Source organism: Macaca nemestrina, chromosome 5 (genome assembly GCF_043159975.1).
Source record: "Macaca nemestrina isolate mMacNem1 chromosome 5, mMacNem.hap1, whole genome shotgun sequence".
NCBI lineage: Eukaryota > Metazoa > Chordata > Mammalia > Primates > Cercopithecidae > Macaca > Macaca nemestrina.
Genome location: NC_092129.1, coordinates 76,577,785 through 77,114,452, shown reverse-complemented (window position 1 = coordinate 77,114,452; position 536,668 = coordinate 76,577,785). Strand labels below are relative to the sequence as shown.

General features: G+C 44.7%; 3 protein-coding genes, 1 long non-coding RNA gene and 4 pseudogenes across 8 annotated transcripts; 6 read left to right on the top strand and 2 right to left on the bottom strand.

Moving 5' to 3' along the window:
* The first annotated feature begins 110,856 nt into the window (after positions 1-110,856).
* On the top strand, positions 110,857-110,953 carry LOC112426105 (U2 spliceosomal RNA; annotated as a pseudogene).
* Positions 110,954-149,489: 38,536 nt separating this feature from the next.
* On the bottom strand, positions 149,490-446,776 carry LOC105478737 (zinc finger DHHC-type palmitoyltransferase 14). Of its 4 annotated transcripts, none has more exons than XM_011736331.3 (9): positions 446,312-446,776; positions 280,094-280,254; positions 232,258-232,416; positions 195,207-195,344; positions 190,982-191,030; positions 177,906-178,008; positions 176,378-176,487; positions 171,028-171,130; positions 149,490-150,725 (listed from the first exon to the last, which is right to left on the bottom strand). In XM_011736331.3, exons 1-9 carry the CDS (start codon positions 446,554-446,556, stop codon positions 150,327-150,329), a joined length of 1,467 nt encoding a protein of 488 aa, XP_011734633.1. In that variant the 5' UTR covers positions 446,557-446,776; the 3' UTR covers positions 149,490-150,326. The 4 variants fall into 4 exon arrangements, with proteins under 4 accessions (XP_011734633.1, XP_011734634.1, XP_011734637.1 ...); XM_011736332.3 differs by having other exon boundaries at positions 149,490-150,680; XM_011736335.3 differs by lacking the exon at positions 195,207-195,344.
* Positions 446,777-447,586: 810 nt separating this feature from the next.
* LOC105478799 (uncharacterized) lies at positions 447,587-452,873 on the top strand. Its single transcript, XM_071096116.1, is given in 6 exon segments — positions 447,587-447,616; positions 447,676-447,812; positions 447,854-447,966; positions 447,969-448,030; positions 448,032-448,317; positions 448,320-452,873. Coding segments are annotated over 6 exon segments (1,047 nt in total). The 3' UTR covers positions 448,739-452,873.
* An 8,588-nt stretch (positions 452,874-461,461) lies between these two features.
* LOC105478735 (very-long-chain 3-oxoacyl-CoA reductase pseudogene) lies at positions 461,462-463,728 on the top strand (annotated as a pseudogene).
* Positions 463,729-500,674: 36,946 nt separating this feature from the next.
* LOC105478734 (transmembrane protein 242) lies at positions 500,675-536,300 on the top strand. Of its 2 annotated transcripts, XM_011736330.3 has the most exons (5): positions 500,675-500,824; positions 501,429-501,529; positions 507,662-507,799; positions 522,278-522,376; positions 533,476-536,300. In XM_011736330.3, exons 1-4 carry the CDS (start codon positions 500,737-500,739, stop codon positions 522,362-522,364), a joined length of 414 nt encoding a protein of 137 aa, XP_011734632.2. In that variant the 5' UTR covers positions 500,675-500,736; the 3' UTR covers positions 522,365-522,376; positions 533,476-536,300. The 2 variants fall into 2 exon arrangements, with proteins under 2 accessions (XP_011734632.2, XP_011734631.2); XM_011736329.3 differs by lacking the exon at positions 522,278-522,376 and having other exon boundaries at positions 500,676-500,824.
* On the bottom strand, positions 510,873-518,111 carry LOC139363336 (uncharacterized). The gene is made up of 3 exons (XR_011623485.1): positions 517,423-518,111; positions 515,081-515,335; positions 510,873-514,221 (listed from the first exon to the last, which is right to left on the bottom strand). It is a non-coding gene; the product is annotated as an uncharacterized lncRNA (long non-coding RNA).
* On the top strand, positions 522,383-525,496 carry LOC105478733 (L-lactate dehydrogenase A-like 6B; annotated as a pseudogene).
* On the top strand, positions 535,381-535,472 carry LOC112426103 (small nucleolar RNA U13; annotated as a pseudogene).
* Positions 536,301-536,668: the final 368 nt, after the last annotated feature.

Here is a 536,668-nt window from a genome sequence, read left to right as displayed (position 1 = left end):
GAGACAACTATCAAATCTTCAATACTCTGGTATTTAGAGTTAATGTCAAGTTTGTGTCTCCTTAAATACATTCTATTTGACCTGAGGTTTCACTAGTTACATTCAATAATGTGGTTTAAAATAGATACGGTATTGCAGAATTTTCTGTGAATTTTTGTGTTTGTTGAGCTCATGGTTAAGCTATAGTCGTCATAATATGCATAAATAGTTGTCTTTCTCCATAAAAAAAGATGGAGGCCAATATTCATTGACAGCCTGCTTGCTATATACTGGGCTTTTACATCCCCATCTCATTTAATCCTTATAAGAAACGTTTGAGAAGCTCATTATTGTCCACTGTTTACAAAGAAGAGCGAATCAGGGCTCACTTAAATAACTTGCGCTTTTGGTAATACTTACTCAAATCGAAAATGACCACAGCCTTGGACCCAGCAGCCCTCCTAGGAGTTTATCCTGTCAAACTTGTACAAGTGATCAAAGATGTTCATCAAAGATTGTTCGGTCCTAACTCCAACCAGAAAACAACCTATGTGTTTGTTAACAGGACTCTTTCAGTAAATAAGATACATCCATTCAAACAAAATACTAGAAAGCCCGTAAGAAAATAATATTTTAAGAGGTGTTAAGAAAGATAAAAGAACATGATGTATGGTACATTTATGTAAAAAAAAAAAAAAAAAAAAAAAAAAAAGGAAATGTGTTATACATGCCTAGAAAACTTCTGAGAAAGTTTCGCCAAATCCTGTTGTCAGAGTTTTGGACCATGTGTATGTATGACTTCCTTTAAAAACAGAAGTTATGTTTTAATAAACAATGGAAGAAATAACTTGGCTAAGAGTACACACTAGTATGTGGAAAAACCAGGATTTGAACTCAGTCAATGTCATAAGTAATGAGTTTTCCATATTCTTTTAAATGTGAAGCCTGGGTACAGCTCTCTCTGCAGCCCTTCAACCATGCCTCCCTTGATAGGAAGGCACAAAGTTAGGGGCACACCTGTGAAGACACGCCTTTCCACACGTTCATCTGGCAAATTCTGTGCAAATAGTCATCCTGGGCACCCGGCACCATGAAAGCAAGAAGACCAGAGACTTCAAGCTTTTCCCACCTGAACAATTCCATAACACTGGTTTTATTTTTTAGAAGTAATGGTGGAGGGCTGAGATGGAAAGATTGCTTGAGCCTAGGTGTTCAACACCAGCCTGAGCAACATAGTGAGACATCATTTCTGGAAGGTTTGTTGTTGTTTAAAAAAGAGCAAGACTGTCAAAAACAAACAAAAAAGTACATAAAAAGAGATAAACGTGGCTGGGCGCTATGGCTCACGCCTGTAATCCCAGCATTTTGGAAGGCTGAGTTGGGTGGGTCACGAGGTCAAGAGATCAAGACCATTCTGGCCAACATGGTGAAACCCCTTCTCTACTAAAAATACAGAATTAGCTGGGCATGGTGGCGCGCCTGTAGTCCCAGCTACTCAGGAGGCTGAGGCAGGAGAATCACTTGAACCTGGGAGGCAGAGGTTGCAATGAGCCGAGATTGAGCCACTGCACTCCAGCGTGGGCAAGACTTTGTCTCAAAAAAAAAAAAAAAAAAAAGAGAGATAAACGTGCCTTTCCACAATAAGCCACACTGCAGGGATCTCGTACATAACTAAACTCTTTATCACATTTTTAGTAATGAATCGGGTAGTATATCTCCAGTAAATACTGCCAAACTTAGGAGTTTTATTTTTATATACGTCAGTCAAAATCAACATTACTTCATGAATGTTGTTATAGAGGAGACCTACTTTCATAGAATATATTTATATATAGAGAGAGAGAGTGGGTCTTGCTCTGTCACCCAGGCTGGAGTGCAGTGGCCCGATCTTGGCTCACTGCAGCCTCCGCCTCCCGAGTTCAAATGATTCTCCTGCCTCACCCTCCCCAGTAGCTGGGATTATGGGCACCTGCCAGCATGCCTGGCTATTTTTTTTTTTTTTTTTTGTATTTTTAGCAGAGATGGAGTTTCGCTCTATACTGGCCAGGCTGATCTCAAACTCCTTATCCCAAGTGATCCACCTGCCTCAGCCTCCCAAAGTGCTGGGATTACAGGCGTGAGCCACTGCACCCAGCCATGGCGTTTGTCTTCTGTTCCCACTTGATCACCCATGCACATCTCTCTTCTGTCCACCTCCTTCCTTTGAGCGAGCTTCCTCAGAGCTGATTCTCTATGCAGGCCTGCCTTGAGAACTCAGAACCCTGGGTCATGCTAAGTTCAGATTTTCCTCTATAGCATGAGCTTCCATTACTCCAGGGGTGAGAACACAATTAGTTAAGCAATTGGATTTGCATTTGCAGACTGCTTTTGGTTATTACTAGATTGCACTTTCAAAAGAAAAAGACATGTAGCCAGAGCAACAGAGCCACTCTTTTTAGGCTTTGTACTCCAGCTTTTTTTATTTAATCATATCACAGGAGGTAAAGTGATTAGGATTTGCAGGAAGCCTCGTCCAGCCACACAGCTGGGGGGACAGGAAAAGAATGACCACCACTTCTTCCCTGGGTTTGTTCAGTATGGCCCGGTGTTTTTATTCAAAATTAGATTCTCCTTATGTTTTTAAGAGCTCAGAGCCCAACTAAATGCTTGGCCAACTAATGGGAAACTAATGTGGGAAAGTGCAGCTCCGGAAACTAATGTGGAATGGAGTGAAAATGTGTGATGGTCACCTCCTCTAAGGCTCGGAGGATGAGAAGAATGTGTAATAATATAGTCAGCCTGGGTCTGGCACAAGGGGATACCTCTTCCTCTGACTTTAGGGTGTGAGTTCAATGAGGTTAAAGAAAACCGGCCGGGCGCGGTGGCTCAAGCCTGTAATCCCAGCACTTTGGGAGGCCGAGACGGGTGGATCATGAGGTCAGGAGATCGAGACCATCCTGGCTAACACGGTGAAACCCCGTCTCTACTAAAAAATACAAAAAACTAGCCGGGCGAGGTGGCTGGCGCCTGTAGTCCCAGCTACTCGGGAGGCTGAGGCAGGAGAATGGCGGGAACCCGGGAGGCGGAGCTTGCAGTGAGCCGAGATCTGGTCACTGCGCTCCAGCCTGGGCGACAGAGCAAGACTCCGTCTCAAAAAAAAAAAAAAAAAAAAAAAAAAAAAAAAAAAGAAAACCTCAGGGGGTGACCTTGAAAATAAAGAGTGGAAAGGAGCGCAGCTGGCACCATTCCAATCCTAATAAATGTATGACGTCCTCACATCGGACCGGACGCTGTTAAAGGTGAGGGAGATAAAAGTCCCTGCTCTTTTAGAACTTAACAATCTGTAGAGGGTGGGGGAAGACAATAAACTACAAACAAATGTCTAATGCGCCAGGTGCTTTTATAAGTGCTCTGAAGAAACTTTATGGGGATAAAGAGAAGCAGGAGAGGTTTTTTTTCATATGCTTCCCCGTGGTATTAGACTAGCTGAGTGTATGTATGAAAGTGTATGGTTTTAAAATTGTGTTTGTTTTAGTTGGTTAGCTGATTGGTTGGTTTTAATTTTTGTTCCATTTTGACTAAGTCACATTTCTCTTTCCATTGTCTGGGAGACACAGAGCCATACACAGTAACGGGACATAGTGTCCAGAGCTAGAAATTGAGCAGAAATCTGACTGCTAGGACCTGAGCAGTCCAGAAAGGGACAGTTGGCATGGGCAGAGAGAGACTGGAGGCTGGGGAGGCTGCATGGATGGCAGAGGTGGCAACAGCAGGCAGCGTTAGACTGGAACGGGAACCGTTTGCTCAAGGTTCTGTACTAGACGGTTTACTGAGTTTGGGTAGTTCTGACTCCCGTAAGGACTGAGCTGTGAGGTGAGGGCAGCAATAGAGGATTGGCTCACCACTTGGCTTCCCAAATGAAGTCCCAGCTTGTAGGATCCCTGGTGTCTCCTGAAACTTTGCCATAGGATATTGTTTTAATTCTTTGACCGGTGATGGACAGGCTGGCATGAGTCCTCGAAGACATACTTGCATTCAGTGATTGGGCACAAAGAAGTAACAGTGGATATAGGACATTTTGCTAGTTCACGTGTCATTGCTCAAGTTACAAACTGTGATGGTTAAAACTGAGTGTCAACTTGACTGGATTGAAAGATGCAAAGTATTGATCCTGGGTGTGCCTGTGAGGGTGTTGCCAAAGGAGATTAACATTTGAGTCAGTGGGCTGGGGAAGGCAGACCCACCCTTAGTCTGGGTGGGCACCATCTAATCAGCTGCCAGCACAGCTAAAATATAAAGCAGGCAGAAAAACGTGAAAAGACTGGAGTGGCCTAGCCTCCCAGCCTATGTCTTTCTCCTGTGCTGGATGCTTCCTGCCCTTGAACATCAGACTCCAAGTTCTTCAGTTTTGGGACTCAGACTGGCTCTCCTTGCCCCTCAGCTTGCAGACGGCCTATTGTGGGACCTTGTGATCATGTGAGTTAATAAACTCATATATATATATGTGTGTGTGTATGTGTGTATATACACATGTATATATATATATATATATATATCCTATTAGTTCTGTCTCCTCTAGAGAACCCTGACTAATACGCAAACTATAGAGAGTTCTTTTTTTTTATTTTTGAGACAGGGTCTCACTTTGTTGCCCAGGCTCTAAAGCAATGATACAATCACGGCTCACTGCAACCTTGACCTCCAGGGCTCAAGTGCTACTTTATTTATTTATTTATTTATTTATTCATTTATTTATTTATTTTGAGTCGGTCTCCCTCTATCACCCAGGCTGGAGTGCAGTAGTGCGATCTTGACTCACTGCAACCTCCACTTCCTGGGTTCAAGCAATTCTCCTGCCTCAGCCACCCGAGTAACTGGGATTACAGCACCCGCCACCACGCCTGGCTAATTTTTGTATTTTTAGTAGAGATGGGGTTTCACCATATTGGCCAGGCTGGTCTCTTTGGCCAGGCTGGTCTCAGACTCCTGACTTTGTGATCCACTGGCCTCGACCTCCAAACATGCTGGGATTACGGGCGTGAGCCACTGCGCCCGGCTCAAGTGCTACTTTTAAAGCTAAAAGCCACACATAACATGCTAGCACACACTGACACACTCTCATATCCTTGCTTTATGGAAGGCAACTCTAATGATAGTGCTTGCTAAATAGAAGTACAGGACATTTGCTGTGACTGCCATGATTTAGAGCCAGACACTGCAAATTACATCCTCCCTCTCTCATGAGTCCTGTTCTTCCTTCCCAGGACTTTGATCAGAAAGCGCACCCACTGCTGAGTGCTGAGTGCTGAAGAGATGGCCTTGGCCCTGGCATTAGGCATCCTTGGCTTGAAACTCACTTCTGCTGCTTGTCACCTGTGTGAACTTGAGCAGGTACTTTCATCTTGATCCTCAGTACCAATGTCTGTCTTTGTCTATTCAGGCTGTTATAACAGAATACCATAGGCTGGATGGCTTAGTAACGAATGTTTGTTTTTCACAGTTCTGGAGGCTGAAAAGTCCAACATCAAGGCACCAGCAGATTCAGCGTCTGGTGAGTGCCCCCTGGTTCATGGACAGCTGTCTTCTCGCTGTGTCCTCACATGGTGGAAGGGTGAACGAGCGCTGTGGGATCTCTTTTATGAGGCATAATTCCAATCATGAGAGCTCTGTCCTCATGACCTGATCACCTCCCAAAGTCCTCACTTCCAAATACCATTACATTAGGGGTTAGGATTTCAACATCTGAATTTAAGGAGGACACAAACATTCAGTCAATAGCATAGCAATATTGCCCTGGCTTTGTTTTGAAGATTCTGTGAAACTCACTTTAACTGGAGTAGCAGAAAGTTCTAACAGATCTTAATAGTTACTATAATGATGTGCTGGGCTTCCTGCTGGTGGTGGCCAATATCTTCTTGCAGCTCTCAGTTCTGTAACAAATCTCCCAAGATGCTGTTTTCCAATGACTACAGAGTATTGATCACACCCAGTATCTGTATTTGTTCACTCCTGTGGCATTCCTTTCTTCTTTTTGTCTTCAGTCATTCATTTCATTCCTCAATATTCTCTTTCTTTTACCCCACTGTATTTCATTTCAGTCCGTTGGTGTATTTCATCTCTTCTTTTACATGTCTAGAGAATGTTCCTAACTCTAGTTTCTCAGGATTTTTCCAGGCACATCAGTAACTTTTCTGCTTTTTAAAATCATTAAAGCTTTGATGAAGTAAGAAAATATCAAAATGCAAAATATCCTTTTAAGTAAACAAGTGCATAAAGCTCACAATTTCAGGAAATACAAACTCTGCATTAGTTTCAAAACAGGTAACAAGTTTAATGTTATACTCTTTAGAAATTCTAGCTTAATTTAAAAAATATTAAGTAAATGACTGTTTAGAAACACAGATGGTTCTTATAAATAGTTATGAGCTACCTGTTACCTCCCGTGTCAATATTGCACAGTAAGGGGGTGGCTTTCAGGGGGCAATTGTGTGTTCATTGACTGGAGGGATGCACACAAGAGCCCTGGCCTGGTGCTTGGCACTCGAGGAGTTTAGGAAACAGGGGTTCCTCTCATGGCTAGTGTGGTCTATTAGCTGCTGCTTATTATTATTATTATACTTTAAGTTCTGGGATACATGTGCAGAATGTGCAGGTTTGTTACATAGGTATACATGTGCCGTGGTGGTTTGCTGCATCCATCAACCCGTCATCTACATTAGATATTTCTCCTAATGCTAGCCCTCCCCTAGCTCCCCGCCCCTGACAGGCCCTGGTATGTGATGTTCCCCTCCCTGTGTCCATGTGTTTTCATTGTTCAACTCTCACTTATGTGTGAAAACATGCGGTGTTTGGTTTTCTCTTCCTGTGCTAGTTTGCTGAAAATGATGTTTTCCACCTTTATCCATGTCCCTGCAAAGGACATGATCTCATCCGTTTTTATGGTTGTGAAGTATTCCATGGTGTATATGTGTATTAGCTGCTTCTTATTTCATGCCTAAGCTATCTATTGAGAGCCTACAATGTGCAAAGTGCTATAGTAGATAAGCTCAAAGTCTTGAAAAACGCATTTTGTGCTCCTAGAACTTAAAATCTCATGAGAAAAAGAAAACCTTCCTCTTAACACCCTAAGAGAGCCCTGGGCCAGGTGTGGTAGCTCATGCCCATTATCCTGACACTTTGGTAGGTGGGAGTATTGCTTGAGTCCAGGAGTTCAACACCAGCCCAAACAACATAGTAAGACCCTGTCTCTACAAAAAATAAAATTTAGCTAGGCGTGGTGGTGTGTGCCTCTAGTCCCAGCCACTTGGGAGGCTGAGGTGGGAGGTAGGAGGATTTCTTGAGCCCACAAAACTGAGGCTGCAGTGAGCCAAGATCAGGCCAGTGCACTCCAGTCTGGGCAACAGAGTGAAATACTGTCTCAAAAAAAAAAAAAAAAAAAAAAACACAAACACCAGACAGCCCTGGCTGGCTATTCACTCTTACTTAGTGTCCTCTGCTCCTTCCTGAAAACAAAACTCTCCTATTGTGGCTATGAGAACCACTGGGAGAAAAGAGAAACACCTGTGTTTTAGAGAACCTGTGGTTACAGAAATAAAGAAGGAGAAAAAGCAGTGAAGAGCAGAACAATTTAGGGAAATCAGTCAAACCACACTGCTCTTGCCTCAAACTCCAGCACACCAACCCCAGCGCCAGCCTTGCAATCAGCCACAGCCTCCAAGCCTTCACTGAAACTTGGCAATTACAGACTAAGTTAGCATGTTCTTTTGAAAATATAATTGTATTGGGGAGAAAGGGGGGATTAAGGACCTATTGATCTCTTGCATAAAACTGGCCTGATGGTCAATAGATTGACTAGACAGAAATGGAGGGGAAGTGAGTATGTTTGTACTGTGGTTACTAACTCTGTAAGGCATTGGATATCTGTGATCTAGCAGCCCACATTGCTTAAGATAGGGATACAAGTTATTTCCTCAGTGGACATGGTTATCAGAACTGGCTGCATAATTTGTGGGCCACAGCATAATGAAAATGCAGGGCCCCTTGTCGAAAAAGTATTGAGAATTTCAAAACAGCAGAAGAGGATTAAACCAAGCATGAGGACTTTTATTCTTGAGGCCCTGTGAATGGTACAGGCCCGTGACCCTGGCCCTGACAATTGTTTTCTTCACAGATAGTTGTCGCTTACCATTGGAATAACCAGGAAACTTCAAAAGAAGGTGTGATCTGAGCTTTCCTGAAAGACAGGTAAATTTTCCATTTTTCAAGGAGGAAGGATGGCATGAATCAAGACACAATAAGGAAGCAGTTCAGGCTGCATTTCCCTGACATCGGCTAGACCATGTTTACTGGCTCAGAAGTTGTCATGTGGGAATAAGTCTAGAAGGATGGGTAGAAGACAGATTATGACATTGGAAGGCCATGGGAAAGCATTAAAAATTATCTTAGTAATGTTTTGGAAGATTTGGCAGTGGCATGTAGGATGCTTTGGGGCAGGCCCACTCTAGAGGAAGACCAGTTAAAAGGCTCTTCTGTAGTTGAAGGCATTCATTTGTCCAGTGGTTATAGTCACACTATTCTGAAATATTTCCTCCCTTCCCTTCTCCAAGAACTTGGAACTGTTAAATAACATTTACTGGAAGCCATTGGTTTGGACTAAGCTCCTGCACTAGGCCTGAGATACCAAACCAAAATGGAATGACTCATGCTGAAGTTTGAGTGCCACCAAGCCAAAACTACGTTGTTTATCTGACCTTCCAAAAAATCAGGAGAGAGAGAGATAATAGCAAATTCCCAAACAAGGCAGCTTTAGCTGGCACGGTAAGGAAGTTCCTTCTGCTTTAATCTTTACAAGGACAGTAATTTTGAAAGGACCAGTGTGCGTTTTGTTCTCTGATACTGCTTTCCTCACCCCTTTTCTGTCTAGAAAGCCAAAGTCCTCTGCTCTAAAGCATATTCTATAGCGTACCATGAAGTGTTGCCTGAATCTAGAATTGCAAATAAAAGCCAGTTAGGATCTTGAAACTGAATTTGTTGTAATTGCGTCTTTTGACAGTATCTGGCAACCACAAAGGACCCAAAGCACACTGCTGACAACTCTTGAGACCCTCTGAGGAATGAGGAGAGGTGCTGCTGACCCCTTTTGAGGTCTCCTGTCTTCCTCATAGAGCCCTGAGGGTTGTAAATTCCTCTCCTCTTGGGGATAACTCTGCACTGAGCTGCCGTCCCCACACCCTCTACCTCCTGATCTTTTTGGCTTTCAAACCCAGGGCTAGTGTGTGCTGTGAGAACACATGACCCTGGGCTTGCTACCAACGGTTAGTTTATGCTGTGAGTACTGGGGAAGAGAATATGACCTTTTGGAGTTTGCAGTGGCTGACAAGTCACTGGCAAGAGTGGATGTCATGACAGAAACAGGACAGGGTCCTGTAGGGAGGCCTCAGGTGTCTGACTGGGTCTGACAGAAATTGGCAGTACATGGCAATTCTGCCATTTACTGTATGAATTTTGACTTTCAGAAATTCTTTGTAGGAATTTTGTACTCTATCCTTTTCCTTTTTTTTTTTTTTCTTGCACACAGATCACTGTGATCACTAACAGTAGCTATGTTGACAGTTAAGTCATTGTGGGATTGTTTTTGTGCACGGTGATAGAGATTTATCTTCAATTTCTTAAACATGGCTAATCAGTCAATTAATCAGCATTAACTGACAAAACCACTATATCCTCTCTGATCTGCAATGCCAACTGCATCACACTACATGTTTCTGGCTTCCAGATTCCATTCTATTGCTGTATTTCCTGTTTCTGTGTCAATGCCACTTTGTCTTAATTACTCTATTTTTATAATATCTTATAGTATCTTGTCTATTACAACAAATAGCCCCTAAATTTCAGTGGCTTAACTCAAAATTTCCCCCACTCCCAAAGATATTGGTTGGTTGGGAGGCTGGGGAGAGTCCTGCTCTGCACAGTCATTCAGGGACCCAGGCTTTTCCATTTAGTGGCTGAACCATCCCCAAAGTCTTCAGAGGCCTTCACTGGATCATCACATCAGCATCTGGCTGGAGGAGGGAAACCATTTACATCCACTTTACACTGACCAGGTCCAAGCACTTCGCGTCATCTAAGTTTCAAGCAAGGCTGGAAGTGCAGTCTAGTTGTATGTCCAGAGGAAGAAGGAAATGGGTTTGGTAAATACACTGTCTGCCATAATCTCACACAAGGACACAAAATTAAACATGTAACTAAATTAATCTCACAAAATTTTCTCCCAGTCTTACTACTGTTTCTCTATTTCCTAGCTCTTTCATTAATTGGACATATATTTGTTGAGAGCCCACTAGATTTTGTGGTAGGCAGCCTCTAAGACAGCCCCCAATGATACCCTTTTGCCCCGTTCATTCCCTGTAAAATCCCTTCCCCTGGAATGTGAGCTGAACTTATTGAAATATTTTTAATGAATGGAATAGGGTTGAAGGGATGGGTGTCACCTCCAAGATTAGATTATAAAAAGACTGTGGTTTCCATCTTGGTTACTCTATGATTCCTTGTCTTTCTCTTTCTGATCACCAGCTACCGTGTCATGAGGATATCTGGGCAGCCATTGGAGAGAGTTCCATGGCCAAGGAACTGAGGTCAGCCTGCAAAAACCTGACTAAGTTTGGATCTTACTGTGATTTCCAATTTACTGTGACTGCCAACAGTCACATGATGGAGCTTGCATATAAATTCTCCAACCTTAGTTGAGCCTTGAGATAAGCCCTGGGTGACACCTAACTGCAATCTCAAGAGTGACTTTCAGCCAGAGGTACCCAGCTAAGTCATGCCCCAAATAAATGTCTGTTGTTTTAAGCTGCTGAATAGTGAGGTAATTTGTTTTGTGGCCCTAGATCATCAATATAACTTTGTATTAATTACTGGGGACAAAAGACTTAACAAGGCACATTTTGCTTAAGGAATCACCATGTTCTCCCCACAAGCATGAAATCTTAGGATCACCTTTGACTCTGACTTTTTAAAAAATGAGTTCCCTGTGGAGTCCCAAAGTTTGTAGTCCAATGACCTCCATTATCTCTAACTTCCACATTTGAAGGTAGCCCACACTTATTCCCTATCTTATCTTTGTACATTTTCTTTTACCTTCCTAATCATCTTACACTGCATTTATAGCAACTAGCCTCTACTCCAATAATGCTTTTTCATTTTTTAAGCAACTATAGTATATTGAATAATTTGTACAGCAATACACCATCATATCTTCTGGATGGCAGAGTGGGGTGATCCCTAATTGTGGCTCTAGCATAGACTGCACTAATGACCTTAAGTCTGAAGACCTCTTAAGGAGCCCAGGAGAACCATCTCTGGAGGTGACACAAATGCAAACTGATTTTCATCAAGCCACTCTTTAGGCTCAAGCATTTTGTCTCCTCATGACTCCAAGAAAACTGTACTTTTCCTTTTTTTGTGAATTGGTGTTAGTTGCATCTTTACTCGCTTTAAGGAAGGTAAGTCTTTTGTTTCATAAATAAGGAGTGAGGAAACACAGGCATCAATAAAAGGTGATTCAAGGAAAAAAAATAGTATCAAACTATAGTTTTTGTTTTTTTGTTTGTTTGTTTGTTTTTCCGTTGACAGGGTCCTGCTGGAGTGCAGTGATGCTATCATAGTTAACTGTAGCCTGCAATTCCTGGGCTCGAGTGATTCTCCCACCTTAGCTTCCTGAGTAGTTGGGACTACAGGTGTGTACCACCACACCTGGATAATTTTTTCTATTTTTTATTTAGAAATGGAAGCTCACTATGTTGCCTAGGCTGGTCTTTAACTCCTGGACTCAAGTGATGCTCCAGTCTTGAACTCCCAAAGTGCTGGGATTCCAGGCATGAGCCACTGCGCCCAGCCAAACTATAGTTTTAAATGAGCTTTGCCGGAGAGAAATCGCATCAATTGCTATTCAGCAGGAATTTGCAAAATTCCTTCTGTATGTTAGACAGAAAAAAAACCCAAAAACCAACATCAAGGGTTCCGTTCCTGAAGATTTCATAAGTCAGTGGAGAAAGGAACAATAAGCAAATAGTTACAATGCAATAACCGAAGAGTTAAGGGAACGGTTATCAGTTAGATTGATTAGAATGACTTCGCTTGCAAGTAGCCTGGGCAGATTTTATAGTTAATTGATTCCACAGCTCAACAGTATCACGAAAGACCTTGGAATTTTTCCCCAACAGCTTTATTAGGGAGTAATTTATATACAATACAATTCAGTGATTTTAAGTGTTTAATTCATCGAGTTTTGAAATATATACAGACAAGTTACCACCCCCACAGGGAAATCTAAAACCTCCAAGCAAGTTTCCTCATATCCACTTGTAATCAATTTTCTATCTCCAACTCTTGTCCCACACAGCCCACTTTCCGTCATTATATTTTTGTATTTCATAATATAATGCTATACAAATTAAACCATACTGTATGTAGTATTTTGTGGCAGGCTTCTTTTACTTAGCATGATATTTTTAAAAATTCATTCACGCAGTTGTGTATATCAGCTGTCATTCTTATTTATTGCCAAGTAGTATTTTGTTCAATGAATATGCCACAATTTATTCATTTATTTACTCCTCGATAGACATTTGGGCTGTTTCCAGTTAAGGGCTGTAGTGAATAATGCTACTATAAACATTGCATTCCAGTGTTTTGTAGACATGTGTTTTTATTTCTCATGAGTATGGACCTAGAAATGAAATTGAGTGATCATATAGTAAGAGGATATTCAACTATATAGTAAGATGACATAGTGTTCCAAAATGACTATACCATTTTCCTTTCCAATTCCCAACAGAAATGTGTGAGAGTTCTAGTTGCTCCACATCTTCACCAACACATGGTACTGTCAGTCTTTTTAGTTTTTGTCATTCTACTGTGCATGCAGTTACATCTCATTGTTTTCATTTGCATTTCCCTGGTAACTAATGATGTTGAGCATCATATAATATAGCATCTTTTGTGAAGTATCTGTTCAAATCTTTTGCCCATTTTAAAATTGGGTTCTCCTGTTATTTAGAAGCAAAATTCTTAATCTGTTTTATATATGTTCTTTATCAGATACTTATTTTATAAATATTTTCCCCAAATTCCTTTTCATATATTTCTCGCCTTTTTATTTTTAATGGTATCTTTCAAAAACCAAAATAAGTCCAACTTATCATTTTTTTCTTTTACAGTTTATGCTCTAAGAAATCTTTGCCTACCATGAGATCATGAAGATTTTCTCATTTGTTTTATGGCTTTAGCTCTTACATTTAGGTCCATGAACCATTTTGAGCTAATTTCTGTGTATGATGTGAGCTAAAGATTGGGGTTCATTTTTTTAAATATGCAAACATCCAGTTGTTAAGACACCATTTGTTGAAAGGACTGTCTTTTCCCCCATTGAAATGACTGGAAAACTTTGTTAAGCATCAATATGAGGTCTGTTTCAGGGCTCTCTATCCTGTTCCATTAGTCTGTAAGTCTAATCTTCTGCCAACACAGTATTATTATCTTGAACATTTTTGGTTAATGTTAAGTGACCTGATAGAGTCAAAGGTCTAAGCTTTTCTTTTTAATGGGAAGATTTTTTATTACCAATTCAATTTCTTTGGTTGGTAGAGATTTATTTGCATCCTTTTTTTTTTTTTTTTACTTTGATTCAGTTTTGGTAATATGTGTCTTTCAAGGAATTTTTCATTTCATCTAAATTACCAAATTAATTAACATTATGCTGTTAATAATATTCTCCTATTATCCTTTTAATGTCTATAAAATCATTAGCAATGTCCTTTCTTTTATTCCAATTACTGTTGACATATGTATTCTCTGATGTTTTCTGGGCATTAGGTGCTGCTGGTGGCTGCGCCCTGCAGGAGCTGTGCTCTGGAGAAGATGAGAGACCTGTAGAAGCCTGGTGCTGGGCACACTGCTCACACATCAGGAACTCACTTCTAAGGAAGCCATGCACATCATGAGCATACCAGAAGAGAAGGAAAAACTCCTCGCTCTTCCAGGTGCCCTCTACTGACGTAGCTTAATATCAAGCTATATGGCAAAGAAAACATGTTTAAAGGGCTCAGATCCATTTTCACAGAGTTGGCAAAAAGGGTGAATTTGGAGTTGAGAGGCAAAACATCATAGACAGACATACAGTGGTTTGTTAGGCAACAAAAGCTAACTGATGGAGATGTATATTAGACCTTTGAGTTTATCTTCTAAGTCTTTTAACCTGTTTACATTTTTCCCATCTCTTTATCTTTCTATGCTGTACTCCGGGATATTTCTTAAACATCCAAGTCTTTCCTTAGTAAGTCCAATCTGTTGTTAACCTAGCAATTGAATTTTAAATTTCAAAAAATATATATTTTTATTTCTAGAGGAGCTATATGGATCTGGTTACATAGTCCTATTTTTAAATGATATCTTTTAAAAATATAATTTTAAAGACTTACTTTACCAGCCATTTCCAGTTCTACTGTAATATCAAGTTCTTGCTAATCTTTTTGTTTATTGTGTCTGTGGTGAATTGTTTCTTCCTGCGGTTTATAGTTTTTGTTTCTGAGCTCATTTCTTTAGGATTTTTTTTTTTTTTTTTTTTTTCCTGAGAAAGTCACTTGTATTTTCAACTAAGAAAATATCTTTGGGAAGTATTTTATATTTTATTCTGCCAGGTAACCAGAGATTTCACCAGTGTGAGACTAATTTTCATATTAAAATTTAGCTTGTAAATTTTCACACAATGAAGGCACTATAAATTTTGACTCCACACCTCTGCATAATGCAGGTTTGGAACTTCAGTATTTCACTGGGAATCTTTTTCCTTTCAGGACCCTGGCTAGAGTACACTTTATTGTTGTTTTCTTGGGAAAATATAGAGGTTTTTTTAAATCCCTCTTTCATTGAAAGGATAGCTTCTCCAGAGTCTTAGTTTATTTGGGGGTCTTAGTTCCAGCTCTTTACCTCGTGTGGGCCCAGGATGATACCTCCTGCCTTTACTTGAGTATTAAAATCCCTCCCCTAGCCTTTGGGGCCTAAATGCAACAATTCCTGACCTCATCCCAATATCTGAGACCTCAAGTTATAAATTTACTTCTCATTCTGACATTAAGTTCCTTCTTTATTTCTGGTACTTGAGCTTTTGAGCTCAGCTATGCATTTTAAATAATTTTGCTATATTTTATGTAGTGTTTCTATGTGTTTGTGGGGAGATGTGATAAAGAGAGAGTAGGGTCTGCATTAGCTAAATATGCCATGTTTCTGGGACCTGAGTTTTAGATCTTTCATCATTTTAGGATTTACAACCGAATATTTTAAGTGACAGAGAAACATGATCAAATTTATTTTATAATAATTCTGGGCCGGGCGCGGTGGCTCAAGCCTGTAATCCCAGCACTTTGGGAGGCCGAGACGGGCGGATCACGAGGTCAGGAGATCGAGACCATCCTGGCGAACACGGTGAAACCCCGTCTCTACTAAAAAAAATACAAAAAACTAGCCGGGCGAGGTGGCGGGCGCCTGTAGTCCCAGCTACACAGGAGGCTGAGGCAGGAGAATGGCGTAAACCCGGGAGGCGGAGCTTGCAGTGAGCTGAGATCCGGCCACTGCGCTCCAGCCCCGGCAACAGAGCGAGACTCCGTCTCAAAAAAAAAAAAAAAAAAAAAAAAAAAAATTCTGGTAGATCTAATAATGTATTGTAGAAGAAAGTGACTCATGACTTGGGGATCAGTTAGAATGCAATTGCAACAGCCACATTTTTTAAATGTTGAGGAAGTGAAGGGTCTCCCTTCTCCCTACCCCTCTCAAATAGTCCTTGTCCTATCACTGTGCAGTAAAGAGTGTGAACTGTCATGGTCAAGGGAGGCTTAAGGAGGAGATGACAGCTGCTCCTATCTTTGAAGGATGGAAGGAAATTACTTAGATGGTGTGAAGAGGAAAGAGCCTTCCTTTAGGCTGGAAAGGCACAGGGTGAAGCCAAGAAAGGGCAATGGTAGGAATGCAGGTAACTCATTAAAGGACTGGGTAGGAAGGCAGCTGGGCCAGAGTGGAGGGGCCGAGCAGGGCCAGTGGAAGGCAGTTGGAATAATCAGTTGGAACCATCTTGGGAAGGGTGTTTAATCTTCCTACAGGTATTCTCACTGTTAGTGATTAGTAATCACATTTTTGCAAGAACTGTACTGGGCTTTTCCAGGGCTGAAGTCAAAATATATATTTATATATTGTTTAGATTGACATGGAAAGGAGGCTGGGTCCAAAAATGTAGTTGTCCCAGTTTTCAGAGCATCCAAATGTTGTGTTGCCATGACAACTGCATTTAAATTTCAGAAACAAAGTAAATGTTTGGCAGGTGATTTAAATCGTCTGCTTCTGACTACATCAAAACAAACAAACGGTTGGTTTGCATGCTACCAGCTGCCAGTTTTTACTTGATTTTAAGATTATTTGGTAGAGGGTAGGATACAGATGGATGTTTGATTTGCTTTATATTTTTTAAAATGAGATTCATTTTAGAGTTGTAGACCATGTATTTAGAGGAAAACGTTAGCATGCTTCCTTTATTTTTTCCACTAAATGTTGCAAAGCCAAAATTATATCCATGCAATAATGTTTCACAAATGTGCTTCTCCCCACAATGATCAAATATTTTGGAGGGTTTGAGTAACTGTCACATCTGTTGAAGATAGGCAACTCAGTAACCTACGGCACATGCAGAAATGGAGGAACAGAAATAAGGAGATGATGGCTTTACCAACCAGAGCAGAACAAGAAGCCAAGGAAAAGAAATGCCTTCTATTTTTTCTTTTTAAAATGATGAGAATTTATAGAGTAGCTCAATTTTAGGCTAACACTGTTTCAGCTGTTTATCCTTTCTTGTTAAGAGTCTGATGAAAGAGATAGCCATAATTTTTATTAATTTTTCTGTATGGAATTCCAATAAAATATTCAAATAATAACTTTCAACTCACAGATTACAGTGGGTTGAGTGCCTATTACTGCGACAGGCACTTGCTTCATACCCAGCCTGTAGCCAGGAAAAATTGATGTATGTGTGAACCCACAATAGATAGCCCCGATCTTACACATCTGGGTATACTCAGCACCTGACCTAGTGCCTGACAGAGGATAGGCACTCAACAAAACTTTGTTGAATGGTTGAATATACATGTAAATGAATACGAAAGAAGGTAGGAGAGACTAACATAAACTTATGTTTAGATAATAGAGTATACAACAGGGGCTGTAGACAGGCAAATTGAGTGAAAATATTATCCGGAAAAACATTTTGAGCAAAATGGAGTGAATCTATTTTATTTCACCTCCTGAGGTGGGAAAGGTCTATTTATTTAAATATCTATAGTTTCCAACTTTTTATTTGTGTCCTGTGTTCTGTCCTCATTTGTGGTAGAACGTGATGGACCTGGCAGCTCCACTGATCACAGCACATTCGACAGTTGGGTCCAGTGTCCCCTATGTCTGGAAGTTGGAGCAGACCCTCTCACACTCTGGGAGCCCACATGGAGGCAGGTAATTGGCAAGGCAAGAGGCGGCAATATGTGGGTGGTTTATTAGAAAGTGAAGCCTGGAGGCATGTGAAGGATGGTCAGCGATGGTAAAGAAGGAGCTGGGAAGAAAGAGCAACCAGGAGGTTCAGGTAAGAGTGCAGGTGAGAGACGATGAGAACCTGGGTCAGGATGGCGGCCCCAGGGATGGAGGGAGAGACACGGGAGATGGTGGGATTGGTGACTGCTGGGACACCAGTGAGCCAGAGGGAGGGTCAGGAGGAAGGCCAGCTCCTGGCTTGGGTGATGAGTGGCTTGGGATGCAGTCACCCAACCTAGCCAAGGCTAGAAGTAGAAAGTACTGGGTGTGTGTCGGTGGGGAGCTACCACTTCATCCAGTCACAAAACCATGCTTACACGACTCAAGCCTCCAAATCTCACCGAGGCCTTCCTGCTGAACTTACAAGTGCTTTGTAAAGAAAAAAAAAATGTTTTTTTTGGTTATCTGTAACTGTAATTGTGCCAAATGTTTATCTTTTTAAAAAGCTGTGCAGCACCTGTCTCCCTCCCTGCTTCTGGGGCACGCCCCGCATGAGTGTTATTGGTGGAACCCCGAGCACTGCTCTTCCCTACAGGAGTAAAGGTGGGTTCCTCCCTTCCTCCATGCTCCAGCTCACATCCTGGATTCAACCATCTGGATGCTGGGATGGTTATGTTATATGTCAACTCGGCTAGGCCATGGTACTTAGATATTTGGTTAAGCGCTAGTCTAGAAATTACTGTGAAGGTATTTTTTTAGATGAGATTAACATTTAAATTGGTTAACTTTAGGCAGAGCAGATTACCCTCCATGGTGTGGGTGGGCCTCATCCTATCAGCTGAAAACCTCAAGGGAAAGACTGATGTTCCCCTAAGCAGAGGGAATTCTGCCAATAGACAACTTTTAGACTCCAACAGCATCTCCTCTTCCCTGGGTCTCCATCCTGTTGGCCTACGTCCTCTCTCTCTTTCTACTGCTGATTGCCTGTGTTTATAGGGAGAACCCTAATACAGATATACTCACCAAGTCCTTAAAACCAGCTAGAGGAGTGCATAGGAGGAGAGAGGACGCATTCCCAGTAGTTTCAGCAGAGTGAAGGGCCAGCACTGAATACTTTCGTGAGAACACTTTGGGTGGGAGTACTAAGAATCAGTTTGCCCCCTTCATAAGTAAAACCAGGACATAAAAACCATAAACAAGCTGCTGTCATTACTGTCATCCCAGGCAAGTTCCTTAGGCCTCTCCTTGATTTAGTAAACTCTCAACAGCCTTCTAATGAATTCTTTCATTTTTAAAAAAACTTAAAATAGTCAGAGTTTGGCTGGGCATGGTGGTTCACGCCTGTAATACCAGCACTTTGGGAGGCCAAGGGGTAGATCACTTGATGTCGGGAGTTTAAGACCAGCCTGGCCAACGTGGTGAAACCCAATCTCTACTAAAAATACAAAAATTAGCTGGGCATTTTTTTGGTTATCTGTAAATGTAATTGTGCCAAATGTTTATCTTTTTAAAAAAGCTGTGCAGCACCTGGCTCCCTCCCTGCTTCTGGGGCACCCCCCACATGGGTGGTATTGATGGAACCCTGAGCACTGCTCCTTTCTATGGCAGTAAAGGTGGGCTCCTCCCTCCCTCCACACTCCAGCTCACAGCCTGAATTCAACCAGGTGGTGTGCACCTGTAGTCACAGCTACTCTGAGTAGCTGAGGCAGGAGAATCGCTTGAACCTGGGAAGCAGAGGTTGCAGTGAGCCGAGATCATGCCACTGCACTCCAGCCTGGGTGACAGAGCGAGGCTCTGTCTCAAAAAAAAAAAAAAAAAAAAGGTCAGAGTTAGTTTCTATTGCTTGCAGTAATGAGCCCTGTACAGCAATACATGTTCATTGTTGACAAATTGCAAACCCCAGAAAAGGACAAAGAAACGGAAGAAATTCACATGCAAGCAGATGCAACCAATTTAAACGCTTTTCCTTACAGACTCTTCAATACATGTTTTAAATAATTGCATCCATATGTGTATGGTGTTTTCTCCTACTTGTCATTAACCCCTGATAATCCTGTTGATACTCTTGACTCTTGGTCCTGCTTCAGTCGCCTTGATTACACTTTCTACTCATTACCCGTCTTTGTTATTTTCTTGGTTTGCATCTCATGTCGTGTGGGATATATGGTATGTTTTATTTGCTTTCATCTCCTATAGTAATTTTGATGTAGACATTCTGTTTTAAGACTATGTGAGGTTACCTTTTTTTTTTTTTTGAGACAGAGTCTCGCTCTGTCGCCCAGGCTGGAGTGCAGTGGCCGGATCTCAGCTCACTGCAAGCTCCGCCTCCCGGGTTTACACCATTCTCCTGCCTCAGCCTCCCGAGTAGCTGGGACTATAGGCGCCCACCACCTCGCCCAGCTAGTTTTTTGTATTTCTTAGTAGAGACGGGGTTTCACCGTGTTAGCCAGGATGGTCTCAATCTCCTGACCTTGTGATCCGCCCATCTCGGCCTCCCAAAGTGCTGGGATTACAGGCATGAGCCACTGTGAGCTACATGTTTAAATCAATTTCTCTCATTATTAAAGTTAAGAACAAATTTTGCCCTTGGGTACAGAACCCCCTTCCTTTCACATGCTCTCTTTTTTAGTTTGTTATTTCTAAAATATGTGAAGTATTTGCTCATACAGATCTTTTCCAAGAGTTTTATTTCTGTATCAGTTTTGAAACCATATTGGAAAGAATTATGTGTATGTTCAATTGGCTTCAATACTTAACAGCATGACATTCCTATTTGAGTGATGTTTTCAGGAAGGTATAGGATGGCATATTTTTTCAGCCCTTGCCTATTTAAGACTATCCTTGCTACATTCACACACAAAAGACAAGTTGGTTGGCTCAGAGAAGGGTTGTCAAGCTATTAATGGGGACTTCTAATTGAGGCATGTCAGAAACTACCTTCTCTCTAGCCGTCCATTAATATGCTGGTCCAGGGACAAGGGAGGTATGGTTCACAAGGGTAATTTTCAACCCAACCTCATCCACCCCAAAGCAGTGGAAATTCCCCCATATTCTGGAACATGGCTTTCTCCCCTCTCTAATGTCCAGGGGTGTGGCAAGTTCATCAAGTTTTGTGTACACTCAAAGGTATTCTAGTGGAAAGTTCTGGTAGAGGGGCCCACCAAGCAAGATCTGGAGTCTGCTGCCATATTGACCCCTAAATGCTGGCACTATTTTGTCAGCTTTTCTTACTTTCTTAGCCCTATTTTCAGTAGGTATTTTAGATCCTCTTCATCTGTATTAGTCAAACTACTTTGGTTGCAGGTAACTGAAAGTACCTTGAATTAGCACAAACACAAAAAGGAACTATCCTATTAATACAGGAAAGTTTCTTGGAACCCAAGGTTAAAAATGTTATTACTGGGTCTTCATGGGGAAGTGAAAAGTTCTTAGGACTCTATTTCTTATTTCTGTTTCTCCCTGCAGTGCTTTGTAAAGATTAACAGAAACAGCTGACATCTACTGAGTACTTAGTCTATGCCATAAGAGCCCTCAGAGAAGGGGATTTTAAAGCATCACCTCCATTCTACACACGAGGAAAGTCAGACACAGAGAAATCAAGTTGCCCCATTGTCACCTCATTAGGAAGCTGCTGGCATAAAATTTGTACCCCAGCAGCCTGGTTCCAGAGGTGACACCCTGAAGCTCTTCCATACACAGATGGGTCCAGATTGGACACCTCTCAGAGTCGCCCCTCTACAGCGTCCAGCATCTGTTTGAACACTTTCAATAGCAACTGCGGAGGGCAGAGGGGAAGATGAGGATCCCACTGCTGGCAGCCTTAACTAAGCAAATCATTCCCTATCTTAGTCTAGGAACCCTCAGAGATCTGAATGAACATCTTGAATGAACATCCGCCTCTCTGAGAATATTCCCATTGGCCAAGTTTCTGTCCCCTGGGGCCACCCTGAGCCCATCCAAACCTCAGTGTGCTCAATTGCCTTTGAGGTATTTGAGGACCGAATGTTATGGATGCTTTGGGCTTGGCCACCTCAATTCCCTCAACTCTTCCGCAAGGGATTTTTTTAAAAAGTGCCCCCGGCCGGGCGCGGTGGCTCAAGCCTGTAATCCCAGCACTTTGGGAGGCCGAGACGGGCGGATCACGAGGTCAGCAGATCGAGACCATCCTGGCTAACACGGTGAAACCCCGTCTCTACTAAAAAATACAAAAAACTAGCCGGGCGAGGTGGCGGGCGCCTGTAGTCCCGGCTACTGGGGAGGCTGAGGCAGGAGAATGGCGGGAACCCGGGAGGTGGAGCTTGCAGTGAGCTGAGATCCGGCCACTGCACTCCAGCCTGGGCGACAGAGTGAGACTCCGTCTCAAAAAAAAAAAAAAAAAAAAAAAAGTGCCCCCATCATGTTGCTTCCCGTCTTCACAACATGCCTCAGATAGTGCAAGCCACCTTTGATATGACAAGCAGTTGTTTCTGTCAGAGCACACGTTCTCATCTTACCAGACACAACAGCCATCTTCTTTTCACAATGGATATTTTGTGGGTTTGTTTGTTTGTTTAAGTTTTTTGAGACAGGATCTCACTCTGTTTTCCAGGCTGGAGTACAGTGGAGAGATCATGGCTCACTGCAGCCTTTACCTCCCTGGCCAGGGGATCCTCCCACCTCAGCCCCCTAAGTAGCTGGGACTACAGGCACACGCCACCATGCCTAGCTAATTTTTGTATTTTTTGTAGAGACAGGGTTTCACCGTGTTGCCCAGGCTGGTCTCAAACTCCTGCGCTCAAGAGAGCCTCCTGCCTCAGCCTCCCAAAGTGCTGGGATTACAGGCACAAACTACCATGCCTGGCCCACAGTGGATATTTTGTAATGTCCTCTCTGTGTATAGAAATAAAAGCTACCCACACACATAATTTTAAAACACACATAATGTCCCAATTACAACATTAAGGAGGGATAAAAGAGAAGTAATTATGAAAAAATATGTAATATATAAATGCTCAGGCACAGCTACTTTGGAAAACATATGAAACAATGTTTGCACCTGCTTATAATGTTTGGTTTCACAAGAAGTGAAGAAGATCGGAAGCCCATCTGTAGAAACAGTATAGAAAATGAAAGAGTAAAGGGAGGAGTATGCAGTAGGGTAAATAACAGGCCAAAATTATGTCTGTATGATGCAAGAAAGAGAAGGTAACCTTACGCGAAGTCATCATATACGCCCAAAGAAAGGTAGACTGTCGGAAATGGGCAAGTGTGAGATCCTCACAGGTGAACTCAGAGCTCACCTCCAAGTGTAGTGTCAAAATAATTCCCTACCTTTTGACATGGGACAGTGTTGTGACTGAGAATGGCCAAGATCATAGCTCCTGGATGGAGCTCCTTAATTTACACTACAGAAAGCTTGGGAGACGTCGGCTTCCATGGTCAATGGGGCAGACAGAAGGGACTGGAAAGAGACAGAATGAAATAAGGGCTGGCAGGCTGTGGTAGACCTCTGGAGACAATATCTGAGTAAGACTGAGAAGCTATAGGCAACTAAGGAATGAGTCATCACAGTACGCAATTTCGCAATGTATTTCTTACCATTAGGTAACAAAAGTAGCATACATTTGATAGCTATCATTAAATATTTTATTTATTTTGAGACAGGGTCTCATTCTGCCATCCAGGCTGGAGTGCAGTGGTGCAGTCACAGCTCCCTGCAGTCTTGACCTCCTGGGCTCAGTCAATCCTCTCTCCCCAGCCTCCCAAGTAGCTGGGACTACAGGCACATGCCACCGTGCTCACCTGATTATTTTATTTTATCTTAGTTGTTTTTTTGCAGAGACAGTTTTGCCGTGTTGCCCAGATTGGCCTCAAACTCCTGGGCTCAAGCAATCCACCTGCCTCAGCCTCCCAGTGTTGGGATTACAGGTGTGAGCCACTACACCCAGCCTATAAAACATTTTAAAATAATTCTTTTGAAGTATGTCATGTGTCTCTGCTAATTTCATAATTTTTTGGTTGTCAGTTAAGATGAGACTCAAAGCAGCTCTGTTACATGGTTGCTTATGAAAGTTGCAAAGGCAGAGTGATAGAGGTATGTGTTTGGCTACTCAAATACCATGGACAACATTGTTATAGGTGATCTTATTTTTCCCAAATAGTGAGCAGCTTCTTAGTAGAGTTTTAAACAAGATGAAGTACAAACTGCTGTCAATTTACATGATAGTTGCATTCCTGGAAAATTCAGCAAATGTGAAAACTGTGAAAAAGTATTTTGTATTTCTATGTAAAATGGGGTTCTTAGCTGGAGATATTTAAGAAAAGTTTTCCCCCTCATGAATGCCTGTGGGATGCTTGAAAACCATGGAGACTTGGGACAATTCTTTCTCATGGGGTGTCTACATTATAGCAGTGATATGGTTCGACTATGTCCCCACCCAAATCTCAACTTGAATTGTATCTCCCAGAATTCCCCAGTGTTACGGGAGGGACCCAGGGGGAGGTAATTGAATCATAGGGGCTGGGTCTTTCCTGTGCTATTCTTGTGATAGTGAATACATCTCATAAGATCTGCTGGGTTTATCAGGGGTTTCTGCTTTTGCTTCTTCCTCATTTTCTCTTGCCACCACCATGTAAGAAGTATCTTTCACCTCCTGCCATGATTCTGAGGCCTCCCCAGACATGTGGAACTGTAAGTCCAAATAAACCTCTTTTTCTTCCCAGTCTCGGATATGTCTTTATCAGTAGTGTGAAAATGGACTAATACAAGTAGTCTAGCATCTCTTCTAGAATCTCTAGCCCCCACCTACTAAATTCCAGTAGTGCCCTCCTTCTCCAGCAATAGTGACTGACAATAGAAAAGTGTCCCCATAAAGTTGCAAATAACCCTCAAGGCTGATCTTGCCCCAAGGAGACACACTGGGTGAGAGTAATTGATTTAATCCTCTTCACTAGGATTCAGGTAACATATCTCTCCACACACACATGCAATTCGAGTTTAGAGAATTACATGGTTTGGCTCTGTGTCCCCACCCAAATTTCATCTCAAATTGTAATCCCCGTGTGTCAGGGGAGGGGCCCGGTGGGAGGTGATTGGATCATTGGGGGTCATTTCCCCCATACTGTTCTCATGATAGTAGTGAGTTTTCAAGAGAGCTGATGGTTTTAAAGTGTGCCACTTCTTCGTTCTTGCACACACTCCCTCCTGCTGTCTTGTGAAGAAGGTGCCTGCTTCCCCTTCACCTTCCACCGTGACTGTAAGTTTCCTGAGGCCTCCTAGCCATGGTTCCTCTTAAGCCTGTGGAACTGTGAGTCAATTAAATGTCTTTTGTTCATAATTACCCAGTCTCAGGTATTATCCTTTATAGCAGTGTGAGAACTGACTAATATAGAGTATAAACTAGTTCTGAATGTATTTCCCAAGCAACCATTTTATTGTCTATTTTTCATGTACAATTTTCCTAGCTTTAAAAACATTATTGTAAAATACATATGACATACATTTATCATTTTAAGTGTACAATTTAGTGGCATTAAGTGCACTCACGTTGTTGTGCAACCATCACTACCATCCATCCCTGGCTTTTTAATATTTGAAATGCATTCAAGCTTAGAGAAAGGTTGTAGAAATAAGCCACTTAAGAGTAAATTGCTGCTATGATATCCTATCACCCCTAAATACTTTAGTGTGAAATTACCTAAGAGCAAAGACATTCTCCTAAATAACCACAGGACAACCATGGCAATCAGGAAATTGACATTGGTGAAGTACAATCAGCTAGTCATCAGACTGTGTTCAAATGTCACTAATTATCCCAATAATGTCCTTTATTAAAAAGGATCCAGCCTAGGATTTAGCATTACATTTCTTCTCATTTCTCTTTGGTCTTCGTCAATCTAGACTAGTTCCTCAGTTTATCCTTGACTTTCAGGATCTTGACACTTTCAAAGATTACAAACCAGTTATTTTCTAGAATGTTCCTCAGTTTGGATTCGACTGGTGTGTCCTCATGATTAGATTCAGGTTATGCTTTTTTGCAGGAATATCACAGAAATCATGGTGAGTTCGTCTCATTGTGCCCTCACAGGTCGTATAAAATTTCTATTTATTTCATTACAGATGACATTAACTTTGATTACTTGATTAGAGTGTTGTCTTCTGGGTTTTCTCCCCTTTTTTCTTTCTTTTTTTTTTTTTCAATTTTTATTTATTTATTTATTTTTATTTTTTTGAGATGTAGTCTCGCTCTGTGGCCCAGGCTGGAGTGTAGTGGCATGATCTGGGCTCACTGCAAGCTCCACCTCCCAGGTTCATGCCATTCTCCTGCCTCAGTCTCCCAGTAGCTGGGACTACAGGAACCCGCCACCGCGCCCGGCTAATTTCTTTTGTGTTTTTAGTAGAGACGAGGTTTCCCCGTGTTAGCCGGGATGGTCTCAGTCACCTGACCTTGTGATCCACCCGCCTCGGCCTCCCAAAGTGCTGGGATTACAGGCCTGAGCCACTGCGCCCGGCCTCCTTTTTTCCTTTGATGCTAGTAAGACTGGTAAGGAGGTACTTTGAAACCATGAAAATATTCCATCCCTCATTAAATGTTCACCCACTAGTTTTATTACCCACTGGTGTTTGCTGGTTGCGTTAATAATTACTAGGTTGCCAAATAACAATTTTCTAATTCCATCATCCCTTGTACATTTATTAGTTAGCATTTCACTGTAAGGAAAAGCTTTCTTTTCCCCACACTTATTTATTGTGGCATCTCATTGCATCAGTATAAACTTCTGGATTCCTATTTTATTTAGTCAGCTAGCATCCCTTACTATAGTTACTTACTTTGATGCCAAATTGTCCTGGATTTGTCCTGTGTGAGGCCCATCAGACTGGTTTCTATGAGCTTTTAACATGTTTCTGTCCTTCATTGAGCCATTCTCTATTTTCTGGCACAAAAAGATATTCTAGGCCCATCTTGTATTTTCCCTGTCCCAACCCTGGAATCAGTCATTTCCCCAAGAATCTTGGAATGCTTTTAGTAAAGAATGATATTTAGAAACCAAGGTCTAGACTCTAGGTGTGCACATTGTTAATGGGTATCACTGCTCTCAGAAAGAGTTAGAGATATCTATCTATTATTTAAATAAAAATAGAGCTATAGATGTATCTATCTACACACACAGATACACAAAACCACATATGTATCAGACATTTACATTTATTTTCATTTTTTAATCTCTATATGTCAAGGCATATACTTTATATTATTACTATTGTATATATTAAAAACTGAATTCATACCAATACTTCCAATTCCAAATCTAAAACCACACGGTTAATTCTAGTTTTTTTCTTTCCAGTGCTCTACACTATGCTCCCAGACATGGATGGCAGGGGGGCAGGAAGGAAGGATGCTTCCTAACAATTTAAATTCAATGTTTGTGTTATTTTAAATTATTTAACTTCAATTAGAAATGACTTGTGTGTTTTACATTTACAGAGCACTTGCTGTGTGCCAGGTACTGTGGGCCTTTACATGCATCATCTCTTTTAATTCTTGCAACCATTCTCTAAGCTACATATTATTATCCCTTTATCCATTTTGTAAAGGAGGCAACTGAGGCTTACAGAGATTACACAGTAGGAGCACAGCTAGGACACTCCAATAATCATCTTTGATAGTAATTTAAAAATTTTTAAAGTATTTATAATATATAATACCTTCTAGATATGTATTATGTGTGTATCAGCAAACAGATTTTTATCTCTGTCCTTTGAGTTTATATTTTATTCTGGTGAGCAACAAAAGAGCTCAGCTTACTATGTACTTACTCACCTTTATGGAGTGCAGCCATTTAATTAAATCCCTGAATTATTAGTACCCAGAATAGTGCCTGTGTGTAATAGGTACTCAACAAATAGTTTTTGCATAGATGGATGATCAATACATCTACGCAGCATATAATGACAATGAAGTAAACAGGGTGCCCACCAAAACATGGTTCTCTTTTCCTTCATTGACATATAGGAGGCCACACTTCTTTGCCCCCTTGCAGTTAGGTGGGATCCTGTGACCAGTTCTGGCCAAAGGAAAGTGAGCAAAATGACTATCTAGAAGCCCGAGTCTCTCTTGTCCTGCTGTGGCAAGTTCCAGATGGCACAGCCACTAGATGGGTTCTCTGATAGCCTGGCTCCCCACCCAATCTATCTCCCTATCTCCCCCCACTGCCTTGCTGACCAACAGTAGAGTTTTTGTGAGAGATGACTTTAAAGCTACTGAGATTCTCAAGGTTAACTTGTACTTCGTAACCTGGCCTATCCTGACTCACACCTCTCTTCTCTGGTTTTACAGATCCAATTTAAATTTTAAAAAGCTATACTCCTTACTAATAGTCCAAACACCATTCCACTGGCAGTTTAAGCAAATGCCATGTGTGAGATTTATCGAAGAAACAGCATTGCAAGCATATTTATATTGAAGGAAGCACTGAAGAAGACAGGAACAATAATTAAGAAGAAAAAAAAAAGAGTACTGGGTTCAAGGCATCCTGACAGAGCTCCTTGCCCTGTAATTTCATGTGGATCCTTCCTGGGAGTGACTTCAGATTCTGACTTCCTTTATTCCTAAAATGCCAATTTGTCAAGTCACACTTCCTCTTTAAATAAAATACTGATTTCGTTCATAGTTTTAAATTTTAAATTTTTTACCCACAGGAAGATGAGAAGTATAACTTTTGTCCAGTAACTGACTAGCTTTGCACTTCTACGTCAAAGGTATTTTTAGTGTTATACCACCCCAGACACTGTTCCAACATTAAAATGGTACTTAGGTTAAATTGGGAAGACTGTTCCCTTTGACCAAATGTGCTTTTGGCATTATTCCTATGAAAATTTATAACAATTTTATGTGTAAAAGCAGAGGAAATAATATAATGAATTACTATAAAATTATCACTTTAATTTTAGAATAGTTAATATTTCATCATGTTTCATCTATGTTCCCCTTTGCTGAAGTATTTTAAAACTAGTCCCAGACATCATGACACTTAACGTTTAAATACATCACTGTACATCTCAAAAACATAAGGATATTTTCTTATATAATTATAATACTATCATCATACCTAACAAAATTAACAACATAATTCTTTTACAATATCTGATACCCTATCCACATTCAAGTTTTCTAAAATATCCCTAAGATGTGTTTTAATTTTTTATTTATACCCTATCCACATTCAAGTTTTCTAAAATATCCCTAAGATGTGTTTTAATTTTTTATTTTTTGAGATGCAGTCTCTCTTTGTCACCCAGGCTGGAGTACAGTGGTGCAATCTTGGCTCACTGCAACCTCTGCCTCCCGGGTTCAAGCCATTCTCCTGCCTAAGCTTCTCCAGTAGCTGGGACTACAGGCACACTACACCATGCCTAGCTAATTTTTGTAATTTTAGTGGAGATGGGGTTTCACCATGTTGAGCAGGTTGGTCTCGAACTCCTGACCTCAGGTGATCCACCTGCCTTGGTCTCCCAAAGTGCTGGGATTACAGGCGTGAGCTACTGTGTCCGGCCTCAAGATGTGTTTTTATATTTCATTTTTATATTTGGTTTGATGGGATCTAAACTAGGTCCACATACTGCATATGATTGTTCAGTTTCTAGTCTCTGTTGATCAATTTACTTTATTTTAAAATTCATCTGGATCTATTTCCTTTCACTTTTCTACTTTTTTTGGTGGTTGTTTTTCAATTCTGCTCTTCCAAATCTTTTCCTTTTTTGGTGGAGGAAGTTTGAGCAGGACAATATTCTCACCTCGCATCTAGGGAAATCTAGTCTCTTTTTTTTAAGCATCTCATATTCCTGGTTTTTTAAAAAAAGACAATGTAAATATAAGCTAAATGCTAATTTTTAAAAGTAAGTCATTTAAAACATCTAGCTAATAGGATACTCGAGAATGAGTAGAGTTTTATGTTTTATGTATTTCATATTTGCTAAGCTTATCTGGGTCAGAAAACAAAGCCCTCTTTTATTATAAGTCTTTAGATGTAACGGCCTATCAGAGATAAGACTTCTCTAATTCTTCAAGAAAATTTCCTAGTCAAAATAAATAAATAAAAGATAAAGATGTTGGGTGTTTGTTTTTAGCAGTCTCTATAGACAATACAATGTAGTAGTTTTAAAAAATACTATTAATATCAAGTGATTTAGGGAGTAAGAAGACTTGGTTCTAGTCTTGCCTTTACTGTGAACTAATGACTTGAATGAGTTCTGTAAGTTGTCTGAGCCTTAGCTTCTGTATTAGTTCGTTTTCATGCTGCCAATAAAGACATACCTGAGACTGGATAATTTACAAAGAAAAAGAGGTTTAATGGACTCACAGTTCCACGTGGCTGAGGAGGCCTCACAATCATGGCAGAAGGCAAAGAAGGAGCAAAGTCATGTCTTACATGGTGGCAGGCAAGAGAGCGTGTGCAGGGGAACTGCCCTTTATAAAACCATCAGATCTTGTGAGACTTATTCACTATCATGAGAACAGCATGGGAGAAATCCACCCCCATGACTCAATTACCTCCCACCGGTTCCCTCCCATGACACATGGGGATTATGGGAGCTACAATTCAAGATGAAGTTTGGGTGGGGACACAGCCAAACCATATCAGCTTCTTCATGTGAAAGCTTGGCCTAGTTGACCAACAATATATACTTTTAATATTCTATAATTTCATAAAGCCAAATGTCTGCAAAACAAGAAAACCATTTTTGTCCCCCAACAAATATACCAGGTCTTAGGTTTTCACATGAGGCTGTTTTCAAAGCAGACCCCTTGGAGCCATGTGGTCATTTCCCTGATGGGGCCACCCCTCAAAGTATTTTTGTAAATACTTTCAAATCAGGTTATAAGCCACACAAGAAAATAAGTACTACTGCCAGATGGTCCATCTTCTCTTTTATCTAATAGGTATTTGTTGCAGACTTGCTAGGTGCATGAAGAATTGTGCAAGGTGCTGGGGTTGCTGAGGCAGGATGGGTGCAAACATGAGTAAGACCAAGCCCTACCTGCTAAGGAACTTACCTTTTTGTAAAAGACCAGCATTCTCTAGCATCCTATTAGCTAGATATTTTGAATGACTTACTTTAGAAAATTAGTATTTAGCTTATATATATATTGTCTTTTTTTAAAAGACCAGGAATATCAGTTGCTTAAAAGAAGATACTAGTTGGAGGGAACAAAAAAGATCTGGTTGGAGGGAAGAGGTTGGTACATACACAAAACAATGAAAGGGAATGAATAAAAATTTGGGGGGGATGGGGAATATCTTTGGCATAGCGTGAATGTCTCCAAAGCAAAGGTCCTTGGGTTTCAGAAATGGAGCTCCTCAGCTATGAAGACATTAACTTCTATTTTGAATGCCTCCTACTTGGTATTTATCAAATGTAATTCTAAGGCTGGGTGCGTTGGCTCACACCTGTAATCCAAGCACTTTGGGAGGCCAAGGTGGGTGGATCACGGGAGGTCAGGAGTTTGAGACCAGCCTGGCCAACATGGTGAAACCCTGTCTCTACTCAAAAAACAAAAATTAGCCGGGCATGCTGGCACATGCCTGTAATCCCAGCTACTAGAGACGCTGAAGCAGGAGAATTGCTTGAACCCGGGAGGTGGAAGTTACAGTGAGCTGTGAGATTGCGCCACTGCATTCCAGTCTGAGCAACAGCACGAGACTGTCTCAAAACAAAAACAAAAACAAAAAACAACAACAAAAAACCCAGCGATTCTGGTATCATCAGGCTGGCACGAGGTGGATATATGAACAATAGCTGGAAGTTACAAAGTTCTGAGCATCACTGGGGCAAGGTTGAAGCCAAAACAAACACACTACACACTAAATACTTTAAATAATTAACACATAGTCTTTTAAAACATTGAACATTGAAGGGTTCACAATAATATGAAGGACCAGGGGTTGGGAGAGAGTTGGGAGGTCAGTTGGGGAGAATGTTGGTCAAAGGATACAAAATTCCAGCTAGGCAGGAGGATTACATTTAAGAGATGTATTGTACAAAATGGTGACTTTAGTTAATGAGAATGTATTGTATTCTGAAAAATGCTGAGAGAGTGGATTTTGTGTTTTCGCCCAAAAATGGGAAGTATGTGAAGTAATGCACATGTTAGTTTCATTTAGCCAGTCTACATTGTATATATGTATTAAAACAACATCGTGTACCTGATAAATATATATATTTTTGTCAAAAAATAAAAAAAAAGGCCGGGCATAGTGGCTCACGCCTGTCATCCCAGCACTTTGGGAGGCCAAGGTGGGTGGATCTCGAGGATCAAGAGATCGAGATCATCCTGGCCAACATGGTGAAACCCATCTCTACTAAAAATACAAAAATTAGCTGGGCGTGGGGGCGTGCGCCGTAGTGCCAGCTACTAGGAGGCGGAGGCAGGAGAATCGCTTGAACCCGGGAGGCAGAGATTGCAGTGAGCTGAGATCGTGCCATTGCACTCCAGCATGGCGATGGAGCGAGACTCTGTCTCAAAAAGAAGGAAGGAAGAAAGGAAGGAAGGAAGGAAGGGAGGGAGGGAATAAGAAAAAGAAATTAACAAATAAAATAACTGAATTAGAAAGCACTGGATCCCACAGAACTCCAAAACAAAGAGACAAGCAATAATATGAATGAGTTTTGCTGTTCTTGTGTTTCCAGATCACCTCAATTAAATGTTCCAGGGTTCAAGTGTTTTCAATAGGGTTAGCTTTCTGCTGGATTATTTTTTTCTAAACCTCTTGTTAAATGATTCCTTCACAATCATACCAATAGGTATCCCTCATGTTGACTGGAAATTTTAATATAATTAGTAACTTGTTGATGAGGTAATAAATCCCAGCTGAGAAAGGGGTAAGAGGAAAAACAATCATTACCCCCGTGCAATGCAAGAACTTGTCCTGCTGGAAATATCAAGTGTTGCCCTGATGTGGGCTAATTACCAATTGTTCTGGACTGACTTAACAGCCTGCCACATTTTTGTTGTAACACCTGCAGTTTGTGCCAAGGAGAAGAAAGGTGTCACATTGCCAAGTCCTAGAGAAGTATTTGTTGAGGAGGATGGGCACAGCTTTTCAAAAATACTCATAAGAAAAATCATGATTCTCATTTATTTATTCAAGATATATTTATTGAAAACCTACCAAGGACTAGGCATTGTCCTAGGTGCTATGGTTTATGGTGATTTCGGGCATTTTCAGCCAATTCAAATAGGAGGCTGATTGCATAGTTGCAGAGGGGCCTAGTTGGCTTAAAGAAAGAGACAGTTTATTCTTTGCTATTAGGAAAAATAACTTCCATTGTATGTACTAAGACTACAAAACTTTCTTCTGAATGGAACAGACAATAGCAATAGAAGACTATCATCAGTAATTTAGAGTCACTGAATTAATTTAACCTGCACATGCAGTTTGGGAGGCGAAAAATTACACATGATGTCAAAGTATTCAATGGCATAAGCTAGAACTGCAAGAATCTGACAGATGCTCACTCAAAAACTTTCCGATACAATCTGTTTATAAACAAAACTGAAACAGCAAAAACAATCTTAATAAAAAACCCACAATCACAAGCCCTAAAATGCATCAGAGTGACTCCAACAAAATTTGTTCTCATCCTGTGGGTTCCCAAACCGTTCCAACAATGATGATCGAAACAGGAACCAGACCACAGGATTTTAATGGATTCAGCTGTTCCAGCCTTTGAAGCACTTAGTTCTGAAAGCTGCTGCTGCTACTTCTGTTTCCTGCTACTTAGGGAGAGAACAGAGAACCAGAAAGACAAATGAGTTTCCTCCCAAAACCCTACACCCAACTTCTGGAGGACAAACACAAGAGCAGAATGAGAGGGAGGGCAAGGCTGTCTGGGATGCAAGGACAACTGGCTGGGGTGGGCTGTGGTTGCAGAGATAAGGCCTGGTCATAGAGTCAAAGCTGAGCCTCACCAGCAGTGCCAGGTCTCCTCTGTTATCCCAGAGCTTCCCAGGTGAATGCTCCCAAGGGCCGAGTCCACCTCTCCTATCTTATCTATTACTGCCCTGGTTTAGGTTGAGAATACAGAAAACAGGGCTGGCGGTGGTGGGGAGCACATTCATTCATGGATTGTCTATGGCTGCTTTCACCCTATAATGGCAGAGTTGGGGTGTTTTAACAGAGACCCTATGGCTCCTGAATCTATAATATTGACTAGCCATCCCTTTACAGAAGAAGTTTGCTGAGCCCTGTTCCACAATGTACTGCTTCTAAAACTGTTGTGGCAATATATAAATTTATATAAAAGGTGAACTAGGGGTGATTACTTTGGAAAATAGCTGACAAATCTTAAGTAAAAACAAATTTTTTGAGAGCCTCTTTTGTACCAGGTATATCATTAGGCCCTTTTCATAATTATTTTGTTTATTCTTTACAGTTGCCCTATAAAGTAAATGTTCTTATCCCCATTTTGAGGATGAGGAAATTGAGACTCAGAGAATTAAGTAAATTGCCCACAGTGATACAGCTATTAAGTGCCCAAGTGAGAATTTGAACCCACGATTTCTGATTCCAATCCTATAGCCTCCATCCACTATACCATGCCACCTTATTTAAAGCACTGAACATACAACTTAATTTACAGAAAAATGGTTTTTTCTAGGAAAACAAAGCACATTTATATGTTGTGAACCTTTCAACAAAACTTTATGTAGCAATATTTAGTGAAGGATTATTTAAATCTGTATTATAAGGGATGACTCCATCACCCTATAATGTTTAGTGGGTTTTGGTCTAACATTCCCCTACCTAGAAGGGCTGGGAAAACCAGTTCTAGAAGAGCTTTTTAGAATTTTGATTTTTCTGAGTTGTAAAAGAAATTAACCGTCCTCAGAATGGTGCTTCAAGTATAAGAGCTTTTGAATGAGAATAATGAAATATGGGAATCTTTCTAGACAAGCCAATGCAGACATAGTTCATGGTTGATGCCTTAGCTCAATGATTTATGATCCTGTAGCTGGACAATGACTTTCATCTTCTAAGGTTTATAAACCTCTAAAAGAACCTCCAGACTTTTTCCCTTGAAAAAAATTAGTATCTATATTTAAATAGTTTTTCAGACCCTCGAAAGCTTATTGACAACATCTTGGTGTCCCTAGACCCCCAAATTAAGAGCTTCTGATTTATCTCTAGTATCTTCTCTCTATTGTTACTAACAGTATAACTTGGGACAAGTTACTTAACCTTGCTAATCATCAATTTCTTCATCTGTATAGTAGGAATAATAATATTCATAGATTGTTGTAAAGACTGAGATAGCCACACAAGGTGCTGAGTATATACTTGTTGGATAATAAGCATTCAATAATATCACTTCTGATTATTAGAGTTGGTTTATGTTTCCTAACTTTGTAATGTTACAACGAAAGGCTCAATTCCAGTTGATGAAGATTCATTGAACACTGCTTATATCCAGCACTGTGCTGGGATTTGCAGGAGATATTAAAGTCTCATGAAAACGTGGGTCATTCAATTATGCTACAGAATTTATAGCTTAAGAATATGTAAGGAGTTGGTAAGTTATAAAAATGATAATTAGCTTTCTATTCGTGAAATCTAATTTATTTTTGAATTCAAATATTTATACGAATTTAATTTATATCATATATTTATAATATTATAGAATATTTCCCATATTCTCAGAATTCATAATGATGATATTAATGACTAATGCTGATGTAACCTATACCATCTTGGGTAGGAAATTATGACATAATGATGCCCTGAGCTTTTCTGAGCTGCTGCTGCTTGGGACTGTGTATTGGTCAGAGTTCTCCAGGAGACAGAAAAAATATATATGTACTATATATATGTATGTATGTACACACAAATACACACACACACACAAACCCACATACACAGGGGTGGGGAGAAAGAAAGAGAGAGAGATTGAATTATTATAAGGAATTGGCTTGTGTGATTACAGAGGCTAAGTCTCAAGATCCTCAGGGTGAGCTGACAAGCTGGAGTCCCAGGAGAGCTGATGGTGTGACTCCAGTTTGAGTCCAAAGGCCAGAGAACCAGGAGTCAATGGTGTAGTTGCAGTTCGAAGGCTGGTAGACTTGAGACCCAGGAAAAGCCTATGGTTTCAGTTTGAATCTGAAGGCAGGAAAAAAATTGATGTTCCATTTCCAAGGCAGTCAGGCCAAAGGAATTCTCTCACTCAGGGGAGGATCAGCTTTTTTTTTCTAGTAAGACCTTCAACTGAATGAGGCTCAAACGCATCAGGGTGGGCAATCTGCTTTCCTAGTGTACTGGTTCAGATGTTATTCTCACCCAAAACACCATCACAGACACACCCAGAATAATATTTGACCAAACATCTGGGCACCCTATAGCCCAAATTGATACACAGGGTGGGGATAGGTCATGATGTTTCATGGGAAGCATCGGATTGTTCATGGTTTTATGGAATGGGGATCATTTATTAGACTAAAGCAAGTGGAGATAGTTCTAACACCTCTCTGTTATAGGATGCAGAGCTCAGGTTAGAGACACAGAGAGCTGTAAACTCAGCAGGCAGTCTCGTATCAATGTTTTGTAGTTTTCAGGGTCAAAGTCTTTGCATATATTTTGTTAAATTTATCCCAAAGTGTTTTATGTTTTTTTATTGTGATTTAAATGAAATTTAAAAATTTATTGTCCTATAGTTTGCTGCTAGTATATAAAAATGCAATTGATTGTTACATATTGACCTTGTATCCTGAGACTTTGCTAAAATCTTTAATGAGTTCTAATAATTTTTGTTGTGTTGATTGTTTAGGATTTTCTATATAAACAAACTGTTATCTACAAATAGGAATCATTCTACTTTCCTTTTCCCAATCTGTTTGTCTTTTGTTTCCTTTTCTTGCCTATTACACTTGACTTACCATTTTACTGCACCTTGGGTTAGTCAGATGCTCCAAGAAGTAGATGCAAAGACAGAATTAAACATGCAAGGATTGGCCAGGCGTGGTGGCTCATGCCTATAATCCTAGCATTTTGAAAGGCTGAGGTGGGAGGATTATTTGAGGCCAAGAGTTCAAGACCAGACGGGGAAACATAGCAAAGCCTGGTCTCTATCAAACAATTTTTTAAAAAATTTAGCCAGGTGTAGTGGCATGTGCCTGTAATCCCAGCTACTAGGGAGGCTGAGGGCGGAGGATCACCTGAGCCCGGGAGATCAAGGCTGCAGTGAGCTATGATTGTGCCACTGCACTCTAGCCTGGCTGACAGACTGAGACCCTGTCTGTCTCCTAAAAAAACAAGGATTTTATTGGGGAAAATGCCTATCGGATACAAAATGCAGAGGGAGCCCCACAAGCTGGAAGAGCCATCAGACATTGATGTGAGAAAGTAGAGGAGAAAGGGAAGGACAAGTAACTGGAATCACTCTAGACTGCTATGTTGCATGAGGAATATCTGCAAGGAATGTCACTGAGCCAGAGTCCTGTGACTCCAATCAACTTCAGAGTTCAATGGCTGGGGCCCTTGGTCAATTACATTCTCTTTAGTAGCAGGTGTACAAAGTGTATTCTCGTGGCCACCACAGATCTCCAGTACAATGTTTAACAGAAACGGTGAGAATGGCCGTCTCTACATTTTTCCCGATCTTATGGGGCAAGTGTTCAGTATATCACCATTGAGTATGACGTAGGCTATAGGTTTTCAATAGATCTTTTTATCAGACCACAGGATTTTAATGGATCAGCTGTTCCAGCCTTTGAAGCACTTAGTGGCATGAGCCACCACGTCTGGCCTATGCTTTTCTTTTCTATTTCCTACGAGTTGGGTAAGATGGGTATCATTTCTTCCTTAAATGTTTAATATGTTCCTTAAATGTTCACTATGGTATATTTCTTTCTTAAGTGTTTAATTTGCCAGAGAAACCGCGTAGGAAAAGTTTTTGAGTGTGAATTTGATTTCTTTGGTAGATATAGAGATATTCAGACTTTTAAAATTTCATCTGTGTTAGTTTTCGTAAGTTGTATTTTTCAAGGAATCTATTAATTTCATTTAAATTGTTAAATTTATTGACATAAAGCTGTTGATAATGTTTCCAGCTGGGCATGGTGGCTCATGCATGTAATCCCAGCACTTTGGGAGGCCGCAGGAGGATCACCTGAGGTCAGGAGTTTGAGACCAGCCTGGCCAACATGGTAAAACCCTATCTCTGCTAAAAATACAAAAATTAGCTGGGTGTGGTGGTACATACCTGTAATCCCAGCTACTCGGGAGGCTGAGGCAGGAGAATCGCTTGAACTTGGGAGGCAGAGGTTGCAGTGAGCCAAGATTGCGTCACTGCACACCAGCCTGGGTGACCAAGTGAGACTCCATCTAAAAAAAAAAAAAAAAAATTCCTTTTGATAACTATAAGGTCTGAAGTGATATCCTATACTCTCATTTATGATATTGAAAAATTATTTTTTCCCTTTTATTTTATTTGACCAGTCTTGTTAGGGTTTATTAATTTGATTAACCTTTTCAAAGAATCAAATTTGTCTTTAAATATTTCTCTGTTTTTATTTTCTGTTTCATTGAATTCCGACTTATTTCTTTTCTTCTGCTTGCTTTGGGTTTATATTACTCATTTTTTTTAAAAAAGATGAATACTTGGATAGTTGACATTAAGCCTTTCTAATGTAAACATTTAAAGTTATAATTTTTTTCTCTACTCATTTATGGTCTATAAATTTTGATATGTTGTATTTTTATTATTGTTCCGTTTGAAGTATTTTCTAATTTATCTTGTGATTTCTTCTTTAAAAAGGAGTTATTGGCTGGGCATGGTGGCTCACACCTGTAATCCCAGCACTCTGGGAGGCTGAGGTGGGTGGATCCCGAGGTCAGGAGTTCAACACCCGCCTGGCCAAGATGGTAAAACCCCTTCTCTACTAAAAATATAAAAATTAGCCAGGCGTGGTGGCAGGCACCTGTAATCCCAGCTGCTCGGGAGGCTGAGGCAGGAGAATTGCTTGAACCCAGGAGGCAGAGGTTGCAGTGAGCCAAGATTGAGCCACTGTACTCCAGCCTGGGCGACAGAGCGAGACTCTGTCTCAAAAAAAGAAAAAAAAAAGGAGGTATTTAGAAAAATGTTTAATTTTAAATACTTGATGCTTTTTTAGATATCTTATTGGTTTCTAATTTAATTCACTTGTGCACAGAGAACATACTTTAAAATTTTAGTCTTTCAAAATTTACTGAGATGTGTATGACATGCTCTACTGTGGTTAATGTTTTATGCGCACTTGCTAAGAATGATTATTCTGCATTTGTTAGATGTGGTGTTTTATAAATACCTATTAAGTCAAGATGGTTGATAGTGTCATTCATAGCTTCCATTTTCTTGATAATAATGTTTCTTGTTCTAGTTGTTCTATCAGTTCCTAAGAGGAGGGTGTTAAAATCTCCAGTCATGATTGGGGAGCTTCTTCTTCTTCCTTTATCTCTCTCATTTTTTGCTGCAGGTAGTTTGAAGTACTGTATATTATTATTTCTTCCTGATGTGTTGGACCTTTTGGAATTATAAAATCTTTCTCTTTCTCTTTAGTAATACTTCTTACCTTGCTATCTATTTTCTCCAAAAGTAATATAGCCACACCAGTTTTCTTATGCTTATCATTTTCATAATAACATTTTTCATCTTTTTGCTTTTATCCTTTTTGTGTGTCTATGTTTAAAATGCTTTTCTTGAAGACAGCATATAATTAGATCTTGCTTGTCTGATATGGTTTAAGTCTACTGGCTTCATACTTATTTCTTATTTTCTCATCTATTTTTATTTTCCCTATTTTCCCTTCCCTACCTTTTTTTGTTTGTTTATTTGAGATGGAGTCTCGCTCTGTCGCCAGGCTCGAGTGCAGTGGCGCGATCTCGGCTCACTGCAACCTCCGCCTCTGGGGTTTAAGCAGTTCTCTGCCTCAGCCTCCCAAGTAGCTGGGATGACAGACACATGCCACCATGCCCAGTTAATTTTTGTCTTTTTAGTAGAGACAGGGTTTCACCATCTTGGCCAGGTTGATCTTGAACTCCTGACCTCGTGATCCACCCGCCTTGGCCTCCCAAAGTGCTGGGATTACAGGCGTAAGCCACCGCACCCAGCCCCTACTTTCTTCTACATAAAATCTTCTTAACATTTATAAAGATAACAACGTTTAGTATTTTTGCCTCTTTGCATTTTTTAGTAGTTACTGTAGTGATTACAATATACAACTTTATCACAATCCTTTTAGAGGTAATATTGTACAGCTTGATATACTTCATAAGAACCTTATAGCAGTAGAGTTCCATATGCTTCTGTGGGAGAGGATAAAACCTTTATCTTCTCCCTCCCTTCCTAGGTTCCCTATCTGGGGCTCTGGAAATTAAACTGACAAGAGACATTAACAAGAGAAAAACAGTTTATTAACAGGTCAGTGTGCACACACACAGGAGAACTCAGTCATGAGTAACTCAAAAGAGCGGTTAGAACTTGGCCATATTTCTCACCTTAACAAAGAACAATAAAATTTTAGAGAAGTGACAAGACAAAGGAGTTTCAGCTTTTCTAGGTGTCAAACTGTGAGAAGGTAGAAATATGGGGGAAACTAACAGTAGATAGGGTTTTTTAGTAAGGTCTACATGTGGACCCATCTTGGTGCTGACTCTGCCTTCATGGCCACAAAACTCCCCTGGGAGAAGGGATTTATTGCAGTCCTATTTTTCAGAATATTCTGTTCGTAGTCAGATAAGGGAAGCTCCAAGGAGGCTTCTTTCTGCATCTGTTGATTCTCATTTGCCTTTAGCTCAAAATATCTTTACACCAAAGTGGCATAGTTTGGGGTGGCATACTCTGATGCCCTACACTGCACATGTGCACATATGCACACACACACAACACACTTTGTGATATTGTTGTTGTACATATTACATCTACCTCAAGCCAGTAAGGCTGATGTTTTCTGCCTGTAGGGGGATGGTGGTAAGGGTAGTTCTCTCAAGAAAAATAAAAAATAAAAGAAGCTGTAAACTCCCAAATCCCATCTTTCAAGAGTAAACTCCACTCCAGTTTCTACCTGCTTCTGCTCACTCTCTAGGTTTTTAAAATATTTTTGAAAAAATTGCCCTTATTATGTCAGGCTTTAGTCTTACTAAGCTACTTAGTTATTACCAGAACTTAATCTCCACAATCATCCTTTTCCAGAGAATTTTGTAAGAACCAATGCCTTCCATTGAAGTCAATTCGTAAACATTCACTACCTTGGGAAAATACATAAGCGTAGACTGAGACCTCATCTTAAGTGCATAATGCTGGAAGCAAGTACTCTAGCAGAGTACGTGCCCCAACAGAGCAAATGTCCTAACAGAGCAGGTGGTCACGTCACCCAGAAGCAGATCCAGCTGGGTGACGGAGGAGGTGCAGGCACCAGACAGCAGAGCCTGCTCTGTGTCTGCAATGGTTTCTTGAATGGGAGCTTGCAGGAATAGGTTGAACATGTAAAATTGCTGCTGTTGACTGTTTTTTTTTTTTTGACCTTGAAAAACATGAATGGTATAAGTTCAACCAAATATTCTGCTACTGAGTGTGAGGTTCAATCCTTCTCAAACATTTTCTCATCTTCACAAAGTCCTAGAGTTAAAGAAACACTCTCTATATTGTTACATAAAGGCACATGGGATGGACACTACCTGACTATTAGAGTCACAACTGTAGAAGGCAGGACTAGGGGAGCAGTCCTATTCAAAGACTTCTGCCTTAATGAGGAGTGTTACATAATTTGGGTTCAGAATTGCATGTCATGCATTAACACCAAGAACAAGTTTGTGCTTCCTTGAAGGTACATATTATGTTTCTTTTAAATGTCATGGTCCTGAAGGTTGCTACACAACATCGTGGACCCCTAGGTTTGCCAGATTTTGCAAAACATTGAAAGAAAGAGGAAGGAAGGAAGGAAAGAAAGAGAGCAAGAGAGAGAGAAAAAGAAAAGAAAGAAAGAAAGAAAGAAAAAGAAAAGAAGGAAGGAAGGAAGGAAAGAGGGAGGGAGGAAGGAAGGAAAGAAAGAGAAAGAAAGAAAAGGTACAGTTAAATTTAAATTTCAGATAAATGATGAATAATTGTTTGAATAATTATGATTCATGCAATAGTCCTAAGAGAAGCGAGACATCCTTATACTAAAATATTATTTATTGTTTGTCTTAAATTCAAATTTAACAGGGAGTCCTGGAAAATTTAACTGACAACTCTGTTATATTTATTCAGTGCTGCTGAAAAGGAGAGAATTCTGGTCCTGGAAGGTTACATTCTAGGGAAATGGGCCTCCAGTTGGGATGTTCAGAATTCTGTCCCTGGGAGGATGGAGGCACACCCAACAGAGGTAAAATCACAGTCCATTCCAAGAGTCACCAGCTGGATGCTCAGAAGGAAAATCTTCCTTTTGTGAGCTCCTAAAAATAAATGTAGCTTTATCAGGAGCATTACATGTGAGTGTGCTCTATAATTATTTATCCACTAATTGCCACAATATCCTGTTGAGGTTAGTAAATGTTTTTACCACCCTCATTTTGCAATGAAGTAAGCAGGGACGGAGCAGGAGGTTTACTCACCAGGAGGCCCAGCAAGCCAGAAGAGGGTGGAGGAGAGAGCCAGGCGGGACCTTGTGGTCCTGTCACCAGAGGTCTGCAGGCTGGCTGGCCTCAGAGCCGGCCCTTGGAACGTCATAGCCCAAATAAAACTCAGAGAAGAGGAATAAAGAAGATTCTCTGAAACTCATGAAAACCACACATTCCAAACAGCCCCATTGTTAGTAAACAAAATAGTCTAGAACAAATATTTGCACAAAGGAAACTATTGAAGACAGACTTTATTCTGCCCAAAGGAGAGAATAGCTTACTCACCCTTTGTTTTTCCCCCAAGCAAAGCAGATGTTTCTTGTTAGTGCCTGGAAAAAGAGGATGATAAGACAAGGAAACTCATTCCATTCTATAATAATAACAACAGTAGATATTAATCAAATATCTGTTACATCAGGTACTACACATATTGGATTGAATTTAGTCTTCATGGAAAGTCCCTGTGTACTGACTGCACCCATTTTACCCACAGGAAAGATTAAACTCAGAACACAAGAGACTGACAGAAACCTTCACACTGCTATCAAGTGGTGGAGGTAAGATTCCAACCCAGGCCCTGTGACTCGAACACATACCATTGTCTGCGTAGACCCTTCCCCACCACCCAGGAAAAAACCAGAACACCCAAATCTAATTACATTATTTGTCTTTTAAAATGACATTTACATTAACTTTTTGTCTTTTTCATTAATTCTAAAGCAATTGCAGGGAAGGGCCGTGCTTCAAGATGGCCACCAACAGTGTCTTGCCAAGGCTCTTAGGTCCGTAGTAATACTTCCAAACACATTATCCTGGTGGCCCTCCCAGTGATACCTCGAGGAGGCTCAGGCAGGCATCATTATCATCCTTTGGGAGAAGAGAAAACTGAGTCACAGAAAGACTAAGGGATTTGCCTAAGACCATGCAGTACCGGAAATGGGACCAGAATACATCTGCTGGCTCTTTCCATTGTCCTTGTTGAAAGCTTGAGGAATTACAGCAATCGTCTCCAATGTGCAATCTGAGTAACACACATTTTTTTTCTCACACATATTTTCCACCCCCTGTCTCATGACTGGCAGCTGGAACAGGACTGTCCTGCTAATTCACTTCCGGGGCTCCCTTATTCTAGCAACTCCTAGATAGGGATTGTGACAGGGAAGCCTTCACCACGTGGTTCTGACCTACCTGTCCAGCTCATCAGCTGCCCTCCCAGCAGGAGGCTGTCAGGCCAGACAGGTGATGTCGATCCTCTACAACATACTCATAGCACTCACATCACATTTTCACTCCCTGTTGCCACCTAGGAGCCTGTGCAGTGCAGTGGACTGGGTTTTAAGCCAGAATGCTTTTGCATCAGTTGGACCTGGGTAAAAATTCTCTCCTTACCACCATCCAACTGTGTGACTTCGAAAAAGTCATGTTACATCTTCAGAATCCATTTTCTAATAGATTGTAGAGAATGGGGGATTAGAGATCATGTATTCAAAGCATCTAAGCATCCAGCACAATGTCTAATACAGAGTAGATCATTAAGAAGTGGTTCTTATGATGATAACACGTCCTTATCCTCCTATCTACCTAACTCCTAACCATTATTCAAGATTTACTACTCCCTCGTCTCACTCAAGGTAACTCTCTCTTCCCTGGATTTAACATGAATTTCACCTGTGTGGCATCTAGTTCTTGCTTACAGTCTTTTCATGAATATAAGAAATATTCATTAGGAAGTGCTATGGGTTGAATTTTGTCTTCCCAAAAGATATTTGGAAATAGGGTATTTGCAGATGTAATCAAATTAGGATGAAGTCATACTGAATTGGAGTAGGTCCTAACCCAGTAACTGGTGTCCTTATACCGAAAGGCAGCAATTTGGACACAAATAGATTCACAGCGATGAGGGAGGCAGAGATTGAAGTAATGCAGCTTGAGGACCAGGACGGCTAAGGATTGCTGGCAACCACCTGAAGCTGGGATGAGGCAAGAAGGGACCCTCCCCTAGCACCTTCTGAGAGAGCATGGCCATGCTGACACCTTGGTTTTGAGGTTTTGAGTTTCTAGCTCTAAAACTGGGAAACGATACATTTATATTGTTTTAAGGCTCTGGTTTGCTGTTATTTGTTATGGCAGTAACAGGAAACTAATACAGGAAAATATCTGATCTAACTCCCAATTGGATAACAGGCTCATTGACAATGGTGAGGACTGGCCTCTTTACCTGTGGTCAGTGCTCAGCATAGCTCTGAACCTTGGGGAAGCCTGTGAATAAACCTGACTGCTGAGAGCAGCTGCATACGGAGCACCACTCAGCTGTTCCTACCACCCTGGAGGCTGCCCTGACAGCTAATCCCACTGCAGGTGCAGCAGCAGTGCCTCTAAAGTCCTTTGGGCTCAACCTGCTGGCAACAGCACCAGCAGGAGAAATTCACTGGATAGTTAGCCATTCCCCATTTGAATAGCAAAGTATTTCCTAAAATGGGGAGAGAAAGCATGATGATAGGTATTGCAACTTGACCCTTCAGAAACTGATCATTTCTTCAGACAAGGACGCCACTGTATAGTTATTCCAGTGTTAAAGACTAGCATCACCAAAACAACAGAAAACACAGTTAAAAGAGCAATATGTCTTCTGTTAATGATGGGATGACTGTTTAAAAGAGGCTTCATTTTATATGCATTCATTCATTCATCATTCACTTCAATATTTGTTGGGAATTTACTAGGTGCGCAGCACTGCTTTTGCCTCCTTTAGCAGGTCATTATGTAACAGAATTTGAAGGAAATTCATGGGCGTGGCAATTTGAATTTTCAAGTGGGGAGGGACATTAATATTTGTTGGTTGCTTGCACTGAGACACTTTATAGGAATTTTAATATCCGATTTTGGTTAATGCCCTTGATCATCCCACAACGTAATTGTTTTAATTTCCCTTCTGCAGATAAAGAATGGATGCCTCAGAGAAGTGAAGGATTTGTCTCAGGCACATAGCCTGTAAATATCATACCTGAGATTCTAATCTGGCTCCACTGGATCCCAATGTCTTTGCTTTTGCAGCAACTCTACCATCCTTCATCCACCAGAGACCAGACCTCCTGTAGCAACCCAAACCCATGGGAGCCAAGCCACATCCTAAGAGGCCCGTGGGACTTTTGGCCACCCCACCCCACCGGGAACCATTACCAGGCTCTTTGCTTTCTACTTTCTTTCCATCTCTCAGCTTCCTTCTGTCCTCATTTGCTTCTCTTGAAGTGGGTGGATGTTGTTTCTTTCTGGTGCCTGCTTCTAGTAGCAACATTCTCTTTCTTCAAGATGTGATGGGAGAGCTTCTTCCCCACTGGAAACTGAAGGACCTGTGGGCTGCACCCCTGAGTGCCCACCTTCCGAGCCTGGAGTAATCACGTGAGCCAGGCCAGGCCAATCAGAGTCTTCCCCCCGGATTTTTTTCATCCACAATGGGAGACAGAACACATCATTTTCTGTGGCTTTGTCCTGGGGTGATACAAGTGGGAGTTCTTGTGACCATGGCCTTCCCTCATTCTGCCCATGGAGAAACACCAGGCTGGATGGTGGAACGAGAATTGAGAGACCCGATGATGCCATCTGAGCCCTCAGCTCCTGTCACCCCTGTGCTTCCCAGTTACTAGCAGTTAAATTCCCTTTTTGTTTGTACTAGTATGGGTTGGCTTCTATTATTCAAAATCAAGGGTCCCAGTTCACACATCCAGCTACATTCCATGGGCCGGCTTTTCAACTTCCCTCTTGCCAAAACTTAAATTCCAGTTTCCCATTTTCCTTTTGTTCATCCACTTAGAAGAACCTTAACTCTGGCTAAATTTACCTTCCCAGTCTGTACACCTGGGTGCTGAGTTCATCTGGGGCAGACAATGTCACTACCAAACCGTGGTCCCCAGCCTTCCTCATTTCATCCTCTCTTCCATTCCCAGTAGCAGTTACTTAGGACTGTCTCCACACTCCTCAAACATGACTCTCCATCTTTCTCCTACTTTTCAGCGAGTGATCTTGTCTCCTACTCAGTAGAGAAAATAGAAGGCATGGGAGGATAAGTCTTCCCCATCTCTCCCCACCCTGCCCTTTTATAATTGTGCTGGTGGCAAATTTGTGAATACAGAAGGTGGCTACTGTTGGAAGCAATTGTTCTAAGAAGGAGTGCAGAATTTCTCTTAGAAAGAGACTGCTCTTTACTTTCAGAAAACATCTTGACTTTTCAAGTGTAAAAGGCAATTGGGGAAGAAATGGAGGTAACTGCTGCAGGACTGTAAAGTCAGCCAATGGTAGGAAAATGAGGGGGTGTTGGCCACCGGAGTGGAGGTACCAAGGGGAAATGGGCCAAGCCTCCTGGCATACGACTGACCTGGAGGAGAAAGATCTGGTTTCTTTCTCTGAAAGAAAACTGGATTGGGTCCTGATTTTTTAAAGACTTTCCAGTCTCCCAGCAAGAGCCAGCCTGCTGCTGAAGTTTTTTTGTTTTGTTTGTTTGTTTGTTTTGTGAGACAGAGTCTCGCGCTGTCACCCAGGCTGGAGTGTGGTGGTGCGATCTCGGCTTACTGTAACCTCCGCCTCCCAGGTTCAAGCAATTCTCCTGTTTCAGCTTCCCAAGTGGCTGGGACTATAGGTGTGTGCCACCACGCCCAGCTAATTTTGTATTTTTAGTGGAGATGGGGTTTCACTATATGTTGGCCAGGCTGGTCTTGAACTCTTGACCTCAAGTGATCCACCCATCTCGGCCTCCCAAAGTGCTGGGATTACAGGCGTGAGCCACTGCACCTGGCCCTCACTGAAGTCTTTGAAGGGCATTTGTGTCGATCAGCAACACAGTCGGCCCTGGGAAACTGAACTGTCTTCCCCATTGTCTTTCCACAGCCATAGGAAAGAGCCAGTGAGGACTTCCCTGAAACTGGGATAGTGCGAGACAGGGGTGCTGCGCCTCATCACTGCACTGTGACCAGTGGCCTTGGGTTCACGGGACTAGGGGGAAATAAAAGACAGGCCTCACACCTGCTTTGGGCGGGACAGTAGGAAGAAGCGTGTTCCCTCCCTCCCTCCCTCTCCCCAGGCCGTCAGGGAGGGAAGAGCGCATTTCAGAAGATGAGATTTATCCTGCGTCTCAAGGGAGATGAGCAGCGAAGAGAGCAGAGAGCACAGCAGATGTGAAGGCCTCAGAGGTGGGGGGTTGCAGCGTGGACCAACGCAAGAGGAAATGCGATCCGGCACTCCTCCCAGCTTTCCCCAAGTATGCCAGAGGAAGGAGACTCCGGCAGGCGTGCAGAGACTGCTCTGTTGCAGACGGGGCCATTCGTAAGGCAGACAAATGGGTCGATGATGGCAGGGCCTTCCTCCCCCATCTGAGGCAGATCGCCCCATCTGTGCTCTGCGCCTCATCCTCCGCTTCGCCTTGGAAGCCCCGCTCCTTATCGTCAACCTCCTCCTCTCTACGGCTCCCTCCCGCCAGCATGGAGCCCACTCATGCTCACATCTGTCCCACTTACAAAGATGCTTTCTCTCCTGGGTATCCCCTCCAGCTGTAGCCTCTCACTTCTAGCCCAACTTCCACCTTCCCTCCTGCATCCCTCCTAACACGCCTCCACCTCCTCCACTCCCCTGGAAAGGCTCTTTCCCAATCTCTTCCTCGCTGCCAAGCCCAGTGCAGCTTGGCTGGCCTCTCCCTCGGGTCCTCTCGCTTTGGGCTGCGTCTGCCTCTTTCTCTCTGACACTGTCCTTTCGCAGTCCCCTGGGCAGGCTCCTCTGCCCTTGTGCACGTTCATCTCAAGTCGGCTCTCCTCTGTTCTCAGTCCAGACGCTTTCCTTAGGGGACCTCAGGAACCTTGCAGACTGCCAGTTCTCCAAACTCCAGAAAGGGCGTCCACTATCAAATTGTTCGCTCGGCAGCTTCTCCCATTAATCGTGCCACAAGCACTTCACCTGTAACACATGCACGGGTGACCTCATCGCCTCCCTTGGAGCCTGCTCTCGGCTCCTGCTCAAAAACAACACCTGGGGTCCCCAGACTTTGACATCCTTCACCTCTTAATGTCCTCCCTCCTCCAATCCAACTCAGCACCTTATCTTGCCATCAAGTGCACGTCCTGGAAATCTAGACGCTGCCCAGACTGTCCCATCCCAGTTGCCTCGTCCGTAATCTCGGGGATTGATCATCTCTTCCCTGGATGGCAGCCAAAGCTCCCTAAAGGATGTCCTTGCAATGCATTTTGCCCCTTTCAGTTTTGCTTTTCACATGTTAAGTCTTCTGACATGCAAATATCTCCTTGTACTGCTCCTGCCCTTTAAACCATTCCATGGTTTCTCATTGCCCTTAGGAAAACTTACTCTGAACCTCTGACTTGTGCACAAGGCCCTACTTGTTCTGGCTCCTGCCAAGGTCGCCTGACTCACCTGCTACCTATCTCCACTCCCACTGCAGGCTTCTTCCACCTGCCTCTGGACATGCGACCTCTGCCCCTCGGCTGCCCAGTGCAGCACCTGTCCACTTGTCCACAGTGTAGCTGGGGCCTATCACCCTGGCTGCAGTCAAGGAGGGACTCAATCAGTATTTGAGGCGAATGAATATTCTTTCCTGATCAGTTTGTGTTGTTTTCCTCTTGCCTTTTACCTAATATATAAAAAAAGAAATACTATTAAGGAAAGCATGACATGAGAAAGGATTGTAGGTGTTTCCTCTTAGGAGAGAAACGTGAAACAATGGAGGCTGAATGTGTTTAGAGAATAAATATACTCACCAGTATCTCAGCTGGAATTGCCTTATTGACGACATCATCACTTTCCCTCAGATGTGGATGTCAAGTTTGTAACACCAAGAACTGTTCGGAGAAGTTCCTGTCATCTGTCTTCTCGTCTCTCCCCCTGTTCTCCCTGGATGGCCTTACCCAAGTCCAGCTCCAACTCACCCCTTATTCCTCCATGATCTCCATTTCCAGCCACGATTATTTCCTAAGCTCCAGGCTCGAGTGGCCTCCACGCATTTCCACCCAAAGATTTCCCATATGGAGGCTCCTTACTTGGGCTCAACGTGCTTTAACCTAGTTTTCTTTCTTAACCTCACACTTCTGTGTTTTCCTATCTCAGTGAAGGTCCCTGGACTAGTTCCATGGGCTGTCATAACAAACGACCACAAAGTAGGTGACTTTGAAACAGCAGAAATGTATTCTCCCCCAGTTGTGAAGGCTGGAAGTCCAAAACCAAGGTGGTGTTATGGCCACGCTCTCCCTGAAGGCTCTGGGGAAGGATCCGTCCTCACCTGATCTGTTTCAGGCGCTGCTGGTGGGCTATGCTGGTCCTTAGCCTGTGGATGCATCACTCCAGTCTCTGCCTCCCTTGTCACGTGGCCTTTATCCCTGTGTTTGGGCCCACATTTTCTTTTCTTCTAAGAATGCCAATCATTGGACCTAGGGCCCACTTAGGGCCTATTCCAGCAAGACTTCATCTTAATTTGATGATATCTGCAAAGGCCGGCCCTATTTTCAAATAAGGTCACAGGTACTGGGCATTAGGACTTGAACATAGTTTTGGGGGACACAGTCCTACCTGCTGGGAGTCCCACTGCCTCCTTCACCCCAGAAATCCTTGACCCTTCCCTCTTCTCTCCTTCACACTCCACATCTAGGCTGTTTATCCTATTTTTAAAATAGCTCTCGTGTTTTCTCTGTCCTCCACTCCACTGTCTTACTTCCAGCCCTAACCAAGCTAAATGACCATGACAGCACCCCCACTCTTCCTTTTTGCCCTTTTGAGTCCCCCCAGCCCATCCTTCAGCCAGCATTCTGGTTCTTAAAATTTGCCTGCTGGGCCAGGCGCAGTGCCTCACGCTGGTAATCCCATAACTTTGGGAGGCTAAAGCAGGCAGATCACTTGAGGTCAGGAGTTCAAGATCAGCCTGGCCAACATGGTGAAACCCCTCTCTACTAAAAATAAAAAAATTAGCTGGGCATGGTGGTGGGTGCCTGTAGTACCAGCTACTCTGGTGGCTGAGGCAGGAGAATGGCTTGAGCCTGGGAGGTGGAGTTTGCAGTGAGCCAAGATGATGCCACTGCACTCCAGCCTAGGTGACAGAGTGAGACTCTGTCTTAAAAAAAAAAAAATTGCCTACCAGTCATCCCACTCTGGATATGTCCCTGGCAGCCCCTCCTGTGTGCACTGTGGGTGACACTGTCTCACTGACTCATTCTCCCCTATCCTTTCCACCTCAATTCCTCTTCTCTTCTGAGAGTCAAAACCAGTTCCTACCATCTCTGAACATTTAATTGCCTGTTAGCAGCTATACTATTTTTAAAAATACAAGTTATTGAATGACTACAACATATATATTATAAATGTAAAGTAGATATTACATCCATTTGTGTATGGGGAAACTGAGGTTCCCCCGGCTTAAGCAACATGCTGAAGAGGGAGCTGAGGTTTGAACCTAAAACTCTATGGCTTCAAAGCTCTTCCTATGAACTGTATGACTAGGCTTCAGAAGATGTAGCCTTGTAAATATCTGGAAGGGCTTGCCACGTTTCCTGTTCTTCTTATAAATTTTGGTATTTTACAGAAACTGTCTGCTGTAAATGAATATAAAACACCTAAAGAAATTTATGATGATGATCCATACCTCAGTTATTCTTAGTCATTTATTTTCTCATTTCATAGTAAACTAATAGCTATTTGGTTCAGAGCCTACAGGCCTATCATTTTTTGCATAGCAATCCTGGTGAATTTATAGACAGTTCCCTGAATAATGAGCTTATTGTGTTATATCTTAAGTTTTGGTAAAACCTTCTCTCTTTTTTTCTCCTTGAAATAAATGTAAGTATATGTATATTCACAAATTTTCTTTTAAACCTTTACAATAATATTTTTATTTTCAGTGCAAATTTTGTTTAGCATGAGACTCAGGCATCCTATGAAATTCTTAGCCAAATAAAATAATAAATCTTTTTTTTTTTTTTTTTTTTTTTTTTTTTTTTGAGATGGAGTCTCGCTCTGTCACCCAGGCTGGAGTGCAGTGGTGCAATCTTGGCTCACTGCAAGCTCTGCCTCCCGGGTTCACGCCATTCTCCTGCCTCAGCCTCCCAAGTAGCTGGGACCCGCCACCACGCCCAGCTAAATTTTTGTAATTTTTTTTTAGTACAGACGGGGTTTCACTGTGTTAGCCAGGGTGGTCTCGATCTCCTGACCTCGTGATCTACCCACCTCGGCCTCCCAAAGTGCTGGGATTACAGGCGTGAGCCACCATGTCCAGCCAATAAATCATTTTTAAAAAGTATTTTCTGGCAAATAGCCTACCTATTTGGTGTTGGCTTGAACTTTTGGAATTTCTTTAGTTTGACTTATTAAAGTAAATGAAACTTGGGTGAAGAAAATTCCTGTTTTACTCAGGCAGCCGACTCAAAGCTCATGTTATTGACATGCCCTCAGTCTCCTGTCTCCGTGGCTGGTGAGCTGGAAGTCTTCCATGCGTGCACTGCTCTGATGGACTTTATCAACAAGCCATGCCTGACGCACTCACGGACACCAGCGGCCCTGAGCTGGGCGCTGCGAGCCTCCCTCACACTCCTGTCCTGCCTGACGGGATCTATGAACAATCTGGAGGCCTTGGATGGAGTCCACGTACCATTAGCTGTGTGAAATTCTGCATAGATCTGTGGAAAACGTTCAGCCCTGGGCAGGATCAGCTATATAATTTGCAGACCTGGTGCAAAATGAGACTGCACGGCCTCTTGTTCAAATATTACGAAGCATTTCAAGATGGTGACAACATTTACTTAAGCACTGAGCCCAACCACAGGCTGGCTCAGCTCACCTGCCCATGAAGCCAGCCATGCCCTGGGGGCTGCTGCTCTGCTTTTAGACCCCTGGTACTCTCCTTCTTCAACCTGTTATCTGGGCCCTCATTTTCACCTGCATGTGTCATCCATCTCCAAGCGCTGCCGGGCCTGTGGCCTAGATCCCTCCCCGCAACACACCCAGTGCTTCCCCTTCTGCTACCTCTCACCCCCACCACCAAAAATCCTCCACACAGGCCTCCAGATCTGGCCCTTTCTGTCCCTTCCTTCCTTCCCTGACATCCTCAGCTCCAGTCAGGCCTTCTCCGGCCTCGGTGTGTCTACTGTGGCTTTCTCCCACGCTGCCCTCGGGAGGGATGCTCCCGGTCCCTGAGCCTCCTCACTGGCGGCCCCCTCTGCCTGAATCGCCCTTCCTCTCTGTCTTCCCCTGGCTAACACTTACTCAGCCTTCGGGTCTTGGCTTCAGCACAATGTCCCCTGTCCTCCAGGAGCTTTCCCTTCCTCCACAGACCAGGAGTCATCCCCTGGCTGCCCACGCCCCAGCGCGCTCTTCCTGCTGGTACAGCTACGTGTATTTCCTGTCCACGAAGACAGGGTGCCTACGCCTGCATCAGAGTAGAACTCTGCAAACATTTGTTGATAGTGGGATCGATGCCAGGCTCTCCAGTGAATTCGGTGTCACACACAGAGAGAACTGCTGTCACTTGGCAATGAGGGAAATGCAGTACCTGATGTTGCTGCTGCTGTTGCTACATTGGAGGCCCGAGGAGCGTCCTTGGAGCTGGTGACTGCTGAAAGACAGTGTGGCTCATCTGAGCAAGTAATGCTCACTAAAGTGTCCACTACTTGTGTTGCTATTAAGTGTGTTTTTATTTATTCATTTATTTTGAAATGGAGTCTTGCTTTGTCGCCCAGGCTGGAGTGCAGGGGCACAGTCTCAGCTCACTGCAACCTCTGCCTCCCGGGTTCAAGTGATTCTCCTGCTCCAGCCTCCCGAGTAGCTGGGATTACAGGCTCCTGACACCACACCAGGCTAATTTTTGTATTTTTAATAGAGACGGAGTTTCACCACGTTGGCCAGGCTGGTCTCAAACTCTTGACCTCAGGTGATCCACCCGCTTCAGCCTCCCAAAGTGCTGGGATTACAGGTGTGAGCCACCGTGCCCGGCCAAGTGTGTTTTTAAAATGTGGCTTCTGAGATGATATGTGCATTTCAAAATGTTCTTCTCTGTTTTTCTGGTTTGTGACAATATGCGTATGGTACTTTGATAGTCATGAGGAACAACCCGTCCCCAGGAAATTTTACGTTAAAAAAAAAGCACCAGGCAAAAGCAATTTGCTGTTAGGGTGCATTTTAATTGCAAATGTATTTCCTCTGGCTGGAAAGGGGAAACATCTTACCTGACCTGCTCTACACCCCACAGAAGAAAGGGTATGAAGAGGAAGTGAAGTATGGTGTTATGTAAAAGTAAGAAGACAAAACAGCCATCGCGCTACACCGAGGCTGCTGCCGAGTCCCACGGTGGTGTTGACTGCTGCTGAGGTCCTGAGCTGGGAGGAGAGTGAGGGACCTGGCCTTCAACTCCAAGGCCATGGCTGTAAGAAACAATGATTTCCAACCCCACTTAATTATCTCTCCTCAGTCACTTTTTCCCCTTCTGTTATATTTGTCTTCTGCCATGTAAGTAAAGGAAGGAAAAGCAAAATTTAAGAAAAGTCTATGGAGTAGGTTAGGCAGGGGTTAGTGTGGATAGTGAGACTGAAGGGTCAGAGGAACATGAGACAGGTCAGACTGGGGTGGCCAACTGTGCCAGTTCACCTGCGACTGAGGAAGTACCTGGGCCTGAGACTCTTGTTTTAAAACTGGGATGGTCCTGGACAAACCAGGAAGAGTAGATCCCCCTACTCCCTGATGGCCTGGGAGGCAGCAGATATGGCCCAGCCGTCCATCCTCCCAGGAACCCCCACTGTGAGGTCACATGCCCTGTACCTCCCCATGGCACCCCCTGAGGGCCTCACAGGATTACCCTTTTCCAGGGCAGTTTTGGGAATCAATTCTGGCCTGACCTTGGGAATCCAAGCCATATTTTCATCTTCAGCATGCCACTTCTTAAACGATTTTCCAGAATGAAACTCCTTTAACTTTTGTTTTAAAATGATTTGTGATGAAAGAGAGAACAGGATCTTTGTATGAGCTAAGATTGTGGCACATTAGAACAGTCAAAATTGTTGCCTTTAACTTGCATTGAATGCAAATTTCAGTTCCTAAAAAACCCAAATAAGGTAATAAATGTTCAGGGAAGGAGGTTTGATTTATCTCTTTTCCCAAAATGATGACCTTGTAGGAAAATTGCTGATTGAGGAAAAACACATGGAGTGTTCACACTAACGCAGGGACACACTTCATGGCTGCTAGAGGGTCGCCATGAAAATAATTAGTATCACACCCCACTTTCCACATACCACCCCCAGTCTTTCTAATGATTCCATGAAGTAGGTGCCCTCATCATCCTAGTTCTACAGATGAGAAACTTGGAGCAGTTAAGTGGCCTGAGGACAGGCATCCACACCTCACTGTCACCAGCATTGACAGCATCCCCACCATGGTTTTGCTTCATCTCTTCTTATTCAAAGAGAGAGAGAAAAAAGTCTATTTCTACTTCTGTATAGCCCTTGTGCTAGCTCAGCCGCTCAGACCCAGGGAGTTAAAGTGCCAGCAAGCGAAACACCTCCAGCTGAGTACAAAAGATGAGACAGCCAGAGGCAGCTTCATGTTGAAGGCAGATCTGTAGATGACAAAGATCTTTCACATTCTTTGGAGGAGGAGGAGAAGCAGCACTAGTAACAATTGAAGGAGTAATTAGTAATAGTAACAATAAAAGTACCTTTCATTTACTACTTGTCACACACTGGGTGCATTTAGGTAAATGCATTTAGGTAAATTACATATTTAGGTAAATTATATATTTCTAATTTTCAAAACAACCCAATGAGGAAACTGAGACCCCGAACGTGGCTTCATCCCAAGGCTGACCCCAATGTTCAAGTGTTTTGCATTTTATCATATTCACATTTTCAAACGAGTTTCTCTCATTTTACAGCTGAGGCAACACAGATTTATTGGGGGTACAGTTTCCAGCGATTACACATCCTTAGAATCCACAGGGCCAGATTTCACACCCACCTGTCCAGAAGTCCCTCATACAGAACTCAGAGTCAGTGCCTGGGAGAAGCCGCAAGGCTTGTCCAATCAGCTGGCATCCCGAGCCCCATAGAAGGATGGGATCCCAAGATACTAGTTAGGAATCTTTTGGTTCTATGGGATACAATCACCCAGAGTTGAGCACACAAGGAAAATGTAATACCTGAGAAGTATCCAGCAGAAGCAGGACCAGGCTTCCCGCAGAGCTTGTGGAAGGGCAGGACTGAAGTCTGAGAAGCCTTCGGGGCTCTGTCTCTTGTTGCTGTAGGACAACTTCCACACGCGTCAGTGCAAGGTGGGGAGCACGGAACGTAGTCTGGGGAGCGCCGAGCTACACATTGTGAGTCCAGCAATAGGAAAGATTTCATTGTTCCATTTCATATTCCAGGGGAAGCACCAGTGAGTGGCTAAACCTGGGTAAGGTCGCCATCCTGGTCCACACTATTATAGACAGGAGGCAGGTGACCAATGACAAGTTCATCCCCTTGGAATGGGGGACTGGAGTTACCAGAGAGCTGGGAATCATTGTGAGTGGACAGAGGACTCAGTAGGTGTCCACTGTGTGTCCAGGTGTCTGGATTCAAAACAAGTTAAAATGAAACATCATACTCACACCCAGACAAAGTTAAGCAGGGACAAGTTAGTGACAAGAGAGTTCACCAACTATTTATTAAAAATCTTCTGGAAAATATGTGTGTGCTGTAAATATTGTCTTGATGATGACAATGAGCTGTTTTAAAATATATATACATATATATATTTTGAAATGGCGTCTTGCTCTTCCAGACTGGAGTGCGATGGAGTGATCTCAGTTCACTGCAACCTCTGCCTCCCGGGTTCAAGCGATTCTCTTGCCTCAGCCTCCCGAGTAGCTGGGACTACAGGTGCCCGCCACTATACCCAGCTAATTTTTATATTTTTAGTAGAGACGGGGTTTCACCATATTGGCCAGGATGATCTCTTGACCTCATGATCCGCCCACCTCGGCCTCCCAAAGTACTAGGATTACAGGAGTGAGCCACCGTGCCCGGCCAGAAGATTTTTTTAAAGGATAATTTAGTGGGGAAACATGCTCCCAGACAACAATGCTCATGGATCCGAGACCTTTAGGATGCTTTTATTTTATTTTATTTTATTTTTTATGAGACGGAGTCTAGCTCTGTCACCCAGACTGGAGTGCAAAGGCCGGATCTTAGCTCACTGCAAGCTCTGCTTCCCGGGTTCACGGCATTCTCCTGCCTCAGCCTCCCGAGTAGTTGGGACTACAGGCGCACACCACCTTGCCCGGCTAGATTTTTTTTGTATTTTTAGTAGAGACGGGGTTTCACCATGTTAGCCAGGATGGTCTCGATCTCCTGATCTCGTGATCTGCCCGTCTCGGCCTCCCAAAGTGCTGGGATTACAGGCTTGAGCCACCGCGCCCGGCCTTTTAGGAGACTTTTGCTGCAGAGGAGTCTGCACGGATAGGCTTTCCTGACTCATACCCTACTTGTTTCCAAAGCTTCCCTGTGAATAAATATTAAGCAAGAGGGTCAGGATGGAACATTAGCAGATGTGAACATTTTGGCTCTTGAGGGTGAGAGTGCTGCATCTACGCCAGGTCCTTTCTCTCTGGAAAATTACTAAACTACACTCAAATGATAGAACAAATATATTTCGAAATGAACACCCTAAGCCCCCACGGCTGTAGCTGTGTGCCTCCATGCACTTCTGCAATGTGGTGGGAGTGGGAATATCCATGCACAAATACTTGCCCGTAAAGATCTCCCATCTAACTCTTCATGGGGGAGATCAGATCAGCGTGGAAGGGCTAGGTGTCCCTGAGGGTAACGCCCAGTGTAGAATCAAGAGAAGTCTCTTGCTAACCTTAATAGGCTTGTTAACTTTCGGCTTTCTTCCTGTTCCTTTTTGGATAGTCTATTAGATTGGCACAAAAGCAATTGCAATCTTTGCCATTAAAAGTAATGGTAAAAACCGCAATTCCTTTTGCACCAAAATAATACATCATAGGTTTACACTCAGCCTTTGTTACTATTTAAGGTTGAATTATTTCCGTGCAAACCCTCAGAGCACAGGTATCCATAATTATACTTTGCAAGAGATGTTACGTGCTACCAGCAAATTTTCCAGCTCAGTGTTGCAAGGCAGTAGCTGTACATCTTCTGACATGTGGTTACTCATTCCATACAGTACTGAGAAAGAGCCTTAGTCACATTTGGCCTCCCTGAGGAAGTGTCAGGCCACATCACTGCAGCCACATTCCTGCGCAGAGCTTGCCTTAGCCTCGCTCCTCCAGGCGAGTTCCATGCCCCAAGCCGGCCTCGTGATGGCCCCGCCAATGTTGAGAAGTGATTCATCGTCAGCTCGAGGGGAAAAACGGACTGTGTAGGAAGGTTCCATATGACAAAAACATCCGGATTTTTTTTCTTTCTGCCTTCTACTGGGCAATTCGGACCTTGTTAGCATACATTTGAGGTGGAAGTGTGACGTCATTAAACTGATTTACGAAAGTCACATACAGAAACCAGAGTCATTTTTTAAAGCCCCAGTGTGGTTAAAGTTAACTTCCTCTGTACATTTATAGCAAAGGCTTTTGAACATGGTTGAGGGCAGAAAGCCAGCTTTGGGTAGATTGGAGAAGGTCTATTTGCTGGTTCCTGCTTCTTCAATTTGTATTTCCCCCTCAGTTTTACCAAGGAAAAGGCCTTAGTGGACTCAATTCAATGTGAAGCTTGTGTTATTCTCTATCTGTGGCCGCTTCAATGTGAACACCAACGACCATGAGCTGAGTAATGACTTGGAAATATACTAGACAGAGCACAGCTATGGGAAATACCACGAAGACTATTTTAGCTCCAGAATCACACCATTAAGACTAGCTTAACTTAGTACAGCATCTGGATCAGAAATAGTCCTGAACATGCATACACAAAGCAATTATACATTTGCATGATGTGGACACAGAGCTTTAAAAAGCAACCTGGATATAGTGTGTCGGTTTTCAGAAAGGGACCAAGATGAGATGAATGAACCTTGACACCTGCTTTGCTCTCTTCCACTGCCGTAGAAATCCTCTCTGCGGAGAGCCTGGCATACTTCATAGATACAGCATTTGGAGAAGCAGCAAGGCTGGATGGTTTGTGTAACACACTGGAAACGTCATGAGGCTGATTCTAGACTTGCCAGTCATCAGCTGGGAGCACTTGGCCATGTTTTCTAACTCACAAAGTTTTCCAGGGTAACATTTCGCGCTACCTCCCCTTGGCGTTTTGAGGAATTGCCAATGGGACAGACAGGCGAGCACATGAGAAACGTAAGCTGCTAGTTAGCACAGGTGGGTTGGGCTGCTGGAATCAGGCAGGGGTATGGAGTGGGGTGACTCACGGAGGAGGAGGGGTTCCACCTGGGAGGGAGGCTCCCCGGTTTCTCTCCACATAGGGAATGTGAGTCACCAGATTCCTGGCTCCCTGCCTGACCAGCTTCCTGGTCAACCACGGAACCCCACGGCCACCTGAGGTTGGGCCTGCTCCAGCTGTTCCCTTCGGAGCCTTGCCCTGCTTGCTTTGCACTTGTTAGAAGAGGGAGCAGGTACTTCCCCACAGGGACCTGTCTCTGCCTTCAGCTGTCTAAATTCCATGGAGAAGGCCTGGAGATCCATGGGGAAAACTCCTTTCATCCTGGGATGGTCTGGCCTGGAACCCCAGGGCAGCGTCCTCAACCCTGCTGCCCTCCCATTCTCCCTGCCTCGTACCCAAGGAGCCCCAGCCCCTCCTTCACATCACAGAGGGCAGAGGTGGAGCCCACCTGGGACAGTAGCCACCTATACCCTCATATCCAGGCCTACATCAGCACCCTCTGGGCATGACTTCCCTCACTTTCTAGGTAATGAAGAAAAAGCTTGTGTTTTACTTTGAGGTGTATAATCTGTGTAGCTTGGAAGACAAGACTATGCAACCCCCAAATTATGCATAAGGATTGTGAGCTGAAGGCAATTAAGAAGCAGATGCAGGAGAGCTCTCTGCCCTCCCTCTATTTGCCTAAAGCGGGGCACAAAGGCAAAAGGTGCCCTGCCCCCCTTCCACCAGGGAGAGCAAAGGTTAACCACAGAAGACAACTTCAAACCCTGTCGGCCTGGACATGGTACTGGAGGAACCTACATGGGCAAGCCTCACCGAGCAGCCTTCCTCTGCCACTTATTTGCTTCTCCCCAAATTGCTGCCCCCTAGAGACTTGAAATCCTTTTCTGTTTTTATTTTTTGAATATTTTCAAAAATACTTCCCCCCACCCCCACCGCATCCTCCCTAGCCACAGCAGGCTCCGGGACAGTATTCAGAGTCCTTTTCCTTTTCCTTTTCCTTTTCCTTGTCACTTCTCTAACAATTAGCTGTTCTTTGTTGAAGATACTACGTAAGCTGGAATTCAAAGACATCTCTTTGGAAGTTAGTCACTTCCTGGGTATCTTCCATGTACATATTAAAGACACAATACTAAACTTTTGTTTTTCTCCTGTTAACCTGTCTTTTGTTACGGGGTACGCTCCAACGAAGAATTTGTGAAAACTGAAGAAAAAATTATTCCCCCTCTCCCCCCACAGCAATGAACCAGAAGGAGGCCACCTGCTTTGGAAGCTGTGATGGGATTCACAGGCTTTCTACCTCCTTCCTTCGTAGAAGAAACTGCACTCTTCAAAACTGCAACAAACCCAGTGAAAAGAGAAGAGGCTTCTGGCTTCAATCAAATCTGCCAATTGGCAGTTGATGGTGGGGGCACGGCCCCCAGAGCAGCTTCTAGACCTACTCTGCCCCTCCCAGCCCCTCATGGGGTGCCCTGAGCTTGTGAGAGGCACAGCCCTACCTGGGACCTCTCCCATCTTCTGGCCGTGCTCCCTGCGGTGCTCCCCACTCCAGTGAGCTCCAGCCTGGCTCCCTTCCTTGCTGCGACGTTTACCCAGTTTCTCAAGTTCCAATTTTCATTCTGATGCCCTCAAACTTTTCTCAGCACACTGTATCTGCAGTGAAAATGGAAATTCCAGACCTAAATCTATATTGAACCTCCCCACATATGCTGACCCTGGGCTCTCCTTCCCCCTTCTCGGATCCTGAGGAACTGAAGCTGTCCTAAGAGCTCACGTGTGTGTCATCCCTTCCTGGACCTGCTTCCACGGGCCCTTAGCAGTAACCTGGGAACAGCCCGTCATGTACTGTTAGCCCCATTCTACCAATGGAGAGACCGAGGCTCAGAACAGCTCAGCGGGATGTGCCTTCTAAGGTCACACGGTTCACGCGCACCAGAACTTGCTTCTAGGCCGCCTTTCCGTATCCTGTGCTTTTTCAAAAGCCCCCTTTTAATGCTTACAACCCCTTTCTGCTGTGCAGGGTACAATGCTAGAATAGCAGGAAAGTGGTGACTCATAACCAACTTCTGACTTATTTCACCACACACACAAAACAAGGCTCTCTACCAATTTTTCCAAAGCACAAATTGTGTCTTTAAGAATGCTCTTGAACTCCAAGTGTAACTGACAGACAGCACACCATAGACCGCTTGATACATGTTGTTGTCGGAGTGGAAAAACAAGACATGCCTCCAATTCCCCCAAAATAAGCGATTCTATGAAACTAACATCACAAAAAGGAACTAAAGAAGAATGTGTCAGCTGTTCTAATACAACCAACTGACGACCTAGAACACAGGCAAAAATGCACATCTGGGGTGTAACCAGTGGTGTGGGGGTGGGTCTGCCATTGTTGACAATTGCCACACATGGTGATAATAGAAAGCAGACCACTGCTGTGTTTGTCTTCCTATTTTTAAATTCTCTGCAGACAATGCACCCCGACTCCCACAGCTCTCTCCTTCCCCTTGGTACACCACCAAGTGTAACTAGTGATTCATACGAGGGTGATTTGTGTTATCCATCGGATTTTTTCAAAATTATTTTTATTAGTCTTCTTGTTGTAAAACAAATCTCATTTCCCCCGGCTGGGTTGCCAGACACTGCCTTCCCCAGGCTGCTCCCCTGCTGCCTGCCTGCTTGCATTAGCCAGGCCTGGGGCAATGAGAAACACCTGCAAAGGCGTTGAAGACCCCTCCCCATGAGGGAGTAGGACAGGAGTCAGTCTGTGCAGCTCCCTGTCCCCCACCCAGGCCAATGTAGGTGAACAGGCCACCAGTTGGCGTCTGCCCTGATCCTAGATTTCTTCTGGGCCTCAAATCCAGCCCTGAATGTCAGGCCAGGCAACCAGAAGCTACTTCCTCCCAGTCCCCACATCCTCTGTACCCTCACTGGCTGGTTCTGCACCTGGGCAGAGAGCTATCTGAAGCTGTGACACTGGCATCTCCTGAGGCTAAGAACTGTCCTTGCCTAAACACCTGGCTGTCACCCCGGCTCTGCTATACCAGCCTCACCAGACTGAGACAGAGGCCACTGTGGTTCAGACTTGAGTTCCCTACTTTGTGATTTGAACCTTTGGACACTCTCTGGGGAAGAAACGTGGATGGTGACACCCTCTGGCCTGGTGCTGGTAAATGTGCACAACAGGCTCTCTGGAACAAGAGCCCTGAAATGTACATTTGCCGATTTCTGTGGTGTTCATACTGCCCCCATGGCCAATGTCCAGCTGTCAGTAAGATGTCACTGAATGTGGAGGTGGAAAGAGATGTAGAGCAGAACAGGGTTATATAATGCTTCCTTCACTCAGGCACACACATCTAAATAACCTTGATGGCTTGGGCGTGGTGGCTTACGCCTGTAATCCCAGCACTTTGGGAGGCCCAGGAAGGCAGATCACAAGGTCAGGAGATCGAGACCATCCTGACCAACATGGTGAAACCCTATCTCTACTAAAAAAATACAAAAAATTAGCCAGCGTGGTCCTATGCTGTGGTGCGCGCCTGCAGTCCCAGCTACTCGGGAGGCTGAAGCAGGAGAATTGCTTGAACCTGGGAGGTGGAGGTTGCTGTGAGCCAAGTTCACGCCACTGTACCCCAGCGTGGCAACAGAGCAAGACTCTGTCAAAAAATAAATAAATAAAAAAATAAAAAATAAATAAAAACCTTGATGGCATAGGTAATAGTAAAGTGTAAATCACTAGAAAGTGATGAGATTTAAGTGTTTATTACTTTTGTTTTTAGTATAATCTATTCAATTTGTAAGTTTATATCATTTAATTTTTATTTATTTTTCTCAGGTATTTATTTATTTATTTAGAGAAAGGGTCTCCCTCTGTTGCCCAGGCTAGAGTGCAGTGGCATGATCATGGCTCGCTTCAGCCTCAACCACCTGGGCTCAAACAAAGCTCACACCTCAGCCTCTTGAGTAGCTGGGACTACAGGTGCCCACCACCACGCCCAGCTAATTTTTGTATTTTTACTAGAGACAGGGTTTCACCATATCGGCCATGCTGACCTCAAACTCTTGACCTCAAGTGATCCACCAGCCTTGGCCTCCCAAAGTGTTGGGATTACAGGTGTAAACCACTGCACCTGACCCATTTAATTTTTAATAATGGCTGTGTTTAACAACCAGCTTGCAAATTCCCTGAAAATTTAACCATGAGTGCTCCTGGGCCCATCAGGGCCAGCTCTAGCATGTCACAGCCTGGTTTGGCTCTCAGGCCCCATCTTTGCATGGCTTCAACCAGACGTCATGGTCCCCTGCCCGCAGCCTTCATGACTCATTCCTATCAGTCAGGGCCATGTGACTTCTGACGTCCTGGTTGCTAAATTCAACAGGTAAATTTCGGTCCTTATACTACTTGGACTCCCAGAGGCTCCTCTCTTTTGAAACTCTCAACACCATCATTGTTCCTTGCCATGATTTTAGACCTTCTCTGAGGGTGCAGGTTCCTCTGCCGGCCCTTCAGTCGTTGGTGTTTTTCAGGACCTGGCCACGAGGTCTTCTTCCACTGTCCTCACTGGGAATGCGAATGCTCCTGCTTCCCAGATCCCTGCCTTCAGTTCAGGTCTCCCTGCTGAATTCAGGTCTCATCTGTGCAACTTCCTGCTGCACAGCTTCCTGTGACCATCTCTCAGGCATTTCCTACTCAACAGGTTACATCGTCCCCACCTGTCCTGCTCACACAGGCATCCATGCTAGCGTTCACCCCATCAATACTTCTCAGACACCCATTACCTGCTAGTCACTACACCAAGCGTTGATAATACAGCTGTGACTCAGCCACAGTCCCACCCCTCATGGGGCTTATCCAGGGGACACGGTGTCACCATATGCCCAATGACCCCAGCCAGAGCCTTCAGTCATCCTTACCCCCAACCTGTCCCACTTACCATTGTTTAGTCAGTAGATCTGATCTGTTCTTCTTCCTGCCTGACTCCAGAAGCTTCCCCTTCCTCTGCCCCCACAAGGACTGTCTTTTCCCCAGGCCCTTGTCATTTTGCTCTGGGATCATCGGGAAGCTCCTCACTGCTCTCCTATCCCCAGACTTGCCGCACTCTAATCCATTCTCCATGCTGGTAGAGTAATGATACTTCTGAAATCACATTTATGATATTGCCATTTCCCTGTGTAATATTCTCCCAAACACCCTCCTAGCATTCCATATAACAGCTATGCTCCTTGGCATGGTAGAAAAGGCCTTTTAGGTGACCTAGCCCCATTTGCTTCTTTTTTCTTTCTTTTCTTTTTCCCTCCTTCCTTCCTTCCTTCCTTCCTTCCTTCCTTCCTTCCTTCCTTCCCTCCTTCCTTCCTCTCTCTCTTTCTTCTTTCTTTTCTTTCTTTCTTTCTTTCTTTCTTTCTTTCTTTCTTTCTTTCTTTCTTTCTTTCTTTCTTTCTTTCTTTCTTTCTTTCTTTCTTTTTCTTTCTTTCTTTCTTTCTTTCTTTCTTTCTTTCTTTCTTTCTCTCTCTCCCCCTCCTTCCTTCCCTCCTTCCCTCCCTCCCTCCTTCCTCCCTCCCTCCCTCCCTCCCTCCCTCCCTCCCTCCCTCCCTTCCTTCCTTCCTTCCTTCCTTCCTTCCTTCCTTCCTTCCTTCCTTCCTTCCTTCCTTCCTTCCTTCCTTCCTTCTTTTCTTTTCTTTTTTGACAGGGTCTTGCTCTGAAGACCCTGGAGGCTGGAGTGCAGCAGTGAGATCATAACTCACTGTAACTTTGAACTCCTGGGCTCAAGTGATCCTCCTGCCTCAGCCTCCCGAGTAACTGGGACTACAGGCATGCACCACTACAGCCGGCTAATTTTTAATTTCTTTTTGTGGAGATGAGGTCCTACTATGTTGCCCAAGCTGCTTGAACTCCTGGCCTCCCCATCTGCTTCTTAGTCTTCTTGTTACCATTCCTCCTGAGACCTACGCTCCAGCTGTGGGGACGTTTCTCAGGCCTACCCCCTTTGCTGGTGCCATCCCCTTTGCCTGGAATCCCTCCACCCGATACCAGCCCTAGCCCCCATTCCCTTCTTTGATTGCCTGCTCCTTCTAGTCATCCTTCAGAGCTTGGTTCAACGGCAAGCTTCCCAGTATGGCTGTGCAAGGGGGCATTGCAAAGAGGTGGCGTGTGTCCCATGCACATCTGTGGTCACTGTAGATTATGACAATTTTCTGGTACATAGTGATAAAATGAATGATGCCACTGAGGTCATCAGCAGGACGACTCCTGTCACCTCCTCTTGGAAATGTTCACTGGCCCTGCCAGTTTGCGTTGGGTGACTCTTCTCTGTCATGGCCATGTCATACCAAACTATGACTGTTTGTTAGTGTCCATGCTTCTTTGGGGGGTGAGCCTTTGAAGGAGAGGACCGTGTCCTTCCCTTCTGTGTATCCAGCATGAGAACCGATGGGCAGTCAGTGAAGGTTTGTTGAGTGAATGAGCACGTCCGTGGTAACAGAGTGCCGTGGATAAGGCCCCAGTATCCCGAGTTAGAATCCTGGTGCTGCCTCTCCCATGCAGGGTGACTTAGACACGGCACTCCACAAGTAGCCACCTCATACAAAGAGTAGGGGGCTCAGTGAGAAAGTGGCTGCCAAGCACTGAGGGAATGCATGGCGACTCTTCCAACGACTGAATATTTTCTAGTGCTGACGCTGCTTCTGTGTTATGCTTCCTAGTCCACGTTTCTGGACTCCCTCCCTCAGTTTGTTTATTATTATTTTAATCCTCCTGAGTTTTACTAGAGAGGCAGCATCATCTTGGTAAATATCTTAACTGCCAGCTCCTGGTGCGGGGAGGGGGTGGAAGTTGTAGTGGAATTCAGTGCAGTGATGTGTGAGATCATGGAACACACACATATTACAGCTAAAGTCCAAGGGAAAGGCTGGCAGAATTAGCTGGATTCTCCGAGCGTCCTCTCCGCACCAGGGCTTGCGATCTGGCCCTGGGCCACAGGTTGGCACAGCCTGCTTTGTTTCTGAGATGCCCGGCTTCCTCTCGCTCCTGCCCTCTGCTGGCCGGAATCAGATCCTTCCCTGCGTATTTGACTCTGTTGCCCCCTGGGGATCTGCCTGCGTCTCGAGGGGGGCCTGTTTTTCAGTGCGTATTCACTTGCTTTCTGGAGTGTCTATTCCCTGCGTGCTGCATTAGAAGCTATGGGGTACACAAGTGATGCTGGTCCTCAAAGTCAACCTTCAAGGAAGAATAAATTTAGATAATCTTGGAGAAGCAGAAGCCAGGACCTCAATCCAGAACTCTGTGCCTGGAGCGATGAAGGAGTTATTGTCCCCAGACATGGCACGCTAGATTGCAAATTTATAAAGACAGGGAATTGTACTTATGTAGAGCTTTGCAATTTACAGAGCACTGAGACATACATTTTCCAATTTAATCCTTTTTTTTTTTTTTAAACAGAGTCTCACTGTCTTGCCCAGGCTAGAGTGCAGATGCATAATCTCAGCTCACTCCAACCTCTGCCTCCTGGGTTCAAGCAATCCTCCTGCCTCAGACCTGCAAGTACCTGGGTCTACAGGCACTCGCCACCACGCCCAGCCAATTTTTGTATTTTTTGTAGTGACAGGGTTTCACCATGTTGCCCAGGCTGGTTTTGAACTCCTGACCTCAAGCGATCTGCCCACCTCAGCCTCCCAAAGTGTAGGGATTACAGGTGTAAGCCACCATGCCTGGCTAGTTTAACCCTTTCAAGCAGACCAGTGAGGATGGTATTAATGAAATAAAATAGAAATTGTGTTCGGAGACTGACATTTACTGTCATCAGATGTGATTACTGGTCAACGTCTCGTTAGTCAGCTGATGTTATGTCTCACCTCAAAGGACACACCTGGAAAGGAGTCTGGTTTCAAAGGAAAACTGTGTGGTCTGGGCCATCACACTATCTTTCCGTAGCACCTGAGCTTTCTGTCCCTGCCTCTCCAGCAATGTCCGAGAAGATCAAAGTCTGAGGAGACAGATGTGGTTCCTGGAGAGGCATCCAATGGGTAGTTCTCCACTTCTGCCTTGCAACCGTGATCCCAGAAATTCGGAAAGGGCATTTTTAGGATCAAAAGCATTTAGCTTCGTTTCTTCCATTGTAGGAATGGAAAATCAAAATCATTCTGAAGTCGTGGTTTCTTTTAAGATGCAAAACAACTCCTTTCAAGCCATTGCTTTTAAATCTCTCACATTCAGGCTTAAATCAGTGAGTGACATTGTCACAGTGTAATCTGAGTGAGTTAAATCGAATAGTGGGAAAGTGGCCTTTTCTTTCTTTAATCTTTGAGGAAATAAAGGCAAATTCTAAAATGATGCCCAACAGTCTATCAGCAGTCTTTGTTGTTCCCCATGTTCAAAGAGAAATGTCTACAAACTCTCAGCTGGTGTTTTTCTAACCTGGACGCATTCTCTTCCCTACCGGGAAGAGAGGAGTGACTAATACTCAGGCATGCGATGCCGAGAGAGGCCACTAGGAAAGAGACGGCTGAGAGGGAGAATTTCTCCCTGTGTCAGAGGTGTGTGAACTAGAGCAACTCCATCTTGAATAGGAGCTGGGTAAAATGTACTGGCCTGCATTTCCAGACTGTTAAGGCATTCTAAGTCACAAGATGAGATAACAGGTCAGCACAAGATACAAGTCACAAAGACCTTTCTGATAAAACAGCTTGCAGTAAAGAAGCCGGCCCTATCTCACCAAAACCAAGATGGCCACGAGAGTGACCTCTGATCGTCCTCACCGCTACACTCCCACCTGCACCATGACAGTTTACAATTGCCATGGCAACATCAGGAAGTTACCCTACACGTCTAAAAAGGGGAGACATGAAATTCACCCCTTATTTAGCATATCATCAAGAAATAACCATAAAAATGGGCAACCAGCAGCCCTCAGGGCTGCTGTATGGAGTAGCCATTCTTTTATTCCTTTACTTTTTAAAATACACTTGCTTTCACTTTATTCTATGGGCTCACCCTGAATTCTTTCTTGCACAAGATCCAGGAACCCTCTCTTGGGGTCTGGATCAGGACCCCTTTCCTGTAACACCTGCACTCTTATTCCGATCACAGTCTTGGATGCTTTGAGGTTGTGATAACTGCACAGGTAAGAGGGAGAGCCCTCACTCAGAAATTTTGCTCCCAAAACTCAGAGGCACAGAGCAGACTTAGGATGTGCTCATGTCCATTCTCACAACATGCATGTGTGCTCATTTCATACAATGTGTGATGCACATGAGACCACTTTCAAGAAAGCACTTTTATGTCTCAAAACAGGAAGCAGCCAATGAATGCAGACACTGTTTGTTGAGGACCCAACAGCCACCTGACTTCTTCCTTCCAACAGAATCTTGCTCTTGTCCAGGTTTCTATCCTATCTGTGCTTCCCATTTTCTGTCCTAGAAGTGAAACCGCCTTTGGAAAATTATGACTGATACAGTGAAAGAGATCTTGTTATGCCCAGACAGTTTATTCCCCGAAGAAGACCACCAGAGTCCAGAGTCAAAGCTAAGCAGCAAGGATCTTTATTACAGGTTCGAACCTGGAACTCTCCCTCGCTCGTGAAACGAGACGGGCAGGAGAGCTCCCCCACTGAGCTCCGAGCACTGTTATATAGTCTAAGAAAAGTGGGCATAGAGTTATTATACAAATCAGATATATGATTGGCTAGTGTTTGAACAAGGCGATTTGGCTAACTATGATTGGTTCCCGCCATTTCTGATATTTTGGTTCAAATTTTGAGGCGGGAGAGCAGGTTTATGGCAGCAAGAGTTTATCTTACTTAAACACGTCTTGTGACCTTGCCTCAGAACTTACAAAATCTCTAGTATGTGCAAAACAAAATCTCTGGTACGTGCAGAAAACCAGGTACTCACAGAACTTACGAAATCTCTGGTATGTGCAAAGATTAGAGAGCAGAACAAGGGTGTAGCGGGTGGGGGGCGGGTACACATCTATCTTTGTGTCCTTTCAATCTAACTTCATCGACTCCTTCTTGCTTCTCACCTCCAGGCTGTCTGTGTTCATTCCTGGGCGTAAGCTGAACTAACTTTGGGAGAAACTTAGCTTACAGTTTAAACAAAGACACTAATAGCTCTTTGCCAAGCAGACCTCCTTCTTTCCTGGGGACTAGACTGCCTTTGTAGGACTAACATTAGCCACAAGATTAGAAATTATGATTTAGGAGTCATGCAGCTGGAGGCGACAAGATTCTGACCCTCCCTAAACTGCTCCTAGAAATCAGTGCTTGAGATATTTTGCAGATCCTGCACTTGATGAATCAGTTGGCACCACCCAGATCAATAATCTGGGTCATCTGATCTTGTGGCTCTCAGGAGCTGACTCAGCACAAGAAGATACATTCGACTCCCTGTGATTTCATCTCTGACCAATCAGCTATCCTGGCTCACTGGCTTCCGCCACCCACCAAGTTATTCTTAAAAACTCTGCTCCCCGAATGATCGGGGAGACTGATTTGAGTAATAATAAAACTCCCGTCTCCCACACAGCCGGCTCTGCGTGTATTACTCTTTCTCTATTGCACTTCCCCTGTCTTGACGAATCGGCTCTGTCTAGGCAGCGGGCAAGGTGAACCCCTTGGGCAGTTACAGAAGCAGAATCTTGATGACCCCAGGCAATTATGGTGGTCCCAGTGACTGGCTTCGGAGGGAATATGTGACCTGTTCTGGCCAATGAGACATTGGGGGGAAAACTGGAGGCTTCTGGAAAGATTTTTTCACTTCCTTTGAAAATAGAGGGAAAAGAAAGACACAGATCCTTGTTCTCCTCTGGAATTAACCATGGCTGTTTTTAATCTCAGGATGTGGCAACCATCTTGTGATGATGAAAGGAACCAGCCCGAGGCAGAATAAGTCTATTGAGTCTGGTAGACAGAAGAAATGTAAACAACTTGGATCCCTGAAGAAATGGAAGCACCTTTTTGAGTTACTGAATTAGCCCTGAAACTGCTCTACCTGTGAACTTCTTTTTATATGAGACTAAATCCCACTGGTTAGACCATAATGAGTTAAATCTGAAAGATGCTAAACAAGAATCCATAATTATCTATAATCTCTATTCAAAGCTGCTGTATCCCCTCTTTTTTTTTTTTTTTTTGCCACTAAAAAGAAAACTATGGCAAGAACACTTAACATAAGCTCTATCCCATTAATTTTTTTTTTTTTTTTGAGACAAAGTCTCACTCTGTCACCCAGACTAGAGTGCAATGGTGCAATCTCGGCTCACTGCAACCTCCGCCTCCTGGGTTCAAGCGATTCTCCTGCCTCAACCTCTGGAGCAGCTGGGATTACAGGCATGTGCCACCATGCCCAGCTGATTTTTACATTTTTAGTAGAGATGAGGTTTCACCATGTTGGCCAGGCTGGTCTTGAACTCCTGACCTCAAGTGATCCACCCGCCTCAGCCTCCCAAAGTGCTGGGATTACAGGCGTGAGCCACCGCGCCCGGCCCTATTAATTTTTTAAGTGCACAGTAGAGCATTAACTATAGGCACTGTGTTGTACAGCAGACCTCTAGAACTTATTTATCTAGTATAACTGAAACTATATTAATTGAATAACAATTTCCTATTTCCCCTCCCTCCCTCCAGACCCCAGCAACCACCGTTCTGCTTTTTGTTTCTATGAATTTGACTATTTTAGATACCTCCTTTAAGTAGAATCATGCAGCATTTGTCTTTCTATGTCTGGCTTATTTCACTTGGCATCATGTTTCCAAGGCTCATCCATGTTGTCTCACATTGCAGGATTTCCTTCTTTTCTAAGGCAGAATAGTATTCCACTTATGTACACACCACATTTTCTTTAGCCATTCATTTGTTGTACATTTAGGTTGTTTCCACATCTTGGCTATTGGGAATGGTGCTGCAGTGAACATGGGAATGCCAATATTTGAGATTCGGATTTTAATTTTTTTGGATAAAGACCAAATTGCTAGATTATATAGTAGTTCTAGTTTTAATTTTTTGCAAACCTCCTGATATGGTTTGGCTCTGTGTCCCCACCCAAGTCTCATCTTGAATTGTACTCCCATCATTCCCATGTGTTGTGGGAGGGACCCAGTGGGAGATAATTTGAATAATGGGGGTGGCTTTCCCCATACTGTTCTCATGGTAGTGAATACGTCTCGTAAGATCTGATGGGTTTATCAGGCGTTTCTACTTTAGCATCTTCCTCATTTTCCCTTGCCACCACCATGTAAGAAGTGCCTTTCATCTCCCACCGTGATTCTGAGCCTCCCCCCAGCCATGTGGAACTGTAAGTCCAATGAAACCTCTTTTTCTTCCTAGCCTCGGGTATGTCTTTATCAGAAGTGTGAAAATGGACTAATACACCTCCATACTGTGTTCCATAGTGGCTGCACCATTTTGTATTCCTGCCAACAGCATACAAAACTTCCAATTTCTTCACATCCTCTCCAACACTTATTATCTTTTTAAAAAAATAATAGTCATTCTAACAGGTGTGAAGTGCTATCTCATTGTGGTTTTGATTTGCATTTCCCTGATGATTAGTGGCATTGAACATCTTTCCATATGCCTTTTAGCCATTTGCTTGTCTTCCTTGGAGAAATGTCTATTCAAGTCCTTTGCCTATTTTTAAATTGCGTTATTAAGGTTTTCTTTTTTCTGTTGAGTTGTAGAAGTCTCTTATATGTTTTGGATATTAATCCTTTATCAGATATATGGTTTGCAAACATTTTCTCCCATTCAACAGGTTGTCTCTTCACTCTGTTGATTATTTTCTTTGCTGTGCAGAAGCTTTCTAGTCGGATGTTTTCTCACTTGTCTATGTTTGTGTTTGTTGCCATATCCATGAAATCATTGCTAAGACCATGTCATAAAACTTTTCCTCTCTCTTTCTTCTAGGAGTTTTACAGTTTTGGGTTTTACATTTAAGTTTTTAATCCATTTGAGTTGATTTTTGTGTATGGTGTAAGATAAGGATACAATTTGCATGTGGATATCCAGTTTTACAAAACATCATTTGTTATAGAGACTATTCTTTCTCCATTGTGGATTCTTGGCACCCTCATTGAATATCAGTTGACTGCATATGGATGGGTTTATTTCTGATCTTTTGGTCAACATGTCTGTGTTTATGCCAATACCATACTGTTTTAATTATCAGAACTTTGTAATGCATTTTGAAATTAGGAAGTGCGATGTCTCCAGCTAACACAGCTGGAGTTCTTTTTCAAGATTGATTGGGGTATTCAGGGTCTTTTGTATTTCCACATGAATTTTACATTTTTTTTCTATTTTTGTAGAAAATGCATTGGAATTTTGATAGGGATTACATTAAATTTATAGATCATTGTGGGTAGTTATGGACATTTTGAAAATGGTAACTCTTTCAATCCATGGACATGGGTTGTCTTTCCATTTATTTGTGCCTACTATAATTTCTCTCATTAATATTTTGTAGTTTTCAGTGTACAAGTCTTCCACCTTCTTAGTTAAGTTTATTCCTAAGTATTTTATTCTTTTTGATGTTATAGTAAGTGGAATTTTTTTCCCCTAGTTTCCTTTTTTGGCCATATCAGTTCTTCTACCCTTCATCTTAGTAGGAGTTAGTGCCTTGGTACGGTGGCTCATGCCTGTAATCCCAGTACTTTGGGAAGCCGAGGCAGGTGGATCACCTGAGGTCAGGAGTTTGAGACCAGCCTGGCCAACATGGTGAAACCCCATCTTTACTAAAAATACAAAAATTAGCTAGGCCTGGTGGCTGTAGTCCCAGCTACTCTGGAGGCGGAGGCAGGAGGTGGCAGAGGTTGCAGTAGCCAAGATCATGCCACTGCACTTCAGCCTGGGTGACACAGCAAGACTCTGTTTCAAAAAAAAAAAAAAAAAGCACAATTGCCACTACTGACTGTAATACAGTAATTACTCCCATTACTTCAGCATATACTCTATGTGAGGTCAGTGCCAAGCCCTTTACATGTAATATCTTACTTAATTGTCAAAATGATTCCATGAGGTAGGTTTCCTCATCCCATTTTATAGATGAGGAAACTGAGGCCCACAAAAGGTAATTAATTTTCCCAAGGTCTCAGACTAGTAAGTTTCAAACCTAAGAGTCAAACCAGACCCTGACTGCACCCCATCACCCATCTCCCCAAACTCTCTCCCTGTCTAACCATGGGAACAGCAGGTATGCATGGGATAGAGACCTCTTCATCTGATGGTTTCACGGAATCAATATGCAAGTTCCCTCGGGGTTGTGAAATCTAATTTAGAACCCAAAGGTAATGGACTATATAAAATTCACTGCTTGACATGAATTCTCTTGTGAGTTTTATTTAACCTCTTTGTACTTTAGATTCTCTGTGAGGCTGTGACAGAGATTTTCCGCTACCTACTTCCTCAGGATGTAAGAAGATAATTGAGATAATGTCTCTGAAAGCATTTTTCAATATTGAGAGGAAAAATACTATGGAGAGCCATGCTATTGTTATGTGATTTTAGTAACTCTTTTCAACTCTTAGGATATTGATATGATAATGAAACATATTAATTTATTGAAAATATTCCATACAGCTCCTTAAACTCTCAGGAGAAAAGACTCTTTGAAAATGAAAATGAGAAATCAGATAAATTATCGGCTATAGATAAAATACTCTTTTTTTGATACAGAGTCTCGCTCTGTTGCCCAGGCTGGAGTGCAGTGGTGTGATCTCGGCTCACTGCAACCTCCACCTCCCAAGTTCAAGTGATTCTCTTGCCTCAATCCCTCGAGTAGCTGGGACTACAGGTGCACACCACCATGCCCTGCTAATTTTTTTTTTTTTTTTTTTTGAGACAGAGTCTCGCTCTGTCGCCCAGGCTGGAGTACAGTGGCACGATCTCCGCTCACTGCAAGCTCTGCCTCCCGGGTTCATGCCATTCTCCTGCTTCAGCCTCCCTAGAAGCTGGGACTACAGGCGCCCACCAGCACGCCTGGCTAATTTTTTTGTATTTTTAGTAGAGACAGGGTTTCACCGTGCTCGCCAGGATGGTCTTGATCTCCTGACCTTGTAATCTGCCCGCCTCGGCCTCCCAAAGTGCTGGGATTACAGGCATGAGCCACCACGCCCAGCCTGGGTAAAATATTCTTTAGTACTCAGAAAGTTATCTTGGACAGAAGATAAATTTGTTTTAAGTAAGGGGAAGTTCTCTTATTTTACATTGGCATTTGTAAAACAAGTAAAGTATAGACCCCTTTTAAAGGAAATATTTCTCATAGATATCCAACGTTGACCTAAATTCTTTTTTATTATATTACTTAAATATGATCAAAACTAAAACAAGATATGGAGTCCTTATACGGGTAGATCTAATACAATGATAAAACCAAGAAAAATCTATAAATTCGATAAAAACAAAATGAAAAAACTAATAAAATTCAGATTAATAACATGAATTTAATATGATGGATGATGATGTTTTGTATTTAACAGAATAAAGAACAAAATTCTTATTTGGTTCTATGTTTTTTTTTTTTTTTTGAGACGGAGTCTCGCTCTGTCGCCCAGGTTGGAGTGCAGTGGCCGGATCTCAGCTCACTGCAAGCTCCACCTCCCAGGTTTACGCCATTCTCCTGCCTCAGCCTCCTGAGTAGCTGGGACTACAGGCGCCCGCCACCTCGCCCGGCTAGTTTTTTGTATTTTTAGTAGAGACGGGGTTTCACCGTGTTAGCCAGGATGGTCTCGATCTCCTGACCTCGTGATCCGCCCGTCTCGGCCTCCCAAAATGCTGGGATTACAGGCTTGAGCCACCGCGCCCGGCCTGGTTCTATGTTTAAGAGTTCTGATTCAATTCTCAGACTGCTTGGGTTCAAATCTGAACTCTGTCTCTAAGTGGGCAAGTTATTTAACCTCTCTTAGACTCAGTTTCCTAATTGGAAAATGAGATAATAATAGAACTCAGCTCAAAGAGCCCTAGTAAAGATTAACATTGGTAACATCTATCAGTTACTTAGCACAGTGCTTAGTACATAATAGGGGCTCAATAGACATTTGGTATTATTAATAATATTGTTTTATTTATTTAAAACTAATAAAAATAATTCATATTTTCCATAAGTATACTTTATAGGGGATTAGTAATTTCGTTGCTTTGTTTTTTAGTTCATGATGATTAAATGTTACATTTAACCAAATTCTGTTATGAGCAATTCTTTTTTTTTAAGATGGAGTCTTGCTCTTGTCGCCCAGGCTGGAGTGCAATGGCACAATCTCAGCTCACTGCAACCTCCACCTCCCAGGTTCAAGCGATTCTCCTGCCTCAGGTTCCAGAGTAGCTGGGATTACAGGCGCCCGCCACCATGCCCAGCTAATTTTTTTGTATTTTTTAGTAGAGACGGGGTTTCACTATGTTGGCCAGGCTGGTCTCGAACTCCTGACCTCAGGTGATCCGCACGCCTCAGCCTCCCAAAGTGCTGGGATTATAGGCGTGAGCCACCACGCCTGGCCTATGTTATGAGCAATTCTTGATAGCAAGTGTTGATGAGGTATCACTTAGTAACAGCACAAGGCGGCCTTATCATTTGAAGATAAGCTTATGTTGAGTCAGTATTGCACTGTGCCTTAAATGAGTAGTTAATACAATGATTGCCAGAGTTAATAGAAGAATAACTTTTCACAACATCTTTACTCCTGTACTTATGGCAAGCTGATATGAAGATGGAAAAGAAAACTCGACTGCTCACAAGGTTTGATGATCACTGAATTCTCCTCTGTGCTTGCAATATCTCAGTTCTTCAAGTGCTTTAAAAAAATGTGAACTATTCCTGCAAGAGACGATTTGGTCAAGCATGACTAAGAGAGTAGACTGTTTTCATTCAGTGAAAATGTCTTGTGTGTTTGTGTGTGCATGTACACAGCCACATGCTTTGTTCAGGTTTCTCTGGCCCCTTCTGGTCTGTTCTGGTTTGTGTGGGGGCATTCTTTTCCTCTATATGGGTTTTTATTCTTTGTCTTTGAGCAGGGGTCCTCAGTCTCGGGGCCACAGACCGGTACCAGTCCATGGCCTGTTAGGACCCAGACTGCACAGCAGGAGGTGAGCGGCGGGCAAGCAAGCATTACGGCCTGAACTCTGCCTTCTGTCAGATCAGTGGCCCCATTAGATTCTCATGGGAGCATGAACCCTATTGGGAACTGCGCATGTGAAGGATCTAGGTTGTGAGCTCCTTATGAGAACCTAATGCCTGCTGATCTGAGGTGGAACAGTTTCATACCTTCTGACCCCACAACCCACCATGTGGAAAAACAGCCTTCCGTAAAACTGGTCACTGGTGCCAAAAAGGTTGGGGACCACTGTCTTAGAGAATATACTTGCTCAGGCTTCAAGCTTCAAATAACAGCTTTCCTAACTTTTTTGTTGTTTTGAGAAAAAGTCTTGCCTTGTCACCCAGCCTGTCTTTCCTGATTTTAATTTTAAGAGTCTGGCTCCCTCCAAAAAGCTCTGCAGAAATGTCTGCCACTCATTCTGTACCCCCTGCAAAGACTCCTTCCTCTCTTTCTGGCCAGCCTCCCCCTCCATCTGTGTCTTGCCCCAGGATGAGGATGGGAGGGTGTCCGGTTGCTCTCCATTTGGCTGGAAGAGTAACTTCCTGAAAACAGAGTACTCCATTGGGCAGAAATATGGCAGCTTGATACTTAACATTTAATGACAGAAAGAAGTCTCCTGCCTGGCGATGGAAGCGCAGGATCATTACCTGTTAACCCCTTTATGCCCAGCATCCTGTAGGGTACAGACTGCCCAACGTAACTGTTTTATACATTTACATTTTAATTTTTTTTTTTTAAGGGGAAACAAAGTTGTGTCATAAATATATGCAAGCTCAATCTTTGAATACTTCAACTTTCAGGAAAAATGCTCTTCACATGTGGCAAGCCTTCACAAAAGAATTATGCAGAAATGGATAACTAATTGTAAATTTTAAGTAACTTCCCATTCCTTTTCTATTCCCATTGATCCATTTGACTAGTCCTAACAACGACAAAAAAGTCACTTCCAGGACATTTGATTCCTGGAGTTCTATCTGCAGGATGCCATTGATTAATTCCAACATTCTAAATCTTTTTTTTTTTTTTTTTTTTTACTGATTCCTGTTTTGGATTCTATATTTGTCTTTTTGTGTTAATATGTATGTGAGAACCAAAATTCCAGGGATAGCGGATTTTAATGAAGAATAACAGAGCATTTATGTAGTGTGTTTACACAACAGGATTGAAAATTTTTCTCTAAATTTATTTCTTTCCATGCTTTCACATATACAAATGGAGAAGAGAAGAAGGGCAATTTTGGATCCAGGTAACACCTTCAGGAACTCTTAGGGTGCAGCAGTTCTCAGTTTGAGAAGCCAGGTGGGCATCTGACCATGGACACACTGTGCCTGCGTTTTTCACCTGCTTTTCCATTTATAAGTAAATCTTTCACATTCTTGTCCTTGGGCTCATTAAAAGAAGAAAAAACATGAAGTCTTTCAGTGGTTTGCTCTTTCTTGGCCCAGGAAAGTGAAATTGAAGGCGAAAAATCACCCTGGGCAGAATGGAAATGCCAAACTTTCCAAGTCAACTTTTCCTGGGTTAAAATCAAACAGGGCCATGAAGGATCAAGTCTTCTTTTTTTTGGCTCCACAAATTACAGAGGGAGCAACAACAATGTCATTTAATACACGGGAAAGGGTTCCGTGCCTGCAGGGGAGTTTATTAGGTTTGGATTTAAAGAAGAGAATGAAGCAAAATACAAAAACCCAGGCCTAGACTTCCAGTGTAGCTATGAGTGACTTCTTTCCCCACTAGTGCCATAGCCTTTATCAACATGTGGCTGTGACGATGACCATCGCTGCTACTAACTGGGCACCTCTTGAATACCAGGTTCTTGACATGTAGAACTTCTATGTCTCCCAATAACCTAGCAAAAAAAAGGTGATCTGATTCCTCTTTTGAAGATGAGTGTGACAGAGGCTCAGGGAGGTTCATAGCTTATCCAAATCACATAGCCAGTAAATAGGAAAATTGGGCTTTGAACTTAAATCTGCTTGACTCCAAAACGTACTCTTTCCTATCTACCCTTCTTCCTTTGCTTATTGCAGAAGTTCTCCACACTCCTTAAAGTTAGAAAGAAAGACTAAGTCCAGAGGGAACCGGGAAAATGCCGTCATCATCCCTGTTGATTCTAGTGAGGGCTGAAGTGCTGGGGGGGCCGTCGCAAGCCTTTCCGCTTCCAAGGGTGGGGAGATGCATCTTCCATGGCGTGAGAGGGCTGGGTGAGGAATCAGGGTGTCAGAAAGAGTGGTTCCAGGGGGAGGTTGATTGCATTTCAGTGAATACTGGGAGCAGGAGAAAATGAATGTGCTTTCTTCTCATGGCTTTCTCCACTCATCTGCATGTGATCGCTGGAATTAAATTATCTTACACATTTTATTATACATTCCATGAGTCATATCTTAAAATTATATTGAAGATTATACCTGGAGATTGCATGATATATTTAAGAGGCAAGAAGAGCCTCTTAAACTACGGCTCATTTGCAGTGAGATCATGGGGCATGATGGTGCATTCACAGAGGCGCATAGGCTGAAAGTCAGAAGATGGGTGGTCTTGTCCCTGCTCTACAACTCAGCTACTCAGCCACTAAACTGCTTAGGGCCAGCCGGGAGCACTCATGATCATATAAAAAGAATAGCTGCTGTCTTCAATATCGAGCATTTACCATATTATAGGCATTAGATTAGTTGTTTTATATACAATGCGTCATTTAATTTTCATGACCACTTTTCCAACTTACTCTTGAAAGGACAAGATTTATGTATAATTTTTTTTTTTTTTTTTAAGACAGAGTCTCTCTCTATCACCCAGGCTGGAGTGTAGTGGTGCCGTCTCAGCTCACTGCAACGTCTGTCTCCCGGGTTCAAACGATTCTCCTGCCTCAGCCTCCCGAATAGCTGGGACTATAGGCGTGTGCCACCACACTTGGCAATTTTTTTTATTTTTAGTAGAGATGGGGTTTCACCATGTTGGCCAGGCCACTTGAACTCCTGACCGCAAGTGATCCACCAGCCTTGACCTCCCAAAGTGCTGGGATTATAGGTGTGAGCCACCATGCCTGGCCTTGTTTATGATTAAAATAGATAATGCTGAGAAACACTTCGGAATGGTAGTGCAAGGACCTCTGAAAATCCTGTCTCCATAAAAGCAACAAGAAAATTAACCAAAGGCTTACAATAATACCAGGAGCATTTATTCAAGTAAAATGGTTAAATCTTGGTAAGGACAATGAGCCTTGTGGAGTTTTCTGTTTATCTGTTACTGCTTTGATTACACACTGGGTCTTTGATGTCTCCATTCCTAAGCCTAGCTTTTTTTTTTTTTTTTTTTTTTTGCATAGGCCTTAGGCCTTTGAAATCAACTCCAATGGGCCTCTTACCTCTAAAATGATATTATCTCACAACGTCTTTGTTGGCAGGGATGTCTGGCCTATTAGATGGTACTGTCACCATGCCTCGGACTTGTCCACAGGCTCACAGAAATGACTGAGATTTACAACAGAGAACTAAATCCAAAAATACAAATAAAGCTTCAAAGTCAACATGAATGAGGATTTAACTAAATATCTGAAAAATATAACATCATAGTTCCACTCATTCTGTCACTAAATTTAGGGCTTTTGGAACTTCATTACATTAGCAAATTATCTGTGGATTAATTGTTTTTCACTTTGAAAAAATTCCTGAGTATCTAGATGATCTCCAAGCAATGACTGTTAATCTTAAATTAAATGAGTTACTGAGACCAACAAAAAATTTTTGAAGTATGATTATAAAATTTTACTTAAGGTGGGCCATGGATATATTCTTGGCTTTGATGTGATGTAGGCCCCAGAAGTCAGAGTTGTAGGACTCAGGGAGAGCTTACAATGGCCTTGGCTATGAGGAACAAATTACCTAGGTAATAATCACATTACAAATTACATTACATATGTGTAATGTAATGTGTACATTACATATGTAATAATCACATTACAAATGTGATTATTGCATTGTGGAAAAATCCATTGACTACTCTGAACAATCTACAGAAGACATGCCATCGCCTCAAAAGACCATCAGCCAGGAGCCCCTGAGCCACACTACACCCGTTCCAAAATCCACCCGATCATCCAAGTCATTGGGAAGAGTGTCAGAGCGGTGCCCAGGAATTGGTGCCTTAACCAGCACTCCAAGTGATTCTGACAACAAGCCAGGTTTGGGGATCACTGGACTTGACCCAAAGGTCTTCCCATCGCCTCTCATCTCATTTCATTTCATTTTGCTCTTGGTTTGCCCTTTTGGACAAGAACAGCTGATCACTCTCATCTTGACCACGAGTCTTCATGACCCTGACTGCTGCCAAGTCTTTCTTATCCAAGCAGGAGAAGCCCAATGGCATTCAGAACACAGTCAAACACAGCTGCTTCTGCCTTTTCCTTCCCAAACCTCTCCTCCTGGAAGGAAGGAAACCATAATAGCTTCCTTCCCAAACTCTCTTCCCCTGTCGTCTCCTCTGTCCATCACCCTTACATGCCTTCTCACTCTCAGATGTTGGCTGGGGGGTTTCTTCTCTTCCCTGCTCTTTTGTTCCAAGTCACACTGTATGCAAAATGTTTTCTATTCTGGTTTTGCAATAACAGGCAGCAGCAGAGATTTCAGAGTTAGCAGTGCTATTACTGCTGGAGGCCAAGAGGCTGGAGAGAGGAAATAAATAGTGTTATATCCTCCTGAGGCCACCAGCAGAGCCAGTTGTTGTGGTGAGGGGAGGAAAGGAGGGAAGTGAGAGACTCACCTTTGCTTTTCTGGGCACTTTACCTTTCCTTGGGCAGGAAGTCCATTGAACCGACAGAATGATGGGGCCAGGTGGGACCTGACTCTACACTAATCCGGGCTGGAGGCTGCAAGGAAGTTCTCTGCCGGAAATGTGATGCTTTAGTAATTTTAGCAAGAGTCTTATTTTGGCTGCAGAGGTCGAGGAGGCTGCTTTTCTTCCTTGGTGAGGGGAGCCCTTCCCCCCGTGAGGTTCATGTGCCTGGCGGATTTGTGCACAGAGAATGCTGATGGAATTCAGCTTTTACCAGTGAGCCATTGGGTACCTCAAGCACGGCAGACTTAATCATTTTTAATGGAACAGGCTAATTATAGAGAGATAATTAAAATGAAGATGAATTTTCTTGTTGCATGAGATATCCGCCATGCTCAGGTTTTGCTTGAGAGCAGCAGCAGTGGTTTACTGCAGCGTGGCTCAGTGTGCGGCCAGTGATCATTTACATCAGAATCACCTGGGGCCCATTGTTAAAAATGCAGATTCCTGGACCCAGATGCAGGTAAGCAGAATGTCTGGGGTGGGAGGCCCAGGCATCTGCATGTTTAACTAGATTCACAGGTGATTCTCTTTTTTTTTTTTTTTTTTTTTTTTTTTTTTTTTTTTTTTTGAGACAGAGTCTCGCTGTGTTACCCAGCCTGGAGTACAGTGGCACAATCTTGGCTCATTGCAACTCCACCTCCTGGGTTCCAGTGATTCTTGCGTTTCAGCCTCCCAAGTAGCTGGGATTACAGGTGTGTGCCACCACACCTGGCTAATTTTTGTATTTTTTAGTAGAGACGGGGTTTCACCATGTTGGCCAGGCTGGTCTCGAACTCCTGGCCTCAAGTGATCCCCCTGCCTCAGCCTTCCAAAGTGCTAGGATTACAGGCATGAGCCACAGCACCCGGCCAAGACTCTCAGGTGATTCTTTGAACACCAACGTTTAACAATCATTGAGTGAGAAAAGATGTGCCTGAGGTCATATGGCATTATCAGAACCAACCTCTGGCCCTCTTGACCTGTCTAGCATTCTTTCCTTCTGACTTATAGGATGACGAATTCAGTCTAAATCAGCTGCCCTCAGATTCTTGAGAACTTAAAATTGAGCAGAAATTCCCAAGGCCAACCTGGCTCTCAGGGACCGACCTGCAGAACTCAAGATTGAGTGAAATATTTAGGCCAGTTGAGTTTTGCAAAATGAGTGGTAGGGGAAAACAGATCTAGCCTGTAATTTAAAACTAGGGTTCAAAAGCCCTAGTGGGAGATGTAGTATTGTCCTAGCATTTAAATTCTCATGAAATGGGCTTGGTCTGTGATCTCTTGGTCAGACATCTGCCTTCCAGGCGATCCTTGGAGGTTGTATAATTCAGCTGGCCCTGGCTCCTGGTCCCTGTTACTGAGCTGGGAAGTCAAACTGAAGGGCAGATGAACTCAAGATCATGCCTTGGGAAGCATGGTGCTTTAGGGGTGCCTTTTTATTCCTTTCATTGTATTATAGACTGTTTCCAAGTTTATGGTTAGAAATGGTAAAGTGGGTCTGGTGTTTTGAGGTAGAATCCAGCCTGAAGCAAGATATGAACTGTTCTTGAGGTAGAAATGTCTACAGTCAGTTGTTTCATCTAGCTTGCAACTTAAAACACAAACCCTTCAGTTGCTTTCACTTAATGAACACATTTGCCAATGACAGAGGGTTATACAGGATCCCTCTTTTACATTTCTATTGTCTGCTACACTCATCAGAGTATATTTTGGGGTATGAGGTTTTGGGTTTTTTCCCTCCATTTTGTAACTGCCTTATTGAAAAGTAAGTGCCCTTCCATTCCAGGCCTTCTCACGTTGTACTTGTTTCCTACCAAATCTGGGGGATCATTTGTGTTTTAACTTTGTAATCTATGGCTCTGTACTGCTGAAAGGCTCTCAATTCTATGGGGTCTCCTTAGTATGTATGTGACTGTTCATGTTGCAATATCACACAGATGGGATGGCCTGACTTTTGCTCTTAATAAATAATCTGAATGAGTAAGAAAAAAAAAAAAAAAGAATCATTGAGTGGGAACCTATTTTGTGCTGGAGATTTCATCTGACTACCAAAAAAATCTTCATAGCAATTTATAAAGTAGATGTTATTCCCTCCTATAAAGTAGATGTTATTCCCTCCATTTTGAAACTGAAGCCTAGAGAAGCTGAATGACATTACTAAGGTCACACAGCTAGTCGACGGCAAAGCTAGGATTCCAGGCCCATCTAATTGGAAGGCCTGCATTCTTTCCATGTTACCTCCACAGATGCCTCCTGTCTGCCAGGTCACTGGGGCAGCCCTGAGCCAGTCGGGGAAGGCTCCTGGTATAGGCCCTAACTGTGGGAAACCAATGGCAGTTGTGAGCTCTTTTCTCCAACAATTATGGATTCATTCTCCTCTTGACTGTAGAGGGCTCACAGCTCCCCAGAGTTCATGCTCCCGACTCTACAGAGCTCTCCAGCCAATGCTGTACACCTATCTTTTCGGAAACTGATGATCAGAAGCAAAGCGTGGCAGATGCTGTTGGGGACCCAGTGATTTGCTCCCTCTGCATTGGGGTGCTGTGTGCTTCAGGGAGGGACTGGGCCCTCACTATCCCTAAGTGTGTCAATCCTGATTTGCTCAATTATCCTGGGATTCTAGTCCACTCGCCAATGAGGCAGCAGTGGGTAACTGAGCCACTTCCTGTCAATGAGAGATGAAAGTCTATTGGGAGGTTTCTGAGAGGCATTCCTTCCTTGTCAAGAGTGATCCAAGTTGTTCTACTGCAAGACCTGGGCTGATGTATCACACAGCTCTAGGGGAAACCAGTATATTGGATTCTATGGGAACAGAGACCCTTGGAGTTGGGCAATGTGGCCTTGCACAAAAGGGGGTTTGACCTGCACATACTGAAATGTGTACCACTTGGAATTTCCAATCTCACATTTACTTGTGAACATTGGTTAAATAAAGATTTTTTTAAAATTATACTTTAAATTCTGGGATACACGTGTAGAATGTGCAAGTTTGTTACATAGGTATACATGTGCCATGGTGGTTTGCTGCACCCATCAACCCGTAACCTCCATTAGGTATTTCTCCTAATGCTATCCCTCCCCTACGCTCCCACCGCCCAACAGGGCCCTGGTGTGTGATGTTCCCCTCCCTGTGTCCACGTGTTCTCATTGTTCAGCTCCCACTTATGAGTGAGAACACGCAGTGTTTGGTTTTCTGTTCTTGTGTTTGCTGAGAATGATGGTTTCCAGCTTCATCCATGTCCCTGCAAAGGACATGAACTCATCCTTTTTTATGGCTGCATGGTATTCTGTGGTGTATATGTGCCACGTTTTCTTTATCCAGTCTATCATTGATGGGCATTTGGGTTGGTTCCAAATCTTTGCTATTGTGAAGAGTGCTGCAATAAACATACGTGTGCATGTCTCTTTATAGTAGCATGATTTATAATCCTTTGGGTATATACCCAGTAATGGGATCGCTGGGTCAAATGGTATTTCCACTTCTAGATCCTTGAGGAATTGCCACACTGTATTCCACAATGGTTGAACTAATTTACACTCCCACCAACAGTGTAAAAGTGTTCCTATTTCTCCACATCCTCTCCAGCATTTTTTGTTTCCTGACTTTTTAATGACCACCATTCTAACTGGTGTGAGATGGCATCTCATTGTGGTTTTGATTTGCATTTCTCTAATGACCACTGATGATGAACTTTTTTTCATATGTTTGTTGGCCACAAAATGTCTTCTTTTGAGAAGTGTCTGTTCATATTATTTGCCCACTTTCTGATGGGGCTTTTTGTTTTTTTCTTGTAAATTTGTTTAAATTCCTTATAGATTCTGGATATTAGCCCTTTGTTAGATGCATAGATTGCAAAAATTTTCTCCCATTCTGTAGGTTGCCTGTTCATTGTGATGATAGTTTCTTTTGCTGTGTAGAAGCTCTTTAGTTTAGTTAGATCCCATTTTTCAATTTTGGCTTTTGTTGCCATTGCTTTTGGTGTTTTAGTCATGAAGTCCTTGCCTATGCCTGTACTGAATGGTATTACCTAGGTTTTCTTCTAGGGTTTTTATGGTTTTAGGTCTTACGTTTAAGTCTTTAATCCATCTTGAATTAATTTTTGTGTAAGGTGTAAGGAAGGGGTCCAGTTTCAGTTTTCTGCATATGGTTAGCCAGTTTTCCCAACACCATTTATTAAATAGGGAATCCTTTCCCCATTGCTTGTGTTTGCCAGGTTTGTCAAAGATCAGATGGTTATAGATGCGTGACATTATTTCTAAGGCCTCTGTTCTGTTCCATTGGTCTATATATCTGTTTTGGTACAAGTACCATGCTGTTTTGGTTACTGTAGCCTTGTATTATAGTTTAAAGTCAGGTAGCATGATGCCTCTAGCTTTGTTCTTTTTGCTTATGGTCATCTTGGCCATATGGGCTAATTGCCCCAATTAAAAGACACAGACTGGCAAATGGGATAAAGAGTCAAGAACCATCAGTGTGCTGTATTCAGGAGACCCATCTCATGTGCGAAGACACACATGGGCTCAAAATAAAGGGATGGAGGAATATTTATCAATGGAAAGCAAAAAAAAAAAAAAAAAAAGCAGGGGTTGCAATTGTAGTCTCTGATAAAACACTCTTTAAACCAATAAAGATTAAAAAAAAAAAAAAGACAAAGAAGGGCATTACACAGGTAAAGGGATCAATGCAACAAGAAGAGATAACTATCCTAAATATATATGCACTGAATACAGGAGCACCCAGATTCCTAAAGCAAGTTCTTAGAGACCTAAGAAGAGACTTAGACTTTCACACAATAATAGTGGGAGACTTTAACACCCCACCTTCAATATTAGACAGATCAATGAGACAGAAAACTAACAAGGATATTCAAGACTTGAGCTCAGCTCTGGACCAAGTGGACCTAATAGACATCTACAGAACTTTCCACTCCAAATCATCAGAATATACATTCTTCTCAGCACCACATCACACTTATTCTAAAATTGACCACATAATTGGAAGTAAAACACTCCTCAGCAAATGCAAAAGAAGAGAAATAATAACAAACAGTCTCTCAAACCACAGTGCAATCAAATTAGAACTCAGGATTAAGAAACTCACTCAAAACCATACAACTACATGGAAACTGAACAACCTGCTCCTGAATGACTACTGGGTAAATAATGAAATTAAGGCAGAAATAAATAAGTTATTTGAAACCAGTGAGAACAAAGACACAACATATCAGAATCTCTGGGACACAGCTAAAGCAGTGTTTAGGGGGAAATTTATAGCACTAAATGCCCACAGGAGAAAGCAGGAAAGATCTAAAATTGACACCCTAACGTCACAACTAAAAGAACTAGAGAAGCAAGAGCAAACAAATTCAAAAGCTAGCAGAAGGCAAGAAATAACTAAAGTCAGAACAGAACTGAAGGAGATAGAGACACAAAAAACCCTTCAAAAAAATCAAGGAACTCGGGAGCTGGTTTTTTGAAAAGATTAACAAAATACATAGACTACCAGCCAGACTAATAAAGAAGAAAAGAGAGAAGAATCAAATAGACACAATAAAAAATGATAAAGGGGATATCACCACTGATCCCACAGAAATACAAACTACCATCAGAGAATACTATAAACACCTCTACACAAATAAATTAGAAAATCTAGAAGAAATGGGTAAATTCCTGGACACATATACTCTTCCAAGACTAATCCAGGAAGAAGTCGAATCGCTGAATAGACCAATATGAAGTTCTGAAATTGAGGCAGTAATTAATAGCCTACCAACCAAAAAAAACTGAGGACCAGACGGATTCACAGCCACATTACACCAAAGGTACAAAGAGGAGCTAGTATCATTCCTTCTGAAACTATTCCAAACAATAGAAAAAGAGGGACTCCTCCCTAACTCATTTTATGAGGTCATAAACCTGGCAGAGACGCAACAAAAAAAGAGAATTTCAGGCCAATATCCCTGATGAACATTGATGAGAAAATCCCCAATAAAATACTGGCAAACCAAACCCAGCAGCACATCAAAAAGCTTATCCACCACCAAGTTGGCTTCATCCCTGCGATGCAAGGCTGGTTCAACATATGCAAATCAATAAACGTAATCATCACATAAACAGAACCAATGACAAAAACCACATGATTATCTCAATAGATGCAGAAAAGGCCTTCCATAAAATTCAACACCCCTTCATGCTAAAAACTCTCAATAAACTACGTGTTGATGGAACGTGTCTCAAGATAATAAGAGCTATTTATGGCAAACCCATAGCCAATCATACTGAATGGGCAAAAACTGGAAGCATTCCCTCTGAAAACCGGCACAGAACAAGGATGCCTTCTCTCACCACTCCTATTCAACATAGTATTGGAACTTCTGGCCAGGGCAATCAGGCAAGAGAAAGAAATAAAGGGTACTAATACAAGAAGAGAGGAAGTCAAATTGTCTCTGTTTGCAGATGACATGATTGTATATTTAGAAAACCCCATTGTCTCAACCCAAAATCTCCTTAAGCTGATAAGCAACTTCAGCAAAGTCTCATGATACAAAATCAATGTGCAAAAATCACAAGCATTCCTATACACCAATAACAGACAAACAGAGAACCAAATCATGAGTGAACTCCCATTCACAATTGCTTCAAAGAGAATAAAACACCTAGGAATACCACTTAAAAGGGATGTGAAGGACCTCTTCAAGGGGAACTACACACCACTGTTCAAGGAAATAAAAGGGGACACAAACAAATGGAAAAACACTCCATGCTCATGGATAGGAAGAATCAATATCGTGAAAATGGCCATACTGCCCAAAGTAATTTATAGATTCAATGCTATCCCCATCAAGCAACCATTGACTTTCTTCACAGAATTAGAAAAAACTACTTTAAATTTCATACGGAACTAAATAAAGATTTTTAAAGAAAGAACTGTCGAGGCACAGTAGGCGTTCCAGTTGTGTTCCTCCCTACTTAACAAAATCCAAATACAAGAGTCTCCAGAAATTAGAGTTTATGCTGAAGCTCTCAGAAGATAAACATCTTCAGTCTGGAATCATTAAGAGGCTCAGGTGAGAATTTTTTTTTTTTTTTTTTTGAGACATAGTGTCTCTTTGCCCAGGTTAGAGTGCAGTGGCGTTATCTTAGCTTACTGCAACCACCCACTCCCAGGTTCAAGTGATTCTTGTGCCTCAACCTCCCGAGTAGCTGGGATTACAGGCGCATGCCACCACACCTGGCTAATTTTTGTATTTTCAGTAGAGACATGGTTTCACTGGGTTGCCCAGGCTGGTCTTGAACTCCTGACTGCAAGTGATCTGCCCTCCTCGGCCTCCCAAAGTGCTGGAATTACAGGCGTGAACCACCATGCCAGGCCCTCAGGTGGGATTTTGGTGGCCTTGATGGAGCAGTCACAGGCTGAGGGGACTTGAAGGCAGTGGCCCACGCCCTGGGCTGATAGTAGCCCCTCTGCGGGAGCTGATCTCAGCTTCTGCCTCAGACTTGCAAAGGTCTGGGCTTTTATTTTATTTTTATTTTTTAGTAGAGATGAGGTTTCGCTACTTTGGCCACACTGGCCTCAAACTCCTGACCTCAAGTGATCCACCCACTTCAGCCTCCCAAAGTGCTGGGATTACAGGCATGAGTCACCACGCCCAGCCGGGTCTGGGCTTTTAATTGTCAGCTTCCACAGGATGTTCATTTTGAAAAGCCAGCTTCCTGTCTGGTCCAGCCCTGTTAGTTTGTCGGGATGGAGACAACCCTGGAATCAAGCTCTGTCCCTCCTGGTTCCACTTGAATGAAGCCCTTCTTTTTTTTTTTTTTTTTGAGACAGAGTCTTGCTGTCACCCAGGCTGGAATGAAGTGGTGCGATCTCTGCTCACTGCAACTTGCACCTTGCACCTTCTGGGTTCCAGTGATTCTTGTGTCTCAGTCTTCCCAGTAGCTGGGATTAGGGGTGTGCACCACCATGCCCGGCTCATTTTTTGTATTTTTAATAGAGACGGGATTTCGTCATATTTCCCAGGCTGATCTCGAACTCCTGAGCTCAGGTGATTTGCCTGCCTTGGCCTCCCAAAGTGCTAGAATTACAGGCGTGAGCCACCCTGCGCAGCCAGGAGGCCCTTCTTGACCTTGTGACAGAAAGACAACCCTCAGCTTCCGGCAGTCCTCAGCCAAACTGTTGGTAGCATCTTAGCCTGAATCCAGTTGGGAAATTCTTCTTAAAGGTGCTGGCTGTTTTCTTTGAACATAAAACTGTAGGGGAGAAAATATAATTTCTTTTCTTTCTCTCATGGGTTCTTCACTGAAACACCCCCCTGAAAACAAAAGCCAGATTAAAAAGGGAAAAACCAGCAGAAGTTTACAGACATGTGCTGTACCCATCGCACTGGAGAGGCCTTTGTTCAAGAGCATTTCTCTCTAAGGCAGTGGCCTTGGGACTTTGCTCAAATAGTATTTTAACAAAGAGTCATAAATCCTGTAACAGTAAGACAAAGAAGAGAGCATCTTCAGGCTTCCAAAAAGCAGGAACATGCAGGAGGACACATTTACGGAAAGAGTAAAGTCTGCTCTTAGGTCCTCGGGGGCTGCTGTCTCCCAGCTGAGAAGCAAGCGCTGTGAAGGCCCTTGTCTTTAGGTGGAAAAGGCAGGGAGGAGGACAAGGAGATCTTTGTCTTCATAAATTGCTGTCCTGCCATCTAATCCCCGGGATTTTAGAGAGGGATATTTTGGTTTCCTTCACAAGAATACAGCAAACAATTTAAAATAGCTTTGGAAAATATGCCTTTCCTCTCCAATTAGTGCAATCATATACACTCAATGCAGAGAATGAGGAAATCATGAAAGAGCATGCGCGCGCACACACACACACACACACACAGATAAATCCTAAGCTGAGTGTAACCCCAACTCTCAGAGGTGACCCCTACCGACACTGATTTATGTATTTGTTCTTCTGTCTTCATTTATGTATTTCCATTTATGTATTTCCATCATTCATTTACGTATTTATTTTTCATCTCCCCAGTTCAATATTATTATCTTAAAATATTATATTATCTTAAAATAATATTATCTTTTACATTACAATGATCATCACCATTTCTATTGTTAGTCATCACCATTTTTACTTTTGTTCTTTCCAAGGGTGACGATTGTCATGTCGTTATACAACACTGAAGAGAGTTTCTCCACTCACAAAGGCCGTCCCATCTCAGGACGATGACCAGAGGGTTGTCCTTCAGTCATAAATGCACACCACTGGTCTTGGGCTGTGTCTGTATCACCTGGGGTCCCTTCAGAGGTGAATCTTCTGAAATACTGCAAGCCCCCTTTGGAGGCAGGGACCATCTCAAGCTTGCTGTGGAGATCTGGGGAGGGCGACCCCTCTCTTTCTGAGCTTATGGAAAGATTTGGAAGTGTCCCTCTCCATGGTTCTAGCTGCCATGTAGAGGCCTGCAAGCTGAAGCTAGGGCCTCTTAGGACAAACCTGTCCAACACGAAGTTTTCTAAGTCAACTTGGAGGCCTTTCTAGCTGGAACGGCAGTGAAAGGCTTCACTTTCCACCAGGCAAATTTTTCTTTCTTTCTTTTTTTGAGACAGAGTCTTGCTCTGTTGTCCAGGCTGGAGTGCAGTGGTGCCATCTCAGCTCACTGCAAGCTCCGCCCCTCAGGTTCACGCCATTCTCCTGCCTCAGCCTCCTGAGCAGTTGGGACTACAGGCGCCTGCCACCACACCCGGCTACTTTTTTTGTATTTTTAGTAGAGACGGGGTTTCACCATGTTCACCAGGATGGTCTCGATCTCCTGACCTCGTGATCTGCCCGCCTCAGGCTCCCAAAGTGCTGGGATTACATGTGTGAGCCACCACGTCCGGCCCCACCAGGCAAATTTTTCTAAGCCAGTGTTGCAGCCTGGGCTCTGCCATTGCTCAAAACAATGTACTTGAAGAGTATCCTAGGACAGTTAGAGCCTTGGGAAATGCTGGAAGTCCCCTCAGGAGGCCACAGAAGGCTGGAGCTTTACCTGCCATTTTCAGCAACATAGGTGAACCCAGAGGGTGTCAGGCCAAATAAAATAAGCCTGGCACAGAAAGACAAATACTGTACGATCTCACTTAAATGTAGAATCTGAAAAAGCCAAACAGCAGTAGAGAGTAGAATTGTGGTTACCAAGGGCTGGGGCAAGGGTGGCAGAAATGGAGAGATGTTGGGTCAAGGGTACAAAGAAGATGGGCATGGTGGCTCATGCATGTAAGCCCAGCTATTTGGAAGGCTGAGACAGGAAAATCACTTGAGTCCAAGAGTTCAAGGCCAGCCTGGACAGCATAGTGAGACCTCCTCTCTAAAAACAAATGAACGAAACAAAACAAAACAAAACAAAACACCTACAAAGGGTAGGAAGGTTTAGTTAAACAGGATGAATAAGTTCTGGAGATCTTATGTACAGCAATGTGACTATAGTTAACAATACACTACTGTATACTTGAAATTTGCTAAGAGGGTCGATCTAAAGTGTTATCACCACACACACAAAATAGTAACTGTGTGAAGTGAGGGATGTGTTCATTAACTTGACTGTAGCCATCATTTCACAATGTAAATGTATATTGAGTCATCACATTCTATACCTTAAATATATACTATGTCCATCTGTCAAGTATACTTTAATAAAGATGAGGAAATAAATTAGGGGTCAAAAAAAGAAACAAGAACCTCTTCAAATAGGGATTTATCCACAACCTGCTGGGACTGAGCAGGTGACCCAGGCCTAAGCCATCTGGGATGTGGTAGTAAATGCAGCCTGGGGTAGAATGTTAGAAGGCGTGGAGTGCTGCGAGAATGGCTCTGTGACGTCCTGCATTTTGGTGGGAGGAACTAGGGGCTTACAGCCAATGACCATATAGTGTTTGCAATCTGACCTCAAGGCTGGAACTACTAAGGGGCCTCCCTCACTGCCTTTAGGCTCTCCCACACCAATTCCTTCCTATCTGGCAGCCAAGGTAGTCTTTCAACTATCAATATGCCTTTTGTGCCTCCAACCCCTCAACAGGGCCCTTCCCTGCCCTCTTGCCAAAGGAGGGAGTTCAAACTGTTGACCTTGGGACTTGGCCTTTGGTGATTGGGCTCCTGCTTCCCTGACTGGCATTCCCAGCAGTCCCATGATTTTCCTCAACACTGTGCGCTCCATGAGGACAGAGATCATTCCGATTAGACTGCCATCCATCAGACTGAGATATCCAATAGGACACCTAGCTGGGCTTCAAGCTGGAAGTGCCCAGTTTAATGCAGGACACAGTAAGAGGGTCGTTGAGAAGGGAATGATATCCTTTACAGATTTTGATAATAGATCGGCAGATTATTCTTACACATGGAAGAGGGATTAAATATAATTAGTAGTCGAAGGGATCTAAACTGACAGGGGATCATCCCAAAGTTTCACTACTTGATCTGAGCAATTCCAGATGAACTCCAGGAGGTCAGACGAAGACTTCACAAGTGGTAACTCATTCAGAGAGAAAGCATCTTCTTAATTAACATGGAAACCAATCCAATCTCATGTAAGAACCAACGAAAAGAAACATGTTCTTCAACACGATGAGCAGGAGGTCATGGAGCCATGAGCAGACATAGACCATGGTTTCCGCCTGTTGCATCTTAGGAAAAGAAACCAAGTATTTCCTTCCTGTCTGCCTTCCTTTCTTTCTTCCCTCCTGCCTTCCTTTTTTCCTTCCTTCTTGCCTCCTGTCCTTCCTGCCTTCTTTCCTTCTAAAGTAACATTTGTTTATTAGAGACCGGGCCCGGTGGTTCACATCTGTAATCCCAGCACTTCGGGGGTGAGGCAGGTGGATCACGAGGTCAGGAGATTGAGAGCAGCCTGGCCAATGCGGTGAAACTCCGTCTCTCCTAAAAATACACAAATTAGCTGGGTGTGGTGGCGTGCGCCTGTAATCCCAGCTACTCGGGAGGCTGAGGCAGAAGAATTGCTTGAACCTGGGAGGTGGAGGTTGAAGTGAGCCGAGATCACACCACTGCACTTCAGTCTGGGCCACAGAGCAAGACTCTCAGAAATAATAATAATAACAATAATAGAGTAACATTTGTTTATTAGAGAAAAAGTTTGAAAATGTAGGTAAGGCCAGGCGCATTGGCTAATGCCTGTAATCCTAGCACTTTGGGAGGCGAGGCCAGCAGATCACATGAGGCTGAGAGTTCAGTACCAGCCTGGCCAACATGACAAAACCCATCTCTACTAAAAATACAAAAATTAGCCAGGTGTGGTGGCAGACACCTGTAATCCCAGCTGCTAGGGAGGCTGAGGAAGGAGAATTGCTTGAACCTGGAAGGCAGAGGTTGCAGTGAGCTGAGACTGTGCCACTGCACTCCAGCCCAGGTGACAGAGCAAGACTCCATCTCAAAAAAAAAAAAAAAAAAAAAAAGAACAAAGGGACATAAGTCAAAATTTTTAATAGTGGCTACCTCTAGGTAGAGGGCTAATGGATGGTTTCCATTTTCATTTCGCTTACCTACTTTTTTTTTTTTGAGACAGAGTCTTGCTCTATCACCTAGGCTGAAGTGTAGTGGTGCGATCTCAGTTCACTACAACCTCTGCCTCTCGGGTTCAAGCGATTCTCCTGCCTCAGCCTCCCAGAGTGGCTGGGACTACAGGCGCATACCACCACACCCGGCTAATTTTTGTATTTTTAGTAGAGACAGGATTTCACCATGTTGGACAGGCTGGTCTTTGAACTCCTGACCTCAGGTGATTCACCCACCTCGGCCTCCCAAAGTGTTGGGATTACAGGCATGAGTCACCGTGCCTGGCTCCTTCATTCTTTTTTTTTTAAAAAAAGTTATACTAAGATATAATTAACACTGCATAGAGTTCATGCATTTAAAATGTATAATCCAATTGCGTTTAGTACAGTAACAGAGTTATGCATTTATCATCACAATGCATTTTAGAATACTTTCATTACTCCAGAAACAAACCCTGCATGCACCCCTTAGCTCTCAGCCCCAACTCCCCGCCCCCACACTCATTCCAGCCCTGAGCAACAACTCATCTACTGTCTATCTCTACAGATTTACCTGTTCTAGGTATTTCATGTCAGTGGTCCGTACTTTACGTCTCTGGCTACTTTCACTTAGCTAAACGTGTGTGAGGCTTATCCACATTATAGCATAGGTCAGTGGGAGCAAGGGGAGTTAAGTTCCTCATGTTCAGTTTATTGAAAGAATCTATTATATTTTCTTCTCATCCTTTTATGGTTTAATTTTTAATGCTTTGTTTTGGCTGGTCTCGAACTCCTGAACTCAGGTGATCCACCCGCCTTGACCTCCTGAAGTGCTGGGATTACAGACATGAACCATCTCGCATGGCCCTGGATTTTATTTTGATATAAGCAAGAAGTGACTTAGGAATGCAGCTTTGTTTTATTCTAACTCACCATCCATTTTTTTCCTCACCTTTTATTCTGCACTTTCAGAAATTCTATCGTTTTTATGTTCTACTTTCCGTTATATATGTCAGCGTGCTCTCTGCTGCCTACTCAAGAGAGTCCCCGACTTAAAACTATAAAGGCAAAGCAGGGAAGGATTCTGCAGTACCTTCTAGGACGGGGGTGCAGGGTTGCTGGGACTTGGACCCACATCCTAGTTCCGCACGGTGGGGGCAGTGGGAAGGGCAGCTACTCTCAACTGTGAATGCAGATTGCTCAAGGCTCAGTAAAAATTGGAAGTAACTAAAAGTTTTAACTTTAGGTTTCTAATAAAACATTTTAAAGAAACTACCTTTGAAGGAGGTACGAAGGCAAGCTGACAAGAAGAAATAGTGTCAGTCAGTAGCCTTCATCTGCAACAGGGAAAATACTCAAGGGCAAAGTTTAAAATGCATTCCTATGTTCACTGATGAATAGGCAGAAAGGTCTTTCTTTTTTTCAATTTTTAATGTTTTTTTGAGATGGAGTCTTGCTCTCTCAACCAGGCTGGAGTGCAGTGGTATGATCTCGGCTCACTGCAACCTCTGCCTCCTGGGTTCAAGTGATTCTCCTGCCTCAGCCTCCTGAGTAGCTGGGATTACAGGCACATGCCACCACGCCCGGCTAATTTTTTGTATTTTTAGTAGACATGGGGTTTCGCCATGTTGGCCAGGCTGATCTTGAACTCCTGACCTCAAGTGATCCACCCACTTTGGCCTATCATAGTGCAGAGATTACAGGCATGATGAGCCACTGTGCCCTGCCTAGAAAGGTCTTTAAAGTCTGCTTAAAGCCCAGTGTCAATTGCGCTTCCCTAGGACACAAATGGACCTGGGGGAGATAACAGAGGTCCCTTTTAGAAGGAACTGTTTCACCTGCTGTAAATAGCAATATGACACTCAAAGCAAACCTCAGCCAATCCCTCTGCAGCTCTGCCACTGGAGCAAGGAATGGTAGGGACAATCTAACCTTGAGGGGGAAAAAGATAACATTGCTTCTGGGCTGTACCATGATGTCACATTTGTTGTGGAGAACAGATAACATCATGAATTTATACACTGGAGTGCAAAAGCCCATTATCCCAAGGGGAGATGCGAAGGCAAAGGTCGAAGTCGATTTCTGACACATGTTTAAGGCAACTGAACCAGGTCCTCTTGACAGACTCCCTTCTGAATGCTTACCACCCATTGTTGATGTCACTAGTTTGAGAATTAATCATACTTAATTGACATGCCAACTGAAGTTGACCCTGTCCTTTGGGTTTTGAGTGAAATTGACTCAAACCTCCATCCCAGGTGTACTTGGAGACCTAGAGTTCCTTTCAAACTCTTTGGGGGATTCATAGGGTGAAGGGCATATGTATCACATTTTTCCAGGTCACCCCAAGCTCTGAAATCCTGATTCTGCAAAATCAATTCAGCTAATGGAACATCCCTTCATCCCAGCTTGCAGCTCGCTGCCCTAACTGGCCATGACTTTGATAATTTCATTTTTCGACATGCCATCGACTAAGGCTGCACAAATAGCTGAATTTTACCAACAATTTGAGGCCATGGAGAGATTTATACCACTGAATCTGAATCTCAGTCTAAAGTTAAATATGAATCAAATCTAAAATTGAATGATAGACACCCCTGCTTTTCTCATTAAGAGTTTCTATTTCACTGCCTATATCTCTCCCCGCTTCTGGGCCAGCTTGTGGCAGGTCAGTTCTCCCTGACAATCACACAAACAGGCCTGCATTGCACCCCAGCTACACAGACAAATTTCCACAGCACTGCCTCAACATTAAGCTAATAATTAAACCCAGGGAAATGGATGCCCAGACATCAAAGCCAGAAATGAAACATACATCCTACACAGGCTTCTCCCAAACCTGGAGCAAGCCAAGATAATGGAGACAGCCTTACATTCCTCGTGCCAGGACCCATCTCGGGTCAACAAAATCTGAGATGAGTCAAGGTAACTGAGGCAGCTGTTTGAAGAGATTTATGGGAGAGTTTAAGGCAGCTCTCTGGACCAAACTGCAAATAAGATAAGATAGGAATAATCACTCTGGTACTACAGTCCTCATTAAATAGAATTTAGGGGACAGGCCTTAAGGTACTGGAGACCTCACAGCTTGATCAGACTTAGAAAGCATTTGTTGGCCTCTGACCTTCTAGTTGAAACAAAATTAGTTACATAGACTTAGGTGAATGCATACCGCACATAGGCACATGACCCCAATCTATGTAAGCACTAAGAAAACTGCAACACTTTGAGTTGGTCTAGCTCTGACCTTCTCCCTGTATCTGGTTACTACAAGAAAATTCTCTTCTTCCCTAGTTTGTCTGCTTTTTGTTATTGGGCCATGAGAAGACACAGCCGGACACGGCTCGATTCCAGGAACAATCTGGCCTCCTGTCTCCCTTCCCTCGACTTTTCCCCTTGATTAATTCCCTTCCCTCCACCATACCCAGATTTCTCCTAACCTCTTATACAGACCATTTTGGCTCTCTTTTTTCACTGCTGCCTTCCAGACAAACTGTTGAAGCCTCACCTCCCAGCTACAGTGACCTGTCAAGGTATTTTCAAAACGAAAGTCCATCCTCTTCCTGAGTGAAACGCCAGTGTTAGCTGATGGAACACATCAGATCCATGTGTAATTTCTAATTATGGCAGCCTGTGACAGTTCTGAGTTTTATTAAACTCCTGTGTTGTTTTTAAATGTTTTAGTTCAACAGTGAGATAGGGCCAGGAGTAGTACCTGTTCCCATAAGCCAGACTAGAAAGCTTCATGATTCATTTTATTGGGCATTGGGTAGAACACTCAGAAAGGTTTTACCTCAGTAATGAGGAGTAATGACTCCTAGATTAATCATGGCTCAGTCCCACCTAAGAAATGTTCAAAGCAAGCAAGCAAAAATCAGACTCTTTCCAAGTCACTTAACTTGTCCAAGAATATTTATAGGAATACAAAAATATCCAGTATTCAACAAGGCAAAACTCCCTATTGTCTGGCATCTAATAAAAATTACCAGGCATTCAAAGAAGCATAAAAATTTGATCTGTAATGAGGAGAAAACTTAATCAATCAAAACCAAGTCAGAACTAGTACGGATGTTAGAATGAGCAGACAAGGATATTGAAATAACCACAATACCTGTATTCTGTATGTTCAAATAGTTAAGGAGAGACATGGAAGATATAGAAAGGACCCAAAATAAACTTTCAGAGATGAAAGCTACACTGACTGAGATGAAAAATACATTGGATGGGACTAATGACCACAGCGGAGATTCCGGAGGAAAGATTTGTAAATTTCAAGACAGTAGTGGAGACGACCCAAAAGGAAACACACAGAGAAAGAAGAATTTAAAAAATGGACTGTCACTGAGTGGTGGTGAGACGGGACAATTCCTTTGACCTTGACCCCCTTCGTGGATTGGAACTGGAGTGGCTTGTTTCCCTCAGCCTGCTCCTGGCCACTCCTCGTGAGAGGGAGCATGTGAGCAAGTGAGCATGGGAAACAGAGGGAATGAACACTGGAACCAGCTGGTCACTCCTCTCTGGTGGGAGCAGGCTATGTGCAGGCCCGTGGCATCATCCAAGCCCCCGTCCTCTCGGCACCCAGGTTCTTGTTTGGCGTCCAGGAAGAATCAGGTCACTCAAACGGATTGAAGGGTAGTGTATGTGGAGAATTTTCTTGGGTGATGGATGTGGCTTTCAGCGGAATGGGGAGTTGGAAAGGGGATGGTATGGGAAGAAGGGTGCAGGAAGAAGGCGACCTTTCCCTGAAGCCACACTGTCTGAAGTTATCTGTGTCTATCCGTAATCTCTGACACTCAGTTGCTGCCTTTCTGCTTGCCACTCAGCCACTTGTATCCCTGACACTCAGTGGCTTGCATCCCTGACTGCTTGCATCAGTCACTCGTGTTGCTCTGCCAGCTGAAGTCTTTTTACAGGCACAGAATAGGGGTGCGGCAGGCCAAAAAGCAACAATTGGATGGAAAAAAAACAGGGTCAGCTGTTTTCACTTAGGGCCACAGTTCCAAGCTTGAGGGTGGGGTTTAGCCGGGAGCCCAGCTGTTCTGTATCAGTGGGAAACTTTAATCAGCTTAATCCATAATTAAGGTCCCTGGAGTGGAGGAGAGAGAGGAAGGACAGAATAAATGTTTGAAAAAATAAGATTTGAAAAAATAAGAGTTGAAAAATGTGCAACTTTGTTGAAAACTACCAACCCACAGATTGAATTAGCTCCACACAAGGAAATCTCAAGCACAAGAAACGTGAAGAAAACCACGAGACACATCACAACCAACTGTTCAGAACCCATGATAGAAAGGAAATCCTAAAAGCAACCGAGAAAAAAGACACATCATGTACAGAGAAACAAAGATGACACTCATGGCAGACTTCTTGTCAGAAACAGTGCAAGTGAGAAGTTAGTGGAGCAACATCTAAAGTATGGGGAAAAAAAGTCAACCAGGAATCTTATGATATTGACTGAAAACATCTTTCAGAAATGAATGCTAAACTTTGTTGAAGATATAAAAGATGAAAGAATTTATCACCAGCAGACCTGAATTACCGTGTCTTTCCATGTCCTCAGCGGTATTGGTTTCAGGACCCCTGAGGATACCAAAATCCTTGGATACTCACGTCCCTTATATAAAATGATATTGTCAACCTAAAATAATCAAAAGGGTCAGAATCTAGTTTAAAGAAAGTTTATTCAAGCTCCAAGTTTCAAGATGGCTGCCCAGGAAGCACAGATTCCAAAGAATGAAAGTCAATGTTCCAAAGTGTAGAAGTTTGGAATCATTTATATAGACAAATTCGGGGTGGGGGGCACTTAGCAGAATGTCAACATCCTTCTACATAAGGCTTAATGCATAATCACAAATGATCTGATTAGTCAAGGTGGTTTTTAACTTTCAGGGAAGGTATATTTAACATTCCATATGGAAGACGTGTCATGGGGTTTTTGCACCACCTGGTCTAAGTTAGGTACTAGACAGTAAAGGAGGCAGTTAATCTACAAGAAGGGTCAGTGGTTGGAAAAGGGGAGGTCTGGCCTCTGATCTCCCCTAGTCATTTATAGAACAAGAACAAGGAGGAAGAGAGTTGATCTACAATCTAAGAAGCTGAAGATACAGCTACATGCTGTGGGACTCAGGTCTCCCTGGGTCTGGTACATTTTGCATACCTCGCATAGCTCAAACTGTTCCGAGCTATTTTGCTTCACTTACCCCTAAACAACAGCCTTGGGAGCATCTGGGGTTGTGGACACACTGAAGTGCTGGGTGGCTGTTCAGAGAGGGCATGGAAGCTCCAGGCCCCCTCCCTTTCCCTATGTGTCTTTCGCATTTGTTTGTTCCTGAGTTAGATCCTTTATAATAAACCGGTAATAGTAAGTAAAGTACTTTCCTGAGTGCTGTGAGCTGTTCCAGAAAATTATTGAACCTGCAGAGGGGATGTGGGAACCCCTCCTCACTTCATAGCCAGTTGGTGAGAAGCACTAGTGGTTTGGAGTTGAGCCTGGTGCGCGCAATCCAGTTGGTCTTACGGGGCCAAGCCCTTAAACTGTGGGGTCTGTGCTTACTCCAGAAGTTATCAAGCAGAATGGAATTGAATTGCAGGACACTCAGTTGGTGTCTGAGAGATTGGGAACTGGTTTTCAAGGAAAAAACTCACATATTTGGTCTCAGAAGTGTTGTGAGTCAAAATAGTTCAAACGGAGGGACTGCTCAGCCTGGACCCTTGTCCCTGATGCAGTCTGAGGCTTCCCAAGACTAAAACGTGCTTGCAATTAGGTTGTATTGGGAGCTAAATCTCTTTCTCCCTTGATCTTGAGTCCTTGGGCTCAACTTTAGAAGGATATCCAGAGGTTTTTGTAGAAAATATTCATCCAAACCCGAACAAGACAAGCCTGCTACGCTTCAGTCGTTTCTGTGAGGTTGGTTTTCTTGGAGCCTGAAGAAAACCTCCAAGGGCTGAGCCTGAGTGATAGATTTGGCATGGGAGGGAAAAACCCAGAGCTTGAGAAATTTAAATGACAAGAAACTGAGTTTGCTGTGGAACAGGCCTGAAGTTATTAGTTCACAATGACAGTTCAGCTCTCTCAGGCTCAGGCATTTTTTAAAAAGTGATTCTGAAGTACTCTGTTAAGAGAATGTTGTTTCCTAAGATTAAGGAAACTCTGACTATTAAAAAAAGATTTTTTAAAATCACTTGTGCCCTGTCTACTTTTGAAAGAGTTTAGAGGTGGCTTAAAATACTAAAGTGTGTAGAAAGTAGGACAGCTAAAATAGAGGTTAGAAGGAGCGCAGAGGGGCCGAGGGTGAGATGGATAAATTTAATGCTCATTCTAGAAGTTATTAATTCAGGACATAAGAGTGGTTGGACAGATTGTGCAGTTCACGTTGCTTGATTAAAGAAAACTGGCGAGAGAGATGGATATTTTCAGGTGCTGAATTTTATGAGGATTTGTGAGTGTGTGTGTGTGCGTGCGTGTGTGTGTTTCCTCATAGGAGGGGCTTGAAAAATGTCTCTGTAGTAATTTTGTAAAAGATATAAAAACTTTTTTTTTTTTTTTTTTTTTTTTTTTTGAGACAGAGTCTCACTCTGTCACCCAGGCTGGAGTGCAGTGGCACGATCTCGGCTCACTGCAAACTCTGCCTCCCAGGTTCAAGCAATTCTCCTGCCTCAGCCTCCGGAGCAGCTGAGATTACAGGCACCTGCCACCACACCCGGCTAATTTTTGTATTTTTAGTAGAGACGGGGTTTCACCATATTGGTCAGGCTGGTCTCGAACTCCTGGCCTCAGGTGATCCACCCGCCTCGGCCTCCCAAAGTGCTGGGATTACAGGCATGAGCTACCGTGCCTGGCCCTGGATATAAAAACTTTTTAAAAGACAGGATAAAAACACTGAGTGAGGATCACTTGCAGGATCCCTTGTCTTTTGCCTTCCCCGAGGTCTGATTCATCTGCCTCCTGCTATCCTTAAGGCGAGGAGAGACAAAGAGAAGCGCTTTGCTAAAATTGCTGTAGGCTGGAGCAAAATGGCTGCGGAGGCACAGACAGTCATCATTGGAGTCAAGAGAACATGGAGAGAAAAATGAATATGCAACAAAAATAATTCTAGAGGGTGTAGCATCCTATGGCCACTGGAATAGAGGCTTGAGATCATCTGTCACCACAGGCTCAGGCAAGACTTAAGGGTTTTCCTCACCTCCTGTGTCTAGAGTACTTATACCAATAGCACAAAAGAAATGGTGGTAGAGGGCTTCTTATCAGATAAGGATAACAAAAGAAGTGCTTTTTACCCTACCGACCAAAAAGAGAAGGTAATTACTGGAGAAGCAGATTTGACCTTTGGATAACAAAGAATAGAAGAAAAAATCACCCCGTTTTCAGCTTAAGGTTTAGGAAGAAAACATGAAAACGCTTCACCTCTATAGCCTGGAGCATCTGAATCAGACTTGAGGGTTTTACCGAATTCCGCAGGCGCCCAGTTCCCCTTGCAGGGGAGCCTTGGAAACCGGGGGCCCAGCAGGAACGGGCTTCATGGGAAAGTGCTATGGATTCAGCCCCTGGACCCAAAGGAGCGCTTAGGAGAGCTGGTTTCCCCTGGAGGACCCAGAAAGGCTCCCCTTTTGAGCCCAGACACTTTGAACTTGGAAGGTGGGTCTTGGAGGATTTCTGTTGCATTCCTGGGACTCCATCAATGGTATGGTTTGAATATCTCCATGTGGCCAGGCACCGTGGAAGGTGCTAGCACCACAAAGAACAACAGACACATTCCTGGTCGCTTGCATCGCACTGAAGAGCAGGATGGGTGGGAAGGATGGAAAGAACCTCGGTCCAAGAAGTTCTCCAGCAAAACAGCCTGACTCCGACAAAGGGCAGGCATCCCTGAGGAATGGACGGGAGGTCGGAGGAGAGACCCGCCGCGGGGAAGAGCGTTCCCTGCAGAGTGTGCGCACAGGCCGGGCCACACAAAGGCAGCGAGAGAAATGCAGTGCCACTGTAGCGTTGTAAGCAGGGCAGGTGACAATCAGATCTGGGTTTTGAGATCACTCCGGCCGCAGTGTGGAGGAGCAATTAGAGAAGGGCCTGAATCCGGTTATTTTATTCCTTTGAATAACTCTGATTTTATTTCTTCCAGTTTAAAGTGATTCACTTGGAGAATGCTGGCCGCACCTATCAGTTAAGATTAGCATGACACTGCATTCCGGTGTGCTTGGGACAATCCTGGTTTATGTCTGTGGTCCTGCTATAATTTTTTTTTTTTTTTTTTTTTTTTTTTTTTTTTTTTGAGAAGGGGTCTCACTCTGTCACCCAGGCTGCAGTGCAGTGGCACAATCTCGACTCACTGCAGCCTCCGCCTCCCGGGTTCAAGCAATTCTCCCACCTAAGCCTCCCGAATAGCTGGAATTACAGAGGTGTGCCACCACGCCTGGCTAACTGTTGCATTTTTAGTATAGATGGGGTTTCACCATGTTGGCCAGGCTGGTCTCAAACTCCTGACCTCAAGTAATCCACTAGCCTCAGCCTCCTAAAGTGCTGGGACTATAGGCCTGAGCCACTGTGCCTGGCTCCTGCTATAATTATTAATAGTGCCTCTTTCACTCAAAGGTGTCTGGGTTCCGGCAACGAATTACATGATCACCATAGTTAGAATGCTTTTGTTTTTGTAGAAACAAGGTCTTGCTATGTCAACCAGGCTGGTCTTGAACTCCTGGCCTCAAGCTGTCCTCCCGCCTCAGTATACTGTTAAACTACCCCAAACACACTGTCTTGGCAGTAAGGGCATCTCTGGCTCGCCTTCCTAAATAGGCCACAGGCACGGCAGCTTCACAGTCAGCTGGGTAATGGGCTGTATGGTGTCTTCACAACCCTGGATTCTCCTTATTTCTCTGCTCTGCCACTCAGAGGGTCAGCATCCCCCTTGGGCTGCCTTCTCTCATGGCAACAATGTTGTCCCACAGTCCCAGAGCTTGTATCCACATGTCAGAGGGAGAGAGACTCCTCTAGCAAATCTTCTCTTGTGTCTCATAAGCCCAGCTGGGTCCCAGGCCATTGCTGAACCAATGTTGTGATTATCTGAATGCCATACTCAACGCCTACACCCATCACTGTGAGATACAATTGCTCCCTTCTCTGTTTTAGATTAACCAGGGCCTTCCTGAGGGAGGGGCCTGCCTCTCCCAAAGCCATGGGCTGCAGGAGGCAGGAGAGGCTGCTTGAATGAAAATCTGAAACCCCTTAGGAAAGGGAAAGGGGAGGATGGATTCTAGTTGCAATCAACAAAGTATACAGCAGCAGACATGAGGATATTAGGGCTCTTCTATTTGCGACTCTTAGGGATGTAGTGTTTTGGAAGGGGACAGCTCTTTATTTTTAAAGGAGAACAACATCCTTCATTATTCATATAGCATTTCATATAGCAAATCTTTGTGACCAGACATGCTAATGAATATTCAAGAACATCCAAGAATGAGGAGGCTCAAGTCTTGACTCTTTTTTTTTTTTTTTCCTTTGAAACAGCGTTTGGCTCTGTTGTCCAGGCTGGAGTGTAGTGGCTCAATCTCGGCTCACTGCAACCTTTGGCTCACTGCAACCTCCACCTGGCAGGTTCAAGTGACTCTCCTACCTTAGCCTCCCAAGCAGCTGGGGTTACAGGCATGCACCACCACGCCTAGCTAATTTTGTGTTTTTTAGTAAAGACGGGGTTTCAGCATGTTCACCAGGCTGATTTTGAACTCCTGACCTCGTGATTCACCCGCCTCAGCCTCCCAAAGTGCTGGGATTACAGGCATGAGCCACCATGCCCAGCCATCTTGACTCTTTTATATTCATTTTGGAAGCTCAAATTCACCTTCACACTGTCCTTCCTTTGAGCATCACTGAGCTCCGGTGTGTGTGCGTCTCTCCTCTAATCACGACTCTGCTGTTACAGCACTATCTTCAGTGAGTTCTCTTCTAAGCACATTTTGCATCTAACTGAGTTATCGTCACTCAGTGCCAGGAAAGACTGAGACTGAGGCAGGAAAAGACATGCCTGAGTCAGATTTGTCTGCCAGAGTTTAAATGGTTTGCTTCTGTCTTTAAATCCTTGGCTTAATTCCAAGATAATGTGTAAGTGCTTTAGGATTGACTGTTATTTTGTATTTTCTGGCTTTTGGCTCTTCTCCATTAACATAATGGCTAACCCTGTAATTGTTATGAAAGAATGAGACCATTTTACCCTGAGCTTGGAAAAGGGTAGAGACAATGTCTATTTTCTTGCTTCTGGAGCCACTCTGGAAAAACCTTATTTTATTGTCATTCCAGGGGTGCCTACTTGACATGGTAGAGGATGGGTCCATGGTGAAGCCACTGCGCTCTCACCTAGAAGTGAGCACAATGGTTGGCTGGGGACATTCTGGGAGGATCGGGAGCTTCTCTGCCATTGTCCTGGGAGCAAGCGGCAATCTGTGGTGGGATGCACCCCGCGGGCAGGACCTGGGCATGGGGTCAGAGTGGGCCGGGCCAGAGCACACTGCCTCATCAGGGTGTTGTGGGTGGGAGGCCCCTGAGCAACTTCCACAGAAAGGGCCTGCTACCCAGCAGGCAACAATGGCCAAGGGAAGACCCCAGTGGCACTGCTTGAATAAAGACTTTGGTCTCCTCTGCTTCCCTTCTTCCCTTCACAGCACATTGGGAGAAAAGGGAGGAGGAAGAAGGAGTTGGGCAGAGACCCTCACCCCTCTGCAAACCAAGGCTCTGAGGCTAGGACCTGCTACTCCTTCTGCTAGGAGGCAAGGATGTGCAATGGAAGTGGATTAAAATGGAGTGGACAAGACTTTGAAAAAACACCCTGTGTCATCCAAGAGATGGAATCGGAATAGGATCACTAACGGACTAGACGTTTATGAGAAAAATAAAGCAATTTCATGTTTGTTTCACTTGTTCCATAAAGTAGTTGGCCACACATGTCTAAGATGAATTACACCAAACCGATCTAGCTTTTATTTTTAAATTCAAGACTTCTAAATCCACCATATGAATTACACCAAACCAATCTAGCTTTTATTTTTTAATTCAAGACTTCTACACTCACCATAGACAGGTAATTTCTCTATGCTGATAAAGCCTGTTACATCTTTCTTGCCAGGTGTCTTTTTAGAATACATATAGAAAGAGGGATATAGGATCTGAGCTCAAAGAGGATCCCAAAGGATGTGGGAAAAATGAAATGCTCATACACTGTTGGTGAGAATGGAAGTTAGTACGACCTCTGTGGAAGATGGTCTGGAGATTTCTCAAAGAAGGAAAAATAGAACTACCCTTGGATCCAGCAATCCTGCTACTGGTTGTTATATACCCAAAGGAAAATAAATCATTATATAAAAAAGACACCTGCACTGTCAGCTGTAGCACTACTCACAACAGCAAAGTCCTGGAATCAACGCAAGCGCCCATCACCAGACGATTGGATTAAAAAGTGGTGCATACATACATCATGGAATACGACTCAGTCATAAAAAAGAATGCTGTCTTTTTCAGCAACATGGATAGAACTGGAGGCCATTATCCTTAGTGAAATGGCCCAGAAACAGATGATCCAAAACTCCACATTCTTATTTACATGTGCATACCCCCAGACATACAGAGGAAAATAATAGATACTGGAGACTCCAAGTGGTGGGCAGGGGGGAGGGGTGAGGGACCACCTCTTGGGTTAGTTGTACACTATTTGGGTTACGAGCACACTAAAAGTCCCGATTTCACCACTGTGCAATATATTCATGTGAAACAACTGCATTTGTACCCCTAAATCCATAAAAATAAAACATTTAATAAAACTAAAAAAGATTTTGAAAAAAATAAGAGGCTCATGCCAAACCTGAGTGGCATTTCTATAGCTATACTTTGAAGGCCCATCCTTAAACATGCCCTGCTCAGCCTCAGTTCCTTGCACGTGACCTACTTTTTCAAGAAAACATTTATGGAGCACTTCGTGGCGTAAGACCTTGGTGTTAGGAGCTGCAGAGGCGAGACTGTCCCTTACAACCTGGCTTCCTTCTGGATGCTTCCCACCTAGCAAGCACTAGGCAGTAAATAAAATAATATAAGGATGGAGCCATGGCTCTGAGCAGGGGGTGGGCACTGTGGTGTAGGAAAAGGGGGTGTTTCTCCTTCCCCAGGCAGGAAGAGAGATAGAGCAGGTATGCACTCTGACCCGAGCAGGGCGGGCCGGCAGAGCACAAGCGTCTTTCGTTAAAGGAGCAGGAATGATAAAGAGGAACTTAGTGAGGTTGGGTGGGGTGACTCACACTTGTAATAGCAGCACTTTGGGAGTCTGAGGCCCAAGAGTTCTAGACCAGGCTGGGGAATATAGCCAGACCCTCATCTCTACAAAAAATAAAAAAATTAGCTCGTGTGGTAGTGCATGCTTGTAGTCCTAGCTACTTGGGGAACTGAGGTGGGAGGATTATTGAGCCAGGGAGTTTGAGGGACTGAGGTGGGAAGATTGTTGAGCCAGGGAGTTTGAGGCTTCAGTGAGCTATGATCGCACCACTGCACTCCAGCCTCGGTGATAGAGCAAGACCCTGTCTCAAAACAAACAAACAAACAAACAAACAAACAAACAAACCCCCCAAAAACCAAGTAACTTAGCTAAGTCCTGTTTAAACCTCTTGGATGAACACTGGCTAGAGCCTTCTGTTGACCATGGATCAGGTGTCACAGCCATTGCTGTCTGGTCAGTAAAATGCAGCCCAGCAAATGCGGAGATGACAGAGATGGGCATGGGATGGTTGAGCAGGGGTTCGCAAAGGACAAAGGTACTGGACGCTGAATTTGCTTTGTGTTGATATTGTTTCCCCTTTTCCCAAAAAGAGGCATGGGAAGCTTGGTACGAATCACTTATGGGCAACGTGAGACAAATTCTAAAATGGTCCGCTCCATGCAACCAATTTCCATTGAAAGCCGCTCCTGCTAAATGCTGAAAAGCCATAAATCATCCAGCCTAATGGATTTTGTCCCATCTATTCAATATTTTCCAGGGCATTGAATTTAGAATGTAATGCATTAAGAAAGAAAACCTCCCTAGAAAATCATATAAGCTTGAACATTTTCGAAGTAAAATCCCTCAGGCTAAAAGCATCCCTCCGTCCTTGTGACAAGACCTTCACCACTTCTCTCTTGCTGGTCTCCCCATCGCAGACGACGGCTCGCCTCCCAGTGCTGCAGGAAGAGCATGGCTGCCTCAACATGAGCCCAGCCCTGCCGCTCCAGGTATGGGACCCGGGCAAGCAACATCAGTCTTGCAGCCACAGTTTTCTTGTCCATCCAGTGGACCTGGGGCTATTGTGACTATAAATGAAAAAAGGTTTCAAAGAACTGAAGACAGCCCTGACCTCACAGTAGTTGCTTAAAACATGGCGGCCAGCATGATGGTGGTTTAAACGTTTGGGTCCCCTGCTCTCTTCTCCCACGTTTCCTAGTGTCTGGGTTGGAGGCAGCCTTAGCCACCTTCTTCTTACCTTGCCTTCCCTCCTTCCTACCTGTGTTCAGGACAAAATGCATGAGGAAGGTCTCTGCTTCACTAAGCAGCAAAACACACAATGATCCTTGTTATTATAGCTGCTATTCCTGGTGTGCGAGGGTCCACCCAGCTCTGGCTTCAGTTAAGCTTCTGACTGGGGAGAGGCCTCAGCAGCCTGGCATCCTTTTTTGGGGAAATGGCTGACTAGTTCTTTGACTGGGTGGGTCTGTTTTCCAGGCTGCACGAAAAGAGCCTCACCCCTGCTGCTCCGAGGCCGGGCTTCTCCCTGCAGAGCCTGGGTCAGGTCAGCTGGGATTCCAGGGCCGACCAATTTGGTCACGAGGGTTGCTCTAACTCACTGTTCGGGAAACTCAGCCCCGGAAAACAAAACTGTGTTGCGAGATTTCTTCATTTCTTGGTTTGCACACCATCAAATTACTCATGAGTTTAATGTAATTTGAGCTTTCCTCTCAGATGACACCCATGGCAAATACACAGAGGAGCCAAAATGCCTACTTTTTAGGCTTTGTCTTGATTTTTTTCTTTTTATAGGCCATGTATCCCAAATCTTTATAAAAGAGAACAACAAAAACACATACAGATAAAACTGATATCCTTTTTCTTTTTTTCTTTTCTTCACCTTTTTTTTTTTGAGGCAGAGTCTCACTCTGTCACCCCGGCTGGAGTGCAATGGCATGATCATTACAGTCTCAATTACAGCAGCGATACATCACTATAGCCTCAATCTCCTGGGCTCAAGCAATCCTCCCATCTCAGCCTCCCAAGGAGCTGTGACTACAGGTATGTGCCACACCTGGCTCATTCTTTTGATTTTTGGTAGAGACGAGGTCTCACTGTTTCCCAGGCTGATCTTGAACTCCTGAGCTCATGTAATCCACCCACCCTGGCCTCCCAAAGTGCTGGGATTACAGGCATGCGTCACTGTGCCCAGCCAAAACTGACATTCTTTTTGCCATCAGTATCCAATTAGAAAGAAAGCTTAATTCAGAAAGATGTTCTTGACTGTGTCCCTGAGCATGAGGAAGGCATAGGGAGGGGGATGTTTATTCACCCCGTAGTTAGTTCTTCCAGCCTGGGCAGTGGCGTGGTTCTGTGGGACTCTGTGTCCTTCCAGCAGATAGGTACCTGCTGCTGCTTTTTTTTTTTCAGAGACGGAGTCTCGCTCTGTTGCCCAGGCTGGAGTGCAGTGGCACGATCTTGGCTCACTGCAACCTCTGCCTCCCGGGTTCTAGCAATTCTCCTGCCTCAGCCTCCTGAGTGGGTGGAACTACAGGCCCATGCTGCCACGCCCGGCTAATATTTTGTATTTTAATAGAGATGTGATTTCACCGTGTTGCCCAGGCTGGTCTCAAACTCCTGAAACCAGGAAATCCACCTGCCTTGGCCTCCCAAAGTGCTAGGATTACAGGTGTGAGCCACTGTGCCTGGCCAGTACCTGCTTCTTGGCCTTGGGATATATATGGTATATACTGAAGGCCTCCCTTGACCAGTTCACCTTGGGATATCTAGTGTGTGGCATCCGTGCTGTTTCTCTCCTCTGCATATGGCAGACATTGTGAATGACACACAGGGCTCTCTCCGGTGTGGCTTCAGAATGCCTCTGGCCCAATACTCCAGAAAATTACCAACATCCATCCATGTAGACAGAAGGAGTAAATTCCAGTGGTCATCCTAGGGCTCAGGCTATCATGTGAGCCTGGATTTATGAGATGTTGGCAGCTACCTTGGGGCAGAGAATGAAGAGGACCTGTTCTCTCCTAAAACTCAAACCATTAACTGCTTCTCATATACTGGTTGACCTGGAAAACAGTTTTAGAAAGAGCAGTTGGTGAAACTGTTTATTGAAGTCATGCATTCCCAATTAGTTAGGCCATTGTCATTCCAAAGATAATACAAGTCAATGAGGTATTGCATTTCTGAGAAAGGAAAATTCACTCAGGCAGGAAGCAGACATCTGTGGTCATTTGGGATGCTGGCTGGTTAGGGCTTCCTCTGGGGACACCTCTGTCTTCTGGCACCTTTGCCAGATTGTAGATGAGCTGGTGGAGCTCCTGGCAGATAGAACATCTCTTCCAGGACTGAGATTCCATAAGCAATAGGGGTAAATGGCTGGGCTAGAGAATGAGAGACAGGGAGAGACCCGGGACACAGCTGATTCCACTGCCCCTCCTGGCAGAGCAGATATCCCGTGTACCGTCACAGCTACGGGTGATGACCATGGCCCTTGTCCATGAGCCGCTCCCCTCAGCTTGCCAGGCCACTCCCCAGCTCTGACAATGCATTCCCCACTGTGGGTGCAAAGAACCTGGACTGACATCCTTTTCTGAGGCCCAGGCCGGTCTTGTACAGGGATCTTTTCTGGCCACACATGCTTCTGCTCAGCCATCAGGTGAAATCAATTCGCTTCAGATGTAAGATTTCCATGACGGCACTGTGGACACCATCAGCCGCCTGCCCACCTTCCATCTGCTTCCTCCTTCCTAACAGAACCCTGTCTCAGGGAGGACCCCGATAAGCCTCATGATCCTGCAGACCCGGGCTGCTGATCAGAGCCTGGCTCATCAATCCAGGCCAAGCGTCAGGGGGCCCCCGTCCAAGCAGCTGCCCTGTAACGGGAATATTCGGGGAGAGAGAGTTTTGACCAGGGTTTCCCCACCATGCCTCATCCTTGCTTCGCTTTTCCCCCTCCATGGATGAGCAAGAAGCGGCCACCAGTTAGCCTGTTTCTGGCTTCCATGTTGTGGGTGGCTCCCTGTCCTAGCTGACAACCCAGGCTCAAGGTCTCAGAGGTGCCATTAGAGCCTTGTCAATCTGGAGGAGTTACAGGGACACTTGTGAAGTCCAGCAGAGGTTAGGAAGGAATGCATACAAGAAATGCTCTTTCTCCCAGTCCCTTCCTCCCCCAGTGACTTTAATCATACCTGCTTGCTCTCCAGTGAAGGGACAAACAGAGGGACATCAGGGTGCAGAAAAGTCCCCTCTTCCTGAGGCAAATATGCTGACTGCAAAAGGAAAAACATTGCCTGGCCAACATGCCTGCCTTGCTGGTCTGTTCTGTGTCTGTGACCAGGAATTTCAAGGAGGGGATTCTGTGTCGGGGAGGACCCTGTCATCACATGCTGGGAGATGCCAGCTCATAAGAGCCACGTTCCCAGGTGTGCTCAGCCCTCTTCCTCTGCAGCCTGCAATTCTGCAGCATTCCAAGGACTAGGCTCTAGTTCTCTTCACATCTGAAGCCATCTCCAGGAGAGATATAAGTGACATCACAATGGCAGAGATAATGATAACTACTACTTATTAAGAGCTATATATTAATATTAACCATGTGCTCTGCATGGATCATCTACTCCTTCTGCAATACTGCAGAAAATGTGGTATTGTGCCCAATTTACAGACAAGGAAAACTGAGGCCTATAGATACCGAGACACTCACCCAGGTACACAGAGCAGGAAGGAGAGCTCAATAGCTTCTGGGCCTTTTGGCTAAGATCAAGTGTAGCATCTGCTATCAGTTTAACATCTGATACTGAAGCAGTGTCATCTCACACTGAGGAAATCAAGGATGCGGACACACAAGAAGAGAGTTTAAGAGTGGAGGTTTAATAGGTGAGAGAAAGAGAAAAGAGAAAAGTGTTCTCTCCCGCAGCAAGAGAGGCTCCCGAGTGGGTCTTCCGGTTTCATGGTGAAATGCACAGGGTTTTACAGACCAGCTTGAGGAGATGGTGTCTGATTTACATAGGGCCCAAAGATTGGTTGGAGCAGGTGGGCCACTGACACAGCACAAAGCTGGCTGCCCCATCCTAATATTTTATTATGCAGATGGGTTCTCTACCTGGTTGGTGCCACATGGCCTGTTCCTTTACTGCACACATGGTTGACAAAGAAGGGAACACGGAGCCTCCATGTTGCACATGCCTGATCACCAGGTAGCCTTTTCCTATTGGCACAGCTGCCGGTATTCATCCGTGCGAGCTTCTAGCTTGCTTTTTTATGTCTGCAGCTTGATTTTTCAGGCTGCTCTTTGTTAGAAAAGAAATGATTTTGGGACTGCTTTTTATTAAAAGGGAAACCTTACCAAGGACTCTCTTACCCTCATTCGCTGCCAAAATAATTTCTTTTTAGCTCCTGTATCAATACATCCTGTACTAGAGGACAATAATCAAATGAGTTTTTGGAGGAGGGAGATGGGATCGGAGTGTGCTGAGAGTACTTCACACATTGACGTATGCTGCAGTACCTCCAGGATTGGAGCATGCCCCTAGGATAAGTTAAACAAAAAGTAGAACTTAGATTCCATCAGAGGCTGGTGTATCTGTATGGGGTACCCCTTTCACTGGGCAGCACTGCCTTCCATATACCAGTGCCCATCCTGCCCGCCAGTCCCCCTCCAAATCCTGCTCTTCCCTGGGGTCCGGCCTGGGCAGTGAGAGAGTGAAGCTGGCATTGATTAGTCTGTTGGCTCCCGGTCTGCGCTCAGATCAAGGCGGCGGGGACAATGTTTTAGGCAACACATGAAACCCTCATTCCCCCATGGGAACCAAAGGTCTCAATGTCATTTTAGAGCTGATGACACAGAAGCCCAGGGATGGAAATGGCCAGTTTTGAGCTCAGGACAGCCATGGGACCTTCTGCTCTTAACCTGGGGCCAGTGCTGGCTCTCAGACCAGTCCAGCCAGATCAGGGCCTGCTTTTCAGGGGATGCGGCCTTTGTCCACCACCCTGCAGGTCCTGGAGGATGAGTGTGGCTCTAAGTTAACTGAATGTTGACAACAAAAGGTCTGCAAAATGGGCAGGTATTCCATCTATAGCAACTCCTTGGGGACCCTAAGGAGATGGCCTCACAGATGCTGTCGGGCTTTATCGAAGCACGTGGCTAAGTGAGAGAAGCTTTGAGCTCTGACCCAGTGTTTAAATCAAGGGCCAGTGGTACAACCGATAGCCCAGCACATGCCTAATGTTTTCTGAATCCTTTTTAGGGTCACTTACATTATAGAGCTGCCTCATCTACGCCTCTGCCACAACAACCCTGGGAGGGGCATCTTGACATGGAAAGAGTGCGGCTCAGGAAGACTGTGTGACTTACCCAAGGCCACATGGCCTGTAGGCAACTGAACCAGTCCTTGAATTCAGAGCTGCCTGAATCAAGCTCCCACATTTTCAACATGTGACCACACTCCTCCATGCTGAGAACGTTTCTGCTTGCAAACTGGTGTTTTTCTGGAAGAACAAAGAAGGCCATACCAGACAAATCTGGCTTATAATGAAAAAACCACCTTATTCTATATGGGTAAGCCTGGGGACCAGGTGCCTGGACCTGTGAGGTGAGTGTGACTCCGGGGAGGAGAGGAGCATAGCCAGGCTGCCTCACCTACCTCCCCTAGGCAGCGGCCCCCGAGTGGATCTACACAAACTGCAAGGACTTTTGGAATGGACTGAATTGTGTCCCCTGCCAAATTCACAGGTTGAAGCCCTATCCACCAGTGTGACTGTATTAGGAAACAGGGTCTGTAAGGAGGTAATGAAGGTTAAATGAGGCCAGGCTGGGAGCAATGGCTCATGCCTGTAATTCCAGCATTTTGGGAGGCCGAGGCAGGTGAATTATTTGAGGTCATGAGTTCGAGACCAGCCTGGCCAACATTGCGAAACCCCGTCTCTACTAAAAATGCAAAAATTAGCTGGGCGTGGTGGTATGTGCCTGTAGTCTCAGCTACTTGGGAGGCTGAGGCAGGAGAATCACTTGAACCCAGGAGGTGGAGGTTGCAGTGAACCGAGATTGCGCCACTGCACTCCAGCCTGGGCAACAGAGTGAAACTCCATCTCTCACACACACACACACGCAAATGTTTAAAAGAGGTTCTAAGGATGAGGCCTTAATTCACTGGACTGGTGTTCTTAGAAGTAGGGGAAGAGACAGCAGAGCTCACTCTCTCTCTGCAGGTGCACAGAGAAAAGTCTGCGTGAGGACACAGCAAGAAGGCGGCCATGTACACACTAGGAATGTTACAGGAAAGGGGTCCCGATCCAGACCCAAAGAGAGGGTTCCTGGATCTTGCACAAGAAAGATCTGTGGATCAAGGCAAGTCCATAGAGTAAAGTGAAAGCAAGTTTATTAGGAAAGTGAAGGAATAAAGAATGACTATGCCATAGGCAGAGCAGCCCCGAGGGCTGCTGGTTGCCCATTTTTATGGTTATGTCTTCAAGATGTGCTAAACAAGGGGTGGATTATTCATGCCACCCCTTTTTAGACCATGTAGGGTAACTTCCTGATGTTGCCATGGCATTTGTAAACTGTCAGGGTGCCTGTGGGAGTGTAGCAGTGAGGACGACCAGAGGTCACTCTCGTGGCCATCTTGGTTTTGGTGGGATTTAGCTGGCTTCTTCACTGCAACCTGTTTTATCAGCAAGGTCTTTATAACCTGTATCTCGTGCCAACCTCCTGTCATATCCTGTGACTTAGAATGCCTTCACTGTCGGGGAATGCAGCCCAGTAGGTCTCTGCCTCATTTTGCCCAGCTCCTACTCAAGATGGAGTTGCTCTGGTTCACACGCCTATGACAAAACTGCAAGGACTTTTGGAATGGACTGAATTGTGTCCCCTGCCAAATTCATAGGTTGAAGCCCTACCCCACAATGTGACAGTATTTGGAAACAGGTGCTATAAAAAGGTAATCAAGGTTAAGCGAGGCCCTAAAAATGGGGCCTTAATCCACTGAATTATCCTTAGAAGAAGAGAAAGAAGTCAGGAGTGATGGCTCATGCCTGTAATCCCAGCACTTTGGGAGGCTGAGGTGGGCAGATCATGAGATCAGGAGATGGAGACTATCCTGGCTAACATGGTGAAACCCTGTCTCTACTAAAACTACAAAAATTAGCTGGGCATGGTGGTGCGTGCCTGTAGTCCCAGCTACTCGGGAGGCTGAAGCAGGAGAATTGCTTGAACCTGGGAGGCAGACGTTGCAGTGAACCGAGATTGCGCCACTGCACTCCAGCCCGGTGACAGAGTAAGACTCCATCTCAAAAAAAAAAAAAAAGGGAAAGAGACACTGGAGCGCGCTCTCTCTCTCTCTGCAGGTGCACAGAGAAAAGGCTGCATGAGGACACAGCAAGAAGGCAGCTGTGTACACACCAGGAAGAGAGGCCTCACCTGAAACCAACCCTGAGGGCACCTACAGGGCCCACAGACCTGTAAAAAGATCAATGTCTGTTTAAGCCACCCAATTTGTGGTATTTTGTTGTGCTATCTGAGCATATTAATACAGTTTTTTTTTTTTTTTTCCAGAGATCCTCAAAGCTCGCATTCCAACATAACACAGGAGTGAAAGCACAGGCTTTGATGTCAGGAAGGACTAAGATCTCAACCTGGCTTCCCATTCAGCAGGACCTTGGCTTTCATCTCTAGGATCCTGTTTCATAAGATTGATATGAAAATTAATTGAAGCAATGCATAGGAAATACTTGTCATGGTATGTGGAACATGTAAGGATATTACTATTATCCTTATTGTAATTGCCTTTGCAAAAAATTATATCAGTGAGAAAATTATGGCTTTGGGGGAGATCTGATCTGGCCAATCCCCCTTTTGCCTTTAGCCTTCAACTGCCCTTAATTATTCCTGGACTTAGGCTAAGCTAACTTTGGGAAACATTTAGTTTATAGTTTAAATGATAATATCCTTTCCACCAAATTCAACTACCTTTGTAAAGCTAATGAGAGACTACCAGGCTAGGAGGATAGAGGAACCTGAATTTGGCTAAGGTGGAGACATAAACAATTGCCAGCCATTATTCCGGAGGTCACAACATATGCAGCTTCCCCAGTGATTCCTGCAGATAACATCACTACTGTAGAAGGTTAAGATTGGTCTTTTGAGATGTCTTTTCAGGTTTTCTGCATGTCTCACACTGATAATGGCTCCACCTGGATCCCCAAGGGCTCCTGTGGTCCTACCTAGAAGCGACTCAGCTCAGGAGGACCATTTCCCACACCCCTCTGATGGCCCCCCAACCAATTGGCAGCAAGCACGCATTCCCTAGGCACCCCCACCCCTTTCCGCAAACTACCTTTGAAAAACCCTAGCCCCCGAATTCTTGGGGAGACTGATTTGAGTAATAGTAAGAGTCCAGTCTCCCGTTCAGCTGTCTCTGTGTGAATTAAACTCTTTCTCCATTGCAATTCCCCTGCCTTAATAAATAGGCTCTATCTGGGCAGCAGGCAAGAAGAGTCCATTGGGTAGTTACATTATGACGTTCTCTTTACTCTGATGGAACTGGCAGATGGTACTTGGGTTCAACTGCTCTGAGTTTTTCTAGCTGTGGTCCATTGTTCCAAAGCACACATCCTGACTCTAGGGTGTCACTGGGGTCTGGTACAGGTAGTTAGGCATGAGCAGGGCGGGAGAGGGCTCTCCCCTACCCACCAGGAATGTCAGGTGATGGTCTCAGGTGATGGTGTGACAATGATCACACTGCCGTTCTAAAAGTGATTATTCGGCACCCTACGCCAGGGAGAGACAATCTCCTGAAGAGCCACAGCTGTTAACGTTAAAGTGTTAATTTAATGCAGGTGCCAGGGAGAAGCAAAAATGGCTTCCAGTAAAATCTCAGTTATTGGGCTAGTGAGCTCAGGCATGCGCGTTAAGCCACAAAATGTTGGAATATGACTTTCTGGGGGCCTCCACCGGAAAAGGGAGCGTGCCGCCTACAACTTCCTAAACCCACTGTGCGTGCTCAGTTCCCAGGCGTCAGGACTTCTCTCTGCATGTGGGCATCCCACCCTAAGGGAAGAATTATGGGAAAGGGCTGCAAGATGCCAGAGGTGGGCCAGGCTATAAAGTCCAAGGATCAAATTTAAATGCCGCACTTGTTCTTCAAGTTGCCAGCTTGAGACGCTTCCAAGTAACTGTACTTTCCTTTCTTTCCTGCTCTCTCTTGCTCTGAAACTTGCCTGGGTCTCTTTTTCTGCCTTGTGCCCCTCAGTCGAATTCTTTCTTCTGAGGAGGCAAGAACTGAGGTTGGTGCAGACCTGTATGGATTCACTGCCAGTAACTCGGACACCTTCCACCAGTAACAGGGTGAGTCCACGGGGGTTCGTGGCCTATTTTTAGCATATAACAAGTTTGTGAAGTGTCACCCATCAGCCTGCAACGATGCTACACAGGCTAACCAACACATCACGTTCCTTTGCTTTTGGCTGGAATTAAACAGTGTCACCATGGAAACACTGCTTATCTCTAATGACCAGAAGCTGAGATCAATGGATATTCATGTCCTTGATTTATAAGAATATTGGAGCATAAAATACCTATTATCTTATCATAGATCCTACAGGACCCATGAGGAGAAAAGAAAGAAAAGCAGTCCTATGTAAACCAAAAATAAACCTCAAAGCTTCCCCCTCCCCACTTCAAGTTTCCCACCCGGATCGAACCAATGTCAATCTTACATGTATTGATTGATGTATTGTGTCTCCCCAAAACGTATAAAAGCAAGCTGTACCCCGACCCCCCGGGCACATGTCAGGCCCTCCTGAGGCTGTGTTACGGGCATGTCCTTAACCTTTGGCAAAATCAACTTTCCCAATTGACTGAGACCTGTCTCAGATATTTTGGGTTCACACCAAGTAGGTGAAAAGGTCAGGCACCCTGGCAGAAATTGCTGCACTAGTTTTGGGTATTTTTCTCCCAGAAATTTTATAGCAATAATGCACTATAGTGTTCAAGACCTGCTTGCTTTTTAATTATCTATGGCTTAAGCATGTACTATTCTTCTGCTACTCTGCTCTGGTTTGCCTAAAACCAAGGCATATAGAGAAGCTGTGAAGGCATTCCTCACCTGCCATCGCGTGTCTGTGCATCGGCTCCACACCTGGTGAGTATGTGGTCCTCACACTGCTGGGTGGCAATGCAGGAGGTGTCTTTAGTGACATGTTGTTGTGTTGCCTTTTATGTGCAGGGCATAATTGATGAACCGGATTTGTCACATTCAATAGCCCCAGGAAAAGCTTTGTCCTGGATGCCTGCAGGGCTCCATGTCACAGGGAGGAGAGGAGCCATTTCTACCCTGTCTCTCTGATACTTCGGCATCCAGGGTCTCACTGACCCTGGGGCCAATTCCTGAGGATAGTAAACAGCTCACCCAGGATGTGCCTTTCTTATTCAAAGGAACTCATCCAGCAGCCGCACCCCCAACTACCTCTTTCATTGGTCCTCACACTCCAGGCCACTATCCCGGCCCGCGGGATAGTCGAAGCAGGCCCTGGAGGAGGGGGGGGAATTTGGGGAACAAGAGATATGAGAAATGGAGACAAGACAGTGCTCTGATCAAGTCTTCTTTAATGGCGGTAATGCAGTGCCTTATATACACTTGGAGGGAAAGGGGTTGGGCCAAGGCGAAAATGATCTCATAGTGGAGGCGTGGCCAGATAGGTATTGGTTTCTCTGGTCGAACGTCATGTTGCACCTGCGCTGTCAGGTAGTAATTTTCGCGGGCGCGGGAAAAATGGGTGAAGAAGAAGCAGGAAGAGCGCCATCTTTTATGAGGTATTAATACAGGGAAAAAGGTAAATCTAGGGAGGAGGTAGAAGGTGGAAATGAATAGAGCTCAGGCGTTTTTAATCGTCAGTTATTATTCGCTATGGCCGGGGCGTGCAGCTCCGGACAGGCCACCATTCACCTGCCCTTATCATCTCAGAGCTGGGTGCCAGACTGCTAGGAACAGCCCCTATGCCCACGGCATGCTGAAATTATTCACTGTCCAGCCCTCAGCCTGCTGCCGCTGCCTGGCCCACACCTTCCTACGAAGGCACAATAAAGGTTCTTCTTCACACCTCACCCACCCACCCCCATGCATTGCGACCAACCTGGTGCATCCCTCTGTGGCCCGGCCTGGTGTGCCCTGTCTCCTGTGTAAACCAAAAATAAAATTAAAAGCCCCACAACCGACTAAATGGATCTCTTCCCTCAGCCAAGGAAATTCCAAAGTCAACCTGAAAAACGAGTTCAGGTCATGAAGCAGAGGTCAGCTATGCCTCTCTGTCCCCTCCTCCCTTTGAAATTCAGGCACAGCTGACCAGCATTAACATTAAAATGAGATCTTAAGACTGATAGAACAGACTCTAGCAATAAGATACCAAATTCTAACATCACTCTAGTATAGCATCACATGACAGATGGCAGGCCCTGAAAGAAATCAAAGTATTTTATCCCAAAATATGTTTCTTTGACATATTTTTATTTTTATTTCTTTTTCTTTTCTTTTTTTTTTTTGAGACGGAGTCTCGCTCTGTCGCCCAGGCTGGAGTGCAGTGGCCAGATCTCAGCTCACTGCAAGCTCCGCCTCCCGGGTTCACACCATTCTCCTGCCTCAGCCTCCTGAGAAGCTGGGACTACAGGCGCCCGCCACCTCGCCCGGCTAGTTTTTTGTATATTTTTTAGTAGAGATGGGTTTCACCATGTTAGCCAGGATGGTCTTGATCTCCTGACCTCGTGATCTGCCCATCTCGGCCTCCCAAAGTGCTGGGATTACAGGCTTGAGCCACCGCGCCCGGCCTATTTTTATTTCTTTATTGATGTTTATAGAGACAGTGTCTTGCTATGTTGCCCAGGCTGGTTTCAAACTCCTGGGCTCAAGCAATCCTGCCTCAGCCTCCTAAAGTGCTGGGATTACAGGTGTGAGCCACTGCACCCAGCCTCTTTGACATATTTTGAAACGGCCCTGCAAAGCTACCTCTCGTAGGGAAAATCTACATTCTCTAGAGAATCCCCTTCCCTTTCTAGGTCTTTTCCGGATCCAGGAGAGATTAAGAATCTGGCACCTTTTTAGGTTTGATAAGAGAGATTTACCATCTATTCTCTCTGAAGCCTGCTACCCAGAGGCTTCAACTACATAAGTGTCAGGCCTCTGGGCCCAAGCCAAGCCATAGAATCCCCTGTGACTTGCATGTATAAGCCCAGATGTCCTGAAGTAACTGAAGAATTACAAAAGAAGTGCAAATGCCCTGCCCCTGCCTTAACCGATGACATTCCACCACAAAAGAAGTGAAAATGGCCGGTCCTTGCCTTAAGGGATGACATTACCTTGTGAAAGTCCTTTTCCTGGCTCATCCCGGTTCAAAAATCTCCCCCACTGAGCACCTTGTGACCCCCACTCCTGCCTGCCAGAGAACAACCCCCCTTTGACTGGACTTTTCCTTTACCTACCCAAATCCTATAAAACGGCCCCACCCCATCTCCCTTCGCTGACTGTCTTTTCACTCAGCCCGCCTGCACCCAGGTGAAATAAGCAGCCATGTTGCTCACACAAAGCCTGTTTGGTGGTCTCTTCACACGGACACGCATGACATTTTGGTGCCGTGACTCGGATCAGGGGACCTCCCTTGGGAGATCAATCTCCTGTCCTCCTGCTCTTTGCTCCGTGAGAAAGATCCACCTATGACCTCGGGTCCTCAGACTCAACAGCCCAAGGAACATCTCACCCATTTTAAATCGGGTAAGCGGCCCCTTTTTTACTCTCTTCTTCAACCTCTCTCACTATCTCTTAACCTCTTTCTCCTTTCAATCTTGGCACCACCCTTCAATCTCTCCCTTCTCTGAATTTCAATTCCTTTCATTTTCTGGTAGAGACAAAGGAGACATGTTTTATCCGTGGAACCCAAAACGCCGGCGCCGGTCACGGACTGGAGAAGGCAGCCTTCCCCTGGTGTTTAATCATTGCAGGGACGCCTCTCTGATTACTCACCCACGTTTCAGGGGTGTCTGACCGTGCTGCGGGGACGCCTGCCTTGGTCCTTCACGAAAAGTGGCAAGTCCCACTTTTCTGGGGGAGGGGCAAGCACCCCAACCCCTACCCTCCCTGTCTCTACCCCTTCTCTGCTTTTCTGGGGGAGGGGCAAGTACCCCGACCTCTTATTTTTGCGCCCTGACCTCTTATTTTTGTGCCCCAATCCCTTAGTTCCACACCCCGATCCCTTTCCCGATTTTCTGGAGGGCAAGAACCCCCGAACTCCTTCTCTCCATATCTCTACTCTCTGTTTTCTCTGGGCTTGCCTCCTTCACTATGGGCAACCTTCCACCCTCCATTCTTCCTTCTCCCTTAGCCTGTGTTCTCAAGAACTTAAAACCTCTTCAACTCACACCTGACCTAAAACCTAAACGCCTTATCTTCTTCTGCAACACCGCTTGGCCCCAATACAAACTTGACAATGGCTTTAAATAGCCAGAAAATGGCACTTTAGATTTTTCCATCCTACGAGATCTAAATAATTGTCGTAAAATGGGCAAACGGTCTGAGGTGCCCGACGTCCAGGCATTCTTTTACACATCGGTCCCTCCCTAGTCTCTGTTCCCAATGCAACTCGTCCCAAATCTTCCTTCTTTCCCTCCCGCCTGTCCCCTTAGCCCCAACCCCAAGCGTCCCTGAGTCTTTCTAATCTTCCTTTCTACAGACCCATCTGACCTCTCCCCTCCTCGCCAGGTCGAGCTAGGTCCCAATTTTTCCTTAGCCTTCGCTCCACTACCTTGTAATCCTTTTATCACCTCCCCTCCTCATACCTGGTCTGGCCTACAGTTTCTGGCTTACAGTTTCCTTCCACGACTAGCCCTCCCCCACCTGCCCAGAAATTTCCTCTTAAAAAAGTGGCTACAGCTAAAGGCATAGTCAAGGTTAATGCTCCTTTTTCTTTATCCGACCTCTTCCAAATCAGTTAGTGTTTAGGCTCTTTTTCATCAAATATAAAAAACCCAGCCCAGTTCATGGCCCGTTTAGCAGCAACCCCGAGACACTTTTCAGCCCTAGACCCTGAAAGGTCAGAAAGCGGTCTTATTCTTACTATGTATTTTATTTTATTACCCAATCTGCTCCTGACATTAAATAAAACTCCAAAAATTAAATTCCGGCCCTCAAACCCCACAACAGGACTTAATGAACCTCGCCTTCAAGTTGTACAATAATAGAGTAGAGGCAGCCAAGTAGCAACTTATTTCTGAGTTGCAATTCCTTGCCTCCACTGTGAGACAAACCCCAGCCACATCTCCAGCACATAACTCCGAACGCCTAACCACAGCTGCCAGGGGTTCCTCCAGAACCTCCTCCCCCAGGATCTTGCTACAAGTGCTGGAAATCTGGCCACTGGGCCAAGGAATGCCCGCAGCCCGGGATTCCTTCTAAGCCGTGTCCCATCTGTGCGGGACCCCACTGGAAATCAGACTGTTCAACTCGCCCGGCAGCCACTCCCAGAGCTCCTGGCGCTCTGGCCCAAGGCTCTCTGACTGACTCCTTCCCAGATCTTCTCGGCTTAGTGGCTGAAGAGTGATGCTGCCCCATTGCCTCGGAAGCCTCCTAGACCATCACAGATGCGTTGGGTAACTCTTACAGTGGAGGGTAAGTCTGTCCCCTTCTTAATCAATACGGAGGCTACTCACTCCACATTACCTTCTTTTCAAGGGCCTGCTTCCCTTGCCTCCATAACTGTTGTGAGTGTTGACGGCCAGGCTTCCAAACCTCTTAAAGCTCCCCAACTCTGGTGCCAATTTGGACAGCATTCTTTTATGCATTCCTTTTTAGTTATCCTCACCTGCCCAGTTCCCTTATTAGGCCAAGACATTTTAACTAAATTATCTGCTTCCCTGACTATTCCTAGGCTACAGCCACACCTCATTGCTGCCTTTTCCCCCAGTTCAAAGCCTCCTTCGTGTCTTCCCCTTGTATCTCCCCACCTTAACCCACAAGTATAGGATACCTCTACTCCCTCCTTGGTGACTGATCATACACCCCTTACCATCTCATTAAAACCTAATCACCCTTACCCCACTCAATGCCAATATCCTATCCCACAGCACGCTTTAAAAGGATTAAAGCCTGTTATCACTCACCTGTTATAGCATGGCCTTTTAAAGCCTATAAACTCCCCTTACAATTCCCCCATTTTACCTGTCCTAAAACCAGACAAGCCCTACAGGTTAATTCAAGATCTCTGCGCCTTATCAACCAAATTGTCTTGCCTATCCACCCCGTGGTGCCAAACCCATATCCTCTCCTATCCTCAATACCTCCCTCCACAACCCATTATTCTGTTCTGGATCTCAAACATGCTTTCTTTACTATTCCTTTACACCCTTCATCCCAGCCTCTCTTTGCTTTCACTTGGACTGACCCTGACACCCATCACCATCAGGCCCAGCAAATTACCTGGGCTGTACTGCTGCAAGGCCTCACAGACAGCCCCCATTACTTCAGTCAAGCCCAAATTTCTTCCTCATCTGTTACCTATCTCGGCATAATTCTCATAAATACACACTTACTCTCCCTGCTGATCGTGTCCGGCTAATCTCCCAAACCCCAATCCCTTCTACAAAACAACAACTCCTTTCCTTCCTAGGCATGGTTAGCGTGATCAGAATTCTTACACAAGATCCGGAACTGCGTCCTGTAGCCTTTCTGTCCAAACAACTTGACCTTACTGTTTTAGCCTAGCCCTCATGTCTGCGCGCAGTGGCTACCACTGCTTTAATACTGTTAGAGGCCCTAAAAATCACAAACTATGCTCAACTCTCTACAGTACTCATAACTTCCAAAATCTATTTTCTTCCCCCAACCATTGCTCAGGACAATGCTTATGCTGATAAATTAGCTAAAAAAGCAGCCAGTGTTCCAAATTCTATCCCTCACGGCAGTTTTCCTCCTTCACATCAGCCACTTCCACCTATCAATCTCTTCCCACACAAGGCAAATGGTTAAAATATCTCCTTCCAGCCTCACAGGCCCATTCTATTCTGTCGTCATTTCATAGCCTCTTCCATGTAGGTTACAAACCGCTGGCCTATCTCTTAGAACCTCTCATTTCCTTTCCATCCTAGAAATCTATCCTCAAGGAGATCACTTCTCAGTGTTCCATCTGCTATTCTACTGCTCCTCAGGGATTGTGCAGGCCCCCTCCCTTTCGTACACATCAAGCTCGGAGATTTGACCCTGCCCAGGACTGGCAAATTGACTTTACTCACATGTCAGAAAACTAAAATACCTCTTAGTCTAGGTAGACACTTTCACTGGATAAGTAGAGGCCTCTCCCACAGGGTCTGAGAAGGCCACCACGGTCATTTCTTCCCTTCTGTCAGACATAATTCCTCGGTTTGGCCTTCCTACCTCTATACAGCCTTTAATAGTCAAATCACCCAACCAGTTTCTCAGGCTCTTGATATTCAGTGAAACCTTTATATCCTTTACCTTCCTCAATCTTCAGGAAAGGTAGAACGGACTAATGGTCTTTTAAAAACACACCTCACCAAGCTCAGTCACCAACTTAAAAAGGACTAAACAATACTTCTACCACTTTCCCTTCTCAGAATTCAGGCCTGTCCTCGGAATGCTACAAGTTCCAGCCCATTTGAGCTCCTGTGTGGACACTCCTTTTTATTAAGTCCCAGTCTCATTCCAGACACCAGACCAACTTAGACTGCACCCCAAAACACTTTCATCCCTACTGTCTTCTGTCTAGTCATACTCCTATTCACCATTCTCAACTACTCATAAATGCCCTGCTCTTGTTTACACTGCTTATTTACACTGTTTCTCCAAGCCATCACAGCTGATATCTCCTAGTGCTATCCTAAACCACCACTCTAAATTCCCTCTTAAAGTAAACAAATAATCTTTGCTAGCAAGGCTATGCCGAGCCTCCTTAAGCACTCTCTAATCAGATGTCCTAGGTCCTCCCAATTCTTAGTCCTTTAATACCTGTTTTCTCTCATTTTCTTATTCAGACCTTGTGTCTTCCGTTTAGTTTTTCAATTTATACAAAACCGCATCCAGGCAATCACCAATCGTTCTATACAACAAATGTTTCTTCTAACGACCCCACAATATCACCCCTTACCACAAAACCTTCCTTCAGCTTAATCTCTCCCACTCTAGATTCCCACGCCACCCCTAATCCCGCTTGAAGCAGCCCTGAGAAGCATCGCCCATTCTCTCTCCACACCAGCCCCCAAAAAATTTTCACCGCCCCAACACTTCACACCATTTTGTTTTATTTTTCTTATTAATATAAGAAGGCAGGAATGTCAGGCCTCTGAGCCCAAGCCAAGCCATCACATCCCCTGTGACTTGCATGTATACACCCAGATGGCCTGAAGTAACTGAAGAATCACAAAAGAAGTGCAAATGCCCTGCCCCTGCCTTAACCGATGACATTCCACCACAAAAGAAGTGAAAATGGCCGGTCCTTGCCTTAAGTGATATTATCTTGTGAAATTCCTTTTCCTGGCTCATCCTGGCTCAAAAAGTTCCCCCATTGAGCACCCTGTAACCCCCACTCCTGTCCGCCAGAGAACAACCCCCCTTTGACTGTAATTTTCCTTTACCTACCCAAATCCTATAAAACGGCCCCACCCTTATCTCCCTTTGCTGACTCTTTTCGGACTCAGCCGCCTGCACCCAGGTGAAATAAACAGTCATGTTGCTCACACAAAGCCTGTTTGGTGGTCTCTTCACACGGATGCACGTGACAGTAAGAACTTTGGTCTCTACAACCTCTCATTTTAACCCAGAGACTCCCTTCTATTGATTCCAATTCTTTAGATAATAACTGTTTCTGAAACCACCTTTGCAAAATTATAACTGAGGAAATTATGACAGTGAAAGAAATCAGACCTAACCGACTCCATCTTGCTTCTAACCTTTAAGCTGTTTTTGTTTATTGCTGAGCATAGACCAGACTAACTTTGGGAAGGAATTCAGTTCATGGTTTGACTCTGAAACAAAATTGATAGCAGCCCTTTCCTGAAAAGACTCCCTTCTTTCCTGGGGACCAGTCTGCCTTTGCAGGACTAACAAATTAGCTACAAGATAGAAATTATAGTTTAGGGGTCATGCAGCCTCTGGCTCCAAGAGTCTGAATCTCCCCAAGTTGCTCTTGGGGATAACATCACTATTGTAAAACCTAAGAACAGTGCTTGAGATATTTTGCAGCCCCTGCACTCACTCGATGGATCAGCTGACACCACCCAGACCAGTAACGTGGCTCAACCAGTGCTGCCATCCCACCCAGGAACAGAAAATGGCAAGAAAAACTCACTTCAACTCCTTATGATTCCATCTCCAGCCTGACCAATCAGCACTCCCCACTTCCCAAGCCTCTACCTGCCAAATTATCTTTAAAAACTCTGATCACCAAATGCTCAGAGAGACTGATTTGAGTAATAATAAAACTCTAGTCTCCTGCAAGCTGGCTCTGCATGAATTACTCTTTCTCTATTGCAATCCCCCTGTCTTAATAAATTGGCTCTGTCTAGGCAGCAGGCAAGACGAACCTATTGGGAGGTTACATTTCAACCAACTGTCAATCAGAAAATCTTGGAATCCACCTGGAAGTCCTCCCCAACCCACACTGTGACTGCTTCAAGTTGTCCCGCCTTCCTGGACCAAACTACCAATCTACACCTTACACATATTGATTGATGCCTGGGTTTAACTTCTGTCCCCCTAAAATGCATGAAACCAAGCTGTAACCCAACCACCTTGGGCACATGTTCTCAGGACCTCTTGAGACTGTGCCTTGGGCCTTGGTCACTCATATTTGGCTCAGAATAACTCTCTTTAAATATTTTACAGAGTTCAACTCTTTTCATTGACACCTGCTTCCAGGGAACTGTGAGTAAATACTTCTTCATCCATTGAAAGGAATGAGGCACATCCCCCATATATCTCCCAACTTCCTCAGCCCAGCACAAACACATTCCTCCATATTTCTTTCAAACTTCAGAAAAACATCACCTGGGAGATCTCCGATAAGGAATGCTAAATGTAGAATGTTAACCAATTGTAATGTTGTAACTGAGAGAATTACCTTGTTCCCTATAACTTTACATATCCTGTTTACATCGGGCTATAAAAAGCAAACACTCGCATTGTTCGAGGCCCTCTTGTATGCTGTGGAATGGAGGGACCAAGTTCGAACTTGCAGTAAAGATCCTTGCCGCTTGGCTTTGACTCTGGACTCTGGTGGTCTTCTTTGGGGAACAAACGGTCTGGGCATAACACCATGACAGTCATTTTTATATCTGCGTGTCTTCCCATACCTGATTTTAAAAAAATCCTTAGGATCCTTAAACCTCCAGGAGCTCCAAAGTTCAGTTCATACACGCCAGTCCTTGGCCAGGCTATGCAGGGTCCACGCAGCCTCTGCTTGCCAATTCCAGATGGCAACAACAGTTCTGAAAGGAGCAGCAACTCCTGGGAGAGTGTGCTGTTCACAGTCCAGGTGAAAGGTGCTCTGGAGCTGTGCTAAGACCCTTTCCTTCACGTCCCCAGGCTTGTAGACAAGCACACACTCGAGAGGGCTCAACAGAAGCCATAAGTGGGGATGGAGGCAAGTTTTAAGGCCTCCCTCCCTCCATCTAGACTCAGATGAGGGCTTTTGAAAAAACAACAATGTACTTTATATTCCTTCATTTCCTTTCATGTATTTATTCATCCATTCTTTCAAATATATGTTGAGTATCTATCATGTACCAGGCCCTTCATCAGGAACTGGAGGTCCACAGATTAATAGGAGACCATCTCTGCTCTTGCAGAACCACAGGTTAGTTAGTGGAGGCGGCCATGACAAAAGCAAAGAAAAAACAAACTCTCTATGAATATAGGCTCTAATAAAGGAATGTTCCAGGGAACCGGTGGAAGAAAGGATTTCCGAGAGTGAGAGGGAGTGACTAGGGAGGATGTCAAAAGGTATGAAGGTTTCAGCTGGGTCTTGAGGGATGAGTAGGAGTTTGTCAGGCACATCAGGAGGAGGTGTTCAAGGGCGTGTGGATGGAGCCAAGTATTTGGAGTGTCAGAGAAGGCATGAGGCTGGAGAAGTAGGATTTATATGTTGTCTCAGTTTCTATTGCTATGTAACAAGTCATCTCAAAAGTTACTGGCATAAAATAACTATGATTTGTTATATCTCAAATTTCTGCAAACTGGCTGGACTTGCAGGGGAGGTTCTTTTGCTCTGTGGGGTGTTGGCTAGAGCTACCGCTCCACAGGTGTTGACAGCATTCATCTGGGACCTCAGTTGGGAACTGGAATACCTCATGTGGCCTCACTCATGTGTCTGGTGCCTCAGCTGGGGTGGCTGGATTGGCTGGGGACCTGCTGGGGCCTTGTTCCATCAGCCTCTTAGGAGGCAGCTCAGGGCTCCAAGAGAACTAAAGCAGAGTTGCTGAGCCCCTTAAGCTCAAGGTCGGAGCTGGCTGTACTGTTGTTCCTGGACAGAATGAGGTCTGGCTGCTTGTTCTCACAGTCTAATAATGAGATGTAGACAGACTGGGAAAGAAAGGAGTTTATATTTGTGCAGCCAGTTACAGGGAGAAGGTTGGAGTAACTCACCAGACCAACTCAAAGTTACAAGTTTTTTTCCTAATGCTTATATTTATTTTAAGTTCCATGCTATGTGTGGAATTGCACCTACAAATAGGAGTGTTTCATTCAATCTACATCTAATCTTTATTTTTATTTTTATTTTAGACAGAGTCTCGCTCCGTCACCTAGGTTGGAGTGCAGTGGCACGATCTTGGCTCACTGCAGCCTCTGCCTCCCGGGCTCAAGCCATTCTCCTACCTCAGCCTCCTGAGTAGCTGAGATTACAGGCACCTGCCACCACGCCTGGCTAATTTTTGTATTTTTAGTAGAGACAGGGTTTCTCCATGTTGGTCAGGCTGGTCTTGAACTCCTGATCTCAGGTGATCCACCCAACTTGGTCTCCCAAAGTGCTGGGATTACAGATGAAAGCCACTGCACCCAGCCTAGATCTAATCTTTAATTAGGGTCTAGGGTCTGGAAAGCTTTCTCTAGAGTCTTGGAAACTTTCTTAATCTTCAGTGGGTCCTGGTACGAGGTGCATATATAAAAATGCTATTATTATTTGATCAGATTTTAGGATTTGAGAAAACCCAGGTGGGTCTTCATTTTGTTTTCACATTCCAGCCTTCATACTCAGGCACCAGTTTCTCCAGTTCTTTAATGTTTAACTTAAGCATTCAAAGAATTAGTGGAAACTGAGTGTTCTGGTTGCTAATGGAAACCTGGCCTGCCACACCGTGCTGGTCAAAGCAAGTCACAGGCCAGCTCAGATTCAAAGAGAGCTGAAGATTCAAGCTTTGAATCCAGCTTGGATTCAAAGAGGCACGCTTGTGTTGTGTTGAGTGGCTGAGGTGGTGTTGCTCTGTCACTGCAGCCGACGAAGCTCATGCCGGTGCTTGTGGGCTGACTGAGGTGGGAGTGGGCACGGGAAGGGGGCACAGGCCGCAGCGCTTTGCAGAGGCAGAAGGAGCCCTGTGGCTGACAGCATGGGGGCCAGGGGAGGTGCACAGGATGGCCATGCCAGACCCAGGGTTTGGCAACTGCTCTGAAAGCCCCTGTTCTTTGCCTCGGCCTTCGCCAGCCCTTGTTAGATGGCCAAGTGGTGGTATTGCCTGACTTGTCTACTCAGAGCTAGCATTACACCAAGGCCTCTGTGCACAGGGGAAGTGCAGTGGACCATTGCTCTGTCCAGTCCACCCTGACTTTCTACTGGCAACTGCCTGTCCCGCTCTTGCTCCATGAGGTTTGATGGGGCTGACTCCTCACTCTGCAGCAGGTTGGGGGTGCTTAGGTCTGGAGCAGCAGATCTCCCAGTATCCTCTGAGCTCCAGGGATTGGTTCTGGGCTGGGCAGGTGACCCAAGCAGGTCTCGTGAGATTGGGTTGCAGGACTTGGCGCACGGAGGGAGGAACCCTCCTGTTCTCTTTCACTGGGGTCACTTGCCTGCGAGGACAAAAACTTGGAACTGTCGGTGCCTATTTTGTCATTCTGAAGGCTGAGACCATCTGAATGGGAAGCCAACCAGGGGGGAGCACAGTGCTGAGAGGTGAAAAGAGAAAGATGGAAAGAGCGAGTCCTTCTGACATAGATGGGGCCCTGGACCATGCCGGATCTGATTATAGATTATCCTTGTGAAGCAGTGAACCCTCTTATTTTGCTTAAGCTACTTTGAGTTGGGTTTCTTTCTGTCACTTGCACCCAAGCAAGTGCTAACTGAAGTCCTGGCGAATATATTTACTTCCTTTCTGTGCCAATGCACTGGAGAGAGGAATTGCAAATTCTGGGGAATATGGGACTCAGTACTGCACTGTTGGCTCCTTCCTCATTTTTCCATGTCTAAAGTTGTCTTCTGCACACCCTTGGGGTGGGATTAGCCCAGTGGAATATATTGGAATCATGGTAAAACCTTTCCAAGATCCAGTTTCTTCACTCCAACTTTTCAGTTACCCCCCACAACCACTGTATCATCTTTTAAAGTTGGCAGTTGAAGACCACAGAATAAAATGTTCCTCAACACTTGTTCGCTGCTAGTGAATATGAATACAGGGCTCCTGAGAGCGGAAACTACCACAGGACATGATGGGAAGAACACAGCAGCATAGGGTAAGAAGAGCGCTCTACCTGGGACTCAAGGAAAAGCCAGTCGTTTATAAGGGAGATTGCATTTTGGTAACTGCAAAGGTTCTAGAAAAGATGTTCTAAGGAGATGCATAGGGCAGGAAGGCCTTTCTTTCCTTGCTCAATCTTGAGGCAGATCACACACGAAGGGCATTGAGACATTAAGCCTTGGGTATATTTACTTCTTCCCAGTTAAGCAGTAGAACGTTTCCTGTATTTTTCAAACACATTTTCTCTTAAGATCCCCTGAAGTCCTTCCAAACCAGTGGGGTGTGTGCAGCCCTAAATAGGGCTTTTACTTGGCAAAGGAAACTAAGCCACTGACACTGGGTTTAAAATAGCCCCAGCCAGGATATCCTGAACTGATTTTCCTGACTGCCAGCTCACACTTGCGATGGACTTTACCATGACATCTTAACAGCCCTATCTGCAGACAGGAACAGGCACTAATAAAGTGGGAAAGAGAGCCTGCCAGTGCTGCCCAAGGCCAGGATGGGTGCCAGCCCATCCCATGGGACAGTCACACTTGTTATGACTTTTCATGGGTGAGGCACATGGGAATGTCCTTAGTTGGTTTCACGATTCATCCTTGGTGTGTATATATGTGCTTTAATCATTAATGTCATATCATTACTTTCTTGACGATGTGGCCAGTGTTTCTTGTTTTTAAATTAAAATATTTTTAGAGCAGTTTTAGGTTCACAACAAAATGGAGTGGAAATCACAGAGAGTTCCCATACATTCCCTGCTGGGACTCACACAGCCTCCCCCACCATCCACGTCCTGCACCAAGTGGCATATTTGTTACACCGATGACCCTACATGGACATATCATTATCGCCCAAAGTCCACAGTTTACATCAGGATTCACTCTTGGTGTTATACAAATGTGTGACATGTGTACACCACTGCAGTGTCATACAGAGTAGTTTCACTGTCCTAGAATTCCTCTGTGCCTGTCTATTCACCCCTCTGTCCCTACAACCCCTGGCAACCACTGATCTTTTTTTTTTTTTTTTTTTTTTTTTTGAGACGGAGTCTCGCTCTGTTACCCAGGCTGGACTGCAGTGGGCAGATCTCAGCTCACTGCAACCTCCGCCTCCCGGGTTCACGCCATTCTCCTGCCTCAGCCTCCTGAGTAGCTGGGACTACAGGCGCTCGCCACCTCGCCCAGCTAGATTTTTTTTTTTATTTTTTAGTAGAGACGGGGTTTCACCGTGTTAGCCAGGATGGTCTTGATCTCCTGACCTCGTGATCCGCCCGTCTCGGCCTCCCAAAGTGCTGGGATTACAGGCTTGAGCCACCGCGCCCGGCCAACCACTGATCTTTTGATTGTCACCATAATTTTGCCTTTTCCAGAATGTTATGTAGTTGGACTCATACAGTAGGTAACCTTTTCAGATGGGCTCCTTTCACTCAGTAATATGCATTTAAGTTTCCTCCATGTCTTTTCATGGCTTGAAAGCTCATTTCTTTTTAGCACTGAACAATCTCATCATTTAGTTGTATCACAGTTTATTTATCCACTCACCTACAGAAGGACATCTTGGTTGCTCCTAAGTTTTGCCAATTATGAACAAAGCTGCTATAAACATCCGTGTGCAGGTTTTTGTGCAGACAGAAGTTTTCAGTTCATTTGGGTAAATATCAAGGAGCGTGACTGCTGGATCATATGTTAAGAATATGTTTCGTCTTGTAGGAAACTGACAAACTGTCTTCTGAAGTGGCAGTACCATTTTGCATTCCCACCAGCAGTGAATGAGAGTTCCTATTGGTCCATACTCTCACCAGCATTTGTGGTGTTGGTGTTTTGGATTTTAGCCTTTCTATTAGGTGTGTAGTGACCAGTGTGTCTTCATAATTATATTTTGGCCATTATTTCAAGTATTGACTTTGGATGTTGCAGTTCTATCATCTTGAATAAATGAAAAGTGTAACAAAACCAACTCATACATTCATCATTCACTTACTGATTAAAAAAATACTTTGAGTGGCTATTATGCGCCAGGAATGGGAGATTCTCAGATAAAAATTCTCTCTACCCTCGAAAAGCTCAGAGGCTACTGGAGGAGGACAGGAGAACGGATTGACACTGAGAGTGTGCAGGAGGAGAGCGCTGTATTTCCATGAAGCAGAGCCTCAGGAGGGGGCTCCACCCCGCAGAGAAGGGGAGGCTGGACTGGGAGGCAGTGGGGAGATGGCCCACCAGCCTCTCAGTAGGTTGGAGGCTGGAATCATTGAAGGTCTGGGAGACATGAATGGGGGCAGGAGTAGGGAGGGAACACGCAGTTCCAGGCAGACGGGGTGGATATGTGAAGGCATGGGGGGAAAAGCTGCATTTCAGGGTCATTGGAATCTAGGGTTTGAGGATGAGCGATCAGGGATTTAAACAGGGAAGAGACATGACCGGGTTTGCTTTTCAGGAGGACCCTTGGCCAGTGGGGAGGACAGATGGGATGGAGTGACAAGGAAGGGAGGGAACTGGTAGGGTGGCAGGTATGGGATGGAGTGTAAGGAAGGGAGGGAACTGGTAGAGTGGCAGGTATGGGCTGGAGTGTAAGGAAGGGAGGGAACTGGTAGAGTAGCAGGTATGGGATGGAGTGACGGAAGGGAGGGAACTGGTGGGGTGGCAGGTGAGGGTCTGCAGCTGGGGAGGCTCATCACTCCTTTGCATTCTGCAGATGTTTATGGAGCACAGATTCCTACCCAGAGAGAGCTTCTGGTCTAGCCATTGATTATCCCAAATATCCTTTTAGGGAAAATGTCAACCTTGTCTGTTTACTCTTCATAGCTGGGACCACAGCTGCTGCCATGCTCATTTTAAAAGGCAGATTTAGGCCAGGTGTGGTGGCTCTTTCCTGTGATCCCAGCACTTTGGGAGGCTGAGGCAGACAGATTGCATGAGCTCAGGAGTTTGAGGCCAGCCTGGGCAACATGCTGAAACCCTGTCTCTACAAAAAATACAAAGATTAGCCAGGTGTGGTGTTGTGTGCCTGTGGTCCCAGTTCCTTGGGAGGCTGAGGCGGGAGGATCACTTGCGCCTAGGAGGTCAAGGCTGCAGTGAGCTGAGATTGCACCACTGCACTCCAGCCTGGGCTACAGAGCAAGACCCTGTTAGAAATAAAATAAAAGGCTGATTTAAGGTTATTTATTCCCCTCTTCTTGAGTGCCAGTGGACAATGAGTCATGAAAGGGCCTTAACCAGGTGGCAGAAGTGGAGAAGGGTGTGGGGGTGGAAGGGGACCTGAGGGCTAGGCTAGCCCACGGTGCTGTCACCACCCTTGAATCCTGGACAGACGGCAACTGTCTGTCGCCGCTCCGACTCCATGGTAACTGCAGTCTGCTCAGCACCTGGTGAATCATCTGCTTAGTATTTCCCCTTGTTGGGCGGCGGTGATGATGGCGAGCTCCTCCTGCTTTAAAACAGAGATGGAAGATAGCCATTTCTTTCCATTCTCCCCCTGGCTGCTGCTGCATTTTTTTTTTTTTTTTTTTTTTTTTTTTTTTTTTTTGTGGAGCTCCAACTAGCTAGCAGCACTTACACACCATTAGGCCCAAGCAATTATGATGACTGTGCTAAAAAAAAAAATCCATAAACTAGACAAAAGTAAGATCCTTCTCACAAACGCAGGATATTGGTATTTCTTGAACTGGGCTGAGCTCAGTAGGGAAATGACACCCTGATAGGCTCTCTCCAGTTGGAGCCAAGGCTGGCCCGACAACAGCAGCAAACACAGCTTCTGAATGACAGCAGGGAGCGGCTGGCTCACCGCAATGTAGAGTTTCCTCTAAATTAAGATCTTCATCCATTCTGTAAACGTTGAGCATCTACCCTGCACCAGGTAGTGCTCGAGGCACTGGGAAACTTATCCCCACTGATTCAAGGCAAAGTCCTTGTTTTCAAATGGAAGTTATATATTCTATTAGGGAAGACCGAATATAAACAACTTCAACACTGTATATAATATCCGCAAGCAAAAACTGCCATGAAGAGTCAAAAACCAAAGCAAGGGACTGGATGGTGCTCAGGAGAGACTAACATGGGCAGAGGGCGTGAGCACGTGGCACTGGGAGCAAGTGGGGGGTGCATGTGAGGCGCAGAGGCTGGAGATGTGGTCAGCAGCCACTTTTGCCCTGGGATGGCCCCACAGACTACTGAGGTAGACACTCCACGTGGCCAGGGACCAAGCGCCTCTTTAAGTATCAATGTCACAGTCACACACGTGGGTGAGAAAAAGCTTGCTTTTGATAACTACTTGATTTCCAGCTCTGAGCCCCCATGCTCCATGCTGTGCGGGAAGCATCGGTGCAGGCATTTCTAAGTAACCTCATCTAAGCAGTTTCCTTCGTCTGGTTAGAGCTTCCCTCTCACCCTGGGCTGTGTGTGTGCTTCCCTTCCTCTGGGAAGACGCCTTGGTCCTTGATCACCTTCAGCTCAGTGGCCTCTGTGGAGAAGGGACCCCCAGGGCCCCCGGGTGCTGCTCACACAGTAGACATCACGGATCTGTGCCTTGGCTCGGGAGATTTTGTGCCTATGGCGGCGAAGTGCTGTCCTCTTACAAAAATCAGTCTACTAGGACATTTCCCCAAGAGAAGGAAGGAGCAGTGGTGAGGACCCTTTCCCTGATTTGTACTCGAGTGCGCCTCTGGGCGTGGCTCAGGGCACAGGACACTTCCGGCTGCTCTTCTCTGCCTGTCTGGAACTTTGGACTGAGCAGCTGGGATCTGGTGACGGGGCTCCCTCTGTTTCTCAGCCGTTACCTGGCCTGCCTTGATTTCCACTAGCTGCTCTCATGCCAGCTGGGAGACGAGCTGTTGTTAGACTCGACCCAAGAGGCACAGTCCCATCCCTCCGCTCTCGGATTCCTCCAGAACCCTTGGAGGGGCAGGCTTCCCTCTCTGGTTGCCGTCTGCCGTTGGAAAATATCCTTCCCTCAGTCCAGACAGAATTCTCAGCTCTTCTCCAGGTGGTGGAAGGAAACTGGCTGCTGATATCCTTCCAGGTCTTTCTTTATACCCAGACTCAAGGGGCTTTTCTCTTCCTGTTACTGTCTCTGCTCTGGCTTCACAAAAGCCTGCTAGCAGCTCCAGGTAAGAATTAGCTTCTATTTTCTGGGCTGTGCCAGGATCCCCAAGAGTGGCCCCAGACTCAGTGAGTGGAGGGTGGTGGCACAGTGAAGAATCGAGGGGGTACCTGGTGCGAATCCTGTAAGGATGACCGTCTGTGACGGTGCTGTCCAACCTTCCAGGCAGAAGTGGTGCATAGTGTGTAGGTTGTCAGTGTAAATCCTGCATTTCCAGCACTCGCCGACCGGCCAACTGCTGCCTGAGTACCAACTGGCCACTGTTGGGTTATCTGCTGATTTGGGGCTTTAAAATTTGAAGGCTGTTCAGCTCCTTGAGGAGTCAGGAGTCTGGGACTGGGTCAGGTTCACCTGTGGATTCTCAGCACCTGGCCAACACGTGGGCCACTGTGTTACTCAGTACCCATTTAGAGAGAGAGAGGTGGAGTCTTCCTCCTGCTTGGTTTCCCAATGGTGAGGTCTGGCTAGGCCAACAGTTACACAACCTCAGTGCAGAGCCCCAACACAGTGGCGGATGTAAGTGGCCTTGGCATCCATCCCCCTTGTCTTCCTCCACTTCCCAGGGACTCCATTACTCCATCTGCCGTCTCTTTCCCTGTCCATGGAGACAGACCAACCTGCCACTCTTTATAGCGGTGGTTCTCAAAGTATGTTCCCAAGCCTGAGACATCGATTTCAGCTGGAGACTTATTAGAAATGCACATTCTCAAGCCTCATCCCAGACCTACGAATCAGAAATTCTGTGGGTGGGCCCAGCAACCTGTGTTCTCTCCAGTCTCCGGGTGATTCTCGTGCCCCAACATTTGAGACCTGCTGCTTTAAAGGATGTCGGAGGCATCGCCTCCGCTCTGCTGCCAACAGGCGTGGGCACAGGGGAGGTGGGAGAAGCAGAGAGTGATGGAGATCGGGGCCCACGGAAGCTACTTCCTTGTCATGTGGGGAGTTCTGAAATGCCCCCTGCGGTCCTGCCTCACTGCCCATTCATAACCTACAGGATGTCCCTGGTTTCTTGTTGTCGGCATGTGACCTTCACGACAGTAGTTTTCAGATCCTGAAGAACCTGAGTTGGAAACAATTCCTTATGCAAGGGGAGCCACATAGGTGTCCGCACAGGTCTCCTGGGTGTGCAGAGCCACAGGGCTCCGAGGCTTCCTCCGCTGAGTGTGGCTTAGCCCTTAGTTCACAACCAAGCAATCCACCATGTCTTCAAACAATGAGAAGACAAGGGTGGTTCTCAAGAGGTGGCGCTGAGAGAATGGGTGTGTGGCCCCCACACCCAGCAGGCTGCAGGACCACCTCCCTCCCCTGCTCCAAGCTCAGGGTTTTGCCCAAATCCAAGCACCTCTACTTTTTACTCTTAGTTGACATCTGGAATTGCTGAAGCCTGCAACACCTCTTGAAATTTTTCAGCAACAATGTCTTTCTTTTTTTTCCTTCCTTCCCGTCCTTCCTCTCTTTCTTCTCTTTCTTTCTTTCCTTCTTTCCTTCTTTTTCTTTGAGACAGAGTCTCCCTCTGTCGCCCAGGCTGGAGTGCAGCGGCATGATGTCGGCTCACTGCAACCTCTGCCTCCTGGGTTCAAGCGATTCTCCTGCCTCAGCCTCCCAAGTAGCTGGGACTACAGGCACATGCCACCATGCCCAGCTATTTTTTTTTGTATTTTTAGTAGAGACGAGGTTTCACCATGTTGGTTGGGATGGTCTGGATCTCTTGACCTCGTGATCCACCCGCCTCAGTCTCCCAAAGACAACAACGTATTTCTTAGCTAAGGATTTTATCATTTTCCCTAGAAAATTAGGAGGAAAAAATCCCAAACAACTCTCTTTGTTACTCCTAATTTTAAATATTTCTGAGTATGTTAAATTTGCCGGTGTTCAGAGCAAACCAAAGTATAAACCATGTTTTCTTCGCTCTCTCTCTCTCTTTTTTTTTTGTAAGCTAACAAATTGGTCTAGGTCTAGAATGGCACTTAAGGGAATTAGCTTGATGTTTACAGTGATTTATCCTGCCAGCTGTTCTTCATTTTCCTACTAAGACCTACTTGCCCTCTGCTTCTTGCTCTTTGCTGGCTAATACCATTTTACAAAAAGGCTGCTAGAGTTGTAATGCCTGGTGACCCCCACGGTCCTCAGATAACACGCTGCCCTATGAGCAAGGCCCTCAGGGTCTGCACCACAGCATTTTAGGGGCTCTGGCTTTTGGGTGGGAGAGATCATAGATTTGGGGAATCATTAGGGGACCCTCAGAACACAGTTTGGGAGCAGCTGCCTATACCAGGGTGCAAAATTCAGGAGTCCCCAAGGCCACCCTCAATTCTGACACCCAGTGTAAGATTGGGGCTCCTCACAGCCACCCTCAATTTGAAAATTGGCTAGTAGGACTCACAGAACTCCGGAGAGCCTTTCTATGTGCAGTTCTATTACGGTGAAAGGATCCAGATCAAAGTCAACCAAAGCAAGAGGCGCACAGGGTGGAGTCTGAGATGCCAGTGCAGAGCCTCTGGCTGTCCTCTCTCAGAGGGGCTGTGTGGACAGGGCCCACCTCTGCCTGCAATGATGAGGCAACAGGCTTGGAATAGTGCTGACCAGGGAAGCTCACCCAAGCCTCAGGTCTGGAGTTTTCACTGGGATGGGTCATGGGGACACGTTGGCTATCTCCACCGCTGGCCTGAGCCTGCAGTCCCTCTAGAGACCAAGCTGATCCTTGGGGCCATAACCCACATGGCCAGCACAGACTGCCTGGCTGGTCCAACCCCCCAGATAAGCAGAGGGACTCTTACCACGCAGACAGTTGCAAGGGCTTGAAGATGACCTCCCAGTAGCAGAGAACAGAAGCCAGGCCTCTCTAAGGACATGGTTAATCCTCCACTGCACATGAGGCTACTCAAAGCACGTGCAGCTCAGCACCATGCAACTATTTGATCCTGGTCCCCGATGAGATAATACAGAGATGGCATGTGTGTTTAGATACAGCTACGGCAATTGGACAGAGTATGTCTAATGCATCTAATCATGAAACAGTGGGGCTTTTCGTTATCTATTGAAAATTTTTTTCCAGTAATTTAAAAATTATATTTTATAGAAGTACTCATGTGCAGTGAATAGGAATTTTTTAAAACAGTAAATACTGTTCTTTATCACTCATGGTTCGAGAAGGGCTGACCTCCACTCTGTGCCAGCTCTGTCCCGGCCACCTCTGTAACCTTGGATATGACCTCTCAGCTCTCTGGTTTCCAGGGTTCTCTTTTGTAAGTTGGGGCAGGAATGGGTGAACTGAACAGTTTTTTCAGATTTTCTTTTTGACCATGATGAGAAAATAGATCTATGTCATGACCCAGGACCTGTTTCTCCTTGTTCCAGGCAAACCAGTTTGACATTTCCTATTCTCATCCTTCTGTTCTCACCCCTTCCATCTAGAAAGAAGACAGTGGCTTGCACCCACTACTCTGGTTTTGTGACCCACGGAGGGCATGGATCTGAAGTGGGAGACCCAGTTAGGTGGTCTTTAAAGTGATTTCCTGCCACTGGAGGGACTTGAACAAGATTCCTGTGTGTGCATCCAGAGCCAGGGCTGGCTGGGCTGAGCTCTACAGATCATGAGCGTGTGCAGAAGTCATTATGCTCTTTCTGTGACTCATCTAAGCAGGGGGTTTTCTCCTTTTATTTCTTAGAATAAAAAATGTCGAAAACCCGAGATAGTCACGTGAGGGTGCCACTGCTTATCCTCTCCATCGTGGTGTCAGGGGTGGCTGGGGCCTGTGTCAGGAGCAACTCTCCGCGTGGGATTCTCAGGGGGTACCTGCGCCCCGTGGAGGAGATTGCTCAGTCTGGGGTGACTTGAGGGCATGGTCCTGGCTTTGCAGCTCCCCTGCCTCTGCTCCAGGGCACCCTCATCCTCACTTGCCCCTGCAAACCACCTCAGCATCCAGTCTAGAGGCAAATCATGTCTGGTGTCTTCTTGCGGGTTATCTGGGCACTCATTGGCTTTTACATAAAACACTGAGCATTGAATGTAGTTCAGCTTGTTACCATGGGTTACAAAAATGGAAGTAGATTCTGTTTAAAGAAAAGAAAAAGCTCTTCTGCTCCCCTCTTAGAAAAAGCACCATCCCCCTAAACACTTCCAAGCGACTTGTCTCCTTCCTGGCAGGTGACGGGTACTGAAGAAGGGGCCTGCGGAAGACCTCTCAGAGCAGATGCTGCTCAGGATGAACTGACAAGGAGGTGTTTGGTGGGAGCGAATGCCAGTCCCTTCTTTCTGATAATGCAGAATTTCTAATAATGCAGAAATTAATAATGCAGAATTCAGCCACATCAGCTGGAAGCTTACCTGTCAGTTCCTGAGAACATACAGAACCCCATTGGTCAGGAGGAAGTTCCCATCGCAGGGGAGCTGACATGTCCAAAGGTGACCGGCTCCCTTTCATGAGGTTCCTAGTTGACATCCTGTATGTTACAGAAGGGAGGGGTGCCTTGAGAAGAGGGGGTACAGGCAGAGAGATCCACAACAGCATCGCAGGTGAACTGGAGGTGGGTTCTGTGCTTCATAAAAGGGCTCTTCACATTTACACGTTCAGTCACTGCCCATCATGTTCTGGGATTGCGTTTTATTGCAGAAAGTCAATGTTCACTTAGATCTTAGGAGGACAGCTGCAGAAGGCAAGGCACCAGGAGTCCCGTTAGGTAGCAGAGCATCAGCTGACGAGGCCTCACCGTGGCCTCAGCACTGCTGACCTGCAGTTGTTATCCAGGCACATGGCGAACCCTATTTGGCATTTCCATGAGAAGATGGGTTGGAAACAACCATTGGTGGCCTCTGAAGCCATCTGTTCTCATTATCTCCAGAAAGCGTGTTTTCTAGCACAGCTGCCACACTGACCCAACTAATTAAATTTCAATCCCAGCTACTTAGGAGGCTGAGGCAGGAGAATCGCTGGAACCTGGGAGGTGGAGGTTGCAGTGAGCCGAGACTGTGCCTTTGCAGTTTAGCCTGGATGATGAAAGGGAAACTCCATCTCAAAAAAAAAAAAAAAAATTTATCAGTCCTCAGAGTAGACCTCAACTAGAAGATACAGATGCCGCAGGCCAGGTGCAGTGGCTCATGCCTGTAATCCCAGCTCTTTCTGAGGCCAAGGCTGGAGGATCACCTGAGATCAGGAGTTCAAGACCAGCCTGGCTAACATGGTGAAACCCTGTCTCTACTAAAAGTACAAAAATTAGCCAGCGTGGTGGCGTGCGTCTGTAGTCCCAGCTACCTGGGAGGCTGAGGCAGGGGAATCGCTTGAACCCGGGAGGTAGAGGTCGCAGTGAGCTGAGATTGCACCATTGCACTCCAGCCTGGGCAACAGAGCAAGACTTTGCCAGAAAGAAAAAAACAAAACAAAACAAAACAAAAAAACCTTTGCTTGTCATCATCTCCCTGGTACCTTTCCAGTGGGGTGATGAGTTCAAGAAAAGCTTTCTAAAAGGCTTCACAGAATAATAATTTTTTAAAACATGTGTCAGCTAGGCACATTTCAAAGCACACCGCATGTTTTGATCCAGGATATTAACAACAAAAATTTGTCAGTCCCCACTGAGTCATCCATGTTTACTCAAGTTGGATTTAGCTGCTGAGTTATCTAGAATTTCTGGTGGAAAATCATCTGAGCTGAAATTCCGATAGGCTTTCAAGAAAAAGGAAATGCTCATTCTTTAAGAGATCCTTAAATACATTGTAAGGGAGATTTGAAAGATTTTGAAATCTCTGGAATTAGAAAATTTAAGGATTTCTTTCCATTTTCTTGTTTGTTTGTAGAGATTTTAAAGAAATCAGATGAGCTCCATGTTTCTTAAGATGGATTTAATCTATCTGGTAGTGAGGTAGAAATAGCAGCGGCTGGGGAGTCCATTCTCTAGGGGCTCTGGGGCTGGCGGGTCTTAGACCCAGGCTCAGGGCTCAGAACTCAAAGAAGTTTAGGGGTTCAGGAATGCTTAGGATTGCTTAGGTCCTAGGACTATTAATATTATTCAGGTAAACTATTTTGTGAGCTGGTGTAGCGTCTAAAAGCCATTGACGATTTTTGTTTCCATGGGAAAGTATATTCCAAGTTCCAAGCCAATTTATATAATCTGTTGGTAGAGAGTATGCATCATCTATTTTGCCATAGAAAATGTGGTTTGAACATTTCACATGTGTTATAAAACATATATGTATTAGAGCTTTTAGTACAAAGAGCAATGCCCATTACTCAGAACAAGTACTGTGTCACATGTCCAACAAGTGTTTGTTAATGGAACTGGCTAATAGGTTTTTATTTTAAAATTATTTTTAAAGCATGCAATCCCCAAATAATCCAAGTTATCCTACTATGGCCTCCGCCTCCCAAGTAGCTGGGACTACAGATGCATGCCACCACACCCAACTAATTTTGGAATTTTTAGTAGGGGCAGAGTTTCACCATGTTGGCCAGGCTGGTCTCAAACTCCTGACCTCAGGTGATCTGACCACCTTGGCCTCCCAGAGTGTTGGAATTACAGGTGTGAGCCACTGCACCCTGCCAGATGATATATATTTTTGAAAGTTCCATTATTCTGTTTTTCTATTAGAAGTACATGACATCTTAATTGACTTAAGACCCCAATTTTATCCCAAATTATCCACAAGAAAGGACGGGGAGCATCAGGTGGCTTGCAAAGGTGAGTGAGGAGGTCTCATTAGCACCGTGTAGCACTGGCTCCAGGCTCAGCTGAACTCCACACAGGGACTCACGTCACAGCAGGAGCCTTTCCTCACAGTTGGACATAGCGGGGACTAAAAGGGAGGGGGGCTTTTCTCTGAGGCCCTTAGGTGTCAGCACGAGGTCCCTGGGGGAGTTTGGGTCCTCAGTGCCTTACAGGCTGTCTCTGTTACCCTTGTCACCTCTACCTCCCCCTTCCCGAGCAGTGATGGTCCCCGGTGGTGCAGGACCCTGCCTGGCACTGTGCCACAGCAAAAACCCTCGAGCCATCACAGTGCTCTCAGGCGTTACTGGGAGACAGGACATTCACATGAAGACAGAAACTACAGTAGGTGGTCTAGAGAAAGGATGAAATGTGTGAGGGAAATGTTCTGGGTTAGTGGTGATGTTTGCACGATCTTGCGATTATACTAAAAACACGGAATTGTACATTTTTAAAGGGCTAATCTCATGGTATGTAAATTATATCTCAATTTTAAAGAAATATGTGAAGGAGCAAGTATTTGAGGAATTCAGAGGAAAGGGGGCCCTCAGCTCCTATGAAATGTGTTGGTAATGGGAAGGTAGGAAGGCCTTAGACAAGCAGAGAGAGGCAGAGAGGGGCAGAGGGAGACGTGGAGGGTGGGAAGCGCCTGGCAGGTTCTGCCAGGGAGGGAGGAGGCTGAATTGCCAGAGAGGGAGAGACAGGGAGAAGGGAAAAGAAGAAGGGAAACCATTTGGGACCAGATTACGGAGGCTTTAGATGCTGGTCTGAGGGGCAAATGGGGAAGAAAAAGCTGTGGATGGTCTGACACCTGGGATCTGACACGGGCCTGGCAATGGCTGGGATGACACATGCCTGGGTTGTATGGGATGGGCAGGAACAGGAACATTCAGCAGGAGGAGAGCTCTTCGCAGCCATCATCACATTTTGGGCGAGATGGTGAAGGTGGCGATAAAGTGAAGAAGGAGGACAGATTCTGTGGATCCTGCAGAGGAAGAGTGACAGGGCTTGAGGCCCGCCTGGATCTGCAGAGTAAGGAAGTCAAAGGCCTCTCCAGAGGTGTAAGCTTGGGGCTCTCCTGGGGAAGCTTCAACTAAAATAAAGGCCAGTTTGGGGAGAAAGACGTTGACTCCAATCTCAAGCATTTGGGTTTGGGGCAGTGGTGATGGGATATATAAGTGGGAACATGGAGCCAAGCATACACCATGGTGTACCCAGAAGCGGTCGCATTTGTGGCCAAGGAAACTAAGGCCCACAGGCTCTGTGACCTGCCTGAGGTTACAGAACCAGCTCCAGGCAAGCGGGAACCAGATTCCTGGCTAAACCTCCTTCTGCCTGGCAAGCAGCTGGTTCAGCTGTGGGGCTAGTCCTTGGGGGAGGGTGACAGCCACTGGAGAGTTGAGTCCATAGAAGAGGCAGGAGTAGAAGGCAATGGAGCGGTGAAGTCTCTGCAGGGGAATAGAGGAGAGAGCAAAGGCCAAAGGGCAGGGAAAGGAGTCTTGCCATGTGTCCTCATTTGCGGGATGTGAGAAGGAAGCAGATTGCAAGCAGACGTCAGCTGGAATAAAGACAGCAGTGTCACCCAGGCCAAAGGGAGACAGCACTGCATACAAGCATCAGAGACGCCCACCTGCACGCTTGTCTGCCTCCTGCAATACAGACAGCCGCACGGATCCAGGGGCACGGGGTGCTCAACCGTGTCAGATGCTTCAGGAATGTTAAAAGAGAATGCAGCCAGGCCACAGGATTTGCCACTGGAGATCATGGAGAGCGCATTTCAGAAGCATCCTGGGAAGGGAAGCTGACAGAGAGTGGGAAGTGAGGAAATGGAAGATGGGAGGACAGACCACTCTTGAGATACTTGGCAATGAGAAGAATGAGTGCTTAAAGATGAACAGAGACAAGCCAATGAGAGGAATGAGCGCTTAAAGATGAATAGAGAGACAAGGAAGGTGAGTTTTTTTTTGTTTTGTTTGTTTTCAAAGTAGCAGTATGGTATGGTGGCCTACAGAAACAACTGGTGGGAAGAAATTGAAGATGCAAGAGATTATAAAAGAACTGGGTCCTGGGTCATGGAGGAGAGAAGGGTCTGGGTCCTGGGACCTGGGTCCTGGAGGAGAGGATGGCCTAAGTGCTGGGTCCTGGGTCACAGAGGAGAGAAGGGGCTAGATCCTGGGGTCATGGAAGAGAGAAGGGGCTGGGTCCTGGGTTTTACAGGAGAGAAGGGGCTAGATCCTGGGGTCATGGAGGAGAGTAGGAGCTGGTTCCCAGGGTCATGGAGGAGAGAAGGGGCCAGGTCCTGGGTCATGCAGGAGATGGGGTCAAGCCTACTTTAGCAGGTAGGAATGCTCTGTAAAGGGAGAGAACAGTAGATAGATGAAGGGAGAGAACAGTAGATGGATGAGGCAGAACTTTTTAGTGGACAGGAGAAGGATGACAGAGCTCTAGCTGGAGGGCCTCACTCTTGCACTAATGGAGGAGATGGAATTTTCTATTGTGATTATCTAGTGGATGCTCATGTCCCCCTTCTTCCTGACCAACAGAACTCCAATATTATTTGGAGCAGGAATGTGCCCAGCTAAAACACCATGCTTCCCACCCTTCTTTTTAGCCAGCTGTGGTTATGTGACTTAACTTCGATCATGGAAAAATCATAGATTGGGGTTTCTGGGAATCTCTTTAAAGGGAGCAGTCATAAGTGTCTGTGCCTGTTTTGCTCCTCCCCGTTTCTCCTTCTTTCAGCATACAATGCCACACAGACCTCCAGAACAGGTGGCGGGGACCAGGATGAATAGAAATTCATTTGAAAGTCTCTCTCTTTTGGACAAGAATATGCTAGACTCATATGTATAGCGCATATGTACTTAATAGAAAACCTAAGGATATGGCTGTGATGGCTGGTGCTGTAGCAGCTGTATAGTGACCATGAAGTGACCTTGAGGATGAAAGCCAGTGCTAAGAATGGCAGAACAGAGAGAAGGAAGCCAGGACACTGATGACACTGCAGAACCACCACAATGTCCCTGGATTGCCTTACCTCTGCACTTGTTTTGCATAACAGAAAAGACATTTCTTTTCCTAAGCTGCTGTTATTTGGGGATTTTGTTATAAGTAGCCAAACGGAGTTCTTATCTGGTGAGGATGGGGTGTGTGTGTGTGTGTGTGTGTGTGTGCGTGTGTGTGTGCGCACATGCGTATGTGTTAAAAGGTGGCATATAGAACATGTTGGATTAGGGACTTTAAATTTCTGCATTGCTCTAAAGTAGAACTGAAACAGTTGAGGACCACAGCTGAGGAAACCAATCTGATATCTATGATCAGAAAACCCTCATTCTTATACAGATGGGTGTCCACACCGTGCATATTCACCAAGTGCAAGTCGATTGCCCCCTTCCCTACATCTTGTTGACCAAGACAATATCTACCTCATAAAGATTGAAATTTACATTTTATGCCATTAGCAGTTTTTATTGAAGGAGGTAAATGATTTTTTAATTCATCTCAGGTTTAAGATAAATTCTGCAAACATTGATTAAAACATGAAAGGCACTTAAATAAGCATACATATCTCTGAAAACATGAAATGTTATGTACATGTGTTCACCATTGTTTGGATTTAGAGCTTTGAATTCACTAAGAGTTTAAAATGCTTTTTTTTTCCTCATGCCAAAACGTTTGACTGTGAAATATCAACCCAGAATGCTCTGGGAAAAAGTTAGCAGGGCTTCAACCGTTTTTGTTTTTGTTTTTTTTAAATTGCAGGCTTAAACCATCTCTATTCATATAGAACCCAGAAAACATGTCTCCTTGGATATGCCATGTGGCCTCTCGGTTTCACCAGGCATCTTGAAACATCGAGGGCAAGTAAGAGAGTTGTCCATTCATATCTTCATCACCAATATTAAGTTTCTTTTAAAAATTCAACACTTGCTGGGTAGAAAAGTCTCTGCAATAGCACAACATGCTTGTCTGCTTTTCAGTCCATTCTGTGTGTAATTCCTGGGGTTTATGAGATAGAAAAATAACTCCAGTTGTGGCCATTTATCTAGTTCTGTGGCAGCTGCAAATTCGGTTGCTCCAGAAACCACCTAATCTTCAATCTCCCAACTACTTTTAATGGCTGGATTAATGGACTAACCACTTACATGTGAAAATCCATCTTGGCTCCATTATCAGCACCATGGACAATGGGCAGATGGACAGAGGATTTACTGATTTACAAACTATTACCATCTTTGACATTTATTTGAAAAAAAAAAAAGACGCTTCAGATCGTTTAATATTTCCATGATAACTTAGTTTTATGAGAGAGAGATGTTTTAAGGGAACAAATGAGAGGCAGTGTTTTTTTGTTTTTTTGTTTTTTTTTAAATGAGGTACCTTGGAAAACAGCATACAACACCACATGCAGACCTCCACAATAGGTGGAGGGGACCAGGAGGAATACGAATTCATTTGAAAGTCTCTCTCTTTTGGACAAGAATATGCTAGACTCCCACAGCTCATATGTACTTGATAGAAAATGTAAACATTGATTTGATTTAGGCTCAGCTTCAAAACAGTAGTAAGGCATTAATTAGAAAAGATTATTCCATATTTGTTCTCCTTTATTCTTTTTTTTTTTTTTTTTTGAGACGGAGTCTCGCTCTGTCGCCCAGGCTGGAGTGCAGTGGCGCGATCTCGGCTCACTGCAAGCTCCGCCTCCCGGGTTCACGCCATTCTCCTGCCTCAGCCTCCCGAGTAGCTGGGACTACAGGCGCCCGCCCCTGCGCCCGGCTAATTTTTTCTATTTTTAGTAGAGACGGGGTTTCACCATGGTCTCCATCTCCTGACCTTGTGATCCGCCCACCTCGGCCTCCCAAAGTGCTGGGATTACAGGCGTGAGCCACTACGCCCGGCCTGTTCTCCTTTATTCTTTTCTTACTTGGTCAAGAACTAAATGAACTCAATGTACTCTTGTGGATGAATGAAGGGCAACTCCCTCTGGGAAGATTCCTTATATTAACGCAAACCCCTGATCCCTTCCGGTGAACTCAAAACCCTAAGCCGAGGCTGAGAAGCAGTCGGTTCCTGGCATGACGAGGATGGTTGTAGGCTGAGGTCTGAAGGGAGAAGTCAGGTAAAAGAGAAGCATTTGCTGCAGAGTAGTGGGGTGGGCAGAGACCTGAGACCCTTGGGAATAGCCCGCCAGGCTGTGCCCTTCAAAGTCTCTGACCAGTTCTGGTTCCAGCATTTTCTGGGCAATGCCATCACAAGCCCCTGTGTCAAGGACAACTACTGCCAATTTTGGCAAGTTTATTTTTCTTGCTGTTGAGTCAGACAAGAAGGCCCAGGCCAAGGATGTGAAGAGCTTAGGGACCTTCAAAGCCACAGAGGGCCTGGCCCATCAGGTCTCCGCAGGAACATGGCTCATAAAATGCATTTGCTCCTCACTTGGAGCCCCAGCTGGCAATCCTAGACAGAACAGGCGAAGGCCACAGTAAGCTGCGGGGTGGCATGGAACTCTGAAAAGACTCCTCCCTTGTGCCATTTTGGGCCAGAACAGAGATTTCACATTTTGCTGGCTTAGGGTGGGGACATGGCATTGTCCTCACAAGCTGAAATCATCACATTTGAAAGCTGGAACAAGCATCTTTTGAATGGGCATAATGTGATTGCTGGGCCAATTTCTGCAGAACGGAGTGACAGGTCACTGTGCCCTCCCGGATGCAGGCTGCCTGCCACCTTCCTGCAGCATCCCCCTGCTTCCTGCGGACCAGGGCACTGATGCTCAGTTCAGCCTTCAAGTGCCGGGAAACCTGTGGTCCCCCCAGGGCACTCCTGGGAGAATGAACGCAGACGAATTTTTAAACAGCAGAATGAGTGTGTGTTTGTGTGTGTTTGATAATGGTCCAAGCTTTAATAGCATGGTAAAATATTTACTTTACTTTTTATAGCTAGCATGTAATCAATCGCTAACACACTGAAAGAAGCTAGAAACACCACCATCTACTCAGCCACAGCTAGAAGGAACCATTCAACATTTACAAACATAAGTGTATACATATTTATGTACGTATCACATATAGGTTCATGGGAAATGCAGAGTCATCACCTCGCCAGGTGAGCTGCCCCCCGACCATCCCTCCTGCCCAACAGAAGTGGGCGCCCCTGGGGGCATCATCGCTCATTTCCTCTGACGCTGGGTTTCTTTTTCAAGCCACAGAGGACAGGGCTGTGGGCTTCTCTCTGGTTTTGGTTTTTAAGACATTAATAATCTAACAAATTGGCCCATTCAAGTTAATCTCCCTCTTGACCCTGAATAGCCTTGATTCATTTCGCCAAAATTCCCAATCCCCTATTGGATAAATGATGCCAAGTGTGTACCAGGGACAGGGTTGGAGGTGGGGAAATTGATAATAAATATTAAGTAAATGTCCATTATGTGAAGACAAGTGAGTGGTGATCCTGGCTTCTGGGATTTTTTCATAATGAGGTGGGAAGAAGGGCTGGTCACAGGAGAGCGGCAACCACTGAATTAGGAAATGTTAGAAGTGGGAGGCCTCTGAAGACCATGATTTTCCTTTCCAGGGGAAGGAGTTGGGAATGGACTGGGCCACACATGGGACCGGAGTGAGGGCTGAGCTGGATTCACGGTCACCCGTGGAACACCCTTCTCATCAGGGCCAACTCCTTCCTGGGGCTTCTGGGGAGCAGGTGGAAGGAGGCAAGGAGCAGAGACGGTTTGGAAAGCTGTGGAAGCTCCTTTGTGGGGCTGTCACTTTAGCCTCACAGGTAGCGTGGCCAAGGAGAATCCCTGTGAGTTGGTGCCTGTGCACGTGTGTGGTTGTGTAAGGACGGCACTGCCCCACTAATTACAAATTGCAGGTGGGTACAAGTAGTTAGGTGGTTCAAAAAATCAAAACTGGTTACACAGAATGGACCTATTCCATTTTCTATACGTGCATGCAGTGTGAAAACAAAGATGGCTCCAAGATATCACAGTGCAAGAACTCTGCAGGCCTTTCGAGCATGAATTATTTTGTGACCTGTGAATTGCCTTCATTCCAAATAAAACTTGGGTGCTTTTCTTTTTCCTATCTTCTTTTCTTTTATATAAAATGGCAACTCTTTCCCAGGAGAAATAGCCTTTTTCCATAAATGCAAATCATTTGGGGTTACTTGTATCAATGGTCAATGTGCCTTGTCTTTCATATGGTTATAAGGAGCAGGGCCATGGCTTTGAACTTGAGTAGCTTTAGCTGTTAGATTTATGGTCTGGAAAGAAGTCGGGAGAGGAGTTGCTGTGTCCCCTGCGGCTGCCTCCATAGTGACACACTCCCTAAGTCCAGAGCCAGTTCCCTTCTAGGCGATCAATGAAAGTGAACAAAGTGGTCATTTTCTTAATTTCATTCTGATTAGTGTCCAGGAAAGGATGATGACCTACATGATCTCAGCCCAAACCGTAAGCCGATTTCTCCTCCTCATTTTCTGATACCTTTACTAGGACCTCAAGTTGCACTTCTGGGATTGAGTGACACGTTAACACGGAGGGAAGCCCAGAAGACGCCCGACAGAACCCCTTCTCCCTGAGCGTCCCCTCCCCTCTCCCTACTTCCAATCAACTGTTGCGCGGCAAACTGCAAACGTACAGCAAATTCCACTAAGATGGTGTCAAAAAGAGAGAATTAAAGAAAAAACATGATGGAAAGCTCGCCTCTTATCTAAGAAATCATTCTATAAACATCTCCCAGTTCAAAGATTTGACTTTTGGTTGTTTGGGGACTATTCCTCACTAGGGATATTTCAAGAAAAAACTCTCCCCATCTGGATGATTTTGTTTTCATTTATGCTATTAAGGATAACTGTACGCAGATCCAAAATAACAGAGGACGTCATTTTATTGGCTGTCCACGGGAAGTTTCATCACACACGGAGGTGAAGACTGTGGGGGGCGCGGCACACAATACCTCAACACGAGACCTCATCGAGCGGCCAAACAGAAGGTGAAATGACCCCCGACACGACGGAACCCCAGCCACCCTCTGCAGCCCTGGTGCCACCTTTCCACAGATGCCACAGCCCAATAAGCTGAGTGAGGACACTGTCCATCAGTCTCGGTTCGTTGCACTGTCTTCCAACAAAACAGCACTTAAAAATTCACAAAATTAAAAAAAGAAAAAGAAAGCAGCACTTCCTTGGAAACAGCAACACCACTGTAACACAGACGGCAGCGTGGCATGCAGATCCACACCTGGTCGGTTTTTTCCCTTTAGGATTTTTTTTTCTTTTTTTTAAATTAACAAATGGAATGGCATGTCTGTTTCAAATATTAGTAGCATAACACGTAAGTGCAGTTGCAGTCTGGCCACAAGCGTCAGAAGCCTTCCGTGTGTCTGTCACGAGGGCGGGCAGACACACTCCGATTCTACCCCTGGAGGGTCCCCGTCCCCAGGCCCACCAAAAGAAAGCAGCGACTTCTCTGTTTCCATTGGTGTCAAAGCACTCAGGTTGGGGAAGAAAATTCAAATGAAACCAAGCTCTCAGCATCCGGGGCCGGCCGCCCTGTGCCGTTCTAAGTGGTCTCTGTCCCCCAGACCTGGGGCTGTTATCTCCACCGTGGCATTGGCTGGGGGAGTCGCTGTGGAGCACACCCCTCCGCTCACTCCTGCTGCCCGTGGAGGAGCCTCTGGTGCCTCCCCAGCCTGGGGCCACACGGGTCACACGGAGCTGAGCTTCACCAGGCCGCGCACAGAGTCCTCGTGCAGGGAGTCCTGGCTGGCCAGGCCCAGCACGTGCATGGTGCGGCTGTGCGCCAGGGGGCTGCCCGCCGCCAGCAGCCTGGGGGGCGAGGGCGCCTCATCGGGCGTCAGGAACTGGTGGCCCATGTGCTCATCTTTCCGGGGCATCACGTCCGCGAGCGTGGCCTCGGCGAGGTTGGGCATGGAGGCGGGCGGCGTGGGCGGGCCCAGTGTGAGGCTGGCGCAGGGCGTGCCCAGGCCAGGCTTCCCGGGTAGGTGCAGCTCGTCGCTGGTGAGGCTGGGCTCGCTCTGCAGCAGGGGGGTGGCCGCGGCCTGCAAAACGAATTTGGTGCTCTGAATGCACTGGTCTTGGTCGCACTGGAGAGCGGGAGGCGCCAGCAAAGAGAAGGTGGAGAGGAGGGGGCAGAGGTGGGGAGGGACGGGGACAGGGCATGGGCGGGGAGGGCGGGGTGCGAGAAGAGAGAAACCGTTAGTGACACCTCAGTCAGCCAGGCAGGGAGCGCGTAGAGTGGCGCAGGTGCATTGGGAGAGACACCCAGGGCCTGGTGCTGCAATCGCCTCTGCTCAAATGAAGTTACCACGGGTGCCCGGTCATAACATGCAGCACTGATCATGAAGCCAGTGGCCTTGGTTCCCAATTTAAAGGACACAATTGAAAAATCTCTTGGACAGAGTCACAGGCCACCTACAGCAGTGGGTGGCTGTTTCTTGTATGCTGAAAACCATTTTTTAAACCACATTGTTTTAAAAATACAGGGGTTGTACACCCGTGTTCATAGCAATGTTATTGATAGTAAGTCAAAAGTCAAAAGCAACTCAAGTGTCCACTGATGAACGACAGCAGGGACAAGGTGCAGTGTAGACACACAATGTTAGTGATTCAGCCTTAAAAAGGAAGTGCATTCGGACACATCCACTAGATGGGTGGACCTTGAGGACAGCATGCTAAGTGAAACAAGCCAGTCACAAAAAGACGAATAACTGTGATTCCACTGATACGAGGTCCTTGGAGGGTCATGTTCTTAGAGAGAAGGAAGAATGGTGGCTGCCGGGGGGGGGGGGGGGGACGGGAGGAGGAGGGAGCTGGTGTTTAAGGCATGCAGAGTTTCAGCCAGGGAAGATGAAGAAGCCCTGGAGATGGGTGGTGGTGGTGGTTGCAGAACAACATCAGCTCATTTAATACCAACGTAAGTTCATTTAATACCACTGAACTTATAGTTCATAAGAACAACATAAGTTCATTTAATACCACTGAACTTATACTTACAAATGGTTAAAATGGCCAATATTATGCCGTGTCTATTTTACCACCAAAAACAGAGAGAAAAGTACATGGGTGACAGAAGCCCTTGAGGGTCTGATCAGATTGTTTGGTAAAAGCCTAGAATTCTCCACTGCTAAATTTCCAACAGCTTCAAGAGCCATTCCCCAAGCCTCTGTGGTCTGAGAATGCCCACACTTGAGAAGATGTTTCCTATTCTTCCACTTAAGTCACATGACATCTGCCTTGTGTCCTGTTTCCCTTTGCTCACTGGGCCAAGAAGATAGTGTAAGCACTTGTTCAGCCTATGCAACGGGCACCCCGATAGCTCTGCAGACCCTCTCCTTGAACTATGGGCAAATTTCAGAACAGCTAGAAGATACTTAACAGGACTTGGACACCTTCAACTTAAGCCTGTGCAGCACCTTCTCAGTGAGATTCAGGAGCAGTGTTTCGATGGGAAGGAGGAGGAATAGGCATGGATATTAGGGGAGCAACTTGGGACTCTGTGCCCAAGCTTGAAACTGGCTGCTCCGCTCCACTTCTGCAGAGTTCTTACAACGAGCTTGCTTCCCCTCTTCACAAATGAAGACCCTGGGACACGGATGGGTTGGGCAGCACGATCAAGACCTTACAGATGAAAGTAAGGGATGGATCCAGGATTTGAAGCTGGGGTAGACCTCTTTCCACTATTAGGCATTTGACACAGCAGATGCTTAATAAATGTTATTTGGTCTTTCATCGCCTCCTCTTTATCAGAAGGCTAGAGTTACTTAAGAACTACTCACCAATGGCTTTGTGATTTAGGTGTGCCAACCTCTTCCTGATAAGAGACATGCCCAGAACTGCCATTGCTCATACCCCTGCAGCCGGAGCCGTGCAGGGCCAACATGCACAATACAGCCTCGACTGGAGGGAGGAAGTTCAGCCGAAGCCGATCCCAAGGTGCTTATTTCGTGCAGTGCACGCTTCCTTCCCTTCCTCATGGGTTTCTTTCTAAAATCACAAGTAGTAGGCAGGCCACCCCTGAGCCACCCTCCAGCCTAGAAGAGAAGGTTGAGGGGCTGCAGTCTTCAGAAATCTGCAGGTTTTAGATGCTCAAAGACTAGGTCCTAGGCAAGAGTAAAGCTCATAGTGGAGTTATGAAGAGGGCAAGCAAGTCTCACGGAAGATCCTTGCTTTTCTGTGGCTTCAACCCGGGTAGTGAAATTGCAAAACACTGAGAAGCTGGGTAAAGCCTGAGAAAGAAAGGTGTCAAAGTGGGGTCCGGGGGAGCGGAGGGGAGTGGGGTTATTCAGAGGAAAGGAAAGGCCATTAGAAACTACTTGGGAGGCGGGCTGGGCGCGGTGGCTCACGCCTATCATCCCAGCACTTTGGGAGGCTAAGGCAGGCAGGATCACCTGAGCTCAGGAGTTCGAGACCAGCCTGGGCAACATGGCAAAACCTCATCTCTACAAAAAATACAAAAATTAGCTGGGCATGGTGGCACACAAATGTAGTCCCAGCTGCTCAGGAGGCTGAGGCAGGAGAATCACTTGAGCCCAGGAGGCAGAGGTTCCAGTGAGCTGAGATCGTGCCACTGTACTCCAGCCTGGGCGACAGAGCAAGACCCTGTCTCTAAATAAATAAATAAATAAATAAAAAGTACTTGGAAGGGGCTGACTGTGAAGTGTTAACAATCCTTTAATGCACTCATTTTTCTACTCATCACCAGAATCATCTGTGCCACAGCGGTGCTTCTCCAAGCTGTCAGGTGGGCAACAGAGTCGCTTTCTCTGTCTTGCAGGGAATTTCAGCTCAGGGTGCAGGTCCCTTCTGGTGGGGGCTACTGAGCAGGAGGCTGTCAGGCTGCAGAGAGCTGTGGCCTGCGTAGGCTGCTTGCACTCTCCCATGCTGTCAGCTCTGCTCAGAACATGGGCTCAGTCTTGACAGGGCAGAGGTGGAGGCAGACCAGCCTCACTGATTAAACATTCATCTTCTGGAAACTATACCAGGGTTTGGATAGACTGAGCTTTGCAAAGAATGTTTTATGAACATCACCGTTTCGTATTCTTCCTGACAGAGGCAGCTGAGCCACAGCGGCACTCCCATTTCCTGTAACTGCGCACAGCCTCCAGCAGGCCGGGCCTGGGAATGAGCCCAGGACTGAGCTGCCGCTTCAGAGAGATCGGCTGGCGAGCCAGCGCTCTTGCTGGACCAACGCATCTCGTTTTTAAGCTTCCCCTCTGGAGCCCTCACTCATCCTAATGCTTTCTGTCCACACAATACCCCCCGGCTCTCAGGAATAAGGAAATTGCAAATTAGATTTGCTTGTCTCTGTTGACCTGAAGACAGTCTTTTCCACTGAAGACTAATTGGCATATTCTGTTTTAGGGATCAGCCCAAGTACTTCTGACTGACTCTCACAGACTCACAGAAAAATATGTTTGAGGGTGGAGCTAGAGGCGATGGTCAAGGTCACACAGTAGGAGCCTGAGGGCAGACGAGGGCTCCTCTCCTCCCAACCCTGTCTCTTTCACCTTCCCTCTGGGAAGAGGTGGGCTCTCCTCATCCCTGTGTTTATTTCACCCTCCCTCTCTGGGGAGAGGTGGGCTCTCTTCCACTTTCTGTCTTTTTCCCCCTCTCTTGTCCATTCTTCTACTCTGCACTACCCCATCAGCTACTGGCCCTTTTCCTCTCCCCTGATCACCTCTCTGCCACCTAAGCCTGCAAAGAGCTCCTGCACACCCGTGAGAACCTTCTCGGAGAAGGTGGTTGTCAGCAGCGGTTGGTTAAGCTCCTGAGAGCTTGTGTTCCCTGTTGGGGTTGATGCAGAGTTGGGTGCACTTTGGAGACTTCTATTTGCAAACATCCTTTGCTAACTTAAAACACAGATAACAGCCCTAGAGGTCGCTTTACTGGGAACCTAATGATGCTTCAGGCTCCTTTACTTACACAGCCTCTTTCCAAGGCCTCGTTCTCTGCATACTTAAGAAAAAGCATATCTCATGGAGATTTGCTTTTTCTTAAAGGGGGTCTCCCATGGCATGGTTCAGACTGCTCCAATCCTGGCCCACTCCAGCCATACCTATTGGCACTTTGCCATGCTCTACCTACGACTCGTTAAGAACTGGAGTAAACACTGTGTGGGCCTCACTGGCCAGGACCTTGTTGGAAATGCTCTTGAGTTTGTCAAAGGCTTAAGGACTTGAAGAAGGTGTGAAATAATATTTGTGAAAGAAAAAGTTTAGCCTAAGCCGTTTAATTTTTTTGTGTTTTGTTTTTGTGAGATGGAGCCTCACTCTGTCACCCAGGCTGGAGTGCAGTGGCACGATCTTGGCTCACTGCAGCCTCTGCCTCCCAGGTTCAAGCAATTCTCCTACCTCAGCCTTCCGAGAAGCTGGGATTACAGGCATGCACCACCATGCCTGGCTAATTTTTGTATTTTTTTTTTTTTTTTTTTTAGTGGAGATGGGGTTTTACCACGTTGGCCAGGCTGGTCTTGAACTCCTGACCTCAAGTGATCCGCAGACCTCCCGAAGTGCTGAGATGACAGGTGTGAGCCACCGTGCCCAGCCTGTAAGCCATTTAATTAAAAAAATCTATATGGAAGTCACTCAGAAATGTTTTCCAAATGACTCTTTGGAACCCTGACTTACCCGATGATAAGCACCTCTTCTACGCAGATTTGTTTAAACATCTTAAAAGATGACTGTCTTTTTAAGTCTAGCTATGGGTGTTTCCCCTGATAGAGGGAAGGCTTTCATATCAACCATGAGCCTACTGTCTGTGCCCTCCCCAGCTTTCCTGCTGAGGTGATAGCAGGGGGCAGGGCCACTGGCACCAGGCACCTAAGTGTCTGAGTCCTGTGTGTAGTTCACAGCTTTGAAGACACTCTGCCACATTCAAACCGATTTCCATTTAGAAGGCAAATCTCAGCTGGGGCACACCGGGACCAGGCTCTGTTCTGCAGGGTGTCACCCATCTAAATCTCCTGTTGGCTCAGAAGAGGGCACTGGCGTGGACAGAGCAGAATTTTGTCAGATTCCAACCAAGGGTAGTGCAATGACTCTACTGACTGGAATTTACAATTCTCATTAAATGCTCTCAAAACGTCGCCTGTTTTGAACATATGCTTCTTAGAAAAAACTTAGATATCAAATGACTCAGGGATACCTGATTTTTTAAAAAGAGCTTTTCCTAATTTTCCACTCTGCCAGAATTCCAAGGACGATGGCTGTAATTCCCATTTGAGAAAGTCATGGGGGAAAATGGCCAATATTTTCAGGGTTACTGTGGAGATGACCATGACAAATATTCTTACACTTCTCCCTCTCTCTCTCTCTCTTTTTTTTTTTTTGTAACTTTTGCTTCTAATTCTTATTTGCCCATTTCTTGTTGACTTTTCTACTTAACTTTCTTGCTCTCTGCACTCACCAACTCTCTTCCCTCTATCCTTTTTCCGCATTGATTTCTCTCCCACTTCTGCTTTTTCCGTCTTCTCTTTTTCTTGTCTCTTCCTTTCTACCTCTCTCTTTTACTTTGAACCTTTTTCCCTCCACCACCCAGGCTTCCTGGCTTTTCATCGGAGGACCCTTTAATCTTCTGCCAGTAGAGGGAGACATCACCGCTCGCTTTTTTCTCTATTTGGTGGCTAACACCGAGAAGCCGTTGGGTATGCTTGAATTGATCTAACCAGTTATAAAATCCTAAGGAAAAACGGCCGACCACTTGGATATCTGACAGTGACAGTCCATCTACTCTGAACAGCAAATTGAGATACTCATGTTTTTATTCCAAAACAACCTTTTAAAAGTTCATATTTATCAAATATTAGGTTGAATCATATGACATGACCAATTTTTAAGGTCAAAAATTGGTCGAATGCTGGATGCTAATAGAATAGAAGCTTGATTTCTTGTAAGAGTGTCTATGAAAAGACCTTTCTGCTGGCAGCATAAAAATCCCACTGTCTAAAGTGCTGGAGCTTTTGCTGTCATTGCAGTAAGTCACTGTGACAACTGATTTACTGCCCAAATGAAGCGTCAGCGTTTAACTTGCAAAGCAGTTTATGGTTTCAGACGTCTGGATGTCACACACATTAGCACTTAATGTTACAATTTAAAAACGTCATAGAGATCATTTACTTTTTGTTTCTGCAGATTCTCATATAAAATTGCTCATGTTGGAATACATTTTATTTTACCCTAGCTGACTTCTTGTCTGAAAAAACCGAGTGTACAGATGCTACTAAAAGCAAAACTAGGAGCTTTCTAGATGGCCTGTGTACAAATTAAGAGTGAGTGAAATTATGTATTTCTTTTGCTCCGATTCTGTCAAAAGCATTAGCGTTAGGCATCATTTATTTCTGCTTGGCTGTGAAGCTCTGTTCTGGGGTCTTATGAATGCTTATTGACAGTTATAGAAACACCACAATCTTCTAAAGTCCACCTAAAATGCAGGTGCAGTTTCGAAGGAGAGCTTTTTTGTATTCTTTTATTTAACATTATCATTTACGTTTGCCTAAGTTATTTTTTTTCCTTCTACCTTTGATTTTTCAGGTTACATGGAGCGTTCTTCTGTGATACTAGTTTAATAAATGATGCAACTGCTGGTTTCATCTTGTTTTGATACTGGATTGGGGGATTTAAAATGTTAGGTTAAGTAAATATGGTAAATGATTTTCTAAAAACAAAATTGTAGCAATGATGCACCACGTTACTATCTTTGCATTTAGCATGTGATCCCAAAGGACCTTTGTAGCAACAAGTGCCAGATACAAGCATAAACGATGACATCAATGCTATACAGAAGTTAAATTATTTGACAATCAAACGAGGTATGCACACTAAAAAGTGGATCATAACTGGATGTCGTGAGTATGTCATGCATATACATTGTCCTAGATAGAACTTCGATGTTAGCTAATAATAAAAGCCAATAATGAGGGAAGCAGGAATAATCAAAATGTGGTCCTCGGCTGGCTCTGAGTTATTTGCACATACTTCTAGTACGGCTCCTTGGAATTTCATAGGGGTTCAGAGGGCAAGAGATACTTGGGGTCACATGCATCATCTTACTGCTTTAGATGCCACATTGTTGCTTCTCTAACATTTTCTTCCTTGAGAATTTGTAGTAGAGGGAAAATCTCACAGGCACTGAATAACCACCCCCGTCCCCTACTTGTGAGAGAGGATACGCTAACACTGGATCTTCCCATTCTTGAGATCATAAATAAGACCTCAGTAGGTACTTTGATGTCAGCTTTCTATCAATATTTATCTAATTTTTTTGACCTGCAATATCAGGGTGTTTATCTAGATGTAAAATTATAAAGCCTTTATCTCTAATTGCTAAAATACTGTGTATTTCCTTAGGAACACATTTTCTATCATTCAAGAAATACGTTTCTTATCCAGATACTGGTCCTAAAATAAAATGGCAGGCAAAAATTTGACCAAAGATACCCAGGGCCTCTTTCCCTCCAGCCTTTCTCTCCTCTGCAAATGGAACATGCTGAGTCTGATGCTAAATCTGTCTCCAAAGGCTCCTCCTTCAAAGTAAGCACTGGAAATGGCTTTAGGTCAGAGTAGTCCTACCACATGGCTAATCCAGTGTTTATTGTCGGTAGAGTGGGTAGCAAACAGCCCATGTCTGGAACATATGGCAACATGAGTTGTAACATGTCCTCTAATTATAGAGACAAAGCTTCTACTTCCAGGAATGCTGGAGAACTGACACTGGACCAGCTTTCAGCCTGTATATAAGGGAGTATATGAAACTGGCCAAAGTACAGGAGGCAAATGGTTTCCAGTAGCGCACAACGGGCAGCGCAAGACTGTAATCCCTGAGGGGAGGGAGACTCACAAGGTAAGCCCCACAACCAGCCAGTTCTTTTCTTGGGGAAAGTTCCCCAATCACTGCACAGAGCTGGAGTCTGAGCAGACCACCGTTGTTCGGCTATAGAGAAAACAGAGGTCGGAGTGTGAGAAAAACAAAGTGGCTGGATCTGCAGGGCAGGAAACTGGAGAAGAGGATGCCATTCAGAGAGGGAGGACCAGAAGTCCTAGTGGGGGTTCCAAGGGCTGTAGCCAAAGGCTGTGCTGTGCATGTGCAGGGTGAGAATTCTCTGCCCCAAGGCTTATAAGACAGCAGCTGCAATGGGGTTGAAAGAGAAATAGAGATACTTGAGGTTGAGACAAGTAGTGCATTAGGGACACTGATGTCATGAACACCTCCAACACACTGTTAACACCCCTAGGATCCCAAAGACATCAGAAGGCTGTGCCTTAGGAGTAAGAATCATGCCCTAAAGTAAGACCCCAGGCCCATCCTAACAAAGCTTGAAACCAAACAATCTTCAGAGAAGACATAATTTGGAGGTTGAGTTCCAACAAATTAAAGAAGTCTGGAAAACACTTTGGACTTTCCACAGATCTGTACTAACAAAATATAATATAAGCCGACACATGTTCAAGGTGACCAGCCAGTAACTGAACTGCTTACTGTAACAGGAGCAACACTCTTTGGCGTCAGGTAACAACATCAACAGTTTCTATACCATGTATCTAAAACGTCCTGTAGTCAACAAAATATTAATAGACATACAAAGAAATGGGAAAATATGATAGAACCAAATCAAAACTTTAGAACTAAAAAGTATAATAAACAAAATGAAAAATTATCTGGATGAGATTAGCAGTAGACTGGATATGGCAGAAGAACCGGTGAACATGAAGAGAGATCCAGAGAAATTATCCAGTCTGAAGAGCTGAGAGAGGTGCTGAAGGAAAATGCACAGAGCCTCAGGGACCTATCCTCTGGGTCAAGGTCAAATGGTCTAACACGTGTATCACTGGAGTCCCAGGAGCAAGGAGAATGAATCAAGGCAGAGAAAAAAAAAAGTGAAGATGTAAGGGCCTAAAGCATCCCAACTGGATGACAACAATAACTTACAGGCCCAAAGAAACTGAAAGAACTCTAAGCAGTGTAACAGCAGAGATCACCCGTGGGCCAGGTCCGTGGGCCAGGTCAGTAATTCACGTGGATACTGACATGTTTCCACAGGGACAAGCCTTTTGCCTGATCTCAACTAGACTGGTCTGAAGTGCTACAAATGGTTTTGACTTCAGGGAGCAAGTAGAAAGAAAAAAGCGTGAGTTTAATGTGTCATCGACTAACACTGTCATTTGTAACAGAGAGGAAACTGCTGATGCTGGATAGATGTGCTGATCAGGTTGCGGGTTAGATTATGAAGAGGTTGCACATTCGGTTTCACAGCCTGGTTTTGTGACTGACCGCAACCGATTAATCATCCTTGGGCAGAGAAAGCCTGTGGAGTGTGGCTTCCTCAGCCCTGGGAGGAGCCTTCAGGCCTACCAGGGAGACTTCTGGTGTCGGGGTTAGGAAGAGTATTTTCCATGGAGTCAGACTGCCAAGCATGAGATCACGGCGTGGCCACTGGTTATCTCTGTCACACACTTAACATCCCTGAGTCTCAGTCTCCTCAATGGGGCAATCAGAGTATCCCCATGAGATGGTTTTGTGAGGACTAGACGAGATGATGATTATGTAAAGCACTGAGCCCAGTGTCCGGCACACAGGAGACGATCTCTTTCTCTCTCCTTTCTCTTTCTCTTTCTTGTTTAACCAACATTTGCTGAAACCAACTATCATAGGGACTATTCTAGACTCCGGGTAGATGTGCTAAACAAATAGCACTGAAGCACTCAATTATTATTATTAAAGCCTGAGGCATTTTTAATAGAAGGTAAAATATTCATTGACAATTGAAATTCATAAATCCTTGAAGTTTGGCTGAAGCTCCCCTTCATGTAAAAATGACTAATGCTTGGTAACTTCCTAGCACAGGCTTTCACAGGGGAGCGTGGGTAAGGGTAATGGGTTGTGGGGACTGAAAGAGTGTGGCTGAAAATCAATTTACGCACAGTCAGCCCCTGTAGATGTTTCTTTATTGACGTGCATAACATAGGGTTAAAAGCATGGGCTCTGGGGTCAAATTAGGACGTTTTTGTTAGAAAATTGTACTTAAGCTCTCCTTCCTCTGGTTTTGTTAATCTATAAAATGGAGATAATATTAGTAGCAGGCTCAGAGGGGTGCTGTGAGGGTTAGCAGAAGTTATGTACGTGGAAGGCTCGGAACAGCACATGGTATGTCCATGTGGTATAGTCTGGGAAGTGCTGAGCCCTGTGTCGGTGTGAAGGTGGATGAACTGCAAAGAGGAGAGTCGGGAAAGAACATCGGGTCTCATGTTCTGCTTAGTGCCAGCCCTGCTTGCATGTTTCCACAGTCCTGTGAGCACGGTCCCTATACCACAGAAGCCCATAAAGAACAACCAAAGCAACAGAAAGGCCTGTTCGCCAGGCGCCCGAATGGCCGGTAAATGTACAGTCCAGTGGAACATTATCTGCTGGTGATATTGGCCTGTTGATTAGACACAATGGGTTCAAAGCCCTGACGACAGAGAAGAGTCTGCTGGAGGGGACCTCCACTTGGCAGGACCCTGAAGGTCGATGTTCAGCCCTTGCCATTAATTTCATCCCACCAGCTACCTGGGAGGCTAAGGCAGGAGAATTGCTTGAGCCCAGGAGGTGCATGTGTCAGTGAGCCAAGATTGCGTCACTGCCTGTCCAGCATTGCGAGGAGATGCTCCCTGTCCCAAGTCTGACATCTCTGGGTGGGGACTCCCGGTCCTGGGCTGTTCCCTCTTGGATTGAGTAGAGTCTGAATCCCAGACCCACTCTCTGGTCCTAGTTGTGACCTGTGGGGCCACACAGAACACATCTCATCCTCTCCTGCTGATGTTCTCATGGCACTTGGGGTAGTCCAACAGGCGGTAGAAGCCTTGAGACCAAAAGGACTTCTTCCAGAAGCAACCTGGGTTTCTCACAGCAAGGGGAAGGCATGGGACTCCAAGCTAATTAGACTTTTAAATTTATTCATCTATGAGCAACTTACTTTGTAATTGGTAACAATTTCCATGTAATTATATATGTGCTTGGGGATTCTGATGAAGTAAGAAAAACCCAGTGTACAAATCATTTCTAAACTGTCATAAAAGTTTCATGAGTGCTAAGTTTAACAATTAATGAAGTTAACATATTCATGTGTCTCAAAGACATTAAGCATTTATCAATTTTGATTTTGCAGTTTTCTTTTCATGTTTTAGAGCTTGTAATTTTTTTTCCAGGTCTTACACTTTTTTATAGTTCCTGGAAAAGTGCATGGGCACTTGCCTACAGTGTCTGATGGCTTGAATGACCATGACATCTGTCTCTTGGTTCACAGATTAATTTCATCCCACCATGGTCATAACTTTGTGGAACCATGACATGTCACTATATCAAAGAGAACTCCTTCCCTCTAGCTCCTAGTTCCCCATTCAGGATGGAGGTCTTTGGAGATGTGGCAAAATTGGAGGATGGAAGGAATGAGGAAAAGAAGTTGGAACAAATTAATATTTGTTAAGAACCTCCTGTGAGTGAGCCCCTGCAAGGAGAATTTGCACATACTTTCAACTGAACGTTTAAAAACCACCTCCAGGCCAGGTGTTGGGGCTCATGCCTGTAATCCCAGCACTTTGGGAGGCCAAGACAAGTGGATTACTTGAGGTCAGGAGGTCAAGACCATCCTGACCAACATGGTGAAACCCTGTCTCTACTAAAAATACAAAAATTAGCCAGGCATGGTGGCATGCACCTGTAATCCCAGCTACATGGGGGGCTGAGGCAGGAGAATCGCTTGAACCCAGGAGGTCAAGAGTGCAGTGAGCAGAGGTCATGCTACTGCACTCCAGCCTGGGTGACAGAGTGAGACTCTGTCTCAAAAAAAAAAAAAAATAAAATAAAAAAATAAATAAATAAAATAAAATAAAATAAATAAAGGGGTAAGTTAGAAAATGTATGTCTCAGTGCTCTGTAAATTGCAAAGCTCTATATAAATACAATTCTCTGTCTTTATTAATTTGCAATCTGGCCTGCCATGTCTGGGGACAATACTTCATTACTCCACGTACAGAGTTCTGATTTGGGGTCCTGCTTATGCTTTTCCAAGATTATCAAAAATTAGCCAGGCATGGTGGCGGATGCCTGCAGCCCAGCTACCTGGGATGCTGAGGCAGGAGAATTGCTTGAGACCAGGAGGTGGATGTGTCAGTGAGCCAAGATTGCGCCACTGCACTCCAGCCTGGGCGACACAGTGAGACTCCGTCTCAAAAAAACAAAACAAAACAAAACAAGCACCTCCAGTTTATTAGGTCATAAACTGTTGGTGGCAAGAGGAAATAGAATCTCAGTCAATCCTTACCACAGGCCAGGGAGGTGAACATCAGTATCACTTCATTTTACGGTTTAGGGATTTAAGGCTCTTGGGATTAAGTGACTTGCCCAAGATCACCCAGCCCCAAAGTGTCAGGGCTGGCAAAGGTCAGAGCCAGCCCAGGTGCTCTGACCCCACAGCTGTTCTCTGCCACTCCCCACTGCATAGGCTATTTGCAAAGCTTTTCCTTCCATTATCTTTCAGGATTATCTTATTCTGTTGTTCTTACTTGTGTCCAATTAGACCAAGGAGAAACTTCACTTGAACTGGTGGGGACACAGCTGGCAGAGGTGGGCATAGAGAAAGGAAAATGTAATGAATGCTGATTTCAAAAAATAATTTTCCAGCATGTAAGATGAAATTGGACTAGTATCTCAGATGACAAACATGAGTAAGTCTTACAGGTTTTTTGAAATGCCGGAGTGACTGATACTTCTAGGCTAGCTGACAAAAGGGATTCACGTCTCCACTGTTTCCAAGTGACTTTCTACCAACCAGACCATTTCTCTATCGACACAGGAAGCAAACCTTCCCTGAGCGTTCCATCCAGCTACCTGCTGGGCTGCTCCCCACCACCCCCAGGTATCCGTGGCACCCACATTCCACATGCCTAAGTCAACTTCCCCGCAACTTGCACCCCCTCTTGAAACACCAAGACGCTTTGCCCCACACATGCCTGTGCTTTGTTTGCTTGAAACATCCCTCCCGCCTTTGGGTGGCGAATTCTCAGATGTCATCCCCTCCAGGAAACTTTGCCTGAAACCTAAGTGCTCTTTGTCGAAGCTCCCCCGCCCCTCCCTCAACGGTCTGTCACATTCTAGCACATTCTGTTCAAATCCTCCGAATACCCATTTCTCTGAATAGACCATGTGTTACTTGAATGAAACTGACCTAAGGTTTTTCAAGATAAAAGAAACTTATTTGTGCCAAAGCAAATAATGGCTCAAAATTATTCCATTTAACTGAAACGTTTGGAGAGAACAAGAGAATCTGAAGGCTGTGTCAATGGTTCTCAACACTGGCTGCCAATTAAAGTCTTTTCCAGTTCCATAGCACCACCAAGGCCTGGCTGCCCACCCTGGGATTCCGACTTAACTGGATGCAGAGATCAGTACTGTGATTCTAATGAGTGTCCTGGGCTGAGGAGCAACAGATTGTAATAAATTATCCCTCAGCTCCTAGACACAGGGCCAGGTCTGAAGAGGGTCACCTTTCCAACTTGAGGGCTTTTCAAATGGAAATATGACATGTAACAGAAAGCACCTGGGCCAGGCACTGCGGCTCATGCCTCTAATCCCAACACTTTGGGAGGCCAAGGTGGGTGGATCTCCTGAGGTCAGGAGTTCGAGACCAGCCTGGCCAACACGGTGAAACGCCTTCTCTACTAAAAATACAAAAATTAGCCTGGCATGGTGGCACACGTCTGTAATCTCAGCTACTTGGGAGGCTGAGACAGAAGAATCGCTTGAACTCGGGAGGTGGAGGTTGCAGTGAGCCAAGATTGTGCCACTGCACTCCAGCCTGGGTGACAAGAGTGAGACTCCATCTCAAAAAAAAAAAAAAAAAAAAGAAAAAAGAAAAAAAGAAAGCACATAGGCCTTCCTAGCTGTGTGACTGTGAGCAAGTTACTCAACATATGCAAGTCTCAGTTTCATCCTTTGTAAAACGAGGCTATCTTGCAGGTTGCTAATACTCTTGCAATGATAGTATCAGTATCACCAATGCTCTGTCCATTCTAGAGTGCTAAACCTCAGCAGAGACCCACCTGGCCACAGTATGCTTCTAGAGCAAATAAATTTTGTGCCGTTCTTAGAATGGCTTGAAGTTCAGCTTGCAATTCTGACTAATTTAACATTAAAGGATTTGTGTATTTGTTTTCCCATCTGTCTAATTGGGGATTGGAATGCAAAAACTCTTTTATTGATTTTGAGATCTAACTATATCCAAAACAGGAAATAAGTAAAAAGGAAGATGACGGATTGCTTGGCAAGTTGCCAGACCACTTGCTCTTAGCGATGGTGCTGCAGGCTTTCCAAGCACAGAGGGTGGGTGCCCTGGGTGTCTATCACTGCATCACAGACCAGAAAACCATAGGGCCTCGGGACCCTTTCGGCCAGGCACTGCTGGTCATGATGTGCTGGCTCAGTCTGTGGTGGTCTTTGTTGCTTGGGATATCTGTTACCGGCAGCCGAAGCAAATCAAAGGAGAGAAATGTTATAGTTGCCCCAGAGAATTTGTATTGTTGTCTTGAAATATTTCAGATCATTTGTCCATGTTTTGACAATTCCTGGAAATTAACTGGTCTGTGTATTTCTCATGGCCTTAATATGACTCAAAGCAGGAGAAAGCAAAGCAACAGTGCGGGGCTCATGCTGGAACTCGCTCTGCTAGAGGTTCCCAGCTCTCTCAGCTGGCGTGTGCATTTCACAGAATGTTTAAACAAAATACCAATTTCTTCCCTTCAGGGCTTACTCCAAGTGCCTATTGACTTTCACTGAAGTCTTTGACTGCTTCTAATTTGTCTCTAATTTGTTTAATGGATAAATTCCTAGAAAGACACAAACTACTGAAACGGACCCAAGGAAAAAGTAAAAAATCTGAATAGACCTGTAATAAGTAGAGTGAATTAGTAATCAAAAAAATATCCACAGAGAAAGTTCAAGACCAAATGGCTTTCCTGGCAAATTGTTCCAAATCTTTAAAGGTGAATTCACACCAGTTCTTCACAAACTTTTCAAGAGACAGAAGAGTAAGAAGCACTTCTCAACTCCTTCCATGAGGCCAGTATTACCTCCTGATACCAACACCAGACGAAGACTTCACAAGAAAACTACAGACAACTCTCTTATGAATACAGATGGAAAAATCCTTAACAAAATACTAGCAAACTGAATTTAGCAACATATAAAATGGATTATACACCATGGCCAAGTGGGATGCATCCCATAAACTCAAGAAACAGGAGACAAATAAGAAAAACAACACATACTCCTACTCTCAGGGAAGTTCTGGTATGATGGTCAGACTGCACATGGCCCCACAGCACACCCCCAGTCCTGTGTCAAGTGCGGGCTTAGTCAGTTTGGGGGCTGTTGGTCAGGGTGGGTGGGAGGAGAGGAGGAGCTGAGAGTCATGGTGTTTACCTCCTTCTGGGGGTTGGAGAGCTCTTTCCTGTGCGTGTGGACTGAGATGTTGTCTCTGCCCTCCTCATCTCCTGGTGGAGTTGCAAGGATCGGAGACTCACAAAAGGCTCACAGCTAAATGGGGGCTTTAGGTACAAATTAATCCCAGCTCCTATTTTGCAGATGAGGAAAACTGAGGACTAGTGAGGCAAGAGGGACCTGCCAATCATCAGGGAACTCACTGGCAGGGGCCAGAATGGGAGCTCTCATTCCCTGGTTCCCATCCTGGGCTCTTTCCCTCACACCAGTCATCTCTATTGTTTTCCAGTTGCTGCAAGAGGGTCCAGTTGAGCTCACTCATCCTGCCACTCATGGATCTCAGGGAGATAATAATAGTAACAGCTGACACTTAAATAGTACTTCTCTTCTACTAGGCAAGGTTTTAAGTGCTTTACATGTCTTAACTTAATCCTCAGAAACCCTACAAGGTAAGAATATCAATGTTCCTATTTATAGATGAAAACACTGAGGCAGAGAGGTTAAGCAACTCATCAAGCTTATGCTTCTAGTAAGTGGCAGCAGTCTGGTCTCTGCAAAATGAATCCCCATCTCCAATTTTCCTCTTCCAGATGGGGATAAAAAGTCATCTTAAAGCCCGCTAGCTGACTCGAAAGCATTTACCATGTGGAAGAGACGTCTCTGTACAGCTTTTATCACTGGCTGGAACATCCTGCTTAAGGGACTTGACTCTAAAATTCTGTGCTATTACCAAATCCAGACTAGCACTCACATGTGTATGACTCCCAGGATGTTGAGATTTCTTACAGTTTTGCCTCCGTTAGGGAGACGGTAGACCATGGTACTCACTGATGGAGAGCTTCTTTACCATGAGGTCCATGGGCTTTAAGACCTTGATCCTGAAATTTCATGCACATGTCATGTGTCTGAGCCTAGACTCATGGGGCATGGATTCATTAGGGCTGTGATACTGGAGCGTTTTTGTACTGTACAGCTCCCAGGTGCACATGAGTCCTGTTCATTTCTTTACACCCGACAGTGCTTTCAAACCTTCCCCTGGAAGCTCTCTGGAAAGATTTGTGCATGCCTGAGTAAAGGAATGAATGGCCACATGCAGTGGCTTACACCTGTAATCCCAACACTTTGGGAGGCTGAGGCAGGTAGATCGCTTGAGGTCAGGAGTTCGAGACCAGCCTGGGCAACATGGCAAAACTGTCGCTACAAAAAATGCAAAAATTAGCCGGACATGATGGTGCATGCCTGTAGTCCCAGCTACTCAGGAAGCTGAAGTGGGAGGATCACCTTGAGACCAGGAGGTGAAGATTGCAGTGAGCTGAGATCTCACCACCGTACTTCAGCCTGGGCGACAGAGTGAGAATCTGCCTTAAAAAACAAAAACAAACAAAAAATGGTGCTCTCTTCCCTTTGTGTGTATGGATGGCAAGAAGATGCTACAGGAGATGTGAAGTCACCTGCACTCACGTGTGCATGGCAGAGAGTGCACTGTCAGCCTGGGCAGGTGACCAGGGCTGCACACAGGTCCTCACTAAATCCCTCCATGATTCTGTATGCCATCAGCCTGAGGCCAGCAGTGAAGAGGCTCTGCTTCCAGGTCCAGAGCTCCTCCTGATCTGCCTGGTGCTCAGTGGCATGGTGACATCACATGCAGCTCTTTCCTGGGGTATTCAGGCTGTCTCATCCTCAGTCACAGTGGAGAATAGGAGGGCAAGGAGCCTTGGGTTTTTTTTTTTTTTTTTTTTTTTTTTTTTTTTTTTTTCTATCTTCAAACTTCCTGACACCGTACTCAAGCCCACAGATGAACAGATGCCTTAATAAGTAGTCTTACAGGCTGGGCGCGGTGACTCATGCCTGCAATCCTAGCACTTTGGGAGGCAGAGGCTGGTGGATCACTTGAGGCCAGGAGCTTGAGACCAGCTTGGTCAACATGGTGAAACCCCGTCTCTACTAAAAAATAAAAAAATTAGCTGGGTGTGGTGGCGGGTGCCTGTAATCCCAGCTACTCGGGAAGCCAAGGCAGGAGAATCACTTGAACCTAGGAGACGGAGGTTACAGTGAGTGGAGATCATGCCACTGCACTCCAGCCTGGGCGACAGAGTGAGACACTATTTCCAAAAAAAAAAAAAAAAAAAAAAAAAAAAAAAAAAAAAAGTAGCCTTACACTGGATTGAGTGATAAGGGGTGACCAACAGGCAGCTGCTGCACGGCTACAGGCTTCTTAACCTTTGCAGCATCCTCTTCCAACAACGCTTACAACATCACAGTCCAGTGCCTTCAGCGGTACTAGTTAGTTGGAAGGTGACTCCTACAGGAATAGGCAGATGAACCCTAGCATTTCTGCCATGTCACGATATGTGCGCTTGACCAGAGTCTTGGTGCGGGTGTAGAATGAATGGACTCCAGAGGGGACTCTGATTTGCCATATGGAGTAAAACGACCTCCCCATTTCCATGGTTAAAGCTACCTTCTCTATCACAGAGGCACAGCGTAGGTGCTCAATAACTGTTTGCTGGATTGATGAATTATGTCCCACCTGGTCTTGACCTGAAGTGGCTTCCTGGTGAGAGCACCTGTAAACAGCCTTTGTTAATTTTCTTAATCTCAACAAAGCATAGAACTTGCTGAGATCAGTACCCTGAAGAACTTGGTGAGCCCAGTATTATGGGGATCACAGGGTAAGAGGAACATAAGTTCACTGGTTTTGAGAAGGACAGTTGCCATCAGTGGTCAATTCTACTGCAGGTTCTTAATGCTTCCTTCATGTATCTGCTCACATGCTGCCCCCGACTACTGACCCCTTTGAAGGTGGATGAGCTGTACCCCACAAACTTTGTATCTCTAGCTCCTAGTCTAGTCCTCAACACACAGAGGGAACCCAGGTAGAGTGGCTGATTGAATGAGAGGTTATTGTGTGTAGACACATGCACACATCAGAGAAATGATCAACGTATGTTGTGGCCAGAATTCTGGTGAGCTCTGTCCTTAAGGGCACTTCTTGTACACCTGCGAATCGTGAAGAAAGCCTCTGAGCACAGATCTCCTGGTCTTTAATGCCTGTGCACTTGTGGGCATGCAGTATCAGAAGTGAACGTGGGCACTGGAGTCACCAGGCTAGCTTTGAACCCACAAATTAGTGTCTGTGTGCTCTTGGGTAGACAGATGACCAATCTCTCCTACTTAAAAAAGGTGGGGTCAAGCGTCCCCTTTTCCCACTGTGGCTTTAGGGTTAAATGAGTTGGTGACCACCACACGCCCTGAACACAGCTGGTCTCTGTGAATGTAATCCCCTTTCCTGCGAGCCTGTCTCTTCCTCCGTCTGTTCTCAGTTTCTTTTTCTGAAGAATATGGGGGAGTGACCCTCAAAGGGTCCCTTGAGTGCATGAGTTATGACCAAACAAGCTGTTTCCCTGATCCCTTACAGAGTGGAGGGCAAGGACCCTGAAATAAACGTACTTGCTTTGAAAGAAAACATGCCAGGCACAGTGGCTCATGCCTGTCATCCCAGCACTTTGGGAGGCTGAGGCAGGTGGATCACCTGAGGTCAGGAGTTCGAGACCAGCCTGGCCAACATGGCGAAGACCTGTCTCTACTAAAAGTACAAAAAGTAGCCTGCATGATGGCATGCACCTTCAGTCCCAGCTACTTGGAAGGCTGATTCGCTTGAATCTGGGAAGCAGAGGTTGCAGTGAGCTGACACCATGCCACTGCATTCCAGCCTGGGTGACAGAGCGAGACTCTGATTCAAAAAAAAAAAAAAAAAAAAAAAAAAGCAAAAAAAAAAAAAAAAAAAGAGAGAGAGGGAGAGAAAACGTTTTATTAGCAAAGCAGAGCAAAGCAATACAAACAAGACACCAGCAACACCAACACACAAACCCCAGCCACCTCTGCTGGGGGCTGAGCCTTGTTCACACAGCTGTGGAAGCTGACAGTCTCAGGACTCTCTTGAGGCTGCCAGCTTCCACCTTGCAGTTCTTTGCTCCCAGAAGCAAGGTGTTCTGGGCTGCTGCCCACATCCAGTCTACCTGAAAGTCAGGTCTCTGATCTGTCATGGACGCTCTGGAGTGGGTGATTCAGCTACAGAAAGAGCACACAGCGCAGGACCACCACAAGACAAGGTCCTCTGCAGGAACATGGAACTTCTAACTTTAGGGACATTTGTTCCAAATAAAAAGAGGCCATTGCCTTCCAGACACCTAGGGAATCTTAAGACACTGATGGTCGGGACCAGGCCAGGCTGGGATTTCTGGTGTCCATGAATAACTCCTGCCCCCTCCCCCAGATCTCCACCTGCCCATTGGAAACCTGCAGGCTGGGAACCTGCACGCAGGAAGCAAAGCACGTCCACCCGTCGAAGAAAGCGTGAGACGTGTACGCGCCCTGGAGAGGCACTGGTCAGTTTTGCGGCAAGTGATCGTACACCTGGTCTGATCATTTGCACTATTTAGCACAGGGCTGATCCCAGACTTTGGGTGGACGCAGGGGAACTGGCAGCACCAGCCACACACGCTTGAGGAAGTGGAAGAGGGGTCAGTACAGATGGGGACCAAGGTACGGAAAGGGAAATGGAAGACCATGAGCACAGCCTTGCCTGGGACATGTGTCTCATCCCTCAAACAACAGCCTGATCCTGTATAAGGGGGGCTTCCATCCACATGCCTCAAGCTGTTTTGGCAGAGGGATCGCGTGTGTGGACTTCCCCTGCACAACTGTGAACAAGCACACCAAACTCAGTGGCCACACGCTTCCCTGGCTACTGCCTTTGTTTAACGTCTTGCCTGCCGTCTGAGCACGGTAGTCAGGGGGTGGGGGGCCGCGGGCTGCCCCTGCTCCTGGGGAGGTCTGCTAGGAAGGCTGCTCGGTGACTTGTTAGTGAGCACACAAGCAAAAGGAAAGCTGTCATGGGGCGGTGGCCCCCGCTCCTACCATGTCACTCTGTGACTGCGTGGCCCCGTACATGGTGATACCGCTGGAGGGTGCTGCTGGCTGCGGCGTGTCAGGCTGGATGTACCCTCTTCTGTCAATTAGGCTGCGAGAGAGAAGAGAACACAGGAGGAAGAGAGTGAATAAAAAGCCAGAGATGCAGCAGCACTATTTCAGGTTCCGTGTCAGGGCTCCCTCTTCCCATGATAGGCCCACCTCAGGCACCTTAGACTACTCCTCTCCTCACTTTCATGTACAATCAGTGACCAGATTCTGTTCCTTCTCCCTTTAAACATGACTGTGGCATGGCCTGCCTCCTGGCCAGGCCAAGGGCATGTCACCTGCTCAGATGCCAGCATCTCCCTCTTGTCCACTAACTGCGGCAGCCTCTAAGCTGGTCTCACTCCACCTGTCACCATCTGTCCCCAGTGCTCCTCTCCAGCCTCAACGGCACATCTTCTTACTACATTCACTCAGCAAACGTGTTCAGGCCACGACCATCCCCGCCTCTGAGGACTGACTATCTGGGCTGCTTTTCTCAGAACGCAGGGCCTCCTACGTGTCAGTTCAGCTTTTGGAACACAGGAGTTAACCTCATGACTACTGCCTTCAGGTCTTTAAGTGGCAGAACGATAAGCCAGAAAAACCACGGGATCCTCAAATGGGACTCCCTCTGCCTCAGTTCCAGCTGAACACTCTATAGGTTTAGAAAAAACAACAGGCAACAAGAATCTCCACCTTTCAAAGAGAAGTGCCGGACCTCCTCTGCAGGACGTCAAAGGGGGTTCTCAAACCAGCGTTGCAACCCTCCCTTCAAAGGTACAAAGGGTCAGAGGGGGAAAGAGCAGAGAAGGCTGTTTTGAAGAAAGGTGCTCTGCCCTCTAGTGTGGGTGACAGCCAGGGATGGACTGGGACCTGAGGGTTGGGTGAAGGTCCAGGTGTGGGTCTCATGGGAGAGAGTCAGTGCCAAGCTGTCTTGAGGGACTGGGCACGGTGGTTCACACCTGTGATCCTAGCACTTTCGGAGGCCAAGGTGGGCAGATCACCAGAGGTCAGGAGTTTGAGACAGGCCTGGCCAACATGGTGAAACCCCGTCTCTACTAAAAATACAAAAAAACTAGCCAGGTGTGGTGGCACGTGTCTGTAATCCCAGCTACTTGGGAGGCTGAGGCAGGAGAATCGCTTGAACCTGGGAGGCAGAAGTTGCAGTGAGCCAAGATCATGCCATTGCACTCCAGCCTGGGCGACAGAGTGAGATTCCGTCGCAAACAACCACCACCACCAGGTCTTGAGTGAATGTCACGGGTTGAACTGTGCAGAAAGATATGAAGTCCTAACCTGGTACCTGCAAGTGTGACCTTACTTAGAGGTAGGGTCTTTGCAAATGTAACCAAGTTAAGATGAGGTCACACTCAATTGGAGTGGGCCTTTGTCCAATGTGACTGGTGTCCTTACAAGAAGAAAAAGAGGAGAGGAAGAGAATGCTGGGTGAGGGTACAGAGACACACAGGGAGAACGCCACGGGCTGACAGAGGCTACCCCGCAGTGAAGCATGTGCCAGCCAAGGAACGCAGAGGGCTGATGGCCCCACCAGGTGCCCGGAAGAGGCAAGGAAGGGTTCTCCCCAGCCTCGGGACAGTTGCAACCCTGCTGGCACCTTGATTTCAGGCTTCGAGCCTCCGACTGTAACAGAACAACTTTCTGTTGTTTTAACTCTCCCATTTCATGGCAGTTGTTGGACTGCAGTGCCCTAGGAAACTACGATAGGACTCAGCCCAAGAGACCCACAGAGGGGGCCTCACAGAGAGGCCTGTGCAGGGCTCATGGCCTCGGGCGCGGGGTTGCAGTGGCAGGTATGAGTGACTCTCAGGAGAAAAGGCCCTGCCTCCATCAGGGAACTGCGATGGGGGGTCCTCAGAGGAAACTCTTAGTCAGGAGCTCTCAGACCCCACCAGTTTAGAGCATTGGCAGGGGACCAACAGCACTGACCCCCTGCCCAAATCCCCTCCTCACTGTTGGACAGGAAGCTGGTGGGGAGACAGGACTAGCTGGGGGCGGGGGGTGGGGCAGAACTCAAGAGGAAGAGGGAACCCCACAGTCCTCCCAACCAGGTTCGGGTGAAGGGATGGGAAGTGTTAACTCTCAATGAACTTGGCAGTTCTGATGCACTGAAATGATACTATTTTGGAGGGAAAGTGCCCTGACGCGCGCGCTCTCTCTCTCTCTCTCTTTTAAGTGACAAGAGAAATTAAGGGGCTTGCAGGGGATTTCATCCAGGAGCGGAAAAAGAACTAGGTCATCAAAAAAGTCTGAAGGGACAGCAGGGGGAGAAAAATGAAGCGTTCTCGGCCAGCATCCCATCACATCCAGCCTGTTTAATGTAGCAGCTGGGCTCCCAGGGCTGTGATGCTCTGGACACAGCGGGCTCTGCCTATCCTTCTTGTCACCTGGCCTCGCCCCTTGTCTTGTCTCACCTCTCGGCCCACCTCCCCTCGCCCCTCACTCCTGACACTAACCCCCTCAGCATTTCCTTGGATGAGCCAGGACCCTCACCCTCGGGTCCCTGCACAGGCTGCCCCCTTTGTCTTTTGAAACCCTGCTCCTCCCCACCACTTCCTCCTCCAAACTCCTTCTCACCCTTAGGAGAGATCACAGCTTAGACCTACTCCTGGGCGGCCCATGCACCTTACTGTGCGCCGCCTGCCCATGGACGGTCCCTGCTGCCCAGGAGCCAGACCCTCTCCCGTGCACCCCCAGCGCCTGGCACGGAGCCGGCTCCACTGCGCATGCGCCGTCAGTGGTGGCCACGTGACCCACGTGACCGGCCCAAGTCTGGTGTGACACTGACCATTCCTTGGGCCTTTCTGTGTTCCCAATTTTCCATTCCTCCTGTCAGGCTTATATGAGGACCCCTCCCCCCAAACCTGGCCATACCCAGCCAGCTGCCGTCCCCGCCTCTGGTGACATTGCAGGAACCGAATGTGGGTCTCTGCACTCTTGGTATGCAGGCTCCCAAAAGGGAACACAAAGACTCGCTCTGCTTCATTTGCATGGCATGGCACCGTTTAAGAACCCACGAGGGGCAAGTCAAGCACAGGGGTCTGGGCACGTGGGTCTGAGGCAGGGCACACTCTCAGCGGGTGGGCCTGACTGGGATGCCCGGGAAGGCCCTGGCCCACTTAAGGGCACAGGGGCTGGGGCGAGGTAGCACAGGGGGAGGGGAAGGCAAGAGAGGATGAGAGGGAGAGGCAAAGGTAGGCATCACCCCCTCACATCTGCCTGGGAGCCTGTGAGTGGCCTGTGTCCCTGCCCAAGCGCCAGAATGACCCAGGGAAAGCTATAGCCCCGCTTTAACAAAGCAAATATCTCATTTGCCTCGCTCTACCTTCACCCAGTAAAGCCTCCCCCGGAGTCCCTGCAGTGCGGCCCCAAATCCCTGGAGCCTCTTCAGTGGGCCCCACACTGCTTCAAGTCTGGAGCTGCCAGATTCATGAATCACCTCTGTTCAAATACATTCTTCAATATTTTCATGTCCTTCAGTTTACCTTTTAACAAATGATTCAAACACTTCTGAGGGTAGGACCATTCTCAAGAAACGCCCCACCCAAAGGAACGTGGATTTTGGAAAGAATACAGCCCAAATCCAGCCACAAAAGCACATTTAACCCAGTTGTGGAAATAATGTTGGTTGTGACAGTTTGTGGTCTCTAAACAACATAAAGCCGTGCCATATGCAGATGAAGGACTTGGGAACAAGAACGGAGATTTGGGCAGAACTGAGGCTTCAGCATCCTCTCTTAGACCCACACATACACCGCAGGCGGCGGAAAGAGGGCAGCTCTCCCTGGCTCTTACACTCAATTTCCTGGCCTGCCCTGCTAGCCACAAACATGCCAGTGGGAAGCACCATGGAGGCTGCGACAAATCAAGCCACTGCCTGAGAGACTTTCTGCCTAAAGAGCTCCCGGAAGGATCCCTGGGTGAGTCAGGAGGTTTCTTCAAGAGGAGCTGGCACCTGCCCAGGCATGTCTGACCCCTGTGGACCGAGCAGCCTCCCAAACCCAGGATCCTCACTTGCCCTTTCCAAGCCTCTGAGGAGGTCAGGGGTCCCTTGAGGACCCCTCGTTCAGGAGGACAGTGGCATGCTGGGCTCCCCACTTTCTAGGCTAAAGCTAGACAATGATCAAGTTCTAGTTTTGCAGTAGCACCACGATGACTCAAAGTCATAATAACTCAATGCCAGTGCACAGATGGCCTTGGAATATGTGCTTGGATTTTTTTTCTTGAATTCTTTTTACTTCTCTAATGAGGATTCACTGAGGCTGATAATCAAATGAAGTTTGCATTTCACAACCGCACATCGGTAAGGTCTGGGTGCCCAGTGGGTCTGCCCTGGACACAGTCATGGTGGCTTTTGTAATTTCTCCGTTTTACACATTTAGAGACCAAAAGGCAGGAAGCAGTAATGAGTTGGAAACTCATTCTAGAGACCAAGTAGATTTGCTCAATACTTATTTGTTGATCATGGTTCGATTTATCAGTTGAAAATATTCTCCATAGGCGTAACTCACAAAGAATCTGTATTTTGAACTTGTACACTCTGACTTGGAGGCAGCGTGCCTCAGTGGGCACACACTGGCTCTGACATTGGGCGGCCTGGGTGTGCATCCTGACTGGCCAGCATTTACTGTCTGTGTGATCTTGGGCTCGTTATTTAAACTCTGTGCCTCGCTTTCCTCATCCATAGAATGGGATATAATGGTGCCTACCTATAGGTACAGAGTGAGCTTGTAAAAGGCTGATGCAGGTAAAGAACTTACAGCAGGGCTTAACACAGATTCAATAAAGGTTAGCTACTGCCATGGTTCGTGTCATTGTCATTATCACCACAACCACAGTCTCAATGACTGCGGCACATGTGGCTCTCTCCCTATGAACATTTCTATTCTGTGCAAATCAACTTTCAAAACTGGTTTCCGCAGGCTTTCTGGCTGCTTCCTTCCTGCATGTGTCTTGTCTCCCTGACGATGCTAACCACGGCTCCCTGCGCACACCTTCAGTCATTAGCAGGTCCTCAGTCATTAGCCGGGCCACAGGCATCTGTCTCTCTATTTTGGGCTTCAGGAAATTTTCCCCAAATCAGACACAGATTCGGTTGAAGATCAAAAAAGGTGTGAAGTGTGACACCACACACAGAGCCAGATCTCGATTTCATGAAGGCCATGTCCACGCGGCACAAAGCGGTCACCTGGTGGCGGTGACCCATTCCGCCAGGGCGGGGGGCCTGTGCTAACGGCTGAGGCATTCGGTTTTCCAAGGTCTGTATAAGAGCACGATGCGTCCTGAGTCTTACCTTGGTGAGATGGGCCCACACAGGGCAACACAGCAATTGGTAAAGATATTTCCGTAGCTGTAGGGATTGTAATTTTCTTTACCTCTTTTATTTGACCAGGATCCTTTAATCTGAAAGAAAAGGAAAGTCAGTAACAAGCAATATCCTTCACGCCAACACACGGTTGAGGTGAGCTGGACCATGAGAAGCCATAAAGAATGCAAATCATCTTTAATCCAAAGAAATGGAGGTATTTTTCTTACAGAAAATGGGCATTTACTCCAAACTCGGAAATGTCCTAAAACAGCAGGTTAGATTAGGGAAAGAATAATATTCTCAGGGACAATCATCTTTTATTTGTCCCACATGATACTAAAAGGCCATCTCATATAAGCCAGCAGAGATTTTTTCATACTCACATTTAGTGCCCTAAATGATAATTAAATGAATGGCAGGTGAAATGGTTCCCCTAATTGCTAATTTACAGACTGAAATAATTCAGCCTCTTCTTGTAACCAAAATAGTCTGTTTTGCATATTCTGATATTTGTAGCTACCAAGTACAAATAACTGTATTAATATTCTCTTATCTCATGAGTCTTATCACAACCTATTTTCTCAAGCTTTTGTTTAAGGTAACTGGACCTATCCTGAGACATTTAATTCACGTGTGGATAGAGACTTGTATCAAAATCTAAGTGTAAAGAGCAAAGTGGACCACGCTGCTCTGGAAACATTCTCTAACATTTTGTTTCCTCTTTTTTTTTTTTTTTTTTTTTGAGACGGAGTGTCGCTCTGTCACCCAGGCTGGAGTGCAGTGGCACGATCTCAGCTCACTGCAAACTCTGCCTCCTGGGTTCAAGTGATTCTCCTGTCTCAGCCTCCTGAGTAGCTGGGATTAGCGCCTGCCACCATGCCCGGGTAATTTTTTTGTATTTTTAGTGGAGACGGGGTTTCACTGTGTTAGCTAGGATGGTCCACGATCTCCTGACCTTGTGATCCGCCCGCCTTGGCCTCCCAAAGTGCTGGGATTACAGGCATGAGCCACCGTGCCCGGCCTTGTTTCCTGTTTTCATACTTCCTCTTCATCTGCATTAAGTACAGGCAGACAATCCTGGATAAAAAGTTAAATTTTGGGTCAGGGCAATTTCCTCCCATAGAGAAATTAAATATGAAAGGCAGACTCAAACATTCACTCCAAGATATTGGCCCGCCATGGTTTCTACCAGGGGAAGTGTGATAAGAAGCTTATGAAACCATTTCAAAGGAATAGAAAGAACACTCTCTTCAGGGCCAGAAATGGGTGTCACTTGGCCAACCTTAGTATCTAATGGATATGGTCAGAAAAAAAGAGAACGTAGAGATTCCCAGTAGAGAAACATGCAGAATGGCATGTGGAGAAGTTTCCACGGCACCGTCTCTGTTCCCAAGGGCTCCCATCTGGAATGGGATGTATGGGAGAAGCTGGGCCCGACCTCTTCTTTCCTTTTTCTCCTCCATTGCCCAAAACCCAAGAACACACCCCGTGTCTTGTGTGGTCAGGAACTTACGTCCTCATTTGTCGTCTGGTTGGAGCTGATCAAGTAGGTGTGGAATCCTGAGAGGCCAACGATGGACCAGACAGAGAAGAAGCACACCACAGCCTCCAGGACAGTGACACGAGTCAAGGAGGCAAGTGGAAGTGAGGGGCCGCGCAAAAGGTGGATGTGATGGAGGCCTGGAACCGAAACCCCCCCAGGCACAGGCCACTCTCTAGCTGCTGGCCTCTCTCTCTCCCGGCCTTGCCTTGGTTCCTGCTCTTCCGGGAATTTCGTCTAACCAGATGGAACCCTCCGTCAGGGCAGGGGGCGTCACATGCCCCAGCGTGGAGCAGCCTCTGTGGCTCCGTGATGACTGGAGGGCTCCCTGGGCGTCACCTACTCACTTCCTTCCTCTGACTTCTACTTGACCTTCACCTTTTTCTGTGCCTCACTGTGGAGCCAGTGACTGTGGCATCCTGCTCAGGAAGCACACTGGTTTGAGTTGGCTGCAGCTCAGGCCCTGGGTAAAAGGATGACATATTGACTTGTACATCAATCGCAGACTCTAATTTTGGCTTCTGAATGCTGAGGACTGCAGTGCCAACAGGCGTCTCCCCTGAGGAGAATGGCTTCTGGGGCCCAGAAAGCCCTCTGCTTTAGTGGGCGGCCTCTTCTCTGCTTACAGAGAAGGGGAAGAAGGAGAAAATAAGCCCCTGAACGGGCGGTGGCATTTCTCGGAGTGACATCAGGGCGAGGGGTATTTTTTACTTGGGGGAGTTTTCCCAGCCTTTCAGGCAACCCCTGACCTATATGGCCATCCTCTGCTGCTTGATAGGCAGCTGGGAACCACGAGTTCTCGCAGGACATTGAGAGAGAGGAAGTCAAGAGTTCCACAAGATGTGTCTAACACAAAGGGAAAAAGCTTGGTGCTCTTCAGCAGATGAGATCCATCACCCGAGAGTGTGGCAATGTGAAAAGGCCAGAGACTTTTTCTGTCCCACAAATGCTTATAAAATTCTATTTACAGGATACAGATATTTCTCAGGGCGAAAAATCCATTCATCCTGGGTTTGGGAGTTTACACATACATCTGGCATCCCCTATCGATCTATTACAGGCTAGAGAAAGAAACGCTCCTGCTCTCCTAATGTTTCCGAGGATGAATGCCAAATAGACCATGCCAGAACATATCACTGATGATCTTCTCCAGGCTGGAGAGAATTCATCTTTAGACCAGAAGGTTGAGCACATTACCCAGTGCGGTGCCGTGGTCTGCTGTGCCATGGTTAACCAATGTCACCATCTGGGCACACAGGGCTGCAGGCAAAACAGGAGGGAATGGGCTTCTGCCTGTTGACTGACTTTCAACATCGCCCTAAACCACTGGGTCTGTTCTAGAAGGAGATGGTAGCAGGCAGTGGTAGGGGACCAGAGAGACACAGGGAAGCAGACCCTACCCACAGCTACCGCCAGCCTGGGCAACCCCTCCTGGGCAAATGGCAATGGTGGAGGCTCTGTGTGCACGTGGGGTCACATGGATGGTGTCCCAGGCAGCAAAGATGGTCTCATTTTCAACTGCCTTCCCACAGAATGGGGCTAAAGAGGCCCCTCTCCCTACCCACATCCACCCTGCCAGGAGGGGGCAGATCTGGGAGGCAACTCCCCTGGGATTCAGGTCATGCACTGGCTGGAAAGAAGAGGTGAAGTGGAGTCCAGGGAACATGATGAGGGAGCCAGTGGGAAGATTGAGTCAGGAAAGCTGGGTTGTGTGAGAGGGAGATGACGTTAGACACTAGCAATGGGTTTGGACTGGCTACGACGGGGAAAAGACAGGAGACAGAAAGAGGAGGGGACACATGGAACGGAAACAAGAAATAGCCAAGGTAGAAAAGAATCAAGAACAGAACCAGATTTATTTACTGAATAATACATGAAGAGCCAAACTGCAATCCCAGAAATACTCATGTGTCACCCAGAGTTTACGATCCAGGTAGAATGATGGCAAAGTCAAAGTGAATATAACATTCCTATGTATGAACCATATGAAACCTGGCATGTACGAGCAGTGAGGATCCCAGACTGAAAGTGGCTGCAGCTCCTTTGACAATGCCAACTATGCTCATTACCCCCATCGGGAGGCATCATAGCCAGCGGACATAGAATTCTAAAGGTTTATAGCAACAATAAAAAAATGCAGCTTTTCTATTTTTTTTTCTTTTTTTGAGATGAAGTTTCACTTTTGTTGCCCAGGCTGGAGTGCAGTGGCACAATCTCAGCTCAGTGCAACCTCTGCCTCTCAGGTTCAAGTGATTCTGCTGCCTCAGCCTCCTGAGTAGCTGGGATTACAGGTGCCCACCACCACGCCTGGCTAATTTTTGTATTTTTAGTACAGACAGGGTTTCACCATGTTGACCAGGCTGGTCTTGGACTTCCGACCTCAGGTGATCCTCCCACCCCTGCCTCTCAAAGTGCTGGAATTACAGGTGTGAGCCACCGAGCCTGGCTAGCTTTTCTATTAATATCTCATGTGCTTTCGACACATTTTGTAAATTATGGAATGCAGTTCCACTGTCAGCTTGCAGCTGTGTCAAAATGACATGAATCCAAAGTAGGATGCGAGATGCAAGATGCAGCCTGCTGGCACTACCCACATCCTAGGACCCAGCTGACTCAGGAGGTCTCGAGGAACCATCAGCATCATCATTCCTAACAATGGCTGGCATCACTGGGATGTGTCAGGTCCTGTTCCACTTAAACCTCAGAGTGACCCAGGGAGAAGTGTGACTCCCCCTTAACAGACAGGGAAACCAAGGCAGAAAGCAATGAAGTAATTTGCTTGAGAAATAGCAGAGCTAGGACTTGAATGCTGGAAGTCTGCTCTGCTGGGATGACAGAAGAGTCTCGGGCTGGTCCCTTTCCTAAATCTTGCCAAGAGACGGGTGGCCCTAGACCTACCCCAACCTCCTGCTTCTCCGGTATTTGTAAACCTGTGGCAGCTTACATGGTCTGTTCCCTTTCACATCCACTCTCAGACTCCGACACAAATACACAGACACACATTCCTTACTGGCCCACTGGCAATATGCTGAAAATATCCATGCCATAATAAGATCAAGAAACAGAAATTTATTTTAAAGGTATCAAAACCCATTTACTGTCTTTTTTTTAGAAAGAGAAAGAAGAGGAAACAATCCAACTGTACTGGGAGCCGATTTCATAAGCAGCTGGGACTTCGTTTACTGCATCGAGGATGGGTTTCAAATCATAGCAGCTACCGCGGCGCCTCTGTCTCCCCCACAACCCCTGCTAAGAGAGTTTGTCTCCGTTGTGGCCAGAAAGATGGCTTTAAATTCCCCACAGCCCTAGCCTAAGAGGTTGCACACTGCAGTACTCACTGAATGTTTACGGAATTGAAAAACTCTGACAAGCACTGTTCTACGGAGACCCTTCTCTCAAGTTCCTGCCTAATCCCAGAAGTGCAGGCTCTGTGTCCTTCTATGTACCCAGCCCTGCACTAGGGACAGGACAGGGCAGGGAAGGACCAGCTTCCAAATACTGCAGCAGTATTTGGAGGATCACAAAAGGTGAGAGATCATGGGTCCACATATGTTACATATCCAGAATTCCCGGATTCCAGAATGGCCAAGGAGATGATGTCCTTGCTCTCGTTCAAATACGATGTGGGTGTGTGCATTCTTGTGTTTTAAAATTTTTTGAGTTGTAATTTCCAATATGATAAATAACTCTCTCTCTCTTTCTCCAAAACATGCACAAACAAAAGCTCTTTGGGGGTCCTTAATAATTTTTCAATGTGTAAAGGAGTCTTGACACCAAAAAGTTTGAGACCTGCTGGAATAGAACAGTAAAACAGTAAGTGGTGTTGGGACACTTCATTAAACATTTAGAAAAAATAAAGCTAGAACTGCAGCTTGCACCACATCCACAAAATTATCTGATAGATAAATTACTGCACCAAATATAAGAAACACAATATAAAGGTATTCGAGGAAAATTAAGGAAACATTCATGTAACTTTGGGGCGAGGATATAAGGCACAAACCAAGGAGCCATGTAGTATGAGATTGACAGAGTGCGTTCATTAATAAACACTTTTGTGTAAAAAAGTAAAGTTAAACGGTAAATGTTGGATTTGGAGATTGGCAAAGGATACCTAAGAGATTATTATTATTATTGAGAAACATAAAGAAACCCTACATGTTTATAGAAAAAGAACAAATAACCCAATTGATACATGGACATGTACTGGCATATATTGTGATAAGAAAAGAAAAAGACCCCTTAACATAAAAAGAGGTACAATCTATTATCCAGAAAACAGAAATTAAAAAGTAATTTTTTTCCTTTTCATCAAATTGGCCAAAATGACAAGACTGTTCACAGCCAGTGCCATAAACATGTGGGGCACAGGAGCTCAGACTGGAGCATTTGGCAACCCTATCGACATTTAAATGTGCTTCCCTTCAACTCAGAGATGGCACATCCAGTGTCAGTCCTAGAGACACAGTAACGTGTGCACATAGAGATACACAGAAGAAAATGCACTACTTCGTTTCTTGAACAGTAAAAAAAAATTAAGAAATATAATCCATCAACAGAAGACTAAACTATATTTCATCTCACTGTGGAATTCTATGAAATAGTTTAAAAAATGAGGTAGATCTATGTATCATCATGGAAACATCTCCAGGAAATATTTAAAAAAATCAAATTGTGGAACCGTGCAAAAAGAAGGGCTCTTTTTAGGTACAAGTCCTCCCACCCCCATATCAGCATATGTGTATGATGCACACGGATGTATTCAAACTCAAAGACCATCTGGAAGGACACATCAAAGCTGGCAAGGGTTCCTACAGCAGAACGGAGGAAGGGTCAAGAGAAAAACTTTCTTTTCATTATTGTATTTCTGGACCACTGGGGCTTTTTTTTTTTTTTTTTTTTTTGAGATGGAGTCTTGCTCTGTTGCCCAGGCTGGAGTGCAGTGGCCCAATCTCAGGTCACTGCAAGCTCCGCCTCCCGGGTTCACACCATTCTCCTGCCTCAGCCTCCTGAGTAGCTGGGACTACAGGCGTCTGCCACCATGCCCGGCTAATTTTTTGTAGTTTTAGTAAACACGGGGTTTCACCATGTTAGCCAGGATGGTCTCGATCTCCTGACCTCGTGATCTGCCCGCCTCGGCCTCCCAAAGTGCTGGGATTACAGGCATGAGCCACGTGCCCGGCCTCCATTGGGGATTTTTTACAATGAGAATATATTCTTGTAGGATTTGGGTGATTTGAAAAAACAAACAACCTCTTTCCCACCTTGTGATCTTATGAGACACAATCTGATGCTTTTTCCTCCTGACCCTCCCTCAGTCAGGCTGGTTAGGGGCAGCAGGAAGCATCTCAGTCCCCTGGCGGGAGGGAGGGGTGGTAGTTGGGAGAACTGGGCTCCAGCTCCGGACACCCCTGAGCAAGTCATTAACTTCTCAGCACAGCTGCAGCTGGAAGCAGCCTAAGGACGCCTGTCCTACCTACTTTCTGGGTTCCCTCTGAGGATCAGCAGGTATCAGGATGGACAAGTTAAGAAAAGACCTGTGCTGCCTTCGTGATTTTCCCACTGTGGTGTCCTTTCTGTGGGCCAACCTGGATCCTCCTACCAAATCCCATTAAAACAGACGATACGTATTAGGCCACTGTGCTTTTCAGATGGGTCAGTGTCCAGTGAATGCAACTTGGGGATGAAAACGCTTTCTGTCACAGCCTCTGCAAATGGAGAATCAATCAACATTTGATTTACCAACCACGGAAAACCCTCCACATTTTGAGAGAGCTGAACAATAAGTCATGATTAAAAATGGTTGTAATCCCTTTAATTGGATGTTAATGCTACGTTACATTGAAATGATTGTTGACGGGCAGGGCTTCCCCTTGGCTCCCCAGCACATGTTTCTGAGGGCTCTGGCCTCCATAAATCGGAGAAGCCAAGGCGGCATCACCACGTGGCTTCCCCGACAGGCACCTGGTGGGTAACATTTCCTATGAGGCTGCGACATTCTCATGGACAAGCAGCTGATTTTTCCCTCCTTCCATATTTCATGCAGGTAACTAAAGAGAGGAACTTCAGGTCACTCTAGGCCAATGGGGAGACTCATGTGTGTTATCTTTTAGATTCTTTTTGTAAACGTATCTTAGAACTCACCATTGCTCTCCAAACTGGTACTAGCTGGATCCCTCTTCCAGCGTGACCCTTTCCCCCAGGTACTCTTGCCAGAATGCTCCTACTCCTCCGCCCTCACCCCTCTCCAGGCACAGGTCCCACTGCCCTGCTTCTCCCTACTGAGCTGTCCCTCTGCCACCGATTTCCCCCGCGGGAGCCTTTCCTCTGCAAACATCTGTTCTACTCTGTTGTGTCTCCTGATGCAAGATAAATGTTCTTGCCGGGCGCAGTGGCTCATGCCTGTAATCCCAGCACTTTGGGAGGCTGAGGTGGGTGGATCACTTGAGGTCAGGAGTTCGAGACCAGCCTGGCCAACATGGTGAAACCCTGTCTGTACTAAAAATATAAAAAATTAGCCGGGCTTGGTGGCGAGTGCCTGTAATCCCAGTTACAGGAGGGTTGGGAGGCAGAGGCAGGACAATAGCTTGCGCCTGGGAGGTGGAGGTTGCAGTGAGCCGAGATCTCACCACTGCACTCCAGCCTGGGCAAAAGAGTGAGACTCCATCTCAACAACAAAAAAAAAAAAAAAAAAAAGAAAGAAAAAAATTATTTAAAACAAGCATCACAACCCAGCTCTGATGATGTCATTCACCTGCCAGCATGCAGGGGGATGAAGTCTTCAACGCTGTCACACCTGCCCCCACGCCATAGGAGTTCAGCTACCACAGCCCCTCTTAGTTTTCCGTCACACAGTTGGGTGTGTAAGTGCACCTGTGTGCTCACACGACGTAGGGCAGACCACATGTTGATGGGCAGCCCTGCCTCCTTTTGATGCCCAGCCCCAGTGGGCACCCTGCCCAATGTGGAGCGAGTGGGCACACCACCAGGATGCCAGGCGTGGCTCTGCGGATGGGCTGCCCCTTCCTGATAGCCCCTGGCACCATCCTCTGGGCCTTGCTCAGGCTGTAGGAGCTGCCTGAGACCTCTCCTTCCATGTCCCCCACTAGAACCCACCCATCTCCCACAGCCCTGCGCGGAGGCCCCCGTCACCACCTCTCCTGATGTCCCTGCAGGATGCCCCACCCCAAGCACAGGGTGTCTTTTTCATGGCACCCAAGCCTTATTCTGCATAAGGAATCCTAGCGAGAACCCAGATCTGGGCAGCAGCAGATGCCGGCAGAAGAGGGCGAGCCAGTGCGTTTGTGTGCTTGCTCCATGTCCGCGCCTCATGCTTCCAGGGCCCAGTTCTCGACCTTGTGACCTGGCAGGTTTTGCCCATGGTGGCTGTTGAGTAGAATGATTTTTACAGGAAGTAGTTGCTGAGTGGGTCTCCTTTGTTTGAACATGCCTGGCTGTGTGGACAGAGGGACCAGTCCCCTTTTTTTTTTGAGAAGTCTCTCAATTCGTCTGTGTCCCTGGGGAAGGCCAGGGGGCTCTTGTCCTATGGTACGGGGCAGCTACCCCACTGCCACAGGCCCTGAGAGGCCCCTCCCCACTGCCTCTGCTTCTCTGATACAAAGAAGGATAGGAAATGGAGTTTGGTACAGGCAATGGGAGGTGGAAAGGAAGGAGGAGGAGGAGGGAGGGAGGGTGAACCGACTATGGACTCTGAGTCAGAAGTGCACCCTCCAAGGCTGCATCCCAGCAGCAGGCACCCTGCCCTATCCCTCACCCCTGGGAGGGCTGATGGTGCAGGCTGGGAAGGGGCCTGCTAAGCACCTGAAAATGAGTCAGGCATTCTGTCACAGCCATCGAGGGCCTCCTCTACTCCCCTGCCTCCACCTCCCTCTCCTCCTGGGCTGCCCAGGTACCACCCAGTCTGGGCTTACTAACACTAGAAGCTACTCGATTCCCTTCTCCTAAAGTTCTGCTGGGTTTTATGTGGGCCTGATGAAGAGCTTTCAGTGTATCAATGTTTCCATCATTGACACTGATGTTTCTGCCAGGGTGTCCTGGATGGTTGTCTGTTAGCCATTTTTGTTTCTAATCTCTTTCACTTCCTCGATGACGTTGTTCTTAGTTGGATATTTTGCCGAGTAAATCCGCTGTGAGAAACCTTTGCCTGTGCCCTTATTTCTCATCAAAATATTTTTATTGCACGATCAGGAGATTAGATATGAGGTCATTGAAAATGTGAAAATACAAGTTATCGTCTTGCCCGAGAAAATGCTGCAGAGGCCACTTGCAAAGGTTTCACTAGACTCCAGTGCTGTGCTCAGGCAAGTCAGCTGGGAAACGTCCTTCAGTTTTAAAAACTTGGGACTTTACAGATCCTTCCTCTGGATTGAGTACAGGTCTGGAGAGGATGAATTGTGGGCAGCTCTGCCATCAATCAAAGGACAGCTTTTATGAGCGTGCCCCAGATCAAACTCATCCATCATAAACCAGCCATCCCAACAGCCACTCTCAAGTTCTCAGGATCTCGGCAGTGGAAGGGGTTGGGAGGTCTTGAGTTTAGCATTTCTCTAATGCTAGAATCCCCCACCACACAAGCAGGACCCATCTTCCGTTCTAGCACTCCCAGTCACTGTGATCTGAGGCTTCTGCCTGAGTGGCCCCTGAGGTTGGCACACTCTTCCTCAGGAGCTGCAGGGCTATACTACGTAAGCTCCCGCTGGCATCCCCATGCCACCTCCAAAGCCGCAGGCGTCCAGAGGAAAGGCAGGCACCAAAAATACCAACAGGTGTGCTGATGGGATCCCGCCCTACTCAGCACCTGGTTCTCTAATAAGCAGAACTAATGTTTTTTCAGAAACACATGGCAAGCCAGCAGCACCCAATGCATGCTTATTCTTCCGGAACACAAACTTAGGAAAAAATCATCTGTGTAATACTTCTTAACAAACCCACTGAAGGAAGAACTCTTCTCCAAAGCACATATTTCAAACAGAAAGCACCCTGTCGGAACACAGAACTTTTAGACAATCACAGCGTTGAGGAGGGGAGGGGCGTCATTGGCACACAGAAGAAATGTCTCTGTGCTTTGCACGTTAAAGCACCCAGCACCTTGCTTTGCAGTGTGGGTGTGTGTCTGATGTTCCTGAAATTCATTCCTGCTTCCAGAAAGGATTAAGGAGACCCAGGCTGGGGTGCTGCCTGCACTGCTCACTTCTCCCGCGCTAGGAACAGCTTTGTGGTTCTTCCCGGACCTTGCTTTTGGCCCCCGCTTTTCTCCCGGAGGAATGGGTTTTATCAGGGTCTTTTTGTTGGCTGCCCTGGGATAGTTTGGGTTTAGAGTTAAGTCTCCTTTTTCCAGGCAGGAGCCCAGCAGGACCTCGGGTCCATAATGGAGGCGCCACAAGACCAAGCAGGGAGCGAACCAGCAGGAGGGAAGTGAGGACGGGCAGCCTCCCTGCGAGCGGTGTGGGCCAGCAACGGCCTTCAGGGCGTCCCGCAAGCATTTCCAACCTGGACTCTGGGGAGGACATGTCTGTCCACATCTGAACTTACTGACAGACATACAGATAAAGATGCATGCACACACACACACTTACATATCCTTATATAATCCTAGATATGTGTGTGTGCGTCTATAGCTATATACACATGTATACAGGAGGGCTTAAACATACATACACATACATATCTAAGGATAGACAGCGCTCTGTGTGTGTGTGTGTGTGTGTGTATTTAAAACCATCAAGTGAACTGTGCGATGAGGGATGTGTGTTGCTTTCGGGCTCTACGCCCTGGCTGACACTTTGGAAGGCCTTGGCTGGAGGTGCAGGTGCGGACCGCGTCAGGTGCTTAAGGACCTGCATGCAATCAGCAGGCTGTGGCTGCCCAGCCCCTGAGTGTGGAGGAGGTGCCGGGAACTCCTGCAAGGAGGAGCATCTGGCTGTGGGAGGAAAGAGTCAGCACCCAGATGAGGAAACACTATTTGGAAAGGCAGCAGCTGAGACTTTTATGCGTTTTCAAAAACTGGGCCAACAGGGAAAACTCTTTACCTCCATCTAAGAATGATTTTTAGGGCAAAATAAAGTTTGCTCTGGCGCGAATAAGTAAGAGCATCTCTTTTCCTCCCTTCCCTTCCCGCACTCCTTCCCGCTGTGGGCTCCCGGCATGGCCAGCACGCTACCGCCACGCCTGCTTCCTAACAGCAGCACCGGTCTGTGCCCCTATGGGGGATGCCGTGTTCCTGGTTCTGCAGACTGTCAGCCCAGCCACACCATGTAGTGTGCAGATGTGCACTCTCAAAGAAGATTCTGGCAGAGTCTCTTTGAAATCCCTCTGGCCACACCTGGAAGCCATGCTTTGGAGCTGGGTCTTCCCTGTATTTCCCGAATAACTGACTTTGTCAGCATATCATTGTCAAGTACATAGTGGTTGACTATTGTGGGTCAAAAATTTGAGACACAAAAGGGTTAAGAAATGACTCCGGACCTCATAATTAATTGCCATGGAGCAGGTATTAAAACATTTGACCCCAGTCCAGGACTGCCTACTTGGTCTCTAATGAGAGCCCTTCTGGGATCTTGATAGGATAAGATGCATGACTTGGGAGGTCTCTCAGGAGCTCTGATAAAGACCAGGCAGTGGCCGGGCACGGTGGCTCACACCTGTAATCCCAACACTTTTGGAGGCTGAGGCGGGCGGATCACGAGATCAGGAGTTCAAGACCAGCCTGACCAACATGGTGAAACCCCATCACTACTTAAAATACAAAAATTAGCCGGGCGTGGTGGTGGGTGCCTGTAATCCCAGCTACTCAGGAGGCTGAGGCAGGAGAATCGCTTGAACCCGGGAGGCGGAAGTTGCAGTGAGCCGAGATCATGCCACTGCACTCCAGCCTGGGCGACAGAGTGAGACTCCGTTTCGGGGGGTGGGGGGAAAGACCAGGAAGCAACAAGGCCACTCCACACACAGGCCCTCCACTCTCCACCTGAAGGGTGGTGGTCAGGGAACACGCATGGAGCAGAAGGTCACCAGCGGGCCGGACACAAGGCAGCTGGAATGACCAGGCTTTGAGGTCAGCCTTTCTCAGCAGCGAGGAAGTGCTTCCCCCTCCCAGCCGAGAGGCATTCCTGTCACGGATATTTGTGTCTGAAACATGCACCAGGCCTCCTGCACATGCTCAGGGTCTCGGGGAGGCACAGGTGCCAGGACAGAATTGGGGGGAGTTGGCTGAAGCTGCCACATATGTGAGGCTTCAGAAAAACTTCCAGCTGGCAGCCCGGGCCCCAGTGCCAGTTCTGAGGCACATTTATAAAACTTAATGTGACCAGCATGCTTTCATGACACAAACGGTTCCTTGTAAGACTCAGGCAAGCCTTTTCTTTAGGAAGGGAGAGACAACTTGGCTATGAGCTTTGTGGAAGCAAGGTTCCCTGAAGACAGAAGGGCACAGAGAGGTGACAGTGGGGGGATGTCGCCCCTGGTAGAGTTAGGGAGAGGAACAGAGGAGGACATTTCTTGCTGAACCTGATCCTAATAGCACAGGTATTGAAGATTTCATTCATTCCCTGGGTCACCTTTCCTTTCAGTCAACTTCTTCCCAAATCATTAACAGAAGACAGGACCTTTCTGTTGAACTTATTCTCCAAGTCTCCTTTGTATACCTTCCTTATGTCCCAGGCCCCATCCACAATACCGATCTGAATTTTAAAAGTATTAGTTGACAATAGAATCTGGATCTGTAACCATCATCCTATGCTGCCCACAAACACAGAGGTACTGGAAAAAGAGATACTGTCTATTACAGAAATATATATATATTTATAGGACCACATGTGTTTTCAGATCTATTGAAATATCTCCCCTGCTCAAACACACATACCAGTTCTCAGGGACATGGCAGGCTGACTTTCAGAAGAACATGTTACATACATAAGTCATATTAAAGTTCTTCATTCTTTAAGAATTCTCTACCTCCCTGGGCATGGTGGTTGATGCCTGTAATTCCGGCACTTGGGGAGGCCCAGGCGGGCAGATCACTTGAGGTCAGCAGTTTGAAACCAGCCTGGCCAACATGGTGAAACCCCGTCTCTACTAAAAATACAAAAATTAGCCAGGCATGGTGGCACATACCTGTAATCCTAGCTACTTGGGAGGTCGAGGTTGTAGTGAGCCGAGATCATGCCACTGCACTCCAGCCTGAGTGGGTGATGGGGTGAGACTTGGTCTCAAACAAAACAAAACAAAACAAAACAAAAACGAAGAATTCCCTACCTAAAGACGAAAATTACTCTGAAGAGTAATGAGAAGTTCAAGTCCAGTCTACCTGATGATATGAGGAAGAAAGAGAACTGAGTCCCTAACGAGCCAGGTCAGGGGGTCCCATCTGTATAAAGCCTGGGGCCCCTGGGAGGGATGGGACCTCATTCAAGCACTCAATGGGCACACACTTTTCTTTCAAGATTCAAAATACTATGGTGCATCCCCATATTTATGCTTGGGAGGATGGGAAACAATCCTCATTAATCCAAACGACTCGAGACTGACCATCTTCAATCTGTTCAGGGTTATAAAAGGGTGTTCTGTTCCTGGAAATAATATAGTGATCCGAATGGCAAACTGTAACCCCCAACAGAATCAATACAGAAGGGTCTGAAGACTCTCACTTGGTGACCGCATACCAGGACGCAACCCACACGTGGGCATCCCTACATGTTCTGTGTGGACCACCTGCCAATCAAAATGAGATCAGTTGCAGCTCCCAGCCCTACTTCTCCCCAAACCAACCTGACTGAACACAAATCCATCCTGATTTCTGGGGGTGGGTAAGAATTCATACTTGGCTTCCAAGCCCTCGATTTAAACAGGCTGAGTCACTCGGGGATGGAAGTATTCAGAAGCTACTGCTCCTGCCAGTGAATCTGGGGGAGTTCTTTGGAATAAGATACATGAGAAGCAAGGCCAGGGCAGAAGATGAGGAGGTGTGCGCATAGAAGGTCAGCCAGATACTCAACACATTAGCATCGTGAAAACAGAACCATCACAAAGGATATCTTGCAGGACTGTCCTTAAGGGCATTTAGGAATCCTGTTTGCTGTGAACCTGTGGGAATGAAACCAACATTTAGTATTCAGACATAAACAGCCTTTGTGCTGAATGTGCTCTCATCTACATAAAAATAATAGATGGCTAAAGAGCAATGAAATAATTCTATTTTGTAAGTGCTACGACACCCAGTTTACTGATCAGAGATTGAGACGCCACTAAAGTTTTTCCCCAAGAAAAGGGAGGATTCATAATCAGGCCCAACATCTGCAGGGTATTTTTTCAATAAAAGCAGATGGATGTCTGCACACTTTCCCATAAATTACAGTTCTGATGACTCCTTTGTTTTCCTCATTTTAATAGGAAAACAGAATACTGCCTGCTAGCTTTTCTCTTCTGTTTTCCCCAAATTTGTTAACTTTTGACCCTGGAAGTTCTGGAAACTAGGCTACGTATAAAAGACTTCTTTTTGTACACCCAGAGTAAACAAAGTCATAAAGCTGAAATTTATTAGACTTCCTTTGGGTTTTAGACATTTTAATATGAGCTGTCTTAGGCAAGAAAACATTTCTTTAGGGGCTTGAATAAAGAAGCATCTGACAGAAAGCAATTTTTATTTTATGCATTGACATCATACTTTTAAAAATAAAAAAGAGGTAGTTTTAACAATCCCATCTTGGGGTAGCAGTGCCAGGTCCCTCTGTGCTGTGGGAAGCCAATGAGCCTCTGGGGACATCATCCGGCCCTCGTGCAGCAAGGAAATGACACAACAGACGGGTGCTATGGTGTCCCTGTGGCATATGACCGCGGGCACAGCTGCACTGTGGGACTTAGTGGTAGGGGATGAGTGGCCACCGCGTCCCCATGTGCCCCACTATGGGCGACCACCTGGGAAGGTGAAGAGTGGCTTGTTCTTCCCAAGGTCCCTTTCCCTCTGTGCCCACGGCCCATGTGTCTGAGTAGTGGGACACAGGGGGTGGGAGAGGCTGTGGAGAGGAGCTGCGTGGAGCGCTAATCAGGAGAAACGGTGCTTAAGGCTTCCTCCTCCATCTCTGCCAGCCCCGAAGGGCACAGATGCAAGTGCCTGTGCGGCCACGTGGAGGAAACGAAGCCCTGAGGCAGATGAGGGACCAAAAGAAATGATTTCTCTTTCTCTACTGCACCCTAATTATGTGGCTTGCCTAAACCCTCCTTCCTCTCCAAGGAAATCCAGACTTGGCCTTCCCAGGAATCTTGGAGGCCACAGAAATCTCGCCCACCACTCCCTGTCCAGTCCTTTCTCTAAGAGCCCAGGATCCCACAGAGAGACTCAGATGACAGTTCTCCTCTCTCTGCCTGTGCCAATGTTTTCTGAGGCTTAGGGGGTAACAGGAGCCATGTAAACCCCGTGCCCTTCCCAAAGCATCACATGCCAAGCCAGATAGGGTGGTGGGGTCGTATCGTGGGGTTCACTGAGGAGGGGGTGTCGAACAAGGGAAAAGGAAAAGTTTTATTTTCTTTTGCCCAGAATATTCCAATAACTTACAGGCAGGTAAACTCTTAATACTTTTGTGTAGAAGAAGAGATGCAGTTTTGCAATATTTAAGCATAGACAATAGTAAAATCCAGTTTGGTGGAGCCAGGGTGAGTAAAACCTTAGAGAAGCTGAAAGTGAAATACACATCACAACCGGAGTGCGGTGGCACGTGCAGATTTCACTGTGAGAGTGTGTGTGAGAGCATGTGTGTGTGCAACAGCGTGAGTGTGAGCACAACAGCGTGTGAGTGCAAGAGTGTGTGAGCATACTGGTGAGTATATATGAGTGTGGGTATGGCTAGAGTGTGAGTGTGGATGTAAAAGGGAGGTGTGTGAGTGTGGGTGTGTAAGGGTATGTGGGTGTGTGGGTGTGTAAGGGTATGTGTGAGTGTGTGGGTAAGGGCATGTGTGTGAGTGTGGGTGTGTAAGGGTATGGGTGTGGGTGTGTAAGGGTGCATGTGAGTGTGGGTGTGTAAGGGTGTGTGCGAGTGGCTGTAAGGGTATGAGTATGTGAATGTGGGTGTGTAAGGGTGTGTGTAAGAGTATGCGTGTGTGAGCTTATTGGTGAGTATATGAGTGTGAATGTGGCTAGAGTGTGTGGGTGTGTAAGGGTATGTGTGTGTAAGGGTATGTGCGATTATGGGTGTGGGTAAGGTTATGTGTGTGAGTGTGGGTGTGTAAGAGTATGTGTGTGTATATATATGGGTGAGTATGTGTGAGCGTGGCTAGTGTGTGTGGGTGTGTAAGGGTGTGAGTACGTGTGAGGCCATAAGCATGCATGTGTGTGTTCCCTGAGTTTATGTATACGACTAAGCACGTGACAACTGGCCCTTGATATCCACAATGTAGGGACAAGGCCATAAATACAATCCCATAATATACACAAAAGCATCTTGAGGTTGTTAAAGGTGATATAAAAATACAATGTCTAGGCCTGGTGGGATGGCTCACGCCTGTAATCGCAGCACTTTGGGAGGCTGAAGTAGGCAGATCACCGGAGGTCAGGAGTTCGAGACCAGCCTGGCCAAGATGGTGGCCCTCTCTACTAAAAATACAAAAATTAGCCAGGCACTGTGGCCCACGCCTGTAATCCCAGCTACTCGAGGCAGGAGAGCTGTTTGAACCTGGGAGGCGGGGGCTGCAGTGAGCCGAGATCCTGCCACTGCACTCCACCTGGGGCAACAGCGACACTCCATCTCAAAAATAAAAATAAAAATAAAAATGTCTAAACACTGCCTTTCAGTGTCACGTGTGTGCTGGAGGATCGGTTCGTATTTCTTCCCTAGTTGTGTCAACAACTGCTTCTTTGAAAATAACATATAATGCCCTAGTCGTTCTCTCTGCTTCTTTTGTCTATTAATGCACAGATAGGATGCTAGCCACATTTTTGCCATTTTGAGGACTGCGAAAATAGAGCCAGAGGGTGCCCCTGTCTGCATCCTGCCCAGCTGGTGTGGAAAAGGTGGGAGTCCATTCTCCTCTTGCAAGTCCACCAAGTTATGGCTCTCAAGCACATATTACACATTTGTGTCACATTTGGATGAAAGATTATAGTCAGAAAGAATGGGAACTAGGATTGAAAGTACCTATGAAAATTTGGGATGGTCCATTTAACGGCCCAGTTTGACTAATATTCAAAAAGAATGAATGCAAAACATTTCCTCCCACCCACTTCCCCACCCCCATAGGAACCCACCATAAGAGAAAGGGAGGAAGATGGTGCTCCTAACATGAGCCTGAGCCCAGCCCACGCCATTTGTGGTTTGAGCACTTCGGCCTGGGAAGGAAGTGAAGCCTTTGTGCAGATACTTACGGAAACATTCCAGAAAGAAGCTACGGACTTGCTAATGAGGGGTTACGCTTCAGGAATGTAGACAAGAGGCAACGCTAGTGCTTAATGTTGTGTTTCGTACTGTAATGGAAGTTCAAAGGCCTAAATTTATAACTCAATGCAAATTCACTTCCTTCTCATTACTTTCTATTGTAGGAAAGTGAATGACCAAGAGACAAAGGAAATTCAAAGTTACAACCCTCAGAATAGGAAATGAAAAAATGCCATTTGCTTAGGCAAATCGATATTAAAATCATTGATTTCCAAATCTAATTTTTAATCAAAGTTGCTTCCTTTATATGTCAGGGGTAGTTAGCTCATGTTCTAGCAGATACTTAAACATCTTGTCAAATGTATGTTTTTAACATATATAGATTTGTGTGCAAGAAAACCTAGTCTTTCTTCCCAGACATCTTTTCTAAGGAGGGTGACTGGTGACTGTTCCTGCATAAGGTGATATCACATTAAGGAAGAAAACCTTGCTCTTCAATGATCATCACTGCAGCACATTGTCCCTTGTGCAAAATGTAGGGATGAGTCTTCCAGGGGACCCGTTAGCAGGAGAAAAAGTGAGGTCACTGAGGTTGGAATAGGGACGTGCGTATCGAGGAGGAGGTATTGTTGGTGAAAGCGCAGCCTGGCCCAGGTGTGAACCCTGGAAAATGCTGTGAAAGATGGGGTGGGGAGTGGGGGATGACAGGGGACAGAGGAGGGATGGAGGAGGGTGAGAAACAAAAGCGAGGCAGGCTGGAAGTGAGGAGGGGAAAGGGAGAAAGAAAGGGAAAGAGAGAGCCCGAAATGATCAAAATATTAAATCAAAATCAAATCAGAAAACCAAAGTCAGGCAAATGGTTACATACGTAATCTGATTTCGCCAGCATACTTACGAAGAATGACGTGGGTGATAACGAATGCAAATATAAAGACTGTCAGAAAAGACAGAGATAAAATAAACATATAAAAAAATCTGTAGTTTCTTTTCCCCACACAGTTGCCTACCCAGGGACAGTGGTGATCAAACCGTTCTGAAATGAGAGGCAGAAAAAAAAAAAGTGGAAATCAATTAATAAAATGTCTTTTTACTTGCAGGAGCCCCGCCCCTCCCACCCAATATTCTGATAATATAAGACAATGATATTATTCTGCATGTTTCCAAATTAACTACTCAGAGAAATGTTTCACATCAAGACAGTTCAAGGACATCGTCATTCTTTCAACAGAACGCAGCTGTTTTGAAAAAACAAAGCGTATGCATTCTTCTTAAATGGCAACTTAAAGAAATAGGAGGGCAAATCTCATTTCTTTTGGAAAGTAAAGATTTCTCTCTTTGGTAAAAGAAACCTCTTTGATTCACTAAACAACAGTCCCTTAAGAGGGAACCAACATCGCCTGATGGTAAGTTCTGGGCTGGGGTTGGATGTCAATCAAGTGACCTTCTTTGCATAGTAAATGGCCATAGAGAGAGGCCACAAGGGGCCTGTGACAGGACAGAGGGACAATCCTTTGTCCTCAGTTACAACCGTTCAGCAGATATCAATCACATTTATTAATACATTTAGCCTCAAAACATTCCTATGAAGAAAACGATGGTGTTACCCTATTTTACAGATGGGCAAACTGAGGCTTAGAGAGATGGGAGACTGCCTGCACCGGGCCATTCAGCTCAGAAGCAGAGGAACTAGAACTTGAGGTCAGGCCTTTGAGAGCTGCTCCCATTTTCTTATCGTACAGGCTGCCTCTGGCACTTTGTAAAGGAGAGAGGGTCTGATATGGACATCATTACATGATTACCCATGGCACCCTAAGTGCAGACGCAAGGCCTCTCACCTGGACATCTGCACACAAAGTCTGTAATGCATTTAAGATTTGTTCTTCCCCTTGCAAGTAACGGCAAAGGGCTTCTCTTGACTACTCAGCTGATCTATTGAGAACACCATCCTAACACACCTGCTCCTACAAGACTGCCTGTGGCGGCTGGGGAGGACACCGCTGGGCATATGACTTAGCTTTCTCCTCCGGCTCTTTTCTTATTTATTTATTTATTTTTTTTGAGACGGAGTCTCGCTCTGTCGCCCAGGCTGGAGTGCAGTGGCCGGATCTCAGCTCACTGCAAGCTCTGCCTCCTGGGTTCATGCCATTCTCCTGCCTCAGCCTCCCGAGTAGCTGGGACTACAGGCGCCCGCCACCTCGCCCGGCTAGTTTTTTTTTTTTGTGGTTTTTTTTTTAGTAGAGAGGGGGTTTCACTGTGTTATCCAGGATGATCTCGATCTCCTGACCTCGTGATCCGCCCGTCTCGGCCTCCCAAAGTGCTGGGATTACAGGCTTGAGCCACCGCGTCCAGCTCCTCTGGCTCTTTTCTAAGCTGAACTTGTATCCAGTTTTCATATTTCATCTATCTCTATGTGTTTGAAAACATACCGGGAGTGCTATATGAGGTGTGACCATATAACTAAAACATTATAAAGTTAGGCAAGGCAGTTAGTTTCATGACTTTCCAGTCATGTATCATAAATCGGTCATCTTGTGTTTTTGGTCAAATGCAAACTTGTTTCTTGAAAAGGGCATGAGGACACCTGAATAACAGTGGTGGCAGAGGAACTGCAAGAGAATCATTGCTGTCTGCAAGTGGCAGTAATAAGAAACAGCCAATCTGAGCAGAGGACTTGAGGAGAGATTTCAGAGCTCCCTGACCTGGTGATAAGCTGATGGCCTATAAGATGCTGACACTCAGTGAAAACAATTTGTATGAGCCTACCCACGTGAGCTACATGTTAACATGTGTTGCTGGCCCCCCATGGCTGGGAGAGCAAACCCTGCACAAAAACCACCTTCCTGGGGCTGGGGAGGGCTGTGCAGGTATATCAGGTGTATCACAGAGAATACCCGGGGCCGGGGAAATACTCTGTGTGATACTGGAATGACAGAAACATACAATCATACGTTTGCCCAAAGCCACAGAATGGACCACACCTAGAGCGAACCCTAAACTGTGGATGTTGGATGATAATGATGTATCAATGCACGTTCATCAATCCTAACAAATTTATCCACTATGATGGGAGATGTTGATAATGGGGGAGGCTGTGCATGTGGAGGGGAGGGGTGGAGGGGAACTCTCTGGACCTGCCTCTCCATTCTGCTGTGAACCTAAAACAGCTCTAAAAAAAAAAATTAAGTGTTTAAATATTAATGACAAACAAACCTCGTTTCCCCAAGTTACTGATCTACACAGTCTGTATAATGAGAGGTCTATCTATGCGACGACGTGCACACAGAGAAAAGAATCTGAATCAGCCAGAATTTCTTAAGACCTGGAGGATGTCATTTTGAGAAACCACTTTTCTTCTCCATGTATGACTAAAGAAAATGGGCATGAGAGTGAAAGCTGGGGGCATAAAAGCACATGCTGGATTGGAATCTCCTACTCACTCTAGGAAGGCTGATCTCTCAACGGTGGGTTTGAGCCTCTTAACTGAAGTGAAAATTGCCTACCAGCAAAGAAGGACATAGGGCCTGGGAGGCATCGTTAACACCAGGGACCAGCATGAAGGTCTTGCAGCACACTACAGACCATTTCTACCATAGGAGTCAGTTGTATTTTTAGCTTAGAAAGTTTAATAACAGCTAAGCTGTGACACTGTGCTTTCCCGACGGAGGCAGAGTAACTACCGAAGTGAAAGCGACAGATGACGCCGCCGAGACAGTTGCTCGTGGAGTCTGGGAGCTTCTTGGGAAACCAGTGCCGTCTTAGAGATGAGTGTGAACTCCTGGCTCTCCAGTAGCCCTGAGCTAAAAGCAGTTCCTGTCTAGAAACTTGTATTGAAAACTTTTTCTGGCAAACTTTTTCTGGGATTTTAGTGGCAGGAATCCCACTAAAAATCTAGGCTCACTGAGAAATTACCCTACTGAATATTTTTCATGTCCTCTGTTGTGTTTGTTGAGTTTATGGTGGTAATGAGTCTGAGAGGCTCAGTGGGTGCCTCCAGGGAGGCAGGAAGCATCAGAGTCCTTGGGCCGGTGGTCTCACCTGCCTAACCCCCACCCCACACTCCTGCACCTCAAGCCTGCGTGCTCTCCCCACCTCCCTGTCTGTGCTTTCCTCTCTGCCCAACATCTGATGATCAGTTGCACCCAGGGTCTCTTTTCCATGGACTGTCTTTTTCTCTCACTGGCAATCCCTTTTCATCCCAAGGTCCACATGCCACTCTACACTGATGACTCCAGAATGGTGGCCTCTCACCTTCAGCAACAGACTCCTGCTGAACGGCCTGACTGGCCCTCAAACTTGACTTGTCCCAGAGAGGACATCCTGTCCTCCCTCCCCAAACATGTGCCTCTTCAGACTCTCTATCTGACCAGTTGCTCAACTCAGAACCCCAGGCGTCGTTCCTGACCCTGCTCTTTCTCTCACCCCGACATCCAACCCATGGGCAAGTCCAATCAGCTGGACCCTGGCTGCATCTGAAAGACTCTGCTATGGTCTAAATGTGTCCCCCGAAGTTCATGTGTTGGAAACGTAGTCCCCAGTGCAACAGTGTTGAGAGGTGGGGCATTGAAGAGGGGATGAGGTCATGGGGGCTCTGCTCTTATGAATGGTTACTGTGGGAGCAGGTTCCTGATAAAGGAATGATCCCCCTCTGCCTCTCACACTCACTTGCCCTCCCGCCTTCTGCCATGGGAGGACATAGCAAGAAGACCCTTCCCAGATGTAGGCCCCATGGCTGTGGACTTCCCAGCCTCCAGACCTTTAAGAGACTAAATCTCTGTTCTTTATAAATTACCCAGTCTGTAGTACTCTGTTATAGCAGCACAAAATGGACTAAGACATCCCCACATTTGTTTTACACTTGTGCTTGTCTGCCAACCCTACTCTAAGCCTAACACATATTTGTCAAGTAACTGAATACACTCTCATCCTATCAAAAGGAAATCTGCAGGAGTAAGTGCATTGCCCAAGGTCACACAATTAATGTATCGCAAAGCTGGGATGGGGGCCCAGCTCTGTCTGTCTCCCAACCTGAGCTCCTGTCCATTAAATGCTACACTGCCTTTACTGAGTATTTTCCATGTACCCAGTACTGTATCAGGTGCTTGGAATACTAAGAAGAAACAGCCACAACATAGGACACCATGACTTCAAAGAGTTCCTTGTGTTATTTGGTGAGGACACAATTTTCAGATGCAAAAATACTCCTCAGATCCAAGGAATGAACTCCTAATTTAGCTTCCATGTCAGTCAGCTGGAATACCATTGTTGGCAGCAGACAGCATTCTTCCTTTTCGGGTCAAGGATGAGAACAGGCCACGGAAAAGCAGTGGCCCTGTCCTGGTGGGAGAACCACCCTCCTGCCTCCAGCTCTGAATGCGCTCAGAGGAGCGGAAGCTAAAGAGCTGTCAGAGTTATAACTTCCAGTGGGGAGGCTAGTGTCATTCAGTATCCAGGATAGAAAGTTGTCAAGAATTAGGCACAAGCTGAGCTGGGGAGAGAGCAAGGGACTGCAACCAACACATGACATAGCTCCTCGGAGCCCAAGTGAGCACATCTGAGAAGCTCCACACAGCCAAACTTAGAGTATTATTTCTATACCTTCTGTGTGGAAAAACTGAATGGCTGTCCTGTGTGCCAGGGGTGGCAGGGTTAGGGGCGCATGTGATGGGAAGTTCTTTAACAAACACTTTGAAGTTGCTGCCACATTCCTTGATTCTAAAGTTTGGGTCCTGCCAGAAGGCAGTGGTCTCTATACCACAGTATCTCTGGAGAACTCATTTTAAAAGATGTATTAGGTCTGGGCACAGTGGCTCATGCCTGCAATCCCAGCACTTTGGGAGGCTGAGGCAGGCAGATCACGAGGTCAGCAGATCAAGACTATCCTGGCCAACATGGTGAAACCCCGTCTCTACTAAAAATACAAAAATTAGTTGGGTGTGGTGGTGTGTGCATATAGTCCCAGCTACTCAGGAAGCTGAGGCAGGAGAATTACTTGAACCTGGGAGGTGGAGGCTGCAAGCTGCAGTGAGTTGAGATAGTGCCACTGCACTCCAGTCTGGGCAACACAGCGAGACTCTGTCTCAAAAAAAAAAAAAAAAAAAAAAAAAAAAGATGTATTGGTCTGTTCTCATGCTGCTATAAGGGCATACCTGAGACTGGGTAATTTATAAAGGAAAGAGGTTTAATTGATTCACAGTTCCACAGGGCTGGGGAGGCCTCAGGAAACTTATACTCATGGTGGAAGGGGACGCAAACGCGTTCTTCTTCACAAGGCAGCAGGAGAGAGAAGAATGAGAGGTGAGTGAAGGGGGACGTCCCTTGTAAAACCATCAGATCTCACGAGAACTCACTCACTATCATGAGAATAGCATGGGGGAAACCGCCCCCATGATTCAATTACTTCCCACTGGGTCCTCCCACCACACGTGGGGATTATGGGAACTACAATTAAGGATGAGATTTGGGTTGGGACACAAGGCATAACCATATCAAAAAATAAGGAGCTACTCCCTAAGAGCCAGCTGGTGAATGGAATACTGAGGGTGGGGGATGGCTGGAAAACCTGGAAGGTTCTAGAAAATAACAAGACTGAGTTAGCTAGCCCGAGGATCCTGGCCATGCCTCTGGTGGCACCAAGCTGCCTGCAGCAACCTGTGGACTTGCTCTCCTCTTTCATCCAGCTGGTTCCCAGAGGGGAGGAATCATTTCTAGTCACCCTCAGAGCCCTGGCACCTATATGCCTGGCATGCAGTAGACACCCAGTAACTATGGATTAAGTAAAGGCAGAAATGTTTTCAATCTTGTTTAGTAGGTCTATGAGCGATCACTACTCCAGGTTGCCAGGTGAAGACATTGACAAATGCAAGCAAAACATGACATTCTGGGCATGCCAAGCATAAGACAAAACAGGGGTCCAGGACTTCTGAATACATTCTGAGAAGGTTGAGGGCTGGGAGATACTGACTAGGTGCTAAGAGCTGACAACAGTTGGCCTGGATCAGCTCATGCAGAAAGAGTGGGAGGAAAGAGATGGTGGGAGGCAGGGGTGATTTTACTCAAGCTCCATGGGGTACCAGTGAGAGCCTCAGAGGCTACAGTGGAATGCAAGTCACCTGCCCTCAGATCCTAAGTGGACAAAGAAGGTTCCATTAAAGTGACCAGTGGGAACATAGTTCCGGTAAAAGAGCTATGGTCCTATTTTGTGAACCTAAAACTCTAAATAATGATGAAAACAATTTTATTTTATTTATTTATTTATTTATATTTTGAGATGGAGGCTTGTTCTATTGCCCAGGCTGGAGTGCAATGGCATGATCTCGACTCATTGCGGCCTCTGCCTCCTGGGTTCAAGCAGCATCTCCTGCCTCAGCTTCCCGAGTAGCTGGGACTATAGGCATGCCCACCACCACATCTGGTTGTGTTGTTTTTTGTTTGTTTGTTTGTTTGTTTTTTTTTTGATATTTTTAGTGGAGACGGGATTTTGCCATGTTGGCCAGGCTGGTCTCGAACTCCTGACTTCAGGTGATCCACCTGCCTCAGCCTCCCAAAGTGCTGGGATTACAGGCGTGAGCCACCACACTCAGCCTGAAACAATATTATTAATGATTAAGGAAAGCTACCAGTTACTGAGTATCTGCTGGAAGCACCATTTCATTTAACTTGACAGCAGCCCTGAGGGTAGGTACTATACTCCATATCTGACAGCAGAGGAAATCAGTGAGAAAGGTCAGGACACTGGCCCCATCCTGAGCTTAGTCAGCTGCGCCTTTCCTCAGATTAGAGGAAGATTTAATTTCTGGAAGAGATCAAATATGAAAAAGGGGCCTTAAAAACATGGAGAAGCAGAGAATTATTACACTAGGACAGGGACCAAAAAATCCGCTGAAATATTGAGGGGAAAGTATTTGCAGAAGTTATATTTGAAGGCTGCTGGAGATGGGAATGAAATGTTTGGCAGGAAATGTTAAGAATTTGAACTCTCCCAGAAGTTGGATTCTAACACAGGCCCTCAAGAGTGGATCCAGAGTTCAATAAAAATTATGTCCTGTGGCCAGGCATGGGCAATGGAGAGGGGACCCAGAGCCAGGATTCTGCATTTTCCATGCAGCGGTCACAGGCTCTTGGCAGACGGTGGCTCAGCTTGGTCAGGATGTGGGGAATAAGAATCTCAGCCTCGTTCCCCAAGAGCGTCTTGAGAGTCTGGTGGAAAATAGATGGAAATGTGCAATTGAAGTTTAAATTTCTAATTTAAATGTTAATCACATTTAAATTAAGTCACATGTTTTTAAAGGTCTGAAGTAGAAAATTACTTTTCTTTAAACGTAGGGCTTTTTTACCTCCAAAATTAGAAAAATTTTGCCTTATGCGGTATATTCTATTTGTTGTTTAGAAAGACGAATGTTGAGATCCAGTGGAACATATTGTATCCTGCCTCTATGGTCACCACATAATTCATAAAATTATGCAATAGGAATATATTTAAATATTAAACTAGCTGAAGGATTAGAGGACCAAGCCCTTCCTTAGACTCTAAATGATTCGAGGACCAAGCCCTTCCTTAGACTCTAAATGATTCGAGGACCAAGCCCTTCCTTAGACTCTAAATGATTCGAGGACCAAGCCCTTCCTTAGACTCTAAATGATTCGTGCAGCTCTAGGTCTTTTGGTAAGATCTAAGTTACAATAACTTTGCTACTGTGTCCGGTGACTCAGGAGAGTTCTGAAAAGCAACCTCACCTGCCTTGCTCCACCTACCCCTGTTTTTATATAATCTTTCTACCTGACCTTGCTTTGTGTTGGGCACCGTGCTAAGAATTTTACATGGACTGTGTCATTTAATTCTCATGAAACCGGGTGAACTCAATGTTATTATTCCCATTTTACAGGTAAGAAAACTGCAGATGGAGGAGTCAGTATTGGAACCCACGTGTTATCTGCACCCTGAGCCACCACCTGTGACTGCCTCCCCCTTCAATTCTCTGCTGGTAGCTGTGCCAGAGTGCCCCGAGGACCCAAAGCATCCTTGCTGGAGCAGACACTCAGGCTGATCGGGTGATGGGTACCCAAGGCCCAGCATGGCAGCAGGAATGGGGACACAATGGGACCTGCCACACCAGGCCTGGCCTTTGTGTCCGGGGTCCCTTGGGACTCTGCAGCACAGGAAAAGAACTCGCCCATGTGTGGAGAGATCCGCCCTCAATCAAGTCAAGGTGGCCTCATCCTCAGCAAAGTGAATGTTGGAAGAAGCAGAAACTTCTTATAGAGACGTGGATTTGATAAAGCTGCTTGGCAAACATTATTGTTCAGATTGTGGAGCTTGGGGGGTGCTAGGGTTTGAATATTTGCCCCCTGTGAAACTTACATTGAAACGTAATCCACATTGTAACTGTATTAAGAGGATAAGAGGCCGGGTGTGGTGGCTCAAGTCTGTAATCCCAGCACTTTGGGAGGCCTTGACGGGCAGATCACGAGGTCAGGAGATCGAGACCATCCTGGCTAACACGGTGAAACCCCGTCTCTACTAAAAAAATACAAAAAACTAGCCGGGCGAGGTGGCAGGTGCCTGTAGTCCCAGCTACTTGGGAGGCTGAGGCAGGAGAATGGCGTGAACCTGGGAGGCGGAGCTTGCAGTGAGCCGAGATCGCACCACTGCACTCCAGCCTGGGTGACAGAGCAAGACTCCGTCTCAAAAAAAAAAAAAAAAAAAAAAAAAAGGATAAGAAATCTGACTATGGTATTTGAGAGGTAATTAGGGGTAGCTGAGGCCATCAGGGTGAGGCCTTCGTGGCTTCCTAAGAGGAGGAAGGGAGACCTGAGCCAGCATGCCCAGCCCTCACGCCATATGTGATGCCTTGGGCCACCTTGAGACTCTGCAGTGTCCCGGTCAGCAAGAAGGCCCTCATCAGATGCATTCCCTCAATCTTGGACTTTCCAGCCTCCAGAACCCTAAGAAATAAATCCCTTTTCTTTGTACATTACATAGCCTCAGGTATTCAATTATAGCAACAGAAAATGGACTACGAGGGTTCTCTTGGGTAAAGCAATGTATCAGGTATGGTTTCTTCCCCCACCCTCTCTTCTCAGCTCCTTTTGTGAAAATAAGTCCTATCTGCTTAATTGTATGAAGAAACACAATCAAGAAATCATATTAACTAATTCTGTATCCTTAAAGTATTATTATAGCACTTCCGCACAGGGACTAAATTTCTTCACAGGTAAAATGTTCAATTAGATAAGCTCTAAGATGCCTTTGAGCTGGAAAATTTAATGCACAAAGACTCTGTTTTATTGTTATCTACATGAATTCTTCTGGTTTTGAGTCCTTGTCAGTGTTTTATAAAACAAGATTCTGCAGCATTTAGCTCCATTTGTTAAAAAAAAAAAAAAAAAAAAAACCCTAAAACTAAAACATTTCAGTGTAAAACCAATTAAAAAAATGTAGCACTGCTGTGACCTTTATGCTACAATGTAAACACCTTGGACAGCGAGGTGGCGGACTCTAAGATGTTCCTCCCCTCCCCACCCAGGTCTCACTGCCTCCTGCCCTGGCCTTCTCTGTGGGCATGAAATGACGGAGCTTGACTAGTAGACAACAGAGGTCCCTTCAGCTCCCCAAATAGGCAATTTTACACCTTTCTATTTCCTCATGTTTTCTGGGTTTGTTTAAATTCTGTTTTTGTTTTTGTTTTTGAGGTGGAGTCTCGCTCTGCCACCCAGGCTGGAGTACAGTGGTGCAATCTTGGCTCATTGCAACCTCTGACTCCTGGGTTCAAGCGATTCTCTTGCCTCAGGCTCCCGAGTAACTGGAATTACAGGAATGCAATACCATGCCCAGCTATATATATATGTATTTTTTTTTTAAATTTTTAGTAGAGACCTGCCTTGGCCTCCTCATAAATCCTGTTTTTTAACCCTGCTTTCCAATGTTGGGTGAATTTTGTGATTCGAGGAGGACAAATGTGCACTGCAGAGGCCGACATTCTGAAGCAAGTGACACCCTGAGTAACCTCTGCTAGGTAGAAACAAAGATGATTATGAAGCCGTTGAGAAGAGAAAGAAAGGCCTTGAGAGAGTGAAGAAGAAGGTGAAGAAAGATGGTTTCATTTGTAATATAAATAATTCTCAAAAGGAGATGTAAACAAATGAGTAGAAATGATGATAATTTAAAAAGCGAATTGGCCAATTAGGATCTGAAAGGAAATCCCACAATTCCCCAAATTTAGTGTGTGGAGGGTTGCCATTTGAAATGAGAAATTTTAACTAGGTGGGAAAGATTGAGTTCCTGCACCCAGCACTCTCCTATTTGCTAAGAATTGGAATAAGAGCCCACTGGAGAGGTCTCTGGGCTTCCTAGAATTTGGAGCTGAATCAGGGCTCTACATCACCATGGTAAAATCAGTCATGTGGCCGGGTGCGGGGGCTCATGCCTGCAATCTCAGAACTTTGGGAGGCCGAGGTGGGTGGATCATTTGAGGTCAGGAGTTTGAGACCAGCCTGGCCAACATGGTGAAACCCCATCTCTACTAAAAATACAAAAATTACCTGGGCATGGTGGCAGGCTCCTGTAATCCCAGCTACTGAGGAAGCCAAGGCACAAAAATCACTTGAACCCAGGAGGTGGAGGTTGCAGTGAGCCAAGATAGCACCACTGCACTCCAGCCTGGGTGACAGTGAGATTTGGTCTCAAAAAAAAAAAAAAAAAAGAAATCAGTCATTTAAGTTCAAATTTGTATAGCCTCAAAAACGGTCTTTGTGGCCGGGCGCGGTGGCTCAAGCCTGTAATCCCAGCACTTTGGGAGGCCGAGACGGGCGGATCACGAGGTCAGGAGATCGAGACCATCCTGGCTAACACGGTGAAACCCCGTCTCTACTAAAAAAAATACAAAAAACTAGCCGGGCGAGGTGGCGGGCGCCTGTAGTCCCAGCTACTCGGGAGGCTGAGGCAGGAGAATGGCGTGAACCCAGGAGGCGGAGCTTGCAGTGAGCTGAGATCCGGCCACTGCACTCCAGCCTGGGCGACAGAGCGAAACTCCGTCTCAAAAAAACAAAACAAAACAAAACAAAACAAAACAACAACAACAAAAAAAACAGTCTTTGTGTGTTGGTGGTCTTCGGTCATTCTCCACCTGTCGTTTGTGAAACTCTGAGATAAGCTCCACGTGAGCAGTGCTTAGTCCTCAGTAAGTCCACGTCACTCCTGCCCCACCCAAACCCCTTAGCATTGACCTTACGCCATCTTTGGGTTTGCAGGGCCAGAAACTATGCCTACGAGTTCTCCTTAATTCTCCATGGAATAAAATAATTATCTTACAAAATTGAAAAACAAACTCGTGCTATCATCTAACACCCCTCAGAAACTTCTCAATGCCTCTCTAGAAATTAAGGGCCTTGAAACCAATAGTGCCACCTTAGATCAGAATGGCTGATGCATTTGGAAGGTTTTCTGTTTTTCAATATTCATTCACATTCTTTATTTCACTCACTCGATCTCCACCCTGTGACAGAGGACAGGCAAGGAAAGCAGCTTGGAGTGAAATGGAATTGCCAGTGTCTAGAACCAGCTTCTGATGTTTGCCCACCACCCTTTCCACTTCCCCCACCCTTGTGACTCTTATGTTCTTTCATGTCCTGTTATTAAGATTTTTTGAACCCTCAGTCAATTTATCCTCAAAATAAAGATTTCAGAATACAGTTGTCTCATGGGCATATTACGTACAGAAAGCTAGCAATTCTCAGGCTCTTCAAAACCTTCTGACTACATGTATACACGGTGAGAAAGTTGTATATAACCATCGTCATGCTTCTCCAAAGTAAATATGTTTCTGGGATCTTGTAGCAAAGAGTTCACATCGTCTGGGCACAGAGAGCTGCGTCTATGAGCAGGACCCAATGGCTTCATGGATTGATGCCAGTTCCCTTAAGAAGTCAACTATGGTGAGTCCAAGTAGAATCCATTTTTTAAAATATTCAAAAAGAATGAGGACCCTCTGCAAAACTTCAGAGACATTTCATTTTTCTGAGTTGAAACTGGAGACGCAATCTCATTACTATTGTTGTTAAGATACAAGGCCATATATGTCTGTATTTCTTTCCTCAGGAACCCTCAAGGAAAGAAATGTAGATATGTACCACCGTACTGTGTACTTTTCAAGGGCTTTTTCACGTATCTCATCTGGTAATAAAAAGATATATATACTGTGGTGTCTTGTGACTGTCACTAATGCCCGTTATATGAGGTAAGAGGAACAGATGTTCCCCCGTATATGCTCAGATTCACCTGGAGGGTTCTTTCCATGAGGCTGCCATTCATGCTTATAATATTCACGATGATGCTTGGCTTTCCGCCTCCAGGTGGGTGATGGTCAGAAGACCCCCAGGGCATTCCTGCTCTGATGGTCCATAATCTGAGATCTGGGGGCCCAGGGAACCCCAGGGTCCAGCACTCCCCATCAGGGGTCCTTGTGGCTCAGTCTGGCTCTCTTGGGACACGTCCTGACCATCCCGATTTGGCTAACACGGAACAGAAGCAAAGCCACTCTCAGGTGTGCAGAAGGGGCATTTGACACCCAGACATCTGTAGAGCCTCCCAGCATTCTCATGGCACTCCGTCCCTGCACCCAGATGTCTGACCCCCCTAAATGTCTGCTCCTCCTGCCTCGTGTGTGGTTGGGATTTTAGGGTATACATCTGAGATTCCACAATCTCCCTGTCCCTTCAGTTTGAGGTTTGGTCTATGGCACACGCTCAGGTCAGGGAGGGCGCACCTGGGAGTGGAGCAGCCTGGCAGCCCTTCCTGCTGGGCACAGGGCCGCTCATCCTCTAGGGCGCCTGTGGGTACTGTAGTGCCTGGCTCCAGCCTTGGGCCTGGCATCTCCCTAGGGTGAGCTGACCCCCTGGACACTTGTGGACCTAATTGTCCCACAGGCCCTCCCCTTCCGCAGGTCCCTAGCTCTGGTCATAAAGCTCCCTGCAATCTTTCCTCCTTATAAACCACCTCTTCTTTGCTAGTAGCGTCCCCCAGGGGGAACCCATTCATTTCGTGCCCTTTGCCGCCTCAACCCTCACATCCGGGCGGTCAGCAAGAGGTGGTCATGGTCTCTCTGATCTTTCCTGTTCTGATCCCCCGTGTCTGAAGGCCACTGCACTGTGCCAGCTCTTGTCTTGTCCCCTCTTGCAGAAGCCACTATCACATCTTCCTGGACACCCCTCTTATGTGTCCCCCACACTGTTGCCAACGGGGCCTTCCAGTGCAAATGGCATCTCAGAGCCTCTTGCCTGAAGTCTCCGGGTGGTTCCTAATGCTGCTGGCGCCCCACTCTCCCTCACTGGCTACAGCCTGAATGCATCTGCGAGCCGAGTGCTCTGAGGTCTGGGTTTCCAAGCTGAGCTCCTTGGGTGCCAGGGAAACCTCTCGCCCCCTCTCACCTCTTCTTCCTTCCTCTTGAACTACAGCAGTTAGACCTATGTCTGTTTTATATATTGAGTTTCCTCATTATTTTGCATTTTCTAAAATGGATCACTGCTTACACCAAAAAAAAAAAAAAAAAAAAAAAAAAGGCAGTCAGCTAGTAAATGTGGCAAATGCTGACTGTAATTACTGTGAGCAGTTCTGAGTGAAGTTCCCAGGGTGCGATGCTGCCCCGTTATGAAACACCGACATGATGGGCACGGTTGGCAGGACGTAGGACTCTACGGCAGAGGACTTGAACTTGGGTCCTGGCCTTTTGCCTACTTAGTGATGTGATGTGCACAGTTTTCTGGGCCTTAGCAAGTCGGATATGCTACAAAAGGTTATTTCTAACTCAAATACTACAATTCCATAGCTAAATAAAACTTTTCAAGAATTGAAGTCAATTGTGTCTACACATTTCACTGAATGCGGAAATGCTGGCCAGCCCAGCAGCAGGAACTCTACAAACAAAGTATTTACGAGAACAGGAATGCTTACAGACCCAGGCTAGGCCCAGAACAGATTGGTGGCGCTAATGGCACTCAGAAATGACGAAGTATGACATCAATACCCCTGCCAGCAGACTTGGGTCTGCGCAGACGTCTGGAGCTCTAAATATAGTGTGCTGTTTTTGTTTCTTGTTGTTCACATAAAGCTGCAAGCACTTCACTGAGTCACTGCAGTCCAGTCAGCAGGTCCTTAATTACTTTTCTCAACAAAGGCACTCAGAAGAACAGGCAAAAGTTCTACCAGTTAGGACTGGCTATGGAATGTAGGGGGCCCACGGCAAAATGAAAAATTGGGACAGTTGCTTAAAAATCATTAAGAATTGGCCGGGCACAGTGGTTCACGCCTGTAATCCCAGCACTTTGGGAGGCGGAGGCAGGTGGATCACCTGAGGTCAGGAGTTCGAGACAAGCTTGGCCAACATGGTGAAATCCCATCTACTAAAAATACAAAAATTAGCCGGGCATGGTGGCGGGCACCTGTAATCCCAGCTACTCAGGAGGCTGAGGCATGAGAATCGCTTGAACCCCAGAGGCAGAGGTTGCAGTGAGCCAAGATTGCGCCATTGCACTCCAGCCTGGGTGACAGAGTAAGACTTTGTCTCAAAAAAAAAAAAAAAAAAAAAAAAATCGTGAAGAATTTCAAGCTGGAGACAGCAGAACACCAAGTCCATCTGGGGCCCTGTGCGAGGAAGCAGGTTGTACACCAGCGACCCCGGCCCTGCTAACTGCCATAGTGTTAGTGTTACGGTCTGGGAATGTGATTTTCCCATTTGTGGTGGATCATTGTCTAGCAATTCCATGGGGTTTTCTGAGAGGATTTCTAAGAACATCACACAGTCAGGAGGTTGTGATTTCCTCGGAATTAAGGCCTAGTCAACAGCCCCTTTTCTATGGGGAGCCTTGAGGCTTTCTTCCCCTTGAACTACAGCAGTTAGACCTATATCTGTTTTATATATTGAGTTTCCTCATTACTTTTCATTTTCTAAAATGGATCACTACTTACAACCACCAAAAAAAAAAAAAAAAAAAAAAAAAAAAAAAGAATCAGTCAGCTAGTAAATGTGGTAAACTTGACTGTAATTGTCGTGAGCAACCGTGAGCTGCCCAGCTAATTTTTGTATTTTTAGTAGATGGGATTTCACCATGTTGGCCAAGCTCGTCTCAAACTCCTGACCTCAGGTGATCCGCCTGCCTCCGCCTCCCAAGGTGCTGGGATTACAGGCGTGAGCCACTGTGCCCGGCCAATTCTTAATGATTTTTAAGCAACTGTCCCAATTTTTCATTTTGCCGCGGGCCCCCTACATTCCATAGTTCCTGGAGGTGGGGCTGCCCCCTTATGAAACACCGCACAGTGGGGCACCGTGGGCGGGATGTAGGACTCTACGGCAGAGGACTTGAACTTGGGTCCTGGCCTTTTGCACTCCCCCCGCCCCCCACCAAGAGCTGCGGTGCCTTCACCCAGGTGCACCAGCCAGCAGGGGCTTTCCAAGAGCTGCCGTTTTCCAGCCCAGGAGAGGCTGACTGGGCGAAGGTGTGATGGGAACAAGTTTACCAAGGAAGGAGATATGATTATCAGGGGTCCATGAGAGGAAGCGTCAGCAAACGCTAAAACTGTCAGCCCTTTCAATACTATTTTCCAAGAACGTCAGAAACTGTAACCTCTAAGGCAACCATTCTTAGCCTTTTTTTTTTTTCATTCCCTACTGCTTTAAAACTCTCATGACAGCTATGGATCCCTTCACTCTCGTGCACTCAAACAACATTTTAGGTACAATTTCCTGAAGTCTGTGCTTAGGTCCCAAGTTAAGAATGGTTGACCTATCAGGTTAGTTCACAGAAACTGAAATAACTTATTTCAGACGATGAGACGGATGTGCTGCCTACTGCTCCAACAAGGCTGCTTGAAATGCTTTATGTCACCAGTAATTTAAAACTGAGCTGTTCTAAGAAGGCAGACCAACAGGTGCCTATTGTGTGGCATGCTAAATGTGTCATCCCCAGCGTCCCAGAGGTATACAACCTAAAATCCCAGCCACAGGCAGGCTGGCACCCTGGGCTAACTTCAGCATAAGTCAGTGCAATCCTGGGCCTATTCAGAAGGAGCTACTCTAGTTACGCTTTATTCCAGGGTTTCTTAAACTAAGGGTTGTGATCAAATAGTGAGTCATGAAATTGATTTAGTTGGTCATGACCAGCACTAAAAACAAACAATAAAATAGAAAGTATCAAGGCATCTTCTGTGGGAAAGGCAAGTGCTATTTCATGCCTTTTATGTGCATATCTGTGTGCATTGGATCCCAGTAGAAAATGCATTTCCTACTGTGAGCTGCCTTAAAACACAAAAAGTTTGAAAGCTACTGTTTTATTCGGATTTGTAGGAGGCACACGTGAGGCCCTCAGATATATCTGTTGAGTAGGTAAATACATGAGTAAGTTGCGTCAGTCACAGACCTAAAGACACCATGAGTCATTTTCAGTGATGGCATTTCCACCCTTCCAGAACTGTGCAAGGATTACTAGCTCTTGATCAGACTTAATTTTTTTAAATGATCATTTCTCTTGGAGTCTGATATTTTAAAATTTGTACTTCTGGTAGGTTTGAGGGTGAGGCATATGGGTTTCATTTAGTTTAGATTGGATGCCAGAGGCTTTTTTGTTCCCCCAGTTGAGAACATTAACCTCATCAAAAGGCCAAAAAAGCAATGTACTTTTTTTCTTTTTTTTTTCCCCTAAGAAAGACGACTATGATGGACACATGAAGTTAGATACAGCAAGAGGAGCATCAAATTCTCTTTTTCTTCTTCCTTCCCTCCCATCTCTCCTTCAGTAAATACTACTGAGCAGCTGCATGCCAGTCAAGGCGTTGGCTGGTGGGAATACAGTGAGGGAAACTGACACAGGCCTGGCCTCTTGAAGCTTACCCACCTGCGGGCAGAGACACTGGCCACCTGAGTCCACAAGTCCCCAGTGTATAACATGACAACCCTGGTCAGAGCTGTGAAGGAAGCATACGGAGAGCTATGGGAAGTGTGTGCAGTGGCAGGCTTCCCTGAGGAACCCACGCCTGAACCCCTCCCTGAAAGATGAGCAGGAATTAACAGAGAGGAACAGAGGAGGCCTGGGGGCTGGTGCCCAGGTGGCACGCAGGACTGTGGTGCAAGCCGAGTTGGAGAGGTGGGTCTTGTACACCAGGTTAAGGATTTTGGCCTCCTTCCCATAGTGATGAGATTCTGTTTGGAAACGGTCACTCTGATGTCAGTGTAGAGGCTGGATTAGATGAGGAGCAGGAGTGGATGGTGGGGGTCCTCCAAGAGACCTTTGCAGAGTTAAGGTGAGAGATGGTGGCGGCTTGCAGCTGGCCGAGGCAGTGCATGGAAGGAAAGCAGAGTTAAGGTGAGAGATGGTAGCGGCTTGCAGCTGGCCGAGGCGGTGCATGGAAGGAAAGCAGAGTTAAGGTGAGAGATGGTGGCGGCTTGCAGCTGGCCAAGGCGGTGCATGGAAGGAAAGCAGAGTTAAGGTGAGAGATGGTGGCGGCTTGCAGCTGGCCGAGGCGGTGCATGGAAGGAAAGCAGAGTTAAGGTGAGAGATGGTGGCGGCTTGCAGCTGGCCGAGGCGGTGCATGGAAGGAAAGCAGAGTTAAGGTGAGAGATGGTGGCGGCTTGCAGCTGGCCGAGGCGGTGCATGGAAGGAAAGCAGAGTTAAGGTGAGAGATGGTGGCGGCTTGCAGCTGGCCGAGGCGGTGCACAGAAGGAAAGGGATGAAGTGGATGAAGTTGGGATCCACCTACTAAGGAAACTATACAGAGCCTGGTGATGGATTAGGTGAGCAGGGTGTGGCAGAGAAAGGAGTCGGGAGGACCCTCATGTCTGTGCAGTCTGTGAGTGGCCTTTAGCAAGGTGGGGGTTGCTGGGGAAGGATGATTTGGGGTGCTTTTATCTCCCCAAGCGGACATGTCCAGCGGGCAGCTGCATATGCAAGTCTGGAGCTCCAAGGAGAGGTCTGAGCTAGAGACATAAGCGTGGCAGAAAGAGAGACTCCGGAAAGCAAAAGGAGGAAGGCACGGAGATGAACACACACTCCTCAGAGCCACAAAGCCAAGAACCACACACACACAAAAGGGACGGAGCTGGTCAAAAAGATGCACAGACAGGGAAAGTCAGATGAACAGAGACAGACTTTGATGAAGCAATCGCTTGTGGCTTTTCTGGGTATGAAAGAAATATATTTTGAAAGCTGAGTTGCAGTTTGACAATTCCAGGCAGAAATGAGGTGAGCACTTGGCCAGAGGCCACCCTCCCCTGCTGGCTCGGCTCCAACCTGCAGGCACACATCTACCTTTGCCTCGGAAGAAGGTCTCTTTGCCCTGGGCACTGACACCATGGTTGAGTATCACTGACAAAGCCAGGACAGGATGAAAATGTGCCCGGGAGGCCCCAGAAATTCTGTTGTTGAGGCTTTCCTACTGGCCAGGGATGCTCTCTCCAGAAAAATGTATTAGACATGTAGCCTTATTCTTTTGTCATAAACTGTTTTTAAATAAATAAATGCACAGAATAAAAAAGACATCATACATTTAAAAATTTACATTAGATGTATTATTTTACATTATCAGAGTCCTCTATCAAATCATTTTTTTAAAAGTGCACATATTCGCCAGGCACAGGGGCTCATGCCTGTAATCCCAGCACTTTGGGAGGCCAAGGTGGGCAGATCACCTGAGGTCAGGAGCTTGAGACCAGCCTGGTCAACATGGTGAAAACCCGTCTCTACTAAAAATACGAAAATTAGCTGTATGTGGTGGCATGTGCCTGTAGCCCGAGCTACTTGGGGAGGCTGAGGCAGGAGGATTGCTCGAACCTGGGAGGTGGGGGTTGCAGTGAGCTGAGATTGCATCACTGCACTCCAGCAGACAGAGCAAGACCCAGTCTTAAAAAAAAAAAATAAAAAAAAAATGCACTTATTCATGGCTCCCAGTCTTACATGAGCATATCTGACAGAAGTCTCCAGAAAGTCCCACAGGGCCAGCCAGGCAGGGATTCTGCTTTCTGTGGCAGTTCTATTTCTCATTCTACACTTATAAATTGGCATTCTGATTATGAATTGGCTGCCCAAGCAGCTTGATACCAGGCAGAGAAGTGGCCATGGCTGGTTTTGCCTGGTGAGAGAATGCTGGCCCCTGTGACAACGCTGGTCCTGCAGTCATCTGTTGAAAATGAACAAATCTGTATTCTGGCTTTCTGCATTCAGGGTGAGAGCTCGGACAACGTGGGTCTGTCCACGAGCTCCAGCCCTCTAAGTCCGGTGTCTGAGACCAAGGCCGCCCTGTGGTCCAACGTGCGTCTTCTCCTTAAAACGTGTAGCCCCTCCCTCCATCCTGACCTCCAGGGGCTGCTGAGACACTCAGGAGTGACTGACAGGTACCTGAAATGTGGAGCCTGTTGAGATAAAAGGAGGCTCAGCAGAACTTCTCGGCAGAAGGGTAGTTTCTACTTCAGGTGTAGATTCTTGACTCAGGTCGTGGGTGGGATCTGCCTGGTTCAGCTGTCTGTGAATACCCGTATTTAAGGCGGTTGGCGTCACTGCTTGGGCCTCTATGATGCCAACAAAGGACTCCCCTGGGACTGCCTGCAGCCCCCCCGCTCTGTGATGAACTTCAATGATTCACCCCACAAAGTTATAGGCAAAACTTCCAGAAAGCATGTTCCGATATTACTTCCCAGTTCTTTGTCCCCAAGGAGTTGTTGCTACTTGAAGGCAGGCCTAGGTGAGCAGACCCTGATTCAGACTGGCTCTGCCTCTGGGTCCCACTGCTTGTTCCCCTTGACACTTTGGGCTCTTCTTCTGACTCCATCGGCTTCAGCCCCTGCACAGAGCCCCTTCAAGCATTCCACTGCTGTCCACCGGCTCTCCTGAAGGGCTTGCTTCCTCCTTGGGGCACCATCTCCAAGCTCAGTGCCCCGCCACCTCCCCTGGTCCCTATTCTGTGGCCCCACAAGACAGAGAAAGACACTCACTGCTCAGAGCAGAATGGAAGATGGACTCCCCATTTGTGGCACATGATGGCACTTCTTATTCAAGATCCTCGAACAACCTAGCTCACTCAACACAAAACTCCTCCTGCTCTTTATGACGCTGCTTTGTAAATTGTACATCACTGGGCAAAAGAGAGGGTGATGATGGGGAGACATTCTGGATAAATGGAGCATTCTGAGTGCCCTGGCAAGCATCCTCAGCTGCTCCTGGAGTGGTCATCACCCTACACAAGGAAGCTTCTCCTTCAGGGCCAGCCACGGACTTCTCTGCCCAGTGCGAGCTGCCCTTGGTTCCTCCTAAGGCCCGTCCTGTCCAGTGCTGTTGCTGCTACATCCATTTCCCATCTCTCGCTTTCCCTCCAGGTGTGTAATTTTTGACACAGGCAGTGCTCAGCTCTGGCTCTTTGGAGCTGATCCCACTGTTTCGAGGTCCTCATGTTTATTTTAGGCTGCCACAGATCAAGTTCTAGACCAAGAGTCCGCGGGGTCCAGGTATTTACACTGAATTATATACTTTATAGACTCAGGTTACCAAGTCAAGATCCACTTAAAATATGTGACCTCTACTTCTCCTTAAAAGTATTACTTGGTAGCATGGGGGAAAGAACCATGCTCTCAGGAACCAGAGGGGTCAAACACTCTCCTTTGCCCCAACTCCAGGAATTGAATGAAGTATCAAGTCCTGTCAGTTCTTCAGCTGAAATTTTTCCGGAATCATCCACATCTTTCTGTCTCCTCGGCCACTGCTCTGGCCTGGACTCCAGTGCCCTGTCCTGCTCTGTGAGGACAGCCCTCCCTCCCGTCTCCTTGGCTCCGCCGTGCCACTATCCAGTTTGTTCTCTGCCGGAGAGTCAGAGGACATTTTTTGAAGCATGCATTTGATAAGGCCACTTTTGTCTCTTGTCCTCAGATAAGATCAAAACTCCTTTGCGTGGCTTATAAGGTGCCTGCTTACCCCCTGGCCTACTGCAGCCCTCTCTGCCACACTGACTCACTCTGACCTGAGTCTCCACATCAGCCACACCTCTGGTCCCTCGGGCAGGCCCACCTTCTCCTGCCGGGCGTCCTCCCACTTGCGCAGCAGTGTCTTCCTGCTAGCTCTCCTCTCTCTGCCTGGCTAACCAGAGCTCAGCCCCGATGGGACGCTGCTTCCTCCAGGTTGGGCATCTCTCCTGCATGCTCCCATGTAAGCTGGACTTTCCTGTTCTGTCACTCACCTCCCTGTACCACCGGTGCCTCCTAATCCACCTGTGCTCCTCGGTGGGTATCTCTGAGCTCTTTGCAGGCAGGGCCGTGTTGACCACATTCACCACTGTCTCCCAGAGCTAGCCGAGCACGGAGCCCACATACAATCAACCGTCAGTGGATATATCTTAAGTAGGGTGAATGAATGATGTGCTTCCCGCTCTGGGTACAGCTCTGAGGACGCCCCTCTGAGCACACACAGCATGATGGCAAATCCATGCACGCACAGCGTGACTTCCTGTCCTCCAGCGAAGTGTCAGCATGAGCAAAGGTGAAAAAAAAATGCGTGTTTTCAATTCGTTGGTGAAAAACAAATCCACAAATCAGTAGTAATAAGCAGTGGATTTTCAGGCACAAACTGGGTAGACACTGGTTACTCTTATCGTATGATAAATGGCAATCGCATTGTGACAAATTTAACTTGTGAGAGCCAAGAGGACATTCTGCAATACGATCTTGTTTTTGTCAACTTTCAATGGAAATGGATATGATACAAGCCCTCAGAAAGCCCATGTGGAGCTTGGAAAGAATTGCTGCTTCAAATTTAAGACAATGCTATCAATATTCTATTCTCTCTTGTGAGCAGGTTTTAATCACTTTAACTACACTGAGGGTTCTTTTCTTCCCAGTATTTCTTGGTGGTATAAACGGACTGAGGCAAACATGAACAACGGGAGGGAACGAAGTCTCTCCAGCGTTTAAACAGCCATGAAGACGGGTTCTGTTTACCCAGATCAAAGGGCAGGGGGCACCTGCACAGACCTCACCCTGCCACTGCCCTTTCTCTTGCTTCTTTGCAGTGAAAGGGTTAAACACCCTTTGCTTCCAGAATACCCCAGGCCAGGCAGGCCACACTGTGGGTGGTCCTTCCTCCCCACCCTCAGGAAACTCCTCGCTGCACACCTGTGTTTGGGTTGAGAGAGAAAAAGAGGAAGAAAGAGAGGAAGTGGAATGAGCCCACTGTAGGTGGTTGGTTGGTTTGTTTTAAAAAAACAGCCTTACAAACGCGGCATTCTTGAAAGACATGGTATTATACACTATTTGAAAAAAATCTACATAAGCCCTTTGGTCAGGTAGAGAGATGATGTGACTTGTCATCTTAGGGAGTCTGTTTTCTAACAATTTACGAGCCTCAACAAGAGTGAACCAGGGATTCTGAGCCTTCTTGTGTGTGTCATGAACCCTCAGCATTCTGCTGAGGCCCATGAACCCCTTTCCAGAATGTTTCTAAATACAGAAATATGTGAGATGACAAAAGAAAGCAATAATAAAGACAACGTTTCTAACATAATTTTGACATAGTGATACAGAAAAATACATGCTTACTTATGAATACGCTAACTAGTAAGATCTATGGTTTACCAACTGCCACAATTTGGAAGTAGTAGCAAGTATAAATGTTATTCTGAGCTATCTGCAATAACCATGACACCATATAAAATAGCTGCAGTTTCTAGTGGTGACAAACACTTCTAGTGTGATGTGTTTCCCATATTCATTAAAGGAAATATTCCATTTCATTTAGACATTAGTGGAAATAAAGATGTAATTGTTTTCCTCTCCAAGTTCGTGGACCCCTGAGTTCCATTGACATCACCCAGGTCAGGAATCCCCGCTCTAAACAAACCCTAAAAGCAAAGCTCTTGACCCCCGGTCAGGCTGTGCCCTGGGAGGTGACGGGGTCCCAGGGGTAAGCTGCACTTCTGCACCAGGGCCATGAGCCTGCTCTGACTGCCCTCACAGCAACTGATCACCCACGCCGGCTTCTTGGGGAACTCACTCTCTCGAGACCAGGGGCAGACCACTGGACATTTCCTCATGTGTGGGCTCACTGCTTCCATCCAAGTTGCTGCATTCCATCATATTTCTGGCATCTTCTAATCCAAGCATGCAGCTCACCTCATTAAACTCTCTCCTCAGATTTTTCTTTTTCTTTTCTCTCTTTTTTTTTTTTTTTTTTTCTGAGATGGAGTTTTGCTGTTGTTCCCCAGGCTGGAATGCAGTGGCGTGATCTCTGTTCACGGTAACCTCCGCCTCCCGGGTTCAAGCAATTCTCCTGCCTCAGCCTCCTGAGTAGCTGGGATTACAGGCGGCCACCACCATGCCCAGCTACTTTTTGTATTTTTAGTAGACACAGGGTTTTACCATGTTAGTCATGGTTAGTCTCGAACTCCTGACCTCAGGTGATCCACCCACCTCGGCCTCCCAAAGTGCTGGGATTACAGGCATGAGCCACTGCTCCCAACCTCTCCTCAGATCTTAAAGAGCTCACGGGAACTGTGAAGGGGAAAATGCCCAGTTCAAAGCGACGCCAGCCTGTGTTACCCTGAAAACCAAAATGTGCAGGTAGTGTAATTTCAGGAGAGCAATGTGATCTTCATACACATCTAAGAGAGAATTTTTAAACATGTAAAGTACTCTGCACATATATCTTGTCTTGTTAACTTCATGATAATCCTGGGGGAAGAACTAGCAAGTTGAGCTTATTTATGACTTTGCCTGGGCTCAGCCGGGTTATAACAGATGGTTACCTTCTCTACTCCTCCTGGAGTCTTCAAAAGCCTGTACAGGCTGGTGACCACATGTGATTCATCCTCCTCTCCTCTCCTGCACGCCCCCCGCCCCCCACCCACTCTGCCCACGCAGAGTCTCATTCACAGTTGACACCAATTGTTGGACACACGACAACGTTCCTGCTGGGCTGGGGGAGAAGTCATAGCCTTCCTCACATGTTAAAATCTGACTTGTCCACCTGCTGCTTGTCTGCTTTCAGGCCCACTGAGTGGCTGTCTGCTCTAAGTCCATGAACCGTAATGAACCTTCACACAGGGCCTGGGAGGCTGCCTTCTAGCTCTCACCTTGCCGTCTGATCGGGGTTAAGTCTCTGCCCTCTCTGAACCTGAGTTCCACAGCAAATGGGGGTGATACTTTCCGCCTGGTAACACAAGGAAGATTACCTCCAAATGTAAGAATCCATACATAAATAAAGGATGGTATTATGAAAACGGAAGAGCTATCTTAGTACAAATAGTTTCTATGTATTCATTTCACTTATTTAATTAAAAAAGATAATCATTACATTTCCAAAGGCACATTACTAGATTATTAAATACACTTTCTTCTTGCTTCTCCCAAAATACAATGTTTCCATTTCAATTAGTCTTTTATTTAAAATACTTTTCAACCTTTTTTAAAACAAGATAAAACTTAACCTGTTCCAGCAAACCTAATTATTTCATAGCTCTTTTTTTAAAAATGTACACACACACATTAAGCTTTCAAAACTAAGGCACATGGGTTATGATTCACTATAGAAGTTTCTAGGCTTTAACACCTCAGTTCTGCCCAACTCCTAGAAATAGTGGGTGGAATTTGGTGAAACATTTATTGCCAACACCCAACAGAGAGCAGTTGGATCAGCTGACACAGCCACAAATATCTTGGAAGAAGAAACTTCAGGGCTAGTAAGGTATGTTTCATCTTCTGCTTCCCTAACTCCCATATCCATTGCTGGAAGCCAATTTCAATTCTAGGCAACTCAAGTCAACAAGAGATTATGGGGCACCTAGCAAGGCACTGTGTTGGGCCGGGCGCAGTGGCTCACGCCTATAATCCCAGCATTTTGGGAGGCCGAGGTGAGTGGATCACCTGAGGTCAGGAGTTCGAGACCAGCCTGATCAATATGGTGAAACCCCGTCTCTACTAAAATTACAAAAATTAGCTGGGCGTGGTGGCACATGCCTGTAGTAACAGCTACTTGGAAGGCTGAGGCAGGAGAATCGCTTGAACCTGGGAGGCGGAGGTTGTAGTGAGCCAAGATCGTGCCACTGCATTCCAGCCGGGGTGACAGAGCGAGACTCTGTCTCAAAAAAAAAAAAAAAAAAAAAAAAAAAAAGATGTAACAAATACACAACTGTTTCTTAGAAAATAACTGGTCTTGGGTCTTCAAGTCTCCCCTCATGTGAGAGGCTGTATTGTTCTAGTAAAAACAGTCATCCCTCTGTATCCAAGGGGGATTGCTTCCAGGACCTCCCTCAGATATCAAAACCCACAGATGCTCAAATCCCTGCTAAGCAATGGAGTAGTGTTTGCATATAGCCTACGCACATCCTCCAGTATACTTCAGGTCAACTCTAGATGATGATGATGATGATGATGATGATGATGATGATGATGATGATTTTAAGACAGGATTTCACTCTATTACCTAGGCTGGAGAGCCGAGGCATGATCAAGGCTCACTGTAGCCTCAACCTCCCTGGTCCAGGTAAGCCTCCTGCCTCAGCCTCCTGGGTAGCTGGGCTTACAGGCACCCGCCACCACATCTAGCTAATTTTTGTAATTTTTGTAGAGATGGAGTTTTGCCATGTTGCCCAGGCTGGTCTTGAACTCCTGGGCTCAAGCCATCTGCCCGCCTCAGCCTCCCCTGTACCCGTTCAGTATAGACATAATTTTTTTCTTAGTATATTTGATTCGAGGTTGGTTGAATCCATGGATGTGGATCCCATGAATACAGAGAGCCAACCGTATTCACTTCTCTTCCTCTTGAGGTGGCGTGCCCTTCCCTGTCCCATTGACATGTTGTGTGCCTTCCTTGGGTGATGGAGTCCTCACCACAAGCAGAGGTTGTAAGGGATACTGCATGTCTCAGTTCTTGGCTATGGCAGCCAGTACCATAGGAAGCTGCCCTCCCTTCAGCCTGGGTCCTGGAAAAACATTTGAGGAGACCTGAACCTGGACCAATGCCTGGGGCCAAGCCTTGCCCAGTCCCCAGAGCTGCCCCAGATGTCCCACAGGCACACGAGAAAAAGAAATGCTGCTTGTTAAGGGCTACAGAGGTTTTTGAGGGTGCTTGTAATGTGGCATCATCAGACAACAGCTACCTACCACCTGTCATGAACTCACTTCATACTCGGATGCCAGATCAGTCCTCCTAGGGCTGAATTCCAGCCCTCTCAATCTCCTGCTCAAGCATCGTGCTCCAGTGGCTGAGTCAAAGCCCTCTTTCCTGGATGGCTATCCAAGGGCCTCTCAGTGTGGCTGCCAGCTAATTTCTTCAACCTTTTCTCCCATTTCTCCCCTTTATGGGAATTGATCTAAAATGACCATCCTGAGTGCTACAACCTTGTCAAATACTTCTTTATGACGTTAGTTAACTTTTCATGGCTACGTGGAAGACTCCTTAAGGGCAGGGAACCTATGTGAAGTATCTTTGCCCTCTACTTGCACATAGCAGCCAGTCCGTAAATGCTTCTGGATTCACTGTAAACGCTTGCTTCACAAAGTGTTCCACAGAGACAGCGGGATTCCTCACCTGACTCTCCATGTCCAGCCCTGGGCCCTGGCACTGCTATGAAGCACTGTGGACGTCCCACCCTGCGGTGAGCCATGGCAACATCCACTTCAGACACCCAGGGGGATGATGGCCCCACGGTCTGGGGTGTGCAGGAACTTTCCAGAGAGCTCAGCGACTAGCAGGGGGTGCAGACATGACTGGTGGCTTGGACCCAAAAGCATGGATTAGACTGTTTGATCGATTTTTAAATTTGGTTACAGGACCTGTTGCTTAAACCACAAGGAAAGGACTAAACTCCAGACACTTAGACAAAACTGACAGGCTAGCATGAAGGTGCGGGCGCCCTCAGCAGCAGCAGAACCCAGCCCGGGTACAGAGCACTCCAGAAAGCTCAGAGGAAGCATCCTCATGGCGGGTGAAGAGTAAGCAGCTCCTCGCATGCTCAGGAGCCCAGCCTTCCTGACGCTTTCAGACACCCCTGCCAGGCTGGATGCCCTGCCTCCCCTGAACATCCCTGAGCTTCTGTCCTACCATTCAGTACCCTGGGTATGTCCACACACTGGCCAGTAACTCCTACTTAGCCTTGGCAACTCAGCATAGGGACCAATTGGGGAATCTGGGCTCTCCCAGAACCTGCACATGGCTCCTGGTGGCACTGAATGCATTCTATTTTTTTTTGAAACGGAGTCTTGCTCTGTCACCCAGGCTGGAGTGCAGTGGCACCATCTCGGCTCACTGCAACCTCTGCCTCCCAGGTTGAAGCGATTCTCCTGCCTCAGCCTTCCTAATAGCTGGGATTACAGGTGCGTGCCACCACACCCAGCTAATTTTTGGATTTTTAGTAGAGATGGGGTTATACTATGTTGGCCAGGCTGGTCTTGAACTGCTGACCTCAAGTGACTGGCCCACCTTGACCTCCCAAAGTGCTGAGATTACAGGTGTGAGCCACCATGACCAGCTGAATGCATTCTTTCTTTTTTTTTTTTGAGACAGAGTCTCATTCTTTCCCCAGGCTGGAGTGTAGTGGCACGATCTCAGTTCATTGCAACCTCTGCCTCTCAGGTTCAAGTGATTCTCCTGCCACAGCCTCCCTAGTAGCTGGGATTACAGGGGCGCACCATCATGCCCAGCTAGTTTTTGTGTTTTAAGTAGAGATGGGGTTTCACCATGTTGGCCAGGATGGTCTCGATCTCTTGACCTCGTGATCCACCCACCTCGGCCTCCCAAAGTGCTGGGATTACAGGCGTGAGCCACCGCGCCCAGCCCTGAATGCATTCTTTATCTCTGCGTTCCCCAGCCAGAATGTAAGACGTTGCCTACCAAGAATGGTGCATTTTAATGGTCACTTTGCAGATTTGGAAAATACAGAAAATAAAGGAATGGACGATGAAGAAGTCGCTTACACACACACACACGCACACACACACACACACACAACAGCATGTGCATGGGCCCTGAAGTCACTTTCTGTAACTCATCTTTGGACTTCACAGAACTTCATAATATCAAATAGTACCTGTTTCCTTGCATCGTTCTAGGTTTGAAATGTTATTGTTGTTTGTATGTTCTTCTAATTACATTTCACAGCTATTTTATCTTGCCCCTTGACTTATAATTAAATTTAAATAAATTTGTGGAGAGTACATGTCTTGATTTTTATTACAATTCCTAACTGATACATAGTATGCTACTTTAATGTATTTATTAGGTAACTGATAAACCTACTAAACATACAAAACTAGTTCTAATGTTTGTTGGTACTGTTATTATTGTTCTTGTCAGCTAGAAAATATGGTGATTTTGTTTGCTCTTTTTTGATAGTTATATATTTGTGTTTATTTTCCTACTTTATCACATTAGAAAAGACATTGTAAAATATTAGTAATGATACTAGACATCCTAATTTGTTCCTAATTTTAATGTAAATCATGCCAGTGTTTTGCTATAAAGAAAATGTTAGCTTCTTTCCTTTTTAACACAATGTTAAAGAAATATTCTTCTGTATTAGTTTTTAATCGTATAGTAATAGTTTTACATAGCAAATTAGCACAAATGACGGGCCTTCAAACAACACAAAGTCATTATCTCGCGATTTTTGTGGGTCAGGAGCCCAGCGCACCGCAGCCGGGGGAGCCTCTCCATCTGCAGTCAGGGCCTCTCCCCAGCTCCGTGCTGGAGGCAGGATTCACTACCTTCCAAGGGCACCCAGGCCTCCTGTGCGGCATCTCTCCAGCTCTGCTCTTGAGGGCTATTGGAATTACATTGGACCCCTTGGATAATCCAGGATAAAGTCTCTCAAGTCAGCTGATTAGTCACCTTTTAGGACATCTACAGAGTCCCTTTTGCCAAGCAAGGTGACATAACCATTAGAGCAACTCAGAGGGTGTGAGGGGAAGGGGCAGTCATGGGGGCCAGAATTCTGCCTACCACACCTCTCAATCTTGATACACTGAGTTCTACAGTTAGAAATGAATGTCTCAGCCAGGAGCGGAGGCTCACACCTGTAATCCCAACACTTTGGGAGGTCAAGGTGGGCCAATCACTTGAGGTCAGGAGTTCAAGACCATCCTGGCCAACATAATGAAACCCTGTCTCTACTAAAAATACAAAAATTAGCCACGCATGGTGGTGTGCACCTGTAATCCCAGCTACACAGGAGGCTGAGGCAGGAGAATCACTTGAACCCGGGAGGTGGAGGTTGCAGTGAGCCGACATTGCACTACTGCACTCTAGCCTGGGCGACAGAGCAAGACTCTGTCACACACAAAAAACGAAACAAATGCCACATTTTATCAAATCCCTTTTAAGTATCTATTATCATGATCATAGATACTTCTTTTAGTATCTATAGATACTAAAAGATCCATAGATCACACCTTTTATCTTCTGACCTATTGATATACTAATAGTTTTATTACATTAAAAAATAATCACATTTCTGGAATACACCCTTCCATGTCGTGACTCTTTATTATACTGCTAGATTAAGTTTGCTATGTCTTCACATTGGCTTGTAATGTTTATACATAAGGGTGGGGGTTTTATTTTTGCATGTTATTTTTGTCAGGTTTTGGTGTTAGGGTTATACTATTTTGGTGAAATGAACTGAAAAACCATTCAACCTTTCCGAAGCTCTCAGACACTACTGAGAACATAGGAAGTACGCTGTCTGGGCCCAGCACCTTTCTCACACGATTCTTCATCAAACTTTTCAGTTTTTCATTCTTAGTAATCAATTCCAGTTTTCTATTCACTCCTTGGCCCATTTCCTATACAATCATGTTTCACTGAGATTTTTCAAATCAATTGGCATAGAGTTACACAACATGCAAAATATTTCCCAATAATTATAGAAAACAATCTCACCTATCTTTGTGTCATTTGAATCTGCTACTTCCACTTTGTTATTTTCTTTGTCTTACCAGACAATCCCTTGGTTGGTTGTTTTCTAAAGAATTAGATTCGGCCGGGCGCGGTGGCTCAAGCCTGTAATTCCAGCACTTTGGGAGGCCGAGACGGGCGGATCACGAGGTCAGGAGATCGAGACCATCCTGGCTAACACGGTGAAACCCCGTCTCTACTAAAAATACAAGAAAATTAGCCGGGCGAGGTGGCGGGCGCCTGTAGTCCCAGCTACTCGGGAGGCTGAGGCAGGAGAATGGAGTGAACCCGAGGGGCGGAGCTTGCAGTGAGCCGAGATCGCGCCACTGCACTCCAGCCTGGGGCACAGAGCAAGACACTGTCTCAAAAAAAAAAAAAAAAAAAAAAAAAGAAAGAAAGAATTAGATTCTGCGTCTTATTGGTTGTTGTTTTCTAAGTCATTGTTTTCTTGTGGTTTCCCTTAAGTTTATTTTGCTGCTCTTTTTCTGCCTTCTGGAGATGGATGCTTTGTTCATTTATTTGCTTCTAAGTTCAGTTTTGTTTTGTGTACTAGACTTTTTGAAGTATTTTATTTCGTTGGCCATCCACCATTAAAGTAAACTTCCTGTTTGGGGAGAATCCCAAAATAGGTGGGAGGCAGGGCCCCACCCTCCCAACCTCACTGTAGATGCTGAGTGTGGGGCAGTCGCCGCCGCCCTCGCCTGGCTGTCTGCTTGGGTATGGCAACAAAACAGGCCAGGGCTCCCGCCCAGGTGTCTGAATCCGAAGTTGCGGTCTTTGAAGACAGTCAGAGTTTCAAGTCGAGAGCTGCAGCAGAGGGAACTCAGTGGTGGTGCCACAAACGTCCTACCTGTGGCACTTGCCTCCAGCAACACCCTTCTGCAGATGCAAGAGGCTGTGCGGGGCTACCCAGCCTCCTCCACTGTTCCTGGTTTCTGAGCCTCATTCTCCAGCCTACTTGTGGATTCTACCGGCAACCCGACAGTCTTCCGGTTAATTCCTCTTCCACTTAGGTTAACTATTTCTCATGTTTAAAATGTAGAATTCTGAATGGCATGGTTTTCTTTTGCATTGTTCTTACTGCCATTTTCTAAATATTTTACAACTGCAGTTTTGAAGTTTCTGTCACCCAAGATTTATTAAAAGCTTCTTTGAAAAGCTGCTTTACAAAGATTTATAAAAGTGTTTTAAAGTTTTTTTTAAAAAAGCATTACAATTAAGTATGTTTGGGCATTTCTATCTTTGTGATTCATTTCTAGTTTTATCGTTTCATCAGATGCATTTTCAGTGTGATATCTGCCTTTAGAAAGTTGGAAAGTGTTTTGGGCTTAATATGATTAATTTTTGTAAATGTTCCGTGAATGGTTGAACATGGTAAGTACACTTTGTAAAACTGAAGTTCAACGTATATTTATTATACTTATACACTGGTATACTCTACTTAGAGTTTGTTGACCTGAGACATTAAAAACAGACATATGCTATTGTTTCTCACCTACCTTTGTGTCATTTGTATGTTAGCATTATGTGTATAACAAACGACCTTTGTATTTTCTAACAACTTTTACTTTATATACTTTGATGCAATGTTATTTGGTACATAAATGTTGGTGACTTAATTCTACTCTTAACCAATATAAAATTACACTTTAACCTGTGTAATATGATAAATACAATACTGTCTGCCTTGAGTTCTCCTTGGTCTGCTCTTAATAATGATCCCTGGGGACTGGTTCATATTTTCACATACCTAGTTATTGTCACAGTGCCTAACACATAGATGCTTATTCCATGTTGGTGAAATGAAGAGATACGGGAAACCGGGAGAATCAGTAAAGTCCTGTTTGTTTTGGTTCCAACAAGGATACAAATCTCAGCTCCCTCCATTCCCCTCCAATGACCTGCTTTCCTATGGGAAATTAATAGCCCCCTCATCATACCCAAATAGTTACAAAGACACTGCCAAGTGCTAATCCACACCAGAAGGCAGCTACAGGACCAAATCTCTGCCATGTCCAACCTCTTAATGCACAATTGTGAAGCAAGTTCTTGAGGGCGGCACACAGCAGAGTGTATGCAACACACAAGGTATCTGCAGTCTGAGCTCAGAAACCCACACACAGAGGAAGCAGTGAGAGCAACAAGGGGGAGACACTGTGGGACAGAAGGCAGAGTGTGCAGTAAGATGAAGTCAAGTGCCCGGGAGAGGAAGAGCACAGCCAGAAAGAGGTGGGGGAATGAGAAAGGGAGCTTGTAAGGAGTTAAAAGAGGGTGGGAAAGTCCTGCCAGAAATAAAAGCGACTGGACACTGAGTCCCTGCAGAGGGTGCCTGGAGGTTCTTTGTGGCACCCACACCAAAAATGACAGGACAGAAGACAAGGGACCAGGCCATGTCCTGAATGTGGGAGGAGGCTGGTGCTGCTTGGTGTCCCCCGAGGGCTGGCACAGCCTGAGGGCTCCATGTACTACTTCCTTTGTCTTCTGGCCCCTCCAGATGTGGCATCGCAAGTGCAGAGACAGTCCCTGTGCCCAGACGAGACAGCAGGGCTGGGACCCAGGTTGCAGCTGCCTCCAGAGGCCACCTCTGAGCCTCTAGACTAAGCTGCCTGGGTCTGGCCAGAGTGAGGTAGACTCTTGTATAACTGGCTTGCAAATACTGGCAGTGTTTCATCTTACTGTCTAGCAAACTTTTTTATTAGTTTGTCCACAGTGTGTGATTAAATCTAGTACACGTAAATCCCTTTTTATTAAAGGTTTAGGCTGTACTAAAAATACCCATTCCAGCGAAAGCTGCTGGCCATTCTGACACTGGACTAGGGCCCACCAGAGGACAGACATCCCTCCTAGGGCCTTCCCCATCAGAAAAACGAGGGCAGCATGCACCTGAGGCTTTAGGACATATGTAGTGAGCCTGAGAGGGTCTCACAGGCCCATGTTTTGCCTCTTCAGCTCCTTCAGTTTCTCTTGCTTTAATGATTTGAGGGATATGAGGATCTGGGAGAGAAGAGGTGGCTCCCTGGCCCCAGCTGTTGGTTGTTTAAAAATATCCCATAACCTCAAAGCCCGCCTGGATAAATAAACAACCCGAAATGCTGTGTTCCACATGTGCAGAAGCAACGCGATGGCAAGACTCAGAGAGAACCAGAGAGACAGACAAGGATTCAGAGGAACAGACAGATGGAAACAGGCAACAGGGACAACGTCAGAGAGAGACAGAAAATATATTCACATTGATCACAGCAGATCATCTAAATCCTTCCAGATACAGAGAAACAAGGTGATTCCTACTGCTTTGTGAAGACGCTTCTTGTTTTAATCAATTACTTGGGAGCACTGACAGCGGCATTCCCGTCACTGATGAGAACATCAGTGGCCAGCCATGCACTTACTGGCCCCTCAGTGTGCCTCAGGTCTGCTGGGTGCTGTGGTAGGCACTATCTCAGTTAACCTTCAAAAGAAACCTACGGGGTAGCACTAGGATCACATCCATTTTACAGATGTGGTAACAGCTGGGAACATTCAGATAACTTGCCAGGTTCCAGTATTACTCAATGAGTGGACCAGGATTCAGCCCTGGCCTCTGTGTTCTCCCAGCCAGGTCCCCAACCACTGGGGTCTGCCAATCAACTCTGTATTTGACCAGAGAAAGCTCCTTCCTCAGTCTTCAACTGAAAAGGCCCCTATGACTTTCAAACTTATTCAGCAAAGAAAATTGCTCTTCTGAATGGCCTGGGAAGCTGCATTTTTCTTCTCTCCTCTCCCATGCTAAATGACATTTATTTATTGTGCTTGGGAAGGACCAGCTCAAACCCACTCATTACAAGGTAAGGGAAGCCACAAGTTCCCACCTCAGCTTTCAGCATACCACTGTGCTATTTCCCTTGCTGCAAAAAGAATTCTTTCAGTAAAAACTTTCCATCTAAAAATAAGATCATGGCTAATCTGCAATTACACTTCTCAGTGGGAGACATTTGCCTTCCACTCTATTTTCCTGAATGCAGAAGGTCCAATCTGCTGTCCTGCTCATCAGTCAACTAAAGGCCCAAGCGTCCCGTAATTAACCGGAAAACTGAAGCTATGCAGGTTTCAATCACTGGGTGGTGTTTTGAGGAGCCCTGGGGGCAGCTTTACTTTAGATCACTCATATGCTACTCCTTCACCTGTCCCCCACGGAGCTGGCCCTGAGCACCACTCAGAGGCTGCAGCTCGCGATGTGGTCCTAGGTTCCAGTTTTCCTCCTCTAGATCCCGCTCCAAACTTCCCCACTTCCTCTCCTTTCCCTTTCTCCTTCCTGTTCTGGGTCTCCCATATATAGACCACCACCATGTTCGGTTGCGGATGCTGGGTGGCCACCGTGACTTTGATTTATCAGAAAGATGGAGGCCTGGCTCCTGGCCTATTATAGGCTGGTGGCTTCTAGGTTCATGGCTGGTAGAGTGCACAGAAGGGGACCCTATTGGAAACACTCACATACAGAAGTACACTGTCACCAGGCAAAGGCATAGTTGTGATAAGGGGCTTTTACATTTCATTCATCAGGGTTCTTTAAGGGACATAAACACCTGTGGGCAATGGGAGGGAACAAATGTGATTATATGAACTTTCAGAACATGTCTGATAATAATCCAAAAGGAATTTCAAAACAGTAAGTCACAGGAGATTGAGAAGAAAGTTTTGACTGTGATTAAAAATCGAGCCTAGGCTGGGAGTGGCGGCTCACATCTGTATTCCCAGGATTTCGGGAGGCCGAGGCAGGTGGATCACTTGAGGCCAGGAGTTCAAGACCAGCCTGGCCAACATGGTGAAACCTTGTCTCTAAGAAAAATACAAAAAAATTAGCCGGGTGTGGTGGCATGTGCCTGTAGTCCAGCTACTCGAGAGGCTGAGGCAGGAGAATTGTTTGAACCTGGGAGGTGGAGGTTGCAATGAGCCGAGATCACGCCACTGTACTCCAGCCTGGATGACAGAGCAAGACTCCATCTCAAAAAAAAAAAAAAAAAAAAAAAAAGAAAAAAAAATCTAGCCTAGAGACAAGAAACAGAGGATAAATGAGTGGAAACACTGGGGGTGTTTAGAAATGAGTAAAAAGTTTTATAAATGACAAAGAGAAGGCAGTGCCCAGTAAGACCTTAAGTTTTGTAGATAACAACACCCTACCTACCAAAATACAGACTAGAATAAGGCATTAGACCTCCAGGAGAAGGCATGCAGAATGACAGAAGAGTTTATGTGCACAGGTGTAAGACACACACTGTTCCATCATGTCACAGGCCTGGAGGTCAAAATTACAACCCAAGAAAGGGTGCTGAGAACTCCTACAGGTAGACGGTTCCCCCAAAGACATTTAAGATGCTGTGCTCCTTCAGCTTAATTTGTCCCCAAGGTAAGTGTGGAACGGACACTGGGGCTGGTGTCACCAGGAAGGGTACTGGTGCTCAAACAAAGGTTGTTGTGTGTCCTTGTAGAATCCCTGGTGTGCCCCCACATGGAGAACTAGGTGTAGTTTTGGTCATTGCATCTATAGAAGGTCAAGACATTGTTCAGAGAAAGCCAATCAAAACTATCAAGGGAGGAGGAGTAACAAGAGCTCGAGCAGCTAACAGTTACAGAGTGTTTGCTACATGCCAGACACTTTCCACCTGTTCATTCATTTATTCTCTCCACCATCCCATGCGGCAGGCAGTTATCAACCCCACTACCGAGAAGAGGAAACTGAGGCACACAGCGTTTCAGTGCCTTGCCTGTCACGCAGCTGGTATTTGAACCCAGGCTGTGCAGTGCCAGATCCCATGCTCTTAACTATCAGCTACTTCCTACATGGGAGAAACAGAACACATTCCACACTGTTCTGTTGGGGAGGCAAGGCTGAAATTAATTTATCTACGTTAAGAAAACCAAGATGAGGCCTGATAGAGAAAACATGAGCTTTGTGCCAAACTGTAGATTATTAAAGTTAGGGTAAAGTTAATTTAAGACAAATAAACGGAAGGCTGCTTTGCACAGCAGGACGTACATTATAAAATCTTATTTTTCTCAAGAAGAATTGAGACTACAAATTCTAAGACTCCCGAAGAGTGTTGGCAATCAATGCTGTGTTACTAAGGGAAGTTAGGTTTGTTCTGAGGGGCACTCCTATCCTTTCAGTTATAAGGTAACAGGGTTTCCATCGCTTATTCTCCCAGGAATACTCCTGGTCACTTCCGCTAGAGGCAGGCTACGAGTCTTCCCCACTGTGGCAAAGCTTTTGTCCTCTACTTCCTTCCCTTCCTGTCACTTGGGTGTTCTGCCATCTCCTTGCCAACCTCATCTCTAGGCAGCTCCAGCCAGAGAGAGAAGAGGGTCTGTGGGTGTGGGGAGCAGCTCTCAGTCTGCAGTGACAAGAGGCGCTTGCCAAATAATCCCAGGGGCTGGGCCCGGGTCACTTGTAGAAGGCCAGTGCTGGGCCGGTGGTAGGGCCCAGCCTTACAGCTGCAGATCTCTGAGCTCTCAGTCCCCTCTGCCTATTTCCCTAGCCTGTCCTGGCGGAAGTTGGGAGGCAGAGAGGGGAGGCCTTGGTGCTCTCCGGGAAGAATACAGATCCTAACTCCAGCCCCTGGGGGAGAAGACTCCCGGACCCTGCCTCTTTTCCTGTCCCCAGAAGGACTGGGGATTGAACGCCCCCAGCCCTTCTGAGGAGTCGGGACACACGACTGCACAAGGGTGCCTCCCGTAGGTGTGTGGCCAGCCCTGCGGCAATCAAGGGGCCTGGGGGCGACATGACTTTATTTCAAGTGCCTGCTGACCTGGCAGCCTTGGGAGACAGAGGACCCCGTTCTGGTGCCTGTGCTGGGGGAGGCGTAGCCAAGGGCGGTGCAGGGTGTAAAGAGATTAAAAAAGAGATTTGGTGACTCTAGGCCCGGTGAACTCAATCAGTGGCAAGATGCAAATGCGCCGAAATATTAACCATTACTGAGTGTTCCGTGGCGCGGGGCTGGAGAGGCGCAGAGCCCACCCGGAGGATCTGGGCTCCTGCCAGACTCCGCCCGGGCACTACTCACCTACGCAGTTATCACAAAGGCTGCAATGGGAGGCGCGAGGGGGCCGGAAAATCTTGCAGGTGAAACAGTATTTAAGTTTCACGGTCTGGCCATTGATGATGACTTCTTTGGTTCTGGGAGGCGGGCGGTACCCCCCTGAACTGGTGCCGTTTGCGATATCTGTGGAGAAAAAGAAGAGAAAGAGCGCACACCCTTCAGAGCCTCTTCAGAGCCTCCCTCGGCCTCGGCAGGACCCGTCTGCCTGGAGTGTGAGCTCCAGGGCAGCAGGCACAGTGGCTGGCACGGCCCCAGTGCCCACACTTTACTCAGGCTGGGGCTCTGGGACTCGTCCTCCACTGGGACCCAAGCCTATTTCATTGCACACGTGCAGGGGCCACATGACTGAGCTCTGGCCAATGGAGCAGAGCACACATGGCCCCGCCCAGCCAGGCCCTTCCCATGGAGCCCCACCCCTTTTTCTCTTCCCCCTCCCCTCCCTGCAGGCGGCAGGAGAGGCCCCGGGCCACCTTGGGAGCCACAGCTGAGGAGTAGCCTGACTGCACAGAGGAGGGCCACCCTGACCTCTTCCCACCTGCACAGGTCTATGAGCACCAAACGCCTGCCTTAAACCTGGGAAGGCTAGGGTGTTACTTGTTAGTGCTGCTAGCCTTGCCCTCATTAACACACCACCCTAATTCCCTCTCCTGGAATGCCGGACTCCAAATCCAGCTCCAGGGTCCCTTCACTTTGCCCACTGGCTTCCTCAAAAATGCCAAGTATAGAATGGGAGGGGGAGAATGCAGATTGTAAAAAATACATTTTAAAAAAATCATTAAATATGTATTTTGAAAATCATTTCTACATTTTATCATCTCAATAGCACCTTTAATTTTTAGAACCAGTTCTAAAAATGTCAATGAAAATACAAACATGTAGAATTTTTAAATTTCGATTTTATCTTATAGTCTCTGATTTCACATTAAGATCACATGGGAGCTTTTAAAACTCCCCTAAGGTGTGAACCCTGTCCCAGATTCATTAAATCAGAATGACCCAGGTTATTCTCATGTGGGCAAGGGTTGAGAACCCCTTTCTCTGGGAAGACAAAACTTCCAGTTTTATTTCGCCTCACAGTCCTATTAGCCTTGTCCTATTAGTCCTATTTCCTCACAGTCCTATTAGCCTTGTCAAGAAAGTTAGGGTAGCTGGCTGTGCAGTCAAGAACAGGAGCACAGGGTGGATGGAGCAGAGCAAGAACTTCCATGAGGGCTTCAGCTGAGACTCTGTGGCTGACACATGCAAGCCAGACCTAAGGGACTGGATCCGTCCTGGGGAGCGTCAGGGCTGGTAACGTTAAAGATAACTGTTCATTTTAACTCTCACCCTCTTAAAGCACATACTATCAGAGATGGTTGCAAGATACTTTTGGTTAATTTCCAAAGTGGTAGGAATCAGTCCCATCACCCACTCAGGCCCCTCACACCACACCAACTCATCCTGGGCAACAATCATTGAGCAGAACTGCTGAGATCCTGGTCCTGCCCGCAGAGATTCTTTCATTGGTGTGGGGCATTGTATTAGTCTGTTCTCATGCTGCTATTAAAGACATACCTGAGACTGGATAATTTATAAAGGAAAGAGGTTTAGTTGACTCACAGTTCCGTTGGGCTGGGGAGGTATCAGGAAGTGTATAATCAAGACAGAAAGGAGAGCAAACAGGTCCTTCACATGGCAGCAGGGAGGAGAGGTGCCAAGCAAAGGGGGAAAAGCCTCTTATAAAAGAATCAGATCTCATGAGATCACTATCACAAGAACAGCATGGGGGTAACTGCCTCCATGATTCAATTACCTCCCACTGGGTCCCTCCCATGACATGTAGAGATTATGGAAACCACAACTCAGGATGAGATTTGGGTGGGGACACAGCCAAACCATTTAAGATCTTCCTCTTTTCCTTCCTTCCTCTTTTCCTTCCTCCATGATTGTAAGTTTCCTGAGGCCTCCCCAGCCATGCTTCCTGTGCAGCCTGTGGAACTGTGAGCCGATAAAACCTCTTTTCTTTATAAATTATCCAGCCTCAGGTAGTTCTTTATAGCAGAGTGAAAATGGAGTAATACAGATGGGAATCTGCAGTCAAAGATGAGAAGCCCTGCTCCAAGAGTGATCCACCAGCATCCATATCATCTGACAGCCTAGCAGAGAAACAGATTCTTGGCTTGTCCCAACTGAATGGGGATCTGCATTTCACTGAGATTCTCCATGATTGAAACTTTCAGGTTTGAGAACCCCACTATGGGTTGCCAGTAAATACTCCCCAGTTCACATATTCCTATGTGCCTCTTTATTATGTACTCAAATACACTCACTTGCATGATAAAGAGCTAAACTTAGAGAACAAGCTTAGTCAGGTGAGGGGCCACATCACAGAACACACCCACACCCAAGTATTTTCACACAGAGTACTTGGTGATTTAGAACAGCTCAGTGTATCTGGAGAGCTGTGCTGTTCTGCCCCCAAGCAGGGGTGCTCTCACTCACTGACAGTACCCACGACTCAACATGTCATGATTTAAGGGCTCCAAAAGGTATGCCCCTCCCTGCAGTCTTCTTTAAAAATATATATATATTTTTTTAATTTTTAGAAATAGTGTCACTCTGTTACCCTGGCTGGAGTGCAGTGGTGCTATCATAGCTCACTTGACCTCCCAGGCTCAGGTGGTCCTCCCACCTCAGCCTTCAAAGCTGCTGGGACTACAGGTATTCACCACCATGCCTGGCTAATTTTTAAATTTTTAAAATTATTTATTTATTTGACAGACAGAGTCTTGCTCTGTAACCCAGGCTGGAGTGCAGTGGTGTGATCTTGGCTCACTGCAACCTCTGCCTCCCAGGTTCAAGCCATACTCCTACCTCAGCTTCCCAAGTAGCCAGGACTACAGGTGTGCACCACCACACCCAGCTAATTTTTGTATTTTTTTTTAGTAGAGATGGTGTTTCACTGTATGTTGGCCAGGCTGGTCTCAAAGTCCTGACCTCAGGTGATCCGCCTGCCTTGGCCTCCCAAAGTGCTGGGATTACCGTCACTGTGCCCAGCCTAATTTTTAAATTTTTTTGTAGAGACAGGGTCTTACTATGTTGCCCAGGCTGGTCTTGAGCAACCGACTTCAAGCAAGTGTTCCTCCCACCTTGGCCTCCCAAAGTGGTTACAGGCACGAGCCACTGTGCCCAGCCTCGATCTTCTTTAAATGGCTGTCAGAGGTCTGGAAATCTGCCATAGCCCTTTAGCCTAAGGCTTTGGTGTTTGTGAAAGTACAATCCCAGAGTTAAGGAGAGTGCTTTAAACTGCTGCTGGCCATGAATTATTCATGGAAAAATTAAAGTTCCAGGTTGGAGGGAGAGCAGGCAGTGTGGAGGGCAGGGCGCGGCTACGGCAGGAGGATGAAGCAGGTCTTCTACTTCTCTCTTCCTGAGGCCCAAACCTTCTGCTTAGAATAACTGAACAGCTGTGGAGCCAGTCCAAGGACTCTGGGTGGCCTTGCCCTGCCAAGCAGGACACCCTCTTTTGGCAGATGCCCCATCTGCCTGGCACCCCAGGTGGCTGCCCCATCAAATGGCACTAACGTCACAGGCATCTGGAGAGGCGCTGAGCTCCAAAAGCGGGGGCCTTAAGAAGAGGGAGGCCTTGCAACTGATTCTGTAATAAGGAGAAAACAAAGAGATGGCACGGCTGTGTGCTTCCCCCGAGCACTGGATAGAAATCACTGGTTTTGAACCCATCAAAGATAAGGTCAGCTCTCTCTGCCAGCTGGGTGCCACTGAGGCCTAGATTAATAATAATCCTTATGTCAGCTGTGAAATCTATTGCCTCTATATACTCCTGCAAACACGGGTAGAAAAACTAGACCTGATACCTTTTTAAAAAATACAAATTCAATCAAACATGTGTGTTCATTTCATCAGAAAAGTTTAGAAACTGAATCGTGAAGGTGATTATTTTAAAATGCAGGAATGACAAATTTTTCAACACTACAATTATTTAAATAGCCTAGTTCTGAGTAGCAATGACTTGAAAAAGCAAGTATTTGCTGGCACTCCTGAAGATAAACTCTATTGATCTTTAGTTCCAAAGTGCATTTTTTAAAAGATTGAACCTCTGTTACAAACAGGTGAAATGCTGAAAGCTAGAATTCAAAAGACATAGTAAACTGAAGCTTAAGAATTAAACCCAAACCCAAAACCCTTTGACTAAATATTTGGAGAGCTCTTTATGTAAAAGAAATGGAAGAATCAGAAGACCTGGATTCAGGGCCCAGCTATGCCATGAAAAAAGTCAACCAATATTTATGAAGGATTTACTATAAGCCAGTGCTGCACCAGGGGTTGCGGAGGGTGCTGGGGTCCTGGGAGGGCTCTGCTGGGTTGTCTGATGAGCACAGCAAGTCTCGAGCCTGTCTTGCCACCCATTCTGATCTGATCTGTTCTCCTGGCCCTTAGAGTCAGCTTTCTAAATGCAAGTCCCACCAAGAAACTCAGGCCCTCCCATGCAGCACACAATCCGTGAACCTTCTCTCTCCTTGCACGATCTTCCATGGAGCCTATGCTCAAAAGACAGTGGCCTCCTTGGGTTTCCCTGAGCGGGCAATGCTGTTTTCTACTTCCAGGCGTTTGCATGTGATACTCTCTCTGCTCAGGATTCCCTCTCCTGCTGTCTGTGCAGATAATCCTATCCTTTCAGGGCCAGTTCCAGCTTCTCTTGTGAAAACACTTTGCAAGCAGAGTTACTTGTTTCCTCCTTTGGGCTCTCACTGCGCCTGCCTTGTTTATTTATCCAGCCACTAGATCTGTATTGTGCTTCTACTGTGGGCCAGCCCTGGGCTCTGAGCTGGGGACACAGCAGGAACTCAGATTTCTTCTCTGCTGGTGGTGTTTACAGGCTGGAGGGAAGACCCAGTACCGATGATGTCAGGAGGATTTGTTTCCAGATCTTCCTGCTGCTCTAGGGCAGTGACCATGGCCTATCCACTTTCAAGTCCCCATTGTCCAGCAGAGGGTCTAGCACATAGGAGATGCCCAAGATGGAGGACTGCCATGCTCCTGCACCTCCACCCCGCCTGGGAATCACAGCCGCAGGCCCTCAAGTGCTGCAATGCTGTCCACCAGGCAGGCCACTCTTGTGCTTTCAGCCCCTCCCTTGCAGAGGACGCCTTTCCAAGGTGCTCTGTGGATCTGACTCTTTCAAAACGTGTCCACAAGCTGCTGCTGATCCAGAGCTAACCTCGCATGGCCAGGCGGCACCCCCTAAAATGACCGGCTGAGGAGGGCAGCTGTGTACCTCAGGGAGCCCCGCTGTTCTTTCTTCCACACAATGCATCCGACAGCTGCCTAGGCCCATGGCTTTCAGGCACGCTTGCATCCAGGGCAGACGGGAACAAGGGGGCTGGAAACCCAGGGCTTCACATACCAATCTTAGCACAAAGGAACTTTTTCTTCGGTGTTCTAGCCTGAGGCCAGTGGCCAATCATGAAGTCTTTCTCTCATCTCTGGAGATCACAAACACCTGTGGCCTGTGTCATGTGGCACAAAGAGAGACGCAGAGGGAGGGTTCCTGCTCTACTCAACTTTTCTGGTTTTGGGTTTTTTTTTTTTTTTTTTTTGGATTTTTGGTTTCCTTTGGTTGTTGGCAACAATTGTGCCTCTGCCTCTTTGGGCTGCTCTTTGTGGTTTAAATACAGCAATTGAGAAAATAATAATAGGCATTTGCAATAGCTAGTGGGTCAAACACTAGAATTTTTGGGGGAAAACCTCTAGCAGTTAGGCAAGTATATATGAGTCAGTATTTTTTAAAATTTATTTATTTATTTATTTATTTGAGATGGAGTTTTGCTCTTATCACCTAGGCTGGAGTGCAATGGCACAATCTTGGCTCACTGCAACCTCTGCCTCCTGGGTTCAAGCAATTCTCCCGCCTCAGCCTCCCGAGTAGCTGGGACTACAAGCTCCTGCCACCACACCCAGCTAATTTTTTTGTATTTTTAGTAGAGATGGGGTTTTGCCATGTTGGCCAGGCTGGTCTCGAACTCCTGAGCTTAGGTGATCCGCCCGCCTCGGCCTCCCAAAGTGCTGGGATTACAGCCATGAGCCACCGTGCCCGTCCCAAGTCAGTATTTTTCAAGGAAATTTTTATACACAAGCATTTTGAAAGAGTATGTAAAAGTTTGAAATGGTCTCTTCCTTCATATAGTTCCCCAACCCATTGGTGGACGTTGTTGGCATGGAGACAGAAATAATAACAGTACCTACATCTAGTGTTACCCTTGCAATCAGCCTGTGGGCAAAAATTAGGTGAGCTGGGGATGAAGAAATTGGGGCTGTGCAGTGTGTGGGCTCAGGGATGGGAAGCTGCCTGTTGATTAAGTTGTTTCACACAGAATTCCTGGGCTCACCGGAGGCCTTCTATCAGCTGTTTAACTTCTGCCTGTGACTTCAAGTCACCTTTTCTTCCTGAAGGAATAACAGAGCACTTCCATCCTGAAAGATCCATTTGTCTCCCATCAGATTTATTCCTGCCCCAAATTCAGGGATCAAATGTCTATGTGGTACCATATACAGTCACTGGACTCTGCTTTCTTACATTGCAAAAGGAAAAATCCCAAATTAGAAAAGATGTAGATTAAAGTTCTTTTCTGCCATTGCAGCTGCAGTGGTACTGCCCTAACTGCCCTCGGGCTGGGGAAGGGACGAAGGTCCTAGTCACTATGCTGGCACCTCCAGCACACCACAGCCACCATACGGAGAGGAGTCCAGTCTCTCTTCCCTGTGAGCCCTCCCGCCCCACTCCTCAACAAGTAGAGTCCCCAGCTCAGGCCAGCAGCGCAGCCTCCCTGCCCCCTGGCTGAACACTCCCAGTGTTCACTCCCATCCAGACCAGCAGCTTAGCAGTTCTCTGAGGTGCAGCTCCTAGAGGCAACCGAGAGCTCCTCGGCCACTGCCACTGCAAGGATGCTGCCTTGCTGCCCTTGGAGTGGGAAAGGAGCAAAGACCCTGAGTGCTTCAACCATACTGCCTGCAAGCTGCAGTTGCCCTAAGGAGGAGAGGCCAGGCTGTCTCCCCTGGGACCCACCCAGTCACCCTACTCATCACCAGAAAGGGTCCCCTCCACTTAGGTCCACAGCACAGCTGCCCCAGCCCAGGCCAATCGCAATGATTGATTGTGGCTCTGCATCTCTTGCTGGGTGAAGCCCCACGACAGAAGTGAAAGGCCTTCTGCTACAACCACTGCTAAGGGCCCTTCCTCTGCTGCTTCCAAGCTGGGGACAGAATATAAAGCCTGAGCTTACCCCAGAGCTGCAGTGGGTAGCCCGGGAGTGCCAAGCTGAGATCCGCAGCCAGCACCTAAGTGGGAGAGGAGCCTACACCTCAGAACACTGGGAGGGCACACAGCTGCAAATGTGTGGAAATGCCGAGGAGCTGCGTGGCTGAGGAAGAGCCTACCTGCTGGCCATTACGCTTAAGTGCCATCGACTGTATCAAAGCCCAAAACTTCAACACCAAAAAAAAAAAAAAAACCAAAAAAACCCAAAAACCGAAAACAACAACAACAACAACAACAACAACAACAACAACAACAAAAAACAACACTTTGCTAATATACTCCCCATGTGAAACCAAGGACAATAATTGACTATAAATAAAGACCTTGTACAAAGCCTTGGTCCTCTGGAAACATCCAGAAAAGTCTACTGACTGTACTCAACTCACACCACAGTTAAAGGACCACCAGCCCACACAGATGAGAAAGAGCCAGCCCAAGAACTCTGGCAACTCAAATAGCCAGAGTGTCTTCTTTCCAAACAATCGCACTAGTTCCCCAGCAAGAGTTCTTAACCAGGCTGAAATGACTGAAAGACAGAAGTAGAATTCAGAGTATGGATAGCAACAAAGATTATTGAGATCTAGGAGAAAGTTGAAATCCAATCCAAGGGATCTAGGAATTGCAATAAAATGATACAGAAGCTGATAGATGAAAGAGTCGTAAAAAAGGACCAAACTGATCTGAAAAAGATGAAAAACATACTATAAGAATTTCATAATGAAATCACAAGTATTAACAGCAGAACATACCAAGCTGAGGAAGGAATCTCACAGCTTTAAGACTGGCTCTGAAATAACTCAGTCAGACAAAAATAAAGAAAAAAGAATGAATAAAACCTTTGAGAAATATGGACTTACGTAAAGAGACCAAATCAACAACTCTTTGGTGTCCCTGAAAGAGACAGGGAAAAAGCAAGCAACTTGGAAAACTATTTCAGGATATCATACATGTAAACTTCCCCAACCTTGCTAGAGAGGCTGACATTAAAATTCAGGAAATGAAGAGAACTCCTGCAAAATAATACACAAGAAGAATATCCCGAAGACACATAATCATCAGATTCTCCAAGATGAAAATGAGAGAAACAATGTTAAAAAATGTAGAGAGAAGAGGCAGTTCGCCTACAAAGGGAACCCTATCAGATTAACAGCAGATCTTTCAGCAGAAATCCTAAAAGCCAGAAGAGATTGGGCTATGTTCAGCATTCTTAAAGAAAGGAATTTCCAAATAAGAATTTCATATCCAGCCAAACTAAGCTTCATGAATCAGGGAGAAATAAGATCCTTTTCAAAGCAAATGTTGAGGAATTCCTTGCCACCAGACCTACATTAAAAGAGATCCTGAAAAGAGCACTAAATATGGAAAGGAAGGACTATTACCAGCCACTACAAAAACACACTTAAGTACACAGACCAGTGACTCTATAAAGCAACCACACAAACAAGCCTGCATAATAACCAGCTAACAATGTGATGACAAGATCAATACTAACTTTGAATGTAAATGGGAAATGCCCCAATTAAAAGGCACAGGGTGGGCTGGGCATGGTGGCTCACACCTGTAATCCCAGCACTTTGGGAGGCCCAGGTGTGCAGATCACTCGAGGCCAGGAGTTTGAGACCAGCCTGGCCAACATGGAGAAGGCCCAAATCTACTAAAAATACAAAAAATTAGCTGAGCATGGTGGTGTGTGCCTGTAGTTCCAGATACTCGGGAGGCTGAGGTGGGTGAATTGCTTGAACCTGGGAGCCAGAGGTTGCACCAAACTGAGATTGTGCCACTGCATTCCAGCCTGGGTGACAGCGCAAGACCCTGTTTAAAAAAAAAAAAAAAGATGGCACAGAGTGGTAACCTGGATAAAGAAGCAAGACCCAATGACCCAATGGTATGCTGTCTTCAAGGGACCCATCTCAAAAGCAGTGACACCCATAGGCTCAAAATGAAGGGATGGAGAAAAATCTACCAAGCAAATGGAAAACAGAATAAAAGCAGGGGTTACTATCCTAATTTCAGACAAAACAGACTTTAAACCAACAGAGATAAAAAAAAAAAAAAAAGACAAAGAAGGGCATTACATAATGGCAAAGCATTCAATTCAACAAGAAGATCTAACTATCCTAAATATATATGCACCTAACACAGGAGCACCTAGATTTATAAAGCAAGCTGTTAGAGACCTACAAAGAGACTTAGACTCCCACACAATAATAGTGAGAGACCTCAACACCCCACTGACAGTATTAGATCATTGAGGCATAAAATTAACACAGATATTCAGGACCTGAATTCAATACTGGACCAAATGGACCTAACACAAACATCTACAGAACTCTCTACCCCCAAACAAGAGAATATACATTCTTCTGATTGTCACATAGCACATACTCTTAAATTGACCACACAATCAGACATAAAACAATCCTCAGCAAATTAAAAAAAAAAACATACCAACTATACTTTCAAGCCATAGCACAAGAAAAATAAAAATCAATACTTAAAAAAATTGCTGAAAATCATACAATTACATAGAAAATTAAACAGCCTGTTCCTGAATGACTTTAGGGTAAATAATGAAATCAAGGCAGAAATCAAGAAGTTCTTTGAAACTAATGAGAACAAAGATACAACATACCAGAATCTCTGGGACACAGCTAAGGTAGTGTTAAGATGGAAGTTTATAGCACTAAATGGCCACATGGAAAAGTAAGAAGGATCTCAAATTAACAATCTAACATCATAACTAGAGGAATTAGAGAAGCAAAGGAAAACCAATCCCAAAGCTACTAAAAGACAGAAATAACCAAAATCAGTGCTAAGCTGAAGGGAATTAAGAAACAAACAAAAAAACCTACAAAACATCAACAAATCCAGGAGTTGGTTCTTTGAAAAAATTAATAAGATAGACTGCTAGCTAGACTAATAAAAAAAAGGAGAGAAATCCAAATTAACACAATTAGAAATGGCAAAGGGGGCATTACCACTTACCCCCACAGAAATACAAAAAAACCCCAAAAAACCCAGAGAGTACTATGAACACCTCTATGCAGACAAACTAGAAAATCTAGAAGAAATTGATAAATTCCTGGACACATACAACCTCCCAAGACTGAACCAAGAAGAAACTGAATCCCTGAACAGATTAGTAATGAGTTCCAAAATTGAAGCAGTAATAAAAAGCTTACTAACCAAGAAAAGCCCAGGACCAGATGGATTCACAGCTGAATTCTACCAGATGTATAAAGAGCTGGTACCATTCCTACTGAAACTGTTCCAAAAAATTGAGGAGGAGGACTCTTCCTCAACTCACTCTGAGGCCAGCATCATGCTGATACCAAAACCTGGCAGAGATGCAACAAAAAAAGAAAACCCCAGGCCAATATCCCAAATGAACGTAGAAGCAAAAATCCTCAAGAAAATACTAATAAACTGAATCTAGCAGCACATCAAAACGTTAATCCACCAAGATCAAGTAGACTTTATCCTTGAGATGCAAGGTTGGTTCAACATACACAGATCAGTAAATGTGATTAATCACATAAACAGAACTAAAAAATTTCCTTAAAAACACATAATTATCTCAATAGATGCAGAAAAGGCTGTCAAAAAAATTCAACATTTCTTCAAGTTAAAAACCCTCAATAAACTAGGCATTGAAGGAACATACTTCAAAATAACAAGAGCCATCTATGACAAACCCACAGCTGACATCATACTGAATGGGCAAAAGCTGGAAGCATTCACCTTGAAAGCTGGCACAAGATAAGGATGCCCTCTCTTACCACTCCTATTCAACATAGTACTGGAAATCCCGTCCAGAGCAGTCAGGGGGAAGAAATAAAAGGCATTCAAAGAAGAACAGAGGAGGAAGTCAAACTCTCCCTGTTGGTGGATGACATTATTCCATATCTGGAAAACCCCAGAGTCTCTGCCGAAAAGCTCCTTGATCTGATAAACAACTTCAGCAAAGTTTCAGGATATAAAATTAATGTATGAAAATCACTAGCATTCCTGTACACCAACAACATCCAAATGAAGAGCCAAATCAGGAACACAATCCCATTCACAGTTGCCATAAGAAGAATAAAAAACCTAGGCATACAGGTAACCAGGAGGGGAAAGATTTCTACAATAAGAGTTACAAAACACTGCCAGAAATCAGAGATGACACATACAAATGGAAAAACATTCCATGCTTATGGGCAGAAAGAATCAATATCAGCCGGGCATGGTGGCTCATGCCTGTAATCCCAGCACTTTGGGAGGCCAAGGCAGGCGGATCACGAGGTCAGGAGATTGAGACCATCCTGGCTAACATGGTGAAACCCCCTCTCTACTGAAAATACAAAAAATTAGCCAGGTGTGGTGGCGGGCGCCTGTAGTCCCAGCTACTCGGGAGGCTGAGGCAGGAGAATGGCGTGAACCTGGGAGGCAGAGCTTGCAGAGTGAGCCAAGATCACACCGCTGCACTCCAGCCTGGGCGACAGAGCGAGACTCTGTCTCAAAAAAAAAAAAAAAAAAAAAAGAATCAATATCATTAAAATGGCCATACTGCCAAAAGCAATTTACAGATTCAATGCTATTTCTATCAAAGTACCAATGACATTCTTCACAAAATTCAAAAAGACTATTTTAAAGTTCATATGGAACCAAAAAAGCGCCAGAATGGCTAAGGCAATCCTAAGCAAAAAGAACAAAGCTGGAAGCATCACATTAACTGACTTCAAACTATACTACAAGGCTATTGTAACCAAAACAGCATGTTTTACTCTGGTATAAAACAGACACATTGTTATTAGTCCATTCTCACACTGCTAGGAAGAAATAACCAAGACTGGGTAATTTATAAAGGAAAGAGGTTTAATTGACTCACAGTTCCACATGACTGGAGAAGCCTCAGGAAATTTACAATCATGGTGGAAGGCAAAGAGAAGCAGGCACCTTCTTCACAAGGGCGGCAGGACAGAGTGAGTGCAAGCAGGGGAAACGCCAGACGCTTATAAAACCATCAGATCTCGTGAGACTCACTCACTATCACAAGAACAGCATAGGGGAACCGCCCCCATGATTCAATCACCTCCACCTGGTCTTGCCCTTGACCCGTGGGGATTATGGCAATTGCAATTCACGATGAGATTTGCGTGAGGACACAAAACCTAACCATATCACACATAGACCAGTGGAGCAGAATAGAGATCCCAGAAATAACGGTACACACCTACAACCATCTGATCATTGACAAACCTGACAAAAACAATGGGGGAAAGGATTCCCTATTCAATAAATAGTGCTAGGCTAACTGGCTAGTCACAGACAGAAGATTGAAACTGGGCCCCTTCCTTACACCACGTATAAAATCAATTTAAGATGGATTAAAGACTTAAATGTAAAATCTAAAACTATAAAAACTCTGGGAGATAACTTAGGAAATGCCATTCTGGACATAGGACCTGGCAAAGATTTATGATGAAGACACCAATAGCAATTGCAACAAAAAAACTGACAAATGAGACCTAATTAAACTAAGAGTTGCTGCACTGCAAAGAAACTATCAACAGACTAAATAGACAATCTACAGAATTGGAGAAAATATTTGCAGACTAAGCATCTGACAAAGGTCTAATATCCATAATCTGTAAGGAGCTTAAATGAATTTACAAGAAAAAAACAACCCCATTAAAAAGTGGGCAAAGGACATGAACAGACACTTTTTAAAAGAAGATATACATGTGGTTAACAAATACATGAAAAAAAATTCAACAGCATTAATCATTAGAGAAATGCAAATGAAAACTACAACGAGATACCATCTCACACCAGCAGAATGGTTATCATTTAAAAGTAAAAAAAATAACAGATGTGGGCTGGCTGCCATGGCTCACGCCTGTAATCCCAGCACTTTGGGAGCCCGAGGCAGGCAGATCACCTGAGGTTCAGGAGTTCGAGACCAGCCTGGCCAATGTGGTAAAACCCCACCTTTACTAAAAATACAAAAATTAGCCAGGTGTGGTACCAGGTGCCTGTAATCCCAGCTACTTGGGAGGCTGAAGCATGAGAATCACTTGAACCTGGGAGGCGGAGGTGGCAGTGAGCCGAGATCATGCCATTGAGCTCCAGCCTAGGTGACGAGAGTGAAACTCCATCTCAAAAACAAACCAAACAAACAGAAAACAGATACTGGAGAGGTTGCAAAGAAAAGGGAATGAAGGGACTGCTTATACACTGTTGGTGAGAGTGTAAATTAGTTCAGCCATTGTGGAAAGCAGTGTGGCGATTCCTCAAAGAACTTAAAATAGAATTACCATTCAGCCCAGCAATCCCATTTTTGGGTATATACCCAAAGAAATATAAATCATTCTACCATAAGGACAGATGCACATGTATGTTCACTGCAGCACTATTCACAATAACAAAGGCATGGAATTAACCTCAGTGTTCATCAGTGGTAGACTGGATAGAGGAAATGTGGTACATATACACCATGGAATACTATGCGGCCAAAAAAAGAATGAGATCATGTTCTCTGTAGCAACATGGATGGAGCTGGAGGTCATTACCCTAAGCAGTCTAATGCGGGAACAGAAGGCCAAGTACTACATGTTTTCACTTACAAGTGGGAGTTAAATGATGAGAACACATGGACGCAAAGAGGGGAACACCACCCACTGGGGCCTACTTGAGGGTAGAGGGTGGGAGTGGGGAGAGGATCAGAAAAAATACCTGTGGGGTACTAGGCTTAGAACCTGGGTGATGAAATAATCTGTACACTAAAACTCCATGACACACAGTTTACAATAAGAAACCTGCACATGTACCTCTGAACCCAAAATAAAAGCTAAAAATAAAATTCTTTCCTTACCAAAGGATTCAGAACAGTGGCATTGCCTGGTGGATTTCAGTTTCATAAACCATTAACCAGCTGATAGAATGCCTGCCAGAGTGGTAGGAAGCTCTACTAAGAGGAGTCAGTCGGAATGAAAATGAAGCAACTCTCTGCATTAGGATGTAAGTCACAGGGCAAATGTGCTTTGCTTTAGACTCAAGTCTCTGTGACTATTCTATCGCATTTGCTGGAGTACAGCTGTTGGATGCTACCAACACACAGCTGGTGGATCTAACAAATCTTAAATTTTCATAACGCTCATTTTACTCATGCTCTGTAACATTTAGGACATAAACTACCCAACCTTGGAATAGCTAACCTGTCATGAAAGAAGATGGTTATTTTAAGAGCCATTGAAGATAATCTCTGGGCTTACAGTCTGAAACTTCCAAGCCCACAGGAAAATATTAACAATGATCAGATGTTAGACAAGTCAACTCCTTTTATTTTAACTGTTTGGGAAAAAAGTAGAGTAAATTCTGGTCGGTCTATATACACTGGTTTGGTTTCCACTGGAGAATTAAAATGTGAATATTTTCTTAGTAATATATTGGATGGCAGCAACTTTTTCTTTATGAATTCTTATATACAGATATGCACAGGAAGACTCGTGAAGAGGCGGGGCCCCCAGTCCTCCTCTCCCAGTTAAAATCCTTAGTATGGCCGTTTGTCATAAACATTTTTCTTCAAGGATGGAAATGGATGCCTGAGGAGGGGCTCATTTGGGCAGTTTCAAACCCAAGCCACATGCCGGCAAAGCCGGGAGCATCTCCTCTGCTTAGTCCCCTAGCCATCACAGGAGGAGCAAAGAAGGCCTGCCAAGTCAGAAGCAAGAGAGCGAGGAACACGGAGAGGTAGGGGAGGCCAGGGCCAGGGCAGGCCCCAGGCAGCCAAGTAGTGAGTCCTGCAAGGAATGAAAGAAACATGGCGTTCCAGGCCCAGTTTGCATTTTCCTAATCATTCACTCAACACCTACGAGTGTTGAGAGTTCTCTGGTGGGCAAAAGGGAGCTGGTGCTTGCCTTTAAGGAATGTACAGTCTGGTGGAGGGCATATATTAATTAAATAATCACACAGCGAAATGCATTGTTGCACACTGCGTATGTTTTAGTTGGAGAGCAGGAGAGTCCCCCTGGGGCAGGAACTCCCGGAAGCAGCAGCATTTGAGCCAGGATCTGGAGGCTGATAGAGTAGGGTTTCCCCAGACAGTGTGTGTGGGGGTGTGCATGCTCGCTGGGGGCAGGGAGCCAGGCACTTCGGGCACAGGGGGCAGCTTGTGTCCTGGTTCCAGGACAGGAGGGAGATGTTATATTGAAGACATGGAGGGAGACCAGTGTGACCAGAGCATAGTGTGAGCGGGAGATCTGAGAGAGGAGGAAGGCAGGAGCTAGGTCACACAGAGCCTTGTAGCCACATCTGGGATGTTGGCCTTCGTTCTGAGTGCAAAAGGAAGCTGTGACTGTTAATTTTATGTGTCAACTTGGCTCAGCCATGTGCCAGTTGTTCGGTCAACCACCAGTCTAAATGTTGCCATGAAGATATTTTTTAGATGAGATTAACATTTAAATCAGCAGACTTTGAGTAAAGCAGCTTACTCTCCCTAATGAGGGTGGGCCTCCTCCAGTCAGGTGCTGATCTTCAGAGCAAATACTGAGTGCCCCCGAGGTAGAAGCAATTCTCAAGACTGCACGGGAGAAACCCCGTCTGCTTCCAGCCTGCTGCTCTGCAGGATTCAGGCTCAAGATGGCAACACCAACTCACCTGACTTTCCAGCCTACTGGCCTGCCCTGCAGATTCCAGACTTGCCAACCCCACAATCAGAAGAAGCCAATTCCTAAAATAAACCTGTCTCTTCTCTGCCCCCCATACATATATTCTGTTTCTCCAGATATTTCTCTAGACAGCACTGAATAATACAGAGGCCAAGAAAGGTTCTGTATTGTGTGGTAAAGTGATCAGGTAGGCAATTAAGTCATATCACATCAACAGCAGTATCAAATACGAACTGGCTAGGGAAGAAAGAATGGATCTATGCCCACTTAGGAGGGATCTGGAATACAAGTTGGAGACGATGTTAGCTTGAAATAGGGTGGTGGCCCTGGTGATGGAGAGAAGGAGATACAGTCCAGAAGCTTTAAAAATGGGAAAACCAATGATGGAGAGACGTAGCCTGGTGGCAGGTGACCAGGGTGAGTCTTGGACTCTGGCTCGGGCAGGGAGCCCAAGGCAGTCCAGTGGGGTTTCTGTGGTACCGCATTGAGGGTAGTGGGAGGTCATGGGTGTGGTATTGAACGTGAGCAAATACCATCTATGAGGGGCACATGCAGAACTGGACCTCAGAGGAAGGACCTAGGCTGGAGATAAGTATTCAGCAATGACACGGGCGCTCCAATGTTTATTTAATTTATTTATCTGAGATGGAGTCTCACGCTGTCACCCAGACTGGGGTGCAGTAGTGTGATCTCAGCTGACTGAAACCTCCACCTCCCAGGTCCAAGCGATTCTCCTGGCTCAGTCTCTGGAGTAGCTAGGAATACAGGCATGCACCACCACGCCGGGCTAATTTTTGTATTTTTGGTAGAGACGGGATTTTGCCATCTTGGCCAGGCTGGTCTCAAACTCCTGACTTCAAGTGATTCACCCGCCTTGGCTTCCCAAAGTGCTGGGATTACAAGCGTGAGCCACCACACCTGGCCTCTCCCATGTTTAAATGCAAAGGAACATCAGAGAGGTGTAGAGTGTGGTGTTGCTGAGTTATTTAGTCCAATGCAAACACATTTGGGAAAACCCAAATTCTGGTGTTCTCTCTAGGAAGCTGATGTGAGCATTAGCACAGTCAAGGCACTATGAACCTAGCAGCAAAGAACCCACGCCCCCCACCAGGTTTCTTACAGAGCAGCATTCCCCAGTACGCTTGAGCACAGACCTCATAGCATCCGTGCATCTCCCCACCAAGGCCCACTGGCACGGGGAATGCTGATGTGGGAGGGTGGACCCTGGCGGGGACATCCTGGGGCTTCCTTCAGAGTAGAGTGCCATGGCTGAGCTGTGCTCCCTCTGGGCTGGACGGAGAGTACTGGAAACAAAGCTCAGCCAGGACCTGCAGCTGGCAGGAGGGATTAACCCATCATGCCCAGAATGCTTGGACCATGTGCACAAAGACGGGAAGGGCATGGGGCTAAGCACTGAGAGAGTCCAAAGCTGGAATAATTTAAGGCTGCATCAGCTTGGAGAGGGATCCTTCATGAAGGACCTAGGAGGGAGCCAGGGTGGGCAGCAGGGGGCCTACCCCACACGACAAGGATGGGGATCTGGAAGGGGCCCTGGGGCATGTCCTGCATAGAGATGGTTAGTCTCTCTTTCCTCGCTGGAGGCATGCAGGGCTGGGAGGCTGGGCAAATTTTTTCCACTTGGGCTCAAACCATTCTGGTGGGCTTGCCCTCACGAGGTGAGCACGACATGAAAGACCTGCCAGCAGGTACGTGCTGGTCCTATGGAATGAGATGGAACTGTCGTGGGTGCTTTCCAGCTCTGGGAGGGAGCACAGGATGTACCCGGTGCACAGGGTTGCGGAGCCCTGACCGTGCTCCGACTTGCAGAGGAGTCCCCAGAGCTCCTCAACAGCTGGCAAGAGGGTGTAAGTGGTGGGAAAGATGAAAGGGGAAAGGGGCCGTGACAGACAAAGAAAGGGGGATGGCGAGTGCAGACAATCCTTGCCTCTCTTGGAACAGGAAGCTGGTTTTGAGTTGTAGGGGGTAATTTCGTTAGAAAACACAAGGATTTGGGCTTTTCCCAGACTTGGTCATCAAAGGGCATGTGGGATGATCTCTTGAGGAGAGAATTTTGTCAAGAAGAAGGCATTTGTAGGATAAGAACTTTAAATAGGCCCTCTAACCCCATGAGAACCTGACTACTTAGGGCCTTAAAAAGGAATTGAGGGGGAAAAAACCCAACGGAAATATTAGTAGAAAATAGGGCAAAGCAACCTTTTTCTGTCTACTTAATAGAGAACAGAAAAAGGTGGCCTCGAAGAATGAGTTTCATGTGCTATGCAGTGCTAGTTTCTTTTATGCATTCATTCAAATATTTATTAAGCACATACTGTATGCCCAATAGTCCTCTAGGTGCTGTAGATACAGTGGTAAACAAGGTAAGTCCTCTTTCCTGTTGTGGCTTGTACTCTAGGGATACCAGATAAACCCAGAATCTATATTTTTAATAATTGAAGTGTGCAGACAAATCACACTTAATGGCAGATCTTAAACTTGGCTGATGATCAGGACCATCTAGGGCAGTGGTTCTCAACCAGGGTGATTTGCCTCCCAGGGGAAATTTCAAAACGTCTAGAGATCTTTGTAATTGTCATGAGTGGGAAGGAATGTCACAAGTGGCATGTAGTGGGTGATGGCCGGGGATGCTGCTAAATGTCCTACAATGTGCAGGACAGCCCCTCCCAACAAATAATATTCCAGCCGCAAATATCAAGAGTGCTGAGGCTGAGAGGCCCTGACCTAGGTCTTGCTACTCAAAGTGTGGGCCATGGACTGGCAGTATTGCCGTCACCAGGAAGCTTGTTGGAAATAAATAAGCTTGGCCTCTCCTCCCAGCCCCGAACCTGCTGAGCCAGAATCTGCATTTTCAAAGATTCCCCACACACACCCCCATCCTGAATTTGGATTTGGATACACATGAAAGTCTGAGGAGCCTTGCTGTAGGTGCACACGCTTATTAGCAGGCAGGACAAAATTAACAGCAAGTCAGCCGACTAGTTAGCTAAGCTTGGTGAAGTCCCCTCTCTCCTTTTAGGTACTCTGGCAAGCACCATGCATGCAAGGTTTAGTTACCTAGGAGGGTCAAAAAAAAAAAAAAAAAAAAAAAAACCAGATTCCTCATTCCTAAAGATTCTTATCTGCAGGAGGGGCTAAGAATGTATATTTTTATAACAGCTCCCTGTGTACATCTGAGAGAGACAGGTTTGGGCCATGGCAAACACCATGCAAGCAACAGCTGAACCCCAAGGCTGCATTTCAGTACCATTAGCTGGGGAATCGAAGCAGTTGGCTAAAAACACAGACAAAAGAGAAAGATGCAAGCCATTTACAAAAATGCTCATGTCACCCAAAGAGCTGATATTATCTAGTTAATTACGGAGGAAGGTCGGCCCAGTAAAACAGCCAGGCCAGGTGTTTAAACTGTTTTTGTTGTTATTTATAGCAGTGTGAGTTCAAAGAAACTTTTACAAAGAACCTCAGTATACAAAACAGATGAGAGTGAAGCAGCTCTGGTTTATGGGGACGCCCAACATGCCTGTCCCTTGTCCGGGCTCCAGGAGGCACAGTTTGAAAAGCATCATGACAGACAATAGCTGTGGTCTAGAGTGCATGCCGATTCTAGGTGAGAAAGACCCTAGTAAAGTACATGTCATTCCAGGAGCGCTCTTGTGCACACAGGCTCGCTCTCATTAAGCTGAGATGGCTATTTGCCTGAACTTTAACGTGACTATGGACTGGTAAACATCAACGTTCAAAAATGATTCCATGAATAGAAACACAAATATTCCTACAAATTGGTTTGAAAATATAAGTTCCAGAAAATGGAAACATAGAATGACCTCAGTAAAGAGTATGATTTTTTGATCTGGTGAAGAAAACAGGCTTCAGCGTCTCCATTTTTAAACTATGACAATCTCAGTTCCTGCAGGTCAGGGACATTGTAATTCATGCAAAGACCTTGAACTGTCAGATGCTATGATGTTCACAGCTATCAAAAGCTCTTTTTTCAGGGGCTGCCCAGACTCCGTAGAGATATATATATATAAATCATATATAAAATATAAAATCATATAAAATATATGATGCACGTGAAAGTCTGATGATATATATATATATGGCACTAATTAGTATAATTAAAAACAGAATAAAAAGAGTTTAGTAGCTGTGACCTTTTTAGTTTAACTGAGTTAATCCAATACATGCTCATAACAAAATGAAAATTAATGACTACCTTATTTTTTGCCATACTATTTTTTTCCACATGGATGCCAAAGCCTTGCCCTTGAATGGAAAAGAAAGTGGCTCTGTCCTTGCAAAAATTTTAATTTCCCTCAAATTGTGTCAAAGTTCTCTGAGTATATACACAAAACCGCTGTGCTGCATAAGTGAAGATCAGTTCTTCTACTGAAAGCCAAAGCTAGAAATCCTTGTGTGTGTTTCCACTCTGTGGGGCATAATTTCTGCATTGTCAGAAATTGGTAAATATTGTACAGTGATAGAGATCAATTTGGGTTGCCAGTGTTTGCATTATTGTAAGACAAGTAGATAAGAACAAAGGTAAAAAGTGGACACTGGATACCATGCTATGGCAGGGCCAGGCTTCATCATTATCACCAGGAAAATCAGACAGGCTTTTATTAAAGTTTGAGTGGCATTAATATTGAGGGCATTAGCAAAGACCTGAATGCAAGGGCCGGTTTATCGCTCATTCTACACAGGACTGGTGCAAGGTTTTATCTTTAGCATTGAAGAAAAGAGAATTAGGGTTACCAGTACAGAAGCAGGGGATGCTATTTATAAGTACACTATACTTTAAAGGAAAAAAATGTCCATCTATTATGGTCCTAAGCTCTTTTCTTTTTTGCCTCTATTCAACACAGATTGGATAAAATGAATAAAAATCTTCACTGAGGTTGACAAATATAAACCAATACATATACAAGCTTTAAAAGTATTTTTATGTGTTTAATGACACAAATAGTTGGAAACTATAAAGAAGACCATGTTCCATTTAAAACAGAAAAATAGAATAACAAAACTCTAGAAATAAAGCCAACAAAAAAATGGTAGGTAGCTTCCATATGAAGAAAAAAACAATACAACATAGAGACGTGAAGGGGTTTTGAAAACCATGGAGAGGCACTCTGCTTCCTGCGGTGGAAGATTCAGTATTTTAAAGATATCAATTCTTCCCAAACTACTTTATACATCTGTTACAATGCTAATAGAAATCTCAATATGATTTAGAAAAATTTTGATAAATTTGACAAAATGATCCTAAACTTCATCTGGAAGAATAAACGTGAGAATATTTGCAAAAGCAGAATAACTGAAACGAAATAGAAGATCCCCAATAGACAAATTCTCTAAGATTTAGTATCTGATAAATACAGCCTTTGAAATCAGTGGAGAAAGCATGGATTATTATTAATTATTATTTTATTTATTACAAATAAACAAAATTAGGATAGACAGCTAATCATTTGAGGGGAAACCCTGAAGGTAAAACCATACCTTCAAATACACACCAAAGACTAAAATGTAAAAAATTATAACATGTGAGAACTAGAAAACTTTTATAACTAGAAAACTTTAAAAAAAAAACTAGAAAAGTTTATACATAAACTTTTCTGATTGGGAGGAGAGGGGTAGGGAAAGGTTTTTGGACATATGAGTTTTTAAATTTTTATCTGATCAGACTATCAACCTTTTATATATATATTTTGGCTTGTCACATATGTTTGGCAACATAAAGAAAAGATTGATACTCTGACCACATAAAAAATTAAAAACCTGTATGTCAAAAAAACTTCATAAAAATGCAAATGATAAAGTAGAAAAATATTTGTAACATATATAACAAAGGGTAGTATCTTTAAAGAGCTCTTATAAATAAATAGAAAAAAGTCAAACATTCCAGTAATAAAATGGGCAAAAAGATGAACAGGCAACTCACACAAAGAAATAACAGCTATCAGTAAATATATTTTTAAAAGTTTGTGATTTGCGCTCAATCCCCAGTTTCAAACAAATGAGGTCAGAAGTTAATTTTACATGACAATATTTGGTATTGTTGACAGCAGTGAGGATAAGCATGCTGACATACTTTTGGTAAAGATATAAACTTACACAACCTTAGGGGGAACAAGTTAGTTGTGTATCTCAAAACATTAAAAATGTACGTATCTTTTGGCCCAGTAACAGCATTTTCAGGCATTTGACCTAAGGAAATTTTCATGAATACTGATTGCAACATTGTTTTTTTTTTTTTGAGACAGAATCTTGTCACCCAGGCTAGAGTGCAGTGGCTCTATCTCAGTTCGCTGCAACCTCTGCCTCCCGGGTTCAAGCAATTCTCCTACCTCAGCCTTCCAAGTAGCTGGGATTACAGGCACGCACCACCACATCCGGCTAATGTTTGTATTTTTAGTAGAGACGGGGTTTCACCATATTGGCCAGGCTGGTCTCAAACTCCTGACCTCAGGGCGATCCACCTGCTTCGACCTCCCAAAGCGCTGGGATTACAGGCGTGAGCCACTGCGCCCAGTGGGTTCAACTTTTATGTAACAAAGTTGTGACCTGTTTTTCAGTTGTCATGGACCTCCAGGTTGAAGGTCACATAACCTGAGCATGCCCAGATAGACCAAGCCTGCAACCACAGGTGGAACCTAAGTGCTTAGAATGAGGAATGGGGACAAAATTGAGAAGTGGACACCGCCTGGCATCCAGGATCCAATCAGATTGAGCTCTAGGGCCAGCCCATGTCAGTCAGATGGTGCTCCTGGCATCATTGCATTACAAGATCCAATTAGATCACGCCTCATTATCCTATATTTTTACATCTGCCCCAGCCCCAGCTTGACGAGACACAGTTTTGGGAACCATCCCTGGTATTCTCCTTACTTGTCACAAGTAATAAAACCCCCTTGTTAGGCAAGGTGTGCTGGCTCACATGTGTAATCCCAGCACTTTGGGAGGCCAAGGCAGGTGGATCACCCCGAGGTTAGGAGTTCAAGACCAGCCTGGCCAACATGGTAAAACTCCATCTCTACTAAAAATACAAAAATTAGCTGGGCATGGAGGCACGTGCTTGTAATCCCAGATACTTTGGAGGCTGAGGCAGGAGAATGGCTTGAACCTGGGAGGCAGAGGTTGCAGTGAGCTGAAATCGCACCACTGCACTCCAGCCTGGGCGACAGAGTGAGACTTTGACTCAAAAAAAAAAAAAAAAATTTCCCCTTGCTAAATTCTCCTTGGTTGTGGTCATTGGGTTGATGTCCCCTCAAGCAACCAAACACACACAATGTGGGTGGGAAAATTCTAAGACCTAGATGGGACCGGGACTTGGGTTCTGACCCCAAACTCCTCAAAGGCTCCCTATGGGCAGAGAAGTGGACAGTGGTAGCTTGCCTGGGCTAACTCACATTGCCTGAGAGGCGTTGGGTATGATTTCCAGGGATCTCCCGCTTGGTGTCCAGCCCACCTGAGTGTCACCTGGACCTACCCTGGAAGAGCAGAAGTGGCCATCCGGACCTTTTGTCCAGCACTCCTTCAGGGTGGTAAGTGGACTTCACCCTGTGGACTAAAAGTAATTCTCTGGATCTAGCAATGGGATCTCCGGACTAAGCACAGTCCACCTCTGGTTTCGGTTCTGTCCTTTTCCTTGGCCATTTTGTGCTCTGGGGGACTGAAAAACATCCCATCCTAGCAAACAGCAGTTTCTGTTTCTGGCCACTTCGTGCTCTGGTGGACTGAGAGACACCCCCAGCCTGGCAAATGGCAGTCTGGATCTGGCTAGCCAACAGTGGGACTGGCTTCAGGAATTCGGGGTTTTTAGAGAGACAGATTTGAGCTTTTCCTTCTTTCTCCTTGCCAGTTGACTCGCAATAGAGCTTTTCTTCTCTCAAAAGCCAATGCCATGGTGTCGGCCTCTATGTGCATCAGGCAGTCAGCCCAATGATTGCTTGGTAACATCAGCATAACATTTATCTCTAAGACAAGTGCCTTTTTAAAATGCTACTGGGAATTGCATTCTTTCATCTGCCAAAATATTATCCAGCTTGTACACCCAGAGAAAGCCAGGGGCAGCGGAAAGAGCATTTTCCTGGGAATCAAGAAACCGAGTTATATTGTCCCCACTCTGCCACCACAAGTGACTTAACTTCCCTGGGTTACTTAGGTGTATATAACAGGGGGCTGGAGAGAGAGGTTCCTATCTGTTTTGGGGTCTAGGGTTCTGGACAGGGGTTTCTCTGGACCCAACTTTTTTTTTTTTTTTTTTTTTTTTTAGACAAAGTCTTGCTCCATCACCCATGCAGTGGTGCAATCTCAGCTCACTGCAACCTTTGCCTCCTGGGTTCAAACCAGTCTCCTGCCTCAGCCCCCATAGTAGCTGATATTACAGGCACCTGCCACCACACCCAACTAATTTTTGTATTTTTAGTAGAGACAGGGTTTCTCCCTGTTGGCCAGGCTGGTCTCAAACTCCTCATCTCAGGTGATCTGCCCGCCTCGGCCTTCCGAAGTGCTGGAATTATAGGCGCGAGCCACCGCACCTGGCCTGTACCCAACCTTTTGACTCCACTGACCCTTGTTTTGCTTTGGGCTCTTCAATATGCATGTGACTGAATCTGAATAACACTGAGTTTCTTGCCTATGTTCCCCATAAACTAATTTTTTGTATTTTTATCTTATTCCCACAAACAGATGGTAAGTGTGCTGAAAGCACACAATAGGCAAGCACTTAATCAATGCTTGTTTAACTCAAATCCAGTCCACCATTAATTACACCAAAAATCTCAACACCTCTCTACTTAGAGTGATTAAAATGAAGTTATTCAAATATTCTTTTTTTTTGAGACAGGGTCTCGCTCTGTTGCCAGGATGGAGTGTAGTGGTGCAATCTTGGCTCACTGCAACCTTGACCTCCCAGGCTCAGGTGATCCTCCCACCTCAGTCTCTCAAGTAACTGTGACCACAGGTACATGCCACCACACCTGGCTAATGTTTTTGTATTTTTAGTAGAGGTGGGTTTCACCATGCTGCTCAGGCTGGTCTTGAATTCCTGAGCTCAAGCGATCCACCCACCTCAGCCTCCCAAAGTGCTAGAACTGCAGGCGTGAGCGACCATGCCCGGCCCAAATATTCTTACTTTGGAAAATACTCTTACATCAAAAGCAGCTTGCAGGAGCTCACCCACAGATCTCTATCATTTTACCCTTCCTGCTCCACATTGACCTTGGAGGACCCAGAGCAGCCGTCAGAGGCCAAAACCTGTGAGTTCTCAAAGGGAAATCATCAGGCAAAAATGAGTTTTATCTAAGTTTGATCATAAGATTGGCAGTATTGATTTTGTCCTCCTTTACTGGTGCTCAGTGGTACTTTAATAAAGGACTGTAAGTGCTGTGAAATCAAAATGTGAGTGCTGACAGATTTAAGAAATTATTTCATAGCAAGCATCTCGTGATCAATAGCAGTTTGGTCTAGATTTTGACATACACAAAACTTATTTCATTTATCTTTGCATTATTTTCAATGTTTACTACCTTGCAGAGATGTCTGACAACTCACTAGACATCTGATGTATTGGGTTGAAAGAGGAGAAAACTGAGTTTCTAGTTCTAGAGATTAGTCTGTAATGGTCACCATTTTCTACATATTTTAAAAAATGTATCCATAATATAAAAGACTATTCCCAAGTGCCTAGAATTCTTTCTAGCCAAATAGACATACTGATGCCTCTGAATATGTTTTCTTCACCCCCACCCCCATCCACTTCTGGAAAAGAAAGAGACCTGCTCAGGTTCCTGGTATGGTTGGCATGAAGAGGGCAGAGGGAATTGGGATCTGAATCTTTGTCTTCTGCCTGATTATCCAACCAAAGCCTCCGCCCTGCCCCAACTATGAGCAGACACCAGCTGTGACCACCATGCAAAACAGTTCCAACTGAAGAATGTGAGGTTTGAGTTTTAAAAAAATCTGGTCAGCAGAAAAGGAGTTTCTCAATTCTTTCGTCAATTTCACTAAGAAGAAATAGGACTCTGAGACATTCTTTGAATTTCCAGCCCAGTTTCCTCTCTGCAAGGGCCCTGACATCCTCAGAGTGAAGCCTGGCAGGCTTTTGCTTTCTGTCTGGCCCTTGTTGGGTTGGTCTGCAGACAGGTTCCCCTGAGGGAGCCACTCAGAATGGCTAGATTTGGAGATGACTGAATTCAGCCTGAAGCCTATGAGCCAACCAGAGCATACTGTTTCACTTCCATGCAGCTTCTAGAAAAGTCCCAGAACTGCAATGCAACTGCAATGCAACCTCACTCACCACAGTCCCACAGCCTGAACTAACCAACCTAGAAGTCTGGCCTTAGAGTTCCTTGGGTGTTTGAGGTCTGGACATCTGCAGTCCGTGGCCCGTGCCTCTGGTCCTAGTTCACACTTAGTCCTGTTCAGTGGCCACCCACATGCCCCTGCTGGCCGGGGACACATTCCCATCTTTTTTGCATCCTATGTAAAGAAGTGATCAGCTTTGCTCTGGACACACACAGTGTGGATGCAGGGAGCTGCCAGGGCTGGTAAGTGCTTGCCATGGGGTCTCTCTAATAAGCACCTTCTGAGAACCAGGTATTGGAGGCATAAGAGCACACACTCCCACTTTCAACAGAGAAATACTGCTCCGGGAAGGGGGAAGAAACAAAACAGCCTCCCCAAAGTCAGAGCCGGGCAAGGCAGGAAACAGCCACTCCTGGGTGATCTCACATTACCCGGACCTGCTCCGGCTCCTCTTCTGGCTTGGCGCTGGGGAAGAGGCACGTTCACACCCAGGCAGGCCAAGCCCGGGCAGGGGCCTTTCCAGGAAGCATTTCTAAGTGGTGGCCGTGGTGTTTCCTGGGAGGGCAGGCCTGGCAAGTACTTCCTCCATTCAGGCCCTTGGGTCGGCTTGGCTGCCTTCCCCTCCAGCCTCCAGGCTTGTAGTGGGAGCAAGGACTCTGCCTTAGTCACCACCTCCAGGAGCCCAGCCCAGCTCCGGGTGCCTGGGAGATGCTACAGACCCTTGTGGAGCTAGCTTCTGACCGCAGGAAGACCTTGAACCCTACATCCACATGGCCCGGCGTCCATGACGCCTTGCTCCCTTTCACCTCCTGGGCAGCGTCTTGCAGGGAATGCACAGCTCTTGCAGGGCAGGGGTGGGGTTGGGGAGTTGTAGGTTCTTCCCTGACTTGGGCACAGTGGGTGCTTGGGGGGCAGTGGGAGGCGGGAAGGGACCGTTGTCCTGAGTGGCTTCCTAGCTGACACAACCTCCAATCCCTGAAGAGGCTGCCCCTCTTCCCAGCACTACACCTCACATGCATAACACGCCCCCTATGTATGGGAGGACATTTTAAGTCAGTGAATCTCAAACATTACTCTGCTAGATGCAGATTCCCAGGCCCTGTCTCCCACAGACTCTGGGTGGTGAGCTCAGGACTGGGCCTGGAACCTGCCTGCGAATGAGCTGCTCAGGTGGCACATCGGGGGTCTGCTGACCTCAGCGAGAGGCCGCAGCTTAGGGACCCCTCCCTTCCTGTACCCGGAGAAGCGGTACCGTCTTCATAGACCCTCTCAGGAGGCCCCACCCCAAATCTTCCTGGAGAACCGCGTGGAGAGCCCAGCAGCAGCCCCGGCCCCACTAACAGAAAACGAGGGGCCAGCCAGGGAGACTGGAACAAGGGGGAGCCCCCTCGCCCCCCTCGCAGAGCTTCTGGCCCAGGAGTCCCAGCATCCACCGTGGGAGCTTCTGCAGCACCTTCTCTGAGGCTGCGCCAGCTGTTCTCATGGCTAAACCCCAGTCAGGCAGCCCTGGTCCCCGCTTCTGCCCGTGATCCCTGCCCAGTGCTGTGGGTGTCGTGGTCGCAGATGGACTGACTCGTAGGCCCGTCCCCTTTCTTGTCATGGTTGCCAACCAGGCTATTGCAGATCCCCACAGCCTCTACACCCCCGGGCTGCAGCCGCTCCATCTGACTGCCCCACACATGTTTTCTGGATACCTTCAAGCTGCACTTTCTGCCCCTTCCCTGTGAAAAGCTGTGTGAGTCGAGGAACTGAAATCATTTTGTTTACATGTTATAAACACCCAGGTTTCTCACTGAACCCACAAAAACCTCAGATACTAAGAGAAAAAAGTAGCTAACCCTCTGAGAACATCTATGTATTCTGCATTTAACTTCTAAATTCAGGGCCTGGCACGGTGGCTCACACCTGTAATCCCAGCAATTTGGGAGGCCAGCATGGTGAAAACCCCATCTCTACAAAAAATAGCCGGGTGTGGTGGTGCACACCTGTAATCCCAGCTACTTGGGAGGCTGAGGCAGAATCACTTGAAACCAGGAGGTGGAGGTTAAAGTGAGCCATGATCACACCACTGCACTCCAGGCTGGGTGATGAGAGCGAAACTCCACCTCAAATAAATAAATAAATTCGACTCAACAATTCAAGAGGTCTGGGTGAGAGCACCTGCTCTGTGCCAGGTGTGCGTGTATAGTTTCTGTTTCCTAATTATAAACTGAGGGTGGCTGCTTCATCACGTTTGTCCCCCATGTTTATCTGAGTGCTGGGAGAGCAGGTCTCACATGCACACCTGCCGGACACTCTACCTGCTGAGTCAGAATTTCCAGGGGAAGGTGCTCACTTGTATACGTATACATTTTATTGAAAATAATACACATGGTAAGAAAAAAAAAACCAAGCAGGTAAACATTTCCAACCTCCACAGGATTCTATTCTGCACTAGGATGGCAGCCTTCACCCTAGACCACACCCTGGCACATGCCAGCTGCTCAGGTGTTGATGAAAACTCAGCACGGCCTCTGAGTTTTGTTCCTGGCCCTGACCCCAGCAAGGCGTGCTTCTCCCACACACGGGATAGACTGTTTCCAATGAAGCAGAGTGAATGCCGTTCTCAGGGGTAGTGGTAAAAAGCCACACTTAGCAATGCTCTCTGAGGCGACTTCCAATAAAGGACCACCCTTGCACAGGGCAGCTAACACTCCCACGCTCTGAGGACCTGGGATCCCCCAAATGTCCTTCTGCAATCTGCATTTAAATGCTGACTATTTTTTTGTTTTAGTTTCTTACAGGGTTCCATTCCAAACAACTCATTACAGTCTTGTTCAATTTCTTATTTCTCATGTTCTAGTGGGCTCGTGATTAGACACGCCATGTCTCATAATGTCGTGCTTGGATAAGCAATTTGCTGTTTTCACAGCTTCTTCAGGTTAATGCATCCGTTCCTCATAAAGCTTCTGTGAGTCAGGCAAGGCCATGGGATCCCATCATCCAGATGAAAACACAAAGCCCTTAGAGAGAATTCGTGATTTGCCAAGGCTTCATAAATGTTTGTTGAATGCATATGTATTAATGCTAGAGTTTATGTAATGACATTTACTGATTTTTTTCTTCTAATTATAAAGGTAACACATGCTCATCATAGGGAATATCAGAAACATACAGAGAAAAAAATTAAAATTACTTCCAGTCCAATCACAAAAAAAACTTGTTTATATTTCCTTCCAGTCTAGGTTTCTATATATATTAAGATCCCAATGTACATCCAATTTTGTATTTTGCATATTTTCATTGAAATTGTATAAGGATAACTTTTATAAGCCATTAGATATTTTTGAAATCTATCTGTCTATCTATCTATCTATCTATCTATCTATCTATCTATCTATCTATCTATCTATCTATCTATTTTTTTTTTTGAGATAGAGTCTCACTCTGTCGCCCAGGCTGGAGTGCAGTGGCGCGATCTCGGCTCACTGCAACCTCCGCCTCCTGGGTTCACGCCATTCTCCTGCCTCAGCCTCCCGAGTAGCTGGGACTACAGGCGCCCGCCACCATGCCCAGCTAATTTTTTGTATTTTTGGTAGAGACGTGGTTTCACTGTGTTAGCCAGGATGGTCTCGATCTCCTGCCCTCCTCAGCCTCCCAAAGTGCTGGGATTAGAGGCAGGAGCCACCACACCTGGCTGAAATCAGTATTTTAAGACGTTCTAAGAAACAGTCATCATAGAGGTATAGTGTAATTCATGGATCCATTTCCCTCCTAGTATGCATAGAAATTGCTTCTATTTCCTTTATACTATTATAAATAACTCTATCATGAACGTCTTCATATTTATTTTCAAGTAAGGTTTCTATTTTGCTCCCTGCAGCCCTTCAATGGGGGCCTATTTCAACTTCTTTTACATTGAATTTCTTCCATCATTTTATTACTTTGGTTCTTCATGTTTATTTCTAAAACTTGATACAATGTAAAAAGACAGCTCCTAATTCTCTCTCTGCAAATCCAGATATTTCAGAGCTTTCCTTCCAGACTCTTTTCTGGACAAAACATTTATAACTGGTCCACTTCCAAAATAGTATTCATGACAACCTGGAGCTTGAAGTGGGGAAAAACAAAACAGCGAAAACAATGAATGGAATATGTCTTTAACTGAGAATGAGAAGAAGTGCCAGGAAACATGATCACGCTGTTATTCCAGGAAGATGCCCTTCAAGATGGCGGGGTGGCGGGGCTCTCCTTGGGAGACGTGAGGGCAGTTCCAGCTTCAGCGGATTCTTTCCACTCATACAGGCACAGGATGGTGGCCAACTCAGCTCTAACGCCAATGGCTCTAAAGTCATGCCCACGGAAAGAGGCAAGTGACTGCTTCTGGAGTGAATTTTTGCTGCACTTGCTGGGGAGCAAAGCTGTCCTGGAGAAGAGCGTGTCAGCCGGGAAGCGGGGTCGACCGCTGCCACGTAAGCTGCCCACGCAACAGCTACAGTACACCTGCTTCAAGCAGCAGGTGCCGGGCTGAAGCCCACTTGTCCCAGAGAGATGGTCAACCACCACATCCTCGTGAATCACCTTTGCAATCTGCTTCCGTAATCACCATCAGTCTCTCTGTAGCCATAATTGCCAAAGTGTGCAAATAGTTATTAAAATATTGATTAAAGAAAACCAACAACCATTTATCGTCATGGAAGAGTGGTTGTTAACTGCTTTTATCTCGGCAGAGCTTCATGGGAAGCCTGAAAAAGCTCATTGTTTGTGTGTTTTGAGCTGTAAGAGTTGGGAAAGTGTGCTTAGACTCAGAAGTGCTCACTTTCGTTTGTATTGGAGAGCTGGGGGGAAATCTACCCTCCGAGGCTGGGGGCTGAGCAGCCATGCCTGCAGGTCCTGCTTCCAGATGCTTCTCCCCTAGCAAGTTCCTACAACAGGGAAGAGGAATCTCTGATCTACGTTACTTGAACTTTGTTTTATTGTTTGTTTGCTTGCTTTTTTAAAACCATCAAAGTTCACTTGGTGATTTTTGCAAAATGCCATCCCAATCATTTTTGTTTTAGTAATGACTCCCTACAACCACCCTGTGCACTGTCAAGTGGAAAAACAGAATCATAAGGGCCTGAAATGAGGATCCCAAACAGAAGACATAAAACCAAAAACACAATTCTGAGTCTTTCATTGCTTTCGCCCGAATCCAATCTTTCTTTATTGATGGGCCATTGCTCTTCTTATATTAGAAATTCCTCCTCTCCACAAAACTGGATTCCATGTTTGCACCAGAGTCATTAGTTTTGTTTTCCTCTAGACTTGGTAACAGCTGGGTGTCAGCCCTCTCGGTTGGCTACTCTTGTCACTGAACGGCCTAACTGTAGGTGCTCTGGGTGATCCTTGGCTCTTGAACAGTTTCCCTGTGTAACGCAGACTAGCTAGGTCGGAAATGAACCATCAGAATACCAGGCATCTGTCCAAAGGGGATCAGGGGGACATGAAGGTCACCCGGCTCAGAGTAATTATCAGCCTTTTCTGGGAATGGCAGCATCTCGGTTGGGGAGTTTAGAGCTATGCTGTCCAAGGTGCTGGCCACTGTCTGCATGGGGCTCTTGGGCACACACAATGTGGCTAGATTTCAGAGATTTCGTACAAAAAAAAAAGAGAATGTAATGTATCTCAATACTTTAAATATTTTAAAATATTGGTTACTTTTCAAATGATCATACTTCCAATAACTGGGTGAAATAAAACATACTATTAAAGTGAACTTCACCTACTTCTTTTTACTATTATAAAGTGGCTGCTGGAAAACGTACCATGTGTGGCTTGCATGTGTGGCTCACATTATAGACTACTGGACAGTGCTGGCTTAGCCAATCAAAATCATTCATTGGAAATCAGGGGAAATCCACTATTTATCCCAATAAGGGTGACAAAAGCAAAGGCAGTCCCCAGTACTCTGCCCGGATTGCACAGCACGGGCCTCACATGGGGGAGTAGCCGCCATTCCTTTGCTAGTCTATTTGCTTGGGAGCACTGAGCTGAGAGCCATCTATTGCTCACACTCCTCTTAGCGGTACAGAAATGAAACAACGAAGTCTGCAAATAGAGATGGACCCAGCTGACAAGAGGTGGACCACAAACCCCTTCCTTGTCTTGAGGCTGAAGTTATTCTTAGAGCTAAATTTGCAAATAAGGACAACCAAAGTCTTGTCCCTAAAATAACATTTTGTTTTCATCTCATTCTTCCATCTAATGCATGCTGGACACATCTAACCAATCACTCACCTCTGCCGAATGTGAAAATCAACTGTGCACTTTCTGTCCATGTCTATAAAACCCATATATTATTATAGGATGAGCCATTGGAGACTAAAATCCTAACATGGCAAAAGTCAAGTTTCTTTTCCCTTCTATCAGAACAGGCACCCCTACCGATCCTGACGCCCGGCAGAGCCCTCCCAGAGCCACCAGCCTGGCACAGGCCCCTGCCCACCTGTGGTGCTGGCCCCGCTGCCTCTGTTTAGTTTGGCTGCAGTTTCCCGCTCTGCCCTGACCTAGTCACCACTAGCAAATCCTCCTCTGCTGCTACAGTGTGCGAGACGCTGTGCTAGGCCCACAGGTGCAATATTTCATTTTGCTCTTCCAGCAGCCCGGCAGTTCAGGTGGTGCTATTTTGTCCTTGGTTCAGAGAAGGTGACTCTGCAGCTGGAGGACTGAGCAGTCCGCCCAGGACACAGCCCGGAGTGGCATGGTCTGGTCCAGGCTCTTGGCCTTTCCCCCGCAGAGAAAGAGGACTGAGTCCTCCCTCAGTGTCTGTTGGAGGGATCCCTCTGCGCTCCAGTTCCCTGACGCAGGCCTGGCCTCATCTCCAACCCGAGCCCCTCAGGGCCCACAACTCTTCCTCCTCGTCAGCCCCAACTCTCACTGGCTTCTCCACCAGAGTCAGCATTCTTCAGCTCGTCTGGGACCCGCCCGGGCCTGTCCCTCAGCTGGTGGCAGCCATCTCTTCCCCTTTCTGTCCCCGCCTGTCACTCTGCTCCAGCCTTTGCTTCAACACCAGCCTCGTGTCCCCTGTTCCAGCGCCAGGGCCTCGGCACTCAGCTGTCTCCCTGGACTCCATCTATGGCTTTCCTGCTCAGTCTCACTCCGCACGCGCTCCTGACGGTGCTGTCCATTAGGGTGGGCATTTTCATTCCTTTCAAACCTTGTTTGACTGCCTGGATTCCAGACCCGTTCCGCCTGCTGGTGACGGGAGCTCCATCCCCTGGCACTGCCTTAACCCCTATCAAACAGCACAGTGAGGGCGTGAACTCAGCGGCCAGCCAGGCCTTTGAGCTGTGCTCTCCTGATTACTAGTTAAGAGGCTTTGGGAGTTACTTGTCCTTTGCGTGCCTCAGTTTCTCCAGCTGTAAAGTAGGAATCACAGTAGCCTCTGGCTCAGAGGGCTGCCAAGAGGACTGATGGGCATGTGGAACACACGCACATGGGACCCGGGGACAGTGGGCGCTGAGGGGCGCTGGCCATCCCCCTTCCCACCCTCCACCCCCAACTCCTGTCCTCTCTGCTGGCTCTGCTTTCTTGTCTGCTGGCACCTGCCTTGTGCAGCATGATCCGCCACAACACGAACCAAATCCACTAATCACTCCATGTACACCATGATTGGTAGCCGAAGACATCCAGGTGGGGTCCCCATATTTTCCTGTTCAGTCACTAGTTTGTGAAATAACACCTCCCTTCTCCTGGTCTCTGCCACCCTGCATCCCAGTACCGCCTCCTCCGGCCATTCATGGCCTGCGTGTCTTGTGAATCCAGCGTGCATCTCTCTCTTCCAGAGGCCTCCTGTGATTAATCCCTCCTGATCCTCTCCTAGGCGCACCGTCCCTTCAGCCCTCACAAATTCAGTTCACATTACAGCAGTGGTTCTCAACTGGGGGTGATTTTGTGCCCGAGGGGACATTTGGCAATGTCGGGAGATAATTTTTTTTGTCACAATTCTAGTGGGTAGAAGGCAGGGATGCTGCTAAATACCCTGCAATACACAGGGTTGCGGGTGGGGGGCCCACAGCAAGGAATTATCTGGCAACAGGGCAGGGGCTGTAAACCCTGCATTATAATAATCTGTCCTTGTTGATGCTCCTCTGTTAAAAAAAAAAAAAAAAAAGAAGCTGTCAGGGGTTGCAGTTGTGCGTGCTAGCCCTCCAGCTGGAATTCTTTTGATTCTTCTGTAGCACCTAAGACAATACCATGCCTAAGATGGATTAACTGATAACGATTAATTTTCTAAGTAAACAGCTATCCAGGAACATTTTTCATCACATGTCTGGTATATTCTATGATTAAAAAATAGCCACATAAAGGTTTGAAAAGTCTGTGTTCCTTGAGAGAAAAATGGGGAATTCTCTTTGTAGTCACCAACCAAAAGTTTGTTCAGCTACAGGACAGACGTCCTGCTGCAAGGAGGGTCTGGGGGGTCAGGCAGCCTCATCAACCATAATTACTCAGACAAACCATTCGTGACCAGCTCTGTGTCTGTGTTCCTTTCTAGGAACATGAACTTTTTGTTGGCATTCACAAAATTAAAATTATATGAGATACTAAAACCTCATCATCTGCATCTAAGAGAAACAGGCCTTTTCTTTTCTAGGATGGAAGTGGCACTGAGCAAGGTGCTTCCAAATGATGTAAAATCCACATTGAGTCCTTAAGAGACAGCTGGAAAAGAGAGGGGCCTTGGAAAAGAACCCCAGGCAATCGTCACCCGGTCTGTCAAAGATCTCTCCTAAAAACAGGAGAACTGAATAAAGAGAAGACCATAGCTCCTACTCCCACCTTGGGTGGCAGGATTGACGTACAGGGGTGCAGGCACCCCTAACTCAGAAGGGGACTTATATAGGGCATAGGGGACTCAGCCTGTAACTGACCCTGCCCAAGGAGTCAACAGCTGAGGCAACGCTGATGAGAGTCATAGGCATTCCTGTGTGATTCTTGATAGATCTCTCTCTGCAGAGTGTCACCACCATCACGGTGGTGATCACAGAGGAACAGCCACGTCTCAAATGCCCATGTTTTTTACTCACTGGCTCAAAAAGCTAATTCTTTCAAATGATCGAAAATAAAATAAATCAGATGGATACATCTGAGAGATTTCAGTTAAGTCTTTATGTACAATTCTTTGTCCTTTAAATCTGTGCAGTCCAGTGTGGGAGCCCCTAGTCCTGTGTGCCTATTCTACAGAGCTCTGGAAGGGTGGCTGGTCTGAACTGAAATGTACTGTGAGTGTGACAAAAGAATGTAAAATATTCCATTAGTACTTTTTTTTTTTTTACACCAAATACACATCAAAATAATATTTGGGATATTCTGGCTTAAGTAAAATATACTATTAAAATTAATTTACTTTTTAAAATGTACTTTTTTTACTTTTTAAATGTCACTGCTGGAACACACGCAGACTCGCCTACGGCCTGCCTTACATTCTTAGTGGAGCTGCCACTCATCGTCACACCAAGGGGGTTATATTTAGGTTTGGTCAAGGCAGCAGAAGATTTTAGCCCACTTCTATTCTGTGGATTTCTATGGAATGTAAAGAACCACTCCCCCATTCACTCAAGGACACTTGGACTTTGAGTTTCCATCCTTAAAGGAAAATGAAGAGATTTTTTAAAAGTGTACACTCCAAATTGTGATGGTATGTAACATGGCCTTCATCCACTTGGGCTTGTGTTTTCTCCTAGAAAGCGTTATCTACAGTTTCTGAATAAGTGGTGTTCACTTCTGTCCATCGATGTCAGCCAAGTTTCTTCTCCAAAAGCCTTGGAAGGTAAATTTGGACAGATGAAAATTGTAGGAAATTTCTTCCTTGCCAAACATGATGGCAGGAAGAGCCCTCATGGGACAACTCCACTGTCCTCCCAGTGGCACCCCCATCTGCCTTCCCTGTCCTCTCTCTAAGTACCCGCTAGCCTCTGAGTGCTGCCCATGTCAGACTTCCAACTACACGGTAGCCATCAATCAACTCATGTTTGCAGGCAATGATTCTTAATCTCAGAACTTATCTACTAGAAACACAAAATAAACAGTTAATGTATCTCTCATCCTTACATGTAAGTTTTCCAGGGCACAGATGGAAGGGAGATACAGCTCCCCCAGAGCAGGCTGTATCTCCCCCCAGCCCTCCCCCACCAACCCCCAGCATACGAGTTTAAAGTAAAGAAGTGAGAAAGGTCACCGGGAAGGCAAAGGGTGAGTTGGTTTGATCATGACAGGGGTTCAGAGGGTGATTATTATGGCAGAGTCTCAGTAATATCACAGACCTGCATGTGGGCCCCAAAGAGGACACCTCAACAAAGTCCTATGTTCACGGAGTGGCGGACCCCAAAGAGGACACCTCAACAAAGTCCTATGTTCACGGAGTGGCGGACCCCAAAGAGGACACCTCAACAAAGTCCTATGTTCACGGAGTGGCGGACCCCAAAGAGGACACCTCAACGAAGTCCTATGTTCACAGAGTGGCGGACCCCAAAGAGGACACCTCAATGAAGTCCTATGTTCACAGTGTGGTGGACCCCAAAGACGACACCTCAACGAAGTCCTATGTTCACAGTGTGGTGGACCCCAAAGAGGACACCTCAATGAAGTCCTATGTTCACAGTGTGGTGGACCCCAAAGAGGACACCTCAACGAAGTCCTGTGTTCACAGTGTGTGAACACGTGGATGACATGAAGGCATCCGTGATAAGGAAGATCCCATTCTTGCCAAACTCTAGTCAGGCATCTCTGACTGCTCTTCCCAGCGAGGCCCTGATTTGGGGGCTTCTGTGTCTGTTTCTGCAATGCCCAATTTTAGCAAAAGTCCTGCTGAGTCAGGTTAGCCAGAACCCTCACCCTCCCTATCTGATCCCCTTTGCTACTTGATGGGGTTCCTCATCCCCCACTGTCCCCTGGGAATCTCTGACCACCCTGGCCTGCCTTCGGCTGGAATCCGGTTCTGTTGGTTTAGCCAGAAGCCCCCTCACCCCTGAGGCTTCCTTTTGGTAGTCTTCCATCCACTACCCCCAACTCTGCTCCTTGGCTGTAAATTCCCACTGTTCCTTGCTGTATTGGAGCGGAGCCCAACGCCTCTTCCCTACTGTAAACCCCACTGCACTGGTCCCTATGACTCTGCATGGTCTCCCTGATTAAGTCTACCTTCGTGTTTTAACAAATGTCCTGAATCATTTTAACAATGAGGTGTGAGGGGTATTCAGGGACACTCTGAGTGTGTGGTTTGGCAGATGGCTCTAGGTTAGATCGGATTCCCCAGTCACAACTCCAGCCACCAAAAATTTGCAGATGTGTATTATAAGGTAGGGTGTGGAAGGCTCCCGGGGCCACTAGGAAACAAGCTGTCCCTGAGAGGCTCTGCAGGGAAGGCCTGGCTTCTGAGGCCGCAGCCCCTGCTCTCTAAGTCCCCTTGCAGGCTCAGTGTGGCTGGGACTCTCTTCCACGCCGCTGCACCTGCTCAGCCTTCCCTGGTCGGTCTCCTCCCAACCAGGTCCCGCCACACCTCCTTGCCTTGGTCCATTTCCTCCATCCTCATTGAGTCCTTTGTTTCCTTTTATTCCTGAGCTGCCTTTCATGCTACTTCCACCCTTGGAATAAAAATGCCTCCCACTTCCCAAGCACAAAGAGCCTGCCCACTCCCCTGATTAACGTCCTCCAGGGGGATTTTTCTCCTGAAAAGCCCGTCTGGCCTCCCCTCCTCCTCATGCCCAGCGCATCCACTGGAGAGGGCTGTTCCAGAGATTATTTTGCGCAATGTGCTGGCCGCCCTGCCAACTCTGGATGAGGGGTTTCATCTCTGGCTTCCTTCTAAAACCCAACTGACTGACTCATTCCCTCACTCAAAAGAGCTACTGTTCCATCATCTTGCTTTATCCTCCCAAATACGCCAGTTAAAGTACTAATGATAGTAATATTCCAGTGAGTCATTGAAATATCTTATTTTGCAGTACCTATAGTTTGCGTGTTGAATTTACATGGGTGTGCACGGAGCTTTGCATTTTAAAATTAACAGAAGACATCATTTCTTCTGTTTAAGCAGTGGAACCGTCAAAATAATCTTCTAAAGTGTTTAGGTTCCCAGATTTTCACAACCAAGCAAAGGAGAAAGAGGGGTTTATTTCTAGAATCATAGGATGATAATGCTGGAATGGCTCTTTGCACTCAGTGGGCCTATTTTACAGACACTGAAATTAAGGCCCCAAGAAGTCAACACACTTCTCAAAGTCACAGAATAAGTTCATATGGTTATTTTAAATACGTAATAATAAGGAATAAGATGCCATTTATCTAACAGGCACTGCAGGGAGGGAGGTGATTAAACAGAATACTCAAAGTAGAGGAACTTGTAGGTAGCCAGACTCCTGAAAATACGGCAGTCCTGGGAGCTGCAGTAGAGAGGACGCAGAGGCTATGCTGTGGAGGAAGGTCACAGGCGGGATGTGGAAAGGTCCCAGGGCTGTGCTTCTCATGTTCAGGTGACTCACCTGTGGTCTTGTTGAAATGCAGATTCTGATTTACCAGGTGAGTCAGGGCCCAAGAGTCTGCATTTCTAATAAGCTCCCCGGTGACGCTGACGTTGCTCTTCCGCAGACCTCTGTTTGAGTAGCAAGGATTTAGAGATTCCGTTTCAGAAGCCAGAAAGTCAAAGGAGGGCTATATAGTACCTGGACTTGGAACCAGACCCCCCGTGAGGGTCCCACGCCTGTCACTGATTGGCTCTGTTGTCAGTGGGTGGGGTTGCACCTGTCTCTGAGCCTCAGTTTACTCATCTGTAAACCAAGGGAGTTGTCCAGGATGTCATCCTGGACTGCTGAGGTCCCTTTAAGCTGGAATGTCCCATGACTCAGAGCCCTGCAGTGGCCAGCACCCCAGGAGGAAGGGAGGGGCCGCAGAAAGCTGTTGTGAGAGATGGACGGACCCACATGTCATCAACTTTCTTGATGCCCTTGGCTGGGTAGGGGTGAGCCTGGAATTTTCATTAACTTGCTCCAGACCACTCACTCCTTGCTTTGACTGTATTCTTGAACCATGCGCGTGGTCCCAAGTTTTCTATCCTTTTCATGCTGCTTGGTCCTTTACTCTCCCGCTCCACCGCAGCCTCTGTGTTCCTTGCCCTCAGGGTGACCTTCTCCTCGCACTGGTTATGCCATCATCCTTCCCCTTCCATGGCCCCGTATATAAGAAATGATTATAATCACAGTACGTTCTGTTTTTTAGCAGAGCATATCAACATTGCTGTATGCCATCATCACACTGGCTTAACACAAACTCTAAAGAAAGTGACATTGGTGTAGCAAGAGAAAGACAGACTTCCCCTTAACTGAAAGGAAGTGGTATCCTGGCTTTAGGGAGGAGTTCATCAGTTCTACAGAGGGGATTTCACATCTTTACACAGGGACACAAACTACACAAAGAGGGCCATTCAGGATGGGAAACGCTGCGGTCGCTAGAATCCCTATGTGACACTGTGGTCTCTCTAGAGTGTCTGTGTGACACTGTGGTCTCTCTAGAGTCTCTGTGTGACACTGCGGTCTCTCTAGAATGTCTGTGTGACGCTGCGGTCTCTCTAGAGTCTCTGTGTGACGCTGCGGTCTCTCTAGAATGTCTGTACACTGCGGTCTCTCTAGCATGTCTGTGTGACGCTGCGGTCTCTCTAGAGTCTCTGTGTGACGCTGCGGTCTCTCTAGAATGTCTGTACACTGCGGTCTCTCTAGCATGTCTGTGTGACACTGCGGTCTCTCTAGAATGTCTGTGTGACGCTGCGGTCTCTCTAGAATGTCTGTACACTGTGGTCTCTCTAGAGTGCCTGTGTGACGCTGCGGTCTCTCTAGAATGTCTGTACACTGCGGTCTCTCTAGCATGTCTGTGTGACACTGCGGTCTCTCTAGAGTGTCTGTGTGACGCTGCCGTCTCTCTAGAGTGTCTGTGTGACGCTGCGGTCGCTAGCTAGAATGACTATGTGATGCTGTGGTCTCTCTAGAATGCCTGTGTTAACTCAGGAATTCACATTCCTAAGCTCAGTGCAGGCTGAGCACAAAAGTGTGATCTCATCAAGTTAAATAACCCCCTTCTCTCAATTTCTCTTCCTGTAAGGAGGAAAATGCCACTTTCCACCCACAAAGCTCTCTAGAGGACCAAGAAGACAATTCTGTGAAGGACGTCCACCAGCAGAGAGGAGACACAAGACAGCTTTCTAGAGCTGTCGTCCTAAGTCCCCACGCCCATCAGTGTATAGTAATGTCACCAACTTCAAAATCAAGGAAATATGTTTGCATCAGAGAATGGCTTCAATGCCAACACATGGTACATTCCCAGAAGTTTGGATTTCCATAGAAAGAATAAATAACACAGGCTTCCTTGAACGTCCTGGATGAAAACCACACACATCCTTCCAAATCCTGTGGAAAAACATCTCTGGCCCCTCCTTCCCTTAGAAACAGACCCTTCAAAATCTTGTGGTACTTCCCCAAATACCATAATTTTGAGTTGTGACATCTGGTTTCCAGCTCTCCCAGGCTGGAGTTTCTTGTTAAAGGGACATCGAAATCTCGACATCCCAAGCTGCCACTCTGGCCTTGTGCAGGAGCCTTGCTGCCTCACTTCCTGGCATCCGTGCACTCTAGATGGTTCTAACACTTCCCCCAGACAAGGAAGCTACGTGTTTTTCTAGGATGTCCTTTTTTAGAAGACTTTGTCTCTTCCAGAAGGTATGTCAGACATGATGGGACTCCCCCACTCTCCGTTGCCTCAAATATCACAGAACATCTGGACACCAATGACAGTCCCACTAGAAAAAGGCCCTTGAATCTTCAAGAAGCTCTAAGAGGGGCATTAGATTGTCTGGAAATTCCCTAAAGTTCTTCCTGCTCCACCCACTTGAGCCCAGGATTTGAGAACCAGGTCTTCCAGCCACGGCATGCTAGGCACGGCTTTCTGTTTCGAAGCTCGAGGCTGCGCTGGGGAGAGAGGATGTGGTCCATGGGAAGGGGAAGTGCCACTGCTGCAGGGAGCCAAGCATGGCTTGCTCAGGGCCTGGCTCCCCAGGCAGCAGGAGGTGGGCAGGACCGTGCAGCAAGTCAGAGCACAGGGTGTGGTATAAGATGAGTGGGCGTTGGACTCCCAGCTCTGGCCAAGTGACCTCTGGCAAACCCCTTTCCTCCCTAGCACTGGCATCCTCACAGATGTAACAAAATACGGATGGTGGGCAAATGCCACAGCGTGGCCACATCCCACACGGGGAGAGACGCTTCATCAACAACAGCCATGAACACTGTCCGGCCTGTTCATCAGAGCCCAGTAGACTCATCACACCGACACACGGGAAAAGCACGGGGAATATTTCATTTCATGGGCACGGGTAAGTGCTTAAGCTGGTGGTGGAGGAGAAAGTCCAAAGGCTACTGAGGCGGCATCATAGTGACCATCAAGAACAGGCCAGACACCAGGTGCAGTGGCTCACGCCTGTAATCCCAGCACTTTGGGAGGCCAAGGCGGGCAGATCACCTGAGGTCGGGAGTCGAGACCAGCCTGACCAACAGGGAGAAAACCCGTCTTTACTAAAAATACAAAATTAGCTGGGAATGGTGGCGCATGCCTGTAATCCCAGCTACTCGGGAGGCTGAGGCAGGAGAATTGCTTGAGCCTGGGAGGCGGAGGTTGTGGTGAGCTGAGATCACACCATTGCACTCCAGCCTGGGCAACAGGAACAAAACTCCATCTAAAAACAAACAAACAAACAAACAAAAAACAACAACAACAAAAAAACAAGAACAGGGCGGAAAGCAGTAGGGAGGGAGGATGGGAGAGGCAGCAAGGGCTCCCACACCGGCCGGTGCAATCCATTCTGCACGGAGCTCTGCGGCCTCGTCAGAGTGCATGAGAGGCTAAAAGGGCCACTGCAAAAAACAAAAAACAAAAAACAAAAAAAACAACAAAAAAACTACACGAAGTGTGAATTGTGGTGATATTGGAGGTGAGTAAAAAGATACAAATATGAATTGGGGGAAATGGTCAGAAAATCTTACCTTCTGAAAAAAAAACTGGCAAAAAGCAATCAAATTAGCCACCTGTAATGCCAGCTATTTTGACCCTGCCAATTTTTTGGGGGTGGAGAGGGGTGCATATTCAACAGTATGGACAACGAGTATACAGTACACAAAGCGACTGCACAGTGTGTGAAGATTCAATCACAGATCAATCACAGCCAGTAGATTACTCATTAGGCAAAAATCAATGAAACCAAATCAATGAAACCATCAAATTTTAAAGCAATTTTATGGTGAATATTGACAACAGAAAATGAAATTAACACTGCCTAAAAAAAAAAAAACCCAAACAAAAACCCCTAAAACTGCATATGGTAAAAAATCAAATCACAAAAAAAAATTTGTCTTAGTAGAAATAATAGTTCTATTAAAAAATTCATAATGGCAGCTTTCATAATACTGATAGGTGAAAAATCTTAGTTATAAATTTTATGCAGAGAAGAAATTACTCCAATAAAAAGAATTTTAGTGAAATAACAATGTAAATGAAAACAATTGGAAATAACTTGTGCAATAGAGAAAATTGTGGTCTTATATTGACTTAGTCTTTTCCTCAGAAAGCATTTTCTCCAACAAAAGTCCGTTAGTGTCGTTAAAATTCCAATTAAAACGTTTCTACTCTTAAACACAGAATTAAGATATCTTTGATGGGGGAAAAGCCCAGCAAGTCAGATCAGTGGGTCAAAACTTCCTGTGGTTGTGGAAGTCTTCCCAGGAGATGCTGTGGTTAGGATGGGCCGGGACTGTGTCCCTGACAAGTCCAGGCTTTCCCAGGGTCAGGAAGTTGCTGTGCTGTGCTTTCTAGAAATCTCCTCGAGAGACTCTTTCAAGGATTAATTTAGGAAATAACAAAAGATAAGCTTTACTCATAGTAAGGTGATTGGTTCTACATACTACAAGAAAATTTATTGGATGATGAGAATTTGACCAAAGATGAGGAGAAGGAGGTGGAGGGAGTGGAGGAGGAAGGAGAGAAGGAGAGAAGGAACACACACACACGCACACGCACACGCACACGCGTGCATACACACGCACGCACGCACAGGCACATCCACTCTGCCTAGGGAAGTGGCATTCCACCACGTCAGCAACACATACAGAGTGGAGGTAATCAGTCTTCAGATTCTGCCACAACGCAAGTGAATGTTTAAAAGCCCACCAGCTTCCTTTGATCTGGTTCCACCTTTACCAAGCAAAGTCCATCATGTATATGGTATCTGGGTTACTGTGGCTTGGAGGAGGAGCTTCCTAAATCACTAGCCTTGCTTTGGGAGCCAAAGCTCCTCACTCACTCTCCACATTGACTTCCTTAGTCTCAGCATCGGTTCAGGACTGTGGAGGGGGTGCGAAGAGATGAAACCTGTGGAATGTGAAATACTTCCCCCTATTTTGATCACTGGAAAGGTCTATCCCTAATAGAAATTAAATGCTTTGATCTTGTGATTTCTAGTACAGGATTTGTCATTTTTTTCTAACCCCAAATCAGTTGCTTAGGATCAGATAATCCTTGGGTGAACTGTAAAAACTGAGTTTCGGAAACTGAAGTTTCCAAGCAAGCCTCCAGTGACCCCTGCTTCCCTGGCCCCCTGCTGCTATTCTTTGATGTCTTTTTAGCAGCAACCTAAGTCATCGGGAACATTCTTTCAGAAGAAAGAAGTGTAAGGCATTTCAAGAGCCTTGAAACAGACTCTGAAGCCCAGAGCCCTCCTCCTCCCCACCTACTCCTCTCAGAAGTTTGAAGACAGGGGAAAGCTGTTTAAATCCTTGGCAAATCTTCAATAAATTACTTAGATGGCTGATTCCAAGCGGCCATTATGGGCTTCTATAAGGAAGAGATCTACAATGGATAATTAGAACAAATAACCCTAACAATAAAAAGTTTCCAAATCTAATTGTTCATTTTTCTTTCTTTAGCCAGATAGCACAACATAAATGTGTTAAGATTTCATTGAAACAACCTTATCTTCCAAAGCCAAGTAGTATACCGGAGGACTCCTTATGAAGAGTTAGATCAGTGATGGAAAAGAGCCCAGCTTACAGGTGCCTGCATTCCTTCCTCAGCCGGGAGGAGGCACAGCTAAGCTGGCAGGCAGCAGACCCAAAGATATTGTACCAGCTCTGCCATTTATTCCTGTCACACTTCAGGTAGCTTTTTATGAGAGCCTACATTTGTAGAAGGTGAAGAGAAAACTGAAAAGAGAAGAATTAGACAAAACAACAAACAATCCTTTACTAGACATCTACAACATGCCAGGCACTTTTCCTATAATCATTCATCCTAACAAGAACCTCAAAAGATCCATGCCATTACTCCTGTTTCACAGATAAGAACACAGAGGGATAGGGTTTAGAAAACTGCACTGCTCGCCTAAGTCACACAACTAGAGAAAGGGTGAGCCAGGATTCAAACCCATGTCTGAGGACCTCCAAAGCCCTCTTCTTCCTCTTCTCCTTCTGCTTCTTCCACCCCATCTTTTTCCTCTCTCCCTTCCTACCCTCCTCCTCCTTTTAAATTTTTTTATTTTTTGAGTCTTGCTCTGTTGCCCAGGCTGGAGTGCAGTGGCGCAATCTCGGCTCACTGCAAGCTCCGCCTCCCGGGTTCATGCCATTCTTCTGCCTCAGACTCCGGAGTAGCTGGGATGACAAGTGCCTGCCACCATACCCGCCTAATTTTTTTGTGTGTTTTTAGTAGAGACAGGGTTTCACCATATAAGTCAGGATGGACTTGATCTCCTGACCTTGTGATCCCCCCGCCTTGGCCTCCCAAAGTGCTGGGATTACAGGCGTGAGCCACAGTGCCTGGCCTCTTCCTCCTTTTTTTCACATCTTTATAGAGGTATAATTTATGTACCATAGCAGTTACCATAGAAAGTGTGCAATTCAGTGACTTGTAGTGAATTTATTGCATTGTGCAACCATCACCATGACCTAATTTTAGACCATGTTCATAATCCCAACAAGCTCCTTCATGTCATGTGCAGTCAACCTGCACTCCTACCCTCCCAGCCCCAGGAAATCACTAATCTCCTTTCTCTCTGTAAAGATTTGTCCTTTCTTGGACATTTTATACAAGTGAAATCACAAGTACATAGTGTTTTGTATCTGGCTTCTTTCCCTTAGCAAATGTCTTTAAGGTTCATCCATGTTGTAGCCTGTATCAATACTTTTCTTCCCTTTTATTGCTTCACGGAATCCCACTGTATGGATATAACACATATTGATCATCAATTCATCCTTTGATGGACATCTGGGTTGTTAGGTTTCATGCAGCTGTGAATAGTCATATACAAGTCTTTGTGCGGACATACTTAGGAGTGGAATTGCTGGGTCACATAGGAATGGTGTTTAGCTTTTGGAGAATTTTGAGAAACTGCTTTCCAAAGTGGATGTGCCATTTTATATTCCCACCAGTAATGTACAAGGGTTCTAGTTTCTCCACATCATCACCAGCATTTGTCATTGTCAGTCTTTTTGATTAGTGCCATCCTAGAGGGTATGAAGTGGCATCTCACTGCTTTTGTTTTTGTTTTTGAGACAGAGTTTTGCTCTGTTGCCTAGGCTAGAGTGCAGTGGCACAATCTCGGCTCACTGCAACCCTCCGCCTCCTGGGTTCAAGCTATTCTCCTGCGTCAGCCTCCCAGGTAGCTGGGACTACAGGCTTGCACCACCACACCTGGCCAATTTTTTTTTATTTTTTATTTTTAGTAGAGATGGGGTTTCACCATGTTGGCCAGGCTGGTCTCAAACTCTTGACCTCAAGTGATGTTTCCACCTCGACCTCCCAAAGTGCTGGGATTACAGGTGTGAGCCACCATGCCCTGCCTCATCCACTTAGTAAGAAAGGCAGAAAGCCTGTTCCTAATCATGCTGATTTTGCAGATGCACTTGCACTAACCTGGAGATGGGGCTCACTACAGGAAATTGCATCACCCCCAGTATGGAAGTTGGGCCCTTGCACTGGGAAGATGATTTTCAAGTTACCTGCTTGTGTGTTGTGGGCATAAACCACACAGTTTTGAAGGAAACAAGGTTTGACTTCCCTCTCTCTCCCCAGTGATGGAAGGAGCTGGAAAGAACAAGGTCTGAAACCTGGAAAGCTGAAAACCTGGAAACCCGGGTTCTAGGCTCCAGCTCTGCCACTTTCACCCATTTAAGCCCCTGTTGGGGACTTTGTTTCCTTATTTGTAAAATGGGTATAATAATAAAGTTTTCCTTACAGGGTGGCTTAGATATGGAAAAAAAGGAGTGATAGCCATGGATGGGCCTGGCAAATGATTAAAGTGCTATAAAATGTGAGCCTTAAAATTAGGCACTAGCAGGCCCTGTCTTGGAATCCCATGATGCAGGGGCTAAGAAAGAGATTGTCTGCCCATTGCTTCTCCCTCCCCGCTCCTTCCTACCTCAGGACACAAGAGAGCTGCAGTCTAGCAAACGACACCACACACTCCACACACTCCCATTTTACTGCTCCCTTCCCAGGCAGTAGAGATGAAGGATGAAGGCAGATGTCGAGAGAAGGACAAAGCTGTGCTTTAGCACTTGGGGAATGGTAGGACCAGAATAGGCACTTTTTAAGCAAGATCCACAGCTCTATCTTCTTACACTGTAGACAGGGAGCTCCCTCCAGCTTTAGTGGAGGCTGCAAAGGAAAGTCCATAGAATAGGAGGAATCCTGGAAGAGAAATATCTCTGCCAAGTGATTTTTTAGGCCTAAACATTATGTTCACACCGAATCATCACAGCTCCTCTGCCGGGCCTGTGAAATTTACCAAAGCACCACAGCAAAGCTACACATTCACAATCACAAACTTTTAAGAGCAAGAAAAAGTTCTTTTTTTAATTAAAAAAAAAAATGTAAAAGTTTGTTGTGTCAGGGATTAGGGTCTGTTTTAGTATCTTCAAAATGGGTTGTAATAAACTTTAGTATAGGTTTTAATATCTAAGCAAAAATAAAGCTATTCATCTCAACACATATCACAGATACATGTTTATTATACCTAAATAAAGGAAATTCTCAATCCTAGGCTGGATAAACAAGAAAGTCGTCTAAGATGTAACTGTCCTAGATTGATATCATGGAGACTGGTCATGCTCCAAGGATTGCAAAAGCGAGTAAGTGCAGCAACCTACAACTGTAGTAGACCTTTTGGGGTGGAGGCTGCTTCGTAGAGTGGAATCAACACTTGGGTTTCAAAGAAACATGAGAAGCACAGCTCACAGGCGATGCTTTGCTCGCTTGGGCTAGCAGTCCTGCCTCCAGGATACCCGTCCCTCCAGCCACCTCTTCTTCAGCTCATCCTGCCCACCCAGCGAGCTAAGGAACGCTGATTTCTGGCCTCCTTCCTTCCCAGCGCTCAGCTCCTCCTGCATAGCCCTCGGCCTGCCTTCCCCACTGTGGCTGGGCCCAGGCGGGAAGTGACCAGAGGCCATGGGCAGACTTCCAGTGTTACCTATTTGCCTTTCCAGATCGGCGGCTTCATCAGGCGTGGCTCGTGGGAGGACTCCGGGGTCGCTGAAGCTGGTGCGGAGCAGGGTCCCCATCACAAAGAAGAACAGGATGCCGGCGACTGCAGGGATGGCAGGAGTGATCTTCACCGCCAGGTACGGACAGCTGCCAACAGGTTGGACAGGCCGGGGAGAAGGAGAAAAGAAAGGATATACAATGTTAGGAATCAACAGTAAGTAGTCTTTATCTTCTAAGAAGCCAAAAGCTTATTTGGAGGAGGGAAATTGATTTCCATTAAAAATTCATCAATGTGAACGATTTACATTTGGGGAGATCTGCGGTTCTCTTTTACAGACAATTGAACCCCCACTCCCCAGCACGACAGCCCAAGCCCTCTGCTCTTACAGGAAGATGCTGGAAGAAGAATGAAAATAGTCCTGCTTGTATAATCAGTCTAAGACGCATAGAGCTTGTATAAATAGACACGTGTCCTCTGTGCTGTAAACACAGTCCAGGAGTCTATGAGATCCCCCCACCCTCCCCTGGGATTACATAATAGAAGAAGACATCAATTTAGAATGATCTTCATGCAAGCCGGCCTTTCCCACTTGGGTCAAACGACTCAGGGACTTTCAGCCAGCCTCAGATGCTGAGGACTGTACACACACTCTCAAAGGGCAAGACACCAATTTTCCATGTTTTGGAGGTAATTTATTCCGAAGGGAATGAGCTATGGAAATGGACTTGCAGGCAAGTTTCTGAAGACGATGTAAGGGATTTCAGCAGCTGGAATAGAATCATCTCGTGCTTTTCCAGAGGGCGTCTGAGCTACCAACGGATGAACGTGGCCCAACTCTTAACTCAACCTCTTCACTGCTGTCAGTCTGACACGCTGACGTGAAGCAGGGGTTGTGATGAATCAGGGAGAGGTGCCACTGGGACAAACTCAGCTCTACACGAGGCCAGCCTAGGAACAAGCGTCTGACATTTGGTCTCAGATCCAGGTATTCTGGAGCCGGAGCAGTTCTTACCATGGCGCTTTGATGCACTCGGATGCTTGGACCTAAGTGAAGGATGGGATCTGCAGTGACCACAGTCACTCCACTGTTGCCACATTAAATAACATCATGGGCATTGGGGAACAGGATGCAGAATCGTGGAATTAGGACATCTAGCATGGAAAGCAATGCTAGATTGCCCACCTCATCAGAATATCCTCTTCCATGTTCTCAAGACAAAACAGAGATGGGGAGCTGGAGAAGAAAGGATTGGGAAGCTCAGCTCTGCCCAAGACTGGGAAGCAGACAGGGCTCTTGGTCTTGGAAGCCCTGGGAACCAGCACCCCACTGCTGTGCAGGTCTCTGATGGATGGCAAAGTGATGCAGGCAGGAGTCTGGGACTTGATCCCCTTTGCTGACCAAAGCCGTGATCCCCTTTGCTGAGACAAGTGATAGATAGAACATTAGTGCACCAGCCTTCAAGAGGCCTGCAGACCTAGACACAGCTTCCTGGAGCGATCACTGATGTTGATAATGTGGACCGTGGTTGTGCAAGTTTCCTAGCACGAGGAGATGTACAGCGAAGTATTTAGGAATAAAGTGCCACGATGAATGCAGCTTACTCCCAAATAGCTCAAAAAAATATTGTCTAGACAGAGTAAATGGGATCAAGTATTAGCAAGAGGTGAATTTGGGTAAAGGGTAAATGGATGTTCCTTGTACTACTCTTACTCTTGCTACTTTTCTATAAGTTTGAAATTATTTCCAAATAAAATTTTAAAAAAAGAAACACAGTCTATATCGAAGGCATGAAAATACCCTGGTATGAAATTTTATATATATATATATACACACACATACATACACACACACACACACACACATATATGCTATATATAAACCCCGAATACATATAATTTTAGTCTAAAATAATCTACTTTAGGGGGACTTTTTTTGTTATAAAGTGGTTAGGGAAAAGAGCAAATGTGTAGAAGAGAATTTTCCAAAAAAACTTGAATTCACAATTCAACATAATTTGAACAATGACAGTGAATAAAAACAAGCCCACGTTTTTCCCCTTTTTCAAGATTAATGAATTTGAAGAAGAAGATGTTGGCACAGCAAAGCCAGCTTCAGCGAGGGCACAGCTGGACAAGGTGAACCAGACAGACCTGGTTAGGAGAGAGTGTTCCACTTCAGGTGTTGACAGCTGTGGCTTAACGCTATGGAGCTTCTCCAAGAATGGCTACTTGTGAATGGCCAGAACCCTCCGGTGAGGGTGACTGAGTAGATCGTAGGCTCTGGTGTGCTTATTTTTTCCTTTTTGGGTCTGAAAGGCAGCTTGGTGGACTGCAAAGTCTACCTGCTCAACGTTGCAAAGGCTGCCTCTTGCTCTTAGAGCAAGTTCTAGCATGCCTTGCCCTCCACCGTTCCCTGTCCCAAGTGCACTATCCGCGGGGTTGGGATCTTCCACAGCTACCCCACTTCCCCAAGCTGATGCCTCTGCGGCCTCTCATCACCTCCAACCCCCAAACAGGATGTCCCCTGCCACATTCTCACTGCAGAGACAATACACTGTAGATCGGTATCTGCACTTCAGCATACACTGATTTATTCAGAGCCATCCCAGGAAAGGAGGAAAAGGGAAAGTCCAGTTGACGCGGGGAGGCCTGCTGCCTGCCAGGGTTCTCTCACTGCGTAGCGGGCTGTTGCACTTGGACACGTCAGGGCACAGATCTGAAATGCATCTGTTTGTGTTTCCCTGGGAACCTGCTCCTGCTCCTGTTCCCGCAGGAAATCTCAGGCGGGTCTAGTGACTTCTCTGATCATAATATGAAGGTAATAGGAAGTCCTTGTCGCTTTAAGTAGCAAACAGTGTCATTTAAGTAAATGAAAAGGTAATAATCCCAGTGAATAATGGTAACTTCTACCTTGATATGAAGTTAAGCCCCCTCCACCACCCCAGCTTGCCAGCTGCAGTTTTTGGCCCCTCCATGGTGGAGAAGAAAGCAGGAGGAGTAGACAGGGAGGCAGGAAGGAGCTTACAGGAAGAGTTCTGTTACAAGGCGACTGCGTGCTCTGGGTCTATGAGATGGTTAAACCAGCTCTGCCTAGACTTGCATTGGTGAGTGCTTTGGACCCCCCTGGGGGGAACCGAGGTGCGTGGCCCACCTGTGCTTGTCTTCCTCCTTCCCCCTTCTTAAAGAGAAACGGCCAGCCTTCCTCCCACTCAGGGCCTTCCTTCCACTCTGTTTTGCCTTCGAGTCCCTCCTCTCAAAAGCCCTCTCTGTCTTCTCTCTCCGGGGGACAGCTGGAACAGTGATCTCTGTTTACTTATTTATTTATTTATTATCTTTTTTGAGACAAGGTCTCACTCTGCTGCCCAGGCTGGAGTGCAGTGGTATGATCACGGCTCACTGCAGCTTTGAACTCCTGGAGCTCAAGAGATTCTCCCAGCTCAGCCTCCTGAGTGGCTGAGACTATAGGCCCTCACCACGGATGACGCCTGGCTAATTTTTTGTGTGTTTTGTAGAGACAGGGTCTCACTTTGTTGCCCAGGCTGGTCACACACTCCTGGGCTCCAGTGATCCTCCTGCCTCAGCCTCCCAAAGTGCTGGGATTACAGGAATGAGCCACTGTGCCCAGCCTAGACAGTGACCTCATCCCTGCCTACCACGATCCCCTCCTTCAATCTGTCCCAACCACCACTGCCAGCTCCAATCACACGTGTCTCTGCCCAAAAGCCTTCCATGCTTCTGCCGTCCCTGCCAACGAAGCTCGAGCTCCTTATCTGGTGTCTAAGTGTCCCCCAGTCACCTTCTCTCCCTCTCTCTCACTGCCCCTTCCTGAATCCCAGCAATGGCCACACCTAACATTTGGGCATCTCAGGCAAGCATGGGCTTTCACCCACCGCCGGCGCTGCCTGTCCAGTCCATGTGTCTGGAACACCCGCACCTCCCATTTGGCATGTTGATGCTCCCCAACCTTCCACTTCCAGCTCAATACCGCTTCCTGAAAAGCCTTGGTAGTTTCTGGGCTCACCCCTAAACAAAAGGGATCGCTTCTTTCTCTGGACCCCCACCGTGTTTTCCTTTGCTCCCCTTCCTCAGGACATGTGGATATTTGCGGACATGTGGCTATTTGCGGACATGCTCCACGCACCTCACTAGATTAAAAGTCCTGGAAGGTGAGACTGGCCCCTGTTCCTCTTCGTGTCCTTTGTAGCACCTAGCAGGATACCTCGCATGGTGGAAAATGCAACCAAATTTGATAAATATTTGTTGAGTAGCTGAATGAACAGAATCCATTTAGTGAATTTTACTAAAATTTACCTGAAAGAGGAGGAGAGTCAAGTCACCCATACCCTCAGCAACCACAGACCTGGTCTAGAACTTCTCTACTCTTGTTGGCTTGCTAGGTCCCATAACTTCCTTCAGACAGATGCTAAGGCCCAGTTCCTCCCACGAGGCTCCCTCAGCTGAGAGGAGAGGATATTCCTCAGCTCATTGAGCCGAGTGTGCCTCACATTAACCTTCTAGGGGCATTTGCTGGAACCTCTAAGACCCTCCATGTGCTAAAGTTCTAGCAGATGAAGCACCATATGTTGGTACAACTCTGTACAATGCTAGGTGCTTTGTGACAGTCCCGTTCCACCAGCCTGTGTGTGTGACAGAGGACAGTGCTGAATTTGTCCTAGAAATTCTCAACAACTCACTTTTTATAAAAGCAGCAGAATTCCCAACCCTAAACAAACAATGAGGTCAGGGCTACTGAGACACCTTCAAACTGCTGCTCAGAAAAAGCAGAGAGCATCTATAGTCCTTGTGGTAAAGACAAGGCAATAAGCAGACCCTGCCCACGACTGTGAATGTTTACCTCCTGAAGGAGGTGAGACTAATGGGACATCTCAGTCGACCCACAGACTGGCACAGCTTCACAGCTAAAGGAAGCGCTATGCACAGTATGGCAAATTCTTCGCCTGAGCTCAGATGACTTGAAAATGGCTCCTTCATATTTCTGAGCAACTGTGGATGGGAACTCCAATGCTGAGTGCCATCTGTGTTGAGGAAGACTCCATCCCTGAGGGCCTGGATTTGATACAAGATGATGAGGCAGCTGCCAAAGATATAAACACCAAATGGAATCCTATTTCTGTCTCAAGAATTGTGACCTACATACAACTCAGGGCAGTGTAGAAAACAGGCTACAGGCGTCTTAGTCTTCATAAAGATGAACTGGAAAGTGACAGGGGGAAAAAACAAGAATTTGAAAGCATATATCCTCATAACATAAAAGAAATTAGCCAATTTAGCACCAGATGCTAAAATGATGAGAAGCCTTTACAGAGCTCTCCCTCCAATCATATACATCAGCGAGAGCTGTTTGATTTTGGATATGATGATAAATACTTATGCACAAACTGTCAATGCATCGTACATTCGAGGTACAGAAATTCATTCCAGGTAATAATTAGAAATCATAGCACTGCCAAAACATTATATGGATTTTTTTTCAGTTCAAATAGCAATCTTTTTGAATCTTTAGTAAAAGTTGTTTTTGTGCTTTGATGCTTATACATGAAAAGTGGAACTGTTTTCTGGGCACCATATTATCTGAGACCACACAATCAGTGTACCTGATCATTAAAAAGATAGATGGAGGGATAGATGATAGATAGATAGGTAGGTAGGTAGATAGATAGATATAAAATCATTTTAGCATCAAACAGACACTGACATCCCAGAATCAACACTGTCATTAATTCCATATTCATGTTTAGAGACTGGCTTACAGGTTAGAATCTGACACAAAGCTGATTCCTTGAACAAAAACCCTAAGACTAAACTAATTTCTTAAACATTTGGATAGGAAATATGGATTTCATTGTTGGGTAATTAGGTCTCTCTGTTTTCCAGAGGACATTCTTTGGGAGAAGATTAACTTAAAAACTAAACAAAACAAAACAACAACATTAACAAGATATAGCAGAGACATTAAAACCAAGTGCCTTTGGAACAAGAAGTAGAGAATCTTTTCCTGTATCAAAACAATTCAAGTCTTCTTTTAATGCTTTGTCTATAAATGGATACACATTAAAAAAAAGTTTGTTACTAGTAGCTCATGACTCCTGATTGCAGCAAATGGCCTACATTTGACATTTTTGGTCTGTCCTGTATGTATGAAAGCATAAACATGAGAATAACTGTTTTTTAGACATAACCATGAGGCATGCATTTATTATTACACAGGAAGAGGAAGTGGCCTTGCTGCATTATTGCCACACTCCAATTCAGGGAATTTCTACTTTGCAGAAATCATCAAGTAACCTAGCATTTTAAGTTTCAGATTCTTGACTGCAAAGCATTTCAATAAAAAGTAGCTAAGGCAAACAATCATAAATGAAATAACCTGAGCCAATGACTCACACGTCTGAAATAATCAGAGTAGCATTGTGAGAAATGGAGGTTTTAAGGGTTGCAATAGAAATGACCCCTTTTCCTTTTCATATGAGTCACTGCAAAACAAATGTACTTTTCACTTACAGGCAGGAACATAAGCACCATTCATTTTGTGATTTGTTCCTTAATCACATACTTAGAAACAAATCTACCACCGCAAGGCAAAGATGAGCACATTACTTGGAGACAAATAGAGGAAAAAGTAGATTCAGAAAGCATATCCACTCACAACTCTAGAATAGGAAAAACCAAAGAGATGATTTCATAAAACTCCCAAGAGTGACATTCCCCTACAAGATCACGATGGCAGGACCCTGTGCCTGGAAAGCCCTTAGTGACTCATCGTGTTAATTACCCCAGACGCACAGAGCCAGGAGTCTATGCATGCCTGTACCAAGAGAGGGAATTTAAATCAATGAGCCCAGGGACTAACGTGGAAAATATGAGCAAAGCAAGCTGGAAGGAAAAGCTCAAACCCAGAGAGCATAGAGGTGACAGTAGAACTCCACACACCCATTTGTAGACTACAAAGGTGACGTTCAGTTTCATCAAAGCTCAATGGCTTGTTTTTCCATCTGTGTCTCTGTCTACCTTTGTTGTGTGAAAACTGTAGCTTTCGGGCTTGCTAGGGGAGGAGGAAGGTGAAGGTCACCCTACCAAAGCGAGGAACATCACTTAGGAAATCCGGTTTTTCCCTGCAGGCTTTCTGGCTAGATGCAGAGTTAAACAGGGACGTCTCCAAACACAGCACAGTCTTGCCTTGAACTTGCAGAGTTCATGAGTGAGGAGAGGGGCTCCAGGCATCAAGCACTTCCATGAACAGAGAGCTGAGGAGGGGAGAAGAGGAAAGTGCTGTCTTCCGCCCATGTGGCCCAAACATCCTTTAAGTGTGCAAGACAGAGTTAGTGCCCTTATTCTTAACTCAGGGCCTCCCAGACCACCCAGAGAGATCTACTTAAGATACAAGACCTGGGAATCTGTAGCTTTGAAATACAGGCTTCAAATCATAGCGTGTAAACAGCCCAATCTACTATTGAGAATGTACAAGAGTTTACTAGTGAATATTGTGGTGCATCAACATTTTTGCCAAGTGATCCTGAGTTGCATGTAAAATTCCAGGAAGAGGCCAGGAGTGCCTATAATCCCAACACTTTGGGAGGCTGAGGTGGGCAGTGCTTGAGCTCAGGAGTTTGAGACCAGCCTGGGCAACATGGCAAAACTCTGTCTCTACAAATAAATAAATAAATAAATAAATACAAAAACTAGTTGGGTGTGGTAGCGTGTGACTGTAGTCTCAACTACTTGGGAGGCTGAGGTGGGAGGTTCGCTTGACCCTGGGAGACTGAGGCTGCAGTGAGCCAAGATCATGCCACTGCACTCCAGCCTGGGCAACAGAGCCAGACCCTGTCTCGAAAAAATGAAATGAAATGAAATAGAATTTCAGGAAGCCAAAGGCTTCTGGGTAGCGTGTGAGTCACGGGAGGGAAAGTCAACACTGTTTTGCCCCAGAAGTTGCTCTTTGACGTCCTGACATTACTTAGGCATGGCAACCATATGCCCCTGATTTCTCGTTAGAGTCCTGGCGCAGGTGGATGTCTTCTCATTTTCAGACCATGTGTGGCCACTGAGCTAACTGGCCCAAGTAACTCCATTTTGCTTTCTGTGCATCCTGGAACCAACCGTAAGTCATCGTCAGGGCAAGCCAGGGCCCTTCTGAGAAAGCTCTTCCTAGAGCTGCTGGTGTGTGTGCTGGGAAGACCTGCCCACACCAAGCATCCAGGGTAGTGATTTGGGATTTGTCCTGGCACTAAACAGCATTCTAGGGTTTAGCTGCCTCTGACCCTGGCTTATATTTGAAGGGTGTCCATTCTGCCTCCGATCTGGAAACTCTGTATGGGAAAGTCATAGCAGGACTTTAGTTCTAGTCATAATTCTTGTTTCATCCAATCTAAGGTACCCCACATTTTAAGATGTATCATTAAGGGGAAATGTGCCAAATCAGATGATATTCTCTAACCACAAGGGATCTTTATTTCATACTTATTGAAAGAGCTGTTATAGACTTAATTAGACACCAATTTAAAAATCATATATCACTATCGTGCATACATTTTAAAAAACGTGAGTGAACTAAATTGGCCACAGTATTCCTAAAACATCTCCACATTTAGAGCCTGAGGCAGAGGTGACTGCGTGGGAGCCTTTCCACATTGCAGCCTCCCGAGCCCATCAAAGCACGGCCTAGCTCTTCTGCTTCTCCCTAGCCTGCACTCCGTGCCCAATGCACCAGCTCAAGCCAGAGCGCGTCCCTCCTGTGCTCAGAACTAAAGCCAGGTACTTGCAGAGGCTACAAAGCCATCTGGCTCCTGTGACCTCTTTGACCTCATCTTCCTCCCTCCTGCTGCCCCCTGCAGCCCTGGAACAAGCCAGGCCTGTCTCTTCTCTGGGAGAGGCACATTTGCCTGTGCCTTCCCCTTGCCTGGAATCCCCTCCCTACGGGGAGCCACAGAGCTCCTCCTAGCCTTTACTCAAATATCACCTTCTCTGTAGAGACTTCCCTGATTGTGCTGCACACAATCTCCAAACTGCAGCCCCCCTATGACCAGCCACTCCCTCTCCACCAACCCCAACCCCCTTCCAGCTTTTACTTTTCCCATAGCACTTAACCCCACTTGGCGCACTATTAATATATGTACTTCCTTGCTTACTGTCTGACCCCACTAGAAAAAAGATCAATGCAATGAGGAAGTGTATCTGCTTGGTTCACAAATGTAACCTCCAGTGCCTAGAATTCAGTCTAGCACATAGTTGACCTTCAATAACTATTTGTTAAATGAAATGAAGAGACATCTAAAAAAACACAGGATACAAAGTGCAGTGGAGATGATCCCATTTGTGTTTCAAACACATTTATATTCGTAACTGGAAGAATGTGCCCCATCATCTCATTATCCCTGGGTGATTTTGTGCATATGTGCTTTTTGGTGGTTTCCAAATATTCTTAATTAAAGCATGGCTTGTTTTTGTAGTAGAAAAATATGTTATTAAAAATAAATGTATAAGTACTTGCTGAACTAAAAAAGAAGAGAATTGCCAAAATATTAAAATCTGCCTGTGCTTTTAAAAATTCAACTATCAATAAAGAAGATGCTTGACAATAATGTATATTCTCTGTTGGACTGAAACAGAGACAATAATGTATATTCTCTGTTGGACTGAAACAGAGCTGGCTGAAGCTCTTGAGTTTTGCAAGTTGCCTTATAGTACCTTAATTAGTCTAATTGTTTTGGGGTATGGAGGATCATACATTTAAGAATGCAAAACCCAGGTTATCTCCTATCTCAGCTCTGGTCTGTACCCAATTTCTGGGAGGAATGTGACTAGAGAAAGTTCTTCAGTCATCCTTGCAGATTTCTGTCTTAAACTGGGTATTTAAAGTACAGTACAAGGCCACACATATGGGACCCAACTCCCCTCAGTTCCAGCAAGCCCCCTGAAGATCCAGAATCTCAGATGCCTGGTACATTCTCTTTTTCTTTCTTTGTGTTGCGGGTGGTCTAGGGATGGCAAGATGAGAAGGAGGTGTTCAGGAATGAGAAAGAATCAAATACTACACAAATTAAATCTCCTCAACACCGGCAATGTTGGTAGAATTGAACCCAAATGTTGGCTAGCTCATCAATGAGCACTGTTTGGCCATGAATTGCCCAACAGAGACATTTTCCACAAAATCTGAATTAGTTTAATCATTACATGCTCAAGAAAATCTTGTTGGAAGGAAAATGCCCTGCCTTGTTGCAGATTGCACACTGAGCACCAGTGAGCTTCTCCTCCCATCCCAAGGCCCTGGGGCCATCAGGCTCCCTGCTGGGAGGTGGCCCAGGGGTGTGGCTGCTCGTGCCACCGGGAGATGCCTGCTGTGCCTGTGCCTGCTCCTCCTTCCCCAGTGGCCCCCTTCCCAGTGCTTCCATGGCCAGTGGCCCCACACTAGGGCTTCAGTTGCTCACCCAGAGTGGGCAGGCAGTGAGCACAGCTTTACCCAGGACTGGGGCCTCTGCCAGGGAGCTGGTACCCCCACGCCTATCCTGTAGAACGAGGCCAGGCCCTCTGGGACAGTCACACTACACAAAGTCCAGATGTTACTGCTATGGAAACGTGTCTTCTGCATTACAAAGATGCAGTAAGTCAGGACCTTTGGGGCAAAGGCACATGTGAGTCTTGGGAAGTTTTTCCAGAGCTGGAGAACAAGTCTACGAGTACTGTGGATGCAAGAGATGACCGAGTCTCCTTCACGCCTTCATTCAGGCACTCCACACACAGTCACTGAATACACACCACCTGCCAGCACACCGCACCATGTGCTAGGAAAGCAGCAGGATCAAGACAAGACCCTCGCTTCCTGGCAGCTCACATTCCAGTGGGGGGCGGGGGGGGGCAAATTCACACACTTCAAACAAAAGAGCAAGTGTGGAAACACAGGTGCTGAGGAACGGTGGAGGGGACCAGCTCAGTGGGCCGGAAGGGTGGGTGTTGGTGAAGGCTTTCTGGAGGGGGCATCAGAGGCAGGAGTGAGACCTGCAGAGAGGAAGGGCGTTGGCAAGGACAGGGAGCCCCAGACCCTCCCTGACCCTAATAATTCCAGACCTCCTTCGGTCGGTGCACTGAGTGACTGGTGGAAGCACAATGTAACCTTCCCTAGACAGGACTCTGGAACGGCACGTCCTGGGGGGCAGGGGCGTTGTAGGCTGTTTAGTCACTGTGGCATCCCCAATGCCTCATACACTGCTACACGATAGGCACTCGACAAATATTTGCTGAATTGAATGTCGTGGAATCATCAGAGCAGACCCAGGACATCTAGGTCCACGTTTGGTAGCAAACTGCAAAGCAATGGGTGCAAAGGTCGTCATGCGGGTGAAGCAGTGGAAGACACTGAGAAGGAAGCGAGCAGACCCCACTTCCGTGTGCTCCAGCCTCTGCTGACAGCACTCCTCTGAGCTAAAGGTCCCACTCCTGGGGGAGAAAAAGGGCCACCTTCTTCCTTTTGCGAAGGAGGAAGCATTACTAAGTAAATTTTGCTTTACAGTGTTTCCCTAAGAGTGAAGAGGAATTGAAGATTTTTTTTAACATATCCGTCATCATAAACCTCAAGGAATTAGATAATATAGGATCAATACAAGTTAGAAATATCCAGTCGTTGAGACAGAGACACATGTGAGTGCAGAAGGCTAAGCTATTTCACCCATCAACTCACTAAACAATGTTGTTTCCAATAGCAGAGACATCATAATTTGAAAAATAGTACATAATAATTATGCAAAATGGAAATAAGGTGCTCTGAGTAGAAAAGAAAAAAGGCTACAAAGGTATTTAAGGAGAAAATGGTTCTATTTCCAAAAAGGGGAGAAATAAAACAAGGTAAACGGCTTAAAGCCCACGTGCCCTGTGACACCAAGTTGGAGACTATCAGGCGAAGACAGCTTCAAAAGTGCATATTTGGTAGAAATGAACAAAATGAAATTCACTGGAAGTCTTTGGATACTGGGTTGCTGTTGGGGGCTGCCGATTCATTTTTCCCTTCTCTAAAGGGACAGCACTTAGCGTTCATTCACAGATGATTCCTTTTTCTCACCTAAAACAATGCCCGTGGTATCGACTATTATCCCTGGCAAAGTGCCTTTGCATTAAAACATGATGACAGCATTTCTCAGCCCTGATGTTGGGGAGAGCTCCTACCATGTAATTATCCAGCTCAATTAGAAGACAAGGTCAGAACAAACAGATCCAGAGGGAAGATCCATGCCTGCTAGACACATAGATGTGGTCCCACATCATTTTTTTTTCTTTTTATCTAGCCCTGTTACTGTTTCATACACATGGTTTTCAAAGTAACAGGCAGCTAGACAGTAAGACTGCAGGGACCAAATGAAAATGCACATTTTTTTGATTGAGTACCTATATTGCAGACAGTTTCACATATAGCATTTCATATAATGTCTACAAAAATGTACACAGCTAATTGTCTATGACGTTGGTATTACTGAGACCATTTCACAGATAAGGAAACTAAGGTTCATTAATTTGACTGATAAGACTTATAAGAGGTTCATTAATTTGACTGAGCCTGGTTTAGCTAATAAATTTCAGAACCAGAAGTCAATCAGATGTGGCCATCTTCAAAGGCCATGGGCCCAAGGCATGGTCTCTCAGTTGTACCACAATGAGGCCTACACTTCTGTTTTTGCACTCTACACACTTTCTTAGTGGAATACGATAACAGCTGTACCTGCTTTCACCTTTTTATAAGGATTTCAATGATCCTTATTAAATGTAATTAAGAACACAGCAAAACCTAAAGCTATTTAGTGTGAAGGTGCCTTGTCCAGTCTGGGCAGAAGACAAGCTTGGAGTCTTGGGTGACAAAGTCTCTCATTGATGGATTGCCAGCAGTCGGGTAGTAATGCCTTAGTGACTGAAGGTCAAGAACATTTCTCTTGGGCTCTGCTTTCCAATTCCAGTTGAAGAATATCAAGCTCTGTGGTTTCTACATTACATAGAAACCACAGATTCCCGGGGGCCCTGTCAATCAAGCTTGACACTAAATGGTGATGACTGCTCCTGTTATTACAAAATACATGTATGCTACACAAAGACCATAATGGTTAGTTTTGCTTAAATACTGGAGGATTCTGACCAGTACAATGCTAAAGCATAAACTTACATTTATGAAAAAAGATAAAGATAAACTTTCTAGAATTCCCAGGTTATACCCAAGAAGTACTTGCTCCCTGTGAAGAGAGGGTGGGGTTGCAGAGACTCCAGAGATCTCCACTTCTGCAGTGTCAGCGTGGAACTGTACCTAATTGCTCCAGTATCCACTCCTAACCAGCAGGAATGTCAAAGAACCTCAGAAGAGTACAGGCGGTAGGTGCTGAGTAAAACTGGAAGTCTGAGTGTGTCTCCTAGACACTAGGAAGTACAAGGATATACTTTCAATGAAACTCTTTGAACTCATTGGGAGAAAGCTGAAAAATACCATGTGCTGTTGAGGAATTAATGCCCACTCCCACCCCCAGTCTTCATTTAATTGTGCTTTTTTAATTAATTAATTAATGCCAACTCCCACCCCAGTCTTCATCTAATTGTGCTTTTTTAATTAATTAATTAATGCCCACTCCCACCCCAGTCTTCATCTAATTGTGCTTTTTCAATTAATTAATTAATGCCAACTCCCACCCCCAGTCTTCATCTAATTGTGCTTTTTTAATTAATTAATGAATGCCCACTCCCACCCCAGTCTTCATCTAACTGTGCTTTTCTAATTAATTAATGAATGCCCACTCCCACCCCCAGTCTTCATCTAATTGTGCTTTTCTAATTAATTAATGCCACTCCCACCCCCAGTCTTCATCTAATTGTGCTTTTTAATATTTTTGTTTTATTTATGTATTTATTTTTTGAAACAAAGCCTTGCTCTGCTGACCAGGCTGGAGTGCAATGGTGTGATCTCAGCTCACTGAAAGCTCCGCCTCCCGGGTTCTCGCCATTCTCCAGCCTCAGCCTCCGGAGTAGCTGGGACTACAGGCACCCGCCACCATGCCCGGCTAATTTCTTTGTATTTTTAGTAGAAATGGGGTTTCACCATGTTAGCCAGGATGGTCTCGATCTCCTAACCTTGTGATCCATCCGCCTTGGCTTCCCAAAGTGCTGGGATTACAGGCGTGAGCCACCGCGCCCGCCCTATTGTGCTTTTCTAATTAATTAATTAATGCCTACTCCCATCCCCAGTCTTCATCTAATTGTGCTTTTTAAATTAATTAATTAATGCCCACTCCCACCCCTGGTCTTCATCTAATTGTGCTTTTCCAAGTATATTCATCTGTGGCCAAACTTTCATATAATTTCTTTACTTAAGTCTTCTTTTAAGTCACGCACTTCTGAGATTAAAAAAAAAACAAAAACTTTTCAGCTCATTTGGAAATAGAAGAGAAGGATTCCTGAGGACTTCCCCACGGCAAACATGATAATGAACTGATTACTAAAAAGAGAAGGGCAAAAGTCAGAATAGTGAACATTAGATCTAGGGAAAAATCTAGGTGGGGAAAAATAGTGGAAACAACCTTAAGGAATATGGTGGAGAAATATCTGGAAAAAGCATATTTAATTAGAGAACACCAAGAGGGACTGCAACAGTGGAAATCATGCCTGGCTGGCCTGATGGAAGGCTTGGGAGGTGTGATTGCCATGAAAGCTACAATCAAACAAGTGCCACCTTTCTTGAATCTTGCCAAGCAGATGGCAAAGTTGGAGAATCAACAGGGAAACTGTAGAGTGATACAATGCAGAGAGAGAAGGATCAGAAAGCCCCTCCTATAGTCACACCCCTATCCCTCTTAGGCTTGCGCCATACATTGTCCAGTTGGCTTCAACATTCAGAATAACTGGAGCCCTAAAGAACTGTCAAGTTCTGAGAACAGTCTTTCCACTTCCAGAAACAACTTCCTGAGAGACCATTACATGGCTGCCAAAAAAACACTGCTTCATCTTTTAAGCACTTGTGAAACTTGAGGTCAAAAAGCAGAGGTCCACCAAGCAAGGCCACAGAAAAACAGCTTGAAAATGCTCCAGCTGAGCCTATGTGCTCAGTGGCAAAGCCTCGTGACTGTAGTGCTTACTCTGGGCAGTTCTGGAAGGCTTTTTCTACCAGAAGTTTCCATCAGTTGAGGTTTTGACTCTTACTCTCCCCTGGGTGGAGAGTCTGAGGCTGCACGGTGCAAGATGAAAGGACTTCAATATTGTCTGACTATAAGAGCAAGCTCTGCAAAGTACTTTTTTGAAGAGGAGATTTTTGAATGGGACATCTGGGTGGGAAAATAGGAAAACAGGTCAGTTGAGCAAAGGAATATCAATGGTTCCTGTTCTCCATATGAGCTGAGAATGCAGCCTCTCCTTCAGAGTAGGAACAGGAGCTGGGGAGCTCCTGGAGTCGATGGGAGGTGCCCCAAGTCTGGTAGGAGATAGGGGCACTGATGCAGCCATGACCCCCCAGCTGATATAACCTGCTTTCAGGCACCCAGTTGCAGGGTGGCTCAGCTGAGGGTCACCAGCTTGCCGCGACAGGAGAGGATGGTGGCCTTACCTACAGCCATGGTTTCACATTGTGTGGGAGGATCCATAGATTCTCAAAGGGGTTCTGGACCCCAACAGTATTATGAACCATTACTCTTAGGAGGGAAGGTATGTACCCAGCTACCTATTCAGAAGCACACTCTGGGGCTAGCCGCTAAAGATGCTGCCCCAAGTCCTTCAGTGCTCCCAGTCACCATCCACTGCCCTGGCCCCTCTCCCCACACCCCTAGAATGCCTCTCTATGAGCCAGCAAATAAAAATTAACATCTATCCAGGTCCCTGGTCCAGCGATTGGTGAATAATCTGGCTGTCCACACTGCCCTTCAGCTTTCTCAACTGAGCCCTGGTGCACACGTATCAGTCCATTCAGAGAAGACGGGTTCCCACAGTCGCTGAAGTAGGTAGGAGCACAGAGGCCACCCTGAGACTAGCACAGACATAAGGCCAGATAGGGAAGCCCCTTCCTCAACCACGAGCTTGAGGGTGGGCAAGACTCCCAAATGCTGAAGACACTCTTGTGTGAAAGAGAAAAACAACCCAAGGCAAGACAGGAGAGAAGAAGGTTCTAGAAGAGATGGAGGAAAGCTACTATCCTATCCCCAGCTTTGTCTGGAGTCTACAGAATTTACCTTGTCAAGACCGAGTAGACCAACGTTTAAGACAAGAACCTGACTCACTTCCATACCAGGATAATCTGGGAGATGGGGACAGAGGCCACCAGAAGAGGGTCGTGGTGTTGTGGGAAGGCCTCAGGCACTGGGAGCGGATGCCGGGCACTAGGGCACTTACTCTGTAAGCCTGGGAAAGTCCCTTATTCTGAGTCTTCATTTCATCATGTGTTAAATTGGAATAATGTCAATTATAAGTCACGATAATCTTATTGTAGTGTTGGTTTGAGAATTGATGAGTTAGCATCAGGGAGACCCTAAGCAAAGCCTCTAAGTAGGCATGAGATAGTCCATAAATAGTATTTCCTTCCTGCTGGGAGAGCCAGTCTTGCAGTCACCTGGATTTCTGGTAACCCTCACACTTCCCTGCTGTTTCTTGTTTTGGTTTAGTCCAGTGGCTTTCCCTGCAGTTTAAAGTGAAAGCTTATGAGCATTCTGTGTTTGGTTCAGAGTTCAGTGGAGTAGGAAGAAGTTTGGCTTCAAAGCTCAGAGAAGAATTCAGGCAGAAGAGTGATCAGTCTATCCTGGAAGAGAGGGCAGGGTAGGCAATTCCTGAAAAGTCCATGAAAGAAAGAAGTCTGGTGGGGAAGGCGGAAGCAGCTGGAAGCCAGTACTTGGCCCTGTGGTTTAACGGTAGGAAGCCCCATCCCCTCGCAGGCACCCAGCAGCAGTGGGACTGGAGGGAGCAATGTTTCCAGGCCTTTTGATGCCCAGAATCATTTTATATGAGGCCCTACAGGGAAAAGTCACTCCACAGCACAGTAGGGAACCTGCTAGATGGTTCTAGTGATCCCTTCTCCTGGTTTTAACACTTGCCTTGCCTGGGGGCTGGAAGTAATGACTTCCTTCTAAAAAGTGGTCAGTGTGGTGGGGTGTCACTTCCAAGATTAGGTTACAAAAAAGACTGCAACTTCTGTCTTGCTCCCCACCTCTGGAGCTCTAATTGGCCCTCTCAGAGGGAAGCCAGCTGCCATGCTGTAAACAGCCCAGTGGATGCCGGGTGTGGTGGCTCACACCTGCAATCCCAGCAGCTTGGAGGCCGAGGGAGTGGGATCACTGGAGCCCAGGAGTTTGAGACCAGCCTGCACAACATGGCAAGACCCTGTTTCTACAAAAAAAATAAATAAATAAAACTTAAAAATTAGCTGGCCATGGTGGTGCACACCTGTAGTCCCAGCTACTCAGGGGGCTGAGGCAGGAGGATCACTTGAAATTGGGAGTTCAAGGTTGCAGTGAGCTATGATCACGCCACTGCACTCCAGTCTGGATGACAGGGTGAGACTCTGTCTCAAAAATAAACAAAAAACAACAACAAGAAAAACTCAGCCCTATGGAGAGGCTCACGTGGCAAGGCTCACGAGAGTGGCTTCTGGCCAACAGCCCCTGAGTGAGCTGAGAGGCGAATCCTCCCTGGGCCCAGTCTTGAGATGATGGCACCCCCAGGCGTATCTTGATCACAGCCCTATGGGAGACCCTGAGCCAGAGGACACAGCTAAGCCATATCCAAGAAACTATGAGATAATCAGTGCTTGCTATTTAAAGCCACTGAGTTCTGGGGTCATTTGTTACACAGCAATAACTCACTAACACACAGGTGGTTCTGTCAGGCACAAACTAAACAAAACTTCAGACATCTAATGAAATGGAATAGTCTTCTGAGAGTGAACAGAACAGAATCACAGGGAAGGGAATAATCCTGAATATTCTTTCTACCTGCAGTTTCCTCTGACTGGCCAAGTAGTACACAGGGATCCTTCTAGATGTCAGAAAACCTTTTAAATTATTAGTTAGGGCTCTGTCACTGATTATCTGAAGCTTGGGTCACTGCACCATGGTCTAAATGACTGCATTCAAGGTGATGTGAAAGTTTTATGGAAACAATGACCAAGAAAAATCTGTACTCTTAATATGTAAACAAAGATATGTAAGGAGCTAATATGGAAAGAGAAAACATGTATATGTACAACCACATGCCACGGAGAGACTTAAAATTAAGCAGATGAGCTGAATAACTACTACCTACTAAAAAGTTGCAAATAGGCCAGGCGTGGTGGCTCATGCCTATAATCTCAGCACTTTGAGAGGCCAAGGTGGGCAGATCACTTGAGGTCAGGAGTTCAAGACCAGCCTGTCCAACATGGTGAAACTCCATCTCTACTAAAAATACAAAAATTAGCTGGGTGTGGTGGCACATGCTTGTAGTCCCAGGTACCCTACTCAAGAGACTGAGGCAGGAGAATTGCTTGAACCTGGAAGGTGGAAGTTGCAGTGAGCCAAGATCATGCCATTGCACTCTAGCCTGGGCAATACAGTGAGACTCCGTCTCAAAAAAAAAAACATTGCCAATCAACAAGTGAAGTCTGTTTATTTGCAATAAAGTGAACACAAATAAACCATTCTAGCATTTCCTAAAGATCCCCTTAAATCTCTTCCGGCTGCATTTCTGTAACCCTGTGTTAGATACCACCAACCATCTACTTTTTGTCCTAAGAAAATATTTTCATATTTTTTACAAAATGGTAAGAAAGAAACATTTACCAGTGAGTCTTTGTTATTGGAAAAAGGGTCCTGTGCTGTTGCCCAGGCTGGAGTACAGTGGTGTGATCACGGCCCACTGCAGCCCCTATCTCTTGTGTTCAAGCAATCCTCCCACCTCAACCTCCCGAGTACTGGGACCACAGGCAAGCACAACTGTCCCTGGCTAATTCCTTCCCCTTCCCCTTCCCCTTCCCCTTCCCCTTCCTTCCTTCCTTCCTTCCTTCTGACGCGAGGTCTCTCTATGTTGCCCAGACTGGTCTCAAACTCCTGGGCTCCAGTGATCCTCCCACTTCAGCCACCCAAAGTGTTAGAATTACAGATATGAGCCACTATGCCCAGCTAGTCTTTGTTTTATAATGAATTTAAAGGATATTCTTTCTCCAATCAGGCTATGCCAACTTTTATGCCCCTGTGGTCTGATATTCTTTTGAGTGGCATAAAGAAAGAAGAAATCCGCAAGTCTGTGTGGTGGAGTTTACAAAGCAGGTGATGAGACACCTCTGATATCCCTCCTTCCAGCCTCCCGTTAGAACCCTCAAGAGGATACACAAAAAGGAAAACAAAAAGTCAATAGCAATGAAGGCTGAAGAGAAGAGCGCTTTCATTAATATACTGGTGACGGAGATGAACTGAGAAAGACATTTTTGGATAACACATCACGTATTCAATATATCATAAAACAGAACAAAGCAGATGGCTCCTGAAGGGCAGGAAATGACCTTAACAGAAGAAAAAATTTAAGTGCCCATTAACTTCACTAATAATCAAAGAAAGGAAATTAAGAAGAGCATTTGTAGATTCACATTAACTAATGCCCCTAGGACTACAGAGAAAGAAAGAGAGAGATCCCATTCACCCTCTTGCTGGTGGAGACTGGAGATCAACACAGCCACCCTAGATGGCTGTCTGGAAATAAGTGCTCAGAGGCAAAAAAGAAAGAAAGGAAGGATGGTAGGAAGATGGGAGGGAGCAACGGAAGAAGGAAGGAAGGAAGGGAGGAAGGGAGGAAGGAAGGGAGGGGAAAGAAGGGAGGAATGGAAAGAGATGGAGGAAAGAAGGGAGGGAGGGAGGAAGAAAGGGGCGGAGGGAGGAGAGAAAGGAAATGAAAGGGAAGAAAAGAAAAAAAGAAACTTCTTACAGTGAGTAGGTTTTGAAATAATAAAAATTCACTTCTTATGTTATAAATATCATAAAAATGTATAAAAATGGTTCTTGTAGTTTTGGGGACCAACCCATACCACTAAAAGATTGCTGTGTTTTCTTTCTGAGCCTGTATTTCCTATGTGAGTTATTTCTCTAAGATTATAAAAGTGGGAAATAGGGGAAAAAGCAACAGGGACCACAGGCAAGATTACATTTCCCCCATACTTCATCAAAAAGCTGGTGTGAAAACCAGCGACGCACTGTCAAATCCAGGACTGTTTGTGAACCTAGATATACCAGTTTCTCATTAGCATTTACTTTTAATTTGGGATTATGCATCCAGTCTAAACTCTTAATTATCTGATGGTAGAATTTCTCAGTTTTAGTTGTGAAAGCCATTTTTATCTAAGTTTGGCTTTTGACATAATATTTGTATCTAGAAGGGAGGAATGAATATACTGCATGAAACGGGTCCAGGAACCTGGACAAAGGCTGCATTGAATTTTTGTGGCAATCCTACGAGTAGGTATTGAGATCGTTGATGGACGTCATTCAGCAATTTGTCTGAGGTCGTCTCAGTCCTAAGTGAGAAGGGCAAATTCACCATCACTCATGCTCATGTTGGGTGTCTGTGTAACCAGCTTTGTACTTTTCAAAAAAAAAAATGCAACTTGTCATATACTTAGCAATTTTTCAGTTTATTTGGATGAGAGACCGTCTCAAATGTTTCTCCTTTATTTGATGGCCTTAGAGTTTCCAAGCGAGCATTCTTAAACTGTTCATAGGGAAGCCTGATCCAGTCAATCTAGAAGTCAGAGCTGCTCCTTGGTTCTTAGTAGGAGACAGATGTGGCTAGAAGCCATGGCCCAACCAGAGATTTCACAATGAGCACCTTCCTGCCCTGTCACTGCTGAATTTCTCCTTTCCAGGACACCATGTCATAGCTTCTTCTCACACCAAGGAAGCTGCTATGGTCCTAATGTTTGTGGTCCTCCCTCAAAATTCATCCTAACTGCCAATGCGATGGCATTAGGAAGCGGAACCTTCAGGAGGTGATTATGTCATGAATGGGGTTCGGGCCCTTGCAAAAGAGGCCCCAAAGAGCTGCCTGGCCTGTTCCACCATGTGAGGGCACAGCTAGAAGATGCCATCTTTGAACCAGAAAGTGTGTCCTCACCAGACACCAAATCTGCTGGCTCCTTGATCTTGGACCTCCCAGAACGGTGACAAGTAAGTGTCTATTGTTGTATGTAAGCTACCCACGGCCTGGTATTTTACTGTAGTAGCCTAAACAGACGAAGACAGAAGCCTCCTGCTCTAAAGCTAAGGTGCAGTGTAGAAACCACACAAGTCCCTCACTCAAGGCTGCTTCCAGAATTTTTTGAGCCCATGTTGTGTGATAGGCACTGTGCTGGAAGACCCAAACTCCAAACACAGCTGTAATGCCTGACTCCAAACCAAAAAACAACAAAGAAAAGATGGAACCAGTGTGGACTCCTGCCTCTGCCTCCAGGGTCCCCGCTTCTCCATCTGTAAATGAGGAAGTGGGGCTGACTGTCCCCCAAGCCGGCTTTCAATAAACATCTGCACATCCACTGGCCTGCCCTCCCCCAATCCCTTGCACTTTGGTAAACACACAGGGCAGTTACATTTTATGTGGATTTGAATTTATACACATGTGGAATCATATGATATAAAAGTGTTTTTAAAAGCTTCATTTTATGTGCAAAAATTCAAATCCCTCAAAATTAAAAAAAATGGTCTAGAACTATATAATTTCTAAGTTGGCAGAAAGTGAACTGTTCCCTCTGCTACGCTGTGGCCCCACTCCCTTCTATTTACTAGTAACCTGGGCTACCTTCCCAGGTAAAAGGAACAACCAGCCATTCTTTACCAGCATTCTATGCCCAACACTTTTGTTTTATGTCTCAGAACACATGTGACTTCGGTGACTACTGGGTTGTTATCTAAATACTTACTGCTATTTTAACTTAAAATCTTCTAAAAGACATTCTATAGAAATGGTATTTATGCATTCGTTAAGAAGCAGGTGCTAGGGCTAGTGCTGGAAAGCATATTAGAAATTTAAAAATTCTAGAAAGCCAGTTAGACACTATTAAACACTACTACTGGGTACATGTTACTATGCATTTTTTATGACTTGGTTCAAAACATGCAAAAATATTGTTCAGTGGTTGTAGATATATGCCTTTGAAAACTATATCTCCCTTTCTATAAACTTATGTCTTTGGAAACACCAGTCTCAAATTATGTGAATTTTAAATAATATGAGATAGTCAGGAAATCATCTCTGGCATAAACTGTGACTACCAGGTAATCTGTATTTAAACATGATCCATTGAAACTTAGAAGACAGGACAGCTGGAGAAGAAAGATCCAGAAGCAGGAAGAGCCAAAAGCACATTGTGGGCAGGACCAGAGGGGGAATGACAGCTAAGTTTTCCTGGAGGCGCCTCCCCTGCAGTCAGGCTGGGGAAGAGACCATCCCAAGAGCTATGGCCCCAGATCAGGACAGGGCTGGGATGGAACACTGTGACACCTCTGAAGAGGCTACGCACCTCAATGACAGACTCCACACTTTAGATCTGGGAGGCACCCTGGGATAATCCCTCAGCCTGCAATGCCCTTCTCTTTCCTTCAACTCAGTCGAAGGGCCACCTACTCCAAGAAGTCTGTCCTGACTGACATTCCCAGGCTCGCGAATGCCAGCTCATTACCAGCACGGCATTCTGGGCATTCACTTCACTTCGCCCTGCACTGCAACTGCTGGGGTTCCCAGTTCTCTCTAATCAGGACCCTTTGACTTCCTTGGGGTAGGGACGGGTGGGTTAGCATTTTATCCTCAGGACCTAACAAAGCCGCGGGCTGCTATCAGATGCTCAAGAGATGTTTGTTTAATGGAAAAAACAAACAAACAAACAGAAACAATGAATCTTTTCATTTTGCAGAGAAGGAGCTGAGAGGGGAAGTTACTTTTGCCCTGGACCACACACCTCTTGAGGGGCAGGGCTAAGACCCCAGCTCCAAGGCTCTGCCTGCTGGTAATCCAGAATGTTGACATTCTGAACCTTCACTGGATCCATCTAAGTTGCCCCCAGAATCCATGGAAAGGCAGTTAATGTTTCTATGAACAAACAAGATGGTGCCTTTTAGTAAAGTATCTCATTTAGGCCCTTTACTTCTCCCATGAGCTCATCTCTCTGGGCAAGTAAATATAAGCAGCTCACCACAGTTACCGAGCATCCTGAGCTAAGGCCTCCAGTGAGGAAAGCCTCTCTTTTTTTTTTTCCAGGCAATGCCCTACTTCTATCAGTATGTGTTTAAAACAGACATTATTCCTGGCAACTGCTTCATAGCAAAAAATAAAAATAAATAAATAAATAAATAAATATCAAGCTTCACTTATCTCTCTGCTTCCAGTTTGAAGTAGAGACACTATCATAGTTTTAATACCAGGATTTGGAAAATATGTAAAAAACAAAACTTAAGTTTAGCTGCTGCTTTGCAGCTGGATTCTTCATACATCAGGAAAAACCTGAACAACTCCCTCCATCTATGTTTCTGAGATCACTAAAGTTCCTGGTGGTCAGCTGAGCCAGTGAGCCATGAGTCAGCCCTCATAACGCTGTATTGACAACAGGGAAAATGGCAGAGGCCTAAGGATACAGGTAACAGGGCAACTGTCAGCTGCCTCTCCTGCCCCAGTCCTCACCACGAGCAGCTCCCCTCTCTTGGCCGGCCGCCGTATGGCTTGTAGTGTTTGTGTGCCCCACAGGAAGAGAGGATCTCAAGCCACGTGTGACTGTGAAGATTACACCCCTCACAAGAACACGCTGGAGAAATAACCATCAAAGCCAGTCCACGGTGGCGGGGAAGCCACAGATGCAAGCACTCTCTGGCTTAAATCCAAGGTTCCAGGAGAGAAACGTTGACATGGATTCTAAATAATGAACGCAGGCTCATGTGAAACAACTGGAAAAAGTGGGCACCGTTTCACAACTAGGGTGAGTTGGGAGGGAGGGTGGGAAAGGCGGGGACAGGCGAGCTGAGCCCTGTCAGCTGGTGCACCAGGGCGGTTGGGTGTCACCTACAGACAGAGGCCAGTACACTAACAACTGGGATGGTGATGCACTCCCCTGTCTTCTATAAATTTTAACTTGTTCCTCATATTAGCTTGTCAGGCCTTTATTCCACCACACACTGAGTCTGGCAACCACACATCACCTCAGATTGTTTGTAAAGAGCCCCCCCCCCCACCCTCACCCCACCCTTTCCCTATTGCCCTGAGCTCAATGACCACACATAATCCTTGTGAGACCTCAGTCCATGCCTGTGAGCTACTGCCCAACTGGACCACCTGCTGGCATCCTCAATGTGCCTAATGGCAGATCCATCAGTGTGGCCCGAGGAAGATCTAGCAGGAGCCACTTCCTTCATAGTGAATGATTCTTGAGAGTTGAAGCACAAAAAAAAGAAAGAAAGCAACCGCAGGTGGGTGGTCTTTGTTCTATTAGGCCGTCCACAGAGGGATGGGAACTTTGAACTTCCGGAAAATAAACAAAGCTGCAAGCTTTAGCCTGCTGGGTGCTAAGACGCCAACAGGGTGGCCAGACCCCCACCCTCCTCCAGCCTGTGTGTCCACATCCATGCATGGGGGCTGGGGACGTGCATCCTAGGATGACTTTTACAACTGACCCTTTCTCAGTTCCCAGCTCAAGCTGTGGTTCACACGTGAGGCTTTGATGCAGATCACAGGCAATGCCTAGGGCAACAGCGACACTTTTAAAAACCCTCCTCTGTGGGTGACTTCACTATCTAGTTGAAAGATACAAAAGGAAAAACAAATGCCAGCACTGTCTCTGAAAGGCAGGCAGCAGAAATAGTAGGCGGCCGTGAGGATGAGCAGGGCAGGGACTGCTCGCCAACACTTTACTCAGGACTGAACCTGGCTGCTGGCTTAGTTCAGGATCAGGAGTCGCCGGTTTGGGATGTATCTGACAGAAGTTTTCAAGATACACAGTATGGCTTAAGAGATACTTTAAGGCCAGGTGCGGTGGCTCAAGTCTATAACCCCAGCACTTTGGGAGGCCGAGGTGAATGGATCACTTGAAGTCAGGAGTTCGAGACCAGTCTGGCCAACATGGTGAAACCCCATCTCTACTAAAAATACAAAAATTAGCCAGGTGTGATAGCAGGCATCTGTAATCCCAGCTAGTTGGGAGACTGAGGCAGGAGAATCACTTGAACCCAGCAGGCGGAGGTTGTAGTGAGCTGAGACTGTGCCACTGCACTCCAGCCTGGCTGACAGAGCGAAACTCTGTCTCAAAAAAAAAAAAAAAAAAAGAGAGAGAGATACTATAGAGCAGAAGTCGTTTAGTGGGGGTACTGTGTCCCCATCACACCCATCACTCCCATCCCTGGAAAGCAGCCACTCCCACTAGGAAAATAGTCCCCTGCTTTTGGAGAACTGATGGTCCTCACAAATTCCTGAGGGGGCGGTCAGTGAAGGATAAGTATTCAACACAACAAAGATTCCAAGGAGAGGAATGAGGCCCTCATTTGGCCTGAACTTCCCTTCTGGGGCACTGCAAGTGCTCGGAGATGTCTGCTTCCTGGGTACAACCACGCTATAAAAACAGCCCATTTATGTTCCACTCAGAACTCAGCACTGGGGACTTCCACCCTCCCTCTCGCTATGCTGCTAGAGCTTTCTGAAATGAAGACAATAAAGAAACCTGTACCCTTCCAAGGCACCACCATGTTTTGGTGTCTGTGTGATACAGATGAGACAGATACCATGGGAACAGGTTTCATCTGGAAGATGACAGTTGCACCTGGCGTGGTTTTTGACACTTATTAACTTAATGCATTGCAGTATGTCCGATGACTGACACCCTGCAGAAAGGCCCACAGAGGGATGCCATTTCCAAGCCCTTCAAGTCTCTTGCTTTATTGCAGCGCAGACTTGACCTTCTTTCTCCTTGGATATGTGCTTCCTTGCACAATTACTGTAGCATCTTGGAATACTGCAATGGTGAAACAGAAATAAGAAACTCTAATTTTTGTTTTCCATTTCAACCCAATATTTCAGGCTCCAGTCCCTCATGAAGACATTCATTCAACGAATAATTCATTCAACTCCATGCAGGAGACACTCCCACGGATTTATACTCTGATAGGGAAAGACTCGCCAGGTCCACAAATGACATCACAGCAGACAGACAGAGCATGGGCCAGGCACTCTCTGTTCATGGGAATGACAATAAGGTACTCCCAGAATTCTGAGATAGAATTATCTTAAGAGAGTAAAGTTAGATAAATTAAAAACACGGTTGATTTATCACAATGCTATACACAGATGTTCACAGCGTAACTATTATAAAAGCCTCAAACTGAAACAACTGAAGTATCAACGTTAGAATGTAGTAATAAGTTATATATTAATATCATGGAGGATAATACAGCAATGAAATAAACGTACTATTTGCTGCGCGAAACAACATAGACATAGCTTGCAAATATTACGTTGAACAAACAGAATACACTGTGAGTTTTACTACCGAGTTTATAAACAGGCAAAATGAAACCTAGCATGCTAGAGGGCAGGGTAGCGGTTATTCTGGAGGGAGTGGAGGCTGAAAGGAGGGCACACAGGGGACTTGGGTCCTGGTAATGTTTTATTTCTCGCTCTGCCTGCTGGCTATGTTAGTCTGATAACGTTATAAAAATGTATCGAGCTGTACCTTCACAATTTGTACATTTTCCTGAATGAATACTACACATCTATACAAATGTTTACTTAAAAAACATCTAGATGAAGTTAGTTGGTGTTAGGAGACAGCTGTGGGGGGTGAGTGCAAGGGACGGTGTGAGAACGTGTCGCTAAAGAAATGAAGGCTGGGCCCAGTTCCTTGTGTGTGATTTGGCATCAGCTCGGAAAAGAAGGCCTAAGATATGACTAGAATCACGTGAGCTGGAATGCAATCAGTTACACTGGGCTCTGCTCGAAAGACCATGGAAAAGATTCAGAGAGGGAGAATTTTGCAGCGTTTATTCCTCACTGTCCGGCAGAGATGCTGCAACAGGAAGGCAGGAACCTTCTGGTCACCAGCGATACGCTCAACTGTGGGATGACTCATTAGGCCTCGCCGTGGCTGGCATGAGGTGTCATTCAGGGTCATCTCTCTCTCCATCAGTGCTCAGTCCCCACTCACCAAGCAACCTTCTAGCCACAAATTCAACTTCTCCAGCCCAGGACATGCTAGAGAACTGGAAAGGAATATTCTGGCCTTTACAAAATGTTCTCACTAAATACACTAGCATCCTTTTGATACCTCAGGTACCTGTAAGGCCCTGATGCAAACACTTCTGAAAGTGCTGCGACAACACTGAGTCTCTGGACCTGCCAAGTCGAGAAGAACCAGATGTTATACTTTGGAGACTCCACCAAAGCAGAGCTCCCCTGAGATCCAGGCCCCAAGCACCCCCATGCTCCTGGAATGGGTTCTTTGTTGGCTTGGTTTTTGTGCCTACACCATCGGTGGCTTGGACATCACCCACTCCCCATTGCCCAGCAGGGAAGAGAGGCTGGGTCAGCCTTCCAAGGTCAAGGCCAGTGAAGCTTTCCAGCAGTCAAGAGGCTGCAGGGCTCAAACAACAACCGGAATAAGGGGTCCATCTCTTGCCTCAGGGGCCTGTTCCAGTTGTATGACATTTGCCATGAAACTCAATATTCATTGCCTAGTAATAAACATAGAAACCGAAGTACTAGATTGGGGATTCCAGGGACTTCTTCCAATCCAACTTCTTGGCGAGATCAGAGTATTTAATCACTGCAATCTAATAGGCAGATATTTTTGTTTTATTGGCTTCTAGAGCAGAACCTTCCATCCCAGCCCTGGCAGCCACCTGGGGACAGCCAAGTTTTGCTCTTTGCACAGCCGACTGTGTGTGAGCACAGATGAAAGTAACCTTGGGCATAGAAAGAAAGAAAATTCAAAGTTCCTGAAGAGTAGATGGATCCTGAGAGGGGAGTGATGGTACAGTGTGGGCTGCATGGCCATGAGCTGGCTTGTTGGTTGTTTACACGTAACTCTGCCTTGTCCCCCTCAAAAACTGAGAGCCCTGGAACCCATTTATACCCACTTGCCTTCAATATGTTATATCCCAACTGTTTTTTTTTTTAAATCTCTGAACCTACATTTTTCAAGCTTGCTAATGAAACTCAACTCATTTTGTTTCTAGAGACAGAGCCAAATCCGGTGAAGCAAACTCATTCAGGAAGACTGGCAGAAGGGACCAGCCAGCCTCCGAGAGAAAGGATGTGGATGGCATGTCACAGTGGGAAGAGCCGGGGACCAGGGTCTGAAGGCCACTGACAAGGGGACCCTGGGCAATTCACTCTTTGCTGAGCCAACGTTTGCTCATCCATAAAATGAGGGGCTGGAAACGGCTGATTTCTAAGTTCCCTTCAGGTTCCATGATGGCTGGGTAAGGAGCCTCGTCATCAGAGTCAGGAAGGCCTGGCTTCTGATCTCTGACTCCATCACTAGCTGTGTGACTCAGGCAAACTTACCTAACCTCTCTGAACCTTTTTATTATAAAATAAAAGCGGTGACAATCATATCCTTATCAACACATATTATAATAACAGAATATAATATATAAATAGTACAATCAAATAATGATAATGCGGACTGGATGAAGTAAATGTACATACGGTATTTAGTGATGTGCCTGGCATAGTGTAAATCATAAATACTGAACAGTAAAAACAGCCATGAGTCTGTGTTTTCCGAGGCTTATGTCAATGTTGACAGAGTCCCAGATGGAGCTTGGGGTGCAATCAGGTAAAAAGTAACAAAGCACTAACAGCTTAGGGAGTGGTGTGAAATGTTCAGAAATGAATGTTCAGAATGAAATTGACTTACCATCAGCTCCGACCCTGGGCCCTGCCTGTCCTGACAGGTGTGGACGCCACCACCACACTCACAGCTGTGAATGTCTTTCCTACAGCCATATCAGTGGCAACTCTTGAGAGTTTAGTGTGCTTTTATGAAAGCTAATGACACTAAGAGGAGGAGAATGGTGCTGAACAGTCAATTTTGTTTTCATTTTACACAGAACAGTAAGCTATTAAGAGCAATCTGCTCAACAGCGAGACGTCACGAACAAGCTGAGCCATCTCCCCTGGTGTCCGCGGCTAAAGAATCTCCTTAGAAATAACAGCATTTGCCAGACGTTTATGCAGAAGTGGATATATTATTTAACAAAGTCCCGTATTGTTTATTCTGGAACACTGATACGAGAGTGATACACATACCTTTTTCAGTATTCCCAAATATTGGGGATTTTGTTTCATGTCTGGGTTCTTTTGAACTGTTGTCACTGATAATGAAATAGTAATTGTATATAAAGGCAGATACATGCTTTTCCTGAGGTTAGGAAACATATGCAGCTGGAATCTATAAAATAAATAATTTCTCAAATAATGATAGGAACATTTTCAGAGTGTACGATGTAGTCTAATCCTACATTCTGATGAGTGTACAGATTAGAAAATACAGATGCTGGAAGGCAGATACATTTTTATCTGTTTTGACAAGTTCACCCATTTCTCTCTCTCTCTCTCTTTTTTTTTTTTCTTTTTGGGGAGAACTGGGTCTTGCTATTTTGCCCAGGCAGGTCTTGAACTCCTGGGCTCAAGTTAGCCTCCCACCTCTCCACCTCTGCCTTCCTTAGTGCTGGGACTGCAGGTGTGAGCCACTGCACCTGGTCTCGCCCATTTCTAAACAAGCAATTTATTGTTGCTCTTCTTCCCAACAAAGTGTGCATGTGTGTGTGTGCATGCATGAACTGTGAGCCATGGACTATGTGAGCCGTGAACATAGCCCAGAACATGGCTCTGTATTTGAAGGATGGATCACTCCAATCCTAAGGGGGAAAATGGCCAAATTAAGAGCAGAACTGGTGATGAGGACTGCCAGAGGGCTATGTGGCCATGATCTAAGGAAGGGGCTTCTCAGGAGGGCAAGTCAGCCCTACAGAGGCCCCCCCAGCGGCATCCAGGGCCAGCCAGGGCCACAGACCCTGAGACAGGATGACTGGGTTCAAATCCTGGCTCCACACTTACTTGCCATGTGACGTTAGCAAGTTACTAACCTAACCTCACCCTGCTTGAGTTTCCTCCACTCTAACATGAGGATAATAATTGGACCTACCGCAGGAGGGAACTGCAAGAATTAAATAATACACATAAAGCATTTACGACAGTGCCGTCACTATCCTCCTCCGGGTAGGTTCTTCTGACCTTCTGAATCGTTCCACTTCATCGCTCTCCCATTTTGAGCGTGTTGTTCATGCTCCAGTTCTAAGAAATCAAGACCACTGAGTGGCACAGCCAACACCTTCTCTCTCAACCATCGTGAGTGTGATCAATATCATTAGCATGAGTAAAAGCATATTTATGGCATTGTGCTAAGTGCTACACTAACACACACACAGCGGTCCTCTAGAAATTCCCAGCTTATGATGGACGATAATGATAAATCCGGAAACAGAGCACATGCATTAGGAAAATGCGGAAATTAAATATGCTGAGCATTTTCAATATTTGCAAGTAAATGTACTATTATATAAAAATGTGAGCAGGGCGTAGTGGCTCACGCCTGTAATCCCAGCAATTTGGGAGGCTGAGGCGGGCAGATCACCTGAGGTCGGGAGTTCGAGACCAGCCGGACCAACATGGAGAAATCCCGTCGCTACTAAAAATAAAAAAAAAATTAAAAATTAGCCAGGTGTAGTGGCACATGGCTGTAATCCCAGCTACTCGGGAGGCTGAGGCAGGAGAATCGCTTGAAGCCAGGAGGTTGAGGTTGCACTGAGCTGAGATCGCACCAATTGCACCGCAGCCTGGGCAACCAAGCGAGACTCTGTCTCAAAAAAAAAAAAAAAAAAGTTTCCTCATGCACTCTCACCACCATTTACCCCACTCCACGCTCTACTCTGAACAGAATGATTGCCTATAGTTTACAGATAATGGAACCAGGAAGCAAATAAACCAAAAGAGAAATTCCTGGTGCAGGCGATTCCTCTCCTGCTTCCCGCCCCACAGTTCTGTCTCACCTTCACAATAAGCAGCCCTGCCAGCCATGAGGAAATGGCGGGTAAGCAACTCCATCCTCTTTGCCCCCACGGCAGGGCCCTGGAACTCACACAAAAAGAGCCAGCCTTAGAAGCCGAGTCGGAGAAGACGTCTACTGAGGAAGACGAAGAGGCTCTGGCTCTGAGGCAGAGGCTGCGATTGGCTAGGGTGGAGTTGGAGACAGTTGCTTTCCATGATTTGATTTCTAAGCCACAAAGGTAAATTATGATGAAACAAACATATACATTTTTTTAATGCCGAAAAAAGCAAATGGCAAAAACATGGGCAGCAAGCAGCCCCGGTATGGTTATTGAAACCGCTAAAGCGAGGGAGGTGTCTGAGCAAGGCAGAGGCCATTGGAAACTCGGAGACGGTGGCCATCCCTGGGCGCCTGCCTGGCGGAGAGCTGGGCAATGAACACGCCCCATGCTGGGAAGGGGCGTGCCGTGGACCCGGGGCCCCTCCCACCTCGCTCATCCGCGCTTCCTCTCTGCCCACCAGAGCTCTGCATTTGCTTCTCCTTATGCAGACTGCAAATAAGGAGGCAGGTGGAGAAAGAAAAATAAGCAGAGGCGACTGAGAAAGAGAGGTCAGAAGGTAGGGGGAGACCCTGGAAGAGCAGAGCGAAGAAGTTGAGAAAAGAAAGTTCCAGAAGAGGGCAGTGCCCCACCTATGCAGTGCTGAGGGGCTTGGTAAGACATGGCCTAGTGGGTGGGGTGGGCAAGTTCACCCACGACCACACCAGGACGGCCTCATGGAGCAGTGAGCATGGAAGGCTGCCTTCAGAGGGGCCTGTGCGGCAGGGGTCAGTGAGAGGATGAATGAGCATCTGGAACATTATTTTCAGGGATTTAGTTGTGAGAAGAAGTGAAAACGGGGTGGAAGTAGTGGCAGGTGAGCAGCTGAAGTAGGGAATTTTTTTTTTCTTCTTTGATACGGAGTCTCGCTCTGTCACCCAGGCTGGAGTGCACTGGCGTGATCTGGGCTCACTGCAACCTCCAGGCTCCGGGTTCAAGTGATTCTCCTGCCTCAGCTTCCTGAGTAGCTGCGATTACAGGCCCAGTCATCATGCCCCGCTAATTTTTGGGGTTTTTTAAAGTAGAGATGGGGTTTCACCATGTTTGCCAGGCTGGTCTCAAACTCCTGACTTTGGGTGATCCACCCGCCTTAGCCTCCCAAAGTCCTGGGATTACAGGCGTGAGTCACCATGCCCGTCCATGAAGTAGGGAATTTAACAGAGGAGAGGGAAGTGGGAGCAGAGTGGAGGCTGCAGGAAGAGACATGGCAATGAGGCTCTATCCTCAGATTCTCCACCTGTCAATTCGAAGTCATGCTACATGCCAAGTAACGAGCATGCCTTCCTTTTCAATCTTTGTACCCAGTTTGCAAACATTATTTTTTTTTAAAGATTAGGAACCAATCCTATGAATAAAAAGGAAAGCACTCTATATCCATAAAACCTGAAGGGCTTCAATAGGCAGTTTTGCACTTTTCACATTCAACTCTCCTATCTCTCACAGTTTAATTAATTTCAAAATATGAATACACCTGTTGTCAGTGTTTGAGATGGCATTTGGCTTGCAGGGCATCTCGGCGAGTAACAGAGAGGGAGCATCTGGAGATAGGCTGCCCAGTGTGAATCCAGCTCTGCCGCCTACTAACTGACCTTGGAAAGTCACTTCACTTCTCTGGGCCTCAGTTTTCATATTTTTAAAATGGAGACAATAAAGTTGTCCCCATTAAAAAAGTTAAGTTCACTATGTGTGTACATATTTAAGTTGTATCTCACAAAGTGGTTATGACTCAGTATGTGTGTACACATGTGGCGGGCAGGATTCTTAAGAAGTCTCCCTGAGGCTTCTCATCTGGATGCTGCTGTGGAAGGGACTCTGCAGACGCTCGTAAGGTCACTATTCAATGGATGGTAAGATGGGGACATCATCCTGGATCATCCAGGTAGGCCCAGGGTACTCACATCAGTCCTCAGAGGCAGAAGACAAAGGGCGTGGAGGGGTGTTGGAAGAAGTGTGTTGGAGAGATGAGGCAGGAGGAGAGAGGCAGAGATTCTAAGGTGGGGAAGACTCTCCCCACTGCTGCTGGAGTGAAGGGATCCACAAGCCAAGGAATGCAGGGCCTCTGGAAGTTGAGGTTAACCCCTGGCCGGCAGCCGGGAAGAAACGGGAACTTGTGTCTTCCAACCACGTGGAACTGAAATTTACTTAAAACCTCAAGAAGCCTGGAAGTGGGCTCTCCCCCAGGGCCTCCAGAAAGGAAGGCAGCTCTGCTGGTATCTTGACCTTAGCTCTGTGATGCCCTAAGCCCAGGGCCATCTGAGCCTTGCTGTTTGCAGACTCCCGATGCACAGAAATGGCGAGTCAATAAACGTGTGTTGTTTTAAGCTATTCATGTGGTGGTGATTTGTTATAATAGCAATAGAAAGTGAATGCCACATAAGTGCACCCGTGTGTGGATTTGCGTCAAGAGCCTGCAGGGCTTTGTACACTGAGGAATGGAAGCCTTGGAAGAGTAGGAGGCTCAGGGAAAATGGATCAGATTTTATCCGTATCCATGTCCTTTGAAAATTACCCCCAAAATAGGAAGGAGACAAGAAACTGAAAGCCAAGCTCCATGTTCTGTGACATTAAGAGGCATGTAGAACTGCCCTAAGCAATAACATATGAAAATGGAAGGCACACAAAGACCTTTGGTTCTCAGAATCAGCACACTAGTGCTCTGAGGGGCCCTGCACTGCACGGCAGCCACAGCCTGCCTATGACTGCTGAGCTCTCAGAAGTAGGGAAGATCTCCAAAGCCTTCCCGACTCTGCAAAAAAGAGTTAGGGGCAGAACCACAGGATAGGATTGCACTGACAGCTGATGCCAATGCATAGATACACCATGAGCTTAGGTATTGAGCTCTGGGCCAGTTGTAAGGCAGAGTCACTGACCTTAGGCCTCCTGTGTGGAGATCAAGTGAGGCTGAAGGGGTCTAAGTTCTGCTGATCCCACAGATTTTGGTAAGTAGATTAATTAGCATCCCTAATTTAGGCCTGTGGGATTTTCCACAGACAAAAAGCTAGCAATGAGCTCACAATCAAAGATCAACAAGCACCAAGGACACAAAGCTAAGATTTATGAGAATCAGAAGAAACAAGAAACAAGAGATCAGGTCCTCCTGTTATAATTGTCTAATACAGAAATTAGAATAGCCATGCATAAAGAGAATAAAATTATGAAAGATACCACCACAAAGATGAGGAAGCAGCTGCAAGTGAAAACAGATGCAGGAATGATAAATTCCTTAATGAATCGAGGAAGGTCAAAATGAAGTGCATCGAGTGTGGGGGTTAAGGAAAGAGGGTAAGTCTGACAGGCACCTCAGTTCCCCCAGCAAGACCTAGAAAGCTTAGGGACTGAAAACAGGTCGTGTGCATGAAAGTCTGTTCAAGGAGTCTGAATCTAGATTTTCCTGTGCAGAAGATGGAAAGTATACACTGAAAAAAATTAAAACTGACAGGCCTTACACCCAGGGATACCAGAACAGGGCAGAGATGGAATACCAACCTGAAGATAGGGTAAAAAATATGTGCACTAGACAAAGACCCCTGACCCCTTCTCTCACCTGGTTTAAGAATAACAATGGCCAAGCTTGAGCTTTAATGCAGGAGATTAGAGGACCTTTATTTTGAAAAACATAAGGGCCCTAGAAAAAAAGACTTCGTGGTCACTGGGGGTCTCCAATACAAAACTGGCTAGCTACCCAATCACACTACAGTCTGTTAGCCCAGTGGTCAAAAGGCTCTACTCAGTCCAAGAGAGCCTGCAGTCAGCTTAATAATAATTCACCCTTAAAGCCTTCAATATGAGGAACACAAAAACAAAGAAATGAGAAACAAAAAAAAAAAAAAAAAAAGAGAGAGAGAGAGATGGAGAGAAATGATGCAGAGAACAGAGGCAGTACTGCTTAATGGTAAGGCATAGTATCTAAAGCCAGACTGGTCTGACACCTGGCCTTATCACGTTCTACCTGTGGGAGCCCGGGCAAGTCACTTAACTTCTCTGGGCCTCACTTTTCCTATCTGTAAAGTAAGAATGGTCAGTGGTACTGCTTCAAAGAGTTGCTACAAGGATCAAATGAGCTAATACATGTAGAATACTTAGAACAGTGCCTGCTCCTTTAGTATATAAATGCTAGCTGTTATTTTTCAAAGAAACTATAATTTATATCATCAGAAAAATAAAGCAAGAACAGGACACTAAAAAAGAACAGGAACAAGAAGGAGTTTTTGGTACTGAAAAATATTACAAATGAATTTTTAAATTCATTGAAACATTAGAAGATAAAGTTAAATAAATTTTCCAGAAAGTGCAACAAAAAGATCAAGAGGTGGACAATACAAAAGCTAAGAAAATTAAAGGATCAATACAAGACATCGGCTGGGTGTGGTGGCTCACACGTTTTATCCCAACACTTTGGAAGCCTGAGGTAGGAGGATCTGATCACTTGAGCCCAGGAGTTGAAGACCAGCCTGGGCAACATAGTGAGGCCCTGTCACTACAAAAAATATAAAATAAAAAATTACTCAAGCATGGTGGCACATGCCTGTAGTCCCAACTACGCAGAAGGCTGAGGTGGGAGGATTGCTTGAGCCCAGAGGTTGAGGCAGCAACACGCCATGATTGCACCACTGCACTCCAACCTGGGCAACAGAGTAAGACCCTGTCTCAAGAAAAAAATACAAGACATCAATATCCAAATAAAAGAGTTACAGATACAAAAAAAGTTCCAGATAGAGAGAACAGACAAACAATAACAACGGGGAGGAAATTATTGAAGGACATTTCCTAGAAATGAAAAACCCAGGTTTCTACATCAACAGGACTCACCACCACCCTGGTATTGATGCCCAACACAATGACTGATAATCATTTGAAAAAACAAAACCTCCAAAACACCAGCTATAAAGAACAACATCTAAAAGCTTTGAAAGAGGCAAAGGAATGGTGGGGACAAGGTCAGGTTCAAATATTTAGTATATGGCACTGGACTTCTGAATAGAAAATGTGGAAGCTAGAAGACAATGGAATCATTGCTTCAAAATTCTGATTGAGCATGATTTTCCATTCATATTTGTATACCCAACTTGACAATCAATCAAGTGTAAGATTGAAATAAACATATTTTCAGATATTTAAAATCTCAAAAAGGTATCACTTCCTTAAGATGTCACAGGGTATTTTCCACCAAAAACAGGGAGGAAAATGATGAAGCTGAAGATCCGGGATGCAGGAACAGGAAGGATGTTCCTTGTCAAGGAGGATGCCCATCCAGAAGAGGGGCAAGGAAAACCCTCAGGATGATCATGACAGGAGACTCTGGAGTGACAGCAGCGTCCCAGGTCAGTCCAACTCAAGTGGAAGGAGGCTCAGATAGAGCTAAAATAGCAACAATGGGTGTAATTGGATGGACATATTTTTACAGAGCTGTTGGAAGATATGGAAAAGTCCAAATACAAAAACAAGTCAGGAGGCTGGGCACAGTGGCTCACACCTGAAATTCCAGCACTTTGGGAAGCCGAGGTGGGCGGATCACTTGAGGTCAGGAGTTGGAGACTTGTGTAGCCAACGTGGTAAAACCCCTTCTCAACTAAAAATACAAAATTTAGCCAGGTGTGGTGGTGTGCCTGTAATCCCAGCTACTCAGGAGGCTGAGACATGAGAATCACTTGAACCTGGAAGGCTGAGGTTGCAGTGAGCCAAGATCACACCACTGCACTCCAGCCTGGGCAACAGAGTGAGACTCTGTCTAAAAAAAAAAAAAAAAAAAAAAAAAGGCGGGAAATATAAAATGTTTTATAAGGAAATATTCATAGTACAACCTGGCACAGGTGTGAAAAATATTTACATGTGCAAAGTAATTTAAAAATCTGGATATGGATTTAATAAAAATTTATGATGTAGCTATTCTGAAGGGATTAGGGAGAAAGAGGAAGGGAGAGCATAAGAGAATAAAAAATACATAGATAATGTCTAACATGAATGAACCAAGAGAGAAATACACACATATTACTTAGAATACCAAAAACAGTTGAAACTGAGAGTTGAGGCAGGTTCACAGGAGATGGCTGGTTTTGGTTATAAGTCCTTTTTAGCACAATTTGGCCTTTTAAACTATATGTTACTTTGATTTAAAAAAAAAGAAAATTAAAAAAAAAGACTACTGTCCTAGGTGCCACTTATCAATGGCCACATTCACTCTGAGTTGAAGTGATGTTTAGGATGTTTAGGATGTTTTATGCAAGCACAGTTGTATCCACTAGCTAATATCCTGAGGGGTTGTTTTTCTTTAGATACAGACAATAGCTCACATTAACATTCCCCCAGGGACCAATATAAAAATATATCTATCGTCAGCATATGAAGGCTCACTAAAGTAAATGGGCTTTTTCACACATCACCTAAGTTGTATACCTAATATACAACAGCAGAAGCAAATTAATAAATGAACTCTGGAAGATTCTAGCTTCTCATTGCTAAGTTTACCATAATTTGCATAGTTCAGGGAGAGGACCTAGAATATAACTAAGGCAACAAGAAAATAACGTTCGAAGGGGATTAGGTAAGTCCACATCATCTCACGCACAAATAACAGTGTGAGCAAGAAGGCAGCTAATATTAGCCTCATGCTGACCCAGGAGAGGGCTCCCTCCAACATCCAGCTCTTTGCAAATGGATTCCCAGAGTCAGAATATTGCGTCTGAAAGAGACCTCAAAAATAGTCCAGTTTAACCCTTTCATTTCCCTAATGAGGAAACAGGTTGACAAAAATAACAATTGTGTAATGTAGTCACTGCTGTCTGGACAGAGACTTCAACCCTGGACTCAGTCTGGGTTTTAGGTTGTAAATGAGACATGGATGTTTCTAAAGAGGGATAATGAGATGGTGCTGAGTCACACAAATGACACCAGAAATAGAACTTACTATTTAACCATGAAGATTCCATTCCAGACTAAGTGTGGGAAAAGGCTTTAACCACCAAGCTACAGTGTTTTCCCACCGATGATCTGTGCCTAGAGAAGACTTTAATGAAAGGTGCAAATTACCAAGCACAGGTGCTGTCTACACTAGAGCTCATCTGCTGTATTTCTGAGTCAAACAGGCCCTGATCTCATTGACTGAGCTTCATTTGTTCAGTGTTTCAGCACCTGGGTGCACTCAGTTACATCTAACCAAGGAATTTTCTTGCCCTTCCAAATCATTCACTGAAAATGTGCTACTGGCAAATATCAACTCTGATCACTACAGAAACGAAATGCTTACACTTATACACACAGATGAAGACTCAATTTAATTCTTCATTTAAACAATTTTTTTTTAACTTCTAATCCCTGCCTCCCTATCCATGAACAAACATTTCCCCAAGTCACAATGATGTCAGGGCTTTAATAACTCATGGTACAGCCTTTAATCAGACTTTGGCCTAAATAGATTATAGCCTCTGGTTCCCTCAACCACATGATGATTTGTTCCCTCATAAATTATTAATTCATTCAACAGGCATGGCTTCTTCTTACTTTGCCACTCTACTGCACTCATATTTTCTTAAGAACTCAGTGAGCCTATACTTTAAAGATTATTATGTAGTATTTTATACAAATAGATAGAAAGTTATGAAGCCAAATGAAACAACACTTCCAATCCTACCACCCAACTAAAGATTAGATCCCATTACCAATATCACTGGAGATAACTTTGTGCTCTTCCTGGATCTTACCTTCCAGACTACTCCCTCCCTAGGAAATGGTCCTTGCTTTTAAACATAGTTTTACCATCCATGGATGTCTCTGAACAATTTATTGCTTGAATATGCTTGCTTTTGAGTTTTATCAACGTGGCATTGGCTGGGTGTGGTGGCTCACGACTGTAATCCCAACACTTTGGGAGGCTCAGGTGGGTGGATCACTTGAGGTCAGGAGTTCGAGACCAGCCTGGCCAACATGATTAAACCCCGTCTCTACTAAAAATACAAAATTAGCCAGGTGCAGTGGTGCACACCTGTAATCCCAGTTGCTTCGGAGGCTGGGGCAGCAGAATCGCTTGAACCCAGGAGGGGAAGGTTGCAATGAGCTGAGACTGTGCCACTGCACTCCAGCCTGGGCAAGAGAGTGAGACTCAGTCTCAAAAAAAAAAAAAAAAAAAAAAAAAAAAAAAAAAAATCACCACCACCACCACAACCAACAACAACAACAAAAAAACAAACAAACATGGTATTTTACTGCATGATGTAGTCTTTAGCAAATTTTTTTGTTGACGATAAGTTTCTAAGATATGCCCATGTAGGCCGGGCGCAGTGGCTCACGCCTGTAACCCCAGTACTTTGGGAGGCCAAGGCGGGATCACCTGAGGTCATGAGTTCAAGACCAGCCTGGCCAACATGGTGAAACCCCGTTTCTACTAAAAATACAAAAATCAGCCTAGTGTGGTAGCGAGTGCCTATAATCCCAGCTACTTGGGAGGCTGAGGCAGAAGAATTGTTTGAACCCAGGAGCCGGAGGCTGCAGTGAGCCAAGATTGAACCATTGCACTCCAGCCTGGGTGACAAGAGTGAGACTCTGTATCAAAACAAACAAAACAAAACAAAACAAAACAAAACAAAAACGCCCATGTTGCTCCATGTAGCTGCAGTTTCTCTCTTTCCACTGCTGGACAATACTCTACTGTATGAATCTCCCATGGTGCATTTATTTGTTCTCTTGTTCTTGAACATTTATATTGTTTCCAGTTTTTTGCTATTGTGAACAGTATCATCATGAACAATCTCAAACATGATCTCAAGAAATTGCAAAATTTTTTTAGTATATATACTTACAAATGGAATTGTTGAGTCAGAGGGTACATGTGCATTCTGCTTTATAAGATAAAACCAGTTTTTTATCCAAAGTGGTGGCACCAAATTATACTCCCACAAGCCATATATGAGCGATCCTGTTTCCTCATACACATCATTGCCAACGCTTGGTAATGTCAGACTTCTTAATTTTTGCCAACTTAGTGGGAGTAAAAAGCATGTCACTGTGATCCTCATTTACATTTTCCCGATTACTAATGAGGCTGAGCATGTTTTCATGTTTTTAGATTGCCTACCACCTGGCTCCTAATAATTTTAGGCAATTCATTTCGTCATACTGTGTATCACACTATTCATTAACCCAAAATTCATTAGGAGGATGAAAATCAAGATACATCAGGAGACAGTAGGTGACTCTGAATGACTACATGTCTTTGTGTAATGGGCATTGTGGCTGACGCTGTAATCACTCAACTCCACCCCCATTAAACAGCAGCCTGTGGCTTGGAGATTGGAGCTCAGCTCAAAAGGAGAGCATGTGTAGTCTAAGGGAATCCCACATCTCTTGAAAGTTCAAGAGTGGAGATGTAAACCAAATCTGTCTAAAGACAGAAAAAGAGAGGATTAGTAGAAGCATCTTGAAAAATCCTTCCTTCCTCTCACAAGCAGCAATGGGAAGCCAGGATGTGTCTGACACTGGATGTGAAAGAGGAAGCACACGGACCCACCTGCTTCTGGCAGCCATCCTGGGCCCACGAGGAGAAGCAATCAGAGAGGAAAGCGGCCCATGTGGAGGGCCGAGCAGACAGTTGAGAACCACCGGAGTCCCCGATCACACTGCTCAACTGTCACACAGACCAACATGGAGCCTGCTATCTCTGGGTGCCAATTTAGGCAAATCAGTGTGTTGCTTTGCTGCTTCAGGCAATTTGAACCTGGCTTTCTGTTACTTCAACCAAGAGCATCCTGATACAAGTTGTGTAGTTTAAAAACAAAAATGGCCAGGCACGGTGGCTCATGCCTGTAATTCCAGTACTTTGGGAGGCCAAGGCAAATTGATCACTTGAGGATAAGAGTTCGAGACCAGCCTGGGCAACATGGTGAAACCCCATCTCTATTAAAAATACAAAAATTAGCTGGGCATGGTGATGGGCACCTGTAATCCCAGCTACTTTGCAGGCTGAGCCAGGAGAATCGCTTGAACCTGGGAGGCAGAGGTTGCAGTGAGCCAAGATCACACCACTGCACTCCAGCCTGGGTGACAGAGCAAGACCCTGTCTCAAAAACAAACCAACAAACAAAACAAAACACAACAAAAACAAACACAACAAAAACTATGAGCCATGAGTAGCATTACTAGCCATGTGTGGGCAGCTGGGCAATAGCAACAGGTGGACGTGTATAGATGAGCCTGAGATCCCTCATCATCTCTAGGCAGGAGTAGGTGAGTGGTATGAGGTAGGGATCAGGTAGCAGGGACAAGACTCATAAATCTGGGGTTGCTGAGCATGGACTTTCTTTCCAAGGCAGGCTTTGAAAACCCTTGAACAGGATCATTCAGAATAGATGCTACTAATTAAATTCCACTCAATGTGGAAAAATCTCCTGACTACTGCTGCCACAGCCACTGCCTGACTGCTCTGTCATCCACTATCTCTCAACATGTATGGGGACACTTTTGGCTCGCATCCAGTCATGGTGTCCTTGCTTACATGCAATGGTATTCTTGCTGTTTCTATTATGATATTCTTTGTTTTCCCTTCTAGGCTGTGCATATCTTAAAGGAAGGTGTTATACTGTCCTGTACTTTGCAGCCTCCTTTCCACCAGATGTGACCACTGGTCCTGCTGGTTACTCCTGTGGGCCCTGAGAAAGACATCTACTGTCTCTGAGATTCAATTGCCTTCTCAATCGCAGCAAGAAGAACACTTCAAGACTGTTGGGTGGATTGTGAGAATACATCGTAAGTGCTCCATAAATGTCTGTGGTGTTAATGCCATTGGGGGAGTGCATGAAGACTGACCTCCATGGTGGCCATGTGTGGTCAAAGGCTGAGTCTTCGCCTTAGAATCCTTCTAGACTAAAACACAGTCCTGTGTCCTGAAGAAGCTGAAATAGTTTTCCTCTTTAGGAAAAGTAAAGCATCATTAAATTATATTCTTAACAATAGAGAATCTGAGCAATAACTATATAGTGGAAAACAACAATCTTACCAAATCAGATTCAACATAAAACTAACCATTGATACTCTGCTACAAACTACAGCTCCATGAACCAGTAAAATGCAAAATTCATGGCCATTGCATGAGAAAATCAGCAATAGGAGTGCTAGTCTTGTCAGTACATTCCAAAATAAAACAATTTAACTTCAGAAATGCAAGAGCTCTCTGAACATAAATGCACTTTTTAATAACTTTGCATGTTCATGGATACAAAACAAGAGCTGACATGGTTTTAATGTCAAGGCTAAATTTCAGTGCTATGAAATATATCTAATCACAGGCTGTAAATGCAATCTTAAAGAATAAGAAAGATACAGCTAATTTAGAGTAGAACAGATTCCTGGAATAATTGTTCTTGGAAAAAGACCAAGAAATAGTTGACACTTCCTCCAAATCACATTATTTTAATTCTGTACATTGTTTTTTTACAAAAGTACCCTAAACAATTGCATAGTTGTCTTAGACAAATTTAGAAACCATATAAAGTATGTCAAATTATTTTTTACAGGGGAAAAATGTGATAAACACACTTGGAGGAAGGAAGGAAAAAATAATGACAGAAAAAAAGGAAACCAGAAATCCAAAATGAGTCCAGCCAACAGGGTATTGTTTCTAAAAGAAAATTATCTAAAATCTGAACTATCAGAAATGAGAAGAGAAAAATCTGAATTTTCATTATTTGTCTCTTTTTCACCATTAACTGGGCTGATTCTGTCTAGGATTACCATCCAGCAGAAGAAACTGTAAACAAATCCAATCTTTCCAATATGCTAAATAATGAACTTCATAACGTGCCCATGATGATGGGTCTTGTCTTCCTGGAAATTGCAATCTACTTAATTTTTCCAACTAAGGAATATTGGCTATAGTTTTGAAAGGTTACTGAGAAAAGGGTTTTAAAAGGTGATACAAAGCAAGCAAAATCTTGATGCTATTATTCACGGAAAATGAATGACATTTAAAATGTTTTAAACTTTTAAGTGATGGAAGCCATTTAAAGGCTTTGTCCATCCTTCACTTTCATGAAAGGGCCATGGATTCCACCACGATGGACCATGTTTGCTCTTGGGCAATGGGTGGGGGTTCATGGTTGTGGTTCATGGCATCTCTACCTGGAGAATAAGAGCAAAGCTGTTTCCCTGATACCCACACCCCACATTCATCCATTGGCAAATCGTGTCACTGTCAAAATGCTCCTAATTCCAGTTACTTCCTATCTCTTCCATCATGAGCCCTGGTCCAAGTCCACCTGCATCTTTCAAATGAAATCTTGTGATGGCTTCTGTAATTTCTCATTTCCTCTCCTGCCCCCTTACATCCCACTCTCTACACAGCAGCAAGAATAATCTTTTAAAAATGACTTCCAGTTATACTAAGAACAAAACCTAATGTCCCCACCATGGTCTGTAAGGCCCTACCTGATCTGGCCCCTAGCTCTCTCCCTGGCATCCTCTCCCTCCCACTCACCCTCTTGTTCTCCACTGTACTCCAGTGACATTGATCTTCTTCCCATGCCTCAAACATGCAAAGTTCATCCCCACCTCAGGGCCTTTGCACTAGCTGTTTCCTCTCCCTGGAATGCTCTTCCCTCAGACAGGCAAGTCTCAATCCCTTCTTTCAGATTTCTTCTCAGTGTCACCTCTTCAAAGATGCCTTCCCTGACTAACTCATCTAAAACAGCCTCATCTACCCAAGTTATGGTCTACTGCCTCACCCTTCTTAATTTTCTTCTATCAGTCATAATAATCTGATATTATGTTATACATATATTTGTAGACTTCCTCATTGTCAGACATCCCTACTAGAACATAATCCCCTTGAAGGCAGGGATTTTGTCTCATTCATGGCTAAATTATTTAGCACCTAGAATATTCCTCAGTCCTCAGCAAATATTCATTGAATGAATCAATCAATCAATCGATTTGTCTCCTGTGAGCTGAAGACCTAAGAGTTATACAATTCAAACACATCCCACTTCTTCAAGTGAAATATTTTAGACCATTATGATAAGCAGGTGGTTGCCTATACATGTAGGGTGATCCAAGTAGCAAAAACTCACTCATCCTGTGACATGGAGGACCATCGTCATGTTGCTGTCATCCCAGGAGCATCCCTTGTAAAGAAGTCCACGGGGAATGGCAGGAACGAAATCCTTTTGGTGAGGCAGGTTCTGGACTGATGGTCTCAAACCAAATGCTACTTGCTATGGAGTGAATGGGTTCCCCAAAATTCATATATATGTTGAAACCCTAACTTCCAATGGGATGATATCAGGGTGGGGGGCTTTGAGAGGTGACACACGTTAAATGAGATCATGAGTGTGGGGCCCCATGATGGAATTAGTGTCCTTAGAAGAAGAGGAGGAGCCTGTGGCTGGCTCCCACAGCCACATGAGGACACAAGGAGAAGGCACCACCCGCAAACCAGAAAGCCACCCTCACAAGATATCTCATCTGCTGGACTCTTGATCTTGGACTTTCCAGCCTCCAGAACTTCAAGAAGTCTGTTGTTTAAGCCACCCAATCTAGGGTATTTTGCCAGCCTAAACAGACTAAAACACAGCTCCATAGCAAAGGATGAAACAGCAGTGCCTACACACCAAAAGTGTTGTCTGATCCCCAGGGGAAGTTTAGCTACAAGAGTTTTATGAACTACAGGGGGTAAATGGGATTAAAACTGGGCAGGTTATCAGCATTTTCTACTTTTTTTTTCTCTTCAAGTTTCAGAACTGAATACATCATCTAACCACAAACAAAATTAGTGACAAACACAGTTCCACTTCACCAGAGCTATTAAGAACCCATATGAATCAAATTAATATTAAGCACATGAGGTCAAAATCTGCTCAGCTGTCCCTGCATAACGGCCACTGAACTCAATGCAACGGAAACACAGGTAACAGCCATAGGCGGCTTTAACCTATGAATAAAGTCCAAGTTTAGCTTGACAGATGTTTTTGCACTATTCTCTGGATATACTACCACCTTTATCTGAGTTTGCTGTTTTCTATTTTAACTTTTGTACATGAAAAGCAATAAAGTAGGACAAGAGAGAGTATGAATAAGGTGCTAACATCTGTTTCAAAAATATGTTTTCTCCCTGCTCAATGGGACAGATGTTTACTAAGATACTGAAAAGATGTTTATCTTAAATACCTTCCACAAATAATAATCTGTGCAATGGTAATATCTGTAACAGTACCTACTGTTCTGCACCAAATCCCTCAAATCACTGATTTGGACTTGCCTCCAAATACCGGCTGAAAGATACACAGTAACTCACCATATCAGCCAAACTCATCAATCTGATCAATATTCTCTTTCCCCAATTTACGCTTTCCCACCTCTGCTCATCATATTCATTCTTCCTGGACACTCTCCTCAGCCACAAATGTCAAAATTATATCCACTGTAAGGGCTGTGCTCTACCTTCCACTCTCCAAGTCTACATCTGCCTCTCACTTCTCTGATTTTTTTTTTGTGTGTGTGTGAGATGTGGTCTCACTCTGTTGCCCAGGCTGGTCTTGAACTCCTGGCCTCAAGAAATCTGCCCACCTAAGCCTCCCAAAGTGCTGGAATTACAGGCATGAGCCACTGCACCCAGCCCCCCTGGCTCTTTATTGCTAACATGTCCTCCATTCATAGTGCATCATTTTAGTTTTCAAAGCATTTTCATGTAACGAGTTCAGGAGGCAAGACAAGTATTATTCCAGGTTCCAGATGAAGAAAAGCAGGGTTTTCCATGTTAAGGGATTATGGAAAGCCCCTGTGCCTCCTGATGCCCTTACTGTCTTCATCAAACAATGCTGAGATATTGGCGTTATCTCTTTGATTAGGTTATAGGCTATGAGAAGAGAGAAAGTATGTTTCTTGGTGCTAGCCCCATGGTAATTACTTGAAAATGTTTGTTGATCAGGATGGTAGAAATTGGACTCTGGTTCTGACTCACTATCTTTAGTAGTATGATTGGGCAAGTCACTGAGATACAGGCTCCTCATCTGGTGAAAATGAGGGTGTTGGGTTGAAAGCCAGAACTAATTCACTGAGCCTATAATTTATCAACAATATGCTCAGATGTTGCTTCTCCTTGGCAGATATCTTCTGGTGGATTTCATCATGAGCTCTGCACAGATCTCAGATTGTCACATCCCCAAATTCATCCTGTAAATGGGACGGAGGTGCTGGGCTGCCATGGGCCTATCAGAGTCTAATCCTCATAACTCCTTTCTTGTGGGGTTCACACTGGGGTATACACATTACATGCAAAATTCCACATAATCCTTACCATATCCCACATGAGGTAACGTTATAACAACTATTACTTTGTCTATATCACGGCCCTTCGGGAATACTCACAGAAGAGTAAAAACTTTTAATCCTCATCCATGAATGCCATATCCCACCATGTTTCCAAAACTATACCTTTCAAACTATCATAACTATGGAATTTCCAGAAAGCCCCTCAAAGCTCCACCTTTTCCAATCCCTGAAGTTAATCATGTTGGTAATGGAACCCACAATTTTTCTTAAAATGGAAATTCTTTCGCATTTCCCTCATTACAGTCACCATAGTCACTGTCCAAAGTGAGGAATAATTTTCAAAATCAAAGAGCTTTGCTGTTCCAAATCATCAAGTTTTTTATTTCACCTTTCATTTCCTCCCTTATCCAATGCTACTCCAAGCAGACCCCTGGACTGTAGTCCCGCAGCTCCTTCCCTTTCCCTAACACACCCACTCATGCTGGCCGGGATCTTGGCTTTGTTACACCACCCTACCTCTACCCACACACAACGTTTCATGTGACTGTGTTCACAGGAAAAGCAGAGAGGAAGAGGAAAACAAGAGGAACTGGTGGAGGAAATGCCTTATGGCTGCTGAGACCTGTGTCAAAGGAAGTCCTCGGGCGATTCATGCAGGTCGGCGTGTGTATTGAATTCTTAGGGCTGCCATAACCAATGCCTCAAACTGGGTGACTGAAAACAACCAAAATATAGGGTCTGACAGTTCTGGAGGCTGGAAGTCCAAATTTAAGGTGGTGGCAGGTCCATGTTCTGTCTTAAACTGTAGGGGAGGGTCCTTCCTTGCCAGCAATTCCTGGCATTGTTGGCTTGTGGGTGCATCACCCCAGGCACATGCCCATCTTTTCCCTATGGGTCTTCATATCATCTTCCCTTTGTGCATGTCCATCTATGTCCACAGGTCCTCTTTTGATAAGGGCACTAGTCATATCTGATTAGGGTCTACCCATATAAATACATTTTAATTTAATTACCTCTGTAAATAACCAATGTCCAAATAAGGTCACATTCTGAGGTCCTAGGGGGTTAGGACTCCAACATATCTTTTTGGGGAACAGAATTCAACCTAAAATAGCATGGCAGGGTGACTTCTTCTCCAATGTGGGAGGGGACCAGCCCTCAATGGAACACTTCCACCCCCATACCCAGCAGGCCACATGAGGCCTATGCACAGAGACCCTAAAGACAGTCCTAGTGAACTGGTGGGACTATTGTGCTTCACTCGACCTCCCATCTCAGAACCACCCTGGGGAGATACAGCCGGCAGTCACAGAGGTTGCTGGCTACTGGTTTGTGACTCTTGGCTCCAAGAAAGAATATGACAAGAGGAGGAATCCGCTTTATCAGGAGAACAGGCATTCCTGGCCACAAAACATGTGGAAGTGGGTACAAAGTATGTAAAGAAATGTGCTTTATGACCAAAAGCACATTTAAATATAATCATCAACCCAAGGCCGGCTGCAGTGGCTCACATCTGTAATCCCAGCACTTTGGGAGGCCGAGGCAGCCAGATCACTCAAGCCTAGGAGTTTGAGACCAGCCTGGCCAACATGTCGAAATCCCGTCTCTACCAAAAATACAAAAAGTACCCAGGTGTGGTGGCGCATGCCTGTAGTCCCAGGTACCTGGTGGCGGCGGGGTGGGGGGGGGGGGGTTAGGTGGGAGGATCACTTGAAGCCAGGAGGTGGAGGTTGCAGTAAGCTGAGATTACACCACTGCACTCCAGCCTGGGTGACAGAGCAAGACCTTATCTAAAAAAAAAAAAAAAAAAAAAAAAAAATCAACCCAAACTTCTCAACATTTCCCAAAACTGCTTGGCACCACCGTCCTCCTGCTCTGCCTTTATGAATGCTGCTCTTTCCTGCCATCTTCTCCTGATGAAGTGTCATGTACCCTCCCATGCCCATCCAACGACCTCCTTCCCTCATGCCTCTCTGGGCTTGCTTTCCTGCTTCTGAGGTCTCTGATGCTGTGCAAAGTCTGTCCTTAGAGGCAGCAGCAGCCACTGGCTGGCTGGGATTATAGGCATCCATGACACATGACAGGCCTTTCTGGCTTCAAGGAACTCTAGGGCAGACATGGGCCCAGTTAACATTTTTATTGCTCATCATGCTCACCCAGTGCACGTACAGCAGAAATATTTGTTAAATGAATGAAACAGGAAATGCAGAAGGCTTGTATTCTACTCCCATTTTAGACTGCTTTAAAAAAAAAATCTCATAGTTACATAGGACAACAAAATTATAGCTTATTTAAATTCTTCAAAAAAATAGAATTTTGCATCTCATCAGTGCTTGGTGAGGAATCTACAGATGGAAGCTTTGAGGGGAAGGAGTTTGCAAAAAAAAAAAAACTATAAATCTCTTTGGGGTATACTTTTTCTGCATCCATTTTGAAATGAAAAAAAAAAAAAATCCCAAAAAGGCACCATGGGCGGCTCTAGCCCCATGTAGTGGCATAACACAGCTGTCAAGAAAAGCTGAGATACCAAATCTAAGCTACATGATTTCTAGGGGGCCATGGGAGAGGAAAACGCAGTCTTCAGGGGCCGAGACAAGAAGAGACTTTCAAGGTATCAATGAGCATTTCATTATTTACCTGTTGGTTTGACTGTCCCTGGCACTTTTTAAATGTAGACTATGAATTCAGGATGTGAAACGGATTTGGAATTATGCATTCAGGAAATGAAATGGATTTGAGCCCGTAGAGCCCATAAAATGCAATTTACCATTGTCTCCCTTTGTATTTATTAGATTTTTAAAAACTTATTTCCTTGTAAACTTCCTTAATGAAACAAAGTGAACTGCACTGGAACAAAAGATTTTACAAGAATGGGTGCTCTCAAAGTGGCCATGATCTACAAGGAAAGTAAGTCATGTTCCCCTTTATAAAAATCTGCTCACAGTCCTCAGCGTCTTTCACAGTTTGGAAAGAGCTTCCGGAGCCCTGCAGTCCAGGCCACATGTTGTTTCCTGGCTGCCCTTTCTAAACCTCAGATTCACCATCTTTCAAGTGGAAATCAGAACAAATGCCCTGTCTACCCCTCCAGACCAGAGATCATTACTATCCCGCCATTCGGATGTCTAGGCAGAAGGCATGCAGAGGCCGCAGGGAGGGTGGTGGCAGAGAAGAGTGTCAGAGGGTAGAGGGGAAGGTCAGAGGAGGGAGAGGCATCCAGGGACAGCTGGTCTCCCATCTTTGTGTCAAACGGTTCCCAGGGAGGGTCCAGCACTTCACAGTCAACTGCATGTTAGTGACATCACAGGGGCTCTGACCTCAGCATTTCAGAATGTAGGGACCTTAAAGGGACCTCAGAGGCGATCAAGTCCAACCCGCTCATTTTAGAGTTGAAGCAATGAAGGCTTAAGCTGAGGAAGCAAAATGGCTAAGGTTGCTCAAAAGTCAGAGCCAAGCCAGGCCCTGCAGGAGGGAAGGACCACTCTTCTTTACAAACAAGGGCACCCCAAGCCACATAAAGCCCCATTCTTTGCTTCCAGCTCTTGTCGGGCATTAAAGGTTTGATATCCAGGTGTGGCCTTGAGCTGAGCTGACAATTAGAGCTGAGGCCAAGCTTGAATAAGAGGTGCCATGGGAGCAGCAGAGAGACGCAGTGACCCTGGGCAAGAACCAGTCCTCCAACGCTCCACAGCCAAGAGTGGGGACTGTGTCACCTGTGTGTGCTGGCCTACTTCCTAGACAGGACAGCAGACCTGGGTGCACGTACATGAAGCGGGCACTTCCCAGGAAAGGCTTCTGCACCCCAAAATGCCTGAGACCCCCAGGACAGCATCGCTGCTTTGGAAGTTCCAGGGCTGTGCCCACACAGCACCCATCCTGATGGTGTCCATCCCACTATCATGGATGTGGCTCATGCTTTTCTGGGTCACCTCTCACAGCTGCAGGCCTGTGGGTTGGGAGGGCTCCCCTATTGTTGAATCATTTCCCAGGAAATTCATCTGACTGGCATGCTCTGGCTTCAGGGGCTTTGCAAACTCTGCTGCCAGGAGAGGCCGTCACTGAAGCTCCTAGAGGAAGGCTCCCTGTGTGTCTGGCCTCTGCAAAGCCCTCACCAACAGGGCTGACTTCTTTCCCCTCTCTGCCTGGAGCCCAGGCCTGTGCCAGCCCTCAGACTGTCCCGCTCACCCTTGCAGTGGCTAGTGTTTATCTGCCTGCAGACAGGCCTTCACTACAAGGTCATGGGTCCCCACCTTGCCTTCAGCCTCCCCCTGCATTCTCTGCACTGTGGGACTGTGACCCAGCCCTGCCCCAAGGCTGTGTTCCAACCTGCTCGCCACCTTCACCTTCACTGACACCTTCACCTTCACCATCACTGTCACCGTCACCTTCACTGTCACCTTCACCATCACCTTCAACTTCACCTTCACCTTCGCCATCACCTTCAACTTCGCCTTCACCATCACCTTCATCATCACCTTCAACTTCACCTTCACCATTACCGTCACTGTCACCTTCACCATCACCTTCACCTTTACTGTCACTGTCACCTTTGCCTCACCATCACCTTCACCTTCACTGTCACCTTCACCTTCACCATCACCTTCACTGACACCTTCACCTTCACCATCACCATCACCTTCACCTTTACTATCACCTTCAGCATCACCTTCACCATCACCTTCACCTTCACCGTCACCTTTACTGTCACCTTCACCTTCACCATCACCTTCACCTTCACTGCCACCTTCACCTTTACTGTCACCTTCACCTTCACCATCACCTTCACTGTCACCTTCACCATCACCTTCACCATCACCTTCACTGTCACCTTCACCGTCACCTTCACCTTCACTGTCACCTTCACCTTCACTGTCACCTTCGCCTTTGGCAGGACCCTTCATTCCTAACAAGTGTCCATTCCCCCAAAGGGGCTGCTGACCTGCTCTCCCAGTGGGGAGGAGAAAGAGAGAGGAAAGGCGGAGGCTTTGCCAGGGCTGAATGGCTTCTCTAACAAGGCACAGAGGAGAGAGCAGAGGGAACAGGGGTTCCATGAATATGCCGAAACCCAGCTCTAATTGAGGCTTCAACCTTCACCGAGCATAGAACGTGAACCGCAGTTTTCCTGAAAGGAGGAGCAAACAAGACACACAAGCAACAAGAAAACAAACACTTCCATCAGAATGGTTTCAGTGTTCCAGAAAATAACATTCAGAGGGGGAGGGAGGGGGGAGACAAAAGAGAGAAAGACAGAGTAGGGAGGGGGGCAGAGAAAGGGGGAAGGAGGCAGAGAAATGGGGATACAGTGCACCTGTGAGGTGAGTCAAAGGATGAAGAAGAGCAAGTCATCACCGCGGAAATCCCGCTGCTGCTGTCACCCCAGATGTCATCAGAGAATGGGGTGGGCAGGGACGAGAGCTCTTGGGGCTAAGAGTGGGGTCAAAAGCCACTCACCACCTCAGCACCTTGGGCATGTTTCCCAAGCCCCCTCTCTAAGCCCCCTTCATTCATTCACTCAAAGCATCTGTTGCGGCCTTATTGCATGCGAAGCACAAGGGACATGACGGCTGGCAATGACGGTGCAGCACAGCAGCGGGCCCCTCACTCGCGGAGCCCCATTGGAGAGACTTGGTCACCTGCTCACACTACCTGCCCTATCCATACCCAGACACTGAGATAAGTGCCCTGAGGGAAAGGCAGGCTTCTTTCAGAATATGTGACCAGACCCCTGACTCAGGGCACAGGGGCTGGTGTGTTCTCTAAGAAGTCATGTTTTCACAGGGCGAGGTGCCTGATCCAACCATCCGTGATCCTGAAGTAACCACCCTTTCATCCTTGACTCCTCTCTTCCTGTGCCCACATCCAATCCATCAGCTGTTCCCCAGACCACATCTCCTGTCCTGCCACTTCTGTACCTACAATGACACAGCCTGGTCCCAACACCACCATCTTTGCCTGGACTATTGCAGTAGCACCTCAGTCTCCTTGCTTCTGTCTTTCAAGTGCCAGGGCAAACTTTTCAAACCTAAAAGGTGACTCCCCTGCCTAAAGCCCTCCGGTGGCTTCCCACCCCATCCTGACCTCCAGGACCCTCCCCTGCTAAAATATCTTATCTCCTTGTATCCTCCCCTCCCTGCCTTCCCTTCCCACAGACTTCCTTGCTGCTCCAAGAATAAGCCAGGCCTGTGCTCCCAGGGTGCACCTTGCCTGGAATGTCTTATGCGAAACACCCCTCCTCCCATCTGGTCCCCATTCACGCCTGTCTCCTCTAAAATCACCCTGCTCCTGGCCACTCCCAAGCACCTCACCTGCTGGTCTTTCCTTCCCAACTCTCAGCACCTACTTGTCCCATGGTAAAGTGATTTATTCATGCCCTAGACTGTAAACTGCATGAGGCCAGGGGCTTTGCTTAGTTCACTGCAATAGTCCCAGTAGGTAGAACACAGCCTTCCACACAAGACGTTCAGCAAATGGATTGAATGGACAAGAAACAGTGCTTCCTCTTCTTTGTCTAATGCCTGACCCAAAAAAGAGGAGGAGTCTGCCCCCAAGGCAGAATCATTCCCCAATTCCGAACCGGCTGTGCTGCTGATCAGGGAGCCTCCTCCTTCCTGCTTTTCCGCTTTCCTGCTTTCCTGGTGATGGCTGAAGGGGAAGGGCAGACAGCAGGCTGGGCAGGCAGTGAAATGCCCTGAGGTCTTTGGAGTAAAGAAGGGCAAGGTGGCTGGAACTTAGCGAGTTGAGGTGGTGCAGGACAAGGCTGGGGAGGAGGTCACTGGGGTTCTTGGCAGGAAGGTGACTCCAGAGTGCACAGGGAGACTACAGTGGCTGGGTGTGGATGTTGAGGGTCAAGGCTCAGGTAGCAGAGGAGCCAAGGGAGAGGCCTGGGTTTCTTCCCTGGTGAGAGGGGACAGTGACAGTACCTGCCTGGAGGGCTGTTGGATGGAGCACCTGAGGCGCCGCAGCCAACACCAGCGACTGGCGCTGTGATGAAGGGGAGACAATGTTCTGGCGGGGAGCCCCCACTTCCCTGGCCGGCCTGTGGTAGGAACCAGGAAGTGGCGTGGTTAATGAACAGGTGAGGTCTGTGCGCTTCTGAAAATGGCAAATCTGCACAAGAGGTAATTCGACAATCAAAAGAATTAATCCTTAGGATTACGCTTGCATTGCTGGCCACTCACAGACTGTCATTAACATCACTCTCAGCCTTCCCAGGTCCATTCCAGTGCTTTCACCTGCCAGTTTATGGAGTCAGAGCTGTTAATCAGGTGACAGCCAGAGCCACTGTCAATAAGGCGTCCTGTTAGTGAGACTCAAGCCAGAGCCAAATGACGGCCCCAGGCCTGGGGACTTCCAGCCAAAGCAGCTGATTCGAGCCTTTGCTTCTGAGTTTAACAAATTAAATTTTAATGTCGAAATTCACATTCAGCCCATTCACAGAAGCTGATAAAGAAAGAAGAGGAAACCGATACAATCTCACTATAAAAGTATTAATCAAGTCCTACAGTTTCTCCATGTACAAAGTCTCAAATTCCTCTCCTTGCTTTTCATGTCCAGGAACACCAACCTAGCCCAATCAATCATTCCGTAAATATTTATGGCATGCCCACTGTATGCAAAGCAGTGTGCTATGAGGATCACAGAATCAACGTAGTTCCTGCCTTTGGCTCTAAACAAACACAGGAAAAGCTCAGAACGTGGCCTCATCCATCCTCAGCAAAAGACAAAGCCTCACGGAAGGAAAGGGAAAGGGAAAAGATAGGTGTTGAGCACGTCTGTGTACCCAGACCAGCCGAACATACCTCTCCCCTTCAAATAAGAATGTCCACCCTGCAGGGCAGCCGCATACCCTAAATGCAACCCACAGAATGAGAGGACAAACGGGGGCAAGAAGGGTGCGTCTGATGCAGTCAGAAATGTTGGTATTGAGGATGAGGTGCAGTGCGGAAAATGGCACCTTGCCCATGCCAGCCAGTGACAGACATCTCGGGCCCTCAGGGCACACTTGGGCCACCCTGCCCTCCTCCCCCTTCCCTCCCTAATACCTCTCCTCTGCTCCCCCACACCCTGCTTTGTTTCTCTTATATGTAAAATAGGGATACTTATCTTGCAACATTATTTTAATAGTTAAATAAGGTAACTATTGCAAAGCTCCTTCCAAAGTGCCTGGTATTGATAGGCATTCAACAACTGGCAGAATAATGGCTGCACCATTAGTCTTATCATTACCACCCTGAGAGCTGCTGGCCCTCCCTCCGTGGCTTCATTCATTCCCTTTCCTGCCCTCCCCGCTTCTTCACCCACTGGCCTTATGTTCCTTGTCTTCTCTACAAGGCAATAATGACATTTCCTTCAAAGTCCAAGTCAAGACTCAACTTCTCCAAGAGACCTTCCTTGACTTCATCCTTGTGCCAGAAATTCTCCTGTATATTCATGCTTTCAGCATCTCATACACAATTCACGTTATATTATGCTTAATTATAGGTTGCCTTAAGAATTTTCTAGATAATTACAAGTGATAATTAGTTGATGGTTTCATGTAGATATACCTTGCCTCCCTAATTAGAGTAAAAGCTTTTCAAGGCCAAGGATCACATCTGTGCTTTTTCATTGCCTGCTGACCCAGTGCCTTGAGGAGCGTGTGCATCCGTATGTGGAATACATGCTGGCTTAATTACTTTTCAAATATTAAGCAGATAAAATTACCCAAGTGATTATCCTAGTTCAGATTCAAGCATCTAAAACAGAATTGGAAAACTGTGGATGAACAACGCTTATATCTGTTTAGAGACACCAACAATAATTTGTGAGACCCTTATAATTTTTCATGCATTCCTTTCCTCCGGCCATAAAAGACCTGTTCTCCCCACCCCCCACCAACTTCCCCGTTCCAGTAAATGGCATGAGTGACCACCGTGTTTCTCTATCTAGAAACTGAGGGGGGTCACCCTTGATCTCTCCCTTTCTCCCACTCCACCATCCCATCCCACCAACATCAGAAGATTCTACCTCCCAGGTCTGTCCACATCCCTCATTTCCCCATGACTGTCCTCTCTCCCCAGTTATGGCAGCAGTCCCTAACTGGTCCCTTCTGCCACTCTTCCCAGCTAATCCTTTCCTCTCTCAGCAGCCAGAGCGAGCTTCTAACGCCACACACCCAATCCTCCTCCCCACTCCCATAGCCGTGAGCCATGATTACGCCACTGCACTCCAGCCTGGATGACAGAGTGAGACCCTGTCTCTAACACAAACCCTGCAGTAGCTTCCTGGCATCCTGGGAGGAAAACCCAGGTTCCTCCCCTCCCCACCGCTGTAAGAGGCCAGGCATTGTGGTTCTTATCTAAGACACCTGCAGACCTGCCACACAGTGTGCCTGGCGGAGAGCGGCTCGGTCACATCTTGGGTTCTAATCTCATCGAATTCAGCCCCTCCCTACGAATAACCACCACCCTCCACTTCAGAAGCCAGACGGCACCAACACCAAGTGCCTCAACAAAGAGCATTCTAAAATTTAGAACTTCTAAGACATGAGAACAACATTTTTTAACCATTCAATAAAAACAACTGAAAGAATAAAAAAGTGTTTTAAAAAACTTGGCCATTTTTCTTGCAAATTTCAAAACCAGCACTTCTTGTCGGGATTTTCCCTGGTGCAGCATAAATGCTACTACAACTTTTATGAAGGAAGTGGTTGCGCATGAGTTTGTTCTATGTATCGGGTTCTCATTACAATTTAAGCCTCCAGTAATGTTTTCCTTTTCTAAAAATTTCAACTCTAAATATTCCTACGTGAGAAAAGTGGGAATAAAACTCAAATGAGCAAACTGAGATTCCCTGTGAGTTTTCAGGAATAGTTGTTAATACGATGAGGCAGGTTGCTTACACCCTCGATTTGCAAACATCTTTATTCCAGACAGAGACCTGCCGATGGAAGCCCATTTACTGGTACAAAACGCCATAAAGCCGCTACAGTAAACAAACAGCATAGCATCAGGTTATCTTGTAAATCCATTAAAAACAGAGTAACAACTCTTCCTCGTGCTCATGAAACACACATACTCAATTAATTTATGGAAATTAAATGGGTGGCATGATTGCTGCAGACACATCAGCCACACTAAGGCGCGTCCACACCACCGCTCAGAATGCAAACTCCTGGGAAGGGGCGGGGGTGCCCTGCGTCTGGCAGATAAGCCCATTCATGCAAATGTCTATGCTCTTCTTCGAGACACATCTGTGAGGTCCAATCAGCCCTACGGACAGCAGTGTTCTAATCTGCCTAAAGACAGACAAATACTAAACTGGCAGTGAGTACTGATAGGACATTTTATGACCCAGCGACCCTAGTGGGAAAGAGCGCTAAGGAAAATGTAATTCTCTTCTGCAAAGCCAGGTACACTTGCAATGAAAGAAGCCTTGTGGCTATTTGAGATTTAAAAATTAAGCTCTAAAATACCCCTAAAAAGGGTATGCTATTCAGACATCTTGAGTTTCAGATTAAATTTTCTGACTGTCCTTACAGGATGATGGTGCCTGTTAAACAAACACATCCTCTACTAGAAGCAACACAAATTAAGGGTTTGGACCACAGGGCGAGTGACTTTCAGATACAAGGACTCCCAAAGCAAATGCCCTGAAATCCTCGATTGAGTTCAAGTCGGGGAGAAACCCGGCTCCATGGGCTCCCCGCCAGGAGATTCCCAGACCTGAAGTCTGATCACAGTGGAGTAGAGAAGATCAGCCAACATTTTCTCCAAACCAAACTTCCTTTCATACCCGCCTCCCACTACAATTAAGAAGCACGTTGGTGCCAAACGCCAGGCAAGGTCTGGCTGGAGAGAAGTGGGTGCTGCCTCTGGGAAGGGAGGCCTCCCAGGACGTGGGTGAGGTTGCGTGGTGAGGATGGGATGCCTTCTCTCTGGGAGGGATGGTGTGGATTCTCAGGTCCTACCTGGGCTGCAGGTGAGTAGAAACCACTCCTGAGAAAGAGTCCACAGCTACTAGGCAGCAGAGGGCATGATCTCCAGCACATGGCTCCCAGTCCAGGGTATCTTGGAGCTGGGAAGGGGTAGAGGCCTCCTGTGAGAGCCTCTGAGACCTGGAAGGGGCTGGAGAAAGAGCAGCTCCGGGGGACCTGCCTGGGGGGGAGAAGGCACAGCAGATAAACAACACGTTGGCTGCCGGTCATGAGGCTGCCGGTCTGGGTCCTGACATCTCCCTTTAGCTCTTGCCTCTGCCTAATAATAATAATACTAAAAATAACAATGACAACCATGAGATTTAGAAAAGCTCTGATACCAACCATACACCAAGCCTTGTGCTGCTGGAAGGGAGTATGCATAGCGGTTAAGTGCTCAGACCTGGGGCTTCAGCCCAGTTCCGCCATGCACCGACTGTATGGACTTAGGCCAGTCAGCGTCTGTACATGAAGGATATTAATCATTTCTACTTAAGAGGGTTGTCATGAGGATTAAATGGCATAATGCTCACCAAGAGCATGTAGTGAAGGTTCAGTAACTACTACAAGTTGATATCACTTTTTTCTTTATTTTGGATTTTCTTTAGTCCTTACAGCTTTGTAAAGAAATAGTGGAGAGAAGACCAGGTCAGTGAGACTCCAAATGCTACCCAGGCCCTCTCCAGGACCGCGCTGGAACTGAGTCACCCAGCAGAATGGACCAGCTGACCTGCACCTGGTCTCATTTTCCCTTCAACCTCTCTACCCAACTGCATCTCCCTCCTGCCTGAAATCCTTCTGGGATCGGCCCCATGTCCTCCAGGATGATACCCACACTCCCGGCAAGGCGGCCGGGGCCAGGGTCCAAGGGGTTCTTCTACATCCCCTAGCCTTAGGGACAGGGGTGGAGAGAGAGAGAGGAAGAGCTTGAGGTTTGGTGTCACAAAGACCCAAGTTCAAAGTTTGCTCTTTTAGTTATTACTTGTGTGTCTAGGAGTTGCTGAATCTCTCTATGTTTCAGCATCTTCACTTGCAAAAATGCTAACAACTACCAACGCTGTAGCTGGGCTCAGGCCTGCAGGCAACAGCAGCCACTGCCACAAGCGCCTCCCCAGCCCACCTCCTGCATCCTCTTGCGTCTCCTCACCTCATATGAGGCCCAGTTCTCAGGTCGCCACACTTCCTTCTGTTTTCTTCCCTTTACATATCCTGTTCCCTGGGCCTCGCCCATCCTTGCCACGCCTGCCCTGCCTTCCTTCTCTGCCTGGTTAAATCATATTTCTCTTTGACACTTCCCTTCCAGCACAACCTCCTCTGGGAAGGGCTTCCCTTGGGCTCCCTGTGAGTCCCCGCAGCAGGGACAGGCTTCTTCTGCCACCCTGTTCAGAGGTCTGTTCTGTTTCTATCTCCCCCTATCTCAGCATCTCCTATCTCTGGACCCCAAGCCCTAGCACTTGGTAGGTGCTCAACATGTGCTCATGGAAGTGAGAATAGAAATATCTATATAAATGATTCAAGATCTAACTTGGACAATTAAAAACATACACACAGAAGTGAGAATCCAAATTTTAGAATTTCATAGCTAGAAAGAATATTCCTATTTGTCTTATCCATTGCTTCATTTTACGAGAAGATGTGTCAAATGGAAATTTGCTGACTGCCCAAGATAATACAGGTAGGAGATGCTGTGCTTGCCAAGTTTAATGGAACTGAAATACTGAAGCCATGGCTGAGTGTCTACCACATGGCCAAGTTCAGAGGTATCGGCGTAGTGATGTGATTGGATATACCAGCAGGCCAACTCTCTTACATATGGGAGAGGCTTGTTTCTCTTAGCAGTCACCAAGAACACCCTAGAGATACCCTACAGAGGCCCAGGGCCACTCACTGAACTAACAGCATGGAATGATAAACACCACGAAATAGAATTAACACACTCACCTCATTGCCTAAGTGCGAAATGGAAAAAAAGCAAGGAGGATGCCAGCTTTAGAAACATTCTTTCTTTTGGGCAGGGACCGAGTGTCACTCTGTCACCCAGGATGGAGTGCAGTGGCCCGCTCTCGGCTCACTGCAACCTCCACCTCCTGGGTTCAAGCAATCCTCCAGCTTCAGCCTCCCAGGTAGCTGGAATTACAGGTGTGTGCTACCACACCCAGCTAATTTTTTTTGTATTTTTAGTGGAGATGGGGTTTCACCATGTTGGCCAGGCTGGTGTCGAACTCCTGACCTCAAGTGATCCACCCGCCTTGGCCTCCCAAAGTGCTGGGGTTACAGACGTGAGCCACTGCACCCGGCCTTAGAAACATTCTTTATAGATTTTTTTTTTCCTTCAAAAAAAAAAATCAGAAATAGGGGAGATACAAGGGTAGGTTTTAAATTATGTAATTTTAAAAAATATTTAGCCTTTTAAGAGTCAGTCACTGGGGCTCTGCCCATCTCTGCCAGAAATGCAAAATCAATGTGGAAAAAGTGGGACAGGGAGAAAAGCCATAAAGCCAGAAGAAAATTGAAAACAAAAATCTAACCATATAAACATATGGGAAAATCTAAAGAAATCACATTTGGGCTAAGACTCAGAAAGGAAATTTTTGCATACAAGGAAAGATACGAGCAGGATGAGAGAAATCACATTCCAAACCTTCTTGCTCCTATACTTCCTCGTGGAGACCTTTCCACCAACAAAACTGCCTTCCTGGGGTGGATCCCGGGTGTGTGCAGAGGAGGAAGCCTCCCGGGTGCATGAAGCTCAGTCCCTGCTGCAGTACAGGGCACCATGGGCACCCCCAGGCCCAAACCTCCCAATGCTGTTGTACAAGTTCATGAGTGATCAGGCTCAGGGCCTCAGGTTCATGTCTCAGTCCAAGAGTCTATAATTCCAACATCTACTATTTTTATGTTATGTTATGTTATGTTATGTTATGTTATGTTATTTTCTTATTTTTTTATTAGTTTTTTGAGACAGAGTCTTGCTCTGTTGCCCAGGCTGGAGTGCAGTGGCGTGATTTCGTCTCATGTCAACCTCCACCTCCCGGGTTCAAGCGCTTCTCTCGCCTCAGCCTCCTGAGTAGCTGGGACTACAGGCGTGCACCATCACATCCGGCTAATTTTTGTATTTTTAGTAGAGATGGGGTTTCACCATGTTGGCCAGGCTGGTCGCTATTATTTTTAAGTAAACCAAATCTTCCCACTTCTATCAGCTTCACTATCCGGAATTGTAATTCAGTAGGCAGTTTTCAAAGGGAGGGCTTCTGGCCGTGGTTTTGTTCAATTGTGTTTGCACCCCAGATCCCTTGGGTGCCTTCCTGTTTTTATTTTTATTTTTTTTGAGAAAAACTTACCGTTTATTACCTTACTGTAAATCACAAAAATCGCCCGTGGTAATTGCAGTGTAAATGCTGAAAAAGTTTTCGATTGCCTGAAAGGATTATTTCTTTGTAAAATATTAGAGGAAAAACTGTTTTTTTCCCCTAGAAAATTTTCTAATAAAAATGAAGAATTTTTTTTTCTTTTAACTTTTATTTAAGGTTCAGGGGTATGTATGCAGATTTGTTATATAACTATATTTATTTATATATATACATATATGTAACCTCATGTCATGAGAGTTTGGTATACAGATTATTTCGTCACCCAAGTACTAAACCTAGTAACCAGTAGGCATTTTTTTCTGATCCTCTCCTTCCTCCCACCCCTCCAATCCTCAAGAAGACCCCAGTGTCTGTGGTTCCCCTCTTTGTGTCTATGTGTTCTCATTGTTTAGCTCCCACTTATAAGTAAAACATGAGGTATTTGGTTTTCTGTTCCTGTGTTAGTTTGCTTAGGATAATGGCCTCCAGCTCCATCCATGTTGATGAAAAGGACATATCATTCTTTTTTGTGGCTGCATAGTATTCCATGGTATTCATGTACCACAGTTTATTTATCCAGTCTACCCCTGATGGGCATGTAGGTTGACTCCATGTCTATTTTTAACTACACAGAAAGATTTGAGATCACAAATAGAAACAAAGAGAGCACTAAGTCATGCATCTTAAAGATCCCCAAAACAGAGAAGTCTGGCTTCCTCATGCAGCAAGCATGTGCACAACTACGCATGTGCACACGTACAACATGGAAGGTCCATGGATGCAAAGGGGCTTTACCCACCATCAAACCTCCTGAGCCACTTCTATGTAATTTTGGCAGCAACAATAAAAATTGCCCTTCTAGCAGAGGGACTCTAGGAATTAGCTGGTAATAATCATGAAACGATTTAAAGAGCTGTACTATCTCTTAGCAAGGCCCATCATCATCATTTTTCTTGTGAGCCTACCTTCACTTTGCCATTTTACCACTGTGATTTTATGTAAAAGAAAGCCCATCACCAGTTCAGGGGGAAAAACATATTTCATCCCGTTTTAAAGGTATTTCTCCTATGAAGATGACCCTCATGGACAAATAGAGCACTGCCCGAGGCTCCTAGTCAGACTCTGTGTATCAAAGCTGCCGTTTTGTAAGGCAGAACAATCTTTTGCAAAAAACAAGACCAGCATGAAACGCATACTGAGTGTCAGCAGGGAGAAAAACCAATATTTCTAAAGAATGAGTTGATTAAAGAAGGGCTGAGATAGCAGGGTTTACTTTGCTTCTGTGCAACAACACACTGTATTTGATATACCCTGCAAGAGAATCACATCAAAATGCTGCCCAGAGAGAGAAATATGCTTAAAAATGTAATCAGCATGCTTACAGCCACCAGGTCCAGGTCTTTCACTGGCATGCAATCACATCTTTCCTGGATTCACTCTGGAATTATTTTGAGGGCCAGGCCTGGTGGCTCACGCCTGTAATCCCAGCACTTTGGGAGGCCAAAGTGGGCAGATCATGAGGTCAGGAGTTCAAGACCAGCCTGGCCAACATGGTGAAACCCCCATCTCTACCAAAAAGACAAAAATTAGCAAGGCTTGGTGGAGCGTGCCTATAATCCCAGCTACTCAGGAGGCTGATGCAGGAGAATCGCTTGAACTCGGGAGGCAGAGGTTGCAGTGAGCTGAGTTGGCGTCATTGCACTCCAGCCTGGGTGACAGAGCAAGACTCCATCTCAAAAAAAAAAATCATTTTGACATTCTAAAACAATTAGGTGTTATCCAATTCAGACTTGAGAAAAGAGCGAAATGTTCACATTGAGAGCAACAATTCAGGCCAATTAAGCTGGGGCCTGGACAGGCTGTGAAGACAGTGTTGATCAGCTTGAAAGTAAGATTATTTAAGGGAGAAATAGCAAATGAAATATAGATATTGGAGCCAGGCGTGGTGGCTCTTGTCTGTAATCCCAGCACTTTGGGAGGCCAAGGTGGGCGGATCACCTGAGATCAGGAATTCGAGACCACCCTGGCCACCATAGTAAAACCCTGGTCTCTACTAAAAAAAAAATATTAGCCAAGGATGATGGCACATGCCTGTAATCCCAGCTACTTGGAAGGCTGAGGCAGGAGAACCACTTGAACCTGGGAGGCAGAGGTTTCAGCGAGCCGAGATCCAATCCAGAGCATGCCACTGCACTCCAGCCTGGGCAACAGAGCAAGACTCCATCTCAAAAACAACAACAACAACAACAACAACAACAAAAACAAATATAGACGTTAGGTGTCCTCACTTTACTCCAGGCATTCAAACCAAACGTCTCCAACTGGCTACTATCAGAGGCCAAGTTTATATTTTGAAACAATTTCCCAGAAAACTGCAACTCTCAGAACGTGAAGAAAATCATGCACTTTTTTGCAAGCTTTCTTTCCGTATCAGTGGGAATGTCTCATGGAAAGAACTGATCAACTTATGAAAAAAAAGCTTGCCTTGCTTAAACAACTCATTGCGATGCACTCTCTGAGCTCAAGTCTTCTCTGCCCCACTCTTGAGCCAGGAAAGCTCTCTTCAGGACCCAGCCATGCACCTCTAGTTGCTTATAATCTAATAAGAGAAATAAGATAGATGGATAATAGGTAGGTAGGTAGGTAGGCAGGTAGGCAGGTAGACAGATAGATAGAAAGAAACAATTCTAAGCATTGGTGCTATTGAGCTTTAGGAATGGTGCAAAAAATAGGGACTAAAGTAATATCAAGAATGAGTCCCCATCACTCATTCCCAACTGGGGTAAGCACTGAGGACTTCCTGGAAGAGGTGACATTTGTGTTAGGTATAATTACTACAGGTAAGTTTCTACAGGTGGAGGTGGTAGGGTTTTGGCAGGAAGGGGAAAAGGCAAGTAATGGAGGAAGTGATTCTAGGTGCAGGAACGATTTGAACTAAGGTGGGAAGGGTCCAGGGCTGCACAGAGAGGTCATGAGAACAGCTTGTCTCAATCAGGGGGTCGGTGGGAGTGCTGGAGAACAGGCCAGGAAGGCGGGTGAGGCCTCCTCTTGACCAGCGCCTCACTGTACAACTAGTCGCATCACATGAGGAAAAGATTCACTCATAACAGCTCAACCTCTCTCTAATTAACTGTCCATTTTCTGTGTAGACTTTCAAAAAAGGAAAAATAAGATAAAAACACCATCTTAGCAGACATAAGTTGCTCATCTACAGAAAGTTTGGCCTCAATCTCCAGAGATTATTTAGATAAAATGCAATAAAAATATCAATGATCTCTCCATGTTTTACATGGAAAAAATAAGTGGGAATGAGGAAACATCACACATGTAAGCACATATACAATTTCAGAGCTAGAGATAATGTGATAGATGATGTGGGTTAGCTCCAGGCTAAAATAGAAAACAATGGTTTCAGTTGAACAGCACAGTTTCAGGGTTTTTCAACAATCTGTTTCAACTTACTTAAGACAACTTGGTGATTCTCCAGCTCTTGTAACAAAATAACTGATATCCGTGAACAATGCAAAACACATTTTTTAAAAACTATCAAAATTTTATTCTTTTCTTTTCTTTTTTTTTTTTTTTTTTTGAGACGGAGTCTCGCTCTGTCACCCAGGCTGGAGTGCAGTGGCCGGATCTCAGCTCACTGCAAGCTCCGCCTCCCGGGTTTACGCCATTCTCCGGCCTCAGCCTCCCGAGTAGCTGGGACTACAGGCGCCCGCCCCTCGTTATTTTCAAGATTGGAGAATAAGGAAAATATAATATTTATACCCCTTTTGTTGAAATATGAAAATCTATTTTATCTCATAAAAGCTGAGGATGCCTGCTCAAACATTCTCTGAGTACCTAATCCGGAATCAGGAGCATCAAGAAGTACTAGTTATATTCTTAGAAGAACCAAAGTCCAGCCGGGCTCGGTGGCTCACGCCTGTAATCCCAGCACTTTGGGAGGCCGAGGTGGGCCGATGATGATATCAGGAGATCGAGACCATCTTGGCTAACACCACCGTGTTAGCTAAACCCCATCTCTACTAAAAATACAAAAAATTAGCCGGGCGTGGTGGCGGGCGCCTGTAGTCCCAGCTACTCGGGAGGCTGAGGCAGGAGAATGGCGTGAACCGGGGAGGCGGAGCTTGCAGTGAGCGAGATTGCACCACTGCACTCCAGCCTGGGCAACAGAGTGAGACTCTGTCTCAAAAAAAAAAAAAAAAGAAAAAAAAGAAGAAGAACCAAGGTCCATCACGGCAATACAATTGTACCCTCAGATTGGGCTTTTCTTAAAACCATGATCATCTGATCCAATCCAGAGAATGCCACGGGTAGCAGAGTGGGAGCCATCTACTGGGTGCAGGTCATAAGCGAGTTCACCAGCTGGAAGGAATTTAACTCCATCAAAAGCCTGGCCCAGCTGGGCACAGTGACTCAGGCCTGTAATCCTAGCACTCTGGGAGGCTGAGGCGGGTGGATGGCTTGAGGTCAGGAATTCAAGACCAGCCTGGCTAACATGGTGAAACCCTATCTCTACTAAATATACAAAAATTAGCTGGGCGTGGTGGCGAATGCCTGTGGTCCCAGCTACTCAGGAGGCTGAGGCAGGAGAATTGCTTGAACTCAGGAGGCAGAGGTTGCAGTGAGCCAAGGTCACACCACAGCACTCCAGCCTGGGTGACAGAGCAAGCCTCTGAAGAAAAAAAAAAAAAACAACCTTGACCCAAAGTCTATGTGTTATCCAGCATTGCCAAGGACAGATGAATGGAAGAAATGTCAGTGATGAAATGCTCCCCTTCCCCAGGGACTCTCCCAGTGTCCTCCCTTGGTTCACCACTGAGCCCAACATGTCCACCACCTGTCAAACAGTTCACTTGCTCTTAACAGCAACCTGTGCCATAGGCGGGCCACTGTTGTCCAGTTGGCCCTCCCAACGTGCCTGCAAACCAAGCTCCCCTACCTCCTCGAGGATCCTGGCAGCTTCCCCTTTTTCCTCTTTGTGTGAGCACAGTCTAACCCAGCAAGGGCTGTCTACTTTCACTCATGGAGGTGGGAAGGCTTGTCTGATCAGATTCACATTGAAACCACAGAAATGGCTCAATCATCAAACTACCACTGGCCTTCCAGCTCTCTCTGGGCCAGGAGAGGACTGGGGAAGTGTCCACTTGGGCAGGCCCAGTGCACAGCTTTGTTTTTGCACAACTATACTTCATACATATCTGGGATCGAGTGAATTCTTTCCGTTGGCATATCTGTCCTGATAACAACTTGATCAGGCTTAAAGGTAAACACCTCCATGCCACGTCTGTTTACACCTTTGAGAAGTAGAGCCAACCTCCTGTGAGCTCAGAAGCTTTTGGCAAAAGTGATGGCTAATGAGGTATTTAAACTGAGGTTTGTTCCTGTGAAAAAGCCTGGGCACTTCAGAAAGGGCAGGGGCACATGGCAAATGCCAACAGGAGGGCATTTCCAGGGCCTGAGAGTGGTATCAGGGGCTGCCTGAGAAGAAGGACCTTCCACTCCCCCTGCTGGAAACCGATTGTGAGAAATTAATATCCCAAAGGTGGTGACATCCAACAGAAAATATGAACGCAGTAAAAAAACTTAAGACACATAAAATAAAAGCAAACTGTTACACTGTACTTAGGATGTGCCAATCACAGTTCTAAGACATTTATATATCTGTGTTCATTTAATCCTCAAAACACTCCTATGAGGTAAGTACTATATCCCCATTTCCCATAACTGGGGGCACAGAGTGGGTATGTAACTTGCCCAAGGTCACACAGTGGGTTAGTGGCTGAGGCGGGACCCGAATCCAGGAAGGTGGACTCCAGAGTCCATGAGTCCATGCTCTTAATCACAATGCCATGCCAGCTTTCTGACAGGCGGGTGATAGTGGGGATTACAGGGAGGAGAGATCTCCAGCCCAACACAGTTGGCCGACATTATGTCTCCCCACAGACCTTTCCCTGGTGTCACTGGGTTAGCATGAGAACCAACCCAGGTCATGGATCTGGTGCACCTGCCAGAGGCTTCATGTAATTCATAGTTTAACATACACACTCTCTTCACTGTTTCACTTCACGTGGTAAAACATCTTAAATGAAATGGTATGGAAATAATCTTCCATTTAATTTTTTTCCATGACATTTATTAAATTATTAAATATAATGGACACCGGCTGGACATTTACTAAGTCCCAGGCACTATTCTAAGTGTTAGGGATATAAAGATGAACTTTCTAGGGCTGATATTTGGAGCCAGTAACACAGAAACAACAGGAAAATAGCAGAGTTTAGACAACAATATGAACTAATAGTTTCCTTCATTCCTTCTTGGAACCTCTCTAGAAATTGTAAAGGTGCCGTGTTTTGACCCTCTTGTGTGCAGACAGGGCTAGTAAAAGCCAATCCAGTCATTCACTCCATGGAAAGTCACTTTCAGCAAAATGATTAGAAGTAAAGAAAATAGAATGTGAAAACAGAAGTCTTAAATCTGAACCTGGAATTGCCTTTTTAAAAAATAAATTATAAAATTACCACTGTGGTTAACTTTGGGAAACGGTAAGAGTGTAAGATTGTGAGATTGTTCTAAGAGAAACACAACAGTGTTAGTAAAATTCTAGTTCTGAGACTTGGAGGATTTATGACTGCTCATTTTAGTACTATCCTTCATAACTTACAAAGATTGTATCAAGTAATACATAATAAAAACTCTATCATTGTCCAATTTTTAAAAATCATTATTGCTTCAAAGTAGAGGGTACTGAAGACTTAATGTATTAAAAATTCCTGAACACATGTTTAATGCAAAGTTTGCCAATGATGTGGTCTTAAATTAGAAACTTCTTATTAATCCAGGATGTGGCGCTGAACCTAATTACCTAGTAGCTCTGTTTTAAAGACAAACTAATTTAAATAGATATATCAACTGAATGGCAAAGGGTATTTAATTAGTCTACTAGAATAAAAACTCACAGCACCAAAACATAACAGAAAATTGTTAGCTATTTTACTTACCTATGTCAAAAGAAAGTTAACATCATTCATACAACAGTATGACAAAACTCAAATATACTAGTGGAAAAGTAGGAAAAACCTTTCTTACATTCCTGTTCCAGTAACATAAATAACTGGCAAAGATCCTAGAGGCAAAAGACTGTTACAACTTTCTAAACATAAATAAATATTGCAGCTATATGGTGCAGAGCTATGCTATGGTTCCATATACCACAGGTCTGGAACATCTTTGTAATCCATCTTTGCCAATGTCTGCTTAATGAGGACTGTTTAGCCAAATGAGTTTTTTTTAGTAACGGTGAGTTTAAAAGAAAAAAAATAAATGTCTCAAAAAATAAAATAAATTTTGCCAATGTAGGCCAAGAAAAACAAAACAGATGGTTTTAGGACATTTCTACGTTTATGGAATATATTCGAAAATCAAAAGTGTTAGTTTTTTGGTGAAGTCTTGAGAGTTATCTATATTTAAGATCATGCTGTCTGCACAAACGACAACTTATTTTCCTATTTGTGTTTTGTTTTGCTTTTTGTTTGAGACAGAGTCTCACTCTGTCACCCAGCCTGGAGCGCAGTGGCATAGTCTCAGCTCACTGCAAGCTCTGCCGCCTGGGTTCAAGCAATTATCCTGCCTTAGCCTCCCAAGTAACTGGGATTACAGGTGCATGCCGCCACACCTGGCTAATTTTTGTATTTTTAGTAGAGACGGGGTCTCACCATGTTGGTCAGACTGGCCTTGAACTCCTGACCTCAGGTAATCCGCCCCCACTTAGCCTACCAAAGTGCTGGGATTAAGGCGTGAGTCACCATGCCCAGCCTTATTTTCCTATTTGGATGCCTGTTATTCCTCTCTCTCACCTAGTTACTTTGGCTAGGACTCCCAGTACTATGTTGAATAGAAGTGGCTGAGAGTGGGTATCTTTGTCTTGTTCCTGATGTTAGAGGAAAAGCTTTCAACCTTTCTCCACTGAGTATGAGGTTAGTGTGGGTTTGTTATATATGACCTTTACTGTGTTGAGGTACATTCCTTCTACACCTAATTTGTTGAGAGTTCTTATCATGAAAGGATGTTGAGGTTTGTCAAATACCTCTCTGCATCTATTGCAATGATGGTTTTTGTCTTTATTCTGTTAATGTGGTGTATTATATTTACTGACTTACATATGTTGAACCATCCTTGGATCCCAGGGATAAATCCCACTTGATCATGTGAATGATCCTTTTGATGTGTTGTTCAATTCAGTTTGCTAATATTTTGTTGAGAATGTTTGCGTCTATGTTCATCAAGAATATTGGCCTGTAATTTTCTTTTCTTGTAGGGGCTTTTTCTGGCTTTGCTATCAGGACATGCTGGCCTCATAAAATGAGTTTGGAAGTATTCCTTTCTCTTCAGTTGTTCGGAAGAGTTTTAGAAGGATTAGTATTGGGTTGTCTTTAAATGTTAGGTAGAATTCAGCAGTGAAGCTATCAAGTTCTGGGCTTTTCTTTGATGGGAGACTTTTTATTACTGATTCAGTCTTTTTACTCATTATTGGTTTGTTCAGGTTTTCTAAGTCTTCATGATTGTCTTGACAGGTTGTATGTGTCTAGGAATTGATCCATTTCTTCTAGGTTATCCAATTGCTCGCGGTAGTCCCTTATGATCCTTTGTATTTCCAATGGTATCAGATGTAAGTCTCTTTTATTTCTGATTTGAGTCTTTTCACATTTTTAGTCTAAAGGTTTGTTAATTTTATCTTTTCAAAAAACCAACTCAGTTTCATTTATCTTTTCTATTGTTTACTAGTCTTTATTTCATATTGCTGTGATCTCTATTATTCCTTTCCTTTTATTAACTTTGGGCTTAGTTTGTTCTTTTTTTTTCTAGTTCCTTGAGGTGTAATGTTAGGTTGTTTATTTGGGATCTTTCCTCTTTTATGATGCAGGTATTTGTTGCTACAAAATTCCCTCTTAGGACTTGCTTCACTGCATCCCATAAGTTTTGATATGGTGTGCTTCTATTTTCATTTGTCTCAAAATATTTTTAAAATTTCCCTTTTCTTTTTGACCCACTCATCAAAGAAGAAATTGGTTGTCTAAGGGAATGTTGTTTAATTTTTACATCTTTGTGAATTTTTCTGCAATTCCTCCACCAAAAATCTGTTAAAACTAATAAACAAATTCAGTAATGTTGCAGCATACAAAATCAACAGTGTTATTTCTATATACTAACAATCAGTGTTGTTTCTGTACACTAGCAGTGAATCACCTGAAAAATAAATCAAGAAACTATCTCATTCACAAGAGTTACCAAAAGATACTGAAATACTTAGGAATAAATTTAACCAAGGAGGTGAAAGTTCTGTATGCTGAAAACTATAAAACACTGATGAAAGACATTGAAGACATGAATAAATGTAAAAATATTCCATGTTCATGGATTGAAAGAATTAATATTGTTAAAATGTCCATACTACCTAATATGATCTACAGATTCAATGCAATCCCTATCAAAATTACAATGACATTTTTCACAGGAAAAAAAAAATCCTAAGATCCATATGGAACCACAAAAGATCCCAAATAGCTAAAGTAATATTGAGCAAAAAAAGATGGAGGCATCACATTACCTGCTTTCAAAATCTACTAGAAAACAATAGTAATCAAAACAGTATGGTACTGGCATAAAAACAGACATATTGGCCAATGGAACAAAGAGCACAGAAATAAACACACACATTTTCAATTAATTTTCAACAAGTATCCTAAAACACACAAAGGAAAAAGGATAGTCTCTTCAATAAATTATGCTAGGAAAACTGGATATCTACATACATGTGAATGAAATTAGACTCTCATCTACGCCATATACAAAAATAAACTTAGAATGGATTAAAAGTTAAATGTAAGATCTGAAGAAGAAAACAAGGGTAAAAGCTCCATGACAATGATCTGGAAAATAATTTTTTGGATATGACCCCAAAAGCACCAGAGACAAAAACAAAATAGACAGATGGGGTTACATCAAACTGAAAAGCTCTGCACAGCAAAAGAAACAATCAATAGAGTGAAGAGACAACCTACAGAATGGGAGAATATATTTGCAAGCCACAACCCTAATAAGAGGTTAATATTCAAAATACATAAGGAACTCAAACAATTCAATACTAAGAAAACAAATAACCCAATTAAAAGCTGAGAATAGACATTTCTCAAATGAAGACATATGAACGGCCAGCAGGTATATGAAGGAATGTTGCATATCTCTAATCATGAAGGAAACGCGAATTAAAACCAAAATGAGACATCACCTCACACCTGTTAGAATGACTATTATCAATAAGACAAAAGATAAGTGTTGGCAAGGATGTGAAGAAATGGGAATCCTTGCACGCTGTTGGTAAGAATGTAAATTAGTACTATGTACAAAACAGTATGAAGATTCCTCAAAAAACTAAAAATGGAACCACCATATTATCCAGCAATGCATCTTCTGGGTATATACTCAAAGGAAAGGAACTCAGTATGTCAAAGAGACATGTTCACTCCCATGTTCATTGCAGTATTATCACAATAGCCAAGATATAAAACAACCCAAGTGTCTATCAACAAACGAATGAATACAGAAAATGTGGTGCCGAGGACGATGGACCACACCTGTAATCACAGGACTCTGGGAGGCTGATCACTTGAAGTCAGGTGTTTGAGACCAGTTGACCAACATGGTAAAACCCCGTCTCTACTAAAATTACACAAAAATTAGCCGGGCCTGGTGGTGGGTGCCTGTAGTCCCAGCTACTCAGGAGGCTGAGGCAGGAGAATCGCTTGAACCCAGGAGGCGGAGGCTGCAGTGAGTCTAGATGGCGTGCCATTGCACTCCAGCCTGGGCGACAGAGCGAGACTCCATCTCAAAAAAAAAAAAAAAAAAAAAAAAAAAAAAAAAGAAAAAGAAAAGAAAAGAAAAGGAAGAAAGAAAGAAAAGAAAATGTGGTATAGGTTGAATTTCCCTTATCCGAAATGCCTAGGACCATTAGCACCTCAAACTGTTTTTTTTTTTTTTTTAAAGATTTGGGGATATTTGCATATAGATAATGAGGCATCTTGGAGATGGAACCCAAGTCTCAACATGAAATTCATGTATGTTTCATATACACCTTACACATGTAGCCTGAAGGTAATTTTACACAATATTTTAAACAATTTTGTGCATGAAAGTTTTGACTGTGTTTTGACCGTGACCTGTCACATGAGGTTACGTGTGAAATTTTCCATTTTTGGTGTCATGCTGGCACTCAAAATGTTTTGGATCTGGGAGCATTTTGGATTTTGGGTTTTTGGATTAGGAATGTCCAACCAGTAAGTATCATGTAAGTATTCCAAAATCTGAAAAAACTCCCAAATCGAAAATACTTCTAGCCCCGAGCATTTTGGATAAGAGATAGTCAATCTCTTATCTCTTTGGATAAGAGATATCCAGCCTTAAAAATGTAGAAAATCCTGTTATTTGCAACAACACAGGTGAATCTGGAGGACATTATGTTAAGTGAAATAAACCAGGCACAGAAAGACAAATACTGCATAATCTCACTTATATGTGGGATCTTAAAAAGTGAAACTCATCGAAGAAGAGAGGAGAATGGTGGTTACCAAGGATTGTCAGGGAGGGAGTCTGGGGAAATGTTGGTCAAAGGACACAAAATTCCAGTCAGACACGAGGAAGAGATTCAACAGATCTATTGTGCATCATGACAACTGGAGTTAATAACAATATACTGTATTCTTAAAAATTGCTAAAAGAATAGACTGTGTTCTCACTCCCACAAAATGATAAGTATGTGAGCTAATACATGCATTAGTCTAATTTCATCATTCCACAGTGCATACATACATCAGATATCATGTTGTATACCATACATATACACAATTTTGTTCATTAACAAAGTGACTACTCCTCTTAAAACGAATCACAGATTTTTGAAAGCACCAGTTATCTTGTTATCTTTGCTTTTCAAAGCAAAATATTAATTTTATTCAGGAAGCAACAGAATATGGCATAGTCCATCACAGCACTGGTACACAGCACCTCCCATCAAACACTATCAGGGATACAGTTGGCACTTGTTTTGTCTGAACCTGGTTCAATAAATGCTGGAAAATTTCCTAAGTTCCTAAGAGCAAAGCTGCCCTTTTTATCCACACGTAACGACCACAGAAGTTCCTCTCCCATTAGGCCCTTCATTTTTCCGTAGTAAGTTTGTGGAGTCATCACTTCTATCTAGAGCATGTGGTGCTCTTGTAGTATCATCTTGTAGCAAAGGGCCAAGAATAAGGAAAGGAGAAAATCATTTCTAGGTTGATTTTCAGGAGAGTCACATAGTAAGTGTGGATACTGGCTTAACAGGAGTGCATAATTGTGTTTTCTCAGCCCACTCCCAGAAGCTAGCCTCCACTCCACTCCACTCCACTCCACACATTATTTGCTAGGTCAAGCAGCATAGTCTGAAGTTGCAAACAGAATCCCAGCACTTGGTCCTCAGAGACACGCGCACTTGCTGGATAAACATTTATTTCCCTGTAGAGGGACCATTCCAGTCCTCCACATGGAGATAAATGTCTATCCAGTGAGCGCACGGCTCTACATGTCCAGGTAGAAGTGGGTTAGTTTCAAGGTCCCGGGTCTCCTCCTGGGCTGATGGGAAACCCGTTTCCGTCCTGTAGCTGGATCCCGCAGCCACCATCAGGCCGTAATAGCCACCACGACTGAGAGGGGCCCACGGAGACTGCTCAGGCTGCAGGACATCCTGACGGGAAACAGGCCTGAGCACCCCGATCCTTCCTCAGCTCACCCCAGAGTCTCCCTTGGTTGGTGGCAGAGCAAGCAGCATGGGGGGGCGGGTGCCAGGACTGCACTTCCTAGGCGCAGGTGGACACCCGCCCTGCCTTTATGCGGGTGCACACTACTGGCCACGTGCATGCTAATCAGAAAGTAATGGTGAAAACGCCCAAGTTTCACCTGGTGCCAGGCACTGTCCTGAGCAATTTAAAGCATTTCATTTGATACGAAGAACTCCAAGGGAAGGGGCCCCGAGGGAGGGAGTATTGGAACCCCCACTTCACAGAGGAGGGAATGAAGAACAGCTCCCTGGATCTGGCCAGAAAACATCGGCCACACTGTCTCTGAGGGGCATTTCAAAGGCTGACACGACCTCACTTTTGTTTCATTCCCTCTTGTCCGGCTTCCAAGACCATCTTCTCTCCCTGGATGCTTTCTAACCAGTACGCTCAGCAAAGTAGGTTTGGTTTTCTTACAAAGGCAGCCATTTTCCCAGCTATTTTGGGCCCTCGAACTCTTTAATTTGAGCTAGCTCCCTCCTGTGACAACGTCTTCCTTCTCATAGAAGGCAGCATTAACCGACGCGAAACCGCTTGGCACAGATGCTGGAACTGCCCTGTGAAGACCCGTTGCGCAGTGCCAATTTCCTTTCCTCGGGGGTTCTGGATGGGGAGGGGGCAGCAGGTGAGTCTGGTGTCGGCGGGGTGGGGGGGAGTCCAGCCCACACAGAAATCACCGGGAAAACGTGAGCGCTGCAGGCCTGCCCACCGTAGTCAAAGCTGAGTCCCTCACGAGTCCTGTTAGTTCGTTCACTTGACAGACACATCTTTGAGCCCCTCCTGCCAGGTGCAAAGCGCACGCTGCGGGGAGAGCATCAAAGTGCAGATTCCTGGACCCCGCGCCAGTTCCATCAAATCAAAGTCCTGGGGGTGGGAATACGAGTATCTGAGCTTTAAATTAGGTCCTGGGAGAATGTGAAGACCATGGACCTCTGTGTCAGGGGCTGGGAGAGACCTGAAAATGACAGGAATGAAAAGCCATGTTTCTCATACTCCTGGTCTTCAGGTCCCTGGGAGAGATTGACCTGGTATCCCACCACTAACTACTGAAGACGACTGACCAGTTGCTCCACCAGCTCTCCAGGCTAGGTCTGAAGGGCCCTCTACTCCTTTCCCAGCTTCACCAGGCCTGCTCACATGTGGAAACCACCATAACACATGTGTGTATAGACTTTACTGGCCAAAGACCATCTTCTATTAGCTCTGCTTTCTAAAACACTTAAACCTGTCTCTTGCCCAGTTTCTTCCACTGGGTTCATGAGCTGGAGACAATCTATGTAGTATTAGCCTACCATGATATTAATATATCTAATTTTAAATTTTCTTCATAGTTTCTGAGAGTACCAATAAATGCATTGAGGATATTTTTCTGAAGTTTTTCTATCTGTAAAATAATAGTGTTTAAAACTGTATAAATAACATGGCAGAACATTCATAATTTAACAACTCTGATACAACTGCCATTTTTCATATTTTCATTTCCAGTCTTTTGTCACCTGCATTTATTTTAACATACTTGTGATCAATGGATACCTTTAGCGTTTTGACACTTTTTCAATCCATATACTATCATGGGCATTTTGCATGTTGATACATTAACCTTCCTTATTATTTTTATAGCTGCATAACATTTCGCGAAGTCATTATGTCAGTTTACTTAATCTCAGGAGCGGTGGCTCACACCTATGATCCCAGCATTTTGGGAGGCTTTGTGAGGAGATCACCTGAGGTCACGAGTTCGAGATCAATTTCCTTAATTATTCTCCTGTGGTTGGACATTTAATTTTGGTTCCTTCCGGTCTTTCAAGTATAAAAGTAGTAGCATTTTAAAAATTATTTCCTTCTCTTAGAATAGAATTCCAAATCTTGGCTTACCTAAGGAAAATAGGATCAAAAGAAGGTGAAACCCTGGACTTTTTTTGGCTATGAGAGAACATAATTTTTCATCGGAGGACACCTGATAGCTGATCATTTACTGGACACCGCTGTGCCAGGCTCATGGAATGCTCACAACAACACACTTCCAGGTAAGTGTTAGTCTCCATTTTGTAGCGGTAACGTAGCCACGCATGCACGGCCAGTGAGTGGGGGGTCTGGGTCCTTCTGGCCTGAATCCCACCCTGTGGTAATCCACAGTAAGAGAGAGAGAAGAAGTGACAGAGGGCAGGGAGGGACACTTCAAGAGACTTGTGATGGACATGAGAGCAGTTTGCCAAATCTTTCCAGCTCTGCCCCACTTCCAGGCACCTGGTGGACTTCGCTTCTGGCCCCCTGTGATTGGGTAGTGCCACACTGAGGCGGTAATGTGAGTCACTTCCAGATCAGATCACCTAATTGCAGGTGCAATATCCTCTAGGACTCTCTCCCTCTGCCACCATGACCTCAACATTTGACATGATCATTGCTCCATCAGCCTGGGGCCCAGAGTGAGGAGCTGCAGGGCAGAATCCCAGGTGACCTGCAACAGCCACAGAGATTGAGCAAGAAATAAACTTCTGTTGTCAGGAGTCACTAAGATTTTGGAGTTGTTTGTAACCACAGCATAATCTGGCCCATCCTGCCTGACGTCTTTCAACTTCCAAAATGATTATTGCGTAAGCTTCCCCTACATATAGGCAGTTTCCTTCATAAGGTGATTTGAGGAGTACCTAGGGCACACCTGCCCCAAAACTCTGCCTGAAATACCTACTGGGAAGGACGTTCATTTGGGCGAAGGACTATGGAGGGTAACACAGTGTACAACCCTAGTCATTCACGCCTTTACAGATACAGGCTCATCAACTCCATATAAGAGAGGGCAACAATTTGGTGGGCTGTGTTTGGGGACAGGATGAAGAAATGTTTAGGGCCCTGAGTTCTTGCCAGAGAGAGAACAGTCCCTTGGAGTTCAGAGTACTGTGCTGGACATGTGGGCAGCTGCCTGCTGTCCCAGCTGCAGTAGGCTAGACTCTGTTGCCAGATTCACCTAGCCAACAATTTTGCCTTTGGCCATCTTGTCCCAGAGAGATGAGAATCTGTCATTCACATTAAGACCTCTTCCCTCCCAGAAATACCACCTCCTGGGAAGATGTCCCTAGGGGAATAGAGACCTGGGTTTTATAGCCTTTGTCCAGGGCTCAGATGCAAGCTCTGCCATTCACCAGTTAAATGACCTTAAATCCTGTGCCATGTCTGAGCCTCACATTTTTCACCCATTAAATGGGAATCAAAATATCTACTTTGTAGGATGCTGGACTAATTAAGAGTAAGAATGTGCTTAGCACACAGTAGGTCCTCAATAAATTATGCCTACTGCTTTTGTTACAAAGCAAGTGTCTTCCTAGGCTTATCCTCTCCATAAAACAGGAAATCAGCATTACTCCTCCAATGAAAGAAAGATGACTTTACAAAAGAGCGGGGCCTCCTTCTATCTGCATTATCATAAACTTGGACAATCATTCTGAAAACATACTTTGTCTTTTGGGGTCACGGTGTTAAGGGGAGCTTCTTGCTATCAAGAGACAGCTGTTTGCTGTAGTACTCATATAAATGCCACATGTTTGCAATCCTTGAGAAGAACCTTCTTCCTAACTGGGCAGGCACTGTACCTTCAGCAGGACCCAGCAATTAAGGGGAAGGCTTGTGCTGTGTAAGCATGTCCTCTACACTGGAAGCCCTTTAACAACAGAAGGATGTAAAATATCACAAAGAATGGGCTTTTGAGAATGTGCAGTGCTGTCACCATCCCTGCTACCTCCGCATTCAGAGCCAGGTTCACTTTAGTGCACACTGGACATTGATGATTTCCTAGATGAATTAGGTCAGAAGGGCTGATGGAAGCCAAACGTTGCCTGAGGCTCCCTCCAGCGAAGCCTCCTGCCTGCTCTGTCTTCCCCTCTCCAGCCCTCCACTCAGGTTCTTTCCCTGGTACTGCCCTTGGCTCTAACTCAGGAGTTGTTAGGTTATAGTTTTCTTCTTGTAGTAGTGATTTTCCAAACTTTTTGGAATGTTGACAACCTATCCTTGTTTTTCTGATGTGATGCTTTTTCTCTTATGCCTAAAGTGCTATATAGCACACACAATTATTTAATAGGATTTAAAATATTCCAGAAAGTATTCATAATAACCCCGAAGTGGAACCAACTCAAATATCCATCGACTGATATATATATAAACATGATGCAGTCTATTCATACAACGGAATATTATATCGCTATAATGAATCACATGTGTAATCCCAGCACTTTGGGAGGCCAGGGCAGGAGGATCACCTGAGACCAGCCTGGCCAACAAGGTGAAACACCATCTCTACTAAAAAATACAAAAAACTAGCCAGGCGTGGTGGCGGGCGCCTGTAGTCCCAGCTACTCAGGAGCCTGAGGCAGGAGAATGGCGTGAACCCAGGAGGCAGAGCTTGCAGTGAGCTGAGATCGCGCCACTGCACCCCAGCCTGGGCGACAGAGCGAGACTCCATCTCAAAAAAATAAAAATAAATTAGGAATGAAGAACTCACAGATACTACAACACAGATGAACCCTGAACACACTATGCTAAATGAGAGAAGCCAGGCACAAAAGGCCACATGATACGTGACTCCATTTATCTGAAATGTCCAGAATAGACAAATCTATAGAGACAGAGAACAGATTAGTGGTTGCCTAGGCCAGGCAGGGGCGGGGGGTAGGACATGGGGAGCGACTGTTGGTGGGTATGGGTTCCTTTTTAGGGCAATGAAAAGCTTCTAAAACTAGAGAAAAGTGATAGTTGTACAACTCTGTGTATACTAAAAGCCACTGAAGAGTGTACCTTAAAAGGGCACATCTTAGGGCCTGTGAATTATATCTCAATAAAGGTGCTGTAAAAAAATCTTGCAATGTGAGAATTTTATGACTTCCCTCAAAATAAATTTAAAAACTCGGGTGGTGTTTCCAAATTAGAGATGGGAACATGCCTTATGGGGTTTGCAAACTCAAACAGGAGAAGTAGGCTGGGTGGAAAGGCATGGACAGGGCAGGAGCCTTCAGTCACCTGGAGAATGAACCTCGCCAAGTGAGGGCAGATGCTGTGCAGTTCCCACCAGGCCTCTCAGGCCCAGTATTGTCAGGTTTTACTTTTTTGTTGTTGTTTTACTTTTTTTTTTTTCAAGAAAAAAAATAATTTTTTTTTTGTTTTTTGTTTTTTGAGACAGAGTCTCACTCTGTCGCCCAGATCGTAGTGCAGCGGTGTGATCTCAGCTCACTGCAACTTTCATCTCCTGGGTTCAAGTGTTTCTCCTGCCTCAGCCTCCCAAGTAGCTGGGATTACAGGTGCCTGCCACCACTCCCAGCTAATTTTTGTATTTTTATACACTATGGTGGCCAGGCTGGTCTCGATCTCCTGGCCTCAGGTGATCTGCCTGCCTTGGCCACCCAAAGCGCTGGGATCACAGGCGTGAGCCACCACACCTGGCCAAAAAACCAAAAGATTTTAATTTTAGTTGAAAATTTCTTATTTTGGTTTTTGCAACTAATTCAATTTTTTAAATAACACATACTTGATTTCTGCATTTACTGCTGAGTCAACAAATATTCCTGAGTGCCTCTTATGCGCCAAGCACAGTTCTAAGCCCTGGGAATCCAGCAAAGGCCAGGGCCTCAGGTATGGGCTGTGATCCCGTCAATGGGAGGGTGCTACTGTGCAGCAGATGGCCCTGTGTAGTGCGCACTGAGCTGTCCTTGGAGCGCGGCACCTGGGGCCCTGCATTGCCATGGGAACCAGCATTGCTGGCAGCAGCACTTACCCAGGGAGAGGTAAGTCAGCATCCCAGCAAGCCACAGGGGCCCTCTCTAGTCCTCCCTAGAGAAGCATGAGTGCGCTCAGAGAGGTGGCTGAGGATCAGGCCAATGTAGAAGACATTCTCAGGCTGTGGGGCCCACCTACGAGATACCTTCCCATCTTTCTCTCTTTTTTTTTTTTTTTTTGTCTTTGAGACAGAATCTCACTCTGTCACCCAGGCTGGAGTGCAGTGGCACCATTTCGGCTCACTGCAATCTCCACCTCCCAGGTTCAAGTGATTTTCGTATCTCCGCCTCCCGAGTAGCTGGGATTACAGGCACCCACCACCATGCTCGGCTAATTTTTGTATTTTTAGTAGGGATGGGGTTTCGTCATGTTGGCCAGGCTGGTCCTGAACTCCTGGACTCAGGTATCCACCTGCCTCAGCCTCCCAAAGTGCTGAGATTACAGGTGTAAACTACCATGCCAAGCCCCCACCTCTCTCTAAATGCCCAAGTTCAGACCTCCAGAGAGTGACTAAGGCACAGAGGCCAACCTGTCCTCAGGGATAGACTCTCCTGGTACATGACATTTTAACGACAGCCTCATGGCACCACACAGAAGACTGACCTTGAAGATTTCCTTTCTTTTCTCTCTTTTTTTTTTTTTTTTAGCATCTCTTGCTAAATAGAACGGTATTAACTATTCAGATGCCATGGTTCAATCCAAACTCCCTAGGAAAGAAGGCTCTAAGTCATCCATTTTATTTCATTTCCTGTTTTTTGTGGTTCCTGGGGAGAAGGCATTGTTTTGGGGGTGGCCATTGTTTTAATGGGCTTGGGCATTTTTACCACACTCAGTAGGGACTTTCTGTCCCCTAGGAGATCTGATCTCAAGGAGACAATTCTCAGAAAAGCTCTCACAAATAACAGTGAGTCAGAACCACAAAATTAAAATGTTTTTAGCTTCAAAGTAGGCACCTAAATGTGCTCTACTTGGTTTATGACAAGTTAAGAATAATCTGAAACTAACACAATCTAAAATTTAATGGCACAACAGGAGAACTGAACATGTTTGTGCTTTTCTAAAAAGAAAATTAAATCTTTTTTGTTCATTGGTCCAACCCAATAAACAACCATTAAAATGTAAAAAAAAAAAAAAAAAAAAAAAAAAAAAAAAAAAAGCACACTGCTTTTTAGAATGTCATAGGGTAGGTTAGATGGCTGTAAATTCTTTGCTGCTTCTGCTCATTGAGAGGTAAAATCTAATTGCCCTCCCCTTAAAGCTGGGCCAGTCTTAGTGACTTGCCTGACCAGAACTTGAATGTGGCAGAAGCACAAGCCCGGGTCTTTCAAGGCTGGCTCAGCTTTGGTCTTGGTTTCTTGGAACACTGGCCCTAGAGGCTGGTTACCCAAGACCACCCTGCTGCGAGGAAGCCACAGCTAGCCCGCCCTGAGCTGCTCTGGTCACAGCTATGTACGAGAGAGATTTGTGAGTGAGGCAGCCATGGGCAGACGGCCCTGGCAGCCAGGATCAGACAGAAGTTGCAGGAAACAGCCTAACCAGACAACACCCAGCTGAACCAAGTCAACCCATGGAACCAGGAGATAGTAGAACAAAATTTGCTTTGGGCTACTGAGTTTTGGGGTGGCTTACAGACAATAATAGATCATTAGAATAGGCAGGAAAAGAGAATGTCATTATTTTTCATAGATCTTCATTTACAGCAAGAGGGAAAAACAGTTAATCTGGACCAATGGTAGCTTCCCATACATTCACCCTAAAATCTACTTCATAAGATACAGGTGTAATTTGAAGGGCACAAGTAATCATTAAATAAGTCAATAATATTTACTGAATACCTACTAGGTACACAGCTAACAAGTAGAATATCTAATCAGGAATTATATCATTTAACAATTCCTGGTCTGAATGAATGAGGAAACTATGAACTATAACTCTTTTTAGTCAGAGGAGAAAAGGTAAATAAATGAATTATTTCAATGTCCTAAGATGAAAGTAACTATTCAGCATATATATTTAAGAACAAGGTTATCAAAGTATGTCTATTAAAATATACACACAAACAGAATATTTCAGGTTGTAGTCTTCTCAAGAGCAGGAAGCAATTCCATCGAACCTCTAGAAACTTTAGAACTCTAAGGTTAGAGAAGGATTTTCAACATATACGTGTAGTTGTCACGATTAAATATTTAAACATGGATGGAACTTCTATTGCAGCTTATGTTTTCATCTTTTCTTACTACAATTTTTAGAAGTTTCATCATTAGTGTCATTTATTTATTGATTTTTTATTTATTTATTTATTGACAGAGCCTTGCTCTGTCACCCAGGCTGGAGTACAATGATGCAATCTCAGCTCACTGCAACCTCCACCTCCCGGACTCAAGTGATTCCCATGCCTCAACCTCCTGAGTAGCTGGGACTACAGGCGTGCGCCACAATGCCCGGCTCATTTTTGTATTTTTTGTAGAGATGGGGTTTCGCCACATTGGCCAGGCTGGTCTCGAACTCCTGACCTCAGGTCATCCACCGGCCTCAGCCACCCAAAGTGCTGGGATTACAAGTGTGAGCCACCGTGCCTGCCAGTGTTAATTTTTAGATCTGACGAATGAAAGGTAAAGCGGGGAGAGATTGGGAGGAAGTGCCAGCACCATCTGCTTAGCTTGAGAATTATTTTACATCTAAGAGTATATTATCCACAGTAGCCATCCTAACCTGGCAAGACCTTCAGGTAGGAATACTGGATGGAGCCGCTGTCCTGCATTCCTTTCTGATGATTCTTCCTGTAGGCTCAGTCACTGTCAGCCCCTGTGGTGAAGAGTTGGGGGTGATGGAGAGCACAGCACTGCTATGGATATACAAATGTATAGGGGCAGGGCTATACATTTTGGGGTGCTTTTAAGACCTCTGGAGGTCTTAAAATAATAATAATAATAGCTCATCAGAATAGGCAGGGAAAGAGAATGTGATTATTTTTCATAAATCTTCATTTATAGCAAGAGGGGAAAATATAATGAATCTGGACTATTCAATTGTTTCTATTGAAAAACCAATTTCAATTGTTCTATGCCATGTTCCAGAAGCCGAAGAGACAACAGAAACAACAGGCTGTGACATTTCTATTTTCTTATGTTCTCAGGTCTTCATTTTCCAAACTAAGCATTTCCCATGGAAGGATCTCATTTCCAGTTGCCTCACGTGCATGTCTGAATAGCCAACAACTCGTGTAATAAACTCTCTATAGAACATGCACCTACGTACTTGAACTCGGCTGACCTAAGAATCTCTCTGGAAAAGAGACTGACTCCGAGCTACAATCATCTTTATGCACTTTCAGGACATTTTATTGGTAATGAAACAGCAGCATTTTCTTCTTGGTAATTCTGTGAGGGTCACAGTTAAACAACTAACCAGCATTAACCACATCTGTACTATTCGACACAACATCCAGACCCCTTAATGGGGAACGTCAGCTGAGTCTGCAGAGACAGCCATGAGAAAAGGCAGTGGCTGGGGGGCACTGGACTGGGCACTTCAAACAGAGAACCTTAGAATCTTTTCCCACTTTGTGGGGAGCAGATTTAAGGAGCAGACAGCTAAGGGAAGATTTATAAACACAATAATTTTTGTTTCTAAGAGTTGTAATGCAAAGCAGGGATAGGCATGCTCCTCCAAAGAGGTTCTCAAAGAGATATTTAGAAGCCAGAGAATACCACATTTCTTTGCCTAACCCAAAAGTCCTGGGAATCTTCACTTGTCAGCAGAAGCTCTGAAAACAAGGCACTGCACTACTTTTTTTTTGCCTAATGTGGTGGAAGACAGCCCCATGACAACAAAGAGAAAGAAAAATCGTTTTTCTTGTAAGTCAGAACATAATACAGGCTCATGGCTCACGGTAACTTCGCTGTTGAAATCCTTGAAGGATCCACAAGGCACTCATCACTCCAGTTAGTGATCATCTTTGCGAACCTACAGTGAATCTCACTAGAAAATATTCTGGAAAAGAATAGAAAGGGTGAACAGGCAGGTCCATCAACTCTGAAACCCCAGAGCTAAGGAGACCACTTGGTACTGAAGGAGGTAGATTTAGGATAAGTAAGAAAAAGAGCTAACTTTACATGGTGGTGGAAAATTCATGACATCACAGAGGACACTGAAGAGGCTGAAACTATAAATAAGCTCAGAAATGATGTAAAGTCACAGATCTATAGTGAGTTGTATCAAGGGAAATGAGGTTGTCTGATGCCCCCTGCAGAGTCCCCCTTGGTGCCACCATCACATGATAGACCAGGATCTGACCCAACAGAGGTTTAAAAAATTTTTTTACAAAGCATGGAAATCATCCTAAATTTGTGGCAGACTTCTCGTGTATGAGGATCTCAAGACCCAGAACTGCTCTGCCTCTGGTGGAGACAGGGTGCTCCGAGGTGTAGTTTCCATGACTGATAAATCCCTAACTCTGCAAGGCGTGACTGTGGCGGTGTACCCAGCGGCTGGATGGGAAATGCTGGAACTGGCGTCCCCCACAGGGTGGAGAGGGTCTCACCACATTGCCACCTCCCGCCCACTGCTGCCCAGCTCTGTTCTCCAACAGGCATCCTCCGATTTTATTTCCTATCCAGAAGAATATGTCTGTCTATCAGGGTGGGGTGGAGGCTGCTAACTTCAAGATCCTAACCCAAGACATAGCTGCTGTGATAGAGAGAACCAGGAACTCAGAGGCAGGACTAGGGAGCCTGCATTTCACTAATCCAAACGCCTTTGCCCCTGGGAATGACATGAGTGATGGGGCTGGGCTGTAACGAACTGTACACGGACAACGTGTTCAGGAAAGCAAAGTTCCAAAACCCACAGCAATCTGCCCTGCTTCCTTTGTCTTGCTCCAGCTGTATCCTGATGTCCCTTCTAAAGCTATTTTTAGTAACAATCATTATTCAACCAAGAGGAACAGAAATTGACATCAAATGCATTCACAGAGGGGCAGGAGACTGCCCACAGACGGCCTTTCAAAGGCCTCTTTCCCCACGCCAACCCCTTCTCACCTTGTATCAGTGGTGGTTAGAAGCCTGGAACTCCTGCCCCAGTTTAGTCAAACTCAGTGAGGTATTGCTTATGGTGGTGACCACCTGGGAATTTCCCAGGCCCCTGGAGGACATGTGTTTTTCAGATTCTAAAAACAAAAGTCCACAGCAATGACATCAGAGTCTCCACTATAAATTGCATGTGCATTTTAACCAGCCCGTACTTTGCTTCTTGCTATGCCAATTGCTGTGGCTGCCAGTCAGGAAAAGGAAGCCTTCTCGAGCACATGCGTGTTTTATGCATTGTCTCATACAGGAAAAAATAGATAAAGGGATGATCTGGGTGCCTCCAGTTGCCAACTCGTGCTAGCAGGGAGAAACACAACTGGGCCTAGGACCGTGTAAGAAGGCCCGCAGCAGTCTGCACCCCTGCATCTCCCGGGAAACCCTCCTCACCTGCCGTCTCTAACCCATCCCCGGCCATAAGCAAATGGGGGATGTTTCCACATGGCCCCAGTGTTAATCACATGATTTCTGCCTCCATATAACTTAAGGGTACAGCTAAGAACTGCAACTCTTGATTAAAATGACACACATTCCAGACTTCTGGGAAGTTTTTCTACAGAAGAATTCCTGCTTGGCATGGGAAATTGGATTTGTGGTCATCTAAATGATTCCTTTTCTACGAGGAGAGTCTATTGTTTTCTTTCTCAAGCAGCGAGCTTCTTCAGAACTCCTTGTCATAGGAATTCAAGAGTTGCTATGTGGGTATGAACAGCACTCTTTGGAGAAGCAGACACAGAAAGATATGCACAACATAGGAATGACTTTTTTTTTTTTTTTTTAAGAGACAAATAGAGAGAGAGAGAGAGAGTCTGGTTCTGTTGCCCAGGTTGGAGTGCAGTGGTGTGATCATAGCTCACTGCAACCTTAACTTCATGGGCTCAAGCAATCCTCCCACCTCAGCCTCCCAAGCAGCTGGGAATACAGGTGCACACCACCGTGCTTGGCTAATTTTTTAAATTTTGTTTTGTTTTTTGTTTTTGTTTTTGCTTTTTTGTTTTTTGAGATGGAGTCTCACTCTGTTGCCCAGGCTGGAGTGCAGTGGCACAATCTTGGCTCACTGCAACCTCTGCCTCCTGGGTTCAAGCCATTCTACTGTCTCACCCTCCCAAGTAGCTAGACCTGGGTAATTTTTTTTTTTTATTTTTGTATTTTTAGTAGAGATGGGGTTTCACTATGTTGGCCAGGCTGGTCTCGAACTCCTGACCTCAAGTGATCCTCCCACCTCAGCCTCCCAAAGTGCTGAGATTACAGGCATGAGCCACTGTGCCCGGCCTAATTTTTAAATTTTTAGCAGAGATGGAGCTTTTGCTATGTGGCTCAGGCTGGTCTCAAACTCCTGGCCTCAAGTGATCCTCCTGCCTTGGCATCCTACAGTGCTGGTATTACAGGGGTGAGCCACTATGCCTGGCTAGATGACTTTTTAAAGGACATCACAGTTTGATGTTGACTGATCAACCCAGAGGAATGAAGTGGACACCTTGCTCATTAGCTGTCCCCCATCTACCCCTGCACCCCACTTAGGGGCACACAGGCCACCCCACCACCTGCCAGGCTCGCTGAGCTTACCTATTCTAGAGGCTCCCACCCTGAGGTTCTCTCTAGCTGCCTCTGCTCCAAGTTCCCTGGAAACCCCAACTCTTCCCATATCAGTTTACAGGCAGCATTCACCAGCGAGGGCTGCCCACACATGTGCAAAGCTTGTTCACACTCCACTGTCACACAATACAAGGTGTCTTGTTCTTCTGTGACTCATACTGTCCCTCCAACAAAGTCTCCAAACTTCCAGTCACCACCACAGAAACAAGACATTTGCCTCCCTCCTCACCCTATGGAAAATGTTAACAGCTGGTGAAGAAGGGCATCTCTTATTTTGTTTCTAAGTCTTGCTGCCATCATCAAATGGTGACTCGGAGCTCTGTCATCTAGGCAGAAGAACAGCAGGAGCCACACCTTCTACATTATGATGAAATCAACTATTTGTTTTCCAGAATGTTCTTTCATCAACACTGTTGGAGAAATACCTTTATTCTGCATTTCTCTACGATGTAATACAGGTCAGCACAACTCTGGTAAACAGTTAAGAACAGTGGTTCCTGGCCATTGCATGGATGCATGTATAGAAACTATCTCAAGACCAGCCTGACCAACATGGAGAAACCCTGTCTCTACTAAAAATACAAAATTAGCCAGGCATGGTGGTGCATGCCTGTAATCTACTTGGGAGGCTGAAGCAGAGAATCGCTTGAACCTGGGAGATGGAGGTTGCAGTGAGCTGAGATAATGCCACTGCACTCCAGCCTGGGCAACAAGAGTGAAACTCCGTCTCAAAAAAAAAAATTCCACCCACATTTGCTAGTAGCTGTATTTTACATCTTTTGGTTATTGAGAAAATACATAGTTATATCGTAAATTCAGTGATGCTTTTAATTGAGTTGATGTTTGATTAGTCACAACAGGATCTATACGCACTTGGAGAAGGCACTAGCACTCACATCTACACAAGACGCACCATTCATTGTTTACAGACCATGCTGGGTCCTTGATCCCTTGCAGGAGCCCCACAGCCCCCACCTGCCCCAGGCCAAGCCCCACACACTGAGAATTCCCGCGGTCTATCCTCTTTTGTGATTTCTTTAAAACCAAAATTTTAACTAGATAGTCCCAAAACAATTTTTTGAATTGACATTTTCAAGAGGGAAAAAAGCAAAATCATTTATTATTAATTTTTTCCTTTCATGCTACTCTTATATTCCTGTTATTATGTCAAGCAATGTAACAGATACCAACAGAAGAGATTTTCTACCGTTTCATGTTGTCCACCCATCCACAAACATTAAATAAAAACAGATACTAACGAATTGCAATACTCGCTGCTCTTGGGGACTATTAGAGTCTAATTAAAGCCCACAAGATCAATGCTACACCGAATGAAAAAAAATCACCATGGGAACTGTGAAGAGGAAAAAGATGTTTGCTAGCAATCACATAAAATTACCCCGAATAATCCTCCCTTCTTCTACCTATCCCACTTCTGCAAAAATACTCCTCCAGGCATAAACATAAATAAATGTCAATAACCAGATTCTACACACACCAACTGCAGAAAGAGGAGGGATATCTGCCTGAGAGTATGGGATGGAAAGTGGGGGGCAGGTCGTCTGCTATTTGTTTATCTTTCCTGCAAAGCCAGTCTAAGCAGATATACTCACGAGCCTTTTATGGGTTGGTTATCTTGGCATTCGTTTTAATTTGTCCAGATTTGCTTCTCCTTGGCCCTGGGGCAGACACAACCCAGCCCCCAGCCGTAAAACCTCAGCATGGCAGTTGAGGCTCAGTGGTCAGGGGACAGTCTCTCAATGCTGCATTTGGTTGAGGGGGCAAGTGGTAGGGGCCAGGTAGGGGCCAATGGATGAGACCCACTCAGAAACAGTAAAACCAGGAACACAAAATCTATTCAGGATCTACATGTCAGACCCCAAAGAGACCCCCGATGCCAAGGGCAATTTAGTCCCAGGCATAATTTTTGACATGAATATCACTGACTAATAGTTCACGTAAAATCACATTTCCATCATTTCAGGATTATGAAAAAAGCAGTGGTATAATACTTAAATGATTGATAAATATTCCAGTGAAAACTGTAACATCTTTACTTAATTTTCATGTACCCTTACTTGCTGACAAAGGCAGAAAGTAAGAACAGTACCGGCTTTATTGTCCGTTTTAAAACATGATAGGATAGTTCTCCGGAATTCTTAGAGCAAATTTCCAGTTTCATATTCCAGTTCCAGAAAATGGCATTCCCAAATGATCACAAAACAGATATTACAATACCAGCTAGCATTCCCACTCCTGGGCTCCATTTCTATTTGTTGTGGCCAAACAAATTAAGTTCCCAGAGCCCAGGCTGGAAGCCCTGATAAACACCTCAACCACAGAACCTCCATCTGTGGCCCACTCGGGCACCAACAAAGTGCCCATCACAACTCAGTCTTTTTTATTTTTTTAAAAGAGTTTCACTCTTGTCACCCAGGCTGGAGTGCAATGGTGCAATCTTGGCTCACTGCAACCTCCACCTCCACCTCCCGAGTTCAAGCGATTCTCCTGCCTCAGCCTCCCAAGTAGCTAGAACTATAGGTGCATGCCACCACACCTGGCTAATTTATTTTATTTTATTTTATTTTATTTTTAGTAGAGATGGAGTTTCACCATGTTGGCCAGGCTGCTCTCCAACTCCTGACATCAGGTGATTCACCCACCTTGGCCTTCCGAAGGGCTGGGATTACAGGCGTGAGCCACCGTGCCCAGCCCACAACTCAGTCTTTGTACCAGCACATGTAATGCGATTACTAATGACAATGTTACTTCTCAGTAATTTCAACAAGAGATGAACAGAAACAGAATGGTTCACTGAATTCTCCAAATAACTGTAAAACTCTTCTTATATCTCCTCCTCACTTGGTAAATTTCCAAACTTTTTTTTTTTTTTTTTGAGACGGAGTCTCGCTCTGTCCCCCCCCAGGCTGGAGTGCAGTGGCCAGATCTCGGCTCACTGCAAGCTCCACCTCCCGGGTTCACGCCATTCTCCTGCCTCAGCCTCCTGAGTAACTGGGACTACAGGCGCCCACCACCTCGCCCGGCTAGTTTTTTTGTATTTTTTAGTAGAGACGGGGTTTCACCGTGTTAGCCAGGATGGTCTCGATCTCCTGACCTCGTGATCCGCCCGTCTCGGCCTCCCAAAGTGCTGGGATTACAGGCTTGAGCCACCGCGCCTGGCCACTTTTTTTTTTTTTTTTTTAATGTAAAACCCTGACTGAAAGATCAGGCTGATAAGGCTCGCTTCCTCTCTCTGCCCACACCTGCTCTCTGCAGCAGCTCATGCTGCCAGGGAGGGAGATGGTGGTGCTTTGTCTTACTCAATTCTTGACAGTTTTAAGGGTGCTCTCAAATAAATAATGTCATGTCAGGTCGCTAACAGTGCTGGGTGCCGTCTTACGTAGCTACCGTCCTTCCCACTTTGCAAGAAAACCCTGGCTCCATGGCGGAGACGACATACCCACACTTATGACTAGGGAGAGCCTGGACTCAAGGCCGGGCCTTGATTCTCTACCCATTGCTTCGGCAGCCCCAGGATGAACAAGGAGAGGGCCGAGTGGATCACAAGCTGCCTAAGCAGCACCTGTTTTCAGGCCAATGGACTGAAAATGCTAAAATCGAAGGGTTAACAGGACACATCACTGGAACTGTCTGCTTTTGCTTGAACCCAAACCCAGTACCTCTGTCAGAATCTAGGGCCACGCGCCGTGGCAGCCTCCTCGGGGAGGCAGAGGTCAGGAAGAGCTTCCCTCCCGCGGCAGGCCTCCTCCCGGAGTAGAAGGAAAGGCTGTGTTTTCATAACGGAGGCCGCAATCTGCAAACATAAATGAACTCTGATGAAACCTAAACCCTCGCCAAAAAAGCAAAACTCCCATTTCCTCTGTTCTTTCTCTGAGGCCTAAGGATAATTCCCTTCTTTCCCCCACAAGTCAGATTAAAGGGGTGTGACCCGGTCCACTGCTACTATCAAAGGATGCCATTGACACAGGAGATAGCTGCAGGCAGAGCGCAGCTCAGACACACAATGGGCCAACGTGTTACTTTCTCTAATTTCCTTTCTAAAACTAACTGCTTTATCTGAGAGAAAATGTTGTGTTCCACAGTCGTTTTCCCTCTAACAAGAGCCGCTTGTATCCCCAGCTGACTGTAAGAAAGATCACATTCTGTTCCTAACGAAGAAAATTACAATGTTCCCGAAACGGCCCGGGGCCTGCTGGAGGAGCGAGGGGCGTGCCAGGTGGGAAGCTGCAAGGCTGTCACCAGCCCCGCAGCAGGACCCCCAGCTCACTGCAACTCCAGGGTCTGGAAAACAACAGAAACGCAAGCACAAAGGCCGGCAGCATCAGGGCCTCCGGACTCAAGAAAGACCTGGAGAAAACTCACTGTCTGCCAAAAACCTGGTGGGATTTCCCATGTGGTTCACCTGCTTCATGCGGGGTAGGAAGGGCAGTGAGGAAAGGCGCTCAACAGGAACCCCCATGCTAGCATCACCCTTCCAGGCCAGAACGCTTTCCTCCCCTGCTTTTGTCTTTTCTCAGTTCCTGAGTGCTTTGCCTGTAAGGCGTGGTGACTGATCACTCTGCCCTTGTGGAGGCATCTCTAGAGCACTTCTGCTGCCTCGGAGACCGCAGGTCTTCAGGAAGACCGAGTCTGCCTGTAGCAGGTGACCATCAGAAACCCTGGGTCCTCCTGCCCATGCAGACTGGAAAACGCTTCAAGAACTTCGGGAGGCAGTGATAGTGCAGTGACTGCCCGGCTCAGTTCACTTCTAAAAGCTTTTTGCTGCCTTTCAAAGTGGCCTGGCTGTGCCTCCCAGGAAACATCAGGCCACAGATGTGCAACTAGAATGGACGGGCCCGTCAGTTTGCAATAAATGAGAGTGTGAAAATGGTGACACCGAAACTGAGGCCTGTTTTCAGCCCAGAGTAACCAACAGCATTGTTCACAGGACTGTCAGAGGCACCTACAAAAGGATGCTTTCCGGTCCAACTGAAATCAGTATTGCGCTTCTGCTGGGGCTTAGGAATATTTAACACCATGTCAGCATCAAACAGCATTAGCAAAAGAAAATAACAGCTTGGCCTGTAGCTTGTACTAAATAACTCCATTAACACAGCAGAAACTATCAAAATTTTCAGATGCTTTTTTGTGTGCTAAAAGAAAAATTAGAGCATTTATATCTATTTGCTCTTTAAATTGTGTTAGTTCATGTTTAAAGATGCATTAAGGCCAGGTCCCATGGCTCATGCTTGTAATCCCAGCACTTGGAGAGGCTGAGGCGGCGGAAGAATCACTTGAGCCAAGGAGTTCAAGGCTGTAGTGAGCTAGGATCACACCACCACTGAACTCTAGCCTGGAAAACAGGGTGAGACTTGTGATAAAAAAAAAAAAAAAAGAAGATGCATTAAAAGCATTTTAAAATTAGTAATGTTATGTTGCATTTTTCTTCTTTCTCTTATGGATAGACACATTTCATAGCAAGGAATCTTCTGAAATTAAAGAGTGTGGTATGTTAACATAAAGCAGAGAGATAACAGGGAATTATTCCTTGATGTTAGAAGAAAAATGCCTTTAAAAGTAGTAAATATTGAGAACACACCAAGGAAAATATGTAGGCAGTGTTTAAAGAATGACTGATGCATGTCTTTTGACCTTATTTCTTTGTCCCTTCATGTTTTGGATGGTTGAAGTGGTGATACAATGGCTGGAGCTGCAGCAGCCGTTTTGGACTATGAGATAACCATGGGGCCAGCTATAGCTAACAATGAAAAGGGTCTGTGGCCTTGAGGACTTTGTGAGGCAGCACTGCCATGCCAGTCCTAGCCTGAAAGAAAGAAACATCCATTTTGTCTATGAAAATAATATTTTTCCTATTGGTCACAGCCAAATCTCAACCTAAGTTATACACTCCACACCTAAAGGCTTCAAGATAAGCATTAGGAAGGTTTTGAACAACAGCTGACAATTAATCAGCAGGCTTACTTTCAGAAGAAGAATAAAAAAGAAGGTATCGGCCACCAGAAGTAAAGCAGACACAAATATTACATGTGGAGTCATCCATGATCAAACACACACACACACACACACACACACACACACACACACACACAATGGCCTTAGAATGAATGAAATCTAATAGAAGTTCAGGTGGACCAGCTAGGCACTCATCTGGTCTTCAAAGGAAAGATGCTGTACCTGTAACCCCAGCACTGTGTCTGGGATACAGTAAATGCTCAAGAAATATCTACTGAATGAACGACACTGAAGTCCAGGATGTTCAATAAACATCCACTGTATGAATGAAGCTGAAGTCAAGGCCAGCCAGTGAATCTAAGCCAGGGGTCTAATTAGTAGAGGGTCTTTTATAATACAGAAGAAAATAATAAAACATGAAACTCAAGTTTGAGTGAAAATGGGCCTTAGAATTAAAGCCCTTTGATGGTTCAAGTGAAAGGCAGCTGCAGAGTGGTCTGAGAGAACAGAAAAAGTTAACAGCTCATGGGAATTTAAAGCCTTATTCTGCAGTCTCCGAGAAGGGTGAATTTAGGATTGTCAAGGTTTTTCGGGTATTGATACCCTGTCATTCAAATTTGATAAAGCATCAAAGTAAAGATCAATACAGAGATGGAATGTCTTCCGTATCTAAAGAACATAGATGAGAAGTAGAGATCCCTTTGGAATATCTGTCTGATGAAACTGCCTCTAAGGACCTAGAAACACGCAGGTTAATAACACCCACGGTTATCCTAAGTAAACCCAGCTCACAACAGGACCTTTGCAGGACAGGCGATCTCTGTCATGTGAGAAAGGGAATACAACAGATAGACGGGAAGGGTGGGGAAAAGAAGAGAATTGTGCTTATTACTCTTCTCTGGAGGATCAACTGCATTATCTTTATTAAGAAGAATTATTTCCCTTTGGGAGGCCAAGGCGGGCGGATCATTTGGGATTAGGAGTTTGAGACCAGCCTGACCAACATGGCGAAACCCTGTCTCTACTAAAAATACAAAAAATTAGACAGGTGTGGTGGTGCATGCCTGTAGTCCCAGCTACTCGGGAGACTGAGGCACGAGAATCGCTTGAACCTGGGAGGCGGAGGTTGCAGCGAACTGAGATGGAGCCACTGCACTCTAGCCTGGGTGACAGAGCAAGACTCTGTCTCACAAAAAAAAAAAAAAAAAAAAAAAAAAAAAAAAAAAAAAAAAGAATTCCCATGTATTAGTGATCTTTATGAGATTTGCCAAACACCTTTCCTTTTAATTTGGGTTATAAAATCTAAGTTCAAATTTCCTTGGCAGTGTACAAAATTAAGATATCATAAGCTCTACCAAAAGCAAAGGCTGAAATTAAAGAGTTGCACAGAACACAACTGTTTTTAAACATAAGGCTATGAATCTCTAAAAAAAAATAGAATTTTGTTAGGCAATAACCACACCAGAACATATGCAACACACACATAACTTCAAAACAAAAATCCCTGCCTCACAGACATCACTGCTTAGAGATAGAAGAGTTTCAGCAAAGGCGGGATATTTCAGGTTGTAGCTGGGTAAACCAGTGTTTCCCAAAGGATGATTCATACAGCAGGTGATTTAAGTGGTATATGGACAAACTGAAGTCTTTTCAAGTGAGTCTAGTTATAAAAAAAAAAATACTAGGTACATTAGGAAATTAGAAGTGCAGGTGGAAAGTAGTTTGGAAATACCAGTTAAACTTTGGTCAGAGCCTATAAAACTGTCCGGTCCAAGGCCAAGTTTGATTGGAAGGAGGGGCTAGTGGGGCACCATCACTTCAGCCTCAGAACTCACTGACCAGGTTATCAATACTGTGCTAAATTGGTCCAGCCCCCACAGGGCCAACCCATCTTTCCGGATTGTTCGTAAGAGCTCACTGGACTCCAAGACTGTCAGAATCCCCTTCGGGCCCCACAGCCCCAGGGACCTCCCCATTCCTAGGGACCCCAAGCAGTGACTCACGCCTATAATCCCCGCAGTTTAGGAGGCTGAGGTGGGTGGATCACTTGAACCCAGAAGTTCAAGACCAGTCTGGCCAACATGGAGAAACCCCATCTCTACTAAAAATACAAAAATTAGCCAGGTGTGGTGGTGGGCACCTGTAATCCTAGCTACTCAGGAGGCTGAGCACAAGAATAGCTTGAACCCAGGAGGCGGAGATTGCAGTGAGCTGATATCGTGCCCCTGCACTCCAGCCTGGGTGACAGAGCAAGACTGTCTCAAAAATAATAATAATTTTTACTGATTCAGCAATTGATTATTTCATTAATTCACACATTCATTTATTAGTATATGGTTATTGAATAAATAAATGTTAAATCAATGTTTATCAAATAAAGGTCCTACTATGTGCCAAGCACTGTGTTAGGACCTGGGGATATACTGCTCTTTTGGAATGCATAGGCCAGATCTTAGGATGACTCTGCTTTTAATGTTAATGACCAGGTATAGATTTCACCTTTCTCTGTCCTAGACAACAATACGTGACACAAAAAATGGACAAGGTTATTATTCTTCCATTTGCCACTTCCCCAAATACCTCAAAAATTGCTATTATTTCTGATATTGATTTGTGCTAAATTTATCAAAGGAAGACGCACAGAGGATTAGCATCTGTAAGCTCTGAAGAAGGTCAAGATCACAGCAAAGGTTAATTGGTTTCTTTGGAAATAATAAGCGTGACAAATGCATCCCAGCCCATCCGTCTCAACATCCTACCTTGACAAGTGGTCAGATCTTATCCATAAAGAACACAATCAGCCTCCACAGACGCACACAAACGCAAGACCAGATTTTTGACATCAAAATTTGTCCCACTGTTGACGATAATTATTAAAAACACTAAAATGTTTCATACAAAGACATCTATGATGCAGTAAGAAGTTAAAATCAAGGTAAAATATTATTGAAAGGCCAACTATGGATTTGTGCCTTGAGGAAATATGGCTGAAGAATCTCATAGATAACATTTATGGGAAGCACAGGCTGCTTTCAGTTTATTTCTCTTTGTACACTTGCCTTAGCCAGTGAATATTTACAATCCAAGGACAGGGGTTGAAATCCAATTGTCAAAATGCATCAATAGGCTTGCAGGAAATATGTGACTTTTTCAGAAACTGGTTTGGTTTTTATTTATTTTTTGAAGTAATGGTTGATCCATTTACAGGCTGGTTAGTTCCAGACCCTTCAGTTTGCAAAGAAAACATTCCAAATAAAAATGAAGAGAGAGAATGTTGAATGTTCAGGAATTTCTTTTTTTTTTTTTTTTTTAGACAGAGTCTCATGCTTTATCCCCCGGCCTGCAGTGCAGTGGCGCGATCTCGGCTCACTGCAACCTCCACCTCCCCTCCCGGATTCACGCCATTCTCCTGCCTCAGCCTCCCAAATGCTCAGGAATTTCCAAAGTTCGTGAAACAATTTAGCCAATTGTTTCTGTACTAATGCTTAGCTCAGCATATTTCACGGATTCAGAACTATTCCTCTTTAAACACATTTGTTTGTTAATGTTTATAACTATTTACCCAAGATGTTACCACGTGTCTCAGAAGCACCACAAGATAAGGCTCATAATCTGTTACGGAAAAAAATCTGCACACTAGTCTGGCTTGAGAAATACCATAAATGTACCCCTTTCCTTCATCTCCCCTCATCCATCCCAAGCAGAAGTCCTCTGATGAGACAGGTGGCAGACACAAAGTCTGTGCCTAAATAATCATCGTATTTATTAATCTCTTATGATATAGCAGATACTGCTAAGTGTGTCATGTATAAAACCTCCTTTAGTCCTATGAGGTGCACACTGTTATTATCCCCAGTTTAAAGGGGAGAATACGATGGACCAGGGAAATTAAACCTGCTCAAGTTCACATGGTTAGAAAGGGGGAAAGCTGCAATTCAAACCGTAAATCTGTCTGACGTCAAACCCATCAACCTACTGGGGAAAAAGTTCAAAGCAGCAGTTTGCCTGAGGTTACTAACTCCGCGTGAATTTCCCATCAATAACAAGTCAGAAGGAATTCTGGCAGCCTTTGATTCCACTTGGAGAGTAAAGCCTGGTTCATGTGCCCCAAAGACTAAAGCAATAAACATAAAAACAATTAAAAGTAAGCTCAAGTAAGTGACAGAAGGCAGATACGACAGACTGCATATTGTATGATTCCATTTATACGAAATCCTGGAAAAGGTAAAACTACAGTGACTGCAGATGGGTGGTTACCAGGAGCTGGGGAAGGGGAAAGGGTTGAGACTTCAAAGGGGAACAGGAGATGATGTCAGGAGGACAGAAGTCTTATTATAACTGTGATGATGTTTTCCCCCATTTAACATAGTTGCCAAACTCATCCAACTGTTCACTTACAGTGGGTGAATTTTATTTTATGTCAATTATACCTCAATAAATCTGATTTTTTAAAAGTGGGCTTAAAAGGGAGTGGAATAATATTAATATAATATACCGTGCATAATAATCTGTTTCCCTCCTCTTTTTACCTGACCTTTAGGTCAACCTATGTTTGGTAGGAAACTCTCGGATACATTTGATAAACAAAAATCTTTTTGTGGGTTGAGGTTTCCTACTGGTCATCTCACTTCTTTACCAACCTAACTCCACCCCCTAGGAAATTTATCTTCCACTGAAGTTGTAACCATCAGCTGAAATGTTTGTGATTATTTATGACAAGAGTATGGTCCTGGGTGCCTGAGCTGGGCAAGCTACATGTGAAAAGGCCTGCACTCAAAGTCAGAAGACCTTCACTCTCGGCCTGGCCTTTCTGCTTCACAGCTGTGTGATCTTGGGCAAGTCACTAGGCTTCTCTGAGCCTAAATTTTCTCTTTTATAAAATGGGGATGATAATGTCTCCCTTTAAGAGTTTATGACAACCAAATGGGCTAATAAAAATGAAAGCACTGGCCAGGCACAGTGGCTCACGCCTATAATCCCAGCACTTTGGAAGGCCGAGGCAGGCAGATCACTTGAGGTCAGAAGTTCGAGACTGGCCTGGCCAACATGGTGAAACTCATCTTTCCTGAAAATACAAAAATTAGCTGGGCATGGTGGTGCACACCTGTGATCCCAGCGACTCGGGAGGCTGAGGCAGGAGAATCACTTGAACCTGGGAGGTAGAGGTTGCCATGAGCCAAGATCATGCCACTGCACTCCAGCCTGGGCAACAGAGCAAGATTCTGTTTAAAAAAAAAAAAAAATGAAAGCACCTTCGTTTTCATTATTTTAATATGTTCAGAAGTTCTCATTTAAAAAAATAGGAAGATAGTCTCTGCAAGAACCTTACAGTCTATGCTGTTGTAGCATCAGTAATTGAAGCCATACAAGCTAAAGTTGTATTAAATTTCTGATTTGTTCTCTCATTGTGCCAAGCACACACTAGGTTCTGAATAAAGATCACACATATTGTTCACTATGTCTACTACATACCCAGCACACTTAATAATTGATTTCTGGGAAATTATTGATGGAAGATAACAGAGGGGAAGGGTAGAGTTAGTATATGGAAGTAAAAGGTAATACATTGTAGACTGAAAAAATATTAATTGTTGAGATGAACTTAATATTGATCAAAATGATTTTATATAATTATCTGTGAAGCTGCTGAACTCAACCTAGACATTTATAGCTATCCGCCACATTTATCCACCACCCCCGCAACAGACACACACTCTAGACAGGAAAAATATTCATCTGGGAGAGGGATAAGGTTAATGGTAGAACAAAGTTTTTCTCTGAAATTACCCCAAAAACATCCTTTCAGTTACTTGAAGTCAGACCTTAAGCACTACAGTTACAATAAAATAAAAACATGTTGTAGGCATGGCCTGGTGGCTCACGCTTGTAATCCCAACATTTGGGAGGCTGGGATGGGAGGATCACTTGAGGCCAGGAGTTCAAAAGTAACCAGGGCAACATAGTGAGACTCTGTCTCTACATAAACAAACAAAGTAGCCAGGTGAGGTGGTGTGGGCCTGTAGTCCTAATTACTCAAAAGGGTAATGCAGGTAGATCGCTTGAGCCCAGGAGTTTGAGGCTGCAGTGAGCTATGATCACACCACTGCACTCCAGCCTGGGCAACAGAGTGAGACCCCACCTCTTAAAAAAATAACAATAGTTTTCAAACACCACTGACAAAAGCTTATAGTTTCATTAAGATGAAAAGCCCCCGACATTTGTGGCATTTAGGACAAAAGTACAAAAGAGGCCCAATTGTCACCCACCTAAACATGTAAAGTTTACAAATTAAGGTAAAAAACTTAAACCAAATGGCTTCTATCCTCCTTCCTTCACAAATGCACTTTGTGACAACCTGGGAGGCCAACTTCCAATTCAGGATCCCTGGACTCCTGGGCCTTCCTCACCCTGCCTACAGCCCTGCCCTCCTTGGCTTCTTTTCCACCCCTGCCTCAGTTCCCTGTCACTTGCAGGGGACAGCCCAGCCTGCATGTCCAAGCGCCAATTGCCCCATCCTCCTTCCATACAGTCCCCGACCCTCCCTCAGTCCCGGGGGTGCCCACCCCAAGCAGCGCAGGTAGCACTGGGGAGGCCAAACCCAAGAAATAGCCTGTGCAGCCTCTATAAGGGGCTCATGGTCATCTGGGCAAGGAGTTTCCGCCCCTGGGTGCTCAGAGCATGGCCCATAGGAAGGGGGAGGGGCACCCACTTGACCCTTGGACGCCTCACCCCACAGGGAGACACAGCAACTGAAGGGCCTGGGTAAGGCCCTCCAAGCCCAGAACAGGGAACTCCCTGGCTCACACTGGAGACTCAATGCACAAATAAAAACTTCGGCAGATAAAACTATTATATTCAGACAATGTCTATCTATAAATGTGCGTATCTTTTTTTTTTTTTTTTTGAGACGGAGTCTCACTGTATCATCCAGCTGGAGTACAATGGCGCGATCTCAGCTTACTGCAACCTCCACCTCCTGGGTTCAAGCAATTCTCTTGCCTCAGCCTCCCAAGTAGCTGGGATTACAGGCATGTGCCACCACACCTGGCTAATTTTTGTATTTTTAGTAGAGACTGGGTTTCACCAAGTTGGCCAGGCTGGTCTCAAACTCCTGACCTCAGGTGATCTGCCGGCCTCGGCCTCCCAAAGTGCTGGGATTACAGCGTGAGCCACCGCACCCAGCCTATAAATGTGCATATCCATGTGTGTATATACTGTGTATACATGCATACATCAGCATATAACTGATCTAGCAAGTCACTCATTGTGTAATACAGCCAATATGTCAAGGAGTTTGTAAAGAAAGAGATTAAGCTGGGCACTGTGGCTCATGCCTCTAATCCAAACACTTTGGGAGGCTGAGGCTGGTGGATCTCCTAAAGTCAGGAGTTTGAGACCAGCCTGGCCAACAAGGTAAAACCCTGTCTCTACTAAAAACACAAAAATTAGCCAGGCATGGTGGTACACGCCTATGCACCTGTAATCCCAACTACTCAGGAGGCTGAAGCAAGAGAATCACTTGAACCTGGGAGGCGGAGGTTGCAGTGAGCCAAGATCATACCACTGCACTCCAGCCTGTGCAACTCACCAAGACTCCATCTAAAAAAAAAAAGAAAAGAAAAGAAAAGGAAGAGATATATATCAACTAGAGGGTCAGGGAAAACAACTGGGATGAGGAAATTGAGCTAAGGTTTTGGGAATGGATTGGATGTGGTTATGTGGGGAAGGCTCGAGGGGGCAAATGGCAAGTGCAAAGAGCTGAGTGTGCCTCGGTGGAGCAATGGGTAATGGATTTGTGTCTGGAGATAATCTCCAGATGACAGAATAGCTACAGCTAAGGGGCAAACAGATGCCAGTTGTCCCTAACATAATAAATATCACCAAAGACAGGCGTGGTTGCAAGAAGTATAAGGGAAGCATGGCCACCTTTAATTATTTTTAGAAGAAGGTTATAAACAAAAAAGTATGATCAAATTAAAATAAAGGGTAATTACCAAAACCTGCAATGGCCCTCATGCATCCCACACCACCAACTGACTCACCCCTCTGGGTCAGCACCACGTAGAGAGTCTGATCTGCCGAAAAGGTTCTGGCCCCAGAGATGACTTTGCCCTGGATAATTTGCTGGGAGAAGGATATTAAGCTGATGTCTTGGTTTCATAACTACTAAACACTAGGCATTGGATAGCATTTAGGTTTATATCCTAATATCTCTCTCTCTCTCTCTCTCTCTCTTTTTCCAAACCCGAACCATCTTGCCTCAGTTATTTTTTTTCTGCATCTAAATATAGTACTTTAAAAAACCATTAAAGGCATAAGAAAAATGGAAAGGAGATGTTTCACTTTCAGACCAGACTCTATTTTAACAGATTTCCCAGATAATTTCTGCAGGACATTAAGCTTAAACGAAGTCTCTGCTCACCATCCCGAGGGGGGAAAGGGGGCTCGCCACTCACCGTGACGGACCATTGGTCCAAACAGAGGCCTCTCTATCCCAAGCCTGAAAAGCATCCCCTGTTGCTTTAAAAATAGAAACTGTTTTGGACCGGCAACTGCATGACATGGAGATGTAACAGGAAGGAGACGGAGGCAAGACAAATGAACCAGGTTTTCATCTATTTCTGGCGCATCTTGGCTTTGTTTATTTTTAATAAACCGTGATGGCTCTTGTCTAATCAAAACTGCTATAAGAAGCTGGCAGAAGACAGAGGTGAAACTCTTTGAATCTTTCCATCTCTTTTGGAAACATTCATTTATCCCCAATAATTCAGAGCCATTATTTTCAATGGTTTTATATATATATAAAATATGATGATGATAGATAATATATGAAGTATGTGTGTGCACGTGCACGCATGTGTGTGTGTGTGTGCGTGTGTGTAATATCTGGCAGTGCTAAGACCCCTGCCGGAGTCACCAGGCATTTACCTTGTGGTCCCTTCCCCAGCCCAGACTCTGTCTACCTATCTGACTCTGTCAGAATCGCTGCCCTTGACTCTGGCCTCCTCAGGCTGGGATCCCTGTTATGTTTTGAGCCCAGCTTCTAGCCACATGCCCACTTCTGGGCTTTGCCTTGGTCAGTACATTAATCCTCCTGCCTGACCCTTCCATGACCAGGGACCCCTCTCGTACCCACTTTGGTCTCTAGACCACGGAAGGCCTCTCCACCCGGCCCTCAGTGGGGAATGTGAATGCTGTTTCTACCAAAGGCTGCCCACAGAATGTCTTCTGCAACTGAGGTAGGAAGAGTGTCACTGACTTTCCTGGATGTAGGGGCAAAGTATATCTTTTTTTTTCTTTTTTTGATGGAGTCTCTCTCGGTTGCCCAGGCTGGGGTGCAATGGTGCAATCTTGGCTCACTGCAACTTCCACCTCCTGGGTTCAAGTGATTCTCCTGCCTCAGCCTCCTGAGTAGATGAGATTACAGGTGTGCACCACCATGCCTGGCTCATTTTTGTATTTTTAGTAGAGACAGGGTTTCACCATGTTCATCAGGCTAGTCTCAAACTCCTGACCTCAGGTGATCCACCTGCCTCGCCCTCCCAAAGTGCTTGGATTACAGGCGTGAGCCACAGTGCCCAGCCTAGTATATCCTCTTACTGAGTGTTCTCTCGGAGACTCTCCCCAGTCTCAGAGCTCCCTGCCTCAATGTGTATTCTGTGGTGTCCGCTACCAAACCGCCCATCTGATCACAAAAGGCAGAGACTGCAATGTGTACGCTGGGATTCTGTCATTAACTATGATACGCTAACTGTAGGCTTCATCGCAGGTGTAGAGACCATCTAATAATATTGCAGAAGACTGTAATAATAATTTGGAGTCAGTTTAATTTATATTAAGATTGTTAGCTCTGTCACGATTACTGTTTGACTCTGGACAAGTTCCTTAACCTCCTGCTCATGAGATCATTGTGAGGAATAAACAAAATATTACATAAAGACTTAGCGCAATGCTGAGCACACGTAGAACATTTATTAAATGTTCTCTGACTCTGAAAAATAATAAGATAATAATATCATATTCATTTACTAGTGCTTACGATATGTGAGGCTCTGTTCTGAGTGCATTATCTGGGTTAAGGCATTTAATCTGAAGCAGAACCCTAGAAGGCAGACATCTCCACTGTACAGAGGAGGAAAACCGAGTTCCAGAGAGGTAAGGCACTACCCAAAGTCATACAGCTAGTAAGAGGCAGAGCTGGGATTCAAACATGAGTCAATCAATCGGATCAGAGTGTATCAGATCAGTAAGAGCCATGAACATCCATGTGCAGCTAGTTCCTCTTAGCTTTGGGTGGGAAAATACCCGTGACCATTCACTTTAAAGCTGGACATGTGCTAATCCTCACCACATATATCAATTTTGACACCAGTGATGGCAGCCACTGTGAGTCATTCAAAGAACAGGTCTAGCGGTTTCCTGACTGATGTTTTTGGTTTTATAAAAGTCCACCATGTGGTTTCTTCATAGCTCATGGTGCTCTCCCTTAAAAGAATGCTGAGGTTGAGGTCAAGGGACAGTTGCAGAGCAAAAGGGATGGGGTTCAGGACAGGATCACCCTGGGTGCTGCCACAATGCTCCCCTTCACCCAGGCAGTGGGACCCTGTATTAGTCCATTCTCACATGGCTATAAAGAAATACCCGAGACTGGGTAATCTACAAAGGAAAGAGGTTTAATTGACTCACAGTTCAGCATGGCTTGGGAGACCTCGGGAAACTTACAATCACAGTGGAAGGGGAAGCAGCACCTTTTTCACAAGGCAGCAGGAGAGAGAAGTGCAGAGCAAAGGAGGAAAAGCCCCTTATCAAACCATCAGATCTCCTGAGAACTCACTCACTATCATGAGAACAACATGGGGGAAACCGCCCCCATGATCCAATCACCTCCCACGAGGTCCCTCCCCCAACATATGGGGATTACAATTCAGATTACAATTCAATCTGAGGTTTGGGTGGAGACAGAGTCTAACCATATCAGACCCTAACCCAAGAGGCCTGGGGACAGGTAGTTACTTGATTGGCTTCAAACTAGAAACAGAGGAAATGACTACCTCAGTCTGCCCAGTGACGTTCCAGGCCAAACTCTGGAAAAGCCTTCCTTGAAAAAGGACTTAGAATTGTTGCTATTAAAACAATAAAATCCACCAGGGGTGCTGCAAGTGGCAGAAGCTGCCTCTAAGAGCGTACCTGCTGAGTAACAGCCAGAAAGAGAAGAGCAAATTGTTCTTCAGGAGGCATCTGCTGGGCAGGTTTCAGACTTGGGCCCCCTTCGGCAGGGGCAAAACAGCATGTGACCTTGTACCCTCCGAGGTACAAGGAGAAAATCGCCCAGGCAAAACACTGATGGACTGCATCGGGAGAAAATCGCCCAGGCAAAACACTGATGGACTGCAAACAACTTTTTCTTCTCTTTAGTTAATGGAAGTGATGTTTATGTTGCCACCAACAAACAGGCACACTGGGAGAGCCGGGCTTAGAAACCCCTGAGGAGTTTTGAAAGCCAGGAGGAAAATGGCTCTTGCATTCCATGACTGATTTACTCACTTTTCTCTTCCCAAAGCAATTCTGTAGTAACAGCCATAGTCCCTATTTCAGTAATGAATGTAGCATGTGGAAGTTGTTTTGTCTTGGTTTGGGGTTTTTTGAGACAGAGTCTCGCTCTGTGATCCAGGCTGAAGTGCAATGGTGTGATCTCGGCTCACTGCAGACTTGACCTCCTGGGCTCAAATGATTCTCCCACCTCAGCCTCTTGAGTAGCTGGGACTACAGGTGTGCACCACCATATCCAGATAATTTTTGTAGTTTTTTGGTTTCACCATGTTGCCTGGGCTGGTCTCAAACTCCTGGGCTCCAGGGATCCTCCCCACTTGGCCTCCAAAAATGCTTTGGGATTACAGGTGTGAGCCACCATGCCCAGGTGAAGTTTTCAAACCTTTATGAACGTAATGTATTTCTTCAACAGAGCACTGTTTCTATTATTCTGAGGGCTGGATAACAAGCATCATTATATCCATTCTACAGTTAATAAATCTGAGGCACTAAGAGGATAAAAGATTGGTATCATGAGTTAACTGTAATGCTAATGCTAAAATATTATTTCCATGAAACAGAAATCTTTTCTGTATGGAAATCTCACACACAAACACATACACACACACACACACACACACACACACACACACACACACACACACGGACTAAGGAATATTGATTTTTTTCTTTTCTTTTTTTGATTTGGAGTCTCACTCTGTTGCCCAGGCTGGAGTGCTGTGGCACAATCTCAGCTCACTGCAACCTCTGCCTCTTGGGTTCAGGTGAGTCTCCCACCTCAGCCACCTGAGTAGCTGGAATTACAGGTGCACACCACCATGCCTGGCTAATTTTTGTAGAGATGGGGTTTCACTATGTTGGCCAAACTGGTCTCAGACTCCTGATCTCAGGTGATCCGCCCACCTTAGCCTCCCAAAGTGCTGGGATTACAGGTGTGAGCCACGGTGCCTTGCCAGATTTTTTCTTTTCTTTTATCCATTTCTTTTTTGTTCAAGAGGCTGTGTCTAGATTTGCACATGTGCTTGTCAGAAAGAAATTAACATAGGAAATTTCCTTTCCTCACTCCCACACAACACATCTGCCAATCTAACACTTGCAAAAGCAGTGAGCAATGAGGAGGCTACAGAAACAGAGAACAAATAACCAGATTCACAGAAATTTGGAAATAAGAACAAGTGTTTGGTGTCTTCCTGGGAACAACTTCTGGCTGAAGAGCTCTCTTCTCAAATGATCAGAAACCTGCTGGGACAGAATGGAGGATTTGCAAAGCCTGCAAAGATTTGAGCCACGAGCGTGGACAAAATGCTATTTCTTATTTTCTATCTCTGCCCTGACTTCCACCTCCTAAAAGGTGTGGTTCCCTTTTTTCAACTCTCACTAGTGGCTCACTTACAGACACAAAACTATCACAGTCGCAAAAAAGAGACAGAAAAGGAAATCTTGGAAACTTAGGTTTCCTCTGGGTTTACACTGAAAAGGCCCCCATAAGTTACATTCCTTTTTGTTTTTTCCCCTTTTTATGAAGATAAAATTCATATATGGTAACATTAACCATTTAAAGTATGCAACTGAGTGGCATTTACTATAACCACAATGTTGTATCAGCTCAACTCTCCCTAATTCCAAAACAGTTTCACCATCTCAAAAGAAAACCTGTACACATGAAGCACTCACTCCCCCTAAAATATGCGATAGCTTCTGTCTTCTTTCACTTAGCACGCTGTTTTTAAGGTTAATCCACGCTGTACCATGTATCAGTACTTCCTTCCTTTTTGATAGCTGAGTAATATTTCATTTTATGAACATCCCACAATTTGCTTATCCATTAACTCAGCGATGAACATGTGAGCTGTTTCCACATTTTTGCTATTGTAAAGAATGCTGCTGTGAACACGTGCATGTATGTATTTTTCAGTATTTGTTTTCAGTTCTTTTGGGTATATTCCTAGGAATGGAATTGCTAGGTCATATACTTATCCTAAGCTTAATTTTTTGAGGACCCTCCAAAGTGTTTTCCACAGTGGCTGCAATATTTTACATCCCCACCAGCAATGTACAAGGTCTCTAGTTTCTCTACGTCCTCATAAACACTTGCATGTTCCTTTTATTTTTTAGTTATCACAATCCCAGTGGGTGTGAAGGGGTATCTCATTGTGGTTTTCACTTGCATTTCCCTAGTGACTAATTGCTCTGAGTATTTTGTCATGTGTCTTTTGGCTTGCTGGTTCTTCTTGCAGAAAGTCTATTTGAGACTTTTGCCCATTTTAAAATTGGGCTGTGTGTCTTTTTGTTATTGAGTTGTGTTATTATTATTATTTAAGTTCCAGGGTACCTATGCAGGATGTTCAGGTTTGTTACACAGGTAAACGTGTGCCATGATGATTTGCTGCACAGATCAACCTATCACCTAGGTATTAAGCCCAGCATGCATTAGCTACTTTTTCCTGATGCTCTCCCTCCTCCCACATCCCCCCAAAAGGCCCCAGGGTGTGTTGTTCCCCTCCCTGTATCTATGTGTTCACATTGTTCAGCTCCCACTTGTGAGAACATGTGGTGTTTGGTTTTCTGTTCATGTATTCGTTTGCTGAGGATAACGGCTTTCAGCTCCATCCACATCCCTGCAAAGGGCATGATCTTGTCCATTTTTACAGCTGTATAGTATTCCATGGTGTATATATACCACGTTTCCTTTATCTAGTCTATCACTGATGGGCATTTGGGTTGATTCCATGTCAGTGCTATTGTGAATAGTGCTGCAATGAATATATGTGTGCATGAATCTTTGTAATAGGATGATTAATATTCCTTTGGGTATATACCCAGTAATGAGATTGCCAGGTCAAATGGTATTTCTGGCTCTAGGTCTTTGCAGAATCACCACACTGTTTTCCACAATGCTTGAACTAATTTATGTTCTCACAGTGTAAAAACGTTCCTATTTCTCCACAGCCTCACCTGCATCTGTTGTTTCTTGATTTTTTAATAATGGTCATTCTGACTGGCGTGAGATGGTATCTCATTGTGGCTTTGATTTGCATTTCTCTAATCATCAGTGATGTTGAGCTTTTTTTTCATATGTTTCTTGGCTACATAAATGTCTTCCTTTGAGAAGTATCTGTTCATGTCCTTTGCCCACATTCTAATAGGGGTTTTTCTTGTAAATTTGTTTATGTTCCTTGTAGACTGAGGATATTAGACCTTTGTCAGTTGGCTAGACTGCAAAAACTTTCTCCCATTCTAGCACTCTGCAATGGTAGTTGCCATTTTCTTAAAGGCCCTAAGATGTTTTGAAAATGAAGAACGGAAATATTTAGCAGGAAATAAGAAGATGTAAACGGATATGTTAGACAGGGAACATGACAGAGTTTCTCTGGATGAGGAACTGCACCAAACCCAAGTGACAGGGTACTTTTTAAAAAGTTGCTCAATGACCCTCACATCAACTGCCATAAAAACTCTTTGTTGGCAATATGATTCTCTAAGCAGTGGAGTGGCTAACTCAGCACGAATGCTCAATTCTAGATGAATTCAGTTCTTGGCACTCACTACCGCCCAGACAATACCCTGAATTTATCACTTATAAAATATATTTGTCCACAGCTTTCTCTGCAATTCTCCACAGCCAAATACATCCATAAATTCCACAGCTCTGGCTCCAACTGCTATTGGAAATAGTACTCTAACATCCTGACACCAACACTAATATTTTGGCTGCTTTTAATATGACATCCAGACTTTTGGATTTCAAAAACAATGCCTGAGATAAGCAGGAAATATCTTGTGGTACAGTGGAAGGAAAAATACTTTTTATTCCCTGAGAGAGTCTTACAAAGACACAAGCGTCTTTTACTAACAATGTTAAAATGTAAAGTTTAATATCGTTGTTACTATGGTGATCCTCACATTTGCAAATTTACAGGGGGTTTCAGCATTGTGCTGTACTTTGAGATAACTGTAAGGATAATTTGTTAACTTCAGCTGATGAAAACTAGAGATGTCTACACATGGTGTTTGTTTTCAAGAGTCTCGCTGGTTTTCCATACTTCCAAATGCAACTCAAAGTCCAGATTTTAATCTTACAATCTTTAAAATTATCTTAATATGACTATCTTAGAGATTTCCTTCCTCTCCCTGCAAAATAAAATTAATCACTCCATTTGAAAAACAATCCTATTTCTAGAATCTACAAGAACTTTCCATAAAGCATTCTTATCTTAAATGTTTGCATTCTTCTTGCCAGGAAAGCCTAAATTTGTGACACCTTAGCAACCTGTTCAAGAAGTATATTTTTTTCTGGGTAAATTACACTCTTTTCTACTTTCTCCTTTTCTTTTTTTTTTTTTTTGAAGATTTAGAAATTATTCACAATAGGATTAATTAAAACTACATGATACAATAAATGCTACCGAACTGTACAGTTAAAAATGATTAAAATGGTAAGTTTTATGTGATGTATATTTTACCGTAATAAAAAAAAAAAAACATGATAGTTCAGTACACCTAACTTTTAATTAGCTTAATCCCTATTTAGAAAACCAAGTGAATTATAAAATAAAAAGAAAGTAAACCTGGATTTTTTCTTTTACTCTACCATCCCATGTAAATACTAAGGTCATATATTTAACCAACTTGTACGTTTCCTTCTTCTGTAAAAAGGTGACCTATATAATCACCTAATTTCATATGGGGAAGAATGAATCACAGCACATATAGGGCTATTTTTTTTCTGTTTTAAATATACAAATGTATTACCCCATAGCAATCAACTAATAGTTGCAGAGAAGAGTTAGTAGCCTTTAGTCATACCTATTTGAATCTATTTTACCCTGACGTGAAAGGTCATTTTATGAGTAAGAAATGCAGAGACTGAGCCTGTGAGAGAAGGATTCTTAAACTGGGGTCTTCCAGGGACCCACGAGCCCAGTGAATTGATCCAAGTGCTGTATATAGGCATATGCAGGTATTCTTCTGGGAGGAGCATTCGTTGCTTCCTTCTAAAAGGATTAAGAACTCCAATCTCACTACAGAGACAAACCTGTTCAAGGCTGGAGACAGAACAGGGCAACAGCCTGCCCGGGACACTCAGGAGCACAGCTCAGCGCTGCCATTCATCTTCACGACACTACTATAAAGAGAATCTAGGTGTCCTCTAGAGGGAAAGTGGCCTCCTTATGGAAGGAAGCATCCGTTAATCTAATCTGGCATTCCTGCATGGTCCCTGCAGGTGCTCTCTGAAAATGAAGGCACAGTACAGCACAAAGCTTCATGAGATCTGAGAACCAGGAGGCCCAGCAAAGGCCCCCAGCGCTCCCACGGATGCAGAGCCCATGTTCTGGTCCACGTGTGGGCCAGCCAATCCTGGGAAAGCCAGTGCTGCCCTGGGTAGACCTGCAGTCACAGGGTAGGGCTATGGAAGCAGGCCCAGCTGTTGTCACCGTGTCACATGCATAATCACAGCCCTCTCCCCTTTTCAGCAGCTGCTAAGTCTCAGGACCCCCCTTTCCCCGTGGATGAAGGCCTCCTCCACAATCCCAATCCCTACTGCCTTCCACTCCAGGTGCCTCAGACCACCCCTGTACTCTCTGCAGACAGCTCTGTGTAGATGATCTCCCTGATGACTGCCCTGCCTCGACCTCCCTCCAGCATCTGGGCCTCCTTCCACATCTGGAAATTCCACTGGCACTGTGCAGCCAACATGACCCAAACTGAACTCATCATCTTCCTGAAGCAAACATGCCTGGCTTCCCTCTTCCCCTTGAATAGCACCAATATGCCTCTAGGGGCTCAGATTCAAGCCTTCGTCCCTCTCCTTTAGTTCACTGCCAAGTCCTGCAGACCTCTCGGAGGGCTCTGATGCCTGTGCCCATCATCACATTATTCCTCCAACCCCCCCCGCACCCCCGGCCCACAGTTCAAGTCCTCGTGACTTCTCACCTGGGTGACTCTCATGCTTATTAACTCACTGTTGCATCTCCTTCAGGTCACTGCCTGTGCTCCAATCCATCCTACTGCTGCCAGATGCACTGACCTAAAAGTCCAGCCCCAATTGTATCACTTCCCTACAGGAAAGTCACGCTCTCCCATTGTCTGGTGAATTCAGGATAACGACAATAGCCAATTATTCCCAAGCACATGCTTCGCCGCGTGTGGACTCAGTGGCGAGCATTTGACAGATCTTACGTTATTTAATCTTCCAAACAACCTCGTATCTCCATTTGTACCTTCAACATCTCCATTTCACACATAAGGAGAAAAAGGAGGATCGGAAACATTAAGGTATCCAAGGTTCCAAAACTGACACCTGGCAGGACGCTGGGAACTGGCCTCTCTATGGACTCTCTAGCCTGGCCTCCAAAACCCCCCACAGTGTGACCTCCACCTACCTGCCTTCCCTCATCAGCTACTTAGTGTCCTCTCCTTGCCCAAGTCACCAGTCAAAATAAACTACAACCTGCCCTAATTCTTCACACTCATGCTGCTACGTCTCTGCCTGAAATATCCACCATGTCCCTACCCACCCCAGTCCTCCATCCAAACAGCATACAGCGAGCACTTGCCTGCTATGTGCCAGGCTTTCTGCCATGCTGCCAGGCCCTTGGGATACCGTGAAGAAAGAGATAAGGAGGCCTGGCACGATGGCTCATACTTGTAATTCCAGCACTTTGAGAGGCCAAGGTGGGAGGATCGCTTGAGCCCAAGAGTTCAAGACCAGCCTGGCCAACATGGCGAAACAGTGTCTCCACAAAAAACACAAAAATTAGCCAGGCATGGGGGTACACACTTGTAGACTCAGCTACTTGGGAAACTGAGGTGGGAGGATCACTTGAGCCCAGGAGGCAGAGGTTGCAGTAAGCCATGACTGCACCACTGCACTCCAGCCTGGGCAACAGAGCCAGACCCTATCTCAAAAAAAAAAGAGAGAGAGAGATGAGGGAGGAAGGAGGGTGCCTGCCCTACTGAGCTTATAAGCTAATGCCATAAACTGCCATTAATTAAGAGGCACACATCTGCATATATATGTCCTAGCCTTTCCTCAAGGTTCATCCCAATGTCGTCGACATCACGAAGACTTTCTGCAGTCCCTCCTTCTCTCCTCTCTCCCACCGTCCCTCCCTCCCTCCACGTGTGCAAGCACTTCTGTGGGGTTTCTATACTTACCTCATCTGCCTGGATTAGAGGGCAACCTGCCCCAGGGCAGGAAACAGAGTGTTAAATCCTAGTCCTGCTTCTTCCCGGTGACTTCACAGTTTCCCCATCTGTAAAGCTCTTAAGATTGGTACGAGTACTAAGGGGGATAAGATATGCAAAGAACCCCCGAGGAACTGCTGTGGCGATTCCTTCCAGAGTGAAAACAATCTTCTATGAGCATAGCCATGGAGATCTGTGTTCAGTGATAGTCTGAATAATCTGCATTATGTCTTTGCGTAAAGGTGAAAACAAACAAGCCTCCCTAGGAGGAACCCAGAAAGCGTGTTCTCTAAAAGCTTTGCTGGCAGTCCAGGAAGGGAAGCCCTGAGTAGGTCCCCTCTCTCAAGGCCACAGCCAACCCAGACGGGACTATTACAAAACATGTCACGCCAGGATTCTCTCCGTCGTGGAGCGGGTCCAGTTTCATTAAGCAAATAGCTCCACAGACAGTCTAACTGACAGGAGGGGACTGGCGCAGCCTTGTTAAAAGTCTGGCTCCTTCCCGTCGTGCCAAGCTCCCTGGGTGCTCTTCTTCAGGTGGCCCAATCACACCGACAAACATTTGATAAACTGAATAAAACTGGGGCAAAAGATCCATTTTGAAAGGACTCACAGGATATTAAAAGAAAGCCCTATTGCAGCTCTTACTGTGGCTTAAATGATTCATGGAATTGTGTTTTCATGACCCAAATAAAATGTTTAAGGGCACAGAGGAACTAGTGGGAAGTGACCACCAAGCCGAAATGGCCTCATCAGATGAAGTCCTCAGGGGGACTTAGGCAATGGGACAAAGGAGAACGCAGGGCCACTCCAGCTCGGTTCGGGATCAGAGGAAACATCCGCCTGTCTGGTGTGAACAGGCCCAGCTCCTAAGGGTGTTCTCGGCTGGCTGGCAGGACCCCAACAGGGGGAATCAGGTAAGCCTCAACTTTGCACTGGCCCAGGTTTAGTCTATTCAGAACATCAGAATAGCTCAGAGACCCTGAACTCAACATATAATAGAATTTTATATATATATATATATATATAAAATTATAAGCTAGTTTCTCAAAAAAGTCATCAGCAATTCATATGTTAGGTCTAATACTAATACTGTTTTTCTTCTCTATTTTCTTTTTTGGAATTGGATTTTTAAAAACCTTTTAGCATGTATCTTAGGAGGGTCAAAAAAACGCATACTGAGCCATTGCCTCTGGCATCACATGGGCTGACAGCTATTTATGATGTGTACCCTTAGCTAAGTCACATACAGGTACAATTGCCAGGAAAAAAGTATGTGTGTTGAGGGTGGCTCTCTTTTTTCCTTTACCCAGAAGTCCAGTGCTCCCTCTGGAAAGATGGGAGCCAGCCAACTGGAAGACATCAAAACAGTCACCATTTTCACAGCCCCTGCCGTGTCACAGTTTGATAAAGTCTCTGTTTGAAAAGGACACTCGTCAAGGCCAATAAAGGCCACCAGCTGTGCTCTGAATCATCAGTGGGGGTATCTGTGTGCATGTGTGAGCACATATACTCGGTCCTGATGCTATTACTGAAACCTGCTCTTCAGAGGACCGCAGTCACACAATCTGAGAATTTTTAGGGCTAAAGAGACCCTGGGGTCACCCGGTCAAGTCCTCCCATTGTAACCAGGACAAAACAGTCCCGTGGAAGGTAAGTGGTTTGCCCAGGATTCTGCAGGTAGACAGCTGTTCCAGAACATCATATCCCAGGCTGACCTCTCAGGGCCCTAAGTCTCTGGTTTTATCTTGGTCACTATTTTGTAATCTTTTTCTTTCTTTATTTAGTGAACACCTATGGGTTTCTGCCTTTAGGCAAACGAAAAGCATTATGCAAGAGGGGGCTACAATTTTTTTTATTTAAACTACCATTCTTTCGATATTAGAAAAGATATACAACGATATTTGGTACTTAGCTTGCAAACACGTGTCCACCTAATCAGAATCAAAGCAATTAATTATAAGAGCCAACTTAATTCAATTATAAATTCTTATTACCTAAGTAAGTCTCAAGGAATAGAGTGATCGTGCCAGCACTGTGCTCGGTTTCATGCCCAAATGCAAACTTGCCATCTGCTAAGGCACATGACAAGGTTTTCAAAGAAAAGTGACCACACAGGCCATGTAACACATTCATGAGGCACAGGCACACCGCTCTTGGGCGGTGAGATGCTGGAGCCCCACGGCGACGGCAGCAGAGCCGCCCCACACCGGGGATTTCAGTGCAGAAGGAACCCTGTTTCTTTGCTTCCCACTTGATCCACAGGGACAGTGCTCCTTTTGGAACAACCATCTGGATCCAAAAACATAAAAATGGGCCCCAAAATTGCACATGCTGAAATGTCAACAGTATCTGGCAACTTCCAGAAGCATGAAAAGCTGTTTTCCTGCCCCATTTTTTTGGTATTACCTTAGCGTCACTATAGGTTGAAACAGGTGGCTCGTGTCAGTGGTTTACGGGGGCATGAAAGCCATTTTGCCATTCATAAAATCATGGGGAAATAGCTCTAATTAGATTTCTAGTACAAAACAGGTCTGCCTCTAAGCCGTCCCAACACCATTTATTCTCTCACGCAGGAAGTCAAATTTTAAATTAAATTACAATGGAAATTATCCAAGAAACCACCTCCTATTGGAAGGCTACCAAGCAACGAAAATACATTGCTCAGGAAGACAGTGACAGCAGGCAAGCCTCAGTTGACTTACGACCTCTTCCACAGCTTCACACCACTGGCACAACTGCTCACCTCTCCAAAGCAGCCCTGGGCAACCCCACCTGCTAGTAAGCTCCCTGAAGTAAGGGCTCTGTCCCACTCTCCCCCACGGTCTCTGACTCCACTGCTATTTTATTAACAAAGGAATGAGTAATCTGATTATTCATTCAACCCAGTTGTTGAGCACCCACTCTGTCAAGCCCTGGAGATAGAAAGATGAGCAAGACAAGGTTCTTTTCTCCTTCTGCTGGAAATGTTTTCCATTTATTTAAAAACTCAAATATGCACAGCTATGAAGCCTCCAACGGCACCTCACACAAATTTCACCACAAACATTAAGAAACTAGAGGTGAATTCTGCACTCTTCACCTCGGGAGCCCTTTTTCCTTCAGTAGATTGTTATTGGCTGAGCATTTCTAAAGGCCCGAGAGGGAAAAATGAAAGCAACATCTCCCTTAAGAGCCAAAGAGACAGCGCATGATGGCTCATGCCTGTAATCCCAGCACTTTGGGAAACTGAGGCGGGTGAGTCGTTTGAGCCCAGAAGTTCAAGACGAGCCTGGGCAACATGGCAGAACCCCATCTCTACAAAAAATACAAAACTTAGCCAGGTATGGTGGTACACACCTGTGGTCCCAGCTATCTGCAGGCTGAGGTGGGAGGATCGCCTGAGCACAGACGGTTGAGGCTGCAGTGAGCCACGATCATGCCACTGCACTCCAGCCTGAGTGACAGAGTGAGACTCCGTCTCAAAAATAAATAAATAAATAAAAAATAAATTAAATTAAAATTTAAAAAAATAAAAATAAAAAGCCAAAGCAAAAATGCGGGTAACTTCTTCGATTTGTTGTGACTTGTTTGGTTCAGACCAAATTTCCTAAGGAGGTGAGGTAGCCCTGGATCGCCTCAGCAGTTAAGAGATTTCAACATACCCACACTAGCAATAACCTAGACCTTTGCCCCATAACCACCTCCAAATACACTAAGGTCCTCCATCCTCAGTCACCAAAACAGAATTCTTGTCCACAGAGCTGCTCCTTCACTCTTTCCCAACACGGTGTGTTCCCTTGCATTGGATATGGGACATGGGCACTATGATCCCGACCCAGTACACAGTTAGCCCAACAAAGAAAGATTCTTATCCAGGGCTAGGAGCCTGGCACTGACCTCCCCACGCTGTGTGGCTGCTACAGGGAAAAACTTTAGGGCTTGAATCTGGCCCTGACACAGAACAGCTGAGTGATCTATCTGGCTGAATTACAAGCCTCCCTGAGCCTTGATCATCCCTAACTAGGGATGGTACTGGCACCCACGTCAACTGAGTGTTCTGAAGATTAAATTCAAACAATTGCACAGAGCCTGAGGTAGGTGCCGGCTTACAACCACCCACATTCACGTTCCTTTCGCCTTGTGTCCCGTATACATTCTGGCATGATGGAGTAGGTGAGCCAGATGAGGACAGCTGCTATTTACAGACAAGTCCGACAAACAGATCAGCAACACGATAGCTCTGAGAAAGTCCCAGAATGTATCGTAACCTGGCTTTACAAGTAACCCAGCCAAAACAGGTGTCAGGCTCCTCCTTCTCCAGAGATGACTATCCTATCTAACTCTGTAGAAATGGATTTATCACACGCACACCTGTCCAGCCCGACTGTAAGCCACCCAAATACAAATGCCTTGGCAGGGCCACCAGTGATTGAAAATCTTCAAACCACATGCAGTAGGCAGAATAGTGGCCCCACAGAGATGGCCATATGCTAATCACCAGAACCTGTGAATACATTAAGTGACAGGCAAAGGGGAATTCACGTTGCAGATGGAAGCAAGACTGCTCATCAGCTAACATTATAATAGGGAGATTACCCTCCATTTTCCTGGTGAGCCCAATATAATCACATGGGTCCTTAAAAGTTGGAAGAGAGGACCAGAGAGATGGCAGTGTGAGAAGGACCTGCCCTGACATTGCTGGCTTTCAAAACAGAGGAAGGCGGCCACAAGCCAGAGAAAGGTGGGGGTGGCCTCTGGAGGCTGAAAGAGGCAAGAAAACAGGTTCTCCCCAGGGCCTCCAGGAAGAATGCAGCCCTGCCGGTATCTTTGCTTTAGACAAAAGAGATTTATTTTGGACTTCTGACCTCCAAAACTGTAATATAACAAATGTGTGCTTTTTTTATTTTTTATTTTTATTTATTTATTTATAGTCAGAATCTTGCTCTGTTGCCAGGATGGAGTACAGCGGCTCTATCTCAGCTCACTGCAACCGCCACCTCTCAGGTTCAAGCAATTCTCCTGCCTCAGCCTCCCTAGTAGCTGGGACTACAGGTGCACGCCACCACACCCAGCTAATTGTATTTTTAACTAGAGACAGGGTTTCACCATGTTGGCCAGGATGGTCTTGATCTCTTGACCTCATGATCCACCTGCCTCGGCCTCCCAAAGTGATAAATGTGTGCTATTTTAAGCCATTAAATTTGTGGAAATTTGTTACAGCAGCAATAGGAAACACATCGTGTTATCCAATCAAGATCTCTTGAGCAGAGATTCCATAAACCCTGGCACTGCTTAGGGACAGAAATTTTCTTAGCCATTCTCCTTCCCTCCTGAAGATTCTCCATCGTCCTGAACTCTGGCTTGCTGGTTTGGAGCTGGTTACCTTCATTACCTCTTGCCATCATATGGGAGACTTCCTCAACTCCCTTTCCAGATCACTTAGGAGGAGGTTTTGAAAAGGAAGGAGAAGACAGATGGCTGCTGAGATCCTGGAATGATATTGAGAGATGAAATATGATTCCCAGGCCTGCTTTATCCAGCCCTTCAAGTCCATAAAATCAGATCTCCCTTCTTCCTTCTTTATTTCCTTCCTCCTTGCTCTTTTTCCTTCCTTCCCCTCCTTCCTTCCCCTCCCTTCTTCCCCTCCTTCCTTCCCCTCCGTCCCTCTGTCCCTCCCTCCCTCCCTTCCTTCCTTCCTTCCTTCCTTCCTTCCTTCCTTCTTTCCTTCCTTCCTTCCTTTCTTCCTTCCTTTCTTCCTTCCTTCCTTCCTTCCTTCCTTCCTTCCTTCCTTCCTTCCTTCCTTCCTTCTACAAACAACTAGTGAGCCTCTAATATATGCTACATACAGCTAGAGGCAAGGGCATACAAAAGCAAGTCAATCATCCACAATACCCACCCAAGGAACTCATCAGTTAAAGACTTACCATCCATCTAGGGCAGTGATGTGCAAACTTTTTGGACCATTAACCACAGCAATAAATTCATTTTTATATCACAGTCTATTAAACTGAAACAAAAGTTTCACAAAACAATACCAATGCTTACCAGAGGAGATATACTCTATTTTCCATTCTACTCTATTTCTATTCTATTCTTCATTCTGACCAGCAACCTAGTAAGTTGATTTCATGACCTAGTAATGGATTACACCTCTCAGTGGGAAAAATGCTGACCTAAAAGTCTAGACACCCATGCCGAGATGATCACTGCACAGATCCACGGAGCCTGTCCCCCAGAAATGTTTTCAAAGAATTAGTGGATCCTAGGCCATTCCCTTCCCCCATGCCCCCACCATCCAAGCAGGGTGAGCTGACTCAGACTTGCAGGTCCCAGTCATTTCAATGATAAAATCACTCATCGCAAACACACTCACAAGCTCATCACCTCTTGAAGGGAAGGAATCAAAGGTGCTGGATGTGGAAAACCGTGACTCACTGTTCCTGTCAACCAGGTACACGGCTATAAATGTCACTCGAGTGAAATCATAGCAGAGGGCTCACAGTAACGAAGAAAGCACCAAGGAGCCAGTGCTGGGAGCTGAGACCTCTGACTGCTCAGAACAAACCAAAGAGATTAAACTTTATGTAAGGAGCAACAACCACAACAGCTAATGACTAACAATGCACTATAATTGACTTGATCAAACTTCCATCTTAGACTGGGAAGGGTGCTAGTGAGCACATAAGCAATCTGGCCTGAGACCCCAGCCACCTGTGCTCAGGGGGTGAGGGGGGGACTCGCTAAGCAGGAACGTGCCTCTCTCGGATGCCCCCCCCACAAGGCACAACAGGCCACCAGCTTCAGAGGGCACCGCTATAAAAAGCAGCAGAAAAAGTCACAGTACCCTTTTATGTAAGACGACCTTGTTTGCACAGAGATTTTTTTTTTAATGGGAATTTTTACTCTCAATTACTTGTCATTCCACCTAATGACATATATTAAAGTTTATCTTTTCACAGGCTAATTTTAGACGAATACCAGTTCCCAGATCACTGGTTTAGAAAAATATGACCCTGCTTGGCAAATCCAGTCCACTTTCCCAAGAGGAGTTCTATGGCAGGGGAGCTGGCAAGGCCAGGGGCACCGGAGGGTGGGAGTGGGCAGGGTCTCCGTGGTGTGTGTGCAGCCCTTTCTCTTCCTACTGTGTTGCTGCCACCCATACAAACACCAAAATGACTGCGCCAGGGCTTGGGTCGTGTCAGCACACTGACTTTGCGGCACTCGCCTCTTCTTCTCAACAGCTTTGCTGGCAGAAAATATTGAGGTTGAATAAGGTGCTGAAGACAGCACATATCGACAGCAGAACAGTTCTCCAGGAACCCGATATTCCTCTAATCACAATCCCTATTCCTCCTTCACATGGATATGTGAACATAGCACATACCAATGGCAGAACAGCCCTCCAGGAGCCCAATTGTCCTCTAATCACAATACAAGTTTCACTGTGATTTATTAGATTCATCCTTTATGCTGTTACTGAGAAAAGATGAAGACTAGAGCCTCACCATTCCATTGTCTGTGGGGGCCACAATGTCATGGAAAGGATCTTGATGAAAACCTGTTTCCACATTCCAGTGGAAGGTGGTCAATCTCACAGCGTGTTTCTGACTCCCACTACTCCAGGAGGAACAGCCCTAGCGCATCTGCCATTTCTGAAGAGAAAATCCAAGCCACCTCCCGTGCCGATATCTCAATACTCATGCCCCTCATGCCTGCAGGCCCCTCTGTTCTCCTCTCATCCCTCTGCCAGCGTGGACCCCGTGATTTATCACATCAGTTTCCCTTTTGCCATTGCTGTTGACTTTCCGGCCTCCTGGTCCTGCATTTTCTCTGTTAAATTCCAGCCCTGAGTGAACCCAGCCAACCATCCTCACCCCCACACCAACCCATGCCGATAGGCTCTACTGGAGAAAGCAGAGTGGGGAGCAGATCCCCCAAAACATAAATGTCCTCCAGTCCTTGGGGCCCTGGATCTTATGCATCTCTGTAGATACCTTCCCCTCCTATTTCACTGAGTGACATTTCCAAATGCTGAGACCCCAACCCTCACATCTCTGCCCACTTGCCGTATTATGTTTAAAATCAACCATCACACTGGCCTCTGACAACACAGATAAACCAAGGGCATGAGGCGAGCCCTCCCACAGCTGCCGCTCCACCGCGCTTCCTCCTTCCTCCTGTGCTCCCAGGCCCGATGCCCCTCCAGGTCTACAGCTGAGCTCTGTCCCTCTGCTCTGCACACCCTCCTCCTTCCCTCTCTTCTCCCTGAGGCCCTCACTCCCCTGCCACCCCGGCTCGCACCATGCTCTCCTCCTTTTCCTCTAGACCGACTCCTCACCTACCTTCTCCTCCAGACACTATCTTAAGTTCTCCTTCCCTTACAGCTGCCTTTTATAGAAAGGCCGTCTGCAATGGATGCGCCCACTTCCTGGTCCCTCAGCCCCAGCTGTCACTCTTCAACCCACTACAATGAAGTCTCCGTTTCCACGGAAAACGCTTTTGTGGAGGTGAACAGCCTCCCAATGGCCAAAAGTGAGACGGCTTCCTGGCTTCTCTCCTGAGCTCTGTAGGACCTCGCGCTGGCTCCCCTCCCACGGCTTGACTCCCTCCTAGTGTGGTTTCCAGCTTGCCATCCTTTCTGTTCCCTCCCACACACCTGACCGTTGTTTTCCTCCAGCATCCCCTTCTGATCAGCTCTTCCACCTTCTCCCAGGATTCTCCTCATCCAAACCCACAGCCAGGGCTTCCCCCGTATCGAGCGCCAGGCCACCCTCTCTTCTGGGCACCAGACCTACACATCCTGCGAGCTGGTGCACTTCTCCCCCTGAGTGCCCCGTGGGCCCCTGAAACTCAACAAGTCAGCTCCATGAAGTGGGGGCCAAACTGCTCTGTGGGTCACCCTGGATCCTGAGACCCTAATGTGGCATGTGGCATGCCATCAGCGTTCCATAAATGACTGCTGATATGTTCCAAACCAAATTCATTGATTTTTCCCTTAAAACTGCCTCTCTTCTTGGAATCCCCATCTCAGTGAATGACACCATCCAATCATCCAAGTCGAGTCCTTAGGTCATCCTAGCTGTCCCTTCCCCACCTCCCTACCCAGCATCCATTCAGTGTCAAGCTGTGCAGCTCTCACCTCCATAACATCCCTTGTGTCAGATCCTTTCTGCCCAACCCAGAACCAGCACCTTGTGCCAGGCTCTCACATCTGAACATGAGCAGCATGACTGCCTCCTTTGGACCTCCCACCCCTGGTCTGGCAGCCTCAGATTCACTGCCCCAGGATCCTCACACTCTGACCCCATCTGCCTCTCTAGGTAGAATGCAGGGGACTAGATGGGGGGCCAGTCTGGTTGGGGGATCAGGAGACTTCCATGAGGAAGTGCTTATTGAGATGACCTCTGCAAGACAGTAGGAGGTGGTTAGGCAAAGACCTGTGGGGTGGCGGAGGGCAGAGCAGCAAGCATTGCAGGCAGAGGAAACAGGTGTCCAAGGGGTCTAAGGTTGGCAGGGGCATAGCATGTTCTAGAAGCTACAAGACAGCCGGTGTGGCTGGAGCCCAGGCAGCAAAATGCAGCATCTGGCCAGATGAGGCTGCTGGGGAAACAGGGACCAGATGGCCCAGGGCTTGGGGATGCAGGTGAGAATTTTAGTTTTTTCTTCTGAACACCAGGAAGCAGAAGAGTGACATGATTAAGTCTGCCTTTTGAAAAGATCCCGCTTCAAAAATGCTTAGTTAATGAAGTCATGATGGATAATTTCCTAACATGATAAAATGCAGATATCTCAACCAAAATTCAGCATCTAGAAAGGGAACACTAGTCACATTTCACTACTCACAAGCAAGACACAATGTCCACTATCATTGTTCTTTGAGGAGCTGGCCAACATAATTGGGTGAGAAAGAAATTAGAGATTTAAAAATGAGAAAAAAAGAGGTACAGCTCTCACTATTTGCATACGATATACCTATATAGCTAAAAACCCCAAAAGAATCCATTAAGAAACTACTCAAACCATAAGAGAATTCAGTAGGGTGGTAGAAGCAAATTAATATGTAGAAATCAGTAACTTGCTTGTATACGAACAATAAACAGTTATAAGAGGTATTAGAAGGAAGGAAAGGCCTCCATTTATAATAGAAGCGAGACAGTGAAATTAACAATAGATGAAACAAGAGTTGTACAAGATCCTTTTGAAGAGAATTTAAATTAACCTGAGGGACGCAGAAGGCTTGATATCTATTCCTGGACAGGAAGATTCCACAATAAGACAATGTCAATGCTTCCTAAATTAATCTATAAACACAATGCAACCCCAATAAAAATAACAATGCGAGTATTAAACATCAGAACACTCTGATTTTGGCGTGTATCTGAGAAGCTCCCTCTGGCTGCAGCGTGGCTGGCTATGGACTGAAGAGTGAGAGTGGGCGGGCTGGCGGCCAACCTAGGACACCTGGCAGGGATCCTGCTGAAGAAGCTGGGCCCAGCTGAGTCTGGGGCCTGGGGTGGGGTTGGAGACACAGTGAAGGGCATATTTGAGAGACGTTTCTGTGGAGAAATTCCCAGGCCGTGGTGATTGATTGGATAGGGGAAGTGAGAAACAGAAGTCAAACCAGGACTCCTGGTTTGTTCATTTAATCATTAATCGAATCTCCTGCAAACTTATCCCCATGTTACTAAAATCACTGCTCAGGGCAGGGTTTCTGGGCCCCCAGACAGATTTCACAAGGCCCTCCAAAAAGGCTTGTTAACCAGTTGTTTGTTCACAGCCGAGTGAAGTACCACGTTTGCTCTCTGACTGGGCTAATTAGGTGTTCCACTTAGAGCTTTGGAGAACAGGACGGCTTCAAGCTCAGAAAGCCTCAGAAAGACACTTGTTCTTTCCCTGTCTGTGCTGTCATCCCCCCTTTTGATTCAAAATTGCACCACCAAAAAATAGGGCAGTGATTGTGTTTGAGTTTGACCTCGTCAGATTCAACGTTTACCTGAGCTGTGACCTGACATCTCCGTACTGCCTTCACTCTTCTTTAATAAATAAATGAGTCCTGAAGGCAAAACAAAATTTCTCACCATCACTGGCAGGCCATTTTATCGAATCTCCTGCAAACTTATCCCCATGTTACTAAAATCGCTGCTCAGGGCAGGGTTTCTGGGCCCCCAGACAGATTTCACAAGGGATATTCACAGCAATATCCCTTTAAGGGTTGCCTTTTTTCCCCCCTGTTCAGAATTCTTTTCAACACATTTTTCAGACAGAACAAAGTGAGTTTAAATATATCACACAGTGGCTGCCTCTCAAACATCCACAGAAATCATTTCAGTGAATGTGTTGTTTGATATGAAAAAGAAGTGCATTTGGTTTGGGTGCGAACAGACTGTTACGCGAAGCATACATCTGTTAAAACTCAGGTGAAATAAGTCGAAGCTTTGGATGGGACAAGTTGAGGTCCAGCTTACCTCAAGTGCCTGCCAGGCTGGGCTTTCTCTGGGAGCTACGCAAGTGCTGATGGATGCCTGAACCAGTGTGCTGTGAAACCTCACATTGCACACGAATCGCCTGGGGGGTCAGAGTCTGCAGGTCTGGGGTGGAGCCTGAGATTCTGCTTTTCCAATATAAACTCCTACGCGGTGCCATCCTCCAAATCCACAGATGGCACCTGGAGTGGCCAGAGTTTAAATCGGCTCAGCAATTTGGAAGCCACATTTCTCAAGGATTAGCCTGTAGGTTGGGATGCATTCTCTTTGCTTACAAAACAGAGATTTTGCCACCATCTTATGTCAAAGAACTTCAGATCTAACACGTGGATGTTTTCAAGTCTTTTCAGACTATAATATTTGGAGGTCAGAATACCCAATCTCAATGTTATATATGCTGAAAATTCATACCTGGAAAATCCCGCAATACTTACTAAACCCTCACCAATTTGGATTAAATAAAAGGGGAACTTTATTTATGGAATTTTAAAAACATAATTCGGCTTATTACTTTCAGTTTCATAGGCTAAGCAAGCTTGAGGTGTTAGAAACAGTAATAATTCATCTACTTCCCTATGGATAATGTTATTGTACTTCATTTGCACTAAGAAAAAAAAGTCTAGGTCTTCCCAGCACCCCACTCCACCATATGAATAATCACAAATTCCAAATGAAAGGAAAAGGATTTTCAAGAGTCCTCCTACATTTAAAATTAAAAGGCCCCTAAAACTGACAATATCTGTGTCAGTTCCTTCAGCTGTGACCATCCTGCCGGTGAGGCTTCATTCATCCCATTTTTGAGGTGGGAAAATTAAGGCCTAAAGTCACATGAAAAGTCAGTAGAACTCAAAGTCAGTGACACTTTGGGGACCTTATTAAGCTAAGGAATATCAACAACAATAACCTTTACCCCCTCAAGTGCCAACTGCCTTGAGGGAAGGTTTGTGTCTCCTGACAAGCATACGATCTCAGTCTAGTTTGTTTGGCCTTGGAAAACATTGTCCTTATCGACTGAAAAGTAGAATGCCTGAGAAAGAGTAAATGAACTGCTTTTTGAAAAGAGGGGAAGTTAGTAAAGCACACACATTTCAGCTGCTTTTCCTGTAACCACACAGATCTGTGCTCCTTGACACAAAAGGCCATCAGGACAGATTGTGGGAAGAGCCACTCTGTTTTGCAAAGAGGTATATAAAATACAGAATACAAAGGTACAAAATTTAAAAATATAAAAAGCACAGAAGGGGGGTCCATGCAAATGCCTTGGACATACTATTACTGTACTATCTCCTCCTCCTCCTGGTTATCACAGAGGGCTTACCCTGCCCATCCTGATCATGGGGAGTTGAAACCTTAAAACATGGGGCATCTTTCAAAATCATTACATGAAAATAGAGTGTAGAGTCTGCCCACATAGTAAGGGCCCATGAGAAGCTTTCAGTTACCTTGGGTTCTATGAAAACCTGCAACCTTCCACTGATGGTCTTCCCACCGTCCTATCAGAGCTGATTTCTTCCCCGGGTAACGCTCCACTAGAGGCTGCTGAGTTTAGCTTCACAATAGCAGGTGGGTTCCTTCTATTCCTTTAAATGTGGGATGTGTGGGATGGAAGCACAGAATCCAGAAATGGAGATGGAATTTTTTTAAACCTGGAACATTCATTGAACATGTATGGGAAACATCTGGCAGAGGAAAAAAATACAGTTTGCATTGTTTCTCTGACAGCAACCCTTGCGCCAATGTCCACATCTATCTTAACACAGAGAGTTTTCTGACATCCCACCCTCAACCCACCTTTCTGTGCTACTGTAACCCTTGATTAATAAAGCTAACCTAAGACTATCCAGAGAAGAGCCTCCGGATGCCTGGAAATGCTCTGGATGGGGCTGGGATAAGTTACAGTCCAGCTGGTTGGAAAGGGCTCTAAGCTGAGACCCAGGCACGTGGGTTCAAGTTTCCCTATGCTCATCAGTTTCTTACCTGCTAAGTGGAGCTAAATTGCCCGCCCCTCAGAATCATTATAAGGCTCCTGAAGCCTAGAACGAGTTCAATACATGCTGAGTGAATGAATGAATCTTCAGATGAAATAATTATGTGAAACACACAATCCAGGCCAGGCGCGGTAGCTCACGCCTGTAATCCCAACACTTTGGGAGGCCAAGGAGGGTGGATCGCCTGAGCTCAGGAGTTCCAGACCACCCTGACCAACATGGTGAAACCCCATTTCTACTAAAAATACAAAAATTCGCCAGACATCGTTGTGGATGGCTGTAATCCATTTTACTCAGGGGGCTGAGGCAGGAGAATCGCTTGAACCCAGGAGGCGGAGGTTGCTGTGAGCTGAGATTGAGCCACTGCACTCCAGCCTGGGCAACAGAGCAAGACTCTGTCTCAAAAAAAAAAAAAAAAAAGAAAAAAGAAAAAGAAAAGAAAAGAAAAGAAAGAAAAGAAACACACGATCCAAATGTTAGTTGTTATTATTCTTTTAGTGCTTTCCCATTAAGGTTCTCAAAGCAGAGTTCACTGAGCAGGCAGTTTGCTTCTATCTTGACTTGTAGAAAAGTTTTAGATCCAAATTCTTGGTAGAAAGTCTACTTGATTTTCATTCTGGGCTCTGAGGTCATAACAGCACCCATCTTTATTGACAGCGCCCTTTTTTAATAACACTGAGGATTTGCTACAAAAGAAAATAAAGTGAAGTGCCTTACTAAAAAAGAGATTGCGTTAGTTCAGATGTGTTCTGCTGCAAAGCATCAGAAAACCTGACTCAAGCTAGCTTAACTCAGATGAGGTGGGGTCATCTGAGACCTCAGGGCCTCCGCTGAGCTGAAGATCAGGACAGCTGCTCCTGAGGCCTGCTGCACAGGGCTCTGTCGCCAAGGCAGAGGAAGGTAATGTTTGGTGGGTAGGCAACCAACAAGGCTACTGCAGATACCTAATAGCACATCTGTCCATTCAAGCAGTGGCTCCCCTCCGTCCTTGATGTTGTCTCCCTTTCTGAGTCATTCGCTCCTACTAGGCTGAAATGTGACCAAGTTCTGACCTATGCTTGTAGAGAGCAACCTACTTCTATACAGTGAAAGAAGGGAAGTCATTACTGAGATATGCTCAAAGCTGACCGAGGCCACTCAGCCACGCTGGTAATGGCCCACCACTTCAATGACTGACTGTACCTTCTCTCCTCTCATTAGTGCCCCGATTCAGCTTTCCCACTGTGAGGGTTTTCATGCCATGCTAGAGACCTTAAAATAACCTGGGGAGATGGCAAATAAGCACAAGAAAAGATGCTCCATGTCTCATGTCATTAGGAAATTGCAAATTAAAACAATAGTAAGATACTACCACACATTTACTAGCATGGCTAAAATCCACAACACTGACAACACCAAATGCTGACAAGGATGTGGAGCAGCAGGAACTCTCATACACTGCCCGTGAGAATGAAAAATGGTGTAGCCACTTTAGAACACAATTCAGTGGTTTCCTACACAGCTAACCACAGTCTTACCATGTATCCAGCAATCACGTCCCCTGAAAACTTATGTCCACACACAAACCTACCCATGAATGTTTATGGAAAGTTCATTCATAATTGCCAAAAATTGGAAGCAACCAAGATGTCCTTCGATAGGTATAGAAAAACAAATGGTGGTATATCTATACAATGGAATAGTATTCAGCAATACAAAGAAATGAGCTATCAAACCAAAAAAGACACAAAGGAACCTTGGATGCACATGGGTAAGTGAAAGAAGCCAACTGAAAAGGCAACATCCTGCCTGATCCCAACTCTATGACAGTCTGGAAAAGACAAAACTAGAGAGACAATAAAAAGACTAGTGGTTGCCAGACTTCGGGTGGAGGATGGGGAGGAGGCAGGGGGAATTTACAAGGCTATTTTGTACGATACAGTATCATACAGGGAATTTAGAAGGCTATTTTGTTTGATACGGTATCATACAAAATAGCCTTGTATGATATGAAAAAACTATTTTTGCATGATACTGTAATGGTGGGTACAGGACATTAGGCATGACATAAATCCATAGAATGTACAACACAAAGAGTAAACCCTAAACTGTAGACTTTAGTTAATAATCATGAATCAATATAGGTTGATCAATTGTAACAAATGTACCACACTATCATCACAGCCAAAGACTGGAGGGACAACCCCAGGAAGAAGACACCAGGAAATCAAAGCTCCTGCTTTCTGCCAACATGGGGATCCCACAGTCCCTGCAGCAGAGAAATGGTTGAAATCCCCAGTCCTATTCCAAGCCTGCTGCTCCGCAAATGGTCCTACACCTGCGAGTACATTTGAAACGTATCACAAGGACTACACTACATATGACATCCTAGCATCTTATAGTGCAATCGTCCAGTATAATTCTTCAGCAGTCCAATATAATAACTGAACCGCGAAAGGCTCCCTGAGTGCTTCTAGCCAGCTTAGTAACTCTGTCTTTAAATAGCCTTATCTTGGACGTATGTGTGGGGCTCTGACTAACAAGGAAACATACACCTGGTGGATGATTTGGAGACGGGTTTATTTGAAGAAGTTTGGCACTACATTCACTCACTAAGATGTTTCTGGAATACTAAACTGTGTACTTGCTGAGAGATGGGGAATGGGATGAGGAGGGTAGAACACAGCTATCTGTATTTCATTGTGTAGTAAAACGGCACACTCGAAGTCTTGAAGCAATTTAATCATTTAAAGGCCTCTTTGTGTTCTCAAAATATGAACAAGGCTTATCCACCCATGTTTCCAGGCCTACGTTCTATTAAACCTATCATTTTTCCCCACTGCTTTGGACATCCTTCCTAGATAAAGGGCACAGGCCTCTGATAATGAACAGTCAAATAAAAACATGTCCTGTTCCATACATCCTCTAGAAAGCAAAGTGCAACACACTCAGCTTTATAGCCCACTTCTCGAACTGCTTCACCCTCCTTCATGCCTGTAGGAGTATAAATTGGTTCCATATCTGCGTAAGTCAATTTGGGAATATTCTTTAAAACTTTGAATGTAGTTTTAAAATCGTTGACCCAGAGATTCCATTTGCAGGACTTCATCATTTTAGCAAGTACAAAAACTGACCTCTAACACACGCTCCACCCCGACTTCTGATGGGTTTGAGAATGGGTCATAAGACACACGTGGGAAAGGGCCTCCTCACTTCTGAGAAGGAACCAGGGGAAGCCACGGCCTCACCTTTTCCTGGATGTTGTCAGGTCTGGATGTGTCCCCTGGAGTCAGTGCAGCCATCCTGGGACCATGCAGAGTAACTGCAGAGGAGCACAGTTACTCCTCTGCAGACGGAGTCTTGCTCTGTCACCCAGGCTGGAATGCAGTGGCGTGATCTCAGCTCACTGCAAGCTCCGCCTCCTGGGTTCGGACCATTCTCCCAGGGCCTCCTGGGTTCGGGCCTCCTGGGTTCGGGCCATTCTCCTGCCTCAACCTCCGGAATACCTGGGACTTACAAGCGCCCGCCACCATGCCCAGCTAATTTTCTGTAGTTTTAGTAAAGACAGAGTTTCACCGCGTTAGCCAGGATGGTCTCGATCTCCTGACCTCGTGATCCGCCCACCTCAGTCTCCCAAAGTGCTGGGATTACCTGCGTGAGCCACCATGCCCAGCCTTCTTCGTCTTTATGGAGATAATAGATTTATGTGTCATATCCGCCAATGCAAGTCATCATTTTCTATAACTTGCAGCTGAAAGCCATCTGATACAATCCTACAAACAAAGGCACACATATCTGCCAAACTCGATGTCCAAGAATGTTTACTGCAGCCTAGTTAATAACAGCTGAAAACTGGAAACCCAAAAGTCCATCCTGGCTGAGTAAATTAGGGTCCATCCATACTACAGAATGCTAAGCAGCTCTTAAAAGGGGAGAGGGGCTCTATATGTGCTGATATGAAAAAATGCCCATGATATGTGATTAGTTGACAAAAAACAGTATAGAACAGTATATGTAGTAGGATTTCACCTGTATAAAATATACACATATGCTTTTATCCACATCTTGGGTAGGGATGACAGCATCTAACCAGGCAGAGCAGCGGCATAAAGACATCACATCCCTGTTTCTGGAACTAAGGAGCATACAGAATTAGATAAGAGTGAACTGCAACAGGATTAATGAGCACCCATACACCCACATATATACAATTCTGGAAGGATGCCATAAAATTGCCAACAATGAGCCGGGCACGGTGGCTCATGCCTGTAATCCCAGCACTTTGGGAAGCTGAGGTAGGCAGATCACGAGGTCAGGAGTTCGAGACCAGCCTGGCCAACATAGTGAAACCCTGTATCTACTAAAAACACACACACATACGCGGAAAAAAACACTAGCCGGGCATGGTGGTAGGTGCCTGTAATCCCAGCTACTTGGGAGCTGAGGCAGGAGAATTGCTTGAACTCAGGAGGCGGAGCTTGCAGTGAGCCGAGATCACGCCATTGCACTCCAGCCTGGGCAACAGTTCAAGACTCCGTCTCAAAATAAATAAATAAATTAATTAATTAATTAATTAAAATTGCTAACAATGGCTACAAGTCAGGAGTGGCAAATGGGAGATGAATTAGTTTTCATTCAACAGTGTCTGTACTGTTCAAATTTTTTACCATAGCATGCACTATGTTTATCTTTTTTTTTTTTTTTTTTTTAATGAGACAGGGTCTCACTCTGTCACCCAGGCTGGAGTGCAGTGGCACAGTCATGGCTCACTACATCCTATATCTTCTGGGCTCAAGCAAGCCTCCCACCTCAGCCTCCAGAGCAGCTGGGACCACAGGTATGTGCCACCACACCTGGCTAATTTTTTTGTTTGTTTGTTTGATAGAAGGTCTCACTGTGTTGCCCAGGCTGGCCTCAAACTCCTGAACTCAAGCAATACTCTTGACTTGGCTTCCTAATGTGCTGGGATTACAGGCGTGAGACACCACATCTAGCCTATAATTTCTTGAATCAAGATGAAAAATACTTTCAAAATGTTCAAAGGATTCAATTATAACACATCACAGAAATTCAAATGGCAAATATACATAGAAAAATCACTGCCTAGAAATCCATTCAAATCACCTACAACCTTTCTAGCTCCTTATAGCGATATGAATTAGGGGACTACACATTAACATTAATATAGCTTAAGTAAAACAAAATTTAAAAAATACAATCTACATGCACACAAGTGCACTCCAAAGCCAAATAACTTTTTCCAGTGATCCACATGGCTGTTACTTGCCAGGGATGAGAGTTGCCTGTGACGCTTGGAGAATAATTCTGGGAAGATCCAGGTTCTACTTGGCCTCCCAGGTTTACTTTTAAAGCCCAGTTTGCACATGGGGCACTTCATCAGAATTGCTGAGTGAATATGTTGTCTTTGGTATCTCTTCAAGTTAGAAAATTATACCTCCCTTGGAGTTATTTTTGCCACCAACTTTTTTTTTTTCTTTTCTCTTTTTTTTTTTTTTTTTTTTTTTGAGATGAAGTCTTGCTCTGTCACCCAGGCTGGAGTGCAGTGGCACCATCTCGGAGGCAATCTCTGCCTCCCGGGTTCAAGCAGTTCTCCTGCCTCAGCCACCCAAGTAGCTGGGATTACAGGCACGTCCTACCATGCAGGCTAATTTTTGTATTTTTGGTAGAGACGGGGTTTTACCATGTTGGCCAGGCTGATCCAAAACTCCTGACCTCATGTGATCCGCCCACCTTGGCCTCCCCAAGTGCTAGGATTACAGGGGTGAGTCACCGTACCTGGCCTTGCCACCAACTTTTAATCCACCCTTCTAAAGCATTCAGGATAGAAAAAAAATGGACATCATCTTATTTCTGACAAGTTCTTTGCTGATAAGCTTTGTTCTCACGGAGCACATCCCACCTGTTCTATAAAAGCCCTAATATTACCCAATTTCCATTCTTTCCTCAATAAGCATTTGGAGAGCTCTGTTCATTCTTGAAACAGCACTCCCTGTCCTTCCTGCCTCTACCAATTCATCTGACAGTGGTGATTTTTTAAAAATATCTTCCTATCCCTTGCAAAGCCCTTTGATAAACTGGCAATAAAGACAGTATCAGTAGCTTGTTATGACAATATTAGTTACAATATTGTTTAATAGCTTTTTAGAGCCTAGCACAGCCCAGAACATAAAAGGAACTTTAAAGAAAAAAAGAAATAGTAATTCAATGGTTTATTCATGATGTACTGATTGAAAAGCTGGACGAGTCAAACGTATTATCAGTACAGTTCTCTTGACAGTAAGTGGGGCCAGCCCAGCACCCACTTTCTCTGCCAACATCCCACCATTGTCCTCTGTAGGAAGTGTGGCCCATTAAGTCCTTGAACCCTCGTAAGAGCAACTTTAGAGTTGTAACTATAGAGACAAAAAACGGTATGACAGTTACAAAGAGCCAAGCAAATGTTCTCAAAATGTCTCGAAAGCCTGCACTTGGGACAGGCAAGGAGAATGAACAGAATTCAGAATTTAATCAGGCAGTGTAGAAATTTGTTTTAAAAAAAAAAAAAGCTGCAAACCTGAACTAGATGGTGCAGAACTGAAATGGAAAGAAGACGTGAAGGAATTTCATAAGGCTGTCAGGAAAAACATAAACCACCAACGTATGATATGGACACTGAATATCCTCTGACATTGCAAAGACCCTAAACTAGGTTCCCGGTGCCCAGGGGTGGCCTGGACAAATGACCCTGCACGTGTGCATCCCATAGGTCTCTTGGCCTGGATGAAAGTCTCTGGAGGCAGCTGCAGCCCATAGAGATGGTCAACATCTCATAGTCATATACTGTCCTGGAAACTCCAGACTACAGCACCAGCGCTTCCTCAGGATCCCCTTCCTCCAAGCACACAGCACGAGTCAATGCAGAATGCTCATGCTCATTCTGGCTTTTTTGTTGTTGTTGTTTGTTTGAGACGGAGTCTTGCTCTGTCGCCCAGGCTGGAGTGCAGTGGTGCGATCTCGGCTCACTGCAAGCTTCGCCTCCCGGGTTCACGCCATTCTCCTGCCTCAGCCTCCCGAGTAGCTGGGACTACAGGCGCCCGCCACCACGCCCGCATTTTGGCCTTATTTTAAAGGTGGAAGTGGAAGGGTGGCACCATGGTTTTCATAATCAAGGGTACCAGCTAGCCTACTTTTCTAGCAACTGAGATCACTGGGGATGGGGGGAAGCTCAGAGGCCATCAGCATCTTTCAGAGATGAAGAAAGCAAAGCCCAGGGAGGCAAACAGAGTTGGTTGTGGGTACACCAGAGGCAGCGGCAGAGTCAGAGCAAGAACCCAGTGCTCTCTCAGCTGGGCAGGGTGGTACACGCCTGTAATCACAGGAAGCCAAGGTGGGCAGATCACCTGAGGTCAGGAGTTCAAGACCAGCCTGGCCAACATGGTAAAACCCTATCTCTACTAAAAATACAAAAATGTGTTGGGCATGGTACACCTGTAATCCCAGCTACTCTGGAGGCTGAGGCACAAGAATCCCTTGAACCCAGGAGGCAGAGGTTGCAGCGAGCTGAGATTGCGCCACTGCACTCCAGCCTGAGCAACAAAGCAAGACTCCATCTCAAAAAAAAAAAAAAGAAAAAAGAAAAAAGAGCCAAGAACCCTGTGCTCTCTCTACAAATCTTCTATGGGTGAGGACGACCCAGTGGTTAATGTTGCTTTAGACTGTATTCTTAGGGAAACAAGCCAAACACTAAATGCTCCATGCAGAGGGGCTGCCATCCTATCTCATCAAATAACTTCAGACCTTTCCCCTCACTTTGGAAAGAAGGGCAAGAAGCATGTGTCAAAGTTCTGTGATGTTAACATGCCCAGGTCTCCAGTTATTGGAAAGCAATGGGCTGACCAAGGGAGCTGGAAATTTCTATCCCAGGGGTGACTTTTCCTCATGCAATCAAGCCAGCACCTGGCTCAGTTTCCATCAGGACGGTCCTGCCAGAGGCAGATGAAGGCAGCGAACTGGCAGAGAATTTATTCATAATAGAAGCCTCTAGTCAGTGTGAGGGAGATTCAGCCTCAGCCCCAAGTTCACTTAAAATCCAACACCGACCCCACCTGCAGGCTCTGCTCCCCCAGAACCCGGCTGGTGGAGGCAAGTGATGGGGTGGAAACAGATGTTTGTTGCTCCACATTTCTGCTCTCTCGTCTGGCCAGTTATTTCAAATCGCTGACCACGTTGCTTTTTTTCCTCCTTCTTTTTCTTGCCTCCCCATTCCTTGGTAAACTCCCAGCATCTGGTGTTTAGAGAAAGATACAGCTGGGCCAGGCACGGTGACTCATGCCTGTAATCCCAGCACTTTGAGAGGCCAAGGCGGGCGGACCACCTGAGGTCAGGAGTTCCAGACCAGCCTGGCGAACATGGTGAAACCCCATCTCTAATAAAAATGAAAAAATTAGCCGGATATGATGGCGTGCCACCTGTAGTCCCAGCTACTTGGGAGACTGAGCCAGGAGAATTGCTTGAACCCAGAAGGCGGAGGTTGCAGTGAGCTGAGATGGTCCCATTGCACTCCAGACTGGGCTACAAGAGCAAAACTCCACCTCAAAAAAAAAAAAAAAAAAAAAGAGAGAGAGAGAGAAAGATACAGCTATAGGGTCTAATGTGCATCCATTATCACCCATGTTAAATGCTTCCAGAAACACTATTTATTGAAAGATGTCCCCACAAAGCACAGGATAATTTCCTCACATCAGTGGAGTCTGAAGTACTAAATATGAAACATCATCATCCTCCAGGCTAAAAACCAAGGTAAAGAGACTGTGCCAGACAGGACAAATGAAGAACAGCAGAGGACGTAAAGGCCAGTCTCTGACCACCATCAGTTGTAGCTGGACTTCCTTTCTCTAAGTCTTTTTCCTCGGGCAACATGAAGAAGCGTCCCCCTCCCCAAGGCCAAGGCCTCCACCCGGGCTCAGGATCCCGCCCCTCCCGCCTTCTCAGGAACACTGCATTGCCAAATACGCAAACTTATTTAAATGCCTACCATTAAAAGAAAGAAAAAAAGAAAGAAAAGTCTCCCAGCCCCGTACCCTCTTCCAGCCGCTGACCTAGCTCTATTCTCCCCTTCATGGCCAAACTTGCAAAGTTTGCTGCCACCCACTGATTCCCCAGCCCACTCCAATCTGGTGTCCCCACCACTATTTCGCCAAAACGGCTCTTGTGAAGGTCACCAATGACCTGCGTGTCACCGAATCTGGCAGTCATTTCAGCAGCGGCCTTCACTTCACTGCCTCCTCTGAAGCACTGTCTTCCCTTGGTCTTCCCTTGCTGTGCTCCCCCCACTCTGCACAGCCTCCTCCTCCTCCTGTGCCCAACCTCAACAGGTCCCAAGTGGCCGCTCCTTCATGTTAAGACATTTCCTTAGACGCCGCCACTACCTATAATAGATCTCTCTCTCTCTCTCTCTCTCTCCCTCCCCCCCCCACCAACTCCCTGACCCCCCACTGCCTCCATCCATTCAACGCTGCAAACCAGGACCTAGGAGTCATTCCTGATGACCCCTTTAGCCCTTCCCATAAGCAGTCTAAGGACAGTCAGCTATGCCCTCTCCAAGATAGGCATCTACTTTTCTCCATCACGTTTGTCATTCCTGGTCCATAGCCTACCTGGATTTCCTCAACAGCCTCCCTCCTAATAATGCTCTCCCCCCACCACCCCGCCTTCTCCAATCAGCTCCTCACATGTAGCCAGAGTCATCATGTCAAAGCCCTTTTGTGACAGTGTTCTATCCCCTCATCCCATGGCTTCCTATTGCTCATCTCAAAGGCCTGCCTGGTCTACCTCCCAGTTCCTCAAAAGTGCCAGGAGGGAGGCTCCTCCTGGGAAGTGATCCGTCCTCCCCAACTTTACCTCGTTCACTCCTCCTCATTCTTCAGACCTCAGCTCCCCCAGGAAGCCTTCCCTGCCCTGTCACCCCCTGTCAGGTCAGACAGCTCCACTCCACTCTCCTACCTCTGTACGCTTTGCTTTCCTAGAGTTCATGGTAGCTCGAATTCTACATTTTCCATGTGATTTTTCAGGTTAATATCTTTGCCCATCCCCACTACGAGGGTAGCCTGGAGATACACATCCCAGGCTCCTATTCCAGGAAGGAAAATGGACTGAGAGCCCTGGATCCCTAAAAACATCCTTGCACATTTAATCCCTTTGCCTCCGCTTCCCTGAGGACCTAGAGCAACACAGCCCTCAAACTCTAAGTCCTACGAATACAAGGACCTTGTCTGTTGCCAGTTCATCTCCAAGACAGGCCTAGTGCCGTAATTCTGAACGCATATTTGTGGAATGAATGAATGAATCACTGAATCTATCATCTTTGAAGGCACCTGCAATACAAACATCCAGAATCTCTTGTTGATTTCGTGCCCTTTACTTAGTGCCATGTGCATCTGCATAAAACACTGAGTAAATGCTCAAGGCCGTCACTGAGTTAGGGCGAGTTCCCAAGTAATAGGCGGCAAGTCACAGCAGAGTCCAGTCACTTTGTTACACTGCAGTGTGACATAAGGAAGGGACTGGGTGATGCACTGAGAGAGACAGTGATGCATTAACTTCTACGTGCAGTAAATAAGCACAGAAAGAGGCTGGGTACAGTGGCCCACGCCTGTAATCCCAGCACTTTGGGAGGCCAAGATGGGTGGCTCAACTGAGGTCAGGAGTTCAAGACCAGCCTGGCTAACATGGCGAAACCCCGTCTCTACTAAAAATATTAAAAAAGTTACCCAGGTGTGGTGGCACACAACTGTAGTCCCAGCTACTCAGAAGGTTGAGGCAGGAGAATCACTTGAACCCAGGAGGCGGAGGTTGTGGTGAGCCGAAAGTGCACCATTGCACTCCAGTCTGGGCAACAGAGTAAGACTCTGTCTCAAGATCAAAAAAAAAAAAAAGCACAGAGACAAATGTGCTGGGTGACCTGCGACCTGCGCAGTGTCCTCCCGGCCTTTCCAGGGTGGAGGGAATACAGTGGCATTCAACAGACACCTTGTAACTCATCACAGATGTCCATGAGAAGCCACATGGATGAAACCTGAGTCCAGGCACACATTTTCCAGAGAAAGAAAAGAAGTTGCTGTGGGTAGAGAGGAGTTTTCAGGCTCCATGGAGACAGGCTTTAGACGGAAAAAAGACATTTTAGAAAATGCAGTGTAGAAAGCTCCCACACATCCAGCCCACTAAGTCTCTGAATGTGAGGAATTTTTGGCTGCCTTCTGACTTTAAAAAAAAAGAAAGAAAGAAAAGCTTTAAAACAGAGATACCTTTAAAAGAAAAAAAAATCTTTCTGAAAGAATATTATCTGCTATTTCAGGTAATTTTAAAACTATGAAATAAGAAATTCCCCTTCCTGAGGCAAACTAAGGCAGTGATGTCTTACCAGTGACTGTTGGTAACATGGAATCAGAGAAGCTGTAGCCACCCGTAAGACGCCAGGCGAGGAGACGAGAACAGCTGTTCATCAGCTCTCTCTCCATATGTAAATCTTCAGTGGCGTATCCTGAGCAAAACCTCTGTGTTTTCGAGCTGTCCCCAGTTGTCTGCTGTGGTGAAGATTCAGCTTTGAGCTGAGAGGCAGAGAGAAGCAGGAGAACCATGGGCCCACCCCTCGACCCCCTGCAGGGCCTCACATCACCGCTTCTACAAACACCGAGTGCATGTCTACTCTATGCCAGGCACTGTTCTTGGCACTTTAGATGCTTCTATGGAAAGGGATTACACTTCCCACTTCCTCCCTCATTCACTGTCTCCCTCACTTCCAAGACTATTCCTGAAGTCTCCCTTCAATCTGCCGTTCAGTACTGTGAGCCGACCTCCTTTCACTTTGGCGCTGATGCCAAACAGCTAACCCCACGGGCTCTCTAAAACATATGTCCTTGAAAGCTGTTGTATCTGTAACTTATGGGCCAAAAAAATACAGATCCCACAGTCTTTCTTCTTTCCCATGGACCTGATTTCCCAACACTTTATCCTCACTGGTGCTCTCATGCAAACTTATTTCCAGAACTTCATGTCCACAATTTGACAAATGGTTTTGCTCTGATTCTGACATGGGCATGGACCTACGTGGTCTCTCTGCTGTCCAAGCTAATTATGGTGCACTTGTGCTTATTACTCCTCACTCTCCAATTCTCCAAAGTACTTGAGTTATACCACCATTTCCACCTGAATTGTGAAGGTAATGACCACTCCAAGCTAAGACAATTCCCACTGCAAACTGCATTCTATTGGCCGGGCACGGTGGCTCACACCTGTAATCTCAGCACTTTGGGAGGCCAAGGTGAGTGGACTATTTGAGGTCAGGAGTTCAAGACCAGCCTGGCCAAGATGGTGAAACCCCATCCCTACTAAAAATACAAAAATTAGCCAGGCACAGTGGCGGATGCCTGTAGTCCCAGCTAGTTGGGAGGCTGAGGCAGGAGAATCACTTGAACCTAGGAGGTAGAGGTTGTAGTGAGCCAAGATCGCGCCACTGCACTCCAGCCTGGAAGACACAGCAAGACTCTATTTCAAAAGAAACAAGCAAGCAAACAACAACAACAACAACAAAACTCCATTCTATTACTAGCTATTAATAAAATATCCAACAAACTGGCCAGGCACAGTGGCTCATGTCTGTAATCCCAGCACTTTGGTAGGCCGAGGAGAGTGGATCACTTGAGGTCAGGAGTTCGAGACCAGCCTGGCCAACATGGCAAAACCCCATCTCTACTAAAAATACAAAAATTAGCTGGCCATGGTGGTGGGTGCCTGTAATCCCAGCTACTTGGGAGGCTGAGGCAGGAGAATTGCTTGAACCCAGGAAGTGGAGGTTGCTGTGAGCCGAGATGGTGCCAATGCACTCCAGCCTGGGTGACAGAGCGAGACTCCGTCTCAAAAAGAAGAACTAAAATAAAAATATAGGTATATAGGAAGGAAAGCCCTTTTTACCATTTTTAAATAATTACAGACTCACAAGGAGCTCCAAAAATAGTGCAGACGGTACTCAACCTTTTACCTTCTCTCTTTGTTTTCTTATTTTCCTTAACCTTAACCTTTTCTTCACATCTCTTACCTTCTATGTAAGAAAGTACCAGCACCCAACTTCCCCCAGGAGGGACATCTCACATAACTGGAGGTTGGCTGGCACGGGACAATGAGCTAGTCTACACACCCTACTCTGATGGCCAGAGTTTTTGCATGCATTTGTTTATTTGATATATCCTTATGTACAATTATATGACATTTTCTCACACAGATTTATCGAGATGCATTCTTGTCCCATCCACACAAGGGAGCTCTCCTTGCTGCCCTTATGGCCCCATCACCGACTCCCTTCTCCCTGGCAACCACTTGTCTGATCTCCATCTCTGTATGATGTCATTGTGAGAATGTTATATAAATGGCACCATAGAGTAACCCTTTGAGATTGGCTTTTTTTCATTCATTGAAAGCTTTTAATAAATAACATGTTCTGAGTTTCATCACTACTCCTACCACCTCACCGTAAGCCCTAGGATTCTGATTCAGTCGGTCTAAGGTGGGGTCCAGAAAATGGCATATTCAAAAGCTGCCCAAGGAATCCTTACCCACTGCAGCTTCTGAGCCACTGGCCTGGACCATCTCTCCTCCAGCTAACGGATGTCTGTGGTGTTAAAGATGGAATCAAGATTAGGCGCAGTGGCTCACGCCTGCAATCCCAGCACTTTGGGAGGCTGAAGCGGGCAGATCACAGGGTCAGGAGATCGAGACCATTCTGGCCAACATGGTGAAACCCTGTCTCTACTAAAAATACAAAAATTAGCTGGGTGGTGGCACATGCCTGTAATCCCAGCTACTTGGGAGGCTGAGGCAGGAGAATCGCTTGAACCCAGGAGGCAGAGGTTGCAGTGAACTGAGATCATGCCACTGCACTCCAGCCTGGTGACAGAGTGAGACTCCACCTCAAAAAAAAAAAAAAGAGATGAAATCAAATGTCTTGCTAAGGCAGGTAAGCTTACCTCTACCACCTCCTTCATCTGCCACAACCTTGGAGCTTCCAAGGAAACCGGATTAGCCTAAAGTGACTACTTCCTCATTAAACTGCACTAGCTTTTATCTTATAGCCTATTATTTCTAAGGTGCCAGATAACTGAGTTGGTAATGAGTTGTCCTTGTTGTTTTCAAAATTATTTCTAGCTGAAAGATCTGCAAGTCTTTATACATAAATTCTTACTTTTTCATTCAGAATCTTTTTTTTAAATACAAAATGCACTGCAACAAATCCAGTCAATTTTATGTCTCCCCTGGACCCAAACAGCACTACCATAACATAGCACATTCCAGCCCTATTTATTTTTTCCACTTTCTGAGGAAGATGAATACAAAATAAGTACATTGCACATTTTGACTGCACCTTGGCTGACCAGAGAGAATCCATGAAAAAAAAAAAAAAAAAAACGCCACTAGGTACAGCAGGCTCCCAGCCATAGTCAGAAGCCACAAGGAAAGGACAGTCTGGGAAGTGCTGAGAAGCCAGCCTGTGAGCGTCTCTCCATGACCAACAGGTCCTGGAATGCCTCTTAGAACAGCTGCCAGCACGGGCAGATCACTTGAGGTCAGGAGTTCAAGACCAGCCTGGGCAACATGGTGATACCCCGTCTCTACTAAAAACACAAAAATTAGCCAAGTGTGATGGTGGCATGTGCCTGTAGACCCAGCTACTCGGGAGGCTGAGGCACAAGAATCGCTTGAACCCAGGAGGCAGAGGTTGCAGTGAGCCGAGATCATGCCACTGCACTCCAGTCTGGGTGACAGAACAAGATTCTGTCTGAAAAAGAAAACAAACAAACAAAAAAACCAGCTGTCAGTGAGGCCGAAGACCAACCTCTCGTCATGCCCTTGGAGGAGATGGGAAACCACATAGAATCACTTTCACGGGATGATGATGAAGGTGAAGAAGTGGAAGAAGGAATTGAAAGGGCTGGGTGCAATTCATGCATTCTCCCTTTCATCCAGTCAATGTGACCTCCCCACTAGAACATCTGCTCCACGAAGGCAGAGGCCTGGCATAGTGTGTTCTGTTCCCTACTTTACTCAAGAGCTTGACTTACGGTTGGCACTCAGTAAATATCTATCGAGTAATATATTCACCCAGCACCTAGGGGAGCAGTCATGCCCTTGTCCAGCCCCTCAGCAGAAAAGAGGTCACCTAAGAGAACACTACCTATATTGTTCTACTGAGAAGAGCCCGAGGGAAGGCATGCTAACTGCAGGAGCCACAAACATAGGTAACCCACTGCTCCCTCTGCTTCTGGAAAGCAGGATCCAACCAGAAGACCTGATGGGAGGTCACGTAAATGCCACAGAGGGCTCACCTGATGTCCCATCCAGCCCAGCCTCAGATGTCCACAGCCTTCGTGTGGATTCAACACACCCACTTCTCCCTGGGACATGGAAGCAGAAAGAGCTAGTTATTCCTGAATATCGACTGGCCTCTTCTCCCTCGGCAACAGAAGATGTTGAGAGGCACATGAAGTACAGGACAGACTCATTTCCCCAGTGTCCTTGCAGCTCGTTAGGGCACAGTGACTGCGATCGAGCAAACGGGATGCAAGTGGGAATGCCACACAGTAGCTCTTAAGGAGCATCTGGGGGTTCCTCTTGCCCCTCCTTCTTTTCTTTTCCATCCTGGTATCTGGAACTCAGATGCAATCGCCAGAGATCCAGCTGCCATGTGAGGCCACAAGAACAAGGATCACATCCCAGGGAATAAGGAAATTTTAACTAGGGAGGAAGACAGTGTAGCAATTCTTCAAAGATCTAGAAGCAGAAATTTGACCCAGCAAACCCATTACTGGGTATATACTGAAAGGAATAGGAATCATTTTTTATCAAGATACATGCACATGTATGTTCAAGGCAGCACTATTCACAATAGCAAAGACATGAAATCAACCTAGATGCCTACCAATCATAGAATGGATAAAGAAAATGTGGGGGAATACTATAAAGAAAATGCCAGGGAATACTATACAGCCATAAAAAGGAATGAGATCATGTCCTTTGCAGGCACATGGATGGAGCTGGAAGCTGTTATCTTCAGCGAATTAATGCAGGAACAGAGAACCAAACACCACATGTTCTCACTTAGAAGTGGGAGCTGAACGATGAAAACACATGGACACAGGGAGGGGAACAACACACACTGGGGCCTGTCAAAGGGCAGGGAGGGAGAGCATCAGGAAGAATATGAATGCTGACCTTAATACCTAGGCGATGGGTTGACGGGTGCAGCAAACCACCATGGCACACGTTTACCTATGGAACAAGCCTGCACATCCTGCACATGTACCCCGGAACTTATAAATTAAAAAAAAAAAAAAGCAGAAAGGAGCTCTGAAGATCTTGTGGACAAAGCCACCAGGCCAGCCTGTACTGCCCACCTCTGACATTTTATGTGAGAGAAAAATAAGCTTTTCTCTTGATTAAGCCTCTGTTATTTGGGCGGTTTCTATTATTTACAGCAAAGCCTAATCCTAGCTAAAACTGATGTATAAAACAGAGATATAGCCCACCTATCACAACTTGCCCACAAAATGACTTCTTAAAGATTCATCATCATTAATATAGCTAACTCCTTCTCGAGTCTACTTCTATATTTGGCCTTTATCATTTCTTGAGGACAAAGAGTTTCTTATTTCCTAGCAACACAGCAGCACTTAAAAGAGCATAGAGGACTCACATTTTAAAAACCTGTTTCCTGCTTATTTTACTTCTGAGAAGTTCATGGTAAGTTTACTTATCCAGGCGACACATCCAAGCAAGATTTATTTAGTGCTAAGTTCACATGCCATCCTAATCAACCTGGAACAAATATGGAATATGAGGACAGGCAAACAAGTGTCTGTCCCATCAGACTTCGATGAAATGAACATATAAGCACTGAGTTCTGCCCTTTGAAGATGAAGGCACACCAATTTAATTGTAATCACATGGCCAAAGCACCAACAGGAATTTTCAAAGGAGAACACCTTTTTTAAATTCTCTTTTACTTTAGAGCTGAGACAACTGCTGTGTCTTCTCAGATGAAAAGTGCCTTGGTTTGGGCAGTCTACAAAAATGATTTGGGGAGTTTTGTTTGCTAATGGGAGGACTACTGAGAGTTAGTTTTCCTTCTAGGGGACTGCTGGGAAGTTTTCTCGCAGCCAGTAAATCTTGGCTTAACAGGAAAGCAAACTTAGAAGAGTATAAAACAGCCGGGACTTTCATCCCCAGTGAATCCTAGGCGGCAGAGGGTTCCCTACCCAGAGACACCTCTGCGCTGCTGCCTATACACGGGGGCCATGTAGGAAAGGGGACGGCAGGGTGCCACTCACTCCCTTCCCAGGGGCGGGGCTACAGGGTGGCCTGGTGTGGAAACCCACCAGGCACACGAGGAGCTCTGCGGCCCAGTAGCCTGAGTCCATATCCCGGTTCTGCTGCTTACTAGGTGGGTGGCTATGGACCCACCCTCTTTGAGCCACGAAACCACCTACATGATAGGGTCATTTGTTGTAAGGAATAGTGAGACGTATAAAATTCCTAGCCCATAATGTGTGCCCATTACATTTATGGAAATTCTATTATACATCCAGGCACTTCTAATCCAAGGTTGAGAACGGCAATGCTAAAATAAAAAGCCAGTGCATGTCTTCACGCCTTGTAGCTGGAGTCTGACAAGCAAGACTCTATCCCCCTTCTCACTGCCTCTCTGACCCGCAAAGACAGGCTCTTCCGCATGTCAGGCAATTAGCTCGGTGGGACTCAGCATTGCTGAAGAAATGGAGAAGAGAGAACTGGAGAAAAAGGAAGCAAGGCTGCATGTTCAGTTGCGCAGTTTGTACACTGAACAAGGGCTTTACAATTAGCGGCACCATTTACACTGTAAACCTCATGGAATTAGATCTTTATTTTGAAATTTTTCCAGCAGAGGGAAATGTCTTATTTTAACAAAAATATGTATATAATGATAATTTTCTGACAGCAGAAATAAACCATTTTGAAGGAGTGCTTTCTAACAATTACCTAAAGGTGCGACATAAGTTAGCAACGGGGCAGTGAGAACCCTGCTGGGGAACCCCTGGCTTAACCAGATATTTCTTCTGAAGCTGGGAATACTCCATTAGCTCAGCAGGCCAAATTCCATCCAGCTCTCTGAGCTAATATTTTTCTGCAATCATATTCAACCAAAGGCACGATTCAATGTCCTAATCTGTCAACATCATAACGTCAACCTGAGAATTATGATCCCACTTATAGCAATACCCGAGGAGCCATCACATGTTCAAGAATAGCCAGACAGATACACGATCCCTTCAACTTTCAAATCCTTTCAACCTTCTTTCTCTCTCCTGTGCACCTGTCAGCACCCGGTCCTCCATGATCCCAAGCTCTGAACCACCCCGCTCCCTCTCCAACTGCAGCTTCCTGTTCAGGGCCTCAGGCCTGGTGGGAAAGTGACGAGCTAATCCATGCTCTGGGGCTAATATGATACAAATTTCACACATTACCTCTCCCACTGCGAATTCATATTTTTTAAAGCATGCCCTCAAAAGGACAAGGTTTAACTCAAACAAATGATGGTCAAGGGTGACATTATCCTATTTAGAAGGGGCAACAGAGAGCGAAAAATTGGGGAGGTGGGGGATGGGGAATAACCATCCAGAATTCTCCATTTATAGCCCATCCATGATTTAATCTTCATGTTAGCACACCCGCTCCATCACACTAAGTCATTACAAATTCATGACAAAATGTCTTTGCTTGCATAGCACTTTATTTTTAAGGCCAGTCATTACATCAAAGCACTAACTAGAGCCTCACTTATAAAGTGACAAGCACAGTTAGGCAATTATAATAAAGAATCACTTATAATTGAGTAAATCATTGCTCAAAATACAGTTGCTTATGCAAAAATGCACCATGATTATTATTAACAGCACCACATGTTTTCCACATCATCATTATTAATATCAACCCTTGGAGAGGTTTTCTGACCAAAATTTCCAGATTTTAAGAGGAAAGAATATTTTTTAAAAAAAATTTTGAGCTCGGCCAGGCACGGTTGGTCACGCCTGTAATCCCAGCACTTTGGGAAGCTGAGGCGGGTGGATCACGAGGTCAGGAGATCGAGACCATCCTGGCCAACACGGTGAAACCCCGTCTCTACTAAAAATACAAAAAAATAGCTAGGCATGGTGGCGGGTGCCTGCAATCCCAGCTACTCGGGAGGCTGAGGCAGGAGAACGGCACGAACCCAGGAGGTGGAGCTTGCAGTGAGTCGAGATAGGAGATAGTGCCACTGCACTCCAGCCTGGGCAAAACAGCGAGACTCTGTCTCGAAAAAAAAAAAAAAAAAAAAAAGAGCTCACCTGCGGAAGGTTTTGCGCTGGATCTTTTGGCGGTGCAAAAAAGTTCCCAGATAGGTTGCTCTCCTTGTTTCACATTTCTGGATTTAGACCCTAACATAAAATACTCCTGAACTACTTAGAATGTATATTTTTTAATAAGCAGCAAAAATAAATAAAACAGGAGCTTCGGCCCTGTTTCTCTTTACCCACTGAGGTTGAAATCCGCCACTTCTGAAGGCATCCCTGTCAATGTTCTGAATGGGACCTGGGAGGGCTGCTTTTTTCACCATTACGTCTAATTTACTGATATATCCTTTTTCCTGCAATGTCAGTAGAGCAGAAGGAATCCAGTCATTAACCCTTAATTCCAAATAAGAAAATATGCCAATGGCTAAAGAGCATATGAGGAAGAAGAGCTGAAATATCAACAAGCAAACTAAAAAGTTTTGTAATACTGTTTTCAACATTTTTCTCTAAATCTAAAATATTCCAAAAAAAAATTTATTTAAAAACAAGTTATCTAACCAAAGACAAGGACCCAGCTTCCATTTAGTGTCTATGAACCAAGCACAGTGCCACCTGCCCTAGGGACCTTCTGTCCTTGACTCATTGCTAGGAAACTGTCAACAGCTATTTTTATCCCCTCAAATGGGCACTTTAGAGAGAAAGGAGAGACCTTCTCCCTAAAGCAACTCCCAAGTATCCACTAAGGCTTCTGTCACCACTGGGGAGTCTTATCAAAGCAAAGGATATTGAATAAAGGCCCTAGGAATTAGTTGAGGTGGACATAAATTATTTTTTAGAAAAGAGTCATTTTCCAGCTGGGAACGGTGGCTCACACCTGTAAATCCCAGCACTCTGAGAGGCCCAGGTGGGCGGATCACCTGAAGTCAGGGGTTTGAGACCAGTCTGGTCAACATGGTAAAGCCCCATCTCTACGAAAAATACAAAAATTAGCCAGGCATGGTAGCTTACAATTGTAGTCCCAGCTACTCAGGAGGCTGAGGCAGGAGAACCACTTGAACGCGGGAGGTAGAGGTTGCAGTGAGCCAAGTTCACACCACTGCACTCCAGCCAGGTGACAGAGTGAGACTCTCTCAAAAATAAATAGACAGAAAGCCACTTTCCATGTTCAACATATTCTATTTGTGTACAATAGACTCTAAAGATATATGACACTGAGTTTTCTCATCTGTAAAATGGAACTAATAACAGTACCTACTATGGGGGAAGTGTGTGGGTTAAGTAAGCTACCAGCCCTTACCAAGCAGCTGGCTTGTGCAGGCAGGCCCCGCCGGGAAAGGTCCTCCTGTTTGTGCCAGCCAGGCTCAGCACCTGCCGAGGCACATGCTGGTGTTGGTTTAGCAGGAGCCCAGTAGGGGAGGTCCGACCTCCTGCAGGAGGGTCCATGAGGCCTGCCACTTCCGGACCGCCTTTCATGCTTCCCAACACTGGTGGGTGAGAGTGTCTATGTTATGGTGTCACATTAGCTAATGAGATCATACTTGCTAAACTAAGCTAAGCTAATGAGCTCTGCTCAGCTAATCAGCTCTACAGAAATCAGCTTTCTTTTTTAGTGAATAGGCGGCCCCTAAAGTTAATTTGTAGGTTGGTTGGTGGAAACTGGGAATGTGTTTTCCCAAAGAAACAACGTGACAAATGAAGACAGAGTTCTCAGGCCGGCCCTAAACCCTTTTTTAATGCTTAAGGCAGAGAACAAAAGGGCAGAGAATAATTGTACTGGAGTTTAGGGGCTGTGGGTCCATGGTAGGGTACAGGAAGAGAGCAACTGGCAGCCTTCCCCTTTCCCAGGTGCATAGGTTGAGTAAGGGTAAAACATTGAAGAAAATAATAAAGAAAATAAACATCAGTGACTATTTTCTTCAATGTTTTACCCTTACTCAACCTATATAGAGTTCCAACCCAACTAAATGACCACAAATTTCACAAAATACATGCTTTCATTCATAACCTAGCAGGTTATTTGGTAGGTTATTGTTCCAGCTTGTGGAGCATGACAATAGTATTTGTTGAAAGGGACAAAACAAAGAAATTCTGTTTTAAACCCCTTTCCCATCCAAGAGAGCTTGTTAGAAATTCAATTTACATTTTCTTTGATGTGCTATCTTTAATGAGAGCAGGTGCTCTAAAATAAAGCCAAATCCACGAACTCTGGTGAAAATTAGCATAATTTTTTCTTGTACAATGCAGCAAGTCCAGTTTAGAAGGCAACAGAAGGTATATCGCCTTCTATATACCTTCGAAGATATTTCAGCTCTTCTTTCTCATATGCTCTTTAACCATTGGCATATTTTCTTATTTGGAGTTAAGAGTTAATGACTGTATAGGCTGGGCATGGTGGCTCATGCCTGTAATCCCAGCACTTTGGGAGGCCGATGGGGGTGGATCACCAGAGGTCAGCAGTTCGAGACCAGCCTGGCCAGAATGGGGAAATGCCATCTCTACTAAAAATTTAAAAAATTTAAAAATTAGCCAGGTGTGATGGTGCACACCTGTAATCTCAGCTACTCGGGAGGCTGAGGCAGAAGAATTACCTGAACCCAGGAGGCGGAGGTTGGAATGAGCTGAGATCATCCCACTGCACTGGAGCCTGGGCAACAGAATGAGACTTTGTCTAGAAAAAAAAAAAGAAGGAGGTACATCGCCAGTCTGAGAACATTAATATCTTCAAATGAGGGCTGAAGTAGTGGCCTGCCCATCACTTTTTCCCAAGAAAGAAATTAAAGCGTAAAACAAGAAATTGTCCAAAAAATCTCACATTAAAGAGATACTTTGTTGACGTGATAATGGGGACCATAATATCCCACTTCATCTTCACCCCATTAAGAAGGGAAGATGAAGTGGAGGAAGCCCCAGACTAGCAATCAGCAGGTGCACATCTCACTACTGCAGGGTGACCTCAGCAGGTGCACATCTCACTACTGCAGGGTGACCTCAGCAGGTGCGCATCTCACTACTGCAGCTGTGACCTCAGCAGGTGCGCATCTCACTACCGCAGCTGTGACCTCAGCAGGTGCGCATCTCACTACCGCAGCTGTGACCTCAGCAGGTGCGCATCTCACTACTGCAGCTGAGACCTCAGCAGGTGCGCATCTCACTACTGCAGCTGTGACCTCAGTAGGTGCGCATCTCACTACTGCAGGGTGACCTCAGCAGGTGCGCATCTCACTACTGCAGCTGAGACCTCAGCAGGTGCGCATCTCACTACTGCAGCTGAGACCTCAGCAGGTGCGCATCTCACTACTGCAGCTGAGACCTCAGCAGGTGCGCATCTCACTACTGCAGCTGAGACCTCAGCAGGTGCGCATCTCACTACTGCAGGGTGACCTCAGCAGGTGTGCATCTTGCTGTGACCTCAGCAGGTGTGCATTTCTCACTACAGTTGTGGCCTTGAGTAAGTCATCCAGCCTCATGGGCCTCAGTTTCTTCTTCTATAAAATGAGGGCATTTTTAACCAGTTCTACCCTTGTATGATCAGAAATAAAGAAAAACGGTGCCTGTATATATACCCAGTAACATTCTAGATACAGTGTACCAAGAGATGGATGATAGTTAACAACAAGAAAAAAGTATTATTTTGAAAAGTGCCTATTTTGACATATTTTTATGCTTCTAAAAAAAAGCTTTTTTTAGAGCCCATTATTTGAAACAATAATGTTTCTATTATCTTTGAACTCTACATCTCAACATTGGGTTACTGATAAGTTACATCAGTGCTTCTTGTGGCAAGGCTTTAGCATCTGATAAATAAATAATGAAGGCGGCTAATGCAAACACTCCATACGTGGAAACCTTGAAATGGATGCACCTAGGTTTAACGGCAAGTTTGGGCTGTCTCCTCCACTCAAGGGCATATTGTTTTTAATGCAGTGCTAGAAAGATTGATCTAGTGCCTACTGTGAGCCACACACTAGTACCAGAGGCACAGGAGACAACGATCAATAAGACGGTTCTGGGCTCTGTGAGTGCACAGGCCAGGGGATGAGAAAGGCGCACACAGCTGAAGAGGGAACCCGGCCTTCGCTGGTGAGAGGCAGAGCCAAAGGAAGAAAGCAGGACCTGGGGGAACGCTGCAGGGTTACTGCCAGGGGCATCAGGAAGGCGTCCGCTGTTTGCATTTCACAGATTCGTGGCTGGAATGGGGCAGGAGTTCTGAGCAAAAGGCACAGCAGGGTGAACACAAGAGTACAAGGCATCCTGACATCCATGGGCAGCAGCGAGGGACTCAGGGAATTGGGGTACAGAGTAGTGTTTTCCAAGTTGCAGGTTGTGTGTCATGAAATCAAGTTGGTGGGTCAAGAAGCATCATTTAAGTGAAATATTCTAGAATAAACAATAGAGTAGAATAGAATAGAGTTCACTACACATGGTCAGAATAAGTACTGTTTCATGAAATTTTCCTTTCTCTGTGTGTGTGTGTCCTGGATCTCCATGATGTGTTGCTGGATGTAGAGGGTGCAGGTCACCCTTTAAAAGTTTGAAGGTCACTGTTTGGGGGTACAGGGTGCAGCAGGGGCTATCCAGTCATCAACCCCACTGCTGCCTTCCCAGGAACAGAGCACAGTGCTGGGAGCAGCTCTCAAGATGAAGGTGACAGCAGCCTTTCTCACACGGGGAGAGGACCATTCAAGAGGGTCACCAAAAAAGGCCTGCAGAGCCATGGCTAGTGGTGTGGCTCTATCCCTCTATCCCACTGTCTGCGAGTGGGACCTCCACTGAGCTGCCCAAGGGCGGACCACACCATGGTCTAGGGAGGCAGCAAGGAAGGGGCAAGAAAAAAATGAAAAAAAGTTCAGCTTCAATGAATTTATTCAGAATTTTGCAATTGGGAAAAGTTAAATGTTATGGTTCACAGTGTATTTCAGTATATAAATTACACGTGGTGATGGAGAAGGAGGTTACCATATACTTCTCAGTGTTGATGGCTTTTGAAAGGTTTTAATCCAATCCCGATGGTGACAACACGAATGGTTCTGCGTAAAACTCTCCTTGCCTCAAATGTCATCCTCCCTGCCCCCTTTCAAAGTAATCTGACCAGTGCTTGCCACAGACCCACCTGGGACCTGCACCTGCAGAAAATGCCATGTGGGGCATCAGGATCAGGGACACTCCACAGCCTGGTCTGTGGAAAGGGGCCATGGAGAATGGTGAGATCACGCCCCGTCTCCTGACCGTTGCAATGTGCAAAGGAATGTGTGCCTGGGAGAGCCCTTGCCAGGGTCAGGCCTGGCCCGGCAGGGAAGCCGCTCCAGTGGTGGGAAGTCCACCAAGATGAGGGATCCTGGTTCCAGAGCTTTCTTCTTCATGAACTCGTCAACCTTCTAGGAGTTCTGTATTCTTCATATAAGTGACAATAACAACAACTGTTTTTGTACCTTTGAAACCAGACTATTATGAGGGGAAAGGCACAAATTATGAGAAGAGACCCAAGCCCGTTTGAAGACAGGGCATATATACACAACTACAGATGACAGATGAGGCAAACACTTTTATTTCTTATCCCATGGCATGTGCTTATTCGAAGACTTACAAAATACCAACTTTGGCCCTGGCAACAGACAACAGCACCCGGATCTACCCAGCACTGTGCTGTCTTACAGGTATCGTATCTCTAACGCACGCTACTTATGCATGCAATCATACTCAGTAAATATTTCTTGACTCAAGAGACCAAGAAATACTAACAAAAGAAGAGTGAAACATTTATGAAGATATGGGAAAAACAGTTGGAAAAGATAAGTGGCCTGAAAGAAATGGAAACGAGACTCTGTTCTGAAGGGGTGCTTTTATCCAGCCCCCTAACTGCTGCTAATCAGGAAAGCAAGGTCTGACAACCTGCCTGGGAAACAGTCATGCAGGTCCCCTCTGGAAAACTGCAGAGCTTCGTAAACGTCTTAATTATTTTGATCCATGTATACAACCAGACATTTCAAGTAAACCCATTTTTCTTTGGAGACTGAGTTAACCTAACTGTGGATGCTGAGGAAATGAGCAAGCTAAATCCCCACTTAAATGTTTACTGTCAGACACATAGAGCTTTTTCTCTTCTTTTGTACCGGTCAGTGGAGACGCAATGAGCCATCGTTTCAGAGGAGTCATTATAACAACAGAATTCCTTTCTCTAAGCAAAAAATGGAGAATAAGTAAGAATGGCAAAATGTATTACAAAATAAGAAACATTTTAATTTGATACAATTGTGTTCCTATAAAACATCTTTACAGTCCTCCTGGCCCAGAAGAAGGAGTACTTATTCAAGCTGTTTCTGGAGCAACAGTAATCATTCCCATTATTCTGTCTTGGTGGGGGCAGCGGGACACTCATGTACTTTAAAATCTTCTTTGGAGGAGACAGGACTATCCCACACTGAGAAGGAAATTGAGTTAGATGTCAGATTCAGCCTGGCCTCCAGCCTCCGCTTCCCTTTCTTCCCCCCAGATGAAGGATGGCTCAGCAGGCCCTCAATTTAGCCCCACAGGGGATGGAGCAGCAACTGCCCCAGCTGGCATTAGAGACTCTTCCCCCTGGCGGCAGGCCGCCCCTCCATCCTGACATGACGCCAGTGGAAGTAACCACATCCCTGCCCTGACCCTGCCAGGTTCCCTCGAGGACTGCAGCCTGGCCTGGTGCTTTTGGGTCCACCCAGCCTGCTGGGCAAAAGCTTCTAGCAGTCCATCAGACTTGGGACAGGGACCCTGCTCCCTAGGGACACACGTCCCTGTTTCCACACTCTACCGAATCCAGTCACTGTCCACTCTGTCTCCTCTGCCCCAGTCTCTGCCTACCTGGGGCCATCTGGGGAGCTGTGAGGCTGGGGCGCTGGGGAGCTGGGGGCTGGGGAGCTGGGGAGCTGGGGAGCTGGTGGGGCTGGGGAGCTAACCCCATGCTGCCTGCCAGGCTGGACTCCCTCTCTCTCCCCTGGCAGTTGGGTTTGTCTCCCCAAAGCCTGTGTCTCTGCGCTGGATGGCAGACCCATCTGCAAAAGGCAAGTGTCATTAACCATAATAGACACTGTGGTCAGCCAGACAAATAATCCCCTCCTACCTCCTACTGTCTCGGGACTGCCCCCCTCAGAGGGATGCAGAAAAGTCTTCAGAAGTTCAAGTCCAGCTTCGTACAGGGAACAATAAGAATCTGGGTGTGGAAGGGAGAATAACGTTCCCCCAAAACATCCACATCCTAATCCCCAGAACCTGTGAACACATTACCTTACAGTACCAAAGGGAATCTGCAGCTGTGATACATTAAGGGCCTTGAGCTGAAATTCCTGGGTCATCCAGGTGGGCCTAGAGCAATCCCATGGGTTCTTAAAAGCAGAAAGCCCTTCCTGGCTGCAGGCAGAGGGGCGTGTGATGATGGAAGGAAGACACGGAGCCTTGCTGGCTTTGAGGATGGAGGGAGGGGGCTGCAAGATAGCTCCAGAAGCCGAAAAAGGCAAGGAAAGAGAATTTCCCCTACAGCTGTCAGAAGGAACACAGCCCTGCTGACACCCTGATTGTAGCCCAGGAAGAGCAGGATTAGACTAGACTTCTGATGTACAGACTGTAAGATAATCAATCTGTGTTGTTTCAAGCCACTCAGTTTGTAACAATTCATTACAGCAGCAAAAGAAAACTAATTCTGGGGGAAGAGAGAATGGGCAGTAAGGAGAACGACTCTCCATTTATTTCCAAACTTAAGTCTCCCCCTTTACGCTTGACTGGGGCTCCCATTCAGGGAAACCTGAGATCTTTCTTGACAATACCAACTACGGTCCACAAATCCACACAACCATCCAAAATCAACAATTTCACATAAGACTCAAGAATAATCTTTATCTAAGGTTCAAGGGGATGACATTGTTCTGGTAGATCATTCCTTGTCTCACCATCCGAAGCCAAGAGGCAGAGAACTTAGGTAGAAATAAGTGGAACTCTACTTCATTGCCACTTCAACTTCTAAATTAAAAAACAGAATGTTAGTAGTTTCCTAGCTCAATAAAGGCATACAGCTTAAAAGCAATGCTTCCTACCTTTATTTTTTTGAGCCAAAGAAGAAATACAGTTTCTATATAAAACACTGTTAATCCTAAGTAGTAATTTTATGATGGGAAGAGTGGGCTTCTCCAACATTCAGTATCTAGCTACCTTTAAGCAGACAAGAGCATACCTCTTGAAATATCTGTGCAAAACAGGCTTATAGCTAATAGAATAAGAACACAAACACAAATTCAGTGTGTTTCCTAAATAGAGCCATCATCACCATTTGACTGTGTATGTTAGGGCCATGCTGAAATTTAATTTGAATGGGTTTCAATCTTAAAGAGAGGCAGGAAAATCTGTACCAAGTTTGTAAGTGTGAGATAATTTAAGTAAAGAATTCTTCTTCCTGCTTAAAAAGACAAATAGACCATATATAGCTGCAGAATTTAACTTGACTTTGGATTTTATGTTCAAAAATGCCCTTATCTGCCATCAAGAATGTGAGTATGGGAAACTCATGGCATTAAAAGACCCCTAAATAGGAGCATTCAAGATGATAAATTGCTTTGATTATATAAATCTGAGGCTTGCTGGAAAGATCAGCTTGCTAGGAGTCATTACTTGCCTAGCTGTCCCCTTGTGGGACAGCAAGGCTCTGCAGACCACAAGGCCACCATAGGCTATTTCTGGAAAGGCCTTGGTGTGTCAACAGCATGGCAGGCAGGTGAAACAGGCCCCTGGCCTTCTCACTAACCCAGAGAGGGGTGAACATCCTGGTACATGACAGTGTCAAAAAGATGTCCCTAAGAGAGCTGTGTTTCTATGTCTAGAGGGAGACAGGGAGGTCTACTCTAATGGTATGTTAGCTCCAGCTATAAAGGGGCAAGGAGGTAAAGGCAAAAACAGATCTACATCAACAGGACTGCTATACGCTGAGATCTTAGGGAACAGAGACTCTCATCTGTTGCTCTTAATAAATTATGAGAAAAATAGAAAGGCCTCAAGTACTGATTTTATACAGTTTTGCACAGATTTAGTTTCCCAATAGGTGTATGAGTGTATCACTATATATGTAACAGACACAGTATAGTAAGAAACTTGGGATTTTTTTTATTTATTTTATTTTATTTTATTTATTTATTTTTTTTTTTACAGAGTCTTGCTCTGTCACCAGGCTGGAGTGCAGTGGCGTAATCTCAGCTCACTGAAACCTCCACCTCCTGGGTTCAAGTGATTCCCCTGCCTCAGCCTCCCAAGTATCTGGGAATACAGGCACGTGCCACCATGTCCAGCTAACTTTTTGTATTTTAGTAGAGACGGGGTTTCACCATGTTGGCCAGGATGGTCTCAATCTTCTGACCTCATGATCTGCCGGCCTCAGCCTCCCAAAGTGCTGGGATTACAGGCATGAGTTACCACGCCCGGTGGAACTTGGGATTTTTAAGGCCAGAGTGAAGGAATAATACAGACAGAGAGGCTAGGTGTGGTGGCTCACACCTGTAATCCCAGCACTTTGGGAGGCCGAGGTGGGAGGATCACTTGAGCTCAGGAATTCAAGACCAGCCTAGGCAACATAGTGAGACCCCATCTCTACTTAAAAAAAAAAAAAAAAAAAAAAAAAAATTAGCTAGGTGTGGTGGTATATGCCTGTAGTTCCAGCTACTCCAGAGGCTGAGATGGGAGGATTGCTTGAGCCCAGCATGTCAAGGCCGTGGTAAGCTATGATCATGCCACTACATTCTAGCCTTGGTAACAGAGCAAGACCTTATCTCAAAAAAATAAACAAATAAAAAGAAAAATAGAGACAGGGAGTGAGGAAGAAAGCTGGCAACACCATCCAGGCGTGGGGTGGTGAGGGCCTAAACTGTCAGTACTCACTACTTTCCCACCAGGGCACATGAGATGAAGGGTAGCTTCTGCCAAGCAAGTGCTGGGACTGGGCAAAATTATGGGTGCATGAATTGGTCGCAACCCCTGTCTCTCCTGCTCAAAGAAGCATTCTGGAATGGAAGGGAGTGGGAAGAGCTGACCCTGGATTTACCATTTATTTTTTAAATTCTCAAACTTCAGCACTGTAACTTTAGTGTTGTTTGTCATACATGAATCACTGCATGCCCCAAACCAGTCCCAACACTTCATTTGAAACATTGTGGCAGTTCAGTTTTCTAGTTACTGTGGCTGTATAATAAAGTGTCCCAAGATATAGTGAGTTAAAGCAACGATGATGTTATTTTGTTCATCACTGTACAATTTAGGCAGAGCTCAGCAGGAACTCTTCATATCTGCTCCATTTGGCTTTCACTGGGATGACTCAAAAAAGTGGGAGTGGGGTGGGGTCATGGAGGTGGGGGATTCAAATTATGTGAAGGTTCATTTACTCAGCTGGGGTTCCACTGTCACCTCTATTGCTATGTGGTCTAAACCCCTCTACACGGCCTCTGTATTACAGGGGTGTCCAGGGAGCTAGACTTCTTGTGTGGCAGCTCAGGGCTCCAAAGGTGCATGTCCCAAGTGACAGAGAGAGAGAGAGAAGGAGAGGCAGGTGGAAACCTTGCCATGTTTTCTAACCTCGCCTTGGAAATCACACAGCATCATTTCTGCCACATTCTGTCCTTCATACGTGGGCTGGCCCATATTCCAGAGGAGAGGAATCAGACTCCACCTATTTATGGGAAAAGTGTCAAAGAATCTGTGAAATGATTGTGAACCAGAACCTTAAGTATAGACACAGAGAGGAAGAATGCAGTTTAAGAGACACGGAAGGAAAGGAGGCGCAGAGCCTGATGGCTACCGGTAGGCGGGAAGGGTGGAAGTGAGAATGTTCCCAGGCCACAGTTCTGCAACCCAGGAAATGTTCTTTCCTGAGAGCGGTGGGGCCCTGAGACTCTCTATTGAGAAGAAACTGCAGGCCATTCAGCTTTCAATGACTTGCTTTCTGGAAATCAGAGGACACCTCAGCAAAGATCTCTGCAGGCAAGAGGAAATGCCAGGTCGGGGGCAGGTGCTTTAAGCAGGGGACAGAGACACAGAGATGAAGGTCACATTTGAAAAGGCCAGAGCAACCACCATGACCGTGCAAACTTGCTTAGGAAAGTAAGTCAGGCCGGAGAAAGAGGAACAAAGTTAATTAAAAGCAAGCAAGAAAGAAGAGATACGTGATGCAGGGGAAAAGGAAATTAACTAAAGGTAAGTGGGAGAGGAACATCCTAGAAGTTACAGAAAAAGTTTCAAAGAAAGAAAAAGTAGTCACAGTATCTCATACCACGAGAGATGGTACACTTACGAGAGATCTTATGAGAGAAAGGGAAAAGTGAAAACTGAGAAAAATACCAGATTATGTCAAGGAAGTAGCCATGAACACACATTTTAGAGGCTTATTTTATTTCTATGATCAGTACAAGAAGGGCAATCATTTATCAGCAAGTAGAAGTAACATCTCAAATAGACTCTGGTATTTAGAGTTAAAATAAGCTGTTGCCTTGTATTCATGGGCCATGCCTGAAAACCACCAAAAGATAGCAGACTTATAGAGCTCAAATTCCTTCCCAAGTGGGTTAGATCGCCATTCCTCCACTGATAAGATTATCTCAGGGCAAGTCACAGGCAGGGCTGTTGGCTACACCCTCCTCTATCAGCTGCCTTGCTGTGCCCCGCCTCATTCCCATGGCTCTCAACAGCATGGAAGTCAGCAGTTTTTAAAATCTAGTTTGAAGATGTACAGAAATGATTATACTGCTGTTTTTAAATGGTGCACTAAAGTGCGCTTAAGTTGTTCTAAAATAGGCTGGGCGCGGTGGCTCATGTCTGTAATTCCAGCACTTTGAGAGGCGGAGGCAGGCGAATCACCTGAGGTCGGGAGTTCAAAACCAGCCTGACCAACATGGAGAAATCCCGTCTCCGCTAAAAATACAAAATTAGCTGGGTGTGATGGTGCATGCCTATCACCCCAGCTACTCGAGAGGCTGAGGCAGGAGAATTGCTTGAACTCGGGAGGCAGAGGTTGCAGTGAGCTGAGATGGCGCCACTCACTCCAGCCTGGGCAACAACAGCGTGGGTAACTCCATCTCAAAAAAAATTTTTTTAATTGTTATAAAATAAAAAAGTGCCATTGCAGTTGAAATCAAGTCTATGTCCAAAGTCTCTAGAAGAGGACAGGGAGGTCTACCCTAATGGTATGTTAGCTCCAGCTATGAAGGGAAAAGGAGGCAAAGGCAAAAACAGACCTAAATTAAAGATCATCTAACTTCTACAGATAGGAGGATTGGAGTCAAGGGGGATCAACACACACACACACACACACACACACACACACACACACACACACACACACATCTTTCTCTTCATTCTGGGTCCAGTCGTGGCAGAGGAAACAATTTTTTTTCTCTCAGGTAAGCACCAAAGACTAGAAAGTCTACAAGAGCAGAGGCCTGGCTGGTTCAATCAGAAACCCTTGCTGTCAAGTCTTCCAAAGAAAGCTGGCTACATGAGAAGTCCCCACACACACACAGGGGACTGTACACACATTAGGTATGAGATCAGAGAAGAGCTTCAAGGCACAAAATATTATAAGGGATAAAGAAAAGAAAAAAAAATTAGCTTTCTTTTAAAATCAAGAAAAATTGGCATCAAATTAAGCTAGGAGATGAAGATCTGTGATAAAGTACCTCACTCATCATAAGGATATACATTTCTATAAACCATGCTCTTAATTGTATACAACTTCAATGATCAGTTGATAGCTAGGACTTATCATTGTAATAAATATTTTAATATCACGTAAAAGCCAATGAATCCCATGCTAAGTTCTCTCTCACTTATCCAGGCCTAAGCATTTGGGTCTAGATGTCATAGTCACTGGCAGGACACATTTAAGAGGATCAAAATCTGTAAAACAGAGTCTTGCAGATTCTGCATTACATACAAAATGACGGCAAAGGCCAAGAATCAGTAAGAAGTCAAAGAAAGAAAGATTAAAAAGCATATGAGGAATAAACCGGGCATATTTACACAAATCAAATCCTACAGCAGTAAAAATGAATTACATATATATGCAACAACATAAATGAATCTGAGAAATACAGTATTAAGTTTTTAACAATCACAAGTTGAAAGTTGTGAGAGCAATCACTCCCACTCTAACAATGAGAACAAGCCAGATTAGCTACAAAAGTATAGTCTGAAAAAAATCTGTCAGGGAGCTTAGAATGCAAAGAAGCCTAAATGTGTCAAGTCCTTCCCAAGAGAAAAAAGGCCAACAGCTGCTTCCTTCCCCAGCAAAGCAGCAGGAAGAACAGGAATCCACCATAAACAGGAGTGAGGAGAAATCAGCTAAATTTTTAACCCACATTAATGGCCATATGTGGACTGCCATATGAATTATAATTCCAAGGAGGCCTAGCCACCAGCCACTCTTTCTTTACCAAATGATCTTTACCAAAAACACAACAAAACTACACCAAAGGCTGGGGGTAGGGCAGGAGACTAGAGAGACATCTTCTCTGAAGCCTACAGGACCTTGCTTCAGGGTATGGTATAAAGGGTCAGAATGTAAAAACTGAGAAAGTCACTCTGAGGTACTCCAGGCCTTCACTCAGACCACTGCAACAGCCCTCCAAAAGCTGTGGCACCGCAGCTGTGCAGATTTCTTGAGGTACAGAAACTTGGTGCAAGACTGAACACAAAGACAACTTCCCAGTGACCCAAAAAGCCAGCAGTCAGGCTGAAAAACAGAAATCTCCCACAGTTTTGTAAGCTGCTCTTAGGCTGTAAAGCATTTAAAAACCTCCAGAGTTTTTCCAGGGCTCAGATCTCAAGCCCTGCTAAGGGGGAAGTCCTGATTCTGCCCTCAAAACATTTGAAGCCAGTGATAAAATGAATCTAACTGAAACTTCCCCAAGGCCCAAACCTGTTTCCATTACAAACTAGATTGACTCATGCACACTAGTGGCCTGAAAAAAATAATTTAACTTACTATAGACTTTATAATTCTCTTATATACAATGTCTGGCATGCAATAAAAAAATTACAAGCTTGAAGGAAGAAAGAAAATATAACCCATAATCAAGAGAAGAAACAGTCCAAAGAAACAGATTCAGAAATGATGTAGATGTTGGAATTATTAAAGGATGATTAATAAACATGTTAAAGGATCTAGCAGAAAATATTAACCCAACCATGAACAGATGGAGGATTTCAGCAGAATAATGGAGACTCCTTAAAAACTATTTTTTAAGTGTAGAAGTGCTCAAAATAAAAAAATAAGATATCAAAATTGACTTAACATAGAAATATTAAACTTGAAGACAACCTGACAGGAATTATCCAAACTAAAACACAAAGAGGAAAAGAAAATAATTGACAAAAACATGGAATAAAGTATCTAAAAAGTATGGGACTATATAAAATGATATCATATATAATTAAAGAGGTACTAAAGAAATATTTGAAAAAAGAATGAAAAAATTTCCCAAACTGATGAAAGATATCAATCCACAGATCCAAGAAGTTCAGCAAACCCCAAGTGGGATAAATGTACAGAAAACCATACATAGGCATGTTATCATATTCCAACCACTGAAAAAAAGATAAAGAGAAAATCAGCTGGAGAAATATCACACATGACATATGGGGAGAAATGCTAAAAAAAAATAACAACTAAGTTCTCATCAGAAACAAGAGATCAGAAGACAATGGGCTAATATCATCAAAGGTCTGATAGGAAAAAGACTATCAACCTAGAATTCTATATCTAGTAAAAATATGCTCTTAAAATTAAGGCAAAAATAAACTTTTTCAGAAAAAGCAAAAACCAAGATAATTTGTCACCAGCAGACTTGCATATAAGAAATGCTGAAAGTACTTTAAGCCAAAGGAAAGTGATATAATTAGAAGAAATGAAGAGTACCAGAAATGGTAAATACATGAGGATAAATATAAAAGTCCATTTAAAATTATCTCTATTTAATATATGTACATATGTATATATGTGTTATATCTTATACATGTGTATATGTGTTTTAAAATATATTTATTTTACATAAATTTATTTTTATTTTAAATACTACTGATTGTTTAAAAATAATAACATTTACTGGCTTTACAGCATATATGGATGTAAAATATATGACAATGGGTACAAAGGGTGGAATGAGTAAGAGGAATTATAATGTTTTCTATTTCTTGCATTATTTGTGAATAATAATACTATTATTTGGAGATAGACTGTAATAGGTTAAAAATGCACATTGTAATCTCTTAAAACTAATAAAAATAGCACAAAGAAATGTAGCCTAAAATTTTGTTAAAGATAAAATGAAATACTAAAAATGTGCAATTCATCTAAAAGAAGTCAAAAGGTGGAAAAGAGAAACAAAATACACATTAGTTAAATAGAAAACAAATATCATGATGATAAACCCAACAATATTGGGACAAATGGCAAAATCTCAGTGTGGACTGTTGTATCCATGTTAGATTTCCTAAAACTGATACCATTACTGTATTTATGTGGGAACATCCTTTTTCTTAAAAATTACATGCAGAAGTATTTGGATGTAAAGGAACATAATATCTGCAACTTACTCTTCAGCGGTCTGAGGGGAAAACTGTTAATAGCAAGATTGAGGGAGAGAGGGAAAAAGACAGAAATAGTTGCAGAAATATGTTAACAATTGATGAATCTGAATGGAGAGTATACAGAGTTCTTTAGTCTTGCAACCTTTCTGGAAGTTTGAAATCATTCCAAAATAAAAGTTATGCCATCTGCAGAATTACATGGATTCATGAACAGACTGCCTTAAATCCTATGCTGTGATGCTATCTTATGTTAAATCCATATTAAATCAATGTTAGCATTTTTAAAAGACTACATATGGCATGATACCATATTTGTAAAGAAAAATAAACCAAACCAAACAACCTATTGTTTGGGAATACACACACTCAAAGTCTCTGAGAGAAGACAAAGCAAGGTGCTGATAATTACCAAGCTCAGACTGTGACGACCTCAAGGAGGGGCAGGTAGATGTGACTGGGCCAAGACAGAGGACCGAGTAGACTCAAAGCATTGGTGTTGATGAGCTTCTTGGGTTGGGTGGTAGTTTCATGGCTGCTCTTTACAGTATTTTACTTCAAAACTTGTAAGTGTTATATATCATCTTCTGTATCAATCTCACATTACATTTTTTAAAAGATGGAAATTAGGGAGGTAGAAGATCATCCAGTTTATAAAAATAAGTTTGAAATGGGACCAACCTTCATATTTAGTGATGAACTGAACAAAAGCATTAGGTTAGTCCCCAACGCTTATCTGAATCAACTGACATTTTATTAGATCCAAATTCCTGGATGTAACTAATTAAGTATCTATTGATCACCACTGTTTTTCACTTTCCTAACAACCTCAGCTATAAAATAACAAATGCACTTCCTTGCAACTTTTAATTTAAATTTTCTTGCTAAGACATAATAACTCTGCCATGAATAAATTATGTGCAACACTGTACTGAAAAAGAAAAAAAAATCCAGGATATGCAGATATGGCCCATTAAATAATTAACCATCATTATCTTATTATAGGAACCTAGAGGAGTCCTTTCTGCACAATTTAGTATCACTTCCCACTAGCTAAAAGGGAACACAATAAAACATGTGTAGTCAATAGTATCCTTAAGAGTTTTATTAGATAAATTCAAGTGTCCAAAGTGAAGAGCCTATAAAATGAGAAATTATTCTAGGTGCTGGTGGTTGTTAGGTAACATTCAAATATATCCCAGAGTGCTTTATTTGCTTAAAGCATTTAGTTCAAAAATAAATACTAGAAAGAAGTCTTGGTTAGCCAAGAGAACATCCCAGTGTTATCACTAGTTTTCTAAATAACTAAGAAAAGCTTTTCCTTCTGCTTTAATTAACACACTTAAATTCAGAAGAATTACATCAAATAATCAAAGTTTCTGAGGCAAATGTGTTCTACAAGACATTATTAATTATAAACTTTATTAATGTACAGAGCTTTACAAAACGCAAAAACTAAAGCACAAGCAAGGTATTTTCTGAAGTGTTTCAATATTACCATTACTTCATTAAACAGTAGATATTTACTGGGAGCTTGCTATTATAGACCAGGTACTATTCTAAGCCCTGGGGATACAGCAGTGAACAAGGCCAGTCCCTATCCTCAAGGAACTGACATGTGTTGATCACGTACACAAATGAATGGGTTAGTGCTTTCATGTCAATGGATCATAAGGTTTTGAAGTCACCTAAAGTTCTTGTGGAACCACAGTGGATTATAAATGTCCTTGGCTCCATGTACTATGTTCCTAGGAACTGTCCTGTGGTAAGGTCCTGAGGGTCATGTATTGTCTGTATCAACCCCATGGTGTTCTATGATGCACAGCATGGCCAGCACTTGGAAAAAACAGATGAGACCCTATGCAGATGTTTTCTGAGATGGTGGAGAGGTTGATGCAGTTCTGCATGGTCAGGGTGTGGTAAGAAAACATGGGGTCATTATATGTTATAAAGGCAGCACCCTCTACTAGAAAATAAAAGTTACCCGTCTATAACAGAGATGTTCTTGGAAATGACACTTTCATTTTCAGGGGAGAGCCCCAAGTTCCATCTTCAAAGCAAACATGATCCCAGTTCTACTGACTCCCCAATTATTCATCATTTGTTTCAGAGGAATTAGCTAAATGTAAAAAGAAGAAGGGAAGGAAGGAGGGAGGAAAAGAGAGAAAGAAAGGTTTTTTAAACAAAACATCAATAGACTTCTAGTGATGAGAAATTTGAGAATGTCCCCACATTCTCAAGTGTCCGAGCCCCAGGAACACGTCCAAACTTGTCTGTGGTGACAGTGTAGAATGGGGAGACCCAGTCAAGTCCCAGATCTAAGCAGACCTTCCTCACCTCATAAATGCTGCTGAAAACACAAACCTCACTCAACCTCCTAGTTTCCTTCCTTCCTTCTACCCCAGTAAGCAAGACTATGACAGTTTAATATTTCAGGACCAAAGACTTTGTATTTTAAAAATTATAACTATAAACAAAAGCAGGCTGTATGTGTGCATATGTCAGGGAGAAGAAGAAATTGTTAATGTTCACTGATCTTTTCAAATTCTACTTCTGGGAATGTGAGAATGACGACATTGCATAGACAGCCTTGATGAGACTCTTAATAGCTGCAAAGAGGGTGAGCTGTCTGGATAGCACTGCAGTCGACTCCCCACCTCCCCTAAACACAGCTATGAAATGCTGTCACTTTTCATCAGTACTCCACACGGTGCATAAAGACGCCAACAGACAAGCAGTCCCTCCTTGCTTGAGAAAGAGTACAGTATTGCATCTGGTTGCTTCTAGTAGCTTTCTGTACTGTCTTCACTGTTCTGGGATGGTGGCTTCAAATACAAAAATGAAATCCAGTCTGGATAAGGACAGGTCCCCAGACATCCCTGAAGGACTCCCATTCTGAATGGGTAACAGCAAAGCCACAGTTTCACAGAGGCTCCTTGGACTCACACAAAGGAGCTTATTTTATTTTTATATTTTTAAATTTTTATTTAAAAACTTAGAGATGGGGTCTCACTATGTTGCCCAGGCTGGTCTCGAACTCTTGGGCTCAAGTAATCCTCCTGCTTCAGCCTCCCAATGTGCTAGGATTAAAGGCATGAACCACTGTGCCCGGCCAGGTCTTTACTTTAATAGCAGACTGCACAGTTCTGAGTTTTTCACAGTCACAGTTGCTTATTAACCTACATGTTCCCTTCCTCAAAATGCTCTCAAAAAAAGGTGACCAGAGTCCTTGCGGGGGCTACTTCTAAGGTTTACTCTAACAATATGAACCATTTATTGAGCCCTTGCTATGTACCAAACACTGGTACACAGTATAGCATATACGGTACTGTATATACTATACCGTATACTATGCAGAGTATACGTTCTCCATTTAATCTTCCCATCATTTAAAGGTAGATTATTATTAATCTCAGTTTACAGACTGGGAAACTAAGGCTTAAAAAAGACCAATCATTTGCCCAGGGTTATACTGCTAGTAATAAGCTTAGGGTCTGTCCTTCCAAAATCCATGCCTTTAACCAGTACTCTAGACTTGAACGAGGAGCAGCACAATTAGTCAGAAACAGCACTGGCTTTGCAGCCAGAAGCCTTCCCACTAATTAGCTGTGCGACCCTAGGTGACTAACCTCACCAAGCCTCTGTCACTTCGTCTTAGATATGGGAATAATCATTCCTACCCTGCCTTTCTCCAGGGGTTGAAGACTGTATCAACACCTGTTGCTGAGTTCAAGTAAGTTCATTTCTCTTGGACAAACTTTCTTGTCAATCTGTTCAAGATCAGGAATGAGAACTGGGATAAGAGAAGAATTGCAGACAAGGGAGGGCTAAAACTAAATGACTAAGTTATTCGTTCTTCTTGTCACACTTTTCATTTGCTTTTGTGTAACTGGCGAAACACAATTCTAATGTTTGACAATGAATTTTACTAACATTAAAAGCTATCTAGACATGATAGCCAGGTGTGGTGGTTCACGCCTATACTCAGCACTTTGGGAGGCCAAGGTAGGAGGATCACTTGAGCCCAGGAGTTTGAGACCAGCCTGAGCAACACAGTGAGACCCCTATGTCTCTGCAAAAAAATACAAAACTTGGCTGGGCATGGTAGTGCACACCTACAGTTCCAGTTACTAAGAAGACTGAGAAGAGAAAATCATTTGAGCCTGGGAGGCCGAGGCTACAGTGAGCCATGATTGTGCCACTGCACTCCAGCCTGGACAACACAGTGAGACTCTGTCTCCAATAAAAAGCTATCTGGACCTGATAGTCAGGTGCAGTGGTTCACACCTATAATCCCAGAACTTTGGGAGGCCAAGGCAGGAGGATCACTTGAAGCCAGAAGTTCAAGACCAGCCTGGGGAATATAGGCAGACTCCATCTCTATAAAAAATTAAAAATAAATTTTAAAAAAGCTATCTAGACATGAAATTAAACAATCAAAATAGGGTACCACATAGTATGTGTTCAATAAATAACTAGAGGAAGGCAGGAGAAGGGCAGGCCAGGGGCAGGCAGTACTGGCATTTCTTCTGGATCTCGCTTAGGGATTGGCTGGTTGGTATTTTCTTTCTCTGCATGGGGTTAACTTGTTCTTTGGTCTCTAGCAAATTAATTTGGTCAAATTGGTTATTTAACTTATGAATAAAGAACTTGAAAGCAATGCAGTGACAAATATTCTCAGCTAAACCATAATATTCTATAGCTTGAACAGCCTCTGATTTTTCTGAACAGAGGCATCATACTAGGATGGGCCTCTTGCTTTCTTGAAATGTCAAATTGCCTAGTTGAAGAAACACCCATGGAGACCAAACACACACACATATACACACATACACTCCCACAGAGCTGATATAAAAAAAGATGCTGCAAACAGTAGCTAATAAAATCCCAGCGCACACATTTATTCCTACAGTCATCAGTTAACACAACACTGACGCAGAGAAAGATCCCTAACAACCTGCTAGTGAGGACTTTTGGGAACTCTTGAAAAAATACACGCAGAGATCAAGAAACGAAAATGAATTTATGATGGTTTGGTTAGAAGCTATGTTTGAACGAACAAAATAAAAGATGTTAAGTAATAACTGGGGGAATCCCTAACCATACAGTGGGGATTTGGGTATATACAGAATATGAAATATTCATCATTCTCCATGGAGCACACTTGTGGCTGGAGCTCTGCAACAGAACCACAAAATTAACCCATTTTCTCCACAGTTAAAATCGCTAAAAGAGCAAAAGTGCCTATTTGGATCTGTTCAAGATTAAAAAAAAAAAAAAAAAAAAAAACATTAGGAACACAGCGAATACTCTGCAACTAGAGGAGCACCTGTAACTAAATCTGCCATTAAAGAGATGGCATTTCTGTTAAACCACACGGCATCATGGCTCCAGTGCCGGTGTTTATCCTAACACATAACATAAACTCATGGGGAACCTCTGTGCCCCTTCTTCCAGTTTCCAGGGTCTGTAAGGACAAGAGGCTGCTCTCAGTGGGGGCCCATGGGAGCAACAGCAGCATAAGTAGAGTGAGTCTCCCTGCCACTCTGAATGACTGTTCACACCCTTCCCCTCCCGTCCACAGGTCCCCCACTGACTCTACTTACTAGTGTCAAACAGATACAGAACCTAAACATCAAAGGGGGACCCGGAGAAGTGCACACACCATCGGAAATGGGGGAGAGGAGTTGTGTGTGAGAAGAACTGGGGAAGGGGAATTTGCTTAAATCTGACATCCTTCTCATTGCCTGGTCTAACTCAGTCCTGTTAAAACTGCTCATCAGAGCAGTGTCCAGATACAAAACATTTCTCCTGAGAGTCAGAGGGTTTTGAGTGACAAGTATTACATTGTCAAGAGATCATTCATTTCCAATTGAGACAGCATTTGGAAGAGCAAAAGCCCGGCACGAAATTAGAGCCTATTAATCCTACTCAGAAACAAAAGTAAATAAATTCAAAAGGTTTTAATTAAGCCTACCCAACAGGAGGAGGCGGAGACTGAAGGAGTATCATGCCCAATAAAACCCAGGATTTGGGAAGCCCAAAGAACTCCCTATAAATATATTGCTTTTTTTAAATTCTGGGGGGAAAAAAGTAACTCCACCTTTCATTGAACATAGGATACCAGAAATTACATAAGGAGTTGCATTCCAAATGTTGCATGCAAAGAGAGCAATTGAAATTGATTGGAATGCTTTATCTAATCACTGTTAATAAATAAGAAGACCTTTCATTAGTTGGCAGGAGGACAGTTGCTACTGGTCAATTTGATTTTCCTGAAAACGGTGAAGACTTGCATGCACTTTTCTTTTTCCCCAGATATAATCCCTAAAGTCCAGACTCTTTCTGGAATCAGAAGTTGTCATGTAGTGTCATCCTCTTCCTTAACAGACCTAAAATCTCCTTTCACGTGTTCCCAAATTCTTTGTTTCGGACATTTTATTGCAACCTTTTTGAAAGTGAAGAGTTTAGAAACCTTATGGCAAATAAGAAATTGTGAATCCAGAGTGAGCATGTAAGAGGCTGGAGAATGAAAGGATCTATCCAGGGCACACTAGGTAGCCAATACTTTGAAACCTGAAATAACCAAGATTCCTCAATTATTCGTCGAAGTTACATGGGAGATGTAGTCAACTGAGCGTAAGAAGATGCCCTATATGTTGTCAGCAAGGGGGGAAAAGTCAGTTCTATGTATCCCTGGCTTAGGAATCTATCGCACCCCACCTTCCCACCGCAGGCTACATCTGGGTTGATTTTCTGGGTTCCCAAACTCGATAGAGAGCGCCCCAGGGATAAAGGACCGGCGGCCCCACCTGCTGGGTCCCATCCACCACCTGGAGCAGGAAGGCCTGGCCCCCCTTCCAAGTGGACCCCTTCCCTCCCTGCTCCCAGAAGCCCGGCCCAGAACGGCATTCTCTCTGGGGACCCAAAAGCAATCAGACATTTAAAAGAAAAAAGAGGGAGCCCGGGCTGGCATTATATAACAATTTACAGTAGATAAGCCTTCTAGAAAACGAAAGCAGCCCGAGGAGGGGCGGAGGACAGGGAACGCGAGGGGAGCGCGGCGTCGGGGGAGCGGCCGCCGCCACTTACTCGAAGGCGAAGAAGAGTCCGCTAGTGACCAGGATGAGGACGAGCGTCAGGTAGAAGACGCCCGTCTGCCGGGCCATCATGATCCTCCCGTTGCAGAAGAACTTGTTTCTTCCCGGGAACACCTCCCATTTCCTCCGGGCCGCGATTTTCTTCTTCTTGTGGGGCGACTCCATGGGGGAGGAGCTGTGGGTGCTGATCTGGCTGTACTCGCAGTCTTTCATGGGCCCGCCGCCGCCGGGAGGCATCCACGAGGGCAGCCGGCTGGGGGCGCACACCCCCAGGAGCCCCCCGGCCGCGCGGGCCCCGCCGAGCCACGACCGCCGCCGGCCGCCCGGCCGCCCCCCGAGCCGCGGCGCCGCGGCCCCTACACGGGCTCCCGGCTCGGCGACAACTTTGCCGAGGACACCCAGGTTAACCCTCCGGGGAGCCCAACTGTCATAGCAGAAGCCCCGCTCCGTGGGGGGACGGCGCTGGTCCGCAGCCCGCGGCAGCGCTCCTCCGTCGCTTTCAGCCCGCGTCCTGGGGCGCGGGGCTCAGCCCAGCCGGCCCCCGGGTCGCCGAGCGCCCGCCCCCTCGCGCGGCTGCCCGCTCGGCCCCGCAGCCCCCGGCTCCCCGGCTGCGCCTCGGCTCCGGCCCGCCGACCCCCGAGCACTGCGCCCCGAGGGGACACGAGGCGGCGGCCCCGGCGCCGGCTTCCTTGGGAGCCACTTCTGCGCCGCGGCCAGGTTGGGTCCACTCCTTCCTCCGGCGGCGGATCCTCCCAGGAGAGAGAGCTGGCGACTGGGCGGCCGCGCGCGGCACCGGCAACCCCTCCCAGGGGTGGGGACAACCACGCACGTTTTTCTGTCAGGAGCCTCTCGCACCGCGACCCGGTGTCGCTGCGCCTGGCAGCCTAGTCGAGTCCGCGGCCCCCGCGCGGGGATGCCCGGGTCGAGGGCGGCGGCGGCTCGCGGGCCGCGCGGCGAGGGCTCCCTTGCTCCCTCCTACCCGGAGGAAGCGGCCCCGGCGCGAGGAGGGCCGCGGGGACACCGCACAGACACTTGTTTGCAAGGCTCAGCCCCGGCGCGCGCGCGGCGCTCCGAGTGGGTCCGCCTCCTCCGGGCCGGGTGGGCGGTGGCCCCGCGCCTCACCCGCGGCTCCGCCTCCTGCTCCTCCTCCTCCTCGCCCGCGAAGCCAGGGCACCGGCGCAGCGTGATTCCAGCCCCAGTCCCCTCGGGCGGGCGCCCTGGGCTGTGGAAGGCGCGGGGGGTTCCCAGTGCCATCGCCCGAGTAGGGATGGGGTTGGACGCCCGGCCCCGCCGCGCTGTGTGCTCCTGGCCGACTTCAGTCAGTCTCGCGGCTTCTCCCGGGTTTATCCCCCGCAGCAGCTGCCGCCTCGGGACACGCTCATTCCCACGGCCACTGGCAAGCCAGTCCTGGCGACTCCCCGGGAGCTGAGGAGCCGCGGCGCGGGGGTGACCCTCCCCGGCCTGCGCCCCCCTTCTTCCTCCTCCCCAGCTGGGCGCGTGGTCGCGTCGCCGGGGGACTCTGCTGATGCCCGAGGAATGGGGTGGGGTGCCGGGTGCCAGGATGGGGAGAGGCGGCCCGAGGCCGGCCTGACTCCGGGACCCGGCTGCGGGTGAGGGTCTCGCGGCCCGGCTCGGCCGGCTTCCGGGCCGAGAAGGGCAGACGAAGCGGTCAGGGTCCCCTCCGGCCCCGGCCTCCCTCCCGGAGTAGAAGCCCCTTGGAGGCCAGGTTCTGGGTTGCTGCCGCCCAGCCTTTTCGGTCTCCACTTCCCACGGACGTTCACATCTGCTCGCTTTATTTCTCCCTCCATTCCCCCGTGGAGCCCCCTCGGCAGCGGAGGGATCGCGTGCTTCTCCTCTCTCGCCCGCGCCTCCCTCCTTCCCACCCGACAGCACAGGAGGAGCTGCGGGCGCGGCCCTGGGACTGCCGAAGCCTGGGACGCCTGCTCGCTCACGCCCTCCCGGGCTTTGCTGCGGGTCCGAGCCCCCGCAGAGGTGGGCATAGCCCGGGGCCGCGGAAAACGAAGGCAGCTGGGCGGGGACGCTCGATTTTCCGAGCCCCACTTTCCTTTCACAGCCCACTGGGATGTGTAGTTCTTCCGCCCGCCGGCCGGCGCCGAGGAAAAGTACGACGCGAGGCCTTGGAAACTACGAGTCCCTGCATCCCCTGCGACAAGGGCAAGAGAGGCGTGGTGCCAGGCGTTCTGGGGCTGGGTGGTGGGAGATGGGAACCAACAAAGGGGGTTGTGGGGAACGGTGCCTTCTCTGTACTGGACAGTTTGCACGTTACACATGTTCTTTGTCTAATCTTTACCGGAACCCGGCGAGGCATTATTGTATCCAGCTTAGGGAAAGCTTAACTACTGGCCAAACACCACAGAGCTCCCAAGTAGTAGAGATGGCATCGAACTCAGAACCCTGAGTATGTCCCTTACAAAGCGTGCCTCAGTGAGCAGTGTCGAAGGGGGATGAGATTGGCTTCTCCAAGAGGGCCAGTTGGGAGGAGCTTCCTGTAGTAAGGAAAAAGTGATGGGAATAGCAATTAGAGTATGACATGAAATTACAAGGAGTTTTGAATAAAAATGAAATTTACAGGGGTCCACTCCAAAGCCGGTTAGAGTCTAAGGAGAATGGATCTGAAGCACACGATGAATAATTGGGTTTTAATTATTTTAGATATTGTATGAGAGACAAGCATATTACAAGGACAATTAAGTGCTTTGTGTCTGGACTATTTTTTAAAAACCAACTGGAAAGCTTCAGACTTTTCAAGTGAAAGCTCTCATATGCCTTCCTGTCCTTTAGCTAATGAGATCAACGGGGTATTATTCTTATTCTGTTTATTGCAAGCACCTTTTCTGTGGGTGTCCAATTAATATAATAGATCCATTGATTTGATGGCATTAAAAAAGACTCCCACTCTTATTCTCAATGAAACCGAATTTTTCAGGCATTATGGTTATGCTTTTAAAAAGTTCTTCCTTGTCTGTTACAAATAGGTATTAAAGTATCTGCCGGTGAAATAATATAAAGACTGAAATGTGCTTTAAAACACACCAGCCCATCCACTCCCCTCCTCCCACCCACCCAGCCCCAGACATGGAGGTGTAAATGAAACAATTGGAAACTGTTGAAAATAGTTGACCTCAGGTGACGTATATTTATTTATTGCTGCAAATTGCCACAAACTTAGTGGCCTTAAGACAGATTTTTCTCACAGGTTTTGTGGATCAGGTGTCCAGGTACACTCAGTCCTCCAGTTAGGGTCTCACACCTGCCATCCAGGGGCTGGCCAGGCTGCGTTCACATTCGCTGGAGAAGAACTGGCTTCCACTCTGACTCCGGGCACAGGCAGAATTCCTTTCCTTGCAGCAGTAGGACTGAGGGCCCTGGCTTCTTGCTGGCTGGAGACTGGAGACTGTCCTCAGCTCCAAGAGGGAACCTGTAATTCCTAGAGGTTACCTAGACTTCATTGTCACTTGGGCTTTCCGAGCACAGTCACTTATTTCATCAGGTCCACAAGAAGAGTCCCCAGAGTGAGTCTTAAGCAAGACAGAATTTTATATAAAAGCAATCCCACGGGGGCAACTTCAAATGTGAACATTCTGTTGGCCAGAAAGCATGTTTTGCACACACTCAAAGGGAAAGGAGTACACAGGGCATGAACACTAAGGTGAGGGGGGCACCCTGGAGTGCATCCACCACAGTGTACAAGAGGGTCCATTATGCTATTCTTACCTACCACATCTACTTGTGGTTATGTTTGACATTTTCCATAATAAAAAGAAATGAATTAATTTTAAAATGTTACCTAAATTTTCCACAGCAAATAAGATATTGCTGATATGATTTCTAAATAAGCTGATACAATCGTCTGTAGTTGTCTTCCTGGGGATTACCTATTTCTTCCCACTCCATGTGTACTAAGACCTCTGCAGTTAATTCACTTATATGGGTTACTCTCACCTAAGCCCATTCACTAGAACCCGGTGTGTGATAGCTGCAGAATTCACCTCACCAACTACAGTTGATCTTGAACAATATGGGTTTGAACAGCGTGGGTGTCCTTAGACACGGATTTTTTTCAACCAAATGCAGATGGAAAATACAGTATTCTTGGGATGGGAAATGCGAGTATTCAGAGGGCAAAGGCCAACTCTTCCTATATGCAGGTTCTGTGGAGCCTGTTTAGGGGCCTAAGTATGTGCAGATTCAGGTATACACAGGTGATTCTGGAACCAATCTCCTGAGGATACTAAGAGACGACCGTAAAACCTACTGTATAAGTATGGTAGAGTTTATTCATTTATTTTACAGTTATCTATTTCAGGGCCTAGATTGTGCTAAGTACAGTTTTAGCAGCAGCAACATAAAAAGATCCGAGATAGAAGCTTATATTTGGGGACTGGGGGAGAGGTGGAGAGAATAAACAAATAAATGACTAATAAAACAATTTCAGAGAGTAATTACAAGAACAAAAAAACAAAGCAGGGTTATGGGATGGAGAGACTGGGGTTGGGCAGAGAATTGAATGATGAGAAGCAGCAAGTACCAAGTCCTCAAGGCAGAACAACCTGGAAAATTCTAGAGGTACAAAGAAAAACCAGTCTAGCTGGAGTGGAGCGAGGGCCAGGGAGAGAGGGAAAAAGGAACAGGACCCAGGAAGCATCTGGAATTGATTCTGTATGCACCAGCATCAATTCTGTATGCCTCGCTCTGTGGCCACCATCAGTGTAAGTGTTGAGGGGTCTGAAGAATCACCGTCTTTGCCCTCCAAGAATGTACAGATTCCAAACTTTAATGCTAGAGGGATGTCAGCGTATCTAGAATTAGAGATCAAAACATTTATTTGGCATACAAGGACACTGAAAAGTCAAAAGACCTGCTAAAAATTCCTTGAGCATGCCTCGCCAATAAGAAATAATCCGAAAATGAGTCTTGAATTGAATGGAAAGAGTGCATGATCGACTTTTGCTAAATCGAGTTTAACCTAATGCTGTCTCTTTACGTATTTTAAGTTTGGGCTAAAGGTTTCTCTGTACACTGTGAACTGTAGCCTAAATGGAAGTGTAAACAGAGTGTGATCTACTCGGGTGTCAATTACTGGGTTATGGCCACTCAAATGTGGCCAACTGTTCAAACCATGTTCAAATAAGACAAACGCCGAGCTGCAACCATCTGGCTGTTTCCTTATCTCATTTCCGCTTTCTGTACGTCACTTTCTTTTTTCTGTCCATAAATTCTCTTCCACCACGCAGCTGCACTGGAGTCTCTGAAGCTACCCTGGTTCAGGAGGCTGCCCAATTCATGAATCATTCTTTGCTCAATTAAACTATTTTAAATTGAATTCAGCTGAAGTTTTTCTTTAGCACTTTAACGCTTTAGAAAATTGATAATGAATGTTTAGTGCCTGTCATGTGCAGGGCAGTGTGATAAAGAAGGTAAATGTGGCAGAGAAACTACAGTCAAGGTTGGGAAACAAGATGAGAAATTCACATGAGAAATTCAGCGAGACAAGAAAACCATATTATAAAAATAATGATCTTTTCTCCAGAGTATTTTTGTATTAGTCAGTCTCCTGGTTCTTTATACATTTAGCTCATTAAATCCAGAGGACAACCTGATGAGGCAGGATTATTATCTTTATTTCACAGAGGAGGAAACTGAAGATCAGAGAAGTTAGGTGATTTGCCCAGGGTTTTGCAGTAAGTAAGTAATGGAGTCAAGATTTTAGGCCAGGTATGAATGGCTGACTCAAGCTTTCCTATATCCCCCACTTGATGGAAAGAGCACGTGGTCTGATGAACCAACAACTGAGTGGAATAGAGAAAATCATCTTGATTTCAGAGCAAAGAGAAATCTCAGGCCCAGGCTGTAGCAAAGTGCAACTCTGACCTTGACAGTTTGGACAGGAAGAATATAAAAGGGTTAGTCTGTCAGGGAAATGGGGATGGGTATAGAAAAGTAAATTATTGGGAAAGTACATGATGTTTCTAGCTGGAGTAGAACTGACAAATATCCAAGCACAATTAGTTTATTTGGGAGGGGATTGCAGAAAACACAGCAGAAGAGTGAGGAAGTGAGAAACCAGTAAAGCATGTGCTATCGAGCAAGCTACCACGGTGGACCACTGAAACTCAGACCCTTTAGGGCAGCGGTCCCCAACTTTTTTGGCACCAAGGACCAGTTTTCTGGAAGACAATTTTTCCACAAACCAGAGGGTGAGGGGATGGGGGCATGGTTTTGGGATGAGTCAAGTGCATTACATTGATTGTGAACTTTATTTCTATTATTATTATTACATTATAATATATAAAGAAATAATTATACAACTCACCATAAGGTAGAATCAGTGGGAGCCCTGAGCTGTCTCCTGCAATTAGACGGCCCCATGTAGGAGTGATAGGAGGCGGTGACAGATCATCAGGCATTAGATTCTCATAACGAGTGTGCAACCTAAGTCCCTCACATGCTCAGTTCACAATAGGGTTCACACTCCTATGAGAATCTAATGCTGATCTGACAAGAGATGGAGCTCAGGCAGTAATGTGAGTGAAGGGGAGGGCTGTGAATACAGATGAAACTTTGCTCACTTGTCCGCTGCTCACCTCCTGCCGCGCAGCCAAGTTCGTAACAGGCGGTGGACCGGTTCTGGTCCATGGCTCTGGGGCTTGGGAATCCCTGCTCTAGGGGACTCTGGGAGGTCCGAGGTGTGCACCCTGCCAGAGTTATCCCAACTGAGGGGTAAAAAAGCTGAAGTTTATTCACCAATTCCCCATCTGTTATTAGTCGAGACCTCCTTCTGGGAGCATTACTCTACTTTCTTTACATTTTCATCACCCTCCTCAGTTGTCACTGCCATTAGCACTTACAGCAACAAGCTGGCCCTCCCCAGTCTGTTAGTATCTTTGATTCTAGTGGGTCTCTCCCTGTCCTCATCTGAGTCAGTGGATTCACTGACAATAGGGGTTATGTTATTCACAAAGCTAGAGCGTTGTTCTTTACATCTCAGCAGCTCAAAGCATTCCACAAACCCATCTCACTAGTTCTCAGCATACCTTCAAGAAGCCAAGAGGAAGTATAGCCTTATCCACTGTGAAAAGGGAAGACATTCAGATTCCAGGACAGGACATGATTTGTATACCTTTCAGGGCCAAAAATAAGTGTGAAGTTCACTTAGTCAAGGTACATACAGGTCAAAAGGTCACAGTCCTAGGAGAACTCCAAAATCTCCAGAAGGGATGTCATCAGAGAGTTCTAGGATGGCTGGAAGTGACTACTGAAGCTTCTATACCAAACAAGATTCTTCAGAAAATCAGACACAATTTCTTCCAACCCAGACAGTCAGCTCACACTTGAGCATGTGCTCAGCACAGCTGGAAACATCTTGTGTTGAAACATGTAAGGTGCTTAAAATATAATAATAAACTCAGCACTCTAAGAAAATATTAGTTTAAAGCAGAAAAGCTTTAATTCAAGACTATTTCTTTTTGAGACGGAGTTTTGCTCTTGTTGACCAGGCTAGAGTGCAATGGCTGGGATTACAGGCGCATGCCACCATGCCCGGCTAATTTTATATTTTTAGTAGAGAGGGGATTTCTCCGTGTTAGTCACGCTGGTCTTGAACTCCCGACCTCAGGTGATCCGCCCTCCTTGGCCTCCCAAAGTGCTGGGATTATAGGCATAAGCCACTGTGCCTCGCCTCAAAACTTTCTTTTTTTTTTTCTTTTTCTTTTCTTTTTTTTTTTTTTTTTGAGATGGGGTTGCCCAGGCTGGAGTGCAGTGGCACAATCTTGGCTCGCTGCAAGCTCTGCCTCCCAGGTTCACACCATTCTCCTGCCTCAGCGTTCCAAGTAGCTGGGACTACAGGTGCCCGCCACCATGCCCGGCTAATTTTTTTTTTTTTTTGTATTTTTAGTAGAGACGGGGTTTCACCGTGTTAGCCAGGATGGTCTCGACCTCCTGACCTTGTGATCCACCTGCCTCAGCCTCCCAAAGTGCTGGGATTATAGGCGTGAGCCACTGCGCCCGGTCTCAAAATTTTCTTATAGTTGTTCCCTGAGTGACTTTTTCTTGCCTTTTTAACACAAAAATATTACTTTTTAGTACGTTTATAAAAATAATACCTGTGCATTGAAAAAAATTATACTAGACAAAAATATGAAGAATGCAAAAGTTCAAATTTCCATCACCTTGGAATAACAATCGTTAATGATTTATTGACCATCTTTGTATAATTCATTTTATGCATACATACACACTTACACATATATCTATATCATGTAACAAAAATGGAATCATATCATACTTGCTACTTTCATCCTGCGTGCTTTTTAAAAAACAAAGTTGTAGTATTTTTCTCTTAATTTCCCATCCCCACCCTTCCCCCAGGTAACCAATGTTAATAACATGTTGTATAGCCTTCTCCAGGCTCATATATAATTACAGGCAAACCTATACACACACATACACGCAGCCCATATTACAGTTTCTTCAATTGTCTATTAATAATGTCGTATATGGTTAATTTTTCCCAATTCAGGATCCAGTCCATCACACTTAGTTGTTAAACCTTTTATATCTCCTTTCACATGGGACAGTCCTACCTGCTTTCTTTGAGCTTCTTGATCTTGACATTTTGGAAGAGTGGAAGCCTTTATTTTGTAGAATGTCTCTCGATTGGGTTTGTCTGATGTTTCTTCACAATTAAATTCAGGAGAAGGCATACACTAGGTTTTGGCTGTCCAACACAGGCCGTGGTGGCCTCCCTGAGGCCACGACACTACCTTGGGGCTGCATTGCTAAAACTACAAGATACCTGCTCCAGCCTGACCAGCTCTTCTGGGCCTCAGCTCCTCACACAATGATGAGAGCACTTTTGAAGAATCATGCCCGTGCTGTTTCCAGCTGCTGGTGCTGCTGAAGTCTAGAGAGTGTGCCTCCAGCCCAGGCCGAAATTGACCCAAAATACAGACATTTTTTAATTGAGAAGCAAAATAGGATGCACTCCATTTTAAAGAAGCAGAAATTATGAAGAGATACAATGTCACCAAAACAATTTTGTTTATTAATTATAAAATGTGCCACAGAACAGTAAACATGATGGCAGAAGGAGAAGCTTCCTTGAGCAATGAGAAAAAATTTTACTATCCTAGATCAAGCCCAGCAGGGAAAACACTGTAGGGTGAGCCTCTGAGTTCTGCAGGTCTAGCTCCAAAGGCCAGAGCCCAGCACTGATTTTCCTAACACTTACATCTGGGCACTCAGCAGTTATTTACTCTTCAAAGGACATGAGTAAAACAAAGAAATCCTTCTCTCTACTAACAATGTTGCTTAATCAGAAAGAATCCAAATTGGATTTCAAAATTTTCTAGTCTTCTCTGTAAAAAATGGATTTTGAGAAATGTCTATTGCAATTTCTAAACTAAAGCTAGTCAAAAAACCAATTTGTTTCACGTTTATTTATTTTCCAAATACATGGAAACCAGATCCAAGCACAAACTTTTCTGGGCATCGTGTGTGTGTGTGTGTGTGTGTGTGTGTGTGTGTGTGTATATGTATGTATTTAAGAGATATGGTCTCACTCTGTTGCTCATGCTGGAGTGCAGTGGCATTATCATAACTCACTGTAACCTCAAACTCCAGGGCTTGAGCAATCTCCAACCTCAGCCTCCCGAGTAGCTGGGACTACAGGTGCACGCCACCACATCCAGCTAATTACTATTATTATTTTTTGTAGAGATAGGGGTCTCACTATGTTGACCAGGCTGTTCTCAAACTCCTGGCCTCAAGTGATTCTTTCATCTTGGCATCCTTGTTGGCATTTCTGTGGAATAAAAACCTCATTGGAATGAATAACTGAAACCACCTACCTCAAAGGTTGTTTGTGAGATTAAAAAAAAAATATATATATATATATGAAAGTGCCTTGTAAATAGTCAATTCATATGCAGGTATTAAATGGATTATGATTTTCCTTTTTCTGACTTAGCAATTTTCACTACTTAATACTGTTTTCTTCCTAAAAGTAATTGAGATGTTTATGGGGGTGTCTACTTACTCACAAGGATTTCTTTAGGAGGTCAATAGCCTGATTGCTACATTCAGGGGAAAAAAATGTGTGTGTCTTTGTTCTCCTACAAACATCTGGATAACTTTACATTAAGAAAATCTGAAGATTATTTCAATTTGTGTGTAAAAATATTAAGATAATTCCTGATTATAGATAATTCAATAAGATAAAGAGTGCAAATACATTTTCTAAAACTTCTCATTTTTATAACTTTCTGTTGTTCCTGTAATATTTCACCTTAAGAGACATTTTAATTTATTCTAATACAGACTCATTTCTGGGTTTAAAATTATTTCAAAACATAAATAACATAGTAACTTATACTTTATCTTACATCTTTTCTGGGATGACACAGATACACTTTTTTTCCTAATAAGCTAGGATTTTTCTCCACCTTTTTATTTAGCTCATTTGGATGCCTTGGGGACAGAAATCAGGTTATACATTTTTGATAGGAGGACCAATGCAGTAATGCTGTGTCTTTCTCAGTACCATATCAAAAGGCACACAATGCTGGTTGTCCCAATATTAATGATGTTCATTTTGATCATTAGGGTAAGGTGGCTCCACCAGGTTTTTCCAATATAAAGTTCCATTTTTCCATTGTAATTAACAATTACAAAGACAGTGACTGGGTGCAGTGGCTCATGCCTGTAATCCTAGCATTTTAGGAGGCCGACGTGGGCGGGTCACTTGAGCTCAGGAGTTTGAGACCAGCCTGGGCAACAAGGCAAAATCTTGTATCTACAAAAAAATAGAAAAATTAGCCAGGCATGGTGGCGCGTGCCTGTAGTCCCCGCTACTCAGGAGGCTTAGTGGGGAGGATGCTTGAGCCCAGCAGGCAGAGGTTGCAGTGAGCTGTGATCACACCACTGCACTCCAGCCTGGGTGACAGAGCAAGACACCATCTCAGAATAATAATAATATTTACAAAGACAGAAATTGTGTAAATATCTTATTCTTCATCAAACTTTCACCCTATAATTTCTAATTTTTTCCCTTTCTTCCTTCTTCCTTCCCTTTGTTTCCCCCTTCCCCCCTCTCCCTCTCCCTCCCTCTTTTCTTCTCTCCTTCTCTCTTTCTTGGCATTTTACGGTAAGGAAGCACTTTCCCTTCTCCCCATTTATGTACCATCCATGCAATACAAACTGGTGTATTTATATCAGCGTGGCCTTCCAGATACTTATTTTATTCAATGGGTTATAATATATTCTTATCGATAGTTATTTTGATATTCAAATTATTCTAGAGTTGGCTAGAATGAGCCCTTTAAGCTAACCCCATCTTATTTTTTTTTTCTTTTTTTTTTTTGAGATGGAGTCTCACTCTGTCACCCAGGCTGGAGTGCAGTGAGGAGATCTCAGCTCACTGCAACCTCTACCTCCCAGGTTCAAGTGAGTCTTGTGCCTCAGCCTCTTGAGTAGCTGGGATTACAGGCACCTACCACCATGACTGGCTAATTTTTGTATTTTTAGTAGAGACAGGGCTTTACCATGGTGGCCAGATTGGTCTCAAACTCCTGACCTCAGGTGATCCACCCACCTCGGCCTCCCAAAGTGCTGGGATTACAGGTGTGAGCCACCGCACCCGGCCGCCTCTATTGAATTTGACATTCATTGAATGGTTGCCTCTCTTCTATCTGATTCAGTCACATTTTCCAGCCTCACCACGTACTTTGTCTTTCCAGCCCTGTAATCTGTCATTTCTCCAAGGGGCCCTAAGTTTCTTTTAGTGGAAAATACGTATGTGTTTGTTCATCTCTGTTTCTATCTTTAAAAAAACATAGACACACATATGTGTAGACGTTTACTTTCTTCAATGTTAAAACACTGTGTGTTCAAGCTGATAACCTGTAATTCCAACTTAAAACTGCATCTATATTCCATGCTTCCCAATTTTCACATCTGTAGCTTCTTCCTCCCATGATCCTCAATACATTTACTCATATCTTCAAGCCTAGAACACAAAAAGGTTTCAGAATTGCAGTAGTCCATGCCACCACAAAAAAAGCAGACCAGCAAATAGCATTAAATACTTATTTTCTAGTTCTTCCTTTTTTTTATGTTGAACAATGAAAAAAGTAAAATCGTAGACATCTGTTGCGGTTTCTATTGTTATGGTTTCTTTCTAATTTCATCTTGAAGTCTCTCGAGAGTGATGCAGGGCAGGCAAGCTCCAAAGTGGAGCATGGCCGGCTGGGTTCTTGCCTTTGCCCGGGAAAGAATTCAAGGACCAGCCAGAGGTAGAAGGAAACAGCTTTATTGAAGCAGCAGTGTTGCAGCTCTGCAATGGCTCCTACAGTGCCGCCCCAAAGGCAGAGAGCAACAGCTCTGGGCAGGTCTGCAATCATATTTATACCCACTTTTAATTACATGCAGATTAACGGGTGGTCTATGCAGATATTTCTAGGGAAGGAGCAGCAACTTTTGGTTCATTACGTCATTGCCATAAAAAGGGGTGGTAACACCCAGATGTTGCCATGACATCTGTGCCATGGTAAAGTGACATGGCACACTGGCAGGCATGTCTGATTGAAAGCTAATTTTGCTCCCTGTTTTATGTATTTATTTATTTATGAGATAGAGTCTCGCTCTGTCACCCCAGGCTGGAGTGCAGTGGCACAATCTTGGCTCACTGCAACCTCCGCCTCCCGGGTTTAAGCAATTCTCCTGCCTCAGCCTCCAGAGTAGCTGGGATTACAGGCGCCCACCACCATGCCCAGCTAATTTTTGTACTTTTATTAGAGACAGGGTTTTGCCATGTTGGCCAGACTGGTCTCGAACTTCTGACCTCAGGTGATCCACCTGCCTCAGCCTCCCAAAGTGCTGGGATTACAGGCATGATACAACGCACCTGGCTGTCTCCTGCTTTTAGCTAGTCCTCAGTCTGGTTTGGTGTCTGAGCCCCACCTCTACAGCCAAGTCCCGACTCAAGAGTGCCCGTAGGGCAAGATAATCCCTCTCTAGGAGACCTCTAACTGAGGGAAAAGTTAGGTTCCTGTGTATCAGTCAGGTGAGATATGATGAGGAAATAAAACCAAAATGCATGAAACCAAAGAAACGTATTACTCACAGGTCCTAGAGAGGTTAAGGGTGCCTGCAGGAGGCCGATGGGGAGTCTGGAGGCTTCGAGGAGTTCACCCGGTGGGCAGGTCGGGGGTCGGGAGGGACTTCTGAGACTATGTCTTCATTGAGGTCCGTGAGCACTATCTCCTAGGTGTGTGGACTGGATAGTTTAAGGAAAATACCGATTGGAGAACTTGCTTACATGACTCTGGAATTGATGATTCGGTTTTACAATGGTAGTGGCTGTGGGGTGTATGGGGTTTTGAGTTAGGGGGATGGAAAGCAAGTGGGCTATAGCAAAAACAACCAGGCATGGCGGGGAAGTTTTAACTAGGGCAAAGGTGATGGGCTATGACTTGGCTGTAAATTAAGTTGGGCCTAAAAATGGATGCCAAGGCAGCAACTATATTAAACAAATTTATGACGACATCCTTGCATATTCCCAGTCTTAGGGCGAAAACATCAGATATTTTATCATTAACTATAATGTTACCTTTCAGATCTCTCTAGATGCCCTTTATCAGGTTGAGAAAATTTTCTTCTATTTCTGGTTTGCTGAGAGTTTTTATATGTTGGGGTGTTGAATTTTGTCATAAGTTCTTCCTGCACTTATTGACATACTTTTCTCCTTTATTTTACTAATATGATAGATTACATTGCTTAATAATTGGATGCTTAAAAAAAACCTTTAGGGCCAGACGTGGTGGCTCACACCTGTAATCCCAGCACTTCAGGAGATCGAGGCTGGTGGATCACTTGAAGTCAGATGTTTGAGACCAGCAAAACCAACATGGCCAACATGGCAAAACCCCGTCTCAACTAAAAATACAAAAATTAGCCAAACGTGGTGGTGCATGCCTGTAATCCCAGCTACTCAGGAGGCTAAGACAGGAGAATTGCTTGAACCCAGGAGGCAGAGGTTGCAGTGAGCAGAGATCATGCCACTGCACTCCAGCCTGGTGACAGAGAGAGACCCTCTCAAAAAAAAAAATAAATAAACCTTTACATTTCTGAGAAAATCCTCACTTGATCAACATATATTGTCCTTTTCATATATGGCTGGATTTGGATTGCTAACAGTGTATGAAAAATAATTACATTTACGTTCATGAAGGTAACTGGTTAATGATATCTTTTTTCTTTTCTTCTTTCTTTTTATTGTCATGTCTTTGTCAGGTATTGTCTTCAGGATTCTTCTGCCTCATGACATGGGATGGAAATTGTTCCCTCATCTACGTTTTTGAAATGGTTTTTGTAAAATTGATATTTCTTTCTTAAGTGGTTGGTAACATTCACCAGTCAATTCATTTGCTTCTGGAATTCTGTTTGAGAAGAGGTTGATGATAGAAAATTCAATTTATTTAAAAGATACAGAGTTATTCTTATTTTCTCTTTCATCTTGGGTCTGTTTTGGTAAGCTATGTTTTTCAAGGAATTTTTCTATTTAGTTTAAATTGTTCATAGTCTGTTATTATCTACTTAATGTCTGAATGATCAATTTTTCTCAATCACTCTTGCTGGGGTTTATCCATTTCATTAATTTTTTTCAGAAAAACAACTTTTTGCTTTGTTAGTGTAAGCTGTTGTTTGTTTTCTATTTTATTTATACCCGCTTTTATCTTTTATTTATTTATTTATGTTTTTGAGATGGAGTCTTGCTCATCGCCCAGGCTGGAGTGCAGGAGGGGATCTTGGTTCACTGCAAGCTCCGCCTCCCCGGTTCACGCCATTCTCCTGTCTCAGCATCCCGAGTAGCTGGGACTACAGGCGCCCCCCACCATGCCCGGCTGATTTTTTGTATTTTTAGCAGAGACGGGGCTTCACCGTGTTAGCCAGGATGGTCTCGATCTCCTGACTTCTTGATCCACCTGCCTCAGCCTCCCAAAGTGCTGGGATTACAGGCGTGAACCACCGCGCCCGGCCTATACCCGCTTTTATCTTATAAATACTTCCCGTCTATTTTCTTTGGGTTTAATTTGCTCATCTTATTCTAGATTCTTAAGATAAAAACTTAGATTAATTTTAAACTTTTTTTTTCTTTTCTAATACAAGTATTTAAAACTATAAATTTTCCTCTAAGGACCACCTTACCTGCATCCCACACATTTTCATATGTTGTATCTTTATTATCAGAGTTTAAAGTATTTTCTAATTTTCTTCTTAGATTTCTTCTCGTGATGTTTGCTTTTATCCATGGTTTATTTAGAAGAACTAGTTGTTTAGATTCACGAAGTTAGTGAGTCCTAGTGGAAAGCCATGGAGAGTGCTCTCCCCGCCGCCAGCTTCCTGTACTGGGTTGGCACGGGCATTGTGGCCTACCTAGCCCTGCACATCTGCTACTCGCTCTTCAAGGCCCTCTGGGTCTGGGGAGTGGGGAACAAGGTGGAGGTCGGCCCAGGGCTCGGAGAATGGACAGTTGTCACAGGTAGTACTGATGGAATTGGAAAATCGTATGCAGAAGAGTTAGCAAAGTGTGGAGTTAGCAAAGTGTGGTTGTCCTTATCAGCAGATTACAGGATAAACTTGACCAGGTTTCCAGGGAAATCAAAGGAAAATTCAAAGTGGAGACAAGAACCATTGCTGTTGACTTTGCATCAGAAGATATTTATGATAAAATTAAAACAGGCTTGCCTGGTCTTGAAATTGGTGTCTTAGTGAACAATGTGGGAATGTCATATGAGTATCCCAAATACTTTTCGGACATTCCTGACTTGGACAATATGATCAAGAAAATGATACATATTAATATTCTTTCTGTTTGTAAGATGACACGATTGGTACCCCGGCATGATGGAAAGATCTAAAGGGGCGATTCTGAACCTCTCAGCTGGCAGAGGCATGTTCCCCATCCCACTGTTGACCATCTGTTCTGCAACCAAGACTTGTGTTGATTTCTTCTCTCAGTTCCTCCATGGGGACTATAGAAGCAAGGGCATCTTTGTAGAGAGTGTCCTGCCATACTTTGTAGCTACAAAACTGGCTAAAATCTGAAAGCCAACTTTGAATAAACCTTCTTCGGAGATATTTTGAATCTGCAATTAAAACAGTAGGCCTGCAATCCCAAACCAATGGATACCTGATCCATGCTCTTATGGGCTTGATAATCTCAATCCTGCCTTCTTGGATTTATTTTAAAATAACCATGGCTACGAACAAGTCTACACGGGCTCGCTATCTGAAGAAAACCAAGAAGAACTAAGCATTGATAACTACATTATAACTTGGCCAGATGCTCCAGCCTATGCAAGCTTACTGCAAGGCACCTTACTGATCTTGAAAATCTGAAGTCATTTCAAATAGTTATTAACATGACTAAATGTTATCTTAATTAAGAGGAAAACAGAAGTTGCTTTTAGGTGTTTCTGACATATATTCTGGATACTACCAGAGGTAATTTTGAAGTTTAATATAAACGCTCATTTCAAATGAATATAGAACTAATATTGTCAAGAATAGCTAATAGGAAGGAATACTATTATAGCAAATCACAGAATGAAAGACCCAGACATAAAACTCAGCAGTTTTTATCTGCTCCAAAATGCCATTGATCATTATTCCTGTATTTTCTCTGAAACTGATTATTAAAAGTTATATCCAGCTACTCTTTTGTTTTTGACACTTTGAAGAAATGGAGATTAATTGATTTGATTTGTTTATAAGCAGACACTGCAATTTACAAAGGTATCTTTAAGGTTTTATAAAATTATGTTCCAGTTTGTACATTTATATGGAATCATTCTTTATCAAGGGTAGCTAATGACATAAAACTAATTGTGAAATATGGAGTTATTTCTGACACATGAAATTCACTAAACTGTGCTTTTTTGTGATGCATATTTCTTCTCAGTTTAAATGTATGTAAATATCAAAGCTATATGGTATGATTTATAAAGATAAATGGGTCAAAGTGTATATTGAGACTGGCAGCCATCTATGATACCACTGAAACCCTAACCCAGAAAAGTGGCCTGCTTGGACACCCAGCCTTCTTTGTTTCTGCATTGAACCAATATTGCTCACACATGTGACACAGACTAGTCCTATAAAAGTAATGACATCATAGAAATAGCATTATAACTTTTAAATTGATACTCTATAGGTAGATACTAATATAATTAGTTTTAATAAAACATGCTGTAACCATGGTATACAACAAAAGTACATTTCTTTGGTGATTGAAATTAAGGCCATATTTACACTGACTTAATATAAGACTGACTTTTATCCTGCTTCATAACTTATATAGGGAACTCACCAAGAAAGAATTCAATACTGTGAAATATGCCACAAGAAGATTGGCTTTTGCCAAATTTGTGGTTCCTAAGTTCTGAGTTTTAAGCATCAGTAGATTTGCATTAAAAAAAAATTGGGGCCTCAGTTTCTGGATTTAATTTTGCCAGTTAAGGACATAAAACAAAAACAAACAAAACAAATAACCATCTGCTTTCAGCATCATTATGTAAAAGAAAACATATTTTAGCCCCTAAAATTAGGAATAATATAATCTAAGAATAAAGGTTGTCATTTAAATGGAATAAATATAGCTTTATGAAAAAAAGAGTAAGTTGTTTAATTTCTACATATAGCTATTCATTTCTGACTTAATTATTTTGTGATCAGAGAATCTGTAAGATATTAATCCTTTTGTTTATTATTTAGTTTAGTTTGTTTGTTTATTTATTTATTTATTTTTGAGACAGGGTCTCACTCTATTACCCGGACTGAAGTGCAGTGACATGATCACAGTTCACTGCAGTCTTGAATCCCTGGGCTCAAGAGATCCTCCTGCCTCCACCTTCAGAGTAGCTGGGACAACAGGCACGCACCACCATGCTTGGCTAATTTTTTTTTTTTTTTTGGTAGACGTAAGGTCTTTATGTTACCCAAGCTGGTCTCAAATGCCTGGGCTCAAGCGATCCGCCTGTCTTAGCCTCCCAAGTGCTGGGATTACAGTCATAGAGCCACTGCCTGGCTCTATGTTTAGTAAGTTTTACTTTTGCTAAAACTTGTTTCTCTTCCTTGTGTTGAAGTCTCTTTTATCTGGTATTAAGGTAGCCATCTCAGATTTCTTATATGTACTGTTTACATAGTATATCTTTTTCCATTATTTGATTTCATTCCCTCTGATACTTTACACAGAGTAACCTTTTAAACAGCATGTAGTTAGGTCTTGATTTTTAATAAATCTAGTCTGACAATCTATTTTTAATGAGCATGCTTAGTACCTTTACATTTGATGTAATTATTGATATGATTAGATTTAGGCCTACCATTTTATTTGTCCTCTGTTAAATAAAATACCAAGAGCTATAAAGAATTAAAATATAAGATCAGACTGTATAACTATATAACTGATCTTATATTTTGATTCTTTGTAACTCCTTTCCTGCCTTCTTTTAATCAAAAATTTTTATCACATTCCATTTTAATTTCTCTACTGGCTTTTTAGCTATACTTCTTTGCCTTATTTTTAAGTGACTATTCTGGAAATAACCACTAAAATAACCACTAAAAATATGCATATTTATCATAATCACCTTGATCTTGGACTTCTAGCCTCCAGAACTATAAGAAATAAATGTCAGCTAGTTAAGCCACCCAGTATTTGGTGTTTTGTTACAGCAGCCTGAACTGACTAAGACTATTCTTGTTCTGCACAACTTTCAGTAGTAAGCAATGATAATGAAGAAACCACAGCGAAAACAACACCAAATGCTGATAAGGAGGTGAAACAACAGAACTCTCATCCAGTACCTCCATCTAGGCAATTAGTACTGTGCAGAAGAAGACATGTCCAAGAGCTTTCATTAAAGCACTGTTTCTAATAGTAAAAAAAAATTAAAATTAAAAACAACCTATATGTCCATTAGTAAGAGACTAGATAAAGAAATTGTGGACTATTCGTAAAATAGAATATTATATGAGAGTGAAATGAAATAACTAGAACTGTAAGAATAAACAGATTTCAGAAAAAAAATGATGTTGAATGGGAAAGAGAAATTTGCTGACGTTTACATATATTATGATGTCTTTTATATGAATTACAACAGGATATATTGTTTATAGTTAAATACATGTATTCTAAAATTCAGAAAAAATCAAAAGGGATGCTGAACACAAAATTCAGGATATTTTTTATATCTGCAAGGGAAGAAAGGAAGAAAGAAGAAAAAAAGAATAAGGAGTTTAAATTGAATGTATAATATTTTACTTCTTGTGTTATATGTGGGTACAGGGGAGAGTATTATATTTTATTATATTATTATCTAAAAGAGTTTTTTTATTCCTATAGTATTTCCAAATAATTTATTTTTAGAGACAGGGTCTCACTCTGTCCCTGAGGCTAGAATGTAGTGGCATGATCATAGCTCACTGCAGCCTCAAACTCCTAGGCTCAAGTGATTCTCCCACTTCCGCCTCTTGAGTTGATGGGACTTCAGGTGTGCACCACCACACGTGGCTAATTTGGTTACTTTTTGTAGAGACAGAGGTCTTGCTATGTTGCCCAGGCTGATCTCCAAGTCCTGACCTCAAGCTATCCTTCCACGTCGACCTCCCAAATTGCTGGAATTACAGCCTTAAGCCACTGTGCCTGGCCAGTATTTCCTAATTTTTTGATGAATAAGATTACTTTTTAATTTCAAAAGCAGTAAGATTACTTTTTTTTTTTTTTAAAGATGGAGTCTCTGTCTTTTAAGACAGAACTCCAGCCAGCTCTATCGCCCAGGTTGGATTGCAGTGGCTCGATCTTGGCTCACTGTAACCTCCATCTCCCAGATTCAAGCAATTCTCCTGCCTCAACCTCCTGAGTAGCTTGGATTACAGGTGTGCACCACCACGCCTGGCTAATTTTTGTATTTTTAGTACAGACGGGATTTCACCATGTTGGCCAGGCTGGTCTCAAACTCCTGACCTCAAGTGATTATTGAATTTTTAGAAATCAGGTTACCAAACATAGAATGATCTGGTTTTTATGAAATGCAACTATATGCATACATATAGATAGATAGAAAAGTTTATGTCTAGAATTTTGTGTGACATTTTTTACTGTTTTCATTAAACTTGTCTGCATTGGCCCATTATTGTAATAAGCATGTGAGTGGATTGATTCTAGTGGGAATAAATATATAGAGCAAAGAAAAAAATGTAGCACAGGGCAGAACCTTGGGGAATGCTGACATTTGAGGGACAGAAGGTGGGAGGGGGTGACAGCAACAAAGACGGATTAGTCAGAGAGGACAAAAATCCAGAGTATAATTCCCAAGAAGCCAATAAAGGACAGGGTTTTAAAAGGAAGGGCGCTGAACAGTTTAAACACTCCAGAGAGGAAATTGGCTGCATAGAGTTCTGGCAGGAGAGTGCTGTGTTTGGAGACTGTGAGGGCGTGCTTCCTCCAAGAGAGTGGTCAAGTAGTAGGGAGGCCAGTGTGCAAGGGTTTTCAGAAAGAATGGGGCATGAGGAAGGAGGGCAGGAAAGCCACAAATAGTGAATAGAATTAAAGACCTTCAGGCATTGAAGAAGATTGTCATCTTCATACTAGGAATAGCCAGAATACAAACTCGAGATGTTGAGATGACAGTTACCCTAGGAAACCCTATGAGAGAGTGGTACCCTGGCAACGGGTACCAAGCTGCTCCATTGCACTGTACTGAAGATGTGCTGGGACTCATTCTAGTGTAGTGCGTCAAGTCATGTGTAATCTTTGCTTAGCGGGAAAGACGTTTGTGTAAACCCACGGCCTTGGTGGTGAAATCACTTAGCAGCTTCTACGTAACAACAAAGATGACAGCAGCAACTGGCACAATTTGATGTTAGAAAGTTTCCGTAATGTGACAAGAAAGCATTTATAAATTCATCTGGCTACTAGGGAAAATGTTCGCTCATCTAGTTTCTCTACCACTTAGCCAGGTTCCGTTAGGATGAGGACACAGTAAAAACTAAATACTGCAGACAAAGATTGAAAGGGAGGGGGAGGGCATGTGTTTAGAAAGTGTGCTTAGAAAGCAGACAAGTGTGTTTAGAAAAAGCACTGCTTGTTCTTCCTTCATCTTAGCCAGGGAGCCCTGGGATGGCACAGCATCAGTGTGTGTGCGTGTGTGTGTGTGTGTGTGTGTGTGTAATGGAGTCGTGCTCTGTCACCTAGGCTGGAGTGTAGTGGCACAACCTCAGCTCACTGCAACCTCTGCCTCCCAGGTTCAAGCAGTTTCCTGCCTCAGCCTCTCAAGTAGGTGGGATTACAGGCATGCGCCACCATGACCAGCTAATTTTTGTATTTTTTTTTTCTAGTGGAGATGACATGTCTTGAACTCCTGGCCTCAAGTGATCCACCCACTTCGGCCTCCCAAAGTGCTGGGATTACAGGCGTGAGCCACCATGCCTGGCCAGCATCAATATTGATATATATAGATGTGTATAGATCAATAGATAGAAGTATATATGTTATGTGTATGTGTATGTATATATAAAAATTTACCCATGCACACTATTTATTTGAGTATCATGTGCTAAGCAGCATACTTCACAGTTTACTTGAGTTATTTAATCTTTACATAATCCCAATTAGGTAGGCACTATCATTATCCTCTTTTTATAAATGAACAAAAATTTTTAGAATTTGTGATTTCCTTGAGATCACACAGCTATTTGCTTAAAAGTGATTTCCTGGGTATTACAGAGGGCACAAACTGTAGACATAATAACTCCCATTGAGGAGCTTTCATGCTGGAAATACAAATTAGGCCCATATGGAGTTAACACTGCCTAAGAGCAGCGTGTAAATGCTGAGTTAGAGGGGCCAGGCATTCACTCCCGGCTGGGGCAACCAGAAGATTTCTAAAAGGAGGGAGTTTTAAAATTTCACTTGGAAGGTTGGGAATTCCTTTTACCGTAAGATCAGAACAATGTCTATTTATTTATTTCCTTTCTTTTTTTCTTTTTTTTTTTTTTTCTTGAGACTGAGTCTCATTCTGTTACCCAGGCTAGAGTGTGGTGGCACAATCACTGCTCACTGCAGCCTCTACCTCCAGGGCTCAGATGATCCTCTCACCTCAGCCTCCTAAGTAGCTGGGACCACAGGTGCACACCACCATGCCCAGCTAATTTTTAAATTATTTGTAGAGACAGGGTCTGGCCAGGAGAGTGGCCAGTTCAAGACCAGGCTGGTCTTGAACTCCTGGGCTTAAGCTGTCCTCCCACCTTGGCCTCCCAAAGTGCTGAGATTACAGGCATGAGCCACCACACCAGGCCCAACATCTATTTTGTCTACCTTTCTTTATGTTACCTCAGCTTTTTTCAAGCTGTCCCCAAGTGCTAATACATCACTAGGTACACCAGTAGAGCCACCATCTTTTTATTCCTGGCATCTTTTATTTCCTTCAGGATATGGAAGTTTCTTAGCAATAGTAGACAGAGCAGGGGACATCCCCAGGTTTCAAAGCAGGCTTCAATCGCTTGACAGCTCTGGCATGGAGAACCTGGCTATAGGGACTTCCTTAAAGGACAATAGCCACTCTCCCTTGGACAGTTGTTTCTGAATGCCATGTGGACCAACTTCTAGCAGAGGGATCAAAGGCATGGTCTTAGGCAATCAGAATTTACCTTGGAGGCATTTCTGAACACAGTTGTGTCCCGTGATGGAGATGTTATTTGAATTTAACTTTAATGGTCGTGTATTAAATAAAATTCTAAAACTCTTTGTCTCTTTAAGGTTGAGAACTGAGGGATTGAGGGTTCAACTTCAGATCTGTGAGTGGGCAGTCCAGGCCCTGATTTGTCTGAGCATCCGTGGGAAGCCCTCTTGCACCTGGCTTTCTCCAGCACTCTCCGCACCCACAGCTGGCCCTGCTTCCTCTAACTCTCCCTGCAGTGGGCTGAGTTGCTCCACCAGAAGCAGAAAGTAACTCTTAAATTAAATTAGTTTTTAAAATATTTAAAACACTTTTCACATTGCTCATAAGTAAATGTCTGCATTTCCATAACCTGAATGATTCCATCATCAGCAGGGAGGAGACATGTTTTTATAGATTCATTAAATAAGGGGAAATTTCTGGATACCAGTAGTAAACAAGTCAAATATATTGGGAAAAATTTGAGTCATTTATTCTTATCAAAGCCAAATTATTTTTAAAAGCTCATGGTACGTCGGGTGTGGTGGCTCATGCCTGTAATCCCAGCACTTTGGGAGGCTGAGATGGGCAGATCCACTGACGTCAGGCGTTTTGAGACCCACCTGGCCAACATGGCTAAACCCCATCTCTACTAAACATACAAAAGTTAGCCAGGCATGGTGGCGTGTGTCGGTAGTCCCAGCTGCTCGGGAGGCTGAGGCAGGAGAACTGCTTGAACCCAGGATGTGGAGGTTGCAGTGAGCCGAGATCGAGCCACTACACTCCAACCTAGGCAACAGAGCAAGACTCCATCTCAAAAAAAAACAAAAAAAAAAAAACAAAACTACAAACAAACAAACAAAAAACTCATGGTAGCTGGTTGATAACCAAGTGTACTGAAAGAATTCTCAACAACTGAAGAAAAGCTCTCAATAGACAAAAAACATAAGCATCTGATTGCAGTGCCAGAATTTTCCATTTTTGTCCTGTAGAAAAGGTTAAAGACATTTTGACGTTTCTTTCAAGCATATGGAGGACACGAAGAACTATCTCTTCTCCATTTCTCCAGAATAGGAGGAATGCAAAAAGAGATGCTGTCAAACCAAAATAGCTGAATCTTTCAACACTTCCTGTTATTCAATATTATTTTAAAATCTGGATACCTAAGTGCCATTCCTTCCCAGTTCAAAAATAATGCTATTTTTATTGTTGTTTCCTATGGAAACCATTTCCCTAGGCATGTCAACAGCCATATCTTAAGAGGGAATTATTTATTTTAGCCAGTTTTCCTCATTGAGCTTTGGATGACACAAACCCATATTTTATCCTAGTGGATTCTTCAAGGCTAACCCCTGCCCATTCTTGGAGCACCATCTACTGCTGCCATAGCCACACTCTTGGCCTCTAAGCAGCCAAGGAAAATCATTCTGTTCCCCAGAGAACAGTTTGAGGAACTTCAGGTCCTCAGGGACTGATAGAAAATTACAGAATCTGTGACCAAATCGTTAGGAGTCTTCAAATCTGCTTAAGGGCAAATGTCAAATAAAGCAATGAGGCTGGGAAGACACAAGCGCCTTCCGTACTTGCACAGGAGAGAAAGAATATTCCCTTCGCATAATGCAGACTTCTGACAACATATTATTTTTCCCTAAAAATTAAGAAATGGGAAACTTCTACTTCCACCTATGAAAGGATAGCTTGTATTGGCCTAACTCTCCCACAAAAAAAGACCATGAGGGCCAGGCATGGTGGCTCACCCCTGTAACCCCAGCCCTTCAGGCGGCTGAGGTGGGAGGATTGCTTGAACTTAGGAACTGAAGACCAGTCTGGGCAACATGGTGAAACCCCATCCCTACTAAAAACACAAAAATTAGCTGGGCATCAAAAGTGTGCACCTGTAGTCCCAGCTACTTGGGAGGCTGAACAATGGGAGGATGGCCTGAGCCCAGGAGGTAGAGGTTGCAGTGAGCCAAGATCATGCTACCGCACTCTACTCTGGGCAACAAAGTGAGATCCTCCCTCAAAAAAATTAAAAAAACAAAACAAAACAAAGCAAAACAAACAAACAAACAAAAACCCATAAGGGCAGGATAAAGCAGTCCCCCTAAGAAAAACAGCTCTAAACAACAGAGAGTAACAAAGCCACCAAGATTTAAAGGGCCAAGAAACTGGAGAGAAATAAAATGCATTGAGGTGAGCCATTGCTATTTGGTATAGATAATTTTCTGCAGCATTGAGGCCAAATAAATTAATAATACCTTGTGTTGCAAGAGTCCTACTGGGCTGGGGAGAAAAGTAGAATTCATGACTATCAAACTTAAAGAATTTGAAGAACCAGCGTTCTAGAGAAGTGAGCCCTACATTCTCCACATAATGTTTTCTCAGGGAATTGCCCTATTTCTAAACTAAACAAGCACAGTCCAAGAGGAAAGAAACCAAGAAACCACCCAACAAACAGCTTGTTAACCAGAGACTTTAGTGGTCTCATGGTCCTGGGAAGACAAAACTCAGAGTTCAGGACCTTCCAAAAAAGAGAATTCCTGGTAAGCACTTCAGGCCTTTAACTGAGAACCCCTAAAGGCCACATCTGAAGAGTAAGGGCAAATAAGAGAAAAAATAGCCCTTACAAAACCCGAAACTCAGCTCAATTTCTGATTTGATCAAGGTAATCTGCTGCCCAGATAAAATTGAATGCTCTCTATAGGAAGGAAATCATCATCTAGACCTTCTAAAATTTTTATATGTAATGTCCAGCATTTAATCCGTAATTACCAGGCACACCAGCAGATATGACCAAAGACCAAAATTTAACAGAGAGAGAGAAAAAAAAAGCCAAGACAATGGAAAGGGAAACACATTTGATCCACATATTAAGTTTATCAGACTCAGACTTTAACTTATGGAAATAGTCATAAAATAGATTAAAATGTGGAGGATTTTATTGAGAACTGGTATCTATTTTAAAAATTAAATGGGAATTCTATAGCTGAACAATATAATAACTGGATTGATAACTCTAAAACTGAACTTGATGATAACTAAAAGCAGAAGAGAAAATTAGCAAACTGGAAGATAGTTCAGTTCAAAAAAATCCGAATTGAAGCTCAGAGAGAAAGGGTTCAAAAACAGAGAAAAGAGGTACATGAAATATGGTGGAAAGTTCTAATATATGTGCAATCAAAATTCCTAGAGAGGGGAGAGAATCAGGCAGAAACTATTTCCCAAAACTGACAAAAGACATCAAGCCACAAATTCAAGAAGCTGTATTTCTCCTTCTTGCATTTTGTATTTGTGCATCTGAGCTGTATTTATATTCAAAAAGCTCTAACCAAGATAAATACAAAAGTAAATCATACATAGACATGTTATTGTAAGACTGCTGAAAACTAAAGTCAAAGGAAATAAAATCTTAAGGGTAAAAGAGAAAAAATATTACCCTCAAAGGCGCAACAACAAGACAATTCTGAGGTTAACATTGTATTTCTATATGTTAGAAAGAAATAGAAAATGAAATTTAAAAGACCATTCCATTTATAATAAAAGCAAAAATCATCAAATAGATAGGAATAAATTGAACTGAAGATGGGTAAAGTCTCCATACTGAACACTTCAAAATATCCTGAAAATACTTGAAAAGACCTAAATAAATGAAAAAATATACCATGTTCATCAATTAGAAGACTCAATATTTTAAGGGCTAATTCTACTCAAATCCATCAGTAGATTCAATGCAGTCCCAATTAAAAAAACAATGGCTGTAGTTCACTGACAAATTGGAAATTGGCAGATTGATTTTTAAATCATATGGAAATGCAAAGGGTCAAGAAAAGTTAAAACAATCTTGATGAACAAAAGAAGTTGGAAGATTTATATTACCAAATATAGAGCTTTATTGTAAAATGAAGTTAAATATTATGGTATCAGTGAAATGAAAATAAAATAGATCACCAGAATATAACACAAAGTTCAGAAAAAGGATGATCTTTTCAATAAATGATAGTGGCTCTACAAGTTTGCCTGTAGGTTTTTGAAGATATTGTGGGTTTCATTCCAGACCACTGCAATAAAGTGAACATCACAATAAAGTAAGTCACACAAATGTATTTGTTTCCCTGTGCATATAAAAATTATGTTTACACATATAAAAATTATGTTTACACTATATGGTAGTAGACTAGGTATACAATAGTATTATTTAAAATAACAATGTACATGCCTTAATTAAAAAATACTTTATTGCTATAAATCACTAATGATCACCTCAGCTTTCATTGAGTTATAATCTTTTTGCTGGTGGAGGGTATTTTCTTGATGTTGGTGGTTGCTGACTGGTCAGGGTGGTGATTGCTGAAGGTTGGGGTAGCTTTGGTAATTTCTTTTTTTTTTTTTTTTTTTTGAGACGGAGTCTCACTCTGTAGCCCAGGCTGGAGTGCAGTCGCCGGATCTCAGCTCACTGCAAGCTCCGCCTCCCGGGTTCACGCCATTCTCCGGCCTCAGCCTCCCAAGTAGCTGGGACTACAGGCGCCCGCCACCTTGCCCGGCTAGTTTTTTTTTTGTATTTCTTAGTAGAGACGGGGTTTCACTGTGTTAGCCAGGATGGTCTCGATCTCCTGACCTCGTGATCCACCCGTCTCGGCCTCCCAAAGTGCTAGGATTACAGGCTTGAGCCACCACGCCCGGCGGTAATTTCTTAAAACAAGACAACAATGAAGTTTTTTGCATCAGTTGATTTTTTTCTTTCACAGAAGATTTCTCTGTAGCATGTGATACTGTTTGATGGCTTTTTACCCACAGTAGATCTTCTTCCAAAATTGGAGTCAGTCTTCTCAAACCTGTTGCTGCTTTATCAACTAAGTTTATGGACTATTCTAAATCCTTTGTGGTCATTTCAACAATGTTCACAACATCTTCACCAGAACCAGATTCCACCTCAAGGAACCACTTTCTTTGTTTATCTATAAGAAACAACTCCTCATATGTGTAAGTTTTATAATGAGATTTCAGCAATACAGTCACATCTTCAGGCTCCACTTATAATTCTCTTTCTCTTATTATTTCCACCACACTTGCAGTTCCTTCCTCCACTGAAGTCTTGAACCTCTCAAAGTCATCCATGAGGGTTGGAATCAACTTCTTCTAAACCCTTGTTAATGTTGACATTTTAACCATCTTCTACCAATCATGAATGTTGTTCATGGCATCTAGAATGGTGACTCCTTTCCAGAAGTTTTTCCCTTCCATAATTAAAAAATACTTTATTGCTATAAATCACTAATGATCATCTCAGCTTTTGTTGAGTTATAATCTTTTGGCTCTTTGTCCAGATCTGCCAGAGATCACTATCTGTGGCAGGTATAGCCTTACTACTAAATGTATTTCTTAAATATTAAGACTTGAAAGTCAAAATTACTTCTTGATCTATAGACTACAGCGTGGATGTTGGGTTAGCAGTCATGAAAACAACATGAATCTCCTTGTACATCTCCATCAGAGTTCTTGGGTGACCAGGTGCATTGTCAATAAGCAGTAATAGTTTGAAAGGCATCTTTTCTCTTAGCAGTAGGTCTCAACTGTGGGCTTAAAATATTCAGTAAACCATGGCTAAAAACATATGTGCTGTCATTCAGGCTTTGTTGTTCCATTCGTAGAGCACAGAGTAGAGTAGATGCAGCATAGTTCTTAAGTGCCCTGGGATTCTTGGAAGAGTAAACGGACACTGACTTCAATTTAAAGTCACCAGGTACATTAGCCCCTAACAAGAGAGTCAGTCTGTTCTGTGACGCTTTGAAGCCAGTCATTGACCCTTCTGTAGTCATGAAAGTCCTAAACAGCATCTTCTTCCAATGGAAGGCTGTTTTGTCAACATTGTAAATTGTTGTTTTTTGTAGTTACCTTCATCCATTATTTTACCTATATCTTCTGGATAACTTGCTGCAGCAAGTTAGTACTTGCCGCTGTACCTTGCATTTTTATGTTACTGAGATGGCTTCTTCCCTTAATCTCCATGAGCCAATCTCTGCTAGCTTCAAACTTTTCTTCTGCAGCTTCCTCATCTCTCTCAGCCTTCATAGAATTGAAGAGAGTTAGGGCCTTGCTCTGGATTAAGCTTTGGCTTAAGGGAATGTTGTGGCTGGTTTGATCTTTGATCCAGATTTTCTCCATAGCAACCATAAGCCTGTTTCACTTTCTCATCTTTCATGTGTTCACTAGAGTAACACTTTTCCTTCAAGAACTTTTCCTTTGCATTTACAACTTGGCTAATTGGCATAAAAGGCCTAGCTTTCATCCTATCTTGGTTTTTGGCATGCCTTCCTCACTGAGCTTAACCATTTCTAGCTTTTGATTTAAAGTGAGAGACTCTTCTTTTCACTTGAACACTTAGAGGCCATTGTAGGGTTATTAGTTGGCCTAATTTCAATATTGTGGAAGCCTGAGGAGAGGGAGAGATATAGGGGAATGGCCGGTCAGTGAAGCAGTTTGAACACACACAAAATTTATTAAGTTCCCCATCTTATATGGTTGTGATTCCTGGTACCCCAAAAAATTACAATAGTAACATCAAAGATCTCCAATCACAGATCATCATCATCATAACAATGAAAAAGTTTGAAATATTGTGAAAATTACCTAAATGTGACACAGAGACTTGAAGTGAGCACGTATTGTTGAAAAAAATGCCACTGATAGACTTCCTTGACACAGAGTTGCCACAAAACTTCAATTTATAAAAAATGCAACATCTGGCTGAGCATAGTGGCTCATGCCTGTAATACCAGCCCTTTGAAAGGCTGAGGTGGACAAGTTGCTTGAGCCCACTTTGGAAGATTGTTTGGCAAAATCTGTTCCACACAGCCCCTATCACCCAGCTATTCTTCCCTGAGGTATATACCCAACAGAAGTGCATCAAAAGACATGTAAAGAAGAATATTCACTGTAGTGCTATTCATAACAGCCACAAACTGAAAATAACCAAATATTCATCAATAGTAGAATACATCAATAAATTGTGTAAGTCATGCAATGGAATACTTATAGCAATGAAAATGAACAAACTATTGGTAGTTGTACAACATGGATGAATCTCACAAATCCTGTGTTGAGTAAGAAAACCAGACACACACACACACACACACACACACATACACACACACATTAAAAAATAGACACAGACATCAAAATAACACCTACTGCAATATTTTTTTTATAAAGTTTAAAAACAAGGAAAAAACTACAGTGACAGCACTAAGAATTCTGGTTACCTTTGGAAGGGTTTGGACTGGGAAGAAGGCATGAGGGAGAACTCTGGGTGCTGTAGCTTGATCTAGGTGGGAGTGACTCAATTGTTTTCACTCTGTGAAGATTCACCTAAGGACCTAAGACATGTGCTTTTTTTTTTTTTTTGAGACTGAGTTTCCCTCTTGTGGCCCAGGCTGGAGTACAATGGTGCGATCTCGGCTCACTACAACCTCCGTCTCCTGAATTCAAGCGATTCTCCTGCCTCAGCCTCACAAGTAGCTGGGATTACAGGAGTGCACCAATCACGCCCAGCTAATTTTGTATTTTTAGTAGGGATGGGGTTTCACCATGTTGGTCAGGCTGGTCTTGAACTCCTGACCTCAAGTGATCCACCTGCCTCGGCTTCCCAAACTGCTAGGATTATAGGTGTGAGCCACCATGCCATATATCTTTCTTGTATATATGTTACATTTTCATTTTAAGAGTATAAAATAAGAAATGATTCCCAGTTTGAGTCTCTGCAAGCTCTTCTTCAAGGAGCTTGTCTCTACACATACACTTTTATTACTAGGTGTATGGTGATGGCCCTTAAATCTCTCTCCCTAACCCCTATCACTTTTGGTCCTTCCACAGACATCTGTATTTACATGACCTATCAACATGGTGAAGGCGGAGTCTAAGACAGACATGCTTGGGTTAGGGGAGCCTCTCATTTCCTAGTAACTTCTCTGGCACCTCTCATTGCCTTACGTTCTCTACATTGTACTATCAAGTCCTGCTAGCCTTCCTTTCAAGCAGGTTCCTTTCTCCTTTCCATTACATCAGTCAAGGTTCAGAGGCAGCAGACAGAAACCATTCCAATGATCTGAAGCACAGAGAGAAGTACACAGATAATTCAGGGCTTACAAAGTCCCTGGGAGGCTGGAGGATCTCTACTTGGCTGACTGCCAGGAATGACTCCCATGCACAACCACTAAACTGGATCTTCAGGGAAATTCTCAAATCAGGCAGGTGGGGTTCCAGAGGCTTCCACTGGAAGTGCTAAAACACACCCCATCCCAGGCCAGGCATGGCGGCTCACGCCTATAATCCCAACACTTTGGGAGGCTGAGGTGGGCGGAGCACTTGCGGCCAGGAGTTTGAGACCAGCCTGGTCAACACGGGAAAACCCCATGTCTACTAAAAATACAAAACAATTAGCTGGGTATGCTGTAATCCCAGCTACTCAGGAGGCTGAGGCATCAGAATAACTTGGGCCTGGGAGGCGGAGGTTGCAGTGAGCCAAGATCACACCACTGCACTCCAGCCTGGGCGACAGAGGGAAACTCTGTCTCAGCAACAACAAAAGCAAACCCCATCTTGCTGCAATCCAGATACCAGCGATCCATCCATACACCCACGAAGGCCCTCAGAATGCACACCACTAGTGACTGGACACTTGGGAATAAACCCAGTCTCTCTGCCACCTGTCTGACCAGCAGCAACAACCAATGTGGATAAGGGTGACCTGCCCCTGCCACATGTCACTTTCCACATCCAAATCTCAGGAAAGCACATCTAATTGATAGAACTGAATTCACACACAGAACACTGGCTGCACAGGAGTCCAGAGAAGCAGCCTTTAGTTTTCTGCCTCTGCAGGAGAGAAAGGCCTCTAGAAGGAGAGTGATATGGTGGCTGAGGGTCAGTTCACCATATCCGTGCATGCTCCTTTCATCTACCACAAGCCAGTCTCTCACACCTGGACCAGCAACTGAGTCATCCAGTGATAAGTAGGAAATATCTGCTCAGTCTCTGCTGGGTACCTGGGATTGGGTTAGGTACTGAGACCACAAAGAAAGACAGAGTTCCTGCCCTCAAGGAATTCTTGGTCTAGAAGCAGAGAGAAGCCAAATAACCAATGATCACAAGATGCCTTAGGGGAAGGACTGGGATAGAGAGTAAGGAGAGGCAGTTTTGTCTTAACCTGGGGGAACAAGGAGGCTTTACCAGAAGAGACCCAAACATATTTTCAAGTCTTCAATAATATCATTTCCTTTGTCTCAAATATCTCCCCATTCTACCTTTTACAAACTCTGGGAAAGAACTCGTGAATCTTAGTAAATAAAGGTCAATTTAAGTTAGAGAAAATGGTCTTAGTAATAGATTTTTTGTACTCTCAATTGCATTTTAAACAAATTAACAATTGGAAATCCTTAGATTGCTTTTGAAAATTAATAGGGGTGTGTGTGTGTTCCATATCAATTAACATAAGGTGGTGATTCTAAAGGACATGAGTGTTTGGAATGTCTGTTCATATGCCTATTAATTATTTCACTCCTATTTTGCTTACCCAGTTGGTCTAGAATACATTATACTATCCATTGAAGAAAGCATATTTTACTCTGCTCCTGTCCCATTTAATTGGAATCCACATAATTTAGGTTTTACCTTTGCTAAATGTAACTGGAATCACTGTATAGGGAGCATTAAAGAGTTGGGTATCTGGGATCCTTGTCCTTGCTTCATCATTATCTAGCTCTGAGATGGCAGATATATCCCTGATATGGTGTGGCTGTGTTCCCACCCAAATCTCACCTTAAATTGTAACTCCCCTAGTTTCCATGTGTCTTGGGAGGAACCCAGTGGGAGGTAATTGAATCATGGGGGCAGGTCTTTTCCTTGCTGTTTTCATGATAGTGAATGAATCTCACTAGATCTGATAGTTTTAAAAACAGGAGTTTCCCTGCATAAACTCTCTCTTTGCCCACTGCCATCCATGTAAGATGTGACTTGCTCCTCTTTGCCTTCTGCCATGATTGTGAGGCCTCTCTAGCCATGTGGAACTGTAAGTCCATTAAACCCCTTTTTCCTTCCCAGTCTCAGGTATGTCTTTATCAGCAGCATGAAAATGGACTAATACAATCCCCTACCTGACTAGGCAAGTCAACAGATTCTTACTGGGTGTCCATCTCATCAATGTGATTTCTTATCTTCTGTCTTGTGATGGGTCTTTATTTGGACATGCCATCTGCAGTTTATGTATCCCATGTGCATGTGCTGAAGACTCCAGTGAATGGCTGAGACATAGCCAGGAGTCTGAGATATGGCTGGTGTATCATTCTTATAGTACTGACTCTTCCCTTAGGGGGCTGTGTAATTCCTTGGCTCAAAATGTGCCATTCCATTACTAATTGCTGCCAGCTGGATAAATGCTCCTTCTTTTATGTCTTATCAGGCTCCAGATCTATGCATTATTGAAAACCGAGTAATGCTCCTTGTCTTTAAAATAAGACTTACAGTGCCTTGAGACCAGCTTTCCTATAAAATTGATGCAGAGGCAACTGGCAATGGTGTCATCTGTACAGCATTGGACAAAGGGTAATAGCTAATATGACTCCAGGACCTAGTTATGAGTAGGCAAAAGTGCAAAGTGGGCAGGACTGAGGGAGGGGTACAGTGTGGCACCTCAGGTTCTGGCAGGTGCAGTGTGGTTCCATTTGTTGCTGATCTTTATTGCTGAAGACATCTCTTTTTAGGAAATGTGTGTGGCTTTTTCACAGGGCACCTGTCCCAAGAGGCAAAGCCAGATCTCCTTTTGACCCTGTAAGCAGTCTGAGTCCCTGACCCTCCTAGAGAGGCAGCAGCACATCTCACCACTTGTCCTGAAGCCTTCACGGGCAGCCTTCCCACCCCCCAATCTCATAAAGCACGCTTGGGGAAAGGCTGAAGGAAACGGGAAAGGGGGAGGATATGCCACATTTTAAAACCTAAGTTTTCCTTGAGCCACTAAGGTCAAACGACAACTCTTAGTCTACTTATACGTCTAGCAAAACAAGAATAATTAATTTCATTTTCTTTTATCAATGACTGATCACATCAAGTTGAACAGACTAAACTTCCTTAATAATTCTCATTTACATGTGGTTAATTAAATTCCCTCAAATATGTGAAACTGCAGTTATAAATTTAATATATTCCATTTTCCTTTGGACTGCTTCAAATGCCTATCCTAAAGAGCAAAGCCATTCCAAATCCTTAACAATGGTAATAAATCGAATACATTAAGCCTATAAATATAGTGACTCTTAAGCTCACTTAAACATTCGTTTATAAAATTAATTTTTAAAAATTGGGTTTTTTTTTAAATTTTTTCAGATGGAGTCTCACTCTGTGGCTCAGGCTGGAGTGCAATGGTGCGATCTCAGCTCACTGCAATCTCTGCCTTCTGGGTTCAAGCAATTCTCCTACCTCAGCCTCCTGAGTATCTGGGATTACAGGTGTGCACCACCACACCCGGCTAATTTTTGTATTTTTAGTTGAGACGAGGTCTCACCATGTTGTCCAAGCTGGTCTCAAACTCCCGACCTCAGATGATCACCTCCCCTTGGCCTCCCAAACTGCTGGGATTACAGTCATGAGTCACAGCACCTGGCCTAATCAAATTTTAAACTCAATCTAAAATCATGTCTAAAATCAAAATGTATACTTACTTAATTACGCATTTTAAGTGGAATCACAAGCAGGGCTGTCTTTGTTCTAATGCACCCAACTCTCTTATTACAAACACTTAAAATCTAAGTACACTCAGATTGTCTCAGTGATTTCTTGGACTTTACACAAAAGTATAAATAGTATAGTATGGTTTACTTCAGCATCTCCATGTCTAATTCTAAACTTTTATAGGGCTAGAACTATGGTTTAACCAACGGAAAGAACAATTTCATTATCCCCAAAAAACCTGGATTGTCTTCTCAAGGTGTTCAAATCACTTATTGGCCAGGCAGCCAAGTCCTACATGAGACTCCAGCTCTGAGCCTGCACTTGTCCCAGGCAATCCTACCTGCAACCAAAACTGACCAGTGTCAGGCACATCCCAACCGATTTTTGACAAAAATGCCAGGAGCACACAATGGGGAAAGGACAGTCTCTTCAATAAATGGTGTTGGGAAAACTGGTTACCCATGTGCAGAAGAATGAAATTAGATCCTCATCTCACATCATATACAAAAACAAACTCAACATGGTTTAAAGGCTTAAATGTACCAAGTGAAACTGTAAAACTTCTGGAAGAAAACCTAGGAGAAAATCTCTATGACACTGGTCTGAGCAACGATTTTTTGGATATGACCCCAAAAACACAAGCAACAATAAACAAATAGGATTATATCAGACTAAAAAGCTGGGGCTGGCGGGAGGAGAGATTGGAGAGATGTTGGTCAAAGGATAGAAAATTCCAGGTAGACAGGAGGAATGTTCAAAAGATCTATTGTACATCATGGTAACTATACTTAATAATAATATATTTTACACTTGAAAATTGGTAAGAAAGATTTTAAGTGTTCTTACTACAAAAAATGCTAAGCATGTGAGACAATGCACAAGTAGCTTGATGTAATCATGCCACAACATATACACATGTCAAAATATCATGTTGTATACCATATGTATATACAAATTTAATTTGTCAATTTAAAAAGAATTCTAAACAGTCTTGTGCTGAGGAAGTATGTTGACTCCAAGAAGTCCAAAGTGGTGGGGCCAGTGAGAGGCACGTGCCTAGGATGTGGACAGGTACTTTATTCAGCTGAACTCAGCTTCTCTGTTCTCTGTTTCCAAGACCTGCCCATGAACTGATCTCACTTGTTTCTGGTTAAGGCACCTGGAATTAACTATAGCATGTCTGTTCTCTCCCAGCATTTGTATCGCTTCCTTAGTTCTGTCAGTTTCCAGAGCATTTTACTTCCTGTACTTACCTTTGCCAGGCTCAGAACACAATACTGCAGGAGATTTGGCATTTGGACAGGAATGTGCAAGTTGTCCACCCGGTTTTTGTTTTGCTTTGTCTTTGTTTGACACAGAGTCTCACTCTGTCACATAGGCTGGAATGTAGTGGCATAATCATAGCTCACTGTAGCCTTAACCCCTTGGGCTCAAGCGATCCTCTGGCCTCGGCCTCCCGAGTAGCTGGGGCCACAGGCACTCACCATCATGCCCAGCTAATTGTATTTTTTGTGAAAATGGGTTTTCACCATGTTGTCTAGACTGATCTCAAACTCTTGGGTTCAAGCGATCCTTCTGCCTCAGCCCCCCAAATTGCTAGGATTACAGGCACGAGCTACTGCGCCCGGTCTTTGGTTTTTGTTTTTGAAATGATATCATGGGTTCAGGTTTTCTTTATGTAAAGAAAAAAAATTCAGATCAATGGTAAAAACTACTACTGCTGCTAGTACTACTACTATTATTACTACTGCTACCACCACTACTACTACTGCTGCTAACAATGGACCAGTGAGCTTTTCTGGTAGTCTGACAATATAGGAAAATAAGTCCTTACCTTGCAGAAGGTGGTGTTAATCTTAAAGCTCATGAAACCTGGGTTCAAGTGACAGCATTATCTAATCTTCAAACTTCTTTCAACATTACTGCCTGATGTGGAACATGGAAACCAGCTCCTTAACCAAGGTTTCAGTTAAACTTCTCTATTCTGTCACTACTGTTTTGTTTGTTTGTTTTGTTTGATTGTTTGTTTGTTTTGAGATGGAGTCTTGCTCGGTCACGCAGGCTGGAGTGTGGAGTGCAGTGGCACAATCTCGGCTCACTGCAACTTCCGTCTCCTGGGTTCAAGCAATTCTTCTGCCTCAGCCTCCCCAGTAGCTGGGACTACAGGCGTGTACCAACATGCCCAGCTAATTTTTGTATTTTTAGTAGAGATGGGGTTTCACCATATTGGCCAGGCTGGTCTTGAACTCCTGACCTCGTGATCCACCCGCCTCGGCCTCCCAAAGTGCTGGGATTACAGGCGTGAGCCAACACGCCCAGCCTCTGTCACTGCTGTTTTGACTTTGAATTCTTTTCATCTTCCTATATAGCCAGGCCACAGCTCTCACAGACATTTAAATGACGACTGTGTGTGGTGGCTGATGCCTGTAATCCCAGCACTTTGGGAGGCTGAGACGGGAGGATTGCTTCAGCCCCAGGAGTTTGATGGATTCAGAAATGTGAAAAATGGTAAGTTAGAAGTCGTTAGCACAGGAGTTGGCAGAATCGAGCTACCAAAGGATCATATTGTTCTTGGTCATTTGCCTTCTCATTACTCTTAAGGCAAAGACTAATTACCTGCCTATGGGAATCCAACACTTATCTCTCAGCCAATATTTAGGGGCTATCATGAGGCATACTCTCATCCCTCCCTCCCCACAAAAATCTTGGCAATAAGAGAAATAAGATACTCCCTGAGAGTTAAGTTTCAAATCACTTGGACAGAATAACAAAGAAATACAAAGTCACCTTAAAAACAGAAGTACCCTCAGCCTGGGCAACATAGCAAGATCTCATCTCTACAAAAAATAAACATCAATTTAACAGAAACCAAAAAATATTTAAATGGCATCAGATAGGTTCTGCACACGTCAGCTGTGGCACTGTGGCTCTATGACCACACTGATGACACCAGCCCACTGCACAATGTCACTTTCCACACCCTGCCCTGCTGGGCTGCTCACATTAGTGGTCCAGATTGGAAATGGCAACTAATTTCAACCGGTTTCCATGCTCAGATACACCTCTACACTACTTATTTAAAAAAACATTTAAGTACATTTCTGTTTGCTGAAGGTGATTTTTGCACAACCGCAAAGTCATCAAGTGAAAACAATGTAAGTTACAAACATTGATTCTATATGGTGGGGTCATGTGTTCACTTCATAAACATTATTGAGCACCTGCTACATGCCAGGTCGTGTGGATACAGTGATGAACAAGACTGGCCACGTTCCTACTGTCTTCCTGGTGAGACAAACTAGACAACAGACAAGCAATCCACCTGACCCCCAAGCTGCCTGACCCCCAAACTGCCTGACCTCCAAACCACCTGTCCCTCAAACCACCTGTCCCCTAAACCACCTGTCCCAGCCCTCCTGTGACTGAGGACAGCAGCTGCCCCGCTCCACTCTGGGCATTTGAATGGAGAGGCCCAGTTTGTGGCAGCACCTATCACCAGTGACAACAGCCTGCCCTCAAGAGCCAGAAAGCTTCCACCCTGGCTAGTTATGTGACTTTGGAGGATGGATGAACAATTCCTTGGACAACAGTTTTTTCCTATGTCAAATGGGGTCACAGTTTCTACCCTGCAGACGTGGGGATGAAATGACTCTGGGCAGATAAAGCACTTGGCACGGTGCCTGGCACAAAGCGTGTGCTTGATAAATGATGGCAAGTACTGCTTTCAACATATGCATGTTTCATTTTAGGTATGTATCTTAGTTTGGGCTGCCATAACAAAATGCCATAGGTGAGGTAGCTTCAACAACAGAAATGTATTGCTCATTGTTCTGGAGGTTGGAAGTCTGAGATCAGGGTGCCAGCACTGTTGAATTCTGGTGAGGGCTCGCCTCCTGGCTTGCAGACAGCCACCTTCTTGCTGTGCCTTCACATGGATAGAAAGAGAGCATGCTCTCTGGTGTTTCTTCTTATAAGGACACTAATCACATTGTGGGGGCCTCACTCTCATGATTTCATGTAAAACTAATTACCTCCCATAGGTCTCACCTCCAAATATCACCACATTTGGAATTAAGGGTTTCAACATAAGAATTTTGAAGGGACACAAACATTCATTAATCCCTAACAATATGTTTCTTTGGGATTCCACTGAACCTGATGTTTTTCATTACCTTTTGAAAATTATAAGGTCCTGAAACCACACAGCTGAACCTTGAGGAAGCACAGCTAAGCAGTGCCAAAATTTTACTTGAAGTGTTATCTCTTTTCAAGGACAAAACATTCCTTCAGAGAGTGAGCTGGTCATTCTCCACCTGTGCCCTCAGATCCATTCGTCACTCTCTCAGCCTTTCTCCGCCCCAAAGAACTCCTGTGGGGTCCTTTTCAGCTGCTTTCTGCTAAGATTGGGTCAATGGGAGGCACCAGAGGACATCCTAGGGCAGGAAGCTGGGCATTTTTTTCCCTGTTCCCTTCACACTTTTGGTGCCTGGTTCTGGGAGTGGTGACATCCCTCCAGGAGTTCCTGGCTCTGCCAGATCACTGGGTTTCAAAACATCCATGCTCCCACCCCATCTCCCTTGAGGCCCAGAGTTTGTAACAGCTTCCCACTGTTGCTAGTCTCTGAATGCCTCAGCCTCTCATCGCCTCAGCCTCTCATCAGCTCCCTGCCCACATCCCTAGTGATAGTCCCTTGGTTGAAGAACCTTCCGCTGAACAGGCTGGGTGTGGTGACTCATGCCTGTCATCCCAGCACTCTGGAAGGCCGAGACGGGCAGATCACTTGAGGTCAGGAGTTCTAGACCAGCCTGGCCAGCATAGTGAAACGCCATCTCTACTAAAAAATACAAAAATTAGCCGGGCGTGATGGTGCGTGCCTGTAATCCCAGCTACTTGGGAGGCTGAGACATGAGAATCGCTTGAACCCAGGAGGCAGAGGTTGCAGTGAGCTGAGATCGCACCATTGCACTCCAGTCTGGGCGACAGAGAGAGACTCCGTCTAGGAAACAAACAAATAAACAAAGAAAGAAAGAAACTTCCATTGAACCAGCTGAGGGGTTTTCTATTTCCTGATAAGCCCCTGGCAACAGATGTAGTGATAATAAACTTCAATATTTTCCCATGCATCCTACTTTGCTATCAGTCATGCTCTTAGTTTAACAAAATATTTTCCTTCATTAAAAAAGAAATTCTGGAGAAGTTCCAGCTGGCACATGTGGCTTTTGCAAGGTCATGATGGTAATTGCCATAAGGGAAATAATCATTTTTAGGATTTAGTATTTCAGTGAAATTGAGAAATACAGCAAAGGAAATGTAATTCTTGCCCATGGCTTGATGGATTCAGAAATGTGAAAAATGATAAGTTAGAAGTCGTTAGCACAGGAGTTGGCAGAATCGAGCTACCAAAGGATCATATTGTTCTTGGTCATTTGCCTTCTCATTACTCTTAAGGCAAAGACTAATTACCTGCCTATGGGAATCCAACACTTATCTCTCAGCCAATATTTAGGGGCTATCATGAGGCATACTCTCATCCCTCCCTCCCCACAAAAATCTTGGCAATAAGAGAAATAAGATACTCCCTGAGAGTTAAGTTTCAAATCACTTGGACAGAATAACAAAGAAATACAAAGTCACCTTAAAAACAGAAGTACCCTCAGCCTGGGCCACATGCCAAAAACCCATCTCTACAAAAAAACGCAAAAATTAGCCAGGTGTGGTGGCTCATGCCTGTAGTGCCAGCTACTTGGGAGGCTGAGGTGGGAGGATTGCTTGAGCCTGGGAGGGGGAGGTTTCAGTGAGCCCAAGTTGCATCACTGTACTCTAACCTGGGCAACAGAGGGAGACCCTGTCTCAAAACAAAAACCCAAAGGAAAGCAAAATCCGGAAGTATCCTGAAAGCTGTAGGACTTGTCTTTGGCTGGACTGAGTATATCAAACTATCTGAAGCAAAATGCACTCATCAGAAAAAGCCACCGAAGTTCATCATTAAAGCAGACGTCAACAGTGCTCAATGAATTTCCTTGCAGAAGAACAAGCTTGAATTGCTTGGAATGTTTCAATATCCTTACTGTGAAACAAACACCTCAGCTTATCTCAGCCTGATGCCATTAAATAATCAATTCTAATTCCCCATGTTTCAATTCCGTATTTACCAAGAAATATTTTTATAGTAATAATTTTCTTATTTCAAAAGTAATACATGTTTATAACAGAAATAATCAGAAAATATGCGCCAAGCCCAGGGATAACATTAATGCCTTGATATATTTTCTTCCATGCCATTTTTCATGCACATAAATATACAAATACACACATGAACAAAAATAGAAATGTTTCATCCTTACTGGGGGGTTTTCCAATTTGCTATTCACTTAGTAATGAATAATGAACAACTTTGTATATCAACAAATATACCTCTATGACAGCAGGTTCATAAATACATATTATTTTTGTATGGGGTCAATCCTATAATTTATTTAACAAAGCTCTCATGCACATTTCTTTCATTTCCATCCTTCTGCAATTATTAACAGCATTGTTGGAGACATCCTTGTAGCAAATCTTTGCAACTCCTTAACCATTTCCCTGCACAGATTCTCAAAGGGCATGGACATGCCAAAACTTCTGATACATTTTGCCAGACTGCTTTCCAGAAAATAATATGGTAATTGTTCCAATGTTTGCCAGTTTTATAGGTGATGAATCATTAGGCTATTGTTTTAATTTGTCATGAGGTTGAAATGTTTCCATAAATTTATTAGACACTTGAATTTCTTATTTTTAAAATCTTCCTACTTCATAATCTTTGCCCCCCTTTTAAACAATGGAATATCTATAGCTTTCTTGCTTATTTACAGAGGTCTTTATATGAATAAGAATATGAACTTTTGTGATCCATCGTACAAATATTTTTGTTATTTGCCTTTTGCTGCGATATGGTGTTTTGCCTTAAGCTCAGAATCAGTTAGGAATGAATTTAACTTCAGGAAATAGAAAACCCAGCTCCACTGTCTTAAAGGGGACTTACTATCTCATGTAACAAGCATCTCATAGAGATGCAGTTATTGGACCGGATTCAGACAGTTGACAATGTGATGGCTCACATGCCTGTCCTCTCGTGGCCCTCCCATTTGTCACCTTATCATCATTAAATGACCACCAGGTCTGTGTTCCAGGCAGAAGGAAGAAGAGTGGAGGAAGGGACAAGACCAGCCGACCCTTGCTTATGTCTCATTGGCCAGAACCGATTTCATGGCCACTCCCAACAGTTAGGAAGAGGCTGGCAAGGGCGAAGAAGGCATAGGATTAGGTGAGCAAACTTACTCTGTCTGCTGTAGAGCAGTGTTAAGACTTCATGTAGTCAAACTGACCCACATTTATTTCTTGGTTTCTTGCTTTAAAAGTTCTTCTCAACTTATTTATTAACTTATTTCAGTAGATATTTATCTTTTTTTTTTCATTACTTTTATTGTTTCATTTTGTCCCCAAATCATTTTTGAACTTTCTCCTCTGATTTGAAATACTCCACTTGTTCACTAAGTTATGAGATGCACTTAAGTGCGTTTTGGCCCTTAGTATTCTGTTCTGCAGAGCTAGATTCCTATTCTGGGCTATAGCTAGTACTTTAATTAATGCAAAGTACCATGCACTTTAACTTTGTGGGGCAAGTGCCTCTCATCATAGTGCTTTCTCAACAAAATGTTGACCTTTCTTGGATGTTTATTATTCAGATGAATTTTGAATCATTCTCACAAGGTTTAAAAATGATCTTATTTGAGGCAGGGTGTGGTGGCTCATGCCTGTAATCTCACCACTTTGGGAAGCCTAGGCAGGTGGATCACCTGAGGTCAGGAGTTCAAGAGCAGCCTGGACAATATGGTGAAACCCTGTCTCTACTAAAAGATACAAAAATTAGCCGGGCATAGTGGCCCATGCCTATAATCCCAGCTACTTGGGAGGCTGAGGCAGGAGAATCGCTTGAATCCGGGAGGCAGAGGTTGCAGTGAGCCTAGATGGCTCCATTGCACTTCAGCCTGGGTGGCAAGAGTGAAACTTCATCTCAAACAAAACAACAACAATAAAAGAAGATCTTATTTGGATTTCAACAGGAATTGCATTATATTTATAACATAAAGGAGAATAATTAACAACCTGTGTGACTAAGACTTCTAGGCCGGGTGCGGTGGCTCACGCCTGTAATCCCAACACTTTGGGAGGCCGAGGTGGGTGGATCATGAGGTCAGGAGTTCGAGACCTGCCTGACCAACACAGTGAAACTGTCTCAACTAAAAATACAAAAAAAATTAGCTGGGCGTGGTGGCAGGCGCCTGTAATCCCAGCTACTCAGGAGGCTGAGGCAGGAGAATCGCTTGAACGTGGGAGGTAGAGGTTGCAGTGAGCCGAGATCACGCCACTGCACTCCAGCCTGGGCAACAGAGCAAGACTCCATCTCAAAAAAGAAAAAAAAAAAAAGACTTCTCGGGCAGAAGCATGATGGAGTCAAGTCTTCTTGTTTGTGTCAGTAAAGTGTTGTGATCATCACATAGTGGATTTCTTCCCCTCTGTTTTGTATTTTAATGGGGCATAGCTAATGTATAGAAAAATTAAAACTTTTATTAAGATTTCTTTTACAGCTGGAAACTTCACTGAATCCTCAATCATTCTAAACGTTTTTCCTTACTTATTATTTGTCTAATTAATCTGCCAGAACCTCAAAGAAGGGTGTCCCCTGCAACTTTCTGATTGTTATCTGGCTTCCCATTATGGTTCTTTTGCCATACTTTTCATTACACTATATTAAACTGGCATTCACTCATGAGCCTAATTAATGTAATTTTTCCCCTGGGAGATAAATCTACTCTTGCTCTGCCGACAAAAGAAAGTTTCAGAGACAGTGGAGCTGAGCTGGCCCATGTTGTGTGGCATAAGCCATCTTGCAAATTCTAACCTGTCCCTCAGTGGAGAAATGCCTTCTATATCGCTTTGTACATATCAATACAAAAAATGTATTTATGAACCTGCTGTTGCAGAGGTATATTTGCTGACATACAAAGATGTTCATTTTTTGCTCAGAAAGTACCTAATTCCATTTTGGGGACATTTCAAATTTTTAAATTTTAAATGTGTAGAGACACGATCTACCCAATATAACTTCTCTCTGTGCCTCTGGAGAGAGGTACCAGCCTCCCAATTCTTCTCTCTCCAACCTAAATATTCCTCCTTCAATGATTTCTTCTTAGATAAGCTGGCTAAGGCTTCTCACCTTCCTTGTCACTCCCTTCGCCTGCCTGCTCTTGGAGGACACTTCCTCCACGGTGGCCCCAGAACAGATGGGAATGAGCGGGAGAGACTTCTAGGCAGGTGCACAATGACCTCTGCTGTTTCAGCATTATCGCCAACTAAATTGTCCGTGTCTTTGTCTCGGGAAGTGCTGCAGGTCAAATCTCTCCCATCCTGCACTTGTGTATTTTCTGAAAATTGGATTTATCCCTGTTAAAGTTCATTTTATGTGCGATTGACTTTTGTTCTTGTCTAGCTAAGTAATCTTGAGACATTTCTCTCATTCATCAAATAAGCAAAACTTCTGTTTTGTGCCTTACAGAAAATTTAATAGCCGGCCTTCTAGCTCTAGCTCCAAGTTGCCTATAAATACGTTGAAATGGCCAGGACTGAGGAGAGACCTGTGGCGTGACCTCAAGTGTCTCCTTCCAGGTGATACGTAAATCACTCTTCTTCGGGCATAGGTGGTCAACCAGCTTCCAATGTAACCAATCTTATTGATAAGGTGATGAAAGGAAGGACCTTGTCAAAGATCGGCTGAAAGAGTATTGTCCAGAGTTCCATGTGGCCCATCTGTGATGTGGTCAGTTATGGGTGCAGCCACTACAATAGAGAAGCACACACCGGAAAAAACCAGGGCCTAGAATTAGGTCTGACTCCTGGAGTGGAACACACGGTGGGCTGGGGTGAGGTTGGGGTTTCAGAACGAACCATTATATTAGTTATATTAGGAAGTACAGCCAGCCACTCAGCTCATGGCACCCTATGGGCTTTTGCTTCTAGAGGGTGTGAGTGGCACATGTGGTTATGGGAACGGCATGTACTGCATAGGCCGCTGTGTGTGCAGGTGTGCATTGAGGTTAATGCATTACATAAAACTATTTTACATGAAAGAGGTGTGTTTCTCCAATTCTAGCAGAGACACCATAAGGGCTTTCATGATATCCCCATGAAAGACAGTGTGGGAGCCAGAGAAAGCAAGCCTGGATAGTACCTTGAAGGATGGCTGCGAGGGCATTAGGAGAGGGAAGAGCAGATAGAGTTCCAGGAGAGAGAAAGTCATCAGGACATCGTGTGTTGCAGATTGGGTGGACCATCGATAAATGTGGTTCCCACTAGGCAGAGCTGCTGGCCTATACATTGGCTGTCTTTAGGTCTGGTGGTGACTGTGGTTCAACTCGTTTTGGTCAGGTAAGTGGGCCATGTGAGATGAAACACAGCCACCCCTGCAAATGGAACCATGCCTGGCCATTTTTCTGAGGATATGACTAGCATTCAACGCATCATCAAATTTCTCCAGTACATGCTACTACCACAACCACAGCACAATGGGTACCTGGTTACTGTAAGAGAAACTGTGTGTAAGGTAGAATGCACTCTAAAATCAGGAGTCACAATAGATCTGCTGCTGAATCTGTAATTAGGAGAACTTGAGAGAAATCCTTCTTGGATACAAGATGATCAGCTACATGACCCAAGGTCACTCTCATTTCCATAGTCATGCCACTCTGCAAAAGACAACCAAATAAGGATAAATATATAGCAGGGCTTGAAATAGTAAATCTAATTCTACTGTGTGCCAGTCTATTTTGGTCTCTCAACTATACCAATTCAGAATGTGCTTTGCGGACTGCGTTTTTCTTCCTAATTGATTGGAATGAAGTAGATTATTCACGAACATTTTGGCTTTTCCCCCTAGCAAATAGCTCTCTTTCTTCTCTCTCACAATGTGAAGAAAAGCTCTGAATTTGACATGGGAAAGTGAGATATTATGTTTGGCTTAACTAGAAGGAAAGCTTCAACCCCATCATGAAATTTGGTCTTTGCTATTTTGACCACTCTTCTGGTTCAGACAAATTTTCTGAGTGGAGACATCACTAACTTTTAGATCTTACCATGAGCAGCAAGAGATAGGGGGCATTGCTCTCTGTCCTCAACAGGAAACAGTCTCATTTCTCCAAACTTAACTAGAGGCACAGAGTTTGGGAACTAGGAAGAATCCTAGTGACCAAGTAGGTCAGTATTTTCTCAATCTATATTCTAAGATGTATGAGCCACAAGATGTTCCTAAACAAAGAGTTGTTGGTCAAATAAGTTACAGAATCAATGCTTACTGTGCTCTCCTCTTGAAGACTCTGAGAGGCTCTGAAGCAAAGAATTCTGTGAGATTTTGTTTTCCAAACTTACTTGATCACAGAATCTGTTTTTTTGGTTTTTGGTCCAGGTAATACCTAACAGCTTCTGGAACTGGCACGCCGTGAAATATACTTAGATAAAGTACGGATCTGTTCAATCCCTCCCTCACTTTACAGAGGAAGGAAAGGAAGCCCATATTAAGAAACATGGTTGGGAGGCCAAGGTGTGGATCATCTGAGGTCAGGAGTTTATGACCAGTCTGGCCAATATGGTGAAACCCCATCTGTACTAAAAATACAAAAATTACCCTGGTGTGGTAGCACACACCTGTAATCCCAGCTTCTCTGGAGGCTGAGGCAGGAGAATCACTTGAACCCGGGAGGTGGAGGTTGCAGTGAGCCAAGATCATGTCACTACACTCCAGCCTGGGCAACAAAGACCAAAACTCCATCTCAAAAAAAGAAAAAAGAAACATGGAGACAATCCTTCCTCATCACTGACAGGGCTGGAAACTAGACCCTGGCTTCCAGACAACTGACAAGTCCAGGCTCTTTCTATCACCTTGAAAGAGGCATTGTTAACAGCAGCTCTGATATATCCCCTAGCACATGTTCATTGTCTGGAATTTGAGGTAGCATTTATTTATAGTGCACTCAGCAATGAATCCATCAAATGCTTTGACTGTTTTAAAAGGGCATTGGGCCCTGAACAGTTGACCTAAATAAAACACTATCATCTAAATGATATGTAATTTACTAGATAGTAAATATTTTATCAGGCTGTATAATAACATTCTAAGAGGTTATTACTTTTATAAGCAAGATTAAATCAAAGGGGTCAAATCCCAACAAAGTGTTCCTAAAATATAAGTATACTACCCAACGGGAAGTAACTGTAGACAATTCTCTTGCAATGCAGAGAGGAACAGTTGGTGAAGACAAAAATTATAAAAATGTGTCCAAGGGTCATGTATATATTTTTCCAAAATAATGTAAATTCAAGTAACTTGAGCATGCTTGCACCTCTCAGAAGCAATATTTATCTGCCCCATTCTCTGAATCCTAAAGACACTTTGCATCTACACACATTTTCTCACTTCTTTAACCATACCATGGTTTCTAAGACTGCAGCCTTGGGTACTTTGGAAGCCTGTGAATTTTTTTTTTTTTTTTTTTTTTCTGACTTACTACACTTGAGATATGAGATACACTCCCGGCCAGGCGCGGTGGCTCAAGCCTGTAATCCCAGCACTTTGGGAGGCCGAGACGGGCGGATCACGAGGTCAGGAGGTCGAGAGCATCCTGGCTAACACAGTGAAACCCCGTCTCTACTAAAAAAAATACAAAAAACTAGCCAGACGAGGTGGCGGGCGCCTGTAGTCCCAGCTACTCTGGAGGCTGAGGCAGGAGAATGGCGTAAACCCAGGAGGCGGAGCTTGCAGTGAGCTGAGATCCGGCCACTGCACTCCAGCCTGGGCGACAGAGCGAGACTCCGTCTCAAAAAAAAAAAAAAAAGATACACTCCCAGTAGCTGGGATATTTTAAATTGGTTTCTAGCATCTAAATACAAGGTTTCCAAAGCTAATATTGGCCCATGTGGTACTTTTGTGTGTGTGAACCAGAAGGGGTGCACCTTCCCCAGGGCTGCTGGATTCCAGCACCAGAGCACAAGGTTTTGGTGAACAAAATGCGGGCTGGATTCCCGACCCGACCTGTTCCACACCCCCCAAGATGGAGGCCCTCATGCAGATGAACAAGTTGCACAACTAAAGGCAAGATCCCTGTTTCTTTCCCTCCCTTTCCTTGAGCCTCCCACCCCTGTAAGGTTGAACTCCCATTCCTACCTGCAGACCCAGCCATCATCCTGACCTCAATCAGCACGTACTTCTGGACCTGAGCCTCTCAATTTGCCTTGCTGACTCATCATCAGAGTATATCTGACTCTATCACAGTGATCCAGGTCTGATAACTAGACTCCTGACAAATGATCTCTTTTTCATTTCCTTGTTATTTTAGCTGGTTTTGTGTCTTGCACAATTACCAGTTACCATCTCTAGGTCTTCAGTTCTGCCTAGGGGCTGCGACTCTGCTACCCATGGACAAATTTCTTGGTGACACCAGTCTTCCTTCCTGAAGTTCTGAACTCCCTCCCTGCCCTGGATTCCAGGATGCCCTGCTACCTACTTAAAAATCCTTCTACTTCATCTCACAACTAGGTCACCTGGACTGAAAAACTCTCTTGCCATGACCCCCTGGCATGTGCTTTGTCCCCCAGGGACAGCTGCATCTTGCTTTTGAGTTTTTTGTCTAGGCCTCAGTTGCTAAACCTACTTGTAGGAACTAGTCCCTTCCCCACAGGCCCCCTCTGAACTCCAAGACAGGACAGTCTGGGTTTGGTATATATGCAGACCAACCTCTTAAGCCCTCTATATCCACATTTACAGTAACAGTTGATATTCAGAGAAGTGACTTAAAGCACTGCATAGTTTTTAAGAAAGAAGTAAACCTTATTTTACTTATTAAGGCAGAAAGTAGAAGACCAAGAAAGAATATCAACTGCAAAGGTTCAAACAAAAAGATGTTTTGATGAAATTCTGAGAAAATTAAGGGCTATGGAACTATAAGCTCCAATGAGCCAAGGACTGTGCCTCTTTACTTCACTAGAGTAAAACAGCACTTAAGACCATAAGAGGTGCTCGGTAAATACTTGCTGTGTCAATAAAAAATAAAGTCAATCTAAACACAGTATTTGGTCAGAAAAGGTCTTACTACTTTATGTGGTCACTCTCATCATACATGTGATAGTACTTGTGTTTAAATCATTTTATAATTTATAGTCTTTAATATATCAAAATAGGATAGATTATTAACAATAAATACAATAAACATAAGATGCCTTTAATGACGCAAGTGGTTGATATCGCAGATTTTAATAGTAAATGTGAGTGTAACATATGTCCTTGTATATGAAATACTGGCGAAATGATAATGCATAGATGGAAATATATTTGGCTTTTAGGAATGCTAAGAGTCTTTTCTATAACTGGGACATACACAGGACTAAAAATAACAATGCTTTACATTGCCAGAATACTCGACAGTTTACAAAGTGCTTGAACATCCGTGATCTTATTTGATCCTCAAAAGAAGATAGAGAAATATAGCTAAAGGAAATTATATGCATCACTCTTTTATAATATCTAGTGGCTTATGCAATATAACAGCTCTCGAAAAGATCTCTAGTCTTTCATTAATAGTAACAATTCAACTGATAGCACAGAAAGAGATAGGAAAGATATACTCCACAATAAGAAAAATTGAATGGAGGAATATATAATGGCAACTCTCATTTACTGTGGTAAAGACAGACATATTATTCAGCCTGAGGCAGTTACAGAATATGATTCTAAAAGATAAGTAATGAGAAACCGGAAATGAGTAATGAGACTCAAGCTAGTTTCAGCTCACTCAAGAGGAGTTATTATCATACTTACCATTTCCACTGCACAGTATTGATCGTACTAATGCCATTTCGAAGGAGCTATAGCTCTGGGGATTCAGAGCAGATATTGGGAAGAATTCAAGAGGCCTGAGAGCAGCAAACTCGAGGGTGCAGATACCACGGGGGCTCTCAGGCCAGCCCAGAGCTTCTCCTTATGACATAATGCATCTTGCTCTCATTCCCTCGCTTTCCAAGAATGTTATCACTGGGTATCCTGCCGGAGAGTTTGATGAGTTACCCTGGAAACCTACATGCTATTTCTATTTAAACGAAAATTCATCCTTTAAACAAAGTGATACATATTTAAACTATTTTGTTTTCCTTCCATTTTTCCCTTCTCACAAAAGTAATACATGTCCCTTATTAAAAATTTTGCAAACATTATAGAAATATGTAAAAATGTGGCTTTGGTCAGCATTTTACTTACTAAGGCAGAAAGTAGAAGAGACACAGATAGAACACTCACCTCCTCCCTCTGTCAAAGTAGCCTCTGTTAATAATTCAGTGTAAAATCCAGATCTTTTCTTCTGTGCACACACTTAATTTGGCAATAACTTTTAAAGATCTCTGCTATATATATAAATATATAATATATGTATTATATATCTATATATAATATGTTATATATATATACACACACACATATACACACACACACACAAATATATATATAATTTTTTTGAGACAGTCTTGCTAGGTCACCCAGGCTGGAGTGCAATGGCATGATCTTGGCTCATTGTACCCTCCGTCTCCTGGGTTCAAGAGATTCTGATGCCTCAGCCTCCTGAGTAGCTGGGATTACAGGTGCCTGCCACCACGGCCAGCTAATTTTTGTATTTTTAGTAGAGATGGGGTTTCACCATGTTGGTGAGGCTGGTCTCAAACTCCTGCCCTCAGGTGATCTGCCTGCCTCAGCCTCCCAAAGTGCTAGGATTACAGGCATGAGCCACTGCACGTGGCCTATATTTTTGACAACTATCTTGTATCAAGTAGCAGTAAGAATGATGTGACCCTTATCAGATTTTTAAAATAATTCAGCCTCATACATTAAACATGGAGAGATTGAAGCTCTGAAGAAATGTTTTAAAAAGTGATGGGGAAAAAAGTCCATCAGAATTCAAAACCAGCTAGAGCTAGGGCTATCCAAATTCTGGGAACTGTAGAGCTAACAGGTTTCTAGCTGTCAACATCTGAAATAGGATCTACAGGAACCAAAACGTTTGAAATAAGAATGTGGTCAAATGTGTCCCTGGCATGAACTTTCAGCTGACTAAAACAACACTGAAATAGCAACAGCATCCGTCTCAGATAAACCTGCTTTCCCAGTAGCCTCCTCAGCTTGCAAGAGATTTCCATTACCTTTTTCTAGAAGGGTACCGTGCTTCCATTGAAATATCAGTCCTGCTGGTGCTGCACGAAGCAACAAAGCTCTGTGACTTTCTAATCTCTGGTTTCCACACTTGGAAATGCTGCCCTGCTATTTCAGAACTCAAGTCCCCATCCTGCAAAGAAACTGTGCTTGGACATGTATACATATGTAACAAACGTGCACATTGTGCACATGTACCCTAGAACTTAAAGTATAATAATAATAAAAAAAGAAAAAGAAACTGTGCTTGGAATGTCTACAACTCATTTGTTGGGAGCTTGTGTCATATCTTCCTATAGTAACAAGTCTGGGTGGGATTGTGGAATTCTTGGAGCAGTGCAGTTAATCAAATTGTACCCAAAGTACCCAACTGAGTGTCCTGTAGAGATATGAGACCTTGGGAAACAATGTCTTTTAAAAATGTTTTCTTTCAGCATTCCAACTTGGGATGCCTGGAATTTGGTCTTATCCCTGGGCCAGGGACTTCCCGTCCTAGTGCGTGGCAGGTTTCCGAGGCTCTGGAAACACCATCTCCCAGGATCTGGCACACAGCAAGTCACAGGGCAGGTGAGAAATGGGGCCACAGTACTCTCCAAAAACAGGCCTTGACCAAGGAACTCACAGCTCCTCCTCTCCTTCGTGTGTACCCCACAAAGACCCTCAAAATGCAAATTGCTCATCTAAGGCTGAAGTGTAAACCATTGGTTTGTGTCAATTGCCTCTTCAGCCCTGTGTATATTGGGAAAACGAGCTTTCAAGTAGAAAAAAGGAAGATTGTCTTTTACTTTGGGGATTTGGAAAGAAGGTAGAGGTTTGTGAGCTGTAACATCCAGAACAAAGCAGACAGCAGTTTCCTAGGATGTGCAGTTACTTTCAATGGAGACAGGCTCTGGAATGCAGGACTCTGTAACTTCCCTAGATTTCAAGATCTATTATCTCCCTTCTGTTCCTTACAGTACATAGTGATATAAACCTTAAATTATTATTATCATCATCTTGAGACAGAGTCTGCTCTGTCACCAGGCTGGAGTGCAGCAGCATGATCTTGGCTCACTGCAACCTCTGCCTCCTGGGTTCAATGGATTCTCCTGCCTCAGCCTCCCGAGTAGCTGAAATTACAGGTGCCGCCATCGCACTCAGCTAATCGTATTTGTAGTAGAGACGGGGTTTCGCCATATTGGCCAGGCTGATCTCAAACTCCTGACCTCAAGTGATCTGCACTTAACCTCCCAAAGTGTTAGGATTACAGGTTTGAGCCACTATACCCAGCTTAATCCTTAAAATAAAATAAAATAAAATAAAATGTTTCTGCCCTTTTCTAAGGGGACAGCAAAGAAGAGAGTGTGAGTCTGCACTTTTTCTCCCTAAGTAGTCTTGGGAAAACAGATTTCCAAGTGTTAAAGTGTATGGTGTGGGTTTTAAGAGGTGTAATCCATAAGGGGAAGGCACAGAGAAGACATTCTCAAAGTGGAACCAGTGGCAAGAGCATCACCTGGAAACTTAGACATACATGTTCTCAGCCCCCACTGAGTCACAGACTCTGGGAATGGGGCCCAGAAAGCTGAGTGCAATAAGCCTTCCAGGTGATTCCAATATTCTCGTTCACACTTGAGGACCACTGGCACAGTGGATAAGGAAGGACCTGCTTTTAAGCCCTGTCTCTGCCACTTAACAGCTGTGTGAGCTTGAGCAAGTTAGTCTTTCTGAGTTTATGGAGAGAAATAAATGAGATAATGTACTTGAAGCACTTAGTGCAATGTCAGATATATAGAAAGCACTCAATACACGTTAGCAGCTATGGTCACTGTTATGTATGAGGGGAAGGAAAAAGGATAGGTCCTTCAACAAATTAGCACAGCATTTACCAGCTTAAAAGCCCTTTCAGATACTGACATTGTGTTTCCAGGAAATCCAAAGGTCACATACATTCTGTGTGATCTCATCCACACAAAAATTTGAACAGAGCAGTAGTTTTTTATCCTCAGAACCCCCACGGAGCTTTTACATTCTGTCCTGCCACCTGCGGGCCTTCAGAGCAGTAATCCATGGCAGACCTCGGTAATCCATCATTTAAAAAAAATCCCCATAGGCAATGCAGCAAAATAGCTACTGGAATCACAGGTGGTAATAGTTAGAGGTAACATGTATTGAATATTTATGTGTGCCAGGCACTGTGCTAACTTCTTTATAGATGTCGCTTCATTTAATTCTCATAGCAATCCTGAGTTAGGTACTATCAATTTTTTTTTTTTTTTTGGAGGCTGGGGATGGAGGGCAGAGTTTCGCTCTTGTCACCCAGGCTGGAGTGCAATGGCTCGATCTCGACTCACTGCAAACTCTCCCTCCCAGGTTCAAGCGATTCTCCTGCCTCAGCCTTCCAAGTAGCTGGGATTACAGGCCCACACCATTAGGCCCCGCTAATTTTTGTACTTTTAGTAGAAACGGGGGTTTCACCATGTTGGCCAGGCTGATCTCGAACTTCTGACCTCAGGTGATCCACCTGCCTCAGCCTCTCAAAGTGCTAGGATTACAGGCGTGAACCACTGCGCCTGGCCCACTATCAGTTTTTAAATTTTACAGGTGAGGAAACTGAGGTATAGAGGGGCTAAGTTACCCCAAGTTCACACACCTGAGAAGCGGTTTAAGGACCCGAGCCCAGGTTTGAGTTATTAACTGCACTGCAGTGATGCAAAAACAGATGCATTCATTTATTCATCCATCCAACATGCATTTGTTGTTGGTAACCAGGTAATACCTGAAAGCTGGGGGATATAAACTGAACATAGAGTCCCATCTCCATCCTCAGGAAGCTCATGCCCTCCAGTGCTGGGGGGCAGGAAAAATGGCAGAGACCGCCTTATTTTACAAGATGTCATTGTTCTCTGAGAGGCTGAAAAGATTTTCTATCACCACTAGCCTCCTCCTGTCCATGGCCATTTACAGAATGGGCAAACCAGCCTCCCAGCAGAAGACCAAAGCTGCTAGCTGTCAACGTTCCCGGCAGCTCTGCAAGCCCTTGGAGCGGGCCTCGCTCTCCTCTCGGGGGTGGTACCTTCATTCGGTCATCCTGTAAGTATTCCACTTCCCGAGGGAGGCCAAGCACTCACACTGTGGCGAGGGGACCCGTCACCGCAGAGCCGGGTGGCTGGCTCTCCTCCAGAAAGAAAGCCTGTCACTTACACCTTTCCTCACCACTGTTAGGAAGTTACCTAGAAAAGTTCAGACAGAAGACCAAGGCCTGCGTTTTAGAATCGTGGAGTGTTAGCGCTGGCCAAATCGTTGGACACAGTGTAAGCTTGATCAGAAAATGAGCTCCAAGGTCTCACAGCAGGCGAGGCCTGGAATCCTGGGGCGATCTGCGACCCTCACTGCTGAGCGTTCTTTCAAACAGCCAAAGTAATCACTTAAGTCCAGCAATGATCTCCTTGGAGAAATCAAGTGATCCTCCCTACGAGTCGGCCTTGGAGGGCATCGCCCTCGGCGCTGGGCACAGCACGTCTTCCCCGCCCGGGCGCGGGAGGAGGGTTTAGGGACAGCGGCCGCACTCCGGACCCTTCTTCAGATTGCACAGGAGGAGTGCACAGGAGGAGGCGGCAGCGGAACCTTTCTCCTCCGCCTCGCTCTCGCTTCCACCCGTGCCCAGTTGGGGACGGACGCACTAGAGGCGACCTAAGCATGGAGACAGCGGGCTCTGGAACTGGGCAGCCGGCCTCTGGGCTGGAGGCTCCGGGGTCCACGGATGACCGGCTTTTCCTGGTTAAAGGTAAGGTGTGCTGTGGTGAGGTGCGCGCATCGGGGCGAGCTAACCCCGGACCCTGGCTTGCGCTGGAGCGGGTATTCACACACACATCCCGCTCTGAGAGCCCTTAGCTTGGGCTTGCTCCTGAGTTTAGCCCGCGGAGTCTCGCGGCCCCAGGGCAGGTAGGTAGCTTGTTGGGTGGAGTCTCCCCTTGGGCGGGGCGGGGCGGGGGGCAGATCCCGCCAACTATTCTCCTGGGCCTGCCATATTTCCCCATCACCTCTGCAGCTGTTCTCGAGCCTTGCCTTTTCTGATTGCCATCGTCTCTATCTCCCCGTGAGAAACTTCACGCCGTGGTCCCAGGGGAGAGGGGGAAGGGAAGCTATTCTCTGCGTTCGGGAATAATAACTCGGAATGACTCAAGGAACCAGAGGTCGTGAGGTCACGCAAGTTTCTCAGTCACTGGCATTTACTGTTAGCAAGAGCTGCTTAGCCATGGTTTCTTGAATTTCAAAAGTGATTTTGATTGTAACTCGAATAGTATCTTAAACTTACTTTTGTACGTCTTTTTAACCTCTTTTTATTTAATTTTTGAAATATCCCCCCTCCTCCCTGAAACTCTTGGCAGGTGGAATTTTTCTTGGTACTGTTGCTGCAGCGGGAATGCTAGCTGGATTTATTACAACATTATCATTGGCTAAAAAGAAAAGCCCTGAATGGTTCAATAAGGTTGGTGACACTGAAATCCATTCATAGCATCGTTATTGTTATTGTTTACAATATACAGCAGCTTTTGCATAGAAAAAGTAAAGAAAATATTGATGGCTTTCCACATTGCTTTAAGATGTGAATTTGTATACCCTTATGGATTCTAGAAATGTACAAATTAACCAACGGTCTTTATTTTCATTTAGAAAGATGTGCTTATGTGCTCTCTTAAATTTTAGCAGAACAAGACTTTGAAAGCTTGTCTGGTACATTTCCTATTCACAACATGACTTTAAATCTAAATTTGGGCCAGGTGTTGCGGCTCACACCAGTAATCCCAGCACTTTGGGAAGCCCAGAGGGGTGGATCACCTGAGGTCAGGAGTTTGAGACCAGCCTGGCCAACGTGGCGAAAACCCATCTCTACTAAAAATACAGAAATTAGCCGGGTAGCCTGCCGTGGTGGTGCACTCCTGTAGTCCCAGCTGCTCGGGAGGCTGAGGCAGGAGAATCAGTTGAACCCAGGAGGCGGAGGTTGTAGTGAGCCCAGATCGCACCACTGCACTTCAGCCTGGGTGACAGAGTGAGACTCTGTCTCAAAAATAAATAAATATTCACACAAATAACTGTGTAATTACAATTCGATGTGTGCTATGGAGGAAAAGTGTTATGTAAAACATCATAAAAAGTTTCCTTTCCAACTTACATTTATGTTTAATAGTCATACTTAAGTCTTATTGATACCATAATGGCAAGAGACCACATTTAAAGTGTGCTTGGATCCCCTCTGAATACTTATATGGAGCTTCCTAAATCACTGCTATGAACCTTGTGGGTCATTTTCTCCCTATGTTATAGAATGTTTTCAGAGCAGAAATATATTTTGTGGTGGAAATCAGAGTAGTGCCTTAACAGTAGAGTTTTGGTTGATTTCTAAATCTAAGTTATGTTAATCCTTGGCTCACTGATCATTTTAATAATCTGATAAAAACTAGGGATTCTCTGGGGCTGGGGGGAGCATGTACACATATTCACAACTTTCCATCCTATTTTGTTGTTCTGAGATTTAATCATCACAAATGCCCTTCAGGGTCTAACAGTAGTTTTAAAACTGTGGTCCACAGAACCCTGCTGATCCTTGATCCTTGGGTCCATGAAGTCAGAACTATTTTCATAATGATAGTAAGATGCTTGTACTAATGGTACAGAGGCAGTGGAGAGTAAAACTGCTGATACCTTGGTCTAACTAAGGCAGTAGCACCAAACTGTGCTGAAAGTCATTGTGTTCTTCATTACAAAGTACCTGTATTTTTTAAAGCCAGCTTTACTTAAAAATGCCCTTGTCAAAGAAATAAAATAATTTTATTAAATCATGACCCTCGAATAAACCTCTTTTTAATATTCTGTGTAAAGAAATGAGAAATACAAGGCCAGGCACGGTGGCTCACACCTGTAATCCCAGCACTTTGAGAGGCCGAGGCGGGCAGATCACAAGGTCAGGAGATCGAGACCATCCTGGCTAACATGGTGAAACCCCATCTCTACCAAAAATACAAAAAATTAGCCGGGTGTGGTGGTGGGCGCCTGTAGTCCCAGCTACTCTGGAGGCTGCGGCAGGAGAATGGCGTGAACCCGGGAGGTGGAGCTTGCAGTGAGATAGTGCCACTGCACTCCAGCCTGGGCGACAGAGCGAGACTCTATCTCAAAAAAAAGAAAACAAGAAAAAAAAAAAAAAAAAGAAATGGGAATTACATAAAGCATTTCTATTTTATACTGAAGTAGGATTTTTTTTTCTCTAGAAAAACAATTGAATTGCAAGCTGAACTAGCCACTTTTTTCCTATAGAATATCATTTTTCCTTGAAAGAACAACTGACAAACTATGCTTATTCATAAGTGGGTATTTGGCAGACATCTTAACAATGAATAAAATGAGCTTGTCTTTTCAAGCAAACAATTGTCAGTATTTATTGCCACTGATAAAATTCAAGCTTTCAAGTGAAAAATTAGATTTTAGAAAACTTTTATCTGTCATCATGAGCTTAACAGTTGCTTAATATTTAATGGTTTTTCCAATGAGATTTTATGGTGATATTAATGATGTGTTTTTTAAAATATTATTTTAATAAATGGTGTCAACAATTGAAAATCTATATAACTTGAAAGATCTATATAACCAGTATCTTCTGAATGAGCATGATACCTGGGCTTAAAGTCCATTCAAAGTGCAAAATAGACTAATGGATTTTAGTAAGAAATTACAAAAAAATTTATTGTTATGACTCCAGGTTCCATGTTGCAACTAATCCTTCATAAGTTATTTGATTTGGTGTATTATCAGAGAAGGAAAAGCTATTACAGTATTCTTCCCTTTTCCAAAGATGTGACCATATATCTGTGTGAGGCCAGATTTTACCAAAGTTTATTTTATCGTTTATTTTCACCAAAGGTAATATCTTGCAACAGACTGAATACAAAAGCAGATGTGAAAATTCATCTATTTTTTATTAAGCTAGACATTTAAAGGAGTAACAGGCCAGGTGCAGTGGTTCACGCCTGTAGTCCCAGCACTTTGGGCAGATCACTCTAGGCCAGGAGTTTGAGACCAGCCTGGGCAACACGGTGAAACCCCGTCTCTACTAAAAATACAAAAATTAGCTGGGCATGGTGGCATGCACCTGTAATCCCAGCTACTTGGGAGGCTGAGGCACGAGAATTGCTTGAACCCAGGAGGTGGAGGTTGCAGTGAGCTGAGATCATGCCACTACACTGCAGCCTGGGTGACAGAGCGAGACTGTCTCAAATAATAAAAAATAAATAAAAGAGTAACAAAAATGTAAAACATTGTCTCTCTTTGCACAGTTTCGTTTTGGAAAAGTAATTTTTCCTAAAAAATAGGCTTATATTAATCTAGAACGATTTACTATTTTTAAATGACTAATACAAATTAAGAATTTCTTAATTTTAATTTCTAATATATTAAATATTGATAAATACAACCCACCTAATTGAAAGTCTTTAGGGCCCAAGTGTAAAGGGATCCTGAGACCGGGAAGTTTGAGAACCCCTGTTTTAGATGGTTCTGTCTCCCTCTGGGAAAACATTGGAATTAGAGTATGACCACTTACCCAGACTCTGTTTCAGAGGTAAAATGGTTTGTAGAAGAACTCAGAGATTTTGGAGCACTTAATGCGTGTATACTGAGAAAGCACCAGTCTAAGAATGTCACTTAGTGTACTTCACAGTTGCCACCTGGAGGTCTTTTCTAACATGAATAATATCTAATATTTGAGTGCTTAGCATGTGCTGGCTGCTCTTCTGTGGGCTTCACTCACTGAACTCCCCTCACAGCCCTAGGCAGCACCGTTACATGTGGTCCCCATTAAAGGGCAGGAAACTGAGGCACAGATGAATTAAGCAACTTGCCCAACCTGGTACTCTTCCCATCTTTGGATACTTCTAGGGAAGAAATGTTACAATTTTTAGTAATATTGCTATTTAAATAGACTTCTGTCCATTAGCCTGGGATTCTAGATATTAAAACAGATTCAAATTGTAACCCCAGAGGACTTTAAAATGATAAACTTGTCAGTTGGGGACTGCCTACACTGCTTTTATTTTGGGATGATAGCTATCCTTTCAGTGTCCTGTTTTCATCGTCTTAGCTGTGTCTTATGCAAAACAACTGGGAGTTGAAAAGCAATAATAGATGCTGAATGGACTTTCATTTTTCTTTGTAATTTCCTGAATCAACAGAAAGAGGAAGGTGCAAGATAAAAGTGGCCAAGTAATCTGCTCTTGAGCTTCTTTGGTCGATCTATTAAAATAGATCAACATTTTCGTTAACTAGTATATCTTGCATTTGTACATCGGTCTCATAATTGGTAGACTAAATGAGGTGCCATAAGAGAAAATAACGTGTATTATATGTCTATTTGGTTAAAACAACTGAAGAAAATACATAATCACATGCAAAGTTTATTTATCTGAAATATCTGGTGCCCCTGCTTATCTTAACATTATGGCAGGAAAAAAATTCATAAAATAACTGAGTCATTTTAATACCCACTTATGTAGTGAGTAGATGAAAAGGGCAAGTCGTTCATCTTTCTGATATAGCTACAACTTCTGGAAAGTTATAAAAATCGATATTTTAAAAAATGTATTACACATATGAAAACACAGCCAAGGCCAGGCGCAGTGGCTCACGCCTGTAATCCCAGCACTTTGGGAGGGCGAGGCGGGCAGATCACAAGGTCAGGAGATCGAGACCATCCTGGCTAACACGATGAAACCCTGTCTCTATTAAAAATACAAAAAATTAGCCGGCAAGGTGCCGGGCGCCTGTAGTCCCAGCTACTTAGGAGGCTGAGGCAGGAGAATGGCATGAACCCGGGGGGCGGAGCCTACAGTGAGCACCATTGTACTCCAGTCTGGGCAGCAAGAGTGAAACTCCATCTCAAAAAAAAAAAAAAGAAAAAAAAATGCATTTGATTTACATAAAATTCATCCCAGGATTAGGCTGAAGAAAAGCTAAAACTGTGAACCGTATTTGTAAGTATGTCGCCGACCTTCTGACAAACTGAACGCTTTGCTCGTGGTAGTGCCACACATGAATAATAGGTTAATTTTATCACCTGCTTTTTCTTTTTTTTTTTTTTTTTTTTTTTTTTTTTTTTTTTTTTGAGACGGAGTCTCGCTCTGTCGCCCAGGCTGGAGTGCAGTGGCGCGATCTCGGCTCACTGCAAGCTCCGCCTCCCGGGTTCACGCCATTCTCCTGTCTCAGCCTCCCGAGTAGCTGGGACTACAGGCGCCCACAACCGCGCCCGGCTAATTTTTTGTATTTTTAGTAGAGACGGGGTTTCACCGTGGTCTTGATCTCCTGACCTTGTGATCCGCCCGCCTCAGCCTCCCAAAGTGCTGGGATTACAGGCGTGAGCCACCGCGCCCGGCTATCACCTGCTTTTTCAAGGGTTCTGGTAAGTGGTAGACGATAAGGGGCACCCTTATCTTCAGGCACAAGAGGTATTATAAATACAGAGTTCTCATTTAGAAAATAATTTTTCTGTTTCATCTTGGGGATTCTGTATACCCTAATTGCAGTGTGATTTGTTAATTTCAACTTCCATATACAAATGCCTTAATTTTAATTTAAGAAAAATAATGTGTTAGTGAGGAATAGTGTAGCCATATCTACATATGTACACATGTATGGCTAGCACATGTGGCTATATCTAAAGATCCTTTAACACAGTGTTATTTTTTGGCAAGTCAGTCTTTTCCTATAGCAAGTCAGCCAGTGTCCATTTGAAAATTTTGAACCATGGTATCTGAATGTCATGTGACATTCTTCCCCACAGAATAAAGCTTGTGATTAGATTTTTTTTAAAGTGAATAATGAAACTTAATAAAATAATTTAGAAAAAATCTTAATGACAGATCAATGTCTAACAATCAAGTTTCCACTAAGGTTCATTTTTGGATACAGACAACTAGTAATAACTCATTTCAGGCTGAGATGGGAGGATTGCTTTAGGCCAGGAGTTGGTACAAGAAAAAAAAAAAAAAATTAGCCAGATGTGATGGCGCACACCTATAGTCCTGGCAACTCTAGAGGCTGAGGTAGGGGGTGGGGTTGGGCGGGGGGATTGCTGAAGCCGAGGAGTTTGAGGCTACAGTGAGCTGTGATCATGCTGCTGCAGTGTAGTCTGGGTGACAGAGTGAGACTCAAAATAAATAAATAAGAAATAGATTGAACAATATAAAGGAAGTTATTGTAAAAAAGGAAAAGGACTCTAGTAAAGGGAAATGTATTTCCAGATGGAAGACAGGATGTTAAAAATTTGCTATCTCTTATCAGGTTAGGTTTAATGTCATTCTGTGAAAATGCCAATGAATGGGGGATAGAGAAATCTTGACAAAATGGTCTAGGATTTTTCTGGAAGAATTAACAGGCCTGGTGCCTTGCATACTCAAATATTTGTGAGTCAGAGAAGGCATGCAATTATTAAGTAGCAAAGCTAGAATTAGAACTTGGGTTAACCTAGCTTCCTAATATCATGTTGCTTGCAGAGAGAGAAATTTGCAAACACCCCCAGAGTGCTTATTCTTTCTGCACTGACTGTTTTTACCTCAACTTTTCTGTCTCATTTCAGGGAAGTATGGCCACGGCTGCATTACCGGAAAGCGGGTCTTCCCTTGCCTTGCGAGCTCTGGGCTGGGGCTCACTGTATGCATGGTGTGGGGTTGGTGTGATTAGCTTCGCAGTCTGGAAAGCTTTAGGAGTTCACAGTGTAAGTAACTACAGTCTTGTCACTGGTATCTAGATGTTTATTCTGCTGACTGTGTTCTAAATTTTCCTGGTTTTCAAATTTATTTGCATGTAGTTTGGTCACTGTCTAGGGAAATGATGACAGAGTGCGTGACTAAATTCTTACTAATAACTAGACAGCTTCTTATTACTAATAAATAAAATTTTTGAAGGTGGTAAAACTTCAAATAAATTAAGTAATGACTAATTTATAGCTAATGTTCTATATAAATTGACATTAGGGTAGGTGCAGTGGGTTACGCCTATAACCCCAGCACCTTGGGAGCCTGTGGCAGGCAAATCACTTGAACTCCAAAGTCCAAGACCAGCCTGGGCAATGTGATGAAATCCTGTCTCTACAAAAAAATCAGCTGGGTGTGGTGGCATGCACCTATAGTCCCAGCTACTCAGAAGGCTGAGGCAGGAGGATCACCTGAGCCTCACAGGCTGAGGCTGCAGTGAGCCAAGATCACTGCACTTCAGCCTTGGCAATAGAGTGAGACCCTGTCTCAAAAACAAAATAGAATAAATAAATAAATTGACATTAGCTGTTTGTTCAATAAAATTATTAATTTGGAGCAACTTTCTATGCTGTTTGACATCATATATATAATCTTTGTAAAAGAGTTAAAGCATTTTAAAATTAATTATTTAAATTATTAATGTGTTATTTATACATTTTTGGAAAAAATCCTAAAAGCTTGTGTGTGTGTGTGTGTGTGTGTCTATGTTTGTGTATATATGTAAAATTTATACCTCAAGTTACAGAGCATTACATTAAGAATGACTGCCTTCTTTTTTTTTTTAAACAACTGGTCGAAAGTTCTGTGGACCGGACCCTTCATGACCGGTGAGAATTGGCAGTAGTTTGAGATAGGTGGCAGTGGTAAAGTTGATGAAAACAGATTCTTGATATATTTTGAAGGTCAAGTCAGCAAAGATTTGTTGTTGATTGGATGTGGGGTGTGAGAAAGAGTGAAGTTGGATGTCATCAAGACTTTTGGCCTGAGCAACGGAAGGATGGGTGGGGGGCAGTGTGAGAAGAGGAGGCATTGGGAGATAATGTCAGGAGCTCGATCTGTGACTTGTGAGGTTGACACATCTGTTTGATAGTGAGATGGAGAGCAAGTAAGCAGTTAGATATAGAAGTTGAGAGTTAGGGGAGAAGTACAAGGTGAAGATTTGAATTTGAGACTCATCAGTATATGGGCAGCATATAAAGCCATGAGACTAGATTAACTCACCAAGGCAGTAAAGGTTGAAAGAGAAGAGAAGAGGTCTGAGGAAGGAACTCTTAGGGACTCCTAAGGTTAAGAGGTTGAGGAATGAGGGGAAAGTGCCCTGCTGAAGAGGGAAATCTCCTTGGCCTGGTGACTTAGACACTAGGTGAAGAAAACATTTCAAGGAGAAGCGACTGACTGTTGTATACTGGTGAGAAGTTACGTAAGATGATGACTGATAATTCACTGGGTTTGGCGGTGTGACAACCATTGGTGAAATGGTGGAGTAAAGTCTGAGTGATTCAAAAGGGGATGGAGGAGAATCAGAGGCAGTGTGTCTAGGTGAGTCTTGAGTTTTGCCACAAAGTGAAGGAAGGAAATGGAGTCATAGCTGGAAAAAGAATGGGATCAAGAGATAGTTTTTTACTCATTGTATTTTGCATTGGGAGAATTAACAGCGTGTATATGCTGATGAGAATGATTCAGCAGGGAGGAAGAAACTGGGGCAAGTTGGCAGGGTTGCAGGAACAACCTCATAGGCATTATTGAGCTTTTTATATTTAGTTTAATCTTAAAACATAAACATTGCGGTGCTTTTCACTCAGAATACATTGATAGACAGATGATGGTGCTTTTCTCCTAGTCTAACCTTTGTTTTTAAATTTTATTTTTATTTTTGACTTTTTGGAGACAGGGTCTTCCTCTGTCGCCCAGGGTGGAGTGCAATGGTGCGATCTCAGCTCACTGCAGCCTCCTGGGCTCAAGCAACCCTCCCACCTCAGCCTCCTGAGTAGCTGGGACCACAGGTGCATATGCCACGCTGCCTGGGTACTTTTTAAAAATTTTTTGTAGAGATGAGGTCTCACTATGTTGCCCAGGCTTGTTGCGAACTCCTGGACTCAAGTGATCTTCCGCGTCAGCCTCCTGAGTAGCTGGGACTGCAGGTGCATATGCCACTATGCCTGGCTACTTTTTAAAATTTTTTGTAGAGATGAGGTCTCACTCATCTGAGAGTGAGATGGTTGCAAACTCCCTGGACTCAAGTGATCTTCCGCCTCAGCCTCCCGAAGTGCTGGGATTAAAGGTGTGAGCCACTGCACCTGGCCCTCACCTTGATTTTCGAGTTGACTTTGCTGGCTAGTCATTGTTTGTAATGCTAAATTAGAGATTGCTTGAAAAGACAGAAAATCTGTGACTGAAGATTTTTCATGATTTTTGCTGTTAACCTCAATTTTGCTTTTGACCAATATAAAACCACTTTTTCCATTTTAGGCATTGTACAGACATTTTAGATGTAGCAAATTATTTAATCTTCATAATAACTATCTAGCAGATATTAATATCCCCCATTTTATAAATGAGGAAATTGGGGTTCAAAGAGGTTAAATCACTTGCCCAAGGTCACATAGCTTGTAACTGGCAGTGTCAAGATTTAAACTCAGGTCTGAATCTTCAGATTATTAAGTAGTACTTAGTAATAAAGTTATTAAGCTTCTAGTTTCTATAAAAATGACAGTCTGCTAGCACTTTACATGAACTGTGTGGAACTGATATGTGATGTTTGCAGTGCTGAGTAATGTGGGTCACAAACTTAGTAAAATGTTAAGGTATTTGAAAACACAAATAGTCTTGCTTAGAAGAATCAATCCCAGTTTTCATAAACCAATAAAATTAGGTTATCTGAATTATACACTTGATAATTCAATGTTTATGGGCTAGAATAATCCAACTGTGCAAGAGTAATCCAATTTTTTATTCATAATTATTATGGAATTTCATTTCACATAGAACACATACCTTAAATATAAACATACATTTGTATTTCACACAGTGGCATATCATTTAATCAGAGGTTCCAAAGAAGGAGAGGTATTGGAAGCTATGTTGTTACCAAACAAAGCAGATACGTTTGCCCGGCATTGAAGATGGGTAGAATGTGAACTTCTTTGTTTTTTGGCATTAATACAAGGATTGCTGCCTAAATAAGATATTTTGGGGAGAAAAAATATTTTCTGGTTGGTACTACTGAATATAAGAATATGTGGAAACCTTTTATATTGCATCTTTATGTCATCCAGTGATAAGTAGGAAATATCTACTCAGTCTCTGCTGGGTACCTGGGATTGGGTTAGGTGCTGAGACCACAAAGAAAGACAGAGTTCCTGACATCTTTATGTCTAACTAAAAAGAGAGACTGCATATACACTCTCTCTACATATAGATCATTAGGCATATCAGTTTGATCTCCATGTCTGAGAAGGCCCACAGAAAGATGAACCCACTGATACCTTTTCAAGGACACATCTTTTAAAGGTGGTAGTGTTTGCTAATTTGCTGGTTTGTTCATTCTAAATTCATTTGTGGGCTTCCCCTGAACCATACACTGTGCAAAGACAGGGCTACCCTGTAAAGTGGTAAGCATTTCCTGTTGACTTTCTAAGAAAATTCTTATGGTATGACCCTGCTCTGAGGCTTGCAGACAGCAATGTGGTATATTCAGCTCAGCATTTAGAGAGTTTTGATGATAATTCTGAGGTTACCCTGAGTCCAGTAAGAACTTGTCACTGTGTATGTACTGTCTCATCTTTGTATGACTAAGAAAACAGTCTCAGTCAGAAAATGTTGAACAGAAATGGTCCAAGTCTTTGCACTCAATAAATAATTGAGATGATCTTTCTAGATAAATGCACGTAAATCAAAATCAACTCCAGTGTTAAATAATTGTAAGTAGCTAGCTTGAATTGTATTAAATCTCTGATAGAAACCCAGTTCCAATACAAAAGAGTGCCATCTAATGGCTAACCTAAAGCATCTTGATGAAAGTCCTTGTAGTTCCTATTTTAATTCACAGCTACATCTGCTGGCCTAAAAGGGAACATGTTTAAAATGCTTAAAGTGAAACTTCAGTTTCTTAGAAGTATTTTGGTTTTATTGTTTGTTTATTCATAATTATTCTGCAATTTCATTTCACATAGAACACATATAATAACATTAAATATAAACACGTGTATTTTACACAGCGGTATATCATTTAATCAGAGGTTCTAAAGAAGGAAAGGTAGGAGAAGATGTTGTGTTAGACCAAGGCAGGTAAGTTTGCCCAGCATTGACAATGGGGAGAAATCAGTGCCAGTTCAATATCTACCCTGCTCCCCTGCCCAGCCTGGCCGGCAAGCACGGCTTGACTATCAGTTTGTGTTCATCAGTGAATTTCAAATATGCTATTTTATTATTTGATTATAATTAAGATAGCACTAATTTTATCACAATAACTTAATTGTGGAAAAAAAGATGAACGTTTCGTTTGGGTTTGTAGTCTCCTACATCAGCTGTGTACATGATCATGAGAATGCACGCTGGGGCACTACGATGAGGCCGAGTGAGTGCGTGCTGGGGCACTATGATTCGGTTGTTTTATCAGGACAGATAGTTTAAGTTTGGAGAATAGTTGAGGTAAATGCTCTAAGGAACTCTTGTACTAAGTAGTAATTCCCAAACTATCAAAAAAGAAAAAAAAACCTTGCTGTTTACATATAGTTATTTACATGTAACTCAAGAGCAGTGACCTTTAAACTTTTTTACCTTTTATTATTTATAGTAGGTGTTGATACTTGAAGGATTCTGAAGAGGTTTCCGTTATTTATAGGTAGACTACCTTGACTTTTTTCCTCCCCTTAGAAGGAGAAACATTAAATATCTAAATAATTCCTAGTTGGTATGATTAGAACTTTTATTAAGGGAGTATGCTCTATGTCTGTGGACCTGTGCTTATGTTTGTGGGGAGGTGGTTATCTCAAAGGACTGGCAGAATTATCATTGCTAACTTTTACTGGGGCTTCTAGAGAATGCATTCATGGTGCCTAGTATAGTAGGAATCTACAGATAATTTATAGTTCTTGTCCTCACAGGAGCTGAAACCTCAATTGTAATAAAAACCATCAGCAAAAATGTTATTAGTTATTGTGAAATACTTTAAATTGTCCAGTTATTTAACTTTTAAAATTAATGTATAAATGAAGGGAGTTTTTTATTTGTTTTTTACCCCTTTACCATGGGATAAGAAGTATTTGTTCGCTGGGCGGTGGCTCATGTCTGCAGTCTCAGCACTTTGGGAGGCTGAGGCAGGAGGATTGCTTGAGTCTAGGAGTTTGAGACCAGCTAGGCAACATAGCGAGACCCTGTTTTCACAAAAAAGTTTAAAAAATTAGCCGGGCATGGTGGCACGTGCCCGTAGACCCAGCTACTCAGGAGGCTGAGGTGTGAGAGGAGCACTTGAACCTGGCTGGGAGGCTGAGAGTGTAGCAAGCCAAGATCACACCACTGCACTCCAGCCTGGATGACAGAGACCCTGTTTAAAAACAAATAAACAAACGAAAACAGTATTTATCTTCTATATATATATTGAGGACCTTTTTATTCAAAAAAGAAAAAAAAGACAGCCTTGGGTATTTTTTGTAAAAATATGTACTCGTTTAAAAAAAAAAATCAATGTGGAAAAGTACAAAAAAAAGCAAAAATCACCAGAAATCCTACTAAGCTGTAATCATAATTACAGTAGAAACATCATTTTGGACCATCTTGTGTAGGCATATTCATAGAATTGTATAGAAATGCTGTTTTACTGCCTGCTACTCTGGAATCTTTTTTCACTGAACAGTCACAGGAACATCTTTGCACAGCAGAGTATATGAATCTCCATCACTTTTAATCACTGTATGGAACGCTATTGTATGTTATAATCTATTTAATCAGTCTCCTGCCAGTGGCGTTTAGATTGTAATTTTTCACTATTAAATACCATAAGGAATCAGTAGGCATACATCTTGTTGCACAAAAGATGTTACTGTTTGTTGAGTCAAAGTGCATTTTTAAAATGTTTTTGATATTTGTTGCTAACCAGCCCTCCAGAAAAGTTTATACAAAATGCGTAAGAGTTTCCTGGCATCCTTGCCCTGCTTGCCTTGCTTCTATTGCTCTGAAACTTTACCAATCTGATTGATAGAAAATAATCCACTCCCACCCCCAACTGTCTTTCTTCCTGTATTTTTCCTGAGTCCTTGCTGCTAGAAAGGCTTTTATGGAAGTGACTTGTGATTGGAGTCTTGCACAGCTTTCCAGGGCCCCGTCTTGCCTCCTCCTCTGCTGATAGATGCTGCTTCTTTTTCAAGAGCCCAGACCTCTTTTTCTTTAAAAAACAAAAAGTAAAACATGTAAATAAAACAGATATATTTTAAATATGTCTCTATAAATGGACATTATACTTTCCTATTATAAGAGAGAATCTTTAAGGGAAGTAAAATTCTATCTTTCCTCTAGGACAGTATTGGATGTACTCCAATAAAATGTATTTTCTCCATTTCTTTTTTGTAGCTGCTCCTAGGTATAATTTTGTTTTGTTTTGTTTCGTTTGTTTGAGACGGAGTCTCGCTCTGTTGCCCAGGCTGGAGTGCAGTGGTGTGATCTTGGCTTACCGCAAGCTCCACCTCCCGGTTTCAGAGCATTCTCCTGCCTCAGCCTCCTGAGTAGCTGGGACTAGAGGCACCCACCACCACTCCTGGCTAATCTTTTTGTATTTTTTTTAGTAGAGACAGGGTTTCACCGTGTTAGCCAGGATGGTCTCGATCTCCTGACCTCGTGATCCGCCCGCCTCGGCCTCCCAAAGTGCTGGGATTACAGGTGTGAGCCACCGCGCCCGGCTGCTCCTAGGTATAATTTTTATGATAATATTTAGGCTCACTTCTGAGTAACCTTATGACCAACTGGAGGGCCTTAGCTAATAATTATAATCAAGTTTCTTTTGGCTCCTTGCTAATTTAAGTTTCACTGGTAGTCTGGTGTTTCTCTTACCAGTACATTTATTCCTGCATTATTTTTTACCTGTTCATCTTGAAGCAGCATTGTGGAGTGACTGCTAGAACCCCATATGTAAATAGTAAAACTGTGAAAAAGCTTAGAAATGTTTAACTCTGACGATCTCTAAGGAGGGAAATAGACTTTAAGTGCTGTGTACTTTCATTGGCTTAGATCAAAGATTAAAAGCAAACCTGAGTCTCTTGGCCAATTGTTTAATGGCAGCCACTTCTAAGGGATCTTCAGGGGAAGTCTGAGAAGCGGCTGAAACATTTCCCTCTGCCTCCTTGCTTAATCTAATTTCAGTGCTTCCAGAGATCTCTACCAGCTTCTGCCCCCAGGAAGCAAGCCTCAATTTCTTATTCTGATTACCATACATCAGCGTATTCGGCCTCGTTTCCACTTCTTCATAGTGCTCACTAGAACTCCCAGAACAGTCCATCATGATCCTGCAAAGGTAGTTCCACCTGTCACACTCTTGGGCCTTCAAACAGCTTGAGGACTGAGGAATATTTTCCCGGAAACATTTTTAAATGAATTGGAAGTAGCACTGCACATCAGTGAGTAAGTTCAAGTCAGAGGTGACAAGAACATCTCCATAACCCTTTTCCCCATTCCATTGCAGCTCTAATAGGCTTAACATTGTAGTGGAGAGAGGCACTTGATATATATGTGGACAAGCAGTTTAGTGACAGAGAACCCGAATCACAGGGACTTACTCTGTTTAAGGTGGGAGATAATGACCAATGTACTTTTTTAAAAAGCCAAGCAGGGGAATCAGCTGTTTTGGCATATTTCCAAAATACCTCTTTCAAAACCCACCAGTTTCCTTGTATAAGTAAAATAGGGCCCCAAGCATTTTATCAAGTGGGAATGTGTGACAAGGACTAGGACACATCAGCTCTGCCATAAAAGCTTTTTTGTTCTCAGACTTGACACAGATTAGACTTCATCACCTCAATAATGTTCCCAGCCGTATCCCACAGGAGGAAGGTAGCCTTGATTTCACTTGGGTTTTCTTTTTCTTTGTCCTTAATTCTTAGACTGAGCTTAGAAAATTGGGCACACATGAGCAGATCTCTCTAAGTAAAGCATTGTGAACTGGAGATCTGATAGCATTTGCTTCCCCCTTAAGCTCCGTTTTAAAAGCTACTTATGATTGATTAGTCACTTACAAACCTAAAACTGTGGGACAGTACTACATTAATATACAGTTGATATGTACAGTTTGTAAGTATTCACTTACAAGTATATCAGAAAATGATGTTCTCGGAAATGGATTTTTCTACCTGAAATGCTTCTAACAATTTTAAGAAGAAATCATTTTCTAATGTGCTATATATTTTTCCACTATGTAAATTGTGCTGAACATAACTTATTTAACTTTTTCTTAGTGACTCAGATCTATCATTTATTGTTTGCTTCTTATACTGACAGATTCTAGGCTTTTATAGTCATTCCTTTATTCTTTTTATGAGTTTTCTCGATTCCAGTTTGGCTCTTGTAACTTCCAACTGTCCCATTTACTTGTGAAATATTGCTGCTTTATTTTACGCAGTTATGCTTAAGGTTCTTTTTTTTACCCCCCTTATCTCTTCTTCACAGGTTCCAGCCACTCTGATGCCTTCATTTACACCCTGAGCTCTAGGCTCATGGGCCCACTTGACTGGACACAGGTGCTTGGATGACCTGCAGGCATCCCATGTGTCCCTCAGTGAACTGTCATTTGTCCCCAACTACAACCTACTCCTGAGTCATTCTCCCTATGAATAGCAGCATCACCCACAAAGCTGCCCAGAGAGAAAAGCCAGGTGGCCATTCCTGACCACACTCTTTCTCACCCCTGCATCTAATCAGTCACCAAACCTTGCTTTTCCCTGACCCCCACAGCCACTATAGTCGATGGCACCTTCTTGCTTCAAGATGATTCGGACAGCTGTCTCTGTTCTCCCTGCCTCCCTGCCTTGCCTCTCTGCAGCCCTTTCTCCACCTTTCTGCCAAAGCGCTCTGGCCTTCACTTTCTCTGGACTTACCATGCACACTGCCTTTCTTCCTGTTACCAGGGATAAAAGGTTGATGCTGCTGCCAGAGGCCCACCCCTGCCATTTGGGCATTAGATCCTGCCCCTTGTCATCTACAAGGGACCTTGCCCCCATCGTTATCCTCAGCCTTAGCTGATTGTCACGTGTTCCTTCTCTGCTGCGGTGTGTACAGACATGCTCTAGCTTATCCCACCTCTAGAAGTTCTCTCTAGATATTCCTTAACCTCCTCCAGCTACCAGCCCATTTGTCTGCTCCCCATTACACAAAAAAACTTCCTGAAACAGTTGTCCGTGGTCACTGCCTCCACTTCCTCCGCTTCCTGCTCTCAGTCCAGCTCCTTGCCCCAGCGCTGCACTGGAACTGCTATTAAGGTTGCCAGTGCCCTCCTTGGTGCCAGATCTTACTTTATCCTCTGTTACTTGCCCTCCCAGCAACGTTTGGCACAATGGAACCCCAACCCCCGCCTCCTGAAACACTGTGGCTTCCGAGATACCTTCAACCTCACTGGCCGGTTTGCCTGTTTCTTGTGCCAGCCCCTCCCCCGGCCAGCCTCTCAACATCAGTGTCCAGTAGCTCCTACTTAGACTCTTCTGTCCTCAGCCCCTTGACTCTTTCGTCCAGTCCCTGCCATGTTAAAACAAACAGTACAATCTGATGCCATCCAGAGATATAGCCCCAGTCCTGACCTTCAGATTGGCCTCTCAGCTTCGTATTGTGCGCCCTCACAAGTATGTCACAAAGGCGTGTCAATGACCCATGTCCCATCTAGAGTGCTTGATTTCCTCACTTTATTCCCAACTTGCTCCTCCCTTGGTTTTCCCCATTTCATAAATGCCACCATCATCCCATCCTTCCACTTCAAACCAAAAACATCGATGAGAATCCTCTTAGATTCTCTCATTTCCCTTCGTTCCCTTCATCTGATGCACGCAAGTCCTGCTTGTCAGCTCTGCTGCTGAACACGGCCTGCCTCCATCTCTCCACATCCATTCCTCTCTTGCCTAGTGTTTTAAGTTGCCTCTCCAGTTTCCCGGCCTCTTCCTTATTCCCTCTAGAATTTTTTTCTCCACATAGCAGCCAGAGATATTTTTAAAATGTAAGTCAGATCATGCTCCTTCCTTATTTAAAACCCTTCAGTGGCTTCCTGTTGAAGAAGGTTTACGTGAGGTAGCCCCGCCAACCTCACTGACCTCATCTTGAGCCACCACAATTGCCCACCTCATCTGTCCCCACTGCACTCCAGCCCTGCCAGCCTTCTTATTCCTTCAGCACACAAGCCTGTTCCTGCCTAGGGCCTTTATTCTAGCTTTGCCCAGGAAACTCCTTCCCCAGGTCCTTGTATCGCTGGCTCTTTGCTGCTGTCCAAGGTTTCAACCCAAACTTAATTCACCTCCTCAGAGCAGCTTCTCCAGATGTCTTCATTCCCACCACCCAGTTACTCTCTGAAATTATCCTATTTTCTTTTCTTTGTAGCGCCTGTTGCAAAACGAGATGATATTGACTATTGTCTTGTTTTATCAGTCTTCACAAAAAGAATGTAAATTCTGAGAGTAGAGACCTTTATCTTGGTCATTGTTATATCCTCACACCTGTAACAGTGCCTAATGCATTGTAGGTGTTTAGTAAGTATTTATTGAATGCAATCTGATCACATCACTTCTACCATTTCATTTCAGTGGCTCTCTCTCTGTCTTTTTCGTTTTTTTTTTTTTTTTTTTGACAGAGTCTCGCTCTGTCACCCAGGCTGGAGTGCAGGGGCACAATCTTGGCTCACTGAAACCTCTGCCTCCTGGGTTCAACAGTTTTCCTGCCTCAGCCTCCTAAGTAGCTGGACTACAGGCATGCACCACCACACTGGACTGATTTTGGTATTTTTTGTAGAGACGGGGTTTCACCATGTTGGCCAGGCTGGTCTGGAATGCCTGAACTCAAGTGATCCACCTGCCTCAGCCTCCTGAGGTGTTTGGATCAAAACAGGTGTAAGTCACCGCCCCCGGCCTAATGAATTTTAATTTCTTTGCTTTCCATGTTTTATGCCACATTATAAGTTTTCCTTTTTAATGATTAACACAAGTGTCTCTTTTACATTGCATCAAAAATTATGTATAAGATGCTGCTTTCAAAGAACAAAAATGTGATTGGGATGATTTATTAGAAGAGCTTGCCAATTCATTTCATATTTAAATACCATAAACAGGAAGTTGATCCCAGCATTGCTCTTTGAATTGACTTTTTGCCTTTATTCTATCCTTTGTGGCCCTCTGTCTTTCCTCCAGTTTTCCCAGTATTGCTGACAAAGTGAAATATTTTCATGTGCTGGGATTTGCAGAGACCCCCCGACATGAGAATTACTGAGCAATAGAATTAGAGCCCACTTATTTATTTTAAAACTACAATTTGCATTCTATGATTTTTCAAATCACAAAGAAGACTTTCAAAATAATTGTGTTTATATAATGTTCCCCTTGCATGCTGGTGAGTTTATGGCCTATTTCAGATCAGCTTATAATAATTAACACTGCTTTCGTTGTATCCCTTTTTCCCCCTTAAACAAGGGTTTTTGTGTGCTGATTATTTTTTTAAAGGTTTCCAAAGAACAAAACATTTTAAATAACTTTAAAGGATAAAAATAGTCTTTCTGCCACTGCATATTTGTTCTAATGCCTTTCTAACACTGTAATAGGTTTTTGTTTTTGTTTTGTTTTTTAATGTTTTAACTTGGTAAAAGTGGGTATTGGCTTTGAAAATAGCCACAAAATCTTGCAGCTTATCCAAAGCTTTACTTGAAATATATGCATCAACTTTCTGAAGATGCCCCAGTGGGTACCACTTTTACTTACCCTCATTTTACTTACCCTCATTTTCAGAACTCTCTAAGGTCTGTAGCCCCACCTTTCTGTCACTCTCACCTTTTAGCCCACTCTCCAGCCTTACTCACTCAGCTCTATGGTTATTCATTCTTTTCTACTACATTTACCAAATCCCTATTCATGTGCCCAGCTCTGTTCTAGAGGACAGGAATATGCCGGTAAATAAAAGGTGATCCTTCTTGCAGTGGCACATTCATAAGTATTTTACATTTAATTGTGTGTGATAAATCCTATAATGGAGAGAGGTACAAAGTACAGTGATGAAATAGGCTTTTAGAAAGCCAGTTCTGCTTAGGGGATTGGCAAAGATTGGTGAGAGAATGGAATATCAGAACTGGACTCTCAGAGAGGAAAAGGAGGATTTGAGAGCTGGGTGTGAGTCCAGGTGAAAGGAATAGTGACTTAGTGGCAACCATTCTTGGCTCAGGGACTTGCTGCTTGTTTTCATTTCCTGCTTCCTCCCTCCTAAGTGGTACAACCAAAAGTACTGAGGTGTAATCCTGCCATTAGCTATAATACTGTACTGCGGTTTGAATAGATAATTTGAGTCAGGTTTTCAATTCAGAAGGAATAATGAGCCACCTAAGATAGGAAGTCACTAGGGAGCTGTCTAGCTATACTTGGCTTTCCACATCTTTGAGTAGACCTAAATCTGCTCTGGAGGTCACATACATCTCTTTGTCTTTGTTAGTGCTTTCCGTTTTTATCTCAAGACTTATTGTAAATAAAAAAAGCTGCTTTGTTTGGTGTGTTTTTATTTTGAACAGTTTTTTCCCCCTCAAGATTGATTTAGTTGTGGCTAAGGGGAAAAACTGAAGCAGCTATTATAGAGATTGTATTTCTGAAGAGGTTCAAATTCTAGAAAGAAAATGACTATAGAAAGTAGCCATGCAGCAAAGAGTCTTTATGCCCTTGAATTTCATATTCAAGAACACTTATCTTGGAAAATGACTTGACTGGTGAAAGGAATCATTATAGGTGGATGGGGGGAACAGGCACCAGGTTAAAACATTTCAAGTTATGACTGAGATAAAAGAAATGACAGCTATCAAAAGTTGTTGCTTTTAAAGGATTCCTCTAAAACACTGGCCACCATTAAATAAAGATGACCCTTTTAAAACTGCAGTTTTTAATTTGACAAATGTTAACCATAAATCTGACCACCAGTGCTAAGAGGATTCATGTACCTAGTGCTTTTACTATTTGGTGTGTCATGGAGTTTGTGGCTCTGTCATCTGAATAGGGTATGTGATCCCTACTGATAGGGAAAACACAGCCAGGAGGTCACCCTGAAACAGGATGTCAGGAACTCAGCTGATGGCACACCTTTCCCACCCTCACCAACTGCTTTGCTTATTGTTCCTCTCCTCCTGGACTGCCTTTTTTCTTCTTTTGTTGAGACGGAGTCTCGCTCTGTCGTCCAGGCTGGAGTACAGTGTCATGAACTCGGCTCACTGCAACCTCCGCCTCCCAGGTTCAAGCAGTTCTCGTGCCTCAGCCTCCCGAGTAGCTGGAACCATAGGCACACACCACCACGCCCGGCTAATTTTTGTATTTTTAGTAGAAATGGGGTTTCACTATGTTGGCCAGGCTGGTCTCGAACTTCTGACCTCAAGTGATCCATGAACCTCGGCCTCCAAATTGCTGGGATTACAGGTGTGAGCCACTGCGCCCAGCCCTGGACTGCCTTTCAATGGCACAAGTAAAAATAGCTTTTCAGCCAGGCACGTTGGCTTACGCCTGTAATCCCAACACTTTGGGAGGCCGAGACGGGCGGACCTGAGGTCAAGAGTTAGAGACCAGCCTGACCAATATGGTGAAACCTCATCTCTTCTGAAAAATACAAAAATTAGCCGGGTGTGGTGGCAGGTGCCTGTAATCCCAGCTACTCGGGAGGCTGAGACAGGAGAATGGCTTGAACCTGGGAGGCGGAGGTTGCAGTGAGCTGAGACCATGCCATTGCACCTGGGCAACAGAGCAAGACTCCGTCTCAAAAAAAAAAAAAAGAAAGAAAGAATAGCTTTTCAAGTCCAAATATAAAGTATTTGTTTTGTCAGCATTCAATATTCTAAAACAGAAATCTTTTTTTGCTGATCTTGAATGTACCAAGGGGCCCCATTCCAGAAGAGCACACTGCTTTTAAATAAAACAAGAGGGAGAGCTTTTGAGGAACCATTACACGGTCAGAATGCTGTTTAAAAGTGAGGAAAAAGTACCATCATTTTTATCGGAGCTTTTGTAATTTACTGGGCTTATTAGAGTATGCATTTCATCAGATGTGAAGTTGACACCTGCTCAGAAATTTTAAGGGAATTTAGTTCTTAAGATTGCCCAGAGAAATGCAGAACAAGTAAGGCATACTGATGCCACATTGTACTAGATCATTTATTTCACTACTTTGGTCAATAATCTGGTTTATGCATTGGTTGAAATTTGCCATTTTAAGGACATTTAAGAGATATCCTCATTTTAATTGAGGGCTACATTGCCAACTTTCTACCTGAGAAGTCGTTTTTCTTCGGGACGCACAATCAAAGGCTTTCCTCTGGCATGAGAAAGGAATAGCATTCTCGCCTGGTGAGTTTTTAGTGATGGAATGACTCCCAGCCGGCCCCTACCCTGCTCAATCTCCTGCTGACTGTCCCAGTGTGGGTCCTGGCCGGGACTGGCACCAAGGCAGTGGGATCCTTTATAAATAGGCCTCCAGCGCCATACACCAGATAGCAGGAGCCCACTTCTGGGACACTGGGAGATGGTGCAGGCAGCCACCCATACGCAAAGCACAGCGCCCTATCCTTCCCGGCAGGGTCATGGTTCAGAAGATGTAACCTGATTTTCATCTGTAGTTAATAGAAGCATTTTTTCCTTGGCATTCGTGCTAAAAATAGAAAACTAGTAATTTCAGGGATCTGGGTTAACCTCTTAAGCATGTCAGCTATCGATGAGAATACTCTTTGTAAAACTAACTCCAGAAATCACTTGCTAGAGAAGCAGCCCTTCACCGCCTTAGTCTGAGCACCCACGGAAAGCGTGTGTTGGAGGCGCTGGCAAGGCCCGCGCAGCCGCAGTAGAGGGCCAGGGAGCGGGTCATGCGCACCCACCACAGAGGGCTGAAGGTGCTGCTAACGGCCCTCTTGGTGTTGCAATGTCCTGGTCAGCAGTTTTTTTTCCATTCTCTCCCTCCACTTCTTGAGTGAGCAGCCATGAGTTGGACTGTGCCTGTTATGTGGGCCAGAGAGTGAATGAGTTCAGCAGGAGCAAATTTCCTGTGCCTGGGGATGGCCCTGTGACCCCGTCAGGCACCGTGCGTGCCGCTCAAGGGCATCTGGCTCTTCACCCCCGTGAGCAACATGGCGACTGTGAAGAGTGAGCTTACTGAGCACTTCACTTCCGAGGAGCGCGTTCATCGCAGTAAGGTCTCCATCACAGGAACTGGATCGGTGGGCATGGCCTGCGCTATCAGCATCTTATTAAAAGGCTTGAGTGATGAACTTGCCCTTGTGGATCCTGATGAAGGCAAACTGAAGGGTGAGACGGTGGATCTTCAACATGGCAGCCCTTTCATGAAAATGCCAAGTATTGTTTGTAGCAAAGATTACCTTGTCACAGCAAACTCTAGCCTAGTGATTATCACAGCAGGAGCACGCCAAGAAAAGGGAGAAACGCGCCTTAATTTAGTCCAGTGAAATGTGGCCATCTTCAAGTTAACAATTTCCGGTATTGTCTAGTACAGCCCCCTCTGCAAGCTGATTATTGTTTCCAATACAGTGGATGTCTTAACTTATGTAGCCTGGAAGTTGAGTGCATTTCCCAAAAACCGTGTTATTGGAAACGGCTGTAATCTGGATACTGCTCGTTTTCGTTTCTTGATTGGATAAAAGCTCGGTATCCACTCTGAAAGCTGCCGCAGATGGATCCTCAGAGAGCACGGAGACTCAAGTGTGTGTGTGTGTGGAGTGGAGTGAACATAGCTGGTATCCCTTTGAAGGATCTAAACTCTGATATAGGAACCGATAAAGATCCTGAGCAGTGGAAAAATGTCCACAAAGAAGTGATTGCTAGTGCCTATGAGATTATTAAAATGAATACTTCTTGGACCATTGGCCTATCTGTAGCTGATTTAACAAAGTATTTTGAAGAATCTTAGTAGAACACATCCAGTCTCCACCATCATTAAGGGTCTCTATGGAATAGATGAAGAAGTATTCCTCAGTATTCCTTGTATCCTGGGAGAGAATGGTATTACCAACCTTATAAAGATAAAGCTGACCCCTGAAGAGAAGGCCCACCTGAAAGAGTGCAAAAACACATTGGGAAATTCAGAAGGAGCTGAAGCTTTAAAGTTGTCTAAAACTACCATTCTGAAATTATTGAAGAGATCATAGATACAGGATTATATATCAAAATTTTGAATAAACGTAAATTCCTAAAAGATGGAAATAGGAAGGTAGGTAGAGTGACTTTCCTATTTATTTAGTCCTCCAGCTCTTTTATTTAGCATCCAGGTGCTGGATGATACTTACTTACAATTCCTAAAGAAAGTGTTTTTGGTACCCCTGATGTAGCAGCACTTGCCTTGTTATATATGTAGTTGGCATTGGTTCCCAAAAAGTAGGATGTAAGTGTTTATTGTGTTCTAGAAATTCTGATTATTTTCATTAGATATATGCTATTTCTTCTTGCTGGCTTATACCTATGTTCATTTATATGCTGTAAAAAAGTGGTAACTTCCTCTACAATGTAATAAAGGTATGTACATACAAGTTTTTTTTATAATGGATCCATCTTGAGACCGCCTTCATTTCCTCTGGGACAGACTTTCAGCTGGGTCGTTAAAAAGGCATGAAGTGGGGACTACAGCTGCATGTTGGGCATGTGTGTACATGTGCACATGCGTGTATGTGTGCACACCAGTAAAGCAGGATCATTCAGTTAAGATATGAAAATAGTGATCTGATGGTAGCTGTTATAAAATGTTTAATGCAATAATGCAGAAAGCTTTTAGAAAGAGGCTTGACAGTCAGAGGTGGTATAGTTACTGTTGTTTGTTCGGCAGGGAAAGGAAACTTCCCTAAATTTTGCAGTTACTCAAAGCTGGAGGCATCACGCTACTTGACTTCAAACTATACTACAAGGTTACAGTAACCAAAACAGCATGGTACTTGTACCAAAACAGAAATATAGACCAATGGAACAGAACAGAGCCCTCAGAAATAATACCACACATCTACAACCATCTGATCTTTGACAAACCTGACAAAAACAAGAAGTGGGGAAAGGATTCCCTACTTCATAAATGGTGCTGGGAAAACTGGCTAGCCATATGTAGAAAGCTGAAACTGGATCCCTTCCTTACACCTTATACAAACATTAATTCAAGATGGATTAAAGACTTAAATGTTAGACCTAAAACCATAAAAACCCTAGAAGAAAACCTAGGCAATACCATTCAGGACATAGGCATAGGCAAGGACTTCATGTCTAAAACATTAAAAGCAATGGCAACAAAAGCCAAAATTGACAAATGGGATCTAATTAAACTAAAGAGCTTCTGCACAGCAAAAGAAACTACCATCAGAGTGAACAGGCAACCTACAGAATGGGAGAAAATTTTTGCAATCTACTGATCTGACAAAGGGCTAATATCCAGAATCTACAAAGATTCTGGGCAAAGGATATGGACACTTCTCAAAAGAAGACATTTATGCAGCCCACATACACATGAAAAAATGCTCATCATCACTGGCCATGAGAGAAATGCAAATCAAAACCACAATGAGATACCATCTCACACCAGTTAGAATGGTGATCATTAAAAGTCAGGAAACAACAGGTGCTGGAGAGGATGTGGAGAAATAGGAACACTTTTACACTGTTGGTGGGACTGTAAACTAGTTCAACCATTGTGGAAGACAGTGTGGCGATTTCTCAAAGATCTAGAACTAGAGATACCATTTGACCCAGCCATCCCATTACTGGGTATATACCCAAAGGATTATAAATCATGCTGCTATAAAGACACATGCACACGTATGTTTATTGTGGCACTATTCGCAATAGCAAAGACTTGGAACCAACCCAAATGTCCATCAATGATAGACTGTAATCCCAGCACTCTGGGAGGCCTCGGCGGGCAGATCACGAGGTCAGGAGATCGAGACCTCCTGGCTAACACAGTGAAACCCCGTCTCTACTAAAAAATACAAAAAATTAGCTGGGCATGGTGGCGGGCGCCTGTAGTCCCAGCTAATCGGGAGGCTGAGGCAGGAGAATGGCGTGAACCCGGGAGGCAGAGCTTGCAGTGAGCCGAGATCGCGCCACTGCACTCCAGTCTGGGCAACAGAGCGAGACTCCTTCTCAAAAAAAAAAAAAAAAAAAGAAAAAGAAAAAAAGAAAATGTGGCACACATACACCATGGAATACTATGCAGCCATAAAAAAGGATGAGTTCATGTCCTTTGTAGGGACATGGATGAAGCTGGAAACCATCATTCTCAGCAAACTATTGCAAGGACAAAAAACCAAACACCGCATGTTCTCACTCATAGGTGGGAATTGAACAATGAGAACACTTGGACCCAGGAAGGGGAACATCACACACCGGGGCCTGTTGTGTGGGGGGGAGCGGGGAAGGATAGCATTAGGAGATATACCTAATGTAAGTGATGGGTTAATGGGTGCAGCACACCAACATGGCACATGTATACATATGTAACAAACCTGCACGTTGTGCACATGTACCCTACAACTTAAATAAAAATTAAAAAAATGAAATACCAAGTCCAGAAGTGTAGTCTCCTAAGCGTACTGGAGACGGTGCAGGTAAGCAGCAGGGCATCCCCATCTGCGTTCATTCTCCTGGCCTGGGTGTAGAAATCTGCTGACCTTTACTGCCTGTGGCTCTTTGTCAGCATGACCGAGTTCATGTGTTTAGACAGTTCAGAGATTTCCGCTGATTGCAAATCTCATTTTCCTCTGGGAAGTTGGCAGGGGAAATGGAGTGGGAAGTAGGTAGGAAAAGTAAGTCTGTTATGTATTCCCCACATCCAGAACATCTCTGCTGCTTACATAGGTTTATCCACTGAACCAAAGACTAGAAGGATATATACCAAATATTAATAATACTGTTTTTATTCTGGATGGTACAATAAGGGGTGATTTTAGTTTTCTTTCTTGTATTTTTCTATATTTCCCAAGTTTTCTATGTTAAACACATGCCACTGTTGTCATCAGAAATTAAGTAAATGTTTTATTGAATTTGATGAGAAAAAAATTTTTACAGTTACTAAAAATAAAGCCTGACTGAGTGAAAATCATTTTAGAATTACTACTGCGAACCTGACCTGTTAGCACATTATTAAATCAAGAAGCACGTTAGAAATTGTTCTTCCTGGGCTGGATCTTAGCTTCAGAGTGGCCCTGGCTCTTAGAGGTTCCCGGGTTATTCCTGCTGTTCAGTTTATTTCATGTTTACAGAAAGCTTTTGCTTTTGAATTTGTGCCTTATTGTTAATTACTATCATAAAAATTGGCCATTTTGATGCCTATTTCAGGGATTGTATTTCTCAGAAAGTTACATGTTTGCTTTGTATTTTTAAATCAATTGACTTTACTACAGATTCTGGACTTTATGCATGTGATACAGTGAAAGTTGGGGAGAAAGTAAAAATGTTTGTCTGACATTTACCTAAATGATAGTATTAGTAGCTTAGAAAATGGAACACTGAGATGTAAAAATTCACATTCGCTTTCCTAATGCAGCTGAATACTTAAATAATATGGTATGTTCAAATACATTTCATCTCAGGATCCATGTGGATAGCAACAAAACTAGTCAAAAGTGAAAATATCAGTATCTGCCCTCTAAACCAGGCCAGTCCTGCTTAGTTGAATTTTATCAAACAAGATGGTGATCCTCCAAAATACTGACCCTTTTCTACCCTGACCAGAACTCCCATACTGCTTTGTTGAAAACATCTAGAAATGTTGATTTCTCAGGAAGCAGTGTCATGTAATGGACTCACTGATGTGCTGGGCTCCTTGAAAGTGGGAAGAGTGGTGGTTCAGTTCTAGGCGGTTTTAAGAACTTTTGAGAGCTCAACTGTGGAATACCTGCACCCTCTTATCCAGCCTTTGAGTTTTTATTTGTGTTTTAGCCAAATATAGTGTACTATTATAGGGCATCAGAGCATGCCTTAAGTCTATTTTATAATTCTCTTCACCATCTTTGCCAGCTAGGGTAGGCTGGGTTATGCTGCAGTAAAAAATAGTCTCCAAGTCTGTGGCTTAAAATAACAAAGGTTTGTTTCTCACCTGTGTAAATCCCCCGTGGGCTTCAGCAGCTCTCTAGGAAAGCTGTGCTTCGCATGCTGGCTCAGCACCTCAGATTGCTCTGATCTTTGGCACCACCATAGCAATACAGGTTTCCATTATTGCTATGGAAAGAGAGTTGAACCCCTGCGATGAAGTGCTCAGCCTGGGAGTGACACACATTCTTTTGCTCATATTTCATTAGCCAGAACTAGTCACATGATTACCTAACTTCAGGGAGGTGGGGAAGTATAACTGCCCTGTATGCAAAAATAGATGAGTACTGGCTATGCGTGAATGTATATCATACCATTCAAAATAAAATGGCCACCACTACAAGAGGCATATGTGCTTTTTATGTAATTTTTAGTGAAAGCTGGTAAATGGGTAGAATTACAGGGTACTTTGTCTTTCTAGGTCCCAGAATCAGAGAGGTCTGGGCATCAGCCAGGCAGTTGTACTCATAAGCCATGTCTCTGTGGGCAAGTTAACCTCTCTGACATTTGGTTTTTCATATGTAAAGTGGTGGTAATAATTTCTGCCATATGGAATTGTGAAGATTAAATAATAGCCTAATGCTTTGTCCAGTACCTGACACGTAAGTGATCCGAAATGGCAGATATTTTTCCTGTTCAAGTAACATTTTTACAACCTAACTATACTTTTTAATCTCCTTTTTTACCAGTTTTATATAGTCTTATTCTGTTGTATTTTATGAAGAAGCTGAATTACCAGATTGTTGAAAATTACCATTGACTCTGTAATTATTGACATTATCCAAAGGTTTTTTCATCAGTAGATCCTATAGAACTGTCATCATTGTTGCCCCTAGCATTGAGGTCGGTAACAGTCCTGCACCAGCAAGCGAAGACATAGCTAAATTTGCCAGACAATAGCAAAAACATTTCAAACCTGAGAGCTTGTAATTCCAACAACTGTCTATTTATTGGAATTGATGCTTAAGGATTTTCTGAAATTAATTAAATTGGGGACGTAACCTGAGGCTTTTAAGTAATTTGTCAGCACACTGTGTATTAGACCAAATGTTTTCAAGTGTTTTTCCCCTACCGAGACATGCATGGTAAATGTGCAGAGTGTCCCCTGTGCATATTCAAGCAGTATACAGAGTAAACACATGGGCTGTGCGGTCGGATCTGCTCTTACCAGCCATGGCACTGAGCACTGAGCTTCCATCACCATATCTTTAAAGGAGGGATGATATTTGTCCCACTTGATTGTTGGGAGGGTTAAGTGAGAAATATGCCTGGCATACAGTAAGGACTTTCTAAGTGACATCAGTGGTTGACCTCACTCCTGGCCTGCTGGCTATATGACCCTTCAAGAAGCTATTGAACTGTGAATGAGAATAACATTATTAGAAGCATAATCCTGAATCTGTTTTAATATCTAAAAAGTCCATTATATCTACAGAACATCCATATTTGTGACAAAATACTCGTAATACATTTTCCATTTGTCATGACACTCCATTTGAGCACTACTACCTCAGACAGTGGTACTTCCTGTGACTATTACAATGCAGCACTGTTGGACACTAAAGCACTGGAGCTTAGAAATGAGGATGGTGGGCCCATGGCACTGGGGTGTACCACTTATGTCTTAGACAGATGAGGATGGTGGGCCCATGGCACTGGGGAGTACCATTCATGTCTTGGTTTTGGTTTCTTTTGAGATGGAGTCTCACTCCGTGGCCCAGGCTGGAGTGCAGTGGCGTGCTTTTGGCTCAGTGCAACCTCCGCTTCCTGGGTTCAAGCAATTCTCCTGCCTCAGCTGGGACTAAAGGCATGCACCACCATGCCTGGCTAATTTTTGTATTTTTAGTAGAGACTAGTAGAGACGGGACTTTACCACGTTGGCCAGGCTGATCTCGAACTCCTGGCCTCAAGTGATCCATCCGTCTAGGCCTCCCAAAGTGTTGGGATTACAGGCGTGAGCCACCACACCCCACTCATGTCTTAGTTTTTTGGAAAGCACCCCCTGGAGGTGTGCAGGGCACAACAGCACTGCTTGGAAGGGTAACCCTGTTATCCATAGCATAGGAAAATTTTCCCTGGTCAGAGGAAAAAAGAGAGAACTACAGTTTGGAAAATGCTTGGGAGTAAAACGGAGTTGCTGGATGGGTACTCTAGTTCCCAGCATAGCCCCTCACCAGACTTCTGGGGTACAGGGCAGAGGAACAGTTCTATGGCAGTAGCTGTGATTATCAAGGAATTCAGTACATTTACTTTATAACCAAATTTGCTTCAATGCACTCAACCCCTAAATCTTTCTTCAAGCACATCTTTTAAAAGGGAAATGTTCTGTTGTGTAGAGAATCTTGGTAAAACCAACACCTTTTCTGAACTGCATATCAGAAATTGATATAGGTGGAAACTATGTGAAGGTTTTCGTCTACTATCCATGTAATATGAACAGTATGCGCTGAAAAGCCTTCTGTAGAGCCCATTCTCTAAAACCACTTGAGGCCCTGTTTATATCTTAAATGTCTGAATTTCCATTTCCACAGCTGTAAACTTAGAGAACAGGGATAGATGGTACCCTTTACCCCTCTCCATTCCTTTCCCTCATCTCAGATCTGTCTATTCCTAGTTAGTTACTTTGCAGATTTGAGTGCTTCTAGTGATTCAGTTGCCATGACCCTGGGCACGAGTAAATAATTTAATATTTGAGAAATTAGAGGAAAGAAAGCAATCAGGCCAAAAGGAGGAAACGAAAACGTAACCCTGCTGAAGGAGAGCAAAACGTAACTCTTGCTCTCCTCCCCTGGCCTCACCTGCATTTCCCAGCCTCTCCCTTGTCAGCAGCTGACCACGTTCCGGACCACTGGAAGGCAGACTGGTGAATGCTTTGGTTCATGTCTTGGCTATCCGACATCCCATTTGAAAACTGTCATCCGGCTTAGTTGTAAAAGATGTTCAACCAGAAGAGTGAAGAGAAAGAACCAGGCAGCACAGTGCCAACCCTGGCCAGAGAGATGTCTGTTTTTCAACTACAAAAGTCTATGCAAAGTTCCTCAGTGGGAGCGATAACAATGTTTTGGACAAAGCAATTAATTCTTTATGGAAGAGGGAGTGGGGGAGAGACATCCATGAGCTGTGTGTCTTCAAGATGAGTGTCTGGGTCCAGAACACTGAGATGGCTGGCACAGATACAGACAATATATAATACAGAAGGAAGACCTTCCGTATCTTCCAGTGACAGAATATGTAAGCTAAAATGATATATTGCTATAAAGTAATATACTTAACAGACATTCCATAATATTTATATTCATGTGAGCTTTGTTCTTGCAATACAGCACGCATATTTCGATAATACAGCAATGATAATAGCTAATGTATATTGAGCATTTTCCATGTGTTAGACGCTGTGCTTTATATGTATCATCTCCCTTAATCCTTAATTCTCACAACTCTTTAAGCAGGTAATTACTGTCTCCATTCTACATATGTGGAAACTATGGCTTAATAGAGTAAGCAGCTTTCCCAAGTGGTGGAGCTAGGATTTGAACAGAGTCCATGTTGTTGACAGCAGTGCTACAGTTTGCCACAGTGCTAGGAGTAAAGGCCTAGGATTTACAAGTCCCAAACCCCTGAATCTGGAAACAAGGTAAAGATTCAGCCTCAAATTGAAATAAATAAGCATCGATGTTAAAGAAATATTAGCCGATTCTCAAAATAACCACTCTAAGAAATGACTTGCATGTTGCAGATGAGTCCACGGTACTTCACAAACCTGATCAAGGCGATCTCTAACCTTAGGAATATATGACTGGCAGATGGCTGATGAGGAAAAATTGGAAGGCAGTGCTGTGGTGCTGCTGAAATATCTTTGTAGGAGGACCGTATAGCTTAACCAGGATGAATCAGAGAGTGTATTACTAGTACTGTCCAACGTAAAGATCACCTAACTTCCGTAAGTTAGTGTTCCCACCTTATGGGGTTGTAGACCTTAGGTGGACCCAGGTGTTCCAGGTAAACTGTAATACTGTGTGACACTGCATGTTAAGATCTCTTAGGCTGGGTGCGGTGGTGCACGCCTATGATCTCAGCACTTTGGGAGGCCGGAGTCAGAGGATTGCTTGAGTTCAGGAGTTTGAGACCAGCCTGGGCAACACAGCAAGACCCCATCTCTACCCAAAATGCAAAAGTTAGCACATGCCTGTAGTCCCAGCTACTTGGGGGTATTGAGGTGGGACGATCACTTGAGCCCGGGAGGTTGAGGCTGCAGTGAGCCATAATCGTGCCACTGCACTGCAGCCTGGGTGACAGAGTGAGACCCTGCCTCAAAAAAAAAAAAAAAAATCTCTTGTTCCCTTGCTGTGACTCTTAGATTCCAAATCAACTTCTGCTTGTAAAACTCCTACCTAGATTTAAAACAAACAAATAAACATTGTCTGGCACATAAGAACATTCCAGTTTATCTACTATTCCTTGATTTATTCTTCGCTAAACTCCTACTAAATTTCTTCTCTCTGTCATTTCTCCCTGTGAAAATTCTAGCTTTGAATGACCTAATCATATTTATTTATTCAGATAGAAATCCCATCCTCGGCCGGGCGAGGTGGCTCACGCCTGTAATCCCAGCACTTTGGGAGGCCGAAGTGGGCGGATCACAAGGTTAGGAGATCAAGACCATCCTGGCTAACACAGTGAAACCCCATCTCTACTAAAAATACAAAAAATTAGCCAGGCATGGTGGTGGGCACCTGTAGTCCCAGCTACTCAGGAGGCTGAGGCAGGAGAATGGCATGAACCCGGGAGGCGGAGCTTGCAGTGAGCCAAGACCACGCCACTGCACTCCAGCCTGGACGACATAGCAAGACTCCGTCTCAAAAAAAAAAAAAGAAAAAAAGAAATCCCATCCTCAACGGCATCTTTATATATGAAAGCCAACAATACACTCTTCTTCTGGGAGGGAATAATTATTATGGAGGGTTGACAGTTTAGGACATGTTGCCTTGCAGATTAAGAGTGGTTGGTTTGTTTGTTTTTAAAGAGATGGAGTCTTGCTGTGTTGCCCAGGCCGGATTAAAACTCCTGGGCTCAAGCAGTCTACCCACCTCAGCCTCCCGAGTAGCTGGGACTACAGGTGTGAGCCACCATGTCTAGCTAAGAGTGAAGTTTTATGTTATTTAATAATAAATTTATACTCAGAAGAAGAAAGGAAGTATACTTCATTTTCTTTCAAGATACCTAGAATATATATAGTCCCTATCTTTTATTAATGTTCCTTAGCTCTGTACCTGTGAGTGGTAAAGTACTAGTGAGTCAGGAAAGGCGCCATCTCTAATAGCTGTTTTCTCCTTCTTTTAATATTTGATAACTAATTATTTTTCTTCTTTTAGATGAAAGACTTTCGCAGTAAAATGCAATCAATATTTCCAACAATTCCCAAGAACTCCGAATCGGCTGTTGAGTGGGAGGAAACATTGAAATCCAAATGAGATGAACATGGATGAATTTCAAAATGCTTGTTACGGAAAGGGGTGGCTCCAGAGATACCATAACAGCAAAGGGACTGGGACTAATTTCTCTAGGAACATGGGCAGATTGCTGACTGAACCAGTGCACTGGATAGCATTCGGCCTTCTCATCACAGGAGAGTATGTGTGTGCGTGTTGGTGGAGGGTAAAGTTTCCCCAAAGTTATGAAGACTATTTAAAAATAGTAATTACAGGAATAACTTCCTTATATGGAGGGGATCCCACAGGAAATGATTCTGTTTGTAATAGTTGAACCAAGTTTCATACCTAAAAAAAGTTTATAATAAAAGTATGATAGGAAAATATAAAACAGACCCCCTAATAGCAATAGTACTGCAACGTGTCTTAATTAAAGGAGTTTTAAGAGCCTTTCTTGTCAGTATGTGACAGAACTTGGAAGTCTTATTCTGATTAGCCAGACTACAAAGTGACAGTCACCTGGTAAGTCCTGTGTGGTGGGAAGTGGGTGTGGCTCTCGTGTCCTCATGTGGTCTGTGATTTACAGCGAGCCCACGCATGCTAGTTTACCTGATGCCCTCTCTTGAAGGCCCTATAAATTCTTATACTTAAAACAAAAAGCCAGTAATGAGTTGTGATCACCCAAAAAGGCACAGTTGGGGTAAAGTAATGATGATATCAGGGGTAAAAATATGTTTTTGAGAAGTTGGTCTGGATCTCTGAACATTGACAGTTTGTCATTTTGTCTCAGTTGTCAAAGTAAAAAGAGCCCAATTGTCGTCTGTCTTCAATTTTTTTTTTTTTTTTTTTTGAGACAGAGTCTCGCTCTGTCGCCCAGGCTGGAGTGCAGTGGCACGATCTCGGCTCACTGCAAGCTCCGCCTCCTGGGTTCACGCCATTCTCCTGCCTCAGCCTCCCGTGTAGCTGGGACTACAGGCGCCTGCCACCTCGCCCGGCTAATTTTTTTTTGTATTTTTAGTAGAGACAGGGTTTCACCATGTTAGCCAGGATGGTCTCGATCTCCTGACCTCGTGATCTGCGCATCTCGGCCTCTCAAAGTGCTGAGATTACAAGCGTGAGCCACCACGCCCGGCCTGTCTTCAGTATTTTTAACCAGAAAGTCACCTGAGTACTGAGTCCCAATGTAAAGTATTTGGTACCACCTCCCTAATGAAGCTGTTAGGGTAAATTCTTTGTGCACACCCAACTCCCTCATGTCTTCCACAATCTCCTACAAAAAAACAGATGGAGAATAATGTCTTCATGCAATTATTTTTACTGCAATTGCATTTTAAAATATTTTCAAGGAGAGAAATACTTTAATATGTCAGTATGTCCAGAGAAATAACCTGTAGTTAAATATCAGTTGTGCAGTTTCTTCCTACTTGCCTAGGCTCTAATTAGCAATCAGGTTTAAGAAAGGACATTTGAAATTTCTGTTATCACGAAACCTTTTATTCTAAGGGAGATTTTTAAATGAAACGACAAGTACATAATGTAATACTTTTCTCTAGACCATGTTACCCTATTAAAATTGCTGTTTTGTTAATGAAACAGGTGTAATCAGCATCTGGAATTCATATGTAATCTGTTAAAAATCCAGGACGGAAAGGAAAGGATTGTGAAATTGGTCAGTGAATGCAGGTAGCAACAACTCTTCACCGGCCTTTCATTTGTAGTTAAATCTCCTCTGAGAAGAAATTTGTAGCCTTTGAATGAAACGAAGGAAAGGCCGGAGCTAAAGGAACAGGTTTTCATCCACACAATTAGTCTGAATCTAGGTCCTCTGAATAGAGTGGGCACTGCCTGATCCTTTTGTGCTTCATAAATGTGGGTTTCCAAGCTTGTGCATGAGATGGCCCTCAAACCTTGTTACAGCGGTGCACTTTACCCGTCTGATGTGGGGGGAGGAAAGAATGGGCACTACCTAAAACTGTTTACAGCTAGAATCTGGGTTTTATTTTTCGTAGATGGAGAATGCCTCGTGGTTTCTAAAGACTTCCACTGGGTGGAGAAAGGAGGCTTGCCCGCCTGTCTGGAGTGTTAAAAGGAGACATCATTGTTAACTGTGATTCTATTTAATGGATTCCTGCCTTGTAACCTCCCTAAGGGTGGGGACCCCTCTCAGGGCCTTGTAAACTGGTGTCAGCACCACTGCAGGGGCTGCTGCACGTCGGACGGATGGCAGCTAGGCCCTAGGAAGGAGCCAGGGGCCCTGGTGGGGGCGCTGCTTTCCCACAGTGCTGGCGCAGAGGAGGCCTAGATGTATGTTGCTGAAGGAGTGTCCGAATACTAGAGTGGCATGCCTCGTGTCTGCAAAACCCTTATACGTCACTTCTGCTGTCCTTGACCGATGGCAGGGCGACTCCCATAAGAATGACGATGAATCCCCTGCAGAGGGGAGGCTGGCAGGGACAAATTCCCTAGAAGAGGAAATGAGCTTCGGCTCTAACTGCATCTTAAAAGCAAAAGTGAAGTAACGCACAGATGGAAATTTAACAAGAAAACAAGCAGTATGACTCAAGTGGTGTTTTCCACAGTCAGAACTTGAATATCAGTGGATTTCATCATTTGTCTATTCCTTTTGTACCAGAGGCATATTGTTAAATTGGTTAATGGAAAGGAAAAATGTTTAACAGATAATGTTATTCTTTATGAGACGTACCATCTGTGTATTGAGCTCTGAATGTCCCTGGATATGGAAGAGAGGAAATGTGATGGAATTTCAAGTTTGCCTTCTTTGCTGTCTTTATCTTGGGTAGAATATGACAAACATAATCACATTTATCTCCTGGAGCATAAAGAGTTTTAATCACCCTATTAACCAGGATGACATTTTTCACAGACTTAAAAAGGAATAGAACAGCCATTATCTCTCTATAAGCAATCCATTTCATGGAGGCTGAGCACTAGAAATGCTTTAAAGGATGGATAACGCAGACCATTTCCATTTCCTGTCTAAGCCAACATTAAGGAGGCTTTCAGTAAGGCTGTTGCTTCCACTGGGTGAGTGTTAAGCTTTACACTTAGAGTCTCAGCACCCAAAAGAGCTATTAGAGAAATCGAGGGCAGGGAGGAGTGGCTTCCGAGACCTCGG

Coding starts and splice junctions, on each gene's coding strand:
- LOC105478737 (XM_011736331.3), bottom strand. CDS start 446,556: ATGCCTCCCGGCGGCGGCGGGCCCATGAAAGACTGCGAGTACAGCCAG. Junction 280,255..446,311: donor GGACTCTTCTTCGCCTTCGA/GTAAGTGGCGGC, acceptor ACCTGTTGGCAG/CTGTCCGTACCTGGCGGTGA. Junction 176,488..177,905: donor ACCAGACGACAAATGAGGAC/GTAAGTTCCTGA, acceptor CTTTTCTTTCAG/ATTAAAGGATCCTGGTCAAA.
- LOC105478734 (XM_011736329.3), top strand. CDS start 500,737: ATGGAGACAGCGGGCTCTGGAACTGGGCAGCCGGCCTCTGGGCTGGAG. Junction 500,825..501,428: donor CCGGCTTTTCCTGGTTAAAG/GTAAGGTGTGCT, acceptor AACTCTTGGCAG/GTGGAATTTTTCTTGGTACT. Junction 507,800..533,475: donor AAGCTTTAGGAGTTCACAGT/GTAAGTAACTAC, acceptor TTCTTCTTTTAG/ATGAAAGACTTTCGCAGTAA.